General features: G+C 37.2%; 9 protein-coding genes and 1 pseudogene across 10 annotated transcripts; 4 read left to right on the top strand and 6 right to left on the bottom strand.

Moving 5' to 3' along the window:
- Positions 1 to 4,657: 4,657 nt before the first annotated feature.
- Positions 4,658 to 13,540, top strand: creb3l3a (cAMP responsive element binding protein 3-like 3a). Its single transcript, XM_067398678.1, has 10 exons — positions 4,658 to 4,797; positions 5,064 to 5,177; positions 5,510 to 5,744; positions 5,952 to 6,085; positions 6,250 to 6,360; positions 6,450 to 6,556; positions 6,788 to 6,856; positions 6,943 to 7,027; positions 10,240 to 10,336; positions 11,469 to 13,540. Exons 1-10 carry the CDS (start codon positions 4,777 to 4,779, stop codon positions 11,780 to 11,782), a joined length of 1,287 nt encoding a protein of 428 aa, XP_067254779.1. The 5' UTR covers positions 4,658 to 4,776; the 3' UTR covers positions 11,783 to 13,540.
- Positions 13,541 to 15,435: 1,895 nt separating this feature from the next.
- rxfp3.2b (relaxin family peptide receptor 3.2b) lies at positions 15,436 to 16,638 on the top strand. The gene has a single exon (XM_067398677.1). The coding sequence runs from the start codon at positions 15,436 to 15,438 to the stop codon at positions 16,636 to 16,638; it is 1,203 nt and encodes a 400-aa protein (XP_067254778.1).
- Positions 16,639 to 84,081: 67,443 nt separating this feature from the next.
- Positions 84,082 to 313,658, top strand: celf5a (cugbp, Elav-like family member 5a). 2 transcript variants are annotated; one of them, XM_067398676.1, is made up of 12 exons: positions 84,082 to 84,439; positions 99,254 to 99,336; positions 221,044 to 221,092; positions 270,703 to 270,831; positions 272,264 to 272,343; positions 285,351 to 285,497; positions 295,374 to 295,518; positions 309,564 to 309,776; positions 309,994 to 310,080; positions 310,984 to 311,127; positions 312,535 to 312,701; positions 313,532 to 313,658. In XM_067398676.1, the coding sequence occupies exons 1-11, from the start codon at positions 84,082 to 84,084 to the stop codon at positions 312,660 to 312,662; spliced, it is 1,563 nt and encodes a 520-aa protein (XP_067254777.1). In that variant the 3' UTR covers positions 312,663 to 312,701; positions 313,532 to 313,658. The 2 variants fall into 2 exon arrangements, with proteins under 2 accessions (XP_067254777.1, XP_067254776.1); XM_067398675.1 differs by lacking the exons at positions 312,535 to 312,701; positions 313,532 to 313,658 and having other exon boundaries at positions 221,044 to 221,095; positions 295,374 to 295,522; positions 309,643 to 309,776; positions 311,025 to 311,035.
- An 11,766-nt stretch (positions 313,659 to 325,424) lies between these two features.
- rgmd (RGM domain family, member D) lies at positions 325,425 to 335,229 on the bottom strand. Its single transcript, XM_067398674.1, has 3 exons — positions 334,997 to 335,229; positions 332,704 to 333,215; positions 325,425 to 326,870 (listed from the first exon to the last, which is right to left on the bottom strand). The coding sequence occupies exons 1-3, from the start codon at positions 335,190 to 335,192 to the stop codon at positions 326,181 to 326,183; spliced, it is 1,398 nt and encodes a 465-aa protein (XP_067254775.1). The 5' UTR covers positions 335,193 to 335,229; the 3' UTR covers positions 325,425 to 326,180.
- Positions 335,230 to 376,196: 40,967 nt separating this feature from the next.
- On the bottom strand, positions 376,197 to 379,676 carry hsd11b1la (hydroxysteroid (11-beta) dehydrogenase 1-like a). Its single transcript, XM_067398673.1, has 6 exons — positions 379,412 to 379,676; positions 378,005 to 378,135; positions 377,716 to 377,919; positions 377,299 to 377,392; positions 377,050 to 377,215; positions 376,197 to 376,802 (listed from the first exon to the last, which is right to left on the bottom strand). Exons 1-6 carry the CDS (start codon positions 379,497 to 379,499, stop codon positions 376,619 to 376,621), a joined length of 867 nt encoding a protein of 288 aa, XP_067254774.1. The 5' UTR covers positions 379,500 to 379,676; the 3' UTR covers positions 376,197 to 376,618.
- Positions 379,677 to 380,191: 515 nt separating this feature from the next.
- On the top strand, positions 380,192 to 385,111 carry micos13 (mitochondrial contact site and cristae organizing system subunit 13). The gene is made up of 4 exons (XM_067398672.1): positions 380,192 to 380,369; positions 380,841 to 380,997; positions 384,395 to 384,446; positions 384,556 to 385,111. Exons 1-4 carry the CDS (start codon positions 380,341 to 380,343, stop codon positions 384,651 to 384,653), a joined length of 336 nt encoding a protein of 111 aa, XP_067254773.1. The 5' UTR covers positions 380,192 to 380,340; the 3' UTR covers positions 384,654 to 385,111.
- An 825-nt stretch (positions 385,112 to 385,936) lies between these two features.
- Positions 385,937 to 387,386, bottom strand: LOC137029145 (granzyme B-like). Its single transcript, XM_067398671.1, has 5 exons — positions 387,329 to 387,386; positions 387,098 to 387,248; positions 386,876 to 387,014; positions 386,198 to 386,467; positions 385,937 to 386,086 (listed from the first exon to the last, which is right to left on the bottom strand). Exons 1-5 carry the CDS (start codon positions 387,384 to 387,386, stop codon positions 385,937 to 385,939), a joined length of 768 nt encoding a protein of 255 aa, XP_067254772.1.
- A 9,912-nt stretch (positions 387,387 to 397,298) lies between these two features.
- On the bottom strand, positions 397,299 to 399,391 carry LOC137029144 (mast cell protease 4-like). Its single transcript, XM_067398670.1, has 5 exons — positions 399,334 to 399,391; positions 399,101 to 399,251; positions 398,864 to 399,002; positions 397,989 to 398,246; positions 397,299 to 397,880 (listed from the first exon to the last, which is right to left on the bottom strand). Exons 1-5 carry the CDS (start codon positions 399,389 to 399,391, stop codon positions 397,731 to 397,733), a joined length of 756 nt encoding a protein of 251 aa, XP_067254771.1. The 3' UTR covers positions 397,299 to 397,730.
- Positions 399,392 to 403,099: 3,708 nt separating this feature from the next.
- Positions 403,100 to 403,974, bottom strand: LOC137028137 (kallikrein-13-like; annotated as a pseudogene).
- Positions 403,975 to 405,331: 1,357 nt separating this feature from the next.
- On the bottom strand, positions 405,332 to 413,555 carry LOC137028136 (granzyme-like protein 1). Its single transcript, XM_067396898.1, has 6 exons — positions 413,531 to 413,555; positions 406,853 to 406,939; positions 406,526 to 406,676; positions 406,179 to 406,308; positions 405,585 to 405,836; positions 405,332 to 405,502 (listed from the first exon to the last, which is right to left on the bottom strand). The coding sequence occupies exons 1-6, from the start codon at positions 413,553 to 413,555 to the stop codon at positions 405,332 to 405,334; spliced, it is 816 nt and encodes a 271-aa protein (XP_067252999.1).
- Between the last annotated feature and the right edge of the window lie 12,692 nt (positions 413,556 to 426,247).

Here is a 426,247-nt window from a genome sequence, read left to right as displayed (position 1 = left end):
TACAAACCCGATTCCAAAAAAGTTGGGACACTGTACAAATTGTGAATAAAAAAGGAATGCAATAATTTACAAATCTCATAAACTTATATTTTACTCACAGTAGATAACATATCAAATGTTGAAAGTGAGACATTTTGAAATGTCATGCCAAATATTGGCTCATTTTGGATTTCATGAGAGCTACACATTCCAAAAAAGTTGGGACAGGTAGCAATAAGAGGCCGGAAAAATTAAATGTACATATAAGGAACAGCTGGAGGACCAATTTGGAACTTATTAGGTCAATTGGCAACATGATTGGGTATAAAAAGAGCCTCTCAGAGTGGCAGTGCCTCTCAGAAGTCAAGATGGGCAGATGATCACCAATTCCCCCAATGCTGCGGCGAAAAATAGTGGAGCAATATCAGAAAGGAGTTTCTCAGAGAAAAATTGCAAAGAGTTTGAAGTTATCATCATCTACAGTGCATAATATCACCAAAAGATTCAGAGAATCTGGAACAATTTCTGTGTGTAAGGGTCAAGGCCGGAAAACCATACTGGATGCCTGTGATCTTTGGGCCCTTAGACGGCACTGCATCACATACAGGAATGCTACTGTAATGGAAATCACAACATGGATTCAGGAATACTTCCAGAAAACATTGTTGGTGAACACAATCCACCGTGCCATTCGCCGTTGCCGGCTTAAACTCTATAGGTCAAAAAAGAAGCCATATCTAAACATGATCCCGAAGCGAAGGCGTTTTCTCTGGGCCAAGGCTCATTTAAAATGGACTGTGGCAAAGTGGAAAACTCTTCTGTGGTCAGACGAATCAAAATTTGAAGTTCTTTTTGGAAAACTTGGACGCCATGTCATCCGGACTAAAGAGGACAAGATCAACCCAAGCTGTTATCAGCACTCAGAAGCCTGCATCTCTGATGGTATGGGGTTGCATGAGTGCGTGTGGCATGGGCAGCTTACACATCTGGAAAGGCACCATCAATGCTGAAAGGTATATCCAAGTTCTAGAACAACATATGCTCCCATCCAGATGTTGTCTCTTTCTGGGAAGACCTTGCATTTTCCAACATGACAATATCAGACCACACACTGCATCAATTACAATATCATGGCTGCGTTGAAGAAGGATCCGGGCACTGAAATGGCCAGCCTGCAGTCCAGATCTTTCACCCATAGAAAACATTTGGCGCATCATAAAGAGGAAGATGCGACAAAGAAGACCTAAGACAGTTCAGCAACTAGAAGCCTGTATTAGACAAGAATGGGACAACATTCCTATTCCTAAACTTGAGCAACTCGTCTCTTCAGTCCCCAGATGTTTACAGACTGTTATAGAAAGAAGAGGGGATGCCACACAGTGGTAAACATGGCCTTGTCCCAACATTTTTGAGATGTGTTGATGCCATGAAATTTAAAATCAACTTATTTTTCCCTTAAAATGATACATTTTCTCAGTTTAAACATTTGATATGTCATCTATGTTGTATTCTGAATAAAATATTGAAATTTGAAACTTCCACATCATTGCATTCTGTTTTTATTCACAATTTGTACAGTGTCCCAACTTTTTTGTAATCGGGTTTGTGCATTAATTGGACATCAGTGTGTGGACATCAAATTGACTTCTTAGAAATTGATGTAAATTTGATGGGTTTTTTTTCTACATCAAATAACTTCAAGTATAACTTCAAATAACTTCAAATAATCAAGTAACTTCTGTTGCTGTTCACAGTCAGGGACTATTTATTCCAGCGGAAGGAAGGCTTTAGTGAAAGTTTACGTCATGAAAGTTGCAGCCTCTCATACTTTATAGATTACGTGCATTATTGTAGTGTCATCATGTGTTACCATGATGGTTTTTGTGCTTATGTGTATGAGAGTGTGCAGCTTTATTTAGTATTATTTACCTTAACTTGTGGCAATGCTGCTTGTGATGAACTTTGATTTATCTTATGGCTATCTTTTTGCTTCTTGTGTTTTTAAAGTTGCCATGAAACAGAAGTTGTGAGTTTGTGTGGCTGCGTTCCGAAACCTTAAAAATGCTGCTTTGGGAGGATGCACTCCAAAAGGCATCAATCCAATGTTAGCTTCACTTCCTGTCTCTTGAGATACCATCATCTGATAGATTTTTTTTAAGGCAGCAAAATAAATCCTTTGTTGCCTTTGATATCCCACAATCCTGTGCTTCATTCTGTGACAGTTAAGCTAAAAAAGAAAAATGGCATCTGAAAGTAGGGGTTGGTGTTTAGTTTATGTGTAAATGTCTGTTTTTTTACCATCTTTTCCCACTTTTTATGCTCCCCCCATCTACAAAATAGTGAATTACTTAGTAAATATACATCTGTGACATTTAAAATTTTGGCTTTCATAACTATTTATGTTTGTCTTTCTACAGAAAAACTATCAACAAAATCAGAAATTTGAGCCGGGGACCTCTGGTTGAGTTGACATGACCCTATAGAACATACTTTTTTAGCGATCGTGAAGCAATTCCTTAAATAAGTAACTACTCATGAGACTATGCCATTTCAGAGGCAGCCTAAGTTTTTGGACACGACAGGTCTTTCTTCCCTATTGTGACGTATATCTGAGTGAAATGGCATCTCGAACAAGTAAAAATGTAGGGTGGGATCTGATTTAGTCCATCAGGAATTCATTGGATGGTTGTGGTTTGCTGTTGTGATCTCATGTGGGTGTCAGGTTTTCCCGCCATTCTTGTAAAGCAGCAGATGTCCTTGCCTGAGTCATTAGGGCTTAACTGAAATGCTACAGAAAATCTGCACAGCATATTCAAAGCCTCTTAGTTTGACATTGATTTCTGCCTAACTGTGATGTCTCAGAAGGGCTTTAGTCTTAGTAAACAATGCTTTTATAAGGAAAAGACATTGATGAAGAAGAGGAGGTGAAACAGGAGAACTTTTTGTCCTTGAGTTTTCCTTCAAACATTCCCTGAAATTGAAACTCCACGTCGGAATTAGCCATAATTATGTCTCTTGTGGAGAGGTACGTGAATGATATTTAAAAAGGCAGCTGATGCTTTGAACCGTGTGCCTGACACTGCTAACTTTGATGTAAGCACAGTGGACAAATACCTGAATCCGACTGTGACATTAATGCCTGTTTAAAGTTTCTTGCATACAAATGACATTGTGCCTTAATTGATGACTGCATCCGTGCTTGCTTATACGAACGGTAAACAAAGAAACGGCTCAGGTAAATTTAAACAAAAACCCGTTTGATACATCCCCTCTGAGAATGACAAATGTTTTTTTAATGCTACAGCCTAAACAGTAGATGACTCCTCATAAATCACGATAGCTTTCAAAGTTGGATGGGCCTTTTCAGCCTCAAGTTTTATTTGGCAAATGATGAAACAGCCTTCAAATAAGAGTTGATGGAGATGTGCTTGCTTTAAGAGAGGACACACTGTGCCTGATGAGATGATAGTTGTTCTTGTGTGACTCAAAACAGCTCCAAAATCAAGAACAGGATGCAAGCAGGTCTTTACCATTCATAAATAAATCAAGTAATTTAAATCTTATATAAGATATTTTAAAGACAGTCAGTCAGTCAATCAATCAATCAATCAATCAATCAATCAATCAATCAATTAATCAGTCAATCAATTGAAACTGAAGTCAAAGTTGTATAATATTAAATAAAATTATAATTGATCATAATGAAAATTATTCAATAATAATACAAGTCTGGTGAAGTCTAATAAGTATAGTATAATTATAAATACAATTATAATTGATAATAATTAAAATTATTTAATAATAATAATAAAACAATCTGGTGAAGTCAGAGAAGTAGTGTATTTAATAATGGGGGCAATGGTTAGAGAGCTTGTAAACCAAAGGTTGCAGGTTCGAGTCTCAGAACCAACAGGAAATGTAGGTGGGTGGAGTGAATGAACAGCACTCTCTTCCATGCTTATTACCCACAACTGAGGTGGCACCTAACCCCCAATCATTCTCTGGGAAGAGCAGCAAAAAATAGCTGCCCACTGCTCTGGGTGTGTGTTCATTGTGTGTGTGTGTGTGTGTGTGTGTGTGTGTTTGTGTGTGCACTTGGATGGGTGAAATGCAGCGCACAAATTCTGAGTATGGGACACCATACTCGGCTACATGTCACTTCACATTATTTTTCATGTTATAAATCATAAAATGAATGTATATTCATAACTCAAATATAAACAGATCTTAACCATTTAAAAACAATGAATAAAATAAACTAAAATAATTACATTCTAAAACATTTGAATATTCATCATAATAATAATGTTTATTATGTATATTGTCTTTCTGGATTATCACAACTGTGTAAAAGGTCACATTACCTCAGACAGAAAGGAAAATATGACCTTTGAACTATGGATTAGGTGTTGTCCCAGAGGCACATACTTGAAACATTGAAACATGAAGCAACTTTGAGGGATTTTTTTTTGTTTTTCTTTTTTCAGGGATAAGAAAGGTAAGTACCATACACTGTGAGGGGAAAAAAAGTGCAAAAATTGTACCTTCTTCTAGCAGTGTATGTAAAACAGCATGGTTCTGCCATCATTTTTAGATGTGAGGTTGTCCTTTTAATTTACATCCCTACAAAGAACAGCCAATCAAATGCAGCCCACAGGATGATGACCTGACTGTTGCGTTGGAGTTTGAACTTTGTCCTGGGTGAGAAGAGTGACACAGACAGAGTCAGGACAACCTACTGACAAATGTTTTGGTTTTGTCCAATATTTTAGACTGCTTTACCCCTGGATCAGAGTAATGGAGCATTATTCAGACCAGGTAAGTCCTAATGTTTTGAAATCCGATAGATTTGCATGCTAGAAAAGAGACATTAGTATTAAACGTAGTCTACGTTATCTAACCTGCATGTGCAATATCTCATACAGAGCAAAGTTCAGAAAAATGGAAAAGTTATCTGTTCCGTCTTCTCATTTTAACATTTGCTTGCTTTTAACTGTTTTCTGTGCTTTTGTCTATTTTCTATTTCCATTGAATCCCACTGACAACAGATGAATTAAACAGCAAATATATTCAATGTGTCACAGGGCGGTGAGGGGTTAGAACTGCTCGATTTGCTTTTCGATAAGAATGATGGTATCCTACGTCATGAGAATATGGGACAACAAAACGCTCAGCTTTGGCCAGTTCAAGATCCTCATGTAAGTCTAAGTCAACAAAGTCCAGCTTTCTTTGAGTTTCTTTGGTTTTCCGGATTTTATAATGGCATGTTAAAGGGATAATTCACGCAAAATTGTTCATTGTTATCATTTACTCACTCTCACGTCATTCCAAACCTGTTTGACTTTATTTCTTCTGCAGAACACAAATATTTTCTGAAGAACTGTTTTTGTCCATACAATGAAAGTCAATTTGGACTCCATTTACTTTTATTGTATGGACAAAAACAGTTCTTCAAAATATTGTCTTCTGTGTTCTGCAGAAGAAAGAATTTATTATCTCACCTCCACCATTCTGTATTTTCAATTGCCAGATGATGATGCCAGCTCAGGGAAACAAGGACTTCTTCAATGCACTATTAGGTGGGTGCGACTCTGTTTCGGGATCTCCAATTTGGTCGCCCTCTCCTAGTGACAGCGGAATCAGCGAAGACCCTCATTCAGATCACATCGACAGTCCGCCACCAAACACAAGCCCCCCGGTGGAGCCTTGCATTGTCATATCCCAAACGCAACACAATCTCGACACAAACTTCCCATTTGATTTCAGTGAGTATCACGTATTAGTGAAGCGAACCTTCCTGGTGACTATAGATTGATTCACACTGTAAAAAGATGATTAGCCTCCCACTTAATAATTCACTGCATTGTGCCTTGGTTTGGTACACTTTCTGAAGATAAGCCCCTATTCCTGAGCTTTGTGAATCTCTCCAGACACAAACAAAGAAGGATAAATAGTATTATCTGTTGCTGCAGATGCCTGGGAGACTGGCTTCTACCCAGACAGGGCTGGAGGGATACAGCGTGCATCTGAAACGCCACAGGAACAACCGACCAGTGGATTCCCCCTAACTGTCAAGGACCTGCTGCTATCTGGCACACCAGAGCCTGTGAGTTTGCACTCAGGTGTGAAGCTAGGTAAAATACACAAGGCAGAATAGGGAAAAGGTGAACTTTAGAGCAGATAAAAGCTGAACTCGATAGGTTTCTGACCATCCAGGCACACAGAAATGTTGATTGGATTTGTTACTTTCATGTCCGATTGATATTGCAGGCCACAAAGGTGTCCCAGCAGTCCTACCAGGCGCTGCTTCTCACAGAGGATGAGAAACGACTACTTGCCAAGGAAGGAGTGACCCTGCCAAATCAGTTCCCGCTCACCAAGGTACTATCAGCTGGCAACTACACCATAATAGTAGAACACAGTCATTTGTCTTTGTAGCTCAATGTTTCTGCTTCCCTCCCGTGATCAAGTACGAGGAAAAGATTCTGAAGAAAATCCGCCGAAAGATCCGCAACAAGCAGTCGGCCCAAGAGAGCAGGAAGAAGAAGAAAGAATACATTGATGGCCTGGAGAGCAGGTATTGACTGTTGTACTCAAACAAATGAAGCAAAAGCGGATGCTACGTGCATCGAATCACAGAGGGAAAAAATCATAATCTGAGTTGATGAAATTTACAGCTACTGAACACAACCCCCCCGGCATCATACCAGGTGGAAGTTTACAGCTGTGTCTGACAGCTGGCTTGAGAGAGAATTGGTTACAACTTGTTTTCTTTTACATGGTTCATACGGGAAATTTGTTTTCATAGGATGGCGGCATGCAGTGCACACAACCAGGAGCTGCAGAGGAAAGTATTCCAGCTGGAGAAATGCAACATGTGAGATAATCATTTACTCTGTAATCTTTACACTCCATATAGGCCCCTGAAATTGAATTTTTTTACCACGCTTTCTCCATCATCAGCTCCCTGATGGAGCAACTGCGTCGGCTCCAGGCGATGGTCATGAACGGATCCAACAAACCAGCCCAGACTGGGACCTGCATTCTGGTGAGGGTTAAAAGAAGCAATATTAGCACATGAAAGATACAGGCATACAGTAATCATGCTTGGGGCTTTTAAAAACACACACTAGACACATACATAACACATGGTGTTTTCTCTGGCACTTGACGCTATTTTATTTCAGCTCATGTCAACACAATCTTGGTCTTATTTTGAATTATTTATCAGTAAATTTTATTCTAACCTAATATAAGCAATCCAAAAGTAGCAGCACCAAGGAAAATTCCCTGAAAAGATGCAAATACAATACAAATACAATATTATCTCACTGTGAGGAGAGATATTTATATTTCTTACTATTACAAACTGTCATTTGAATGAATGATTCAAACAGTGATTCGTCGCCACCTAGTGGCATAAGATGTAATTAATACAATGTAACGTTACATTGTAATTCGTTACATTGTAATCTGTCAAGATTATAAAATAATTACACTTATTTCCAGTCTTTAGAAAACAGAATTATATGTGTCAAATGTCAAATTTAATAAACATTAAAAAAAAAAAAAAAAAAAAAAAAAAAGGTAAGCAACACTGACTTTTTTAGGATTGCAAAAAGTTAGATTGTTGAACATTGTTTTCTTATTAAAAATTTGTTTTCTCTGAAATTAATACTATTATCAAGGGCACCTTAAACTGATCAAAAAAGACAGTAATGACAATATTACAAAAGATTTCTATTTCAAATAAATACTATTCTGTCATGACAACTCTCTGAGAGATTGGCATGGTAATGGATATGGCAATGTAATGTATTTTGTCTTGGTGGAATAGATCTTCTGCTGTTTATTATTGCTGCTGCTGCAGAACAAGTACAAAGACTTGCTACTGCCAATACATTCACAGACTTGTTGTGAGCATGTAAGACATGCTGCTGCTGCACATATAAACTACTAGAGCTGCACAATTAATCGTAAAAAGATCTCGATTCAAACACTTATATCTTATATATATTATAATATATCTTATTTATATATTGATATATATATTTTTTATTGTCTTTTGCATTGATGTAAAGCACACTGGTCAACTGGCGTAGTGTGTAGCTGTGCTATAGAAATAAAATTGACATTGACATTGACATTACACAATCTTCTTTTATTAATGACAGCGATTCGCATGTGTCTATTAAACCCTCAGATAACATTAATTACATTGTAATTACCACTGTAACCTATAAGTTACAATGTAACGTTACATTGTATTAATTACATCTTATGCCACTAGGTGGCGACGAATCACTGTTTGAATCATTCATTCAAATGATTAGTTCAAAAACACTGCTTCATCCAGTAATAAAACAAGTATTTATTAATGAGTCACTGAATTAATTTAAAACCATTTTTTAAAATAATCCATTCAAATTATTAAACATTTTTCCAGCAATTAAAGGATTAGTCCACTTTCACCTTTTCGTATTCTTCAAAAAGCTTACGCTGTATGTCCTAAACCTTCCCTATTCTACTTACGGAAAAAAAAACTGCTGCCGCGCTCGTTCCGTAAGTTTAATATGGAAGGAGTAGGACATACAGCGTAAGCTTTTTGAAGAATACAGAAAGTGGAAGCACATGCAAGCAGATCATTTGTGTTTATAAATCATATACAGTTGTATTTGAAAATACAATATTATTTAACTGTTTAGAGGCCATTGAAGTCCACTATAAGGAGAATAATCCTGGAATGTTTTCATCAAAAACCTTAATTACTTTTTGACTGACGAAAGAAAGACATGAACATCTTGGATGACATGGAGGTGAGTAAATTATCAGGAAAATTTTATTTGAAAATGGACTAATCCTTTAATATTTTGTCAGAACCACTAGTAAATTATATGTTAAGGGCCGTTCACATGTTGTGTCTAAAAACGCGTGGAAACCTCCTTTCCAAAGCACTTGCGCTCTCCTGTGGTGTCTGTCATTGCTAAGCATCCATGAACTGCGTTTTCCACGATGACGAGGAAGTATCAGCAAAGGATTAATTGAAATTAATTAAAAATGATATGTATTGTGAAAAGCGCTATACAAATAAATGTGAATTGAATTGATTTCTAGCCCTTGCATTAGCTTTACTACTAGATATATTTATAGAGATGAGAAATAAAAACCCGCCCTGTACAGCTATGATCAGCTGTTTGGCTGAGCTTTCGATTTTGTTACGGAAAGGCCGAAGCTGATGGGTTGGCTCTTGTCACATGACCCGCGGTGCGCTTGGTGCATTCTGAAAAGTTGAGATGTTTTCATCTTGCCGCGGCATAGAAAAAAATGAGCGCGGCACACCGCATGCATGTCGTGACCGCGTCACTTCCATGGCCTTGTTCTAAATGGCACCCTAAACCCTCACGGTCTTCCTCTGAGTCCGCAATTTCATGACGTAATGGCGCGTAGCTCACAGACTCACACAGGGCTCAGCAGAAGTGTGCATAGCAGCCGCAAAGGGGGCGCTCACGAGCTTAAGTGATGAATGGGACGCCCTATAGACTTGTGGACTTAACGGACACGCGCACACAGCGGCCATTGAAAGTCCACATGAAGTGTACCATTTGGACAGGGCCTATTATGAGTGCACTTGCTGCACTTTTACATTTGAGCAATGATTGAGCAGCAAGCTCATTGGCCGCTGATACCACAGCAACCAATCAGCTGTGCTATGTAGTTAATGATGTGATCGCTACCAAAATGAGTTAAGGACCTATGAGCCAGCGCCATCTAGAGTTTCATGCCAAAACTTTGCATTTATTTTGAACTTAATTCATCAAACAATCTTATGTAATCAAATGTACCACAGTTTCCACAAAAACATTAAGCATGCAGCACAATGTATTCTGAAGTATCATGTGAGATTAAAGACTGGAGTAATGGGTGCTGAAAAATCTTCGCCATAGTAACATTAGTTGAAAATGCCAATACTGGTTGACTTCAATTCTGTAAATGCAAAAAACTAATGTACTGATGTTTCACAATATAGTACATTTCACTGTCTTTTATGAGGCAGTTATAGACATTGACTGAAAAAATGGTCTTAAAGCAATCATCAGTGAAGGATGCAGGGGAACCCAGTAATCTAATCACAGAACAAAGAACTTCTATCTACAGCTATTGAGAACATACCTCACAAACGGATGTTACACCAAAGTTGTGCTTCACTAATGGCTGTCCGTGCCGCTACGCTCAAGCCTTCCATCTGCCTCTGTCCCTCAGGTGCTGCTTCTGTCATTCACCTTGATTCTGCTGCCCAGTCTGAAGCCCTTCACAGATTCCAAGGTCAGCCAGCACGGAGACTTCAGCCCACTGAGAGGTGAGTTTTCTGGCCAAAATATCTCCTCCATCCAGTCCTTGTGGGGAAAAACCCATTACAACTACCTTATATTAATCCTGTGGCTGCTAACTTGAGAGGAAAATTTCATGCTTGAAGAGTAAGGGGTTCTTGAATCTGTGTAATGTATCATTTGGTTGACAAGCCATTAGGCTTGGGCTGAAGCCTTGTGACAGCTATTGGAAGGACTGAGGGAGGTGACGCGGACTAGAAGAATGGCAAACAGCTTAGTCATGTTTTCCACACGTTGAATCAACGGCGTGGAAGAAAAGCTGTAATTTGTCCTCATCAAACTGATGTCAGTGTTTCTGAAGGGAATCAATTCTTATTTTGCAGGCTAAGCGTAGGTCATGGTTAAAGTTTGCCGCACTTGGTCACAGTCTTGTTCGATTAGTGTCCTGTTGAGCTCCGCAGCTCTTTTGAAGTGTGTGGCTGAAGTTCTGAAAAAAAATCAGGGTACAATGTGTCAAAGCGTGACTCGACTGTGTTTATTTCATCCACAGACTTAAAATAACTGGCATTGACCAGCTACAGGAAGTAGACTGTGAATTTCTAAAGTCACGAGTTTGATTCTGAAGGACTGACAATATGTATTTCTTAAAAAAAGTGTATGAATGCTTTTACGTGTGGGTATTTCTTCAAATTTAGGCCTTTTATGTCCTAAAGGTTTATTAAAAACAGATTTCAACATTTTTGGTCAATGAAGGTCACAACAAAACTTGGAAAATGTAATCATGCTTTTGTCCAAGAGCCAAAATATGAAAATCCATTATAAAATTATGAACAAATAGTGAAATAATAATAAACAACTTTAATATTTATTGTATAAAAATGTTTTCTATCTTTTTGTTGTTGTTGTTATAAACTACTGGCAACATTTATATAACCCCAAACAATTTTACTTCCAATAGTTTTTAATTTAGTGTAAAAGATTACATGCCCAAAAGTGTCCATATTTGAGGAAACTCCTTTATACCCTAATAAAATATCAAATCAAGTGGCGTTTGTTTTAAAGAAGGATAGCAAAGACACTTTTCACAAGGAGAAGTATTAAGTATCAGTATCAGTACAAAGTATTAAGTATCTTTCTTACATTTTCTTTAACCCCTTGCAGTTCAGTCACGGTCACTGCACAACCTCCAGTCTTCCAGCGTGCTGCGCACTCTCGAGCATCCGTACTCAGTGACAGAGGACCCCAAAATCCCCCTTCGCTTCTCTGAGGATAAAAGTCTGGAGGAGATAGCGTCGCTGCTGGGAAGACTTCACAGGAGACCAGAGTTCACTAATTACGACTCTGAATTTCACAACCTCAGTTTAGACCAGCATGACGACCATCACCATGGAGACCCCATCACTGGGCATGTAGCAACGGTGACCTTGAATCCACGACGTGGCTCAAGGCGGAGTCCTCATGCTGATGATATGTGAAGGGCATAAGGGGATTTACCTGGGGATTTGTCAAAACTCCTTTAACAGCGCTTTTGAAGACGGGAGCCAGCTAACATATGGCTGGAAGCTATATTTTTCCTTCTTTCTAAAGTAATCTTTAAGATATACGTTATCTACTTATTGTTTTATCCTAAGTTTGATAACATAAATAAGTCCAATTTTATCTGTTCATTTGGAATGAAGGAAGTGCTTATTTTTCTTGTTTTTAACCTTGACATTTAAGAAAGTGCATAATCTTTCTTTTTCGTTAAAATGCAGTGGGGTCCAAATGAAATGATCCTATTTTCATCAAGCTTAGGGCTCTTTTTGCGATAGCCTGATGGTTGACTGTAGGCTACATTTTCATGTTTGTTAACCGACTACGACACAAAAGATTGATACTAAATTTAAAAGCTTACCTGTAGGTCTATTACCTCCAACAATATTGCTGTAGCTAATATTGTAAAAGGCCTGAGGTAATTCTAGCTACAGTCGAGGCGCAAAATGGCGGCATTTGCGTTTGTATGAAACGAGATCGAGTCCGCGGTGCGATAAGAGAGACATGAAAGTAGCGCCGGTTACATTTACGCGAATGAGCGGAATGATATTCACCGTTGCAGTGAAAAATATCAGGCAGCTGGATGACGCAATCGACCAATCATAATCATTAGTCAAGAGAGCCGTATAATAAAATGTGTATAAAAATAGTGTAATAGCAATTTGAGTGAGAAATCAAATAAAAAAAATATGAAACTGACCGTTTGTACAAACGAATTAGCATCGGTTTGATAGTTATTTTACTTTTTTTATTATTTACAAATTAAAGGTTATTAAATATTAATGATAAACATCCCAGATATGACATCACCTTTTGGACTCCACTGTATATTATAGGCTAGCTATCAAGTTTGAACCATTTCTGCTCCGCCAATTTATTACTTACAATACAGCTGAGGTGAATAATAATACAAAATTCATTCCACTTCATTAATATTACCTTTTGAATCCTTCAGCAAGTTTGCTCTAAAGGAGTGCCTTGTGTTTGTCTTCGTTTTGAAGACAGTTTTGCTTCACGGGAATTAATATGAAGGCTGAAATACATTTTTTATAGACTAAGAACAAGTTAGTGTGCATAAATTGCTTTTGATAACAGTCATGCTTTTTCAATAAAATCACATTATGTTGAATTGTCTTTCAACCATCAATTTGCATTGTTCCAATAAATGTTCTGAAATACATAATGAAATGGACAGCTGTCTTCAACTCTGGGTTGACGTCAACATATAAATGCCTTTCAGCACAATCTGCATGTCACGAGAGACAGAATGAGGACGGTGCAGATGAGAAGAACAGGTGAACACATCACAGTAAAAACAAATATGATCATCATCCTTGACATTTTTTTTTTTTTATGCAGCAAGACCCATCAAAGTAAAGACACTTTGTTATAATCTCCAAGAGAGATGCACAAATGTATATGAAAGCAGCAGTCTGTGTGGATCATATGAATCAATACAAAAATGTCAACTTTGTTTTTTATGAACTGAATAACCTTTAGTGCTCAGGAATGAGAAAACAGTGTGGGAGGTATTTCATATCACTTTCAGATAAGAAAACTTAACTTAAGATAGAGTCCATCATGCATAATCTTTCCATTGTGGTCAATAATATTGTCAAATGTAGTTGACTGGGAGGGTTCAGCTGTTCACTGTTGTTCACAAAGGTTTCAATCTTTGTCATGTAGAAATAAACTTGCATCTTTCATCCACATGCCTCTTCACTTGAAGTCTTCCTTGGCCTCCAGTTTGCTTGTCTATTTCACTTTAAAAAGACTGTCAAAGTAATGCATTTTTACCTAATCTGCTGCTGATTTGATGCACAAAGTTTGTAAAAAATAAATTCCAGACTGTTCGCTCCTCAAGGCAAATTCTTGGCTCAGTAATCTTCTAAATTAAACCAAACAACTAATACGAAAGACTCCATAGTCTGAAATCAATAAGTTATCACTTTCATTCTGTGAGTTTATTTTCAAGAACTGTGGGTTGTAATTAAAAGTCTGTGAATTTTGAAAAAGCCAGCAAGCTTATTTGTGACCTGAGTTATCATGGATTTCAAGGGAAACTGGAGTCATTGAATTGAATTAAATTGGAGGTGGGTTCACAAGCACACGCAGAGTGAATGAAAGAGAAAGAAGAGTTAAGTGTGTGTGTGTGTGTGTGTGTGTGTGTGTGTGTGAGAGAGAGAGAAAGAGAGAGAGAGAGAGAGAGAGAGAGAGAGAGAGAGAGAGCAGTACCTATATTTTAATATTTTGTATTAAATAACAAAATGTGCCATAAAATGTGCCACACACACACACACCTAGAGACAGATAGACAGACAGACAGACAGACAGATAGATAGATAGATAGATAGATAGATAGATAGATAGATAGATAGATAGATAGATAGATAGATAGATAGATAGATAGATAGATAGATAGATAGATAGATAGATAGGCTATATGCAATTTCTGAAACTTGACACTCAAACACCAGAACCACACTAAATCTGCAAAATACACTTCTCAGACTTTGACTTTTTCATAAAACACTATTTGCAAAACACAACACACAATTCTCCATGTAACACAATAGGAAGTATGCTGATTTTGTTTCTTTCATATTGTGTAATATTGTATTCACAACCACAAAAGCTTACAGTAAAAATAAAATACAAGAAAAAGGATTGGTTTCAATCTTGCTTGCGTGTTTAACCGTGAATTTTCCATCTCTCTGCCAATTACTTTCAGTACAGGAGCTCATGAAAGAAGAGCATATAGGTTTTGAATAGCTATATATCCAAAAATTGAACATTATAGCAAAAGGTGTTTGCGATGTAAGACAAATGTTTGCTTTTGAGATGTGATATTTTGAATACAGTGCTTCAGTTTGCAAGAGATGTGAGGAATTTTGCATTATGTGTGTGCAATTCTTGGATTTGTGTGTAAAGTTTTGAAAATGAGTGTAAGCAGTTGAAAAAAAAAAAAAAAACTAATAAGCAGGCCTATAACAAATGAAAAATTGGATTAGATTAGACTCAACTCATGTGCACTTTTTTTCTTAATCAGTGCTATTTCTAAGAAAAAAAAAAAAAAAAATCAAATGACACTTATATTTTCAATAATACATTACTAATATTGTATCAAATAAGATTAAGGGACACATTCTACATTGATGCAAATAGTACTCACATATATTATACGTATTTTAGGATCTTATGTAGGCTATTTGTCCAAAACAACATATCTGTCCATAATCAAACTGAAGGCATTGATATCCGTATGACTTCAAGTTGAAACGTGCCATTTCGTCTGATGAAACATGTTTAAAAACTAGGTTTTGCGCACCGTATGTATGAATGTATCTGACATAAAAGCGGCGCGTGCCTCAGCAGCGCGCGGACGCGCACCATGCTCATCGGAGTATAAAAGAATGTGCGCGCGCTGCAGAGCGCACAGAGGTGCGAGTGAGAGGGACCGATGAGAAGGCGCTCTCGCTGCCGGTTAACTAATTATACATGCCCGGAAACAAAGTGCGGTTGTCACAATGAACTTGAGATAAATCACATGAATGGATTAGTTTCACCATGAAAACGGACTGAGTGGAAGTCTGCCATGGAGAGGAATAACACCACACAAACTCTGGAGCTGGGAGAATGTGAGCACACACTGGACCCCAGCGCAGCTCTGGACAATTGCACAGACTCTGCCAGCGGGAACCTGTCTTTACGCTGCTGGTTGCAATTGTTGACAAAGGAGTCTAGTTCAACACTTCAAGGTGATGGGTCTAGTTTGGCTGTGCGTGTGATGATCGCTCTCATTTATTCAGTGGTATGCGCTCTGGGACTTGTAGGCAACTCTCTCGCGCTCTACCTGCTACACTCGCGCTACCGGCAGAAGCAGTCTTCCATCAACTGCTTTGTGATGGGTTTGGCTCTAACCGACTTGCAGTTCGTCCTAACCCTGCCGTTCTGGGCCGTAGACACAGCGTTGGACTTCCGCTGGCCCTTCGGCAAAGTTATGTGCAAAATCATCAGCTCCGTCACCACTATGAACATGTACGCCAGCGTTTATTTCCTGACCGCCATGAGTGTGGCCAGGTACTACTCCATCGCGTCCTCGCTGAAGATGCACAGCCGCAGAGCGGCGGCGGCTGCGGCCAAATGGATCAGCTTGGGCATCTGGGTCGTATCCCTGATAGCGACGCTCCCGCATGCCGTTTATTCCACGATAGCCCAGGTTGCAACGGACGAGGAGCTGTGCTTGGTGCGTTTCCCAGAAACGGGAAGCTGGGACCCTCAGTTGCTGCTAGGACTGTACCAGTTGCAAAAGGTCCTGCTTGGTTTTCTGATCCCACTGGTGGTGATAACCGTATGCTATCTACTACTTCTAAGAATCGTGCTAAGCCGCAGGATCAGCGGCGTGGCTGGCTCCGAAAGCGAGCAGGGCAGGCACAAGCGGCGTTCAAAGGTCACCAAGTCAGTTGTGATCGTCGTCCTGTCATTCTTCTTGTGTTGGTTGCCCAATCAGGCCCTGACTCTGTGGGGCGTCCTCATTAAGTTTGACCTGGTGCCCTTCAGCAAGGCCTTCTACAATGTCCAGGCGTACGCTTTCCCGCTGACTGTGTGCTTGGCCCACACAAACAGCTGCCTCAACCCGGTGCTCTATTGTCTGATCCGCCACGAATTCCGCGCCGGACTCAAAGAGCTGTTGCTGAGGGCCACGCCGTCCTACCGAAGCTTTGCTCGACTGCTCCCCCGCAAGGCAAAGGTGGCCGAGGCGCCTCCTGTACTGGTTCTCGTGCAGATGGATGTTTGACGCTGTTCAGAGAAAAGCAGTTCATATTTGCTTTTGATTGACAGGACGAAGCAGGCGTGAGAAAGGTCCTTTGGGAGCTGCTCCACTTTCCCTTCCTCTCATTCAGAAACACTTGCGCGTTTGTCTTTCTCCTCTAACTTTCGCCGTACCTTTTGATGCGCAACTGTTTTCACATGCAACTCTGGTCATCAGAACCACTGGGAAATTCTGGACCCATTCACCTGCTTTGCTTTGCTGCATATTAGTAGCACTGCTTGAGGATTTTTCCCCAAGACATTCTTCAAGGGAGCGATAAATTATCCATATGTGTTTTTCAGCCTTTGAAAAAAAGAAGAAGAACAACGACACCACATAAAAACTGGGTTCAGCCCTTCTCTTATTTCATGAGATATAAAAAGGGGGTTCAGTAGTTAATCCATCAATCATTCAATACATTGTCAATTATAAATTTACTTGCAGTTGTGTAGATATAATGAAGGTTCACACCTTTTGATTTGTCTTTCAGTGTATTTAAATCTTGTACAAAAGAAAAACCAAACTAATAAAAGACCTACCTTTGTGATTGACCAGTCGAACTTTGCAATTAATGATTTTGACAATTTCTCTTTGATTTCAATTTGACATATTACTAGCTGTTTCCAAATAATTAAAATTAGTATACAACTATATTTTATTATAAATACACCACATCTGAGCCTTAAGGGATAGCATAAAAAATACACTCTTGTCAATTCACATTCATATTATTTTAAATCCATTTCACTTCCAGAAAATGCCAAAGGAGATGTTAACAGAATGTCTGAGCTGCTCTCTTCTTCACAATGAAAGCAGATGGAGACCAGGGTTAAAAGAAGAAGAGAAAAAAGCATAATAAAAGTGGTCTCTCTTATATTCAAGCACTATTTTTCAAGTCTTCTGAAATCATATGAAAGCTTTTTGAGTGAAATTTTAGTCAGCACTAATTTAAAATATCACCTGATAGTCACAGTCCCCATTGACTTTCATTGTATGGAAAACAGCAGGAAACAGCTTTTCCTTTTGTGTAACAAAAAGTCATCCAAGCTTTGAAAGACATGAGTTGGACTATTAACAGAAAGAGCCTGCTGAAATCTTTCTTTTATTGACTACATCCTCAGGGACTTTATTAATACAACTTTGGCATAAAGTATTTTGTAGGAATGCACAATAAATCATTTTTGGACTCTAAATCCGCATTCCTAAATCATCAAACAGAATAAATGAATCCATCTGAGATAATTAGTTATATGGGATTAGTGACAATAAAAAAGTAAGGCAGAGCTAAAGAGTTTTATAGCAATAATTAAATTATTTATTGTAAATCAGTTATTCTTTTCTCCTATATTTATATATTCTTGCATCATTTCACATTACAGATGCTCTTTTAGGCTTTGAGGCTTTAGTAATTTGGTACCACAAATGCATAGACTTGCACGTTCTTTGCACGCAGAGAGAATACCTTATAGTAAAACGATTTTAGCCAGGTATCATTAATCATTAGTCCTGCGATTTTGTGAAACTCTTCCAAGGACATTCCTCTGATGAACCGTTTCAGATGAGACACAGATTTGTCAATTTAAGCCACTTTCTATGATTTGTCTTTTCACTGACATTGATAGGTCATGATATCAGGAAACCTGGGGCAAGTGTCACACTTTTTTTTTACATTGGACATTTTTAGTGTTATTGCTTAGGGAAAAATAAAAAAATAAAAATCAGTTCACCTTTTGGGACAACATGCCCCAATAACATGCTATCACACTATATGGGATGAGTTATTAGAATTAAACTTGCATTATTTATAGGCTTTTCAGGAAATAAAAAAAAAAAGACAAACAATTATTACACACACACACACACACACACACACACACACACAAAATAACAACATACAAAACATCACTATCATAACTATTGTTATTGGTAACAAATTAAATTAATAAATTGTATTAATTTAATTCTTGCCTCATAGTCTTGAAAACACTGAATGACAGATTGAAACTGTGGCTACTTGTTCAGTTATGAATCTATGAATTATTATCTGTAACAGAGAATTTCCCCAGCTGTGAGTTTCTCTTTCATGGTGTTGAGGGCATGCAGATGAGCCGGTGTGAGAGATCATTAATGAGCCAAACTGATTTAAAGATCTGAATCTGAACTCGCTGTGCTCTATAATTATGCGGTAACATTTTGGCCCAATGTAAGAGTTGGTGGGGAGTTTTGTTGTCAGTATATTGAAGCCCTTAGGGTGTGTTTTAGCTTGCTGAACTTACTTTATTGTCTGCAAAAAGCTCCTCTGGACAAAAATTAATCTTGTGTACATTTTGATAAAAATAAGGATCGGTCTGTCTTAAAGGTGTAATTTACCTCATTTACAAAAAAAGAAAAAAAGAAGAGAAAATTACTTAAAAAAAAAAAATTATGAACAAATATCTCATGTTAATTATGGCTACAGTATTTCTAATGGTATGTTTACATGACAACAATGTCCTAAAAACAGAAAAGTTTTCCCTTTGCATTATTAGTGTACAGATGACACCATTGTCAAAACAATCCCCGTTCACACAGATCCATGAAAACAACTATAAACGCTGTATTATTTATGCCAGGCCAGTAGTTGGCGATGTCACTTTGTAAAGAAACACTATGCGCCTATAGACTGAACACGTAATATGCATTCGCATGACGTCACTGTTTTTACAAATTCACATTTTTGGTTTTTTTACACAGAGTGAACGGTATCATTTTCAAAAACTCGTTTTCTAAAGTTTACGTTTTCAAGTCCTCAAAACACACACACACACACACACACACACACACACACACACACACACACACACACACACACACACACACACACACACACACACACACACACACACACACACACAGTTCGTTCTTTATCCATTCAAAATCGCATTAACAATAACAAACACTATACCAACAATACCAACATTAGCAACTAGCCTGAGCTGTAACATGAGAAGACTAAAAAAACAAACAAACAAAAAAACATAGTAGTAATATACATTACTTGCAAGAATATACAGCTAATTTTGAATGACAGTCAATGGAAAAAAAGATACTTTTTAGTACTATATGAAGTTGCAACAGCATCTGCTAGCAGAGGCTAGCATGGCTATGCTAACCAGCTAAACTCCTCGAAACAAAAAAGTGCACCTTTGAACTTTATAACTTTAAAACTTAGCCATGAAAGACAGACTTACTATCCCACTGTAATCATGAAAGGGGACCTATTATGCAAAATTCACTCTTACATGGTTTGAACACAGCATATGCTGGTTAGGTATGTTTTTAATCATAGAAGCTGATTTGAGCTGGTTTATTGCAGGTTTAAGCTGGTCAAATGCTGGTCCTAAGCAACTCTAGCTCATGACCAGCTAAGGATTAGCACCCCGCCCTGAGTGAGCTGCACATAGTCCGCCATGTTTATATCCTCACTATAGCACCTATTGATATAACCAGTGAACACAAGAATCTCCATAGACTCCCAGCATCTGAGCCACTGAATGAATTTCATTTATAAATGAAAAATGCATTAGAGATTAGGTAAGTCTTGTATGTTTGTGCAAATCATTTTATGCCAGACTGCTTTGCAAACGAGCGTCAGTTCAACGCTGGATTTGCAAGTTGATTATGAAAGACGAGTTGATACCAACTGTTCGTGCTTAAACTTAATATCCAGAACATGTATTGCATTGAATGCTTCCAAATTGCATTTCTGATTGTGCTTGTTAGCTTGCTATACGACTAATGTGGCTAAAGATGATTATTTAAATTATAACCGTAATTAAACAAAACAATACCTGTTCTGTCTCTATACAGCATTTATTCTCTGGCTCTCTAGGCATCCTACTACAGTTCCCACATGAGCACCTGTGCAACTATTTATCACGACGCAACATGCAAATTGATAAGTTGAACAAAGTTAACTCCACAACAACTATATAAATTCATCAACTAATCATTCAGAAACATCCTGCTGTTGCATTATAAAAGTTGTAACTTCTTCCTGAGTATCTCTATCTGTGTCCGACTCTGGTTTGAACATATAAGGCTGAACACCACAACAGACAATTTCTGACATTTTGGCTGCATGTACTGTGGCTGAGAGAGTTAACGTGCTGTACTAAAGAAAACACATGCAAATAGATAAAACACCTTTGTCATCTGTTCTATTTGCAGCGCTTTTCCATATTTGGTTGCATTGTGAACTTTTGCAGCAGGTTTCTGTATTTGGTTGCGTTGTGATTATTTGCAGCACATATGTTGTCAAGCTGGTGAAGATGTTTTCTTAATTTTGCTGGTGTTTTTTCTATTTGCATGTGTTTTCTTCAGTTTTTTCAGCAGCACATTGAGCTCTCTCGGCCACCATATGCGTGAGATTCTCCAGTTATGTTGTTGTGTCTGAAGCACGAGTTGTAAAAGCTCCGCCCTCATTTGGAAAGGGGGCGGGGAGCAGCAGCTCATTTACATTTAAAGGTACATACATGAAAAATGTGTGTTTTTGCTCACACACAAAATGACATGCTATAATACATGATCTGTGGGGTATTTTGAGCTGAAACTTCACGCTGAAACTTCACAGACAAATTCTGGGGACACCAGAGACTTATATTACATCTTGTTAGGTCCCCATTAAAGTTGAGCAAAAGTATATACAGTCCTTATTAATAGTGATATTAAAACACATTTTAGGCATAATATTAAGAAATGTGCATTGTGCAATTAAGAAATAGTCAAAATACAGTTTAATTACAATTTTAAATCAGTAAGTCTTAAGTGATATGTCAATAAATAATAGATTTGAAGTAAATGTATTTTAAATAGATTTTGGTATAGTTTTTTTTTTTTTCCTAGGGAACTATGCACTTCAGAAAAATACGGAGTTAACTTTGGAGAGGACTTAAAAATAATGAACACTCACTCCCCAAAGCAAAGCCTGAGTATGAGTTTAAAGTTAATGGCTTTCTATTTCTTTTGACAGAGGCTATACACACTTTTCAGGCATGGCTAATTGCATAGTGTGTTATTATGGGATGGACCAGTGGTAAAGTTCCCTAGCAACTGGCATTTTAATTTTTCAGCTTTACAAAAATTCAGCCCTGCTACCTAATTTAAGTTAAAGGCAGTGTAGGTAAAAAAATTTTTAACAACTTTCTTCCAAATTTGTTTAAACTTTCTATATATTTCAATGCATAATTAAAATGTAAGTACTCTGATAAAAAGAGTATAAAAATCGATTGACTCTAGACCGTTTAATCTGTATTAAACACAGCTCATTATTTCCATTCGGGACGAAACATAGGATTGGCTTAGGCGGCTGTCACTCTCTCGCAACCATGGCAACCACCCTTTTGCCACACATGACCTGCCCACTTGCGCGCGCACGTTTGATTTGGGGAATTCAAGAGGAATAACGTACCAAACAATGGCAGAGAAACATCAAGCAGAATTCTCTGTACCGGCCTATGCAGTTACTGAAGGCAAACCGGGCAAAAAAAGGAAGACGGTAACAATACAAGAAAAGGCAAGGAACAAAAACATTTTGGATAAACAAAGAAATAAAACAAGAGTTAATATCGGCGTGGCTTTCCAGCGATGGCGAGAACTGAGGGAACTCAAGGGGCTGAAAAGTGACTCGTTGATGGCCTTATTTCTGCTGGACAGGTAAATCTTTCTTTTTGTATTTTAATCGTACATATTTTTTTGTTTATTTTTTCATGAAGCATGTGTCATTAGCACACGTAGCTGCGTAATATAGCTAACATAACATTACTTAGCGAGCCGTAGTAGAGACGATAAATAATCTATAGCCTAGCTCAAGATGATGGCTATAGTGTTGAATTGTGCATAATTTTGCTTTAGATAACTAAACACATGTTTAACAGATAGTAGGCCTAACGTTACTCCGCATCTAGGAACTTTTCTTAGAACTATATTTACCCTCTGTCTAACTCTTTTACCATGTTCACTTGTAAGTTTACCTGCACGTTTTTTTCGCCTTTGTTTTGTTTTTATATTCTCTACCTATGTTTACTGATGTCTTTATCTTGTATCTGTGTGTGTTGTACACACTTTGTTGTATGTGTGTGTTATTATTTTGTGTCTGCAATGCAGTTGTGAGTTGATATTTGTGTGTTTGTTACTCTGTTTATCTGTAATCAAGACATTTTATAAATGTGATGTAATTGTTGTGTTGATTTGTATAATTTGTTTTATTAGTTATGAGAAAGACATATCAACGTCCACACCATTGAAAAGTGGATTTACAATGCCACCACCACCTGTATCCACTATTGTCTCGGAGTCGCTTTCTGACCGGTGAGACTTGTATGTTGTGTCGTTCAGTGAACAAGTGACAGTTTTTATAACTATCAACATGTTTATCTGTTTTTATTGTCATTTTTCACAGTGTAAATGATGGTAATGGAAAAACGTGTATCATGCAACCTGTTTTTAGCTTTGCCTTCTACATAACTAGCTCGTTAGCGATTCAAAAAAATATATATTTTAAACTTTACCAATATCAATATGCTAGCTTGATTAGTGAGTACTAAAATACATCTTGTTTGTTTATCTTCATAATTATAAAGTTATTTTTATTACATGTGATTCTGACATGATGTCATGCACTGTGCTCCTTCCTCTCCGCTCGTCTCAGGTAAATAATGCGTCTTCCAGCTCAGTGGTCGGAGTCGCGCGTTCATGTGTTTTGGGGGCGTGGCTTTGGAAGGAGCCCAGAAGGGAGGGGGTGGAGTGAATAGAAATAATGAGCTGTCTTTAAAACAGTCGTGAGAGGTCTACAGACACTCGATTTTTATACTTTCTTTTTCAGAGTACTTACATTTTAATTATGTATTGATATATAAATAAAGTTTAAACACATTTTAAAAAAAAAATTTTCATACAGTTCTTACCTACCCTACCTTTAAAGAGAGGTGTGACATTTGAAACCCCCTCCTTTCTGTAACTGAATTTTGCCTGCTGGATGTAAAAAAATATGTGATTGATCCATTTTTCTCTTTTGTGTTATTGTCAGGAAGTTTCAAAATCATTGTTTGTTTGCTTTGTCATACATGCTCTGAATAAGCCTTTCATGTTCAGTCAGGCATCGGATTTGAACTGCAATTTTTCTTTTTTATCTGTTCTGTTTTCCTGCTGAGGGAGATAAAAATAGCCCTCAATCATCAAACATTTGTATGCTCCATTTTCCTGTTGGATCTGTCAGAACACTAGGTGGCACATGTTCAGTTTAATAATACTCTGTTAGACAGAATGTAAATCTATCTAAATTGCTTCTCATCATTTTGTCCAATTTGCCTCCAATTTATTCTGCTGAATCAAACAGAACATCACAGAACAATGTAACAGTGTATATATACACTGCCCTCCAAAAGTTTGGAAACACCCCTGCAAAGTGTGGTTTTGGACAATATCAGCAAAAATCTTTTTGGTGCAAATACATTAAAGTAACTTGACATTATCATTGAAGACCAGCAAAAATAATTTTCACTTTGATTACATAATAATGGCAAAATATACATGTCAAAGTCAGACATGCCCCTTTGCCAGCTGTGATGCCTGGTTAAACTTGGCCAAGGTTTGTAAAAGATTTTTTGGGTCAGCACCCTAATAGCTTCAACAATTGATTGAATTAAGTTTAGAATATAATGAACCAATTAGAACCCAGTTTAGGTCAGATAGCTGGTAATGGTCCATACCCCGCTAGAAATTTTACGTTCCCAGAACATACTCAGAATGTCCCCACTGGTGTTAAGGACGTTGCCTAGTAACGTTCCCAGTACATTCAGAGATGGTCACGATGTGGAGTTCTTTTAAGGTTTGGTGGGCGTTATTTGGCGGACCTTCAGGGAACATTCAAGACATTCTCTGTGCATTTAAAGAACCATACTTTATTTGGGAATGTTCTCAGAACGTCCCTGCTGCCCTTGTCAAAAAATTGAATTGAAAATTAGAGCTAAATTGACTAACAAAAGTGGCTGTTCAAACAAAAAAATGTTTTTCTTAAATGTCTTACAAAAAAATCTCTTTACATTCCTGGATTAATATTATGAAACATTTTCTTTAAAGGGGTGGTTCAATGCGATTTAACTTTTTTAACTTTAGTTAGTGTGTAATGTTGTTGCTTGAGCATAAACAGTATCTGCAAAGTTACAGCGCTGAAAGTTCAATGCAAACAGAGATATTGTCTTTGAAAGTCATGGCAGTTTATTGCCTACAAAAAACCAAAGCCTGCAGTAAACCAAAGACAGTCTAAAACCCACGTTTTTAAATCGTGGGTGTTTGTGACGTCACAGACTACCTTGTAACCAATCACAACAACGTGCCGGCAGGCTTTAGCATATCATTAACTACCGCTCTGAAGCAGAAAAGTCTTGAGAGAAGCCAAGTTATCCCGGTATAATTTCTGTTGATATGAAAAATTTTGTAGATTTATTAATATAGCGAGTCTATTACGATGTTATGATGAACTATAAGCCTTTCCCCACTGACGTTCTGAGTTGTTCAAAGCGTTTGTAAGGATATTGATTGTTAGAAGGCAGCTGTCTTACTCCTTCCTTAGATGAAAAACGGAAACAATGTGTGTAACATTAGCAACACATGTTTGATAGCTGTTTGATAGTCAAGCAAAAGGCTAATTAATTCATATTAAATGACAGAATCGTCGCAAGGGCTGTGCTAAGTGTGCGAGCGCAAAAGTAAAGTGACAGCTGACTTGAAGTAAAGCCAATAAAGTTCATGGTTTTGTCCTTCGAAATATTTTAATACTATAAAATACCCATATGAAAAAAAACCTGTATGTTTCATATACAGCAACCATATATCTTCCTTACTCAAATCAGCCAGAATTTCCTTATGTGTTTCATAAAAGTCTAATACATGTCCTATACAAAATCAGACCGATTATGGCCACTTTCATACTAAAAAGCACACATAAAACTTATATGGGATTTTTAGGTCATATATGAATACTGCAAAATTCTTATACGAGTTTTACATGACAACAGTATGTAATAGTATATGATTTTAGTAGAAAATGTGTATGAATGTCAGTAAATTTCCTATACAATTCATTTAAAATTCTTGATTGAATCATATGCAAGTCATATAGGATTTATTTAAATTTTGCATCATTTGCTCATATGAATTTTATACAGATTTTATACGTTTCCACCTAATTCCTCATATCTCTACATATAATTATCTTAAATGATTTCATAAAATATTACAATATCTCTGCATATACAAATCATATATGATTTCAGTCAATTACTTGCACAGATTTACATTAGAAATACTTTTATTTCAACACAATCAACAAGACATTCAAATTATACTCCACAAGAGTAATTTAAAATTAAAACTTGATATCAAACTGAACTTTGTGAAGACAACACACACACACCCCAACAACAACAAAATACCTTGAACACACTGTCATGGCTATCAATCATCAAACACCATTAAGGTTTTCAGATGTTTTTGTGTATTCTTCCCTTTAATTTCAGTAAATTTGGCATTATTTGCTGTACCAATGCTGGCAGGCACCACATGAGGACACTTTCTGCAACGTTGCTCCTGTGAGAAACAAATAAAAGGCAAAACATTGCTATTGTTAGGAAGAAAAGTGGCCCACAGTCCATGACTACATATTAAGTTAGACAAATCAACAGCAGCATGTTTGGGGATCTGGACTTCCCAATGGAACCAATAAGTTGTGAGTTTGACAGGAATTGCCACTATTGTGGCACGGAGCAAGACACTTAAAAGATTATTTCACTTTGGAATGAAAATTATCCCAAGCTTTACTCACCCTCAAGCCATCCTAGATGTATATGACTTTATTCATTCTGATGAACATGATCTGAGAAATATTAATAAATATCCTGACGCATCCGAGCTTTATAATGGCAGTAATAGTGATCAATGACTATAAGGCTGAAGAGAGTGTCTCCATCCACATCCCTCCATACTCCACACGACTCCAGGGGGTTAATAAAAGCCTTCTGAATCGTAGCGATACGTTTGTGTAAAAAAATATCCATATTTAAACAAAGTTATGAAGTAAAATATCTAGCTTCCGCCTTCCGTATTCAACGTACAAAGAAAGTGTAAAACTCTTGCAGCTCACAAAGCTTACGCTACGTCCTACACCTTCCCTATTAAACTTACGGAAAAGGTGTAACTGACAGGATCACTATTTACACTTTCTTCATAACTTGAATATGGATTGTGGTCTGGCAGAAGCTAAATATTTTACTTCATAACTTGTTAAATATATTTTTCTTACACAAATGCATCGCTTCGCTTCAGAAGGTCTTTATTAACCACCAGAGCCGTGTGGAGTACGTTTATGATAGATGGAGGCACTCTTTTCAGCTTATACTCATTGATCCCGTTCACTGCCATTATAAAGCTTGGATGAGTCAGAATATTTATTAATATTTCTCAGATTCATCAGAAAGAAGAAAGTCATATACACCAAGAATGGCTTGAGGGTGAGTAAAGCTGGGGCTAATTTTCATTTCAAACTGAACTAATCCTTTAACCTAAACTTATTCCAACTGGATCACTTTGAATATAGTATTAACAACGGGGTTTCAGCACTTCATTGACTAGATAAACTAGTACACTACCTGTTCTGTTGGAAGGGCTCTGTAATTACACTGTGACAAATCCTGTCCCATCTTCCAAGTCATGTGACTGATGCTGACGAACACTGAGACTTCAGGGCCATCTTCACTTCATTTATCAGATTTGGTAGCTCTAGCAACAAAAATATAGCAAAATAAAATATGATAAAGCAATCTCTTACACCTATTTACCAACTCGACTACCTCCTGTGTACATACGGTCATCTAAGCTGATGAATTTAATGTTAGTGATGCATTTTCAAAACCATCATGCCAGATGTTGGATAACTTTCAGGTTTCCTGCCATATACTTGATAATAATGCAATTACTTACCGATAATTATTAAGTTCTTTGTCTTAATTTTACATAGCAAGTTGAATAATAATATTGAAACAATAGCAGTTCTACAATAATTTAAAAGTTTTAAGTGTAAAGACAGAAAAAAAACCCTACTAAAATAAACCACCAAACAGTTTGATAGCTGGCTGCTGATTCACCAAACAGTAAAATAACTAATATGTGCATTTTTTCTTACTTTTTTGTTGTCATTTCTCAATTTTTCTGTTTTCCTCCATTTTTTCAGCCTCTTCTGAGTCTTTGTCGAGGTTGTGCTTGATACTCATCAACAGTCATTCATTTCTCTGTGGTTTGGGAATCACTGTCCTTTTCCTTTGGGTCTGTCAAGGAACAAGAAACAAGAGATGGAAATGATACGCATTCATTTTCTTAGATATTTGTCTTCTTACCTCAATAAATGTAAACAGATGAATATATAAAATGACTGTACCTGAAGGGGAGGGAGGCAGATGTTAATACGTTTTTTAAGGGTCCACAATTATGCACATACACACTAGTAATTAATGATTAACTTAACATACAGGCTAGTAAGGGCATATTAGCCATTATTTAAGATTTATTAAACATTTGAAGGATCCACATTCATGCAAAAAACAAAAATGAGCTAGTAATTAATGATTAACTGAATGTATAGTAAACGCCCTTTAATCATTATTTAGCAAACCATATATTATTTTTGATTCAGACATTTCCATAAATCATATGAATATCTCAAATTGACACAATCATATTAAACATTAATAGGCAGTTATTAAACACACCGACACTCATATATCACTCTTTATCTCATTTCATGACACAATTATCATATTTACGCGTGTTAGCTTTAGCCCATGTGCTACTCAGTTCAGCTCGCGCGGTGTGCACGCGGCCTACCGTAACTTACTCAAAACGGCTCAGAATTAATCATTTTAGAACCTTCGACATGTTATTTACATTATATTCGGGTTAATATCTGAAATTTCGCTCACTAAAGCAGAACAGAATCATATCTTTATTCACACAAGGACGATTACTCACAATGCTTCCACACGCTGAGATCCGCTCCGTCTCTCTGTCCTCTGTCTCCGGCGACAACACTTCAGGCTGACGCGTCGACTTCAAAAGCTCCACTTTCAGTGCACTCAATCACATTTCCAGTTAGATCAATGGATGTTCTGGAGAAACTGTCTGGTCCGTCTGTGCTGATCTGCTCTGACTCGCTCTCATCTGCTCACGCTGAAAGCAGCGCCGGCGCGACCAGTGGGCGGGACTTATGAATGCGCCCCTACTATTGGCTCTTAGGGGTGTCTCTCACTGCAGCACGATCAGTGATAGGATGAATCTCTTTTTCTTCTAGATTTTATTTCCTTTTCTTAACTTTTTTCTCTTTGCCGATAGCATATTACCCGGGTTACACCAATTAACCAACTATTATTTAAAAAATGCTATATGGCTAGCTTAAAATGAACACAAAATATTTGGGAAATTAAAAACCAGATGTAATTAGAGAATGAATGTTGATTAGTAAGCTTTAATATTTTATTAATATAAATTTAATATTTTAATAGTTTATTAATATAAATGTATTGATAAGCAATTTAATAAATGTTTATTGTTTAATAATTATTCATTGAACATTAATAAATGTTCATTTCCAACATAGTAATTTTTAAACCATAGTTGAGTTAAATAAAACTACCCAGCATGTTGGGCAAACATTTAACCCTACCGCTGGGTTAAAACAACCCAATTGCTGGGTTTGTCCATTTTCAACCCAACTTGGGTTGTTTTTAACCCAGCATTTTTTAGAGTGTAGTTCATTTGTGCTTGTAAACTTCTTCTTTGCTGTTTTTTTTTCCTGCATAGTGGCTGAATTCTTGATTTTCTTGATATTTCACATTTGCAAAAACTTGCTCTGTCTTATAGTCACACTAGTGTAATGTGTCTCTTGATATTTTAAAGCGTGACCCCTTCATTGCTGTGCACTTTTTCTGTACAACGTGTTGACTTGTAGTTTGTACCACCAAAAGATTATCAGAGTTTTTGTGTGTTTTCGTATTTCCCATTAATTTCCTATGGTGGTCATTTTTAACCACAAAGGAGCCAAGTGTGACTTTTTCCCTGACCCTTTAAAATATCTGAATCATGTCCATGATTTTTGTGTTCACATAGGCTAGCTAATGCGACTAAAGTCACCAAGTGTCATCTCACGTTAAAATGTTAATTTAATTAATTAGTTTTGTAATTAAAATGTTAATTTTGTAATTAATATATCGAGGGCTTGGAACCAGGGGGGCGTAAATGGCATTTGACAAACTTTACAGGAGAGCCAAAACAAAATTTTGACCACACTTCAATCAACTGTATTTATTAACCTTCAACCACAACATTGCAACCACATACATACTTATACGAGTAAGTTCTTAAGTGAACATATTATGGCATATTAACACAATGAACATATTATAAAACCTTGCAAAATCTTGAAAATATGGCAAGAACATCAAATGCGCTTTTTTGGCACTAAACATTTCCAATTCTTCTAAAGAAAAAAAGGGCGTATCTGCTGATCAATGCAGAAATTATTGGTAAAAACATTGTATACAGTATTTTAAATAAAATGAAAAGTTATGAAGTTAGAGTGTTTTTAACCATAGTCATTTAATTTCATCATTTCAAACTGTTTAACATTTCATGTATAACGTTTAATTTCAGTTCTCATTTACGAGTTCACATTCATGTCAAACAGTTTAACATTTAATTTCAAACAGTTTTATTTCTCCTGTTTATTACACATTTCACTTTTAGTTCACTTTAGTTGAACTAAAAAGTTCACTCACTGCCCACTGTCAGAGTGTTATAGAACGTCTAGGTTACTAGTCCCCAGAAGGAGGGAACGGAGACGTTACGTCGATACTGACGTAATGGGGTCTCGCTAGGGAGCCCAATCACCTCCAGGGATACAATACAAGCCAATGGGAATTGGCTTGTGAGATTTACATGCCGGGCCCCTCCCCCGGCATCCGGGTATAAATAGGGCCGGCATACTCTCCTTCATTCATATTTTTGCTGAGGAGCCGAGATAGATATCTGGCCGCTCAGCGGTGACTCAAAGCTATGGCAGGGGAACGTAACGTCTCCGTTCCCTCCTTCTGGGAATGGGGGTTACACTAGTAAACTAGACGTTCCCATTCAGTCAGTCACGTTCGACGTTACGTCGATTCTGACGTAATGGGTTCCTGTGGAAAGCGCCATAGCAACTGAACCACGTTACGATTGTTAGGGAGGCAGGTGCTGCCTCCTCCGGGGGCAGTGCTTGCAGGTTCACCACCTGGTCCTGGAAGGGAGTGGTGGGAACCTTGGGCACGTATCCAGGCCGGGGTCTCAAGATCACGTGAGAGTAGTCCGGCCCGAATTCCAGGCACGAATCGTTGACCGAAAATGCTTGCCGGTCCCCAACCCTCTTGAAGGAAGCGAGCACGGTCAGGATCACTGTCTTGAGAGACAGATGTTTCAGCTTGGCTGACTCAAGGGGCTCGAAGGGAGCTCTCCGGAGGCCCGAGAGGGCAACAGAGAGGTCCCAGGAGGGGATGAGGCGGGGCCTAGGGGGATTTAACCTTCTGGCGCCTCTGAGGAACCTGATGACCAGGTCGTGCTTTCCTAGAGACTTGCCATCAAGCACATCGTGATGCGCTGCGATGGCGGCCACATAGACCTTCAGGGTGGAAGGGGACAGCCTCCGTTCCAAACCCTCTTGAAGGAAGGAAAGCACAACACTGACCGGGCATTTCCGGGGGTCCTCCCGGCGGGAGGAACACACTCAACGAACAGACTCCACTTCATGGCATAGGCGCGCCTCGTAGAGGGGGCTCTAGCCGAAGTGATGGTGTCAACTACCGCGGACGGTAGGCCACTCAAGTCTGCCGCGTCCCGTCCAGGAACCACACGTGGAGGTTCCACAGATCGGGACGCGGGTGCCCTATGGTGCCCTGCCCCTGAGAAAGGAGGTCCTTCCTCAGGGGGATGCGCCAGGGATGGGCTGTCGCGAGGAGCATGAGTTCCGGGAACCAGGTCCGGTTGGGCCAGTATGGGGGAAACGCATATTTGCATAGGCCCCAGGGCCAGCTGTGTGCCAGTGCATCCGTGCCGAGGGTCCAATGGCAATGGGCGGATTCCCGAGAAGCGAACAGGTCCACCTGTGCTTCCCCGAACGTGAGCGGCGCGATGCAAGGTGTCAAAAGACAATAGTGCCCATTATAATCAGCACTCGTTATTGCAGTGCATTATGGGATTGAATAACATCCACTATGGTTTCAGACACCACTACAAATGACTGTCCCCTCCAATAGTGCTGTCCTTATTTGGGGGGCGATTTCGGACACCGCCAACGTGTTTTTGCAGCGTTGGGCAATGTAGCCAATCACAGACATGTTAGTTGATCTTTTGAACGCATTGGCCAATCGGGTATTTTTTAGTCGGAATCCATTTACCTTATTTATAAATAGGCCTACTGAGCTTGGGCCTGCAACAGATTCTTGGGCCTGCAACAGATTCTTGATAACAGATAACATACCATTATCCTACATGAACTGAATGATTTAGGGTTAAATTAGGTTATGCTTAATGTTCAAAAAGTGCAAGTCAAAACTCACTTTCTCCATCATGTGCTGTCTCCATGTTTCCCTTAAACCGATCTCTCTCAGTCACCTCATTCAGCTCTGTCCCTTTATGATTTACATACAGTATGTGTTAATATCATCCACTTATGCCCTTCTGGCTCTGAAAAATACTGTAGGCTCTTGTATTGTTCAGAGCTAGAAGGGCGTAAGTGGACTTGCGCCCTTCTGGCTCCAAACAATGTGTAGACCATACATGTATTTTTTAGAGCCAGAAGGGCGTAAGTGGACATACACCCCTCTGGCTCCAAACAATGCTCAAACTTTTGTGTTAGGTCTTTGTTGTTTTGTTGCTTTATTCAATACAGGTTGATTTCTGATGCGTCATTTTGGCACAACTAGATAGAGCTCATCAAGACCTTTAATTTAATATATAGAACTCATTTTCGCCCAAAATGCCACTTACGCCCCTCTGGTTCCAAGCCCTCGATATGTGCTTGCGTCTAGTTTATATGTGTTTCATCTGAGATTGAAAGTCTATGATTATACATTATATGACTGTGATTGACAGGTGTAAAGCTCCACTTAGGACAAGATAAAAGCGAGGACATGAGTGAAGTACAGCCTTATACTGATGCACTATGTTTTATACACATCTTAAGAGATATGGTGGACATTCATAGGCCTATTAAATTTGTATTATTTACCTGTTTTTACATCATGAAAATCTGTAAGACTTTAGTTATATCTAAAGGATATAGGATTGAAAATACATAAATATTATGCAATTTGTATATGCGTTTTTTGCAGCATATATGTCCCTTATAATATTCTGTTAGAACATATAAGAATCACATATGTTTTTAACAAAACTTTTCCATATGGGTATAGCTAAAACAAAATTGCTCTGAGCGTGTGCTTGTGACCGTGATTCATATTCAGTCAGTGTGGAATCGCATGTTAAGTTCTGAGAGAGCTATTCAGTCCATTATAAATTCTGAAATTGATCAAACCATAGATATTAGCCTACCTTGTAAGTTCAAGTAAATACGCTGGAAATCTGTGCTCATTCATGCGGTGTGCATTTATTACAGCCTATATCCACAACACAAACAACGAATTGCCTTGTCACTGCAGCAACAGTAGACTCTCCGAGCTGGCGTGAGTGGAGGTGGGGCTACTTTGCATGTTCATTAATCCATATTAAATTAGGTAAGGGTCTAGAGCTACATTCAAGCTATTTTAAGGCATGAAGACATTTTTTTCACTTGAAATTTTTAAAAAATGTCATTTTGGTGATCAAAGGTGAGTTTTAAGGGATAAAATAATTGACTACAGGGGGACTTTAAGATCATCTAACTGCATGACATAAATTACGTTATGACGCAATTTCACATGCTTCCATAATGTTTCTGCGTTAAATATGCGTTAAAATGATTTTAACGCGTTAAGGATTATGAATTAATCGCATGCCTTAACGTGTTAACGTCGACAGCCCTAATATACAGTCGTGCCCAAAACTGCTCACAATTAATCATACCCTTTTATTCAATACTTTTTGCAACCTCCTTTTGCCAAGATAACAGCTGAGTCTTCACCTATAATGCCTGATGAGTTTGGAGAACACCTGACAAGATCTCTCCAGATCCTTCAGATTCCAGCTCCATGTTGGTGCTTCTTCTTTTCAGTTCACTCCACTCAGTTTCTTTAGGGTTCAGGTCAGGGGACTGGGATGGCCATGGCAGAAGCTTAGTTTTGTGCTTCGTGACCCATTTTGTGTTGATTTTCATGTTTGTTTTGGATCATTGTCCTAATGGAAGATCATACCACATCCCATTATAAGACTTCTAACAGGGACAGTCAGGTTTTGATTTTTTTATCTGTTGGTATTTGATAGAATCCATGATGCCATGTATCTGATCAAGATGTCCAGGACCTCTGGCAGAAAAATAAGCACACAACATTAAAGATCCAGCAGTATATTTCATTGTACACATGAAAGGGTACTTTTTACCCCTGTGTGCACCAAACCCATCTTAAGTGTTTGCATCTGACTATATAACCCATCCCGTTTGAAGTTCCAGGAGTGTCACTTACTTTTCAAATGTTTTATGGTCAGATGAAGCAAAAAAGTTTGCTTTTTTAGCATCATGGATTCTATCAAATACCAACAGATAAAAAATCTAAACCCGACTGTCCCTGTTAGAAGTCTTATAATGGGATGTGGTTGGATCTTCCATCAGGACAATGATCCAAAACAAACATCAAAACCAACACAAAAATGGGTCACTGAACACAAAACCAAGCTTCTGCCATGGCCATCCCAGTCCCCTGACCTGAATCCTATAGAAAATGAGTGGAGTGAACTGAAGAGAAGAAGCACCAACATGGAGCTGGGAATCTGGAGGATCTGGAGAGATTCTGAATGAAGGAAAGTTCTCTGATCTCTTGTCAGGTGTTCTCCAAACTCTTCAGGCATTATAGGTGAAGACTAAGAGCTGTTATCTTGGCAAAAGGAGGTTGCAAAAAGTATTGAATAAAAGGGTATGATTAATTGTGAGCAGTGTGTATTAGAGAAAAACATTTCTCTCATACTGAGATTTTCCCCTCATTTAAAATTATTATTTTCCAATGAAAGGTTGGATTTTTGTAGATTTTTTAAATAAAAGATCAAAAGTATTAACGATGCAGATTTATTTTCACAGCCTTCTTTGGTCATATTTACCAAGGGTATGAATAATTCTGGGCATGACATATATATATATATATATATATAATTATTAATGAAAAGAATTCAAATATTGATTCATGTCAAGAAAAACCCAAATGCAAAGCGAAGCTAAGACTTTCATGTTCTTTCGTGTTCAACAAAAATATTATTATCATCTTGTTGGTTAGGGAGACCAGTAATGGCTGCTCCGGGACCCCCATGAAGGTGCCACAGCAGAATTTGAGGACCTCAGCAGAATTCACTTGCTCATGTTTTAAAATCCTAAAACTAGCTGCTGGCAGTCTTTTTCTTTATGAAATTATATATGCTATTATTAATGTATAGGCCTCTGTGCAGCACCGCTATCATTGAAATTCAACAAAATGATGAATTATGCAATCTGTCTGCATCTAGTTAAGGTAAAATATAAGGGACAGACCGACTTTTGTGTTAATGAGGCAAACCTTGTGAGGTTTAAGCACCAGGAAATGAGAGAGGAGGAGACAGGAGCTTGCAGAGCATGAGAAAATCAGAGATAAAAAGAAAACCAAATTTGATTCAGCACTCTGGCTTCAAGCTTTGATTTCAGGTCCATCAGTCAGAAATGAGTGGCTTCGTTTGCAAAGACCTCCTGGTTTTAAGTTGGAGTTGATTACTCAAGCTAGCAAGCAATCCTGTTATCATGATCTTAGTATCTCTTGATTCTGACTACAAATCTTGCACTGATCTTAAGCAGTGTGTCTAGATAAAGTCATCTCGCCTGACTTCAAGACGCGCTGAACCGCCTGCCTGTGACCTTTCATTAGGCCTGTTTGAGCTGGCTGGGAGGATTAGGATGGTTAATTGTTTCTCATTAATGGCTGATTAGGAACTTCGAGGGGAACCAGGGAGAGACTGACTGGACACACGCACACTCTATATATATATATATATATATATATATATATATATATATATATATATATATATATATATATATATATATATATATATATATATATATATATATATATATATATATATATATATATATATATATATATATAGATAGATAACAACTGAGACCAGGACTATTGTTGCATTTCACTCCAGTGACAGAAAACATGCATGACAGTTAATGACAACTAGTTCAATCATTTTTAATTTACTGACTTGTGCAAGGAACTAATGCCTAAATGTTTTGAGGGGTAAGACTATTCAACAAGGAACAGTAGTTTTGAGAATTTCAGTTGTGTTCTGAGAGATGCACCAAAGCGAATGAGAAAAACTTTAATTTAGAAACTATATAAATTATATTAAATTATAATTAAATATATTTTACTTTTTTTTATTTTACATTCATGAATTTTTAATTGCTGTATATATTTATAAATTATATATACACATTTAAATATTAAAAATATATACATTTACATATTTATTACTATATTATTTAGTATAGAATATAATTAAATTTAACATTTCATTGAATTACATATATTATTTAACAAATTATTTGTAATTAGCTATGCATATTATATATTTACTTATACAGTCAAAGCAAAAATTATTCATACATTTTTTATATATATTTTTACCAGTGGGTGCAGGACACTATAGTTCATTTATGTAAGTGAGGATAGCAAAATAAAGTAAACTGTGACATATTAAACCCAACAATTTCATCATACAGTGGACTACCAGAAAAACTGATACAAATTTGGAAACAAAAATTATTCAGACACTTTGACCTGACCATGTTTTGCTTAATCTTAATTATGTCAAATAACACTTATGTTTTCTGACACAGTTTAACTCTGAGATCTTGTCATATTTTATTACCATTTTTTAAACTATAGTGAATAAACTGTAATAATGAATGAAATGTTCAAGGTGTCTGAATAAATTTTGGTTTGACTGTATATACTAGACAGAAAGACAGATAGACAGATTCCCAAACATGACCTATCTGACACATGAGCCTGAGGGATCTATTCAACGGAAGACAGGGCCACTCTCTTTGGAGACCCAGATGCTATGCTTTGACATAAGTGGATCATGTGAAGGAGATCCGTCAGGCATAGCTTAATAGGATTGCCCGCTTCACAGATACTCAAAGTCACTCAAAAATCAAGACGTAACCCAGCGCTACTTAGCTTTCCAACCAAGAGGTGTCAATGATAAATGCTATCTGCCGTGACCCAGGCTAATGCACTCCACGGCAGCCTTTTCACAGTCTTGATTATTTAGCAGGTCTGAGAGGCGGCTGAGTATTTCCGCAATGCTTCTTGAATGCCGCATCTACACCGTTGAAGTCCAAAAGCCCCAGAAGTCCAGGAAGAAATTCAATTACTTACTCTCAGCTCGAAGAATGAGTTCAACTCCATATTTATTAGGACACTGACCTAGCGGGAGCCTCGCATTCAATTACGTTTATTATTCTCTGATGTGTTCTCACAAATTCTTTTCATTTCCAATGTGACACAGGAGCTCGGTTGTCGCCACTCCCTCTCAAGATTTCTCAAGGGCCCTGAGAGGAACTTTGATGGGGCTTGAAATGAAAACCTCAACAGTTTTCAAAGAAAAGTAGCGACAAGCTCCCTTCTCCCTTCTCCCTACTCCTGCTGAGTGGGAGAGAAGCCATGATCAACCAATACATGAGGACTCTCTGACTCAGAAAGCCTTTCTAGCGCCAGTGATTTCGGGCGCCTTTATTCTTCTGAACGCATCCGTATTTAAAAACAAGCTTCTGTCTGTGCAAGTCTTTTATAGTCTGATGACATGAAAAGCTGAAATAATGAACGGAAGACGAGGAAGATGGAGAGATATTTCTCAGTTCTGCCCTATTTTTACGTCAGTTGCTTTCTGAGAAGTGGGCTCACAATTATGAGTCAGACAGGCATAGCAAGGAAGACTCATTAAGTCAATCAATCACTTCTCTAACAAATGGCCCAAAAAAAGAAATAAAAAATAAAACAATCCCAAAGCAGGTGGAAACAAAGCCTTTGAAGACACTATTGAGTAACCTTGAGAGCAAGTGCTCAAAACTGTCAAGCCCATTTAAATTCAGTTAAATTTCAGCAAGGTGGATTTTTAAATGATTCTAACAAAATTATTATAAGCAAACGCTGTGTCAGAAATCACCTTTCACATTTTAAACAAAATTATATAATTAAAATTGTCACAAATGGGTCCAAAGAATACAGGAGAAGAAGCAGATCTAAGTGCTAGGCGTACATTTAATAAACAAACACACACACACACACACAAACAATCCAAACCGGGAAACTGGGAAGCTTTTTGAACTCAAACATAATGCATCCATCCTTAAAAAAAACAAGTAATCCATACGACTCCAGTGGGTTAAAGGTACAATTTGTAAAATTTTTGCAGTAAAATATCCAAAAACCACTAGGCTAGTGTTATATATTTTGTCCAGCTGATTACAAACAATATCTCTAATGTTTTCAACTACTTGTAAATCATGAGAAAATTCCCATTCTAAACAGTGACACGGGGCAGTGCAGTCGCCTGTCAATGACGTCAGTTACCTTTGTTACTGCCTTTACTGACGTAGAAACCACATGACAACAGTGCCTTGGACAAATGCGGAAGTAGTGTCTAGCGTCCAGCAAACCACTAGCTTGCTTCAAGTAGTTCCTTATTTACTTCTTGCACGTTTTATGGTGGATTGTGTTACTTATTTATGGAACATAATTACTGTTTAACATCTGCCGCTGGTTCTGTCGACAAGGACAGCTCCCGTAAACTCATGACCGGAAAAGCGGAAGCGGCGCCGGCGGCTGTGTCATAATAAAAGTCCCGCTGCTCGTGAGGCGTGTGTTGATCAATTGCTCAAGCTCCTCGTTCAGCTCCCGCAACACTCGCTCCTGCTCTGCTTCATACTACAGTAAAGTTAATAATCGCATCCACGAACATGAGTTCTTCCAGACTCCAATCCCTATTCTTTTGCACCGTCCGTTGAGATGGAGACCACATGTCCCAAGTTTCCGCTCTAAAACTTGGCGTCATCAAACTACGCCTTTGTTTTGAATAGGCTTCTAGCGACCTCTAGCGGAAAAAAATATCACAAATTGTACCTTTAATAAAGGTCTTCTGAAGCAAAGCTAAGCATTTTTGTAAGAAAAATATCCATATTTAAAACTTTTTCAAATAACTAGCTTCCGGCAGACAACCGAACACATAATGCACAAGTCGACGTGCGACAAATGACTCTGTGAAATGTTGAGTAGTTTTGTGCACTAGTAAACGTCATGGCAACGTAAAACACAAAGTACCTCACGTGGGAAACACTTAACGTAATGCATAAAAGCGCGTAACTAATGTAAATCAAGCAGGCTAGTATGCATAGGCCACAAAGTGTTGGCAAAATGACATATTAGCGGACCAGGGGGAATAATATGCAATTTTTTGTCCAGAAAACTTGAGCACTTTCAAGGACCTGTGGGTGCCCTGGACACTGAGGTCTCCAGGACAGATCAGATGTCGTGGACGACCATGGCGGGTCGGGGGCCGAAGGCGGCCATGGCGGGTCAGGGGTTCTGGCAGGCAATGGTGGGTCAGGGATCTCGGCAGGCCATGGCGGGTCAGGGGCCGTGGGCGGCCATGGCGGGTCAGGGGCTTTGGTGGGTTCAGGCGACCCCGAAACCCTGCCCAGGAGTTCCCCACCCACAGGCACTGGGCCCTCCCCAAAAAATACATGGGGAGGTTAAGGTAAGGCTTAATAAGTCCGTGGCATGGAGTGGGTGCATGGGCTGGAGAGGCCTCGTGGGCGGTGGCAGCGGTAGTAGTTGGAGCGGCTGGCTCGGCGGCGGCGGCTGGAGCAGAGGGCTCGGCAGAGACTGGAGATGCTGGCTCGGTGACAGAGACTGGAGTGGGCTTTCGGGGTGGAGTGGTCACTGGAATGGTGGTAAACTGCAGCGCTGACCTTACAGATGTCATCATAGGGTCAGCCACCTTGGCTCCCAGGTCAGCGCTGTTGGAGACACACTTCCTACCCCGGGAAAACGCTGATGGCCAGGAATGGACAGGACCGTTGAAGCAGTATGTGCAGGGCTTTGGGGTGAGGTGAGCTGGCGAGAAATTAGGGAGAAACTATGGAGAAATTACAGGCAGGTTCGCTATAGCGAATAACATCCTTGTCCAGTCCCATCAGAAACACAGCATTGAGGCTGGCAGCAGGCCAGCCCACCAGATAAGAAACCTCCAGAAACTCCTCCACATACCTCTCCAACGGTCTGCCATTCTGCGGCAGACGGCAAAGCCGTTCCCCCATCTGGAGAGACTCTGGGGACACGGGAGTCCATCTTGTCTCTTGTAGATTACTCCTCGGTTTAGGTCCGTTCTTCTGTTACGTGTGGTGCTGTACTGAAGAGGCAATACTCTGTAATCCACAGTGATGGGTACTTTAATCAAATGAAGGAGAGATATACACACAATACACGTTTAACACAACAGAGAACAGACAGGGAGTGAAGGGAGTGAGTCCATTATAAAGGCAGTGATGATGATTGAGTCCAGGTGTAGATGATGAGTGCTGATGGGGAGATGACGAGGGAAGTGAGTGCAGGTGTGGAAAACAGAAGGGTTATGGGAAATGGAGTTCGGGAGACAAGGGATCTGTGACAAAAATTAAGCTTCTGTCATTGCCTTCCCAGTCACCTGACCTGAACCCTATAGAAAATGAGTGGGGTGAACTGAAGATGAGAAACACCACATGGACCTGGGAATTTGATGGGTCTGGAGAGATTCTGTATGGAGGAATGGTCTCTGATCAATTGTCAGGCATTATAGGAGAAGACTCCGAGCTGCAAAAGGAGGTTGCAAAAAGTTTTGAATAAAAGGGTGCCAATAATTGTCTTGGCCAATGTGTATTACATTGGCCCCCTGATTTATTTTTACTGACTTCTTTGCTTATGTTAGGTTGCAAATAATTTTGGCCAGGACCATATATATATATCCACTGCCGAACTGTCATTTACTCATGCATTAGGATAAGCATTGAGACAATACAGCTGTAGGCCTATGTGGTATCCGTGAAAATTACTTTAGCCTCATTATGTTCACAAATAATGTATCTTAGCGCTGGCCTATTTGGCCGAGCAGTGGGAGGCTGACCTTTCTCGCCTGTCCCCGGCATTGATAACGATCGTGTCCAGCACAAAGACAATAACGGGGGTGAAATATCACCCAGCATCCCTGCCTTATCTTTGCCTCTCACTGTGCTATGCGTCAAAAGCAAAAGTCACCATTGGCAAAGACAGCACAGCCTTCAACCTTCACGATGGATATCAGCCCCGGTTAAGTCAGGAAGGAGAAGACAAAACCAAGCGAGGCTGCCACTCTTGTGGCGACCTGGTATCTCTCTGCAGTATTCAAGCTGCAAATAGCTAGTCTGGTGCTTTGTGTGATTGCTTGACCTCTGGGCTCATGCCAGCAGGGAGCAAATCTTCCTACGCTAGCATGAACAATCCAGCAGAAATGACAGTGGGTGGAAAATTGGTACACATCAATATGATTAGCTTTGATGTGCTGATAGAGTTTTGAGGTGATGTGGTGTTCAGCGTAATCATATAGCACAAAGTGGTGACTCAACAAATTTAAAGAATGGAAGAGCAGAGTTCAAATAACCTATATAGCGCATTAGCGACTAGCATGAATATGTAGCTGAGTAAACAATACGTTGAATGTAAGTGCATGTTCATTATTTATTTACACCTACACACTGCAAAAGGAATAAAGAATACCTGTAGAATTCTGTCATTGTATACTCACCCATGTTGTTCCAAACCCATATAACTTTCTCTCTTCCAAGGAACATAGATTAAAGCTTTCACTCTTCAAAAGAAAATATGAGGCCTATAAAGAGGAAACATAAAGAATGTAACAATTCTGGTTCCTTGATGGTTCCTTTAAAGGATTAGTCCACTTTCAAATTAAAATTTCCTGATAATTTACTTACCCCCATGTCATCCAAGATGTCCATGTCCTTCTTTCTTCAGTCAAAAAGAAATTAAGGATTTTGATGAAAACATTCCAGGATTATTCACCTTATAGTGGACTTCAGTGGCCTCCAAATGGTTGAAGGTCAAAATTACAGTTTCAGTGCTGCTTCAAAGAGCTTTAAACAATACCAGAAACTAGAGAAAATCTAGATAAAACCATCACTCATTTAAAAATAAATAAATAAATAAATAATATATGTTTTAACCATAAATGCTCATCTTGAACTAGTTCTCTTCTTCTTCTATTAGAATTCCAGCAGTGTAGACACTACTAAGTGTATTACTGCCCTCCACAGGTCAAAGATTGAACTAATTGTTAGATACTTGCACAAGCATATTGTTTATGACAATTTAGTTCAAACTTTGACCTGAGGAGGGCAGTAATACACTTAGCAGCGTCTACACTGCTGGAATTCAAATAGAGAAGAAGAAGAGAGCTAGTTCAAGATGAGCAAATATGGTTAAAACGTTTATTTATTATTATTTTTTTTTTCAGATCACGTAGAATGCATTGAAGCTGCACTAAAATTGTAATTTTGACCTTCAACCATTTGGAGACCATTGATGTCCAAAACTTTTTGTACATTAATGATTCCTGTCTTATGTATTCCCCTGTTTTTTTGCTATTTCTTGTTTTGTGCGATTTTTTTGTAGTCCTTTGTAGTTTTTCTTGTTGATTAGTTCTTTGATTGTTTCTAGGTGTGTCTTGTTTGCTAATCACTATTGTGTCTCTTGTGTTGTCTTTTTATGGTTGTATCGTTTGTGTGTTGTTCAGTTTTGTTTACCTTGCCTTGGGAGTAGAAAAGCAGGTTATGAGAAATACCTGGGTATGTTTAAAGACCCTTTCACACAGAACGCAACACGAAAAAGCGAGCCGAATCGCTGAAAAACGGACACTTCATACAGAACGCGAAACGACTGATCATCTTCTGCTAATTCACGCCTGCATGCTAGGTGTCCCCAACCAACAATGCATTTGTCCTTGTGTATGTCTCTCATATGCTTTAAAGGTCCCGTTTTTCGTGGTTTTTGAAGCTTTGATTGTGTTTATAGTGTGCAATATAACATGTGTTCATGTTTCGCGTGTAAAAAAACCCAGTATTTTTCACATAATTTACTTATCTGTATACCGCTGTTTCCACTGTCATAAAAACGGGCTGATGACTTCCTTGTTCTATGAAGTCCCTCCTTCAGAAATATGTAACGAGTTCTGATTGTGCCAGCGTTTCGTGTGTTGTGATTCGACAGCAGCTTAGCGCTCCTTGCCCGGAAAGATCATGCCTCTTACCATAACGTGGAGATGCACGCGCTCAGTGTTATTGTAAACATGTCTTTAATTTTACCCTATCAATTTGAGCCGGAATCAGACCCGGTGATTGGACTGCGGGTTGAAAATAACAGCGTTTCGACGACATGGCGACAAACACACTCTACAAACGCAACTCTTGTGTATTCCTGTGGGCGGAGGTTAGTCAAAAAACGGTTTTAGTGACGTCATTAAAGAAGGAAGTAGAGGGATGTAGTCCAAACTGGCCGTTCGATGTAGGCGACTTCTGTTAAATAAAATATCTCGCTTGGCATTGAACTTTGAGCTTTAAAATTTTACAGATTTTATTTATACTCTAACAACATTACAAACTAACTAAAGTTTGAAACATGGGATCACGAAGAATGGGACCTTTAATAACATCGAACTCAAGTGGCGACACTTTGATAATTTTTGGGTAACAGCCACTAGATGGTGCTCCGGTAGCGCAGCCACCATTATGAGCTTAAAATACTAACTGGACCATAGAATAACGTTACTTCACATCGTACGAACCCAAAATCGGCGAATTTCAATAGAACAGTTTTCAAATTAAGTCAGCAGTAAATTGTATGGCTCCTACAGTAAATGTTGTATTGTCTATATATGTTTTATTTTACCAGTTTGTGGAATCCAACCATTCAACCATCTGAGGTAACGTAGCCTACTTCATTGAGTATTTCCATTTTATGCAACTTTACACATTTATTAATAGTAAATTAATAATTTAAAAAAATTAAGATCATGTTTAAAGTGAACAATAATATATATGTCAGACCTAGTGAAGTAATAGTAATAATATCTAGGTCTGAATTGAAATAGGCTATTGTACATTTTAATGGAGCACGCTACAATGATCTTAATACATGATGCATTGCTGTGTCTGTTATCACATAATTCCCACTTTTGGTTCAATGGACATTAGACAACACTGCAAAAACAAGCTGTTATAGTCATATATTTATTGTCCAACATTCCCAATTTTTTTCTGATGCATGTCCTTAAAGGATTAGTCCACTTTTAAATACCTTTTTAAAATAACTTTTCCAGATCATTTACTCACCCTGTCATCCAAGATGTTCATGTCTTTCTTTCGTCAGTCGAAAAGAAATTATGTTCCAAAAACATTCCAGGATTATTCTCCTAATAGTGGACTTCAATGGCCTCCAGACGGTTGAAGGTCAAAGTTACAGTTTCAGTGCAGCTTCAAAAGACGTTAAACGATACCAGACAAAGAATAAGGGTCTTATCTAGTGAAACGATTGGTCATTTACTAAAAAAATACAACTGTATATGCTTTATAAACACAAAGTATCGCCTTGAACGTACTTCCGGTTTCCGCATTCTTCAAAACGCTTACGCTGTATGTCCTACGCCTTCCCTATTCTACTTACGAAAAAAAAACTAAACTGGCGCCGATATTCTTCAATTGATTCTTCAAAAGTTATAAGAATCAATATTCTTCTAACATTTTTAATACTTTTCTGAGCTCAAGAACCACTGGGCTCTGTCATTTTGAAAAGGAGAACACTGATAACTTAAAATATAATTTCAACATTTTATTTCAACAATAAATAAAACAAATTATCTATATATATATATATATATATATATATATATATATATATATATATATATATATATATAATGTTACATTGCAGTGTTTCCCAAAGGATATGTGAAACTACGGGGGCATGGTTGTCATTTAGAAGGTTTTGTATATTTTATATATGAAATATGATACAACAGGCTTTGAGGAACATTTATTTGTTCATCTCTCAATCATCATTGTATGCATTTGCATTGCATTGCATTGTGTTTTGCCCCCCACAATAAAAATAATAGAGCTTTCATCATAAAACTAAGCATATCTTCTTACCAAGACATATTGTAAGAGATATAGAGTGACAAATTATATTTACATGCATTTTATGAAAGTAGTCTGCTGTACTGTTACACAGATCTCATTGATTTACATAAATAACTGCAGCAAATTGCAATTTTTGCTCAGTTTTGGCCTCTGAATAAAATTAAGCTGTTTTCCCCCTCCATACTCTCACCATATCATACTATATTTTCTGACTATTATATTATTTCAAGCTTTACAGGGTTGATTAGTATTTTTATAATACAACAAAAAAAGAACCTTAACTATAACAGTGGCCTACTTTTGAAGAATACACAAAATGTATAAAGCAAACAATTGTTTCAAACAGATTAAAGTGCAAAAGAACATAAGTTATAAAGTTCGAATGTAAACAATCAGTAGACAAGCGGTGTCAGAAAGGTAAAGTAGTTGCCTGCTGTTTTTAGGGGTGACCCTGGAAATATTATCGAATACATTTTCATTCAGCGTCTCCTTCACTTGTTCCGTCTTGCTCCTCGTCCATTTTGGGGCTGTTTACAGAGTGCGTGAACTTCTTTTATGCAATACACAGACTTGATAAACTGAACCGATTGATGGAAACGATGTCACTCAGAGCGTACGCTCGTGTGTTTGTGTGTGAGAGAGAGAGTTGCGCGCTTAGGGAGCGGGATTGCTGCGGTGGTTGACTGACTGAGAGATGCATTGCCGAAGCAACGCCGCAAACAGTTGTTTATCGATCGATTCAAGTTCAACACACGTAGTCTACTTCGAAGTGGGCTTTTTCCTTTGGCTGAGTGTACGTTGTGATGACGTCACACGACGCGTTAAGCTCAAAATCTGCGGGAAATATGCGGCAATTTAGAAAAATTGCGAGCCCATACGAATTTTGCGGTAAATTCTGCGATCGCGGAATTGCGGAATCCTGGAGGGACTGAATATTGGTAAGCGCTAATTGTCACAGTTGTAAACACGACGGCTTTGTTCTTCCATGAAGGGGGTTTGGTTTCTTGGCAGTTTCCAAACACACACGTCTCCTGGACATCCTGTAGAATTCAACCAACCAGATGACGACTTCTAAAATCCTGAAGTGTTTCCAGTTAAGTGCTACCTGAGTCCGAAATTCGCATGCGAAACTTTCGCACGTTAAAAAATAAATTCGACCTCACGTTATGTCAATCGCATTTGCACACTGCCTCCGAAACTTTCGTCCGTCAAAAAAATATTCGGATCAGGTTCGATTTTCTGCGTTTTTCGCATCCGTGGCACGCATTTTGAGAGACGTTTTGACAATTCAGAGCCACCGTACGCGAATGCAAAAATCCAGAATGCCATCTGACAAGTTGATCCACGTCGTCTACAGCACAAAACAGCAGCACTGAATGACTAACAACGTGAGGAATACAAAGAGACCGAATATAAAGACAGATTGTGCCAGTAGTAAAGCATCAAACAGAGCCACTGACATTCTGAAGTAAACTTTGAAACGCTCGGATAATCCCGCAGCTCCTTGATGAGGTGAATTCTCCTTTCTCTCTATGCAATCTCGGGATTGAATAGACCCAATATTTTCTCTTTCTTTTTCTCTAGGAGACAACGAATCGTGCTATATGCTTGAAGACTTCATTTTGTATTGTTTTGCGATTTGTTTTGCGATTTTTTCGCAACGCATTCATTAATACGCATCGCACTCAGTGTGCAAGGTCTCGGTGCGTGACGAATTTTTAGGATTGCGAATACGAAAAAACGCACCGAGACCTTGCATTCACCTCATCAAGGAGCTGCGGGATTATCCGAGCGTTTCAAAGTTTACTTCAGAATGTCAGTGGCTCTGTTTGATGCTTTACTACTGGCACAATCTGTCTTTATATTCGGTCTCTTTGTATTCCTCACGTTGTTAGTCATTCAGTGCTGCTGTTTTGTGCTGTAGACGACGTGGATCAACTTGTCAGATGGCATTCTGGATTTTTGCATTCGCGTACGGTGGCTCTGAATTGTCAAAACGTCTCTCAAAATGCGTGCCACGGATGCGAAAAACGCAGAAAATCGAACCTGATCCGAATATTTTTTTGACGGACGAAAGTTTCGGAGGCAGTGTGCAAATGCGATTGACATAACGTGAGGTCGAATTTATTTTTTAACGTGCGAAAGTTTCGCATGCGAATTTCGGACTCAGTGTGCAATGACCTTTAGACATTCAGCCAACGGTCCGTCTGTGTATGTCTGAGGCTGAGAATAGTTAGGGACTAAATAGTAACTACAGAAGTGAACAGTCCCTCACCTTTCGGCGAAATTCACCATTTTGAAACCAAAATAGGTGACCTACGTGAATCGTATAGATTCAATGAGAATTTTTTTGTGCATGCAAAATATAAACGCTAAGGGCCTTGCATCAGTGCAGACCATCATCAGAAGCTGAAAGCACGCTTGGCCTCTGCGATTTACCTGACTGAATTTTGTGATTGATGGTTTCAATAATTTTAATATTTTCTGGTATATCTAAGTTAAGTTACCCAGGAGCTCTGTTGACATAGACTTAGCTAACGTTAGCTACAGCTTGATGAATTGAGTCATTGAACACAGCAGGAGAGAACGCAACGTTAGCCAGCTAGCTTAAGCTCCGGTGGAAAATTATTAGCTAACGCTACCGTTTTTGAGGAGGTAGATTTTGAGGTGAGGGGACTGACAAGGCAGAAGGTAAAGTAGTCCACCATTCTATCAATAAGCAGACCTGCCAACCTGTACGCTATTTGCGTAGCGGATATGCATTTTGACTTCAAAGTACGTTGGTACGATTTGTCACTCTACTACGCAAAAACCTGGTGACGCCTCAAATCAAGCAACAGAAGAAGAGTTTGACCAATCACTGTAAAAAAACGTCTGTAAAAATATGGCACAATGTACTGTATAGATATGAAGGAATTTTCTGGTATTTTACTTTTATTTTGAATTACGCTTTGCATTAGGTTGTGTTTTAAGGATTAATGGAAAATTCCGTAATATTCATGGATAATGAAATTTAATTACCAGTACATTTTCAATTTTTATATTTTACAGTTACAAAATACGGACACAAATATGGAAGTTCAAGCACAAAATTATAATGATTTCACTGCTGTGCTCTTGTTTCTCTGGCTTTGTCTAAGAAATGTAATGTCTTTAAAATGATTTAAAACATTTTCTCAGTCAGTATAGATACTGTATATAACCTATACTTAATTCACTGGTATCATGTTCAATTCAAAGTTTAAATCAATTTACAGCCTATATACAGAGCAATAATTAACTATGTTTGTTGAAGCTGAAGCAACTTCATAATTTTTAAATGAGACAAACAAGGTATTAATAAACCATGGCTGGTGAGTACATGTTAACATGTGTATTTTTCAAAAGTTGCATGCTCAAATGCTTCTCATTATCCCCAGCTGTTCCCATGCAAACAAAATGAAAATAATTGGTGTTGATAGAGTGCTGCCATCAGAATATGAAAAAGATGTGGAGCACTTGCATCACATTTTTATTTAGTTTGGAAAACGACTGAAACTAATTTTCCCCCGTTAAATTAGACCCATATTTAATTTTTTCTCCCTAAATCCCTGCAGTCTTATATCATATGAAATTCTGTGCTGAAAATAAGTGTAAAAGTTAGGAAATGACATCTCAGCCTTGGATGCCTAGAAGATGCAAGCAAAAGCAGAGGCTTGAGCTGTCAGGGGAATGTATTTCCATATATTTGATCAGGCATGGCCAAGACAGCATGACCCCCAATTTTAATCTACTGCGATTGTATGAACGTCCAATTGAGTGCCAGATTCTCGTTGACCTATACAGAAATCTGCAAATCCACCCATCTCATTCCCAACTCTTTATCTTATCTTGTCATTCTCTCTCAAAAAAAAAAAAAAAAAAAAAAAAAAAAAGTAGCAAAATGAAGGTTAAAGCGACTGCTTATTTAGAATAATGAGTCTGTTCGTTCCCAGCCTGAAATCACAGTGTCTGAAGTTTGTATCTTCTCTTTACCCTCTAAAACAAATGACTTTTTCAATAAACTTTGTCCTGGTGCTCAGCTCTGTAATCTAATGCTAATCTAAGATGTAAAGATGTAAGACATACCTGAGACCCCTTAATTTAATGTTTTTCTCTCCTGATGGTGCAAATAATTGCTGCATAAACAACAGAGCGAGAGGTTACACTGTGGTCTTTTGTCTTTTAAAGGCATAGTTCACCCAAAAATGAAAATTCTTTTTTTACTCACATACAAAATGGTCTAAATGACTTGCACAGTATGACATGCACAAGAAAGACATGTTTTTTTATTCCACTGACACCTTCATTTCATGTTTTTGCATTCCATCTGCACTACTTTTCCAGTGTTCCATGCTAGATGTATGTGTTTGTAGATGGACCTTTTGTCTCGTGCATGACATGGCATATATAAAAGTAGTTGTTAAAAAAATTGTTAAAAACGCATCGCTATAACTGTTTTCAATGCAAAAAATAATTATCTGTGTTATGCTCTTAAATGGATAGTTAACTAAAAAAATAAATAAATTCTGTTTTCATTTACTTACCCTCAAGTTTTTCTAAACGTCTGTGAGTTTCTGGTTTCACTTTATTTTGATGGTCCCTTTAACACATTCTGTTGAGTAACGTTGCACCGACATGTCTCTCATTAGAGTGTTAGTAGAGTAGAGAATTGGTACATTAGAGAATTAGTAGCCTAGTAGTTCACCCAAAAATGAAAATTCTGTCATTTATTACTCACCCTCATGCCGTTCCACGCCCGTAAGAGCTTTGTTAATCTTCAGAACACAAATTAAGATATTTTAGTTGAAATCTGATGGCTCCGTGATGCCTGCATAGGGAGTAATGTAATTTCCTGTCTCAAGATCCATAAAGGTACAAAAAACACATCTAAAACAGTTCATGTAAGTACAGTGGCTCAATATTAATATTATACAGCGAGGATAATTTTTTTGGTGCGCCAAAAAAACAAAATAACGACTTATTTAGTGATGGCCGATTTCAAAACACTGCTTCAGGAAGCTTCGGAGCGTTATGAATCAGTGCATCGAATCATGATTCGGATTGCGTGTCAAACTGCCAACGGCTGAAATCACGTGACTTTGGCGCTCCAAACAGCAGATTCTTATACGTTGATTCATTGTGCTCGGATGCTTCCTGAAGCATTGCTTTGAAATCGGCCATCACTTTATAAGTCGTTATTTTGTTTTGTTTTTTGGCGCACTAAAAATATTCTCATCACTTTATAATATTAATATTGAACCACTGTACATGAACTGATTTAAATATGTTTTTAGTACCTTTATGGATCTTGAGAGAGGAAATGTCATTGCTCCCTATGAATGCCTCACGGAGCCATCGGATTTCAACTAAAATATCTTAATATGTGTTTCAAAGATTAATGAAGGTCTTGCGGGTGTGGAACGGCATGAGGGTGAGTAATTAATGACAGAATTTTCATTTTTGGGTGAACTAACCCTTTAAGGTTAGAATAAGATGACATGTATTTGCAAATTTACTAGCCAGTAGAATGTCTAATGGGGGAGCATCACAATAAAATATTACATAGTATATTAAGTAAGCAGTCTACTAATACTCTAATTACAGTTAGTGGACTTGTAGTTGCAAATTTACTTGTAGTCAACAGAATGTTCAAAAGGGACCATCAAAATAAAGTGTTAGAGTTTCTTTCTTCTGTTGAACACAAAGGAATATATCTTGAAGAATGTTTGTAACCAAACAGTTGATGGGCCCCACTGACTTCCATAGTAGGATATGTATTTTTTTCATACTATGTAAGTCAATAGGGGTCAGCAACTGTTTGGTTACCAACATTCTTCAAAATATCATCTTTTGTGTTTAACAGAAAAAAAGAAGAAACTGGCTTTTCACACAGAACATGTTTTTTCATTCCAGTGTACTGCTTTTCCATAGTTTTTTCTAGGTAAACATGCACTAGACAGGCGTGTTTGACCATTGTGCTCACATCTTTAGCATCTTTCACCTTGTTAGAGAAAATTTTAAAAAGTTTTAAAACTTTTAAAAAATGTGCCTCTAGACATTGTGTTTCATTATTTCACTACCTAGAGTTAAGAGAAACACTTCAGTAAATCACGTTCTAAGTGAATCAGCCCTTAGTGATCTTTTATGTTTCATATATACACTTCTTATAGCTTAAATCTATAGAGAAAATAGGCTCTTCTATACTGTAGTGTGGTAATCCTGTAAGCAATTTAAGGTGATTTAAGGTGAAAATAGTAGAGAGCAAAGGGAGAGTAGACAGCATTGAGAATCAAATTAACGTGACCGCATCAAATGCGCGAGAGAACGCATCGGCCATAACGTAATCACCTCTGTATAACTTGAATCTTCAAGTTATACGGTTGTAAAAATAAAACCCACTGCATCAAACGTTGATTTGGACTTTGTAATGAATGGAAAAATGTCAGAGGATTATGATCCGAGTAAACCAACACCTCTGCGCCTCCCCCCACATAGACATCAAAATGCTGGAGTGCCCAGAAAGATTCTTTTCCGATTTCTGAATAATTTCTCTGGTGTACATTCAATTTTCACGAAAAGAAACATACAGGATGATCCACTCCGTCTTGATCTGATTGTAACAATACCTCCCCAGCTCCTACCTGACTTGTGTCAACCTGAATTTGAAAAGGTCAAACTGGGGCGCCACAAGGACTGTGGCAATAGGATGTCGACAATAACAATTTTACATTGTCAAAAGCCTTCTGACACTTCAAAGTCCATCCAAATTTCATTGATTCTTTCAACATATCAAGGGAGAGACAAAAGTGGAAAAATTAGGACAAAAGCTCCGATAGTAACCAACAAGCCCTAAGAAATGCATCAGCTCCTTTTTGGTCCATGCAAGAGAAGAACCTTCAATTGCCAAAACTTTAACTTGGAGAGGATGTACCTTACCCTGTCCCACCTCCTTTCCCAAGTACTTCACTGTGGCCTGGACAAACTCACATTTTGACAGGTTGACTGTAAGGCGCGCTTCAACCAAACGCTCAAAACAATGCCCGTAAATGCTGAAGATGCTGCTCCCAAGCGTCTAAATAGATGGCGCAACCGTCCAAACCCAAAACCATCCGATTAATTAATCTTTGGAAGGTCATAACAGAGTATGAGTAGGCTATAATTCCTGATGGCGTAATAAAAGTGTTTACCTTTTGGGCACGTTTTGTTAACGGCACTTGCCAGTACCCTTTTAGGAGGTCCAGCAGCTTACTCACGAACTTGGATGCACCAACTTGGTCACGCAGTCCGTCATGTGAGGAAGAGGAAACACATCGGGCCTAGTTATCTTATTTAACTTACGATAATCAGTACAGAATCTATATGTACCATCTGATTTTTTTCATTAACAAGCAGGGCGATGCCCAGCTAGAAAACTAATGTTGGGCTATGCCATTATCAAGCATATATTGGACTTCAGATTCAAATACTTTTCATTTATCAACAGGGACCCGATAAAAATGCTGCTGAATTAGTTGTGCATGACCAACGTCCACATCATGATGGATCAGATGTGTGCGCAATGGCACATCTCCAAACAAACTGGTAAATTAGGCCGCTAAACGAATTAATTCAGATCTATGTCTATCAGACAGATGATGTAAAAGACTCTCGGAAAATTCCCAAGCATTTCAGAATTTCTCAGACACGGTAACAGCTCACTGTCTCCCGGTGCCTTAACACCCTCACAAGGAGACCTAATCTTCATGCAACTCCCCAGAGTTGAGCACCTTTAAACATAAATACCGCTGGCAGTGAAGTGAGCAAATCTGCCCAATCCACAAACCACAGCAGTGTACTCAACCCAGGAGTTTGCACAAAAAGAAAAAAGAAAAACAACAAACCAATGCTAAGCATTGCTAAAGCCTAACAGGGGAATGAATCAAATCTCATCTTGTAATCTACCCAAACTTACCCATGAAAATGTGAACAAAACTGCTTTGATTATTGTGTCAGTCTCCTACCATATTTACTGATTTCTTTATCCCAAACACTATCAAATTAATCAAACGAAAATCATAATAAATAAGATTAACGCGTTGGTTTTAAATTTATGGATGAGCCCCCATTTGTTACAGCCGTCTATTAGGCTGCAACAAACAGGAGACCAGATGCGCCAATTCTTTGCAGAAACATTTATTTTACACAAGAAAGACATAAATATAACATAAATAAGAAACATTTTAGGGCCGGGCAGGACACTCAGCGTAACACAGGCCTTCAAGCGCCATGCTGGAACCAGACGATCATTCAAAAAAAGCTCACACACATACGGTCTCAGTGGCATTTAACTCTGCATCCAACAAGTGTCAGGTGTGTAGGCCACGCCCCCTCCAGACGGCATCTAAGAATCAAACAACCAAACAGAAGCACAGCGTGATAGGGCTGTTTTAGAAGTTATATTTTAGCTTTAAGATCATCTTCAGAAGATATGATTTTCTGGTGAACATCCACTCTGTAGCCATTGATCAACATATGAAAAGATGTTTTCAGTCAATGAGTTATTAATATTTAATCACTGTGAATCATTTATGAATTATGCACGGCCCAGAATTCTCAGAATGTCCTAAATTGCGTTTGTCAGATGATTCATGATATGTGCAAATGTAGGCCACACCAAAGCGTACCAAAGCTAACATCACACAAACAAATGTATAGAGTGATACATCATCTCCATGCTTAATAAAGAACTTAATTTCAATTTCCTGTGGCCTTAAATTAGCACATAAATTAAGTAGATTAATGATGTTGTCTGGGCAGAGAAACTTTATGAATGGTTCTGGGAAACATATGAGAAATGCACAGTGGAAAAAAGATAAAAAATTAATTTGAAATGGTTGAGGTTCTACTGTTGACAAAGGAATGAAAATAGAAAAGACTGAAATTGTTGTGACATTACAGTGTCTTTAATGGATGTTAAAATGCCTAGACTGAATGACAATGATTTCCATCATCAAAAAAGGAAAGTGTAGAGGACTGTCAGTGTTTCCGCAGGCACTGAAAGTGGCACCAAATCTCACTGTAGCCTTAATGGTTTATGGAGGGGAAAAAAACTCAAACGGAATGATATTTCTGTTTTATATTATAATGTATAGCTAAAAAGTCACTTGGCCAAGTCAAATACTTGATCCCATTTACTTTGTTGAGGAAAACCAGCTGATTTTGTGCACACAGTGGAAAGCAATGGGTAACATGTTTTAGACTCTAAACTAAAACTATAAAATGTTGCTACTTGTACAATTTACTTAATATAATTCGCTTTTTGGAACATTTGGTAACAACATAATCTCATTATGTGAAATCCACATAAATTTGTAAAATAAAAGCCTACTTAATCCAGTTGTGTTGGAACTACATGAGTAATTTTCATTGGCACAAACTGCAACTCAAGAGGCATAGCCATTTCCCAGCATGCTTTGCATGCAACTGGATAGGGAGAGTAAATGCTGAAATCAAATGTTACTTGATGTGTTTTTGAGAGGAGATTTAGAAGAGTGTTGAATATTGCTATGTTGGAATTTTGGGGGTTATCATTACAATTTTGGTGATGGGTGATTTTAAATCTTGTTTAAATCTTTAGATATGATTAAAACAAATGTATAATTTGTTTTGCGATTCCACATAATGGGGGTTTTATTTAAAAAAAATACTAAAATGAATGTTGGATTTTGTGAAAAGTGCATAAATGTTATATTAAATATTAAAGTAATTAAATTGTGAATGTGTGTGTGTGCTCAGTGTAAATGAGTAGACCCCCTTTTGAAAAGTAACATTGTAAACAATATCTCAATAAACACAAAAACAATTTCCAAAATGTTGACAGGACAAGTTTTGTGGACGGCACCCATGCATGCCATTCCTCTGCAGTGTACACCATATTGTGTCACAGGAAATAGTCACCCCAGTTTGGCTTTCTACTTCTTTAGATAACTGCAGTGAACTTGCATGCCGATTTTCTTCAACCCTTCTCATCAGAAGACGCTCCTGTCGAGGTGTTAACTTTTGCGGACAACCTGGACGTCTCTGTGAGATGGTTGCAGTTCCATCTTTTTTAAATTTTTGTACCACTTTTGCTACAGTATTCTGACTGATAAGTAAAGCTTTGCTGATCTTCTTGTAGCCTTCACCTTTCTGGTGTAAAGAAATTATTTTCTTTCTCAGGTCTTGTGACATTTCTCTTCCATGTGGTGCCATTGCTGACAGCATGAAATGGGAAGGGGTTTTTAACACCCTTTTATAGTCAACTGCCTGCTGGACACCTGTGTAATGAATACTTAGACTCACCTGTGGTTGAATTCCTGTTAAATTATACATTTGTAGTCTAAAATGTAGCTTTGTTCCAGAGACTTTCAGTGGGATGTACTCAATTTTTCATCACCCTAATTTGACTAAAACTGAAAATTTAGTTTTCTAAGTTATATTATTAACCTTACTGTCATGTTATAAGTTAAACAGATGTCATATTAAACTTAGTCTTGTCAACATTTTGGAAATTATTTTTGTGTTCATTGAGAATTTGTTTAAAATGTTACTTTTCAAAGGGGTGTGTACTCATTTAAGCTGAGCACTGTATATATGTATATATATATATATATATATATATATATATATATATATATATATATATATATATATATATATATATATATATATATATATATATATATATATATAAAGTTCAGACAGTTTTTTGGATAAATAGATTTTCTCTGGGGTTTTTTGGATGCTTTATACAAATTTTGGAACACAGTAAATAAAAAAATCATGAAATGCTCTCACTTTCCCATCTCTAGTTCCATATGTTAGTTTTCAATGTGGATTTAGACAAAACATGAAAGCCAGGGTGAGGAAGCAGAAAGAGAAAGTTAAAGGTGGGTTGGAGAGAACAGGAATTCTCCGGGGAGAGGAAAAGGGGGCAGAGATGTGTACTGTCTGGATGGATGCTTGGCAAAGAAAAGAAGATTAGAGCCAAAAGGATGAAGAAAAAAAAAAAAGCAACAACAACAGAGCTGCATTCATTTCGTTAATGGTGCCTGAGCCTCTGACCCAGGGCAAAGCCGATGGGGTTTCTGGGGAAAACAAGGCCTTAAAAAACCAATGCCGACAGACCCCATCCCTTCCTCGTCACTTTGGCAGGACATCAGCGGTGGCAGTTAACCTTTTCATCGTGCCTATAGGCGGCAGAGGTTTGCTTTGAAGCCCGGGATGGATGCAGACAGAAGATTTTAATTATGCCCTGATTAAATGGGAGTCTTTACACCGCAACGGTGTTCGCGCGTTGCCTCCTTACCCCTCGATACTTAATCAGCAGCTGTCAGGGAGCCTGTGGATCAAAGACATAGCAATTTATCAACAGCAGCACACGGCCTCGCTGCAGGTCAGACCCGCGGGGAACCGTCCGACCCCCCCCATCGGTTCCATACCTACCCCCCTCTAAAAAACACAAAAAATACAGGGGTTATTACGGATAATGGATTTCAGTGGCACAATGAAAGTGAGTGTGCCAACAAGCTGTCATTCATGTTTGCTGAGTAAATGGCATCTCATCTGCGGTGACAACACAATGGAGGCCCTTGGGCCGTGTATAGCTCGTTGATTGCGTTAGCAAGAGAAATGGACATGCGAACGTGTGCCGTAATTTGCCATATGTATGTGTACGTGTACTTGTGTGAAAGTGATGATTGCTATTCATTGTAATCTAGTGCCTTGTCCTTGACAGCCCTCTTAAGAGATTGCAGTCGAGCTCCCAGAGGGTAGTGCTGAGGATGAGGATGTCTCTCCAGCCGAACGGGTGCAAATTGAATCCGCTGGCAACGATTAGCGATGGAGCAGGCATGATGCACTTCGGCCGTGTCCCTCTCTCGATGAAATGTGCCTTTGAAGTTCACCTGACACAGTCTTGTGCGACCGGGGGATAAAATAGCTGGAATGGACTTCACTTCAGTAAAGTATACCGCTGAGCAAGAGCTTTCAGGAAAAAAAAGAGGAAACAAACATTTTAATATTGATTCATTCTCTTCAAGGACAAACTTGCCTACCGTTTAGGCTTTCTAAAGCATCTGAACAAACCTTAGGATTCTAAAACATTTGCTTCATAAAGAAATTTGGTGTTTAATTCATTTTAAAACCGATTATAAGGCTTTCAGAAATATTGCTGTCCGAGACATCGGCTCAGATTGGTGTACAAAGGAGAAATCCTTAGATCTAAACTTTACTCAACTTTTTTTTGGCCTACATGGGCCAAATTTGAATTTGTTGTATGTTCAGTCCCTGTCGCTTTAAGATTTGTTATGAAATGGAAGTAGCGACAGATCTTTTTTCTTCTGTATTGTGTTGTTGGACTGCTTAGTTGGGGACACTTGACATTTGACTTGACATTTGATATTCAACAGTGCTTTGATCTGCCTGCATTGACACTATTCTTTAAGAGCTACTGTGCAGCAAAATAATATACCAGTTATTAATGTAAAGCTGCTTTGACACAATCTACATTATTAATAATACATATATAAATAAAGGTGACTATATCTGAATTAAACTGATTATCAAAAAAGGTCAATAACATATATTAAAAGAAAAAAAAAAATCTATTAAAAGTTGCCATATTATATCACTGTTCATTTACGTAAAATGAAATTTCTCTTATTGGACATGTGATGTCCATGTTCATGTTACATGTTTTAAACCAAGATATATAACATATTTTCCTTTTTTTTTTTTTTTTAAATGTCTATGGGTTTTAATCCACCCACATGTAATAAAAAGCCATATTTGTTATATGTAAACTACACACACTACTGTATCATTCAAAAGATTATGGTAAGATTATTTTTATTAACTAAATATATAAATGCATTTATTCAGCAAGCTTCACTGAAAATAAATGACAACTTTGACAACTTGATGGTAAAATGAAACTTTTTGGAAAGTTTGATAACCTTCAGTGTCACCAGTGTACAGGTTTTTGAATCATTGAGAAAAGGATTGTTTTGTTTACTGTTTTTTAAAGTAAATTCCTCAGAAAGTTGAGAGAATATATGCCCCTGGTTGTTTCTCTCTCTTTCTATATACAACCCAAGGCCTTTTACATCACATTTTGTCAAAACCAAAAGGCTGTTGAATATTGTTTAATAGCAGCTGGAATCTACTTGTACTTGAACTGTCTGTAGGAGTCTTTCGTGAGGACTTTTATGTGACTGCTCATGCCTTTTGGCAACAATTAATTTTCAAAATTTTGGAGGAAGCGAGGGTGTAGGATTCAGAGACATTTTTAGTTCTCTGCGTCTCCTTGTGCCACCTGTCAGCCGAGGTCTGCCAATTACTCCACAAGGCTTCGAGACTGATGCATTGCACAGAACTTGGATTAACAGCTAGGAAATCCATGATAAACATTTGTAAGCCAGTTGGCAGTTGTAAAGTGAAACCGAATGCCCCGGCGGGCATGTAACGCTCCCTTGTTTCGCTCCCATGAATTAATGAGTCTGCTCTGACTGGCATAAGAATGATAGCACTTCAGCTCTGATCTACTGCAAAATGCCTCCGACCCAAATATGTCTTTATGGCAACAAACCTTTAGATAATAACAAAATTAAGATAATAAAATTAGATTTTCTATACAATATAGAACTGATGTGAATATTCTATATAGTGGGGGCCAAAATGTCTGAGATCACTAGTTAAAATGCTAAATAAAATACATCATGTTAAAACTGCAGTCCGTAACTTTTTTTGGTGTACAAATGACCAACAACAAACAAAATAAGTACATAACCAGCCAGTGTTCAAAACGATCTCCTTACCTTAGCCCGATTCACAACAGTAAGCTTATAATAATGTTTTATAATAAACTTATACTGGTGGATTTCTGCGGGAAATTCAAGCATGCAGCAGTTCGTCTTTGCATCATTATGTCATATAGGATGCTGCTGGTAGCAGATCATTCATAGCCTTTTCTAACAGCAACAACTTTTCATTTTGATGGTGGATTGTAATCCAGAAAGATCCAAATGACAATCATCAGTGACAACCGGAGATTCACCCATGGTCAAAAGCAAAAGACTTTGGACTAATTTATAATTAAATGTAAATGATTTGTTCAACATTATCTAATAATTTATAAATGACCTATAACTGAATTAATAAAACATTTATAAAATATTAAATTATCACTTATTAATCATTTATGAACATAATCATGTTTTGTAAATGAGTTCATCATTAACTAATAATTTATAAGTGACATAACTGAACGTTATATAAAGTGTTACCTTTTCAGCAATACCTCATTATGATGAGATTCATCAGATCCACATCCTCAGTGTCATTTGATGGGGGTGTGTCGTGGGCAAGCTGCATAATCATATGGTGGAAGTAAGCATGTTCAAGCAGCTAATGACGACTAGGTGGGAAACAAAGAAAAGGCTCAATTTGCAAGTCAATTAGAGGACAGAAGCAGGACGGATGCAATCAGGATATATGCGGGAGGCCTTTGCTGCCTATCCCTCTTCACCTGTTTTCTGGAGGCCATGTCAGCATGGCATAGATCAGTATTCAAACGGCATACAAGCACCTAAGCTTGACAGAAAAACATGGCTCTGTTAGTAAATCGCTCTAGTCCTTCAGCTTATGTCTTATTATGAGTGAGAACTAAATTTAAAGATGGATAAGATTGCAGAATTGGGATAATTACTGTAACTGCTAAGCTACTTATATTTTAGTCAAGTTTTGAAAAAAGTTGTTTCTGCAAATAACTACTAACAAACAAAAAGTACACAGAAGCTACTTAAGGGGTACAATAAACTTTTATTCACCAGTGTTGTTATTTTTATATGAATTAAAACTAGGTTTTGTTAATTGAAATTAAATAAAATATAAATATGAGATGCAAAACTTGTACATTGATTAGAAATGCTGCCTGGATAACTGAAATAAAATGATTTTACTGACTAAAATAAAGTAAGTTTAAGATAAAGTTCCTTAAAAAATAAACTGAAATAAAAATTAATTAAAGCTAAATAGGAAAAAAATAGTCACGATTATGAAATATTACATCATACATTTTAGATATAAAGTCACAATTACCATTCTATTTATTTATTGTTTAAAACTGAGGTGTAAACAGGCTTGCATAGCAAGAATATAAAAACATTTAGGGAACCAAGGCTGCATCTGCAGTGTAACATTATATTAAAAAAACAGCAAAGTGGCGCTTACTTGTATACTTGAAAAGCTAGTTAAGTTTGCTGCAAGAAAGACCTAATATGTCTTTGAATTTCCTATAATGGCTTGATGATGACACTTTAAATGGATTTTGTCTGCAGTAAATGCCAATGTAGATTACAGCGTTCAGACTGATCTCTCTACAATCAATCTGTCAATCAAGCATTTCATTAAGACCCTTCCTAAAGTACGCCTACGATAATAGACTACATATTTTTACCACTTTGAACTTGAAAGTATTACAAATAAAAGCAGTGTGCCCTCCCAACTAATAACATACAAGATTGTTTTTTAAAACTATCAGATACACATAAAACCCAAGAGATGCAATATTAGTCTACCATAAAACTACTCATTATAGCTTTCACCAAAACCAAAGGAAATGTGTTAGCTTGCTTTGAAAGCAACATTTTCAATCACATGAATGTAAAGCTAAACAACGTCTCAATTTTACCCAGATCTCCTTGTGCCCTGCGGTTGCCATCAGAGCAGCGTGTTTTTCGGTATCCAGCAAGTGGCCCGTGTAGATAATGAAGTTTTTTCAGGTAGACCGTACTGGAGGCCATCTGCACCGATAAGTCTGACAGCTACTGTAAAGGGATTTCTGGAAACCCTACCCGTTGTGTTGCTCCCTATTTCAAATAGTCATATTAGCAGAGTTATCAGCGTGACATTGGCTGCTCAAGGCCAAACATATTGATCCACTGACGGCTTGCTGATAGACTTACACATAACAGAGGGTACATAGCATATCTCAAAATGAAAATCCATTTTTCACACTGTACATTATAATACTGTGATGCCTAAATTCACTTGTAACATTTAAATCAACTGATTTTAATTTGATCAACTTATTTTCATTTTTTTAATGGAATTTTAATATTTATTAAAATGTATTGTTATTTATTAGTAAAGTAAAAATATAATTATTAGACTTAGACTAGACTTTTTGGTGAAATGTCTATTCTAGGACCTATTTGCTGTGCGGCTCCTGTTGCTGCAGGAAGGATATCGCTCAATTGAGGACCATGCTTGATTTGGTATGCCTCACCCACTATCCAGCAGACCACTCGCTCTGCATATTTTTCCACATCAGCCTCAACAAGAGGCACACTCCAATGCATGCCTGCCCGTGAATTGGGGGGATTTCACAGCATTTGTGGGGTGGGTGCTGGTGAACAACGGATCGGTGTACAACAACGGATCGGTGTACACCATCTGCCCCGCTGAGGAGGACGTCACCAGCCCTCTGCCAGACCCAGAGCTCAGCCAACCATACACTGCATGGAGCATATATGCTAACATCCACCACAGACACAGAGCCCAAGCCTGCCACGATGCCAACGCCAGAGCGGAGCCCAAGCCCAAAGGTAGGTCTGACAAGGTGCATGAGCCAGCAACCTAATCTGTCTCAGTCTATGTATTCGTGGAGTATGAGGGGATGGATTGGAGCCCTGCCCATACTTCTTCCTCTGAAAGTGAGCTTTCCCTGGCATCTGTATTTTATGATCAGGAAATGGAAGAGATTATCTGTATTCTCCTTTTCCTGCTGCTACTACCCAGTTCCAAATAACCTTTGTTTCAAATCTCGTTTATCTCTGATGGTCCTTCCTCTGTGTCTCCCACCTCCTCTACCTAAGACAGCCAGTTCCTGACTCCACTTCCGTTGGCTCCCTTCAGTTTCTCAGTTCCTCCTCTATCAATTCCACTCTGCTGGCAGATCCGCCTCAGGTCTTCCAGTCTCCAGCTCCGCCTTGGCAAGTGGATCCTTTGGCTCTGTATTGGACTGCTGAGCCGGTCACTTCACCTCAGCCCGTTGACCAGTAGGCTCCAACTTGGTTCCTCGGCCCCCTCGGCTCCACCTGGGACCATCATCCTTACATCTCCTCTGAGCTTCGGCATCCCTCCGGCTTTGCCTTGGTTAGTTGTCGATCTGTCTGCACCACAGACGTCCGGGCCTTCAGCTGCGCTTCATCCCTCCACCCTTTCAGCTTTGTCTTCCCTCCGTCTCTGCCTTGGTCCTCAGTCCCACTGGCTCTGCCTCAGTCCTCTGGCACCTTGACTCCACCTAGACCGCTCATCACCATGGCTCTGCCTTGGCCTCTAGGAGCTATTGTGCGGCCTGGACTTGGTGTCTCCTCGCCTGGATCTCCAACTCTCCTGGCTCGACCACTGGTAGTCGGATCTCTGATTTCACCCTGGCCCGTCCCACCATTGGTTCCACTGGTTGCCTTCATCCTGGCTGTACTCTGGGTCATCAGATATCTCTTCCCTCCAGCATCTCCTCCCTGGCTCCTCCCTCTATCATCTACGCCCTGGCACCTCCATCTGCTGGCTCCTCCCAGTTGTCGCCTGTCTCTGACTCCTCATCCTTCTCCAGAGCCCCCACCCTCTATCCTCTGTTGAACTTTATTTAGTTATGACGCAAGGATGCACCTTCTGGGAGGCGGGTGTTATGTCACAGATATATTTAGTTTAATTGTGTTTTGGTTTGGATCTGTTCTGTTCCTGTTTGCCTGTGTTCCTGATCTTTGTTTGTTTCCATGGTGTCTGATTATGTTATGCACCTGTCTATAGCGTCCTGATGTATTTAAGCCCTTAGTTCTTCTCAATGCTTTGTCTTGCGTTAACTTTTTCCTATGTGTATAGTTTTAAGTGGTTCCTGTTTATTAGAAGTACTTGATCGTTCGTTCTTTCTCTCTCTGGTGGATTATCTACACATGTAAATACAGTAATTAGATTACTATACCAATTACACAAAAAGTATTGCATTAGTTATTACTAATTACTTTCTAAATCCCATATCAACCTTGACCAGTACAAGGATAGACATGAAACTGCACTTTTAATTCTTTTAAATAAATAATATAAAATTGCATAAATTAAACTTGAACTGACAAAAGAATTTAAAAGGAGAAGTTTATATTAAATACATAGATTTTAACATATTTTGATGTTAAATGCAATATTGTTTTATACAGAATTGTCAATGCAATTACATCAGAAGTAACCGTAATCAAATTACAGAAAAATTAAGGGAAAAGTAATTAAATTACAGTAAGTAATTCGTAATGCATTACAAATTAATTAGTAATTAATTACCCCCCTGTTACCTCATAACCCACACAGGGGGTTATATTATGCAGGATGCTGAGGTTTTGGCTTTGACAGAGAGACACAGCAAGTGACAGAAAGAGAAGCAGAAATGTATGCGTCTCTTTTTCATCTAATGTGTCGAAAATAGCCTGCATGTTATTTGTCAGCAAGCTGGGAACGGTTGCTTCAACGGATTGCAAGGTTCAGTAATTGCCTCATACATGCATGTTGTCAACAGTTTGCCACACTGTCTAACTACAACTTTATTTCTGAAGTCAAAGTAGAAAAAGTATTATAGCACATGAGATGTTACGCAATGCAAAATCAGAAAGGTAACTTTTGATGAAGGGTTGGCACACAATCAGAAAGTAAAATATTATAATTCACATATTATTATATATTATATTATTTTACATAGTAAAATAAACCATTTAGCCCAAAGAAGATGATTCTTTCTCCAATCAACAATTTTTTTTCAATATGATTTTAGATGTATATTGCGTGATACCTGATTATTAATCCACATATGGTTTTCAGGGAACCTTTAAAGAGGAAGTCAGCTGGCTTCCCTCATCTGAAATATCTAGGTGCCATTCAAATTCACTATGTAATTACGAGTCAAAGGCCACAACATAATGAAAACCACAGCAAAGTTTTATATCTGGAATGAATGCAGATTCCTTGGCTTAATTACAATTGGGAATTTCAACTCAACAGATGTTGATGTAAGCTGGTGCTTTGATTGGGTTGCTGCTCACAAAGCTTTTAAGAGTGAGTGCACTTCACTATTTAGAAAAGCAATTAAAAAAAACACAATATAAATATTAATACATCTGATTTGTTTTCACCCTCCAGCTTTTAATTACATCAGCAGGTAGGCCAATAAATTTGAGTTATGATAGTCTGAAGAACTTTCAATGTCGATTGAAAGTCACGTCGGTCCCGTCAATAGTCAACAAACGGCTGTCAAAATTCTTTGAGGACTGTCAATCAAGCTTGAGGATTGTCTGGATGGTCTGACAGAGACCAGAAAGTGAGGTAAATGCTGGGGCAATGTTAAAAATGTCAGATTTCTGCCCTACTTCTCAACTCATTTCATGTATATGCAAATAACCCAAGATACTTTTCCTAGAATTTTTTATTTTTTTTTGGTTGGAACGTGTGTTGATTCTGATAACCTTAAACAGACACTGATGGTGCACTAGAGGGTCTGTTTTGAGCTACAAATCTCTTTTAAATGTAACCTGAAAGGAAACAGCTTATTATTACTAAGTGAATCCAGGATATGGGCCAACTGGCATTTATAGCTTGTAATTTTACTCAATAACATTGTGCTGTGATGTAAAAACCAATATGATCCCATGATGGGAATCACAAAAAGATTCCATATATGCTGTACCTGACAGAATCCTGTTCTGCATGAAACCTTTTCTTCCAAGATAGCAAAAAATAGGATAATGTTTAAAGCTAACTGAAGCCTGACTTTGCTTTTATATTAGGGGAAACTAACTAAAGTTGCACCTCTGGGGAAAACCAGTGAGCAATATAAACTCTCTAACCGAATTTGCAGACGAAAAAGTCTGCTGAGGATGAAACAGACTTTGTATTTGCTTTTCTCAGTTGCATATATCTGCCCTTTGAGGCACACAGAGAGATGTAGTGGTATCTCAGAATAGCTGTCGAGGCACAAGACAATGAGATTCGAGTGCCGAGACTCTGCGCCGAACCGCTGAGAGATGCGTGAACCATTGAGAGATGCTTTTCTGCTTTCCTTGAAACTCAACAACATGATACAGTGGTGCTTGGAACAGCTGTGTCCTATTTATGAGTCCAATTATGCATCTTGTGTTTGAAACTCCAAAATAGTTCAATATAGTTTTGGAGTTCATTGTTTCTGTTACCAAGGAGCTAAATAAAAGTATATTTTCTTTGGGCCACATGATTTATGACAGACAGTGACAACCAATCATTCTGCAGTGGGATTTTTCAGTTCTGCAGTGGGTTTAGTCTGAATTCGATTAGATACGAAATGACGATCCCGTCATGAAAGGCAGGGTGTTTTTGGATCCACCAAACCCATCTTTAATGGGCAGTCACGCTGCTGGAAGGAGAAATATTTTTCATAACTTGGTGAGTCTGAAATCACTTCAGGTCCTGAGAAATAAGGCTTCAAATGCACACATGCATCAGCAGCCCATTAAATAAGAGTGGTTGTCTTACAGCACAGCTGAGATCTTCCTTAGCAGTTCTTAGATCTGAAGCAATCCCACAGTCTGGTTCTTGGATCTGAAATGCTCCAAAAGTCAACCTAGGCTCAGTGGAGGAATATACCTACCTAATTTTTTTGCAAAACACCAATTCACTGCAGTTTCCAGCTAAATGAACACCAAAACACCACTTTTATTTCTGATTATTTCACACAAATTTTGATTACTGATTAATTTCGCACAATTACCAATACTTCATGACTTCAGTACCACTTACATGGTACTTCTCTTACATTAATACGTTTTAAATATAAACCGACCAGACAGCCGACTCCCATGCCTTTTCTCTGTTGCATTTAAATCGTTATACAAGAAATCCTGTGAATCATACAAAACTTCCATTATGTTGCCTTGTTTTTCTAAATAAATATAAAGATGTAGGACCTGAGCAACAATGGTGTGAGGACTCTATTGTAATTGCTCATGAAAACTCAAGAAACTTTGGACACGCATCAGTTGTGGTGAAAATTTACATCTGATAAGGGTTTCAGAATTAGGTGTGACAAAATGGCTCGATAGCGCCACCTACAAAATTTCAATTAAGCACTCTTTGCGCTACATTTCACGTACAGGAATGAAATTCGCAGAGCTAGTGCAAGACGAGCATTTGTGGTTAAAAAGTATATACATTTTTATTGTATTTTAGAAACTGACTGATCGCTTCAGAAGACACATGTTGACTGTGAAACACATAGGCATTATTTAAGCATTTATGGTGAAACTACATTTTTGTATTCATCCACGTTCATTTTAACCACAAACAATGCACTTTAATTCTGCATGTGGAGCTTAGCAAAAATAAACTTGGCGCAGAAATGATTGCCTGAATGAAAGTCTGTATTTTAGAAGTGTGTGAATGTATATTGTGGCCTCTTGGACTATAAATTATGGTCACTCACGTCTTGACAAGTTTAAACTCTTATAAAATATTAATCAGACGTGGTGTAGAAAGGGGTCGAGACTCAATCACACCACAGGACACTGAATGAGCATCCTGCCTAAAATGAATTCCTTGGGTACCTTATAACTTCTGCTTGGTAAATAGACAACAGTGCAACACAGCGAAACAATCAGACTACAAGGCAATGGGCGCATTAACATGACAGTAAGTTTAAGGGATGATAAATGTCTCATGGGCAGTGCAAGAGGGAATACTTAATGCATGGCCCTGCAAGATTGTGCCCCAAAGAGGTTTAAAACTCAGTTAGGGGCAGTAATGAGGTATTGCCTCAGTTTAGAAGAGCCAGGAGAGGAAAGAAGTATGTTTTGTGCGCATACTAAAAAAAATATAATAGAATAAAAAAAGAGTTTCAGTGATACTAATAGCATCTGTTTGATGCCTCTGAGCATTTGCTATTGTTTTGCAGAGCGAGATATGTGCTCTCTTGGGACTACCGGGATTCGTCTGTTCAGTCTGCTGTCTCCTGAATATTTTAGACAGGTTGTTGCTTTTATTTATTTATGTATGAATGTACTTGTATTTGTTTATTTATCCCCTCTTTATTGATCTCAATAAACCAACAACTTGAGACTGTTAATTTGTTTTCAAGGTTAAAAGAAGAACTTTGGTCAATGAAGTATGAAAGAATAATAACATACTGTAACAACAACAAACATTCTATTAAATCCATTGGGAAAAATTACATAAAAATACACTGGAAAATATGCTAGGAAAATACATTTCAAATATATGCTAAATATGTTGTTAAAAGCCAACAGGAAATATATGTTTAATTTTGAAAATATACTGTATTTCTTTCAAAGTGCCCCTAATATGCTTTTTCGGCTAGTATATACCTCTCATGCAGTTTGTAATATGGCTGTTTGTGAATTTAAAAAGTCTGCAAAGTGTTTAAAAGATCAAAGTGCATGATATGTGGATAAGGGCTAAGGAAGCCTCCGGAATCACAACAGACTGGGCTGTCTGACCAATCAGAGCAGGTGATGTGTATATTATGAGAAATGTTTACATGTATGCATGTAAATATATTGTTGGAGACCTCCAAAACAAAATGAAGAACCTTTAGAGTAGTATTACATGGGCACTTTACTTTCAATTTCCAAATGCCAAAATATACTACAAAATGTAGAGGCAAGAACACAAGATACATAAGATACAATATATATATATGAAAATACAGTAGCTAAACTTATAGTAAGTAACTAAACACACGCATATAGTAAATATATTTGTATTTAAAATGTGTATGTAAATATAAAATGTAATTTTTTCCCATGGGAAATGCACGTGCAGTGCGTACTAGTTCTGCTATAAGTTAAAATGACAGCAAGAGCTGCACGTACAGATAATTTGAATACATTTATACATTGGTATACTAAGTAATCCACTTCATGAAAATTTCATTTCCCTTGATGTTCTCGCTGCTCCTCAGATGTCATGCCACACTTCTGTCTGAAACGCTGTCATTTGTTCATGCATCAGAATGAGGATGAAAGAACAAAGGTGCAAATTTATTTATTTTATAAAAGTTTCTCCCAGTTTTACTATTTTAATAATACCCCTGATGGTCAATGAACAACATGGATATTTTTCCATTGATGTACTTAAACCAAAGGCGGTTTGATGGTGTTTGATTGGGCTTTTTTTTTGTTTCAAGATGTGTGCAGGCTTCTAATCTATCAACAGATTTCAAACAAAATTAAAGTTGCAGCTGGCTTTTCAAGTTTTCGTCAGGAGAAAAAGAGAGGAATTTAGGGTTAAACCAACTGAGAGAAGGAATGTAACCTGAAGTAAAGGAATAAGAATAAGAGAAAAACTATTGTGTGCTCAGAAAGACCAAAGTTGTTTGGAAAAAAAGGATAAAAAAGGCGCAACACGGCAACATCAAAAGAAGGAAATACTCTTTCTGGAGTATCCCAGTCAGAGTCCTGACCTGAGCGTGATTGAGATGTTTTGGTATGATCTCAAAAGGGCGATTCAAACCAGAGACTGTGAAAAATATGACTAACCTGAAACAGTTTTATAAGACGCTGACTGTTGTGAGGTCTGATGTGCAATTACAGGAAACATACAGGTTAAAGCTGCTACCGAACAAGGTCTACCAGTTATACAATCCAAGGGTTCACATACTTTTTCCCACCACACACGGCAAATGTTTACATGGTTTATTCAATATAGGCATGAAAAATGATCAATGTTTTTCTCTTGCTGATATACAGATCAAATGTAATGATCATTCCAAAGAGATCACATACTTTTTCTGCAGACGTTCAAACTCACTGCTCTTCCTCTTAAGATCTTCTTACACAACCTTCTTAATGCTGCTACCAAAGGAGGTCAAGGGTTCACATACTTTTTCGCTCCACGCACTGCAAATGTTTACATGGTTTCTTCAAGAAAAAGTATCAATTTTTTTCTCTTGCTAAAGAGCAGATAAAATGTCATGATCATTACAAAGAGTTCACATACCTTTTTCTCACTGCTCTTCCTCTTATAAGATCTTCTTACACAATCCTCTTACTGCTGCTACCGAAGGAGGTCAACCTGTTATAAAATCCAAGGGTTTGCATACTTTTTCCAACGTGCCCTGTGAATGTTTATGGTGTGTTCAAAAGTTAACATGAAAGAGTATCAATGTTTTTTCTTGCTGAAGGTCAGATAAAATGTAATGATCAATCATAAGGGTTCATATTCTTTTTCTGCAGATGTTCAAATTCACTGCTATTTCTCTTAAGACTTTATTACACAAAATTGCATCATTTCCATGACCAATTCACTTAAGTCGCATCTGTGCCACCCAAGGTGCAACTGAAGCCTGGAGATGTGGAAGGTTTCACAGCCTGAAAGCTTCTAGCAACAGGTTACCATGAACACACAGAGGGAAACCTTTGATTCAGAGGTACATCAATCATTGCAAGTAGTCATGCAAGATCTAAAATGATTTTAATTGCTCAACAATTGCCTTTTTAAATGTCATTTCTGTTTCATCATACATTTGCAAGCTAGCCACCTATAGAGTCAACTCAATAATATCTAGGACATTCCAAGTAGTTCAGACCAATTTTACCCCCATGAAAGGACCCCTAATAAGGAAGACTTGATTCAAATCAGTCCTTTTGTGGTCCTATTGATTTGTGCAATGTGAAAGCAAAGATGTACCTCAGGGTCGCCATCCGCTGCTGCAATCTTCTGTCAGGGGAAAAACAAATCCCTTACAATGGCTGTAAAATGAACTTTTTAACTTTTGCATGATATTGCATCCTTTTGTCATCACAAAAGGATGCAATATCATGCAAAAGTTAAGAAGTTCAGTAGAAGTACAACAGATGTGACAAAGTGGTGAGCTTGGTGAAATTAAAGATTCATGTCCTTTCTACAACGACCTAGATGACATTCAAGGAGCGAGCGCTTGTGCTAATCTGACAGATGTTGTCAAGGGGAGAAACGTGGACTTGCAAATTGATAAAGAAGAGTTTTTTACACACCATTCGACATCCATGCTCACCCATGTGTTTAAACTGTAACCCAGTGTAAAATGACTGTGATTAATCTTGGTTTTGGAAAATGTCTGAAACTACTTGTTGAAATGGATCAAAGTCAACACTGGTTTGGGAGCCCCTTTATAGCATGACTGCAACAGTTTCACTGTTAGAGAAAAGTTCTCTGTCAGTGGTGAGGTCTCGGCTGACTGCAGACAAACATGGATGTGTCTCTTCTCATCCTTGCACTTCACAGCCAATCAGCATTCAAAGTCCAAGTTTCCTGCCAGATGCACAGCAAAAATCCTAATGAATTTAAAGGTGCCCTAGATTGTTTTTTTACAAGATGTAATATAAGTCTAAGGTGTCCCCTGAATGTGTCTGTGAAGTTTCAGCTCAAAATACCCCATAGATTTTTTTAAAAAAAATTTTTTAACTGCCTATTTGGGGCATCATTAAATATGCACTGATTTTTTCAGCACGGCCCCTTTAAGAGACAGGTTCCCTCTGCCCCACGAGCTCTCGACTATATTACAGTGCATTTACAAAGTTCACACAGCTAATATAACCCTCAAATGCACTGTTAAAAAGTTACTGTAAATTTTACAGTAAAATACTGGCAGCAGGGTTGCCAGCCAGTTACTGTAATTTTTACAGTAGTGCTTCTGTAATTTAATTTACAGAATTTTACTGTATTATCAATTACAGTAAAATTCTGTAAATTAAATTACAGAAACACTACTGTAAAAATTACAGTAACTGGCTGGCAACCCTGCTGCCAGTATTTTACTGTAAAATTTACAGTAATTTATATATTTTGTATTCTGCATTTTTATAAAAAAATATATTGTATACTGCATTTAACATACTTCTTTAAATAGCAAATACACACATTCAAGTAGTTTAGTCAAGTAGAATATGTAAAATGCAGTATACAATATATTTTCGCTATTGCTCACTAAATGGGAGTTGAATTTTAAATTAATCTATTAATTGCATAAGCTTTAAACAAATTTTAACTGCATAAAGTGTTGTATAATGCATAACTTAATTCACCCCCCTCCCAAAAAAAAAAGATATTTGAGGCTTCTTAATCTTGAAAAAACGGTCAAAATGTAATAAATATATCTTTCAAATTTACATAAAAAAATGCAATAAAAGGTGTATTATTTTGAATTTATTTTTTATTTAGAAAATCATTTTATTTTTTAAAGGGACAAAATTTTGTCATGAAAATGTTTTTAAATTACTTATTGGCCATCATGGCCCTTCACACAAAGAAATACAATTATAACTATAACTTGACCAACAGGGTCATATAAAAACATTTCTTAAAACCCAGATCACTTTTATCACTTCATGAACATACCAACATGGCCAAACAATAAGTCCAACAAACTTGCGATCAAAAAAGAACAATTCTGCTCCAGATGATGTTCCATCCCAGGATGCAAAGAGAGGCTAGAAATATTGAAAGGAACACAGAGGACAATATATTAGATATATTACAAAACATAATACTTTAAGAGACTGATAGAGGGATGACAGATACAGTCAGTGACAGATAGAGGGATGATAGATACAGTCAGATACAGATATAGAATAATAAAAGTATATAATAAAAGGAAAAATAGATCTTGGTGTGTGTGTGTATTTCTTACATTTCAGAAATTCCACTGAAAATCCATCACTTTGCACAGAAGAGTGGTAACATGTAGGTTGAACGCAACCCGTTTCTTCTGAACTGTGGCCTGTTGTTTTAGATGGCACTTTTCCTTTCGTCTTTGTTCCTCTCTCCAGATAAATACCTACAAAGTGCCTAAAGGGTCAAGAATTCAGATTGGTTTTAGCTTTTGAGGCATGTAATCATGTTTTTGAAATTATACCATGTGGTAGAGCAGTATTAGCCTACATCTCCATTCCTGAATACTTACCTCCCTGAAAGTTTTAGATGTCCCACTAATCTAAACACCTTATTTAACTAATTTGTTTGCCAGGGTCAAATAGAGAGACATCTAAAACATTCACCCTAAAAATATGTCTAATCTAGTTGAGAAACAAATAGTTAGTTGTAGTTGTGTTAAAGGCCTCAATAGATATAAAATGTACATCTAAAAGACAAGTAAGATACAGGATGATCAGTTTGTTCATATCTGTAACGTTAAATAGCACATTTCATTTCAAGTTAAAAAAAAGATTTGGTTTTGGTAATGGTAATATTAAATTAACTATACAAGGCAAACTTATATCAAACAGATATGTTAAAGTGTTTGCATTACCTTAAGTTAGAAAATGTCCACAAATACATCACATTGGTTACATTAACAGCATGAAGCAGCACCATTTTGCGTGACACATCCTCCGTGAGCGGTCTGATGCGTCGCGACTCGCGAGGCCTTTTCGTTTCGGCCCGTTAACAGATGACTGTCTGCCTGTACAAATGTGATTTACGCCATAAAATAATCACGACCAAGTGCGCTGATGAACACGAAGTTCTCGTGAATTCCAACTGTTTCTAATGATTAATTGTTGGCCCATAGCCGCTATGCTAAAGCACCGGGGAATGTGTGAGATCCTACCGCGACCGCGCTGAGGAAAACCCCGCGCAAGTCTGCTTCGCGCCCCGCGGACGGAGGATGCGTCAATCCGGGGTTACCAATATGAATCGCGAATGTAAATACATACATATTTACCAAAGACTGAGGGGGGAAATGAAATAATAAGTCACTTACCACAGTTGTAAATCACTCCTCTTGCTGCTACCCGAATCTTGACCGTTGGAGATCCCATAATGCCTCTGTATATTTGAAATTTACAGCATCATTCTGTACATTTGATTCAAACCGCCACGCCCCCGGAATTCATTGCAATTTACAGCAATATGCTGTATTATTAAAATACAGCCATCGGCTGTAAAATATTGCTGTAATTTTTACAGCAATTCATTACAGTGTGGATCTTTACAAGATGTTCGGCATGCATGCTTCGAATTATGTGAGTAAAGTATTTATTTAGATGGTTACGTTTGATTTTGTGTGAGTTTGAGGCTATATGCTCTGTGGCTAAAGCTAACATTACACACTGTTGGAGAGATTTATAAAGAATGAAGTTGTGTTTATGAATTATATAGACTGCACATGTTTAAAAATGAAAATAGCAACGGCTCTTGTCTCTGTGAATACAGTAAGAAACAATGGTAACTTTAACCACATTTAACAGTACATTAGCAACATGCTAATGAAACATTTAGAAAGACAATTTACAAATATCACTAAAAATATCATGTTATCATGGATCATGTCAGTTATTATTGCTCCATCTGCCATTTTTTGCTATTGTTCTTGCTTGCTTACCTTGTCTGTGCACAGATCCAGACGTTAATACTGCCTTTCCTTGTCTAATGCGTCAAATGGGCTGGCATTATGCAAATATTGGGGTCATACATATTAATGATCCCGACTGTTACGTAACAGTCGGTGTTATGATGAGATCCGAGTGTTTTCCGGAAGTCTTTTAAACAAATGAGATTTACATAAGGAAGAAACAATGGAGTTTGAAACTCACTGTATGTCTTTTCCATGTACTGAACTCTTATCCAACTATGCTGAGGTAAATTCAAATTCTGATTCCAGGGCACCTTTAATGTCTCTTTTGGCATGTCCTCCAGTTATTTAAATATTTAAATATCCTTAATCCTTAATTTTTCTTGGGTAGAAACACTGCTTAAAATATTGAGACTTGTTTTCATATATTGTATGTTTAATATAAGCGTATTTTGTCTCATTACTGCATTGCCGGATTTTTGTTTTGTTTTTAACTTGTTTATGCTTAAAATTGGGCTGTAGTAACCGTCAAATCTGTCAAATACTCTCAAAGCACAAAGTTTGTTTGCCTTTCCCATCAATTATGAATTGTGGTTTTGACAGTATGCCATTTGATATTTTCCATGCTACAGCTGTCTTAAACTGACTTTAATCACAGTCAGAAATGATAGACTGATGTCAGGAGATCCATATGCACCCACATGTCTGAAACACATCCAAATAAGACGAGAGCCTTTGAGGGAATAATTACAGAACATTTTTGCTTAGGTGTGAAATTTCTGCTTTAGTTGATAAACACCCACATAGCTTTTAGGGAATTAACCATTAAGGTAAGCTTCAGGATGTACACGTTAAATAAATTAATAAAACACAAAGTACTCTAAGCCGGACAGACTAAAGTCATTAAGCCTCCCTTTGTTCAAGTCATGGCTAAATGATTAGTAATGCTTTGTTAGCAGAGCAACATTAATAAACCACAGACACATAATTTAACGTAGTATTAACCAGCAAATTGCATTTGGTCCCTGCATTCAAGACCAAGCTGATGTACACCAGGACTCAAAATGAATATAGGGCTCCCCCTAGAGTTCAACCCATGCTTTGCAGGCTGACATTTTTAAATATTTAGTTTATTCTTGCCCCTAAATGCCAATCACATACTTCGGTGAAACCAACCTCACAATAGAAACAGAAGTAATACTTTTTCAAAGTTTTTCCCAAATGTATGCAAATATTTATGGAAATATATTTAAATACAATTTAACCCCTCAAATGGCAAGAAAATACAAATAAATCATGAAAACACTTTAAAAACTGGACAATATACACATACTTAGAAACAAAGAAATATAGCCTAAGACTTATCAAAAAGTATACTAAAAATAACAATGGAAAAAGTTCATCTTTTTTTTTTTTTGTAGTCTAGACTTTGAGGTAGGCTATGTATATTTACATAAATTAACTTTCAAAAATAAGAAATCTCTACAGTTGTAGGGTGAAAATTGCCGTAGTCTGAAAGAGGAAGCACAAAGTGTTTCTATTATGTGTTGCTGCATCCGTGTGGGCTTGAGATCATAGATGAACTCACTTTTGCAGCTGTGTCTGATCTTTGTTCATGTTAGCGGTGGCACGGTGTGTTAAGTGCCCCCTTCAGCTGTCTACGACTCTCCCCTGAGCCCCAGCCACTTACTGCAGACTGGGGAGGCCAAGCTTGACTGCCTCTCCACACCCACTGAGTGCTTAACAACCAGCGGCTAAAAAACGCTCGCACGTTAAATTGTAATGCTACTTCTTCGGTTCGCACTAATAGCGCCGGTGTCATTGATTTCTTGTCACGCCCCCTCAGCCAGGCAAAATACTAATGGTGGTGGTCAATAAAGTACATGAACTGGAAGTTCTCAGTCCTCACACTTCTATCAAACTCAGCCCTAAAAATAGCTGGCACATACTGCATCACCACCAACTTATTTAAAGTCTGAAATGAAGGCCTGAAATGGAAACAAAACTATTGATCTATTGATCTAATGATCTATTTTCTAAATGCATCTCAATAATCGTTATTGTGAACAGTTCAACATGCGGGTTTTACCTTATAATTTCTTTTTATATATCAAAATTTAACTCGTTATCTTCTCCCTGGTGAAGTATGCCAGACGATTTCAATAAGTTTGTCAGTTTAAGTTCCACACTTTTCTTACAATCAATTGCAAGCTCGCATTCAGATCTGCCTCCAAACAATCAACAACCAATGGACTGAACCATTGGTGCATTCAAGTCCTCCTGGGAAGTTGGTATCTACGAGTTAGGAAGTCGGGTTTATGACTTCAGGTGCATTCAAGCAAAGACAATAGATATATAAAGACTGTTCACTGCTATTAGTTATGAATTGGAGAAACTGCAACACGGAATATGGCGGAATACGGCGAAATACGTCCCGCCTTCTAAGTAAAAGAGCCAATCGCTGATTGATAAAGTCATTGTGTCACTTTAGCTGCAGTTAGAAGCTCCGATTCCCATAGAAACCTGAGACTTGCGCATAGGGCTACACATGCGCATTGGCTTAGCTGAAAAATAAGCTTTTATAAATACTATTTTAGCATAAGAAACAACATTTATGGGACGGTTCATGTCAGATTTTGTTGCTGATTTGAAATATATAATTTAATTGGGAGTTCGCCAGGCAGTTTTTGAGATGTCAGGATTCCTCCATTCAAATAGATAAGACTTGGTCTTGGATGGCCGAAATAGCTGCCTGGAGATGTTGCAAATATGGCAGCTGAGTGAACAGACTTTCCTAGAATGGGACATTGGTCAAAGCCACTGGAAGGCAAGCCTGCAACGTTTAGCCAAAAAAGCATAATGGCTAATGCTACCGCTCCACCTCAGATGATGACCCAGAGGCTGTTTTTTGAATGGATGTCAATGGATGAGAGGATTTCACTGTGCTGATTAAACAGCTTTTGTGGGGAAATAGCTAATCATTTAATTAATCGACAGCCTGTTTGTCAATCTTCAGCATGTTTTACACTAAACAATACTTTCGTTGGGAACTATATGTAGATTTTAGCTTGATAAAAATGTATTTTTTCAAGAGAAGGCAGAGGGAATGTTGCGACAGGTAGGACTCTTTTATGGCATTACCAACAGCAAATGTGCCGCAATACTGTTTAACAATAGATGCAGGGACGTGCACAGACATTTTGGGGGGCAGGGGCTCAAGTGGAAAAAAGGGCACTTCTCATAATTATTTATTTACAAAATAAGGAACCCTTAAATATATTGACAACTTTGACTTCCCTTACAATCTCCACAGATTTCTACAAAATAATCATTTCACACAAAGACCGTCTTTAGTATTCACGAGAGTTTATCTCAAGAGCAGAAAACAGCAACTATTTTGAAGTAGCTATATATTTAGAATAAATGACTGAACTGAGGAGAGGGACATAGTTTCACTATTATGTACTGTTTATTTTGCACAAATCAATAAATTGTTTTAATTCTTTTGGTTATTTGAATACTTCTTTCATGTAGTGGACAATTTTAAGATTTTGGTCTATTTTTGCTTTAATGTCTTCTTTTACTCTAATGGGAAGAACTTAACCCTAACCCATTTAGATGGTGTTTGTTTTAAGCCTACTACCATCCGTCTGTTTGCATCTGTAGATTTATTCTAAATTAACCAAAATAAGCTAATCTGCATATTTAAACACATCAAGAGTTTTTTTCCCCTGAAATGTTATAAATACATTATATATTATAACAAATGCCTGCAGAGGGCGCCAAAAGCGTGCTGATTTTTGTTGTTACACTGCACAGCACAGCACGATCAAATCCATGATTAAAGCCAACCACCATAACTAAAAATATATTATTATTTAAATTATAATATTCGGCCATTATATTAATAATATGTTTTTGATAGAAATGCTACAGCCACTGTAATTTCTTCAACAAGAATATATGGTCATCAAACATGCAAAGACAGAGCAAGGGTTTAAACTTTTATTGATGTATTATCCTGTGTAAGCATAGATTCAAGAATAGCATTATGTAATGCTGTATTATGGTTTTTAAATAGCTTTAATAAATCGTGCATCCTTAGAAAACTGTCTAATAATGCTGTTCATGGATGCTCCTCTTCTGGTATTGACAGCCCTACAGGTATCTTTACCATGGTTCAAAACGCAATGCATAGCACATTAAAATAATTGAAATTATAATATGACATAAATTTCGTTAGTATCAAATCAGGCAGATGTGTTTATGGTGGTCAAACTATTAATGCAGCGTGTATAAATAACCCTTAAATAGCCAAAACGTTCAGGTTTGTGAAAATAGGCTAGCCTACCTGAAAGAAATGCACGGGATGGATCCATCTAGGGCTTTTTTCTTTTTCGCTTCTCATCACCAGACAGCAGTTGTATTTTCCCGGGAATAGTTGTCACAAGTTTTCAGCCAGCAGCAAACATGAGGTGGGGCGGGGCGCGCGCGCGTGCGGGAATGAATGCTGTGTCGAGGAGGGAGGGCATCTGAACTCGACAAAGCCGACCTGATATATAGTATTTTTTTATTTGCTTTATTCAGTAAACATATTTGTTTGACAGGGAAGCTGTACGTAAACAGGAATATATATTCATTTATTTTAAAAAAAAGCACCCCAGAAAAAAGGGCACTTTCTCTCGAGGAAGAAAAAGGGCAGGTGCTCAAGCCCCTTTTTTGTCTATGTGTGCACGTGCCTGAATAGATGTTGTGTAAAAGCAAAGTCCCTTTAAGATAAGTCATTTCACTCGGCGGCCATCTTTGAAACGCCTCTCGGGCATCCTGGGCATCATGCCTATCTCTTTGAATGGGGAAACATCAAATTCTCCAAAACTGTTTGCCAACCTTACGATTAAATTTCATATTTGAAATCACCAATGAAATCTGACAACAGATGTCTTATAAATGGTTTATCCAAACGCTCGAATCATGACAAAAAACTGTATTTTTTAGGCTGGATCAGCTAATGCACATGCGCAGACCTAAATGCACGTCTCTTCTGCCATGTTTCAGAGGCTCGCGTCTGACTGTTTCTATAGAAACCGGTGCTTCTAACGGCTGCTGCAGTGACGCGATGACTTTACCAGTCGGCGATTGGCTCTTATTTGGACTTATTCCGCCATATTGCGCGTTACACTTTCTCCCATTCAAAACAATACGAGTGACATGTCTTGTGTTATTCTATAGTCTTTGGTAAAAGCCACCGGAAGGCAAGCCTGCAACCTTTAGCCAAAAAAGCGTAACAGCTAATGCTAAGGCTCCGTCTGTGGCGGTACACAGGGAAGGAGTTTTGAACGGAGGGCACTGATGTCACTGCCATTACACGATAGGTTGAGAGGTGCCGCACATGATTAAGATAGCCGTTACGCTTTCTCCAATGGTAAGAGATACAGACCTTCTCATCATTATACTTTCTACGGACGGGACTGGTCTCCGAATCTAGCAGTCTCTCTGATTTGGTCGGAGCAAGATGGCGGTGTACCCTCTCTTAATTAACTACACAAAAATACATTTTTTTTTTTTTTTTTTTTTTTAAAAACTCTACTAGATAATGAAGAACAAAGAATGTGCATCAGGTGTTTTTTGCTCTTTTATGTTTTTATATAATTTAGGAAGCAACTGTAAACTTGATTGTTACATTAGAGCTGCACACAATCCATGTCATGATTTTTTGTTGTTGTTTCAAATAGAGATCACAATTCTGAACATGATTATGATGTTAATTGTTGCAGTCTATTTAAAGGTGCCCTCAAACTTTTTTTAAAAGATGTAACATAAGTCTAAGGTGTCCCCTGAATGTGTCTGTGAAGTTTCAGCTCAAAATACCCCATAGATTTTTTAAATTCATTTTTTAACTGCCTATTTTGGGGCATAATTAGAAATGAGCCGATTCAGGGTGTGTGGCCCTTTAAATCTGAGCTCGCGCTTGCCTTGAACAACATAAAAAAGTTCACACAGCTAATATAACCCTCAAAATGGATCTTTACAAAGTGTTTGTCATGCAGCATGTCTAATCGCGTAAGTACAGTGTTTATTTTGATGTTTACATTGATTCTGAATGAGTTTGAGGCTGTCCTCTATGGCTAACGGCTAATGCTACACTGTTGGAGAGATTTATAAAGAATGAAGTTGTTTATGAATTATACAGACTGCAAGTGTTTAATAATGAAAATAACGATGGCTCTTGTCTCCATGAATACATTAAGAAACAATGGTAACTTTAACCACATTTAACAGTACATTAGCAACATGCTAACGAAACATTTAGAAAGACAATTTACAAATATCACTAAAAATATCATGTTATCATGAATCATGACAGTTATTATCGCTCCATCTGCCATTTTTCGCTGTTGTCCTTGCTTGCTTACCTAGTCTGATGATTCAGCTGTGCACATCCAGACGTCCTGCCCTCATAATAACTCGATCATGGGCTGGCATATGCAAATATTGGGGTCATACATATTAATGATCCCGACTGTTACGTAACAGTTGGTGTTATGTTGAGATTCGCCTGTTCTTCTGAGGTCTTTTAAACAAATGAGATTTATATAAGAAGGAGGAAACAATGGAGTTTGAGACTCACTGTATGTCATTTCCATGTACTGAACTCTTGTTATTTAACTATGCCAAGGTAAATTCAATTTTTGAATCTAGGGCACCTTTAAAAATGTTTAATTAATCTGAAAGAATTAATTAAAAAAGAGAATGATCAATGATTCACTCATAAATACTTCACTTGTTTCATTAGGCTAATAGATGAATCAGCGTTTTTGAACTCATCTCTTGAATGAATAATTCAATGACAAATACATATTTTTAACAGTCACAATTTGAATGTTTCAGTGTGATTTTGTCAAAGGTTTAGTAGACACAGATGAATTGTTGTCATTTAGGAATGAGATCGCATGGATGTTTGAATCGAGATCGTGATCTTTTACTGATTAATCGTGCAGCTCTATGTTACATATTATTATATTGCAATGCTAGTATATTTTTTTGCAGGCAATTAGCTTATTTTGTTGTAAAAAAAAAAGCCTGACGTCACTGCTAAATACCTAGTTCAAGTTCAAGGCTTAAAGAAAATCCTGAGCTTTCCACTGGTAATTTTATATCTTTGTGGCATTTATGTGTTTAACTTGACTTGAACGCACCACAAGGCATGCCCAACATTTATTTCTTTTATAATAATCACTCAGATGTATTTCACAATATGGAAGAAAAATCATCTTTAGCTAATTCCGTTTCATCACGACTTTAAACACAAAACTCTTCATTTGGTTTATTAAAAATGCATATCATTGTGAACTTTTAGTTGAATGTTGCTTTATATATTTAGGCATTTGAATTAATTTTAAAAGTTTGAGAGTTCTATTGTTATTGTTTAAATATGAATAAATAAAATAAATGTAAAGTCAACATGAAAAGTTTGACCATTTTCCTTTTATAATTGAATGTATTTCAAGATATTCAACAAAAATAAATAAATAGGGTGATGCTTGATTTTATTTATCAATAATTGATCGGATTGTGAAAAAAAAGTGCTTTACAAAACAAATTGGAGCCATGAAAAAAAGTAAAAAGATTTGTAACAAAAAAGTTGCTAGAGATGCAAAGCATTTTGAAACAGGATTACAAAGACCCCCACAAAAAACTGATTCATTCTGAGATATTGAACAATTTTTAACTGTCACATATAATTTTGAAAGGCCCCTTTTGAGTCAAGTATTGATCGGTTATATAAAAGTTCAATGCCACTTCCTGCCAAGAGGATGAAGTGTAGATATTGCTCCATCACTTGTAGTTATGAAATTGCTTTGTCTTCTGGTTCCTAGAAACATCAATACTGTCAGTTTACAAAAGCCTGTCATGTTTCTCATTCTCTTCACAAATTCAAGATTCACACCAGGGTAGTGTTGTGACAGCTATTTTAGAGAGCAGCATAAATACCATTCTTTCAATTAAGCAACTGTTTGGGACTTTTTGCATGAATGGTTTCATGAAATATGCATGGAAATGGATACATATTTCTCATGTTATTCAGGTCTAGCTAAACAACTTCCTAATATGTCCTGTAAGGATATCTTTCCTCGCAAGCAATGATATTTAAAGTGATGTTCTTGTTGCATTTTGTCAGTGAGGTGGGATCTAACTAAGCAGGGCATCAACTCTGAACAATAGGTTTATTTAAAGATGCTGCTACTTTGATGGATAAAAGCCACCTGATCAAATGCCATTCTTCTGTTTTGTAAGTAGAAGAGAACAGAAACAAATGCAAAAGTCTCATTGTTGTGTCTGTTCGCTTTTGGTTTATAAAATATGTCTACATTAACACAGTCAGTAATTGGGACTGACAACTGCGCTGAGTCTTTCAAGTTGTGCTGTATATAATAGCAGACAAAAGCTATCTTTATGGACAGGCAACTAAAGTCAATTCCCGTCTGAATAGCCTTGAATAACACCTGTAACCATAGTGACAGATAAAGTCAGTATATATGAGAATATATATTTATATTATATTTTTATATATATTTTTTGTATGTATTTTTGTGTAAACTATCATTACTCTCATAATTCTGGCTACCTACTATTCAGTCGAAAGCCTCACGCTGTAAGCACCCTAACAAAAAAAAGGCCAAAAATGGTATTTGTACAATTTACTTATTCAAAGTTACAAAGATATCATGGCACTACACTTTAAAAATGTTTGTAATTTTAATTTTAATGAACAATTGTACAGTTAAACCCGTTAATTTGTTAACTGTAAGTTACTATATAGGCTAAAGTGAAAAATTGTTTTATTGTTTATTAATTTATCTAAAAAGAATGAATTATAATTTACTGTGAACATAAAGTATATTTAACAAAGCAAGTTCAAAGTTCTGTTAAAAATACAGGAAATGTAAAAAAGAACCTGGGAGAAGTGATTTTATTATATTTAATTCATATATATATATTATACAGAGCTTGGTAGTAACGGATTACATGTAATCTGGATTACATAATCAGATTCCAAAAATCAAGTACTTGTAATTAGAGTAAATTACTTTTTAAAATATTCGTAATCAGACTACAGTTACGTTTTTAAGGATAACATGTTAACATATTATTTACACAATGGAAGTAAGTTGTTCACAATTCATTGATTTTCCTAATTTTTCATTTTTTTTATGTTTATATTTTTTTCATAATAAACCTGCCGCTTGTTTATGATTCTTTGAGTTTTGCCAGCTGTGAGGGTAAGTATAGATGAAATATAGATGAATATATAGGAAATATAGAAGATATATTTATATATGAAATAATAATATAATAATAATAATAATATATGAAATATAGATTAAATATTTGATGTAGCAGTGATATTGCTGTAAATTTTTTGTTTTTTCATGTTGCTGCTTTCTACATTTACATATTTTTAAGTAAATATGTTTTGATTTTGTTTTATTCAGTGTTACTATCAGCAAACACTAACATGTGCACTTTAAAAAGAATCTGTTTAAGCTCTTGTTTGTGAATAGAATATATATTTTTAAATATCTTTGTATCTGTCAAAATAGTACAAGATTATCCTACAATATACGTGACATCAAATAAGGGTTAGCACAAAAAAAATCTAAATGTAATCCAAAAGTAGTCAGATTACGTTACCGAAAATGTGTAATCTGAGATTATATTACTGATTACAGATTTTGTCATGTAATTTGTTATCAGTAACTGATTACAATTCACAAGTAATCTACCCAGCTCTGTATATATATATATATATATATATATATATATATATATATATATATATATATATATATATAATACACACACACACACACACACACACACACACACACACACACACACACACACACACACACACACACACACACAGAGGCCTATATAGTTGTTTCATTTCATTCATTATGTTGCACCATTTAATGTCTATATATTTATTCATTGTTCATGACGTTAAATTGCCCTTTTAACAACATAATGTTTTACACATTTAGACACTATAATGATACATTTATACATTTAAATATTTAATTAAATTTACAACTGCCATTGGTAATAAAATTAAATAGATGCCATCACATAGACTGTCAATCCTATGATGTCCGCAAAAACAGCATGGCTACTAAATAGCTTATCAAAGTAAATCACAAATACATTTTCGTATGGAGCGGATATGTTTCAAAAACTAAAGTGTTTTTTAGGCGATCCACACTGACTGTGGGCCTGATGGCACGCGTTGGCCACTGGGTGTCGCTCTGGAGCAACAAATGGCGCGGCGTCTCCCCCACCCCCTAAACATCACTTCGACTGTGTGTATGTGTGCGTATGTGTACCACCGAGAAAGTAAGTCTGTGTTTCCAGCTGACTGCTCGCTCTCTCTTAGTGTGTGTGTCTGTGTGTGTATGTGTGTTGTCATTATTATTATCCAGTCTGCTCCCAGCTCAGAATGGCCAGATTCACTCAGACTGAGACAAGAAGGGAGCAGCACCCACAGCCGCCCCATCCCGCTTACTCCAGCCTGCTTTTCACTGGACCCGGGGCAGCACCGACCCAACATCCACTCCTCCTAATCCCGCACCAGCACCAGTACGCTCAGATCCCATTTCCTAAACCCATGAACGGGTCAGAATCCATCTCCATTCATCAGGAGAACGGCACCATGAAAGACCAAGATGCCATAAAACTCTTTATCGGGCAAATACCGCGGAACCTTGAGGAAAAAGATCTGAAACCATTATTCGAACAGTTTGGGAAAATCCACGAATTGACAGTATTAAAGGACCGATACACCGGCATGCACAAAGGTAAACGCGTGATTCCCTTAATAGACTAAAAGTGTCTGTGATTTTTGGGTGGTAAACACTATAATAATATGCTCTTTTCTAGTGCTTCATTCATAATTAGACGTGGTAATTATGTTTATTTTTTAATTTTAATTTAATATTGTCTTCTGCATCATCCATTACGACGCATGCATTATTGTTATATTTATTATAAATCATATTTGCCATTTTTGTGGTCCACTGTCATGTCAACATTAAACCCATAGCCTGATGAAACTGTAATATTGGGCCCGTTTAGCCACTGTTTTGCACTTGCATTGTTTAGAGAGAACTTATCTTCTCAGTTTTTAATCTTTGCATTGTTGCATGCATGAATGTTATGTATTGTCCCTCATATGACATGGCTGGGGACCTTGCCTTTCACTATGGCAGTTTAATTTTGGAACTGGGGCAAAGAGGCTTACAAGAAAATTCATATTTAAAGAGTCTTTCTTTTGCGTCTTCTTTCCTTTTCAATGGGGAAATACTCCCACCACTCCAGCGCATCCTTGTGCAGTCTGACATATGCTGTTCTCGCAGATGAACCGGCGTTTTATTATGATTATATGCATATTAATATAATACCAAGAAAAATGTTAAATGCACAATAAGCAACATTTCACAAAATATATCTGTTAAATGATCTAAACAGGTGCCAGAGTATAATGAAACACGAGAAAATAATAATAGTATCCCACAGAAAAACGTGCATCTCCACTTAACTGATCATATTTGCGCTTAAAACACGTTCGGTTGTGCGTCATAACGAACTACAACGCGTTCTACATTGTGACGTGCTACTTGACAAAATACATCGAATACGTCATGGATTCCACTCAAACAAGAAGACAAAGACTAAAATTAAACCTCTATTTTAGTATAATCTCGTTCTTCTGACACTCATTCGTTCTCCTCAAGCGATATGTGTCGGAAGCACATTCGTCTTAGTGTCAGTTACTATTAGGCTTCATATCAGTGGTGTGTTTATAATTATGCTAATAAGGTTATATTTGCTCAAGCGTTCATCCACGATATTTACCCCATGAGAAGCCCTGCTTCATATGGGGTTTATGTGTTGAACACGTCAGTGTAATGATTCATGGGCCAGAGTTGTGCGTTTTCATTTGGGTAAACTGAACTAAACCAAACGGTTAAGGTCGAGAAAACGAGCTGAAATGTTAATTTTATACTTGATTTTAGGTATCTAAAACAAATGCTACGCTCTAGAGAGGATTTGCATGAAAAATGAGAGGGAACTTTCAGAGGGAACTTAAGAAAGTAGCTATACTTACCACAATCGACCGTTGTGAAAGCGCGCCATTTCTGACTAGATGTGCTCACGCGCCTATTCTTCTTTGATCAAATGGCATCAGAGTAAATTATTGTATTATTTGGAGTATTAACTTGTGTAGCAAATAATACAAGACAGAAACACCAGGGAACATCCAATCTCAGCTGACTGTTTCTCAATAAGGATGGTCCTCTTGGGCATTGATGGATGTCAAGCTTATGTGGATACACCTTATCTAGTGCATTATTACTGTGAGCTGAATAGTCACATCAATTAGACGTCTACAAGTTTGTAGTTTCAAACCCATGAAGTAAATTTGCATTTTGGAGCCATTGGGTTCCCTCAGGAATTTCCAATGGGGTTTTATAATGGTGATTTTCCATTTATAAGTAAAATGTAGGTCTGTGGTTAATATTACTTGGGATTTTTACATTTTTTTCCTGCATAGATTACACACAGTTGTACCTCAAATGTTAATTTTAAAACTGCTGTGTTTTGTGTTGGTAAAAGCACAAGGATGTGATTTTACAGGCTTGTTTAATTCATGAAATGAAAACCATTATTCTTAATACCTATAGGTAAGACTTACAATTTGAGGTCATTACTGAATAGTTGTGTTTTTTATGTATAATATGAGTGGTTATGCACATATTAGTTGAACTTGCAGTCTGTGGCAGATTACAACATCATAGGCCCAATTTTTTTTCATCCTAAAACTACCTGATTGTGCTTGTGATGTAGCTGCCTTTGGGACAGGAACTGAAAATGAGTTCTAAAGGATCGTACAGAGAATTGGTTCTTCAGGATGGAATTTCTTTTCATCTTATGTATTATTCTATGAGGGGATGTGAAGATAAGAACAAGTCAGCAAATATTTACATACACTTTTTGTCAGCTTATAGAGATTGTGCAGTCTTGCGAGTAGTCTCAATATGGACTGCATTGGTGATGTAGACCCCAAGGTTGTTTAAATGTTTGGCTAAAACGTCGCTGAGGATGCTAATGTAATTTTTCATTCAAAATGTTACGAAGGAGTGCAACAGATGAATCTTTGTGCTATAGTTGTGCTTTACATAAAGTATACAATTTGCGAAATTTCATTGAAGATAAGATAATTTAGCTGTGAAAACAAGACATTTGTGCATCTGTTTCATCATTAATTTCGGTTTTTAAGAGTTCTTCAGACTACAGGGATCATATGTAGGTTTCAAAGGGGGGAACATGTTTCGGCTCTAAGTCCGCTCACTAATCCACAGAGGAAAACACAGCATTAGTTTGCTAAGCGTGGTAATAAACCATGACTGTAATGACGGAGGAGGATTAGCAACTGTAGTTATTGTCTGAGGTTGCTGTTGCTTGGATCACTTGGTTTGTCCCTCTACAGTGGCTGCTTCTTTGCAATTAAAGCATGTGGGAGTCATCTTAGCCTGCGGTGTTCAATATGAACAACTATTATGAGGTCTGTTCCATGGACCTAACAATTGCGGTCTCTTGATTTGTATTAAAAGGTGAGCTTTTCCCCTTCAAGCTTTTCACCTGTGATCAGTTGAGCTCAGCATTTTATTAAAGTTTTTATATTTAATATGGAGTTGGAAATGGGTTTTACACCCACAGATATGCCTGCAAACCTGGAGACACTTGCTATGCTGTATTTGTAATCTTACGCAAGCGTGGTATAGATCTCTTGCTGCGTTTAGCATAAATAGACTATTGTTGCATTGCTTTGAAAGCCTCTTATGCACATTTTGCACTCTGCAGGTGAAGATGTCCAAGGATAAGCTTGTGTTGGCTTACAATGCAAGAGGAATGGAGAACATTTGAAAACTATACACAAACATATAAAAGGTTCTTTGGACTCTGATTTTCTGTGCTCTGATTCATATATGCTACTATAGATTATCAATACTTGCTTTCAAGGGACCTATTTTGCTAATGCATTTGTGAGGGATTGAGTAATAAACCGACAACTTACAGATATCTTATAAAGTATTAAACAGATTTAATTGAAAGTCAGGCTGTAGAAAGTTTCAGTGCATATAAATGTAAAGGTAACCTTGTTGAATAGTGATTTGAAAGTAGTTTTATTTCCACTGTTATAAAGAGTTTTGATTGAAATAGTTCTGATGCCTTGCAGCAAAATTACATCATAAATCCCTTATTAATAGGAAGATAAAACCTATTTTGTCTGTTCTTCCAAGAAACAATGTTGGGTTAGTAGCACGTTCATAAATGTAATTCATTTAAATGAGTACTCTTGTTAAAGGTAGCCTTCAATATGTAAGACTTTTGCAAAAACCTCTAGAACAATGTTATATATTTCATTGAGTTGTGCACTTGCATTATCCCAAATGTTTCCAACAATGTTTAAATCCAGAGAAATCCACAATTTTATCCAGCGATGCAATGACGGCCTATCCCCCCTACTATCAGCTGTCGGTAGAAGGGAATGAAAACTGCCCTTGTCGAGCGATTTTCATGGGGTCTTTAATAAGATGAGGTCATTGGCTCTCCTCTGGAAGTCAAATATGTCCAGTGGCTTCTTTATGACTTAAAATTAGTCTGACAGTCCATAGACCCAAACATCTGTAAATACTTTAATACGCAACAAGGCTGGTTCATAAAAAATGCAATGCTTGAGCAGCTCTACTGTCAGGAACCGTATCTCTGAATGTCAGGATGAGATGTTTCCTCCTCTACCAGTGAGCTTTGCTTTGAGCTACTTGTCTTTTCATGTGAACTGGCCACTTATCTCCCCTTTACCTGCTTTTAGATGGACTTTCCTCCATGCGGAGAAGGTTATTGCTCTTTTTAGATGGAAAATGTGTTTTTTTAAGGCCATTATCATTCATCAGGAGATGGCACTTACAATAGAGTATAGACATTCCACTGAGGAAAGAGGTTCAGTGACCTTCTGTAACATGTCCGTTTTGTGGGCCGAACATAAAACACAAAAGCGAAATTATTGATGCGCTATTCTAAGATGCTGTGAATCTCTCCCTTGTGACCATTTTTATGGCGGATAATAAGTTGGTCTTCAAACGTGTCATAACGTCTGCTGTGTTTGCTTATAGAAAGCCCACCGATTCCCTCTACGTCATGCTGCTCACCAGATTGATCTGTAATTTGTAATCTCACTGCTGTAGGATCCAAGAAAATAGACTTATTAAACTTATTAAACAAATTCTTTTTCATGTTAAAATATTTTCTGTCAGGTCCACTATCGTAAAAGATTAGCATACAGTTTGGATTGGCGATATGGTTCTGTTTTGGGCAAGAGCTCCCTGCCCATCCATGCAGCCTAGCATGGATAAGAGCAGGAAGAGCAGCAATACCCCCTAGGGTAAACAGAACGAAACAACAAAAGGTATTGCAATATCATTTATGTTCTGAATGACAATAATTTAATGTAACAACATAATTCAAGAAAATGAGTCTGATTCAAAGGAATATCAGAAGCCCTGAACTGGACAAGAGGAGGAGCTGGGGATGGAGGAGGGTAATTAGCTCCTGACAAAGCGACAAAGCTGTTGATAATACTGAATAGACCATATATAGGGATGCTGTGATAGGCCTTGTATTCCTATAGGTAGACGTGGATCAGCTTTGAGTCAGCTGATGCGAGCTTGACTAACGTGACCTGCCAGAACTAACGTAATATGCTAGATTTCTTCTATCACGGCTTAATATGCATAAACAATACAAAGTAAACCAGTCATTACTTAATTTCTGTCAAAAGTACAAATTTGCGACTGTGGCAGATTCATTTCAAAACATTACTTTTCTGACCTGGGTTGCTTTTTTGCACAATTATGTAACTCGCTGCAAAACCACAGTGTCATTTTCGCATATCCATTGATTGTACTATGTTGGTTCAACCATACAGATCTCTTCATTCTCTTGACAAACTAAAAGATGTAGAATTAAATATGTATACATAAAATGAAAGATACAGATTGTACTGCATGTTAGTTTGTATATTTTGCTCAAGAGTGTGATCTGTTTTAGTCCACGTCATATTAACAAGAAACTGAGAACTGTAGTCCAACTACACAACTTTACGATGCTGTTTACATATGTTTGCTGGAACTATGATTTTGGGAAACATTGAATTGTTGAACTATGTTATGAGTCTGACATAACATTAGCTCAACCAATGGTATAAGTTCTCTTTGAGTGACCAATGGCAAATGGGGGAAGTGTTTACAAAAACTGTTTGAAAACATTCATTAAAGGTGCTACAGAGGATCTTTTCGTCGACTGAGAAACCAAAGACCGTTAGTGAGTTTTGAGGGAACTCCTCCCAAAACTCGTGCACGAGTATTGGAACACGAGTGTTTGTTTACCACCGGCATTCGCTGTGTCGTATTAGTGGATTCATTATGTCGGACTCACCGCAGGTAACTCATAATCTGCAGTTGTTACTCCTGTCTCCTGACAAAAACATTGCATGCGGCGCCTGTGGAGTGTGGAAAGTTACTGGAGCGCGGCTGGGAAGGAACGTCATGGCAGTGATTGACAAGCCAGTGGGCCAATCGTTTACGCGATTATCGCGTAAACGATTGGCTGATGTTTTTCAGGCCCTACCTCGTGCAGAGATGATGTATATTAATATTATTCCTTTCAGTGCACCTAATAAATAGTCTTTTATCAGTTAGTAAAGACAGTTTTAAGTAATATTGCAAAAATGTATAAAACAAAACATCCTCTGTATCACCTTTAACCAGCTGGAAAAAAAAAAAAAAAATCCAGCCTAAGCTGATTTGCGAGTCTTAAGGCAGGTGCACACTGTGTGATTTTGGCCACGATTTGGTCACAAATTTTGAGAATCCTAAAAGATTCCTATAGTTCTGGGCTAAAATCTTTAGTTTTTGATTGCTAGTTTGACATGTTAACCAACAGCCGATTAATGACCGTTGCGATCAAATTTTACCTCCAACGAAATTCTGCCAGTTTTGGCGCACAGTCCTGCAGTGTGACTTCTCCTAAGACGAACGTCAAATTGACGTGTTTTTCAAGACAAGCCGTGACCAAATTTAATGCTAGAGATTTCTTTGTTAGCCACCATTTCAGTTCCGCATGTAATGCAGTTCACTATCACCGAACGTGTATTGGTTGATAATTTTTATATGTCCTAATTATTGTCAATATGTAATTCAAGAAATAAGTTGATGATGGACAAGTTTTCAAGCACGCGTCTGTTTTTAACACGTCTTGACTGTCGTACAGTCTGACATATAGGATAGCTGAGATCCCACAGTCTGACATGAGGATCATGTTTGTACAGTCTGACAAGCAACAATCGTAAAGGACTATTATAAATGGCACAGTGTGCACCTGGCTTTAGATTGTCTCTCAGACTATTCTTCGTTTTAGAGAGATTTTGACCATTTTTCAGCTGGTCAGAATGGAAAACCAATTGTACATCGGCCAGGCAGAGAAACCTGCCTACACCAGCTGGTTTAAGATGCTTGATTTATTCTGTTTAGTGACACAAGTGGCGCATAAATTACTCACTTCATCTTTAAATGACTGGATTTTCTTGAACCATTTCAAAATGGAGGTCATTTCTTTGGGATAAAGCTCTACTCTGTATACTCTTTTACACAATAAACTTTTACAAGGTCAGTTCAGAGGTGCTATTTTTCATGGAGGGTAAAGTAAATGATGACAGAGAATGAAATGTATGATACACCAGCATGACTGTTCTTCCTGACATTTCCTGCAGTCGAACTGTTGTTTTGGTTTTTGGAGCTTCCTGAACGAAAGATTTATTGTCGAGAGGAAAATAAATCAACACTCAGCACGGTTGACTAATGAACAGCGAAAGAAAGATTCTGTTGGCGTTGCTGAGAACGGCTTGGAAATATGTAAATGTCTTGTTGGAATTTGAGCAGAAAAGCCTTTTTCCACTTCCTTTGATCTCAGGAAGGAGGGCATGGCCATTATGTCAGTCAGAGAGCTGTGACAAATGCCATGCACGCACACACAGACAGCTCGAGTGGACAGGGAAAAATGACAGTAAGGCAAAGGGCTAAGCACAATAGATGAACAGACTGAGAGAGATGGAGTGATTGTCAGAACCACTGAAAACAAATGGTGCCTTTAATCCGGAGGCACCGGCGGAGTGACGGGCTCTTCTGACAGGATGGGAGAGCCAGATCCACTCCGGCAGACAGTAAAGGGTGGAAACAAAAGGATTTAATATGAAAGGGGAGGTGTGGCGGGGCAGATGTGGGACGCCGTCACGATGTTGAGTATGACAGGATGAGACTGTGCATAAACATCGGGTTCGCATTAGTATTTGTAGGTGTTCGTACCCAAAGTGTAGTTCTATCACGTCTGAATTGGTTTTGCTGGACATCAAGTCACGACGCAACACAGTACCAAAATTGTTCATTTTAACAGTTGTTTTAGTATTGAATAGGCCCAATGATATGTAAATTACATACATTACATAGGGTGAAAAAGTATTTCTTTTAAGTTTTACTTTGTTTGGGTTGAGTTTGGTTTCTCAATTAACTTTCAGTGGTTTCAACCAACAAAACTGACACAAATGTTTGACACAAACCAATTTTAAGTCAACTTGGGTTCTTTAATTTGTGTAATTTTGTTCATGTTTTCTAGGGGGTCGCACAACCTGTCCAATGTCAGTTTGATTTAGTTATGGTAGGTAATTTTTCGCAGAATACAATTTGATTAGATGCGTGTCGATTTGATTCTTTGACGTCAACAACAAAAAATATGGAATGTGACCCACTCGTTGAAAAACGTGCAATAGAGGATTCGTAAAAGTTTGTAAGTGTTTGTTTTAGAAGATTGCTCATATGTTGATCTAACCAAACTTTTTTTGTTTGTTTTTAATTTTTTTTTTTGTTTAGCACCCACTAGAGTCAATTATGGAAAATACTACTATTAATACTAGATTTAATTATTGCGTATAACAAATAGGCCTATGTAAATTTGCAGCCCATTTATGTATTTAAATTCTTTTTTTAAAATTTTCGAATTGGACAGGCATTGTTGAAGAATTTCACCAGAAACTTCCCAGATTGCTTCATCACAATATCCCTTTTACATCTAGAAATTTACAGAATATTCTTGTTGTTTTTATTTTAGTATTGTGAAGTGATGCTGTGACATGAGCATGGATGAAAGGTGATCTGGGAGAGGATGTTATCAGTGGGTTTGTGGGACCCGTCGGGGATGTGCGGAGAGGCCTGCTGCTCAGCAGGGCTATTAATAGAAATCTGTGGTATTTCCGAAAATAGGTTAAGCTGCCACTGCTGGCATCACTGCTCACATGCCAGCCATCCTCTGAAGACAGAAAGAGAGGGAGAGGAGGAGAGACGAGGAGAAACAGATGTAGCCTACTGAGGAAGTGTCTTTGTTCCGCCGTACCCTTCTTGCACTCAGTGCAGCATCAGAGTTTTCTGGCTAAGGACTTCCCAGCATGCCGCAAGACAGTGTCACCACTCGATATTTTGAATTCACAACACAATAGCTGATCTAGACCTATTTTGAGTCTTGCTATCACAAACAACTCTTGCATATAATAGGAAGCCACTTTTTTCAGTATGCATAGGCGCTTTCTCATATCCACAGTCAAAATTTTCCACTGTTTATACAGTTGCTGATTTTGTTTGCATCATTTTTTTCAGAACTGCTATAAATTTTCAGTGTGCAAGCAAGGCATCATTTCCCACAAAGACTGATTTAACTTTCATTTATAATCTGAATACAAATTTGTAATTTCCAAAATATGTCAAAATATAAATTTTTTGCCACTCCAGCTCCATGTTAGATGATGTGCGTATAGTTTTGCTCTAGTACATGGAGGTTGAGCACATTTAAAGGTGGCTGCCTTAATTAAGGTTTACAGGTTACGCTAGCGCACCGCTTATATTACAATACTCATTACAAAGTAATTAGGCGAGGGCAGGGACAATATTGTTGTCTGGACAGTGACTGAGAGAGAGAGAGGTTCGGAGGAAATCAAGCCCATATGCTTTTTTTTTTTCACAGGAGGCAGTCAACGCATTAAGGTGTTTTACATGATATGCACTAACTTCGAGTGACACTGAAAATGACACCGCTTGCATTTGGATAAATGGTTACACTTTATTTTATAGTGCCGTAGTTACATTGTAATTACTCAAATAAGTACTGAGTACTATTAATTAACTACAGTACTTACTATAGAGTTACAGTTAGGGTTTGGTTTAGAGTTAGTTACTTGTAACTATGCGTAATTTACTGTTATTACTATAGTAACTATTATTACTATAGTATATATACTATAGTAATTATATACTATTATTACTATAGTAATACTATGTTTAGATGCTTTGTAGAACATATGAATGCAAAAATAAATTTTAAAAATATAGATACGATATCTATACAATATAGTGCGAAAATGTGTATATATATGTCGATTTATGATTGAATCAGCACTTCTTTATTCATTTTTTTTTTTTTTTTTTCAGTTTTAAGTTCCGTCCTTTGTTCTCAGAGCTAAACTTTAACTTGTCAGGAAAGAGTAGGAGGTGTGAATGACGGGAGTGTTCGCGAAGTTGCAAAGTGCTCAGGCGAGAACGTGGAGAATAGGGGCACGGAAGCAGATTTAGCGCCAAGACCTTCACACTTACTGTAACAGGCACCTCACAGTTCAGGGCTTGCACACAATTATGAAGGGGGGCAGGAACAGTGGTGTGACTGCTCGGCTTTTACTATTAAAAAAAAAACAGCCAATTTGGGCTGTCAGGAGCGGAGGGAGGGAGCAGCACCTTCAATTCAGCTTGCTTAATTACTGCTAAGCCTCTCTACCTCCCCATGAAGCTTTACGCCATTCTTCAGACCTGCAGGCCTCATGGGCCTCTGTCTGTGTGATTGCGTATTAGCACGGGGGTTAGATGTCATTTTTGTCCTGGAACAGAGGCACACATTTTTGCTGGCAGTAGCTACATTTGACTTAAATGTCTAAAATGTTTAAAAAATCCAAAAAATGGAAAAAACAAAACAGATTTTCAATGTTGGTTCAGGTTTTTGAACCGCATTCTATTAATATTCCCATTCAGTGAAGTGTTTTATCAGAAACCATTCAGCTACATATAGAAAAAGGATTATATTAGCTGAAAATGTAAAGTAAAATCCATTGCCTACTAACTGTCAGCTTCCTTTGTTAATTTTTAAAACGCATTTGATCAAACAATAGAGATGATTATCAAACAATGCGGTAGATCATTTCCACACTCTGTCCTTAGGGTGCTGCGTCAGCCATTTCCATGGCTGATATTTTTATGTCGAGTTTCAAATAATTTCATCATGCAGCCCAAAATTGCGCGCCTGGTATGCAACAGCAGGGCAGTAATTTGTATGTGTTTGGATTCCAATTGGTGCCTATGGGCTGCAATCACACTTTGCATTAAAGTGATGGGATTAGAATTAAAATACTTCTCTTACTATCTGTTTTACTGTCACTTTCTCTCTCTCATGGACACACACACACACACACACACACACACACACACACACACACACACACACACACACACACATATACACACTATTCTTTTGCTATTATTAGTGGGGCAACTAATTTACTCTGCATATCCTTTGTGAATGCATTGTGAATGCATCCAATTTGGTTTTTGAGCAATTACAAGATCAAGTTCGCCACAGATTGGAAAGAGCCTTCATGGGAGGATTTGAGACATAATAAAGCTTTGATGTATTTGAAAGCAGTTTAGGGTTAGTGGGACGGATATAATAATAGATATAAAAGAACAAAAGTGACTTGCTTGTTTGTTTGTCCCAGCAAGTCTTTCTATGTTTTGGCCAGGTCTCATTTGGGAATTACCTGTTCATGACCCCAAATCACTTTCTAAGAGTCTTCATATAGTGGGTTTTGATTAGTTATTAGCATTTAGTCATTATTATCTGCTGCTGTTTGAGTTAAATTGGCTTCTATTGACCTTAGTGAGAATAAATGGCTCATTTAGTTGGATGCAAATGCAAATAAGTCTGCTAGGGCCTGAACCCTAATCCGTACAATGAGGTTGTAGCTGTGTTCTTAGTTGCTGATCATACAATTGACAAAACATTTAAAACTCTGGAAAGCATGGTTTATGAAAAATACAGGTGGCATACCAAGAAAATATGCCATTACGAAGAGCCCGCGTTCTCCACCACAATTTTTATGTTTGTGCGAGATATACTCTGACTAAAATCTGCAGTCAACAAACAGAAGTTCGATGAGTTTTACAATAAGTTTTATTATTAATATTGTAGATTGTTTGTTTTACGTCGAACAAGGGGGTGAGTTTGGGGCAGGACTTTGTTTGACCAATAGCAGATGGACGGAGTGTTTGAAATCTTGTTTGGAAATAATCAAAATTGTAGCCATCACATTTGGTGACATTAGTCAAGGATAAACTTCACCTTTAAGGAATAAATACACAGTGTTTATTTAGGTGCGGTTGAACATGGGTTAAGAGAGAGAAGGTGACAGAAGGAAGAGAAAGCGAGATGACTGACTTCCTAGTAGTTACTTTCTCATTTACAATAGTCGGTTATCGGGCAAATTTGAGAGTTGCATTACTCTAAATACATCTACCAGTTAGCACTGTTAACTAATGGGCTCAGGGATCTTTCCTGCAAAGTCTCATTTTATGTGATACCTGCGGCAGAACGGTTATATAATCAAGTGTGTATATGTGCAGGTTTTTATGAATTTATATCTCTGTCTAGGGACCCGAGAGACTCAAAGTTTCTCTTACTAGTTCTCCACCACTGTTCGCCTCTCTGTCAGGGTGTCAAGGGTAGTCAGGGCTTATTCCAGCCAGCCGAGAGCCTCGGACAGGGACAGCTGGCTGATCTATGGACTTGCTCAAACACACACACAAGCATACATACGGAGAAACCCACACGGGCACATTCAGTGTAAAGCGGACTGGACAGGCTCCCCCATGTTAGAAAATAGACTGTCTGTATTTAGCCTGTCTGCAGGGACTCCTCACGGCACCTCTGGCCCTGTCATTGTAAGGGACATGGAGGCTTTGTGCTGGCTCGTTTTCCTATGCTGGCGATCAGTGATACTCGATTGGAACACAATGTCAGATCATCTGGTCTTTCTTTTGGTCTGTTTGATTCAAAGCATACATCTTGATCCTCTTACCTAAATTATACCTTATTTCTACCAGTGTTGGTCAGTGAATAGCTTTCAAAAACCTTCACTTTCACTGTTCCTCGGTGGTGGAACCAATCAACCTTCTGAATTCTGAATAGCAGAATACTTTATGATCCTATAAAAACAGAAGATGTAAGCCACTCACTAACTAAAGCCAAAACTGAAAATCATTGTCCTTTCATTAGCTTATTTGGATCAAAGTTAATGCCATTTCGGGATTGTAGACCTTGTAACTGACACTACTTTCCAATTACCATATTTTTCGGAATATAAGTCACGTTTTTATTTATCATCTGAAACGTGCTGAGACTTGTATTACAACTCAACTTATATAATGCAGTTCATGTCAAGCACACAAAGAATGTGGAAATTTGGATTTGTGCCGAATGAGAGAATAAGTTAGCAAAATTTTAATTTGTATAGCGCATTCCCCACATGCCCGTAGTTTCAGTTTCGCTTTATATAAATTCTTTAGGCTTAGCATTTAAAATCAATCTTGTTTATAATAAATGCCACTATAATTTCTGAATGTAAAAATAAAATGTAACTGATGCTAATTTGTGTATTGTTTTTCTCTCAACGATGCAATTTTGACCCAGTGAGGTGCGACTTGTTTTCTAGGAAAGAAGGTGGTTGTGTAAAGTGCTCAAACAAGAACCAATGGAATATTTGACTGTTTACTCTTGTAGTGAATGCTACTTTTCTGCATTTGAACTTCTGCTCTAGTTTGGTAAGGTCCATACTGGACTGGCCATTTTAAACAGCCTAAGCTGATCTTATTTGGTCTCCTTGCCTGGTCTGTTGACTGGTTTTAAAGGTGCTCTAGAATTAAAAATTTAATTTACCTTGGCATAGTTGAATAACAAGAGTTCAGTACATGGAAATGACATACAGTGAGTCTCAAACTCCATTGTTTCCTCCTTCTTATGTAAATCTCATTTGTTTAAAAGCCCTCCGAAGAACAGGCGAATCTCAACATAACACCGACTGTTACGTAACAGTCGAGATCATTAATATGTACACCCCCAATATTTGCATATGCCAGCTCATGTTCAAGGCATTAGACAAGGGCAGGACGTCTGGATGTGCACAGCTGAATCATCAGACTAGGTAAGCAAGCAAGGACAATTGCGAAAAATGGCAGATGGTGCAATAATAACTGACAGGATCCATGATAACATGATATTTTTAGTGATATTTGTAAACTGTCTTTCTAAATGTTTCGTTAGCATGTTGCTAATGTACTGTTAAATGTGGTTAAAGTTACCATTGTTTCTTACTGTATTTACGGAGACAAGAGCCGTCGCTATTTTCATTTTTTAAACACTTGCAGTCTGTGTAATGCATAAACACAACTTCATTCTTTATAAATCTCTCCAACAGTGTAGCATTAGCCGTTAGCCACGGATCACAGCCTCAAATTCATTCAGAATCAATGTAAACAATATAACAGTATACAATACTCACATAATCCGACGCATGCTTAAGTTAGGTTAAGTATTATTTCTTACTGTATTCACGGAAACAAGACTCGTTATTTTCATTTTTAAACACTTGCAGTCTGTATAATTCATAAACACAACTTAATTCTTTATAAATCTCTCCAACAGTGTGTAATGTTAGCTTAAGCCATGGAGCACAGCCTCAAACTCATTCAGAATCGAATGTAAACATCCTAATAAATACTATACTTGCGCGATTAGACATGTTGCATGATGAACACTTTGTAAAGATCCATTTTAAGGGTTATATTAGCTGTGTGAACTTTGTTTATGCTGTTTAAGGCAAGCGCGAGCTCCGGCGAGGAGCACGAGGATTTAAAGGGGCCGCAGCCTGAATCGGTGCATATTTAATGATGCCCCAAAATAGGCAGTTAAAAAAATGAATAAAAAAAATGTATGGGGTATTTTGAGCTGAAACTTCACAGACACATTCAGGGGACACCTTAGACTTATATTACATCTTTTGAAAACACGTCCTACAGCACATTTAAAAGATTTTTGGACACTTTTTAGTTGGTAAGGCTGGGAAACTGACATATCCAGTCAAGAACAGCAAACCAGCAGCACTATTTGTATTGTTTTTTCCTTACTTCTTGCTTCTGCTTATAGTATACTCATTTGTAATTCACTTTAGATAAAACTGTTTGCTCTAAATGAATAAATGTAAATGTATTGCTCTTGCTAATGTTTTGTCCTAATGAAGCTGTTTGGTTACTTCAAATGACTTTGGCCACCCGCTGACATCGGGCAGTATTGAATTCAAGACCACTGTCTATCCAAGTCATTGAAAGTCTCCTTTCTTTTTTGTCACGCAGGCTGCGCGTTCCTCACCTACTGCGCCCGCGAGTCGGCCATCAAAGCCCAGAACGCCCTCCACGAACAGAAGACACTGCCGGGGGTAAGTCCGCTGCCATCCTTTCGCCTCACCTCTTTAAGAGGGCCACCATGCCAGTCAAAGCTAAAGCTGTATGTTTTAGACAGAGAGCTAAAGCCTTTGGAACAGAAATCAGTCGATAACCCAGCCTTTTAAGATCAAGCTTTGAGCCGTTTCATGGTACTTCTCCCCGGGGACATTTGCAAGCATTGATCCGATGCTTTCAGCACAGGGCTTGGGGATGCAGTGATAGCAAATGTCAATTCATTTGTTCTCTCAATTTTTCCAAACTGCTCCATTTACGCAAAAAGCCAGTGAGTCATTGTTGCCCAGTTGCACAAAAGTATTCCAGACGTACAAAAATAAACATAGCGGGGTGCAGCAAGGGTGTTTCCATTGAGGGTTGTGTGCTTCTGAGGATTGCTGGCAATTGCGACAGCATTCAAAGTACAAAACGCAGAAGGAGGTCTGACAGTAGTCTGCACGGCCTTACACAGCCTTAGTGAATGATTTGACAATGACACATTGTTGTCATGCTGCCAGACAGACATCTCCTGAAGTAACCTGCAGGAAACTCAGATGCACCGAGAGCAACATATTTGGCAACAAAATTGCAATTATGGCAAATTATGGCATGGGTAAATTGATCGAAATTTCAGAATTTCTTCTTTTTTTTATGTTTCCTCTCGTACTTAAAGCGCTGGGTATACTTCATTTTTTTTTAAGTGTACGCTAGTGTACGCGCACAGTCAAGCGCACAGCCTTGGAAGGTATACTTCATTTGACTCGTACGCATACACAGGTGTTTGACGCCTGCTCAGTTTTGAGCAATCTCTTGCCATGAGTTACAACCCATGTAAACATCTTTGTATTCTTTCATGCAAATGAGGGGTACTTTCGAACCTCCTTGCACAATATCTTGTCTGTGTAGGCCTCCATTGTCGCTGTAGCTGTAGTTTATGCTGTTTTTCTTCGACCACCTTGTGAATTGATGCCCCCAGGGCACAGTTGCCACCTTGTGGATAAACTAATTACTGCAAAAACAAATAAAAAAAATTAAATGCGCATGTGCAACCTGCACGTACCACTCTTCTGATGACAAAATTTGCATCACACGCACTGTACGCATAGCCTCGCGTACGCGCAAAAAGTGAAATATACTTTGGGCTTAAGTTGGCGTGAACTCCACAAGTTTGTGCAAAACATGATCCATGTTAGTTATACACTGGTCTTACAGATATTCTAGAGATTTGAAATAGAAATAGGCTATAATATGATATATTCAGAAATGTCTTAGTTGCTGTTGAAAACTTTATGTAAGAAGCTCCAAAATGAAAACTTTAAAATGACAAGTGGTGTCCAACGTTCGATTTAGTGCCACGTTGGATTCAGGGCAACTATGTCAAACACACACCCACACACACTTTTAACCCCAAGAGAACATTTGAGCCTGAAAGGAGTGAAAAAAAAAAATGAAGGAGAGGGCAATCAAAATCTGACACATGTCATCCAGGCCTGTTGAGAATACATCACAACTTCCCCATCTCACTGTGGGGTGAGAGAAACGCGCGCACACATGCACACAGACTTGCTGCATGCGTGACATCATTGCATCAGCTTCACTTACCAGTGTTGTCATCCCCTGAGACAACTGCGAATAAGGTAGTAGGTGTTTGTTGAAGAGTCTGAGAACTAGAGGCATATTTTTTAAGTGCATGTATTTGCCTGCTAACAATAGGACATGATGGTTGACTAGTTTCTCTTTTTTTCTTATGTATTTTTTAGTTTAATATTTTAGTGGTGGTGCTTTAATTAGCATGCTGACAGTGTTGAATGCGTTAGCTTTTACAGTTTGCACTGTAAAATCCTCTCAGGAAAAGGTGCGTCTCCTAAATTTATCACATTCAAAACACTGCGTCTAAAGCCATACAGATTTAAACATACATCTTTTTCTGTTGCATCATGTTTTGCAATATTTTTTGGGTGTGTTAGGTTTAAAAAATCTTCTAGATGTTTTTGAATTTGAACACAATAACATGTCTTAAAAACCCCTTTAAGAAATGTGTCCAATCTGGGTCAGGTGAACCTGAAACCAGTATAATTATTCAGGGCTTTTCCTTAAAGAGACAGTTCACTAATAAAAGTCATTGTTTACTCAGCTTCATGTTGTTCCAAACCTGTATGGCATTTCTTTCATCTACAGAACACAAAAGAAGATATTTTGAAAATTGTCCATGCAATGAAAGTCAATGGAGTTGCTTTGCACCCCACTGACATGAGGGTGAGTGTATATAATGACAGAATTTTCATTTTTGGCTGAACGATCCCTTTAAGTCTGATTAGCCACTCAGTCATCCCACAACTAGTTCATTTTGAAAAGAACATGCTCTTTACGCCGTGTACAGCTGCTAAATTGATCTGGCCTGCAGTGAGTCTTGGCCAAACGGCCTGTCCCTAAATCTTTCCCCAACAACCCCACATTGATGGTAAGTAGATATGCCAGTTGTTTGTTTGCTAAATCCTGCTTGATATGCAGATTGCCAGAGGCTACAAAGTAATTCATGTAAACTAGGGTTCTCCCAGAGAGGACCTATAAGTTATTTATGCTAGCGTTTTGTCCTTAACTCTTGACTGATCATCCCTCTTAGCAAAAACCTTGATGGGATGCGATCAGTCTGCCTTTTGCTCCAGTGTTGTTTTAGTATTATTAAATACAATATTTTGAATTAGCTTTTGTTTTTATATTTTTTAGCTTTCATTTTGATAGTAATTTAATTTTTAGTGATTTTGTTTTTATGCTTTTGTCATTTTTATTAGTTTTAGTTCAGTTTTACCTTTTTATTACTTTTCATTTAGTAATTTGAGCGCTTTCATTCTAAGTTTTTAATGTAATATTTATATTTTATTTAATTTCAGCTTCATTTTAATTCAAATGTTTTTAATAGATTTAGTTTTAGTTAATGATAATAACCCTGTTTTGCTCATTTCATATGTAAACTCATTTCATATGTTACACCCCAAGTTCAGTTTTACATGAATGGATGTTTACTTCACCTATATATTTTAAAAAAAGAAAAATTTTCATAAATAATTTTGTAAAATAATTAGTAGATTTTGTTTTTCTTATTATTCTTTATTACAGTCTTGAACATGGAAAAATCACAGTAAAATATCCCCGGTAACCGATATGGTACCGATAAATTGTGCGTCTTGTCGTCACAAAATATCGTAGGGGGCTAAATTGCACTCAGCTAGCAGGTTTACATGAGAAAAAATAGCTAACTGACTAAACGCCTGTGTTTTTCTATATGGAGCATCCCCAGAGCACATCTCATATGTAGCAACTGCCAAGATCGATCAATCTACGTAGATCCTCAAAGTTTAATTCCAGCTGGGATTTCAGCAAGCCTTCATGTTCAGCGTACTGCTAAGAATCGCAATGACAGAGGGCCACATATGAGCCCCATTATAGGAGTGGCCGTGTCTGTCGGAGGACAGAGGAGGAGCAGTAGGAGGAAGTTGGGCGAAGGCGAGGAAGGCGTTCTGACAGCTGTCTGCCTCAATAGTGCGCTTCCCCATCAGTGACCTCTGAGAAACATCAGCTCCGCAATGTGTGAGATGTGGTGATAACATCACCATGTATACATGGCAGCTTGTCAAGATCATCTAGGGCTAACGGCAGTGATCTGTGTATGTTTGTGCGTAGTGGGATGGTTAGTTGATTTTGTTTGTGTGCATGGTTAGAGTTGTGATGGGCATTTTGAGTTGTTTTGTAAGTTAGTACTTTAAAATAGGGGCATAGAAATGGTGTGAAATGTGTGGAGAAATATTTTAAACCTTATCTTTATGAATTTTAGTTAGGTGACGTAAGATTCGGCTAAGTGATTTGGTATTTGAGCAGTTGTAGGATCACTGTTTATAAATTTGTTTAGTCCACGACTGCGATTAAACAAAACAAAACCTTTTGAAAATTAAAGTTTAGCGTTCAGAAAGTAATAGGAGGTCAAGCTGGAAATTTGTAATAAGGGGTTGGATACATTTGCTATGCCCTTGCTCTAAATTACTAATTAATCTACTAATTAAACTAATTAATCAATTGCATTATTACTTATTATGAAAAAAAAAAAAAAAAAGATGTTCTTCCACAACTTTAGATTATTGTTAAATGCTTAACTACCAAAAATCCCTACAGTGGTGTTCAAAAGTTTTCATACATTTTCTTTCTTTATTACAAATTATATAATCAGCTATTTCTGTCAAACCTTGAATTCTTTTCTTTAATCAAATTTAATAATGTATTAATGTAATTAATAGCAATAATAATAATAAATAATTTATTGTTAATGACAACAGTAATACATATAAATTCAGTGCACATTATATAAACTAATTGACTATGTGAAGAATGTGTGACTAAGTGTCAAATGTACAAATACGAATCAAAATTTCATTTTATGAAAACTTAATTGAGGTCACTCAACATATTGATGTTAAACGCTAACAAGGAATTAATCTCAGCAGTATTTTAAGTGAATTTAAAGGATGTGCCTCCGTTTCCAAACAGCTGGTGAAAAAGATGATTCATAACTGCAAATTGAATTTGTTGCATTATAGCAGCTAACCATTTTTAGAATTGATCTAAATTACTTTTTAATTCACTGACATAAGTTGCAAACAAGGTTACAGTGAAGATTAGAAATGTATTAAAATATCTAGACGGACAAATATGTGAAGATATTTATTGTACGCCTTCCAGGCATGACTCACAAAAAAATAAAATAAAAATAAAAGTGTTTTATATTCCTCTTAATTATATGCAGTACAGCAGTATAGACATCCATCTACACTGGAACAGAAAATATCACACTGAGTCAAAACATTGTGAAGATGAAGAAAACTGTTTGCACTGACACACACACAACACCTCTTTTAACCCTGCTGTGCATTTTAAAATCTATACTTCAGCATGGCATATGTATATATAACTACAAAAAGGCATATTTTTGTGAACTGCATCAGTGAGAAATCAGATATGTATATTCGGGAAGGTTGGATATGCTTGGAGAAAATGAGTGTAGCTTAGCCACGTTTGTGCGTGTATGAGCTCATGCTGTCCGCGGGGTTCCACACCCCTGCTGGAATTGCAAACTCACCTGCTGCTCTAGAGTCGGTCTGCCCCGCTGCAAATCCGGTGCAATTTAAGGTGTGTATTTTACACCCAGATTCGTTGCTTGTTATCACATCCGTCTGTGGAATGGGCCAATTTTGTTTTTGCCAGGAAAAAAACACTCTTAGAAATAAAGGTTCCAATACGGAGTTTTTGCAGCAATGCCATAAGAACCATTTTTGGTTTTTCTTTCAAGTTCACAGAACTGATATATTTTAAGTCAACTGAACTGTTTCATTGTTTTGAGTTTTATGGACTTATTTCTTTTAATTTAGACGAACTAAGTTTAACTGAAACTGGGCTGGGATTTCTGTTTCCCAGCATGCTTTGCTCATTGCACTCGAAAGGGAGAGTAAATGCTAAAATTAAGTGATATATAATGTTTTTTTTTTTTGTGCAAGATTAATGTTAAGTGGGAGATTTAGTAGTGATTAATGTTTATTATGCTAATTTAGAAGAGTTTCTGTTAATTTGGGTTTTTGGAGAGTTACCATCATGGTGACGAGGTGTATGCAACTTGGTTTGAGAGCAAGTATGTTAAATGCTCTATATTTCTGTAATCATTCAGCAAGTGCTATACTATGCTATTGATAACATGCTAGCATATTAGCAAGTTAGCATTTTCTGATTTAGCTTGTTATAGCTAGCTGTGTTTACACTAATAAAACTGTTGGTACATTGGAGTTACATGTTCATTTTAAGTTAAATGTATGAGTGTACCTTAAACATTTCAAGATAAGAACAATTAAAATGTATGAGTACAAAATAAAAGTTCTGCTTACTTAAACTTAGAATTTCTTAACGTAAAAATTTTGAGGCAACTGATTGCCTCAAATATTTTGAGTTTTGCCAACATGTTTGGGTTTTAAGTCACTTTTTAACCTTTATGCTATGTTGTTGGTGTTGTTGAATTACATGCTTAAAGGGATAGTTCACCCAAAAATGAAATTTGTGTCATTAATTACTCACCCTCCTCATGTCGTTGCACACCCCTAAGACCTTCATTCATCTTCAGAACACAAATTAAGATTTTGGATGAAATCCGAGAGGTATCTGACTCGTCCATAGACAGCAATTTAACCACCACTTTCAAGTTCCAGAAAGGTCATCGTCAACATTCTCATACGCTGTTTACATTCAGTGCTTCTGGGTTCTATGTCAGAACGCTGGCTCAGTATTGGCCAATAAGAATCTTTATTTTTAAGAGTGCACCAGTCCCTATCCCAGCAAACCTTTATTTCCTACACTCTTAAAGGGATAGTTCACCCAAAAATGAAAATTCTGTTATAAGGAAGATATTTTGAAGAATGTTTGTAACCAAACAGTTGTGGTTACAACTGTTTTTTTCTCCATACTATGGAAGTCAATGGTGAGTGATAGATGTGATTGATTGTGATTGACAACTGATTGGTTACAAGCATTCTTCAAAATTTCTTCCTTTGTGTTTAGCTGAACAAAGAAATTCATACAGGTTTGGAGAAATTCATACAAAGAATTCATACAGGTTTTACTCACAACTTGAAGGGGAGTAAATGCAAAGACTATAGAATAACACAAGACGTGTCACTCGTATTGTTTTGAATGGGAGAAAGTGTAACGCGCAATATGGCAGAATAAGTCCCGCCTTCTAAAGCCAAGAGCCAATCGCCGACTGGTAAAGTCATCGCGTCACTTCAGCGGCCGTTAGAATCACCGGTTTCTATAGAAACAGTCAGACGCGCGCCTCCAAAGAGACGCGCATTTAGGTCTGCGCATGCGCATTAGCTTGATCCAGCCTGAAAAAAATACAGTTTTTTGTCATGATTCGAGCGTTTAGAAACTAAATTTATGAGTCGGATGTTGTTAGATTTCATTGGTGATTTCAAATATGAAATTTAATCGTAAGGTTGACGAACAGTTTTGGAGAATCTGATGTTTCCCCATTCAAAGAGATAGGAGCTGCATGATGCCCAGGATGCCCGAGAGGCATTTCAAAGATGGCCGCCGAGTGAAATGACTTGTCTTAAAGGGACTTTGGTAAATGATGACAGAACTATCCCTTTTAAAATAAAGGTTCTTTATGTGTGTCTATAGTTCCAGGAAGAACATCCATGGAACATTTGTTCTTTATAGTGAAAAAAGGTTCTTTAGATTTTTTAAGTGTTCTTCACATGAAGAAAGAATGGTTCTTTTAAGAATTGTTCACTGAAATGTTTCTTTGGGGAACCCAAAATGGTTCTTCTATGGCACCCCTTTTCGGATCTGTAACCGATGAAGTCTTGTTATAGTGGCAAAGCAGCAATAATGTGATTGCTAACTCTTGTAAACTAACAAGGATCCATTTTTAGTTTTTGATGGACATGAAAAATGTAAGGAACGCAGGAGGTGTTACCCAGAGTGTGAACACTGTGTGTGCTGACAAAGCTATATGTTTTTCTCAGAATAAACACTCTGATAGGATGCTGACGGCCGCTCATATCAAATCAAATTAATGAAGCGTGATGGGCATGACTATAATAAATACAGTGGGGCCGGAAATCTAATTTAAATATGGAAGTTTTAGGAAGTTAGCAACAAAGAAAAGTTATGTACAGTGAATATTAAAATATTTTAATATTCTGCACTATTTCTAGGTGACTGATCAGTTCTGTTGGCATTAAAGCAAAGTGGGAGCAAACCAAACACAAATGATTAATAAGCCTTTGTAACTAATTTAATATTTTCTTTTACATATATATATATAAAATTATAATGCAGTTTAATGTTATTATATTTAGAATTACATTTTCAATAAGTTTTTAATAGTTGCAATGCTTTTGACCTCCACTGTATTTTTAAAATTAATTCTTATTTTTTTATATTTTTTATTATTTTATATTTTTATTATTAGTTTAATAGTTGTAACAGTAATATATACAGCTGACTAAAATTAGATAAATAATGCATTTACATTTTAAAATTATATTATTATTATTATTACAGTTTATTATTTTTATTTATATTTTACTATTTTATATTATATTTATAATTAAATTTTAATACATTTTATTGTGCAGTGCAATGCTTTTGGATCCCACTGTATTTTTAAAATAAACTTTTAATATAATAATTAATTTTGTATTATTTTAATAACATAATTGTTTATTTGTATTATTTTATTTTATATGTATAATTACTTTTAAATTAAAAGTATGAGATACTACTGACTAAAAAAATATTAGAACATGAAAAATCATTTTGAGTGAACACAAAGTCATAAGCAACATGTTCAGAATATTAATATAGCAGTTTTTGTTGAATATTATGTAACCACACTGAAAATGGATTTAAAGTAGCAATGCTCAAACAATATCACAGCAAATCACCTTTGTTTAGTCATTGGTTTTTATCTGCAAGGCAAACCATGATTTTGACATTTTTCTGATAATCTCTAATATCATTTTCAACATTTGTTTGCCTTTGGATTTTGGAAAATGTGTAAATTTGAGCGTGTTTCCTGCTGTCTGCTTGTCTTTCTCTATTTGTCTGTTTCTCTCTCAAATACGCTGATTCATTGACTTGAAAGTGAAGTGAGCTGGTGTATTGTGGTGCTCTCTGATGGGTGGATATTTGCGTCCGGGTTTGTGGTAATGCAGTTACATGGCCGGCAGTGTGTGATGAATAGAAAGTCTCCAGTGCCGTCATTTGAGAAATCACAGCGGAGCTGCACACGAGACTCTGCTTCTCACTTCATGAAGTTTTATTGTGCCGCTTCCACTGTTATGGCTTCTACCACAATGGAGAGATGCAGACATATGACTGCAGCGTTACATGGAGTGTGTGTGTGTGTGTGTGTGTGTGTGTGTAATGTCACAGGGCTGTAATGTACATAGTAAAAAGCCATTGCACTAGAGTGATCCTCAGGGATTTCACTTCCCACAACCCTGAAACAAGAGAAAAAGCTGGATTAACACAGTCTTTCTTTCTTTCTTTCTTTCTTTCTTTCTTTCTTTCTTTCTTTCTTTCTTTCTTTCTTTCTTTCTTTCTTTCTTTCTTTCTTTCTTTCTTTCTTTCTTTCTTTCTTTCTTTTATATTATTTTGCATATGTAGTCAATATAAGTCAATATTAAGGTCATGATTTGGTACCATGAAGTAGGCTATAAGTACCATGGTGTATACAAGGTAAATCATTTTGTGTTATTTTAAATTACCATGTCATTTCATTGTGTGTGTGTGTGTGTGTGTGGACACTGAATATACAATGTAAATGAGACCATTTTATTGCATTTACCATAATATTCCTTACGGAAGCCCTCATATTTATAAGGACTAAATGAGATACCATGAGATAGAAAGTTGAAATTGTCAAATTATGACAATTTTTTCTGTCTTTTTATTTTTGATACTTTGTATTTCAATTTCTACTTTTTGTCATAATTATGGTAATATGCCAAATTTGACTTTTTATCTCATAATTATCACTTTATGTCATAATTCTGACTTTTATGTCATAATTATGCTGTCAATTTTGACTTTGTACCCCAATTTAGATTTTTTTCATAAATTAATTTTTTTGATACCTTGTATCTCAATTTCTACTTTTTGTCATAATTTTGGTAATATGCCAATTTTGATCTCATAATTTCAACTCTTTTGTCTCATAAATATCACTTTGTCATAATTGTGACTTTTATGTCATAATTATGTTGACAATTTTGACTTTGTATCCCAATTTTTTTTGTCATTTTTTTATACTTTGTATTTCAATTTCTACTTTTTGTCATAATTACAGTAATATGCCAAATTTGACTTTTTATCTCATAATTATAACTTTATGTCATAATTCTGACTTTTATGTCATAATTATGCTGTCAATTTTGACTTTGCACCCAATTTGGATTTTTTTCGTAAATTTATTTTTTTGATACTTTGTATCTCAATTTCTACTTTTTGTCATAATTTTGGTAATATGCCAATTTTGTAATAATAATTTCCACTCTTTTGTCTCATAAATATCACTTTATGTCATAATTGTGACTTTTTTGTTGTCATAATTGTGACATAATTATGTTGTCAATTTTGACTTTCTCATAATTATAAGATTATTATCTTATTAATACCTTTTTATGTCATCATTCAGATTTACCAAAGCATTTGCAGCTTCCATAATTCCTTGAAGTACTTTGGAGTGACCCGTAAATACCATGGTATATTAAAGGTATACCACGTTAACAAAAAAGGTGCTGTCTTTTTTCTTTTCTTTTCTTTTCTTTTCTTTTCTTTTCTTTTCTTTTCTTTTCTTTTCTTTTCTTTTCTTTTCTTTTCTTTTCTTTTCTTTTCTTTTCTTTTCTTTTCTTTTCTTTATCCTCCCTGCACTAGATTTGCCAGATGTTTAGCCAAACCTCACCTTCCCATGAGTCATTTGCTCTTTTTAAGGTATTTAGTGAAAAGCTGGCGGTGCACTTTGGCACGTTCCTGTGAGAAGGAACAACAAAAACAGCACATAAACAAGCTAATGGCTTCTTTATACGCACTGCCGACAAGGCTTTTCTTAATTGGTTAAGATTTGAGAACAGTCCCATTCCCACAACTTTTTGCCTGAAATTTCTTGTTCTTACCTTCTGTTTCACTTTTAAGCAAAATTTACGCTTCAGATTAAAGTTCTGATTCCTGTTTAAGCCCTAAATGTTATCCAGATATCTGGCACTGTTGCCAGAAGATTTCTGTCTTCCAATATATATATATGGCCCTCATACTAATGGAAAAATGCCTCCAAACCGGGCTATTAGTTAGGCACTCTTGTGGCACAAGTACTTTTTGTTGGCTGTATGAGTTGGTAAAAAAAGAAAAGAAATATTAATGCAATTTGTTTTGGTATTTTTAGTCTATTTCAGGTTGTAGCTGGACCGGGGAGCAGCCGTCTGTGGGATTAAGTCATGTGACGATGTGATCTGGGTTAGCCGTGCGAAACGCATGTGTATGTGTGTGAGTGTGTACACGAGCCGGAGTTGTAGTGGTTGTACTTTCAGCACATCGCTCTCTCTCTTGGGTCTTGTCTGAAGGAGTCTGGCTTCAGGACAGGAGGAATGAGGGCTGAACGAGGGCCCTGGTGAAGACCCATATCTCTCGCGTCTGCCAATCTGTCTTCCTGTCCCCTTAGCTGGTGTGTGAGTGCAGGTGCGGCCCTCTTTGCAAGAGAGAAACGGTGGGGAGGATGCGGGAAAGACAAATAGTGGCCAGTGGTTTCTGAAGGTTTTTAGAGGCTGGAACCAGGATACTGGAATAGACGAAGTGTCATACTGAAGCAGGGTCATTTTTTTGGGTTAGGTTTGGGTATGAGGTTACATACTGTGTGACTGTTGAAATGTGTCCGTTTATATTGTGCTAGATATTCACACAGCTATAGAGTGATGCAGGGATGATGTATTTTTGTAGGCCAAAACCAGGAACCAAGCATTTTAGCACTTCCGCTTCCACCGTCCTGAAGTCAATGGGTTTTTTTGGTTAAATGCTTGAAATAAGGTCTGTGGTGAACACAAGCTCCAGATATTTTCATGTTTTATCGTACAATATAGAATACATCAGTAATAAACTCTTGATAAATTGATAATTTACTCACCCCCATGTCATCCAAGATGTTTATGTATTTAATTCTTCAGTCAAAAAGAAATTAAGGTTTTTGAGGAAAACATTCCAGAATTTTTCTCCATATTTTCTCCATTTTTTTTAGAAAATGGCCAATCGTTTCACTAGATAAGACCCTTATTCCTCAGCTGGGATTGTGTAGAGCCCTTTGAAGCTGCACTGAAACTGCAATTTGGACCTTCAACCTGTTGAAGTCCACTATATGGAGAAAAATCCTGGAATGTTTTCCTCAAAAACCTTAATTTCTTTTCGACTGAAGAAAGAAAGACAAACATCTTGGATGACATGGGGGAGAGTAAATTACCAGGAAATTTTAATTCTGAAGTGAACTAATCTTTTAACATATAAACCATTTTTTCCCCGTTGAATTTTCAGCATAACTATGATATAGAGTTACTCATGATATGTTATCACTGAGATACCACGATTTTTATGACACTTTGCAGGTCCTAATTGTTTCCAACACGTGGCCTCTTCCGATCATGATGAAGAGGGAATAAAAGACACCCAGTGCTGCGGAGCTAGAAAGATTGTTTCGAATTAGAGAGATAAAGAATGACAAACAAAAAGAAGCAGGGTCTCTGAGGCAATGGATCCAGTGAAGACAGATCGAGCAATAAGGAGTGGGAGATTAGCACTAGCTAGAGGGAACGACTAAGAGGAAGGAGGGAGAAATCAGGAGGAGGCGAGGACATCGGGTCATGTCGACAGCTTGAAGCCATACTTTCAGCGGGGTGTGAGAGCAGAAGTTCATGTTAAAACCAGAGAGAAACCCCTCCTCTCTCTCATTGTATCTCTATCTCTCTCGATCCCTCTCTCTCTTGCTCATTTAAAAGGCAGATCTGCCCTGGACACAGAAGGTAGGGCACTGCATTTGTCAGCGGGTATGAGGCCCCCGTCCGATTCGCAGGGGGTTGTGTCATTACGTTTGATTGACAGGAGCCGTGACAAGGGACTGTCCGTGATCCCCTGAGGTTAGATAAGGATAGCGAGGCCGCCAACGCTCACGCGTGGAGCATGTGAGGTCATGACTCTGAACATGAGCACACGGGGAAAGAGCGTCGCAGGTGGTAGAGGTCATTTGCATTGAATGCTGATCCTGTATTTAAAGGAATATTCTGGGTCAGGAAATTAGATTTAAAAAAACGTCGATTGCGATTTAAAATGTATGTTTTTTTTTTTAAGCTCCAGGTTTGCTCTGGTTGTTTGTAGGACTGCAAAATTTGGCCCAAAAAATATGGATTGTCATATAATAATAATAATAATAATAAAATAATAAAAATATTAAACACAATAAGAAACATTACTATTGAAATATTGAAAAGGTATTTAAGAAAAGTATAGTAATAATAATTTTTATTATCAGTATCATTATTATTATTACTAAAATATTAAACAATCTGAGAAACATTACTACTGTAATATTTCACAGTAGAATAAAAATCAAGATTTTAGTAAAAATATATTTAAGAAGTCAAGTCAAGTAAAATGTATTTATATAGCGCTTTTTACAATTGGTAATTGTTTCAAAGCAGCTTTACATATTAGAAGCACAGAAAAAAGAGAAGTGGTTAAATAATACATTTATTATTATTATTATTATTATTATAAATAATATTTTTATCATCATTATTATTATTACAAAAATATTAAACAAAATAAGACTTTCACAGTAGAATAAAACTAATATTTAAGAAAAATAAAAAATAATATTAATAATATTTTATTATTCATTATTATTATCATCACTAAAAATCTAACAAAAACAAAATAAAATATCTAACATTTGACATTTAGTATTTAATAATAATGTATTTAATATTTAATAATAATATGTGTCAGTTTATATTGTGCTAATGTTCACACAGCTGTAGAGTGATTTAATAATAATGTATTTAATAAGTATTAAGTATTTAATAATAATGTAAAAAAATAAACAATAGAAATATTATTGAAATGTTTCACAGTAGAATAAAAATCAAATATTTAAGAAAAAAAAATATCTATCTATATCTATCTATATATATATATATATATATATATATATATATATATATATATATATATATATATATATTTAATATTCATTATTATTACTAAAAATAAAAAAAGAAATATAACTTCTAACATTTGACATTTGACAAATTTGCGTATTTAATAATTATTATTATTAATAAGAAAAAATAAACAATAGAAATATTACTATTGTAATGTTTCACAGTAAAAATAGAGTATTTAAGAATAAATACAATGATAATATTTTTATTTATTATTACTAAAAAAAAATCTAACAAAAAAGAAATATAACTTTTGTAATATTTCACATTTGACCAAAAAATAGTGTATTTAATAATACAATTGGATTCAACTTTACACTGAAAAGGTTAGCAAGCTATTTATTCAGACTAAAATCATGTTAACATACATATTGTTTACGTCTTCTAACTTCTAATCCTTGAGTATTGTAATGTTTACAATTTGGCCCCACTCACTTTCATTGTAAGTGTCACTCTAACCCGAAATATTCCTTTGCAGGTGCTGAGAGGAGGAAGGCCATTGTGGAAAAGTAAATGATGCATAGTAAAACGTCTTCATCGTTAGTGGATGCCTGTTGATTAATATAATGTGAGAATAGTCGTTTGTTTGGATATTATCAAGTCCCTGTTCCCTCGACAACAGAGTTCTTGTCGATCACGTTAAGCCGGTTTAGAACGTATGCCATATGGAGGTGCGGAAAGTGAGACTAGATGTCTCTGTTCCCCTGGAAAGGAAATTCGAATCCAATTGTTTTATGTAGTTAAGGTCTGTGCTGGACACTCAAGGACCTGCAGGTCGCTGTCCGGTGCTGAAATAGATTATTGACTCGGGAACGAGTGTAGCTTGGTGCACTGCTAAATTTATATGTTTTAGAAATGTAGTAAAGTACATGTCTATCTGTCTGTACTTCTTTCTGTCCTGTCTATCACTGCATCATCCATTATTGTTTGTTTTATTGTTCTGCCTTTCTATCTTGCATTCTATTGTTCTATTGTTATGTGTAATGTTCTATCTGTCATGCTTTCATACTATTGTTCCATCCATCCGTCCGTCCATCCATCATCCATCTATCTATCTGTCTATCTATCTATCTATCTATCTATCTATCTATCTATCTATCTATCTATCTATCTATCTATCTATCTATCTATCTATCTATCTATCTATCTATCTATCTATCTATCTATCTATCTATCTATCTATCTATCTATCTGTCATTCTTGTGTTCTTTGTTGTTCTTGCATTTTTGTTGCTCTTTCTAACATTCTTTATATCGATCAACATTCTATCATTCTTTTATTCTATTGTGATCTGTTGTTCTATCATCTTTTTTCATTCTTTGTTGTTCTTTCTGTCATTGTTTTCATCTTTTGCTTGTTCTTTCTATCATTATTCTTTCTATCTTTCCTCTGTTGTTATTTCTATCATTTTATCTGATGTTTTATCAATCGAAAGTTCAATCACTCTAACTAAAGTTCTTTCATTCTATCTAACATTCAGTCATTATCTCTGTCTATAAGGATGTACCTTAAAAACTTTAGAAAGTCTAAAGAAACCACACACACACACACACACACACACACACACACCAACACACACAAACACACACACACACACACACACACACACACACACACACACACACACACACACACACACACACACACACACACACACACACACACACACACACACACACACACACACACACACACACACACACACACACAAAAACAAAGTTAAGGTTACATTTACCCTGCTGTCAAGAAATGGAATTGAATCAAAACCATCTACATGCTCTGATCAAGTTGCTTTTATTGAAAATGTTACTTGAAATTTAAGTACTTGGACTGAAAATTAAAATTCTGTCATCATTTACTCATTCATGTCGTTACAAACCTGTAAGATATTATTTATTCTATGAAACACAAAAGAAGATATATCTTTTTTTGTGCATATAGTAAAAGTCAGTGTGGTTCAATGTTGTTTTGACCCCATTGACTTTCATTGTATGGACAAAAACAGTTAAAATATCATCTTTTGTGTTCTACAGATATAAATTCATATAGGTTTGGAACAACTTGAGGGTGAGTAAATGATAGAATTTTCATTTTTTGGGTGCTATCCTTTCAACAGTAAGCAAAATGTGCAGCACTCACTGACAGGTCGCTGTCCGGTGCTGAAATGCATCATTGAATCATGTCTGTGCATGTCTAACCTGCTGTCATTCCTGTTAGTTAGACTAAAGTTTAGAGGAACGTAGGCTAAACATTTAAATTCTGATCAAATTCTAACTGCATGTTGCGAGGAGACATCAAGTGACACAAATGTCATTTGTTCGCCTCGCTGCTGGCAGGGGAGTGGGCCTCGCCATCTAGAGATCTCCTCCTCGGAGCATAAGCGTGGATGCCTCACAGCTGGGGCCAATCCGCCCGCGGTGCGTCAGGGAGGCAATTTAGAGTCCAACCACTCCGTGTGATGAGCCGATCAACATCTTTGAAAGCCGCTCACCATGTTGTCCACTCTCATTAAGGAAAGTCTGCCGCCCAAAGTTAGATAGAAATGAATAGCGCATTGGTCGAACTGTTTTTCTTTGTCTTTGTCTGGGGGAAAAACTTCACAGCCTACTGTGACTTTTGGTCGTGAACTGCGCCGAGCGGCGTGCCACGGAGAACTGATCCATTATGGAGAACCATGATGAACACCAAAAACCTCCCAGGGATAATCATTAAGATGTCAGCGTGGCACTATACGGCGCACAGACTGAATATTGTGGTGTTCTTTGAGAGGAAAGAAAAAGGAAAGCAATCACGCTGCCCTGGTGCCTCCAGATAGCACACAAAGTTACGGTGATACATGTTTTTCATATAATAGTGGCGCATTGTCCGGCAAAGAGGGTCAATACATTAATTTAGAATTGTAAAGGGGCCAATAAAATTGCCAGTAGCTGAAACACACCCTTTTTGAAGTAATTCTTCTATTGTAAATCGTCCCTTTGGGGTTAAACGAGCTGTTTGTTGCATGCATGAGTGTGTATATATATTTAGTCTGTGTGTGTGTGTGTTTTCGCTCTAGGCCCATTTTTGAGTTGTGTGTGCATGTGTTTGTGAGCTGAATTGAGTTGTAGCTCGCCGTCACCTCTCGCCTCCGGGGCTGGCTGGCCAGTCGCCATGGCAACAGTGGAAAACTACATACCAGACCGATGCACAATCCACGATCCATTAGGTGAGAGAACAGGAGGAGGGGGAAGACAAGACAACCACACATTTATTTACTGGGTTTATTTACCCTATTTTTCCCTTATTTATAATTTATGATGTATTGATCTGTGTCACTGTCGGGCAGAAGGCAGCCTTCCACAAGGATATACTATCCTTTGTTCCCTTCGATTAGAAAAGGGAAGATTCAGTCACTAGTTTCAGCATACGGTAACGATCCACCACAGAACAGAGGGGCGTCTTTTAAAGTCCCACCTCTGTGTCCTCTTTTTACCCTTTATTTTTTGGAATTACCAGCAGATTAATCGGATACTTAGTACCATGTTTTTTTTTTTTTTTATACTACCAGGATGTTATTTTATTTTTATATATATATATATATATATATATATATATATATATATATATATATATATATATATATATATATATATATATATATATATATTATTATTATATTTATTCATATTTTGAATTATCTTTTATTTTTATATTTGTAGTTTTAATTTTAAATTTACTTTTTAGTTCACTTTGTTATGGGCTTTTGTGCTTTTTTAAATATTTCTATATAGCTTTAATTTATTCTTAGTTGCTTTTTAGTTTTAGTAATTTTAGAAAATGTTATGTCTTGCAATTAACTGAAATAAAGTAAGTTTACATTTTTCATCTAATATTTTTATTTTTGTTTCAGTGTGCAAAAATGATTTCTATATTTTAGTTAAAGGAACACTCCACTTTTTTTGAAAATAGGCTCATTTTCCAACTCCCCTAGAGTTAAACAGTTGAGTTTTACCGTTTTCGAATCCATTCAGCCGATCTCCGGTTCTGGCGGTACCACTTTTAGCATAGCTTAGCATAGTTCATTGAATCTGATTAGACCGTTAGCATCGCGCTTAAAAATGACCAAAGAGTTTTGATATTTTTCCTATTTAAAACTTGACTCTTCTGTAGTTACATTGTGTACTAAGACCGGCGGAAAATAAAAAGTTGTGATTTTCTAGGCTGATATGGCTAGGAACTATACTCTCATTCAGGCGTAATAATCAAGGAACTTTGCTGCCGTACCATGGCTGCAGCAGGCGCAATGATATTACGCAGCGTCTCTCACAAACGTCTCCATGGTTGCAAGGCACGTTCCCTGTGCAAGCAGGGGCTCACAGATGCTGCGTAATATCATTGCACTGCTGCAGCCATGGAACAGCAGCAAAGTTCCTTGATTATTACGCCTGAATGAGAGTATAGTTCCTAGCCATATCAGCCTAGAAAATCACAACTTTTTATTTTCCGTCGGTCTTAGTACACGATTTAACTACAGAAGAGTCAAGTTTTAAATAGGAAAAATATCAAAACTCTTTGGTCATTTTTAAGCGTGATGCTAACGGTCTAATCAGATTCAATGAACTATGCTAAGCTATGCTAAAAGTTGTACCGCCAGAACCGGAGATCGGCTGAATGGATTCGAAAACGGTAAAACTCAACTGTTTAACTCTAGGGGAGTTGGAAAATTAGTGTTCCTTTAACAACCCTGATAGCAAAACCATTGTATAATATAATAAATAATAAATAACATGATTTGTGAATATGATAATTAAATGGTACCATGATATGCACCATGGTATTACCATTTTTTTTTTAATTCTTAAAATTCTTAAAGTCCCCCTCTTGCCAATATTTTTATTCCTTAAAACTCAACTTTGATCACCAAAATGGCATATTTAAAAGTTTTGTCTTGTGAAAAAACTTCTTCATGCCTTTAAAATAGCTTGAATGTAACTCTACACCCGTACTTCATTTAGGGTACGTTCACACGACAACAATGTACTGGGAATGTTTTTTTTTTTTTTTTTTTTGTACAGATGACAGCGTCATCAAAAAGATCCCCGTTCAAATGGATCCACGAAAATGACAAAAAATGGTGTATTATTCCTACCAGGCCAGTAGTTGGCGATGTCACTTTGTAAAGAAAAACTATGCACCTGCGCACATACAGATTCTTTTACAGAGCATTTGTGCCAAACGAGCATCGCTGATCTATATTAGGGCTTTCAAACGATTAATCGTGATAAATCGCATTCAAAATAAAAGTTTGAGTTTGCATAATATATGTGTGAGTACTGTGTGTAAATAATATGTATATATAAATACACACAAATTAATGAATATATTTAAGAGAAATATGTTATTTATGTACAAAAAATTTATTTATATATAATATAAATTATATAAAAATATAAATAAATACATATACTTATATATCTCAAATATATACATGGATGTGTTTGTATTTATATATACAGAATAATTACACCCACATATATTAGGCAAACTCAAACTTTTATTTTGTATGCGTTTAATCGTGATTAATCGTTTGACAGCCCTAATCTATATAAATGACATATAAACTAAACACGTAATATGCACAGATTCGCGTTTGTGTGATATACAAAGAGACAATAATGGTATAGTTTTCAAAAACGTACACTTTGAAACCCGTTTTTAAAAGTGCATTTTCAGGCCCCCAAAACGCTGTTGTCATGTAAATGAACCAACATATTCTCCAACCAATACGCTCATATAGGTCGTTTGTCACTTCCCTGAAATATGACCCATAGGAGTGTTTACACTTTCATTTTAATGCATTGTACCCTTTTATCTGCGTCATATTTCGGGTTTCACGTAGCTCAATTGGTAGAGCATTGTAATATACAACAATATGCAATCATGTGATCATGCGAGCGTCGGTTCGATCCCTGGAAACGCATGTGCTCATAAAGTGTATATGCACTATAAATAACTAAGGGTAGGTTTAGGTTTGGGGTAGGTGTAGGTGTAGGTGTAGTCGTTAATAATAATAATAATAATAATAAAAAAAATTGTTTTGCTAAATGGAAATAGGACAAATGGTGGGTAAGGTACCATGTGAAATGTCCACACAATGGGTCTCATTCATGAAACATTCGTAAATATACGAGTAAATATGTGAGTGATTTGCGCGTAAACAGACTTTCCCGAAAACTCTCCTCCTGATTCACAAATACTTCGTACACGTCAGAAGTGATAGTGAAATGTGTGTGTGTTAATGAATTCCAATCAGTCGTAAATGGGACGCGCGTGCACGTTCATTCTCAATTACCATAAATCCCGCCCATTAAATCCGACTGAAAACTATATATGGGCATCATATTATGACACCAAATGAAGGATTTTGGCCATTTTATAGGAAACAAGTTCCATAGTTTGCCCAGCCCTATTGAAATCAATTCATTATTTGATTAAAGTGCTCCGTTTGCAGATGCTATAGGTGCGTTCACGTGGCCTCGTAATTCCTGTAGTTACAAGATTCTAGCTTGTAAAAAGCGTTCACGTCCTGGTAGAGTTCGTAATTACAGTTTGTAAGCTGGGAGTTTTCTGAAAGCTCCCACATGTAACATGTGGCCACTATACCACCTGACCGCTGTAGATTGATTTATTAGGCTTTGATAGTGGTGCCATGGAAACGCATAATTTCCAGTCCATGGACCAAAAGGACGTGAACAGCTCCGAATATAACGTCATTTCAAGATAGCGGCAAATACAAGGTGACGTGAGCGCAGCTTATTACTGGCTCTCACAACAAAAGTAAAAAGAAAAAACGTATGTAATTACTATATATAATATTTTTTCAAAATGCTGTAAATATGTACCTTATTAAGGTGAATTAAAATGCAGCCTTATTAATGAGCAAAACGTTGGGATGTTAAACGCACTATTTACGCGTGACCGGGAGCAGGTGTAGATTTCTTTCGTACCAACTAACATTTGGAAAATACGAACATTTTAATGAATCCGAAAATTTACGCCAGAACCACTTTACACACGATTTACACAAAAATTCGTTCTGCTCTTGTTTCATGAATGAGACCCATTGCATTTAAATGAACACTTATTTTGATTGGTAATGACGGTCATACGTCATTTCATGACGACAGATGTAACACGACACTGTCATTATTTTTACGCCAGCTAGAGGGCGCGTGACTGCAAATATAGGTCAGAAGACAGTCTCAAATGAACAGCCAAAACTCAAAAAAAGTTTTCAGTTTTTAGTAGTGAACGGTTTTGTGTAAATGGCCCCTTAGTAGGGCTGGGCGATATATCGCATGCGATTGTCACGCGCATTTCGTCAGTAAAGCCGGTTCCCTGATTACCGCTAAATCGCCATCACCTGCTTTCAAATGGAGCGCCATTTAATAGACAGAACCGTAGTTCACTGACAAGCCACACAATATCGCGTTCATATCGCAGATGAATCGCCTTCGATAATGAACGCGATATTGCATGGCTTGTGGAAATGCGCGTAACAATCACATGCGATATATCGGTCAGCCCTACCCCTTAGTATGCGCGGACCCATGAATAGGCAAATTAGCCCCGCCTCCACTCAGTCACATGAGCTCAGAATGCCTGATCCACTCAGTCAACTTTACTGTGGTAAACGCTGCACAATGGCAATATTGGTTTAATTCAGCCATATGTATATTTAAAACAGAAACTGATTCAGAAGAAGTGGAAGAGTGAATTATACAGGCTCGTCTACAAGTCGATGAATCAGAATGGTAATGCGTTTTATGTATCGCTCTTTACAACGCTAGACATATAACGGTATTTAAGATTAGTCTTTTGGTTGACTACGTTGACTACGAGATAATAATGTGTTGCTATGTTACACAAACCATGCTTCCGTTCACCATCTCAGTCTGCCTTCTAAAAATCAGTAGGTCTATCCTTAGAAATGCTTTGAACAACTTAGAACATCACTGGAGAAAGGCATATCGTTCATATAGTCATATAGTTATAGACATATAAACAACATTAAAAACTTTCACCACAGGGGGTCTTTAAAGGAAAAAAAACAACTATTAAGTACCACAATGATGTACTGTTACAATTAAATTTTACTAAAACGTAAAGTTTTACCATATTTTTTTCTTTGGAAGTACCTTTAAGTATCATTTAAATACCATGGTATATGAATATGGTAATCAAACTGAAGTATGCGCATATAATACAAAATAAAGTACAAAAAAAATCCCATGATATTTACATATAAACATTGACATATGAATACTGTGGTATATCAATATTGTAAAACAATAGTATTGCCAAACATTATGGCATCTAACAAATGAAAAGTTCCATGGTATGGTTCATGTTATGCATCCAATAAGTTGTTGAACATGCATCATTTCAGACATAAACAGGAAAAGATAAATAGATATAAACCCCCACACAATGTACACTGGATATATGCTGCCAGCTTATTATATTTCACTTTAAAAAGGCCACAGACTGCATGAACCACCCAGTTCACATATCCTGCAGCTCTCGTCTGTGTTTAAGGCCCGCCTGGTGTCTAATAACACCACATTCATTGTATGTGGGTGGATACGCAGTAGTGGCTCCTAAGGGTCAGCTTCCTCCGAGGCTTTATTTTTGGGTTCTCTGTAGCGAGGCATCATAGACTCTAATTTCACCTGCTTGCCAGCTCCTGTGGTCATCCATCCTGGGACCATCCATGCTTCAGTGCAGCTCCATCGTGGCATTAGGAAGAGCAACAGCCCATCACAGGGTTTGTCCAAGTCGCTTGGCACTTTCCCAGGATTCTGCTATGGAAAAATGGCATGCATATGAGTTTCCACTCCCTGTCTGCCAGATCGCTCTTTTCTCCATGTAGGCAAAAGCTAATGAGATGACAAATGTCGATACATTAATAGCAAAGAAACGAAATGAGTAATACTGTATATATTTAATATTCTGTCACTAATCAATTATGTGACATTGATCTTGCTGTTCTTTGATTAAAGCACTTTAGATCATTCTGGATAACATGATCTTCAAGTTTTACACTACTTGAGTCTTGAGATGACATGAAATCCATAAGTTTGTGTTGTCATTAAAACAGAAAAAATAACCCGAAATATATAAAAATTTTGAAATTAGTATATAATCGGCCTATTCGGGTAAAAAGTTTTTAAAATTCAAATTTATATGTATATCGCTTTTCATAATAGGCCTAAATAATGTAACAATACATATTTTTAAAGCAGCTTCACAGAAAATGCACGTTTTGAATGTTACAAGGAATTAGTCAGAGATTAGTCAAATATAATATTAAACAATAAATAATATAAGATAATACACATTATGTGGTTGGTAAGCATCATTTTTTTCAATTAAGAAGACACATTGAACATATTAGGCAACGATTTCACAGCTCTCTAGAATACTCGGTTCCTATTGGTCAATTATTGGTCGTTTATATTACTATAAACAGCGTAGCAATGTTCATCTTTTGCAAGGCGGTGCTGATGTAAGTAGTTTACCTACTATATATGTATGTTTTGCAATTCTGCTTGAAGTATATTCTCTTTTATTGTGTTATTGTTTGTCTATATCACAGTTTCATTACAGAAAATATTGCTGTTTATCCCACAGTGTGTTTTTGAAGGAAATTAGCTATACAGAAATATGCCATGCCTCTTGTTTTCTCTTCGAAACCAGTATATGCTGTCAGGGAGGACAGGGTCTGTTAGTGCATCACGCTAGAGATGTCCCTCATTATAATGTGATAGCGACCAGATTGTATCCCATTAGGGAAAACAACACAAGGTGTGCAGCATATGAAATGCTTTATCACTTTGGCAGTTCAAGTGTAGGTATAAAATGGAACCTTATATTTTTCCGTGGAATTTTAACAATCGTTTAGGAAGTGTAGGGCTCATTTATTGATGGGGCTAATTGTGCTTAGAATTACATATTTGATTTATGATCCATCATTAATCAACTAATGAACATGCAAATAGACAGAAGACACAGTAATCAAATGTATTGTTAAAGATTTCAGTGGTGTCTTGAAATAAATAAATGCTTGTAATCATTATCAATCAATTTACTTGCCATCGTGTTGCTCTGAACTTTCATACAGTGAGAATTAGGAAAGTCTTCATAATTGGGTAAACGTCTATATATTTCAACAGTGCCAATTTTTCAGCGGTGCTTATTTCTCCCATAGGGATTTAAAAAAAGATATTTAAAAAGTTATAGCCTATGAACAAAACTAATCAGCTATGAGGTGAATCATAAGATTACATTTGAAGAAAAAAGTGTTTGAAAATCAGACAAAAATACGATATAAAAAAAATACTTAATGGCTTTAGTGAGGGAAAGAACTACTATCCCATGAAGCATTGAGAACAGCATAATTGAATTAAAAATGGAAAATAGAAAACAACTCATTTAAAAATGTTGATTATATACATAAAAATATTAAATATTTTAAGTTTGTTACAAAATATGCATATATATATACAAATATTTAAGTATTTTGAGAGCATAGGGAGACCAACTTGATTACTTAATTCACAGTTCTCCATGGGAATAGGCGGAGCTAAAGAGCTATTTTGGTGCAGTTTAATTGTGGCGACTCTCTGATTGGTGGAATTTTCTGTGCAGCATTATGGGTAATGTAGTTTTTCACCACAAATTCTTCTGTTAAACATGATTATTTTAGGAATAATTTGAAATAATATGGGCTGACGGCTTCAGCAGAAGTAAATACCATCGATTAACAATCTCATGGCTCACAGTCGGTCTGTCTAAAAAGGTTTCTTAGCTATCATTAAAAATCAATTTCCATATGGAGAAAATGAATGGAGTTTTTACTTCCGGAACCCAACTGTTGCACTCTATAGTGGTGAAAGGAAAATACATTTTTGTATTCCCATTTGCTCTAATAGCAAACGAAAAAAAATTATGATAGCGTTTCTATGACTTTACAAAAAAGGATAAAATATTGTGAGATTGATTACATTGGCAAGAAGAGGGAAGGATGTCAAATTTGCCGTCACTCCAAAACTAAATCGCTAGTTTTCTGTGATTTAATGCCAAGGTAATATAACACAAAACATCATCACAGTCTGTGAAAATGATTTGTCCAATCAATGGCTGTCAGACTCTAAAAGCTCCTCCTCCTTTTTCCTTTTATGGCATACGAAGACAAAAAGTCAGTTTGAAGGTGAGGAAATTAAGAATTTTTTTAAACAGACTACTTTTTAAAAGATGTTGTATGTCATAATCGTACATTTAATGATTACATAATCCAAAATGAACAAAAAGCTAGATTTCATCATTCTTATCTGTGAGGGCTCGCATCTGAAAACAGACCATGCATTATTCATTACAGAGAAGTTACACAAGAATAAATGAAGCAGTCTGTCGTCATTTGCACTATGAGACTAATTGGCTACATTCAAGCCCCTTTGGTCCTGGGGATGAGTTTAATTAAGTTCAGGTATCGAATTAAGATCATGGCACAGATTTAAATGGCTTAGCCTGGGCTAAAAATAGACAAGTGCTCCATGAATCTCTGTTCAGTGCTTTAAGTAAGGGCGGAGTTGGAAACATTTTCTAGTGAGAGAGCTGCAAATAAGACAATCTTTTACTGTACAAAAAGCTCATATTAATCATAATGATTGTATATTTTAATATTTTTGCATTTTTTTCTAACCAAACATTGGCTGTTGATAGCTTATGATTGTAGACAATTTAATTTAGTAGCATAATAATTAACAATAATAATAAATAATAATAAAAAAATCTATTTCAATTTGCAATTTCTGATATTTGTTGGTCTGGATCTGAAAAAAAATCACGAATTCCCATTCCCATTCCCATTGATTGCATGCAATGAAAATGTTCAAGACTTGTTTTGCATTAGCCCATTTGAATTAGCTAAACTGAACAAGCAGCAGATTTCTTTCTTTTTTTTTTTTTTTTGAGTGAAGTTCATCCACAGCTCCTTGTATATTTGATTTAGTAAGGCTGTTGAGGCCTAATCGATGTGCAAGAGAATAAGAAGTTTTTTACTCAGCTATGCATTATTCTGAAATGAGGAATTTTAGGGTTTTAGCAGGACCACCGCCCACAGAATTGGTAAGTCAGTAGTGAGTAGTCAGCAGTCAGTAGCTCTGGGAGCAGCAGCCTGAAGATTACAAATCCCGTTTTAAAGCGCCGCTTTTAGCCGCACCTACCCACGCACTCCCATACGTCAAGGCCGGGTATTTAACAAGGGAAGCTTTCCTCTTTTTCATCTCTTCATGAGAGAAGAGCAGGAGGGCTTAGAGATGTTTGCCTTTGTTCTCCTCATGGAGTTAAATTTTGTATTTTTTTTTTTTTGCTTGTTTTTTTTGTTGTGTGTAGGTAGGCATTTTTGGTTTCACAAATATGAAGTTTTGAAAGGATTATGGATGCTAGTAATAGGCTTTAGCAAGTTTGTGTTGTTTGTTTGTGTTGTACCACCTTATTATATTTTTATTTTAGGTTTATTTGGTCACACAGTTTGTAGGTTTTCTGTTGTTTTCAATTAATATATAAATATATATATTTACTTAAAAAATAGTAGTAATTATATTATTAATGGCAGTAGTAATGATTGTTGCTTATATTTTTATTTTACAACTTATTATAAATATAATAATAATAAAAATGTGATTTAACAACAGTAACTGTTATTAATATTTATAATAATAATAACAATAATAAATATGTGTAATAATGCATTTTTATTATTATTATTAACAACAATAACTGCTATTAATAATTTTACAATAATAATAATAATAGTTGTTGTTGTAAATGTATTTTTATTATTAGTTGACACTGATTTTAGAATACATTTTAAAAATTAGCCATAATAATAATAATCATTGTTATAATATTGTTTTATAATAATAATAATAATAATAATAATAATAATAATAATAATAAATTAATAATTATTATTATTAATAACAATAATAATAACAATTAATAATAAAATAATAATAATAATTAACAACCGTAACTGTGATTAATATTTTTATTAATGATTATAAAAGATCATTATTATTAACAACAATTAGCATAACAGTTAGAATAACAGTTATAATATTTTTATTAATAATGATAATACTTGTTGTTGTAAATGTTTTTTTTTTATTGTTGTTGATACTTATTTACAATTATAAAATGGTTAGTTCCTATTCTTGATTCTGATTGGCCAATTGCTGTGTTTTATTCATGATAAAACACAGCTATGACCGCTTCACCCAACGGTTCTGTGTATCACTACACCCTTAGCAACCACTCTTAGCAATGTAAACTATATGTTCTCAATTGATATTGTTCATTGAAACTTACTGTATTATGTAGAAGAGTATCGTGAGAAAAAGATAGAGTGAGCGAGTTTATTACCTGCATTCAGATTTAGCATTTTCCTTCAGGTCAGTCCTATGTTCATAATGTCCGATGTCGGATGTATTATCTCGTCCTTTTAACAGTTAAGGGGTTTTCCCGTGACTGACAGTGCTAGTCAAAGCATTTGTCAGTTGCGTCTTGTTCCCCGTTCAGAAAAAATTCAGTCTTTTCAATGTAAAAGTCTTCGCTACTGACTGACACACTCATAAAGGCAGTCTTTGCCACCATCTAATGGCATAATAATGTCACTTCTGTCGCTGTTCACGGTCAGGGACTATTTTTTCCGGTGGAAGGAATGCTTTAGTGAAAGTTTACTTCATGAAAGTTGCATTGATAAATATTTTTGGCTTTAATATTTGTATTGTGTGGTAACCGTTTTATAAAAGCAATCAGTCACAGTTATTCATATATATGAATAAGTCACAGCTGAAGGGGTTCACGTCGTGCCTAACAACGCCCTTCAGCCGTGACTTCAGCACAGCCTCGAGTACCTTATTGCTTACATAAATTATAAAATAAAAAGTAGCCATAATAATAACAACAACAACAATAATATTATATAATTATAATAAATCATTATTATTAGTAGTATTGTTTATATTCATTTGTTTTTATTTTATAATTTATTAATAAATAATAAAAATAATAATTTATATTATTATTTATACTTTGTTTTTTATCAGTTGTACAATTATATGTTATTATATATGGGGATGAATAATTTGAATATTAGTCCTGTTTTGTTAGATTTCAAATCAAATATCAGTACAGGCTATTACACTTGCACATATTGTCTGTTTGTCACATTGTTAGTTCTCATGTCTTCAGGCTGTCAGTGATGCTCTCCAAGGTGCTGAAACGGGTTCAGCCATTTGGACCTTGTCTTTAACACTTAGGTAATTGTGCACGCCAAAGGGATTGTCGAGAGCAGATGAGAATTAAATTGTGTTGTTTTAAATTGGCGTAGCTTTTGCGTTTTTTGCGTTGGATTCAATTGAGTTTGTTCCAGTCAAGAAATCTGTCCGTGGGCTTCAGACAGACAGTCTACCTGCCATTACTGAACCCAGTTTGGATTGTAAATGCATTGCTTTAAACAAATTTGAGTTTCAGAGGAAAACAAATAATTGCTTCCCCATCCTCGTGCATTGTCAACCGACTAAATGGGGAAAAAAGCTTGCATGTTATTCCAACGTTTGACGGCGTGCCAAAGTGTGTGCGTGCTGCATGTGAAAACAAACTCGTCCTGTTGAAAAGCATTCCCTTCCTCGATTGTTCCCCACCTCAGTGCATCGCAATGCAATTAACGATGGATGCAAATCAGGAGCAAATCATTCTGTTCAACACCGAAGCGTCTTCTTACCTGAACACACATCCTTCAGGCTATTTAATGACTGCTTTGCCTGTACTAATCTGTTCATCCATATGACAAAAATACTCCCAAGATTTACTCGCTCGAGTGCCCACTCTCTCTCTTTAATGCTGTGCTTCTTTTGAACCCTCCTTCGCCCCTTTCGCTTTACATATTTACTTGCGTCTCGCAATCCCGTCTCCCATCAAAGCCATTTTTTCTTTTTTTTCGCTCAGTGGCGATGCTTTTTCTCTGGGGATTGGAAGCATTGGTGTGCTTAAAGCTCCCCTACAGCCAGTTTGCAGCCTACAGCATCCCTGCATGACCCAACAGGCCTTTCCTGCATTAATGCCTTTTAAATATAGAACATTCACACCGAAGTCCTTACTGCCATTGAAAGGTGTGAACTCCTGTTTCCTGTATTTGGGAACTCAGCTTGACTAGCGGGCAGGCGTTTTTATTTTCTTTTGTGTTCCGCAGAAGTCGGGAACGTCATGAGTGTGAGAAAATTTATGTCAGAATTTTCATTTTCAGTTTTGGGTGATATAAATACTGTCCCTTTAAGGCATCTCATGAAGCATCTCAGGTTGAGGTCTCTGAGTTGGCATGATAGTGAAGCTCAAACCTAAACAAGATATTTTAATTTGAAAGTCCTGTACTTTCGGTGCAAGTCAGCCTTTGTTCTCAGTTTGTGCATAATTGTAATGGGGTCTCATTATAAACTATCTGCATAAATGGAGCAGATAAAAAAGATAACAACGCATTCTTGGGCTTATGATAGGAAATAACGGCTTTGGTTTCCAATTAAGCCTGCGCTTTATAATTAGCCGAAAGGCTCCTTCGACCCCTTTTGCTTCAACTGCTGCTTTATAATCACCCCCTCCCACCACACACACACACAGACACCTACACACCTACACACACACAAATACACACATGCCATGTCCACCCCAGTTTTCCCAATGTGCTGCACAGCAAGAGAAATTAGATCACTAGCCCATGCATTCATGCAGAAAACTCACAATTTCTGCTTTAATGCAGACAGACATTGAAGCCAGTGTCAACCCTGGCATTGACTTTACATGCACTAGATGTTCTAGGTTCAATCATCCATGCCAACTCTGCACTCTTTTGAGAATTTGCTATTGTTAGGAATTAGAATTTTTATTTATTTATTTATTTGTTTTTAACTTTTTTTTTTAACAAGAGTTTTACAAATTTTTTGTGTGTTGTCTTTCCTTTTTTTCCTGAAAAAAGTTAAAGGTGCACCATAATTTTTTTCTAATTTTTAAACTTTTACACTAACATATTGGGTCACCAGTTAATGGATGCTGCCATGTGAAGATCACATGACCAGACAGAATGATTAGCAATAATATTAATAATAATAATAATAATAATAATAATAATAATAATAATAATTTAGAATTATTATTATTATATTTTTATTTTAATAATATATTAATAATATTGGATTATTTTATTTTCACTGCCAATGATTATTAATTATTATTATTAATAATTATTATTTACAATAAAATATAAAAAAGGAACAAAACAAAAGACAATGCTGATATTTTCTATTACTACCTCTAATAGCTATAATATTTTATGTATTTTCACAGTGATCTTTGGGTTCTTCTTTACCTCTCTCACCAAGGTTCTTCTTCCTGATAGCTCAGATTGGCCAGACGGCCAGCTCTAGGAAGGGTTCTGGTCGTCCCAAACATCTTCCATTTAAGGATTATGGAGGCCACTGTGCTCTTAGGAACCTTAACCTTACTTTTTTTGTAACCTTGGCCAGATCTGTGCCTTGCCACAATTCTGTCTCTGAGCTCTTCAGGCAGTTCCTTTGACCTCATGATTCTCATTTGCTCTGACATGCACTGTGAGCTGTAAGGTCTTATATAGACAGGTGTGTGGCTTTCCTAATCAAGTCCAATCAGTATAATCAAACAAAGCTGGACTCAAATGAAGGTGTAGAACCATTTCATGGATGATCAGAAGAAATGGATAGCACCTGAGTTAAATAAATGAGTGTCACAGCAAAGGGTCTGAATACTTAGGACCATGTGATATTTCAGTTTTTCATTTTTAATAAATCTCCAAAAATGTCAACAATTCTGTGTTTTTCTGTCAATATGGGGTGCTGTGTGTACATTAATGAGGAAAAAAAAATTACTTAAATGATTTTAGCAAATGGCTGCAATATAACAAAGAGTGAAAAATTTAAGGATATTATTAAGGATAACTGAATACTTTCCGTACCCACTATATATATATATATATATATATATATATATATATATATATATATATATATATATATATATATATATATATATATATATATATATATATATATATATATATATATATATATATATATATATATATATATATATATATATATATATATAAAAAAAATATACAAACAGTACTACAGTACTGTGCAAAAGTCTTTGGCACGTTAGTATTTTGACCCCAAAAAAATGGTTTTAAGCTGGTTTATTATATATATTGCTGTAGTGTGTCATTAGGAAATATCAGTTTACATTTCCAAACATTCCTTTTGCCATTAATTGTAATAATTCAGTTAGATCTTTGTATGCACAAGGACTCTGACAACAGCCTGTATGCTCCACACAAAGATCTGGTCTATATATATATGAAAAGATCAAGCAAAGAGCTTGTTCAGAGCATCATTAATTTGTTGTCTTCTATCCACTGCATTCTGATATGAATTATTTGGCTTTGACATATCAAAAGGATTGACCCACCAAAATCATAAACCATTGCCTTGACAGCCAAAGGTTCTACATGAAACCATTGCTAAGTTGTAGCCAATACAATTTGCTATGGTGCACAGCACAAATGCTATTTTTTCCCCATAATTACCCAGACCTTTACTAACCAGGGGCCTGCTACAATATGTCAAAGCAGCTACTCAAGCAAAAGAGTGGTCATTTCGAATCTCCTTTCATCTGCCGCACCATCATCGGCCTTGAGAGTGAAGCTGAGAGTGGTTTCTTTTTCCAAGAGTCCTCTTTCATTTTGCGGAGGAGAAAGACCATTAATATTGTCTTGCCTTGCCATACATCTAATAGACCGATAATACAGGCATGGCCCCCAGATGAAAAGAGAGCACATTACTTTCTGTCAGAGAGATGAGACATGAGGGTAAGCATAGAGCCTTGATGTACTCCGTGTTTGGCTATAAGATACACTGTTTCACAGGCTGATACATCTCTGATAGCCTGCCTGTATGATAAGGGGTAGTGGGGTAAGATGTGCCACTATTTAACTTGACTTCTAGTCAAGGAGACTGAGGTAAAACTTATTCACCAAATTATGTTTCAGGGTGTCTGCTGTTTATTGAAACATTATATACATTTTTATAAATATATATTTAAATTAAATATAGTAGTATTTGCATTTAAGTGTTTTTACATGACAAATTTTTACTTAAATAATTAAATTACTTACCTTTAAATACCTCTGTCACAGGCTGCTGTATGTAATGCATATAGTCATGTACCCCCAACAATGGGGGTAAGATGTGTCAGCCCCCAAACTTCACACCACATCTAACCCCAATGTCCGCTCTTGTCAGTTCTCATAAAACAGATCAAATGATTTTTGTCGACTGTGTTTTATAATGAAAGACGACGGCAGCAGAGTTCATTGTCCTCAAAGGTCTCATGAGGAATTTCGTTGAAAAAGGAGACCCAATAAAACCTCATAGCCACCATTAAAAATCCTCTTGTTTCTCTTTCTCGCTCATTCATTTCTGTCCGTTTTACTGAGTCTTCAAGTATTTATGACGAAGTTTCTTTCTGATGGTTCGGCTCAGCCTGGCTAGTCAGACTGATGGCTTAATCAGAATTAAGAGGACAGTTGCTCATTTCAATCTGTTCCTCCTTACACCCGCTCATGGTTTATTCATTTATGATGTCATAATGCAGAATTTATATTATTAAATAATGGACTGTCAGTGTGTAGGTTAGATGACTTCATGTTTAATTGGGGGGTATTTAGTCTGTAATTGGCAAATAATTTATGGAACGATGCTGGAGAACAATGAAATGAGATGAATACAGCATTACTCACATCTTATTGCTTTAATAGAGAGAGAAAATGTTTGTCAATTTAGATCTGGCATAATAAAGAATATTTAAGAAAATTATTTATAGAAAATATAATTAAAGGTGCCCTCGAATGAAAAAATGAATTTACCTCAGCATAGTGAAATAACAAGAGTTCAGTACATGGAAATGACATACAGTGAGTCTCAAACTCCATTGTTTCCTCCTTCTTATATAAATCTCATTTGTTTAAAAGACCTCCAAAGAACAGGCGAATCTCAACATAACACCGACTGTTACGTAACAGTCGGGGTGTACGCCCCAATATTTGCAAATGCCAGCCCATGTTCCCAACATTATGAAAGGCATTTGACAAGGGCAGCCAGTAACATCTGGATGTGCACAGCTGAATCATCAGACTAGGTAAGTAAGCAAGAACAATAGCGAAAAATGGCAGATGGAGCGATAATAACTGACATGATCCATGATATCATGATATTTTTAGTGATATTTGTAAACTGTCTTTCTAAATGTTTCGTTAGCATGTTGCTAATGTACTGTTAAATGTGGTTAAAGTTACCATCGTTTCTTACTGTATTCACGGAGACAAGAGCCGTCGCTATTTTCATTTTTAAACACTTGCAGTCTGTATAGTTCATAAACACAACTTCATTCTTTATAAATCTCTCCAAAAGTGTAGCATTAGCCGTTAGCCACAGAGCACAGCCTCAAATTCATTCAGAATCAATGTAAACAATATAACAGTATACAATACTCACATAATCCGACGCATGCATGACGAACACTTTGTAAAGATCCATTTGAGGGTTATATTAGCTGTGTAAACTTTGTTTATGCACTGTTCAAGGCAAGCGCGAGCTCCGTGGGCGTGGAGCACGAGAATTAAAGGGCCAGTAGCCCTGAATCGCCTCATTTATAATAATGCCCCAAAATAGGCAGTTAAAAAAATTAATAAAATAAAAATGTATGGGGTATTTTGAGCTGAAACTTCACAGACACATTCAGGGGACACCTTAGACTTATATTACATCTTTTTTTAAAAAAGTTTTAGGGCACCTTTAATATTAACACAAACCAAAAGATATGATTTTTGAATGTATGATATGAATGTTGAACCCAAAATCACCCATACATCAATATTCTCTTGGTTTGAGAGGATTGATTTGGCTGAAAAAAGATTTTATTTTTGACTCATGCTCTGTATATTACATTTTGTTTCACCATAAAAAGACTCTTTTGGTCCTTGCTTACTGGTTTGCTTGTAGTTGCTTAACCTCTTTAGTGGCTCAGCATTGATAGGCTTTGAGTTTGAGACTTATCTGCTGCTTAGCTTGATGGAAAAACAGGAAGGAGACAAAAGACGGGGAAACATTTCAATGGCTTCAACATGCTGGGATGAAGAAAAAAAAATCTAATTTATTTGTTGAATTGACACAAAATTACTTTTACACTTAAACAGCCGCTCACTCAAACGGCAAACAAAAGATCCCATACAGCTCATTTGAGAAATAAAAACATGGCTTGAATTAACGCGGTTAAGCCGCAATTCCATTCCGCTTCATTGTTGGACACAAAAGGGCCTGTGCTTATTGCTCGAGAGCCGACCATCTGAACATCAATGTGATAAAGAGTGACAGCTACTCGGCACAATCAACAAAATGTCATGTTTTGAACAGGCAAGTTGCAAAATTCACGCTGAATCTTAACACTTTTTCCCTCCACGCGCACACATATACGCACGCACATTTTCTCCCTACTTCAGCCTGCGATGCGACGCAAGGTTTTATTTCCCTGGTGGAAATATTGGACTGTCAGAGGCAGATCAATTGCCAGTGTCCAGGGCACTTCATGGTTCCTCTAATTATAATCTGCTGCAGCTGGTGCAGGGCCTCTTGTAGCTGTGGGGCAGCCATTGTAATAGAGGCATCACTTGGCGATAGATTGTCAGGGAGGCTTCTTGGCACCCCGTGCAAGGAGACTCACTGGAGCAGCAGGAGTAGAGAGCCAGGCAGGCCTTATCTTCCCGCTGCATGTGTTTGCGTACTCTCCGGGGAAGTCCGTTAGTGATCACAAGCCCGACACTGCCTGCCCACATCCAGCCAGAGGACCCTTGGTATCCTGCCACAACACTGGAGGACCAAGATTCCACATTAACTCAAGTAGAGCACTCTGTGGAGGGTGTATCGCAGTGAGTTAGCACCTAATTTTCCCTCAAAAACTAGTGTGTGGATTCAGTTTGGACTTGTTTCTGTGCATAAAGTACTATTCTTATTGTCCTCCATCATTGTAAGGCCCACAACCTGATTCCCCAATGACTTTCACTGTACTACAAGATTAGGGATGCATTATTATTTTGGCAGTTGCTTTTATGTATAGCGCATTTAGGGTACACTTTTTTTGGGGGGTGGGGGGGTGGTGGAGGGTTCGCTTAGTTACTTAATAATTTAGTGCATTGACTGCAAAATTATTTAAAAAAAATAATCAAATACAATCATTTGTACACCAGTAGACCCAGACTCAACCACTTAAAAGATACAGTCGATGGCGGCAAGTGACTGTATTACTGAATCATTCGCTTTAGCAATTCAATCAAAACCACTGATTCATTCCCAAACAATTTTCAATGAATCATTCTATCAACTGATTTTATGGGTGATTCATTGAGTCATTCACTCCATTGATTTGTTGAAAACATTGATTCATTCAAAAACAGAACTTTTCTGAGTGAGTTTGTTGAATCGTTCAATTAACTGATTTGTTCAGAAACACTAAGTCTGGATTTGAAATTGCATACTTACCTACTACATAGTAGAAAACAGTATGTGACAAGAGTGGTATGTCTGAATTCACAGATTTATAAAAGAGTAAGCAAAAAGTAGAGTCTGCATATACAATTGGGACACCTTACTATCCCATGAGACCACGGGAGAGGATTTGTGAATGGCAGCAAAGTGATGCAACATGGCGAATGTAATACGTCTGGAATCGGATTACATTTACACTACACACATTCATACAATATAGCCCAATTAATTTAGAAATAAAACATACTGTATTTAAGTGAGTCAATGAATCATTCAATCGATTCTTTCAAAAATGCTGACTCATCCGGGAACTCAACACCATATGTGTTGCTCAGAGATAGGCAGTGGTTCTGCTTTATCCTTGGAACTGTTTACATAGATAAAAACAAACACAGTAACTGGGAATATTAAAATCTAAGTTATGCAATAACTTGTTGAGGTAACAATCGTTATCTCGCAGTTGCCTGATTCGTGTAACACTCTTGTTCCTGTGATATTGCTCAAATGACTTCCAGTTTTTGTTTATTCAATGTTTTACTCGTCTGCCACAACAATTAATAGGAGGGTGATGTATACTTAATTAATTGGTATATCATATACAGCAATAAATTTGATAGTATTTTTGAATATGGGCATATTATCTATATTATATTATTTACTGGTGGTATTAGAACCCATAACCTTGCCATTTTTTTACACAACGCTAAGGATGTATTCGGAACGTATTATTATTGGATCCCATCTGAACAGAACAAAAGGACAGAAGAGATGTTGAGAGAAGAAAGGAGAGTAGAGAGAGATGCCTGACAGTTCGGGCATAGATACTTCAAATTAAACCAAGTTATATAAGCAGATGTTGGCGGAGCGCTGTGGGCTATGGCTGGAGATGAGTAAGACTCCCTGTCACTAGGTTGAAGGGGGGAGGGAGAGATAGAAAGAAAGGGAGAGTGTGTGTGCGAGAGAAAGCGCCTGAGGGGTTTGGGGAGACAGGGAGGGGTTGCGGCTGTCAGCTTGCCAGGGGTGGCTGAGAGCGGAGAGAAAGATGGTGAATGTCAGAAGAGGGGAGGAAGTGAGTGAATTACTTTAAGAAATTCAGAGAGGGAGAGAAGGATGTAAGGGTAAAGAAAGGGAAAATAATGATGCCGGTGAGAGACACCAGAGGTGTGTCTTGCATGTGTGTCGTCGTATTTGCTGCGGTGCGCCGTTGGGCAAATATGTACTCGCCCATTCCACGCTGTTCTTAATCATCTGAAGCTCGCCCAATGAGAGTTCTTGGTTGTGAATTTAAAGACACAGCTCTTATTACTCGTCAGGATGACCTTATTCTTTGAAAGCTTGTCTTTTTTGAAATAATTGTTGTGAATTTTTTGTTTGCCTTACTGAAGAGATGTTGCCATGAGGTTTGCTCATCTTCAATTACTGTTAGCCTCATTTTAATTGTGAGTGAGTGTAGGCTTGTTCTGCTGCCTTTCAGCAAGTGTTTTTCCTTTTCCTTTTTTTTTTTAAATAGATTTTTAAAAATACTATTGATGATAGTAATACTATTGATAACATTGAGTATTAACTAAAAAGTTTGAAGTGTTCATAGTAATATTAATGTCTAAATTAAACTAAAAAGTTTGAATTGTTTAATTTAAGTTTAATGTAAACATTGATTTTAATTTATTATTTTTTAAATTACTGCAAAATATTCAAATATATATAAAAAATAATAGTTTGCTATTAGTGTGCAGAGACTGTTATGTCATTTAATATGCTTTATGGACATGGATTTTGGCTCATTTTGGAAGAATTCTCATTCATAAGCTAAACCAATGAACTAAGCAAACTAACTACAAGATTAATCACATTCGATTTAAAGGGTTAGTTCACCCAAAAATGAAATTTCTGTCATTAGGTACTCACCCTAAGTCACCAGTAAGACCGTCGTTAATCTTCGGAACACAAATTAAGATATTTTTGATGAAATCCGAGGGTATCTGAACCACACATAGGACTATTTTAACAATGGTTTTACTCCCTTTCTGGACCTCAAAAGGTGCAATGACTTTGCTGCCTATGTGTGGTTCATCAAAAATATCCTTTTAATTTTTAATTAAATTAAATTTTTGGGTGAACTAACCCTTAAAAACATTAAAAATGTCTTTTATAAAGGAATGAACTATTGATCCAATAAAGCATTGTAAATGATGTGGTTGAAACATAAGTGGTACAATATTATTAAACTTTCATAAATAGTACAAATTTATCTTTCTATTTATCTTACTTTTTCATTTTGATTGTCACTGTATACATTCATATGAATATCTTCAAGAACATATTGGGTAATAAAACCTGAGATTTTGATTATTTATTTATTTTTTTTGCAGAATGTCCTATTGATACTTTAAACTACGGGGTCCCACAGGGCTTTATTATTGGAGCATTAGAATTTCTTTTTCCATGGTAACAGCAATTTCTGTAATTGCTGAATTGAAAGAGGATCTCTTTAGGATTATGGGTCAAGTAGTTCTTTACCAGAAATACAGCTAGTATATGTTTTTTTTTTTTTTTCTCTCTCTCTGATAATGTACTTTTTCAAAAAGCAGATATCATTTAATAATCTCGTGGTATGTCTGTCTTGAAATGTTTAAATGTTTTTAAGCTATCTATAAACATACAAACTGGCAATACATATGAAGGAAAGAAAACATTTATATACATCTGCTGGTCATATTCCCACGAGAAGTAGCAGTTGCCCTTGCACACTGTCTTTCCTTTTTCCAGTCCTTTGTTCTTCTAACCGCGACATCTCCTCGCTGTTCTCCCCCTCTTTTCTCTTCCTTTTTCACATCCGATTTTCACCTCCCCGCACTCCATCTCCAGGCGTAGTCTTGGTAACGCTTCCTTTCATTCCATTTCCATTTCATTCCACTGAATGGGTAATGCCTGGATTTCACAGTGAAGCTGCGATGTGACAGGTGTGTCATGCTTCTCCACATCACTCTCCAAACTTGTTGACCTCTGTCTCCAAGATTAGTCTGGCTCACGAATCCTCGGTTTCCACCACGGAGCAACAAGATTGCCTGGCTCTGATAGGATATGTTTCTCTGGTGTGACCATGCCACCCAGGTGCACTTACACTTGACTATCCGCCCATATCCCATGTGTAGCTCTTATATGGGATGGGTTTGAGAGCATGGACATTGTTGAGTCGTTTTTAGAGTGGGACTGGGCAGATGGTTTCTTAGTAGGCCCTACAAAAGAGTGCCATGGTTCAGTGATGGTATCAGATGGTAATACAACGGCACTGTTTGATTAGCATATTTGATTACCATATTCATATAGAATGGTTAGCTGAGACCACATTGAATAAATGGGATTCAAAATCTAATTTATTAACCATTAACAATAATCTATCTTCTGTAAATTAAGTTGAAGAACAATATCTTCAATATCAATAACAAGAGAATTAATATATATATATATATATATATATATATATATATATATATATATATATATATATATATATATATATATATATATATATATATATATATATATAATATATATATAATTTATTTATTATTATTATTATTTATTTATTTTTTTTTTTTTTTAAGAGGTTGGTCACTATTCAAATAAGTAAAAAAAAATCAAATAAACTGTTTTATAATTACAATAATTTAATTATTTCCAAGTTTTTTTAAAGGTGCCCAAGTATTAAAAATTGAATTTACCTTGGCATAGTTGAATTACAAGAGTTCAGTACATGGAATTTACATAGAGTGAGTCTCAAACACAGTTGTTTCCTCCTTCTTGTGTAAATCACATTTATTTAAAAAACCTCTGAAGAACAGGCGAATCTCAACATAACACTGACTGTTACGTAACAGTCGAGATCATTAATATGTACGCCCCCAACATTTGCATATGCCAGCCCATGTTCAAGACATTAGACAAGGGCAGCCAGTATTAACATCTGGATCTGTGCACAGCTGAATCATCAAACTAGGTAAGTAAGCAAGAACAATAGCGAAAAATGGCAGATGGAGCAATAATAACTGACATGATCCATGATAACATGATATTTTTAGTGATATTTGTAAATTGTCTTTCTAAATGTTTCGTTACCATGTTGCTAATGTACTGTTAAATGTGGTTAAAGTTAGGTTAAGTATCGTTTCTTACCGTATTCACGGAGACAAGACTGTCATTATTTTCATTTTTTAAACACTTGCATTCTTTATAAATCTCTCCAACAGTGTGTAATGTTAGCTTTAGCCAAGGAGCACCATCAAACTCATTCAGAATCAAATGTAAACATCCAAATAAATACAGTACTTGCGCGATTAGACATGTTGCATGACAAACACTTTGTAAAGATCCATTCTGAGGGTTATATTAGCTGTGTGAACTTTGTTTATGCACTGTTTAAGGCAAGCGCGCGCTCCGGGGGTGGGGAGCACGGGAATTTAAAGGGGCCACAGCCTGAATTGGTGCATATTTAATTATGCCCCAAAATAGGCAGTTAAAAAAACGAATAAAAAAAATCTATGGGGTATTTTGAGCTGCAACTTCACAGACACATTCAGGGGACACCTTAGACTTATATTACATCTTTTGAAAACACGTTCTACGGCACCTTTAAAGTAATTAAATATATATTATAAATATTTTAGTAGTAAAATTAATAAATGCATAAATATTTTTTTTTTTTTTAACAATTAATCACTAATAATAATCTATGGCAGTTTTAAATGTAAGTGTAGAACATAATTTGGAAGTATATACATTTATTTATTTTCTTCAAAATTAAAAAAATAAATAAATTAGTATTTTTCTCCTCTCAAAGAGGTTGGCCATTATATAAATTAAAGAAGTAAAATAAACATATCAAAAATGAATAATTAAATTTTTTCTTTCAAGGAGCTTGTCATTATTTAAATAAAATAACCGGGATTCAAAGTCTTATTTAAACTTCTGAAAATGTAATTTATGAAAAAAAATAATAATTTGGGACCCCACTGTACCATTGTGTTTAATGTTACTGTAAGGTACTTCAATATATGGCAAGTTATTTCCATCATGATAGTGTCCATTATTAAATTACCAAGAATATCACTTTTTTTTTAGTCTCAAACAAAAATACAGATATTAGAATACATAAAAGTGAGTGAAGAAAATAATTCACGGTAGTAGTATCTTGTCTTCACACCCATTCCCGAACCTCTCGGTCTGTAAGGTGTAATCACTCAACCTTAGTGTTGTAATGTCGCCATCTGGTCTCAGGAAAGATGGCAGCTTCGCTCCAGCAGAAAAATGTATTGCATATATCCAGGGTGATTACAGCATCAGCTGTATCTCCCGCTCCCCCCACCCTCCACTCTCTCCCTCTCTCTCTCGCTCATCCTTTTTGTTTGTTTCAAGCGTGGGGAACATTGGCGGCTGATGAAAGGCATAGGAAAGGAGGCTCGGCGTAGGAAATCTTGCCCGTTTCTCCTCCGTACTGGAAATGTGTGATGGAAGGTGCTTGCCAGAGTCTAAGGCCAAAAGGAATCTGTGTGTTGATGCAGGCGCTGGCCTGAATACTGCTAGTTTGATGTCCATTGAAGAAGGAACTGCAGCAATTTTGAAACAGATTTTCATGTTTTTGCGTGTTTTTATGTGCGTTTGCCTTTTAATTAAGAACCGTGTAGATCTGTGGTTCTCAAACTGCTGGGTTGTGACCCAAAAATTGCTCAGTTCGGAAAGGGCCATTCACAGCATGCAATTTTCAAATTGTGAATGTGTGATTTTTATTCATAAATATTAGCTTTTTTGATTAGAAACCTAGAAATATTGCTGAATCCTAAATATTTATTTTGTTTTCATCTCTTTATTTTGAATGTCACTGTATACATTAAAAATAAACTCTTTAAGAAAGTATTGGGTAAAGTATTTTTGCACAGAATTGCCTACTGATATTTTTAACTATGGTGTCCCACAGGGCTTTATTCTTTGACCATTAGCGTTTCATAATATACTTAAATGTACTTAATGTATTAACCTTAATTATATATATATATATATATATATATATATATCAAAATAATCAATTACATATTATTTATATATGATTTATTTAAAAAAATATATTTAAAGGTATCATGAACTGCATCATTTTATTATTTATAATGTTTCCTGGGGTGCACTTATAGTGTTAATATGATTTTAACATAAAAAAATGGTCATAATTTAGAAATTAAAGGCGTTTTTCCTACCCTAATTTTATTCCTCTGAATTATCTGTTTTAAGGGGCGTGTCTGCTGTGAGGCTTCAGTGTGAACGCCCACTGCTCTGATTGGCTAACATCTTTGAATGCGTTCTTTGATCGCTTTCTATATGTAAGATTTTTTCATCCTACTTAGAGAAACAATGTGAAGTTGACCGTTTAGATTCGTTTGGTTTACTGACACACAGACAAAGAACATCTGACTGTACATCATTACACATCAGAAATGACTGGTCACAGATCAGGCATTAGATTTAACACAGTTACTTACATGTTGTTGCATTACTGTGTCGAGTCCATAATGTAAAAGTCTGTTTGAAATGCCTGTGCCGAAATTTGAAAGAATCCACAGTAAAATGTACTGAATACAAATAAATATTGCTCAACTGAGACCTTCAGATTGTTGAAAATAAATAACCATTCCTAGTATTAGGATCCAGTGGGTGGGACTAATGTTGCAATGATGAAGTAGGCGTTGATTTTCTTCTGCAGAGGCGGTCATAGGCACATTCCGCAACAATTTGTTATCTGGGCTTGGTAACAATAAAAGCTGTTTTTGGACTAACAAGGAAGTTTTCAGTTCTGAAACTTACAGGATATTCTTATAGTATGATGACATCTTACATGATTTCTCAGTTCAAAATTTTTTAACACATTTTTTTTTCAATTATACTTTGTGCTAAATGTAGTAGTGCATAAGTTGTAACAGTCCCTATTTGCCTAGTATTTTAAGAGATGCAAAATCACTCATTGCAAGAACCCTGACAAAATGTCAATCGTGTCTAAATTTAACTTCATCCCACGCTTTTTGTAGACTCTACTCATCTTCTGTTTTAACAGCTACTACCTTGAGGAGTTGTGTTTTCTCAATCTCAACCTGCAAACTGAAATACAATTTCCTTTTATATATGCCAGGCTTGATGTTCCATGTCCTCCTTTCCTCCTCATTTACTGTAACCCATCTTGTCATTTATTTTCCTAACAAATTGCTGTGCGTAACCCAGAGGCCTTGTCGGTAAATATTTTGAGGCATAGCTGGATTGGCTGGCACAAAGGCTTTGTATGCTTCCATGTGTGAAAATATCTGGTTTCTTTGCCCATCTGGAAATAAACAAGCACTTTGAATCCCCCTCCCAAACCAGGTTAGGGTTAGTCGTCATCTTGCACTATCTTAAGGGAAGAGCAATGATGCAACCCTTCAAGGGAGCTTTCCTATAATATACTTTTTTTTTTTTAAAGAAAACCTTTAATAATATATTATTTAAATATATATTGTTTTTTTGTTGTTTTTAAGAAAAATAGTATCATTTTGGCCAGAAGGTTTTAATCATGTAGATGTGGAAATGGTTGCACTAAAACTCTCTTCTGTCTGAATACGCTTGGGGAATAGATGCTTCATAAAGACTTCCTTTTCAAACCGAGTCCATCATGTTCGCCCGGTACCCGTCTCACAGTGCCAGTGATCATTGCACCCTGTTATCTGTGTTCTACTTTATTTGGAGCTGGAAGGAAAACAAACAAGTCACATTGTTATTTTACATCCATTTCAGCTAGCTCTCTCTTTGCTGTAAATATCTCCATTTCTCTTTGCACAACCTAAGTGCCTCATTGTGAATGTACCTGCATATAATAAAAGGAAAAGCAATGCATTTGTAGTTTGCAATGGTCAGAAGGAGGGAAGGAAGGGTTCGAAATGTTCTAGCAGGGGGTTGTTCTCCTGCTGCTCTGTATGTTTTTCAAATGATGAGAAACAAAGAAAGCACCCAGTGAAGAGCAATTGCAGGAAGGAAAGTTTGAGGGTTGCATGTGTAACAGATGTTGAAATGAAGATGGTAGTAGTACTATGGCAACTGTGCAGGCTGGCAGGAACATCGAAAGTATGGAAGCTTGTTTCCTCCATGGAATAAAAAATAAATAAATAAATAAAGGTAATTGCGACTTTTCATCTCGTAATAATGACTTTTTTTTCTTGCAGATAAACTCACAATTCTGACTATTATTCTCAGAATTACGAGATACAAACTCATAATTGTGAGATAAAAAGTTACAGTTACTTTTTGATTTTTATTCTGCAAACAATCTTCTTAATAAAAAGGACTTGGAATATTGGAATTTCCAATTTTCTACTTGAAACAATATCAGCCACTAAAATAAACACAGATAATCACTTTTAAGTAAAAAAAAAAAAAAAAAGCAAATAAATCATTCAAATTACCTACATTTTGGAGCTGCTTTTAGGTAGTAATTTAAGCTACACTGTGACTCAAAGTGTTATTAGTATGATTTGTATACTATTATAGTATTTATTAATATCTTGAATTAGCTTTTATTTTTATATTTTTATTTTAAATGTATTTAAGTTTTAGTAATTTTGTGATTGTGTGAATTTGTCATTTTGTTTTAGTTTTTTAAATAATATTTATATTTAGCTCTTCAGATTTAGTTTCAGTTATTTCAGTACTTAAACTTAAGTCTGGAACACACCAAGCCGACGGTTGGCCGTCGGGCAGTTTTTGCTCATCGACTGACTAAGTTTTCTCAGTGAGTTTCGCACCGTCGGCTGAAGTTGGTCGTCGTCTGCTTTTTTTTCGCCCGATTTGACATGTTGAATCGGTGTCGGAGCTCGTCGTTCAGTTGGGCCATCTGATCATTCTGGTTGACTGTTCAAGCCACCTGCTGGTACGGAAAGGCATTTCTTTTTACGCTGGCGCAGAACACACGTGCTACTTGGCCGTGGGGTGTCGAGCGTCGGTTTGGTGTGTCAGGGCAACTTTGGACCCAGATGCTGCCGACGTGAGCCAACCACGCAGTCTGCTTAACACTGAGTGAATGGGATTTGCTGTCAAAAAATTCTATTTTTCCATCTTTATGTCTTCAATTTTTCCATATGATTTTCAATATTTGCAATATGTGCTTATTCAGTTTCAGAGGGACCGATTTCTTAAATTTTTTTTGGCTAACAAGCAGGTTTTATTGCTGTTTACTAAGAAGAAACATTCACACAACATGAACACAACAAATCCAGGCAAATAATAGACTTTTAGGCCGTAAACTTCACACGGAGAGTAAATGCAATGGTTGTAACTGATGATGACCTTGATGATGACTCCACATAATGCAGTATTTATATTTATATATTAGTATTTACATTTTCATGAATAATGAAAGAATTCTAAATGTAAATATGCATTTATAATATTCGTGAGTTTGTTGTCAAGATCACAGTAGACACTCTATGTAAACCTGTCTATATCTGCTCTTATTTTTAACATCTTGATGAATTGCTGTCGTTATACAGAGTCTCTTGTAAACAGTAACCTTGTTTCCGATTGCCAAGCTGAACAGCGGCCAATATTATCTCCACCTGATCCGCCCCCTACCCGTCTAATGCCAAACTGATAACCGAACAGAGCGAGAAATTTCAGAATCGAGCAAAAAAAGAGCGTCAGGCGTGAAATACCGAATAAAAATAAATAAATTAGCCTTTGCGAGTCTGGCTCTTATCAGCACAGCGTGTCCCTCCCCTCCACACTGGCGGCCTCGCCGTGACAAATTTGATTGGACAGGATAGAGGGAGAGTGGCAGCTGATAACAGGGTGAAAGTGTAGCAATGGACTGATGCAGAATGAGGATAACAGAAGCACGATTACAGCAGCAGGTGTCTTGTATTAAGCCATGCGCAAGCACACACGCTCACGGACCCTGTAAATGGCCAGAGTCTAATCTTGGCATGTACAGATCTATGTCGGCTCTTAACACAGTTGTAATCACCACACCTTCACCCGAGTCTGGTTGAAATGCCCCGATAACAGAGCCTAGAGAGAGGGACAGTATTGCTTTTTTCTACTTTCTTTGTTGGTTCCTGTTTTCTGCGCTCAGAGTGAGAACATGTATCTAACAACAATAATAATGATAATAATAATAATAATTTATTATTAGTATTATGTCTTTGATTAAGAGATTATTTGTTATTGTATTCATTTATTTATTTATGTAAATTCAGTTATATTCAGTTTACATTGATTTTTGTAATGATTTATTGTTATTATGTCTCTATTACATTAAATGTGAAATATTTTATAAGTTCTTTAATTTGACATTGATTTGTAAATTTATTATTATTATTAATAATATTATTAAAATAACAGTCAGCTATTGTGAAAACATTTGAGAAAAAAAGATTTATTATTATTATTATTATTGTTGTGTCTGATTTAAATGTTATTCAGTTTACAAAAAATATGAAATTTATTATAGATTAAAATATATTATTATTATTAAGACAACAATCTGCTATTTTGAACTCTTTTGAAGTTTTTTTTTTACATGTTGTTATTATTATTATGTCTCTGATTTAGAGGTTATTTATTATTGTATTCCATTTACAGTATAATTTATAAAATATGATACTTTTATAATTTCTTAAGTTAGCAAGATGTTTACATAAAATATTATTAAGGTAACAGCTAGCTATTCTAAACTTTTTTTTGAAAGATTAATAGAATGTGCAATTTTCTTGAAAGAAGATTTTTTCATATATTCATGTACTATTTTTAACCATATTGTGAAATAAAATCACATATTTATTGTCTTCATATGACTTCAAGTATATCTTGATCAGTCATGAAACTCTCCAGAGGCTGATCGGTCCTTTACATCCAATTTGCAAGCAATTGCATCATTACCGCATGGCACAAACTGATTGGCCTCTGCTGATGCTGCAGCCAATTAAATTGTTTGCTCAACATTTAAATTGTCTGGTTTATTGTTTGCTGTTCTCAGAGTTCTTCTGAGACCCTCCACCTCCCCCAGCTCCACCTGCCTAGATCTACTACAGGTTTTATGCATGTCTATTTATTCAGCAGCAGCGTGTGTGTGTATCTATTAGAAGTAGCATACTTGCTCTGCAGAATAATCAAGAGCAGCAGCAACATAGCAGATCTTGTCCGCCAAGACCAAATACATTACATTGCCATATTCATTAACATGCTAAAACTATTTAAAACTAGACTTGTCATGATTGAAGTAAAATTATTTGGCACATAAAATAGTTCAGTCATCATACTTTCATCACTATATAACTATAGAAAAAATAAATAAAAGGGCACTTATGTTGTCCATTTGTCATCGCAAATAAAACATTTAGCCATGATTTTTGCTTCAGTGGAAAATGACTTGAAGTGCAATGCAAATAGCCCGGCGTCAGGAGAGAGAGATTACCACTGTCAATCTCTGTCTTTAAAGAAAAGAAATGGAGAGTAATTCCTATACAAACTGTCTTTCTCCCCTCTTTTCTGTAATGCCAGGCTTGCCAACCTGCTGTTAAGGCCTATGGGTCAGACCTCATGGAGAGGGCCATTGTATGGGGCCATTGAACGGTACCCGAGAGAGGCAGGGGAGGGGAGGGAATGACTAACGGGCATTGTGCTCGCTGAGAAAAACTGACGACTATATAATTAGGCGCAGAATGCTGCCCTCCCTCCCCACCAACATTCGTCTTGTGCTTCCATTCATTTCTTCTCTTTGTCTTTTTCGCCCGCACTCTTTTCCGGCAGAGTGTGTGCTAATTAAGCATTGCTATTAGACAGCATGTAATTGGCTTGAGAAATAATGACAAGCAAGTTTATTTACAAGGCAATTAGAATAAAGGGAGCCTTTGAACTGATAATAATCATTTATGACCAGGAGTGAGAGATGGGAGAGAGAATGAATGAGAAAATTTTGGCCTTACAGAGTCATGCCTGTAACTACACGTTTTGTAACATGTTTAATAGTTGAAATGTTTTATATATAATAATATGGACATATCTTTTATCTATTATGTGTACATTTTGGAGTTTTTTATTATTATTATTTACTTTTTTTGACGCAGCAAATTCGACAAATGCTTTCTGTGGCCCGTGTAGATATCGAACAAGACATATCTTGTTTTATTTACTATGAAATCCTCAAACACACTGCTGACTTCCCTCATCCTGCCTCTTCTGTTGTATCATGCATTTGCAGTGCAGGAAACAGCATTTCCCGACTAGCTGTCTTTGTTTAATAGAAAGATTGAGCTGCATCTGAGTAGACAAGAAGGCTTTGTCAACTTTTTCTCTCCGCTCCTGTTCCCTTGTTACATTAGCGCGTTCAATGTCAAGTTTGTCAGCCGGGACAATACGAGCCACTGCGTGTGGGCGATAACGGAGTAACTAGAGAAGACCGGCAGTTTAATCATGACTCCGTTCTCCAACCTGGCCAGACTCGGAATGGAATGGAATCTGGAGGAATGCTGGCGTTCTTGGCTGCCTCAGGCCTTCGCTTCTCGAGGCGACAGATGGAGCGGGCGTATTAAGGCGCCCCAGGTCGACCCCGTGTGCCCAATGGTGGGCCAGGTTCAGCAGGAGCAGGTGGGCATCTGCTCTGCGTCCGTAATCGGGCCGAGCCACATGACTCTTAGGCTGTGCGCTTGGCCTGCCCGGGCATTTGGACTCTCTTGAGCTCCAGGGTCTTTGATGGCTTTGACCCCCACACCCAGATTGGGCAAGTTAGGTGGATCCTCTAACTTGTTTAGCGAGGAGGTCAGGTTCAGTGAAAGCTGGAAGGTAAACCACTCTTGCCCACTAACCAGACAGGAAATAGATTTAAGCATGTGCCATGCAGAGACAATTTGGTAGAACGGTTTAAAATGTCAAGCCGAGCAGCTACGCTGTGAATTAAGTTATCTGGGTGCGTTGGGAATCCGTAAGTGTGTTTGTGCAAGCGTATGTGTACATGGGCACCGCAAATCACATTTTCTTCCAAATACGTCAACAATGCACCCTGGGCCATATTAAAAAAAAGTGAAAAGAAATCAGCCTTCCGTATTCGCATCCCAACTTTAACAAGAACTTGAATCGCATTTTTCAGCCTTAGAGTTAAACTGCCCCGGACAGCAGCTGCCGTGTTAAGGTACTGATAGCGATTCAGAGGCTCTGGCTTTAAATATTGAGCAGGCTTGGCGCTGAAAAGCAAGCCTCGGTAAATATGATTGGCAGAGGTGTTTTCAAAGCCGGGCTAATTCCATTAAGCTATTGATCTCCCATCGCTCCTTGCTGCCGCTCTTCTCTCTGCCTGCCCGCCCGCCCGACCAGTGTTTACTCCGGCAAGAGGAGCAGACTGAGCCCCGCCCTTGGACCCTGCTGGTTCTTTCATGATGGATATTAAGTTTTCAGAAATCTCAGAGTGTGATGCCAGTGTGGAGCTGGTAAACAAACCGGCTGCAAGATTTAGCAGACTTAATGATAGATAGATAGATAGATAGATAGATAGATAGATAGATAGATAGATAGATAGATAGATAGATAGATAGATAGATAGATAGATAGATAGATAGATAGATAGATAGATAGATAGATAGATAGATAGATAGACAAAAAGAAGGATGGATAGTTGGATGGATAGACTGAGGGACAGATAAGTAGATTGACACATAGACAGGGGAACGGGTCGAAATCTAGATGTCTAGATAAACAGATAGATGGATAGACAGATAGATGGATAGATAGAATGATTACAGGTTGTGTTAGTAGTCAATCTCTAGATCAAACATGTAGGTTAATACTAATGTCACGCACAGCTGCACTCATACAACACATGCAAGAGTACACACGCTTTCTCCCAGCCATCATCATTTGCGGAACTCTGGCATTTTATCCTGATTGCACTTACATCAGTAATAGTGTGTACATGACCCTCCGTTCTCATGGGGGGAGACTTCATTGCATAAAAAAGAACTTCATAAAAAGGGAAAAGAATGAAAAAGCTTGTCTTGCACTCTCTGCCTCAACTTACAGTCTGATGTGCAGGAGATGCAACTGGCCACATGTAACAACTAGGAGGCATTGAGATTCATACTCCGTTCTCTAAGTAAACACTGCTGGAGGAATTGAAAAGATACACGGATAGTGACTTTATTGATGATTATGACTATCTTAGATAGGCCTGTGTTTTATTTCAGTTTAGCACGTCTTTGTTCCTTTGACAAGCACGTTTTACATCTTAAAGTTGAAATATGTCATTTTTGCGCACCTTTCATCTGATTTCCCATGGTGAACGTGATTTCACCAAGTACAACATTTTCCAATGTCAACATCTTTGTTAATCTTGGAACAACATTCCGGTCAACCAATCAGATTTGAGGGACAGGTCTACAGTTTATGTCAAGATTAGGCTTAAAGCCAGGGTTAGGTGCTTCTACATCAGTGTTGGGGATAGGACTAAATATTCAGACAGGAATGTTGTACCAGGATCAACAAAATATGTTGATCCAGGAACATGTCTTACTTGGCAAAATCACGGTGACTGAATTCCCACATAGTTCCCTTCATCTTCCATTGAAACATATCCAAAGTCAAAGCTACATCTTGTCCTGTCCATCAGCTTCCTCAACAACAGCGCATTTCTTTCGCATTCTTCCTCAAAGGTAACGAAGCAAACAAAGGGTCTCCGCCACTGCTCTTAAACAGGGAGCCCGGTTCGTCAGCAGTTTAACGGCTGATTGATGACACAGAAGTGAGGATGATTGTGGGCTAGCCAGCTCCGAGTGACAAGCAATTATTCACTTCTAGTAATGAAAACCTTAACACCAATCACTGCGGCCTTTACACTGTGCTAATGCCTTATGCAATATTATGCATTCTCTCCCATCAACTGCCGCATCCCACGGGTGTCGGTTTAGACGTTTGCTAAATAACATCATTTGTAATATGCAACGGCGATGGTGAAGCAAGAGAGCTCACAAGGCGAAGATGCTGTACGAGTTTTTAGGGCATGATCATGCTAGAGGAAGCTCAAAGTGTTTTTTGGATAGTGCTGTTTAATGTGCGCTTTTGAGACCGTGGAAAGAGCTGGGTCGGTTTGAAATCCAATGAAATCAACTAATTGGATACCCAAAAACATAACTGGACTGTAACCATCTATCTATTGAAAAACTGGTTAGCTACAATACAAGCTAAAATTTGTGCAACATACTAAGCTAAAAAATCTTTATTTATTTATGTATTTATTTGTAACGATAGCATTTATTATTATTATTACTATTGTTTGATGTTTATATTATTTAAATTATTATTATTTATAAACATTTTTCAAAAAGTGCACTATCACTAAAAATAGTAATTTTATTGTTGTTTTATATTAATATTATGATTATTATTATTACTAAACAATTTGAAAATAGTTGAAAATAGATGCACTTATTAATTAATTTATTTATTTATAACAATATTGTTGTTGTTTTATTATTATTTATAATACAATTATTGTTTTTAGTATTGTTTTTATACTATTTTTGAAAATAACTGTATAATAATTATATTTATTAATATTTATTATTATTTATCATCATTATTATTATTATTTTGAAACTATGTTGAAAATAGCTGCACTAATATATATAATAATAATAATAATAATTATTATTATTACCACCACCAGTGTTTTATTTATTTATTTATTATTATTATTATTATTATTATTGTTATTATTATTATTATTATTTCAGTATTTTGAATCTTTTGATACAATTTTGAACATGCCTGCAATAAATGGTACTGGAAAAAATTCGAATTTTTTTTGTAACAAATGTTTTATGAATACATCATAACATGCAACTAAATTTTCCAGACCTGAAATAGTGTGCATGAATCTGTGAATTTTTGTGAAGATGTTCTTTTACATAAACCAGGGGTCTCCATACTCGATCCTAGAGGGTCACTGTCCTGCAGGGTTTAGCTCCAAACCTAATTAAACAGACCTCAACCAGCTAATTAAGGTCTAATTAGGCATTGTAGAAACTTCCAGGCAGGTGTGTTGAGGCCGTTGGAGCCAAACTCTGCAGGACAGTGGCCCTCCAGGATTGATTTTGGAGACCCCTGACATAAACCATCAGAATTCCTCACATCGGCAGTGAAGTTGCAGGCGCTAACAAATGTGATAAAAAACTGATTTGGTTGCTTTGTTACTTGAAAAGATATTTAATAACTATTTTAAAAATAGTTGGACTAATATCATGGCACTTAAAAGGTTAAGTTAGTTGGATTGCAACTTTCGGCTAGTTACTAACATTGTCACCGGCCTCTAGTGTGTACTTATGCAGCCTTATTCAGTCAGTGGTGTTGCATCTTGATGGTTATATCAGCACCTTTACATCAGAGTCATTAACGCCTGCTTATTATGAAAATATTTGCATTCGTCTTAGCCAGAGCTAATAAGCAGCAGAATTGGGCCCGTGTCAAATGCACACTCTTGTGTTGCCGTAGAAACAGAGACTTAATTACTGTTGGTATCCGTGCCCTCTTTTGATGTAGCTCAGTCTGGCCGGCTCCGGCGCTCTGAACTCTGTGGGGTGAGATTGCAAGCTCGGGATCTCGCCGCTTGCGCAATACACTGCAATTACTGAACGCTCCTCGCATTTACGCAAATCACTGTAATTATTCTCCGTTTGGATGTGCTTATTTCCAACAGGTGCTATTTGAATACAAAGCTCCTTGTGACCCAAAGGATACAGCTAGGACGTGGAATATTAGAGTTATTTGCTGAATTTTTCTACTTTGTATTTAGTTTTGAAACTCCAGCCTGACTGCATTTGGCCAGACTGCAATGGAATAAGGGTGGGTGGAGTTAGTTGTCACATTTTTTTACTCTAGTGAATATTTCTCAGGGTAGGTTAGTTTTTGAAACTCAGTTTTAGTAAACAAAGCTTAGAAGCAGCTGTTCATCATTTCTGGCATTATTGCCCTGCAAAAAAGATACAGTTCGAGAATATTCATTTTTGACCTTACCCAATAGCAATTATAATTGGTCTTAGATTAGTTATTTAAGAAAGTTTTGAACCAGATGTTTGAAATCAACAATCAAGAGCATTTCTACAGAAAATAAACATTTGCAGTGCTTCCCACACATAGACTTTACTTGGGCAGGCCGCCCACGTATAATAACGGCCGCCCAAGTATATTTGGAGACACATTTTTGCTTTTATTATTTTTATCTTCTTATACTTTTATATCCGCGCAAGATAATGAAACGATCCGCGATCGACAAACTAGTCGTTTCATACCTGCTCGTTACGTGTGCGTCAGAACTATTTACTCCCGCTGACATTCCCACAGGCGCTGCATTTTGCAAAGTCACAAGGGGGCGCTGTTGGGCGTTCTACAAGCTCGCGCAATTGCTAATGAACTCAAGTTGATGAATTATTACAAAGTCTACTTTATGGCTTTTATATAAAATGTTTTAGACGATTGTAAGAATCTGAAGGATCAGCCTGCAATAGTACAGACATTTCAAAATAAGAGTACCTGTGTATTTCAGGCTTGTTTATAATTAAAAGTCACACGCTAAGTTTTTTCTTCTTCTTTCGGGCAGTAATAGGTATTTTGGTTACACAATAAATTGTATTTAATTTGATTTCCATTTAATTCATAGTAAATTATTGTAGTCTCTCCCACAGGAAGAAAAGACTAAGAGCATTATTTGACACATATATTATTCATTATATAAATTTTACTAGTAAAATCTGTGTCCCATTCACTGAGAGAGACACTATATGACAGCAAGGAGAACATAGGAAAAGGTGAACCATTTAAATGCTGTAATTTTGCATAATTTACAATGCATAATATTAGTATGTAATTAAATATAATATGCTATGTAATTAAAATGAATTTCAATAAATAAAAATACTGTTAAAAATCACACATTATTTGTTTGTCACATGTAGTAGACCATTTTTTTGCCGTGGGTAACTGTTAATAGGAGGATTTTTCGCCCGGCTACCACCGCAAGTATATTTCAAACCTGTGGGAAGCAATGATTTGTATAATTGGACTTTTAATTAAAAAACTTAAAATGTAGTACTTGTGTCAACTTTTATATATATTAACTATATATATATTAAATAGTTAAATAGTGTTTAGTAAATTAGCAGTAAATACAGTTTAGTAAACTAACCAGAATACAAAAAAAAGATCTTTTTTGAAAACATTGTATTGGGCAGTTGTAAAAGTTCCACTATAATAAAGACCTAAAATGAACGCATCAGTGAATATTTTTTAGTTTCGAAAGATCAGATTAGTTTCAGAAATTATTCTTATTTAAGAAAGTTTCAAACTAGATGTTTGAAATCAACATTCAAAACCATTACGACAGAAACATAATTGGACTTTTGACTCAAAAACTTGAGATATAGCACTTGTGACAACTTGCCCCAGTCTCTGCCAAACCTTAAAAAGCCAGTCAATACCTTTAATTAGGGTGAGGAATGATAAAACTTAGAGTTTTGTACTCGCTGTTGCTTTGATTAGTGTTTCTGCTGAGCCATCTGCGCAGGGTTCAGTAGAGCTTTTTATAGTCGCTCACCTGTCATGGCATCAGTGGGTAGAAAAACAGGCATTTTCACTGGTATGTAAATGGGGAAAGCTAAAAAATAACAGCTTTCAGAGATGGGAAACTTTTTTGCAGATGCGGTTCCCTAGAGAGAGCGTTCTCTTCAATGAAGGTAGATCTTGTCGGGAAAAACTGTGCCGCACTGTATGTAAAATTAAAGGTGCATTTGATGTTCGCAGCATATGGAACACGCAAACTGTCAAAGCTGACAGCGTATCACTATTCCTTGCAAATTTGGTCAAATCGTAACAGTATATATTAATTGTGCATGTGAAGTTTTTTTAAATAAAAGTATAAGTGCAAAAAAAAGTGACTAGTTGACTAGCAAATTTAAAGAAAATTCATGAAAACTTAGTGAGGGTTGTGCTTGAAACTGATAATTTAATGATTTTAATGAAACTGATTTTAATGATTTTTCCAATTTAAGTGAATTTAAATTGATTTCATTTTATTTAAAAAAAATTCTATTTTTTTATACTTATACTTTTCTATTTTTTATTTATTTATATTTTACATTTTATTTTTTATTTGTTTGACTTGTTATTTTTACTGGAAAATAAGATTAAATCACTGATTAGATTCAATAAAAAAACATACATTTCATTGCTTTTATAACTAATCTCAGATTTAAATATTTATTTTTTGGGACTTGCCTTTTTGGACTATCTATAGACGTTTTGAATCTAGAGAGATGCCAATGAGATTTAATATGTAATATTGTAATGTTATATATTAAATGAACGTGAAATTTAAAGTGAAGTACAGAAGTAAAATCAACATTTAATTAAATTTAGGAAAGTTTAGTGAAGATGTGCATGAAACTAATAATTTTTAGTGATTTTTTTTTCATCTTTCTTTTACCTGTTAAATAAAAGTAAAAATATTTTTATATTGTAACTTTTCATCCATGTACATTGTATTTATTTATTTATTTTTACTGGAAAGTAGGATGAAATTGTTAATTACTGTTAAATATATTCATTTTTTTCTACTTTGAACTTTTCTATCATTCATTCATTCATGTATATTTTATTTTTATTTTATTTATTTTTACTGGAAAGCAAGATGAAATTACTTTAATTTAAATAAAAGAAAATATATTTTTTATACTTTTAACTTTTTTATTATTATTTTAAAATTAATTTCAATCAAATTATTCAGATTTTATATTATATAATATATATATAATATAATATAATATAATATAATATTTTATTTATTTATTTATTTTTACTGGAAAGTAAGATGAAATTACCGATTAAATAATAGAAAATATATTCATTTTTTTAAAATTATTTTTATAACTGAAAAATATCTCACATTTGAGTTTTTTATCTTGGGTAATTGCATTTGGTTGTTTTTTTTTATTCCAGAGATATGCCAATGAGATTTGACAGGTCGGGTACATTTAAAAGGACGTTTGCTGATTTTGTATTTACTAGATTCTTTGCTTTTTGTTTAATACAGGAAAATCAACTTATCTTAAGCCTGCAGAGAGCGTTCAATAGACTGATAAGCTTATTGATAGCTGAGTGTTTTCTTGGAGTTTTTTTTTTTCCCTCAGTCCGCTGTGAGCCCCGACGGAGCCTCTATACCGTCCGCCGCGAGTCTCCAAGGCCCAGAATAGTTGGTGGATGACAAAGTACCATCTTCTTCCTTCTGTCTCTCTCGTTTTTTTCGTCCGCACACTATATTCCTCCTCTGACATGGATGTCTCACTCAAAATTTAATGCTGTTTGTTTTATATTCTTGACTCATTTCCCTATATAAAAATTTATGATGACATTCTCTAGGTTCCATAAAGTATTCATAAATGTCATTACTAATATCTTTCATAGATCATTTAAATTGATCCTTCTGTCTGCTGTTATCCCCTGTCGCCCCACTCGGATCTGTCAGACAGAGGAGAAGGAAAGAGATGTGGAAGACTGTTTAGGTCTGTGTGTGTGTTTATGTGCATCCGTATCTTTATTTTGGTGTGTGTACACGTGCAGCAGGGGGTCGACCGCTTGCGTGTCAGCAAGGTGTCACTTCACGAGGCATCACAGAAGACTTCCATCCCTCAGCTCCTGCCTGTCAAAACAGTTACTTCTCACTCCATCTCATCCCTCGCTTCTACTCCTTTCCCTCTCTCTCTCTCTCTCTCTATCTCTCTCTCTCTCTCTCTATATATATATATATATATATATATATATATATATACATACATACATACATACATGCATACAAACACACACACACACACATATATATATACATATGTGTGTGTGTGTGCATATGTATGTATTTCAATGTGTAATTTAAAGGGGAGCTATTATACATAATTCACTTTTACATGGTGTTTGAACATAAATCATAAGCATTATCTCAGAACAAGCCGTTCGCAGTGTCCATCAACAGTTATGGGCGGGGCCTGTACAAAATAATGTCAGGCCTTTGCACAGGCCCCACCCACAACTGTTGAGGGACACTGCCGTATTAGCATAGACCGTGCCCAGTGAGTTGTAAACAGCCCGCCATTGTCTTGACACTGAAGCAGCTGTAACGTAAGTGATTGAGGTTTGTTGTTGGATGTAAGAGTGAACATAACAGTTGTCATTTACTCCCGACATCTGAGCAGCTGAAGACGTGGATTAGTTTTAATTTTTGAAGGGAATGCGCCACAGATTTAATATACACATGCGATTTTTGTCCCTGCTGTTTACTTTCACGGACATAACCGACTGTGTTTGTGAACTTTGTCTGTTTTTGGCATAACCTTTTGTGAATTTGGCAATTTGGCACAATGAAACGTGAAAGAAGTTAGTTTAATACTCAGAAAACGTGCTGTCTGACATCCAGCTTTCTGTGCATGTGCTTCAGATGTGTGCTTAGAAAACGATAAATGTGAAGTTTAAAGTGATATAGCTTTAAAATGCATGCAGATAATAAACTTTCATGATGTAGAAGATTTGTAGTGTCCCTGAGTGTGATGGCGATATGGATGATAATTAAAACCAAGCAGATGTCTTGTTAGTATTTGGCAGAGTATACGATGCATGCAGGAGCTGTGAGTAAAGGAAGCGCTATTCTGGAAAGGGGACAGGGAGCAGTACCTCATTTGCATTTAAAGACACACATGCACAAAAACGGCATGTTTTTGCTAGCACTCAAAAATGGGTATTTACAACATGGTATAATAAATGATCTGTGAGGTATTTTGAGCTGAAGTTTCACACACTCATTGTGAAGGACACCTGAGACTTATATTACATCTTGTAAAAAGGGGCATAATAGGTCCCCTTTAAAATATTACACATTAAAAATAAAATAAATATTTAATTGGATTTAATTTTAGGTTAATTTTCTTAAAAATTGATTTATATAATTTTAATAAAAGGGATAGTTCACACAAAAGTGAAAATTATCCCATGATTTACTCACTCTCAATCCATCCTAGGTGTGTATATATATATATATATATATATATATATATATATATATATATATATATATATATATATCTTCTTTCAGAATAACAAAATCAGAGATATATTTTATAATATCCTTAGTTCTACAAGGTTTATAATGGTTGTGAATGGCTGCCCAAATTTTGAAGACAAAGAAAATGCATCCATCCATAAGGATAGCTGTCTTACACAAATGCATAGATTCACTTCAAAAGACCTTTATAAACCCCCTGGAATCATATGGATTAAATTTTTTTTTTATGGATGTATGCATTTTTTTTTCGTCTACAAAATTTAGGCAGCCATTCACAACCATTATAAACCTTGAATGACTAAGGATATTTTTAAATATATCTCCGATTGTGTTCATCTGAAAGAAGATAGTCATATACACCTAGGATGGCTTGAGGGTGAGTAAATCATGGGATAATGGGATTTCATTTTTGGGTGAACTATCCCTTTAAAAATAGTTTATTAAAATTAAAATATTTAAAGTTGTGATTTTAAAACATTTGTGAACAATGTTTTTGGGATAAACAGCAAACAATTCACGAATCATTTAAGCTAGAATGATTCATTGAAAAGAACTGACTCAAAAGAATGTTTTGCTCGCAGATCTACTCTCTCTACACTGCATTATTATTATTGCATGCACTTGTTGCCTGCTTTTGTAATTAAGCCGACATTTTAAAAGAGGCGTTAATTTTTATGGCTAAAGTTTATACAAGATGTACAAGTTTGATTAAGACTTGATTGCAGTAACGTTAATTACAGGTGGCCCCTGATTTGAAGCTTGCTCTTGTGGACAATGGGCATTTTTTAAACATGTCTTCAGAATGAAAGAGCCCATTGTCTTTCCTGAAAGCCTGAAACAAAAGTGAGGGATAGAGATGGAGAGAGAAAGAGAAAAGAGACTGTAAGAGGGGCTGATGCGATTACCAAGGCCACTGATTGAAGTGGAGACCCAAATTATCTTGCGAGTGATTGGGCTTTGTCTTGAACTCTGAGTGCTCCTGTCTATGATTAAAATGTCAGAGGTGTGTGTGTATGTGTGCGAATCCCTATTTGTTCGTGGAGTGTATTCCTGTTTTTCAAGGAGAGGATGAATTTTAAAGTGCTGGAAGAGAAAAGACAAAGGACAAATATGGCCCCAAATGTTCTCGCAGTTGTTGAGAGGTCAGGGTTGAAGAAGAACACTTAAAAGAAGCGTTCTGTCATTTTTTTTTTTTTTTTTTTTTTTTACAGAGTCCCCCAAAACATGTCTTAAAGAATTAGTTTGAATTAGTTGGATGAGTGTTTATTATTGTCTTTACTCCACAAACCACAAATGGGGAAATTGTGATGGATCTGTTAATTGCTCTTTTCTCCACAATTACAATGAATTAGAACTGAAGTTTTGGACAGAAAACAAATTTTAGTCATTATTCACAAAAACCACCTGGCTGGAGATGTTGGATTTGTGAGAAAGACTGGATCTTTTCCAGTTTGATTCGGTTCACAAACCCAGTCTAAATGATTCATTGATGGATCAAAGTGATCTGATTCTCAATGGTCTGGTCATGACAGTTATCAGTTCACTTAGGGGAATTCTCTTGGTTTTCAGTGAATTTTGGCATAAATTTTAAAATAATAGAGATTGGCTCACTCTCATGATAGCTTACTCTCATGACTTTCTTTCCCCCGCAAACCACAAATGGAAAAAATCTGACCAATGTGTTGGTTGCTCTTTCCCTACACTCAAAACAATCGAGGCAATCAGTTGTTAAGAAAGTTAAGAAATTCAGTTAACCTTAAGTTCATCTAAATTAAAATAAATAAGTTCATAAAACTCAAATTAATTAAACAGTTCAGTTTACTTAAAATATATCAGTTCTGTGAACTTGAAAGAACAAGACAGTGCTAAATACTCATACAAGTTAATTTGACTAAACTACTTTGTTTAATTTCAGTTTACCTTACTCAAACCAATTAATTATTTTGAGCATTAGGGTTTACAGTGTACATTTACAAAGAATGAGGAACGAAGCTTTGGATGAAAGACCAAATTGAAGTCATTATTCACTAAAAATCCTCGGCAGAGATGTTGAATTTGTGAACGAAATTTTCTTTTGAACCGGATGTTTTCAGAGAATCATTTAATTCGGTTCACAAGCAAAGTGTGAACGAATCGTTCATTAGTTTAAAGGTGCGGTCACATTTATTGTTGTTTGGCGAATTTTCACAGCCGAAATCCAGTCATTTCAATAGAAATCCACAAGATTTGGATTTTTACGTGGGTTCCAAAAGATTTCCCTGTGCATATTCTGCAACAGCTTCAAGTTGGTCAGTCGGACAAACAGAAATCTGCTTGGTTTAAAAGTGACTTGAAAGCTCCTGTTCATTGAATGGAAATTAGTGACTATCACATTGTTCAAAGCATCTCATTTTGTATCCCACAGAGAAATGAAATGCAAGTGTTTGGAACAACATGAGGCTGAGTAAATGATAACTGAATTCTCATTTTTTGGACAAACTAATCCTTTAACATAAGCTTTTCCAGCTTCTGCTCCCGATCCGCTCGTCTCATATGGAACTTTCCAGAGGCATCACGTCGCCAGTAGCTTCATCCTCCCCCTCTTGCGTCAGCCCTTCTCAAACATCTGACGCTCCGCACTCATCCTCTGACGCCCGTTTGCGCACAGCTGAAATCAGCTCATGTTCCAATGCCCCTGAGTCTTATTTTCTCACCCCCCTTCTCCCAAGCTTTATTTCCTCCACCCTTTGGAAAAAATAGAAAACGCTTGTTTGTTTATCATTCCAGCACACTCTCGCTCCAGGCCTGGCATGTTGCAGCAGTGGAGTTGAGTGAAGCACTGTTGGTTAAACCCTTTATTTTTTCAGTAAGCTTGTCCCGGTTGCCACTCCCTTGCATTTCCCAGTTGAGGCTTATTGGGAGCTGTCCGGTGCTGAACTGCTGTCCGGTGCTGAAATGCAATCTCTGCTTTATTCTTTCAAGGTGGTTTGTGTAATTTTGTGCTGTGTTAAAATACTTTCTCGTATCCCAGTTTAATATGCAGAGACAACTATAAATAAGCTCTTTCTAGGTTGATTCCCCCGAAGACTGTGAACGTCGTGGCTCTGTGGAGCTTTCAAAACTGCTGTTCGTTTGAACATCTCAAGCAGCACAACAGAGCAACGTTAGCTCAACTAATTGCGCAAGTTGGGGGCGGGGATATCTGTTTAGTCAACCAATGGCAAACGGCAGAAGTGTTTGGGGAAAATGCAGATTATTGTGCACTTTTAATACAAGTAGGGTGCTGTCCAGTTATCTAACTTGCTTTATTTGAAATTATTTACGTATTTTCTTTTTAATTTGAAATTATTTATAACCTGCAAGTAAATTCTCTGTTAATATGTAAGACAGAAATATAAGACTAAAATATTATGAATATTTAAAAAAAAAAAAAATATCAGTGTATAATATTAATAAAAAAAGCAGAATATTTATTTATTTGATTTGGAGTAGATTTATTTTGTTTGTTGAAAAATAATTTAAAAAAATCTTATTTTGTGATGCCAAGACTATTTTAACAGTAAGAATATAAAATTATAAAAAAGTAGTAGGTTTGTGTTGGTTGTAAAAAATAATATTAAAACTATTTTTTAATTTTTCGATGCCAGAAATAATTTAACATTTAGATTCATTATTTATTTATTTATATTGATTGATTATTAGGGCTGGACAATTTTAACTGCACAAAATTAATTTTGCGATAGTTTTTTATGCGCAACTTGTCAGTGAAGCACGGCTAAATGCAGTAGTAAATGCTGCTCCGTCTGAAAGCCAGAGGGCGCTCTTGCGCATAAACTCCAAATATGCTCCAGGGAAGTACAATATAACGCATGTTGTTCCACGAAATCCTTATGGGCATCATACATACATACTTTTTTTGCACAAGAGGTTCTGAATGCACGTTAAAAGCGACTCAAATGTGCTTCATTGACAAGCTAAATCGTTTATTTTGTTTGTTGAAAAATGAAAAAATAATAATTTTATGATGCCAGGAAAATATTAACATCTCTGCCATTATTCGAATGCAATACCATACATACATCAAAACTCTTTCACTGTCTATATTTTATATAAACGTCCCAGTGAATTACCCAGCCTTATACAATCTCCTCGCAGTTTCCATAACATTAAGCATGGGCGAGGGGTATGAAAATCATCTTTGGCGTACATTATTTTCTGCACTGGTGGTGGGAGAGAGCGAGATTGAGCACCGAGACACAAGCTGTGTGTTTTCTCCGCCTGCCGTGCCAAGTGTAGGTTGCCTTGGATGAGAGTATGGGGAACTGGCTCTGTGCTGGAAGTATGGAAGGGTTTGAAGGAGGTGAGAGAGAGCGCACAGCTTGACTCGGTCTAATGCAGATGGCCTTGGATGGTATAAACGCAGGCAGGTGGGTGGGGCTTATGTGGGTGGGAGGGTCAAGTGAAGCATCCATGAATATTTATTGTTTTAAGCGCACCAGGTGAACCCGAGCGCACCCTGATCAGAGGTCAGGAGCTCAAGGCATCATCTGAAAGCAGTATTAGCACACCGAATCTCAGAAACACATGCGTACACACGTGCAAGCCGTCTAATTTCATGTCATTCCAGTTTAGAGTGTCTATTTGGAGTCCGCACATCAAACAGTTATCTGTTCCAGGGCTTACTGTGTTTCACGCTTAGATCTTCACAACCAACAGAGGCATCGAATTTGGCACCTATGAAAGAAATGCAAAGTGATGTCACTGCCAGCATTACCAATGAGGATTCATCTGCTGTGTAAATACCATTATTTGCTCTGTGATTTCTTGCCAAAGGTATAAAACGGTCTGCAAATGCTTTGAACTGTTTTGAGCTTATCACTTACTCCTTTTTTTTTTTGTCTCTCTCTCTCTCCTTTCCATGTTTTCTACAAAATCACTCCCATGTTCTCCAACTCAGGTAAGATACATTTTCACTTTTCACTTCATCGATAACATGTTTATTAGAGTGGCACGCTTTTAAAAAAAAATTATTTTCCGAATGTTAGGCCGAAAGTCATTTTTCTCTTTCAGGTCGACTACTGTCATAGTGGAGTAATGGTTTAAAGAGAATCTTGTTCAGAAGTTGATGTTAAACTATCAACTTGTTTATAGCTAGCTATATTCGTTTTAATAGCACAGACATTTGACATTAACTTTATCACACCCTTGATTACGGAGGTTTATTACCGCCACAGCAACGCAATCATCGTTAAGTATGTACGGGATTGCGTGCTTGGATTTGTTGGCCAAACATTTGCATGTACGTCACTGCATAGAGTATGGCTGCATCCAAAATCGCATACTGAAATCATACTACATTTGTCATGTTGTCATTGTCATGTGTGACCTACAGTCAGTTGCGTCGCTTCCCTGCAATTCACAAATAAAAATAAAAATAGTGTAAGCTATTGTGTGAATGTTTTGTTTTGTTTTGTTTTGTTTTGTTTTGTTTTGTTTTGTTTTGTTTTGTTTTGTTTTTTATTTGGTTTTTGTTTGTTTGTTTGTTTTTTGTTTTGGTTTAGTTCTTGGTTTGGTTTGTTGTTTTGGTTTGTTTTCGGCAGTATTTTATTCAATATTACAGAGGTTATACATTTCAGCTTCTGGGAGTCTTATTTGGCAAACAAGGATATAATTTGTTGATTTGTCTGTCAAAATTTTGACTTGAAAAGAAGATTGCCTCATTAGTAAATTTTTGATCCAGCTGCCAATGTTTAACCTCATATACGGTCACCGTTCATGTATAGGACTTTTCTCATATTACTAAGCTAATGGAATTGTTTTCACAAAAATGAAATTTGTCATCGTTTACTCACTTTCATGTCGTTCCAACCTTGTATGACTTTTCAAGGAGTACAAAAGGATCTGCACCTTTCTGAAATGAAAGTGGATGGGGACTGGAGGTGGCAAGCTTAAAAAAGACAAAAACCTTAAAAGTAGTTACTCTATATTCCAAGTCTTCTGAAGTTATGTATGAAGAGGCCTGAAATTTAAGTCATTATTCAGTGAAGTCTTGCATGATAGCTGTCACCATTCACTTTCACTGTATGGAAAAAAAAGTGCAGCTTGAACATTCAGTTAAACATCTGAGTGCCTCTGAAGAAAAAACAAACAAACATCATACTGTTTTTAAAAGACATGAGGGAGAGTAAATGATGACAGAATTTTCATTTTGGTTGGTTTACATAACTCTTCAACATTTGAGCTTTTGGACCGGCAACACAAAGGCAATTAGTAAAAGCAGTGAGAATGACAGTCAGGCTTTAGTTTACCTTAATCTATGTCACTACCAATGCTTGGGGCTGTCCTTCGTATCTCTTTTTCTTGCCATCTCACACACTGACACACACACAGCGATCTACACACTCTCCTCTGCTGAACAATCAATATACTTGCACATTTGCAGTTTCTCTCTCTCTCTCTCTGTCTTTCTCTACCTCCCTTTATGTCCAGACACTTTAATAAAGGGCTCTCGGAGGGCTCTGGCCCAAACTACTGGCTGCATGCTTCTATTAATAAATGCCATTAAGCATCCGGCCCATAGGGGACTATTCATTGCAGAGATGAACTGCCCTAAAGTACAACAGCACACAGGCTCATTTCTACAGCTTCCCCATTACAGTAGAAGGCCCTGTCTACAGCAGACATACACTCGCCTCCACCTGCCCTGGACGCACACGGCAAACACGCGGCAGAATTACACCGGCCCCGCGGTCGATAGCCAAACAAGAGTTGTGATTACGGACGTGATGACAAGGAAAGAGAGCTGTCCGTTTCATTTCACCCTCCTGATCCCGATTTTCGTAAACTGTCGCCAACCAAATCGCTTTTTCTTTTAAAACAAAGAATAGTTGGTGAGTTACAAGAGGTCAAGACTTGACTGGTTAGCACATAGTTTAATTGTTTTGCATCCAATATATTTATTTATTAATATATTTATGTATTGCGTACAGTATGTAATATAAATGGTTTTGAGTAATATATAGAGATATATGTATTATAAATGAGATATATGTATTATAAATGAGTCATGTATGTATATATATATATATATATATATATATATATATATATATATATATATATATATATATATATATATATATATATATATATATATATATATATATATATATATATATATATATATATAATATATATGGGCTGTCAAAATAACGCGTTAATTTCGATTAATTAATCTGAGAAAAAAAATACCGTGTTAAAAAAATAATAACGCAGATTAATCCATTCCATATTGACCTTTGAACCTGGAGCCATTCTAGCCACCATTCGACTGTAAAATGAAGGAGGGAGACGACTGCGGCACTGACGGACAGAACGAGCAGAGCTCCTCCCTCGTGCGCGCGAGTCTTCAAAGTAAGCACCGTCTTTGCTCTCTCTCTACCTCACACATAATAATCTAAATCAACTGACACAATGCTAAAAGTTCGTAAGACCAAATCCATGGATCCATTCGGAGAATGTTTTTCCCATAGACAGTAAAAGACCGTTGGGTGTGAATAGTGCTCAAAAGAACGTCACCTCATCTTCTCTGACAGGCGCCCTGCACGTGCAGCTGACATAAACCACACTTTCAGTAAACAAAAAGAAAATCCTATCCAGTGGTGAAATGTTTTCTGTGTTGACAAATCTTTTGCGATGTCCTAATAACAGTCGCGATTCACACGCAACGCGTCAACGTCCGCTAATGTCCAATTCGCGACCTAATGACTCATTTGAACAGATTCATTTTAGTGAATCATGACAACAACTGATCTGTCCACACGGTCTATAATGAATCATTACTCAAACAACTCTGAAATGAGAACATAAGTGTGCTTACCCCATTTAGCAAGACTGGTTAGTAAAATTAGCCTTAATAATCCACAATATTTTCAGGTTATTTAAATGACAATGTGTAGTAAATTAGGCCTACCTATAAAATCAGTTAGTTTAAACTGAAGTGAGGTGAAACCAGAGCAAAGCAAGTTGTTGTTAGCCTGGTGCATTCAATTGTATATGGTAGAAAATTATATTATTAGTTAATATAACTTCTAAATGCTACTTTTTAATACTTTTCAGGTTTAGCAAAAAAGCATCTTCTCTTACAAAGCTTTTTTTTTTTTTTTTTTTTTAAAACAGGGCAAGAAAGAATTATTACAGTGAGAGTGACAGGTACTTTATTGTCAGTATCGGGCTCGCAGATCACGTGGGTAGGGCAATTTTTACTGTTTGTGTGGATGACCATGTCTGTTACCGCCGAAGACCATTTTTGACCCAGGAAAAACCCTGCATTGATTCATTTGAATTGAAATATTTAATACTTTCACAGCAAAAATTATGTTTGCAATTAATTTAGATGAATTAATCGCAGAGTATGTACAATTTTTAATTTTATATTTTATTTGATAATATAATCATTATAATTCAATATATAAATATTAAATGCAATATTGGGTAGGATTAATGGATGTAGAATATGGTCATGCAGAATAGGACATTAATATGTGCTTTATTAGTACTAATAAACAGCCAATATCCTAGTAATATGCATGACAATAAGCAACTAGTTAACAGTGAGAATTGAACCCTAAACTAAAGTGTTTCCATTGTATTAAACTCATGAAATGGACTTGGAACTGTCATTTAGCATGGAAATGATAATAGATGACTCTCTCCAGGCATATTAGACCTCTTTGTTATGATAGATCTCATGTATGCTGTTTAAACAGGCCAAGCTGTGGTAATTACACCATATTAATCTGATTTATGGTAAATATGGCAGGGCTATGTAGCATCATGGTTTTTTTCCCCCACTGACTGCAATTACAATTACAAACCTGCCACTATTAACGGGCCTGTGTGCACAATATGTTGGTCGACCAATTTAGCATGATGGGAAATCTCTCTCTATCTTTCTCCCACTTTTTAATTACTTTTCCTTTTCATGTACAAATATTTTACATCTGTTCGCTACTGGCGAACATTAAATGAGTAGTTCACCCAAAAATACAAATTCTGTTATCCTTGGAACATATTGAGTGATTTGTACAGGAAAACTCCCTTCGTGAAAGCTGTCAAATCTCTGTGTACTGCACAATATAATATTAGTCACTATGAACTTTATGTAAGCTATTTAATAAAGCATGTGGGTGAGTAAATCATGACAGAATTTTCCTTTTTAGGGTGAACTGACTATCAAATACGCAAGACTTCTCACAAAATAAATGTTGGTCGTTTATTCTTTGTATTCTGCATTTATTTTATTGAAGCGTGAATTGGAAAATGTGACACAAGGAATTGCACACACCTTTTCTCGCCTCTGCGTCTGTATGTCAAAATATTTGTTCCGGGATTAGGTTTGTTTTAGAATCGGGCGGAGAGACTCGGGTTTGAAGTTCTGGATGAACAACCTCATTATCCTCACCCCAGCGCACAGTTATACCGTATGAAGCGGAGATAAAGAGGGAAAAGAAAAGCTGAGAGCAAGGAGAAATATAAAAAGAAAGATCGAGGCAGAGGGAGGGAAGAGAAAGCTTGAAAGTGTGGAAGAAGAAAGGAAACAGGAACAAATTAGGAGAGGGAGGACGGCATCATGTGCGTCTCGAAGGAGAGAACGAGAAAGAAAATGAAATATGTGAGATGAAAACTCAGCTGGGTCTGTCGTTCTTTTGTTGTGGGTTTCAGCTGGCGTTGAAAGCAATGGAAGATTCATGGGGGGTCTTCCAGTGTTTTGTATCTGATTTGCTGGTTGTATTGTATAATTATATCTTTAGGGATGAATTCAGGGCCGGCGCCAAGGGGGGGCATTGATGGTGCCATGTCCCCCCCCAAACGAGTTACTATTCGAATTCGAAAGCAATTCAGAAAGCAAAAGTGAAAGCGAAAAGCGAGCATGCATTCGCTAGGGCACCCTGATTTATGTGCCCTAGCACCAGCTCTGGATAAATTCACTAAACAGTTGTTCCACTTTTGCATGTTATTTCAGTGCAAAAACCTGCGTCTTATTCACTAACCACTACTGGCGGATGGGGCGGCTCCACAGTCCCCTGTCCTGTCTATCTGAGGCCCCCTTGCACCATTATGGGTATTTTATATTATTTATGCATTTTCTTAATTTTGGAAGAAGAATTTTTTTTTTTTATTATGTTGGCTTGACATTCTAGCAACATGCTGATTCATGCTAGCAATGTGTTTAAACATGCTAGCAATATGTTAAATTATGCCAACAATGTGTTAAAGGGTTAGTTCAAATGAAAATTCTGCCATCATTTACTCACCCTCAAGTTCTTCCAAACCTCTATCAATTTCTTTTTTTCAGCTGAACACAAAAGACAATGTTTTGAAAAATGTTTGTAACCAGATTCTCGTCCCCATTGACATCCATAGTAAATTTTTTCCCTACTATTGAAGTCAATGGGGCCCATCAACTGTTTGGTTACCCACATTCCTTAAATATCTTCCTATGCAGGTCGAGAACAACTAGTGGTGAGTAAATAATGACAAAATGTTCATTTTAGGGTGAACTAACCCTTTAAAACATACTAGCAGCATGTTAAATCATTTTAGTAACATGCTAATTCATGCTAGCAATGTGCTAAAACATGCTAAAACATACTAACAGTAGGCTAAAACATCTAAGCAGTTTGGTAAGACATGATAGTAACATGTTTATGCTAGCACAATGTTAAAAATGCTTGCAACATGCTAATTTATGTTACAATGTACTAAAATATGCTACAAACATGATAAGCAAAATAATGCTAGACACTAAGGATGTGCCCAAAGCCGAATGTTTGGAAAGGAAATGATGCATTCTATGGAGCCCCTAAAGCAGGGGTGTCAAACATACGGTCCGCGGGCCGAATACGGCCCAAAAAGGTGTCCAATCTGGCCCGGGGGATGATTTGAACTATAATAAAAAAAATATAGAGATGCACTAGTCCACTGGTCATAAATCCAAACGTTTTTTAGTTTTATTTTGGTTAATCTTTATATCGGGCTTGCAAACAAAGTGCTTTGTAATAATTCCCCAAAATTTCCTTTGTGTGTAAATATTTACGAAGACTGTAAACAGGACATTAACACAGGCACATACTGAATACAGATGAGGAGAACAGACGCGCCAGCAGAGAAACATCAAATTCTCCAAAGCTGTTTGCCAAGCTTTCGATTCAGTTTCATATTTGAAATCACTAATGAAATCTGACAGCAACTGTCTCATAAATTTTGTTTCTAATTCATGACAAAAAAAGGCTGGATCAAGCTAATGCGCATACACAGTCCTAAATGCACGCCTCTTGTGTCTCATTTCAGAGGTGCGACTGTTTCTATAGGAACCGGAGCTTCTAACAGCAGTGACATGATGACTTTACCAATTGGTGATTGGCTCTTATTTAGAAGGCGGGACTTATTCCGCCATATTGCGCGTCGCACTTTCTCCCTTTCAAAACAGTACGAGTGACGCGTCTTGTGTTATTCTATAGTCTTTGAGAGAGTGCATTTTCATTCAGTTCGTCTACTGATTTTGTTTTGTGCAAGTGTCTTATGTAGCATAATTTCACAAAGCTAAAGTCAGACCATGCTGTTATTGCTATTAATCTTGAAATTATACAATGATTTAAATTAAAAACAACTGCTCATGCTCATGTGCATAACATCTTTGTTGGGATTGTGATGATAATGCAGTGTTTTCCTCTAATATCAAAGAGCTGCACATATTTTGTGAACAAATAAACAACAAATAAAAAAAAAATCTGCATTCAGTATCAGAATCAGCCAGTTTGCTTCTAAAAAAATTGAAATTGGCCATTAAAATTAAAAATAGGTGCATCACTAATAAAAAAAAAAATTAAATAAAGCATTATTTTAAAAATCAAATAGATTTTTCGCTGTTAAAACAAATGCAGATTTAAAGAGCAGCTAGTTTTCTTGCAAATTAATTATATGATTAATATTAATGCAACAATCAGCGCACTAAGGTTTCTTTTATTATTATTTTTGTAAATTCGGCCCACACATGGTTATTTTTTCCAATCCGTCCCTCAAACTAAAATGAGTTTGACACCCCTGCCCTAAAGGGACATGATGGAAAAAATATGAGATGGGAGGAAAAAAATATATTTGAATGCTTTTGCGGTTTCTCACAATGATATAGTTGGGTAATTATATTGTATACAATTTGCAGGCATCAGGAAGCCACTATCAATATGCTGGGTATTGAAATCGCTTTTGAATGTGCGCTCGCTTTTCACTTTCACTTTCCAATTCACGATCACACATACTCAGTGTATATGGACCAGCGATACTGAACACGCATTTTACAAGATAAGATATTTGGCAATGACACTCAGGATCTGTTGCGCAGCAAATCATCAGATATTTTCTGACAAGGCTTTGTCAAGCCAACATAAAAGTGGGGGGTGGTGGTGGTGGGGGTGTATCATTTTGTTTTTGTTCTGTCTGTTCTGTGTAAAAATCTGAGCTGCAAATCGAGTGCATAAGGAAATGTACGCAAATAAACGCCTCTATCAGTATAGGCACAGTTCATTCTTTCTGAATAACCCCCTTAACATCTCCAAAATATTCATTCAAGATGACTGAGAAGTCACATCTAGCACCTTTACTATTCTCAAACCCTCTCAGTTTTTAATTTTTCTTTCTATCATTATTCTACCTTGTAGGAACTTGCATGATGATTAACAGTTGAGTGGTCAAAGAAGAAAAGGAGGCCAAAGGGCAAGTTACCAGCAAAGGGATTGCTGGTTTCATTTAGACTTTTCCGCACTGCGCTGTCCAGTCGCCGGCCCTCTGAGCAATGACTTTCATTCTGGCCGAGACAGCTGTGTCCACACAAGGTTCATTTGGTACAGATATTTTAATCCATCACTCCTACGTGACCCCCTTAAACATCCGCCCAACCACGCTAACCTGCAGCTTTTCTCAGGGAACTGTGCAAGAACATGTATTGAGTGCAGTGATAGGACAAGTCTGTCATTTTTCAAAATTGCAGCATTTTGGAAAGTATCTTTTTGTATCAACTTTCGGTTCATAGCTTCAAATCGAGAATTTTGAGGACTATTCTCAAAAGGTTTTAGAACGGAGAGTTGTTTCTTATTTAGAACTGATTCCATAAAAAATAAATAAATAAATGAAATACTGGAACCTTGTGATTTTCATGACATTAGTCAAACTAAAGTACTGTTGAATGCATTAACAAACATACAGCACAACCAGTATAGTCCGATTCACAAACAAATGACTCATGAATCTCTCTGATGTCTGATGGTTGTATTTAAGTTACAATATCCATTTTGATTAATTACAAAAAAGATTTAGCTAATCAAACCAGCAGCTCATGTTTATGAACTATTCATTAACAGAACTGGCTCATTTCGGGAATCGGACTACACTGCTGTAAAAACTGATTTGCTAAAAGTGAATCAGATTACACTAGTCAAGCTTTGTTTTTGCATGCAGCTCGTGAGGACTCAGTAAAAATATGTTTCTGGGCATTGTTTCATGGTACACAGTCTTTTTATTGCATCACGTTTTGAAATAAGATAAAATATGATTTCCTCAGCTGTAACACTATAGTTAGGACCAGTTCTTCTTCCAGTATTAAACAAATCGTTAATTGAGTCACTAATGGAACTAAGCAGTATGATTCCCATTTGTGAAGGAAAGTAGGTTCTTTGTGGGGAAAAAAATTAAAGGAAAAACTGCAATAATTTTAGCCTATTATCAATTTATTAATAAATAATAATAATAATTATTATTATTATTAAACTATAAACATTTTAAAACGATTAGATAATAACAATAATAATAATAATTATTATTATATTTTTATTATTTTTTAATAATTATGACTCAAGTTTGTAAAAACAAGTGTCAACTCTTATTTGTTAAACAGTTATTACAGATAATAATAATAATAATTGTTTAACAAATACAAGAGTTGACATTTTGTTTTTACAAACTGATTCATATGTAATAATAATAATAATAATAATAAATTAAAGTGTTGTCAGTTGAATAATAACGTAGACTAATAATAATATATTTTTATTTTTAATACTAACACTAATAATAGTAATTATTATTATTAATAATACTACTAATATTAATAATAAAATAATAATTGTTTAATAAATAAGTGGTGGCAATTTGTTAATTTGTTTGTTAATAATTGTTGTTGTTGTTATGAATACTAATAGTAATATTGTTTTAAATATAAGTGTTGACGAGTCAATAATGATGATAATAATTAATAATATAGTTAAAACAGGTTATTCTTCCAGTACTAAAAGAATCGTTAATTGAGTCTCAAAAGGAATCAAGCAGATTAAGAACCAGAACCGTTATGATTCACATTCATGATGTTTGAAGATAAAAGTAGGTTCTTTGCAACCAAACTGCAATAAATTATTTCAACTCCAATACGCCGGGACTTTCAAACTTGTGTGTGGATGAGGCATTACGGCCCATCTCTCTATTTCTCCTGTTCCTTGTCTGTGTTTCCTCTCGGGAGAGCAGCAGTGGGCCAGCGTGTAACGGTATGAAAGCTGCTGCCAAAACATGCCTTTGAAGCCGAGTTCAGAGATGCTAGCAGCAGCAGCAGCGTGCACGTGCCGGCTGACGTAAATCAGCCCACCTCCCCCAACCCACTGCGCTCCACAAACAGACAGGCTGCCCTCACAAAGGCTGTCAGAGATGTGAGATTTCTCTCCCTCCTCAAAGACAGCTTGCGAGGGATTCTCTGAATCTCTTTGTTTTGATGATATTTTGCAGCGAGACGCTCCCTTGAATACTAGCTATGATTCCCCGTGTGAAGAATGTGACATGCTATTTAAGGTGTCTGGCCTCTATCTTTTGTTTATTCCCCGTCTTATTGAACACGTTAGAAATGCGGTTCTTGTTCTGTCACATGTCTTTTATGACCTCATAATGACTAATGACAATGATATTAATGCAAATCAGCAAGTCAAAGAACGATTATGCCCTTTGTTCGTCAAAGGCAGTTTACATGTGTCTAGTAATTGGCCTTTGTGTTCAAAATCTTTGTGTTGTCTCAGATAATAATACGCTCTTTCTTTTCTTTTTATCAGTGTTTAGTTACATTTATACATTTTGCTCACTGACATTTTTATTCATGTTTTTTTAAAGGAGTACTCCGGGTTTAAATGCAACTTTTGTTCTATAATAGAAAGTCATTTTAACTTCTCATATTAAAAAAAAACTAAACAAAGCAAAATTATTACCTATTATTATTATTATTATTATTATTAGTAGTAGTAGTATTATTATTAGTATTATTTTATTATTACTACACAGTTGGTAAAAAAGGGAAAGCTTTATTTTAAACTACAATTAAAATAATAAATAATAATATATTAATAATAAATATTATTATTATTACTATATAATTGCATAAAAAATAACTGTTAAAATAATAATACTTATTACATTTAATAATTGTTTAAAAAGTGTTGACTGTTTTTTTATAAACAGTCATTATTACTATTATTGTTCATATTATTATAATTATTATTATTATTATTATGAGAACACTATTTTTAACTCAATTATTAATTCTTCATATTATTCTTTTTATAATATTTTTATAATTTTATAATTGTTTAAGAGTTGACTGTTTTACAACTGTTTTACAAACTGAGTCATAATATTAAAAATATGTATATTATATGCTTATATTATATTTAATAATTGTTTAAAAAATAAAATAAGTGTTAACAGTTTTTTAACAAAAATCATATTTAATAATTAGTAATTAGTAAATCATATTCATTTAGTAATAATAATAATACTTATTATTATAATACTAATTATTGCTGTTGTTGTTGTTATTTATTTTTAATAATTGTTTAAACTGAGTCATAATAATAATAAAAATAGTACTTATACTTAATAATTATTTAAAAAATGAAAGTGTTGATGGTATGTTTTTACAAAAATCATAATTTTTAGTAGTAATAATAGTCGTCATAATACTACTACTACTAATAATAACAATAATAATAATAAGAAGAAGAATACTTATTACATTTTTTTAAATAAGTGTTGACAGTTTTTTTTTTACAAAAAAATCATAATTATTATTCATAATATTAACAACAACAACAACAACAACAAAAATACTTACTATAATGATACAAATTATTATAATTGTTATAAGATATTTTAATTTTTTTAGTAAAAAATATTTTTTTTTAAATAAATAAATTGTATTTTATTTTCACTCTTTAACTTGGAATATTCCTTTAATGATAAATATGTAAAGAAGAATAAAGGGAGAGGGAGAGATGACCAAATGATTTCACGTGAATGACTCCACTATCACAGATGTATCTTGTTTCTTGCTGATGTGCAGTGTATGGAACAATTCCCTTACATTCTTCATATTGGATTACTCCCTTAAACTACATGACATGGAGATTGACCATGATAAATCGGTGGAGCATGTGAAGAAGCGTGAAGTTTGTTTTCGCTAATCAGCCAAATTAGAACTATGATGCAGCAGCAGGAAAACCCTGTAAGCAGGTGAACAACTCCCTGTGGGAAAAGCCCTGGATGAGCCTGGAACCCACCATGACTGATGCCCAAACTGATCAGGGTTATTAAGCCAAGTCGAAACCAAACAAGATATGTTATTTTGGTTTACAGCATTTCCAGATGTTGCTGATCGTGGCAGCTGAGTAAATTGGATAAGCTTCACATTGTTTTTATTCCATAATAATAAGGCCTTCTTGAGAAGCGTGTTCTTTGGAGGCCACATTGCTGAAACTGATGTGTTTAATGGATTTTACATAATGAAGCTCTGAGTCGTCAACTGCTGCTAGAGGAAAAGGACCGCCACAATGTGACACTTGCATTGATTAGTGATCAGAGCCCATTGAGAGTTTCAGAGAGACTTGAGTGTGAAAGAACATAAATGAGGCCCTGTTTGAAGGTAAGAAAAAAAAGAAAAAAAAAAGATTATAGATTTGTGTCATCAAAGCAAGATTTGCTAGTTAGTTATAGACCTTATGCGCCAGAGAAACAAGCACGCAGCCATTTTTGCAGTAGCTCTGTATATTTCTATGGCATCAGTGTCGAAGAGACGATTTTAAGTTATCATTGAGCGTTGTAATATTTGAAGCGGATGTCATAACAAATGTCAGTAGACCAGGACGATCTTACCTTCATGCTGTAGAAATACAAACCGGAAGTCAAAACACAAAATAATACAAATAACACAAATAATGTTTTAAATAATAAAAGTTTAATAGCGAAATATGCAGTGGTGGTAAAAACGAAGTGATACTTTTAAATATTAAACTAAAACCACCAGTAGGTGGCGGTAAGTCACTTTCTTAGTGAGTGAGTCATTTATTCATTCATTCAGTAACGAAGCAAGTGGTTGCATTTATGAATGGGTCATTGAATCATTTACTCTTATGATTCATTCAGAGCCGCAGATTCGTTCACGAAATGTGTGTTGCACTTCCTCTGCGGCTTTCGTTGGAACTATTATTTTGTTGCAAAAACAAGAACTCAAGAACTCTTTTTTTGTCTTAAATCGATCTCTATGCACAGCCTGTGTTTAGTCTATTTGTTCTTCATGCTAATAAGTGCTAAATCCCCACTTTTACAAAGGTACATTGTCAAGAATGGCAGTGACATAGCGCGATTTGCTAAGACAGCATCTGCACGCAACATATTGATGTAGTCAGTTTTGACCGTGAAAGATTGGATGTCACGACATTTTGCCTGTTAGAAATACATGCTCAGTTTTAATGTTATTTTAAGGTGGGTAGAATTAAATTTTGTTTGTCATTTTGTTCTTACGCCCTCTTTTCACCTTATGTACCCTCAGGGGTATGTGTACCCCAGTTTGAGAACCACTGAAATAGTGGATTATGCAGTATTCATCCATGGCATTTCATATTTTAGCTTTCATCACTATTAAAAGGGTTATGAACTGAGAAATCAAATTTTCCTTGAGCTTTTGATATATAAGACATTTAAGCCATCAGACTATAAGAATATCCTGTAAGTTTCAGAACTGAAAACTTCCTTGTTAGTGCAAAAACCCAGCGAACGACTCGTCCTGGAATGTGCCTGTTTATGACGTAATAGATAGAGAGAAGAGCACAGGGACTAAAAATAACACTTTCCAAAGGATCCAAATGCTAGGAATTTGGTTATTTTATATATTTTCAACAATGTGAATGTCTCAGTTGAGCTTTATTTATTTTTTAAGCAGTACATTTCACTGTGGATTCTTTCACAATTTCAGCACAGGCTTTGCAAACAGACTTTTATGATATGGACTCGACAGTAATGCAACAACATGTAAGCAACCGTGTAAATTCTAATGCCTGATCTGTGACCAGTGATTTCTGATTTGTAATGATTCATGTACAGTCAGATGTTCTTTGTCTATGTGCCAGTAAATCAACCCAGTGATGACTTAATGGTCAACTTCACATTGTTTCTCTTAATAGGATGAAAATAATATGTTATTTAAACTCAACTGTGATTAAATTATGAATAGTAGGCGCTTTGCAGTTGCTGGAGCTGTCAGTCAAACAGTGCGAGTTTCAGTGACTCGCGTCAAAACTGATCAAAGAATCTGTTATTCTGTTATTTACAGTGTGTTTGCACCGTTAGTTATGAAAGCATTCTTTGTGTGCAGAAATTGAGTTGCAATGACGAGATCGCTGCATCATGGTCATCACTGCAACCAGTCCCTCCAGAAAAACGCAGATTTTTTTTTGTGATTGTTGTGGGCAAAAATCCTTGATTTTGCGGCACGTTTTCTTAAAAAATGCAATGGAATATGTGGGATATTTTTTTTTTCAATTTTATGCGATTAAATTGAGGGAACTTGCAAAAACTGCGGTTTGATGAAAAAGAGAAAAAAAGGTGATTCCCCCCAACACCCTGTTCTCACTAGGCAACTTCCTTAATGTAAAGAGTCATTTCTTATTACTTCCTATGATAAGCAAGCATGCTAAATCACAGAATATTTAAGTTCTCATTCTGTTTTATTTCAGACCTTAATTAATACATGGCTCAAACTTACAAAACATTGAGTCAAACAAGTTCTGTAGCTTTACAAAAGGAATATTCAACAACTTCTGTAAACAGCTTCGTGCGGCCTTTTGCGTTTATTTTTGTTGGCAAATGAGAATGATTTGCGTGCTTCATCATGGTTTCACCGCGGGGTTTGCAGATGATGTTCACGTCGTGTAATTACGTCACTTCATAAGGTTGCCATGGCAATAGGGGGAAAATAATGGCGCTTTACTTGTGTGAAGTAAACGCAACATTTTTCAACTTTCTGCTAAGATATATGTGACTTTTTTGCAACGAAAATACAGGGATTATGAAATCATGCTAGCCCCGCATATTTTGCTTGCTGAAATCGGCAATTTATGTGGCGAAAGTGCGGCGTATTTGAAAAAAATGTGACCCCCGCTTATATATGCAGACTTTGGCTGAATATGCATTAAATCAGGCGATCGCATAATCGCGTTTTTCTGGAGGGACTGTGCAACCTTTCATGCCACGATCTAGTGACATAGATCTAAATATATTCAACACTTTTCACGATTAGTTATCATTGAGAGCTGTAATAGTAAAAACATGTATAAAGTTTTCGAGAGAGTTACAAGCTATTTCATATGCAAAGATGTTAGCCAATCACAACAGTGGTGTTTACACTGAAGTCTCACAGCAGACACGCCCCTTAAAACAGAGCGTTCAAATCAGAAAATTGCGTTTTATTTTTCAATTATGACCATTTTTGATGTGAAAATCATACTAACAGTATACATGCACCACATGAGACATTCTAAATAAAACAATAAAACAATGCAGTTCATGAACCCTTTTATTGTAATGTAGTTTGTCACACTTTTCAATTCTTGCTTTGAAGATACATATTTTCTGCACTTTCGAATTGATTTGGCATTAGTTTAGCTACTTCGTACCTAGCTCTGGCCAGTGCATTGAATGACCATGTGAACTTTAGCCCTCTGCTGACATCATGCATTACATTACAATGATTTACATCAGCCAAGGGCCTAGTGCAAGACATGATTTACCAGAGTCCAATAAAAGCTGATAGACTACCAGGCTCTGGGCCATTGTGTTAGAGGTCAGAGTGCACTTCATTAATGCAATAAGTGGGAGGACCGTGCAAGCTGTAGCTTTTGTGTCACGTTCTCTGTTGCTTTGACTTTACTTGGCTTCCCTTTTTATACAGTTTGAAGTGACATGAGAATGATTAAATGATGGCCGAATCAGTGTTATTTTAGTATCAATGATATACTATTTTTATATTAAAAATTTTGTTGTGTATTTTTGTCTTCTTCTTTTTTTAAACGTGTTATTAAAGCATTTGATGCTGGAAGGTGGCTCCAAATGGCACAATTTAAAGGACAAGCCAATTACCAGTCCAAACTCTTGATGCAGCCTTCAGCCTCCTTTTTGCACGCTAAGTCAAAATCCATCTTATTGTATCGGGGGAGTTGAAAACTTTGTCGAACAATAGACAAATGCCAGCCAGCAGCAAAACAACAACTCAGTAGCCGCCAAAGCAGGCGGAGCGTCTAAGGGAGACTTATAACATGCAGGAGTGAGGATTAGAAGAAAAGGGCAGGCAAACGAAGGGGGGATAGATAATATGGAGAGAGCAGCTGTTCTGAGACTGGAGAGAAAGAAAGCGGGGAGAAGGAGGGGAGCAAGGGATCTGTGTTCTCCGCCGGGAGCCGAGGGCCAAGGGAAAGTGATTTCGTCTTTGCAGTTTCAATCCCAGGCCCTGGCAGACTCTATCGGAAGCAATAGAAAGTAATAAATGAACGGGAAGTTTTGCAATGACCGCACTCAAGAGTGGCAGAGTCCAAGTTTGTTGCTGAGGAAGACCTCAGCTCAGTTGCGCATTGGAACTTTTGCACGTGAGGTGAATTGTTATTGTGGAGAACTGCAATGAGCAGTGTGCGGTCTGAGTAAGAGGTTACCACTTCAGGTTAAAAGTTATTTACCAAATAAAGCCGCTTCCATTGTGTCTCCCATGTTAAGTAGTCAAAACTCACTTGAAGATGAAGTGTGCAAAAAAAATGTATGAAATGTTGTTTGCAACTGATTTTATTTGATGTATTTCAGAGTGAAATTGGCAATTGTTGGGTGTTATATACTAGAATCCTATTTAGCTATAAAGAATTCAGAGGCTATAAGCAAATTATTGTGTTTAAGATACATGGACAACATTTTTTTCTTTGGAATACCATGTAGTCACATTGTAATGGAAGAAGGATCTTTTCATCCGTATTGTGACGTACATCTGAGTGAAATGAATTATTGAAAAAGAAACAAAAAAAAAGTAGGGTGGGAGATTGGTTCAATCCATTGGTTGTTGATTGGATGAAGGCAAATCTGAATGTGAGCTTGTGGTAAGATCAATGGAATGCATTCATAAAATAGATTGCCGACTTTTATGACTGAAAACATAAATTATATATAGATAAAGGCTATTTTTATTTCATGTTTGATTTTAACACGTTCTCTTATCATATGAGTCTCAGGCCCCATTTACACTAATGTGTTTTTGCTATAAAACAGTGTTTTAAAATGAAAATGATCCACAGCGTTTCAGAACGATCTCCGTCTTCACTACACAGTTCCCTCTTGCATATGTACAGTAGGCAGCTGCAGTATTGAAAAAAATGTTTAAAATTTAAAACATTTAAACAGTTTTTTAGCTTTTAGTATGAATATGTTAGCCACAATGCTATGAATAAGCTGGTGTGTTCCAAAACAATGACAAAATTCGCATTTAGGAGATATAAGCATTCAAAACCTACAGTCTCTCATTTCCGCTAAAATGGATCCCAGATTTTCATGACATCACATCGCACTTCAGCTTCTCATCAAATCTTATGTCCAATCAAATGCTCTCTGAAATCTGAAGTCTCGCCCCCTCCTACACTATCAACAGACACTGAAGATGGCTGAAATCGGTCATTTGTTCACACATTTACTAGTTTCTACATGGTGAATGGCATATAGTGTACTATATAGAGGATAGGGAACGATTCAGGCAGTGTAAAAATAAATTTTCCATTAATGCAAATTAAGTCCGTTTTCGCGTTAGTATAATGTGAACTGCTGCTGCTCTGGCCCAGAGACACGAGAGCACAGAGCGGATCATATCCGTGAGTCAGCTGTGGCTGAGCTGTGATATAAACGAAACGCTATTGGCTATTTTTAAAAAAGGGGCGGGGCTGTTCTTGCTGTTTCAGTTGAAATTACGTCAACACATTGAATAATGCTGCGTGATCCAAAACACTTCAGTGGGCCTTTAACTAAAAAATTAAAAAGGTTATATGAGGCCCATCTTACACAAGTAACCAAAAACCTTTGCAGTTTATAAGGGCATGACAAATCATCAAGCCTCGAATGAAATGCCTTTAAAAGCAGCCCACTATTACTTTTTATTAACTTGTATTTCTTTCTCAAAACCTTTCACTAGGAAATCTTAAATGGTTCTACACACATGTAGGAGGACTGTTTTATGAAAGAAACAGGACAGCAAAAGCTTTTCTGCCCCTTAGAAGAAATTTATGTCAGTGTCAAAAGATCATTCAGTAAGAACCCACCATAGGTTGACATGAATAAAGCATCCCACATTCGTGCCAATCTTTGACAGACTCTCAGCTCAAAACCAAAACTAAAGTTCAGCCAAATTTGGTGGTTGTTTGTTTAAGAATTTTATTTTATGTTTACTTGAAGATAACCTGAATTCAAAATGTACCCTATTCATTTTCATACAGGGATAGTTCACAAATGAATATCCTGCCGTCACTTGCCAACCCTCATGTCATTTCAATTTAATGTTGTATGACTTTTTCTTTTGTGGAAATTAAAATGAAAAGGAACTTTCAAGCCACAAAAGTTATTTAAAAGTACAATAAAAGTTTCATCAAACTGATTTGAATGACATGTCCGTTATATTACAAGTCTTTTGAAACCATACAGTGGTTTTATGAGATAAACAGACCATAATTGAAGTCGTTACTGATAATCTGTCTCCAGTGAGCTGTTAACTATTCCTAGTCTATCTGTGCACGATTCATCACCTGAAATGGTTTTTCTGCTAACTTTGCATGCTGTTCAAATTGTGAATTGTGACAGATAAAATGACGCCCCGCTTCACATTAATATTCACTGCACATGTGAACTACATTATGAAAAATCATGTCATGTTGACTTTAAGAGGTCAATGTCTACTTATCAGGGAAACATTCGTAAGAATAAAATTCTTCTAAACGTCTAATTTTCTAACTTCAGAATAAAGCTAAGAAAATTTTGAATTCCTAAAACCCATGTTGTTTTTAAGATTGTTCTAAAGACTAACCTTAAGAAGAATTTCAATTCCAGACAAGAATGTTCTTAAAAATCCTTCAGATAATCTTGTCTCATATCCTCAAACCTAAGATGTTTAATGAATTTATTGGATGGTTCAAATATTAAGCATTACAACATAACACTAGCTAGAACTTCCATCAAGATAATCGTAATGAAAACTGTACACGCATATTATGATTATTATGGTAATCTACAAACAGCGCAAAAAGAGATGTTTGAGACTTTTGAGATGTTTTTCATCTTCATCAAGGGCCATTATACAATCAGATACTGTAACACCAAAGCCTTCTTACGAGAAACAAAAAAAAGATGTTCTTAAAGGTGCCATTGAATGGAAATTTGAATTTACCTTGGTATAGTTGATTAAGTGTTCAGTACATGGAAATGGAGTCTCAAACACCATTGTTTCCTCCTTGTTATATAAATCTCATTTGTTTAAAAGACCTCCGAAGAACAGGCGAATCTCAACATAACACAGACTGTTACGTAATAGTTGGGATCATTAATATGTACGCCCCCAATATTTGCATATGCCAGCTCATGTTCAAGGCATTAGACAAGGGCAGCCAGTATTAATGTCTGGATGTGCACAGCTGAATCATCAGACTAGGTAAGCAAGCAAGAACAATAGTGAAAAATGGCAGATGGAGCAATAATAACTGACATGATCCATGATTACATGATAATTTTAGAAATTTTTCATTTTTAAACACTTGCAGTCTGTATAATTCATAAACAACTTCATTCTTTATAAATCTCTCCAACAGTGTGTAATGTTAGCTTTAGCCCATTAGCCACGGAGCATAGCCTCAAACTCATTCAGAATCAAATGTAAACATCCAAATAAATACTATACTCACATGACCCGAAGCATGCATGCAGCATGCATGACGAACATCTTGTAAAGATCCATTTTGAGGGTTATATTAGCTGTGTGAACTTTGTTTATGCTGTTAAGGCAAGCGGGAGCTCCAGGGGTGGGGAGCGCACGATTTAAAGGGGCCGCCGCTGAATCGGTGCATAGTTAATGATGCCCCAAAATAGGTCGTTAAAAAAATTTAGACTTATATTACATCTTGTAAAAAAATGTTCGATGGCACTTTAAAGAAAATTTTTGAGAACTTAAGAATTTTTTGGAGAATTTAACTTTCTTAAGAACTTTATCTTAAGAAATGTCTGAACTTCTTTCTTATGATTTTCGTGAATCCATTCACAATATATATTGAGAAAGAGCCTCGACTTGATGGACGGTGCAAGTGGGCGGTCCTTACTTCAGTTTACTAGTTCCTGTTGCTTTTAATGAGCTCATTAATATTCACTGGAGCCATTTCCCCCCTCCTCTTTAGCACCTAATTACCAGCTTTATTCAGCTTTGCACAGCTGTAGTTCATGTATTATTCAGTGTTAATTGCAACTTCGATAGTCATTAATAAAGACTTGTGTTCTTCCTTTGGAAGAGATGACGCACTCACCATGGAAGGCTGACTATGTGTGTGTTGTGCCTCTGGTGCTGTGGATGATGATGATGGTGATTATTATTTTGGGTGAATGTGCATTGCAGCAGTGTTCCACAGCTGTGGCGAGAGGGCGGAATGTGTGCTTGCATGTGTGTGCGTGTCCTCTATTAAAAACGGTATTGAAATATTTGTTTGCACGCCTCAATGGCATTTAATCTCCTGTTGTTCATCAGTTTCCACTTGATTTATTTCTTCACCTTTGCTTATTTATTGAATTTAATTACACACAAAGCCGAGGATGGTGGCTGCTTGTTTGTGCGAGTTTATGCGAGCAAAGTTTTTTTTCTTTCTTTCTTTCTTTCTTTTTTTTTTCTCACCACCCTCCCCTCACCCAATCTTCTCTCTCCCCCCAAAATCATTCATTGCAGACTTGGTAAATTGATATAAAACTCCCACTTGGTGGCAGCCAGGCTGCAAATGGTGCCAAACGACTCAGGGTCTATGGCAGCCAGTGGCGTTCGGATAAAATATCACCCTGATAATTGTGCGTTAATCGTCCAGTGCGCACACCCTTTCTCGTACATACAGATGAGGCCCAGGGTTTGTGCTTTTTAGGACAAGGAAATCTGCTGGTATGGGAGCGATTGGTGAACCCGCAGAACAAGGTCACAAGGTTCTTGAGTGATTTATAGATCATGTGGATGCGTTCGAGATGTGTCTGTGGGTGACTAATTTTAGGGCAAGCAGCCCGCAGGCATTTATGGAAGTGTGTTAAGGTTTGTGCATTAATGTATGCATGTTAGGGTGGAAGCCTGTATGCGAGAAATCTTTTTATTTATATTTTAAAAATACAGTAGTCAACATTTGAAGTGGACCAAAAAAGTTCATCAAAGTTGTCCTAAGAACTAAGTTGTCCTGAGAAGAAGGTTTAAGGACAACTTTGATGAAAGGTTTTGATCCACTGTATATGTTGATATTTATGTATTTGCACTAAAATAGCTTTATACAGTATATCTTTTTCTTCTTTTTTCCAGTTTCATTTCAAACAATCGTTTTGTTGTCAGATATTCAATTATTCAATTATTTCCAAGACATGATATTCTTGTGAGAATAATTTCCTAATCATTGTCTTCAATATGTGCCCGTGTTATTTTAGTATTATTAGGGATTCAAGCACGTAGCACTGAAACCCTATTGTAATTGTTAAAATTTCCAAGGATCAGCATTCTCCCCTAAAAGTGATCAGGCAGACCAAATTGTAAGTTGTGGAGACTTGAAACTTTGAGGACTGGTAGTACTCAAACTGTCTACAATGCCACCAAGGCATCGCTCCGGTCGGCCTGACGGGGGCGCTACAGCGGTCAAAAGTACGAAATGGCTCATAACTCCTAAACTGTTTGGCATAGCTCAAGTGTCTTATATCATTGGAATCCTAAGATGGACAGTATTTTGGAATTTCTTGAAAAACCTACTTTTGCGAACTAGTAATAGTTTTTTGGCCTGATCGGAACCAAACCAGTGCAGCAATATTCTCTGGAGTCTGATTGTCAAAAATTATCAAAAAAATAAAGTTGAAATTTCTATTCACAGGTCCCTAAGGGCTGCAACCATTAGTCCGATTCTCTTGAAAATTGGTATGCAATGTCTTGGTCCAAGGAGCCATGATTATTTATGAGGACATTGGCATATCTAAAAAAACATGGCCACCATCGGTGATGGTCGCCATCAGCCATGTTTTTCATCAATGAAGTTTGAGCACCTATTAGACAAAGTTAACGGAGGCCGATTGGAATGAAACTTGGTGGGCATGTTTGGTGCATGGTCCTAGAGGTCTTTGAGAATTTTGAAAGAAATTGGCCACTAGGTGGCGCTAATGAGTTTTACACGTCTGCAATCGCATGGTCTCACATATACACAGAATATTCATACTGAACAAATTTGCTTGAAGAACCACTGCTGTCAATCAAATTGTTCATTAAACATTTGCGATTATGTAAAAAAACCTACTTTTGCAAACTTTTCCTGGGTTTTTTGCCTGATCGGAATCAAACCAGTGGAGGACAATGCTCTGGACTCAGGATCAGTAGTTATCAAAAAAAAATAAAAAATTTAACTTTACCCTTGGGGTAGCTATAACAGGGTCATTTAGAAAATGGGCTTGGCAAAATATACTCAAAAGCCTTTAAATCCTAAATGAAAACTCTGAATTTCACGAAAATTGGTGAGCACATGCGACATATGATTCTAAACAAGCATGCAAACTTTTATGGAAATTGGACTATAGGTGGTGCTATAACTGTTAAAAAGTTTTAAAACCCATATATTTCCAATGGTAAATTGCCTGTATTGGCTGTAAATTGCCTTTTCCTTCTTTGATTTAAGTGGTTACATGCTTGCTAAATGGAACATAATATCTTTTTGCGCAAGTGCTTAAAGGCCTTAAAATGCTTGAACCCAGATAATTGCTGCACGCATCTATATTTTATATACATTTATGGTATTAATATTTTATATCAGATTTTGTTGTGCTTTTGTCATTTTCATTATTTTAAAAAAATATTTCTATTTAGCTTTAATTTATTTTATTATTTATTTATTTATTATTAATTTCAAAATTTCAAAAGTTTTTCATCAAATACATTTTTTTTTAAATTTCAGCTTTATTTAAATTAAAATGACAAATCGAAACAATTTTTCAAGTTAAAACAACACTATGCACATATGAAAAAGATAGTAACGCCGTAAATGTCAATGTTTACTTGTATTTTTTGTTAACAATTTTAATATATTAAAAAAGCCAGAGAATTTCATGAACATTTTGTAATAATAATTCTAATGAATCACTGAATTAGTAATTTTGAGATGATTTATTGAAGCTGACACTGATTCATCTGAACTGATTCATGAAATAATTGTCATATACAGTATACTGTATATTATGGATTCACAATATACTGTACATAACTGTACCAATATCAGAGATGCTATTAAAACATCTCTAACTTGTACAGTACATTGTGAATCTAATTTAATAACATGTTTACTGACCAAATTACCAAATGCATGAATAAATCATTGCAGTATTCACAATGTTGCTTAATTTTACATCAGGCATTCACCGTGAATATATCTTGAATATTTAATATATCAGCCAGCCGTGCCTGGGATATATGTTGTGTATGTGTGTTGGTTATTGAGTCAGAGAGGGAGTGACAGTGATGACCCCCTGCCAGAGGGGAAGTGCTTGGAGCCAGAGGCCTGCTAGTACGTTTCAGCATCAGCACTGACCCTCGCTGTCATTTCAGCTGATGAACTGAAGGCCGAGAATCTCCCGCAGATACGCACACACACGTGACACATGCACTTGCACACACACACACACGCTCCAGGGTGAGTCAGTAGTAGGACTATGAGTCACGTATAAGGGTTTATGAATCATGGGCATCTCAGTAAAGCTCTACTCCATAGGAAGCACTTTCACCCTTACGCGCTACTATCTACACATGCTCTCCTGCGGTGACTTGAATAACAGCTTGGAGATGATAGTATGATCGCAAAACGTAATGTTTTATGAGATACTTAAACTTACTACGTATCAGTCTGATCATTCTGCATTTATAGCACGTTCACCTCATGTTAAGTAGATTGCATTAATATACAGTCAAACCAAAAATTATTCAGATATGTTTGATATTTTTGATATATTTTTACTAGCGGGTGCAGAACACTATACTGTAGTTCATTTATGTAAGTGAGGATAGCAAAATAAAGTAAAACTGTGACATATTTTACCCAAATATTCTTCATACAGTGGACTACCAGTAAAATTGATAAACATTTGGAACCAAAAATTATTCAGACACTTTGACCTGACCATGTTTTGCTTAAGTGTAATCTGACATAATTAAGATGAATTTTTTTGTGACACAGTTTAACTCTGAGATCTTGTCATGTTTTATTATAATTTTTTCTTAAACTATAGTGAATAGTTGTATTTTTGTTGAATTATCTACTGCAATTTATTTTATTTTATTTTAGTTTCATTTCATTTAGTCCAACTGACCTTTTAGGAAGTTCCCTGCTTTGGTTGACGATTATGTGGCACAATATCAGCAGCCTGGCAGCTTAAAAGACATTTGGGCTGCCATCCAACCGGCTTGTAACATCATACAAATACAATTTGTACATGTAGATATATAATTTTAGCTAAATAATGTAATTTCATTTCTTATCAAATTTTATACAAAGCCATATTTGCCTGTAGTCTGTAAACAGTAGCCCTACATGCTGTTATTACCAGAATGGAATGTGCCTACAAAATCTTAATATGCTTAACCATTAGTAAACGAGTTTCGTAATGCAATCAAATATGGTGTGTGTGCTTTTATAGCTGAAGTCACGTAACAATAAAAGGGCATGTCAGAAGAGACAAACACAAAGCAGCAGCAGAAGAAACATTGACACACACAGTCGGAACGAGTTTGACGAAGCAAATAACTCCTATTCAGGGGCTTTCATGCTTGTCCGCCATTCCACTATCTGAGGCTCCTGGGCTGTATGGAGAAATCTCTCGATCTCTTTCCTAGGCTCGGAGCCTCGCAGCGTGCCGATGGCATATCTCCAACACACCCTGATGTGACGTGCCGGTTGGATGGCAGTCTGACGGATTGAGGGCCACATACTGAGAGCCCAATCCTCGCCCCTTCCCTTCCCACCCCTCACCCTGCCTGCCCGCTGATTGTGCCATGTAGTCACCATCAACCAAAGCAGGAAACTTCCCTGAAACCCTGTTGGAATGGATAAACTGATGCTTTTTTCGTGAGAGATAATGACCAAGGCCATTTAGAAACCCGACTGGACTTTTTTACGACTTCTCTGGGCAATGAGTTTGCTCTTATGGGCCTTCGCTCATTGCCCTTCATCAACTTTACATGAGATAAACAAAGAGGGTGTTACTTTTAGAAGATATAGGACTTTTCTATTTCGAAAGATCATGTCTATACACATGCATAATAGCCATGCATGACTGGTGGAGCCCTGCGGCATATAAGGTCCATGCAGCGCTATTACATTACTCAGCGGGTACAGATTTACACTCCCTGTCATGGGATGGGGGGCGTTTTTTTTCTCTTTTTTTCCTTTTTTTTTTTTTTTTGAAGTGCCGTCTTTTTCTCGGAATCACTGGGGCCCCTCCTGGAAAAAAGCATTAAAACAAAAGTGTATGGAGGGATGAGGAGGAGGAAGAAGAGAGGTCTTGAATCTCATTTGATTTATACTCTAAGGAAAGCCAAGGGGGAATTAGGAAATTAGCTGTGGAGAAAGCCCCCCACGAGTGACACAGGGAGACTTAGCAGTGTTGCTCCTGACTTAAGGGCTTGTGGTTTTTTTGTTAGTTAGATGGAGCCTTTCCACTGCTGAGATTAACTTTCCCTGCCCTTGCTCTTTGGATAATGAAGTGCTAATACTAGCAAGCAAGCTGCAGCACATTCTGTCTTATCCAAAAAAAGTGAATAGAGAAATGCTGCGTAGCGCTAGTGTAACTGAGGTCAGCTAGTAAAAGTTGTGTGAGTAAACCTCACTCCCCTGATCTCAATAGGTGCATTAGCGAATGATGCTAGAGACTGGTCTTTAGTGTCCTTGTTAATGTGCCCTCCTCCCATGCCGGAGATGCCAGTTCAAATTCCGCTCGGCGTGGGTCGAGTAGGACTGGTTACATTGGTGCCGTGATTTGGGTAGGAGTGAGGTTTAGGGGAGTGAGTCTAACGGAGTCCAGCTATTTTAGTAAACCTCACTCCCCAGGCCTCAAGAGGGACATCAGCGACTGACGCTAGAGACTGCGGTCTTTTGTGTGTTCTTGTTAGTGCACCCGCCTCCCATGCCAGAAACGCTGGTTCGAATCCCACTCGGAGAGGGTTGATTAGGACCAGTTACACTAGTGCTATAGCTTCCCACCAAAAACAAAATGTTCTACCTCATAATCCACAGTTTCCATTGTGCTCTTGTTGGGAAATGCTGTTTAAAACTGGTTTGCTGGTCTCCCAGCTTAGTCAGACTGGTCTATTTTGCTAGTTTTGAACCATTTGTCAGCTTGTTAGGTTTGGAGACCATAAACCAAATAGACAAGCTGGATCAGTTTATAGTTATATCAGCTATGTAACTATTTTATATTTATATAAATCAACTTTTCTTTAAAATGTGTTACAATGAGGCTCTTACAGTACGGAAGTGAATGGGGCATAAAAATTCTCACTGTTTCAGGGCTGTCACTAACAATTATTTTTGTAATCAAGTAACCAATCGATTATTTTGACGATTAATAGAGTAATCTGATTTTTTTGTGGTAATAAAAATAGAAAATGGATTATATATTACAACAAATGCCTGCAGAGGGCACCAATGGCCTAGTGATTGTTGTTGTTACACAGCAGATCAGATCCTTTAATATTGGCCAAATGTTTACTTAATCTTTAATATTTGGCCACCTCTTTATGATGTAAATGCTACAGCCACTGTAATTCCTTGAACAAGAACACATGGACATCAAAACATACAACTCGGGGCAAGGGTTTAAACTTTTATGTTTTTCAAATTGGAATGAACAGTTCGCATATTTAGAAACATGTATTGTCTTGTGTTTGCTTAGGTTTATAAGCGATTTACGGTTAAAATCTGATGAAATGGTGCACATTGCGTTCCTAGATGAACTTTTTAAACAACCCAAACTCACAGAATATGCAGAAATGGAGTTTGTTAACCGAGCTGCTGAGACGCACTCCACACATGTAAAACCGTGCAACATTTCGTATGAAACGCAAAGAACGTCAGGCGTTACATATTTCCAAATGCACATTATTGGAAACCTAAACAAATAGCACGTGCAGAAATGAATTCGTGCAAAGCTTCTATGAACAGAACCAAAGAAACTTGTAACCTGCACGAATGTAAGTAAGGCGTCATGCTTCACCCTCAGCGCATATATTTATTTAATGGAATCACAGCCTTTGTGATTTTATAAAAGCACTATGCTATCATTTTTAAATAGTTGTAATACATCGTGCAGACTTAGAAAATGGTCTAATAATGTGGTTCATGGATCCTCATCTGTGAAATGCATCACTTCCAGTATTTTGCTGGTTACTCGACACTGGCAAATTGCAATCGAGGATTTTTAAAAATCGAGTACTCGAATTGAATAGAGGAATTGTGACAGCCCTACACTGTTTTAATAGTATAGCCACAAAACAATTTTACAGCTTTTCTTGCCATCACAACACAATGCCATTAAACCTAAAATAACTTGCATTTTTTAAACAGCTGTTCAGCTGAAATAATACAACACTTTTAACAGAAGAATTAATGTAAGATCTTTTCTAAAAGAAATGCTTTAGATTTCTACTTTTAAATCCTTCCTTTGTGAGTGTCTCACTGATGCTCCCTCATAATGCGATTAATTGCAATATTGCCAAATTTCCATTAAACTTTACCTCTTGTAAACACAATACTTCAATCAAACTAATGCAGTTAAGCTCATAATCGTAGTAACAATATTCTCATTAAACAGGTGTGTAAACACCTTTAACTTCATCCAAATGGCCCGAAGAGCGCGATGACAGCGTAGGCAAACCCGGCATTGCGATGTTCATCACAGCGCTGAATAATATCCAGTACGTCCATAAAAAAAAATGTTTTTCAATTTGATGAGTAGATTAAAACAGTAGCTAGTAACATGCATACTGCGTGCCTATCTGAGTTTTTTTATAACCATATTAATTAGCGAGGAATCAGAGTAATGAAAATTGCATGTAAACTGGAGTGAAGAGTTCTGCTCGTGTCTGCTCGCATCTTGCTGCGATTAAGTCCTTACTCTGATTATTAGAATTAATCGCATTATTGGTATTGTATTGGTATAGTATTGAACCCAGGATATTGCTTTAAATTCCTTTTTTTTAGCAAAGGTTTGTGAAATTGTGCATGGAAGGTGTTGTACAACTGAAAAGGATTTCAAGAAATCAATACAGGAAGAAAATCTTCCTTTTTCTCTCACTGGGTTTATTGCCTGGGATTCAGCTGGCCTAGTCTGTTTCATGGCTGTGCTAAATGTGATTAATTCATATAAGTTTTACAGTACTCTGGCCACTGCTCAGAAGAACTGTACAGAAGTCTGCTTCTAGCATTATCTGTGCAAAAGTGTAGCATTAAACCCACTATGCTTCAGAACCCTTTCATTAAGAGTTGCAATTCCACAGTAGTAACACAACCAAGTAGAAAACTCTGGACCGAGAAGATGTCGTCATTATTGTATTTTCAGGAACAAACAGTAACCTTTTTTTCCCCATGTACCTTAATTCAGTTTCCCGCCTCATTTGTTGTTAACACAAGCTCCTGAGCTTAACTGTGTCTACGGCTCATGTATTCCATCTCATGCTTGGACCCCTGCATTGCTGCTACCAGTTTGCCAACAGAGAGCAAACGACCCAACCCCAGAGTGTCGAAAAGATGTGCCAGCATTACACTCCATTTCTGCCTGTGCTCATCGAGAGTTTCACGACCCCTTCAAACTCTTTGTTCTTTTATGCATTTGTAGATAAATAACCAGGTCCCATATTAGTCCTGACCTTTTTGTTCTTGTGCAGATGTACATGAGGTGTTCGATAGGATTGTTAAGGTCCAATTGCATTGTGAATCTTCTGTGCTAACAAATGTCAGATCCATTGATCGACAGCAACATGCCAAAATAACATAGACGCCGGTGCTGGCATCCCTGTGTTTTGGTAAAAATGAGGGAGCTTTGGTGTGTGTGTGTGTGAGTGTTAAGGGGCAATTGAAAAACCTGCTCATTAACTCCCAACTCTGCAGTTCCAAGTTTTCATGGATTAATCAATGCTAACTTACTTTATCAGAGCCACTTATCTTCCCAATACAGGAATCCATGCTTGTCCCTAACAAGCGAACTTGATAACAGGAAATATTTCACATTCCCCATGTGCAGAGCCACCTAAACTTCCATCTCTTCTTTCACCTCTGAATCCCACTTATTTGCCCTTACTTAAACATCCCTGGGAACAGTACATGTACGGGTTTGTATTAAGAGTGAATCCATGTTAGTTTAATTCGCCCATTTCTCTTCAATAATTTGTAACCGTACCACAGGGATAGGGATAATTCACCCTAAAATGAAAATTAAGTCATAAATTACTCACCCTGATGTTGTTCTAATGCCGTATGCCCTTAGCGACTAGCATCAACTTTTTAAAAAAGACACAAAGGTATCACAGAACGATCCCGGTGTCACACTTGATATATATTCCAAGTGTTCTGGAGGTATACGATATGTAATTTAATGTATTGTTCAACGACAATCCTGACCTAGGCCGTTGGACCTCAGTGCACGGCTATGCAACATCGGATCATTCTGGAATACTTTTGTGTCTTTTTTAAAAAGCTTGAGGCTGGTTGCTGTTTACTACCATTATATGGATGAGCACGAGCAGGACATTTTTTTTTTTGTAAATTCTCCTTTTGTGGTCCTTAACAGTAAGAAGGGCATGCGGTGTTAGAACAACACCAGGGTGAGTAATTTATGATTAAATTTTCATTTTAGGGTGAACTATCCCTTTAAGATAGACGCTTAATGGAGCTTAGATAAGCTGCCCTATTCTGCAGGATCTGCGAACCAGATGCACAGAATTTACCCAGGCGTGGGCCTACAGTCTGGCCCCGGCACAGAGGGTCATTTCTGCCTTGACTGACAGACTGAAGCCCCTCTTCCGCTCATAGTCTGGGTGAACGCTGCCGTTTGATCTTGCTTCTCCTGATCAATCATTGGAGTCAGGCATCTCCTCGGCCAATGGAGTAGGCTGTTTGCCTTCTCTCTGCTGCCTCGGGTACTGTCTCAGATGTGTCTTCCTAGTCTGATGAACTATTTATGTATGCGTTTATTTATGTATTTATTAGATGCAGTTGCTCAGCAGCTGTACCGCCCAGTCTACCTCCGGGGAAGGTTGCGGTACAGACCGACAGCCAACTTGACAAGTTATTCGATTTTGGCAGGGTCGTAATTGTGTAACAGTTTGAGTTGTTAACAACCTAGGCCCCCTTTCCCTCCCTCCTTCCCGTCGCCCTCTTTGTTGTCTAAAGTAATAACTGGCTCATTATGGGATGTAAGAAATATCTACTAAAAGATTATGCTCGAAATAAAAGGCGTGAAAGCATAAAGGTGATGGGAAATGGACCCTTGCAGCATCTGTAATTAGCTAAGGGGATTGTGGACAATGCTCCCCAGAGAGTCTTCTGCGTACCGCCCCCACTCAACTCGACGGCTGCCACAGTGGTGCTCGGAGCCACATTGAGTGTGTAATTAATGTATTTACTGTATGTACCGCTGGCCTGCTCGGCTCTTCTTCAGTTAGAGGGCATTTACGACTGGGAGCTAACGGGGGCACAAGGTTACAGCTGCTCCAGTTTTCCTGGCCCTCACTCTCTCCAAAGCTTCCTCTTCACCTCTTGCTTACGTGATATGTGTCACAACAGCTACACCATTAGAACTGGTCTTTTTGACAGACAAATAGTGAAAACTTATTTTGGTTTGTGCTGATTGCATAGTGTAATGTGTTGATAGGTCTGTAGACTTTCTCTCTCGTTCTTTTCGTCTTAACCATTTTCTCCAATCGTGATGGAGAATGTTAAAAGTGCTGAGTCATTTGTCTGATCGGCTAAGTGAAACACATTTGGAGCAAATGAGTCAGGAAAAGAAGTGATTGAAATAGAGGTGGAAATTTCCATGAGAGAGGAGCTAGAGTTTCTATAGAGGAGTGTGTGGGCTGAGGCAGATGGAGGCAAGGGTCTAATCCCCTCACACACACATATACACACACACTCCACCACAGGAACACTGAAGGGCAAATGTTTGAATCATTTAAAACTCAAGGGAACCATATCTATTCCAGTGGCCAATGGCATGCTTGAGATCTATGCATGGCAATGACCCGCAGTGCTGCTTAATTAACGGACAGAAGATGGAGAGTCCAGAGACATGGAGATAGACAGGGATAGAGGGGTATATAGATGGGAGCAATAAAGATGGATGGTATTGGGAGGACTGATCTTTATCATGCCAGGTTTACTGGTGCTGAAGGAGTAGTTAATTGGGGTTGGGGTGATTGCCCCACCTGTCTCCAACCTTTTACATCTGTAGTAACTTTTATGCATGAGAAGTCAAACCGTAAAACGAAAAGTGCACCAGCTAGAATCCCAAGCGGAATGTCAGATGACTCGTAAGTCTGGAAGGATCACTGGATGTTGCTAACATGCATTGCAGGACCTTCCCTATAGCCTAGTCCTTGAAGATATGACCCTGCTTCCTAAAGATAGGCTCACTGCCCAAAGCCTAGGAGATTTTGATGATATAGTTGTCCCTTATTTAATCAACTGGCAGCCTTTATTTGGTGTTTGTTACCCTCCCTTGACCTGTGGGGACTATTAAATGTCACTCCCCTTTAAGTGAGAAAGAGAGACAACTTTGCCCAACTTTGCTTCACCTTTAAAGGTCAGGTGTTGCCATGGTGACAGCTACACCCTCCACCCCCCTTTAAACCATCCAATCTGTGTCAGCTTCCTTTTGGTTTCCCACTTGTTTTCACCTCTATCTCTCTCTATCTCTCTCTCCCTCTCTCCAACCTTCTCGCCTTCCCTTGTCCTGACAGATTACAGGATGTTTTTCTTCAATGTTTGGCCTCCGATACGGTGGCTGACGTTTTTATTAAAAGTACTAGGCATGAACGCGGGGGCTTAAGTGAAGGTGCAACAGGCAGGACGGACGCGACCACACTCCCCCGTACCACCACCACGGCCCATTGATGAGAATTAATGCAGCAGCCGATATGCAGAGAGGTGGGAGAAACTGGGAGTATTAGAACTTGAGCTTTCCAGTCACGGTACAGCAATTTATTAGAATTTGTTTGCTTGGCCCTGAAGTCTTCATTCCCCAACCCTGACTGAACGAGAGAGAGAGAGAGACTGGAAGTAGGAAGAGTACAGGAGAGGAGGGGTTTGGGCCTAGGGATGGCGATCCAAATGAAGACACAGTCAGCACAACCCTACTTTAGGGGATATAAGTCACATTGAGAGTTATACTGTGTCCTAACAAGGCACAATGCGATACATAGTAATTTAACCGTCTTTAAAATGACGAAAATGAAAATGAATATAGCATGAATGCCCAATGAGATTTCAGTGTGGACAGTGCTACCTATTTTTCTTTTTGTTGTTGTTGTTGTTGTTGTTGTTTTGGCTTTCTTTTGAAGTATAAGAAATGAAGTATTCACAACCCATTTACACATTCATAATGTGAAAAAATGTTGAGGAACTTTCTATATGACTGGTGGTTGGAGTGGGTTAGGGTTTAGAAAAGTGAGATGGCTTGGTAACATCAGACCAAAAACTTTATGGTCTTATTGAATGAATGAATGAATGAATGAATGAATGAATGAATGAATGAATGAATGAATGAATGAATGAGTGAATGATTTTCAGTGCACATTGTTTTTGTTTTGTCTATTTCCTGAGTCAAATGCTTTTGCTTCTTCCTTTATGTTCCCTAATAAAATGTACTGTGGTGGTAACATGGTATGGGGATGATATCAAATGCTAATAACGTGACTTTGGTATATGGCACTGAATTATTACCTTATTCATGTACTGTGGCACATTAGTTAAATGGTACTCCAAAGCACTTCAAATAATACCATGGTATTACCATGGTAAATGCCCAATAAACAAGGTACTACCTTGGTATACATACAAAACATACAGGAATGGTAGTAGACCCTTTGTTCATTAATTTTAGCCAGTAGTAGGTAAGTTATACAAAAAACAGTTTGTGTAACGTCTTGTGAATTTCTGAGAAGTGGTAGCCTCATAATACTGAAGGCCAAGGAGTCATCTGAGGTCTTAACACAGTAGGTTTGTTAACTGTGTAAATGATTTGTGTACACCCACATCATCCTATGCAAATTGAAAATGACTTATAAAGGCAAGATGGCAAAAAGAAGAGATAACAGGTACTAGATAGAATCTCAACCCAGTAAAATGTCTAAGAATTATTCACCTCACGCTGTAGCTTTAAAGGGGGAAAAAATGTGAAAACTTTTTTCACTCATCTTCATTTTGTTCCAAAACTTTATGGCTATTTTTTTTCTTCCATAGAATAGAAAAGGAGAAATTCTGAAGCGGTTTTACATACAATTGCAGTGAACAAGAACAGAAGCTTTCAAGCTTCAAAGAGGACACAAAAGCACCATAAAATTATCATAAAAGTGGTCAGTATGACTCATGCGCTATATTGTAAGTCATGCGCTTTATCAATAAGCATGTAGAATAGCTTTGTGTGAGAAACAGACCTTTTGATTTTTTTGTTGAACAATTCCTCTAATTTGATTAGCTTTTGATTGGCCTATGATTCCTAATATGTAGATGTCATCTTATCAACCATCTTATCCAGATGGTCTTATTCTAACAAATCTTTTCCTTTAAATGATTAGGAAAAATGCAACATTAACCTTTAACGTCCCTAAATGAGTGGCACACATATCACCTTGTTGACAATAAGTGTATATCATGAGGATTGTAGGTATGGCCTATAATTGTTAGTGTGAATGACAGAAAAAATTTAGACAAGATCTCTACCCGCAAGTTGGTGTGATGCTGGGAAGTGGGCCTCAATACGATGTGACAGACATTGAGTCAGCTTCTGTTCTTCAGGGCCTGAGCTCAGCAGGAAAGCATTTCTTTGACCATGCCTTCCCAGCATGCAATGAGGATGCAGCTTTCCACCTTATCAACTGCAGCAGGAATTTAGATGCCAAGCTATGCCACGAGAGTCTGAAAAATTAAGACAAGAATGCCTCAGAGATCTTTGAAAGAAAAGTGTTTCTATATCCGTCCACATTATTTAATGCTCCTGGTAAACAGGAAAGGTTTAATATTAAATTAAAGGAGAAACAACACAACGGTGAATGCAAGAAAAAACTGCCCTTATTAAAAGATATCATTCATATTTACAACAGGGACCTTTTATTGGTGAAGAAAAAATCTATTTTGCTGCCCTGTTTGGCCAGATATATAGCAGACAGATTTATCTCAGCACTATAAATAATTTACTATGTCTAAATCCAAAGAATTCATGACCCAAAGAGCTAAATTATGCAGTTTTTACATATTCCAGTGATAGGTTGGACATGAATTAATTGATACCAAAATCGTCTAAAGATTTGAAAATTAAATCGATACATCTTCAAAAGCCCTAGCTCATAAATAAGTCATAGTAAATAAACATAATACGTCAGCATGCAAAATGTATGGGAGTTTGTATCTCTTATGGAATCCTGTATCGTCGATTGTCTGAAATGTTGACATTAATAACTATGGCTTCTACTGTATGTCACATGCAACTTATGTCTTGTAAAAGTAGTTCAACTAGCTTTTTGAATAATTTAACTTTCAGTGTGTCAGGGGACAACAAATGTGGAGTTGTTGTTTTTTTTAAGTTTCACCTGATCATACATTTAGCAAAATATAATGTAAACATAACTTTCAGGAAATTCATGGATCCATTTAAGTTTTATGTCAAATATGCAGTGTGAGAATGCTAAGCTAAAGGCTAGTTAGCATATGTTGGTATTGACATTCTGCTTCTGTTATTTGAAACTGTGGTATAGCATTGACGATTATGACAGATGTGCATCAGTTTTGTTTGGCATAATGGGTATATATGAGGTATGTGCGTATTTTTGCTTTGTAAGTGTAGCGCAAAGAGCTAAGGTAGACTGGGTGGCAGCTAACGTGCTATTTGAGTGTATATGTGTGTGTGCTCATGCAGCTGCATGCTGGCTTTACGTGACGGGGGTCATTTACATATAAATGAAAGTTGCCGATCACACGCGGCTGACCCCATTTATTCTGGCGGACGGACAGGCAGGCCCGGCTAGCGTCGACGCACTGCCGAATTACTCCAAATTACCACATTTCCATCTCCACATCGGCCCTGTCAAACAAGTGCTCATCGTCACCACGTTTTCTCTTCTTTTTTTTCCTCTTGCTCTTTTTTTCCTCCCACTTTCTCCACCAGAAGGAATAAGTGTAATTGGCAATGGAGAATTTAAAAGGGCTGTCATTGCCTGTGCTAGGCACCCGGACAGCAACCCACCCTATTGAATTAGAGAGAGAGGTTTTGTGTTGGGCGCGAATCTGAGACAGTGTAGAAAATACCTCAGAGACTATAGCCCATCAGGGACTCAGAATTGGAATAGAAAAAGATTTTGTCATTTAGCTGTCACAACTCTTTATCCAGCTAACATCTTGTAAGACAGCCTCTTTCAGGATGAGATTTTGTAGGTTTGTTTCATACTTGGTCCATTAACAGTTGTCTTTCTTTAATTTGTATGGGTAATGCAACTTTCAGTCATGTTGGTACACAATTTTCATTACTAATTGCAGACTAGGTGCATCAAATAATGGATCATTGTATCATTGTATCATTTTTTTTTTTTTTTTTTTTTTTTTAAGTTGCCAGTCACCACCAGCGTTTTTAATAATTAAAAAAAAAAATCATGGCCCCTAGAATATTTTGTTATATCTGTTACACACAATACATGGAAAGAACAGAGCATCTGCTTTTAAACAAACAAACAAACAAAAATAATGTTTTATTGTAGCTTCATGCAATCTTTTTATCAACACTTGAATGTGGGTAAGTTTCTTTAAAACATTCTAAACAAAAAGCTGAGAAAGTCAGGTTTTTTTTTTTTTTTTCCAAAGACTACAATGTGCGCAAGCAATGATTTTATCACTTGTTTCTGCTCTTTTTTAACCCGTGTTTTAATCCGAAGATTCTCTACTCTTTCAGAAGATTTGTAACAGTGCCGCCTACCGCTTAACAGTGAAAACACGGGTAAAAAAGGAGCAGAAACAAGTGATAAAACCATTGCTTGTGCACATTGTAGTCTTTGGGGGAAAAAAAAAAAAGTGACTTTCTCAGCTTTTTTTTCAGAATGTTGCTTTATTTTAAAGACTACAATGTGCACAAGCAATGGTTTTATCACTTGTTTCTGCTCCTTTTTATTACCGGTGTTTTAATCCAGAGATTCTCTACTCTTTCAGAAGATGCGTAACAGTGCCCCCTACCGCTTAACACTGAAAACTCGGAAAGCCGGTAAATTCAGTGAATGCCGGGGAAGCGGTGTCTCCTAAATAGCAGACAATTGCGCCAATGGCAGGGAAAAAGTTAAAGTACAAAGTTATTTAGCTGTAATGTAGTCTAAATGATCTTTTGGAGTTGCAGTTTGTTCAGTAGTACTTTATGCATTTTTAAAAAATCATGTGTTAGATACTTGACCCCCCCCCCCCCCCAAAAAAACTTTTAAAACTCACTCTCATGTCATTCCAAACCTGTGTAACATGTTTCTTTTGGGGAACACAAAATAAGATATTTTGAAGATCATTTTGGTCCATACAATGAAAGCCAACGGGGTCTAAAACGACCTTGGGCTACATTGACTTTCATTGTATGGACAAAAAACACTGGAAAATATCTTTTATGTTCAACAGAATGAAGTAAGTAATACAGGTTTCATTTTGAGGGGAACTCTTCCTGTCTTGGCCATAATTTTGGATTCTCCCAGTTGTCTTTCCCTAGAGTGAGATTCCAGAATAATCTATCCTGAGTCTGGGTTCTGAGAAGCAGTGGTTCAGAAATATTGAAGTTGTCAAACCACAATAAAGAGAAATCTCTGCAGCAAGACCTCACAAATACCATTTATTTGATATTCCGTGCACCTAGCATATCTATAATCTTGGGTCTCTTCAGAGAAAGAAGCAATCAGTAGCACCATGAAATCAATGGCGAGGACAATTATGAGTGAGCGTGGGGGTTAACTGGACGTCAGTGTCCACGCTATCACGATGCACCCTGTCAAACGATGGTTACCCGTCTCCAGTAAGAAGAGGTCAAGTGGTCACAGCAAGACAGGCCCGGGACAGTGACGTGAGACTTCTAGAACCTGAGGCTAAACTATCTAGTCAGTAATGTCATTGGTGACATTGGGATTCTATTAGTGGCCTTGGAAGAGGAGCTGGCCCAAAGCCCAGCGGTACAACCATAATTGATCTGTCATAGAAGATGCCCCTGCAACCTCCCTTGTGGCCCCAGCTGAATCCCCCAAAAGCCTGCTCCCCGTGCCTCCATCTACACCTGGAGAATGAAGCCAGAAAGTGGCCTGAAGGTCACATTTAATGATAGAGGTGGAAAATAAAGAGGCCTGAGATGTTGGATACCGACCATAATTGCCAGTGAACAGTGGGGTTATTTGATATTGATTCTCAATGAGGGGAATCCATGATGTCTATACAGGCCGTTTACGTGTTTGCTCGATGACTGCAGGCCGGTCAATACCGCTGCATGGCAACTGGGAACCCAAGGAGACCCTCCACCCCGAGGCTCATTTGAATGGGTGAATAGTTATTGGTTCTTTCTCCCCTGCAGCCGTTGTGTGGCCTCATTTGTATTTTTAGTGAATTATTCTGGTTGCACAACCTGAACCCACTTAAGCGTGTCACTTAGCATTTGTTGAAGTTTCGCCGGGGTGCGGGCCTCATCAGGTTTCAGCCTGGGAGTCTGCGGTTAAGTGGCCGCTTGTCATGTTTATTTATTTCATTCTTTCTCTTTTTTTTATTTTCATTTTGTAATGCAGGATTGCATTGCTGATGGTGCCTGTCTAGGTTGTTTAAACCAGCGGATCTCAACCAGTTCTGCTTGTGGCGTTCCGACACAGTAACTGAACCGTACAGAAATTGAATTTCAGTGTTTTTTGTGGTCTGCACAAGCTACACTGTAAAAAATGACTGTAAAGAAATGAAACAAATTTACACAGTAAAATACCATTTTTCATTTAAACAGTAATATACAGTACCATAAAAACAATGCATTCTGGGTAATATTTGTCATTTTAAGAAAAGAGGCCTATAGGCTACTTTCTCGAAAATTAAAAATATACAGAAGTAATATACTGTAAAAACAATGCGTTCTGGGTAATATTTGTCATTTTTGTCAATATTTGTCATATCAAAACTACTAATAATATAACCCAGAATGCATTGTTTTATGGTATATTACTGTTTCAAAAATGGAATATACGGTGTAAATTTGTTTCGTTTTTTTTTTACAGTTATTTTTTAAATAAAATAATATAGAATTTTTATATTTATTTGTTAAAATTACCTGTTTATATCAGTCAGAATTTTACTATCAATGCATATTTGCATTGCACTAGTATAGTGTAATTTTGAGGATGATTGCATGTCACACAATCTACATGTTAGCATCTAGCTAATTTGGGTATCTTCTACCAAGAGTGAGATGAATTAGCCCCAAAACTCTTTAGAGTTTGATTGAATGCACAACTTTTGATGTCGATAACAATACAAAGGTTATAAGAAGCCCCTTTTTATCCTTTCTAAAGTTGATAAATCTATTTATTTTGTTAAATGGCTAGTTTAGCATTGTTGTTGCATATAGCTTTGTTTTTTTCCACGCGGTCCACGACACTATAAGAACAGGCCTACGCACCCTTTTTGGATCACAACCTACCAGTTGAGATCCACTCATTTAAACACAACCAAAGGGTACAGAACAGGTGAAGGTGTCACCATATGTACAGTGGCATAATCCTGCTAAATCGGCCGGTGTCAGGTAAATGCTGCAAATCCGCCAAACATTCATCCTGGCCTAACTTGAAAACATGATGATGTTAAAGCTGCTATGTCTGATCCTAATTTGAATAATCTTAACTGTTTATGTGGCGAGATGCCTAATCCCTGTGACTCACACTATAAGGGGCACTTTCTTGAACATGTGTGACGTGCTAGTGTGGAAGCACAAACTGCACTGAATATTGAAATTGGTCCCTGGAGGCAATTACTCATTTTTGTTCTAGATCTTGGTATTCTTTCTCCATGTCTCACGTTTTTGTTTTTTGTATTTTTTACCTCTCTCTCCATCTGCATGAGGGACTCTTCCTGGTGCCACTTTAGTATGCATGGAAAATCACTCACAAATCCACGATATACATTATAAATGAGGCATCCGATTCGGCATGCTTGTCAAAGAGCAGAAAATTCTATGTGTCACCATCTTCCCCTTCGATTCACTCACACAGTTGCGATGTCAAGGGTAGAGTGGTGGAGCAAGTGATCATGGTGGGAATATGTTGGACCTCATGCCCCCTGGCCACATGTGTCGTTGATTCGTCTCCTCTGGACTTTTTATTGATTTATTTTAAACAAGATGGAAAAAAATACTTGAGAAATGAGAAGCCTGAGGTGATGAGAAAACGAATAAAAGAAGGAAGATGGAGGAAGTTGGAGAGGACAATTTAGAGCTTAAAAATGACAAAGAATGATTATACATATCTCTCTCTCTCTCTCTCTCTCTCTCTATATATATATATATATATATATATATATATATATATATATATATATATATATATATATATATATATTAGACATTTAACAATTTACTTTTTTAGCATATTATGATGTTTTAAATTTGAATAAGCATTTTTTTTACATCATGTTTTCAGATTCCATTCTGAACTAAGCATTTTGGCCAATCACAGAGCTCTTTTTGGTATTTTCCACCACAGGACTACACTCTGAGGGTACGTTTACACAACAATGATATACTTAAAACAGAAAAGTTCTTCCTTTGCGTTTATTCTCAAAGACGAAAACGTTGTTAAAATGATCCTCGCACATGGATCCGCAAAAACGACTAAAAACGCTTTGTTAAGAAACACTGAGCGCCTATTTTTACAAATTCATGTTTTTGTAGTTTACATGTAGATGATAATGGTATAGTTTTCAAAACCATGCACTTGGAGTCCTGTTTTCAAAAATTAGCATTTTCAGGCCCCCAAAATGCAGTTGTTGAGTAAATGAACAGCCAAAGCGTATAAAAAAGTTTTTCGTTTTCAGTTGAAAACAGCCCCAAAGAACCTTTCGGTAAACAATTCTTAAAATAACCATTTTCTTCTATGTTTGAAGAACATTTTTAATAATCTAAAGAACCTTTATCCACTATATAGAACCTTGTGTAATGGAAAGGTTTCATTGAAGTTAAAGGTTCTTCATGGAACCAAAGATTCCAATAAAGAACCTTAATTTTAAGAGTGTATAGTATCACATCTGGTCCTCGTTGCATCTGATACTAGCCAAAAACCTCCCACTTGGGCAGAAAGTACAGCAAAACACTTCAGTTTTTGTTTTTATGTACTGTTTAGGTGCAGCGAGTCTGAGATAGATTGTAGCTCAATAATATATAGTTGTAGAAAAAAAACTAAATAATTGAAATAATTGTGAGGCAGGTTCTTGTACAGAACCCAACAACACTGGAAAAATTGATGTTTTCCCCCCAAGTTATAGAGAGCGAGAAAACTTTATTTAAAAATCACTTTTATTTTTCTCCCTTTCAGTGGTTTCTAAATGATCTTCGAGCACAGAATTGGCAAAAATGGCCATCTGTAAAGCCACAGTTCCGGCTTTAAAACGACCCTGCTTAGTGAATCCTAAGTTGCGCTCTACCTAATCGATGCCCCCCATTAATTCTTCTTAGCATGGTTTTAATGGTACAATCCTGGAGTTTAGCTCTCCACAAAAGCCACCTGTTCTGAATGGGTCACCTTTATAAGTCTCAGGCCCTGCATTGATTTTCAGCAGGACTTATTTCATGAACCAGGTCTTTGGGACAGGACACAGATGAAGATGAACTAGGAGGCTAAATCACATTTCTTTGGCCTCTTTTTTCACTCTCTCTCCCTTTCGCTTGAAATCCCCCCACCCTTTCCCATAATTCTCTGCTGTCATGTTTCCAGTGGAGTGCAGCCAAGGCAGAGTTTCAGAAAAAGACATTTTTTTTTGCACTTAACTTCTTAACACCATGATGGATACATCATCTGTCACGTTTGAGTTGGTTTATGTGAATTACTAGGATGTGTAAACACGCTTTCACAGGCGGTGGGTTAAAATATCAAGCGCAATGTGTACGCGCAAGATTGCTCAAGCATTAGCTAGAAGGCTAGCGCAGAGGGTCGACTTCCTCAAATGTAAATGCTGCATGATTTAGCAGGTTTCCATAGCTTTTTTTTTTACGCTTTGAATATGGGGAGCATGTGAACTTTATGAAAAATGAATAAATCTGAAACAAAGCAAAGCTCATGGCAGGAGGCTAGAGTTCACGCAGAGTGCAGTTCATTCGAGGGAGACGCTTCATCTCTCTTTCATTCTGCCGTCTTTCTTCCAGCGTCATGGACATCACCGTTGACACCTTTAAATGCGATGCTCCTCGTTGAATTAATGCCGGGGTAAAATAAATGTCCCTGGATGGTTGTGCGCATAGGATGACGGGAAGCGAGCATCTGTCAACGTGGTGGGATGGACACAGGTGGCGGAAATGATTATGGAAATGTTTATGGAAGGGCCTTGTCTCTCAGTGGGATACAGCTTAAAGAAAAGAAGGAAGGAAGTTGAGAGAGGTAAATCAACCCACAACCCTTGGGATGTGTCATAGTGAGATGTCCCAATATACATTACGGGCTTCCTTGAATGCTGTATCTTTGACAATAGGAATTTGCACCCACAATTGAATTGGAACAGCATCACAGGTGTGTGTTTATTACATATTTTGGCTAATTTGATTATGATTTCAAATACCAATAAGAGTGTACACTGTAAACAATTAAGATTTTTGGTGGTTGTCAGTGCATTATAAAGGGACTTTTGTTGTTGGGTTCTGTAACCTCACAAGCCTCACAATTATTTAAATGATTTAGTTTTTTTTCTACAGCTATATATTATTGAGCTACAATCTATCTCAGACTTGCGGCACCTAAACAGTACATAAAAACAAAAACTGAAGTGTTTTGCTGTACTTTATGCCGAGGTGGGAGGTTTTTGGCTAGTACTTAAAGACATTTAAATATTGTACTTAAGTAGGTTGATATATTAACATTATTTCAGTTAATGAAATATATAGCCTACATGTGTTTTACTCTAAATCCATAATACCTAATGCTGCTAACATTTTATACCATAAATTTTAGGGCTGCAACAATAAATCGATTCATCTTGATTTGTGGAACGATTCTGAGATTTTCCGAATACATTGCAATTTTCTCTCGAATCGATTCTGAACTTAGTTTTTAACAGCAGATGGTGCTCTTGGTTAGTTTTTAATCGCACGATTAAACGCTCACGAAGAAGAGGGCTCATGTGTTTGGCTGAATCTGAGAATGTACTTGCACCTCAAATTGCTTTATGACGCGAGATTAATGTGAACAGCCCACTGCTAACACCCTTGTAATTCGGTTCAACATTTTCGAACTTTATGAATGATTATTATATAGAAGGTTCAAGTGGTGTAAGGAATTGGAAGCAAGCAGAGCACGGCTGTTTCTAAAGCACGCAGTGCCATCTACTGTTAAAAACTAAGTGCAGAATCCATTCAAGAGAGAATCGTGATGCATTCAGAAAATATCATAATTGATCCAGAATTATTTCTCTATTTGCGATGCAGCGATTTATTGTTCCAGTTTTTTTTCTACAGTGTATTTTCTGCTTGTAAAAATTATGCTTATTTATCCCAAAATCAATACAGAAAGATGTTTGTATGGTAATCGTTTTTGTTTTGCTGATGAAGATATCCTTTAAATATTCAGTATATATTCTCGTTCATAATTTCAGTAAATTCTAAAATTGCATCTAAATATAGTCAATGAAAAGTTGATGTGATGTGTAAAACCTATTTTTTGTTCAGAAATAAAATTGTAATGCATTCACTGTTGTAGTAGCTACAATTACAATCTTTATGCTTTAGGTTTTTTTTTTTTTTTTTTTACTAAACGAACACATTCCCAACGTCCTCACTCCTCACGCATTCTGAGTAACAGCAAGAACTTCAGAAGAAGTTCACTTGTGCGTTTGCGTCATTTTCTGCAGATGTAAGTTGTAATATATGTATATATACTGTATGAATAGAATATGAATAATCGCTTTGAGTAGAGCGAGTATTATTAATCACAGTGCCTGTTTCCCAGTGTTTATTCATGGTAGGGTTGTGCCTGATGGCTGACCGACATCACAATGACGAGACACCATCGTTATGCCACGCCCCTGCCCCGCTCTGCCCCTTTTATTCCCCTCACGTGCAACCTATTGGAAAGCCCGGATGAGTCATTAGTTGGGAAATAAAATAACCCTTTCGCACGTAAGTTTAAAATGTTCTGGCTGACCCCCCAGCGTGAGTTTTTCAAGGCGAGCGTTATTTAAATCGTATCACTTTATTGATTCCATTGTAAGTCATTGCTTGTCATGTCACACACCGCAGCGCTGTATGGCTGATGATCTGCTTTTATTACAGTTTTCCTTTTTTATTCAAAATATTCACTAATTTGTTAACTATAACATGAAATATCTGATATTCCGATTGTCAAATATGTGAAAGTGGATGTGTTTTGCTGTTTAAACAACTTTATAATGATTGCGTTAGTTGAGCTATACACGTTATGGGCATCGCCATGTTAGTTTGTGCCGCAGGTTCTGTTGGATTCACAACATCTTATATGTATTTAAACATCCGAAACCTAAAATAAACATTATGTGGTTGAAAACACTGCATATTTGTGATATATGAAAAGTGCTGCGCGTCCATCTCTAAACCAGATGGACGCGCACATTTGAATTTGGCAATCGATTACGTGATGCACTGCACTGAACGTTCTAATCACACCGGTGTGATTGTACGCGTCAAAGGGATAAATAAAGTAATAAAGTAAAATAATGAATAATAATTATATAATAACGAAAAATAAAAATACACCCCACCACCCCAACGATATCATCGTCCATCACGATGTTTTACTGTAAACATCGTCAACTGCCAATTTAGTGGACATCGCCCAACCCTAATTCACGGTTTAGCTTCTGCCCAAGCAGATACAGTAAATTTGCGCCAATATTGATTATGACTGGATTTTTTGAAACGATCAATAATTATATCCTTTAAAACTCATCTTTGATCACCAAAATGACACAACTAAATGTTTTTTCCCTGAATGTAACTCTTCACCCTTGCTTTATTTAGTATACGCGGATGAATATGCAAATTAAGCCCCGCCCCCACCCACACAGCTCAGAGATCCACTCGGTCAACTTCACTGTAATAAACGCTGCACAATGGCAAGTGGAAATACTTGTTTAATTCAGCCATATATGTTTGAGCCAGAAACTGATTCGTAAGAAGAAATGGAAAAGTGAATTATACAGGCTCGTATACAAAGTCGATGTAGCAGAATGGTAATGTGTTTTGTATATCGTTCTTTATAACGTCGGACACATAACGGCAATTAATATGATTAACCTTTTGCTTGACTACGTTATCAAACAGCTAATAATGTGTTGCTAATGTTACACAAACCATGCTTCTGCTCACCATCTCAGACTCAGACAGCTGTCTTATCCTTAGAAAAGCTTTGAATAACTTATAACGTCAGTGGAGAAAGACAGTTTATCATAACATCGTAATATACATCATATACACAATTCACCCGCTACATTGCTAAATGTACATGATTTTTCATATCAGCAGAAAAATATACCGGGATAACCTGGCTTTCCTCTGCTTCTGAGTGGTTATAGCTAATGATATGCTAAAGCCCGTCAGCACGTTGACAGGATTGATTAGCAATTTTGAGATTAACACCACTATGAGCACATGGACAAATGCACACTCACTTCATCTTTCAAAATCAGAAGAGAGGAACTCTGAGATGGAAAGACACTTACATCATGTTTTCTGCATAGCTGCACTGTGTTTTCACATAGTTGGAGTCCATCGGGGCGGATATGGAAAATACTGGAGTTCATCTGCCTGTCAGCACTGAGGTCACACTAGTTCAAGGTCTAAACTGCTGCATGTGCGTGTGTTTTATCAGGCTTGTTTGTACTGGATGTATAGGAGGATGCAGGATATGGTATTCTAGAAGCAGAATTGAACAAATCAGCATTCACAACATTTTTTACATTAAGGATTTAAATCTATTATGGCATTAGAAGGAATTTGGCTTGTGTGATGTTTTGCTGTAAGTGATGAACTTCTTAGACCACCAGGACCCGATTTCTACCGAGTGGTTGTTCATTCAGTTTAGTAACTTTCCCTTATTCAACAAAACAGTGTAAACTAAAAAAAAAAAAACAGTTTTCGTTATTCAACAGAAAAACTGAGAATGCAGTTAATGTATTTCTCAAAAGTTTTTTTCAATAAAAAACTTTTAACCTTCACTGCTGATACTTCATTGAGGACAAACAGCCTTATGTATAGTTAGGTCTTACAATATATATATATATATATATACTGATAATATTCTGTAAACCGATGGGATATATATATATATATATATATATATATATATATATATATATATATATATATATATATATATATATATATATATATATATATATATATATATATATATATATATATATATATATATATATATATATATATATATATATATATATATATATATATATATATATATATATATATGTGTATATATATATATATGCTGTTTTTAAATGGTTTTTATTACGAAGGGAAAACAAAATCTAAACTCACATGGCCTCACAAGATGAAAACCGCTGCTGAGCAAAAAGAACATAAAGACTCGTCTCAGTTTTGCCAGAAAACATCTTGATGATCCCCAAGACTTTGGGAAAATACTCTGTGGACTGACGAGACAAAAGTTGAACATTTTGGAAGGTGTGTGTCCCATTACGTCTGGCATGAAATTAACGCAGCGTTTCAGAAAAAGAACATCATACCAACAGTAAAATGATGCTTTGCTGCTTCAGGACCTGGAAGACTTGCTGTGATAAATGGAACCATGAATTCTGCTGTCTACCAAAAAAATCCTGAAAGACAATGTCCGGCCATCTGTTCATGACCTCAAGCTGAAGCAAACTTGGGTTCTGCAGCAGGACAATGATCCAAAACACACCAGCAAGTCCAACTCTGAATGGCTGAAGAAAAACAAAATGAAGACTTTGGAGTGGCCTAGTCAAAGTCCTGACCTCAATACTATTGAGATGCTGTGGCATGCCCTAAAAAAGACGGTTCATGCGTGAAAACCCTCCAATGTGGCTGAATTACAACAATTCTGCAAAGATGAGTGGGCCAAAATTCACCCACAGCACTGTAACAGACTCATTGCAAGTTATCGCAAATGCTTGATTGCAGTTGTTGCTGCTAAGGGTGGCCCAACCAGTTGTTAAGTTTAGGGGGCAAGCACTTTTTCACACAGGGCCATGTGGGTTTGGATTTTGTTTTCTCTTCATAATAAAAACTTTCATTTAAAAACTGCATGTTGTGTTTACTTGTTATCTTTGATTAATATTTACATTTGTTTGATGATCTGAAACATTAAAGTGTAACAAACATGCAAAAAAAAAAAAAAATCAGGAAGGGGGCAAACAGTTTTTCACACCACTGTATATCTATCTCATCGGTTTACAATACATTAGTTATCATATCAATACAAGCTGTAATTTGCCCTTTTAATTATCTTTATCTGTCTAATTAGATTGATAATAGAAGCAGATAAAGAGGACCTTGTTTAAATCGTATACTCTTTATCTATGCCAGAGTGGAGTTGTGTTATTGGAGTTGACTTGGACTGCAACTGCAGACAGATGGACTAAGCATGCTGGATCCTCATCAAGTTCTAGTCCGTACAAACATGGTCACAATTACAGACACAGAGCCCCTTCTGTAAAACAGTGAACACACAAAGATCAGTTGTTTCACTATCGATCGTCAAGGCAGTGGCGAATTAGATGGCGTGTGAGATAAGTGCAATGGAACGCTATAAGAAATGGACAACGGGTTGATAAACAAGACAAGTTTCTCGACAAAATCAGCATTTGATTGGGTGCACAGCTTTTGAGGTCAACAACAAAAGCCTAAAGGTATTTATTTTGGTTAGCTGCATTTTAACATTTGCATTTAGTATAGTTTTTTTGTCCCCCACCCTGTCCAAAGCTTGTCAGAACAGACCAGCGACCCCTTTTTGAGTTGCGACCCACCAGTTGAGAACCGCTGCAGTCGGGTGCATTACTATTATTGCATCATCTCTCATGGCAGATAGGTGAATAGCTTTGAGCAAATGCCACTTCTGGCTTCAGTTCTTTCTCTTTTTCCCTTTCCATCTGTCTATCCTCCCATCTCCTAGTCGTTCCCCCCGGCTTTTTTTCTGTCCACACCTGACACTTGGCCGACTTGCATCGTTGCCTCCCTCTCTCCTCTGCCTCTTTCCTTTCTGTTCTGCTGTTGTCAACCCCTCAGGACCACGAGGTTGAGAGAGGTTATACTGTACGTGGCATAGAAGGGTGCAGGGTGGCTTTAAAAAAAAGAAGGCAAAAAACTGCAAGCTGTGGTGAATTGCTAATAGGCTATCATAGCACTGAGAAGGCGTTGGCTCGCCAGAGGTCTGTAACCCATTAAAGAAACGTCAACTCGGCATAGGTATGCAGGGAATTATGGGTCACTGACCGGGAAGCGATGCTGACCACCCATTGGTCAGAGGAGTGCCCTGTAATCTGTCACAATCCTGTAGCAGCAGTGACAGCACGGGGAGCTTCCTCCTCATTCCGCCCCGGCAGGGCAAAGCAAGCACATAGCACAATACCATGAAGCCCCTTGAATGCTGTATTAGCACATACTTAAGAGATCCTGTAGTCGAAATGCTAAGGTTACCAGTGTGTTCTCAGAGTTGTTAATATATACATCATCATAGGCGCCGATCCTGTGCTCGGGGGCTGGAGCACCCACGGAAATGGTCGAGCACCCACGGAAAAATATGAGATATTCTCCATGGATTTTAACAAGTAAAAAAAAAAAAAAAAAAAAAAAATATATATATATATATATATATATATATATATAGTAGTTTATTTAAGGCCGTTTCTATGACGTTATTTTAATGGCGAAAGTCGAGAGCGCGTTGAGAGCGCATCCAGTGTTGAGCGAGCACAAATTTCTCAACTCGAAGTCGGATTTCCTTCACTCTCGCACTCGCTTAGATTCAGAATCAGAACTCATACTGTCCTTGCCCTGTCCCTAAAATGGTCTTCTTTCCTGGATTTACAGTTGCCAGAAGCTTTTAACCACCTGACGTTCATGACTGACTGACGAAATAACACAGTGTAGTCTACCTTTAGGTAACGTTATCTTCAGATTTCAGCGAGAGCACGACAACACTCAATAATGTGCTTGTTTTTGGTCAAATTCAAATGAAACATCCAGTTGACATTCATTTTAGTTAAATGATAAGCGATCTGGCGCTGGAACATGTTGTTTTTGAAATGCTGTGTTACCGCAGTTATAAGTGATGGAATTGTGACTCGTTTACATACATGCACGTCAGTCTATCGATTCCCTAGACTCTTCTTTCCAGCGAAGTCACTATCAAAATGCACACAAATTTGTCCCTGTTATTGATATACAATCATAAATAAACTTATTTGATCTTAATGAAAAAAAAAAAAAAAAAAACTATGCAAGGGTGGATTCGAGCATAATTAGATAATTAGAGCACAGCTGAACTTCTGACTCTATTAACAAAAATTCTACCACGAGACCAATGGGGAATACTAAAACTAAGTGTGGATTTGTCTAAAATATAAAAGTAGTACGATACTAATATTGTAATGTAGCTGTATGGATGAAACTATAACATTAAAAAAAAGGGTGGGGGTGGGGTAGGGGGGGTGTTACTGGGCACCCACCGGCAGAAACGTAAATCGGTGCCTATCATACTTGATTTAATCTGGCCTGACGTGTTTCTAAGATTAAATCTATAGTTCTGGATTTAGCCAGATAAACAGCAGTTTGGAAGGGCCATGAAATAGTGCACATTTTGTTAAGAAATTACATTTCAGTCAGGACCACTTAAGTCAAAAATTACAAGAGACAAAATTTAGTCAATTTTTTATTGGCATATTTTGCTGAAGTTACAATTTGGCGGTATGGCTCCGTTCTAAATTCCCCATCCTTTCATGAGCTCCATGAAAGCCAAGACCGGGAACAGCAGCAGCTTCTGGGAACAACCTCCCATTTTTTAGCTTGGAGAGCAGCAGAAAATCCCCCTATTGAGAACAGAGCATGCATCAATGACAACAGAATGACACTGATTAAGTTATACACAAGTTTAAGGAGGAGCTGGGGAGGAGGTGGGTTGCAAGCAGCATGCAGTGGAAACAGCTAAGCAGGCAGAGAGACGGAAGCTGTGTTTAAGTAATGCGCCTTATTTTAGAGTTGCCAATGGAGTCCATAGAAATTGGATCAGCTGATATGGGTGGGGTTGGAATTTGAGAATCAGCTGATAGCGGAGCTTGACTATGAGGCCTGCCTGAACTAACGCTGACGCTTAATTTATGTACATGTTGTACATGATGAAGACAATAATAGCTATACATATATTTAATTATATGTGGGAAATGGTTTATTTAGTGATAATTTCTTTGAAATTATGAGGTTTGAAAACAATTTTGAGTAAATGACTTCAGATGTGTCTGAGGTCCTCTAATATTATTATTATTATTATTATTATTATTATTATTATTTTATTGTCCTGTTTTAACAACTTTTGTTATGTCAATATTACAAGAAAGGGGGGGGGTGTTTTGTTAAACTGAAAACATGAGAAAATTAAAGTGATATCTCGAGAAAACAACTTTTGTCGTGGTGAAATCTGGTCAAGAAAATGTTCTCACAAGAAACTTCTATATAAACAAGATCTATATAAACAATAATTTGTTATGTCTAGATCTCAAGAAAACAGCTTGTTTTGTCTAGTTCACAAGAAAATTCAGTCAAGAACTCAATAAACAATCTTTCTAGAGTCTAGATCTCAAAAAAACTGATTATGTTGAGATTACTTGAACAACTTTTGATTTGTCAAGATCTTGAAAAATTAGAATGAGATCTAGACAACACAACCAGTTGTTACATTGGGGTCATAAGAAAATCCATGACAAAAAAAACAAACAAAAAAAAACAATAATGCATGACCTCTTATGTTTTCAGTAGGTTGCGTAGACAGTATTTCTATACATCAAAACTTAAGGTGATGATAAACGGGGCAACTTTTTGAGCAATGTTGCAGGGCAGTGTTGCCAAAAGATGTTCCTTGGACACTTTCCCATTGAGAATGGGCAACAAATTTGTATCTGGATATCCACAGAGTAATTTGTTGCAAATTCTCAATGGGAAAGTGCCCACAACGACATTTTGCTCGGCAAAATTGCTTGAAAAGTTGCCCCGTGTATTATCACCTTTAGAGCTCTCTTAATTATTCATGAGAAGGCATGGCCTGTTCCTCTGAGCAGGAGCATTTTCAGCCATTCAGAAGGATTGTTTTTAAGTGCTTCTTTTTTGTAAAGCAATTGAAAGCATTATCATCTGACATCCCGTACTTTTAAAACTGTCATCAGGAGACTTTGAAGATATAAGAGTCGCTAAATGTGATTGCCAACGTTTTGACATAAAACGGCACCAATTGCTCTTCAAACAGAGTTGGAAATGGAAATATGAATAAAAAGAGATCAAAACAAACATCATGGTGCTTCTGAGAAATTTGTAGACAGAGATTTTTTCCTCCAACAAACCTCACGTCTCTCTCCAGAAAAGATGGCTGCGAACGCCTTTACCAGAGATGTCTAGGAAAGATGCCCTTCCCCTGATAAAAGACCACAGCAGCTGTGCAGTCAGGGAATCTCTCTTGTGCACCACCTTTCTCTCTTTATCTCACTTTGACACTTCGGTGACTGGCTTGCGAGCGTTTGTAGGATTAGAGCCTTTTTATCATTTATTTTTTTATTTGTTCTTGTTGAGTTTTTCAATTCGGACCTTTCATCCTCTTCCAGGTAAACCTGTGTTAGGGTTGAATTCACTCCAGGAACCATTGTACACGCTCATACAGACACTGATGGTCTTCGCTAGGATCCTGGTTGTAGCACTGTGAAAGGTCAGCAGCTTCGTCTTGTGGTGAGAACTTAGGAGGCCGGGGAATGTTAAGGGGGAAAAGATTTAATCTGGACTGCTGACCTTTTGAGGGACGTCAGGCTGAAAGCGCACGCTTGATGTGGCGTAAGATAACTCGACATTAGCTGGAGCGCAATGTTAGACATTTTCAGAGGACTGTAGACGTTCCGGATTGCTCGGAAAGTGCGGTGTCAATGGTCGAAGGTACTTGGAGCTACATCTGACCTCCAGTATTGTGCGAATTGGAGGGAAGCTATTGGAGTTTTCGACTTCAGACGCTTGCGATTGACAAGTCGGTGGAGTCGATACTCTTATCAGGCCTTCCACAGAGGTGCTGGGAGCAAAGTACCTCACACGCACACACGCTGGCAGATACTTCTTCACTTCGTTCTCCCTCATCCATTTTCTGTCTCATTTTCTTCCTCTTAGAGACTCTGGCAGACAAATGAATTACATTTTAAAGGAGTAGCTCATGCAAAAATGCTAATTTTGTCTTTTGTTTACCCTCATGTATCGGAAATTCTTTTTCACTTCTTTTGACCGCATCTTAGCCGCTCTTTTCCATAAAACGAAAGTGAATGGTTAATAAAAGTAGTCCATATTATTTATATGCTATATAACAACTCATACGATAGCTTTGTGTGGAGAACAGACTAACTAAAAATTGTAGGCTGCTGGAGAATATTTCTCCCTCTCGCTGTCCCTCTCTCTTCCGCTCTCACCTTCCTGTACAGTAGATTTATTAGGTGAGCCGAAGCCCAAGGCTGTCACCACACAGCGCACTTTCAAATCAATAATTGGAAATATTAATTATCGCAGCTGGGATGCTCCAGTCAAAAGGTGTTTATTTCCCTATTAGGAATAACAGAGGAGAAGGGGCTTTGATGGCCTGCTAATGCTAAATAATGATCAGGGAATAGGCTGTTATCTCACTGTTAAACTCCAGCCAAACCGCCGACATGGTCTCTCAATCTCTCTCTTTCTCTCTCTCTCTCTCTCTCTCTCACAAGCACACACACACACACACACACACACACACTCGCAAGATGCCCGACTCTTAATCAGACAAGCTTGTTCACAGCAGGGTTGCTATAGTTTTGAAATTATCACTAGGTTTTAGATTTTTTTTTTTTTTGTTTTTTTTTTTTAATATAGTTGTATTTTGTTGTTTAATAATAGTTTATAATAGTTAAAAATAATTGGTCAAACATTATCATTGTCTATTATTGAGTTGTTTTGTATTTTAGGGCACATTTTTTAGTTTCTTTATTGAAAACTTATTCGAAAAAAAACTTTTTTCACATCTATCTATCTATCTATCTATCTATCTATCTATCTATCTATCTATCTATCTATCTATCTATCTATCTATCTATCTATCTATCTATCTATCTATCTATCTATCTATCTATCTATCTGTCTATTAGGGGTGTGCACAAATAGTCGAATATTCGACCTGTAATTAATATTCGAAAAATAAAAATACTATTCGAATTTTACTATGTTGCTTTGCTGGCCGTAAATGCAATGAATCCATGATAAATCCAAAGCACTAAAACTCGCAGTTATAACTAAATGCACCAGGTGGCGCTGTGGAGGGTGTTTAACAAGTTTATTTGTGATTCAAAACACCTCCTCTTTCTTGTACTGTATTTGCAAAACTACTGCGCTGGTGAGCGTTGTAGTCGTTGTAGTCCAGAGCTGCGCTTGGAGTATTGACGACAGTGTGATTCACTGAAGGAACCTGTAGGGGGAGCTTTGCAAATCTTACGGAGTTCCTCTTTAATGTTGCATGTGAACAAAAAAAGGGATATGGTGCGAAACGCCTTTTGAACATTGAACCCAGCAGGTGAGCGAAGCTCAAACTCTGTTTCTTAACAGGATTCCAAGCCATGATTCCTCTGACGCCCCTGACCTGGAAAAAAATAGTGTACTATAAACACTCTCATACATCCAATGACGTCTGCTTTATTTTCACTGTTTGTAAAGCCACTGCGAACCATTCATTTTATCCATGTTGACTCTTTGTCCTGCAGTTTATGACAGAACAGCGTAAAACAAATAGGGGAATTATTTCACATTCATCATAGACGGAGGCAACAAGGCACAGTCCTGATTTGCTTGGAGCAGCTTGTTCTGAATTTCTATCTACCCCAGCACAGCAGTGCCTAATCAAACATCACTCCAGGAGAACAGACTGTCTCTCAGGAGAATGGCTGTTTCATATCCCCCACTGTATTTTCTGTTTACCCTGTTTGATAGCTCCCCCTTTTGAAAGACAGCAGCACAGCAAACAACATGATTATTGAGTATTGTGTGCTTAAAGAAACAGATGACAAGGACAAAGAGACAGTTGCTCCCGTAGCTATATTGGAAATCCCGGAAAATACATTCACGGTCGGGAATGCTGGGGACCGGAGGGGTGTGTGTCGGATCGTGTGCATCATCCCAAACGAGATGCAACTGACACACTCCTGTTGGGACGTGGGGATTTGAATTGTTCCGCTGAGTTTAAACAACAGATTGGCAAACACAGGGATGCCGGTGCTTTTGCTGCGGGCGGGAAACGTATAAGTGTGCGTTTCCGTCAGCGCGAGTCTATCAGCATATGTGGGGGAGCAATAGGGTGGAGTCACGGCTCTGGAAATGCCACTCAACTGAGAAGCAATCTTATCTGGCAGTTGCAGGCAGTTCTCCTTTGCCTTCCATCCTCTCCAACCCCCTCCATCCCTCTGTTTTTGTCCTGGACCTCGGTGCATTCGCCATTCCGAGTGTGGAAACTTACTTGAATCTATCACAATTAGAACACATGTTGTTGTTTTTTTTTGCAAGGAACACAGCATAATGCGAACTCATTCATTTTATCTTATGAGTAAAGAACGCTTGTGCAATAAAGGCACAAAAGCAGAGGCGTAGTGAACTCTCTCAGGGCAGAAGCTAAATGAATGCTTTCCCTGATGACAGTTTGTCAACTGCTGGTCTTTTTGTTTCTATAGTGCATGAAAATGTGTGTAGAATGAGTGTGTTTACAGCATACAGTAGGTGTCATTTATGGTTGGGATGGCCTATTTTTGCAGTAACCAATTTCGTCCTCACCGCTTTATTAAATTGTTTGCAGCAGTGATGCATCAACACGTTTTCTTTTCATTGTATGAGTGATGATTTGGCACTGTGAATTATATTTAATGTTGTGCTAAGTGGGTTGGATTAGTTGTACAATAAAATAAGTTTTAAAATGTCATTTTTATTTTAACTCCCCATTTTTATTTTATTTTTTAAAATTCCAGTTTTTCGTTTAATATTTAGATTTTCTTTTATTTAAATTTTTTATCATATATATATATATATATATATAATATAATATAATATAATAGTTACGGGTGCTGGTTGCAATAGACGAGTCGTATACGGACATCCACAATTAATGGGTATTTAATGAAAGCAGGAGCCTAACACACAACCAAACACTACAATATAACATTTATAACATTTAAGAACAGACAAGGAGTGAAGGGAGTGAGTCCATATATATAGGGAGTGCAAACGAGGAAGTCCAGGTGATGGTGATGGGTGATGATGAGGAGCTGACGAGGGAAGTGAGTGCAGGTGTAGAAACAGGAGGATCATGGGAAATGGAGTCTTGGAGACGAGGGAACTGTAACAATAATATGGTCGTTTGTTTTAGTCCTTTGTAGTTCACAATAACAAAACTGGATGAAATTGATATATAAAATATATAATTTTAACTGATATTTCTTATAATTATCTATTATTCCTAATTAGAATTATAATATTAACACATTTCAGTTTTTACTTGCACTGTAAAACCGAACAGTGAAATTAATTAAATTAAATGAGTTTGTTTCACTCAAATAATAATGAAAGTTCATTGTACTTAATAGAAAAAAGTTGCATGAACTCAAAATTTCATTGTAGTAAGCTAAACTTAATATGATTGAGTTGAGCAGCAGCAGATTTCTAATTCCCAGCATGCTTTGCATCAGACCATATAAATAACTGTTGAAATTAAGTGTTATTTTGTGTGTTTTTGCACAAGATTAACATATGGAGATATAAGTTAATGTTTAATGTTGTGTTATGTTGGGATTCAGGGGGGTTCTGTTATGTCAGTTTTGTAGGGTTACCAATGTGGTGAAGAGCAGAGCCTGTGGTTAGGTTGAGGATGAACTGCAAAACATTTAAGACCACATATGTTGTTTGATTACATATATGCAAGTATGTAATGTCTCTCTGATAGTTATAATAGCGTGTGTTATTTGCTACGTAACATTTAACCAAGATCTGAATGTGATGTTTATGTAAATTAACGGTATGTAATTAACATTATGATGAGTTGGGAAAGGGATGCTGGTGACGGGATTGTTAGTGAGAGACACCTGTGCACCACACTGGCCTTGATCCGCTTCCATGGCTCTCGGCCCCGCCCCACTTGTCACAAAAATTTTAAGTTCTACCAACTTTTAAAAAATGAGTTCGTTTACTTAAATGTTTTGAGGTAATAAGTTTCCTCAAATGTTTTGAGTATTCTGAACTTATTGGGTTTTACAGTGTGCAAATACTCTACTACAGATAACATAGACTATTTATCAAAACATTTAAAGATTATATTGAGTTTTATTTCTAATAATAATTCATGATTAATTATATTATAATGTATTATTTATTCAATTTACTTTAATTATTTGCATATAACCTAAATAGTATTCACAGGCTAAGCCTAAGCCTCACAACCATAACTATCTTCCCACATTTGTTTAAAATAAACTGACACCCGTAGTATGCAGCATTTTGAAGTGTGTGTGTGTGAGTGTACGCGCGTTTTTGTGACATATCAGGACACAGATTTGTATAATGACATGGGTATGACATAGGTATTACAAGGAGAGGGTGACTTATGAGGACATTACCCCATGTCCCCATTTTTCAAAAGACTTATAAATCATACAGAATGAGTTTTTTTGAGAAAGTAAAAATGTGCACAGTTTCCTGTGATGGTTATGTGTAGGGGTAGGGGTAGTGTAGGGGGATAGAAAATAAGGTTTGTACAGTATAAAAACCATGTCCCCACAATTCACAAAAACAAATGTGTGTGTGTGTGTGTGTGTATAAACGTGTGTACCTCAAGTGTACGGCATCCCATTAGAGGTGAGAAAAATGCAATAAACTGAGTTCCATCGATACTAAATGTAGAAGGGAGAAACACATTGCTCTTAGGAAAACAAATGGACCATTATACCAGCATTTTATGACCAGGACAGTGACTAGTTAGAGAGGTGAATCCATAAACCTTACACGAAAGTCCAATGTGTTAGGAATACATCTCACTGATGGCATTTACAGATATGAGGTAGTTCTGAATGCATTCCCTTGCAAAACAGAATCTCCTTTATTACTAGGCATTGCATCCACAGTGTTGCATGCATATTGCAAAGTATCCATAAATGCTAATGTTGGCAACTATTAGTGTTTGTCAGATGATTTGTTTTTGGGACGGGCATATCTTACAATTATGTCTGTTGGATTGTTTTTTGTCTTTACGCCTGGGAACGTCTGAGTAAAAATGTTGTTATTTGCAATGGAGAAAAGTCTTGCAGTGCAACACCATCATTGTGCATTACTGTATTTCAGACTTTTTTTTATGTTTTTTTTTATTTTTTATCCGGAGTGTAAGACAAAGCTACTGAACTCCAACCTTCAGAGGAATTACATCTTTTGCCTTTTCCCCTTCGCACAAAGAGTTAGACCCTTCTAGGTATTATTTACGATGGATAAATTTATGGAATAATTTCTCAGAGGAAGGTTATTCGGTTCCTCAAGGTGAAAATGGATACGTTTAACACTTAATGAATCTAGTCTGGCTCTCTTCCTCATATATCAGCATGTTATTAAGGCGTTTTAAAATCCCATTATGGTGTTTCTCCTTGAACAAGTCATGATTTTATGGGACTGGCCTGTCTTTAAAACTGACCTTTTTCAGTCCCCCCCCACACACACAGTTGGACAGTAAAAGAAAATATGTTGAGGAGAAAGACAAAATGTTGATCCTGTCATCTCTCAAATATTTCCCAGGCCTTTGGATTGGCGTCTGCATGAGACAAAAGTTGCTGCAGCATTCCTAAAGGCTTAATTTCAGGTTACAGATGGCTGGGAAGCCTGCAAAGGGCGCTTTGCAAATTTGGGTAATCTTGTCGCAAATCTCCGCACAGCTCTTGGCCTTTTTTCATCCAAACTGGGCCTGCTGTGTTGCTATTAGCAGTTTGTTTTGGATCGATAGAAAGCTCCCATTGGATTACGATGCTGGGGAATGGATGTTATAGTGTAAAGTAGGCCTTTAGGACAGGATCTGTCCTGTTTTTCAACAATTAAAGAAAGTACTCTTGAATGTAACATAACTTTAAAACACTATCAGCTTTTATTTTACTGATTATATATGGGTTAATATACTATCAAACCAGTCAGTATCACTAAATAAACCCTGATAGAGATGTCAGGATGTTTTTTTTTTTAATCCTAAACAGATTTTTTTTTTTTTTTTTTGTAATACTGATACCCAGTTGACTGTACATTATCCTGTTGATTGCATGCTTGCTTAAAAAAAAAAAAAAAAAATCAATAAAATGAAAAATATAAATGAAAATATTAATTTGTGTCACAATTATTTATTATTAAATTATGTATGTCCATTTTTTTTCCCGGAGATTTCAAAATTCTTGCTATATTATGTGAGTGAAGTTGCTGTACTGCTCCAATAATCAAATAGTCTGCATTTACAGTATTCCTTTCCACATCACATCCCCAGGTAGGAATAAATGGGAGCATAGAAAAACCCTTTGAACATCCTTTGATCCTGCAGCAAAATCCTTTTGAATCCTTGAATGACAGGCAGAAGAAGAAAACAAACAGACAAACAAATATATATATATATATATATATATATATATATATTTTCTTTCTGTTTGGCTCAAGTTTGTAGAATAAGAACCAGTCGAGAAAGCTTCAACCTTTGCAAGGATAATGGGAAAAAAATTGTCGAGCAAAATGCGGAGCACAAAAACTGTGATGACAGAGGCTTCTAATCCAACAAATGCCATTCTTATCAGGCTTTAGTAGATTACTGTGAGCCTTCTACCCACAGAATCCCTCCTTTCCAGACACTCTCCACAGCCTAAGGGGCAGGGATCAATAGGGCTTCATTGATCTCTCTCTCTCTTGTGGCTGCCTCCACTTTAATTGTTGTTGCATTTCACTTCCTTCTTGCTAGACACTGTAACCAAGCGAGCATGGCAAAGCAAACATAAAAACAACTTGCTGATCAGACCAGAGACTTTTTGAGAGGAGAAGATGGACTTTGAGCTAAAGTTTATTGCATGGTAGAGTTGTTGTATTTTATTTTTGGAACTGTGTCATTGAAGCATAATTTTTGCCAAACGTTTTAGAGATCTCAGCCTTTTTCCATGTAAATAGATGGGGGCATACAGTAGTTTCCCGGGACATTAGCAGAATGATCAGACGATTTAAATCGAACATGCTATAGGATTTTGACTCGATGTGCGCATGGAACCTGGCACTGATATAATGATCAGAAGTTATTTAGAGGTATAAATAAAATGGAAATTAATGCACACACATGACATTTGTAAATATATGGATATATATATTTCAGATGGATAAAATAAAGTGTCTACAGCTGCGAAGCACGCCAAAAATAGATACAGGATGCGAGTCAACTGAAGGCATGCTGGTACAAATCACCACTCTTTTATTTTGTATGTATAACGGACAATGAGTACCCTGCAAGCTGACATGTGGATATTTGCATTTGATCAAATTTAGACAGGATTGTTTTGTGTTGGACATAAGCTCAACAGGCTGTAGGCTTATTGTGGTGACAGCAGTTTCCTGTGCCTGAACTAACCCCTTGTCTTGTCTGTACTGTTTTTCTTCTTTCAGATGACTCGCCCCATCCAGGTGAAGCCGGCTGACAGTGAGAGTCGTGGAGGTAGTTGTCTTGTTCTTTTTTTTTTTCTTCTTTTGATGTAGCTTTGGTATGAATGTACATGAACTTTACTTTATTTACCTTTCTACCTGCTGAAAAGACCAACAAAACTGGCCAGTGTTGGTTGTGTTTTGAATGCTGTTACCTAACATGAGATCCTGGTGTACTGATTTCCCCACCAGGCTTCTAGACTTTTTCGTTCAATTATTTTCAGAAAAATCAGGATGGTTGAGATAAAATTCACCTGATACACCACCATAACCCTGCATGGAAATTGGTGCTATCCTAAGTTGGTCTTTTCAGCAGGGTTCTGCCTTCCTATCTTCACAATTCTCTTTCACTGACTCTCTCTCCATCTATCTGATGAATGCCCAGATTATTCATTTTAATTAAGGAGGCCGTGGTGCTGGTGAACGGAAGGGAAGTGGCTTCTGCTGCCTGTCTAACCTTGCTCCCCCTGCCAAGACCATTAACGACACACTGTAAATTAAAAAGTAATTAGCTTAGATATTGGAACGGGAGCCCTGAGCCCCAAACCCCCAACTTGATGTCTGGTCAAATCAAGGGGGCATATTGTAAACAAAAGGTGTAAATGCCATAGAGATTGATGTTGGGAGGGTAGAGAAAGGTTGGCCGAGGATGCACAACTTGCCTAACAATCAATTATATTGCAGGACACTTGCCAAGACTCTTAGTTCTAAGTCTCTAGCATGTGATCTGCTGCTTACTGTAAATAGATCCGTCTATTGAGATCACCCACACAAACATGGTGGATTTATTGTACTTGAAAAGGTGTAAAATAGAGCAAAATAGATATTTTTTCTAGCTTAAAAATGGGTATTTTTCTAGAGAATGATGGCCTAGCTCATGATTTTTTTAATGGTCTAAACCAGGGTGGTGAACTCTGGTCCTGGAGAGCCACAGTCCTGCAGAGTTCAGCTTCAACCCTGATTAAAAACTCACCTGTCTGTAGTTTTCTAGTAACCCTTCAGACCTTGATTAGCTTGTTCAGGTTTGTTTGATTAGGGCTGAAGCAAAACTCTGCAGGACTTTGGCTTTCCAGGACCCATGTTCGCCACTCCAGTCTGGATCTGCAACTCTGCTCAGATTTAAGTTCCAACCATAATCAAACACACCTGAACAAAGTCTTGAGGGTTACTGTAAAATTAGGTGTGTTTGATTAGATTTGGAACTAAAATCTGCAGGACAGTGGCCCTCCAGGAGCAGAGTGGCCCATTCATGATCTAAACAGACAACTAACAGTACAGTATATTATTTTGTCTTTCCAAAGGCCCATAAAAAGAAAAATGACCCTTAGTAACTTAAAAAATCACATGACAGACAAAAGAATCTTTAAGGGAATCAGATAAACCATCAGGGATGGGTCAACAAAATCTCAAAAAGCCTTCTACAGCTATTTTTGGAAAATTGCAAATGTCAAAGTCCCACATCCAAATGGTCCATCCCAGCAGTAGACAAGCAGGCCTTTGTAGAAGAGATTGATGCCTCATAAAGCCCCATTGATTTTGCCATTGTAGAGGTGTGTGTTCGCATTGACTCTGACACTTTGCTGTCTTTGGGCTTCCCTGTGAGTGGCCAGCCTTAGCGCTCCCTAGGCGCCCATTGGGTTTCCTTGGGTCCCTTATTGCCTTCCTCTCGGTGGCCATGTTGGAGATGAAGAGTGTGCTTAGGTCAGGCCCAATAGTTGCACATCATCCTAAATGAACAGCTCAGAGTAGCACCCCAGGAGCAATCCAACACTGTTGTGACTTTAATGGTTGCAGGGGATTTCTTTCCCAACACTTGGCCAATCCTAGAGTGTGTCATGCTTTGACAGACTTGCTATTGCTTTAGGCAGTGCTTGTTAGCTATGTGTGCTAATGCTACTTTTCTTCATGGGCACGTCCTCCACTCCCTAGGGTAGTTGAGGATCCATGCATTAGGACTTAATTACGTTTCTTTCTCTAATTCCGAGGTGGCACCCAGATGGACACTGGTTATTCTCTCGAGTTCAGGCGGGTTGACTGTTGGGACCCTCGGTGGCACCAGTTCTAATTACTCTCGTAATCTCATTAAGTGGTTGAAAGGTCACCACACCTGTTCAAAGAAAAACAAAGGAAGAGACCTTCTAAACCTCAAGGAACTTTCTCCACAAGGGCTTTCTGTCAGTGGTTATTAAGTCTATAGAGCTAATGTGATTAAATTGTTCTTCTAGATGCATTTTTTAATCATTTCAATCTGCACACGGTCATGGATTAGAAAGAATCTCCTGGTTGGGTCACCTGATTGACATGCTGCCTAGTTAAATTAATACTGTGATGGGTTATTATTAAAAGAACAGTGATGAAAGGTGCATTTTTGAATTCATGACGGCGCCTTAAGTGCTTGTAACAATTGCCATTGTAACCACATTCTTTTGACTTTGTGGTAATATTCTTTAGCTTTCTGTATGTCTGGTTCTTGTACCAAGACTGTCTTGTTAGCAAGAATTTGAAGGACTTCTGTCCAAGTAAGTGTGTCCATGCTGAGCAGAAAAGGAAGGGAATTTGAAAATAGAAATTAAAGTATGTTTGACTGACAACTCCCTCTGTACCATCCAAGCCTTTTATATTAGTCCTCATCTCCAGATAACAGCATGTTTGCCTTATTGAACACTTTTCTATCCTTGCTCTGTTATGCAGCATGTGTCATTAAAAAGAGCTTTGGGGACAGATTGTACACTCACATACACACTCTCTCTCCCTCTCCCTTGGTATCTCTGATATGAAACAGATTGATTTTGCTTCACAGGCAGGCCTGATGACTGGCACAGGCTGGATATAAAGGTGGCTGCTATTGCTTTTTGAAGGGCTGTTCAATGCCTCTCAGAGGCATTTGAGCCCTAACACAGGATAAATCAGCTTTAGTCGCTTTGATCTTCTACCCCCCAAATTCCCACCCCTTTGAGCAGATACCCCCATCACCAACCATCTTCTCCTTTTTCAGAGTAGAATAATCCAGATGAAAGGTTTCATCTCTTAATTTTTCCTCCAGCCTAGAAATAACAGAATTGCTCCACATAGGCCAGTCCGTAGTGTAAATGAATTTTCCGAAAGTTAGTCCATGGAAGTTAGTCCATGGAATTTGTCTGATCTCTTGGTGATCCTCCTGTTCCCCTTTAGGGGTTGAAAAACACATGTATAAAATGAAATAATATAGTGTATTAGTATTAATAACTACAAGAACTTTTACTAGCTGAATTTTCTTGCATGTTCTTGTGTATGTCTTTTTAGACTTGAATGTTGAACGTTAATAATTCACCATTTTTCCAAATTAATGGTTATTATTTTTATTAGAGGAAGGGGTCTGGGACCCTGCCATACATTTAGAAGTTCCAATTTGTGTTGAATGAAAATTTTGTGTGCTTCAACACATATTGAAAAAACATGCACATACTGATCCTCTCAACTAAAATGGAACAGGTCAATTTTCCCCCCAGCGTCTTGACTAAATTCTAGGTTCCACTCGTGGTTGAGATTCAGCCGCACTTCACCATGCCTGCATTATCTCCAGTCTAAAGGATAGTGGGCACGATTGCATGAATTTGCTCGGATGTGACAGTCAGGGGTAGATGTGGAGTGTGTCATTGAGTGGGGTGAACACTGTGGAATAATGAGTTCATCGGAAGGAAACCTCTTACAACATACACAAGCATGCTAGCTTTCACACTAAAAGAAGAAGTTGGTGGAATAAGCCTGTAATGAACACAGAAGGACGAGTACGGCAGAAGTAATTGTAGCTTTTTCCTCAGAAAAGGGAAAAATGGGTCCAGATTACTGCTTTCAATTATGCTTGGCTGGTCCAAACGTCTGAAAAATATACGCTAATCCTCTTCAAACATGCATAGGCTAAGTCACATTTTTAAGAACTCATTCACCTAGCTGTGAGCATTCTTTGAGTCATCTGTACACCTGGACATAGAATAAAGCTTTGCTTGAAGATACATTCATATAGTTAAAACATCATTTCTAGCAGAGTATCAACATTGGCAGTAGCATTAGCAGCCATAGTAGAAATAAGGTACAGTAGCTCACTTGAAGATACAGTATATCATGGCATTCGCTCCATGAATAGCTATATAATTTCAAACAAATTGTCAAACTTTGCATTAGCTTTAGTGGCTGCGTTTGGGGGAGGAGAAATAAGGTAGGTTGTATCTTAAGGTTTCCAAACCCTGTAGAAACAAATTGGCTTCAATTAACATTTCAAGCTATCAGGTTCCCAGACAGAGGACGGCAATTGAAGGAACATCATTCAACCGCTGATTCTCTCGTCATTCTCAGCCGCAACATGCACATAATCGTACACGCAGCGGTCGGGAATTCATTTCAGCCCGTCTGTGCAAGCGGACCACCAAAGGTTACTGTTGAACACAAGAAGTAAAGGTCAGAAATCATGTTTAGTTTTCCTCCAGCTGCGAGGTAATTCCAGCCAGCAGATTGTGTCCCCGTCGAGGCAAGGCAGAGGAGCCTGGCGCAGAAGGGTGAGCAGGCACAAGGTTATCCAGTCAGTACTGCCACCACAGCCCCTTCGCTGTCACCCCTAATAAGAACTGCTCCCTTATCACTGCTACAATCACCTTGAGAAACAAACTCTACTTGCTTTTTTTCCTTAGAGAAAGGCATGGACAAAGGTGGTAGGGTTTCATTCTGCCATTCTTATAATGGTTTATCTGCTTGTATCAAGTGGAAGAATGAAGATAGGTTGATGAAACTTATTTTTCTCTGTCTCAGACTAAAGAGTTTGGAAAATACAAGTCAGACTGAATAGCGTAGATGCTGTTTTTTACATTTTCTTTTTCCAAGAGTCTTATCGCATCTAAAATGCTTGGTGTTGCTTCCAGGTGTTTTTAAAGGAACAGTTCCCCCATCCCCCTGAAAAATAAATAAAATTCTGTCATGATTTAGTCACCATCAAGCTGGTCATTGACATGTCAGGCCTAGTGTGATGTGATGTGATGTGTCTTCAGTATAAGTAATTGTTTAGTGCTAAATTTGAATATTCACAAGCTCGAACAAGATTTCAAAGCCATTTTCGGATCTGTTACTTCACACTACACAAATTTAATGTGAAAGGATTTTGAATATAAGTTGTATAGACTGCTTTATAATGCATTTATTTACATTTACACATTCTGTTTATTATCTGTTTCATATATATCATTCATCAGCTGGAAAAAAATTGCTCTGAAAGAGATTCCTGTGATATCGTTCCTTTAGGTGATGATACACATGGCACCTTTTTGAGCAATGTTGCTGGGCAATGTTGCCGTCAATCTTGGGCAATCTGGTGAGACTCAGCACAACTAATTAGGGCAATGGACAGTTGGCAGCAACCAATCAGAGAGGAGCAAATCTATTGCCAACCCAGTAAATACTTTACTATAAACACTTGTTGGGCACTTTATTTCAACTTTTCAAATATTTTCTTCGTTTTTATTAAATATAAATGCCTTTCCAATCTGATTTGTAATAGGAAAAGGGAGAAGAGAAAGTTTGGCAAAAGGCGAATTCGAACCCGCGTCGATCGCGTCAAAAGCTACATTCACGTGCCATACACCCTACAGCTTACGCCACTACAGACGTTAAATGTAATGCGTCTTTTTAGTATTTAACTGAAAACATTTGATGGCTAAATTACAACTAACGCACATTAAATTGGACACCTGGTGGTATTTTAAGCATTAAATGAGGTAAACTCCCTGTTTTGGGTTGACTTACCAGCATAAAAAGATATAAGTTCACTCTCCTTTTCTTCGCTCCACTGCCGCTGAGAGGCCACCATCTTGTTTGAATTTCTTTCTGAAATCTTCAAGCAGGTCACATGATCGGCTGCTAGGATTCTGATTGGAGGATCTCAAAAAATTGCCCATGACCAATCTAAAGTATCCATATATAAATTTGTTGCTCATTCTCAATGGGAAAGTGCCCAAGCAACATTGCCTGGCAACATTGCCCAAAAAGTTGCTTCGTGTATCATTACCTTTTGTGTAGTTAACGCTATTGTTGTGCTGTGGACTAGTTATTGTCCTTTGTGTGAATGTCCATTTATTTTGCATTCCAGTTATACATTTTAGTTCATGGAAATGGGAATTCATGGAAATGGGTTCTTGGAAATGGGAATTGAACCCATGTCCTTGGTGTTGCTAGGTTATTTTGATGCATTTCGTACATTTTGGAGCTTGAGAGTGTCACACTCCATTGACTTTCATCGTATGGAAAAGTGCAGCATAAACATTCGACTAAACATCTCCTTTTGTGATCTTTGAAATAAAGTCATACGGGTTGGAAAAGACATGAGGGTGATGACAGAATTCCAGAAATATCAAGCAGATTTATCATCTTCACCAGCAAAACTTTGCTTGATTGGTCCACTAACCTGACCATACATAACCAGTATTAACTAGCATAAACTAGGACTTGAAGTATATATATATATATATATATATTTTTTTTTTTTTTTTTTTTTTTTTTTTTTCAGCAAAATGCTAATTGAATTTTTGATCTTACGGCATTTATTGCAAAGGCTGTATGATTGCTGGAGAACATTGTTCTTACATGTATACTCCATTTTGCTGGGTGGCTGTTGCTAAGTGGGCCAACGTCCTGGCTGATTGCATTGACTCTGAAGCGAGCTCTCTATGTGTTCTGATTGGTCGGACAGGTCAAAAAGAGCGGAGCCAAATCACTGCAATCACCAGGCTGCTGCCTCTCTCAGCACTAATGACAGTCCTTCATATGCAGCCGTCTCATTAAAGCTATCATGTTCTCCAGTGCCAAACACACTCATGCACACACACAATATGTCCGTCATATTTAGGACACACGAGGACATATTACAACTTACATGCCCGAGCATGCCACAAAAAAACTGTCACTCTCTTTACACATGAAGGACAAGTTTGATTTGTGATTCCACTTTTTACACACGCATACATGTTTACTTGGTTTTTTATATGTGGATATGCTTCTGTTGTTTTTATATAAAGCTAATGATAGATACAAATTAAAAATAAACATTTTGGTTTTTCATTAAAAAAGTAATAGGGCTATACATTTAAAAATTACGTTAATTTAGTGCATCTAATTTAAAGAAAATAATGTTTTGTTTTGTTTTTTTGATCTCATTATTTTGTTGCATTTTTTTTTTTTTTTTTTTTTTTATCTACCAGAATTAAATTATTAATTTGGGGCCAAATATTGATTGATAATTGCAATATATTATTTATTAATTATATTTATATAATAATAAAAAAAAAATTATACATTGATTAAAAGTGAATAAGTTGTAATAATACATGAGTACAATTGGCTTTGTCCCATGCTGGCAAGTTTTGCGATCCTTGTGGGTCCACTTGATCCCAGCAATGTTGGTAAAACCTACGGTGGCTGAGAAAGCTCAACTCACTCTGACTGAAGAAAACACATGCAAATAGAAAAAACACCAGCAAATTAAGAAAACACCATCAGTTTTTACCCAGTGCGTTTCTGTATTTGGTTGCATTGTGAGTATTTGCAGCACGTGTTGTTAAACTGATTATGATTTTTTCTTAATTTTCCTGGTGTATTTTCCTAATTGCATGTATTTTCTTCAGTTGCAGCGCATTGAGCTCTCTCAGCCATCAAAAAAATGGCTAAAAAACCTGACCTAGACACATTCACAATATTAAGAAATGCTCTTTATAAAACTATATAATAGACACAGCAGTGCTGACACATATATAGAGACACACACAAGTGCACACAGGTCAGGGTAGCGCATTAGAGTGTCCGAAAAGCCCAGATGGGGCGGGCCAGGGCCCGGGCGCTGTGCGGGGAGAGCAGCTCCTTTAGCAGATGGGAGGAGATTACGACAGACTACATCCAGAACTGCTTTGAGACCCAGCTCATCCTAACACACTGCCTGTGAGTCTTACATCACACACACAGACACACTTTTTGGCAGGCCTGAAAATACCTCAAGGTTTTTCTGTGGCAAGTGAGCAAACTCAGCCTGATGAATATTACATGTAAAATCCAAGGATGGATTACAGCACAAGCATCCTTAGACATAATGCGAGTCAGAATTCAGATTTAGTCAGCGTGTTGCTTCTATAAACCACTTTTCCCCCTGCATTTTCTTGAATTTGTACATGATTCCCCCCCGTTCTCACACCTTGGAATGAAGTCAACCGTATACAGACTAGGGCAATATACTGAATATTACACACCTTATATTCGCAATAATTTTACTGGCAATTTGAAATTAGGTCACATTATTTATTTTTGTGTGCTTTTTATATGGCCATAACATTTCCTAGATCAGTCACTGATCCATTTAAAAAAAAAAAAAGAATAATTGTCTTTGATTTAAACTTAAGTCTATAGACCAGCAGAGTATCACAGCGGGAATCAGAATTCACTGATCTCGTGACGAGAGTAAGGCGAGATGACTGACAAGACCATGGCAGAGGATTCATTACTAAAGGCCCATTCACAGTAAGGACGATAACGATAGAGATATAGTTCTAAAAATCATTCTCAATATTAAAGAATAGCAGAGATAACACCACAGCTATAACGATAATGGCACAGAGAAACTATATAGTTGGAATCACTTTCAGAACGATGTTATCCAGCTGATGAATGATATAAACATTGACAGCCAATCAGGATCCATCCTGCTGTAACAAGCTCGAGCATTTGAAGTGACAGACAAGCACACGGTTAGAATAAACAGAACAATATCGTCCACTGGTGTGAACTGGTGTAGTTGTAACCACCTCTTATCTCTGGTCTCTTTTGTCACTTTGAATACTGAGAGAGTACTTTGATTATGGTTGCACTTATTGTTTGCACTTAATAAGACTAAGAAAAAATGTATTTTTGTTATTTATACTGTTTTTATTTCTATGTTCAATTTGTGGACAGGACTTCAATTAGGAGGTCACACACATCCTCTGTCAGAAGTTCTGGAAGCTCATAATTCATGTATAGTAAGGTCTGAAGGATTTATCAACACAAGCCATCCAGCATTTAATATATTCTAAAATCGATCTATCTTACTGCAGTGTGTCTCAAACAAGTGTCTCACAGCCGAATAAACACACAGAGTAACGTTATAACATCATTTTCAACACTCTCAAATGTATCTGATATGATAAACAGAGCTGCGTTACCTCATACTCATGACCGAAATAGCGAAAGCAGCACCTGCAACTGTGTCATAATAAAAGTCCCGCTGCTCGTGAGGCGTGTGTTGCGCAATTGCTCCAGCGGCCTCGTTCAGCTCCCACAACACTCGGTCCTGCTCTGCTTCATACTACAGTAACATTATCATAATCACATCCATGAACATGATTTGTTCCCAAGTCCAATCCCTATTCTTTTGCACCGTCCGTTGAGGTGGAGACCACATGTCCCAAGATACCGCTCTCAAACTTGGCGTCATCAAGGTATGCCTTTGTTTTGAATAGGCTTCTAATGACCTCTAGCAGACAGAATTATTACATACTGCACCTTTAAAACATTTCAAAATGCAGGCTGTTTTTTCCAGTCATTGCAGATTTCTTAAAAATACTATGAAAAAATCTTGTCTTGTCTCGTTCTCGTGAACCCAATCTCATGTCTTGTCTCATGAGCTAAGTGTCTCATCACACACACACACACATATATATATTTATATATATAAACCTTTAGTATATATTATATTTGCATTCTCAAGTTTTTTTTTTTTTTTTTTTTGTAAAAGTACAATCTTTTGAGCTGACAAAGGACCTTAATCGAGATATGGAGAGAGATTTTAAGGACAATCTGAGGGGCAGTTTCGAGGACCGTCTGATCTATCAGTAAGAAAGATTTTCAATAAGTGCACTTTTGTCTGTAATTTTTTTATTCTATAATTTAGCATGCTTCAATTTCAGCCTGAAAAAGCCTTTAAAACACTCTGAAGAAAGTTAGCCCGTTGGAAAAGAAATGCTACAGTTCAGTCAAATGACAGCATATGCTGCCTGCTTTTTAAGAGAGATACTTAAAAAGTGTGTGAAATGAGACTAATGGATATCTGGAGAAGACTGCTTGATGAAAACGAGGGAATATTTTTTCCCCCATTGGTGTCTGTACAGCGTATATAGCTATATATAAATATGTCTTTCGTTAGTAACAATTCATCCTCCATCATTTTTCAAACTGGCACCGGTCCACCGCTATAATGTGATTCATCAGCATCTTAAAAGCAAGCACTAGTAAATAGATGCTTGCTACTCTCCTGTGCAGTTTATGCCTCAATTATAAAATTCTGTGTGCAAGTCGTGCAATTCTTCTTCACACTAAAGGGTGCAAATGGCTTGATGGGGCTTGCCCTCTCAAATCGCTTTTTTCCCCTCCTTTTTGCTCCTTCACTCCATTTGTCAGCTAGACCAGACACGTATCATTTACAGGTACATTATTTATGATGCTTACCACACCTCCAAAAATACCCGAGCAGCAGACAGACACCAGACCTTGGCAGATACACATGGGTACGGCGGGGACTCCAGGAGCAATGCACCATTAAAGAGAGCCCATGCTGCTTCAGAGGGCACTGCAAAAAGGCTTTAAATGACGCCTGCTCGCTATAACCGAGAACTGTGTGTGCGCGCGTGTCATGTTGTCCGGCATGGGCTGCTGATTATCCCGCCAGGCAAGGCAAATGAGAGTGCAGGTAATGGAGAAAGAAGTGCTCACTAGTCGGTTGTAAAAGCCTCACAGTTAGAAGATCTGTAACCTTTGCTGTGAAGCGTGAACAAAACGTCCAGCGCATTAGCATCGATAACTGTGCTCTCCCGTTATGTACCTGTGGATTTTTTTTAATACTCGCTGTGAAGAGGGTTTTGTCACATTTACCAAGGCTCAACAAAAAGGATTGTTGTTGTTGACATGGTTGGGCCTGTATTTTCACTGGCATGGAAATTTTATATACAAAAAAGTACTAAAAAAATAAAGTATATATATATATATATAGGGCCTAAAATTGACACTCGGCAAGTGTTAAATGTGAGTAAAATTTGGTATATGAAACTGTCACTTGCCAGTTGGTCAATAACAATTTTCAGTAACAACATGCACGTGAAAAAAAACTTGAACGAGGCTCTGTGCAGTTGATGGGTCAGTGCTGCATCACCACGAAAGTTTAAGCCTTTCAGATGTAAATATACAAGTGCTGGAACACACATAAGGGAATTCGTTACTCACACACTGTGTGGGATGTTTAATTATCTGACGCTCGTGCCCTGAAAGCCGTGTCTCGAGTCGGACACACAAAGTTGAGCTCTCTTTCATGCCTTCCTGCGCACAAATGGACCAATTCACTCAAAATTAAAAACGCCCGTATCGCCGAGTATCCTAGTAAACATTATCAGTTATGTCTTAATTGAACGCAAATACAAAACGCATGATCTTAAATTGACAGCATCCTAATAATCCTGCTACTATCTGTGTTTTTAATGTTAATCATATAACAAAGGACAAAGAAAAAAAATCACCCACTGCTCTTGAACTTTAAAAAGGATATGAAGACTATACAGAGTTATTTATTTGATTAGCCTACTTTCGGTACCTGAAAACTATTAGACCTGCCTGAAGAGCACTGTTTATTTCATTTGTGTCTGTTGTATTGTATTTATTGGTGCTATTGCTTGTAATTTGATTGTTTGTTTGTATTTTATTACTGACTGTTTACTTGTCTTTAAAAATGTTAGCTAATAAATTGATATTAGTTAAGCTCGTAGTTTTAGATAGAGGATTGTGATTTTTCATTAAAAAAAAGTAAGGCACCGGCCACTCGCAGGTATGTCTTAGGCCACCATTACATGATGTTTTAGCAATGATATAATGACCATATATAATTATTTCTCAGTTTCTTTATTAGAATATAACCAGAAAATGAAATGACATACAGTGAGTCTCAAACACCATTGTTTCCTCCTTCTTTAATAAATCTCATTTGTTTAAAAGACCTCCAAAGAACAGGTGAATCTCAACATAACACAGTCTGTTACGTAACAGTCTGGATCGTTAATATGTACGCCCCCAATATTTGCATATGCCAGCTCATGTTCAAGGCATTACACAAGGGCAGCCAGTATTAACGTCTGGATCTGTGCACAGCTGAATCATCAGACTAGGTAAGCAAACAAGGACAATAGCAAAAAATGGCAGATGGAGCAATAATAGCTGACATGATCCATGATAACATGATATTTTTAGTGATATTTGTAAATTGTCTTTCTAAATGATTTGTTAGCATGTTGCTAATGTACTGTTAAATGTGGTTAAAGTTAACCATCGTTTATTACTATATTCACAGAGACAAGACTGTCATTATTTTCATTTTTGAAACACTTGCAGTCTGTATAATTCATAAATACAACTTCATTCTTTATAAATCTCTCCAACAGTGTGTAATGTTAGCTTTAGCCACAGAGCACAGCCTCAAACTCATTCAGAATTAAATGTAAACATCCAAATAAATACTATACTTACGCGATTAGACATGCTGCATGACAAACACTTTGTAAAGATCCATTTTGAGGGTTATATTAGCCGTGTAAACTTTGTTTATGCTGGTTAAGGCAAGCGCGAGATCCAGGGAAGGGGAGCACGAGATTTAAAGGGGCCGCAGCCTGAATTGGCGCATAAAAAAACATTTTATGGCACCTTTAAACAAATGAAAAAAAAAATACTATAGTTGAAAAGTGGCAAGTATTTAGTGACCCCCCCCCCCCTACACTTGAACAATTGACGGCTCTCTTAAACCTAAATTGAATTGAAAAGGACTGGAAGGCCAAGAAAACTTCCAAAATCTGATGAGACGTTTCTCAGATTTTCTTCTTTGAGAAACTGGAAGAAGTCCAAGAGGTCACACTAAATACTGATTTTTGCTTAAAGAAGCCATTTTTTTCTGATCTTTTTTGTACATTTTGTGTACATATTTCCTGTATTTATGTTTGAATCGTAATAAAGACCAAAAAATAAATATGGATAGTCATTAAAACTGCTAAAACAACAAAGCTGGTGGTGGCCTAAGACTTTTGCACAGTGCTGTATAGCATATGATATAGTAATCAATATCACACGAGAAACGATTGCAGATGATGACAGAATTTTCATTTTTAGGTGAACTATGTCTTTAATACACATTTAAAACTTAATAATCTCATGGCATTATTTATCCAATTGTAATTGCAGTGTAAATACATTCATACCACATCTGAACTGCAATAAATGTTTTGTAAATATATCTAAATACCAATTCTGATGCAAAGCGGTTTCATATGGCTGTCAAACATAACATTAATTTCTGCAATTCATAATTTATGTTCAGAGTATTTAACACAATCAACATATCATCCAGTTTTTTCTTTCATGAGTTACAGTATACCATCACACTGTTTTTGTTTCACACACCAGCTCCTCGAAGCAAGAGAGAGCATCCAACCAAGGATGGTCCACATATAAATGTGTTAAAAAATTAAAATATCTCTCTTAAAAAAACAAAAAACAAAAACACCTCTGTGTGTGTGTGTGTGTGTGTGTGTGTGTGTTGAATAACCTGTGCGTAAAAGCAAGATAAAGTTCAGAAACACATTCATTCATTATTAGTCAATTTTGCTATTTTAAAAAGACATAAATAGCATTACAGTAGGTAGACTTTTTTTTTTTTTTATTCAGAGCACTTTTCCAAGCCACTGTTTTTCTGCATGTTCCAGCAAAAGTCTCTCGATATTTTGTGTAAATGAATACAGGAAAATAACAAACACAACTTGTACTAGAGCAAAGCTTGTTCTTATTGCCTTGCAATAAACATGATGGGACGGGTAAGAACATAAAGGTATTGGAAGGCTTCAAATGACTGCCGTTACCTTTGGCTACAGGAACTCTGACCTGACACCTGAACCAATCTGTCTGGAGAACATGAACTTCAAAGAGCACTTTGATGGCAGGGGAGGCTTATTGGATAGATCAGAGCATGAGTGGCTTTTCACTTCAGATTAGCTTCCCTGACTCGAGCTCATGACTAATAACAGAGATGCACTATCATAAAAAGGAACCAAGGATCTCGGCCTTGGAAAGGACCGAGCGTACGTGATCAGTAGGAGAATCAGCGCTAATGGTGACAACGACAGCTTGAGATAAGAAGCTCTGTAACTGTTCCTTTATATCTTTTTTCAAATAATGTTATTTAGTTCAGCAGTGAGTATGTGTAAAGTTTGAGAGATGCAGCAATTATGTGTATGCGTTTCGAACGGGATGGGAATTTAATTAATCTTCGTCATTCTGATTCAGTTTAACAACTCTGGTTTGTTAATGATTCTTTTAGTAGTTTAAAAGGAAGTTTTGATTCATGTCAGAAGTTCAGTGAGTGAGTTGGATGTTAATTCAGTATCCACTCTGGCTGATTCAGTGAGTTGGTACTATGGCACAGTACCATGAAGAACCTTTAATATCCATGGAACCTTTACATTGCACAAGTTTCTTTTTAGTGGAAAACGATTCTTTTGATTAAAAAATCATTTTCTACAGTGTAGATACGGCAGAAACAGAACAGTAAAAGTAGTATGCTATCTGAACATCACATTTGAGACCAATTTGTGAATCTTTCTGAATGATTCTTTGAAAGAACTGGCTCATCCACTCATGAATCATTGATCATTAACAACCAAAGTTTGTATTTTTGCACAGTATTCATGTATTATTCTGTGTTAATAGCACCACAAATGTGTATTTAAAAAATAAATATGATCAATTTTGATTTCATGTATTTATATTATTTATTTATTTGAAAATGGAACCAGTTCAAAATAAGAACCGATTCTGAGTTTCCAGCCCTAGTTTGCTGTAGTTTGAAAAAAGCACCATATTGTTTCAGAATTAAGAGGGGTAAAGATTAAATAAAAATCCATATGTTTTTTTTTTTGTTTTGTTTTTTTTTCCCAACAAATGGCATAACAGTATTTTGTAATAAATCGATTTGAAAGCAGTTTAAAACAATCATTTTTTCTCCTGTGCATTTAAGAGAAACAGAATTGCAGTTGTCAGTGCTTCACGTTTATCATCCACATGGATAGAGAAGTTCAGCAGTACTTTGTTTTATTGTCACCTGGGATTTTGGAAAAAAAAAAAAAATAAAATAGGCAAAAAATGTCTTTAATACGTTGAATGGACCAAAAACTTGGACACTGTTATGGACATCTGTCTCCTATTAATGTTGCGAGGGAATAAGGGAGAAGCAAATTATGCTTAAAGGAGAATTAATTTAGAGGAATGCTGGGACTGATTCAGAATGTTAACACAAAACCTTGAAGTCGCTGCTGTAGCGGGAATAGGCAAGGCCAGTGCAATCTGGAGAGGCTTTTTAATCCATGCTGCATACCTGCTGTAACTCAGAGGTGCTGACAACAAGCATCAAACTGCGATATATCAAATCAAGGTAGAAAGGACTGATAAGTCCTGCTGGCTTTAAAACCCTAAGGCAATACTAAAAGCTTAAGTGGGAATGTTCCTGTCCCGGGCTGAGTGGAAAATCTAATGTCAGTTGTTTCCCTTTGGCTGCTGGCAGGTCGTGTGTCCTTTGCTTTTCTATTCAATATACAAACATAACAGTTTTTATTTATTTATTTTTTTATTTTGCACTGTGGTATATTCATGCTACGTTTTATTTATTAACCATGTACACACATTTCTGTATGTACGTTTTCATGCACAAATTATGATTTATTAATAAGTTTGAATCTACAGGGTTTTTTCCCCCCCTGAATTTGAGTAATTTTAGAACCAACATAAACCAGACATTTACAACATTTTATAATCATGGATTTTGGTAGGCCAAAATATTGGTTAGAAATTGTAATGAATTATTATAATACAAAATAGAATTATAAAATATATATTATAAATATAAAAATAGGTTTATAATTTGATTATTTTTATTATTATTATTATTTTTTTAGTATTTATTAATAAATTCTATATTTATACATTATTCATTATAGGCTACATATTATAAATGATTATATTTTAAATTATTATTGTTTAAATAAAAATAATAATTATATTTTAGTATTTTTATTTGCTTTAGTATTTATTTATAGATTCTTTGTATTTATAAACTAATAATTATAATTCTTTATATTTAGATGATACATTGTGCATGCATAATATATGTAATATAAATGATAACAAATAAATTAGATTATTTGTAATAAAATAATTACAAATAATATTAAATATATTATAAATATAAAATAATATTTTTTATCATTTATGTTTTTTAATTACTTGTATTTTATTTATTGTTTTAGTATTTATTTATAAATTATGTATATTTATATAATAAAGGGGCGTTTACATGACACTATTAACTAAAAATGTAAAACTTAAAACTCTTAATGCGTTGGCCGTTCATTTACACGTCAGTGGTGTTTTGGGGGCCTGAAAAAAGCAAACTTTTGAAAACAAGTTTCAAAGTGCAATTTGTTGAAAATGGTCTATAGTGTTTCTTTACAAAGTGACATTGCCAACTACTGGCCTGGCATGAATAATGCAGCGTTTTAATCGGTTTTGTAGATCTGTGTGAATGGGAATCCTTTTGACAATGTTGTCATCTGAACGTGAAACGTATCCTAAAAAACATATTTCCTTATTGTTTATATATTTTTATTTACATATATGAAACATTTTATATGTGTGTGTATATATATATATATATATATATATATATATATATATATATATATATATATATATATATATATATATATATATATATATAAATTATATGCATTTATCCATCTTTATCTTTAACTTGTTCAGTGCTTCTGTTTACAGAGAAATTCTAGAAAACAGAACAGGTCTGCTGCTTTACACACAAGTCAGGTGTGCAACAGATCTGCACACGGCTCGTGTGAGGTGTTACATTTACAAGTGTTTTGTCTTAATATTCTGAAGAAAAACCTGTTTTGCGTGAACTGAAATCAAACCCTGCCACCTCATTAAATAATAAATGTCATTACAGATTCCTTGATTTGCCTCACTCTTTGATATCGCAAAGGATCATTTGAGGTGTTTCACCACAGAATTGTGGTATGATCACTCTGTGGGGGGATGCGGCTCGCTGTTCAGGCCCTATCTGGATGACGTTAATGAAACGTGAAAGGGAGGTAATCACAGATCACAATATTTTGCACTTGCTGCAGATGCATCCTCCGCACAGGACATTCCTATGTTCTGCCGTCAGCGTTTGCGTCTACATTCATCTCACTTCCACACCACTGAATTTATTCTTGACTACAGCTAAAGCTAAGGAAGACATGTAGCTGCAGGAAAAAATCCACTTTCCTTTATTAGATCCTTAGTCTCCATGTGACCTTGTAGAATGTGAAAAAAAGAGAAAGATTCAGCTCAAAATACCCCACAAATCATTTATTATAGCGTGTCATTTTTGCCCCTATTTGGGTAGTGTTACAGCTGGTTGCAAACAAGGAGAGGTGCAGGAACTAATTGCAGCAGTGAGGGTTTATTAACAATAACTATAAAACAAAAACACTCTTCAATAAGAAACAAACAGAACAACCAACTTAATGCAACGGAGAACTGACAATGGAACTGAATAAACACAGGGCTTAAATATGAGAACAGAGGACCAAACGAGACTAATTAACTAGACACACCTGAACACAAACACTAATCAAATCAGAAACCATAGTAACAAACAAGTGGCGGGAAACTGAGAACAAAGAGAACAGTTGACCAATGAAAAAGACAACAAACAACTAAACAGAACAAAACTCAAATGCAAACTAGCCATTTTTGTGTGTCCCTTTAAATGCAAATGAGCTGCTGCTCCCGCCCCCATTCCAGAAGAGGGCGGAGCTTTAACAGCTCGTGCTTCGGATTCTCAACAACAACAAAGCTGGACAATCTCACGCAGCCAAAATGATGATTGTCAGTAACGATGTTCAGCTGTACATTGTTCAAACCAGAGTCAGATACTGATAGACAGACGTTATAACTTTTATAATGCAACTGGACATGTGTGTCACATGTCTAATGAGACTGCTTTGGTTTAATGGGGATTAAAAAAAAAAAGAGTAGTAGGTGGATTTTATCATTGTAGGGTGGTTATGTTCACACACTGCCAGCACACATTTATGTCCAGACACGTAAAAACATGTCAAAGTGGATTTTGCATAATAGGTGCCCTTTAACTTTTTTTTTTTTTTTTTTTTGCTAGTACGTGTATTTAAATGTCTGAAACCTAAAATAAACATTATGTGACTGAAAACACTGAATAGTTGTGATATGTGACAAGAGCTGAGGGCGTCCGTCTTTGGCTCAGCACCAGCCAAAGCGCGAAAGCATGTTTGAATTTAGCAGTTGATCATGTGATGCACTGAATATATCAGCTCAGGCATTTAAGTGGCACTGAAATGAGGCACCAAAATCTGCATTCTGATTTGGTCCAGTACATACCGGCCATATACAGTGCTCAGCGTACATGAGTACACCCCCTTTGAAAAGTAACAATATCTCAATGAACACAAAAACAATTTCCAAAATGTTGACAAGACTAAGTTTAATATAACATCTGTTTAACTTATAACATGAAAGTAAGGTTAACAATATAACTTAGATTACACATTTTTCAGTTTTAATCAAATTAGGGGGATGCAAAAATGAATACATCTCACAACAAAAACTACTACATCTAGTAGTTTGTATGGCCTCCATTATTTTTAATGACAGCACCAAGTCTTCTAGGCATGGAATGAACAAGTTGGCGACATTTTGCAACATCTATCTTTTACCATTCTTCAAGAATTACCTGTTTTAGAGACTGGATGCTGGATGGAGAGTGATGCTCAACTTGCCTCTTCAGAATTCCTCATAGGTGTTCGATTGGGTTCAAATCAGGAGACATACTTGGCTGTAGGTACCGGAGCCATAATTGGCACTGGGTTTCGGTAACCAACCCTAGATGTGAGTTGACTGGAGTGCCAAATTGTAGAGCTTACATATCCATATCCACTTTCTTAACTGCTGGTTTCTCACTGTTGTAATTTTTTTTTTGTTTATTTTGTTGTTGAGAGGGAAATACGCAAAACATATTTACATATTCATCTAAACGCTGCTCTTAGCAGCGTGGGCGGCATCAGGATGTTTGCTAACAGTTTACCGCCAGATTAACTTTTTTGAATCGAAGAATGAAAAAGATCTTAGCCGTGAGTATATCAGGGCCTTAAGTTGCCTTATTCTTAACAGTTTCATTTGCACATTGCACTAGCATGTACACTTGCTAGTCTGGGGTTTTCAGAGGCATGTTTGGAAACAGGAGATGTTGGCATACTCTGGAGAACACCAGCTGGATTAGGTATGCCAGACATGCAGCAAAACAGCTTTCTGGCACAAACCTGTGCCAACCTGAGATTGGCACTGGCGCAGATACACTTACAAGTCGTGTGTTAACATGGCAAATACACAGATAAAGAGCCTTTAAGACCATCTGTGGGGCTTAAACGTCAAATGGGGTCATGAGCAAACTACAATGATGTATTTTGGCCGGGGGGAAATCTTTGAAAGTGCAGAGGAAACGAATATAATAAAGCACTTGTGAAAATAAATGCATCCTAAAAAAACTACTCTTATTTTGTAAGGCGTGCTTATTTGTTTAAATTTTTTCAGGCTGGCGTTAATTATGATTTCCTTGTATTTTCCATTCCCCCGGCGATTTTTTTTTTAAGCAAATGAAAAAAGTCATCAGGCAAAGCATGAAACTATTGCAGCCCATAAAAACAGTCTCACCTTGCTGGTAAAATCTAAAGTGCGTCTCTAACTGGTGTGAAAGCCCTGCCAGTCTGTTGCAAATTAGCGCAGTTAATGCGTGCTTGCCATTGGCCCAAACATTTCCGAAGGCACTCTGCTTATCAGAAGCCTGTACGTGATTTGCATGATTCGTTAGTCCAACAAAAGAAGTTTAGTAGGGCTACTGTACTTCTGTAGCAGCACTGCAAAGGTAAAAAAGGGAATTTATGTAAAAGTACCAACTTCAGTGTTAGCCTAATTCACATTTACTTGTATGAAAAATCCTTTTGAATAATTTAATTTCTTTTAATTTATTTGTAGATTAACATTAACCTTTTGAAATCAGAAAGCATTTAACCTTAAAGGGTTAGTTCACCCAAAAATGAAAATTCTGTCATTAATTACTCACCCTCATGTTGTTCCACACCTGTAAGACCTCCGTTCATCTTCGGAACATGAAATCCGATGGCTCAGTGAGGCCTGCATAGCCATCAATGACATTTCCTCTGTCCATTAATCCATTAATGTACTAAAAACATATTTAAATCAGTTCATGTGAGTTCAGTGGTTCAATATTAATATTATAAAGCGACGAGAATATTTTTGGTGCGCCAAAAAAACAAAAAGATTCATGATTTATATAGTGATGGCTGCTTTCAAAACACTGCTTCTTGAAGCCTCGGAGCGTTATGAATCTTTTGTGTCGAATCATGATCGCGTGTCAAACTGCTGAAATCACATGACTTTGGCGCGCCGAACCGCTGATTCATAACGCTCAGAAGCTTCCTGAAGCAGTGTTTTGAAATCGGCCATCACTATGTAAGTCGTTATTTTGTTTTTTTTGCCACACCAAAAATATTTTTGTCGCTTCATAATATTAATATTGAACCACTGTACTCACATGAACTGATTTAAATATGTTTTTAGTACCTTTATGGATCTTGAGAGAGGAAATGTCATTGCTGGTTAAGCAGGCCTCACTGAGCCATCGGATTTCAACAGAAATATCTTAATTTGTGTTCCGAAGATTAACAAAGGTCTTACGGGTGTGGAACGGCATCAGAGTAAATTATTTTTTTGGGTGATTTTTGGGTGAACAAACCCTTTAAGATGGGAATTTTTGGAAGAAACTCGATTGCTTTTTATAATGAACAGATTTAATTTAGGCTTTTACTCACATATAAACCTTGATCAGTGATCAAGGATGCTCAACCAAACTTAAATGCAAACCTTGCCCAGAAGCTCAAACGTACTGTGTAACACACGAGAACGAACCTCATTGGTTACGCAGCACGTTTCAGCTTCCAGAAGAGATTTGTTCTCGTACGTCATTCAAGTTCAGTTGAGAATCTATTTATGTTACTACTTTATGTTAACTACCAATGAGAGTAAAGTCAGTAGAACAGAAAATGGCGACATATAATTTGCAATAGCTGCAGCCATATGTCTTTTCAAACCTGTGTGACTTACTTTATTGTGTGAAACAGAAAAAAGATTTGAAAAATATCTGTCTTTTTGTCCATACAATGAAAGACAGTGGGGTCCAAATGTTTTTGTTTTTGACCCATTGATTTACATTAAATGGACAAAAAACAGTAGAAACTTTCTTGAAGAAATATCTTCTTTTGTGTTCTGCAGAAGAAAGTCATACAGGTTTGGAACAACATGAGGGTGAATAAATGATGACGGAATCAGAATTTTTGGTTGGACTATTATTTAAGGCGTTAAGAATGTTTACTAGTGAGCAAAAGTTCTGAGTTCTATATTGAAAGTGAATTGAAAGTTCTTCCAATAACAAAACTGCTGTCATTGTAAGTGGGGCACGTGTCAAACACCCCTTGCACCCCTGAACGTATAATTTAATACAGTCCATGTTGTAACCTAACAAAGCTGAAATGAAGTCTCTCGACAGTGGGTTATGCTCTTTTCGTAATGCATCGCCCCCTGTCTGTGAGACGACCCCAGTGCTTCTGTTCCCCAGTGTCCCCATTACAGACTGCTTGGCATTCTGGGAGGAATAAATTGGTTGGACAGGCTTTCCATGGGCTTAGCCACCATGCTGGCACAATATAGCAGATCGGCAGTTCGTTCTGGCAGGATCACAGCCAGCGCCGCAGTTCGACAGACGCCCGGAGAGGAATGGCGTGGGGCGGCAGCTGTCTCCCCATAGGGAGTTGGTGGATTCAGACCTCCTGGTCATTAGTGGGAGACACAGTGAGTGAAGCAGGATGCTGCGGAAGAATGACACATCTGCAAACAGCTGCGAACACTTGGGGAAGTTTCTCCAATTGTTTGCGTGTAGTCAGATGCTACTTTGAGCACTGGTAGTTACTCATGTTATTTGTTTCACTTGTTGAGGAGAGAAACTAAAGAAAGATTCTGAGAATTGGCACTTTCTATATATACATCTTATGACTCTTTTTTTTTTTTAAAGTTATTTATTTATTTTGTGTGAGAACTAATATGTACTCAGATAATAGAGTATTTTGGCCTGTCCCACGTCAGAGGTCTTGACCTTTTCAGCATCCAACAATTAAAACATTTTTTTTACACAGTTATATTATGTGTATATGGATATAGAATGGTTATAACTGGTTATAAAATGGTTATAAAATGAATGAAAGAATAATTTAAACCCTATTTTGTACCCTATTTGTAGAAAATGCCAGCTGCTTTTCGTACTGATTAGCTTCTGTAAACCCATATACCTTGATTCGGTTTCTTAAAGACAATTATTATAATCATAAATTAAAGGACATTGAGAGACCTAACCTCAAATTTAAGGACACAGAATATGCAAATCAGCCTAATGTCTAGCAGGAGAACAGTACTTGGCAACCCCACAGAAGACCCAGGGCTTTTACATGGGCTAGAAGCTAAATTAATCCATCCTAGCTGTCTTTTTCACTTTAGCACAGTTCATATATTGCTTAAATGCATCAGACAGCAGAGCACATCACACATCTGATGTGTTTTCTTTGTGGTAAACTGCCTTTCCCACTAATGGGTTGCATTCGGAGTACTCGCATTAAAAATATTCTTCTGGCCATTATCATTTGCTGTGTTTACAGACACATGAAAAAACAACTTTAATGAAAGATTTAGTCATTTAAAACAACTGTTTTTTTTATAAAGTGCCAAATAGAGCAAATTGTTTGCGGCCACTAATGGGTTATATTGAGAGTGCTCAATGTTTATAGGCCCAATGATGATTTTACAACTCGACATGGGACTCACGTACATCAACGTGATCTTTTCAACCTCTCGCTGTCCTATATTTACGTTCCCGCCTCGCCCCCCGCCGCCCTCCCAAAACGCATTTAGTGCTTTTGCATGCATTGTTAAATAGGACTGATGGAAGCGCCCTGACCATTATTCACCGTGTCGCCTGGTTAATTTGTGTGCTCTTACAAGTACAAAGATGTCAGGATGGAGCGGCGTGCTTTACCTTGGCTTCCCATGAGACCATTAATCCTTTGGCTTCTGTCATCTCCTCCAAGCCTCGCCTGCCTACTGGTGCTGCCAGGAAACTGCTGTTTGGGCCCTTTTCCATCCACTCTCTCGGCTATATTTATTCTTTGTTCCAGTCAGCTGTCATCAGCCGAGGAGAATAAGTGTAATATAATAAACGACGCTTTTGTGATGAAATAACAGGTAAAGCCGGTAACAGTTCTAGTCAAACATTAGGATCTCACATGGGACACAATAATAATACGGAGGAGACTTAAGAGGTTTTAACGATCCGCTTGGAAGGTTTGATGGAGTGTTTTACGTAAATAGGTAGTGTTTGTTATGAATTATTTGTGTTGTAACATGATTTCATGCTTTTTAGTGGCAATATTTGTCAGTCTTATAAATGGTTTGTCAAGAACTTGTCATAGTTACCGAAAGAGAATTTAGGAGGTCTTAAATATAAACTCAAGCTTTTATGTATTTATAGAAAAATGCATAATCATATTTCATGCAATGCAAAACTATAACTTCTTAACGCGTTTTAATAAGCATTTTTGTTTTCTAAAATACCTAAAAATACTTCAAAAATATTAAAGACAACATAAAATGTTTGCAATCCATATTAGTAAAGTAATATGAATGCTTTTTATAGTAAAACACAAAAGCTAAACACAAAAGCTGGATGAGACTTTTATTTTATCCATTTTATCTATCGAAATTTGATTGGATTGTGAAAAGTGGCCTTTAAATGACAGGTGGTTGGAGAGGAGGGGCTAAAAAAGGAAGGGTTTGGTGATGCCACTTGAAAAAGAAAGTAATTACAGAGGTGGAGCAAGTTATGACGTTATATAAGCTTTTTAGTTTTTCTTCGAAGTAACATGCACCAATAAATTATTAACAATATGACCAGAAACATTTATTAAGAATGTAGACTCTGAAATGTAGACTAGAAAGTCTGTATACTCAACAAGTCCCGGAGGTAACAGTGAACTGTATAGAGGTTTGACCTGGCATTTTCGCAAGGCTGTAGGTTTTTGGCATTAGGAATTGGGCTTTAGGGGCTGGTTCTACATACTGATCCTGGGGCTTTGGCCTTGGCCTGTTGATAAGTTGCGATGTGAGCATGAACGGAGGATGGTTGGGGAGGGTGGGGGGAGAGAAACAGGGGAGTGAGATAAATGTGATTGGATCGCTGGCCGACCGCAGCCTCTCCCATCTGTCTCAGAGTCTGCCATCCCATCTCGCAGGCGGCAGGAGGTAATTGGGTTCATTGTTCTCACCGCAGGATCCCCTGGATTGAAAGCTTCATTATCTGGATAACCATGAATGTAAATGAGCCCCACGTATGCAGCCCGGATAATGGGGAAAAAATAGATCATTGCCCACAAATACAAGCCCCTCCCCCAACTCATATTTGTACTTTTTCAGCAAACGCTCAAACACTTTCTCCCCAAATATACAAATCCCAACCCTCTTGGTATTGCCACTTATGGACAAGTATAGTCTTTATTAAGAGTTAGTTGAGGAATTAACCCTCAATTGCTCAGTTTTAGTTTATATTGGCTTCTTTCCTTTATTATACACTGTAGAAAAACACTATTCTTAATGAGTTAGCATAGACTTATTTTCACAGAACTGTATCCGGAATAGTTATAATTTATATGTATAAAGTATATTTTGACTTGTTTAAAGCTGTAAATATTTTAATATATGTGACCCACGCTGGCAAAAAGAATCGCAATGAGCAAATTTTCACACTCTCTATTAAAAAACCCTCAAATTGATGTATGATTTGTTGGAATCAGACAAGCTACAGTCATTGAGGGCTTAATGAAATCTGAAATTCGACCAAAATTGACATTAGCCCGGCACAGGTCACAAATTTTAACTGAGTATTTTAACTTGTATAAACAAAAAACAAAACTATATACTAAAACACAAGTAAAAATGAACATTAAAAACTATTTTTTTGCAGTGTAGATGACAGTAGTGAACTGACAGGGAAATTCAAGAAGAGAGAGGGGGAATGGGATTGGAACATAACCCAAGCCAGCCTCGAACCCAGGTCCCCAGGAGAATAATAGCGCTTTATATGTTTCTTGCTCAAAATTTCTCCCACCAACTGGCTCGATAATCACCAGCTCCGCCGCCTAAAAGCCTTCTTATGTTAAGAGTGTTCAGGGCAATGTTGCTGTCTGTTATGTCAAATCACTCTATTTTGAACCATGAATCCATATCACCAAATAATAGCAAACACAGTGCATGTAAAAATGCAGTTGTCAGCTAGTAACTATTCCATAAGCGCAGAGGTATATCGGACCCATTTCTCTGGCTACCGTGCTTCGTTCTGCATTTCACTTACGAGTGCACTCTGAGGTGGCCGGCAATCCGCTCTATACGGGCGACAACAATATGCCCGTCGTCCTTTGCATTATTCATGCAAAACCAACATGCACACTGGAGAGCATGCACAAACATTGTAATTATGTACAGGCCTGGGGAAGTGTCTGGAGATTCTTTGACAAGCAGGTCACTGCTGATCAGCCCCCTTTCCTCAAAAGAGTGGTCTACAGATGAAGAACCGCCTCTCTATGGGCTAAATAAACACAAGTACACACTGGAACGAGCCGCTCTCAGATCCTCTAGCAAATCCATCAATTAGCCGCAGATGTGATCTGCATAGGAGATTACAGCAATTTAAGCATGTTGGGAGAAAAGGGCCTAATCCCGTCTCCGATGAGCGCACTGCTTTTTTCAATTTTCTCTCCAGTGGGAACAGTGATCGGAGACTTATGGGGAAGGGGTGGAAACTTTAGCATGTGCTACCTTAGGCATTCATTTGAGTGTACTTTGATAAGAGGATTTTGAGAGTGCCAATCCAAAAATGGCAACCAACCAAACAGATGAATAAACAGAGACAAAAGAAACAGGTAATCCTGAGCTAAGGGACGCCATTAAAGTGTATGAGCTAAGCAGTATGGAAAGTGCTAATGCTAATGGGGAGACAATATCTAATCCTTCATGGCCTCGGTCAGCTCTGTTCTTCTGAAGGACATGATGTTTATTCAGAGTCAGGAGAAAGAATCGCTTATTTTTTGACATCTTCAATGGGAGACCGAAAACCGGACACAGTTCGGTAAGGTTATCTAAGATTTTGGTGCAAAGAAACCAGTGCAGATGACAGGACACCGCCAATATTTCTAAACTGTTTTATATGATAAAGTTGTACTCCCTAGGCTGTGTGTCTTATGGCTGAAAATGCTTACGTAATGAGACCCCATAAATATGAAAAATCGGCCTTGTTAAACACAGAAAATGTATCTTCATCTTACACACTAGTACGGTTTTTGAAATGTGAGAAGTCATCATTGGGAAGGAAAGGATGGGCGTTTTCCTACAAAACCGATGACCTTATGTTGCAATGATATATACGCAAAAATGCTGCTCTTTTGTTTGGCACGCAGACTGCTAAGTCTGTTCCTTGGCTTTTGTTGACTTAAGAGAAAAGAGTGTATAAAAATGGATGAATCCAGACTGGCTGCATTGCTAATGTCATGACTTCAGCTTGGCAGATGGCAGGAACAGTTAGGGATCTCATTAGACCAACCAAGCGGAGGATGCATCGTTGCAAAAGCTTTCATTAAAGTTCCATGGCTGGAATAGTATGCCGCCTTAGTATCGGTCAAAGTCAAGATAGGAGAAACAAGTGTTGCTTGGGGTTTGTGGGACATAAATGCGCGAAATCATCAATGATGTATTTACTCTACTCTAGTAAATATTCAGGTCCCCGCTGAGCATGGTAAAGGGGATTGAAAAGGTCTAGGGAGCATTTCGAACATTTTGCTTTGCAATTAACTTAAATTTGTTCAGCACTAATGCAGTGTGATATGTGGAATATGAAAAAAAAAGAAAAAAACATTTCCTTGAAAGGGCACGCTTATCGATGGACCGGGTCTGTGTGTGCACGCCTGTGGGAGGAATTAGCTACTCCTTCATGTTGGTATTTATTTAATTTTGTATTATCTTTAATGGCATGAAGGCTAAATGGACCCTATTCTAAATGGATGAACAGAATGACTTAATTTAGCAGCCCCAAGTCAATATGAATATGTTAGGACAGTTTGTTATTGTTTTCATGCAGTAGAAGTAATTATATTTATGACCCAGTAATATCGTGCTTTTTGTGTTATTTTAAGTTATGATTGGTGCTTTCGGCACAAATGTAATGAGTATTTATTTGATAGTGGACTAGTAATACAACAATTATTCAAGTGGTAGCTTTGGCTACACGGCTTTCTAGCCTTGTAAAGGAATTGTCTTAATATCATTGGCAGTTACATAATGTATGTTTGACTTTGTAAAATAAAAATGTACATAAACAGTTCACTTCTTGTTCAGAGCCTTGATCTGTTTCAGCCCGAGCTCTGCTGTGCTTTGAAGCAGCAACGGTTTGGATTCCAGGCTACTGATCGACGCTGTTGCAGAGTAATCGTCAGGTCTATTATGTGAGGCGATTTTCCCGTGGCACCTCTGCTTGATCACAGCATGCAGGCAGGAGAGGAGGAGGCTGGAATGAAATTTGCATGGTGCCTGATCCCTGAAAACCAAACTATTTACAGGGAGCAGCAGACTCAGAGCCCACGTTTTAGCCTCTGGGTGCAAACTACTTGAAAGTAAGCAGTAGGTCTCTTTGATGTTTGCTCCAAATCTAAACGTATTTCAAGTATTGCTGCCCATGAGTCAAGGACAAGCCTAAATTGTCTCATGGTAAGGAGGAATACCAGGTTGGAGCCTTTGATTTAAATACCAAAAATTTATTTTTGGCCAGTGTCAGAAACATCTCCATAATGCATATCTGAAGTGAGATCTTAATGATACACATAGGCACTTGTTGTTGTTTTGAGTGGCGAAAGGTCTGTGACTGTTTGCTGATGAGTAAGCACAGCAGGATTAATTTCAGAAATGGGGATTATTACTGTTACAGGGGAGCAACATCTTGAGCATACTCAACCTGCTTAACAGAGCTGATGCCATGAAAGGAAGTGTTTCAAAACCAATCACCAATCAGTCTCCATGGGCCATTTGGTTTTGGTCTGAGAGTGTTCTCAATGGCAGTCTGCTGTTGTAGCCCAGCAACAGTTATTCTTTACAGTCACTGTGGTATCTGAAACAGTGGTGTGCCTCTCGAGGCTAAGACGCTGCCGATTAGTAACAGTAGGGATCCACCTAATGCAAGTATGCGCACGCACATGTACTCACTCTCAACTCTACTTAGACACGTTCTTGCTCTCCGTTATGCAGAAAGGGCATCTAGGGGAATACAAACTCCTCGAAAAGTTAGTTTCCAAGACCTAGAATAGTTTAACAGAGGGAAAAGACAACAAAGACATTTGTAAGCCAATGGCAAGTTACACTCGTCTTGATTCAACGTAGACAACTCTCCAAACCTCAGACTAGAGAAGGTCTGGTTACTCTAGCAAGATTCCCGGCAACTTTAGAAAGAGCAAGTAATAAAAACACACACAGTAAATAACATTGCACAATCCTGAACCTTTCATTTTCTTTTAGTCTTTTTATAAAAGGAAGCAAACCCCAAGCCTTTCATGCTTTAGAAGTTTGGCCCTTCTGCTGTTTGTTCCCAATCTTATGTCTTCTTATGAATTTCCCTCCATTTTTCTTTACTGCCACTTTAGAGCCAGGGGTCTCTCGACTCTGACCGCCTCAGACAACAGACGTTTTGAAAGCCTTGTTTGAAGAAAAAAGTGACAGACAGAAGAATCCATATTTAGACTGAGCCATTGCTGCCACACTACGCAGCCTCCAAGCCATCCCTTTTTTCTTTTCTACTGCTGAGGCCCCTCAAATGCCCCGAGGGTTTTAATGCCTCTGTCACCTGGCCCAGTGATAAATGTATATACACAGAGATGTATATGCAGTGACGACCTTCATATATGCCCTCTGTATAGTGTGAAACTTTTCAAAGCAAGCACAGTACTCTAAAACTTTTGGAGTTGTGCCGCATACATCCTGCAGACCGAATTCGCTCATTAAAAACAGTGGTCTACGTTTTTGCGAACAAGGCCCCATTAGGCTAGCTTGCTCCGTAGATGCTCTCATCATTAGCTGATGTACATCTACCATCTCCCGCACTGATTCGCAGACCCCCTGGGTTTCAGGTTTCATCTCATCAACCTAGGGTGTGTAGATTTAAGAGCAACATCTCGCTTTCTTGCCTCATACTTTCAGCTTATTGCTACATCTCGAGCCAGCCTGCACTCTCGCGGCCCATAAACCAGGCTACTCGTCAGACAGGAGCATTTAATGAACTGATTAAAGTGTGGATTGGAGCCGTGCTAGTCAGTCTTCGTTTTCTTCTGAAGGGCAGGAAGATCTGCTCTTCTAGCCCCTGTCAAGAAGGGTCAGTCGGGAATCACCCCACCCTTTTGTTCCCATCTGAACTGCAGCAGTATGGGATCAATCAAGGCTTTCACACCTCTTGCTCTCATGGAGAATATATTAATCACAGGTAACTCCACGGTTCAAAGGTTTAATTTACGCTCAAAGAGGATGTGGCGCATCGGGATCAGACAAGCAGGATTGTCACTTTGACATTGTGGGCTGATGGATGCGCTGTGGCTTAAAGAGAAGGGCCTGCCTCTTCCCCCTCACGCCCAATCCTTCACCCCCCTCCAACTCGCATTGATTTCCTCTCCTTACCTCAGGTCACTGGCTGGAAATTGAATTGGAAATAGTAGGAAACAGAGGTCTATTATTTCTTGTTCTGGTGGCATTTATTTTTTTTCATCACCCCCTTCCCCCCACCCTTACAAATCCCCCCTTCCCCAACTACCACCCCCTTCCCAGTGCCAGCATTTCAACAGACAGCAGAGGAACTAATGGGAATAGCAGTTACCGTCAGGACACACTTAAACGACTGCGCTGACTTTGCCTCGTCTAATAACGCCGTCCTCCGAAGCGAAAGGTTACGCTCACCCCTGCGGTTTTAGAGCACATCATTATGCCTTTATAGAAGTCTAGCTCCTCTCCCCTCTCCCCCTCATGGGAGCATCACCACTTCTGAGTGAAGGGGAAAAAAATATTGGTGATATTGAGTTGAGCGGGTTGCTGAGCTAAAGTGCAAATATAAAGAAAGGGCATCCGTTGCCTAACAAAAAGGTGAGAGCATTGAATGCAAGAACGAATGACCATGCTGCCTTTACTAATTCTGAAGGGAGACTTTTTTACCACCTTTTTATCCCACATTAATTGTCATATTATGTGGTGATACATGTTGAACTCATCCAATATGGAGCTCTTCAGTCTATCTTCAGATGCACAGCTTCTCAAATTCTACTGGGTATTAGTGTTGGGGGTTCCATTTCAAAATTGTAACTTGCTAAGCTATAAGTTACTCATAACTTAAACTACTCTTTTGAAAGTGCTTTTGAATAATTTTTTTGTTGTTGATTCTTTAAAAGGATATTTCCAGCTTATTTATGTAACTTTGATGTACTTTAATTAGGTACTCTTTGTTATTAGCTTGTAGTGTATTTAACTACATGAAACTACACAAAGGCGCAGTATCTTTTTACAGAATATTTTTAGGCTCTGTTTGAACTTTAAATTCTATCATTGCATAGTTAAATATTTAAAAAAGGTATTTCTCCCTTAAGTAGCTTCAAGGTAGTTAGCTTAGCTACTTTTCACTACTAGCTTGTAGCCTACCAAATTACATTGAAGCTACGCAAAGGGTAAATATCTTTAAAATATTTAACAATTTTATTTAATTGGCTCTCTTGGCTGTAAGGTTGTGTGTAAACAATGTAACATTAAAAACAGATACTTTTTACAGACACTTTTTGGACACGTAACAGTTATATCTAGTAATGTATTAGACAAAACTGTTAAACAGATACCACAACTAATGTAGACAGAGAATGGGAGCGCTGTGTGCTCAGGCGCTGCCGTTCTCAGCTCCATCAAAATAAAAGTCCCACTTCCAACACATCAGTCAAATTTAAAAATGCCAAATATCGGCCAATATATCAAGGCCGACCACTAGTGTCTACACAAGTATATGATACATACAGTATGTGTATATAAATAATTAAGCATTATTTTAGAAATGTATTTTAAATTCATACACGTGTTCTCCTCACCTTTAAAAAACAATGTAAAAGAGACAAAATTCCCATCTTTCCCCCTGTTCTTTACTATTCTTGTGCTCTCTCTCTCTCTCTCTCTCTCTCTGTCTCCTTCCTCTGTTTTTTATGACTGCCTGTTCTATGTGGTGCTCTCCAGGGAGCTTTAATTGACAAGTGTGTACAATAACTAATCAGCAGTGGAGGGACTGCCCTTTGTAATGATGAATTGACTGAACTAATTTCAGATAATCCCTCACGTTACCCAGCAACGCTGACGCTGCCAATTGATATTTGAAATACAAGACGCCCCTCGTTCTGCTCCATGTCAGTCATCTCTGTATCACTTCTGCAGCTAAAGAGGTGCAATTCGTAATGAGGCGCTGACTGTGCTCTGCAAAGATTAAAACTTTCCTCAAGCCATTACCGTGCAACAAACCTCCACACATTCGCACACACATAGAAAGTAATAGATCATTGTTAAAGGGCAAGTCTAAGTGTTTGTTTTTTTAAACTTTAACCTATCCACATAATTATTTGAATTTTTACAACAGTTTAGCATTTTTAAATCCTACAGCACTAATAATGTGAAACTTTTCCCCCAGATGCTAATGAGCAATGAGCTACTGGACAGAGAGATTCTTCCAGCCCAATTTAGCCAGCTTCACTGTGCAGAGATGTTGAATGTTTGACTTTTATTGGATATTAGGACTTTAATCAGAATTTCTGGGAATGCTGAAGGACAATGTCAATAAAAAAAGAAGCCCACGAGGCTCAGCGGTTGAAAATCCCAGGCAAATATGTAAAATTAAATGAGAAGTATCCACTGGGAAGAAACATAATCACTGTTTCTCATCCTGAAATATGCTACATTCTGAGAGTTTCCCTGCTATTTCATCATACGCTTATTGAGGGCTACTCATAAGGACCTACAGAGTGCTATCACAAGAATCAGCTGAGCTTGCCATGGGCAATAGCATATCTTAGTATGTTAAGGTTAGATGAGGCTAAAGAACTACGGCTGGGGGAAATGCATGCATGCTATCTTATTGTACAGTGATACATTTCATTCATCATCTTTCCTTTTTTTTAACTAAAAATGGCAAATGTTTATCATAAATGGTGCATGCTGTCATGATACTGATTTGTTCTGATTTAATTAGTTACAGGTGGTATTAGAGGATGTGGGATTCTAGAGAGCATTTGATTGGACAAAAATCTGTGAAGTGCAGGATGAGTCATCACTATGCTTGGTCTGTTGTTCTGTTGTTGTTTTTTTTGTTGTGTTTTTTTTTTTTTTTTTTAAATGCTTTTATTCAGCGAGGATGCATTATATTGATCAAAAGTGACAGTAAAAATTTTGAAAATATTTCTATTTCAAATAAATGTTGTTCTTTTGAACTTTCCATTCATTAAAGATTCCTGAATAACCCGTATCCCGGTTTCCACAAAAAATATTAAGCAGCAAAACATTTTCAACATTGATAATATGAAATGTTTCTTGAGCACCAAATCAGAATATTATAATGATTTCTGAAGGCTCATGTGACACTGACCATTTAAATGCAGGCTTTGGCAACCCTAAACTTTGGATTGGCAATGTATATGCCTGAAGTGAATTTTGTCTGTTTTGGAGTACACTATCATATACTGTAGATCGTTTTAAAGCCACAAAACTTTTTTTGCACTGGTGCTGTAGATTCAGCAGCAGGCTCACACACTTTGATATAATACTGCATTTATCCTCACAAACAAAAATACCATGTGTGAAAATAGATGTAGATGATAATTTGAATGCAATTTAAAGTTACATTAGAGAGAGAGAGAGAGAGAGAGAGAGAGAGAGAGAAACACAGTAATATTTAATTATTTTGGATTCAAAATTTGCATGTACATTGAAAATCATAATGACAGTTTGATATGAGAAAATATTTTCCCATGCTTATGACCACAAATGTAATCAAACTACCACAGGGTTCAAAGGCAAAGCAGTGGAAATGACAGCGAAATTACGAATTATAGCCACCTTACCCAACATTTCAGTCAATGTATAGATAGTAACAGTATTTTATTAAGTATCAAGCACACAAGCCTAAAAATCAAAACAAATGGGCCTGTCAAAGCTTGCAGATAAAGCCTATGAAGAGAAAAGGGAGAGAGAGAGTCTCTCTCTCAAATCTATTTTTAATAAGTGTTAGGGGAAGGGCAGGCCTGGAGCACTGGGACTGAAGCTTCACTCTTGCTAGTTAAAACCCCACAAGACTGAGGCAGCAAAGAACCTCTCCTCCATAACCTAGCTACTTTAAAGACCAGTGGTTGTGAGTGTGCAAAGCCACAAGTCCAGCTGTTTGAAGTCCGTAGTTGCTGTATGATGTGTGGCACAAATTTTGTGGGAATTGCACAGATTAGGTGACTTAATTCAACGAGGATGGCCACTACTGCATATACATAAAATATCAAAACAAATGAATATAGAAATACAGGTTTGGTATTTTGTGTTTCATTTAGTGACATTCCGATATTTTTAAGTGACTCTTTCAGTAAGTTACATTTTTACACCAATAGGTGGCACAAGTGATTGTCTTAATCTTATTCATTCAGGAGCAAAATATTTGACAGTATTGTTTCTAATATGTAATTTGCTAAATATTAAAGCAGAACTAAGTAACTTTTTCTACCTAAGTCCCTAAGTCTACTTATAAGTCCTTACGATGGTTAATTGACTTGCAGTGGTGTGTTTGAGGCACGCACTAACCCCCTCTGGCACGTCTATGCCAAAAAACAGCACACAATCCCGCCTCATGTTCACGTTCACGTGAGAGTGACAAAATGCTTTACAGTAATTCAAAAACAATGTATATATTTTGACTTTATAAGACAATTTCAAAAATTACCCACCTCCATCGAGATTTCTTGTACTGTATTTGCAAAACTACTGCGCTGGTGAGCGTTGTAGTCGTTGTAGTCTAGAGCTGCGCTTGGAGTGTTTACAACAGTGTGATTCACTGAAGGAACCTGTAGGGGGAGCTTCGCAAATCTTACTGAGTTCCACTTTAACTCCTTGCTTATTATTATATTATTATTTTTTATGTTTTTTTATTTGTTTTTGTTTTTTTCATGTTTAAGTTGCAAACGTAAATATAAATTTCATGCAGATTGAGATGACGTCACCTGTTATTGGCACATCCACTGAAATGCAGTGCTTGATTAATCTAATATGGTTGAAATTCCCTCAGGTTATGTAGATGTCTGTCTGACCACCCAGATTTGTTCATCTTCTATTTTGGACTTGTTCCTAATAAGCTTTAAATGGCATAACCGAGTCAGGATGTTTCTGTCAAGCTGAGTTATCCTATTTACTTCTATAAATTACACACCCCACACAGAGAGCGAAGATGTATCTGCTCAAAGTCAATGTCAGGCCTACGGGTCTCTCAGCTACTACACTATCCCGAGCCAATTTCCTACAGTCTTCTCCGGACTGCATTAAACAGCATGACAATGAGAGAGGAGGTGAGGAGTTAAAGGTTTATCAGTTTGCAGCACACTGTAATTTTAGTCTGTATACTGTACGGAGGAAATCAACCTGTATTATAATGAAATCACTGAGATATGGGACTAGCTTTCTGGGGCTTATGTTTTTATTTATGTATTTGCCACTTTGCCTTATCCAGCATTTTTCCCATCTGTAACTGTTAACTCTGCAGATTTGGAAGTCAGAGTGTTGCACAGAGCAGCTCGTGAACACACTGAGATTAGAGAATGAATATGGATTTAAAGATACATTCGGGATGCCCTGACCTTGTGTGTAATGATGACTGCGAAAATGCAGTCCCATCCCTGACCTGACTAGTCCATAGATACCGTCTCTATTATGTATCAATAATAATATCTGCCAACAGTGGCTTAGGAATGAGCTGGAAAGTTTGAACGGAAACATACAAAGTATGACATGAATGTATATTTCATTTGATTTTCAATTTTTCAGTCATATGGTTTGTCTGACATTACATACTGTCTGAATAGGTATTACATTTGATGAGGTACATACTTGCGAGGTGTTCATAGCGGTGAAGTGTCGCAACTGTAGGTCCGTAGGACATGCCGACATGGCAGATATAGTATGTCCTGTTTACATTCATATAGTACATACATTCATACTATAATATGTAAAAAAGATTTAACGGTTGTGAAGTTCGTTCCTCATCAAATGTAGTACATATTCAGACAGTTGCAATTTTTGTCACAAGTTTGTTTCTCACCAAATGTAGTAATTACTCCATATGTGATGTTGGTTGCAAAGTTTGTTTCTCATCAAATGTTGTACCTACTCAGTATGCTATTTCTGTCACAAAGTTCATTCCTCATCAAGTGTAGTACCTACTCAGACTGTATGCAATTTTTGTCACAAGTTTGTTTCTCACCAAATGTAGTAATTACTCCATATGTGATGTTGGTTGCAAAGTTTGTTTCTCATCAAATGTTGTACCTACTCAGACAGTATTCAATTTTGGTCAGAAGTTTGTTCCCCATCAAATGTAGTACCTACCAGTGGCGAGGCCAGAAATCTTAAAATGTATGGACCTTTATGAAATAGGGTGGACCTCTATTTTTTGTCTAATATATATATATATATATATATATATATATATATATATATATATATATATATATATAAAATTCACTTAATTGTATTATCACGGGAAATGACGTGGACGATATGCATCTGCCGCTGCAATAACGCCGCAAATCTCTTAGAGACAATGAGAGATGAATCTAGTTTATTTTCTTATTATTTCTCTTGTAGCCCATAGTGAGAAAAAATAGTATTTTTCGTGAACTGATTAGTATTTTGTGTTAAACAAGTTGAGGAGTAAGCTATCTTACAAAAATTTTATTGTTCTCGCAGCGCGTCGGTTATGCGGTGATGCGCTATGATATACCTGGCCAAAAGAATTGCAATATTCATTTAATAATAAAAGTAGCATGATAATAAGAAAAAAATCATTTAATTGCCCCCCATCCCCGTCCGCTATATGCCACTGTGAAAGGATTAACGCGGTGTTCGGGTACGGCATCAAATCGATTAGCCTAACTTTTTTTACCCAAATCCACATGCCGAGTCTCTCCTGTCCCATGATGTTTCTCATTGTTTCTCATGTGTTTTCAGTCGGCGCAAGCAAAAAACGTTTACTAGAGTGTGGACTAGCTTTGACTCTCCGCGCAGACAAATTTTTATGACCATGGACGGTTCATGCGCCGAACGCGTCTTTCCGCGCTTATGGGCAAAGGAGAATCTGAAAGACTTGCTCACTTAACTGTGCGCGAGACAGAGGGGAACGTGGGAAATGAAGCGAAACCCAGGCCTTAACCGCTCCAAATTAGTGGACTGGAGCTGACGGATCACATCGCGAAAAATATAGGGGGGCATTTGCTCGTTTGGAGAGTTAACTTCATAATGGTGTGGGGGAAGCTAGGACACAATACTGAACCAAAGCTCAATTTAATTTCATTGTCATCACTTCAATTTTTAATTTATTTACACATAGGTGACTATGTTACCATAGAATAAATTGTTACTGTAGAATAAATAGGCTAATCACAGTAGAAATGAAACAAACCGGCACACATAGTCTATTATAAGCGCAAGTCATTGACGGTGACGCACGCCGCATAGAAACAGCTGCTGTCGCGACTCTGGAAAGCTGAGTTTACCGACGCAAAATAAAAACACATTATGTATTTTTAATAATACATTTTTCAAATTATATATAGGCTTTCACAACAGATATGACTATTTCCAGACCAAAGTAGTGTCTGGAAATTCAATCTGGGTAGCCTCGCCACTGGTACCTACTCAGACAGTATGCCATTTTTGTCAAAAGTTTGTTTCTCACCAAATGTAGTACCTACTCCGTATGTGATGTTGGTTGTGATATTCGTTTCTCATCAAATGTAGTACCTACTCAGACACTATGCAATTTTGGTCGCAAGTTTGTTTTGCATCAAATGTGGTACTTACTCAGTACTGTATGTGATGTTGGTTGCGAAGTTCATTTCTTATCAAATGTAGTACCTACTCAGACAGTTTGCAATTATGTTCAAAAGTTCTCAGCAAATGTAGTACCTACTCCGTATATATGTTGGTTGCAAAGTTTGTTTTTCATCAAATGTATTATCTACTTAGACAGTATGCAGTTTTTGTCACAAGTTTGTTTCTCACCAAGTGTAGTACCTACTCCGTATGTGATGTTGGTTGCGAAGCTTGTTCCTCATCAGATGTATTATCTACTCAGACAGTACGCCATTTTTGTCACAAGTTTGTTTCTCACCAAATGTAGTACCTACTCCGTATGTGATGGTTGCGAAGCTTGTTTCTCATCAAATGTATTATCTATTCAGACAGTACGCCATTTTTGTCACAAGTTTGTTTCTCACCAAATGTAGTACCTACTCCGTATGTGATGGTTGCGAAGCTTGTTTCTCATCAAATGTATTATCTATTCAGACAGTATGCCATTTTTGTCACAAGTTTGTTTCTCACCAAATGTAGCACCTATTCTATATGTGATGTTGGTTGCGAAATTCGTTTCTCATCAAATGGTAGTAGCCTACCTACTCAGACAGTATGCCATTTTTGTCTCAAGTGTGTTTTTTTACCAAATGTACAGTAGTACCTACTCCATAGGTGATGTTGGTTGCGAAATTCGTTTCTCATTAAATGTAGTACCTACTCAGACGGTATACAATTTTGGTCAAAAGTTTGTTTCTCAGCAAATGGAGTACCTACTCCATATGTGATGTTGGTTGCACAGTTTGTTTCTCATCAAATGTTGTACCTACTCAGACAGTATTCAATTTTGGTCGCAAGATTGTTTCTCATCAAATGTAGTACCTACTCAGACAGTATGTGATGTCAGAAAAACCATTCGACTGAAAAATTTGAAATCAATTGAAATAAACTCTCATGTCATACTTTGTAATGTTTCCTCTCACACTTTCCAGCTCATTCCTATGTCGCTGTCGGCAGATATAACTATTGATACATAATATAGACGCTATCTATGGTCTAGTCAGGTCAGGAGTGGGACTGCAATTATCATTATCATCCCGAATGTATCTTTTAATCCATATTCATTCTCTAATCTCAGTTTGTGTTCACAAGCTACTCTGTGCAGCGTTTTGACTTCCAAATGAGAAGAATTAACAGATTTCAGTCATAGTTTTGAATGGAAATGTCTTTTAAATTCAGTCAGTGTGTTGTCATGTCATATTCATTCTTTTTTAGTCTTTTTAGTGATTTGCATATAATTTTAGTCCACAACAATGAGATTGTAAAAAGTAATGGAAACATAATTGAAAATGGATGCCATTAACACTATTAGTCATACAAGTTGAATAATTAGGCCTAAAACATTGTTGCACCATCTATGAATATTAACATTTTCTCCTCAGGAAGTTGTGCTTGGCTTGGTTCATTAATATTGATTATGTGAGGCAAAATTTCTTTTGAAAAATAATGATTGTTTTCAAACAGGTTTTTGGTCAGACAAAAAGATATTTAGCCAATATTGCTGTCAGGTTGGCCAGCTTCTGCTTTCTATGCTGTCTCTCCCCATCATTTATGAGTTATCACTCTTGTTCACTCACCTCTTGTCCTCTGAAGCAGCTTCGCTTTGCTCCTTGAAGAATCCCAGAAGGCCAGAGCGGCCTCTTCACTCTGTCGCTTTTATGAGTGATGTTGAGACTCATGCCTGCTTGCTTTTAACCTCTTAATGAAGTTTGTTGTCTGTAGACTACTGCATCCTCCGAAAAGGAAGAAAGGAGAGGTTAATGATTAGAGTGCACTACAGCATGTGGCTACCTCATTAGCCAACCAAAACTAATGTGGTTGAGGGCCTTGTGAGGAAAAGTGTGTGTGGGGTTGGTTATAGTGAAGGGGTTTCAACCATGTGCAGCTTGAGAAATGAGAAAATATTTAAGAAACAAGGAACTGCATGTACATCAAGCATCAGCTACTGTACGAAAGAAAGAAGCTGCTCTTGTTTATGGAATAGAAACAGCCGTAAATGTAATGAAAAACAAAATCCATATCATAACTGACTCCAAAGAGCCCAGCGAATGGCATTATGAAGGTAGGCAGTATAAATAGCCCTGCAGTATTGTAAATGTTTATATACTACAGCTCGCGTGGACATCGTGCTGCGGTCTGGAGATTTATGGGCGCCGCTGTAATACGTTGAAGCCGACACAAGGTAGCGGGTCATATTTCACGTGTGTTATCATATCGAGTGTAAATTTGCCGTGAAGTATACGGAGGAGATAAAATATTTTAAGCCATTTCTTCTACTGTTTCCTCCCCCACGTCCTCATTCGAGAGCAGATATTAGCCTCGAGACTCCTACACACGAGAGGTTTTATATGTGCGTGGTCAGTTTATAATATGTTCAAGGTTTCCCGCCGCAACTGAATGCGAATGACGCGTCAACCAGGGACAAACTCATTTTGATTACACCTTTGGAATTTTCTAAACGCTGAATTTTAAACAACCCACATCTTGTACCTCCCTCGCTTTTCTGAAGGAAAAAAAAAGCACCGGTGTTAAAATAGGACCTTACAGGAGAGCTATAAGCCATCGAAGAGTGCTATTAGAGCGCACAGATATTTTTCCCCCCGTTTTAACGCCGTTTGTGATCGAATGGTGACATGGAAAATGTGTTGGCCATTTGCTTCAAGTCTCCCTGTGATTTATACATGCTGTCTGAAGGCCATCTCTGCAGCCGGCTGTTTTTATTTTATGTGTTGACCTAGCAGTTAACTGCAGGCGCAACCAGAAAACCGCAAATCTATTTAAATTAAACTATGCGGCATTTCGGTTAGTTAACGATTGGAGTGTAGCTTTGAGTCAAGTAATATTACATTTTTTATTAAATTAAATATTATTATTTGGTCTTATTTTGTGTTGTTGTTATTAAACTGTATAGTAATTTATATAAGGTTGTATATATATATATATATATATATATATATATATATATATATATATATATATATATATATATATATATATATATATAGTTTTGTTTTGCCATTAATTATTTATTTAAATACATTACATTTATTTTATTTAATTATCTTGTTATGTGGGAGACAGAGGCTTGTTGTCACACTTTACTCCAGTGATTATTCTTCAGTTTTGGTTTATTTTTGAAAGTTATTTTCTGTGTAGACACATACCATAAGTCTTGGCAAAACAAAACAAAACTACTGAACTACTGATTAAAGCAGATGTTGACTTGCTGCTGGGGGCATGTTGTCAAAATGGAACCTGTCATGAAACAGCTAATTAGATGTTTTCTCAAGCAATTGTAGTGCATTAAACACTTCATGAAACAGCAAATGTGTAGGGCAAAAATCACATATTGTAACTTTAATTATTGTGAAATATTTTATATCTAACATATATATCATTGACGAATAAGGTTTTTTTAAAAGTGTAAAAAAAAAAATAATGGAGATATTGATATTGATATTGAAATTTTATTAAGTGTTAACAATGAGATTATGTCGTTTTTATAATCAATTTACACAGTTTTTATCATTTTTTTTTACAAGATGGACAAAATTTGTTACCAAAAAAATTATCCGGTTTAACAAAAATTTCCGGTTTTACAGAATTTTTTGTTTATACTGAATGACTATATTTTCAAACAATGTTAACAGGCTGATATCTAGCTAGCTAAGACAATTAAACATTTTTTATAAGTTTTTAAGATATTACAACATTTCCTATGTTTTATAGCGGTTGTACCGAATGACCTGATGTTTCGGGATGTGTATGAGCAAGTGAAAACATCAGTTTTTCAAAAAGTTAAAAGAGAGTTACTTTGCTTCAGGAGCATGTGGTCCTTTGCAGGTGTCTGAATGATGTCACATCCTGTCACATGATATTACTAGGTGCTAAAGAGGATGTTTTGTTTTATACATTTTTGCAATATTACTTGAAACTGTCTTTACTAACTAATAAAAGAATATTTATTAGGTGCACTGAAAGGAATAATATTAATATACATCATCTGTGCACGAGGTAGGGCCTTAAAAACATCAGCCAATCGTTTACGCGATCATCGCATAAACGACTGGCCCTCTGGCTATATACATTTATTTCATTTCAGTATTTCAAGATATTTTAATCACAAATGAAATGACTGTATTGGCCTTTGGACGGTTAAACCGAATGACCTTTTGACACTTCAAAATCTTTAAAATACCTTTATATGTAGCAAAATATAATTGAAACCTTTTGGATTCAATAAAAGAGATCTAGTTGTACTACATTACGTACTTTGGATGTCATATCTTTGTTTTTTTATTATTATTAAGGCCTTTGGACAGAAAAATTACCCATCATGTTGTTAACCCATATATATATATATATATATATATATATATATATATATATATATATATATATATATATATATATATATATATATATATATATATATATATATATATATATATATATATATATATATATATATATATATACATATATAAATGCACACACACACACTTTGTGTACACACAAAGTTTTATATTAGATTTAATCGCGATTAATCGGTTTGACAGCACAGAGAGAGAGAGTTGGTATAAAAATGAGTATGTAAAATGTAAAGCAAAGTCATTTACATGATTGTAAGGAAAACAACTTAATACTTGCAAAAACTTTGTCATGAACTGTACCAGCAGGCCTGCTTGGCTGCATATGTGAACTCTTTGCGATGTTTTATGTGGCAAAGTTACATAAATGGTTTAGGTTTATGTAACTCTGGCACACGATGTTATGGAAATTAAGTTGTTGACTTCTTTTCTTTTTTTTTTACTTGATCAAATTTTGATGCCCGTCTGTTTGATAGAAACTGCCAAACGTCTGTGGCTCTATGTAGATTAATCTATTTGGCCAAACCCTCAGTGAACTAATCCGAGGCTGATTGTTTCAGATTAACTCACGGGAGGTAAAACTCCTAGAGCTAAGAAAATGCATTTCAAGTTTGACAGCAGCCAAAAGACCTCAAAGCCCCCGATCATCGCTGCCAGATAGAGGTCCCGATGGATGCGAATATTCCATCAGTGTTCGTACAAAACAAGATATGTTATATATAATGAATTGGATCAAAATCTACCGGGTTTGTTCTGTAGGTTAATTACTTTAACCCTCTCTGTCTGTTTGTTGAGGTTGTGTTTTGTTACATGCGGTAATTGTTGTGTTGTTTTTAATTAGTGTTCGGGGCCGCGCGCAGCTTTCAAAGGCTCGATTCTGGTCTGCCAAGTGGAAATGGCAGCAAAATCTATCTCAACCCATCCTATCTGTCTGCATCACTTATCTGCACGGTAAACCCGAACACTTTTCTCTCGGTTTGCTCAGTCTCCGGTTGAATAATCGCCCACCCGGTAATTCTCAGTTAATGTGTTTGTTCATTCGTATGTTGCTTTTTATCAAGATGCTAATATTGTTCATCATTTCTCCTTATCGCTGCCTCAGACAATGGAATTTACACTGTGTGCCCGACAGCAGATTTAGGAATGACCCTTTGCTTTCTGCGAACCTCATTTAGGCTTGACTGACAGCCGGTTGTCATGGCAATCTCCACAGACTCTCTTTTCTGTGAAAATCAAAAGAGCGCCAAAAGTGATGATTCACTATCGTTCGGCTCTCTCAGGACAATGATTTACAAACTCGACCGCTCACCTCCCACACTCATCCCCGCTTATCTGTGGCTGCAGGATCTTCTCATGCAAGCCAGGATACGGTCTGCATGTTTTGAGAGCCTCCACGGATGCTTTCTGCGGACAAAACAACAAGTGGAATCCAAATTATAAAAATGTGATAGCAATTCAGCATTAGGCTTATCGTTTTTACTGTTTTAAGTTGTTTAGTGGTAGAGCAGTGCCCTCACGATAATAACCGGCAGTGAATGTAATGTGTTCACATCCCTTATTCAGAATGATCAATATCAATATATTGAATTTGTTGTCAAATATGATCTTTTATTTGTTTGTTTGTTTTGTTTAGAAATGAAGAAAAATCTGCATATAGTTTGTGAATGATCTTTTTTTCTTTCAGTTTTTCATCTCGCCACTTTGATTGTTTTTCGTACTGTATATAGTAATATATCCAGGGCTTGACATTAAAGTCATCATGAAATCAAAATTGACCCTATTTACTTTGTTAATGCATATTACTAGTCTTGTGGTGAACAATTAATCTGTGCTAAGTTAATACACCGTAAAAAAAAAATGTTTGTTGCGGTAATCTTTATTCAAAATCTGAAAAGTTACTTCCGGTCTGGAATGGCGTTCCTTCTCAGATGACGTCAGTTGACGGCTTGGGTAGAAAATGCGTAAACCACTCCCCTCCAACCGTTAGTCTGCTATGAGCGATAGACGGAGAGGAGGAGCGCTAAAATAAAACTCTGTCCTCTATTCAATATTCCGTTTCACTTGGAAATACGTCACAACACTGGAGAAAAGACGTTTGCAACTTCCGGTTCACGGGGACTTTAACTTTTTTGCTCAGCAGCCACTGTGGCTAGTGGTTTACCAAATTTACTAGCCACTCAGAATTTTCTGTGGCCACAATTTTGACATTGATACCATGGGAAAAAACTGCCATATATAGATATTTTTAATATTATCTCATAATTTGGCAGCAGGTATATTAGGCTACAATCACTTTAAGCCCTGACACACGGTTCCATTATACTGTTACACATGCGTTTTCTTTCTCCAATGTTTACGTTCACTTAAAACATAACTGACTGTGTTTACGTGAATACTCGCCAAGACTGGCATTTTGACATTATTTTGTGTGTATTTGACTGTTTAAGCATAATAAGAAGTGAAAAAGAACTCAATTTAGCACTGAGAGATGGCTTTATCTGCGAGCACAAAATCAGCAAGAATGAGTAAAATTATGTGCAAGACGCAATACTCAAATTCAAGCCCGGTAACATGAAAAAATATTCATCTGGAGCAAAATGAAACGAGTGTGAAATGAAGTGTTTCGGATATTTCAGTATCGATATGTATCCAAAAATCGATATTTTGGATAATACTACATTGCACGTTTAGTTTATTCAGATGCCTTTTTAAAAGACTACAATTAAAAAATGTATATATTATTTACAGTATAAAATTCAACCTGCCAAAGTGGCTAGTAGGAGTGACTGCGTTACACGCCACTAGCAAAATCCAACCGCATTTGGTTGGTTTTAATGTCAAGCCTTGACTATATCGTATAAAATGTTGTCCTTAATACGTTACAGACATCCCACCTCTCCCGGAAGATTCGGGAGTTACCCGCATATTAATATTATATACCATACACTGGAAATTGAGTGAGCGAGAGAGAGAGAAAGTCTGTTTCCACCTGGTATTAAGATGCATTTTCGGTGAACCGATCATAAGTAATCAGCCAAGACGCATTAGCATTACACCTGATATTATCACTTCTGTGACTACTTGCATTCCAATTTGGTGGAGACCATTATATAATAGTATATCATTTTTTTATATATCATGCGGTGTTGTGCCATCTACTGAAAATCAGTTTTTGCAGGGTGGGATCTCTGCATTTATGTTCATTTACAGTTCAGTTATTTACAGGAGTCACAACCACATTCTATAACCGAACTCAAACCCATAAGTTTTCAGGACTCACAACCGAATTCTCAGAAAACCCTTGCTGTGTGAACAGAACTGGTCTGGACGACTAGTTGTCTGTCACGTCATACAGGGGTGCATTTCCCGTACAACGACGTAACTCACTGCTTCACTACTGTAGTACAATGCAACGTTGAATGAATCAACTAGCTAGTCACGACAGGTCACGCAGGTTGTGCGTGACCTCTCAAATTATGCTAGATTTTTTGCTATAAATGGCATCTGAGGACTAATTCTCATTTTTCTGTTTCCAGATTCAATCATAGGCTCCTTCTTACATACTAGAGCATGTACGCACATGCACGCTCTTCAAAAACGGTGCTTAAAATCTCTTGACAAACTAAAATATGTAAATTGTATATATTCGAAATTAAAAATATATGTTGTACTTAATGTCAGCTTGCTTATTTTGCTCAATATAATTATTTATTTAGTCTACGTCATAAAAACTAGAAACTATGCTTCTAACCACAGCTCGAGAGCTGTCGTTCCAACCACACAAGTTTGCGATGCAGTTTGCGAATGTTTGTTTGAAATATGGTTTCCGGAAACACCAAATTGTTCAACTATATTAGTAATGGCGGAACTTGCAATGTTAGTTGGCTTTTGGGAAACGCACCCTAGTGCGAGAGAGCCGCTCTGCGCTGCGCAAATGCATGTCTACTGTGTGTTGCAGGTTTTCATGTGTGGTTTTGCTTTCGGTAACTTACAGCAATGATGGAGATATGCTTTGTTTATTGTATGAAGATTTTAGATCCAGTCACTTTTCTCCACTGAGCTGCTCCCGTCAGTTATGTGTTCTACGCATGACTTCGTTGTGTTCTACTTCGTATCAAAAGTCATAAGACTTTTAAGTTTTGTTGACATCACCATATTTGATATACCTTTGGTCACTGTTGCTAATTTGGTTACTGGTAAGAGAATACGGGTTTGACTCCCGTCGTACGTTCATACAGACAGTATTCGAGACACTAGTGTAGGATCATCATATTTGGGGGTTCGTGGCATCAGATTTTTGAAACCCATAGGCTATTCTGTCCTTTTTTAAGATATTTACAAGTAACCTCCCAGCTATAGTTGGGCCTATAGCTTTGATTCTGCAGTCTAGCGGCATACCTCTCATAACAAAGATAACAAATATCACTCATGATATTGAACAAATAAGAATTTGCTCTCAGACATATCACAAGGACTTAAATTCCCTTAGACATGGAGCTAGCAATCTTGTTCTCCCCTTGTCGTTTTGTCGCTTAATTTGTGATTTATTAAACAAAACTCTATCTAGCCGCTGAAGTTGATGAAGCTTGATAGGAGTCATTTTCTGAGGCAGCATCACAGCTGGTGGGGCCGGAACCAGTGTGAAGGACACAGGGGAGTAAAGTATGCAAATATCAAGAGTGCTAATCAATTAAACGTGCGATGAGAACGCTGCAGCACCTTAATGTCACTGTAGTGATTGAACGGTCTATCAAAGTGCACTTATAGTTCAAATAAATATGATACTGTACAGCATGTGTTATACTCCAGTGCCTTTTAATGAATCTGTTGTGGTCATGTTGTCGATAAACTCACTTCACTTGCTTATTTATGGACTGCAACTGCATTATTGACTGCAGTCAATTCTCATAACCTTTTGTCGTCTGAGTAAACAGAAAAAGTTGAATAATGCAAGATTTGGATGCTATTCCATATGGTCCTTTATATGTAATGCAGTCTGGATTGTATTCCAATATTTTCTAAAATGGATTGTATACATGTATATATGAATGAGTGTGATAGTGTGTGATTTTCTTTTCTGTAAATGTGTAATGTCAGTAGCAGTGTCTGTTTTTATTTTCTTACGGTGGCCCCGTGGTGATGCTTTATCCCTCATCCCTGTCAAAAAGAGTGATGAAAACATTCTCTGGCTGATTTATTTTATAAATCGCTTTGAGGTTTTCAAAACTTTTGCAGCTTATTGAATCATGGAAAAACAGGAGTGTAGCTAAAGTGCTAAATAAAGTATCCAATGATTTAAAGGAAAACACATTAAAGGAATGTTTGACCAAGAAATCTAAATTCTGTCATCATTTACTCACCCTCGTGTAGTTTAAAACCCTTATTTTCTTTAGAAAAATTGCGAACAGTGACGGTTTCCATGCATTTGCAATGAATAGAGACTGAAGCTTCAAAAAGGATGCAAAAGCACTATAAAAGAATCATAAAAGTGGTCCATGTGCCATATTTTAAGTGTTAGGTTTGTGTTAGAAACGGACCAAAATCAGTGAGTTTGAACTTGGACAAATCATTTCAGAACATTTTTATTATTATTATTATTCAATGAAAAGTGTTGACTCAAAAGTATGATTTGTTCTCAAATCAGACAAATCATTTCAGACTGGTTTTGTGATTCAATGAAAAGATCTGACTCAAAAGAATAATTTGTTCTCAAATCTGACAAACCATTCAAACCAGTTTTGTGATTCACTGAAAACAGTTGACTCATTTAGACCACTTTTGTGATTCAATGAAAAGATTTGACTCGAAAGAATGATTTGTTCGCAAATCAAACAAACTTACATTGCAACTTACACTCTTCTTTTATTAAATAATTTGTGGAAAGGGTGACTACCACAGTCTACAAAATGTCTTTGTTTTCCACAAAAGAAAAAAAGTCATAGGGATTAGGAATGAAAATTGACATTTTTGGATGAACCATTCTTTTAAGTTGTCTCCATGCTATATTCTGATTTATAGTTTGTGTTACTGTTACACTCTTTCTGGCCATAAGTATTATTCCATTCAGCTGTCAGCCACTGGACAGCCGCAAGGGTGTATTTTAAAGCACACTTCCACAGCAGCGCTTGTGGCATAAATATTGAGGTGAAGCACACGTGGTATTAAATTCATACAGGTCAGCTTCGTACATTAATCCACCCCGGTCAGAGTCCCATCACCCGTTTCCCTGAGCTGAGACATCACAAGAAGCATGACAAGACCTCAAGGCCACATCTATGCAAGCGTGTTTGTGAATCCGTCCAGGAACTTTACCAACCCACCTTCGGATCGGAAGATCCCTCCAGGCGTTGTCGAAGGCCCATCCCGCCCTTTTATTTTCCAGTTCAGGGCCTTCTTTTTTTGCAGATAAATGCTCTCCGATGTAACGTGACAGATGTCACAATGCATCGCCTCTATTTTGATACATACCCTCTGATCCTGCCACAAACGATAAAGAGCGCGCACGAGGCCCAGACAACGTGCTGACACTTGTGATTATTTTAGAGCACGTCATTGCCGCGGCAAGACACGGAGCCGGCCAGGTTCCAGAGCGAATGAAGGAATATCAATACATGCGGGTCAGAGACTAAAGACTATGGTAGACTTAATAGACACATCCATCTCATTGACACATATTCAAAAAGATCAATGCAATGATAAAGTTGTAGGTTTAGTTGGCTCACACTTCTGAAGCTCTAACTGTTAAGGCTGCAAGATATGCAAGCTTACCACAATTTTTGACCCAACCTTAAGAAAAATGTGCAGAAACTGACAACTATTGTGTTAAATAGTTAAATATTTCAGTGTTTCATTATTCATAATTCAATTTCAGTGACTACTTTTCTACAGGTTACCTCAATATGTCAGTACGTGGCAAAAAGTGAATGTTTATGAGTGAAATGTTGAATCACACACATACACACACACACACACACACACACATATATATATATATATATATATATATATATATATATATATATATATATATATATATATATATATCATGTTAAATGATGTTGAGTTTGAATTGGTATGATGCTTTTAACCCTTATAATATTCAATAGGATTTGCCACTGTGATTCTCTTGCAAAAGTTGTCAAGTTTTGAAATGATTTGGCAGTATCACTTGGCATAGTGCCCTTTATAATTAGTGATAATCATTTTTGTGTAACATTCAAGATTTCAGCTCGGTAAAAGAAAGCATTATCTGTGAATACACCCAATTACCATAGACTAAACATAGAATGGGACGAAAACAACTCGTATTAGTTTGAATTCCAGGTCAGCGGTAGCAACGCTCTCGGCCTATCTACACCCTCCAGAGTTTCGTGGAAAGTGTTGTCTCTTCGCAGTCTGCTTCTTCCTATTAAAGAGAGCCTCTAAGCACGACAGCTTAGTGCTATCACCTCAGGCCTACCCACCATTTCCAACATGGGGTTGAACCCAATTATCCCCCAAATTAAAATGAACAGACTTGGCACGGGGAACAATTACTGCTGCGACTCCATTCCACAAGCTAAATGGGCCAAGCAAAAGCAGTCCCTGTTTGCCCATGCTGGCCAAGGACCAAAAGTCTGAGTAGTATTTGGGTTGTGCTTACAATAGTAATGTATGTGGGTAATGGGTAGGTGAGAGGTTACGCCAGTCGTTCCATTCGCTCTGTTTTTCTTTGCTTCAGAAGACAGGAAGCTGTTCGTCGGGATGCTGAACAAACAACAGACGGAGGAGGACGTGTACCGTCTTTTCGAACCCTACGGAGTCATTGAGGAGTGCACTGTGCTAAGAGGTCCGGACGGAAACAGCAAAGGTGAGATTACGTCACTTTTTTTATGGCATGATGTTATATTATCAGTCAACGTGAAATTTTAGCTTCCTTGTACACATTTCTGGTTTTACTGTGAACGATTTTCGGATCCTGTTTTTCCAAAGAAAAATATCTTTGTTTTCTATTTAAATATATTTAAAAATGTAATTTATTCCTGTGATACAAAGTTGAATTTTCAGCATCATTACTCCAGTCTTCAGTGTCACATGATCCTTCAGAAATCATTATAATATGCTAATTTGTTGCTCATAAAAGATTTCTTATTATTATCAATGTTGAAAACAGCTGTGCTGCTTAATATTTTTGTGAAAACTGTCATACGGTACAATTCAAAATTTTGTATGTAATATTTTAAAAAAGAAATACTTTTATTTAAATGCTGTTTCCAACATTATTAATATTAAGAACCAGAATTAATAATAACTGAGCATCAGTAATAATTGATAATTGAACAAATACAAATATAAAACAGTAATTTTAGATTTTAAGAATAACAACATTACAGTTTTTATCAAATAAATGGTGACCTGTATGTTGTAAACTGGTCCATTATCTTTTTTTTTTTTTTTTTCCAGTTTATGAAATCAAAACCCTCCCTACATTTTATGTTCTCTTTGCATATTCTGTTAAATGTAATATTAAAATTTAATGTTGACATTTTATGCTGTTCAAGAACCAACAATTTGTTCTGAGTTGTTGCTCATTCAACATTGAAGACTCTTAAGAGATGGAGAAAAAGCATATATTTGAGCATTAAACTTTTTATAGAGTCCATTGTTTGCCCACCGAGGCTTTAGGGACACTGTAAGACGCTAATACAGCCTGGCATTTGGAAAAGCACTGTGGGAGTCGAAGTTTTCCCCTTGCCAGTGTTACGAAAATTGCTGTAGGATTATTTCTGCTACTTAGGGGGTGGATCCGTGAATATCCAGTCTTATGGAAGAGAAGAAAAAGATAGATGTCAAAACATTCCCTGTACAATGAGACAAGAAAACTACATTTCATTTAGCTCCTAATGTGTTTCATTTCAAAGCCTGTTTCTGCCAAAAATTCGTAATTCTTAAATAAAAACATGTTACGCTTATATAAGACACATTAAGACCTATCCTTAATATTTTGACAGCTTTTTCTACGGCCTTCAACACGACTGCTCTTGAATCCCAAATGGGTTTGAATTCTCGTGATGAATATCTGTGGTGGCGTTTTAAAATGATATCAATTATCCCCGTATTTTGAGATTTGTTTGCATAGATGGGCATGTGGCAGTAAATAGCACGCTTTTTGCATCAGCACAGTCTCTAGAGGAGAAGCTTGCTTACCGTTGGAGGGCTTTCTGCCTCTCCCCAGTGTTTTTATGTGCTTCTCTACACTGTGGCTAAAGTGTTTGTGTACCTTTGTGTGTGTCTTTTTTCAGGCTGTGCCTTTGTAAAGTTCTCCACACACGCTGAAGCGCAGTCCGCAATCAGCGCCCTGCACGGCAGTCAAACCATGCCAGTGAGTACACACTCCTCTATAATACACACGTACACAGAAAACCTCTTATTTTCAGTGTTGCTTTTTTTTCTTTTTTTTTTTTACTTTTGTCTGCTTTCTTTCTTTGATGTTCCTCTGACAATCAGCAGTTGTGATGACTTTCATACACTTGTCCAAATATTTTTTGGGGTCACTGTGTCATTGAAAAACTTTTAAAAATCTTGTTTTCAGAACTTAGAAAATTTCGTAGAAATGTACTTTTTGTATTCTTTAGGTTTTATATGGTTTTAAAAAACTTTTTTTTTTTTTTTCACTTGACCTTGAATACATGTGAGTATGCACATATCAATCATTATTTTTTTTAAATGTTTTTGAATATATTTTCAAAGTAATGTGTTATTTAAGGATTTAAGGAATCAATAACATATATTCATAAATTCATAATTTGACCTTTATAATTTGATAATTTGACCATGATATACACAATGCGGCCTCGTGTCTACGGCCAAATCACAGCCATGCTGATATACAGCCATATCTCATGGCTACTCATGTGATATTACATTTATACAAGAGTTTGACAGCACAAGTGAGTAAATAAATAAGAAACATAAACGGAGTGTCTTTAAAAACCCTCTTTAAGTGCAGAAATACTTCCTTCTGCCATAGATTTAAATCTCAAGTTGACAGTTTGACCAAGATATAATACCATATTACTCTATGTAGAGTAGATTATTATGGTATTATGACAGAGAGATCAACTAAATGAGTGTATTATCTGCATCTGATATAACATTCATTCGGGTTGATATACATAATATTTTTTCCATTACTAAAAAAGTTGTTTGAATGTCCGCTGAGGAAAGCGATATCTTTGTCCTTTTAAAAGATTTCTCATGACAGCACTAAAACAATTTTCTTGTTTACAACCAGTCCCTTTTGATTTGCCACTGACTCACTGATAAAGACAGTGTTTTCCGTGATCTAATGGTGTAATAACGTAACTTTCACTGAAGTCGAAATCACTAACGGGCCTTTTCTCAGTACCAAATGCGGCATATTATTTATAAAAAATATTTATTGAACAAGGAATTCCCATTAGGAATTAGGGGATAATAGAAAATAAACACAAGCAAACAATTAAGTCAAATGTCCAAAAGCAGTGCTCTAGTCCAGGATTTGAGTTAAATATAGCCTAAAAATAAAGTTATGAAACTTAATTCTCCCATTAACCCAAATCCATTTGCATATGGAACAAGTAATAGATTAATAAGACCAAAGATTACCCGTTTGATATACCCCAAATGAATTATATCTCATGTTTAACCACTATCTACATTAGAGCCAGCGGCAAATTCTTAAAGGACTGGCCGATTAAGCTGTTCTGTGGATACATGAACGTTGAATGGCCGCTGACGGCCTGGAGCTCACATCTGCGATATCATCTAAACAAATTGTAAAATAGGTGCTATGTTTATATATGAGTCACATATTTGAGGTCTAAATAACTACATTCTTGCCTAAAAAAAAACTCTTAAAACAACATTCCATAACACAACAAAAAAAAAAGTGGATTTGCTTGACCGCCATGACAGTCACCACAAATGGTGAAATAGGGGAATATGATAGATAGATAGATAGATAGATTGATTGATTGATTGATTGATTGATTGATTGATTGATTGATTGATTGATTGATTGATTGATTGATTGATTGATTGATTGATTGATTGATTGATTGATTGATTGATTGATTGATTGATCGATCGATCGATCGGACAAAATCTAAGTCATGTGATGTTACCAACAAAATTCTTTTTTTTTTTTTTCCCTTTTGTAGTAGTTGCAATTATATAGTTCATAACCCCTTAGCAAAAAACTCTAATACTTCGCAGCTGAATGAAGGTGAACCAGGCAATTAAATACATTCCAAACACACAAGTAAGAACAAATCATTCACTTCAACTTCCAAACTGCATATTTGGCCATATTGTTTTGTTGAATAGCTGCATTGCCAGCATATCAGCAAGTGGCCTTTGTCCCGCCGTTTCAATCTTGAGGACTGGACGCTGAGCCATAAAAAGCCGGCTATTCAGCACAGTCTGTCTGAATCACACAGCTATTCAGTCACGCACACATTGTTCGGCTCTCAGAAGTAGCTCACACGCTGCTGTTTTATTTGCTAAAAGACTCCGGTTGGATACAGACGAGTTATGCAATGTTGAAATGCATTTTAGTATGTGCTTTTTTCATTTTCCACAATGCAGTGGCATTTTTAAAGAAATAGTTGACCCAGAAACAAAAACAATTCTGTCATTATTTTCTATTCACCCACATGTGCTTCCAAACCTGTGACTTTGAATATAAAAGGAACAATGTTCTGGTCATTTTATTAGTAAAAATCGCATGATTATAGTATTTTCATTCTTAGGTGAACTGTCCCTAAATAGGCAGAGAAACAGTGAGAGAGATGGATCTGTGGTGTAATCCGCTCTCTGTATAACCTTTAGGATCAACTGAGGTGCAAATGATTCAGGACATCGAAACATAAGCCACAGTTCTAAAATCTTCACCTCACACACACGCTCAGACATTCTCTCCTCTCCCCTCCCCTCCATCCTCCCGGGACATTAGGCAATAGACTTGTTTACCTCACCTTTCACCACATTGACTGGTGAATTATTCATTGGCATGTACTGAGGTGGGAGTGGAAGAGCGAAAAAAAGAGAGAGAGCGGGAAGGAACGGCAGATAGAAAAGTAGAAAGAGAGAGGTAGAGAGACAGGGGAAGAGTGGAGGAAGTTCACGGGGGAGGGATGGAAAAGGTTTATAGTCATCTCGGAAGGTAAATTGATTATGGAAAACCTTACCGGCCTCCATTCTCTTGAGTCTGAAGTTGTAGAGGGAGGGGTCACGACTCGCACGGTTCCCAGGTGCCAGAGTGAGATGTTTAGCTGAGATAATGGAGTTCTTCTCAAGGCAGGGCTTGATGAAGCACTCATCCATCTGCAAACTCTTCAAAAGAAGCAATGCCGAACTTACTGAACACCCACCAGCCTCTCACGCCCTCGGTCCGCCATCAGAGAATATATCATGTTGCTCGCAGTTATTAAAGTAACACTCACACTAGACACGATTTGACAAATATCCAATAAACTAATACAATTTTTTTCTGCCATCAAACCAAAATGCTTTTGATTTTTAATGTTTAATTTATGAGAAACAAGACTTTAGACCAATCAGATTTCAGACAATCAGAGGCGACTCAAATAAAAACCAGGGCAGAAATAAGTGTGATGTGACAAATTTACACCGTCAAGTAATTTGTTTATCCAAATTAAAAGTATAAGAGAAAAGTCTACAATTCAGAACGTGTTTGATGTGACGCAACAGTAAGTAATTAGTTTGTCTAGGCCGCATTTATACTGCAGGTCTTGATGCCCAATTCCGATTTTTTTTTTTTTTTTTTTTTGATAACCCGCTTACATCTTCTATTAAAAGTGACCCATATCTGATATCTGCATTTACACTATTGGAGAAACAAACAAAATATAACATTATGGTATCAAGAAATCAATTTCAATTTATTTTCATTTATTGACATGGACTTCATAGAAACATTCTCAATGCAATAGTTTCATCCTTATAACAAAACCATTATATAGTACAAGTTCTTCAAGACAGTGATTATGTACACAAATCCGCTCTAAAAGTTAGTGTGTACTAATGGTCTGGTGGTAGAACTTCTGTTAAGCATGTCAACGGTTTTGGGTTCAAATCTGCCCTTGTATAGGTTTTTTTCCCTCATTAAAACCAAATGTGTTCATCAGTGATTGTACTGTATATCAAGAGCAGGGACATGTTTTTGTGCAGTTTATTTTGTGATTTCACTGGAACGAAAAGACATACGAATAGCACATGTCTGTCGCCTCTTATTTAACACAAACAAATTAAATTAATACTCTGCTAGTCAATTAGAGATGTTTAATTTGTTATAGATATATCTGTACTGTATGGAAGAGGATTAGGGCCAAGCAATATTAAAAAAATAAAACCATCTCGAGATTAAAGTTGTTAACTTACGAGAAAAAACTCGTCACATTTCAAGAAAAAAGTCGAGATAAAATGTTGAGAATAAACTCGTTAAATTACGAGAAAAAATCTCGTTAAATTTCAAGAAAAAAGTCGAGATAAAATGTTGTGAATAAAGTCATTAAATTATGAGAAAAAAGTCGTTAAATTACGAGAACAAATTTATTCTCAACATTTTATCTCGACTTTTTTCTTGAAATTTAACAAGATTTTTTCTCGTAATTTAACGAGTTTATTCTCAACATTTTATCTCGACTTTTTTCTTGTAATTTAACAACTTTTCTCATAATTCAATGAGTTTATTCTCAACATTTTATCTCGACTTTTTTCTCGAAATTTAACAACATTTTTCTCATAATTTAACTAATTTGTTCTCATAATTTAACGACTTTTTTCTCGTAATTTAACGAGTTTATTCTCAACATTTTATCTCAACTTTTTTCATGAAATTTAATGAGTTTTTTTCTCGTAATTTGATGAGTTTATTTTCAACATTTTATTTAGACTTTTTTCTCAAAATTTAACAACTTTAATCTTGAGATGGTTTTATTTTTTTATTAATGCTTGGCCTTAATCCTCTTTCGTAGTACTGTGAAATGTTTCAAAAAGTAACTTTTTTCAATGAGGTACGACTCGCATAGACAGGGGAATATCCGATCTGCCCACGTACACGGCAGGTGCAAATGCACGTATCTAATTCATATCAAATTTATTTCCTGAAACCGATCTGAGAATATCGGAATCCATGCGCTTTTTTCCTGCTTACACTTCGTGGGTCATGTCCGATGGGTCCCACAAAAATCAGAATTGGGTCACTTGAATCATGCAGTGTAAATGCACCCTAAAAGTACAGTATCAAACAAAATGACAATCAGAATACGTTTCAGATTTAAACTGTCAAAAACGATTTTGGACCAACAAATTTTTAATTATAGGCGGGGCTACGCAGCATGTCATGACTGAAATAGAAACCCAAAACATGAATTAAAATGGGAAATAGCTTTTGTCACTTTATCACATTGCACCTGGTTAAGACAAGTTAGCAAAAGCAAATTTTACTTTTTTTGTCCACATTGAAAGTAAAAATACTTACAAAATCACGGCCAATCTGAATATATTTTATATTTAATTTTTTTTTTTTTTTTAAAGCTTGGATAACATGGAAAAAATAACATTTATTGTTACTTTAGTGTAACGAAACTTAACAAAAGTAATCAAAACAAAGCTTCAAATGGCTGTATATTAAACCTGAAATACATTTGTCTTGTGTGTGATAGTCACATTGCAGAGCATGTTTTATTTTTTTTAATTGTTAAAGGGATAATTTACCCAACAATGAAAATTACCCCATGATTTACTCACCTTCAAGCCATCCTAGGTGTATATGACTTTCTTCTTTCAGCCAGACACAATTTTTATATTAAAAACATCCTGGCTCGTCCAAGGTTTATGTCATTGTGTACTACGTCACGGAAGTTATCGCTTTTTTGATGTAAGTCGAATGCGTATGGCTGGAAGCTCATTATTTTAATTTATGAAGTTTAAAAAAAGGCATATTTGTCTTACACAAATGCATCGATTCGCTTCAGAAGGCCTTTATTAACCCCCCAGAGCTGCGTGGAGTATGTTTTATGAACAATGGATGCACTTTTTTGGACTTCAAAAACTCCAATCACTCCAATTATAAAGCTTGGACGAGCGAGGATATTTTTAATATAACTGATTGTGTTTGACTGAAAGAAGAAAGTCATATACACCTATGATGGCTTGAGGGTGAGTAAATCATTGGGAATTTTTCATTTTTGGTGAACTATGCCTTTAATGATAAAAAACAAAACATGCTCTGCAGTGTGACTATTACAGATAAATGTATTTCTGGTTTAATATACAGCCATTTGAAGCTTTGTTCTTAAGATTTCAATGTGGGTGAAGAAAGTGCGATGCAAAAGAAAAAGAAACCAAATAACATTCAAAATGACTTAATTCTCATTGTTACGATAAATACAAAAACTCGCTTTATCATGCAAAAGATTATCGTTTGTTTCTTTGTTTTGTTTCATACATCAGCCAGCCTCTCACAAGCTCAGTTCACTCTCCAAGAACAAAACTCAGATTGTAGCTATTATAGTAAGAAGTCCAGTGAAGAAAAGAGTGCTAATTCATTTTAAACATGCATGCATAAAGCAGTCTGCTAATGATGTGCTTGTGGGCAGCAAGAAACTGGCCTTATTGCAGAAATGCTTGCTGTTTGTAGTCGGTCCAATCTTATTCATCTCAAATCCCCCTGGCTCATTGCAGTCAGTGCATTATCTTCATGCACACACACACACATGCATGGATGTACACGCAGTAAACTTTCTCTGTTTTCCCCTCTTTTCTGTCTGTGTCTCTTGCTAGCGCAGCCATGAGTTCAGAGCTACATACTCTGATCTATTTTTTCAGCTCCAGAAGCTCGGGCTGAATGCGTTTGCATGTTTCTGGACTAAACGTGGTGTGCGTATGCATGCATATGCGCAAATACGAAGAGCACATCAAGTTAGAGCGAGCAGGTTTGAGCCAGGGTTTTGATGTGTGCTTTATTCCACGCACGGCCGCCCCCTGTGCCCTCCCCATTTCTTGCTTCGGACGTGGGGCAATTAAAAATTTACACTGCTGTGTGGTAAAGCAAATTGCCAGACTTCAGGAAGGCCTTGTACAACGGAAGACCAGGGACGAAATTACGCCCGGAGAAGGTTGGGAGGGTCAAGGAACTCTAGCCCCCTGCTTCGGTCTCATTTCGACCTGAGTGTATACGCAAGGGATTGACGGTATTTCAACAAATACAGGAAAATGAAACTGCCGCTGCTATCTGATATTACAATCTCCTTGGTTTAGGAGAGTTTGGGCCGCCAACCGATTGCCACTGTCTATGGTTGAATGGCAATGTGTTCAGCTGGATTTTCATTTCCTCATGACTGTGTGGATATCTGAGAAACTACGGGAGAAATACTTGCCCAAAATTGCAGACCGCAATGTCTGGCTACGCACAACCTGAGCTCAAATGTGATGCTAGAGGCTTACATTCATTTTGATATAAAATCTCTTCATATTTTAAAATAAATAGACTAATTTGAGATAATAGCAACATAAAATGTACTTATTTCTTGGAATAATTCAATCGCATCGTTCTTTGGTCAAATATTTTTGTATAATGACTGCCCTACAGAACTGTTTTAGCTCCATATAATACTGTGCTTCTCTTTAGTTGTACATTTGAATACATATTTAATATGTAGTTTTACAATACATCTGAATATATTACAAGATTAGTATTATTATATGTTTGGATTTAGAACTATATATTCAAGTTTACTACTAATATATATATATATATATATATATATATATATATATATATATATATATATATATATATATATATATACTAGTGTATATATATATATATATATATATATACACAAACTTAAGCGATTGCTACAAGAAAAAGCTCGGCTCGGCTGCTCCAGTGCTGGTTGTTCTGTGCGCAAGATAATCCATTCTTATTATCTTTTTCACAGTTAATGCACAAAGACAGATGTGTAGAGTTAGAGTTATATCAAATATATGGCTTAGTTAGTGCTTTTATGGTCCAAGTTCACAAAGAGACCTCAAGAATCGGGAAAGCACCATGGTGCCCCATGTGCCGCACATTCTCATAAAGATGTAGCCCTCTCTTTGATTCCAGGGCCTCGTTTCCCTCCTTTTTCCTCTGTAGAACAGCTGCACTTTTTATTCCCACAGTTTTACTCTCTCTCCTGAATCCATTTCGCTGGGTCCTGGACCTATGGGAATTCCTCTGGGTGCTTGGCGGCTTAAAATTTAATGAGAGTTTTACTTCACAGATCAACCAGCACTCTCTCTCCCATTTTCCTCCCTCTTTCTCTATCAGGTTCTCCTACAAACGCAAAGCCTATATCTTGCAGGACCAACAAGCCCCCGGCCCTGATATTCGCCGGATGTCTCAGAGCTAAAGCAAACAAACAGTCAAGAAAGGATTGGACAAATACCATCAACAGATTTTGAAAATTCGTAGCTCCAAACTTAGGACTAAAGGAGCATTGAATTTCTTCTTTTATTGGCTTTGCCCAAGAACTTTCATAACACACAGTAAATATTTTGTTCTCCTTCTTAATAGCTTAAGGTGGTGTGCAGAACGTCTAGGTTTTCAATAAATACTCTGAGCGCTGCAGATAATCGCATTCGAGGTTAAAATTAAAATGCCAGCTTAGGCCTACAGTTTACATACAACTTAATACCAGTAGTTCAAAAAGTGAAAGACAAAAATGAACGTTCTGTCATCATTTACTCTTTCTTTCTTCCACACAATTTTTTTAATACAATGATGGTCAGAATGTCTGGCACTCTATATTCCAAGACTTCTGAAGTCAAACGATAAAGGAAAAGAGTGAAATTTGTTTGTTCACCAAAAATTGCAGTCACCATTCACTTTCATTGTATGAGTAGCTTGGACATTCTGCATAATATCTTCTTTTGTGTTCCACAGAAGAAAGAAAGTCATTCAAGTTTGAAACAACATTAGGATTAATTTTTGGCTGTATTATCCCTTTAATCAGGGAAAAAAAGATGCTGCAGGTCCCAACATCGTCCACCATCAAACTTTTAATATCTCGCCAGTCTTCTCTAAACACCAGATGTTTTTATTCCAATTCATAGGTGTCTCAGATTCCCTTGAGGTTATAGCCAGAAATAATATCAACTGCTTTGGCGATTAAAAAACCTGAAGGGTAGAAGAAAGGGCTTTTTTTGGAGATTGCAGCCTTGCGCTGTCTCACATTTGGCCGTCTTGTGGTACATTTCCTGCAAAGTTCTATTTAGTTTAGTCATGCAGAACTCCTAATGAACAGTGACTGAATGCATTGATAGTGTCCCTGGTAATGATATCCTAACTAAGCAGTTGAGGAAACGATACAATAAAACAGTTTGGGAAAGGCTAAGGGCATGAGGGTTCAAACAGAGTGAAATCGAAAATCAAATCTGCATATATCTTCCCCAGCGAATGGCTTTCGTTGCATTTCTGGCAACCCCTTCAAACGCCCACATGAGTGCCATATGCCTAGAGCTAGAGTTGTTGAGCTTGGATGTGCAGACTGATTGCTTTGTATTGGGCCCTCACTAAGTGTTCCAACAACAATACAGAGCACAACACTGACCACCTAATTTTCAGCAGCCTTTGTTCTGCTTTTCCAGTTTTTATTCTCATTCACCATAGGCATTTTGAACATTTCTTTGATACAGAAATCAACCAGTTCTGTGGCAAACCGGAACATTACAACATTTGATTTAAAGCAAAAGGTATTTGAAAATTGTGCATCATTATACTTAATATTTTTTAATGCTAATGAAAAAGTTTTTTTTTTATTTGATGCTTATTTGGGATGCTACTATGAGTCATTGATAATGAATATATATATATTTTTAATTATTTAAAAACACATATTAAAGGTACACCATGTAACTTTTGGCTCTCTAGCAGTTAAAAAAACAAAACTGCATGCATTTTGCGGAAGAACATTGTTTTGGTTGTGCTTTTACTCTATGTGACTGTGTGGATGAATGTGGTTATCCTACTGCTCATAAAACATGCACTTCTGGGCTTAAGAGAAATAACCAATTTAGCTGTTATAGCTTCAAGCTGACTAGCTGAAGATGTTACTGTAGCTACACCCATTAATAGACACGGTACTTCCTTGAAAATAAATTCCAGCACAGTGCTACAACAAGTTGTAGTTGTAACTTTTCTCTATTTACGTATATGACGAGACATGCACAGGCGAGTAACGTATGTATGCAATTTCCTGCAAAAGAATCCTGCTCAGTGTACATAGTGCACGCTTATTGAAAGTTTATATATTGAAGGTTTATATGTGTGTATATATATATATATATATATATATATATATAGATAGATAGATAGATAGATAGATAGATAGATAGATAGATAGATAGATAGATAGATAGATAGATAACCTAATTATTAGCAGTGCTTCATGGGAATTGGCCATCATACCTATGCTCTTTTTACCTGATTTGTATGATTTGTAGTTCAGACATATTAAATAATTTTAAAGAAAAATTATTGGTTAATAGGGGTGTGACGAGATCTCGTGTCATGAGATTTTGCGAGACTAAAATGTGACGAGATTTCTCGTTGAGGCGAGCCACCGCTACGTTTACATTACGCCTCCACTGTCGTTTTGCTTTGTATTTAAATAAAAAAACATTTAATTAAGTTGGATAACGGTCGCCGCCGCTCCATATTTACAGAGTTATGCGCGATCGCTGAAAGTGAAAGTAAACGCGAGCGCGCATTCAAACGCGATTTCAATACCCCACATTTTGAAAGCGGCTCCCTGATGAATACAGATATCTCTCAAGATGAAAGCTATTTTAGGCTGGGCAGTGTAGTTGTAACCATCTCTTAACTCTGTATCAAAGAAAAATTTTGGTCTTATTTGCGCTTTGAGTATTGAGAAAGTGCGATTATGGTTGCACTTATTGTAAAGCGTTACCATAGAAATGAATAACAGTTTTCTCTTAATCTTAAGCATAAACAATAAGGTTTAATTTGTTAACATTAGTTAATGCACTGTGAACTATCATGAACTAACAATGAATGAATATTTTTATTAACTAACAAACAAAGATGAATAAATACTGTAGCACATATATTGCTTATTGTTAGTTGATGTTGGTTAATTAATGTTAATAAATGAGACTTTATTGTAAAGTGTTACCATTTTTATTTATACTGTTTTTATGATCAGTTTGTGGGAAGGAGTTCACTTAGGAAGTCAAAAGTTGTAGAAGCTCATAAATCATGTACAGTAAGGTCTGAAGAGCCTGAAATCATACAGGAGAGAAGTCAGTCAGTTGAGTTAGTGGCAAAACCTTTTACAGTGCTTGAGTATTGTTGTCTTTTACTGCATATGATAATTCATACTCAGAAAGTAGAACTGAAATGACATTCATTACAAGATGATTAGTTAAAACATTTCAAATACACCTGCAGAATATTTTTTCTAGTCATGTATTTCGCCATTGAGGATTTCTTAAAAATAGTGTGTAAAAATCTTGTCTCGTCTCGTCTCGTCACACCCCTTATTGGTTAATGTTCACTTTCTAAATGCCTTTTGAATCTTAGTAGACAATTTACAAAGCAGGTTGTGTTTTGCCCAAATTATGCACAATTATATAATTAGTTGTTTTTTTATGTTGCCATTTAGTATTGTGTTTTATCTGCCCAGATATAGAATTTCGAACCAATTTTGGGTCACGGTCCACCAGTTGAGGACTTAAAGCACAACCCCCTTTCAGCTCTACAGACATGGCTAGTGGCCTTACCTGATATTTCCCCATATTGTGGCTGCTTATCGACATTTTCACATCAATTCAGCTAGCCTCTTATCTTGGCTGATGCACAACCTTTCTCTACCATCGGATCACAGTCATATTTCGGCCTTTTTGCCAAAATCGATTCTGTAGTTTTTTATTTCATTTTTTATTCTGACTATATAGTGCTGGAACAGAGGATGTTGTAGGCTGATAAAGGTCAAGTGTAGCATCGAATCATTGAGAGATTCATAATGAATGTGAGCGCGGCTCTCACGGCAGGTGTTTCATTACCACAGTAGGGCAGAGAATGAGTGAGACAGACTCAGAAACCCACACATCCAAGGTCAGAACATGATCATTGGTGGCCTTGTCAATCTCAAAACACACCCACGTTCTTTGGCTAATCCATTTGATATTTCAGAAGCAATATCATAACCTATCAAGTACGAAAATCTGAAATAGGTTTTGTTATGTAACGGTCAAGCTGCCAAGGCTCATGTCAGTCTACTGATGCTACTAACAGTTTTGTAGATTTATTTGTTTGTTTGCCTGAGGTTTGATGTCGAGACTTGGAAAATGTTTTTGAGTTGAATTGCTATATTTAAGATGCATCCAACCACCTTGTGTTTGGTGGTATAGTTAAGGTGAAAAATTCATGGTCATGCCATTCACAGTGGAACTCAGTGTTTTTGATCATTCTTAAAGGGATTCATTCAGGATATTCTTTAAAAATTCACCTTTTGTTTTCCATACAGGTTTGAAATAACATGAGGGTGTGTAAATGGCAGTTCCCACCAAAAACAATATCTATAACTAATGTTAATAATTACACCACAACAATAACAATAACGACACAGAGGAACAATATCGTTGGAATCACTTTCAGAATGTTTTTTTTCCCAGCTTATGAATGATAAAAATATTGACAGCCAATCAGAATCCATCCTTTTTAAAATATTTAAACAGCAGACGATATATCTGCAGTGTGCACTTAGAATAAACAGAACTTTATTGTCAATTGGTGTGGATGATAATATCTTTAGAGTTATCATTCTTGGTGTTAACAGGACATAAATTACAGAAAATTACAGAATTCAAGTCTGTTAGATTTCTTTCTTAACCTGCTCTAAAATTCAATTGAATTCTATAGCATGTTACTATAAAGGTGCGTTCACATTTACTTCTGGTCTGGAAAATTTCACATAAAATCCAATAATTTCACTAGGCATCCACACATTCATGAGGTTTGTGTGAGGGTGAGAAAGTTCACCATGCAGATTGTTCAAGTTGGTCATGTAAATTTGCCACGCTTACCAACAGAAAGCTGCCTGGTTTACATTGCATACACGATTGACAATAGACCCCCCCCCCCAAAAAAATCGTTTAAATATTGCTAATGTGACCGCACCTTAATTCAGAATCAAGTATCTATGTAAATTATGAGTTGTATTTTGTGTGGTGGTCAGCGGTCTCGCTTGCAAAGCGGGAGGTTAAACGCAGCCTGCCCTCTCTCCTCAGACTGGCTCCGATTCTCTCCTCCCTCAGGGCGCGTCGTCCAGCCTGGTGGTCAAGTTTGCCGACACGGACAAGGAGCGCACCATCCGTCGCATGCAGCAGATGGTGGGCCAGTTTGGCATCTTCAACCCTGCCATCGCCCTGCCCTTCAGCACCTACAGCACCTACGCACATGCGGTGAGTACCCTTCCCCCCTCCGAGGCACTTGGACACCTCCAGGCCCGACACGTTTTGATGATCTCATTGCCACCCACGTGCCCTCCCCATCCCTGCACGCCCACATGTCCTCGCTCACGTTCCCGGAGTGACTCAGACTATTCCATAGGAAAATCTTCACCTGGCTATTTATAGCACGCATCGGTTCCTTCGGTATGGGGGAGTTTGAAAAGCCGCAGAGAAGTTGACTCAGTACCTAATATTCATTCATGGGGGACATCTTGGTTTAATTTTGGGGAAGATACTATAAAACTGTTGGGGAGTAACTATCGCACTAGTTAGTTCCTACATATGGAGTAGATAGATATTCATATATATTCATGGACTGATAAGCATAGATGAATTTTTCTTGTAAATGCCAGAATTAATTGTTGGCATTGACCCGGCCCCCGGGGGCTTATCATTCACACTCATTTTCATTTCACAGACATGAGGGGGGCAGCGGAAGACGTGCGTACAGACAGTCCCACAGTAACTGCCAGGCCAGTACGTGGAAAAAAATACGCCCTCATTAGGATTCATGAGATGCGAAGCGTCCGCAGGAAATGCAAATGGTCCGAGAGCGGCGTGCGGGAAGGCAGGCAGGGTGGTTGCTGTGGCTCCCACAGGTTGGCAGTGACTTTTATCTCCTCTGTCAGAGATGGTGCTGTGTGCTGTGCGGTGGCAATGACATTGTCTCTATAATTCACTGTTCCAGCCCAAGCCACAACCCACACATGCCGAAACCGACTGCCTTATGATATCGCATTCAGCTTGTGGCAAAGTTTGTGACTTTTTATGTTGGTCGTCTTTTTTGCTTGTTAACTTTTCTGTTTTTGACTTATCTAAACAAGGGCATTAGATACATAGAAATATTAAAGGGGTACTCGCTATTTTTTTTTTTTTTTTTTCCTCATTTACAAGTTTTACATAAATGTACTTTTTGAAAAATTATATATACACATTACCTGAGATGATGACTTAAGTTTTAGTTAAAAAAACATCACTGGTAAATACAGAATTTTTACAATAGCAACTTATGATTTTGTGTAATGCCGTTTCCATACCACTAGGTGTCAGTATAAGGCATGAACGACATTGTCAACATAGCCAGAAAAGAAGACTGAGTGCACCTCTAAAGATACTTAAGCTGCGTCTGAAAACCTAGGTAGCTGTCTTGGTGCTTTGCTGTCTTATAAGAGAATGACTTGTACGGCAGCGTTTGTGCATGAAGGCACCTCATGAAATTTATTTCGGACAGACTTCTGAGGCAGCGTAACAGTTTAATGATTTACAGCAATATAGCGCAAGCTTTGGTGAGAACTAAACAAATTTTTAATTATTACAGTAGTAATTTCTCGATAGAAATGATATCAAAATTTAAATATGTTGGTTAAAATCGTACATTTATACACAAACTGAGCAGCAAACGCAACTTTCAGACGCCATCTTTATTTTTCTAGCTCAACTGTCACAGAATGGAAAGCACAGGATTGTGGGATATCAAAGGCAGCTAAGGATACATCTATGCTTCCTTCAAAAATCGATCTGAGGAAGGAATCTCAGGAAACAGGAAGTGAAGCTCACATTGGATTCGGACGTGCCTTGATGCCTTACTACCTTGAAATGTGTCCTCAGAAGGCAGCATTTTCCAGTTTTCGGACGCAGCCTTAGGCTGTGTTCCAGTTCGATTCGGTTTTACGCCCTGCCCTTGCTAACTTGCCTCAATCTCATTGACTCGGATGTACGTCATTGCTTATGTTGCAAGAGTGGCCACTACTGGAATAACCTTTGCAATGGGCTGAATTGGAACATCCTAAGCCCTTGATCACTTGGAATATGCTATGGAGTTGATTTATTATTTACATTTTTTCCCTTACGAAATTGTTTAATGCAGCATTCTATATGAATATAGATGTGTTTTGGTTGTTTTAAATATTTAAAAAAAGAATGAATATATCATAGAGTTGTTTGTGGTGGGGATAAATTTAATGCAATCTGCGGTGACGTCACAATCATGTTGCATTGTGGTATATGGAGCTGCCAGAAGTGTACATATGATGTAGACTTGCTTCCTCTGTCAAAATCAAGGGGTCGAGGGTCTGTCTATATAAACTTCACTCGTCCACTTCATGAAGTAGAACGCACTTCAAAATCGCGGCAGGGATTCTCCCGATGGGAAGTGCTTAGTGAAGTTTGCGAGTGTGTGTCTAAAAGAGAAATGGAACGCAGCCCTAGAATTCTCCAATACATGATTTTCTTCTAGGTTTTTATAAATTGTAACACAACAAACGCTAATGCTAAATGTTAGTGTGTTATTTGATATAAATGATAGCCTACCTGGTATTTGGGCCTACCCCAAATGATTGAGCAGGTTAGCTTTACTTTTCTAAGCAATTGCTTTACAATTTATGCCTGGCGGATGATAAAACAGCCTAAAAATCCTGCATTTAAGGAGGCAACTCAAACGAGTGCAAACCTGGTTCACAGCCTATTATAAAGATTTCATTGGTCATGTCATTCACAGTGCTGATTGCTTAAACAATGCTGAAACTAATAACTTAGCCCTACCCTACAACCTTAACATTAATAAAGGGTTGGTAGCACATTCTCATAGATAGCATTAATATTTGTCACGATCAGATGTATTCATGATATTTCTAAACTCTGAATAGAATCCATCAGTTCTGAATATTTCTTGAAAGGTTACTGCATGATTGAGTTGACCAATGAAATCAGAAGCGGGCATGGTTTGGGGCAAAAAACACACAACTGTGTCATATCATGACCAAAATATTACTTTTTGTGGCTATTTCGAGCTGGGCTAGTAAGTAACCATCCAGCAAACGCCATAGCAACCACCTAGCAATGAACTAAAAACATTTCAAACACCAAAACGACTGCATTAGCAGTGCGTAGCAGGCATGCTAGCATTGTAGCAGCAAGTTTGCAAGTCGCAAATTCCACTAGCATTTTCCACGTTCTACTGTTAACTCATTTCCTCACCTGAGCAGAACCTGAAAGGGTTTCCGACAGGCATTTGTTGCGCCAAACAGCATAAGCTAACGTTTAGCTTCAGATATGGCAATGGTACATTTAGAAACGTGGAGGACGAGCAAATTAAGAGGCTCCTTCCACAAACACAGCTGTGCAGAGGATTACTGGGTTGAGCTGACAGCCAGTAAATTGGATTTTAGTCAGAGCAGAGGAGGGGGCATCTGAGCGCAAATTGGAGGGGTAATAGTGCTGACAACATCGTGGCAAAAGACAGATGCGTTTTTTTAAAAAGGTACATCTAACTCCTGAATCTGACAAACAGCTTATCATTCAGTATTACATGAAGATGTTGAAAATATCAGATGCGGCCCCGTCCTCGTCTCTGGAGTGGAATGGGGGGTGTGACATAAACACGCGATGAAAGCGAGAAACATTAATTTTCTTTCAGACGCTCTTGTCAATACAAGCCGAACATCTTTTATCTGTCTTTTTCTCCCGCTGCCTCGTGTTTGATCTTTTTCCTTTTTCTAAGCGGAGCCATCTTCATTTTCGGCTTTTTTTTTTCTCTCTCTTTTTTTGGAAGATGAATAAAAGCGCGGCTGTTGATGGAAAGCCAGAAAGATCTCTTTTACTTGACGCCAATCACCAGAGACGGTGCATTAGATTAATATGACGCACAAATTGCTTGAAAGCACTTCAGAATGTTCTGAAGCCAACATTAATGAGGGGAATGTTTGTCTGGGTATTTTTGGGAGGAGGGTGCTGAGGAGGGGGGCACACTCTCTGCTATTGACCTACATTGCCCCCTGTTGTTGGGAAATATAAGTATTTGATATTCAAAGAGCTTTAAACGTGTTTGTTTCTTTTTTATACATCTGTTTCAAACAACATTATAGTTTTAATGCACTGTTTGGAAGCATTTTTTCTTATGGACCATCTAGCAATAGGAAAAATGATTGATGTGTTATATAGAAATATAGAATCTCACCCCTTGTTTCTCAGTTGTATAGTTCACTTGAAATGTCTTTTTAGGTGTAAATGGACACTTTGCAGAAATAAGATATATACTGTACATATAAACCACCCTCTTCGCGCAAAATGTACAACACAGAAATATCTAAATGGAAGCGGACTCAAGCCCTACACATATTCTACACATTTTTGTGAGTGTAAATGCTTTTAGATATGCAAGATGTGCTTTTAGAATTCGTGCAATGTAATTCATAACAATAATACAAATACATGTTGCATTCTCAGCATTGCCACAGGGGGAGCTACAGTGGACAATAGTGTAAACTGACTATGTACCATTATCATAAATGATTTTTGCTTCTCAAATGAATTTATCTTGCTTTAAAGATGTGTGATACTTTGTTTTCAAGAATCTTTGATGAATGGAAAGTACAGCATTTGTTTGAAATAGAAGTCTTTTGTAAGCTTTTGTATTTACTGTTACTTTTGATCAATTAAACCTAATCTTGAATGCCTGAGACTTTTTAATGGTAGTGTTAATGGTTTACAGAAAAATATTAAGAAGCAAAAACTGTTTTCAACATTGATAATAAGAAGAAATGTTTCTTTAGTGCTACATTTGCATATTAGAATTATTTCTGAAGGATCATGAGAGTAATGATGCTGAACATTCAGAGGAATAAATTACATTTTAAAATAGAAAACATTTAATTTAATAATATTTCAAATATTACAAGTTTTACTGTATTTTTAATTTAAAAAAATTGAGCTTTGGTGAGCATAAAAGACATTAGAAACATTAAAAAAACTTAATGATTTCAAACTTTTGAACATTAGTTTGAATTATAATTAATTATGTATATTCTCTTAATGTGCTTTTTTTTTTTTTGTCTTAAAAAAAGATCAAATCAGATATTTCTTTTCTGGAAAACAAGACAAAATACTTCTTAGCAAAAAAAAAAAGAAAGTTTGCACTCCAAGAGGGAATGTATGAATGTTAATTAATATCAAGCATTAAATTCTGCACTTGCATACTTGAGTAAAATATGTTTTCTGGCTCAAAACAAGCTCTGGTACAACCAAAACTATGTTTGCACCATCTCTGAGTTTAGTCATGAAGATGTGCCTCAGTAAACAGCAGAAAAAGGAGCGAAGCCGTTTCAGGCAATCTTACAGGGCCAGGGACCTTAATAACCGGGGTCCTCGCATTCAGCTCACTCCATTTCTCGTCTTTCTATAAATATCTCTCCAGTCATCCCGCCATTCTCCCTGCACTGCACTACGGCCAGACCGACTGTAAGGGGTCATGTGTGATGCAGGCAGAGGTGGGCAGAGACACAGAGCAGCTCTGGGTAGATAATTGCCAAGTGATAAAGAGGTGATTGCCTGGTGGCACCGAGGGAGACTAATGCCATCGGCAAGCCATAAAAAAACCCACATGCCTGACACTAAACGAATGCCGTCACCAGGGCAACTTCTTCCCGTGGCCGCTTCTGCTTTTTTCCCCATTTTGAAGGAAGAAAAGGTTACGACCTCAGTGATGAAGACTTCGCTGAAGGCAATTTGGTCCCTTTTGCCTGCGCTTGAATGCTTCCTGTCTATTCAGGATGCTGGGTAATGTTTTGGTTCTGAAATCTTCAGGCATAGTTCACCCAGTTGAAATGTTATAATTATTTGTAGTTGTGTTAATATTTATAATTATTATTTCACCTTCATGTTGTTCCAAACTTTTGTGCCTTTTTAGAGGTTTTTTTTTTTAATATAGCTCTTCTTAGTAGCCTGTGGAGGCTTGTCAAAACTTAAATCTACACAAAGAAAGCCATAACATTCCTTAGTTTCAGAAAGTCGTACAACACATTTATGTGCAGCTGAAATCAGTCTCTTGTTCACACGTTTAGTATTTTCTACATGGTGAATATATATAGGGGATAGGGAACGATTCAGACAGGGTAAATCTGCTTTTCATTGGGGCAAATGAAGTCTGGTTTCACATTAGTGTCACACAAACCAGTCCAGAGCACAGAGCGGATCATATGCGTGAGCCAGCGCAGACCAGAAAGCGGAACGGGCCCATTTGAATTCTGCACAGAATACTGTATTTTAAAGTGATATGGAGGATTAGGAGGAGGACAGAGATCAGGAGGAAACTGACACTTTACCGATCTTAATGGCTCTGGACAAGCTGTGATATAAACAAAACACTATTTGCTATTTTTAAAAAGGGGAGGAGCTGTTTGAAATGTCCAGTCTTCCTGTTTCAGTGGAAATTGTCAACACATTAAATAATGCTGCGCGTTTCAAGGCAGGTGCTCTTAGGGCGTGTCCGAATACACTTTTGCTAGTTTGACTGAAAAAATATTCGGCGTGGCAGGCGCTTGATCCAAAAGGGTTGTACCTAGTTGAGTCATGGGTGTGTTTTGGGCTTAACATGCAATAAACCAATCAGCACTTGCACCATGATTGCTATTTACATGCCATAATTTGCAAGCGGAAAGAGAGGTTAGTTTTAATATTTAAAAATGTTTGTGTGCTGTTTGTGTGCGCGCCCTTTAAATAACAAAAAAAAAAAAACAAAAAAAAAAAAAACACGGAATTGAGTTTAGACCAGGTTTTAGTTGGTCAATGGCGTTTTCAGTTGCCTCATAATAGCAACACGCCAACAGTGCGCCTGAACACACCTTGTTTTCATACCAGCATGCCAATGGTTGAACGGATGGGCGCGAGTGCATTTGCTATTTAAACAACGTGGGCACTGGACGCTGCGTCGGGCTGAAACTAGCAAAAAACTCTTGCTTCGGGCCTGGCGTTGCATTGCGCCGGGTGTATGATTGGGCCCAAGGTGTTTAATCAATTAAAAAAATACATTTTAAAGAAAAAAATCCTGAATAGTAGCGGTTTCAAAACACACCACACTGGATATAACCTGCTTTGGTGACATATCCTCGAATAAACTCTTGAAATCCAACAGTTAATGCCTTAATGCCTACATAAGATGACTCACTTGACAGCTGAGCACGGCCGGGCATTTCACTCACGTCGGATGCCTCAACATCACATTTGCATAGGCTGTACTATTTGAATTCATGATTGGTTTACTGCCAAATTAAAATCTTAAACAGAATGATAAAATATCGTTATTAAACGGTTCATTTGAAATAAGCTTTTCTGTTCAGTGCGATTGAACTTGATTTCATTGTACATTGTATTGTACATTGTACACAAAAACACCATAAAATCACCATAAAAGTAGGTTATACAACTCTTGCACTAATATATTCCAAGTCTTTGAAAGTTGTACAACACCTTTACGCTAGTACTTTTTAAAATTTAATTAAGTTTAAACATTGGCAATCTTGGTCACCATTTACTTTCATTGTATAGAATATTTTCATCGCATTTACTAAAATAGCATAAAATCACCTTAAAAATAGGTCATACATTCTTGTGCTAAACAAATCTTAGTCACCATTCAATTTCATTGTATCAAATAGAGCAGCTTGGACATTCTGCTAAACTTCTTTTATATTCTACGCAAGAAATAAAGTATTTAGAATGACAGGTGAGTGAATGATGACAAAATGTTCATTTTTGGCTGAACTATGCCTTTAAATAAGAATAACACAGATACACAAGAGATGTTTTTTTTAATAGTCTCGTTCGGCTGCCGACAGCCGAAGGGCCTTGTTTTTCTTTTCTTTTTTCCCCTCCTCTCCCCTCCACCTCCTCCAAGAACAAATTGATGTTGCTCACTTCTCCCCAACATAATTACATGCTTGGGCCTCCAATTTTCTGTTTTAATTCCTAAAGAGCAGAACTGAATGCCACATCGTTATCTGAGGCAATCTGGTGGCAGCCATGAAAGGCGACATTATCCGAGCCGTTCATGGAGGGAAATTACAATATGGAAGTCTTCAACTCACCGCACTACGCTCTGCCCAAAGCCTGTCCCTCTGGCTTTTAAAGGGCATTAGCAAACTGTCACCCGGCTAGAGCCAGCCAGCTTAACTCTGACGCCCCATTCAGCAGGAAGGAAGAGGCCGCGAGATGGGCACAAAAGCGTCTGATTACTGTGGAATGGCTATTACATGGCGGCAAGAGACCAGACTGTCTTGAAGGTTGACAAATGCATTAAACCAGTGGTCCGTGACCCATTTTTAACTTCCAAAATTCTTGCAAACTCACCTACATAACAATTTAGCAACAATCTTCAGGCGGCGAAATACGTTCTTAACAATAACAACTAAATATTGCAACATAATCTTTTTTTGGTGTCCAGTAAAAATATATTTTAAAAGTCCTTAAAACGAGACATTTCCAAAAAAGTAACACTACATAAAATATGATAGTTTGGTTCCATATTTTATTAATCTAAGATTATACAGTTTTCATATATATATTTCCTATATATATATGCTGTATATTTAATATAGGTCTAAACTATGACTGCAAAAATTTAAGTTTTTTTATGGTTAAAAATGTGAATACTTCTGAATTGATTTTGAATACCTCTGAATTAATGTGTTCCCATTGTACGATTGTTAAACAATGCCATACTTCTTAATTTATTTAGCATATTTGTGCCGAGTTTTTGTTTATATATTTAGTAAACTTATTTGTGCTTATTTCCCGAGAACTGTAGGATATTTTACCTGTAGGATAATAAATGATCCTCAGCAGTTTGTTGATGGAATTATGCAAATGAAAGGAGGAGTTTATAGATAATAGTGCAGTTGAGGCTTATAGATTTGTTTTGTGGGTGGACGGCATCTTTCAGGCTCAGTGACAAGGCCAATGAGAGAATATGATTGCTTTTCTGCTATCTAGGGATGAAACACCGGCAGAGAGCAAAGCACCATGTGCCTACAAGAACAATATCATCCTCAGCATTCAAATGAAGAGTGGCAGCTTGATGATTATTGTATGAAGTAGCATCTTACTTTTGGCCTCTATGGGGACTAAATACTGTGATATACAGGAATGACGTTTGATTAGTTGTAGTATACTTTTGCTGGACGGGAATTGTTTGGTGTCTACTATGTTTTTCAGAAGCATTGTTCTTGCTAATAGACTTTAGTCAGAGTAGACAGCGTATTATATTTAATTTGTTATGAACAAAAGCAGCCTTGCATCAATTGAAAATGCAAACATTTCCAGTGGATATGACTTATAAAATGCCATTCGTAACCCATTTTGCTTCTGCAATGTATACCTTATTTTTTTAGTTGTATATTCCAAAATATCTATTGCCAGCCTCATTTTCATTCCCAACAAATTAAATATTGGGTCTACTCTGACAAAAGTCTATAGGTGCATGGTGACGTTATTAGAAGAGACGTAACATACAAACACATTTCTCGTGTACGATGCATTAACTAGAATTTATGCATAAGGTATGATTTGAATCTGATGATCGTTTAGCCTGGATCTAAGAATATCTGCGTCAATGTAACAATGACATATTCAGCCTTGATAGCTGTCACGTCATAAAGGAAAATGCGGGGGAAAGAAGTTTCGCTGTCAAGGCCATGAAGAAAGCATTACCTTAAAGTTTGAAAGGGAAAAAAAATGAATACAATTCAAATTTTCCTGCTCCGAACTCCCAGGTCCCTTAAGGACTACAATAATGTGTGCGTCGATCCCTCTATTAGAATGAGCCAGACCGACAGCTATTGAAATGTTTCAAGGGGGCTTGTGACAGCACTCTGACTGGGAAGATGGACGCTTTCACTAAACATAGGTTGACACATTTTTCTCTTTTTCCGCTCTACTTTCTCCTCTACTCTGCGAAGCACTGCCTATCCATCATGCCCCCATGTAGCCTGTGTGCTTCTAGTAACTTTTCTCTCTCTCTCTCTTTCCTCTCTGCTTTCTGTTTTCTCTATCCGGCAGCTGATGCAGCAGCAGGCGGCCCTCATGGCTGCCAGTCACGGAGGCTACCTGGCACCCAGCGTGGCCTTTCCCACCACCCAGATCCACCAGATGGGGGCGCTCAATATCAACAGCCTGCCGCCCACCCCCATGACCCCGGTGTCGGGTGAGTTTCATCAGACACTGGGTGAGCAACAGCGCTTCATTTCCTCTCTTACGGGATGGGGTCTTCTTAGCATTATGTTAATTGGACCACACACAGTCAGTTCACAGTCAAGATTACATACACTTTAAAAGTTAGATTTTTGTTGGACTAAAGCAATAATTCATTTTTAGTGTGACCAGAAATGATTTTTGTGCATCTAAATAATGCAGTTGGCCCCTCATTGTGCGCCAATTTTTAATTTTTTTTTAAGATGTAATAAATATCCAGTTGCACATTTTGTCATTTATTCTGTCATTTATTACTCAAAAACCCGCTGTAGCTTGATTGTAAAGGCCTTTGCACACTGAGCCGAAATTTTCGCATGCGTTTTTTCGTATTCGTGATCCTAAAAATTCGTCACACACAGAGACCTTGCACACTGAGTCCGATGCGTATTAATGAATGTGTTGCAAAAAAAAATTGCAAAACAATACAAAATGAAGTCTTCAAGCAGTGAGCATGATTTAGTTGTCCTCTCTCTCATTAAAAAGAGGAAATATTGGGTCCATCCAATTTCGAGATTGCATAGAGAGAAAGGAGAATTCACCCCATCAAGGAGCTGCGTGAGTATCCCGAGTGTTTCAAAGTTTACTTCAGGATGTCAGTGGCTCAGTTATATTCGGTCTATTTGTATTCCTCACATTGTTTGTCATTCAGTGCTGCTGTTTTGTGCTGTACAAGACGTGGATCAAGTTGTCAGATGGCATTCGGGATTTTTGCGTTCGCGTACGGTGGCTCTGAATTGTCAAAACGTCTCTCAAAATGCGTGCCACGGATGCGAAAAACGCAGAAAATCGAACCTGATCCGAATATTTTTTTGTTTCTTCATTCATCTTCAGAACACAAATTTAGATATCTTTAAAGGGGCTCTATGTAAGATTTTTACTTTAATAAAGCATAAAAATACCCCTATATGTTTGCAGATATTTAGGAAACATGCTAAGTTCACCTACTTGTTTCTCAGTAAAACAATGCTACAGCCAGATATTCTACTATGAAAATGTGTGTTCCGTGTCGGAATGTCTGTCTTTGTTTTGGTCTGTGCGAAACCATGTGCTGCCAGTTTATCCAATAGTATTTCAACATCACAGGTTGCCAGTTGGCGGAAAACAGCGTGTATTGCAACCATGGAAACCAGCAAACAAACTGGGTCAGAGAATCGCAGATTCTACCTGACCTAAAAAGCCTCTGAATAAATCTAAATATCTCTATGATCAACAGCATATTAAAACAGATAAATGAACTCATCAGCTTACAGTGTGTAAGTCTCCTCAGCTTTCATTGTCAATTGCGCTCCCTATTGTTGCTGGCAACCCGCGTCTTTGACGAGGGGGCGGGGCAAACAATATTTTGAATTTAGACTGCAGTACCTATTTTGAACACTTCATTATTACATAGAGCCCCTTTAATGAAATCCATGACCCTTCTGGCCTCCAACAGACTGCAACATAATTACCACTTTCAAGGCCCAGAAAGGTAGTAAAGACATCGTTAAAATAGTCCATGTGACTACAGTGGGTCAACCTTAATGTTATGAAGTGACGAGAATACTTTTTGTGTGAAAAAAAAAGACTATATTCAACAATTGTCACATGGACTATTTTAACGATGTCTTTACTACCTTTCTGGGCCTTGAAAGTGGTAATTGTGTTGCAGTCTATTGGAGCCCAGACAGCTCACGGATCAAAAATATCCTAATTTGTGTTCCAAAGATGAAAGAAGGTCTTACGGGTTTAGACATGAGGGTGAGTAATAAATGACAAAAATTTCAGTTTTGGGTGAACTAACCCTTTAAGAGTACAGGACGTATAATTTTTGGATTGACAAGAACTGCACATGTAAACATACTTGCGTTTTTTTTTTTTTTTTTCCAGTAAAAAACTTGATTATAACTGTGCATGTAAACACTGGTGAAGCATTACTTTTTGATTGACAAAACAAAAACACAATTTCACAAATGTCTTCAGTTTTTTGTGCAACCTTTTGCGTTAAACTTCGAAAAATGAGTGGAAGTGTGGATAGCCTTTGAGGTTTTGTTCTGATGCCATTTTTCTAAATTGAGGTATCAACTATTTCAGATAACTGACACAAAATTACATAACCTTTCTAACATTTCTTGCCCTGATTTTAAGCAAATCCTATCACGTCACATTTTAAGTTACAAAAACACCCATGCTGACATTTCCTAAATGGCACTCGCGTCAGAATTGCAGAATTGTCCATTTTAGTCGGAAAGCTTTGATAATCAGGACACACGGCTGCTCTGATTGTCATTCCCAACACCCCGTTATCATATAATCTAAACAAACATGAGATCTTACTGGATAATGGCCACCTTACGGCATTTGCTTATGCAGCAGTATTGCACTTTTCCAATCTCTTCTGAAAACATGCCACCCAGTGAATTATGCTCCGCTTTAACAAAGCTCATTCCTCTTTTGTCAACAGCACTGCTGTACCAATTTACACTGTACACCACGACACCGGACAATATCATTTGTCATTCCCGGTAAAGCACGTAGTTTGGCAACATATGAGTAGCTTGCAGCTAACTGGCCGGACGATTTCAAAGCACATTATTAGTTTCGTGGCTAATTGACTGACCGTGGAATGACAAAACGTTTGCGCTCTCATGCAAAGTTAAAACACAAGCTTTATTACCTGAGGGGCTGAATAGCAAGACGCTCCCACTGGCATCACATATAGATTTAATACGGTTCCATCTTTTACAAGCCGCCATCCAGTCCCATAAAAGCCTCGTCCAATTAAAGCTCCAGAGCTGTCAAGCCACACTCCAACTCTGCTGAGGCTATCCATGTGTGGCATTACATGCAAATGTACTTACTTGCTACTTCAAATATTAAGTCAGACAGACAGGACGGTTTGTCAAATGTTTTGTCAAGACACATGCGATGCAAAACATGCACTTTTTCCATCGCGAATCATCTATCACACCTTGCATGTTTGTTTTATCATCACCCATTGTATTAGCAATCCTGAAATTCACAAGACTGCAACTGTTTATATCATAGAATTATATGTTGATGCCAGTTCACAGTTTACTTTTTTCTTTGGTATGAATGCCACTGCTTACCAAAAAGTACTGTGGTGCTACCATGGTACAATTATGGAATCAGATGTTAATATTATGGTGCTTTGATATACATATATAATGTTATTTACATTTTACTTTTTTTAAAGAACATCATGATAAAATCATGTTCAAAGAATATTAGTACCATGGTTTATTGTATGTCCCAAAAGCATGCTATTATTGTGGTACAATGGCAAATGTCCTTGAAATCATGTTTATATCATGGTATATGTCAAAAAACATGGTATTACCATGGCAAAATGTCCATGAAACCACATTTATGCCATGGTAAACATCACAAAACATGGTATTACCATGGTAAATGTCATAAACATGGTATTACCATGGTAAATGTCACAAAAACATGATATTGCCATGGTAAATGCTCATGAAACCATGACATTACCATGGTAAATGTCACAAACCATGATATTACCATGACAAATGTTCATGAAACCACAGGATTTCCATGGTAAATGTAATACCAAGACAAATTTTCATAAAAACTCAGTAATGCCATGGTAAACATCACAAAACATGATATTACCATGGTAAATGTCCATGAAGCTATGTCCATGATGTTGATAAATGTCAAAAAATTGTATTACAATGGTAAATGTCTATGAAACCTAGTAAGTGCCACACAAACATAGTATTACCATGGTAAATACTGAACCAATGAACCATGGTAATCACCTGGTATAAGTTACTGCCATGTTTTTTGGACATGGTCCCATGGTACTATGGTATGATATTTTCATTTAACTTGATGTACTAAACTAAAACTGAAATAAAAAATGAACATATACATATTTTTTAAAAACAATTTTACTAAAAAACAAAATGACAAACTTTAAAATTAAGATGGAAAATACACAAATAAAAATGTTTTGGGCATGTACTTTGGTATTCTTGTAAGTACCTTGCTGTACCAAGAATCCTTGAAATAACCACATCTTTTTCTTTTTTTTTTTTTTTTTTCTTTCCGCGCAAAAATGATCCAGCTCTGTGTAAAACAACCACTCTCTTATGTTTGGATTTTATCCTCTTTGACTAAGATCAATGTCATATTAACATGCAATGCAGCTGCTGGGGTGAATTGGCCTCTCTTACACTGACTTAATTGAAAGAGACTGGCGGAGCTGCGCGGATCTCCTGTGGGTGCGAGATGTACTGAAATATGCGCAGCATTGGACACAGTCCTGTATGCGCGTGTGAGCTCTGCTCTTCTGATTGCCTTCCATTATTGAACCTATTGGAATCTGTTGCATTATTAATCATGGGCGAGAAAGAGCGTCAGGTGTTAAAAATATTCCAAGGACTACAATAAATAAGATATTCATACGATTTTTATTTCTTGTTCATTCATTCATTCATTTGCATCTCCCTGACAGGCACAGCACCTCTGGTTTATTCAATACATCTGCCTCTGTGCACACACTCCCTCTGATTGGTTGTGACTTGTGAATAAAGCATTGTGGAAGCACGGACTATACTGAAATCTGGTTCGATATTAAGAGCTAATGTTGCCTGAGAAATATTGTGTGCCGTCTTGAATAAACAGAATAAATGTTTTTGGATAAGGCTTTAAAATTGACTGAACAACTGATCTATTGTGATGCAAAAAAGCCTTGTTACATCCTTCCATCATGAAGTGGTTTTTAGGGAATTGTGCCGCAATCTGAAGACATCTGGCAAGAGTACAATTGAACGGCAGAACAGCTGCCACATCATCTGAGGCTGCTTTCAGATCTCCATCTTTTAGTTAATGCACAAGCGCGGAATATTATTAGAGTGAAATATCCTCTGTGTTAGAAATAACATTAACATGAAGTCACAAAGTATTAGCAGAACATCTCATTGTGCTCAGTCAGAGATACAGATAAAAGATTTGCAAAATTGGATTACAAAATAAACAACATCTGGAAAATAATATTATGATATGGACCACAATGAACAATTTTAACACATTATGTACTGTATAGATATTGTCATCAACAGTATTATTTAATATGACTTACACAACCTGTCTTCATTTAAAGTCTTAAAAATGTCATTGGTAGGACTGGGTGACTTTTCTGATTTGAGTCGGATTCATTCAAGTTTGTGTTACGGCCTACAGGGTTTTTCCACCAGGTGGCGTTGTTCTGTGTTCTAGAGTGAGCGTCAGGAACAGGTGTGGTGCATTACCGGTGACTGCGCTTGTGTCAAGAGACCGCGAGTACAAAAAGGAATGGCGGAGTTGGACTGTGGCCGTTCATCTTTTCCTCTTCAGTCCCAGATTGTTTTTTTTTTACTTTATTTTTTTTCCTTGAGTTGTAGTATTATTACTTTGACTTATTTTCTATTAAATGTTTATTTGTTAAATTGAGTTCCATGTGTAGCCTCCCCTTTTCTTATGTTGCTTCACCTTGAGGCAGGTGGACGTAACATAATGGGGGCTCGTCCGGGATCATTATGTTACGTCCACCTGGCTCAAGGTGAAACTCCACCATTCCTTTTTGTACTCGTGGCCACAGTCCAACCCCGCCATTCCTTTGTGTACTCGCGGACTTTTGACACAACCGCAATCACCACACCTGCTCCTGACGCTCAATCTAGAACACGGAACAATGCCACCTGGTGGAAAAACCCTGTAGGCCGTAACAGTTGTTTCAGTAAGATTCTGATTCGGTATGGATTCTGTATGGAATATTTCAGTTACAGTGTCAACAGGCCCAATAAAGTATTGCTGTATTAAAGGGATAGTTCACCCAAAAATGAAAATTATCTCATGATTTACTCACCCTCAAGTCATCCTAAGTGTGTATGACTATTTTCTTTCAGACAAACACAATCGGAGATATATAAAAAAAAAATAAAAAAAATAAAAAAAAATCCTTGCTCCTCCAATGGTTAGGAATTGGGGGCCACATTTTAAAAAAGTTTAAAGCCAAAAAAAAAAAAAAAAGCATTCATCCATCATAAAAGTAATCCATATGGCTCCAGTAGGTTAATAAAGGCCATCTGAAACAAAGCAATGTGTTTCTGTAAGAAAAATATCCATATTTAAAACTTGATTAACTATAATAACTACCTTTCAGCAGATGGTCGTACACATTGATTTGCAGCGGAAGATTAACCCCTGACCCGACGCATGATGTAATGACGAACACGGAAGCGCAAAAGATAGAGCAAAACAAAAAACGATTTAGAAGTCTAAAACTATCATTTTTAAATAGAAATGTCGGAGGATTTTGATATGAATGAAGAGGAGCTTCAGTTTGCTGCACAGCCCTATTTGTTTAAACCGCAAGAGGCGTTTAAGCTTTTTTTTTTCCAAACGCTCGAATCATGACAAAAAAAAAAAGTATTTTTATGCTGGATCAAGCTAATGCGCATGCGCAGACCTAAATGCGCGTCTCTTGTGCCTCATTTCGGAGGCGTGCGTCTGAGTGTTTCTATAGAAACTGGTGCTTCTAAAGGGCCGCTGAAGTGACGCAATGACTTTACCAGTCGGCGATTGGCTCTTATGTAGAAGGCGGGACTTATTCCGCCACATTGCTCGTTACACTTTCTCCTATTCAAAACAATACGAGTGACACGTCTTGTGTTATTCTATAGTCTTTGTTACTAATTTGGCGCAAGTCGACTTGCGCAATATGTGTAAAGTCGCCTGTTGGAAGCTAGTTATTTGCTAAATATGGATCTTTTTCTTACAAATACACATTGCCATTCACAACCTTTATAAATCTTGGAGGAGCAATAATATTTTTAGATATATCTCCAACTTTTCGACTGAAGAAAAAAAGACAAACATTTTGGATTCTGAAGTGAAACTAATCCTTTAAGTATGTAAAATTGATGATTAATAATAATAATAATGTGTTTTTGTTATTTTGATAAATACATTCTATGGATTTCATACATTTTCACTTTTTAAAATGTGAAATCAATTTCTTATTTTTGTACATTAACACTGTTTATTATTAAGCATATAATTATAATTATGTAGTATAATAAACGTACAAGACAGTAAAAGTACTGATAAGGTGATAGTATCAGTAGAAAATAGGCATACTATCGGTATTGGGCCCGATTCCAAGCTCATGTACTTGTACTTGTACTCGAAAAAATACCCCCGATACCAAAGACCGATACCTCACGTGACGTAACTGACAAAATTTTCCGTGCAAAGAGACACCGGCGGCAGCAGCAGAAACAATGTCATCCTCAGAGGTGTGAAAATACTTCAAAATTAATGATGACAACACACACATTGCGAACTGCATGCTTTCAATCACAATTCAATATCGATTAGTGAAGGTGGGATAGGCGGAATCACGCTAATGACACAGACCAGAAGCGCTCTCTCTCGCACACGATCCTAGCGCGCGATCCGTTTTCCTTGTGCCTGAATGGTCAAATGCACACATAGTTGTCAAAATGTCCATCGTGTGGAGTATCTCACGTAAATACAGTCAGTTATGGCTTAAGTGGACGTAAACATTTAGGTGAAAACAGGATATGTGTCAGTATCCATGGATTCGGTCTTAAAGGGACCGTAGCCTATATTTGTCATTAGCATTACTAAAACAACAAAATATGTCAAATAAATGTATACATGGTAAATAAACCTACTGTATCTGAAAAACAAGTTTATTTAATTTGTATCTCTATAGTATTTGTTGTATTGTTTGTAATTTGTTTGTAAATTTCTTTTTATATAACAACAACTATATATATTGGTAATTATGCCCTTTGAAGGTCATTGGACACTGTTCTTTAAGTTTGTGACAAGCACATAAAAATTATTACTCTTTTCATTAGAGTAATAATAAAGAAGCTGTCCTACATTCATTAGTCTCACTGTGTTGTGCTTGGAAAACTGCAACATAACCAAAAAAAAAAAAGAGAGAGAGAGAGAAATTAATAAATGTATAGGCATCAGTATCGATATCGGCAAATACCAGAAAAAAAGTATCGGTACTCGTACTCTGTCCTTAAAAAAATGGTATTGGTGCATCCCTAGTAGAAAATATTATATTTACCATGGTACTGAATGATTAAAAACATGATATTGCCATGCCACTCGTTTCACAAAAATAACAAAAAGTAAAATGTATTTACAATAAAGAGGATTTGATATCGCATTAGTGCAACAACATTTTGTACTATTATGTGTGGCTCCAGTATCCGGAGTAACCTAGAAACCTGGGCGTCGTCATCCGGAGGTAACATGGTAACGTCCCACGGTGCATGCAGCGTTTAGGAGAGCAACAGAGGGGTTAAGAGCGCTCGCTGAAAACAATAGCGCAGCCGCTCTATTAACAGATGTAAAGCACTTAAGCGCGATGGTGCGTACAAGCTCAGCCAGATGGCGCCCTCTATTAGAGGATGTATCGCTATCGTGATGCATGGTGATGTTTTCCCTGGTTTTGTTTCTTTTTTATAAGAGTAATGTTCAGCAGGTGCAAGCTCTTGAGCTACAAAGTGCTCCAAGTCGACGGCATGACAGTCTAATTGTCAGCGGCGGGATTAAATGGCTTGAAACTGTGCAGCCAGGCTGGTCCTGTTATTTGTCTCTGCCCTGAAGTTTGTACCCTGACACGGGCTTGATGGGTTTCGCAAAGCCCCCGTCCTGCTTTTTTCGGTTTAAATGGAGATGTGTCATGGACAGATGAGAGACTGCACTTTGGTTAAGCATATGTCGGATGTTTCTGTTGTGTTTAAAGCCCCGGACGAAGTTAATGAGGTGTCAGGTGCAGTATTTGCGAGCCATCCGAGGGGCGCGGAACATGATGGGGACGGTTGAGTTCACCTTGTGTGCCTTCAGGGTCATAAAACCCATTGACTTTGTTCTCTGTCTCACGGGGGCCGCGAAATAGAGATTATGCTCGTACGAAAGCCTGAAAGCGTTTCAAACGGAGCAGCTGCACAAGTTGTATTGCATGCTAGTGCCCTCAAATATGCTGTTTTTTTCTGTTTAAGGAAGACACTGGTTGTAAAAATCATAATGTTTATGCATATTTTATTTTGTAAAGTACCTGAAATGAATGTTTAGAGGCTTACAGTTGCATTGATGCCTATTTAAGACTTTCTAGCAAGCTAAAATGTTCTTAAAAGTTCCATTAGTCTACATTGAAGATCATTTGGAGTCATTTATCTGTCATTTACTGAATGAGCTGTTATAATACCTTTAAAAATGGTTAAAGACTAAAACCCACTGTTGCATTTCTGCAGCATTTGGATTAAATAGTCTTGAATTTACACTGATTTATATTTCTTTGGGTATTTTGCCATTTTTCTGTCACCAAGCATGAAGAACTTGTGAAATTTAATGCAAAACAGTCCCCAATGGTGTCAAGTAGGCAGTGATTGTGCTTTGTGGGATGTATTTTTAACCCACATTTAGTTAAACTATTATTTAATAGCTTTAAACTAATGCACTACGATGCTACAGTTGGTCTCTGACAGTAAAAGTAATAGTTTGCCTGAAAACTAAATATATATATTGTGGATGAAAAAATCAGACATTTAGTAGAATGTTCACGCTGCTCTTTTCCATACAATTGAAAGGAATGGAGACTGGAGCTGTTGAGCTTCAAAAAATGACCATAGAAGCACTATGATTTTCTGTTTGATGGAAGAAAAAGTCATATGGGTTTGGAACAACACAAGGAGGAGTAAATAGTGGCCAAATTTCCATTAAGAGTGAATTGCAGTCAAGAGTTGATGTGTAAGATGGACAATATAGTGGAAGAAAATTTCGTAAACTACCATAAAAGTATTTATGGCTATGCTTTTGTGGACATTAAGTGGCATTTTGTAGCATAATGACATAAGACATTTTGTTGCATAAAGATTCCATTGTGTTGCATTACACCAGAGCAAACCTCTTTATAAATTCAGGAGTAAATAAACATAAGCCAGCCTGTGTATTAAAAATATGGATGTGATGGGAGTTAGTTATTGTGATTGGTTTGGCTGCAGTGCTAACCGATACGGTTCCAGTGCTCCTTGTTGATTTCAGTGTATAATTTGCATAATAAATCCTTTTGGTGCATATGGTAAGCTGTTCCTCATTGTAGTCACCATCGGGTGCAAATCAGCATGATGCACCGAGGGCAGATTGCAGTAATGTAAATCCAATTACACTTCCCTAACATGAAATAACAGTATTTGCAGAATACTCAACAACTCATAGAGCTCAACATACTAACGGGGGTTACAGATAAAAGATTTGTTTAATAACAGATGGAATTATTTTGGACTTTTGGAATTAGATGCCAAAATAGACTCCATCTGGAACAAATTGCTATGATATAGACCACACAGAACCACAAAGGGAAGGATGATACTGTGCGCACCTGGATCTACACTAAGAATTGCCTATTGATTCTCTTGATCTGCAAATTGCGTGTCATGCGCTAGTACATGGGACCAGTGCAAAATGTTTATACTATAAAATAGTAAACTGAATTACTTAATTCTCTCACATTCATAGAATGCAATCCCAGAATGCTTTTAAAGGGTTAGTTCACCCAAAAATGAAAATTCTGTCATTAATGACTCACCCTCATGTCGTTCCAAACCCGTAATTTTCGGAACACAGTTTAAGATATTTTAGATTTAGTCCGAGAGCTTTCTGTCCCTCCATTGAAAATGTATGTACGGTAGACTGTCCATGTCCAGAAAGGTAATAAAAACATCATCAAAGTAGTCCATGTGACATCAGTGGGTCAGTAAGTTTTTGGTCCAAAATAACAAAAACTACGACTTTATTCAGCATTGTATTCTCTTTCGAAATCCTTTCCATTGAATTGATTCCATTGAATTGATTCCATTGAATCCTTTCATCTGTCGGCGTTGGTAATGCACTTTTACGTCGCCGTGGTTGTTTTTGGCGATTAGGACATCCGCAACATGCACACTTATGCACTATTTTAAAAAATATAGCAATACCAAAATACAAACAATGTAGAATAACTTGAAAACAGCGTGCGTCTCCCTCAGACTGTAAACGAAGCTCGGGCGCACCAGATAACACGTCAGCAGCGTCTTACGTCAGCAGTGCGGAGTCGTGAACCACATTACGGAGCAGAAGGGGGCGGTAATGCACCAATAAGCTGGATGCCAACCACCGTAAAACAGGAAAGAAGAAGCGGAGTTGTGAACGCGGATTGACAACAGACCCGGAAGAGAAGACAATGCTGAATAAAGTCGTAGTTTTTGTTATATTTGGACCAAAATGTATTTTCGATGCTTCAAAAACTTCTAACTAACCCTCTGATATCACATGGACTACTTTAATGATGTTTTTATTGCCTTATTAAAAAGAAACATTTTAATTCATAGAACTTGATTAAATATACATTGTATTCAGAACCAAAAAGTAATAGTAGTCAAAGTTAGCTTAGCAACATGCTAACATCAAACTCTACTAGAAACAATTGTATTAATCAGCTGTGTAAATTTTTTTTTTAAAAAAGTGGGTGGGGCTCAGTAGTACATTGAGTTCAGTAAGAGTTGTTTGCTATTTGAATCAACAATGGAGTTTAAAAAATAGGACCGATGGACCGCAACAAAAGGTTCAGCCTTTATTAAGCTTATATGAGAAGGACGAAATCCAACGGGAAGTCGTGCACAGTCCTACATCATTGGACTTAATCTTCGCGGTACTTTAGACCGCGATGGAAGCGCAGACAGCAACAGGCCTGGGGGAAAAAAAGTTCCTGGAAAATTTTGGAAATGCGGCATTTGTTTCTTTTGTATTAGATACCTCCATGTCGTGAGATGTTTCAAAAAGTGGTGGGATCATGTCCCATCCGCATTTCTTCCGATGGTATTAAAGCTTCAAAATTCAAAGTTGTGTTCATTTGTGAAGATCCAAAAGCCAATAGAAATATCCTATTGGGTTTTTGACTAGGGAACCAGGGTGATTCTAACTTCCAGGTTGGCCTACAAAAATATGTCATTCTTCCACCTCTCTATTAACTTCTTGTAACAGAGTCGTGTTTTTAATGCTGTATCATGCGCAAAACAGAAAATCCCTCTAGCGCATGTTTACGTCGTGAACAACGGGAAAGCAGTGCAGTGGAATTCAACAAAGTGATCTGTGTGAAACTGCCCATTTTTTCAGGGCTAACTATTCATATCACTCTAGTCGTATCATTTGCCTTGTCTTAATAGCTATTTTTGATGCCTACTGAAGTCTTATTCCTCATCCAGAACATGATCTGAGTTTCCATGACTAGCTCAGTCTGTTTCCTAACCTTCCTGTGGGCTGGATCCTCCCATCAGCATTCAGCTTTTCGAAACTGTCACATCACAATGATAGATTCCCAACATTATAACAGCACGCAGCTGCCGCTCGGCCCCGCACGTGTGGTCGGTTCGGCTGAGGCTGCCTGTCGGACATCCCCGAACGCAGCCGGTCTCCTGGGCTCCGGGAAGAATGGGGCAGAGGCGTCATCTAATTCATCAATGTGCTGTGTGGGAAGCAAACAATCGCGAAAAAGCTTAGGATCAGGAAATAGCACAAACGAGAGTAAAGAGCTGTCTTCGGCCCACTGGAATTCCCCCAGGTTACAGCAGTGGGAGGCTTGAGTACAGTTTTGGGAACCTTTCTGTTCAATACAAACTTGGTTCACAATCTGTCGTGCTGTAAATGAACGACACCGCAGCTTGTTTGAATCCATCAGCTTGGTCATATTTCTATAAAGACTTTTCTATAGGGTCTTTCGCCACATTGTAATTGAGGCATGCTGGGGGTTTCCATGACGACCGTCCTCTATGTCCAGCATTGTTCGCAGATAGATTGAAATGGTATCCTATGGGAACTGTTTTGTAGTTTGTACCGATGCTCACAGCCACAGCTCAGAAACAAGGCTTGGGATCAAACATGACCCATGCCAGTAAGGGTCTATTAAAGGATTTTTTTTGCAGATGGTTGCAAATTATTTTTCTGTAAGCTTTGAAACCACTTTTTTGTAACTCGAGTCATTAACAAACATTACAGAATGATTGACAGTTCATCTACATTCATTTATATTCTGAAGTCTGATATATTAATCAAACGTCCATGCCATTTCTAATAGTTTTAATGTACATTAATTCAGCATTATATAGTGTAATGATGATTGTTAATGTCTCTTTAATGAGTTATATTATAAAACTTTATAATTACTTATATAAGTAATACTGTATCTTATCTATAATATATATAGAATTATAAAATTAATTATTAATAGTTTTATATGAATATTATTATGAATAAATGATAATTTAACAAATAATGAATATAATATAATATATACTTTTGTTTAATTTCAGTGAACCTTGAACCTTACTCCTATACTGTTAATAAAATTCACTGCGTTTACTATAGACAGACATACAGATATGATAGATAGATAGATAGATAGATAGATAGATAGATAGATAGATAGATAGATAGATAGATAGATAGATAGATAGATAGATAGATAGATAGATAGATAGATAGATAGATAGATAGATTCATCGATTGATTCATCGATTGATTCATCGATTGATTCATCGATTGATTCATCGATTGATTCATCAATTGATTCATTGATTTTTCCTCAATATCATCAACATTTTTTGGGTTTTCCAGAAAGAGAAAAATTGTAAATTTTATATTTGTGTGTATACATTTTTTTTAATTTGATAAACATTTATTAGTACCAAAACATTAGCCTCAAAGCTAACTGGTTAAAAGAGAAGGCTGTCAATGACCACAGAAAATATTTTCAACCCGTCCCACATTGACAACATTTTAAATGTGTATATATATTATATATATATATTCTCTGTTTTAATGTGAAATTGTAGACTTTTTTGTACACTTTCTTTGGCAACTGTACTGACCTACAATGTGCTGTCTGTGTTTGTTTTCCTGGCTCAGCAGGCCTCAGCTCACCGCCTGCCAACATCACCACATCAGCCGTCCCCAGCATTGTCACTCCTATCGTCAACGGCTTTACCAGCATCCCTCACCAGCCCAATGGACACCCTGCAGTCGAGGCTGTGTACACTAACGGACTGCCCCCTTACTCCACCCAAAGTCCCACGGCTGCGGACACCCTACAGCAGGCCTTCACTGGGGTGCAGCAATATACAGGTGAACTATAAATATATATATACTACACATCCACATACATTCTAAGGGTGAATTGTTTCTTGTTTTTTTGTGCTGCTTACTTGAAATGGAAGGTTGTTTTTGACCAACCATGCATCAGTTTGATTTTTTGGTCTCGCTCTCTCGAGTAGCCTTGTTCAATGCTGTATCACATAAATACAGGCTGTGTACTCAAACAAATTTCTCTTTGTATGTACAGCCATCTACCCTGCGACCACACTGACCCCTATTGGCCAAAGCTTGCCACAGCCACCACAAGTCATTCAACAGCAGCAGCAGAGAGAAGGTGAGGGTGAGAGATTTTTCATTTGTTTTTATGTATATGCATCAATATACATGCATGATGATGAGGAAACTGAATGAAATGCCTGAAATTAACAATATAGACCTTAGTCAGGTTACATGCTATATTTAATTTAACACGGATAAAAATTAGGCTACGAGGGATATACTTATAAGCTGTGTCCAGTCTCTTGAGTAGGTACTTCTTTTAATTATGTATTTACTTTACGACTGCTAAAAAAAGTATGTTCTATATATAGTATGAATGCATATAGCATGAATGTAATCTGTACTACATTTGCCATGTTGTCATTATCATGTGACCTGCCATCATGGCCTCATAGTAAACTGTCCCAATCATAAGCACACTTCAGAATCTCAGCAGAAGTAGTAGGTCATTTGGGTACTTTTTGCCTACTGTTTCATGAATACTGTGAATTCGGACATACTTCTTTTGTCACAAACTGTTTTATAGTAGTGAAGTTTGCGAATTTCAGATGCAGCCACAGTCTTTACAACGACGTGCACTGAATAAAGGTCCTAGATCACAAAACCTTCATAACTCACAACCTTCAAAACTCTTAGCATGCTTTGCTCGAACTTTTGCCATGGCGTTAGAACTGTTACACCGTTGTTGCTTGGCTCCGTGGGTGTAAACGTGCAGATTAAGGGGCGGTAATATTATAATAAGATCCCCTTCCTACGTCACAAGCATCTTGTTTTTTCACATGCTTGCAGAGATAGGCTTGCCAAAACAAAGTTTCTGGGTTGTCCTTTTTCATGTTTTCTGGGTTGGTAGATGCAGCAGGGACACAATTATAGCACTTAAAACGTCAGATTTTCATTTAAACATCTCTGTCACTTAAAAGGAAACTTCACAATGAATAACAATATGTTTGTGTTGCAGGTCCAGAGGGCTGCAACCTCTTCATCTACCATCTACCGCAGGAATTTGGTGACAACGAGCTCATGCAGATGTTCCTTCCATTTGGTACAGTCATCTCCTCCAAGGTCTTCATGGATAGAGCCACCAACCAGAGCAAATGTTTTGGTGAGACAAATCAGCATGCATTTCTTTCCACATAAATTTTTTTCTAATGTTCTATGATTATCTTATAATTTATACATAGAATGTTGAATAAACGATCAATAAATCCTTTAGATGTAACTATATTCAAAACAGATCAGGAATGAAAATATAGGCATAAAACAAAGTATAGTGGCATTCATTATAAACCACATTTATTATAAACGCCAAGCTTTAACAAGTTCATATAAAGCAAAACTGAAGGGAAAAGTGCTATACAAATAAACTTGGGCTCACGATCTTCTCCAAATATGTGCACCTTTAATATCAGTAAAAAAAAAAGTTAGTTAGCACAAAAATAGTAAAAATTTTTAATTACAACATGGTTAGTGTAACCAATAGCAGTAAGTAACTACAGAAACGTATTTCCTAAGTGACTTAAGTATTGCTTCCGCATGCAACCCGTCCCAGATCACCAACAATCGGTTTCTGTCCCTTTCACAGTGTAAACACCATTCTGTATTCTATGTCAAGCCACAAACCAGAGCACTGCCTTTTAAAAATCCCTGAGCCAGAAAAAAGTCCTAAGTGAAGCAAAAAGGCCCATTATGGATCAACATCTGTTCCCGCTCCAGGGGGAGACATTTCCCAAGCCACAATTAATAGCAGCTCCCGTCTCCTGGGGGAGGTTAATAAGATATAAATTTGTGAAGTAGGACCTATTTGCCGTATTGACTTATACACTATGCATTTACTGCATAATGTCAGGTCTGGGTAACAGGCGCTCGGTAGAGTAATTAATCTGCGGTGGGGGCCGCGGCCCGAGATGGACCGATGGGACTTGGCTGAGAGCACTGACATACATAGATTCCCTATTAAGCAGCCTTGTGGCTTTATCCCCCACTTCACCTCCACCAGACCCTCTCGTCTTATAGATACAAGCCTCGAAATGAGGGCATTTGCAGGCGCGGTTAGGAGCCTAGGCCACTCTGCTCTCAGGTGGCTGATGACCGATGAAAGCACCCGCTGTTTTTCACGGTTCACGACCAGTTCCTGATGACACTCGTAGTGCCAGCGAAAGTGCATCCACACTTCAATGCGGCTTTTTGGTCACTGGCTTTTAAAAGTTGATGGTTTTGAATGGGAAGCCGGGGTTGTCATGGACGAATGTGGTTTGAATGCTGTGGGTGGCCCCGTTTCAGAGTCCTATGGGGCAGTTTGTCCCTGTTCTATACCACCAGTGGCTTATATATGTTCAAAAGTAGCCCACACAGATGCATATATGGTGATTTTATAGAGTTAAAGTTGCAGTACGTTCATAAAAAAGCAGTTTTTGGCTTGACTTGAATGTTTTAACGTTTCTTTAATGTGATGCCATATAATCAGTTTCAGTACCCAAATGACTTGATTAAACGTCTGTTCTCATCGCAGGCTTCGTGAGCTTCGACAACCCAGCAAGTGCACAGGCTGCTATCCAGGCCATGAACGGATTTCAGATCGGCATGAAGAGGTTGAAAGTGCAGTTAAAACGGCCGAAGGATGCGAGCCGCCCGTACTGACAGGGCCCATCCCACACAGGGCTCTCAGTAACAGCACAGGTACGATTTTTAATAGGAAGACACAAGACCTGTATTTGACCTTTAAATATATTTACAAACTCGATACTTGTTTCTGTGATTTATTAAATATTCAGTATATTAAATTTGTATTATTATTATTCAAATTACATAAATGTAATAATAATGGTATTACTTTAATATTAATGTTATACATTATTTGTTATTTTCATTATTAAATAAATTTAGTATACATTATAGTACTTAGTACTATAGTATATATTGTATTTTATGTATATATATTTGAGAAGAAAATATATACAGTAATATATATATATATATATATATATATATATATATATATATATATATATATTTATTTATTTTTTAAATATGAAATTAAATATTAAATAAATGTTGCATTTTATAGTACTTTAATGTTTACTTAAATGTGTTTTATATATATATACATACACACACATATAGTTTTATTATAATTTATTAATGTTATACATTATATATTATATTAATATATTTGTATTATATCTGTATATATTTTATATATTTCTATTTTAAAATAAATAAATAAATAAATAAATATATAGGCTATATATAGTTGTTTTTTTCATTATTAAATATTAAATAAATTTAGTATACATTATAGTACTTCAGTATATATTGTATTTTATGTATATATATATATATATATATATATATATTGGAGAAGAAAATATATACAGTAATATATATATGTGTGTGTGTATATACACCACATACACACACACACACATTTTATTTTAATTAATTATATATGTACTTATGTTGTATTTTTATTTTTAATTTAATTATAATTAATTTTATTGTTTTTGCAGGATTTGAAGAGTGAAATCTCAAAAGGAATTTAACTTTTTCTTTCAAAACAAACAAGAACAACATGAATGGATTTTTTTGAAGACATATCAGCATTTATTTTATGAAGATGTTCGGTACAGAGGAGGGTTGCGGGTGAACCGGCACCAGTGGACAAACCACACTCGGCACAGCGCTCGAAAGACAAGAGGAAGATCTCTCTTAAGACAGAGAACTCAACATGTCCTGTCTCTCGCTGAGCTTCGAACCGTCAGTCAAGCAACAAACAAAAAGAAAAAAAACAAGCGAGAACAACTTCGATTTCTATATACATATTATACACACATATGCTATTTAAAGGAAGAGGCGCTTATGGCTTTTATTACACTGGACAAATGAGGGTTAAACTTGAAGACCAAGGAAAAATGCAGTGGAAAAAAAGAAGTTCTTCTTGTCCCGCTAGTGGACTTTCTGTCTCTTTCCCTCTTTCCTTTTCTCCTGTCACCGTCTTTCAGCAAACGCAGGACATTCTGTGGTCACAGAGGTTTCCATGTCCTCAGTGAAACTGATAAATCTTTCACCCCAAAGGGACCAAAGGACCAAACATTTTTATTCCTCAACAGAAATATATGGTATTAATAACAATACTAATACTACAAACTACTACTAATGACATAAGTTTAAAAAAAAAAAAAAAGCATAAATATTCGCTTCAGGTCGGAAGAGGAAAGGGATTTTGATTTCTTTTCCTTTTACATTTATAGCTACTGGGTTTCAGAATATTTAAACAAAATAGAAAAAAAAATGAAGAAAAAAAGTATTTTAAAAGCTATACTATTTTAGTGGAGTAGAATATGTGGATTGGAGATTGTTAGGAGCATGTTCTGCCATTTTCATTCATGAAGAAAAAAAAGAGGGAGGGAACGGTCCATCATCCATCGTCTTTTTTTGCTCAGATGTCAGAAATAGGTCACATTCCAGAGAGCAAATGCTGAGAATTACTATATATGCATGTGCGAAGTGTCGCTGGTTTAGCGAAACCTTGGGTAGTTATTCAGTACACATAAACAAACATATTTATCCGACAAAAGCTTTACTTATCGAGCAGAATAAGTACCTGTGGCTTCAACGCAAACTATTCACAATATAACTGCTGTACCATTGCACAGGTAAATAATACGAAAAATACAGTTAACGCTCAACAGTGATAGGAAATGTTCATTTGTTTTTGTGTGCCGATTTAGTGTTTTTTCTACTAAGGGGATCTAGTTTGATTTCATCAGGTTTACGATCGTGCTTCGTTAATGATCGCCCAACTTTACCTTTACGAGAGACAAGCAGAGCTTTCATATCATCCATTTTGTTCATCTTTTTAAAAAACATACTCATCAAACGGTTGGTGCCAAATGCTGAATATCAACTGATAAAGCACACTGGTAAGGGAACCAAGCAGTTACAAAGATACCAAGCCTTAAACCCTAACACAGCCCACAAAATGTCCAAGTAGAGGTTCGTAACAGACCAACCGAAAGGACAAACTTGTTAAACTTGTTACAATTTCTGAAGCACATCAGAATTTTACAGGGACCATCTTGCAGCATCAAAATAGCAATCGAATTTCGCCTCGGAAACCTGCACAATCAATTCCGCATTGATGTTTTCAGAGTTCGTTTCACTAATAAATGAGTTTAAGATATAGAAAACGCTGTGGGACAACTAGTCTGAATCTGCAAAAAAAAAACTTACTCCTAAGAATATGCTTCTCAGGCTGGTATGGATTAACTTGACACTAACTGCCTGCAAAGGTCTAATGAGCAGCCTGTAAAGATCTCATGAACAGCTTGCAAATAGCAGCTATGGGGGGTTACAGTTGGAGCAAACTGATTCATCAATAAAAAAGCCACAGAGTCTGACATTATGGTGTACTTAACTGCAGCTGTTGCTTTGCTCTCAAACAAGTCACAAATATACACAACTCTGAAGCACCTGACAAGAATCTTAAAGACCCTATGAAATCAAAATTGTAGTTTAGTGTGTTAGCTCTAAGGCTAATGTTACCTAACAAAACTAATTTACCGTTTTCTGGGAAAATGGACCCAAAATATTGTTGACTGCAAATTTTAGTCTCATCAGATGCTCTAGGATGAAGTCAGAATTGGAGTCTGAATTGGTGGCTGTTTGTTGCACCGCGTCTAAAACAGATGTGACTGTTGTCACATCGCAACAGCTAAAAGCTGTCTACGCTGAACGCGACAAACCGGCCGTTGCAAAGCACTCGGACTACGTCAGAAATAGAAAATGGAATTTGTTGTGTCGCATTGCACCGCGATGCATCCAGTGTAGACAATATCACTGATTATAATGGGTTCTATTGTCTTTTATCGCAAAGCTCGCGTCCTGTGTAGACACAGTGTTAGCTTATGCTATTTTAGTCTTTCTCTTCTTGGAAAACAGACCAAAAATATTGATGACTCGTCCTGCACTATCAATTTTTGCCCAATCAGATGCTTTGGAGTTAATGCTCCTCCCACCGATGCTGAAACTAAAGGCCGTTGGCTATTTAAAACACATTGTCATGCCCCGGCCTGTTTCAAAAGGAAATGCATCAATTCTATACTCGCCAAACAATTTCATGGGGTCTTTAACTATTAAATGGACAGTATTCTTGAAACAGTTGTTTTCTATGCATTTACAAGCTCTTTTTTGCTTTCTTCATACGTTTTTCCATTTTTTCCAATCTGTCGTTACACTACATTCGCTGTTTGTCAACTCGTCAGTTCCGCACTGCCTTCACAGATATGCCAAAACGAAAGATAATATAGTGACAGAAGTACAGGAAGTTCAGGTCCTCACAGAATTCACAAATAAACAGAAATAGATGCAAAAACAGAGCTCTAGAATCTAGGTAGGACAGAAAAGCACATATTTTGACCTCATTTGATTTCCACTGTGGATATTTGACCTGTTTGTCTTACCTAAAAATATATCTGTATGTTAAATGTTTAATTTCGCAGACGTCAGAAATAAGTTTCGCTGGAAAACATTAACGCCGCCCGTATATCACAGCCGTTTTTTAGCCTCAGGTCACGCCGAAATGGATCGCATTCGATTCACAGGTTATAATAGCCTTTTTCTGCTGAACTCTCTCCATTTCATCTCCCCTCTCCTGTCCTGTGGTGGCATATCAGAACGTCGTGATATACAGACATGCAGCCCTCAGGCATCGGCGGTCTAATAACCTCAAGTTGCAAGGGCCTTCCTCACAGAATCTCTCCATGCCAGATGTGAATTATTAAAATCAAATTAAATTTGGCCTGCATGTAAAAGCAAATGTAATACAAATTAAAAATGGCAACTGGTGCCTGAAGTTTAATAAGTTTGAAGGATGATATCATTACAGCTTGAAAGAAAAAAAATGAGATTGGAAAGGCATATAAAATGAAACTTGATGTGTTGAAAGGTGAACCGATGGCGTTAATACAAATTGCGTTTGCGCGAGAAACAAGGGGGGACGTTTTTGCACTACAGGTATTTCTGAACAAAAAAACCACCAGCATTTCATACTTGCGTTTTTCTCATTCAAACCACATTCATGTTTCGTTCCTCAGATCTTCATGCTGAACTTTGATCTGTGAGCATGCTCAAGGGGGGAAAGGGTGGGAAAGCTTCGGGGGTTAAAGTGTTATAAAGGTACTACTCATATTAACAATATGATTCTTTAACTATGGTTTGTATGCTAAGGAAAGTAGCTTATTATAGATATGAAATCTGTATATTAGGGAACAGCAGCACATTTCTCAGATTCTATGGGGGAGTAGTTGGTGGGAGGGTGGCTTTCGGGGTGGGGCGGGTTTTTTGCTTTATAAAGATCATGTTAAAGTTCTGGTTTTCTCAGCACAAAGCATAAGGAAATATATATCAAGAGTATTGATTTTGCTGTGTGAAATGTGCAGTGGGAGAGCCAGGCACTCCCTGCGCTGTTCTTAAAGCCTGGATGAGACAATGCTGTTTACAGTTGTTTTTGGTTTTCTTGTTAATGTTTGTTGATTTCTTTTGCTATTTTCCAAGAAAAGAGAACAAGAGGTGCACCATCTATCTTTGCGATGTGATTGGTGCAGCATGAACAATTGAAATGGACAGAGTTTCTGTTTATTTATTTATTTATTTATTTATTTTCTTTTTTGAGACAGAGAAGATATGTCCAAGACAAATGCCTGAGAAACCAAACCTCCCGTTGACATTTCTCAAATACTTGCTGCTTACATTGTTTTACTGTTATGCCTACTCATCTAATGATTTGCCAATTAATTTATGAACCTTTATTTATTTATTTATTCCTGACAACAATCTGTTTATGAATCGCCTATTTATTGGTTATGTTAAGAAAATGTATGCATTGAAAAGAAACACTTAATGGGCTTCTCTCTTTCTCTCTCTTTTTTTCAATTTTACAATAAAATTTTAAATTTAAGTATGAAGACTATTTGTGTTTGGTTCTTAAAGTTGTATTTATATCATTGTACTGAGCATAACATACAGATTTGTGAAAAGGTAAGTACTAAGTCCTCTTTTTAAACCATACTTAAATATTAAGTAGCAAATTAGCTCAAAAAAGAAATATGAATAATTAATAGCATAATGGTGGAGAATGCGGGCAATTTGGCCCAGAATTGTCTCGAAAGAAATATTAATAATTAATTTTATTTCTTTCTTGAGCTAATTTGCTACAATTATTTGGATGGTGTTAATCACTGTTAATTTTGTTGACAAATAATTTTCGTCAACATTTTTTCACGGACAAAAACGAGACAATAACTAAATAAAAATGTGTTTTGAATGACTAAATGATTTGGGACGATTTGGGAAGATTTGCTGTCCTGTGTGGAAGATGCGCACATTTGAAGTGTAACGTGCTGATCTAACCACGGGAAAAGTGGTGCTGTTGTGTGCTCTACAGGCTCGCGCAGCAGCACTTCAGACTACTTCGCAATTAATGAATAGTGCACATTTATGCCAAGCGATTGCTTATAAGCTAATGTTGATGAATCATGACAATGTTTACTACATGATGTTTATATGGTAATATGTTATAGATGGTTGTAAGAATGCATATTTTATCTCCCACATCTGAACTTAAATGAGCAGCCTGCTACAGTGCAGACTGCAGACATTTCAGAATAAGAGTCACGGTGTATTTCGGGATGGTTTATAATTGTTATTTTTTCCTGGTCATTATTGTTATTTTGTTTACACAATAAACTATTTAAATTAATTTAATTTCTATTTGATTCATAGTAAACTACTGTATCTTCTGTCACAGGAAGGAAAAACTAAAAACATTATTTGACACATTATTTATATTTTACAGGTATAAGGGTTATTATAGTTAACTAAACCTAAAACCATAAACATCTTCATTACTTGAAATAAACATTAACTGAAATAAAATAAACTTATTTTATTTAGCTTAACCTGATGTACTAAAATAACTACAACAGAAATATATAAAAAAACTATATAGACATTTAGAAGCAAAAACTAAAATTCATAAACACAAAAAAAAATTTCTAAAACTTTTAACTAAAATTACAATGAAAGCAGAAAAACTAAAAATCACATCTAATCAAAATTTTAAACAAAAACTATAATAGGACCTCAATGATAAGTGTGTCAATCCCAGACAAGTAACGAACTGAGCTCTCTTTCATGTGTTTTTGCACTTGAACGGTCAAGTAAAGTACAGTTGCTCAGATGTATATCAGTGTATTGGATCTGTGTATTGTTAGAGAAATGCTTAATGCATTACAGTTTAACTAAATTAGATTAGATTGACTAAATCTACTGTATATTTAGTCGATTAAAATCTTATGATATAAAAACTAAAACAAAACTAAAACGATTTCTGATGACTAAAATACGACTAAAACTAAATGGCATATTAGTCAAGAGACTATGCCTAAAACTAAATCAAAATGTGCTTTCAAAATGAACCCTGGTGTTGATTGTTGTTAATGTGACATGATTGTACTTAGCATTCAGTGCTGCATTCACGCCATGTTGTAATCATAATTTCGAGATGACAACGAGTGATGCAGCACTATCAATGCCTAAATTAATCTGCAGCAGTCAGGTGGTACAGCGGTCACGTGTTAGAAGTAGGAATGCTCCAAAATTCCTAGTGTGCAAGTTGTAATGCTTATTTGGCACCTCAAGTTCACTGTCGAGTGAGCTGTGGTAATCAGTCTAAACTCTTTCTTTCATGTGTGCTGGTGTGTCTGATTCATTCTAGTGAGTCAGTTCTTTCTAAACTATCCTCTCTCCATCATATGTACTGTAAGGTCCGATTTACAGAGACCTTTTTTGTGGTTAAAAATGTGAAGCGCAGGTCAGTGGAATGAAAAAAAAATGCAAGTCCTAGAGATGTGTTTTTTAAAAGTTCAACTTCTTTTAACCTGAGCGCCTCATTTTTAGAACACTGTGGCATGCATGAGACACGAGCGCACCTGTAAAACATGTCCGTCAAGCGTGGAATAGTACAATGGAATAGTAGCGCAGTGGAATGGAAAATGTGTTCTGTGTGAACGGCCCTTAAGACTGGGAAGTATGAAGTGAATCAATTCAACTGAACAGTTCTATCTCATATAGCGGTTGTATGATTCATTCAAGTGAATCGGTTTGCACTAAACAAGCTTTCTTAGCTCTTTGGATAGACCATTCATTTTAGTGAATTAGATCATCCAGATCCGTTCTCTTTTTCATATGCACTTGAAGGAAAGCCTGATTCCTTCAAGTGAACTGGTTCAATCAGATGTTTTCTGTAAATGAACAGATGAAAAGATTCACCAATTCGAGTCCTTCCATGCCATTTTGTAGCAGAATATTTAGTTATCGCTTAGATCATTTAAATGGTTACAGCTTGCACTTTACAAAACGTGATATAATGTAGGTCAAAAAGTAAATAACCCATACTGTGAAGACAGACATACTGTATGAAACTGTGAATATACAGTTTGTCTGGTAGCTGAAATATGGGAAGAGAATGTGGTTGAAACATTACAGTAATTTACTGAGAGAGAGAGAGAGAAAAGAAAAGAAAGGGGAGAGCCTAAAAAAGTGGAGGCAGTGGCTCATGAAATAAATTGGCCCAATTACAATAAAGTGTGGCTCTTGGTCAGCGTGCGGGCCGAGCAGTTCATCTTTATTACAATCTGTTAATGAAAATCAATCCTCCTCCTGATAGACTCTTATCTCCACGGCCTCTGAGCGCCTCACACATGGGAAGATAATAAATTAGGGTAATATTGCCTTTGATGAGGGAGTGAATTGCAAATTATCATAACTTTCCAAGATTTATGATACAGATGCCTAATTTTCAGGCTTGGTTTTTCCAGGCTTGGAGGTGTAGAGGGACCATTTGTTAAAAAGTTCTGTAGCGCAGAATTATTAACAAATATGCAACGTGGAACCTGAATGCAGGTTTGTAGACCTGAGATTGCACAAATGACCTGTACGAATGTTATATTTTGTCTAGAGTGAAAAAGTAAAAATACAAGCAATGAAAAATATTAGAAATATATCAGTATGGAACCGCATTTGCAGACCATTTTACTTCAGTAATGTGACATTTTTCCAAATGAAACTGCAATTTCAATGGGAATAAAATGTATCCCTAGTGACGTCAGTCGAAATGGAATGTTGTTCAATAGGGAACGAGTTTTGACAAAAGGTTATAGACATACAAATATTTTCTTTAAAATAAAAGTTTTTGTCATTCAAAATAATAAAAGTGTTTTAATAAATGTAGTCGATTTGTATTCCGCCTTGATTTCAAAACAAAACAAGACATGCAAGAAGGCCCGCCCAAGTTTTCTAATTGGCTAATGCCTGGCTCACACTACAGGAGTTTTAAAATCCTATCCAATTGTAAAATCTGGTTGCAGCACACACTCCAGGAGAATCTTTGCAGATTTTCTTCCCTCAAATCTTAAACATGCTCACACTACAAGATTTGAAATTCGCGGAGCATCACACACTACAAAATGTTATTAAGATTATCTGCCAGAGGAAGCGCGTCACGTGATCTACGCAGCAGATCAAAAGCGGATGTAAACAAAATGGATACGGAAACACGGAAACTTTCTGTTTAAACTTTCTGGTAAAATTGACCTTTTATTACTATCGTAGTGTGCTAGAATGTTTACCGTTATAATATTGCCTGCCTACTGTAGTTCAAAAGCGCTAGTGTCACCTTTTGCATTGTAGATTCCTTGATCTTTTCGCGGTCGCCATTTCGAAATGTCTGTCACTTCCGTTGCGTTGTATACTTGTTTCCTATTGGCTATTGTGACAGTACTGATGTTATTACAGTCTTGCTCATCCCGATAAATATCAAACATGTTTGATATGATCGGGGTGAGCCCGATTTGTGTGAGATCAGATCGGGAGGTGCAAGATTTTATCTGTGAACGTCTCACATTACCAGATAATCTGCGCCGAACATCGGAACCGATCGAGGTCGTGGACAAGATTTTTTTCTCAGATTCTCGGGAGGGGAAAATCGGGCATAAATCGGCCTAAAACTCCTGTAGTGTGAGCCAGGCATAACACGTGCAAGTCACAGATGATTTTTATTTGTTTAATTATTTTTCTGTTAAATTTATGTTACTTCGAATAATGTCATGAAGTAACATTATTTAATGCAAAGTAAGCCCAAAATTCACATACAGCAGCTTTAATGTATCCAGAAGCCTTTAAATGCTCGTGGTGGTTTCTAATTATTAATTAAAAAGGCATTCCTGTAAAGAGAGCCATCCATCTATCAATTATCAATCAACGTGCGGACATGTCCCGTACTGTCTATTTATCTTGCCAAATATCCTATTAATGTCAAATTAATTTTTCCAGTGTGAATATTAATCACTCTAGAGGCTTATTTTAATTAATTAGCCCAATAATTGTCCTTGTTTATTAGATCAAAGTGAGCAAAGAACAAAGTGGATCCTTATTTTTTACACATTTGTTTATATACCTCATTATATACTGTATTTAGAATTAGAACAGAAGAGCTTACTCATTATTATAGTACTAATTAACAGACGGAATGCACTGTAAAGCAGGAAGCCAAAAACGCTTAAAACATGGTAATAAAACACAATAAAACCAGGCGGTGTGCTGGTATAAAAGAATCATATAGCTGTCAGATGTTAACTACAGGCCTGCGCCAAATGTATGAGATGATTTCTGACAGCTCTTAGCATGAAGAACCTGCCTTTTTCCTTCTCCTCATCGGGCGCAGTTAAAACTTGAGAGTGATGGAGTGCCGAGATCTGCAAAGTACAAGAGAAGGGCAGTGTTGGAAAACGCTTAGTTTAGCATGATGAATGTGGTTAAACTGACGACGATTTAATCTCTGTCACATGACCCCGTCATTTCATACCAGTTTCCACTTTCCACCCGAGGCCTGAAGGGTCCTTAGCAGGAACATGAGCAATGGACGGCATTGCTGAAAAAGTGAAGGGCAAACGTCAGCTGCTTTCATGGCTAACCGGTAAATACTAGAATTTGTGTGGCTCCATTTGTGTCGTTTATAAATTAAGTTAAAAATATCTGTCTACCAACTGAAAATTGACTAAAAAAGTTTTATATAGAGTGGACAGAAATCTTGATTCTTATTGTTTGGAAGTTGTTGCAATGCGTTGATTTGTTTGTAACATGGCGCTCTGGAATACTTCTGATTGGTCAGTCGAGGTATTCATCATCACAAGCAACCTATTTTCTATTATTTTTTGATTACTCAAATTAAGGTGCGTTCACGCGGCCTCGTAATTCCTTAGATTCTAGCTTGTAAAAAGCGTTCACGTCCTCGTAGAGCTCGTAATTACAGCTTTTAAGCTGGGAGTTTTCTGAAAGCTCCCGCTGTACCACCTGACCGCTGTAAGGCGTTGATAGTGGTGCCATGGAAACGCATAATTCCCAATCCAAGGACTAAAAGGACATGAACAGCTCCGAATCTCCGAATATAACGTCACGTGTTGTCATTTCAAGATTCCGGTAAATACGAGGTGACGTGAATGCAGCTTTACTCCAGCTTTAATTTCGACCTTATTTTTTTATATCAAGTAAATTTTTTTTATCAGTATCAGTTAACTTAGCTGTGTAATAAGCGAGGCACTAATCACTTTCTCAGGTATATTTTGCTATAACAAATGGCTGACTGTACATTATCGTTTACATAACCACAGCTAAAAAAGGTGTTCTGAAGGCATTACTTCAAGTTCCCATGGTGGCCAGTAAGACTCACTGGTGTGAGGAAATAGAGGCCTGATTTCACAGACAAGGCTTAGATTAAAGGTGCTAAAGATGATCTTTTCGTCAACTGAGAAACCAAAGACTGTTACTGAGTTTTTGAAATGAGCGCATGCGTAAGAATTTCGAGGGAACGCCTCCCAAAACTCGTAAACACGAGTATTGGAACACGAGTGTTTATCACTGGCATTCTCTGTGTCGTGTTCGTGGATTCATTATGTCGGACTCACTGCAGGTAACTCATAATCTGCAGTTGTTACTCCTGTCTCTGGACAAAAACACTGCATGCGGCGCCTGTGGAGTGTGGAAAGTTACTGGAGCGCGAAGCCGCACTCGTCTCTCACAAGGAACGTCACGGCAGTGATTGACAAGCCAGAGGGCCAATTGTTTACGCGATGATCGCGTAAACGATTGGCTGATGTTTTTAAGGCCCTACCTCATGCAGAGATGATGTATATTAATATTATTCCTTTCAGTGCACCTAATAAATAGTCTTTTATCAGTTAGTAAAGACAGTTTCAAGTAATATTGCAAAAATGTATAAAACAAAACATCCTCTTTAGCACCTTTAAGTCAGGATTACGCCTTAGTTCATTTAGGGCATTTAAAGGGATAGTTCACCCAAAAATGAAAATTCTGTCATTAATTACTCACCCTCATGTTGTTACAAACCCGTAAGACTTTTGTGCATCTTCGGAAGACAAATTAAGATATTTTTAATGAAATCTGAGCTATTTCTGTCCCTCCATTGACAGCTATGCAACTACCACTTTGACACTTTAAAAAGTTCATAACGAGATCGTAGAACTAATCCATATGAATCGAGCCATTTAGTCCAAATATTGTGAAGAGACATGATCACTTTATATGATGAACAGATTGAATTTAGGCTTTTATTCACATATAAACATTGATCAGCGAACATAAGCTCAACCGAACCTGCTTGATGCGTGAAAACAAACCTCATGCAGAAGCTCAGTTGTGCTGCGTAACACACAAGAACTAACCTCATTGGTTCTCACATGCATCAAATGAACATGCCTGAGCTTCCGTTTACCATAACTGATGTGTGAGTTGATAAATGTTTATATGCGAATAAAAGACTAAATTAAATCTGTTCAGTGTATACAGCGATCATGTTTCTTCACAATATTTGGACTAAACCGCTCAATTCATATGGATTAGTTTTACAATCTTTTTATGAAGTTTTTGAAGCATCAAAGTGATAGTTGCATAGCTGTCAATGGAGGGACAGAAATCGCTCAGATTTCATTAAAAAATATCTCCATTTGGGTTCCAAAGTTGAGTGAAAGTCTTAAGGGTTTGGAATGACACGAGGGTGAGTAAATGATGACAGAATTGTAATTTTGGGGTGAACTAACCCTTTATGTAGCTTTTATAAACATGCAATTACTGGTGTGCATCTTGAGACAAAACAATGGCACTGAGTAGGGACTAAACCTCTGGGACTAAACCTTGTCTGTGAAACAGGGGGTTTTAAAGACAAAAACCTGAAAAAAATGTAGAGTTACACAAATTTTCAACTCTATAGCACCCTCTATGGATTGGAAAGAGTCATAAAATTCAGGGGGGAAAAGCCAGAGATAGTCACAACTTTTTTTTTTTAATATGGAAAACAACAGATTACACAATATAGCACATATTAGTTATGTTTTATACAAACTAAAAAAAATCTAACTAGATGAAACATCACATTTAAAACATCAACTATACACAGGTGAATTTACACATATAAAACACATATATACACTCTTTCAATATATTATTATATAAAGAATTTGTTTTGTTTTCTCCTTAATAAGCAGAGCAGCTTGAAGAGGTCTTTTTCTACCATGACTGTAGCTTTATGTGTGGATGTCTGGACCCAGTACCAAAAATATATGGATAGGTAGCATTTCATGAAGTTGTTGGATCCTGTGTAAATTTTCTTATGTCCAAGTAGAAAGTTTGAAGTGCATCTAAACTCGTGTGATTCTGGAAGATGTGCATTATATATATACTACGTGTCTTTTATGATCATTTCATCCATTAACGTCACATCTGTATCAACAGTGTCCACTCTTTAATCTTTGATAAACTAAAAGATATGCAGATTAGCTGCCTTCACCGTTTCCAGATTTGAGAGCCTTTGTTCGATTTCACATTCAGAAAGCCTGGAGTGTGCCATCAATCGTTCTGAAGAATAAAAAACTGCATGTTTAAATGGAAATGAGTCTGTTCGGATCAGTCTCTTAACTTGAAGACAGTATGAAGTCGGTTTGATTGTTTTTCCAGGAGGGTTTCATGGTTGAGGAACAGTCTGGCTGGTGGGTATCCATCTTCAAGCTGGTGTCTAGACCAGCTCCTTCAGTTCAACAGTAGCAGAAGAACCAGCGCCGTGAAAAATGAAGGTGTAACTATCGTTCCTCTATTATAAATGTGTGGAGTCCTGGGTAAACTTTGTTTCAGAGTGCTGGGCGGAAGTGCCTTAAGGTCCTCCAGTGCGCCATACGCAGCCATGGAGAACTCTGGATCGCCTGTTGTGAGAAGATCGAACACGCACGACTGGAAATAAACATCCTCCACCTGCAGCATCTCTCGACACTTTGTGGTTGCACGTTCCAACATGTCCACGTGCGCCGAGAGGCCTGGCTGCAGCTCGCCGCCATCGTCCTCCCCGTACCAGCCGCCCGTGAGTCGCGGCGGACGCAGGCTCTGCTGCCGGTTGAGCACATGGGCTTTGATGACCTCACTGCGCGGGCAGCCGTGCAGACACAGCTGCAGGCCGCCGTTCTCCTCCGCTAAGTCCTCAGGCATGCGGATGGCAAAGGTCAGGTAGCGTCCGACCTGCCTCACGATGATTGACGTGCCCAGGTAGCGAGCGTGGATCTTCACCTGCCGTATACCTAGACCTCCACTACCCTCCACGATCCACAAGCCATCTCCTTTCCCTCCGCTCCGCGTGCCGTCCTGGAACGCTGACGGCAGGTCCTCGGTGGTGGCCTGGTACACCTTCTGCTCGGTGCAGTCATGATAAGACTTGAAGATGACGGTTATCTGCAGGGGAGACCAAACGGGAAACGGTGAGTAATAGCTGACACTGACAATCAATACATGAAATTGGTTTCAATTGACTAGAGGATTGTTTCAACATTGTGTTTTTGTGAAGCCTGATTTTTGCTTTAAAAACTATACGTTGCAATGTTTCCTAACCAGGGCTGCGTTTCTCAAAAGCATCATAAGCTTAAGTAGCTTGTAACCATTGACACCAATGCTCTCTACCATCTACTTATCCCACAATGCTTTTGAGAAACACAGCCCTGGTCAGCATTATTTTTTTTTTATTATTATTTTATTATTATTTATATGAACTGTTTTAGAATTTATTAATGTTCTGAAATAGCTTTTATTTTTTACATTTTCAGTTTTATTTTATGTTTTAGCCATTTTTTTAAATATGTTTTTGATATTTCTATTTAACTTTAGCTTATTTTTATTTCAGTTTTAGTACTTAAATCTATTTTATTTCAGTGAAGCTTTTTTATCTAATATTTATATTTTATTTCAGCTTTATTTCAATTAACATAACTTAAAAATAACACTCAACCAAATATGGCAAAATAAATCAGCAGACGCATCCTAACCAACAGCGACCTCATTGGTCCAAGATCCCGCATAACATAGTTAAATAATATGATACTAATGTACTAAATATCAAAAATATTCTGATTGGCTGTGATTGTCTGACATTTTGCATTCTGGACAGACAAATTATTATTTCTTATTTTCTGTCCTATTTATAAAATGGTGAAAATGCCAAAAATCTAAATGGAAAATGATGTAATGTGGAAAAGAACTGAAAACTTTTTTGTTAATTGAAATTAAGCTCAAATAAAAACAATATCCGTTGAAAAATTAAAATTAGAAATGTTGCAAATAACTGAAATAAGTTTGAGCTGAACTGGAAAAAAACTAAAATAGAAATAAAAATAAATTTAAACCTAAAAACCTATTTTAAACAACAAAAAAGGTCAAAAGCACGTTTAAATGAAGCAAAATTACCAAAACTTTAAGATTAAAATGGACATATAAAATATCAGCAAATTCAAAATATTAACAAAAACTATAGAATAGGGATGCTCACATTGACCGTTTAACCGTTAACCGAAAGTAAGAATTTTAACCGATTAATACTATCAGTTAAACTTTTTTTTATTTTTTATTTTTTTTGCTCTTTGCTGCATGGTTAAAGAAAAATATGCTATATGTACCTCTCTATATATATACCTATAACTCGCGGGGCGTTTCACACGTGCCAGACATATTTCGCTAAGCAACAAGCAAAATGAAGCAAGCGAAAAGAAGTACTGACCATATCGATAGAAAGGGTCAGGCGGCGTTGGCACGGGGGACAGGGGGGGTCAGGACCCCCGCAGTTTTGAAAAGACAGAATTAGACCCCCGCACTTTTGATAAGGGCTGCTTCAATCAGTCACAATATATCATCTTTTAGCTTAGGATATTTTCTTTCAAATGAGACCATTTTCACGTTTCTGTGAGCTTTCGTTCATAAATAATCAACTGTTTTGTCGCAGATGTGAAGAAGAGGAAATGCGCTCTCGAACAGAGAAACACGCGATCTCCAAGCAATCGATCACAGCGTGCTAACGTTTTAGGACAGGTCGATGGTATATAAATCATGGCCGAACGTTAGCGTTTGTCAATCAAGCTAAACCGTCCATTCAGAAACCAAGAAATTTGACACTTCAAGGTAAGAGGCTGATCTCTCAGATTGACGCGCGAGCTGGCTTGACGGAAGTTTTCGTGAGGATTTGTAGTTTATGGACTGTTTTGAGTTCGGTATCTAGAAAGTTAAAAGCATTGATGGCATATATAAAAGAGATATCTAAAAGCGAAACGAAAATTATTGCCTCGACCGGTGTTGCAGTCGATTCTGTTCCCTTTGGAATGTGTGTTCCCCCTGCTGACTGCGCATGCGCCATGAAACACCGCTGGATGAACGGAAAGCGAAGGAGGACAAAAATATTGGCGCTACGTTTAAATGTCTTGCACTGTAGCATAATAAAATGATTCTCACTGTCCAGTTTTATTTCTGTGAATTGAATTAATCTTGGACTTGTTCATAGTTTATGTATTATGCCTGTATTTACTTTATTATGCCTGAATTTATTCAGTTGAATTGTGCCAACACAAATTAGCTTATGTCCAAACTTGATGCCTCATTTTTATTTTTTAGCATTATTATTATAGCAAAAATACAGAGATGACATGTTTATGATATACAACAACAGTATACAAAATGTATTAACAATGTTCAACTGTTTCCAAAGTAGCCTACACATGCTAAAATTTGAGTTCCTCAAATTATTGTCACAAGGGAAACAGATACTATGTTATATTTTGTTCCTTATATAAAATAAAAATGAATAAATATATATGGATACAATTATATGTTGTCATTATTGCCTTCTTTAATATTTTTTACATGCAAGATGCAAGGGTGCAATATAACATTCTTAACAAAATTAATGTGTAATTTCAAAGGGCACTAATGAAATCAATCAATCAAGAAGAAAAAGTGTTTGGAGGCAACAAGGTATTTTTCATGCAACACAATCAGATGTAGTGTTATTGTGAAACATGTATGCTTGAAAGAAAACTCTTGTTTGTAGAGCCCTGATGATGGCAAAAGGTGTCTCAGTTTCACACTGGGTTTGTGAAAGCCTGCCTCACCCACTTCAGAGGGACACTATTTCATGTGGCGTGTTTGCTTTGAAGGTGTGATAGCATTATATAAAAATATTAAATGTCCATTGAAATGGTACAATACTTTAAAGTTAATTTGTCTTATTACTTCAGTTTGCAGAACACATTGTGCAAAATTCTACAATAAACTTCTCCAGTGAGCCACAAGACATAACACGGTTCAGAATGGAGATTGCTTTAACACTGCTACACCAATCTGGTATGGCTACTTATGAATACCATTGATGTGCTTTTTGGTGTGCACCTTCACTAGTGTTGTACCTCCATAGATGACCTAAGTGAACTGTGCCACTTTTGTGGAGAGGAAGAAACAGTTGAAGACACTGGAGTAGAGACTGAAACATTTGAAGACTCTGAAGTTCTTTTATGTTGACAGATTGCTTGTGACTACTGCGGGCGGTGGTTCCATTTAAAATGTGTGGGCAATCCATCTACAGAGAAAGAATACAAATGTGTTTCTTGCAATAAATGACTCAGTTATGAAGCCTTTGTTCTTGGAGGGTTTTTTTCTCAATTTTCACTTTGGGTAAACTCTTTTCTTTTATAAAATTTGCCATTTAAAATCACCTGTGAACTCCTTGTGGTTCAAATAGGCCTGCAATGGAGGCTTCTGTACTAACCAAAGCCTTAATAAACATGGCATTAAAATCTGTAGTGCATTTTAAATTGGAAAAGGAATAAAGATTTAAAAAAATAAAATAAATAAATAAAAAATGCTTTAAAAAAAAAAATACCACCTTCGAGGGGAAAAATAGTTTTTTGAACCTTTTGGGTTCCCATGCTTGTGAAAAGGGGAACAGATTCTGAAGGGAACAATCAAATTTGCAATAATGCTAAATGGTAATATGAGGCATAAAGTTTGGACATAAGCTAATTTGTGTTGGCACAATTCAAATTTATAAATTCAGGCATATTACATAAACTATGAACAAGTCCAAGATTAATTTAATTCACAGAAATAAAACTGGACTGAATAATTTTATTATGCTACAGTGCAAGACATTTAAACGTAGCGCCAATATTTTTGTCCTCCTTCGCTTTCCGTCCATCCAGCGGTGTTTCATGGCGCATGCGCAGTCAGCAGGGGGAACACACATTCCAAAGGGAACAGAATCGACTGCAACACCGGCGACAGTGGGGAGGAGCACGAGAGGAGACCTGCGCGTTTAATTGGTATGTGTATAGCTACTGTAATACTGCATTTACAAAGCTTATCAGTGGCATGCACTTTGATCACGAAAGTGAAAGTGCCTTTTGTCGGTCGCATCGCGGTGCCCCCGCGTTCCCATTTCTCTCGATGTGAACCGTGAGCTCCAGTCCATTACAATTTAGGGCCATGGTATACTTCATTTCCCACATTCCACTTAGTCTCGTGCGCGAGCCTTTCAAAGAAACTCCTTTGCCCATGAGTGCGGAAAGACGCGTTCGGTATGCATACGTGCACCGTCCGTGGTCATAACAATAACAATCCTTGAGGTAAGCCTGCTATTTTTATTTGACGGAAAAAATGTCTAAAATACCGGTTGTTCAAAGCTTCAATGGCTTCACCGTGTTTTTGCTTTGTCATCTTAATTTGTTAAACATTTAAGTGAAAAATATTTAGTGTAGGCCTATTTATTTTATGCCTTTTATTTAAATTATTTTTTTCTGTTGTCAGAAACGCTGCAGGTGCGTGACAATTTGATAATGTAAATCCAGGTTCTGTTGTTTATCTGTTCTATGCTGCTGTTTGCATGTTAAAATAAACCCGTGGAAGACACAGACACTCGTCAATTGTATTTTTTATTTAATGTCATAGCCTATATATGTCATATTATCATCATATAGCTAGGCTATACAATATTACAATCTTATCAGTTAACGGTTAATAATCGGATAACGAGCGTCGGTTGTCGGTCGAGAAATTTAACCGAAATGAGCATCCCTACTATAGAAGTATGTAAATAACAGTAAAATAACACTGGAAGAGTGAAAGACCTTGAGAAAAAAAAAAAAAAAAAACAGGTGTCGCCACATGATGGCAGTAGAAGAACAGACAAAATCCAAGCCGGACAGTTTGGGGTCATCTGCCAGTATCTAATCTAAACCAAAGTCAGTGACTCATCAATGGCATATCCATGTGATCAGGTCATGGAGCTGTAAACCATCAACTGTCAATAAGATTTAGTTATATTATACAGGATTAGTCCAAGTATGTCCACTATATTTAAGGCTAAAGAAATAGCACTGATGGAACTCAATGAATAAAAAATAATCGTGTGTTGATTTAGTAGCCTGTCATAAGCTCTTGGGCAAAATTATAAATTAATGTGAAGATGTTTAAACTATTATTCTCATAAACACTTTATGTTAAAGTCAGCGGCCCCTGAAAGAAGTGACAAGTTTTATGTGCCCTGGTGTTATATTACTTTCTATAAAAAATAAAATAAAAATAATTGTCATTCCCATATTACCGTAATACTTCATGTCTGTTAAGCTTCCAGGAACTAACTGACTGTAACTGGAGACTGAATAATTTATTTTCCATTCTCTTTCTGAAGCAGCTGGGGGATTCTATCACAAGTCCTGCATTTTCGCCACGGCTCAACATCATGTTCCGTAATAGAAGAGAGAATAGAAAAAAAATGTCCGGCTAATGACATCATTGTTTGGGCTGACTGTCTCTCTCAAGCTTTTGGTTTGAATGATTTCTTTGGACCATGGAAAAGTTCACCAAAAAATGAAAATTCTTGTGCTTTCCAAAGCTATGCGACTTACTCTCTTCAATGGAAAAACTGGAAAAAGTCTGTTTTTGTACTTACAATGAAAGTCAATGGGGTTCATACGTAGGTTTTGGACGCCATTGACTTTCAATGGACAACAAGATGAAAAATTCTTCAAAATATCAACTTTTGTGGTCTGCAGAAGGTTTACAATAACACTAGGGGTGAGAAATGATGACCATTTCCTTTTGTTTTTCACATTTTCATTACTTGCACTGGTGGCAAGGCTTCAAAACTTTTACCCATTCTCAGAAAACCATGAGTATCAGACTCCGCTTCTCCAAAGAGATCACTAAAGTTTGAACAGGTCACACTTACACTAAGGCTATTCATACAACTAACCTTGTTGGTTGCCGTTGCACTGGAGCCTTCAACCACCGGTACGTTTGTGACTTGAACTGAAAGGTATCGGTTGTGGATGAGCGGCCAGGCTCCCTCAACCCTACACGTCTGGAACTCATCCCTAAAAGTCCGCAAGTGAGGATCGCCAAATAGTCCGCAATGTCCATACTTTTTCTGTTGGGCCGCCGGGCCTGAGGCGAGCACCCTGCTTTCATAGTTGCAGACGTCCACCACTGGTGGCTTGGAAGTGCTGGGTGCTTTAGCCGACGACGTTGGGCCGTCGCTTGAGCAGTTGTGCTGTGCAAAAAGCTCTTTAATACGGAATACAGCAGAGTGGTACACCAAGTCCCCCCTACAACCACGGGCCGTGCGGCGCGTACACAACGAGTAGGCCCTCAGAGCGATGCAGTAGTCCACATCTGGAAGCACCTCCTCTTGCAAGCCACCGGAGGGTGAGAATGAGGCCACGTACTCTGCATTACAGCGCTGAATTCGACATGTTTGGCAGCACACTGTTGAGAATCAAGAAGAATGAGTAAGAATTAGGCATTAATGAGACGCATTTAAAACTGGGAGAATCATTATTTGATGGTTGGTTGGTGATGCCGATAAACATAATTAAAGTTCTTAGCCTTGGCGATCTATACACTAAACCTCTTTAACAGCTACACAACTGCTGTATTTTGTCATTCTGACACATTCATTGGTTGCACTCGAAGCAGCAGGGCATCTGAAAAGATAACTACAAGCTGGCGAATGCTATTCCAAACTAAGAAAACATTCCTAGATTGGAATGCTTTATGGTTATGATGAACTAACAAAGGTGTGTAACTGCTTAATTTCATATGATGACTTTTAAATGCTTTGAATACGGGCCCAACAATAACAAATGTGATGGAATTTAGGTAGCATAAGAACTCCCATTGCTATGACAAGGTAATTGCATTCTACAGAGTTTTCACGCCTTTTGACCAATGAATTTCCACGAGACGTGTGCGAGTAATGACTGAAAATATTGCACAACAACATGGAAGCAGTTTTCACAGGTAAATTAACTTAATACATTGTTCAATTTAATAACAAATACTGTTTGTTTAATTTTCTACATTAATCATCATCCACATAACTACAACTCTGTGGAAATTAATGCAAAATGTATGTGATAAGATGTTATTTATGTCTAAGCCTACAAGAGATGACAGAGAGCATTGGTCTGTGGTGTCCATGTACATTTTTTTTGTGCTAGACCAGTAAAATAGTGGTCTGTCAGGAAACATTTAGCATATGGTACGTAAACTAGGCTGACAAAGACATTAATAGTTTGACTTAACTTTTCTCAGATTGAATGCATATTTTGTGGGCTATCATACAGACTTGTAAACAAAACCTAAACCCTTTAAAACGGACATTTATATTTAGACAAAGTTGTTTTTCAGTCTATTTTTTACCTTTACATATTATGTTTAATGTATGCCTACCATTAAATAATACATTGAAGCATCAATTGTAATTTAAAGTTATAGTATTGTACTTAAAAAGATAATCAATCTGTAGATAAAAAAAAAAAAAAACATTTTCAATCCTACTCCAAGCATGCAACAAAGTGTTTGTTCATTTGTATCTGATACAAAAATCGCATTTTACATTTTAACCCACACTCGCGACACAAAAAACATCCTGCGCGTGCTTTTCAGAGGCGTAGGCGGTTAAAACGCGCAATACCGTAAAGCGTAAATAAGCCATATTTGCTGTTCAATTCCACAAATATCTTATTCGTCACTCGTTAAGTCTCACTTTTATCTTCAACATTCACGGGCTTTCGAAGTAAACAGCTTTAAACAACGACACAGCGAGAAGCTAGCCAGGTTAGCCAAAGTTTTGCCAAACTAATAAAATATCCGACTAAACTTAAGCAGTTCGCTTTAAGAACAGAAAACTGTGAGGATTCACTTCGAACATCTTTTCAGAAGGTAGAAAGTATAACATTTGGTTCTCACAATAAATATATATCAGAATATACTGGGTTTACATCTTTTTCGCAAACACGGCGCTGATTTGCTAGCGAGTTAGCTGCACAACTCTGGCCTAGAGAACTAAATGCGTATTAAATAGTGCATTAATATGAGCGATGGGCCGTTACATTACGTAGTGCGTTTAAAGTTTTAAAATACTTTTTAGTGATTTTAATTTAACAACATCCCTCCAAACAACAGAGTAAAGAGTTTTCCCAGCAGCGCTCGCTCCGGGATGCAAATAGAGCGATTAATACGAGCAAAAAACAAAAAAGATTTACCTGGTCGGAGTAACAGGCACATAGAAACCACTAAAAGACAAATCCAGTTCCAAAGCTGCCGCTTAGCCAGGTTGAGAGTGCCGCTTCTCCCCATGCCAATCCATTCAGTTTGATTGCAGTTCTCCAACTGCTGCTCATCGGCGGTGAGGCTGCGAGAAATCACAACTTTTTCATTCTCTTCCCCAGCCACTGTCATTCAAAGGAAAAGTGCTGAAAAGCATCGCATGGGAGGAGCTTCTAGTCGCCAGCCCTTTCCATGAATGCTGACAAGTGCTCAGTCACGTCTTTATAGGAGTTACAGTGCAAATATGCATATCAAAGAATGAACGATTTTGTCTATTTATAGTAAGAGAAAAAGTAATGTGTCCCTATTATTGTGTAATTATACATAGTACATGTACTTACTTTAGGGTTTGGGTATTAGGGTTTGGTTTAGGGTTAGTTGCGTGTAATTATGCCTAATTTATGGTTATTACTATAGTAAATACATGTAAAGTGTAACAAGGACACATTAAAATAAAGTGTTACCAAAGTTTCTTTTAGCCCTCTGAGCCCCTTCATTTTTGGGTCACACTTGGTACATTTGCGGTCAAAACTGACCAAAGCCTTGAAATGTAACTCCCCCTAAGTATATATATATATATATGACTTGGAGGGGATTTTGTTACTATGTAATATTTCTACAATTTTTATAGCTATTTTTTCTTTTAAAATGTATATAATTTTTTTAATTATTTTTCAATGAATGCAATATTTCAGATTAAATGTCCATGATTTTGTGTCTTTGTGTGTGCGACAAAAGTCACCAAGTGTCATCCGATTCTGATGAAGCAAAATATCGATAATTTTTGGCTGCGGAGGTACCAAGTGTTACTTTTTATTTTTCAACCTTTAACATATCCGAATCATGTCCATGATTTTGTGTGTGTGTGTTCACATAGCTAATGCGACAAAAGTTATCCCATTCCGATGAAGCAAAAAAATAATAATTTTCACATTTTGGTCATTTCTGATGGAAGAGGCACAGAGGGTTGTACGAGTCTTGTTTTTTAATACAGTCATTTGTTAAATGTTGCCATGCCTAATATGAAGTTAGTTTTTACTCATTTAAAACTGAATATTGGCTTAGTTTTCTGTAAATTAGAGTGAATTCAGACAAATTCTTAATTTTTAATTATAGAAAAGGCCTTTTGCACAGATACATGAACTGATGAATAGAATTAAACATGCCAAAACAGGCATGGGAATAAACCACTGTCATATATCATGTGCATCTCTTTGGACAGCTGAAAGTCTACAAAGCTTATTCTGATCTGTGTAATAAGCAGAGGATGATTGAAGAAATGAAAATCGCTTAGCCTAGCCTGAGGGTTCAGCTTTATGACTGGCTTCAGCATGCTAATCCTACATTCTCTGGTGCAATATCATGGTTTATTAAACTACTTTGAGCTGGTTTATGGTTTGATCGCGTTTGCAGTTATAGAAACAAAACAATGTATTGCTTACCGTTTTATATGATTTTGAGGATCCATTGAGACTGTAACCTTGGAGTAAACACAAAATGTATACATTAATTTTGATATCATAGAATTTTGTGTTTGTTTGTGTGTGTGTGTGTGTGTGTGTGTGTGTGTGTGTGTGTGTGTGTGTGTGTGTGTGTGTGTGTGTGTGTGTGTGTGTGTGTGTGTGTGTGTGAATATAAGAGCTGCACGATTCTGGATTGTTAAAACAGAGATCACAATTCTCCCACGACTCTGAATAGACAACCAAACAAAACAACAAATAAGTTTTGACAAAATGTGCTGCAGTTCATTTTAAAAAATATTTACTTCATTTGATTTATTATTATTATTATTATTATTATTTTGAATGAATGAATGGATAATTCAATGACTCACTCATAAAGACTTGTTTCATTACTGGATGAATCAGCATTTTTGAATGAATCTCTTGAATGAATGATTCAGTGACAAACACATTTTTTAACAGTCACTTGTCATACAGTGATAGGTTTAATAGAAATAGCCAAATCATTGTCATTTACTGTAGGAATAAGATCATGTGGGTGTTTAAATTGAGATCACAATCTTTTAACGGTTAATCGTGCAGCTCTAGTATATATAGATTATATAGTTCTTAAAGGAACACTCCACTTTTTTTGAAAATAGGCTAATTTTCCAACTCCCCTAGAGTTAAACAGTTGAGCTTTACCGTTTTCGAATCCATTCAGCCGATCTCCGGTTCTGGCGGTACCACTTTTAGCATAGCTTAGCATAGTTCATTGAATCTGATTAGACCATTAGCATCGCGCTTAAAAATGACCAAAGAGTTTTGATATTTTTCCTATTTAAAACTTGACTCTTCTGTAGTTAAATCGTGTACTAAGACCGACGGAAAATAAAAAGTTGCGATTTTCTAGGCTGATATGGCTAGGAACTATACTCTCATTCAGGCGTAATAATCAAGGAACTTTGCTGCTGTTCCATGGCTGCAGCAGTGCAATGATATTACGCAGCGTCTCTCACAAACGTCTCCATGGTTGCAAGGCACGTTCCCTGTGCAAGCAGGGGCTCACAGGCGCTGCGTAATATCATTGCACTGCTGCAGCCATGGAACGGCAGCAAAGTTCCTTGATTATTACGCCTGAATGAGAGTATAGTTCCTAGCCATATCAGCCTAGAAAATCGCAACTTTTTATTTTCCGTCGGTCTTAGTACACGATTTAACTACAGAAGAGTCAAGTTTTAAATAGGAAAAATATCAAAACTCTTTGGTCATTTTTAAGCGTGATGCTAACGGTCTAATCAGATTCAATGAACTATGCTAAGCTATGCTAAAAGTGGTACCGCCAGAACCGGAGATTGGCTGAATGGATTCGAAAACGGTAAAACTCAACTGTTTAACTCTAGGGGAGTTGGAAAATGAGCCTATTTTCAAAAAAAGTGGAGTGTTCCTTTAAATTCTTGTATATTCACAGGTTGGCTGACCACTTGGAGTCTGACATAAAGCTGCATTTCATTCTCCCTCACAGCAATAAGTGCATTATTACAGCCAGGCAATGCTAATAGTAATAACTAAATGCTACTTTTGGAGAACTGGCTGCCCCATGAAGTCATTCATGTCTTAGGCCTATAGTGGTATTGATACTACAGAGGCATCATTCAGAATCTGGCCACTGAAGCAAATACCTCATTCACTCAGGTGGATGGATCAGTGAGCCCCTTACAAGCACCTCATGCCAGTAGACGACTTGACAAGGCTGATGGGCGGAGAAAGGGTTCTTTCTTTGCCCCACATTTGTGAGCATATTACATTGCATGACCCAGCGAATATACATATTTCTCTGGTTGAAACAAGAAGGCAGCGAGTCAATTACAGAGATGAATCAGGTAAAAAAAAAAAAAAAAAAAAGAAAGAAAAATGAGAAAGAGAAAAGAAAGGAACGGAAAAGAAGGGATAAGCCAGTACATTTCTCCTGACACTGAGTCACTTGTTCTTATACAATAGTGGAATGAGGTCAGTCTGGTAAAATTAGCCATCCGCTTCATGGCAGGACTGAATGCCAGGCCAGTGAGAGGGGACGGAGAGTCTCCATTTGAGAGTAGGAGAAACCAGAGAAATAAAGTGACTACATTTTTTGACAGAAAATGAGAAGTATTGGGAAGAGAGGAGAAGAAGGTCATTTGTTAAAAGCCCAGAACTCCTACTCAGCGTAAGTTAAGAAAAAGATGTGAAATAAAACGAGACGAACCATTACACCAAGAAAGAGGCCATAAAACCTGAATTGAATAATGATTCTTTTCAAACAGGTTTCTCCCCTCATCTGTCATTGGCTGAAATTAACAGCTAGGCAATGCCCCAAACTCACACCATTGGTTGAGCTGCTGTTGCGGGGCAGGTTGGAATAGTCGGGACGTTCAAACAAACATAGCAATGTTTTCATAACGCCACAGAACCGTTTACACTCTTCAAGGGACTTACAAACTTAGAGTTGTCTCTGCATATTAAGCTGGAGAACATTTTTAACAGCAAAAAAATTGCACACTTCAACTTTAAGAAAACAATTGCGTGAAGTTTTATTCATGCTATAAATTCAAAGGTGGACGTAAGAGTGAGAGACAGAAAAGCAGGGAAGTGACAGAAGGAGAGTAGGAGAGGGAAGAAAAAAAAGGAGGAGGCATTGGGTTTCCACTGACTGTATGTCTGGGCAGCTCCATATGGTCCACATTAAGGTGCTCACTCTGTGGGAGCAGCTCCACACCGCGCTGCTTGTTTTTGTTATTAGGCCCATCACATTTTGGTATGGAGGGCACTGGAATATTGGGCCACTGACAGGGCTTGCCCACTGCTTCTCAACCAGAGTTATCATCAACTAAGACTAAATCTATTCAAATAGTTTTCGTTAAATGAAATATGATATAAATATTAGATAAAAATCTTGTGTAAAAAATTAATATTAGAAACTAACTGAAATAAAATAAGTTTAATTACTAAAATAACTGAACTGTTTAATTGTTTTGAGTTTTATTAACTTATTTCTTTTAATTTAGAAGAACTTAAGTTTAAATGAAACTGGGCTGGGATTTCTATTTCCCCGCATGCGTTGCCCTTGCCTGGCAAGGCCAGACTGATATATCTACGTCTGGTCAGTCCGCCCTCCGTTGCGATTCAAGTCAACTCCAAACCGTACCGTGCAATCAGATTGGTTTATTTCAGTGACGCAAACAGCGTCGCTCTAGTGCGGCGAAAGTCCCTTCAATATCAACAAAGATTGCGCACGCGAGACCCGAGAGTTTGTTCTATTCAGCCGTGTATTCAGTTTTAAATGACCAAAAACACATTAATTATTTACTTTTCGCTGTTGACTCTCTTGTCGCTTTGCTAACGTCATATCCGCCCTTCTCTGATTGGTTTACTCCGCTTCCTGTTTGCTCGGATTGATTCAATGGCCGACCAGATTCATCCGCTGGTACAGTGGTGAGGCTGGATTTTCCAGGCAAGCGTTGCCCATGACACTCAAAAGTAAATGCTAAAATTAAGTGTTATATAATGTTTTTTTTGTTTTGTTTTTTTTGTGCAAGATTAATGTTAAGTGGGAGATTTACTAGTGATTAATGTTTTATTATGCTAATTTAGAAGAGTTTCTGTTAATGTGGGTTTTTGGAGAGTTACCATGGTGACAAGTGGTACATATGGCTTGGTTTGAGAGCATGTTAAATGCTCCATATGTCTAAACTCATTCAGCAAGTGTTGTACCATGCTATTGTTAACATGTTAGCAAGTTAGCATTTTCTACATTAGCTTGTTATAGCTAGCTAAGTTTGCACTAATAAAAAAGTTCACATTGAGGTTAGGCCTACATGAAAATTTTAAAATTTAAATACACTTAAAATATATGAGTATAAAATAAAAATCTGCTAGTTCTGCTTACTTAAACTTTGAATTTCTTAACTTAAACATTTTTAGGCAACTGATTGTCTCAAAACTCAAAAGTATTGAGGTTTGCCAAATTATTCAGGCATACAGTGTAAATAATTTTATAATAATATTTATTGACCAATCTTTTATCATGTTGTTGGTATATTAGATTATATTATTTTATATACTAAACAACATATCAAAAGGTTTGATTGGACAAACAGCTTCGGAAGCCTCCTTTTTGAAATATTAATGCATGGCAATACAGTTTGTTGCATTTTATTTTCTTTTTTCGCTGCTGTCCATAACAAGTATGTGAGCCAACAGTTGAAAATCTAGCCAGCCACCCACAGCATTGCTGAGTCGAGTCAAGTGTCCTTCAACTGTGCAACTGTGAGAAATGAGGACTTAAAATGTGTTTACGCACACTATGCAGCTAAAATTAAACTTTTCTCAGTAGTGCATTTGAGTCACAGAGGAGAGATTTCCTTTACTGGTGACAGAGCAATTACCATAGATAACAGGGACAGAAGTGTGTGCCTGTAAGAGGCTGCCACTGATACCATCTCTGCTCAAGGATCCCACTTAACTGCCTTGATTGATGCCCAACTGAACTCTAGGGGGTTCGAAAAGAGAAGGTCTTTGTGGGCCCTGAGTGGATTGCTTTCTATCTGAGAGTTGTTGTGTATTAATTTGTAATGATTGCACTTGAGGTACATTTAATTGCATTGGAAAAGTTGCGTTTGGAAAGAGTCTCTGTGTGCTGACATTGTTGGGTTTAATAGATTTGATAGACTAAAAATACTAAGCATTTACACCTAATTTTAGGTGCTACACTGTCTGCTTCCTTCAGGTAATTTGTTTGCAAACACCAAATCCTTTTTTTCCTTACTCCACCTTAGAGCTGTTTCCTTCTACTCGAGAGATGCTGTTGACATAGTGTCAAGCTCAGTTCTTTTTAAAAAGATAAACACACAAGTAACCTTAGATTCAGGGTCATGGGGTCTTCTCAGTTTGGTGAAGAAAGATAGTGGAAGTAAACAAAGGCAGAATGAGGAGAAGCTTTAGATCTACTCTCTAAGAAAGGCTCAGCTTAAGCAAAGGCAATCTGTGGGATCAATGCTGAGCTGCTCCCATCCATACCTGACAATAGGTGAATCCAAAAGACTTTGTTCTTGAATTTTAGGTTTCCGATTAACAGCCACATATCACTTAAAACATTTCAAGGTGACTCTACTCAAGATGTTTTATCTAACTCGATTGGTTTTGGTGTAAGTTCAAGTGTTTGATGTGTCCTGTGTTTAGAGAATTGCTGATTTAAGCTCTCTTTATTTAAAGAAGATATTTTTCAGAAGTGTTTTTGTCTAAATAAAGATGGTCATACTGCTTTAGAACAACATTTTTTGGATGAGTTCCTTATTCCATATGATCTAACAGTTGACTACATCAATTCTCTTAAGCTCCAGATTTCTAGTTCAATCAACTTTGAAAACTGTTTTTTTTTTTTTTTTAAATAGGTTTTTTATGCACTATTTTTTGTTAATCCGAATGAATCCAATCTGATTTCAGATTCTGAATGTTCTTTTTATATGAACCCACAACTTAGCAGTCAGATTCAGGTTATCAATTACATGTGCATTTATGGATTCCGAACAAAACATGTTCAGCGCCCCAGTCATCATGTTCAGAAACTGGAGAAAGCCAAAGCAATAATGTCACCAGAGCTACCTTGAGTATAATTGTCATTTCTGCCTTGAGGACATACCTAAAAGGAAAGCTGACAAATATATCAGAAGAGCTTTTTTTTTTTTTTTGCACACGTGTGCAAGGTATCTTTGAATCCAATTAAGAAAATACCTCAGTTTTTTTTTTCCCCTATTTATTAGGTTATTTCAAGTCTACACCATCCCTTTCAATATGTTCGAAATTTCATTCAGGCTGAGCTCGGGTGGATCAGTTGAGGTGTTTATATAAAGGTCTTTTCAATCCAATTGAGCCATCAATCCAATTTCTAATGGATTATTTCCCAGGTGGAAAAAAAAGTACACTTCCATGTACTTAAAGTGCTCTATTTTTGCACACTAATTTTGTACTTAATTTACTAAAAATTCTTCTTCAGTGCTTCTTAATATAATCTTAAGAACATCTAAGTTTACTCAACTTTCCATATGAACTAAAATGTGCTTTTAACATACTTTTTTTTTTTTTTTTATGTATTTAGTTACCACTTGTAGGACACTTGAACTTACCTTTGAAAGTAGAATAGAGCACTTTAAGTACATTATTATACTTTTTTTTTCACATGGGTTGGGTACATGTAAACATATCTAGCATGGTCTCCTAATTTATTGTACAACCTTTTGTTGTCATTATCAAACTGTAGTATGTGGACTGAAATAACCGCTAAAAGTAGGAACAATATTAAAAACATCCACCCATTTGATCAGAAAAATAACTCTTAAGACGTTCATATAGTCTTTTCAAACATTTCTGTTGAAATACAGGCACAATAACTGATGTGAGAAGGGAAGAATGCAAAAGGAAAGCAATGAAAACTTTAAAAGTTCTCTCGCTCTCCCTCCCACAACAGCACCTGCTCAGGCTCTCATTTCAAACCTCTCAGCTGTGGGAGCATTCTATGACCAAATAAATCCGTGGAATCAAACGTGACTCCCACTCCCAGACCTTCAAGTCCAGCCCTGAGCTCAAGCCATGGGAACACAATACATTCGATAGAGTGCAACAAAGCCCACATCACCCCAAGCTTACTATTCATCTTTTGAGAATTTTGGTCTCCGCAGATGATTTTTCAATTGCCTAAAGCGCCAAAGTTTTGCACTCTTACCAGCATAATCTCCTTGGATGGACAAACTGCTCTTCATTATTTGAAAACTGCATGACTGTTTTTTTTTTTTTTCTTTCCAGTTTCAAAAAGTAGTACATACAACTGCTCTATAATCCAACTCTTCTGTGGACATATGATAAATTTGTGCAAGTAACAGACAAAATTTAAGTAGTTACTCACTGATAATTGTCTCCTCCATTTGACTACTAACCTTTACAGCCAAGTCAATTAGGTAAATTCAAGAAACAAATCAATACCATTTGTGAACAAATCATTTAAACCAGTTTTGTAAACTAACTTGTTAAAAAGATCTGTCTCATAAGAACAAATAGACATTGCTTCTCACATTCAACTCAAGATTGTCTGTAAAAAATTCAGTCTGTTCTACACATAAAGCTACTGCATCACTTCAGAAAACCTTCTGAACACATATCATATGGGCTACTTCTAATGATGTGTTTGTGGTACTTTTTGACATTTCGAAGCTTGACAGCAACTAGGATGTTCTCAATATATATATATATATATTATTTCAATTTTTTTATTATACTGCTACTGTGTAAAGAAGACAATGCACCAAAAATTTCACATTACTTATCATAAATCAGTAAGGTTATCCTGAGGACACTCTCAGATCACAGGAAACAACAGCAGGCCATGTTTCTAACATTTTTTTGATATTGTAACATTTAGACAACAATTTGTTGTAGGTGAATGAACTTGTAGTATATGTATTGTATAACTCTAAAAATCAGATGACTACTCTAAAAAAAAATCTAAATCGACTATACTCTGCATTCAAAGTATTTGTTTTCTGAACTCAAATATGCATAATAGAGATGTTGGTCCCACTTTATATAAAGTGGCCTTAACTACTATGCACTTACATTTAAATTAATCATTTGATACAATGCACTTATTGTGTACATACATGTTTTTAACACCTGCATGTAATTACATCTGTAATTAATTACTGTAATTACATGACCCCTCCCTTACACCTTACCCCTACCCTTAAACCTACCCATACCACCAAACCTGTCCCTAACCTGTTTTGCAATACAATATGAACCCAATAAGTACATTGTACTTATTTTTGATCTAAGTACATAGTAGTTAAGGCCACCTAATATAAAGTGGGACCGAGATGTTTCAGGCTTAAAATCCTAAAACAGCACCAGGCAAACCAGCTTTACTGCTAGTACTGTAGTAACAACCAAGGGTTCACTTTAAGGGTCACTAAGTATCAAATGACATGAGTAATGGCATTGCTAGTCCCAAAGCGAATGGTAGAAAGATGAAATGGAACTTACCTCTGATTTTTGTGAATGATGGGCATGTGGCATGGATGTGTAAAACACCATTTCACTGAGAGAAGTCTGTTAACCCCTGTTCCCTATCTGCCTCGACCAGACAACTGTGTCCAGCTTTGCTTGACAAAGGGAGATAGCTGTGAATTAAAGCACATGACAACAGCTGTCTTTTTAAAGAATCGGCACTTTGATTAGGGTTGGTTTGTAGTTAAGCAATGTTCGCTAATTCCTACATATCGGGAAGGGCGGGTAGGAAAAAAAGACGAAAAAATCCTGAACACACTAGCATGCACACACACAACTGTACACATTCAAAGGATTTGACAACATATGTCGTCTTTGGCCAGCGTCCCATATTCTACAATGGTCATCCGCACAGTGTGGTCTGTGGTTAGGCCAGAGTCTTACAGCAAATGTATAGCGGCTCTAAAAAGTTTTTGCACGCTTAAGTCACACCTTAAATGGCATTGGCAAACAAATGATTTGATCCATCTATCTATCTTTCCATCTATCTAGTCATAGGACTATAACAACACAATTAAAACACAATAAAGTTTCTTTTTTATAAATAAGTAAATATATTAATAAATATATAGATTTATCAGATTAATCAATGTTCTTATAAATATCCACAATATGCAATGTGCTACTAAACAAAACACTACAAAAGTAAAACTGCACCACTCAAGGATTTTGAGCGTGCTAACTTTGTCCAGATTCTTTTTTGTTTCTATAAAATATTTTTTGCACAAGCAGCTGTTCAAATAGACAGCTGCTCTGGCCATTCATTCAAATGGCAGTGCTTACAAATCAAGCCAGTGTTGTCTTTGAGTTGATCCATTGCTATTTCAGCAAGTAATCCTCAGTCTCATGCACATGTTCCTGCTCACAATCACAAGCATTCTTATATGCATTGATGAATCCAGTGACCAAATTTGATGTATGTTATAGCGACAATGCTTTAAGACACGAGTCACGGCAAACATTTTTACAGACAAACAGCAGCATCATGGCACCGTTGGATTTGAGATGCTGTTGGATGGAAAAGCCACTAGGAGCCACGTAATCTCTCGCTCGCGTCACATTTTTTCCGTATCTCTCTGTATGAGAAGAATCCATCCGACCAAAGCCTCTGTGGCGACAGCACACAGTCTCCACGCGGGCATGCCTATGCGCAATAACAGATAAACGAACACGTAAAGCGTAACACATGCACATACATCAGCACAAACATATGCATTCACACACATGCACACCCAGCGTGCCCCCAGCTGTTCCTCGCCCTCACTGCATGCAGCAGGTGTAGGGTGGACCTTGAGGGACGGGGTGGGAGTGGGCACGGCATTTTCGGAGAACAGAATTTCTATTGTTACAGCTATGCATCCCACGATGTGACTGGAAATTTGTATCATGTTCGTTCTGCTTTGTGTAACACTAGTGCACAGCTGCCGAGCAAAGCGTTCATAACAGTTCTGGTTAATGCCTTATATGTCTCTTCTGGCTTGTAAAAAAACCCCTGGGGCCCGTCCTGCAGTTTTGTCTGTAATGTCTTTTCTGCACTTTAAAGTTTATTAAAGCAGAACAATTCAGAACAAGTGACCCCCCCCCCCCCCATGGTTTCCAAAGTTTATCACTTGCATCTTAAAGGGTTAGTTCACCCAAAAATTTAATTTCTGTCATTAATTACTCACCCTCATGTCGTTCCACACCCGTAAGACCTTCATTCATATTCGGAACACAAATTAAGATATTTTTGATCAAATCTGATGGTTCAGCGAGGCCTCCATTGACAGCAAGTTAATTTACATTTTCAAATGCCCATAAAAGACATATTTAAAACAGTTCATGTGACTACAGTAGTTCAACCTTAATGTTATAAAGAGACGAGAATACGTTTTGTGCACCAAAAAAACAAAATAACGACTTTATTCAACAATATAGTGAAGGGCGATTTCAAAACACTGCTTCATTAAGCTTAAAAAGCTTTACAAATCTTTTGTTTCGAATCAGTGGTTCGGAGTATGTATCAAACTGCCAAAGTCACGTGATTTCAGTAAATGAGGATTCGTTACATCATGTGTTTCGAAATTTCAATGGGTAACCACTGGGGGGCGCGTGATTTTGGGAGTTTGATACATGTTCCGAACCATTGATTCGAAAAAAGAGCTTCTAAGCTTCATGAAGCAGTGTTTTGAAATCGCCTGTCACTAGATATTGTTGAATAAAGTTGTTATTTAGTTGTTGTTGTTTTTTTTTGTGCACAAAATGTATTCTCAACGCTTCATAACATTAAGACTGAACCACTGTACTCACATGAACTGTTTTAAATATGTCTTTAGTACCTTTCTGGGCATTTCAAAATGTAAATTATCTTGCTGTCAATGGAGGCCTCACTGAGTCATCGGATTTTATCAAAAATATCTTAATTTGTGTTCTGAAGATGAACGGAGGTTTTTTCGGGTTTGGAATGACATGAGGGTGAGTAATTAATGACAGAATTTTCATTTTTGGGTGAACTATCTATCTATCTATCTATCTATCTATCTATCTATCTATCTATCTATCTATCTATCTATCTATCTATCTATCTATCTATCTATCTATCTATCTATCTATCTATCTATCTATCTATCTATCTATCTATCTATCTATCTATCTATCTATCTATCTATCTCTCTGCTGTCTGTTTGTCTGTCTGTCTGCTCAGGCAATAAAGCTAAGGCCAAAGCTATTAATGTCTCACTTATGTCCCTAACTGTCTGTAGAAGAAACACACATGCATGTTAACAAATACACAAAGGGACAGTACAAACTGAAGCAGATGTGATAGTATCCGAGACGGCTGGGAAAACAGACCCAGCAGCACCTGTTAATATTTAAAAACAATGAAAGTGCAAAAATTAAGGAAAACAGAGCAGTGGTGACATCATCATTTTTCAAATGGGCTCAGTTGGGAGGGGGTTGTTGGAGGGGTCTGTTCGGGGGTCGGCTGGTTTGAGGGCAGGAAACTGAGAAAGAAGGAATTTGAGAGCTCAGGGACTCAGCAGCTATGTTCGAGAGATTTAGCCAAACAATGTGAAGCTGGAAGTGAGCTTTTAAGATCAATTTCTGTGTTATTCTAATTAATTATATTAATTCATTATTTTATATTAAATGTAGTTATTAATATAATATATTTAATTAATATGAATAAATGTGAATTATATTAATATATTGCTTACTAAAATAATTTATATTATTATTTCCTATTATATTCATCTTATCTTTTATATATGTTTGTTTGGAAATTTGTCAAAAAAAAAAAAACTATTTAGCATAATTTACCGAGATAAAAGTTGTTGTGGTTAGGTGGTTTCTCCAATTACTTTGAACAGTCTGTTAAACTTAAACTGTCTCCATGGAAACTTCAGGAAAACCCTATGAAACCACTATTAAGCTTCTTTGTTTGATTCCAACTGCACTTAAAAAGTCATTATCTATGCATAAGGGTAGTTCACTCTTAAAATCCTCAGTATGCAAGCTGTAGGAGTGCAGAAAATTAAGCAATCTCGCACATTCATGATAGCCTAATGCCCAAATGGGCCATGCAAAAGCATTCTGAGCCCCCCCCCCCCCCCAATGTGGCGCTTTTGAAGTAGGCAACTAATCATTTGTGTATGGCCCAATGCAAGAACATTTATCTTTTTTATCTGCTTTGTTTACAGCTGCCAGATTCGGAGATCCTTTGAAATGTGCAGCGGTGTCATGGTGCTGCATTCATCTTCCAAGTTCTCAATTAAAACCCACTGCTCACAAAGCTGAGAAGAACATAGAGGAATGTTCAATGTGGGACATCTGTGAACAACACATCTACGAGGCACGACCCCCAACTCAAAAGTGTGAGAGAACGGAGAGCATCTTCTTTCTTCTTGAGGTAGGGGGGAAAAGTATATGGCAATGAGCTGTGGAGGAAGGTGGAGTTCGGGGGGGGGGGGGCTTCTGCAGAGGAGCCTTTGTGCCAAGATCACAACCAGATGTGCCAAGAGCGTCCAAACAGGATTGAGTGCATGTCTGCAATTTTCAGCAATTTGTCAGATTTAAGGGTTCACCCCCAATACCACCTGATAGACAAATAAAATCCTCCCCACGCCCATGCAATAATTCGAAACACGCCGGCACCCCCCGGAGAGCCAATCTGTGGCCCAGTTGCTCATTCGGTGACAAGACAAGCCCACGATGTGAATCATTGAGCCTGCGTAATCTGAAAAAAAGTCAAAAATTTTCATCAGCGTTTCCCTCGGTCTGCGTCCCAGCGGAGCAGAGATGTTGAAATCCGTACAGTCTTCACACGCTTTAAATCCATCACACAGCACATTCGTAAAAAAAGCCTTGAACCAAAACAAACATTTGAATAAATAAACATGAGCGACAGCCAGTTAATCCCTCTGGTGGCACATCGTAAATCCAGCCTCAAATTTTTGGCCTTGAAAGGATTTTTGCCACACACATTCACTATTCCACTGCTTATATAATCACTCTGCAAAATTATTTTCAAAAATATAGCTGTAGTCTATAATAATGCTCACATTGTCAGGTGAACTAGTAGAATTCTTTTCTATCTATGTACATTAGCCTCATTTTAAGGACACTACAAGCAAAGTTGCTTGATTTTATTTCTTAAAGAAATAGTTCATTTTAAATGAAAATTGTCATTATTTACTTGTTTCAAACCTGCATGCATTTTTTTCCTTCTGTGGATCACAAAAGATGTTTAGCACAATGTCTGAGCTAGCAAAATGAACACGAATAGGTACCAGGAGCTTCTAAAAAGGTTGAAAAACATCAGAAAAGCATCAGAAAAGTAGTCCATACAACTTATACACAAAGTCTTCTTAAAGGGATAGTTCACACAAAAATGGAAATTCTGTCATTTTTGTATGAATTCTGTATGAATTTAAAAAGAAGATATTTTGAAGAATTTGGGTAACCAAGCAGTTGATGGGCCCCACTGACTTCCATAGTATATATATATATATATATATATATATATATATATATATATATATATATATATATATATATATATATATATATATATATATATATATAAAAATACTATGGAAGTTAGGGTAATAGTACTTGTCCCGAACCGACATGGTACGGACGTCACGGTTGCAATGCAATGCTGTTTGCTAACTTCCACAACGAAAAAAATAGAAGAAGAAGAAGAAGTAGAGGAGGAGGAGATCTACGCTACAACCCAAAACTTGTGCACCAACCCAAAACTGCTCGTAGCCTATACGCTGAGTTTCGATTATTTTTCTATGACGCACTACACAAACTTCACGGAAAGGATACTGGGATGGCAGAAAGCAGCATCCTGGTTGTTTTCTTTATTTTACAAAAGCACAATGTTTAGTTTTTATTGTAAGTGTACACAAATACAAATAGACCCTTTACAGTTTCGAATGATGTCTTACTCTGCATGACCATAAATGATGGAGTATTTTAAGTTGTTTCTGCAGAAACATTATCCAGATGTGCCAATCACCGGAGCTAGGCAGAAAAAGACTACAGGAGTGCAATAACTAATCTCTTGTGACCAAATAACTTTTGTTTTTTATCAGCACTACAAAAAATATGACCTATGGAATAATGCATTGTTTACTGCTTAGTGCTTAATACACTAAAGGAGTCTGTACTGTACCAACTACCTCAGGGGGGACTAAATGCTGCTAGATGGAACAAACAGTAATTTGCACTACTGTCTTTTGAAAATAAATGAAAAGAAACCTAGCATTGGGTATTTGTTGCTTTTTCCTGTTGTACAAAGCTTGTATCGAACCGTGGCCCCAAAACTGAGGTATGCACCGAGATGTGATTTTGTGTACCGTTACACCCCTAAGGGAAGTCAGTGGGGTCCCATTAACTTTTGGTTACCCATATTCTTCAAAATATCTTATTTTGCGTTCAGTAAAAGAATGAAATTCATACAGGTTTGGAACAACTTGAGTGTAAGTAGATGACAGAATTTTCTTTTTTGTGTGAACTATCCCTTTAAGCTGTATAATCTCTTTGTTTGGGGAGTGAAATTCAAGTCATCATTTGCTCAAAATCTTGCTTTGATGGCTGTATTTTATTATTTATTTGATGTTTAAATACTTTTCATTTAAATTTTTTTTTGTTTAGTTTTGTTGATTGAAGCATTCAATCTTATGTAAAAAGTAAACCAAAACAAGCAACTAATAATGTAAATAATTTAAAAAGTGTTTAACATCAACGTTATCGATTTTTTTTAAAGTGTAATTTAAATAAATACACATTTTGAAAAGAACTTCAAAGGTCAAAGTTAAAAGGATTCAGTTACTTTGATAACTGCAGTGTAGTTACAGTGTGCTACAAATGCAGTTTGAATATGCATATTAAATGTAGTTTTTGTTCAAGGCTTATAATGCAAATACCCAGCGCTACACCACATATTCTGCATTATATGTGCCTTCGCTGGATTTATTGCACTGTAAATGCAGTAGGTTGTACAGGGACATGAGTAAGCTTGAGAAAAAGTCTTACACCCATTTTCCACACAGTTGTTCATGTTTATACCATTAGGTATGTTTTTAGTGTACTTTGAGCCTGTGGCTCACTACTGACTAAGGGACTCCGTTTGGCCGTCCTCATACTGTTGTTCCCGGACAAGCATAGGCAGACTTTGTGTTTCAAAGACAAGAGAGCTTGTGTCTGTAGGCGTTGGCCAAGCATGACTTCATAAGTTGTGTGTGGTCATGCGTCCGTGCGTATGTGTGGGTACGCACTGGGCAAAATGTGAAGAACATACCTTGTTTGAGTTTGCATGTTTGCATAGGCAGCATACCACTGTGTACACGCGGACCAAGAGCAGCTGACTGGTACCATCTGTGGCGTAAGACTCACCACCCACTGTTGCTTCAAGGCCCCGGCTAATTGCCCCACAGGGGGCTCAGGGTTTTTGCCCACTGATCCCATTCACCACTTCAGCCATCTCAGGCTGTTTTCGAGGCTGTTGTCACTTTTGAAACTGCAAACTGATTGTAAATTAGAGCTGTGTGTTTCTGTGTGTCAATAGTTGTCCTGAATCCTAATGTGAAATTGTTCTTTAGCCTCCACAGGTTTGTTTTTCTTCAGGTTTGTTTCCCACATACTGGCTGACAGACATATATCAGCTTGGCCGGTTTACGTTGTTTCAAAACCATGTCATATTTTATTGCGATTTGTAAAGGTCGCTTTTTAGTGGAGCCGGCTATGTTGTTCTCCAGTTAACTCTTTCCTCACCACTGATGTAAATTTCCATTAATATGCTAGGGGGCGCTATAACGCATCTTCCGGAAGAGTACAGAATCTCAGGATCAAAACACGGGCAAAAAAGAAGCGGAAACAAGCGTTAAAAGCATTTGTTTATGCACATTTAAAATAAAGCATATAACAGTATATAAATCAAAACATTACTGAATGAAATGCTCAGGATGAGGTATAGGACTCTGCAAGCTTTGGGGTTGTTGATGGACTCGATCTACTCTATATATGTTTTGATCATCACTCTGAATCTGATCCAGACATGGTCTTTGACAAAAACGTGATTTTCTCCGCTTTTTGTTCACAATTTTGCTTTTTTTTACAAAATATATTCTGCAGGGACCATGAAAGTTTTGTGAAAATATTCAAAAATGCTGGCGGTGGCTGGCAACGTTTTAAAAAAAACACTGACGGGACAAGAGTTTCCTACTAAACTTACCTTGTCTTGAGTAACAAATTAGCATTTAATTTCTCCAGGATTTATCTTATTAGCAGCACAACCACTGCATCTGTATTAGCTTCCCGGCCTCAGTCTGACTAGCATAACAGACAGCCACCACCTATAACGAGAGGGTATTATTACTAATAACAGTTAATTAGCCTTGTCAGAGAGTTTCTCTGAAACACAGGAAGGGGGAGGGGACAGAAACAGAAACAAAAGACCCACTATGGCTGAAGTCTTCTCTACTCTTTAACTTCTTTTTCATTTACTTTCTGCATGTTTCTTCATAATGTAAACATTATGAGAGAATACCATGTACATATTTACATAGAAATGGACTAAGAAAAAATATGTAAATATATTATACATTATTTTAATATAATTAAATACAAAATTTATTATATTAATTTAGGAAAAATATCAATAATTTATCAATATATATATATATTAGTACTGGTGTTAGTATTCACAGCCAGTAATAATTAAACTGTTCAGGGCAGCTGAGCTCTGCACGACTATAAAGATTTTATTCTGGGCAGAAACGAGAGATTGGCTGGAAAGGCATGGGGGTGTATGTGTTAGTAATTTGTGGGGGTCTAACTCCCACAATGCACTGGCAAATTCCTTTAACATATGGCACGTCAGGAAAGGGGTGGTTGACCTCTGGCCTCTTGGAAGTCTCTTGAGACGCCCTAGTCAGGCTGCATAAGAGATCTACCATCACTGCAAGACTGTCTGTGACTGTTATAACAATCACTTTCCATCTTACCTTTCCCCCTAAAATTCCACTCAATGTCTTCATGGCTCTCACAAAGAGGGATCTTTTTCTGCCTTTTGTAGTCCCTATGTAATTTTCAACGCTTTGCTTCTCTGTACAATACATCATTTCAACACATGTGATCCATTAAGGTAGAGCCAAGAGAAAGCACAGGAAACAGTCTTTCTGAAAACGTGTTACCCTCCTTTCAACTGTTTCCAGAGTGTCCCCACTGCCCCCCACTACTTCCTCACAATATGATAAAAAAAAAAAAAAACAGCTTGGATGTCAGAACAGATGAATGCCTTTTGGTTTTATTCTTAAACAAATAATGCTTCTAATGATTTTCAAATTGCTCTGCATGGGTTGTGCTAGAATCATTTGTGGTCCCATCAAATCTTCTGCCGACTAGATTGTTGTTCCTAGTGATCCAAGTCATATGATTTTGAATCAGGCATTGCATTGGTCAACCACTGTGCTTTTACTTCCAAGCCATAATGGGTGAAGAACATGCAAAATTGAAATCCTGTTCTTGGTTATCCTATTATTCACTGAGCCCCATCTTTAAAAAATATCCAATCCTCCCTTAGCAACAGTTTTCATTCGCCATTTTCTCAAACAAGCATTTTTTTTTTATATATATACATAATGTAAAGTGCATGCTATTTTAGTGTCCATAGTAATTAAAAAGTTTACAGTAACATTGTGAATATGTTGTAGAAACATTAGGAACTATTTAACACACATTCACATTACCGAAATTTCAGCACAATTTCGCAGAAAAAAGGTCCATTGCATGAAGCACAACTCACACAGAAGTCACTTTCAAACTAAGCAGCTTTCCCATTAAAAAGTTTAACCTGATGCTGAATCTGAGTGGGGAAATCATTACCCTAACGTGAAATTCCTGATTTCGCAGATCACCGGTAAATGTGACCGCAACAATAAATACTAATCTGATCGTTTGTAATGAAGCTTCTCTCATTACATTTGACTGTAAAGAGTTTATCTTGATTCTTAGAGTTTTAAATCATGTAACTGTGTCATTTAATGATTTCTTTAAAGAAGAATAGCAGATAAAACTGCGTTTCAAAGTCACAATTCATAGTATCTAATATATTTTTACTAAAATTTTTACAGAAATTGATGCTTTTCATCTCAGTAACCAACGGGGCAGAGCTTAGGGTTTATTTGATATGCAACTGACTTCAGGGATTCTGTGTGAAAGATGATAATATAAATCAAACAATTCAAGGTGGATATGATCATGTAAATTGAGCTTATGAAGTTCTCCAGCGCAACTCTCTTAATACCTTAAACATTGTGCAAAAAATGGATGCTTGTAATACTCTAACTACAGAAATATGTGATCTTGTCTGTAAACAATTTTTTTATATAATTTAATGGATTCTTGATTTGGATGTCTTCTCTGTCCTATCAATCAACTAATCCAACAGATGGACACCAAGCTTTAGGTGTGGTAGATGACCTGAAAATTGCAGTCAAGTATCTTCAAAAAAAACCTGACAGCAACATTCCAAAGGGTTACAAAAATTGTAGGAGGTCTCTTTTCATCAAAGAAGTGAACACAAATATGATCAAGTCAACACGACTCTCGTCACCAACAGTCACAGATCGAATTGCAACCCTTCCAACAGGTGCATCTCCAAAGAGCACCCTGGGATCTCTAATTGATGGCTCTCACGATATCAAAGGGTGGACAAATAGTAGCTCAGGGCAGTCCTCTGAAGTTGAAAGGTCTACAGGGTGGTAGAGGAAGGGTCCGAGGGTCAGGGTCAGGAGAAGGGGATGCATCCGAGGTCTTCATTGTGCCAATGAAAGGGGCCGTGTTCGAGGCCTAGTTTGTGTAGACCCTGCGGGGGAGAAGATGCATAGGTCGGTTGCGGGGTGTGAATGGGACAGCTGCGTTGGGTAGAATAGGAGGTCCCTTTGTGTCCCTCCAATAAAAATCTGCGACCAATTATCTGTGTCTGTCCCTCAAGTGAAATTCCTGGAGACTTTTTTGAAAAGCACTTGGACTGGGGGAGGTGAAGAGTTTGGCGTAAGGAAAGCACAGATGGTGGGATTTTCCTTTAACACCTTCCCCATGTTCTGCCTTGATGGAAAGTTTGTGAAAAGTTGCGTTGGTCGAATTCAAGCACAATCTCTTATTTATGACATGCTTTAGTGCCAAGATTTTGTGAAAAGTCTTAATGTTTTGGGAATAATGTCATAATAAATCTTTTTTTACCAGAATAAAGTTATAGATTTACAAGATTAAAGTTGCATTATCATGAGAATACACTCAAAAGTATGATATTAAAGTTGTAGCATTACGAGAATAACTCGTGATATGACTTTATTTGTTAAAGGTGCCTTAGAACTTTTTTTTAAAAGATGTAATATAAGTCTAAGGTGTCCCCTGAATGTGTCTGTGAAGTTTCAGCCCAAAATACCCCATAGATTTTTTTTTATTCATTTTTTTAACTGCCTATTTTGGGGCATCATTATAAATGAGCCGATTCAGGGTACGCGGCCCCTTTAAATCTGGTGCTCCACGCCCCAAGAGCTCGAGCTTGCCTTAAACAACATAAAAAAAAGTTCACACAGCTAATAAAACCCTCAAAATGGATCTTTACAAAGTGTTCATCATGCAGCATGTCTAATCGCGTAAGTAGAGTGTTTATTTGAATGTTTATATTTGGTTATGAATGAGTTTTATAGTGCTCAGTGGCTAACAGCTAATTCTACACTGTTGGAGAGATTTATAAAGAATAAAGTTGTGTTTATGCATTATACAGACTGCATGTTTTTAAAAATGAAAATAGCGACGGCTCTTGTCTCCGCGAATACAGTAAGAAACGATGGTAACTTTAACCACATTTAACAGTACATTAGCAACATGCTAATGAAACATTTAGAAAGACAATTTACAAATATCACTAAAAATATCATGTTATCATGGATCAAGTCAGTTATTATTGCTCCATCTGCCATTTTTCACTGTTGTCCTTGCTTGCTTATCTAGTCTGTTGTTTCAGCTGTGCAGATCCAGACATGTAATCCCTTTCATAATGTTGGAAACATGGGCTGGCATATGCAAATATTGGGGGCGTACATATTAATGATCCCGACTGTTACGTAACAGTCTGTGTTATGTTGAGATTCGCCTGTTCTTCAGAGGTCTTTTAAACAAATGAGATTTATATAAGAAGGAGGAAACAATGGAGTTTGAGACTCACTGTATGTCTTTTCCATGTACTGAACTATTGTCATTTAACTATGCCGAGGTAAAATCAATTTTTGAATCAAGGGCACCTTTAAATCATAGTTTATTTTAATTTGAATGTGCCATTGTCCATTAGGGATGTGCAAAACTATATATTTTCAATATCAAATACTCAACTAATATTAAAACTTGCTGTCATTTAATTTATATATTGAGTCACTGTAGTGGTTATAGTAACTAAAGAGTTCAAAATAACATATATATTGTAGAAACCTGCTCACTTAATGCGATCACTTGTGATCGCTTTTAAAATAAGCTGTTCTCTGGTCAGTTGGCTATAAAGTGTTTGCCTTGATTCTGATTTATAGTCTCTCTTATTATAAGGTTTATTATTTATTTTAATGTGGCACTAAAAAGTTGTCATATGCCCTGTTTACACCTGGTATTAAGATGCATTTTGGTCGATCAGATCACAAGTGGACGGCGCTAAATACAGGTGTAAACGAGGCCTAAAACAATTTGAGCTTGTCCAATTTTGACCATTTCTAGAAGTAGCTGAAAATGCATTTGACCGGATTGCTTTCGTTGTGTAGACGCTCATGTGGTCGAATGTGTCCGCCTACTCTCCACCTACTAACCTAACGTGTAAACATTATGGGAAGCAGCATGCTAGCCAGACAGGATTTAAACTGTTGGCTGAAGATCTAAGTTTGGTATGAAGTATGGTATGAAAAATGTACCAAGCACAATGTTCTCTCACCATTCCTGATTTCTAACACACAATCACAGCGTTTGCAGCTGTCAGAGCAGAAATGAAAGCTGCTGGTTTTTCCATCATCTCCTTTTGCATATGTTAATTGCGCAAGTTTATTTTGTCCATTAGATCGAAAGATCTGAAAAAGCCCATATATTTACCTGCCCCATACATACATAGACCCTCCCCTCAAACAAATCAGGACAGAAGTGGTCAAAAGAACACAGGGTGTAAACGTGAATGTGTCTCTTTCATCTACTTGTGATCCGATCGACCAAAACGTATCTTAATATCCGGTGTATCAGGGCCATAATGATTCTATATTATGTTCTAACTTATGTATTCCTTTATGAATGCACAATTATATACTATATTTTCTATATTATACATTTTCAGAATCAACTAGTCAACCAATTGGTCTTAAGAAAACCATGTATCATTAAGCTGATTTGGCCATGATTCTTTAAACAAGATGCATTCAAAAACAGCGTCCACCAGTGTTTCCAGAATCCACAATGCAGTTACTAATAGTACAGACTGATAGTGTGGTCTAGTATGCACTGTGAAAGAGAGTGATTGAAGAAAGTTGTTGGCTAGAACGATGTTCACCCATGTGCTAGACATTAAGTGTTAATTGCTGCTAAATGCCCAGTGTTTAGTACAGCCTTGTTAAGTATACTTTCCTTTTTCCAATGAAATTTTTCATCTTTGACAGGTGAAATGAAGGTAATTCTTCTTGAAATCGTACCTCAATTTTTTTCTTTTCCAATTTTCAGTTTGTTGCTATTTTTAAAACTGCATTGGAATTTATTTTAATTTATACATAAATATTTTCCTTTTTGTATATAACTTCTGGATTATGACAAATAATGTCTTAAGCCCTTAAATACATTTCAGTCACCTGCCTATTAAAGTTATACAGCTTTAACTGCAGCAGAAGATTCTCCCTCTCAGTAATGATGCATAAATAAAGAAAAAGACCAGCATGCATTTCTTTAATCCCCGTCCCATTGTGAATCTTATTTCCAGACTGTGATCCAGGGCTAATTGGAGAACTTTTGGGTAAGGTATGTTGTGTGGGACCTTTAACCTGTTGGGGGTTGGGCATATTATTGAATAGGTATAGAATGACTGAGTCTCTGGTGACCCTGTTCTGACCTTTTCCCTTCAGTCCCACATGGTTGCCAATAGTGACGGCTCCGGTTGATCTTCACCTGTCAAAGCAAGACTTTGACTAAAGACTTGCAGCTTGGGAGGAGGAAACCAAAACAAAAAAGGAGGGAAAGAAAAAACAACGCATATAAACTGGTCTCTCACTGCCATGGCTTTTCAAAACAGAAATGCATGACTGACCGTCAGAGGTAAAACACATTCATTACATGTGTATTTTCATGTTTTTGCGTTTTCTGTTTTTAAGCTGCTGTGTCATCTTCTTTTGAGCTATATAATACATGTTCTGCATCAGCAGGTATGTATAGTCGATAAAAGCCGACCGCTAGCAGCTAAGGTGGCGAGTCTTAAGCGCTGTTTGGTGTTGTAATGGTATGGCATGTCTTTCAGTAGCTTCTAGTGAGTTTTTCAAAGGGCTGTTATTTGAAAACATGGGCAGTTGAATGATGACTTGTGTTCTTTCAACGCGAAACCTAGCTTCCTCTCACCTCTTGGATTTCATCACACTTTTTGTTCTTGAATTGGAATGCGTTTGAAAGCCAACGAGATTGCTAATTAACTCCTGGCAGTGCTATATTTATAAGTGCTAATTCTTCCAAGAAAAGAAAGTGTCATTCTTACTGAGTATCAAAAGTTTCATTGGTTTGTAGTTAGAAATTCCTCCATGCTGATTTATGTTTAGTTGGTCAATGATGTACAAGAGTGTCCATGATTAAGAAAAATAAGGAAAATCTAGGTTAAAACATGTTGCAACCAATTAATTAACAGTTCTTAATAATGTACTTTTTTTAAATATCATGAATTATTCATTTATAAATGTCATTGTTTTGTGGAGGGTTTACCATTTTACAACGAACATTGCTTTGTTATGAAAAAGTTAAACTACCTGATATTTTAAGAGAATTATTGACCTTGAAACAAAGTCATGGGGGTCCTCTCTATGATATCACTTCCTGTTTTTTGTGGGGGGGTGGGGGATTTTGGATGCAACCATACAGCTCATTGAAAAAGAAAATGTAGGGGGAGAGGACTTGTTTTTGTCCATTAGTTGTTGACTTGATTTTGAAATGTGGGTGTTGCACTCAAAAATGAATGCAAACTTGTAGTCATTTATGGAGGAATTTAAGCAGACTACATGATTGGGAAAAGTTCGGCATATGTAATTTTGAGTAAACATTCAAAAACAAAACATATATATATATATATATAAATGCATGCTAATCATAGAAGAGATGCATTCAAGTTATATAGTTATTAACAAATATAATGAATATATGACTTTTTAAAATGCATTTTTAGTAAATTAATACGTAGAACAAAAAAAAGCATCACGTCATTGACCTCAGTACTCTTGGAACGCTTGGAAAGCATGGCTTTTTGGACTTGAGAGCAGACAAGCAAGCTAACGAGCTCAGTCTTTCGGATAACACAAGTGGCCTCCTTGTAAAAAGCCAATAATCCTTACAGTTCTGGTTGAGTAGCTTAAGACCCCCCTTGATCTTTGGGAGGATGGGAGTCAAACATTCCAATCCCGACAATCCCCTTTGGCGATCTCCGTCGGTGTAAAAGACAAATTTGGCCGAGAACCTTTTCCCTGTGAGTTTTATTTGCATTAAAAAAGGTTATGAAAATAAATTTCTGTCGTGCCTTTGTCGAAGTTTAGGGGGCTGGGCTGGATGAAGTCTAGAGTAGAAAGTTTGAGTGAGTCTCTTTGACAAGAAATTGGCAGTTTTTCTCATCTGCTTCTTTGTTTGTTTCAGCAGACCTCAACAATTCCGCCTGTTCCTATGTGCAGTCTATAAGGGGCGTCAGGAACGGTGGGGGCTACCTGTTAACAGTTGTGCTTTTATTCCAGGCACCCCAGGGAGGCAGCAGGCATGGTCCGCTGCTGCTTAAAGACTTGGCTGCGGAGCCAAAGACACATCTGGTTCGTTTGAGCCGTGCAGATGCTACTTGGAAGCATCTCCATTCCAAAGAATCGTCTGAAAGAATACGGCACATTTAATAATGAGCTCTTTTTCTTCAAATGGTCTCATCGTCAGAGCATTTGGACTGAGATGAGGCAGTTTCAATAGGAATATAATCTGGAACGAATTGAGCAAATTGTAACTCTGACGGGTAAATCTCAAGTTCCCAGTGTCTTTTCATGTAAACTGGCTGAAATTCTGTGAAAGACCTAAGTTCTCAGCATATACATGGCAAAAGTCCAATATATGTGCAGTGACAAATTAAAGGGCCATTATCAGCATTGTGTTCCATGATGTACGGGCCATCTTAAAACTGCATGAATTCCCATGCTAGCCTGAGCTAATCTATGTTGGTTAAAGCCCTTTCTGTCACTCAATCACTATCTATCTATCTATCTATCTATCTATCTATCTATCTATCTATCTATCTATCTATCTATCTATCTATCTATCTATCTATCTATCTATCTATCTATCTGTCTGTCTGAGTATATTAGGGAAGATGTTTATCAGAGTCTTGATTCTTTTTTGTAGTGTGAAATGGATTATATTTTCTCCATCTTAGATGTCACAGCTCAGGATAGAGGCTGGTGAAGTGTTTGGGACTGTGCACATTCACAAAAGTCATATTTTAGTCAACTAGCCAAAACTATGATCTCTCGGTTGCACAGCTGAGCCTTACACCGTGAGGTCATCTGCCAACCATCACCATGTCTTTCAACAAGTACATGCAAAACCATAACTTTGCCAAGAGCGTTTTTATGTTACAATATTTTATGACCATGTGACTGTGTTTTCAGCAGCCTTTATACTTTGAATAATGAGACTATAAACAGTTTGTTTCTAGGCAACATGATGAAGGTGCAACCTGATGTCCACGGACCTGTTCCAGCGCTGATGGAAAATCTGCACTGTGATGCACACAAGATCTTGCGGGTGTTGCTTGAGAGAGACACAGTTCCATGTGGCCCTGGAGAGCCATGAAGCCGGAATTGCACCACTCCTGGTCCAGTCCAGACAGAAGGGCCTGTCTGGAATGCAATGTGTTGGCCATCTGCAGACGGATGTTCATAGCCGCTCTCAAAAGACCAAACACTCGCCTGAGAAAGTCCACATCAGAACATCGGATGGTGGCAGCTGCCCAATTTTGTCATCTCTTTGCCGTCTCCATTCATCTGTGAGCATAAAATGTGGAAACTCATTCTTTGGTTGATTTATTGATTTAGTAATCAGTCCGAACCATCTGCTTGCATGAAAACTAGGTCATGCTGAAAGCCGAGGACACAACAGCGACGGTTTTGTCAGAGAATGAGGTTGCTCTAAGAAATATGCGACTTTTATCAACACCGAGTTCATCGGGACATGCTCGGGTGACGGAACAGGGATGGAAGAAGATGAAAGACTTGTGCTTTTTCTCTGATCCTTTCGTTCGCTCTTATTGTCTCCTCAGCGTTCTCCTGAGATGAGGGTTATGGACTACAGAGAGGTTGAATTTGGCTGCATTCCAGCCACATCTGCTCTACTGCTGTTGCACTTCTCTCTCTTGTATTTTTACACTTACTGCTCTCATTTATTGCAGCATGCGCACACGTTTTCAGTCTTTAGCAAGACACTAATGACATGTTGCCTATGGATTAGAATTAAACCAAGGCGTTCCTTGATTTCCTGATTCAGTTAGGTATGGCAGGATAAAAATGGTTCAGTAAGAGAATACCTTATAGATAATATTATTAGTATATTTTACATTCCCTTACACTTTTCTGTCAGAACATTTTGGACTGAGCATTTGGACTGAGATGAGGCAGTTTCAATAGGAATATAATCTGGAACGAATTGAGCAAATTGATGGGTAAATCTCAAGTTCCCAGTGTCTTTTCATGTAAACTGGCTGAAATTTTGTGGAAGACCTAAGTTGTCAGCACATACATGGCAAAAGTCCAATATATGACATCTGCACACTTTTTCAGTCTTTAGCAAGACACTAATGACACGTTGCCTATGGATTAGAATTGAACCAAGGCATTCCTTCATTTCCTGATTAGGTTAGGTATGGCAGGATAAAAATGGTTCATTATGAGAATACCTTATAGATAGTATTATTAATATATTTAACATTCCCTAACACTCACTTTTATGTCAGAACTGTTTTTTTTTTTTTGTACTTTTTTCTATTGCTTTCTCATATATTAGAGCCAGGGATTAGTGGTTAACACAGCCTTGGTGCTCATATGGCTGACTAGAGTTTAAACCTGGAGATGTCCTATACTCCTTTTCCTGTTTACTCTATAATGTTGATATCAATTAACCCAATATAACCCAGATTTTACCCAAAGATGTTGGAATTTGAAATTATCGGCCAAGTTCATAGGACGTTAAACTGGAATGACAGGAAGTTTAATTTATAGTAACAAATCAGAAATAATTATGTAACTAATACATTTTTTGGACAATCAGTTTAGATTTATATTATGTTTGTGTGTTATGCGATGTGTGTGGCAATGTCCGGCCATCTGTTCATGACCTCAAGCTGAAGCAAACCTCCAGCAGGACAATGATCCAAAACACACCAGCAAGTCCACCTCTGAATGGCTGAAGAAAAACAAAATGAAGACTTTGGAGTGGCCTAGTCAAAGTCCTGTTGAGATGCTGTGGTGTGACCTTAAAAAGGCGGTTCATGCTCAAAAACCCTCCAATGTGGCTGAATTACAACAATTCTGCAAAGATGAGTTATCACAAACGCTTGATTGCAGTTGAGTGGCCCTACCAGTTATTAGGTTTAGGGGGCAAGCACTTTTTCACACAGGGCCATGTGAGTTTGGATTTTGTTTTTTGAAAAAAACACTTCATTTAAAAACTGCATGTTGTGTTTACTTGTGTTATCTTTGATTTATATTTAAATTTGTTTGATGATCTAAAACATGCAAAAAAAAAAAAAAAAAAAATCAGGAAAGGGCAAGCACTTTTTCACACCACTGTGTGTGTGTGTGTGTGTGTGGGTGTGTGTGTATATATATATATATATATATATATATATATATATATATATATATATATATATATTATATTTTAACTATTACATTTTATTATTATTAAAAATGAAAAATAAATGACAAAAATTAATGTACAATGATAAGAGCTGACAGTTCAGCAGCTCTGAACATTTAAATGCCATGAAGAAAGGATGAATAAAAAGGGCACACAGAAGAGAGGGAGGTGTGTGTATGTCTGTCTGAGCTATAGCTGGGAAAAGGAGAGTAAAAACAAGGCCCTGTCAATTAGTTGCATCTAATCAGTGACTGTTTAATAAGACACATCTCTCTCTCCAGCACTGCACTGCGCTTGAACCTGCCCTGGATGCCAACAGCAGACAATTATAAACCTCGTGAGCGCTCACTGCACAGAGAGGGGGGACGGATAGAGTCGCGCACTGAACTCCTGACCCTCTTCACACACCGAGCGTCTGTTGTGGACTCCGGGAGGTGCAAGATGGGTCACAGCAAGCTGTGAAGGGGAGACTAGAGCTGGGGGAGCTTGGGGCATTGGAGGGAGGAATAGAGAGGGGTGGATGGAGGGGAACAGTAGCTACTGTGTAGAGAGATTACCCTGCTACTGTGCCGCCATCAAAGCCACACCTGAGATGGAGGATATGCAGATGTCGTGTCATCTGCAAACAAGTTGGTGATCAGATCATTTACGTTATTACAAATTCCAATTTTCGACAATGGTTATTTGCAGTACTTTAGGTTCCTATTATCAATGACCATTCTATGCAAAAATCGAGGTTCCATATTGACATTGATGGTTCCATAAAGAACCTTTGACATCCATGGAAACTTTCAAATCCACAAAAGCTTATATATATATATATATATATATATATATATATATATATATATAAGTTCATATATATATATATATATATATATATATATATATATTAAACTTAGCCTTGCTGTTTAAATGCTGTTTACCCAAGTTATGCTAAGCTATATCAACCCTGTTACCGTCATATTTTCCCCTTTAAAAGTAATAATGTTCCATAACTCATTGTTGTGTTTACATCATAAACTTTTTTTATGAAAGTCTGCCTTTCTGGCATTATTTACTCACCCTCATGTCGTTCCAAACCCGTATGACTTTCTTTCTTCTGTGGAACAGAAAAGAAGATATTTTGAAGAACATTAGTAACCATTGACTGCTATCATTGAGATATTTTTCAAAATAACTAATATTTGGGGTTAAACTTTCCTTTTAAGGAGCGAACTCGTAATGGAAAACGCTTAATGTTTTGTTATTCTCGTCTGTAGGGGGCGAACGTTAAAATGCCAATCCTGTCAGCGAATAAAAAGTGGATATTCGTGGAAATATCAGCATTAAAAGACAAGTATGCTTTTTTTATGACAGCGTCATGTTAAAACATATAATGTTTCAGTTTTGTGGATATAATTTCGAAATGCGTACTCCCACAAAAATCAGAGAATCTCTCTCAAATAATCATAAATCAGTTCCCAGCTGCTCACTGCGCAAGTCCAAAGCCAATGGCAGTGGATGCAGTGCAGTCTAAACAATTTCAAGGTCATCTTTAGGAAAACAACAGGTTGCCCAAGAAAGGTTTGAGTGCCTGTGTGTGTGTGTGTGTGTGTGTGTGCGTGTGCGTGCGTGTGACACCGTGCGCCTTCATGCATAAATGTATGAATTCATGCGGTCAAAAGTCACGGAACAAGATGTGAATAAGATACCAAATTGGTAGATCCTGTGCAATTGCCTTTTACGCTGTCGTTTGCATACACTTTGAAATTCGTCTTCTAGGAGAATCGATCCCAGATGTTGAATATTTTCTTTAATCATTTCCATTGGTGCGCTCTCGCGCTGTGTGTGAGGTGACATGCCGTCTTCACCCAACCATCTGGGAAGATTAAGCAATGTATAATTATTCATTTTATAAAATATTACTATTTTAATATTAGAATACTTTGATGTATTATTGTCTTAAATAATGTAAAAAGTGAGTAAATGTTATTTACTCACATATGAGCTTAGCTGACAGCGTCTGTTGGTGACATAATTGACCTGCACGGTTACTTCCTGGTTTTTGTTAAGTCAGCTTGGGCATTTCTGGTGAACTTGTTAGTAAACCAGTTTTATTGACTGCAATAAAGACAAAGTTAATGGGAGCGTTTGAATAAGAAACGCTGTGTCTTCAACAATTTTTCCTCTTCCTTGTCAGTCTGCAGTTGGCAGAGTGCTGCATTTCCATGTTTCCATCCAAACGCTGGCTCATTATTAGTGGGCTCCTGCGTCAGCATCACACACATGCCTCATGCTGCTCATGTGAACAGGTGCTGGCCAATACTGAGCCGAATACTAAGTTGAATATCTAGCTTCCGCCAGAACGCCTTCTGTAGTCAGTGTACGCAGAAAGTGTAAACCTCTTGCAGTTAACAAAGCTTATGCTACGTCATGCGCCTTCCCTATTTAATTCACGGAAAAAGTGTAATTGACGCGACGCCAGTTTACACTTTCTTCGTAACTTGTATACAGAAGCTGGTCTGGCGGAAGCTTGATATTTGACGTCATAACTTGTTAAATATGGATATTTATTTTACACAAACGCATCGTTTCGCTTCAGAAGGCCTTTATTAACACTCTGGAGCCGTGTGAAGTATGTTTATGATGGATGGATGTGGATGGGAAGCACTTTGTTCAGCTCATATTCATTGAACCCTATCACTGCCATTATAAAGCTTTGATGCGTCAGGATATTTATTAATATTTCTCCGATTGTCTTCGTCAGAAACAAGAAAGTCATATACACCTAGGATAGCTTGAGGGTGAGTAAAGCTTGGGCTAATTTTCATTTCAAATTGAACTAATACTTTAAGGTTGAACCACTGTATAGTCACGTTGACTATTTTAACAATGTTTTTACTACTTTTTTGGACATTGAATGTGGTAATTTCATTGCTTTTAATGGAGGATTAAAAAAAAAAAAAACCTCAGATTTCAAAATAATTTAATTTGTGTTCCGAAGATAAACAAAGGTCTTACGGGTGTGGAACGACATGAGTAATGTCGTTCCATGTTCAATGTCGTTAATGACAGAAATTAAATTTTTGGGTGAACTAACCTTTTAAAGGATTAGTTCACTTTTAAATAAACTTTTGCTGATAATTTACTCACCCCCATGTCATCCAAGATGTCCATGTCTTTCTTTCTTCAGTCGAAAAGAAATTTCGGTTTTTGATGAAAACATTCCAGGATTTTTCTCCATATAATGGACTTCAATGGGCACCAAACTGTTCAAGGTCCAAATGACAGTTTCAGTGCAGCTTCAAAGGGCTTTAAACAATACCAGATGATACCAGACGATGAATAAGGGTCTTATCTAGCAAAGCGATCAGTCATTTTAAAAAAAAAAAAAAAAAGTTTAAGTTTCATAAGCACAAATGCTTGCCTTGCTCTGTTCTGCGATGCACGTTCGTGACGTCACGTAATACGCAATTACGTTGAAAAGGTCACGCTTGACGTAGGCGGAAGTACCGAGTCAGTGTTTACAAGTTGAACATGCAAATACTAAGCCTGCGTCTCAGTGTGCATACTATATATCCTAAATAGTATGTGACATTAGTAATATTCAATACTATTTAGGGTGGATAGTATGCACATTGGGATGCAGAGTAAGTCAAACGCCGTTTACAAAAAAAGGTAAAACAACGATGTCGGACGATTTTGAACTTCGAGGAGAAGATGAGATGAGTTTTTCACCCTGCCCTACCTACCTAATTAGGCAGATGGAAGAGACTGCTGCGGCGACACACACCTCTCAAGCATCAGGCAGACGAAAATCTAACGAGACGTGGTGGTGCACATGTGGCAAATGCCAACCATTGCCAACAGAGGAAGAATCTCAATGCTGCCACGACTGGACCGTTTCAATCCTGCCATTAGAATCATTACCGTACAAAATGGATTTCCACCGTTACTGAGCAACAGCGTTTTAGAGGTGTTTTTGTTCGGATGGAGAAGGGTATGACAGTCTGATCGCGCTGACAACACAGGATGGAAGAACCATTAGTTGTTTTACCTTTTTTTGTAAATGGCGTTTGACTTAGTATTTGCACGTTCAACTTGTAAACACTGACTCGGTACTTCCACCTACGTCAAGCGTGACCTTTTCAACATATGCGTATTATGTGCATCACAGAACAGAGCAAGGCGAGCATTTGTGCTTATAAAACTTAAACTTTTTTATTATTTTTTTTAAAATGACCGATCGTTTCGTTAGATAAGACCCTTATTCATCGTCTGGTATTGTTTAAAGCCCTTTGAAGCTGCACTGAAACTGTCATTTGGACCCTGAACCGTTTGGTGCCCATTGAAGTTCATTATATGGAGAAAAATCCTGGAATGTTTTCATCAAAAAGCTTAATTTCTTTAGGACTGAAGAAAGAAAGACATGGACATCTTTTTTTAAAAAAAACATTAAAACATATACCAACCCCAAACATAGTGTATATATGACTTTCTTTTTCCTGTATGCAAAATATTTTTTTCTTTGACCTAAACCTGTTCTTGACCGTCTTTGTGAGCTCCCTCTCCTCTCTCTTCTCTGCCTGACCTACACATCATCCCTCTATACTGCCTCATGAGTCACTGCACCAAACAACACTTGTCGACCAAACTCTCAATCTGTCTGTTGGTTTGTCTTTGTCTCTGCCTCTTTCTAACTTCTGCTTACCGTTCTGAAGAGGTCAGCTAGGCCTCAGACAGGCAGACACTGCGCTTCACACGACACACACTTGGGAAATTCCACCCTGGCATTAAAACAGATGCAAGAGGAGGGGAAAATGCACATTTCGTCTCTTTGAAGCCAGCACTAAACCCAATTTTTCCATCAAATGCTATAAGACTATTGCTACTAGTTTAAAATTGCATGTATGAGATTGTTTACATTTATTCATTGAGCAGATTCTTTCAAAAGGGACTTTTTTTTTTTCCATTTTCAACTTTGTTTAGTGTGCTGATTGAGCAAGAACAAAGGTCTGCAAAGAAATTAAGTCCACACCAAAGGGAGTTACTCACAATATCAGTAAGCACTGTTTCTGAACTCCTGAAATGATGATTATAGTATTGAGTTTTCTTTTGCAGGAACAAACACGTCACAATATTCCTCATTTAAATAATATGCGCCCGAGCTGAGTGTGTTGAAACTCGCGTTAACTGACAGACTGGGAAGAGAGGTGCTGCAACAATGTTAAATATGTGAAAAATAATGTTTTTTGGACAAATCAAGCATAGAAACCTATAGTACACACACACAAAAAAATCAAGACTTTGAAAAAGGGCATAATAGGGCCCCTTTATGATTTACCAGTATGCGAGAATCTCATTGAAAAGTCCCACATTTGTTTTAGTTTTGTGGTGCTCTACATTATTTTCACCTGATAAAGTTTAACCTAAAGTAGGCTAATTGTCCTCATTTTTTGACATGATCACAATTACAGACTCTGTAGTTCACTGTCATCAGCAAAATGTCATACATTTAGATTCGGACTTGACAAGGTTAATTTGGGGTCACATTTTCCTTTTATACTGTGATCTTCACTGATGATCAACTGATTCCACATTGACTATGAAGAATGTCCTGACTGGAGACGTGGGCATGTTCAAGGGTTTAACCCCATTTGCCCTCTCTTTTATTTAGCCTGCTGATTTATGAGTCCATGCAAAGAGAAACAGCCATGTCACTGCCATACGGTCTATGACACGACCCAAACCAGCATGGGCCTCCGGTATGCATGTGCTTTTGCTGAGCATGCATGTGTTTTATTCATATTTGCCATCATTGCTGTATGGTTACTATGGTGCTCAGTCTTTCAGCTTTTGTTTTAGTCAATGTTTTTGTCTCTTGACCAAAATATCCTTCAAAAATAGTCGATAAAATCATAATGTCATATTCTTTGATTTTAGTAAGTTTTACTCAGACTCGTTGATGAGAACGTGCAGAATAAAAATATTTAACCACTTATATCAATTTAAACTTGTCAAAATTAACAAAAAATGTCAAAACTGTACTCGTGAAAACTTTAGCTCATTAAATAATCCTATAGTATACACAATATTGTGAATTCTTTATGCTTCAGTTATTCATTTTTTATTCTTAATGTTATTTTTAATTTTAAAGTCACCATGAAATCAAAATGGACAATTCTTGTTGTTTTCTTATGGAATATTGCAATATTTATTATAAATCTTTTATATATATATATATATATATATAATACTTTCCGTACCCACTGTGTGTATATATATATACAGCTATGGAAAAAATTAAGAGACCACTCCAAGTTCAGAAATCAATGTTAAGTGGTCTCTTAATTTTTTCCATAGCTGTACATATATATATATATATACAGTGGGTACGGAAAGTATTCAGACCCCCTTAAATTTTTCACTCTTTGTTATATTGCAGCCATTTGCTAAAAACATTTAAGTTCATTTTTTTCCTCATTAATGTATACACAGCACCCCATATTGACAGAAAAACACAGAATTGTTGACATTTTTGCAGATTTATTAAAAAAGAAAAACTGAAATATCACATGGTCCTAAGTATTCAGACCCTTTGCTCAGTATTTAGAAGAAGCACCCTTTTGATCTAATACAGCCATGAGTCTTTTTGGGAAAGATACAACAAGTTTTTCACACCTGGATTTGGGGATCCTCTGCCATTCCTCCTTGCAGATCCTTGAAGCCTCCTCCTTGAAGCCACACCTTTGTTATTTTAACTGTGTGCTTAGGGTCATTGTCTTGTTGGAAGGTAAACCTTCGGCCCAGTCTGAGGTCCTGAGCACTCTGGAGAAGGTTTTCTTCCAGGATATCCCTGTACTTGGCCGCATTCATCTTTCCCTCGATTGCAACCAGTCGTCCTGTCCCTGCAGCTGAAAAACACCCCCACAGCATGATGCTGCCACCACCATGCTTCACTGTTGGGACTGTATTGGACAGGCGATGAGCAGTGCCTGGTTTTCTCCACACATACCGCTTAGAATTAAGGCCAAAAAGTTCTATCTTGGTCTCATCAGACCAGAGAATCTTATTTCTCACCATCTTGGCAAACTCCATGCGGGCTTTCATGTGTCTTGCAGTGAGGAGAGGCTTTCGTCGGGCCACTCTGCCATAAAGCCCCAACTGGTGGAGGGCTGCAGTGATGGTTGACTTTCTACAACTTTCTCCCATCTCCCGACTGCATCTCTGGAGCTCAGCAACAATGATCTTTGGGTTCTTCTTTACCTCTCTCACCAAGGCTCTTCTCCCCCGATAGCTCAGTTTGGCCGGAGGGCCAGCTCTAGGAAGGGTTCTGATCATCCCAAATGTCTTCCATTTAAGGATTATGGAGGCCACTGTGCTCTTAGGAACCTTAAGTGCAGCAGAAATTTTTTTGTAACCTTGGCCAGATCTGTGCCTTGCCACAATTCTGTCTCTGAGCTCTTCAGGCAGTTCCTTTGACCTCATGATTCTCATTTGCTCTGACATGCACTTTGAGCTGTAAGATCTTTTATAGAAAGGTGTGTGGCTTTCCTAATCAAGTCCAATCAGTATAATTAAACACAGCTGGACTCAAATGAAGGTGTAGAACCATCTCAAGGATGATCAGAAGAAATGGACAGCACCTGAGTTAAATATATTAGTGTCACAGCAAAGGGTCTGAATACTTAGGACCATGTGATATATATATATATATATATATATATATATAGAGAGAGAGAGAGAGAGAGAGATTTTTTAATAATAGTTAATCAAAATAACCAGACACATCTCTTCTCTGATGATGTTTACTCCTGCAAGGGCAGGACAACCTGTCACTCACATGAGATCGACCAATAGCAAACAACAACCAATCAATTCCTCATGAACAAAATCAAGTCCTGCTCTACATTTTTTTTCTTGCTCGAGAAGCCATTTCACTCGGGGGAAGAAAGACTATTGCAACTTCTGTTTCATGGCGACTTTAACAGTATGTTTTAATTAGAATTGTTTTATTATTGTCATGATGTGCATTTTTCGTCTCACTTTCATTGACAGTTCCAACCCCTCAATAACAAACTTTTTCAGTAATTTTGAAAAAAAAAAAAAAAAAAAAAAAAAAAATCACTCCTTAGAGATAGTTTTTTCTTCAAATCCATAATGCATGCCAAACACCACTAACTGAAGGAAGCCTCGTTGTCTGTCTGATTTTTTTTTTCAATTGCTGTCCTTTATCCGATCATCCCACCGCAATGGCAACCCCTACCCTGCCCCGCACCGCTCCAAACGAAATTCTTTGGAAAGTCATCTTATATCACCCTTTGAACGTGCATTGAACTGTAAAACCACCCCATTGGAAACAAAATAAAGGGACTGAGGATGGGGGAGATGGAGGGATGGGGGAGGGGCGAAGGAGGAGAATTATAATTCTTTGCAGGCCTTCGGTATTAACCCAAACACCATCGCTGTCAGCGGCTCCGGGAGGGAAGCGCAAGGGCCAAACATTCAGTGTTAATTGGCACTTTGTAAGCTCCGAGCCTTCCCTTTGTGAAAGGTGGAGAGAATAGAAGATGGGGGGAAAAGAGAGAGAGATAGAGAGAGAAAGCCAGTTCTTGTTCTTGCTGGGCCTTGTTGAGGGTATTTACGGTTCACTTCTTATCCTTTGTTAATTGGTCTTTCTCTCCTTTATAGAGAAAAAGAGACAGGGAGAGAAAGAAGAATTCATCTAACCCCCACCCTACCACCCATGAGCCCCCCAAAACAGAAGGGAAAGAGAAGGGCTAGGGTACAAAAAGATGCGTAATTGTGCATGGGACCAATAACGCCAGCAAACACATTCAGATCCACGAGAGATTCCCCCTAATTATTTAATCAATACATCACCACAAATACAAGCCAAGCCAACAGACAACCGTACAAATGATTCCCGTAGTAAGCTGGAAAAAACAACAAATAAACCTAAACACCCTTTGTTATTCGCCACATCTACTGAAGTACAAACACCTCCCAGAAACTCGCCCTGAACCAGTAAAATATGTTTTAAATGTATAGTTCACCCAAAAGTAAATTCTGTCATAATTCACTCATCACCATGTTGTTCCAAACTTATAAAGAACGGAGTAGCAATAGATAGACACTGGGTTGATGGAACCATTCAGACTGGTTTTGTTTCCTGGATCAACTGATTCACTGAAAAGATTCGACTCACAAGAACAATTCTTTCATGCAGGGATCACTACTTCTACATTATAGATAGTGTAGAGAAATAGAATTAATCAGTCTAATTTGTGAACACAACATTCAGAATGCTTTTGTGAACTAGATCAACTGATTCACTGAAAAGGTTTGACTATTAAGAACCATTCTTTCATGAATCAGGCGTTCATTCATAAAGTATTCCTTTAACTTTCACAGATCAACTGAAAAGATTTGAGTTATATAAAAAGTTGCTATACATTTTGTCCAGATAGATAGATAAATAGATCCATCCATCCATCCATCTATCAGTTAAACTCGAGAATGAATCAGTCTGAACAAATCATTCAGACTGGTTTTGTAAACTGGATCAACTGATTCATTGAAAATAGTCATAAGAACAATTTTTCATGTATCGGACATTCATTTACTGAACTATTCCTTTAAATTTCATTGCCACTGGTGCAGAAATTATTATTCACATACACCTCGTGTGTGTGTGTGTGTCTGTGTGTGTGTGTGTTTGGGTCTGGGTGTCCTAATTAGAAGGAGGGAGGTAAAGGGCTGCATCTTTGGCCTGCTTCACAGCTCTTGTGGCCTCTTCCTCCCCTTTGCCGAGTGTGTAAACAATAACAGTGGCCGCTCTGAAAAGACACAGGTGTCAACCATTGTGTGCTTTCTGAAAAGCTCGGAGAGAGGGAGGTTAGGAGGCTAGAGGGTGGGCTAACACACCCTTTTCATCAAAGTGCAAACCATCTCACTCACAGTGAACAGAAAATCTTGTCTCAGAACAACAGCAGTATTGTTTCTAGATTCCGATGTAATTTGGGGACTTTATAGAAAGTTGAAAGATTGGATTTTGGAGGTTGAACTTTAAGATAGCCATTAAATGTGCAATACTGCTTTTCAGATACATTGAAGTGTTTATGATTTGTTTCTTAAAATTTGGTTTAAAGATGGATAATTTGGAGATATAGTAGAACACACTGACTAAATCAGTAATAATAGACTAAAAGACAGTGTGTTGACTTGAGAATAGACCAGTTTTTGTGTACTAATCATTCAAACCAGCTTTGTGAACTGAATCAACTGATTTATTGAAAAGATCCAAACAGTTCTTTTTATGAATAACTCTACTTTTGTCCAGATAGATAGATAGATAGATAGATAGTTTTGCAGTTCATGTTCATGGTGATGCAGGAGAGCGTGGGGGATTTATTGCTCAGCATTAGGAGCTCTAATCTGTTGCAGGTGTTACTGGCTGCTATCCCAGGCTCCTTCCCCCTGGAGGCCCCATCATGAGTGTGTATATGCGGGCATGTGTGGGTGTGTGTCTGAGAAAGAAGGGGAAAGTGTGAGTAAAAAGAGATAGCGTATGTGTAATGCGTAAGGCAGTGCAAATTAAGCAGGAGGCGGTTCTGGCTTCGATTTTTCCTCTTAAACCCAGTCAAGTACATGAGAATTGATACAGCCTGGCATCATTTCAGTTCATCTAGCTCTTCGCTGAATTCAGTATATTATGACCCAACCCTGGTAATTGCAGGGAATTAATGTGAGCATCTCTCTAATGAAGGACTCACTCAAAAGAGAAAAGTCTTAATCTTGATTCTTGGCGGTCTTACAATCAATCCACCTACTGGTCAAACAGTGAATGAGGCACACGTTCACTCACAAATGTTTTATGTCGCTATTATCAAGAGACTGCTGCCCTCTTCCGGACATATTTTGTTACAACATCCAAAGTATATAGCGTATGCTTGGGGCAAAGAAAACAACCCTCATATTATAACTTAAAGGGATAGTTCACCCAAAAATAAAAATTCTTTCATCATTTACAAAATGATGTAAATGAATCTGTATAAATTTCTTTGTTCTGCTGAACACAAAAGAAGATATTTTGAAGAATGTTTGTAACCAAGCAGATCTTGTACCCCATTATCTACCATGGTATTTATTTTCCTACTATGGTAGTCAGTGGGGGGTGATCTGCTTCGTTACAAATATTCTTCAAAATATCTTCTTTTGTGTTCAACAGAAATTCATACAGGTTTGGAACGACTTGAGGGGGAGTAAATTATGACAGAATTTTCATTTTTGGGTGAACTATCCCTTTAATGTCATGGTTACTCCAAGACCACTGGATGGCAAGCCTGCAACCTTTAGCCAAAAAAGTGTAACGGCTAAAGCTAACATGTAACATGCCTCTGGCGGTACACAGGGAATGAGACTGGAGGCTGTTTTTTGAATGGATGTCAATGGATGAGAGGCTTTTGTGGGGAAATGGCTAATCATTTAATTAATGGACAGCCTGTTTGCTAATCTTCAGCATGTTTTACACTAAACAATACCTTCTTTGGGAACTATATGTAGATTTTAGCTTGATAAAAATGTATTTTAAGTGAAGGCCATTACATGATACTGTAGGTTGAGAGGTGCCACACGTGATTAAGTTAGCCGTTACGCTTTCTCCAATGGTATGAGATACAGACCTTCTTATCTTCCCATTATATACAATCTCTGGTTACTCTTTCGAAACAGTGTAATAGCTGTATATTTAAAGACACAGACCACAGAGAGCAGTTTTTGTGTTAGTTTTTGACTTATTTTAATTTGTTTTTTCAATTATTTTAGTGACAGGCCGAAAACAACACAGACAACGCGCGACGCAATCGGCTACATGCACGGAGCGTTCTGTAGAGCTTCCGCATTAATATAAGCCAGCTCGAAAACTTCCGGTGAGATGTCATTTGCTGGTGTGTTTAGCATCAGTAGTATAATACTTAGTTTATAATCAGAATATAGTCACTTAAATAGTCAGGCATAGCATAGCATAGCATAGTATTCATTTAGCATAAAAAATAAAGATGTACCTCATTGTTCCTCCTCGGCTAAATTCAATTCGACCATCAGTTTTCACACCCTTATGTGAAAAAAACTTCAAAAAATAAATATATATTGTGCACTTTAGTTAAATTAATTGAATAAAATGTGTTTTTATAAGTGTGCTGAAATCATTGATCTTGCGCTGCACTGACTGACAGCTGCTGTGATTATAAAGGGAAAGCTTTTTGTATCATTTATTCACAAGAAAATGTATTGTTTTTCTTAAGATTTTTTAAGTATTTCATACTTCACATTGACAAGATGTATTTTTAAACCTAGTTATTTTATAATGTTTCATATTTAGTCAAAAACAAAATGACAAACATTTAGAGGAAATGGCTGATATATGCGCAAATAAATGCTACTTTGCCACCACCTGCTGGTTAAAGTGGTAATTATTGTCTTTTTTATTTTTAAATAAGTGTTTTCTATCAAATGTTGAATTTCCTACATGTTTAAACATTTGGTTTTACAATGGGGATAATTTCAGAAGGATTGACAAATAATGTTTGTGGTCAGTCATCACATAACATTTGAAGTGCTGGGGAAAAAATTTGTGTATTTAAACGGTCCCAATAGCTTTATCTTTATTGCAATCTATAAAAATGGTTTATTGGCAAATTAGGTAAATGTGATAACTGCGTTAAAATATAAATAAAACATTAAAAAGACACCCATTGATGGTTTCGTGTCCATGTACTGTACAGCGACTACAGAATGAACAGCTAACAGTTCACCGGAAATGCTCGAGCTGGTTTAACTACAACAAGGAAGTAACCGTGCATATAACCTATTCTTTGTCTTTAACAACATCATACACATTATCAAATGTTGTAAGCTCTAAATGTTGAATTTTATCAGCAATGAAACTCAAGCGGCAAGCATTTAGTGGAACGTCTTTATTGTCAAGTCTGATACCAAATATAAGCATCAGCAATAGGTCAGGTAGATAGTAAGTCACTGATAAGAAAACATGAGGTAAGTTCACAGTGCTTTGCAGTCATAGAGGAAAAATGTTAATGATTTCAGATTTTACAAACAATTACTTACAAAAATGTGCATACAGTTGCGGACATAAATGAACAAGGTTTAAACTTTTTTAAACCTCATAGCAGCAATAATTCATTGATAGTGTACTACAAATCAATTTAGTCTACCTTTAAAGTTTGTTTAAAACATAAAATGTTTGGTGTTCAACAACTGCAACCCCCGAGGGCTTGTCGTGTCAGAGCACATGCACTAACCGCTAATGCTCTGCTCCACAAATAGACTTCAAGGGAACTGTAAGCTTTCAGTAATTAGTTCCATACTAACTTATGGATTATATGTGTAGGAGTTTTGAATCGCCTGATCTCTGAAGTAGGGGAACCAATCCCTGAAGAGACAGGCGTAGTAGGTGTACCAGGGGTAAAATGTCTCAGACTGTCGAGATGCTCCAGCTTCGATAATGTGCCGGGCGGCATCGTGTGCAGGGTAGGCGGTCATATTGATGTAACCTCTGCATTAAACACATCAGAGATAAGAAGAATGAGCCTTTTATCAGGAACTTGAGCAGTCATGTATGATATGTATTGTTACAAAAGAGTTACACAAGTAAGTGAAAAACTGCTATTTATGACTTTGACCGTTTGTTCTTTATAGCCTAACTAGCACTGAGGTAGCGCCACTAGGTAACAGCTAACTATTTTAAACTTTTGTAATTTATTAGCATAAAGCACCAAAGATTGATGTTAGTTTGTTCTTACTTGATTTTCTCCATAGCGCTATCTGTGTCGATCAGTCCAAGTATGCACATGGTTATGGATACATTGCTTTTTTGCATTGCTAGCTCATGCTGGAGGCCTCCAAAGAAACCGTTTAGTGCAAACTTAGTTGCGGCGTACGGCAAAGCGAAGGGGCCGCATAGTTTTCCTGTGAAAAACAGAAGTTATTCCAGCATTTGTTCGTTTGTTGAAGCAGCTACAGCTGTGAGAAAAGTTTTATATTATAATCACCTAGAAGAGAGGAAACAACAACTATCGATCCTTTACTCTTTTCAAGAGTCGGCAAAGCTTTCTGAGCCATCTGTAGGTAACTGAGAAAATTCACCTATAAGAGGGTGTATAATGAATGAAAAACAAATCAAGTCATATATTTCAGTTAGTTTTACCATATGGGATAAAAAGTAACAGGTATAGTTCAAAGAGACCAAATCCTTTTTGGTCCCCATTCACTTTCATTGTATGAAGATGTGCGGTCAGGACATTATACAAACTATCTTCTTTTGTGTTCCACGAAAGAAAGACAATTATACAGGTTTGAAACAACATGAGGGTGAGTAAATAATGATAGAAATCTCATTTTTGGGTGAACTATTCTTTTATGAAGTCCCTATTGTCAAAAAAACTTTTATTTTCATTGTGATTCAACACCTCTAGCAGCCATCGCGTGTGCTCCACGTCTCCATTCCACATTCCGTATGGACTGGGCCCGATGTGGTTCAGAACCAGGAAATCCAGCCCCCCGAGCTGTTCGATGGCGTACTGTACCACGCGCTCGGCATCGGAGGGGCTCGCCATGTCTGCAGGCATGAAAAAGGCCCTTTGAGCCCCCATTTCCCGACACTTGCGCACAACCTGCAGTCAGACGGATCATTTTGAAACAATCAGACCTCTTTGAATCAAATGTAAACGCTGAATGAAAGAAGAAAACCCCATTGACCTCTTCTAGGACATTTCCTCTCCTCGCCGTGATAACGAGTTGAGCTCCTAAACGGGCGTAGTGGTACGCCAACTGCTCACCGATGCCAGTGCTAGCACCGGTCACCAGCACCCGGGCACCTTTCAAAGACTCTAAAAAGATACAAATCACAGTTTAATGCTGACTAAATAATAGTCATTACATAAAATGCCTCTTAATGCCATAATGGTGTAGTTGATGTTCATGGTTCTAAAGGTCACATGACAAAGCCAGCTTTCTATGCTTTCTAGGTTATCACAATATCAGTTTGTTAAAAGATTTTATGTATGGTTTTTCCCATTAGTCACATCAATAGAAAGTTATATGAAACTTCTCCAATAGCCTCTCTGTACTTGTCCTTGGTACAGCTGTTAACCTGGGGGCAGAGATGCTTATTTATATAAATGTCAATGTTGGCTGCCAAACAAAAGCCTTAACTGATTCTTGGTGGGATATTTGGTAACGGAATTGGTTCAGTATTTATATATAAGAAAATATGTAGTGATTTGTGTGGCACTTTAGTCTGAATAGTCATGTTCATGTTGATGGCAATTAAATCTATCACATGAGTTGTCAATTGGAGAAAATCAATTTTCAGTGACCCTAACGGGAGATAAAGTGCAATAATCAACTCTATATTAAAACTGTTATGAATGGGTCAGTTCAGTATGAGTTCATGTAGGTCCATCATGTTTCTTTTTTTAACACACTTGCTCACTTGCTTATACATATTAAAATGATGGTGAAATGTAAATGTAGAATTTGCAGTTTAATTTAAAAACTATTCTAAGTAGTAAAATGACATTATTGTTCCCATAATTTCTTTTCATTTCTAATCTCTGTTATCTTGCCTTGCACAACACAGAGCTGATTTTAATATCTCAAAGTGACACAAAAAGATAACAATGAATGGCATGACTTTTCATATTTTAATATTTTAGTTTTAATTTGACTGATGTAGGCTACTTGCCAGTTAATTTTGTTTTGTGTGTTTTTGCTGATGTCAAACAATACAGTATATTGGATAAATATCAAATTTCTGAGTTATTTTGTCGATTAAAACTTTATATTTGGCAACTGGGTTTTGAGGAACATATTCAAAGAATTTAAAGGGAAAATAATGGTTTATTTTAGACTGTCTCAACAGCAAGGTAAATAAAATAATAGGCATAGTATGCATGAGTGCAAATAGCTATACCTTAAAATAGCAAACTGTTTACAATCAGGCGCACAAATATTGCCATAAAAAAGGGGCAAAGAAAAATATTTCTTCCTCCTAAATCCTGGACTGACTTGCACATGACTTTAATCAGCTATTATAGGCTAGCCTATGAATATTAAATTGTATTACAGCACATAGATAAACAGAAAGGCGGCCGTTCAACTCACCCTCATTAAACGGTGAAGCACTCCATCGAACCGCAATGAAAGCGACGCTTAAGCTGCACAGCAACAGTAACTTGGCATACAGCTTCATTTGAGTAAAACTGTGGAGGATGCGACAGCAAAGCTTACAGAAACGTGAACTTAAACGATCAACTGTCAAAAGTCAGTCTACATAACCAAAGAACCTGCAGAACCGGATCGTATAATTCCTACTTTTTTTGTGTCAGACAGGCGGAGCCAAACCAAAGTACAAAGCGATTTAAGCGTAATCTTTAGAGCAATAAACGCACATTTTATGTGCTACAAAATAGTGTTATTGTGGTATTAACAATTATTTTTATTTTGTATTGTCAGTATTATTTTAATTGTGTTGTTGTTTATTTTTTTCTTTAACTGTCTAGGAAATAAAACCGAAAGTCATGATTAAGGATTAATTTTCAGTAACTTCTGCAAAGCTATTGAGTTACTAGACGTTGACGCTGAAAGAGATTCCGTTAACACAAAATCATAATATCACATTCAATTAAATATTTTTTAATGATTAATACGATTAATAATACTGAAACAGCGGCTGACAGCAAGTGCACGAAGTTGTCTTGGCGGCACATTCAACAAATAAATAAAATCAAGTCGTCTATTAACACTAACAACCGTGTGCTTTTATTTACTTATTTATTTACTATTATTTATTTTTATTAATGACAAAAACACAAATAATATATATATATAGGCCTACTTTGTTTATTGTTGTCGAATGTGCGGATGCGAACGTCTTAAGGCATTCAAAACCAACTTTATTGCCTGCAGTTCATTCTGCTAGTGCAAATGCCCTTGTCAGTGGAATTCGCTGTCGAGATAGAGCAAATTATTTAGTGAAATAGGGTTTTGTTTCACAGTTTTGTACTTTTTAGCATACTGTTGCTTTTAAGACCATGGCTGCCAAGATTTTGCCTGTAGTCAAGTAAGTGTCATTGCGTTGTTGTATATGGAGCTAATTAGCAGTTAGCTTACAAGTGTCTGCTTGGGTTTAAGAGTTATGTTGTTGGCATATTTTGTGCATTATAATGTTTTGTGTATATATATATATATATATATATATATATATATATATATATATATATATATATATATATATATATATATATATATATTACTTAAATTATGTATTTGAGTAATATATATATATATATATATATATTACTTAAATTATGTATTTGAGTAATTTTACAGTTTAAGGATATCTAGCGTGCTAATTTTCATATTCTAACATAAATATGCATATTCTAATATAAATGTTCAGCATGAGTTTTAACAGTGTATATGTTAAATGTTGGTGTTTTGTTTTGGATGCGAGTTGAATCGAGTTGGTGTCATAAAAACAAACATCTCCTCAATGTGACTTTGAATAACTGAATTGTTATGTATATCTTAGGTTTGCCACAAAAGTGACCATTGCAGGAGGAGCCCTATATGTGGCATATGATTCAGGACTTCTTGGAGGCAGCGAGCAAGGATCTGTTGCCTTAGGCCGAGCTAAAGCAGCCATCCCACCTGCTGTGGAGGAGTGGATGAAGTACTTTGGCTTTGAGGTACGAAAAGTACTGAAACTAAAAGTGAAGTCTGTGACATTCAGTGCAGTATAAAGCTATATAAACGAAATAATGGCAGATGACACCAACAAACAGGATGTAACAATATCAAAAACCCATGGTACGATAATACCTTGGTATGAAGTCCGTGATTGGATATTTATTGCAATATTAAAAAAATAAATAAAATTAAGACTTGGAGGAAAAAGTGCCATAAGTTTTAAACTGATTGAACATCTATTATTTTTTCTAACATTCTCAAGAGTTGTATTTGTTAAAGGGGGGTTATCACACACAGTTTCTGCCAATCTCATGTTAATCTTGAGTAAAAGTCTCCGAAAAGTCTTTAGTTTTGTCACATTTATAAAAGATAGATACACTAAACCTAGTCTTTCAGAACAAAGCAGAGATCCTGGACAGTGTTGCCAGATTGGAAATGTCCAATTATCGTACCAGAAGCTCAAAATCATCGTATTTGGAAAAAAATATCATACACGACTTATTAGTATAGGTAAATGAACTAAATTTAATAACTAATGATTTTTACAACGTAAAGACTCAATACTGAACTAACATAAGCTGGACAATCACACTATTTTAGCTGCTATACAGCCAAAATTATGTTCCCTCTATCTCTCTTAAGCTATACTTTGACACAATCTGCATTGTAAAAAGCACTATATAAATAAAGGTGACTTGACCAGTCAAATGTACAGAATACAGCTTTTTATCTAGACCAACAACTTTTTGACATACAATACATAAATAATGAGGCGTACCTTAGTGGGAAACAACTGACCTAAAAGCACTGCGGCAGGAAGGTTAACTTGAGCTTGTGACAGAGAGTCATTCTCCATGATGACTGGCCAAGAAGAACATGAGATGAGATGGAAGACGTGTCTAACAAAGTTCACGATCTCCTTACAATCATGACGTAGATACACACAGCTAGATCAATGACCCGATTTATAACGACCATCATTTGAAGATTCACAAAGTACTGAAATTATCGTACATTATGGGATTTTTTCATTATTGATCGCACATCGTACAGAGGTCAAAATTATCGTACAAATACGATAATTATCGTACGTCTGACAACACTGATCCTGGAGACGTGTCTGCCCTCAGTGCCGTGGGCGGAGCTAAAGAGTCATGAGCGCACGCAGCTTCTGCGCAGAGATCTCATGCTAGCTGCAACATCATTATAAATAAAAAGAGAACAAAAACGTTTGTGTTGTTTACATTATATGCACTTGCGCGCCGATTGCCAACAAAACACAGACATCTGAAGCAGCTTTACTAACCACCTGCGATCTGCAAATCCAGTGCCAAACTGGGACTTGCTTACAAAGTATTCATCACCGAAATCCTGGGAACAAACAAACATACATGCACAACTCTGTTGCTGCCTCAGAAAAACAAACTTCATCCTCTGTTCCTTTAACGCTGGGTTCTTTGGGAAGCTGAGAAAGGTAATCTTTCCCTCACAACCAAAAACACACTCCTTTGTTTACAGGAGATGCGTCTCATTTCGGAGGCTGTGTCCTTCGGAGGTCGCATTTGAAGGCTGAATACTTCATCAAAGATGTCATATTTAAGAAAAGTTACCATAATAAAATTTACTGATATTCATTGTGAGGTGTAAAATACTGTAATTTCTTTCTTGCATTGCAATCTTATGGTTATTTTTCTTAAATGAGACTGCCTCGATGATGTTTGCAGCCTTCAAAGGGTGCAGCCCCTGAATTAGGACATAACCATTGTTGAAAAATCTCTCGGCTTCCGTATCCCGAACGAAGCGCGTTGGTGGGAGTGCTCTTACTCTTGTTCTGTGTGGTGTGTGTGTGTGCAAGCTTATCAGGGAGAAGTGCCCATACAAGGAATTCCGCTCTCTTTTGATGTCATACAGGACACACTTGAAAAAAAACTCTCTGAAACCAGTCCAAAACCAGAAGTAGTGTATTTGTCACAGAAATACTCCGTCATACGTCCAACTCGTGTTTTGAAACTTAGTCCATGTTTAGCATGAGAATGCAACACTTTAACAGTGTAAATAAGTCAGAATGCATGAAATAACATTAGACCCCTCCTTTAACATTAGTGCACTGTGACGTAAAATGATCAAATTATGAACAGCTGTGTTTTTATTAACTAAGGTTAACAAAGATTAACAAAAAACGGTAACAAATGTATTGCTCATGGTTAGATCATGTTAGTTAATACATTAATTAATGTTTAACTAATGAACCTTATTGTAAAGTGTTACCACAAATTCAACACAAATAAGATGCTTGAACACAGCCAGGTGAAACAGAATATTTTGGATTCATCAAGACTTGTCCCTTGTTTCTGAAAGAATGATTTAGTGATACATATTTTTAACAGTAATTTGTTGCCACCTAGTGGCGATACAGTTGTTATTTGAAACACCCAGTTACTTTAAAAAGTGTGATTTATTCTATTTTGATCAGTAAAGTAGACATCAGCGTTTATATCTGAATAATAAACTTTAAGAATAAAGGATACTAAAGGATACGCTCCTGGCACTTCACCCACCCATCACACCGGAACTGTTTTTGAAACCAGGCTGAAAAAAACGACACTTTTCGCCTGGAAGATGTATTGTTTCATACAGTCATGTGAACACGATAATATTGAGACAATTTTGCTATCGTGATACCACGAAATTGATAATATCGTTACATCTCTAGTATCAACTAAAACCTAACCAGCCTAACACATTTATTTGCAAAGACGTGAGCAGGAAAGAGAATACACTAGATCAAAATAAGATGGTTAAAAAAAAAAGAAGGAATACTTCTCTTCAGCAAGGCAAAATCAAAGATGAAGTAAAGACTTATAATGTTACAAGGATTTCTCTTTCAAATAAATGCTGTTCTTTTGAACTTTCTATTAATTGAACAATCCTGTTAGTTTCATGGTTTCCACAAAAATGTTAAACAGAACAACTGTTTTCAACATTGATAATAATAAAAAATGTTTCTTGAGCAGCAAATCAGCATATTAGAATGATTTCTGAAGGATCATGTGACACTGAAGACTGGAGTAATGCTGCTGAAAATTCAGTTTTGCCATCACAGGAATAAATTATGTTTTAAAATGCATTCAAATAGAAAATATTTCACAATTTTACTGTTTATACTGTTTGTTTTTTTGTTTTTTTTTTAAATCAGATTAATGCAGCTAATTGAGGGACACATTCAAAAACATTTAAAAAATCATACAACCCCAGACTTTTGAACAGTAGTGAATATGTAGTTTTGTAACACGAGTATAATGCTATCCAGAAAACTCCTTATGGTGGCATTTGTGTAGTAATATTCTGTGTTATTTCAAGTCACTTTGTTGTAATATTTTTATTGCAATATTTTAGCTACCTGCCACGCCCAAAATTGAGTTCTCCCCACTGGATGCATGGAACTCAGGTAAATGATGGTTTATTTGGTGGAAAATTTTATTATATGATCAATTTTTACCACATATATGAATATACTGTAACTGTAGTCTTGTAATCGCTCCGTTTTTTTCACACAGGGGTCAAGAAGTCTATCCACGCCCTATCAGTTGCTCCTTCCACAGTTAGTGACTACACCAAACAAGGCCTGCAATATGTTAAAAACCATTCAAAATGAGCATTTAGATGTTGAAAAATTTCAGCGGCTGAGAAGACTTGCACACGTCGAGAAGCGTTTCACCCTCATATACGTCGAACTGAATTCCGTTAAGTTTTGAGGAACAACAATTAGATTTGTAAAATTCAAATATGAATATTATAATGGTATAAACCACAATTTTCACTTTTTTTGTGCATGTGATTTCAGTTACATAAATAACAGAAACGTATTAATCTTGAAGTCATAAAGCTTCAAGAGGAACCCTAATTTGAAGATAAAAATATAAGCGTGTTCTATATGTATATTGTTATTGAGCTCTTTTATTTATTTGAGAAATCTCTTCCTGGAAATGGACTGTTCTGGCCTTCTGGAATCGAAATTCACCTTTTATAGACACAAATTGACTGCAACTGAGTTTTGTATAGTTTATAATCCCATGTTGCTCTGTCAGATGTAAAATAAATCATGTAAAATATTTTGATGGATGTAGTTCTTCTGTGTGAATGCGTTTGCTAAACATAGGTCATTTTTTAAACGTATTGTTTACAAGACTATGGAAGTTAATCTTTGAAATGATCTGTTGACCACATAAAAGCATTACTTAGTAACACTTTTCAGTTTTACCACAGAGTGATGATGGATTCTGCACGTCTTGACTCATTTTGAAAGTTTTTCTGTGTGGCCACATATGTTGTATTACCAGAACATGTTCGATTAAGAGAGCATGGGGGGGAAAAAAATACAGGGTTTGTGGTTTTTGTGCATCATGGCCTACATGGTCTGTTTTAAACCTAAGGAAATACAATGAATGATGAGAACTTTTTCAGAAGCAGTTTCTTTTTTTCCCCAGCTGCCTTATGTACCAATAATGTTTTTTGTGAGCATATAAGAAACAGCAAAATGAGACTGAATGACTTCGGATGAGTTATTTTCTGAGACTTTTTACACACATTGACAAATCAATTGCTTGTGTCTTCAGGAATTTTTAAAGAAAGCTTAAAAATTACATAATTTTTTTGGTTGGAGAGTATGTGTAGAACTTTTCCCCCCCCCAGCGCTGCGTCTATTTTTGTTTGAAAAAAAATCTTGTTGTGTAATTTATAGGATGTGGTTGAGTATCAAACAGCCCCAGAATGGTTTCGCTCTCTGTGAAGTAGCAACCAAAGAAATGCAGAGTCATTGCTTATTGAGTTTTTATTCTTTTCTTGCTTTTGTTGAAAATGTTTGACATGTAGTATTCACGTCACCATAAAAGGTGAGTTTAGTGAACTGTACAACAATAAAATTCCATTTCAAAGGAATCAGGCACCTCCATTGATCACCTTCTTGATCCATACTGTGTATTTTGAAATTTCAGTGTAAATGTTGGAAACATTTTGGTTGTCACAGCATTCCAAAGAGACGATGCCCACCGCTTTCCCACTGCACACAAGCGGTCCACCCGAGTCGCCCTGCAATAATATGTTTGATGATGATTACAATCACATTTTTATTGAGTTCTGAAGAATAAGAAGATTCACAAATTATGAAGTTATGAACCCACAATATTGCTGTTGCCATACCTGACTAGCACAAGTTTTTGTCTTGGAACCCCGAGAGCACAGGACATTGTCTGGGAGTGGATCTTCCATTTCTTTCAACATTGTCTGGCAGGTTGTGAAGTTGATAGTCAACACATCTGTCACCAAAAGATCATTCACTACTTTTTGCTGTTTAGTTTTACCCCATCCAGCCACCTGGCACTTGGAATTGGGCTTTAGTGTTTTTTTTGGGATTTTGCTTGGGATTTCGATGGTTTTCACACCTCTGCCGATTTTCAGCTTCTTGGACAGCTAGAATTTCACACAAGAAAAGTAGGGTCTTCATGATTACCATTAACGGTATGTTTATTAAAATGACTTGGTTTATAATTAAAATATAAATGTATAATTTATTATTATTAACATAATGTTATTTTAAAATTTAAAATGAAATGAAAAATATTTAATACCTTTTGTATTCACTTTATAATTAACATATAAATGTAATTATTAAATTCTAAAAAATGAAAAAAAATTAATTATACATTTAATGTATAAGTAAATAATAAATGGATCATTAAAATGTTATATAAATTAGTTAATATTTTGATTTGCATGCTAAATTATACACTTTCATTTTAAATTAATTTATAATTAAATATTTTAATTTTATTTAAATTATAACAATTATTTATTAAATGAAAATAGGAAATATAGTACCTTGAGAAGCATGATGTCAGAGCCATTTGTTGGGTCTGTGAAAGATGGGTGTTTATGTTTATGTTGCACTGTGTATCTTCTCAGATTCTTCTGCTGTGGACTGATGTTGTGGGTGCCCAAGATCACAGTCATGTCACCTCTTTAACATGATCATAATTGCAGATTAGTGAACAGATTTGTTGAAAATATCCCAGTTTAACAGTAGGCCAACTAACATCTTACTTTTCATCGCAGTGTGCGGCTGTCATCACGTAGCTCGGGTCGATCAGGAATCCTCCACATCTGTGTTCTCCATCAATCTGAACTGATGCCATGTATAGCATGGAGTTATTCTTGACTTTTTTGCCATTGATGATATCAGCTCCAAATGTTCCTAAACCAATGAAGATACAAGTTTGAGTTAACCTGGAAAAAGTTCAGTTTTTATCATCAGTAAAGCATGATTTTACGAACCTGTCAGTGTCAAGCTTGTCAAAGCCACTGAGAGCAACAGGCTGTACACTGTATTCATCTTGACAAGATGCTGCTGGAGAGACCACCACAGTCATTTATATACATCTCCACCACATGACACGACACTCGCATGACACAACCTGTCCGTTTGGGGTTGGTATATTATTCTACCAGCAATGAAGAGTGATTTTTTTTTTTTGCCTCTCTGCGATGGAACCACAAGCTGCAGCTCATTTACTGATTGCTGGCTTCTGAAGGTTATGTAGACTCGTAAGAGAGAGTGGAGGTATGATGGTGCAGAGCCCTGTTCTGTCGGCAAGCACGAATATCTTGAACTTGATGCGAGCTACAACCAGAAGCCGGTGCAAAGAGATACAGAGGTGTGACATGAGCTCTCTTGGGCTCATTGAAGACAAGGCATGCTGCTGGAGGTTTGATCGCACGTGATCGCACGTGTTGGAAGTCCAGCTAGAAGGCATTGCAATGGAATTTAGAAATGGGGGGCCTGGTTAAGAAGCTGTGTTGCATGCTTTGTCAAGAAGGGCCTAGTCTTAGCCTCAGATGTCACGCCCACAGTCCGTTGGCTGAATGTCTGATGCATGTGGCACACTTAACTGGAAACATTTCGGGATTTTTGAAGTCGTCATCTGGTTGGTTGAATTCTACAGGATGTCCAGGAGACCTGTGGACCGTTCTTTAACGGTCTGCATGGAAACAAATGCTGTGACACCAAACCCCCTTGTAGAAGAACATGGTCGAGTTTACGACTTTGGCAATGAGCGCTTACCAAAATCAACTAAATGCTGAAGTTTCTAAAGTACAGTGGGTAGTAAAGTATTGCAACCTTTGCTCAGTATTTAGTAGAAGCACCCTTTTGATCTAATACAGCCATGAGTCTTTTTGGGAAAGATGCAACAAGTTTTTCACACCTGGATTTAGGGATCCTTTGCCATTCCTCCTTGCAGACCCTCTCCAGTTCTGTCAGGTTTGATGGTAAACGTTGGTGGACAGCCTTTTTTAGGTCTCTCCAGAGATGCTCAATTGGGTTTAAGTCAGGGCTCTGGCTGGGCCATTCAAGAACAGTCACGGAGTTGTTGTGAAGCCACTCCTTTGTTATTTTAGCTGTGTGCTTAGGGTCATTGTCTTGTTGGAAGGTAAACCTTCGGCCCAGTCTGAGGTCCTGAGCACTCTAGAGAAGGTTATCGTCCAGGATATCCCTGTACTTGACATTCATCTTTCCCTTGATTGCAACCAGTCGTCCTGTCCCTGCAGCTGAAAAACACCCCCACAGCATGATGCTGCCACCACCATGCTTCACTGTTGGGACTGTATTGGACAGGCGATGAGCAGCGCCTGGTTTTCTCCACACATACCGCTTAGAATTGAGGCCAAAAAGTTCTATCTTGGTCTCATCAGACCAGAGAATCTTATTTCTCACCATCTTGGAGTCCTTCAGGTGTTTTTTAGCAAACTCCATGCGGGCTTTCATGTGTCTTGCACTGAGGAGAGGCTTCCATCGGGCCACTCTGCCATAAAGCCCCAACTGGTGGAGGGCTGCAGTGATGGTTGACTTTCTACAACTTTCTCCCATCTCCCGACTGCATCTCTGGAGCTCAGCCACAGTGATCTTTGGGTTCTTCTTTACCTCTCTCACCAACCTTAAGTGCAGCAGAATTTTTTTTGTAACCTTGGCCAGATCTGTGCCTTGCCACAATTTTGTCTCTGAGCTCTTCAGGCAGTTCCTTTGACCTCATGATTCTCATTTGCTCTGACATGCACTGTGAGCTGTAAGGTCTGTGTGGCTTTCCTAATCAAGTCCAGTCAGTATAATTGTAACGTTCGTAAATGTGGGAAAAAGGAGGCGGGAACCTGCGAACGTTCAACAAAAGTTTAATTCAAAATAAACAAATAACAAAACGAAAGTAATGCCGGCAGAACCTTTGCGGACGTCTGCCGGCCACACAAACATAATAAAACATAAAATAAAGTCCAGGCCTGGTCCTCTCTCGTCCTTCACTGACGTCACTCCTCCTTTTATGCCTCCGGAGCTCCTCCGTGAGAGATTCGAGGCCGGCGCGCCTCGCAGGTGATGCCCGTTCCCTCACGGCTCTCGCCCGCCCTGCTCGTCACATAAATCAAACACAGCTGGACTCAAATGAGGGTGTAGAACCATCTCAAGGATGATCAGAAAAAATGGACAGCACCTGAGTTAAATATATGAGTGTAGGGCTGTTCGATTCCGGATTTTTTGGAATCGATTCTTCACTCTTATTTTCGATTCTTTCTTTTTTTAATACCAACACCGTGTCGAACATTGTCGCGTCTTACCATGCCACACAGCGAGAAACTCTCTACACCGGGCGTGACAAAGCGACCGTTATAAATCCATTTGTTTTTGGTCATAAATAGAATGAGGCATTTACATTGGGGATTTGTCACGTCGTGCTTCCTACGTCAGGTGTAGACAGTGTAAAGACTAGGAATATGTTCACCTTATACATATATGCAGTAGACTCTATTTACATGCATACCTACACACACACGTATACATACACATATGTATGTGGATAGATAGATTTTTATTTATTTGTGGTACATATATTTCATCCAGTATCATAAAACTAGCTACAATTCATGTTAAATTCTAAAAACCTTTACAAATATAAACTTTTTTTTTTAAAAACCTTTACAAATATAAACTTTTTTTTAAAAAAACCTTTACAAATATAAACTTTTTTTAAAAAAAAACCTTTACAAATATAAACTTTTTTAAACAACCTTTACAAATATAAAAACTTTTTTAAAAAAAAACCTTTACAAATATAAACTTTTAAAAAAAAAAACCTTTACAAATATAAACTTTTTTTTAAAAAAAACCTTTACAAATATAAACTTTTTTAAACAACCTTTACAAATATAAACTTTTTTTTTTTTTAGGCCTTTACACAAACTTTTTTTGGGGGGGGGGGGCGCCGCCCCCGCTTTACACCTTTTTTAGGGCCTTTACACAGACTTTTTCTTTTTTTTTTTAAGGCCTTTACACATAGAACATTTTCTAGGCTATGATGAGTGTGTGAAGACCTAGACCAACTACATATTGTAATGCAAAAACATCATCTGTTTCACCTGAGAGCCCTTTAGGCAAGAGCGGCGTTTTGAAATGAGCTCGCCAGACTTTGAAAATACACGCTCGCTTGGCACAGATGTTGCCATTATGGCCAAGTATTTTTTTGTAAGTGTCTGTAAGTTTGGGAACTTTTGTCCCTGTTCTTGCCAAAAGTCCAATGCTGAAGACATTCTGCTAACATTTGGCTGTGAGAGGTACAATTTCACTTCAGTGAAGGCATCCATGTTGGTGTTTATTTGCTCTTTTACCTGAGAGAGAGAGAGAGAGAGAGAGAGAGAGAGAATATATAGTGGTGCCTTTTCTCTATGGAACATAATTAAAAAACACTCTGTTTACATGGACAACAATACTCCGATATTAACCTGATTAGCCTAAAACAATACTCTGATTAAGAAACTACCATGTAAACAGTGTTTTCTAAAGACCTTAATCCGGCTAAAGCCATAATCAAAGTAAATGCAAATCGAATTAAAACGTGTAGTATTCCTATTTTAGTCGCATTATCAGACTGTGTTACAGACATGTGCACACCTTAATCTAACTATTAACATTGTTAATACAACGACGAAGTGACTCGTACTTTGCTTTGGGGTAATTAACTGCACTTGAAGCTTTCATAAAATTTGAAAATTAAACAGCCAAAACTGTTTATAGTACCATAACGAAGACAAACTGTATGTTGATAATTCTGAAAGGAACGTTGGACTGCATGGCATGGAGACGACGTAATGACATGTGCAATTAATCAATCTGTAACATGTAAAACAGGAACATGAACGGAATAATCTAAAAGCAACTCATGTAAACACCTTAATCAGAATATTGTCTTATTCAGAATATGGTCAATAATTAGATTACTGCTGCCTATGCAAAAGTAGTCACTGATAGCATCAGTCTCCATACTGTACGTGGTTGTTTTTTAAAAAGCAGTGTAAGAAAAATCTTGTCTATTAATCCCTGAATTCAGGAGGGAGAAAAAGAAAAACACATCCTAATTTTCTCATTTATTAACAGTAGGGGTGTGTGACGAGACACTTAGCTCATGAGACAGGAGATTGGGTTCACAAGAACGAGAGAAGCTTTTTGCTGTATTTTTAAGAAATCCTCAATGTTAAAATTAACTACATACATTTTGAAATGTTATAACTAATCAACTTGTAATGAATTTCACTTCAGTTCTACTTTCTGAGTATGATAGCCTAAAATGAGCAGAGCAGACGTTGAAAATAGTTTACAATTGAAGCGACCATTATCAAACTGAATTAGGTTTTCAATTCTATAAAAAAAGGCTTAATAAAAGAAGAAAAAAAGCAGTGCTGCAGTAGACACCGTAATGTAATGTAATGTAATGTAAACGTAGCAGTGGCATATTCTATGCTAATTTCACGCTTCATCATGGTGATGTCGCGGGACAGCTTTTCACTTGAAGAGAAATCTTGCCACATTTTAATATTGCATCTCAATACACACCCCTAATTAACAGTTTTTCCAAGAATCTGATGACAAAATCTAACCTTCAAATCAAAATCAGACCACACACAACTAGCCCCAGTTTGTTGTATATGCAGTGAAACAGAAGTCGTTGCCTCCGGTTGACATTCTGCATCAAGCTGGCTGGCCTCGGATGTCAACGCTCGAACAGCGTTGTCTGCATTTGTATCCATGCCGAATGCTACTTTTTTAAATCGAGGATCCAGCAACATTGACACTGCAAGGAATCTAAAGTTGTACATTTGGCAAATTAAACAACTTTAGTTATAAATTGATTAACTTCAGTATATATCTAGTATATCAGTATATAACTAATCTATACAAACCTAGTTGATTCATAGTCGCCGCACCTTTTAGTCAGGTGCTTGTTTAAAGAGCTAGCTAGCCTCTGACCAACAGACTCTGGAGCATAAGTGTTTGCCATACTTCTAGTCAGCTTCTGCAAGTTGCGCACCAAGACAATTAGCTTAGAGGATGTGACGTGGCTTTCAGCAGACATCTCCTCTGTCACCTCCAGGAATGGTCTCAGGACCTATACAAAAACAGTTGATAAAACAAACTTTGTTTAAAATTAAGGTTAAAAAAAGGTTGTAAACAGGCTTTGTTTGTGGGGCTTATCTATACAATATGATACAAAGTATGGTCACCTCAATTGCATCAGCCATTGCAGTCCAGTCCTGGGGGAAAAACATGGGTAGGTCCATGTTGCTCATTGCTGCAGAGAGGGGTTCCCGGAGGTTAAAAAACCTCTAGCATTAAATAGGTGGAATTCCACCTAGTTTCAATTTCCTGGAGAAGGCGCAGTTGGGGCATTTTCAAGTCTTTCTGCAAGTTGTCTAGCTTCTCTTTTGCTGTGCAACTGGATCTAAAAAATCCAACCACTCTCCTCACTTTGGATCTCAAGTCATCAAGTTCAGTGACTGCAGCAAGACTGTCTTTTACAATAAGATTGAGAGTGTGTGCAAAGCATGGCAGATGTCTCATGTTCATTTTTTTTTACTGCCGCAACCACATTTGCTCCGTTGTCTGTAGTTACACAAAAAACGTTGTCCTGAAGACCCCACTCCAGAAGGATACTGGGGAGGTGTGTAGCTATGGCATCAGCTGTGTGTCTTCCTTCAAATCTAAAAAACAAATAAGATATACTCAGCTCACATTATTTATCATGCACATAGTTTCCTGACTGTTAAATCTGAATTTCTGAATTTAATTCTGAGAAAAAAAAAAAAAAAAAAGTAATTTCTACAGAACAAACATTATCAAATGGAATTTACTAGCATCACCAAAATGACATTTAAAAAAAAAAAAAATATTAAGTTTTCAAAATGACTTCAATTAACTCCCATCTGCCAATTAGGCCACTCACTAACAATAATCTGCCAACAATAATCATTAGGATACACAGTAGTTTACTCTGCATTCTTACTCCGGGATTGCAGAAAAACATTTTTACCAGTTAAAAAATAAATTTTACCTTTCAACCTCCAGTAATTTGGACTGCAGAGAGAAATCATCAGAAATGTAATGTGCTGTCACAGAAATATATGATTCCATTGCAACAGATGTCCACAGGTCAGTTGTGAGACAGACACTTTGTACAGCCTGAAAATAAATTAATGTAAAAACAATATTTAACCTGCTCCATCATTTTGAGCCACTTTGACACAGGGACACATTTAGGTTTTCAAGAAATTAATTTAAAAATAAATGTTTAAATAATTGTATTTTAGAATCAATCATAATAGTCATTAGAATGATTAAGGATAATTCATTTTATTTTAATGAAAATATAAATGTCTATGGGCCAAAACAACTCAAAATTATGGAGCAGGTCACATGTAGTTAGATCTGATGGTCACTGTTATTTACATTTACATTTATCAGTATATGGTGATTACTAAATGATTAATCAAATTATGAATATAGCCATTTAACATTTTGCATTTAGGAAAGCATAAAACAAAACAGCATATTGAAATAAAGGGGAAATAATGACAAACAGGAAAAAAAAGTTACTCAGACGTACAGTGAGGTGGTCCTTCAGAGCTTGTTTTTCTTTTGAGTATCTTTCCAAAATTAGCTGTTTTGTTGTCTGTCTGCATGGAATCCTGTACTTTGGATCAAGTGTATTCACAAATGCTCAAAAACCTTTATCTTCCACAACAGATAGTGGCTGCATGTCCTTGATTATGAACTCAATTAGCTTTTGATCCAGTTTTTGTTTGGGAAGACTATGAGCTACAATGAAAGAACAATCATATAAAGAAAACAGTGAGTCAGATAAAAGAAAGACATTTTAAATCTTATGTGCAAAAAATAACCTAAACTAACCAACTAAGACTCTATTTACTACAGCACTATTATTGACATACATCAGAATTTTTTTATGGGATGATTATACTGTATACTTGCTTAGTTTCCCTACACCAAATAATCTTACAATAAATAATTTGAGTAAACACCTACCAGGGTATGGCATCTTGGACCCAAACTGTTGTTCAATTGATGGCTGGATCAAACGCTTTTTCGGGGCAGGCGGAGTTTCTCCCTCCCCATCCTCCTTTTGGAATTTAGATTTGGAAAAAAAAAACCCTTCCTGAGTTAATGAGGTTAGGCTACCTAAATCTGACTAACCACAATCATTAGTAATTTATTGAGCAGTTTGATTTACATTTCTGCAGTGTTGGGGAAGCTACTCTGAAACTGTAGTTTGACAAGCTACAAGCTACTCATAAATTAAACTACCCCTGCATGACAGTATTCTGTAGTTATGCTAAACGTTATGTTTGATATGTTTATGCTATGTTAATCTCCCACATTTCTCGGATTCGACTTCGTTTGCACTATGCACTCCAAAGCGCTGACTTCTTTTATTGGATTGGATCCGGGAGGGCTGCATTACTGTACTGCGCTACAGCGCCCCATGATTATGCTGCGTTATTGCAGGCCCTTCAAATAGGTGGTATGAGATCAAGATACTATTCTTTTAGAGACAATTTTTTTTATTGTCGACGTTGTTGATAATGTCGACTAATCGTTTCAGCCCTAAGCGTAAACTTTACTAATCTGTTCGTGTGAAGTGTAAACCCACTCCAGTCCTTTACATAATCTTCCGACCATTCCGACGATCTCTTGGTGAACTGTAAAGCCGTGAGATGCGTGATTTAACAATAGATTGCAGTAATGCACGATTTGAGTTTGTGATCAGAAGTCGCTGTGCTGCTTCAATGCATCGCAGGCTCATCAGAACGCAAAGCGGAATGTATCTTGTAGCTTTTTAGTCACGCTACACCAATACTTGCTGGAAAAAGTAGTTAACCACTGGAAAAGCTACACTGTTTTAAAAGAAGCTAAACTACTGACAAATGTAGTTAAACTAGCGCCGCTACATGTAGTTAACCCCAACACTGCATTCCCGTCTTTTAAACCTTTAAATTGATATGCTTATGTAGGCCTATCTGACGTACAATAGCGCGTCAGATTACCTGATCCTCCTCTGTCACCTCCTTTTTGTTAACGGCCCTTAGATGTTTTATCATTGGGGATGTTGTTTTATTGTAAGCTAATTTTTTATCGCAAATTTGGCATTTAACTTCATTTTTTGCAGAATCTAATGTAAAGTAGCGCCAAACTATTGATGTTGATCTTGGAGGCATTCTTCTTCGCGTGAGTGAGTGTGATTGATTGATTTTTTTTTTCTTATAGTTCCGCCTAAACTACAACGAGTAAGATGAAACCCCGCCCAGCAACCGATTCTAAAGATTCATTTCATTGGGCCAGTCATTGCTGATTGCCTATCCTATCATCCTATCCTACCCTAAACCATACTCTGTGTCACGACTGGGTCCATTTATTTAGTCTGAACTGTATTTCTTTACGGGTGACGTGATTGTGTTGACAAATGAAATCGGCTACATGCCGCGGTTTGCGTTAAAAAAAATCTTAAAGAGGAGTCGATTCTTCCAACCTTTGGAATCGACTCTCAATTCCCAACGCCTCGGAATCGAGGAATCGATTCTTTTTGGAATCAACTCCCAGCCCTATAAGAGTGTCACAGCAAAGAGTCTGAATACTTAGGACCATGTGATATTTCAGTTTTTCTTTTTTTAATAAATCTGCAAAAATGTCAACAATTCTGTGTTTTTCTGTCAATATGGGGTGCTGTGTGTACATTAATGAGGAAAAAAAATGAACTTAAATGATTTTAGCAAATGGCTGCAATATAACAAAGAGTGAAAAATTTAAGGGGGTCTGAATACTTTCTGTACCCACTGTATGTGGCTCCACTGTTGAAGTAAACTTGAACAATGTTCTAGAATTAATAATTTAAAAATCAACTGTGATTGGTTGCGTTACATGTCAGTCAAACATCCTTTTCCTTGGCCAATGAAAGCTGCAATGAACTCTAGACCTTCTGCAGTCAGTCTGAAGGTCTGGCTACACAAGACTAAGAAGGGCCTGATCTTCCTAATGTTGTTCAGTGCAAACCTGTACGTTCGTGCTGTTTTTGCAATGTGATCTTTAAAGGATGACCCCAAGATTCCTGGCCAAATTCAATGGGATTATTATTGATGAACCTAGCTGGATAGTATTCTGCTGTACTGAAGGAGTGTCTGGGAAGATGAGAAGCTCTAGGGGCCGTTCAAACAGAACATGTTTTTCCATTCCACTGCGCTACTCTTCTGTTGTTTATCAACGTAAACACACACTATGTCTTTAACTGCTGCGCTCACATTATTTGGAGCATTTCGCGCATGACATGGCATCCTAAAAAGGTGGCACTCAAGTTAAAATAAGTTAAACTTTTAGAAACACATCTCTAGACCTTTCTCTAGGAGCTTTTTTTCATTCCACTGACCAGTGTCTTGACATAACGCGTTCTGTATGAACCGGCCCTTAGCTAGGTTGGGTGATGTTCTTTCATCTATGCTGAGATGTTCACCAGGCAGTCTGAGATCCGTGCAGTTACCGATGAATCATTTGTGGTTTAGTCAAATTTTCTGAAGAGACATGATTGCTTTATACCCTGAACAAATTTCATTTAGGCTTTTATTTACATATAAACATTCATCCACGCACACAACAGTTATGGTAAACGGAAGCTCAAGCATGTTCGCTTGACCTGCAAAAACCAATGTTTGAGCACTGATATGGTAAGGTAGTTTTGTTTCTGCATGCACATAATTTGTCATTGTGAAAAAACAGACTCAGTCATTAGCAAAAGCATTTATTTGGTTAGTATTGTATGTGTAATCAATTGCGGAATACAGCAAACTCAGCTGTCAAATAGGTGTTTTTAACATTGTTTACAAGACTATGGAAGTTAATCTCAGAAATGATCTGTTGACTACATAAAAGCTTTACTGAGTAACACTATTCTAGCTTTACCACAGAGTGATGCTGCATTTGCGACAAGATGGACCCAACTCCTTTCTGCACGTCTTGACTAATTTTGAAAGTTTTTTCTTGGCCGCAAACATTGTATTACCAGAACATGTTAGATTATGCGAACATGTATGTGTGTGGAAAAAAACAAACAGGGTTTGTGGGTTTGGCCATCATGGCTTACATAGTTTAGCAGAGGTCTGTTTTAAACCTAAGGAAATACAATGAATGATGAGAACTTTCCTTTAGACTAACTAAAGTGATTTTTTTCTGAAGAAATTTTTTTTTTAAAAAACTGCCTCATACACCAACAACATTTTTGTGACCATCTAAGAAACACTGAGACTGAATGACCTCTCACACCACCATGCACAACAATACAATTCCGTTTCAAAGGCATCAGGCACCTCCATTGATCACCTTCTTGATCCATACTGTGTATTTTGAAATTTCAGTGTAAATGTTGGGAACATTTGGGGAGTCACAGCGTTCCAAAGAGACAATGCCCACCGCTTTCCCACTGCACACAAGCGGTCCACCCAAATCGGCCTGCAATAATATGTTTGATAAAGATTACAATCACATTTTTATTGAGTTCTGAAGAATAAGAAGATTCACAAATTATGAAGTTTACCCAAAATATTGCTGTTGCCCTACCTGACTAGCACAACTTTTTGTCTTGAAACTCCCAGCGCACAGGACGTTGTCTGGGAGTTTCACTCGCAGTTTTTTCCACATCGTCTGGCAGGTTGTGAAGTTGATAGTCAATACATCGGTCACCAGCAGATCGTTCACCACATTTTGCTGTTCAGTTTTACCCCATCCCGCAACCTGACACTTGGAATTAGGCTTCAGTGGTTTGTTTGGGATTTTGATAGTTTTGACACCTCTGTTGGTTTTTAGCTTCTTGGACAGCTAGAATTTCACACAAGAAAAGTATGGTCTTCATGATTAATGTTTTATTTTTATTGAAATTCCTTACTTATATTTATAAATAAAATATAAATGTATAATGTATTATTATTATCATAAAATGTTATTATTAAATTCTAAAATAAAATTTAAAATATTTTATTATACATTTTATATGATTTACTTTATAATTAACATAAATGTACAATGTATTACTATTATAATTATTAAATTCTAAAATGAAATTCTAAAAAAAAAAATATATACATTTATATTATTTAAATTTTAATTAATGATAAATGTATAATTTAATATGTATTATAATTATTAAATTCTAAAACATTAATTTATAATTCAATATTTTAATTTAATTTTACAAAGTAACAATACTTTAAAAATTTTAATTATAACAAAAAATATTTTTTAAATATATTTGAAATTTATTTTAGAATGTAATGATAATACATATTAAATTATACATTTATTAATTGATTATTAATTTTAAACTAAGTAATATAAATGTATAATTAAACAGTTTGATTGTATTTAAATTATAACCTAATAATAATTAATATTATTATGTTTTATAATACACTTTAATTTTTAATGAAATATTGTACCTTGAGAAGCATGATGTCATAGCCATTTTTTGGGTGTCTGAAAGATGGGTGTTTATGTTTATGTTGCACTGTGTATCTTTTCAGATTCGCCTGCTGTGGACTGATGTTGTGGGTGCCCAAGATCACAGTCATGTTGCCTCTTTAACATGAACATATTTGCAGATTAGTGAACAGTTTTTTTTTTTTTTTTTTACAATACAATATCCCAGTTTAACAGTAGGCCAACTAACATCTTACTTTTCATCGCAGTGTGCGGCTGTCATCACGTAGCTCGGGTCGATCAGGAATCCTCCACATCTGTGTTCTCCATCAATCTGAACTGATGCCATGTAAAGCATGGAGTTCTTCTTGACTTTTTTGCCATTGATGATATCAGCTCCAAATGTTCCTAAACCAATGAAGATACAAGTTTGAGTTAACCTGGAAAAAGTTCAGTTATTTTATCATCAGTAAAGCATGATTTTACGAACCTGTCAGTGTCAAGCTTGTCAAAGCCACTGAGAGCAACAGGCTGTACACTGTATTCATCTTGATAAGATGCTGCTGAAGAGACCACCACAATCATTTATATACATCTCTACCACATGACACGACACTCGCATGACACACTTCCTGACAGTCCAAGATGATGCAGATATGTAGAATTTGCATAGTGTGAAATAGGTTTTGCATTCTGTGAATATAAGATCTTCTCTAGCATATCTTGGTATATCAGATGCCTTTCAAGTTTAATTTAATTTCTTTGGCAACATTTCTCTAGGCTCAGTTTATGATGGGATCCTGTGATCTTTTGGTTTGATTTATGTGATCCTGTGATCTTTTTGGTTTTCTTTTTTAACACCTGATGTATAAATGGATACATATACAGATTTTACAGAGCACAGAACATGCGATTGGATGTGGCATTTTCCAAGGATAGGTTACAGACGGGTGTCCCATTGCTTTATTTAATGCATTAGATGCACATATCCTAAGTTCCCTTTTGATACTTCACTCGTACTGCGTATGGGGAAAAGTCTCCCTTTTTCCCCGTCACTGAAGCCTTTTCAATAACGCAGTGTAACTGCACCGTCATTGGTTCACTCATAGACAAGTTGTTGATCCAATGGCGGCGCGGCATAGCTGCGCGGCCTATGGCGAGAAAGCGCGCAAACTTTCCCACCGAAATGGGTGGGGTAAAGGGCTATATAAGCATGCGTTTCGCCATAGGATTTCAGTGCTTTCTCCTTCAGCGACGACTTCTACTTCTCCTCGCTGATCTCCGGCTGAAGCCGAAGAAGCTCGCCGCCTTCAAGAAGCTCTCGCCGCCGCCGTCAGAAGAGGCTCCCGCAGCGGACTCAGCTGGACTCGGCGGTCGGAGACAGCGGCGTCGCCCTCCCTGACTGCAGCCCGCAGCGCCGTCCTCGAGTCGCCGCCTCCCGCTTCCCGCTTCCAGCCGATTCCTAGCGTGTCTCCTGCCACCATCCGGCGCGCCTCCCTGAGAGCTTCTCTGCAGCTTATTGCCGCTCTAAAAGAGCATAAACAGCGGTTTTCACGGCGAACACTATTTTACTTCATCAAAAAGAGAGCAAATTTCCTCTTCCACCTCTCTCGGTGTGCGGCCCCCTCTCCGGCGGCCTGCCATCAGATGTCATTCAAACCCTTGTCACTCGGGCCGAGGCTTGGCAAGCCATCCCCGGTGTGTCAGAATGGATCCTGGGGATCGTAACTCAGCTCCAATTTGCACGACGGCCCCCTCGCTTCGGCGGGCTGCTTCAAACCTCGGTGAACCCGGACGACGCTCATGTCCTCCATGCCAAGGTCATGACGTTGCTAAGAAAGGGAGCTGTGGAAATAGTTTCCCCTGCGGAGCGCGAGACAGGCTTTTACAGCCACTACTTTCTGGTCCCCAAGAAGGATGGCGGTCTCAGACCCATCCTAGATCTCAGACTTTTGAATCGCTCCCTCATGAGACGGAAGTTCAAAATGCTGACGCTGAAGCAGATCCTCGTGCACATTTGCCCCAAGGACTGGTTCTGCTCGCTGGACCTGAAGTATGCATATTTTCACATCCAGATAGCCCCCCATCACAGACGATTCTTGAGATTCGCATTCGAGGGGATGACGTACCAATATACGGTCCTGCCTTTCGGGCTGTCTCTGGCTCCTCGCACTTTCACCAAGTGCATGAATGCGGCACTTTCCCCTCTGAGACAAATGGGAATCCGGGTTCTAAATTATCTCAACAACTGGCTCATCCTAGCCTGTTCACGAGCCGAGCTGGAACACCACAGATCCGTGCTCCTCAGCCATCTGCAATGCCTGGGTCTCAGGGTCAACTTAGCCAAGAGCTCGCTGTGCCCCAGCCAGCAAATTTCGTTTCTGGGGGCAGTCTTCGACTCAGTCCGTATGATGGCAGTAGTCTCGTCAGAATGTGCTCTGGCGATTCAGCAGCTTGCGGCATCAGTCAAGAACAAAGCCTATCTCCCTCTGAAGCTTTTCCAGAGGTTGCTAGGGTTGATGGCTTCCACCTCCCCGGTGCTCCAGCTCGGCCCTCTTTGGATGCGGCCTCTGCAGTACTGGTTGAAGTTCCGGGTTCCTCCAAACGCCTGGCGGCACGGCCGCCTGTGTCTCTAGGTCAATCTGGCCTGTCTTCTAGCCCTGAAACCATGGTTGAACCCTGCCTGGTTCAGTCTTGGAGTACCCCTGCAGGCGGTCTCAAGACGGGTTGGGGCGCTGTGTGCGAGGGCAGACCGGCCTTCGGCTCATGGAGTCTCGAGGAAAGCCGTCTACATATCAGCTGTCTAGAGATGCTGACAGTGATGAAAGCCCTTCAATCTTTTCAGGCTCACTTGACAGGACGTCATGTCTTAGTCCAATCGGACAGCATGACAGTGGTGTCGTACATAAACCATCAGGGAGGTCTCTCGTCCAGCCATATTGGACATATGTCACAGTTATGTTCAATTTGTTTTAGTTTTTATGGACTTTAAAGGGTTAGTTCACTCAAAAATGAAATGTCTGTCATTAATTACTCACCCTCGTTTCATTCCATACCCATAAGACCTTCCTTCATCTTCAGAACACAAATTAAGATATTTTGGATAAAATCTGAGTTTTTTTTTTAATCTCCCATAGAAAGCAATGAAATTAGCACATTCAGTGTCCAGAAAAGTAGTAAAAACATTATTAAAATAGTCCACGTGACTAGTGGTTCAACCTTAATGTTATGAAGCCACGAGAATACTTTTTGTGCGCGAAAACAAAACAAAAGTAATGACATTATTCAGCGATTTTTCCTCTTCTCTGTCAGTCTGTTAAGCTGTTAGCGCAGTGCTACGTTTCTGTGTTTACGTCTGAATGCTGGCTCATTATTGGCCGGCTCCTGCATTAGCATCGCATGCCCCGTGCGGCTCACGCGAACAGACCGCCGTTCGGACGTAGAACCTGTTGCGCTGCAACAAAAATAGCATAGGAGAATGACAGGGGAGAGGCGAATTTGTTGAATGAAGTCATTATTTTTGTTTTGTTTTTGCATACATAAAGTATAGTAGTGAATGTGCTAATTTCGTTGCTTTCAATGGAGGATAAAAAAACCTCTCGGATTTCATCAAAATATCTTAATTTGTGGTCTTATGGGTTTGGAACGACATGAGGGTGAGTAATTAATGACAGAAATTTCATTTTTGGGTGAACTAACCCTTTAAGTTTGTTTTCATTTCTCTTTATTGTCTTTATTCTGATTCCCACCACTCCCTGGTTACCGTGATTATTGGTTCATTCGATTGTGTTCACCCCTTCACCATCTCTATTTATGTCATTCTGTTTTAGAACACTTGTTTGGATTATATTAGTAATCTTTCTGTTGGAACTTTATTCATCTGCGTCTGTCTATTTTAAACACATCAAATGTCTGCTTTATATGGAGATTTTTTTACCTGGTCTTGACTGCCTCGACTGTATTCAATAATTTAAACGTGTATTTCAGATTAAAATTTTCAGTCACAGGTTTTATATGCTGTCCATTCCTGGTTGATTATGTCTGTGTATGAATGCATTATTTCTGTGTATGAATGCATTATTATAAAGTAACCCATAATATACACGCAAGCACTGACATGTTGTTGTAGTTCTATCTAAAAACAATCTTGCAAGCACATGATTTGTCACTGTGAAAATACAGACTCCGTCATTAGCAGAACAGTTTATTAGGGTCGTTATTGTATATTTAAGCAAAATGCAGTGAACAGGCAAGTCTTAAGTTTCTTTCTTCTTCATCATTGCTTTGATCCAATATACATGTTTTGAGACATCAGTGTAGATATTTGGTACATCAGGATATTTGCACCCCTTTATGTTGAAGGAGACAATGCCCACTGCCATTGAATTGCACACCAACGGATCTCCTGAATCACCCTGCAAGAATATATGCATAGATGGGGTTAAAAGAGTAGAGGTATAGAACATCTCTAATTTAAAATACCTACAGTATGGTAATTTATGTTTATGTAAAGGTAAGACTTTTCTTAAGTCTTTCTTAATTTTTCAAGATAGAAACTTTTTTGTAATTGTACTATTGTTTCAAAACCTTATTTCTGCGCTTAAGACCTTGTGAAAACTTTCCCCAGTATGTATGTTTATTATCAAGCACACTCCACCGTTCTGTTTATATCTTCCAGCACAGATGATGTTCGGTGGAAGTTTTGTTATGTTCTCTTTGTATTTCTCCCATGCTTCCTTGCAGTCGTGGATGCCAACAGTTGATACATTCAAGGCCAGAAGTTTATTAACTTCTTTACGTTGTTTAGTTGAACCCCATCCAGCGACCAAGCACTGGGTTTTGTGTGTAATTCTCTGGTGTTCATCTGGGATTTTCACTCTCTTCACATTTCTTCCCAAAACAGCTTCCCTAGAATGCAAATATTTTATTATTAAATTTGCTCTTGTTTGGTCATGTTGTTCTTGTGAAAATTTCATCACAACCTGACAAGTGTTCCCTTACTTTTAAAAGAATGATGTCATTGCCTGTCTTAACGTCTTTGAACGTTTTGGGGAATAAATTTGCGAACCACATTGTATCTGTCTAGATTTTTCCATGGAGAAATATCATGGTCGCCAAGAACAACAGTCATCTCTTTACTGGAATCAAATAAAGCAGAGGGAGTCAGACATACATTCTACTGAATTGTTCACTCAACAGTCATCATTTACTCATTAGTCAAAGTCAGTGGAACAAAAGACACTTTTCATTTAATGATGAATGTGGCTCAAAAAAGAAGAAAAAAAGGCAGCACAATAAAAGTCATTATTCAGTGGAAATATTGCACTTTTTTTCAGTGAGCTGTTGAATTGATAACCACTGCAAGCAGATCAGTGAGTCAATAATGAGTTGAACTTGGAACCGGAGCAGTTAATATGTGGTTCTTTTGAGCCAGTTCTTTTTTAATGAGCCGCTTTGATTAACAAATCAGTCTGAACAATTTATTCACAAATGACTTGATCCGGTTACAGCAGATTTCTTGAGTTAACAGCTTACTTCGCAGTTTAGCACCTCATTGTCTTTGTGGTATGTGCAAAATGTGTCATTGCCTTTTAACTACTGAAAGTAGAAGGCCAGACATCCCTTCACACCTAACCACAGTTCTGCATTTCCTGATTGTTTCTTCTGTTATTTTTATGTAATCAAATGTAAACTCTGTAAAACATGGTTTCCCAGCTTAAAGGGATACTTCACCCAAACAATGAAAATTAGGTCATCATTTATATTTACCTTATGTTGCGTTTCTTCAGTGGAATATATTTAGAAATGTTTCAACTGTTTTTGTCCATACAGTGAGAGTCGGTGCAGTTGAATACAATATTGGACCCCATAAACATTGTTCATTGTATGGGAAAAAAAAGTGAGTAAATGATGACATTTTTGGGGGAGCTGTCCTTTTAATGCTATAAATAACACATTTTTAAATTGATTTCCCTGAAAAGAACAACCACTGATCTGTTTGTCAAAACATTGCTCAATTGCTTTGAAAATCCTGACCAGATTGACATAGCAACAGTTCAGTCAGTGGCGTGAGTTTGAAGCAGGGCTGTTTGACCAATGGCAGATGACAAGTAGGTTCTGAGAAACCTGTGTGGGAACAGTTAAGAAAAAAAAGAAAAAAAAAGAATTTCCTCAGTTTTCTCTTTGACATTTTATTGCTACTAGTAGTCTCATGATAGGTGTGAGCTGACATGCTGACATGAGCCTCGTGCCCTTGCACAGTCATCTGATTTTCTATTTAAGATGTCTTTGCAAACTAGACTGTTTCTCACAGAGTGTCTGACCACATGCAATGACATCAGCCCCCCACAGGAAACCAAGCCTGCTGAGAAGGATCGAAATGGGTTTGTCACTTCTGACAAATCGATCATGATGTCAAATTATAATATGATCTCAAAAAATCCACACATACAATCAACAGAATGTGTCATTAGAAAATAAAATGTTTTTTAATCAAGCTCTTGCTTCACACCTCCAAAAACACAGTTTATCCAAGGCAGAAATTTGGAGATTCTGGTGTAGACATTGGGTAGTGTAGGGGAGTCACAGTTGTTTTTCTGAGTGAATGAAACGACACCAACTGCAACTTTGTTGCACACCAAAGGTCCTCCAGAATCACCCTGAGGAGTGGAAAAAGTTACAGGCTGTGAATAAAATCGAACAGCTATACTATTTTTGATTTGTCTTGAATATACTTTGTACCTGACAGAATCCTCCACGACCACCTGCACACACCATCCTTGAGGTGGAGAATGTTTCCCTCCAGTACTTCTGACATGCTTTTTTATCAATGATTGTGACATCCACCTCCATAAGTTTAGCACTCGCTGTACCAGCGGTGGTTTTTCTTCCCCATCCTGCAACACTGCATTTGGCATTGGCCTTGATGTCCTTATCTTTCTTTGGTATGGAGATCCAGTTGACTTTTTTGCTCTCTTTGACCTTTACATTTAGCTACAGCACATAATTCAATTATTAAAGCTGAGAAATTTCATAATGAATATGAACTGTATGAGAAACTTTACTGTACTGACAAATTATTTTATTTTTCAGAATCTACTAGGTATCCCCCACCCCCAATAAAAAACAGACAAATTACATTAATATGCATAATCGTAGATACACCAGAAATTAGAGATCACTGTCTGAATGAATGCATTTCATCACATGCAAAATCAGATTTGAAACCAAATTGGACTTCTGTACAATGTGAACAAAACCTAGCGGATTAGGACATTCAGGAATACAATTGTTTTCTTCTAAAAATAAAATGCAAAACCTAGCTGAGTCATTTACCTGAAGTAGCATGATGTCATTTAGCAGACTTTTAGACTCATACCCAGGGTGGATGTGGTAGAATTTGACAGCCATGCGAGAACCATTTTTGAGATCATGAGCTCCAACCACTACTGTCAGTATCTCTCCTCTGTCAAGATGAGAAAGAAAACATGTATTTTGTTGGTATAAGGTCTGATCAAAACTGAGTTTTGCATTTCAGGCCTGATCTATAACAATATGCATTTAGAACGTTATTGTATTAACTTAAATTATGATGCTGTCATTCTAAAGCCACAAATACTTTGGTTTTGGTTGGTCAGTCTGGGACTCTTTGACAACAAAATTCTAACTGAACCAAAACTTACGCTTTATAGCAGTGTGCAGCCGTCATGACAAACTGTTCAGACACAAGGAAGCCACCGCATATGTGTTTGTTATTTCTTTGTATAGAAACCATGTAGGGTCTTGAATGAGGCATGGCTTCTGTGCCGTTCACTATACCCACATTCACAGATGCTGAGAGAGAAATTAGTTTAGGTTGGTTAAATGAGAAATAGATTTGAATGTTCCTTCAGATTAAATCATTGAACGTAGTGATAGAAATGCTAAAAATGCATAAAATGAACATTAAATTTATGGTAAATGTAGAGGACATAATTCAATAGAAATCTGTCATTTTCTGTCAGACTTACATGGGAGGGTTGGATATGGTAGCAGCGTGACTAGCAAAAGCACGGAGACGATCATGATGCTGTTCTGGAAAGGTTTCTGCTGAAGTCCTCCTCAGTGTTGATGATGGCATTTAACATAAAGTGGTCTGGTTTAGCCCCTTATAGTGCTCATACTTCCTCTTTCACAGCTTCCTGTGGGTCTCACTTTGCACTGAAATGGAAAAGATGGGTATTATATTTGTGTTCTTGATGGTAGTAGACTAATTTGACCCATGTGTGATGTAATTCATGTCTAATATTTATTGTAAATTCTGTTAGAGGTGAGAAATCAGTTGAGAGCTTAGTAAAACTGACACACTATCTGTGGTTAGATCTCTAAGACTTTTTAAAATAACTTTTGTTGGCTCTTTATTTTACAACTCAAATCCTGGAGGCTTTTCCAGGACTGTTTTTATATTATTAATATATATTTTTTGACCTGTCTGAAAAGTTGTATTTATAAAATATTATATATATTATTTCAATGAGATGGGTCTACAGGCATGACTGGAAAATGAGGGTGTTGTGTAAGTCATAGGCTATATGGTTGTGCAATGAGAACACTTTGAGTATAATTGATGCTTGCCATATGATATATTTATTGAAAGAAATTTTATGGAAGAATTCAAGAAAAACATTTCCTATTTTTTATTTTCCTTGTAGACACTTAACATTTCAAATTTGTACATGAATCCATAGATCCACGATATACCTAAATGTATAAACTTCAGGATGTTCCTGTGTCAGGATCACATGCATGTGTTGTGCTGCTCACATGAACAGCATCGGCCAATACTGAGCTGGTGTTATGAAGCAGAACCCTGAAACACTGCAATGTGTACCAACTTGTTCTGTTTGTTAATATTGCAATAAAAAAAAAATTGGAGAATGACAGGGAAGAGAAGATTAATTGTTGAAAAAGTTGTTATTTTTGTTTTGTTTTTGTGCATGAAAGTATTCTCGTTGCTTCATAGCATTAAGGTTGAACCACTGTAGTCACATGGACTATTTTAACAGTGTCTTTGCTACCTTTCTGGGCCTTGAAAAGTGCAATGATGTTGTTGCCTATGTGTGGTTCAGATACCTCGGATTTCATCAAAAATGAACGACATGAGGGTGAGTAATTAATGACAGAAATTTCATTTTTGGGTGAACTAACCTTTTAAAAGTATACTTTTATACACTAAAAAGTGAGCCAATTTAGTCCCAAGCACTATTGAAACAGTACACTTACAAGTATACTACTAGTACATTGATACTACATAAAGTATACTTAAAATTATACTTGAACTTTACTTAAAGGTGCAATGTGTAAACTTTAGAAGGATCTGTTGACAGAAATGCAATATAATATACATAACTATGTTTTTAGTGGTGCATAAAGACCTTATATAATGAACAGTTATGTTTTTATTACATTAGAATGAGCCATTTCTACCACAGGCTACTTTCTGCTGTCTCAGACAATGACATCTTTGTCTTGTGTCGGCCAGACGGCCACCGTAGCTTCTCCAAAAGGGGTTTGTGAGGGGTGTGCGCTGTTAGTTGCAGTTCGCAATCTCACTGCTTGATGCCACTAAAATTTACACATTGCACCTTTAAGTAGGGATGCACAGGGCACAACCTAATGTGGGGGTTAGATGTGGTTTAGATACTTCCACATACGTTAGCATGATGAATCTTCGTGTATTTAATAGTTGCCATATCGACAATATATATAGAGAAAAATACACAAACATTCAGAAATCTTTGGGAGATATCACTGAACATTTATTTAACAAAAGCAAAAGTAAATTTCTTAAAGGGATAGGTCACCCAAAAATGAAAATTCTGTTATCATTTATTCAACCTCAAGTTGTTCCAGACCTGTGTGACTTTTTTTTTTTCTTCTGGTAAACACAGGAAGATATTAGGAAGAATGTAAGTAACCAAACAGATCTCGCCCCCCATTGATTACCATAGTATTTATTTTTCCTATTACGGTAGTCAGCCAACATTCTACCAAAAGTCTTTCTTTGTGTACAGCAAAACAAAGAATTTCTAAAAATGTTATTATTTTATATTAAAAAAAGGTCTTTTATTGACTAAATATTTTAGTATGTCATGTATATTTTTTTCATTAAATCAGATAACATTTTAAGCTGTCATATGGTCATGTTACAACAAGCCCCATCACATATGTGCCCACCCTATGGGGCATGTTGTCACATTTCACTTCCCTTCTTTTGGGGTAAATAAAGAAAAAAGTATACGCTGTATTAATGAAACAAAGCCACATATCTGTACCAGACATGTGTGAAATTAATGTGGAACAAAATGAATTCTCTGAACCCTAAGTAGATTTAAACAAACTCAAAAAAGCGTTGGGTTGTGCCCTGCTCTCCCCTATACTTATTAAAATGGAACTTGAAGAACTGGTATGCAGTTTGCTACTCTTAAAAGTACAATATAATTACAAAAAGGCCAAGATCTGTAATTTTGATGCAGGATATAGAGGTACAATCCAACACAGACAGATTTCTCCTTGGAACTTGGTTATGTCATAATGGCTGAATGACATGCTGCTATAAGTCTTAATCAGCACATACAATTTAAATGATGTTTTGAAATTAGCAATGGGAGATTGGGACAGAATGTGTCAGAAAGTTATACTCGAGTTCCACACAAGAGCATTTTAAGGAGAAAAACATGAACATGCCTTACAATAAAACACTGAAACGTCTTGAAGTGCAGTAAATGTGGTAGGGCCTATAAGCAGAATAACTGACTGGAATTATATATAAAATAAATTGCTTTGGAACCACATATGTATTATAAATATATCTTTTTTTGTTGTTTAGCCTGACCATTCTGTTAAAAAAAAATTTGAACTAAAGAACCTCACTTTACAAAGTTATTCCAGTTTTGGAGATTTCTGTCTTTGCCCAAACAATATGAGCCGTACTTGCAAATGTGAAGTGACTTTAGTGCCCACCATGTAATGGTGCCATATCACAATGTAACACAGTTCGTAAACGGGAAGAAGGATGCGGGAACCGGTGAATGTTCAAACAACGTTTTAATTCAATATAAACAAAGAACAAAACGAAAGTAATGCCGGCAGACCCTCGCGGACGTCTGCCGGCCACACAAACATAATAAAACATAAAATAAAGTCCAGGCCTGGTCCTTTCTCGTCCTTCACTGTAGTCGCTCCTCCTTTTATGCCCCCGGAGCTCCTCCGTGAGGGACTCAAAGCTGGTGCGCCTCCCAGGTGATGCTCATTAACACTCGCGCCACCGGCCTCGCGCCGTTCCCTCACGGCTCTCGCCCGCCCTGGTCGCCACACACAATTACAACTCAGTTCATAAAATGATTACATACTTTACAAGATCCACCGTGGCCATGTGCACACATCATCTGTGAGACTGAGTAGCTTTTTCTCCATTTTTTTTTTTACATGTTGCATTATCCATTATCTTCACACTGGCTTCCATAAGACAATCACTCTTTGGACCAGTAATGTGCAGACATCCCCAGCCTGCAATACAATCAATGTCTGTTTTTTTGATGGATTCTTTCTTTGGTAATGATATCCAATTAACATGTTTTAATAATAATAATAATAATAATAATAATAATCCTTACATTTATATAGCGCTTTTCTGGGCACTCGAAGCGCTTTAAATATTGAAAGGAGAATCTCCTCAACCACCACCAATGTGCAGCATCCACCTGGATGATGCGACGGCAGCCATATTGCGCCAGTACGCCCACCACACACCAGCTTATTGGTAGAGAGGAGACAGAGTGAGGAAGCCAATCAGTGTATAGGGATGATTAGGAGGCCATGATGGACAGAGGCCAATGGGCAAGTTTGGCCAGGATGTCGGGGTTACACCCCTACTCTTTTCGAAGGACATCCTGGGATTTTTTTAATGACCACAGAGATTCAGGACCTCGGTTTAACATCTCATCCGAAGGACGGTGCTTTTTGTCAGTATAGTGTCCCCATCACTATACTGGGGTGTTAGGACCCACACAGACCACAGGGTGAGCACCCCCTGCTGGCCTCACTAACACCTCTTCCAGCAGCAACCTAGTTTTCCCAGGAGGTCTCCCATCCAGGTACTAACCAGGCTTAGCCCTGCTTAGCTTCAGTGGGCAACCAGTCTTGTGCTACAGGGTGATATGGCTGCTGGCTTCTTCTTTTTCTTGGTTTGACTTTTTTCTCTAGCTGTAATTCAAAAACATTCAATATTAACAAATAGATTTAATTATCTTCCATAAGATTAAATGTTTTGGGCTACTCATGTAACCATGGTTCTCTGAGAATAGGGAACAAGACACTGCGTCCCCTAGAGGGCACTATGGGTATGCTTCTGGCATGCTTCTGGCATGACCAGTGTCTGAAAAATGAGTCTAAATACGACAATGAACTTGACATGGCAAAGGGATGCAGAGTCTCGTTCCCTATTCTCAGGGAACCATGGTTACATGGTTATCCTGAGACAGAACTCACGCTGCATCCTTTAGAGGGCGTTATGGAGAACAAACTACTTATGCCGCCATGCTGAAGGGGTTAGTGTCCTTTTGGCTGAGCTAAGTCAAATGCTCAAAGGAATCCTCATCCCTAAGTTGCACACCAGCAACGCGATCATAGACCAGAGCTTCTCAGGAACGGAGGCCTCAACAGGATGACTATAATGAGAGGAGGCCTACTACCACTACTATCACTCAGAACTTTTTAGAGAGAAAAGAGCTATAACTCAAACTGACTGGCCCACGAAGCTCTGCAGAGTGGAGGCCTCAAAAACAACAACTCTCATTATGAGAGGAGGCCTAATAACACTCCACACTAAGGTCAGCAGCCATGGAGGCTCCCAGAGAGCTTAACAACCTAGCTCACCTACCACCTAGCCAAGCTCTTAGAGCGGAAAGGAGACCTAACTATGCCCCATGCTCAGGATGTCTTGCAAAGAGGTTCACAGAAAGCCTACAACTTGGGAATGCTGCCCTAGTGGAGATCAAGCGAGCAGGCCTATAGCTGAGCTCACAGGATGAAAACACCACATCCTATGCCAAAATAATAGGCGGAGCTCTGAGGAATGGAGGCCTCTAATAGATCAACTCTCTAAGCGAGAGGAGGATTAACAACACTCCAGTTCCATAGCAGTGACTAAGGACACTAAAGAGAGCCTGACAATGTAACCCTAGGTTTAGCTCGGAAGATGGAGGCCTCATAATAATGACTCTCTGGAGAGAGGAAGCCTAGCTATATCCATGTTAGAACAACTGGAGCAAATGGTTTAATTTTATTAAATTAAACCATTTAAGTTAATGTTAATGTGCTTGTGTCTAAAATGTTTTAAGTTAATGTGCTTGTGTCTGAAAGTGACTTCTGTGTGAGCTGTGCTTCATACATTGCTACACTACTAACATACAATGGACCTTTTTGTCTGCGAATTTTTGCTGATGTGACCTTTGTTATAAACTGTACACATTTTCACTTACAATGTCCCCAAAACACTTTTATAGCCTACAATTAAAAATGCTAGAAAAGAACGTTTTCAATGATAATAGCCTCCTATGTATGTGTTTAGACACTTTGTCGTTGTGAAATAGAAAAGTGATGTTAGTTTCGCCACTTTGTGTGATACATTACATTTAATGCAATGAAAATCATACATTTAAATAAAAAACCTACTTTATTTTTTTTTTTTTTAAGTGTTCAAATACTTTTGAACCACTCCCTGACAGCAACAATGTGTCGGCCCAGATCTGGCCCACATCTGATCCTCATGTTATCCACATGTACTAAATGTGGGCCAAATCTGGGCCACACTATGTTGCTGTCTGGGCTGTAGAAAGACGTTACATCGATGTCACAGACCTATTGGGATCCATGTCACCGATGTGACTGACTGAAAGGGAAAGAACATTTTTAGTAGACATTTTTGTAATCATTTCATTTTAGTTTCCATGCTAATGATCATGATTGTCATTATCAGTAATTTGTTTGGCTTTTGTATTAATGTAACAAAGTCATTTTGGCTACTTGAATCTTTTTCACTATTTTTAGGGGCTGCAATAATGAGGACAACTTTCCGACATTTCAGAGTTCAAAAGAAATCAAACAAATACTTCATCCTTTTTCATTGCAAAAATCACATTTGAAATTATGGAGCAGATAGAGTAAAAGAGTATGCTTATTTGGCATGCTGTCAAGGGGAGGGCTCCAAGCTCGAAATGTGGCCCGGACCCAGAGTAATCCCCCGTATAGTAGTAACTAGCCAAGACTGAGGAGTCGGGATGGCAGAGGGATGCAGAAAAGACTGTGAATAAACAAAGGTGAGTCATATATCATATATTAGGGTTGTTCCGATTCCGATACTAGTATCGGAAATACCACCGATACCAGAAAAAATGTTAGCATTGGTATTATTAAACTCATGTACCGATCCGATACCATTTTCTTAAACAATATCTAGTTTGCTTAACGCAGCAAATCGGAAATCAATTCTTCTTCATGGCTCAGAATGCAAACACAGGAAGTTGTGCTGTGTTGCCATAAGCAACCACTGTTTAGAGCAGCGAAGAAGTGAAAAACAGGGTTATCTATTAGAAATAAAACTAAATAAGATGCTAAACGAATTAATTTAAAGTGAATCTGAAGCCTACCTTTCTCATTCGGCACTGTTTCCATTTTCAAGACGAATGCTAAACTATTAGGCTATTTCTTATGTAAGCTTTGTGCTTCACGCGCATTATCGACAACATCCTTCACATAACAGCATAGTCAGGCGGTGGTCACAGGACGGCAGACTGTATTACAGAATTGAATTGAGCAGTGTAAAGTTTTATATGTTTGGTTGATTGTATTTTATTTTAATATTTAACAGCTGCGATATCAAGTAAGCAATGCAAGAATTTGTGTGCGCGCGCATGAGGCGCCGGCGCGACCACTGGAACATGTTTTTCTTAAACTGTACTCCGTAATTTATGGTTTATGGTCTTAATTTAAAAGCCAGACATAATTCATACATTTACAAAAGACATTTAAATAACGAAAACAAGCAGAATGTCTGTTTCCTTTCCTAGATCGTTGGAGTGCGCCACAATGAACGACTTTCGATTTGTTAATATGTACACCTAATTATATGGTGACATATTTCGCGCAGCCTATAGGCCTAAATATTGTATAATAATGTAACTTTTACATTGTAACTTACCCAACCTATGACTTGACAGCTGAGCCTGAGCACATCAGCGTGGGCATCTCACTTTTGAGCGTGAGAGTTAGGGTTAGGATTTTCGTTCCTTGAACCGGTTCAGAGCCCTGCGCCTAGGTATTGGATCAGTACTCGGTATCGGCCGATACCCTGAGCTCAGGTATCGGAATCGAATGGAAAAGGGGTATCGGAACATCTCTATCATATATCATTCGATATCATAATTTCAAAGTAATCAGTATTATTCATTATACTAATAAGACTTTCTTTTACAGAAATGGGAAACTAAAAGCTGTGCTTTGTGCACACAACCTAAAAAATAAGCATGAAAAGTCTTGTCAGTTTCAGAGTTTGTCCATATCACAGTGTCCGTATCCTATCACAAGCATTCTGGACTTTACAATTCACCTTAAATTATTAAAAATAATTTAATCTGTCTTTTATTGATTATTGTGTTAATGTATCACAGCTAGTCCAACAAAACAACAATGTCAGGAGGATTTACATATACCAACACAAGAGGGAGACATCAAACCAGATTCTGTTTGTAGTGTCACAGGCTGGAGGAGACTGAGCTTTGAAAGGCAACAGAGCACATGTCTCATGGAAGCAGAAGTGAAGATCATATCACATCACAGAATGCAATAATAAATGGAAAGACAACTACTTAGCCTCCTCACAGTTGATCTGTGTCTATGGCCATAGTGTAAGCTGTAGAGTATGTGAAAACAAATTATGTTTTATTAACAAAGTTTGGGAGGAGCATGTTCAAATGATCTACCTAATCAGTACATTTGAAGGCCAATAGCCGACCCAGTTGTTTATAGACAGTCTTTTCTGCATCCCTCCGCCCACCCCGACTCTTCACTCTCGGCTAGTTACTATCTCAGCCAGGGATATGGGGGAGTACTCCCTGGCTGGGATAGTATAAGCATACTGTTTTACTCTATCTAATTACTATCTAATTATCTAATTATTTCTATCTATTACTTATTATTTTTCTACATTCTTAAAAAATGCATCTTGCTTTAGTAATGTTTAATTCAAGCACTCAACCAAAGGGGAGTATACAGTGGGTACGGAAAGTATTCAGACCCCCTTAAATTTTTCACTCTTTGTTATATTGCAGCCATTTACTAAAATCATTTAAGTTCATTTATTTTCCTCGTTAATGTACACACAGCACCCCATATTGACAGAAAAACACAGAATTGTTGACATTTTTGCAGATTTATTAAAAAAGAAAAACTGAAATATCACACATATCACAAGTATTCAGACCCTCCAGGCCTCCATTATCCTTAAATGGAAGACGTTTGGGACGACCAGAACCCTTCCTAGAGCTGGCCGTCCGGCCAAACTGAGCTATCGGGGGAGAAGAGCCTTGGTGAGAGAGGTAAAGAAGAACCCAAAGATCACTGTGGCTAAGCTCCAGAGATGCAGTCGGGAGATGGGAGTTGGCTGAGTTGTAGAAAGTCAACCATCACTGCAGCCCTCCACCAGTTGGGGCTTTATGGCAGAGTGGCCTGATGGAAGCCTCTCCTCAGTGCAAGACACATGAAAGCTCGCAGTGAGTTTGCTAAAAAACACCTGAAGGACTCCAAGATGATGAGAAATAAGATTCTCTGATCTGATGAGACCAAGATAGAACTTTTTGGCCTTAATTCTAAGCAGTATGTGTGGAGAAAACCAGGCGCTGCTCATCGCCTGTCCAATACAGTCCCAACAGTGAAGCATGGAGGTGGCAGCGTCATGCTGTGAGGGTATTTTTCAGCTGCAGGGACAGGACGACTGGTTGCAATCGAGGGAAAGATGAATGAGGCCAAGTATATCCTGGACGAAAACATTCTCCAGAGTGCTCAGGACCTCAGACTGGGCCGAAGGTTTACCTTCCAACAAGACTATGACCCTAAGCACACAGCTATAATAACGAAGGAGTGGCTTCACAACAACTCCGTGACTGTTCTTGAATGGCCCAGCCAGAGCCCTGACTTAAACCTAATTGAGCATCTCTGGAGAGACCTAAAAATGGCTGTCCACCAACGTTTACCATCCAACCTGACAGAACTGGAGAGGATCCCCAAATCCAGGTGTGAAAAATTGTTGCATCTTTCCCAAAAAGACTCATGGCTGTATTAGATCAAAAGGGTGCTTCTTCTAAATACTGAGCAAAGGGTCTGAATACTTAGGACCATGTGATATTTCAGTTTTTCTTTTTTAATAAATCTGCAAAAATTTCAACAATTCTATGTTTTTCTGTCATTATGGGGTGCTGTGTGTACATTAATAAGGAAAAAAAAAAGAACTTATATGATTTTAGCAATTGGCTGCAATATAAAGAGTGAAAAATGTAAGGGTGTCTGAATACTTTCTGTATCCACTGTATATCCCTTCTTCAAGACACAACAACATTTGTGGAGGGAGGTAAACAAAACGATGGACTGTTGTGAATTGCCTATCATAGTTTCATTCATCATGCTCTACTCAAAGTGTTCCTGAACAGGAAACATGCAATGTGCTAAAAACCTCAGTAATTAGTCCCTCCCTTTGGCACTGTTACCCATCCAAGGGAAAGCATACATCCTTGCCCTTTACTCAGAAAAAGGAAAGCAAATGAGAGCAGGACTCGTGCGCACGATTTACATTTTTCTTGCGGGGCTCTGTAGATTTTAACTCTGGTTGGGTTGAAACGTGAAGCAGCTTTTGTAGTGACACTCTGAGATGATATTTCAATATGGCCGTGCCCGTGTCAAATCTCTCACTTGGTTTGCAATGCAAGCTAACATAGCAGATGTCAAATCATGTTAGTGGAGCAAACAATGGTAGCTAAATGTAATTTAAGTTGAAAGATGAACTACAGATTTTTTTTTTTTTTTGTCTATACAGTAATTGTTTGATATACAAGTGAATACAAACTGTAAAGTTATTCAGGAAGATCACTTCAGGAAGTTTTCTCTCAGGACAGGAGACAAAATAACCATTGATTAACCGGTCCGGTTTAATCCAGTTTGGCAAACCAGCAGGCTGGGTAGTTTGTGAGGATTTCTACTGTCAGTGAAACTTAACCCATGGGTTACACAACAATGTGAAAATAATCCAACAAAATGACCCAACAGGCAGAACCCAGCAGACTGCGTAAAAATAACCCAGAATTTTTTTGTGTATAAATAACATGTTTTTAGGTTTTGTTTTTATAACGTTTTTTTTTTTTTTTTTTTTTTTTTACTGTTTAAGTGTCATGATAGGTGTGTGAGCTGACATGTAAATTTTCAGGGGCTTCCAGTAAGAATAGACCTTTTCAAATCTATGGTGAGTCTCATGTCCTTGCACAGTCATTAGATTTTTTATTTAAGATTTCTCACATCCTGTTCTGAGAAGATTTCTCTATAGTGCTGAAGTTCACCTCAGTGTTGATGATGATATTTAGCATAAAGTGGTCTAGTTTAGCCCCTTAGTAGTGCTCGTACTTCCTCTTTCACAGCTTCCTGTGGGTCTGACTTTGCACTGAAGTGGAAAATATAGGTGTTATATTTGCATTCTTTATGGTAGTAGACTAATCTGTCTCATGTGTGATGTAATCCATGTCTAATATTTCTTGTAAATTCTGTTAGAGGTGAGAAATCAGTTGAGAGCTTAGTAAAACTGACACACTATCTGTGGTTAGATCTCTAAGACTTGCCAGTTTTTAATAACTTTTGTTGGAAGATTTTACAAAGCTCTTTATTTTACAACTCAAATCATGGCGGCTTTTCCAGGACTGTTTTTATATTATTATTATTGTTATTACTTTTATTTTGACCTGATTTTGATCAAATTTTATGAAGCAGCACAATTTATGATATTATTCCTGTTTTTATGTTTGTTTGTTTTTTAATTACTGTAATTTTTAGCAACAGTTTCAGATTTTCTCCATGCATGCATGACTGGAAAGTGAGGGTGTTGCCTAAATTATATATGGTGACAATGCCCAATAAACAAAGTTATGTCCGGAAGACGTCTTTTCAGCATCTTTGTCACAAAAGTTGTACGTTGAAAAGACGTCCACTGATGAGCCAGAATGAAAGTTTTTATGACGTCTTTTTTTGACGTCTTCTGCACGTCCAATATAGACGTACATGGAACCTCCGTACAAGGTAAAAAAAAAAAAAAAAGAAACTCAGCCACAGATCCACCCATAGGCAGTAAAACACATGTTCACACCTTTAGATAACTTAGCATCTGTAATTCACACATCTTTGAATTGTGAGGGAAACCAGATCTGAAGGAAAGACTTTCTGGCTCAGCTGAACCAGGAACTTTCATGTTGTGATGAGACAATTCTTCCCCCAGAGGTTTAGATGTTGATGTTTGTTTCATTTGAAGCCACCATTGTGGTGGTCGGTGTTTGCTTTAGTTGGGATCTTGGTCCTCCTCATACATGTTGTGTTAGCTTTTCTTTGGCTGCCGTAACTGTGTGTTTGTAAAAACCAGGATCAGTCAGCTCCTTGTTGATAACAAAATCATCACAAAATAAGCGTTTAATGTTCGTCTTTTAGTTTTGTTTTTATATTTGGCGTTTACAGCCACCAATCTTGTTAAACTGCAGTATTGGCACCAATAGCAATAGCAAATAATCTCATTCTGAATATGGATACGAAGCACGAGATGTTTGAGCAAGTGTTTCATGTAGTCACACACAGACATCAAGATTTTAGATATGAATCAAAACAACGGTGAAAAAACAAAAAAAAGCTTCATGCTGCAATGCTTGATGGGTGTCTTCCAGTGGCGTGCAGTGGTGCTCTGAAATGAGGAGGCACATTTTTTTTTTTTTTTTTTTATGAATCATTGTAAATTAATGTGCATTACTCTTAAAGTTGACAAATCTTCCTTGTTAAATGAACATTACTTTACAGTACATCAAAAAAAAAAGAAAGAAAGAAACCAAATACAACTCTATTTTGTAATTTTACATTAACAATGTAATGTTCTATTTATCAAAACCATGTCAATCTCATCAAGCATCAAGTGTTTTAAGCATTTCTACATTCATTCCAAAATAATAACTAAAGGCAATAATAATTTAAACAATATATTTTATTTGTTTATTGCGGTTTTTCTTTTTAATTGTCAACCTAGAATATTTTGGATCATCAGTCATGCTCCATTAACACCGTCTGTCACAGACACGAATTGCATTTTTAATTTCACCAAGCTGATTGCACTAAAAAACCCCGCAGTAATCATGCTTTCAGTCCATTTCAAGTTTGATTTTGACGTAACATAAAGTAGATATATATCTAACTGGGTGATCTGTTTACTTACTTTTCAGTTAGTCTTCCGATTGACGCCATCATTTGTTCAGTCAAACCTACGTCACGTCACGTCAACGAGAGGCGGGATTTATCGCACAAACCAATCATATCCAATCATAACCAATTACATCCAATCATAGCGCGATGGAGACATTGCCTTCTCTCACGTGACTTTCCCCTATTCATTCTCAGTTACCCCCCACAAAACCCACCGCACGCCGGGGTTCTGATGATTTTCTATAGATTCCTATGAGAGGAAAGGGAGGCATGACTCCATAGACTGCATGACTCCTCTGTGTAACTTTACCTGCGGGTGTCGCTGTTGGGCAGTGTTCCTTAAGAAATACGCGTGACTTGCGCTCTTTTTAATGTCATAATTTGTAATATTTATATGTAATATGGATTATTTTCTCATCCTATTTTTTTGAGGAGGCACTGCCTCCCTTGCCTACTCGGAGGAAACGCCCCTGGTGTCTTCATAGTACAAAACTCATCCTTGAGTCCCAAGCTTTGTTGTTTTGTCACCGTTGTTGTGATTTATATGCAAAATCTTGATGTCTGTGTGTGACTACATGCAACACTCACTCAAACATCATCTGCTTTGCATCCACCTTCAGAATAAGTGATCATTTTAATGCTATTGATACCAATACTGCAGTTACACAAGATTTGTAGCTATAAATGAAATAAATATAAAAAAAAAAAAAAAATTAAAAACAGAACTTTAGATGATCATTTTGTGATGATTTTGTTATCTTCAAGGAACTGGTAACACCTGATCCTGTTTTATCTTGGCTTTCTTTGCCACCACAAATGTATTTTACAAACACACAGTTACGTCAGCCAAAGAAAAGCTAACACAAGAAGTATGAGGCCAAGATTCCAACTAACTGACCACCACAATGGTGACTTCAAATAAAACGAACATTCAATTCAATTCAATTCAATTCACATTTATTTGTATAATGCTTTTCACAATACATATTGTTTCAAAGCAGCTTTACAGAGAATGCATGTCAACATTACAATTTAAAGAATGCAGTTAGCAAATAATGTAATAATTTCGGCAATTAATTTACAAACACTGTTAGCAATTTACTTGAAGGTAGAAGCAATGAGCTCCTGGAAAAATGAATAACATTTTAACAATAATTAGGATATATAGAAAGTTTGGGAATGTGCATGTTGATCCAGATGTTGCATCTTCTGAAGTCCTTGCAGGAGTTGGCGCCATTTCTACACAGGTGTTAGTCATCTGAGGTCTTCTTAAGAGGCTGGAATCCAAACTGAAGCTGATGTACTCTTTAGTCACCGGGACGCACAGAAAAGCAAATGGAGAATAATTAGCGTAGCTGCTGTTCATAACATTAAGCAAAGATAGTTATACCCTTATTTTTGAGTTTAAGTTACATAGACTGAGGTCGGAAAGCTTAAAACTAGGTACCATTAGATGAATGTTGACCTTCTTTGGTTTATCAAACAAAGCATTTGAAGCAACAAAACCCAAAACTTGTAATGAATTGCACATATATTATATTCAACACCACAATCCATCACCACAGACATTTACATTGCACAAAACACCAAATAGAAAAATATGAAAAGAGATTAAAAAAAAAAAAAAACATAATGAAGAAATATCCAAGAAATGTTCAATGTTTGGGTGGTATAGACCAGAAATAAGAATGGTAATGGTGATGAAGCCAGTGGTGTGTGGTAATGGTTGAAATCCTGATGTCCATGCAAATTCCTCAATCATAGGACCTCAGGAAGAAAGCTTGAACAGCACCAGGAAGCCATTGCTTCCTCTATCCCAATGCTTGCCTACTTCCTCAGGTATAGGCTAAATATACCTGGGCTGCATTCCAGTTCGTTTTTTAAATGCCCTTTGCTCCCTAACTTCCCTCAGTCTTGTTGACTCGGATGTACGTCATTGCTTACGTTGCATGAGTGTCCACTTCTGGCAGAACCCTTGCAATTGGCTGAATTGGAATGTCCTAAGCCCTTGATCACTTGGAATCCATAATGGAGCAGATTTATTATTTATTTTTTCCCCTTACAAAATTATGTAATGCAGTATTCTATATGTATATATGTGTTTTAAATATTTAAAAAAATTAATTATTATATCATAGAGTTGTTTGTGGTGGGTCAGGTGGTGGGTAAATGAAACGCGATATGTGGTGACGTCACGATCGTGTTGCATAATGGGTTATGGAGCTGCCTGAAGTGTACATATGAAGTAGACATGCTCCCTCTGTCAAAATGGAGGGAACGAGGGTCTGTCCATATAAACTTCACGCACTTCAAAATGGTGGCGGGGATTCCCCTGAGGGGAAGTGTTTATGGAAGTTTGCGAGTGCGTGTCTAAAACTGGAGTGGAATGCAGCCCTGGTATACTTGGCTAAATGCTCATCTAAAAAGATTTTTAGCACCCCCTAATGGTGCGGAAAAAACAACCTTTAAAAGTAATAGTATTAGAGTCGTTACATAGTCATGTGCAATTGATCTGGTATGAGATGCATTATGTGAATGCTTGTCTAAAGAGATGCGTCTTTAATCTATATTTAAACTGGGTGAGCGAGTCTGAGCTCCTAACATTATCAGGAAGGCTATTCCAGAGTTTCGGAGCCAAATGTGAAAACGGTCTCCCTCCTTTAGTGGACTTAGATATCCTAGGTACAACCAGAAGTCCAGAGTTTTGTGATCTTAAAAAGCGTGAAGGATTGTAGGGCGATAGAAGATTGGTTAAATACACAGGAGCTAAACCATTTAGAGCCTTATAGGTCATTAGCTAAATACTTTATAATCGATACGGAACTTAATGGGTAACCAGTGTAGAGATGATAAAATTGGTAAGAACTCTAGCAGCTGCATTTTGTACTAATTGTAGCTTGTTTACTGAGGAAGCAGGGCAACCAGCTAATAATGCATTACAGTAATCTAGTCTAGACGTCATGAATGCATGAACTAACTTTTCTGCATCGGAAACAGATAACATATGCTATAGCTTAGCAATGTTTCTGAGGTGGAAGAAGGCTGTTTTTGTAACATATGAAATATGATTTTCAAAGGACAAGTTGCTGTCTAATATAACACCCAGGTCTTTAACTGTCGAGGATGGAGTAACAGTAAATCCTTCTAAATGCAGATTGTAGTCTGAAAGATTCTGTGTACAGGTTTTTGGCCCAATAAGTAATACTTCAGTCTTATCGGAATTTAATAGAAGAAAATTACTAGTCATCCAGTGTTTTGATTCTTTAATGCACTCTGTCAGATTGGATAATTTAGAGATTTCATCTGGTTGTGTTGAAATACTACTATGCTATGCCGATGATAACTGAGTATCATCGGCATAGCAGTGGAAACTAATTCCATATTTTCTTATAATATTGCCGAGTGGCAGCATGTATATTGAAAATAGCAGAGCGCCTAACACAGATCCTTGCGGCACTCCATAATTTACTATCGTTACCTTATATTTTTCCCCGTTTAAATAGACAAAATTGTGACAGTCTGATAGGTACGACCTAAACCACCGTAATGCCTGTCCCTGAATACCATGCAGTGTAATTTTGTAGTCGATCTAGGAGTATTTTATGATCTATAGTGTCGAACGCAGCACTGAGATCAAGTAACACTATTGAGATACAGCCTTGGTCAGAAGCTAGAAGTAAGTCATTTGTAGTTTTAACAAGCACAGTTTCATTGCTATGATGAGGCCTGAATCCTGACTGAAATTTCTCATATAGCGTTTTTTTGCAAGAAGGAGCACAATTGGACCGACACCACTTTTTCTAGTATTTTAGACATAAATGGAATGTTTGAAATGGGTCTGTAATTTGCCAATACATTCAAACGTCAACATCCAAACCTCTGTTAATTCTTAATAAGAACTTATGTAGACGTCTGACATAAATAAAGTCAGTCTGGTTAGTAATAAGTGAAGCTGGTAATACTGTTTGTGGAGTTGTTTGATCCTCTGCTGAAATCTTGAGAGATTTAAACATGAAAAAAGTCTATGTATGTATTATTATTATTTTTTTTTACCTTGTAAGGAGGTTTCATGAACATCTATATCGGATGTGCAGATGTCAAAAAAAGATATCATAAAAACTTTCATTCTGGCTCCTCAGTTAATTCTTTTCAACCTACAACTTTTGTGACAAAGTCTTCTTTAACTTTGTTTAGTGGGTGAGAACACTTTGACTATAATTGATACTTGCCATGTGATATGTTTATTTAAAGAAGTTTTATGGAAGAATTAAAAAAAAAAAAAAAATCGTCCTTTTTTATAATTCCATGTAGACACTTCACGTTCATGCTAGAGATGTATGTAGCTCAGAAAAGTGCATCCATCCATAATAAATGTACTCCACATCGCTCTGGGATTTAATAAAGTCCCTCTGAAGTGAAGAGATACATTTGTGTAAGAAAAATATTCATATTTAACATGTTAATATAACTTGTTTAAGCTAGTTATTTTATTGGTTTCCTTGCACTGCCTTAATAAAGCTTTGAAGCATCAGGGTGATTATTCATATAACTCTGATTGTATTTGTCTGAAAGAAGAAAGTCATATACACCTAGGATGGCTTGAGGGTGAGTAATGATGGTGAGCTTCTTGAATCCTCAAAGCCACCCTGCCCCCGCGTATATACAGCTGCATGGGATAATGGAACGCAACTCTGGCAGACTGCAGCTGCCATTGGAGCAGGTTAAGAAAGAAACCGCTTGCGGATTGTTCGTCGAAAGGTTCCTTTTTTGCCATAATCCTCCAACCACCGTAAGCTTTCCATTCCTTCTTGATCTTCATACTGAGATCGAGAAGGCATGGAAGAACCTGTATTCAGCTCGTATTCATCAACATCAGCAGGTTAATTCGTTAGTGTTGATGGAGTGAGTATGGGTACGCGTCGATGCCTCCTACTGATGAGATGGGAGCAATTATCTTGTAATATAGGCAGGCTCCAGTGCTCTACACGTGTTGCTTTACAGTCAATGTCTGTTTGTAAGCATATCATTTGGCAGACTAAATAACTTTATTGCACACCATGTAATATTTTAATTAGGCCTATATGGTTGTGTCACTTTGACTGATTAATGTATGTTATACTTTAATAATAATAAAAAAAAAAAAGGTTTTGTAAAAAAAGGTTTTGCTTTTTTTGTTATCTATGAAGTCACTTTAAGGTGCCCTAGAACCATTTTTCACAAGATGTAATATAAGTCTAAGGTGTCCCCTGAATGTGTCTGTGAAGTTTCAGCAGAAAATACTCCATAGACTTTTTTATTACTAATTTTTTTATTCTGTGTGTGTCCCCTTTAAATGCTCGCACTATATAATACATTACATAAACAAAGTTCACACAGCTAATATAACCCACAAAATGGATCTTTACAAAGTGTTCGTCATGCAGCATATCAGATCATGTAAGTATGGTATTTATTTTGCGGATGTTTACATTTGATTCTGAATGAGTTTGATAGAATGCTGCGGCTAATGGAGCTAAAGCTAACATTACACACTGTTGGAGAGATATATAAAGAATAAAGTTTCATTTATGAATTATACAGACCGCAAGTAAAATAACAACACAGGCTCTGGTCTCTGTGAATACAGTAATAAACGATGGTAACTTTAACCACATTTAACAGTACATTAGCAACATGCTAACGAAACATTTAGAAAGATAATTTACAAATATCACTAAAAATATCATGTTATCATAGATCATGTCAGTTATTATTGCTTCATCTGCCATTTTTCGCTATTGTCCTTGCTTGCGCTGCTCCAGACGTTAATACTGGCTTGTCTAATGCCTTGAACATGGGATGGCATATGCAAAAATTGGGGGCGTACATATTAATGATCCCGACTGTTGTGTCACAGTCAGTGTTGTTGAGATTCGCCTGTTCTTCAGAGGTCTTTTGCAAAAATCTAATTTACATAAGAAGGAGGAAATAATGGTGTTTGAGATTTTAGCCCAGATTTTGGCTCGCCGACAGGTTTTGAGAAATCGCCGACAAATGCCCGAAATCACAGGCAGCAAATCGGTGCTCGTTCACGTGACTGACAATCACGTAGTGTGAATGAGCAAAGACGTGATCTGAGAGAATCGCCGACGAGTCGCCCACGCCCGTGAGATATTTGGCATGCTAAATATCTGGACCTGTCGGCGATTAAAAATCCTGCAGTGTGAAAAGTGTTCTGACTGAAAACCACATCGGCGATGACCGACAGCCAATGAGAGAGCAAGATACAGAGCAGCGGGGAGTTTGGGGAGGAGTTATAGACCACAATATCAGCAAGCATGGCTTCGTTTCAGATAAACATCACAATTCTATCAAACAGAAACAAAGCACAAACATTTGCTTGACCATCCGCAACAGCAGCACATTGAAAAGTTATTTACCTCCAACTCTCGTTGCAGAACACACAATCCACAGTCTCCCCAACCATTTCCTTATTTTTCTTTTCTTTTTCTTGTTTTCGCTGCAAATCAGCGCACAGCAAATTCGTATTGCAAGCTTCTTGCGGGCTACTGTTTTTAATAATAAATATAATAAATCCGGTCTTGCACGCGTGATATTGCGTTGTTTCCTTGTCACATCTCGCGTGTGTTTGGTTGTGAAATGTAGTTTGCGTGCCAGACAGAGTTGTCGGCGATTCTTCCTATTGTAAAGTCATGCAGTGTGAAACCTTCTGTCGCCGTTCCATCGTGCAGTTTGAACACAGCAGCGACTGAATGCTGGCCAAGATAGTCATGCAGTGTGAAAAGAACATTGACCCGACTACTTTGAAAATCGTGCAGTCTGAACTCGGCTTTACTTGAACCCTTGCGCAGATGTGAAGTGTCATTTTCTTTTTA

This window comes from Chanodichthys erythropterus, chromosome 10 (genome assembly GCF_024489055.1).
Source record: "Chanodichthys erythropterus isolate Z2021 chromosome 10, ASM2448905v1, whole genome shotgun sequence".
Lineage (NCBI taxonomy): Eukaryota > Metazoa > Chordata > Actinopteri > Cypriniformes > Xenocyprididae > Chanodichthys > Chanodichthys erythropterus.
This window is presented reverse-complemented; position numbering and strand designations above follow the sequence as displayed.

Coding starts and splice junctions, on each gene's coding strand:
- creb3l3a (XM_067398678.1), top strand. CDS start 4,777: ATGGAGCATTATTCAGACCAG. Junction 5,178..5,509: donor GGCCAGTTCAAGATCCTCAT/GTAAGTCTAAGT, acceptor TTCAATTGCCAG/ATGATGATGCCAGCTCAGGG. Junction 5,745..5,951: donor AAACTTCCCATTTGATTTCA/GTGAGTATCACG, acceptor CTGTTGCTGCAG/ATGCCTGGGAGACTGGCTTC.
- rxfp3.2b (XM_067398677.1), top strand. CDS start 15,436: ATGGAGAGGAATAACACCACACAAACTCTGGAGCTGGGAGAATGTGAG.
- celf5a (XM_067398676.1), top strand. CDS start 84,082: ATGGCCAGATTCACTCAGACTGAGACAAGAAGGGAGCAGCACCCACAG. Junction 84,440..99,253: donor ATACACCGGCATGCACAAAG/GTAAACGCGTGA, acceptor TTTGTCACGCAG/GCTGCGCGTTCCTCACCTAC. Junction 270,832..272,263: donor TCCGGACGGAAACAGCAAAG/GTGAGATTACGT, acceptor GTCTTTTTTCAG/GCTGTGCCTTTGTAAAGTTC.
- rgmd (XM_067398674.1), bottom strand. CDS start 335,192: ATGACAGTGGCTGGGGAAGAGAATGAAAAAGTTGTGATTTCTCGCAGC. Junction 333,216..334,996: donor GTGCCTGTTACTCCGACCAG/GTAAATCTTTTT, acceptor GATTCTCAACAG/TGTGCTGCCAAACATGTCGA. Junction 326,871..332,703: donor GTGCAACGGCAACCAACAAG/GTTAGTTGTATG, acceptor TCTCCCCTGCAG/ATAACCGTCATCTTCAAGTC.
- hsd11b1la (XM_067398673.1), bottom strand. CDS start 379,499: ATGAAGCTGTATGCCAAGTTACTGTTGCTGTGCAGCTTAAGCGTCGCT. Junction 377,920..378,004: donor GAGGAAATGTCCTAGAAGAG/GTCAATGGGGTT, acceptor GTCTGACTGCAG/GTTGTGCGCAAGTGTCGGGA. Junction 376,803..377,049: donor AGCGCTATGGAGAAAATCAA/GTAAGAACAAAC, acceptor TGTTTAATGCAG/AGGTTACATCAATATGACCG.
- micos13 (XM_067398672.1), top strand. CDS start 380,341: ATGGCTGCCAAGATTTTGCCTGTAGTCAA. Junction 380,998..384,394: donor TGAAGTACTTTGGCTTTGAG/GTACGAAAAGTA, acceptor GCAATATTTTAG/CTACCTGCCACGCCCAAAAT. Junction 384,447..384,555: donor ACTGGATGCATGGAACTCAG/GTAAATGATGGT, acceptor TTTTTCACACAG/GGGTCAAGAAGTCTATCCAC.
- LOC137029145 (XM_067398671.1), bottom strand. CDS start 387,386: ATGAATACAGTGTACAGCCTGTTGCTCTCAGTGGCTTTGACAAGCTTG. Junction 387,249..387,328: donor GACAAGCTTGACACTGACAG/GTTCGTAAAATC, acceptor TCATTGGTTTAG/GAACATTTGGAGCTGATATC. Junction 387,015..387,097: donor GCCGCACACTGCGATGAAAA/GTAAGATGTTAG, acceptor ATCATGTTAAAG/AGGTGACATGACTGTGATCT.
- LOC137029144 (XM_067398670.1), bottom strand. CDS start 399,391: ATGAATACAGTGTACAGCCTGTTGCTCTCAGTGGCTTTGACAAGCTTG. Junction 399,003..399,100: donor GCCGCACACTGCGATGAAAA/GTAAGATGTTAG, acceptor TTCATGTTAAAG/AGGCAACATGACTGTGATCT. Junction 398,247..398,863: donor ATGACATCATGCTTCTCAAG/GTACAATATTTC, acceptor GTGAAATTCTAG/CTGTCCAAGAAGCTAAAAAC.
- LOC137028136 (XM_067396898.1), bottom strand. CDS start 413,555: ATGGAAACAGTGCCGAATGAGAAAG. Junction 406,309..406,525: donor GCTGCACACTGCTATAAAGC/GTAAGTTTTGGT, acceptor TCATCTTGACAG/AGGAGAGATACTGACAGTAG. Junction 405,837..406,178: donor ATGACATCATGCTACTTCAG/GTAAATGACTCA, acceptor TATGTGCTGTAG/CTAAATGTAAAGGTCAAAGA.